At 41.8% G+C, this 576,716-nt stretch overlaps 6 protein-coding genes across 16 annotated transcripts; 4 read left to right on the top strand and 2 right to left on the bottom strand.

The window, feature by feature from the left end:
• Window positions 1–9,898: 9,898 nt before the first annotated feature.
• On the bottom strand, window positions 9,899–10,621 carry ASCL2 (achaete-scute family bHLH transcription factor 2). Its single transcript, XM_087745765.1, has 2 exons — window positions 10,092–10,621; window positions 9,899–9,978 (listed from the first exon to the last, which is right to left on the bottom strand). Exon 1 carries the CDS (start codon window positions 10,619–10,621, stop codon window positions 10,103–10,105), a length of 519 nt encoding a protein of 172 aa, XP_087601891.1. The 3' UTR covers window positions 9,899–9,978; window positions 10,092–10,102.
• On the top strand, window positions 10,343–50,609 carry TSPAN32 (tetraspanin 32). 3 transcript variants are annotated; one of them, XM_087745764.1, is made up of 13 exons: window positions 10,343–10,432; window positions 12,181–12,320; window positions 12,433–12,639; window positions 13,085–13,451; window positions 18,505–18,793; window positions 20,857–20,971; window positions 22,302–22,399; window positions 29,091–29,165; window positions 42,204–42,305; window positions 43,792–43,884; window positions 45,484–45,567; window positions 47,841–47,964; window positions 48,084–50,609. In XM_087745764.1, the coding sequence occupies exons 5-12, from the start codon at window positions 18,728–18,730 to the stop codon at window positions 47,934–47,936; spliced, it is 729 nt and encodes a 242-aa protein (XP_087601890.1). In that variant the 5' UTR covers window positions 10,343–10,432; window positions 12,181–12,320; window positions 12,433–12,639; window positions 13,085–13,451; window positions 18,505–18,727; the 3' UTR covers window positions 47,937–47,964; window positions 48,084–50,609. The 3 variants fall into 3 exon arrangements, with proteins under 3 accessions (XP_087601890.1, XP_087601889.1, XP_087601888.1); XM_087745762.1 differs by lacking the exons at window positions 10,343–10,432; window positions 12,181–12,320; window positions 12,433–12,639; window positions 13,085–13,451 and adding exons at window positions 19,012–19,195; window positions 20,097–20,258; window positions 45,816–45,946 and having other exon boundaries at window positions 18,729–18,793; window positions 47,841–50,609; XM_087745763.1 differs by lacking the exons at window positions 10,343–10,432; window positions 12,181–12,320; window positions 12,433–12,639; window positions 13,085–13,451 and adding exons at window positions 20,097–20,258; window positions 45,816–45,946 and having other exon boundaries at window positions 18,705–18,793; window positions 47,841–50,609.
• A 9,640-nt stretch (window positions 50,610–60,249) lies between these two features.
• Window positions 60,250–95,044, top strand: CD81 (CD81 molecule). The gene is made up of 8 exons (XM_087745761.1): window positions 60,250–60,378; window positions 71,301–71,415; window positions 83,868–83,965; window positions 86,928–87,002; window positions 89,764–89,871; window positions 90,345–90,446; window positions 90,779–90,868; window positions 91,574–95,044. The coding sequence occupies exons 1-8, from the start codon at window positions 60,313–60,315 to the stop codon at window positions 91,634–91,636; spliced, it is 717 nt and encodes a 238-aa protein (XP_087601887.1). The 5' UTR covers window positions 60,250–60,312; the 3' UTR covers window positions 91,637–95,044.
• Window positions 95,045–101,855: 6,811 nt separating this feature from the next.
• TSSC4 (tumor suppressing subtransferable candidate 4) lies at window positions 101,856–106,734 on the top strand. 6 transcript variants are annotated; one of them, XM_087745755.1, is made up of 4 exons: window positions 101,856–101,948; window positions 102,489–102,615; window positions 103,484–103,556; window positions 104,628–106,734. In XM_087745755.1, exon 4 carries the CDS (start codon window positions 104,716–104,718, stop codon window positions 105,754–105,756), a length of 1,041 nt encoding a protein of 346 aa, XP_087601881.1. In that variant the 5' UTR covers window positions 101,856–101,948; window positions 102,489–102,615; window positions 103,484–103,556; window positions 104,628–104,715; the 3' UTR covers window positions 105,757–106,734. The 6 variants fall into 6 exon arrangements, with proteins under 6 accessions (XP_087601881.1, XP_087601880.1, XP_087601883.1 ...); XM_087745754.1 differs by having other exon boundaries at window positions 101,894–102,090; XM_087745757.1 differs by having other exon boundaries at window positions 101,894–102,090; window positions 103,484–103,619.
• A 2,430-nt stretch (window positions 106,735–109,164) lies between these two features.
• On the bottom strand, window positions 109,165–148,947 carry TRPM5 (transient receptor potential cation channel subfamily M member 5). Its single transcript, XM_009462574.2, has 24 exons — window positions 148,831–148,947; window positions 147,668–147,848; window positions 145,944–146,110; window positions 142,410–142,590; window positions 139,874–139,938; window positions 137,787–137,978; window positions 136,380–136,482; window positions 135,416–135,534; window positions 134,431–134,781; window positions 131,907–132,038; window positions 130,617–130,740; window positions 128,417–128,562; window positions 127,531–127,643; window positions 125,969–126,064; window positions 123,307–123,565; window positions 121,890–122,008; window positions 121,198–121,330; window positions 118,604–118,778; window positions 115,891–116,059; window positions 115,077–115,255; window positions 113,596–113,728; window positions 111,456–111,528; window positions 110,347–110,437; window positions 109,165–109,272 (listed from the first exon to the last, which is right to left on the bottom strand). The coding sequence occupies exons 1-24, from the start codon at window positions 148,945–148,947 to the stop codon at window positions 109,172–109,174; spliced, it is 3,519 nt and encodes a 1,172-aa protein (XP_009460849.1). The 3' UTR covers window positions 109,165–109,171.
• A 25,536-nt stretch (window positions 148,948–174,483) lies between these two features.
• Window positions 174,484–543,851, top strand: KCNQ1 (potassium voltage-gated channel subfamily Q member 1). Of its 4 annotated transcripts, XM_087746748.1 has the most exons (18): window positions 174,484–174,970; window positions 226,764–226,854; window positions 266,480–266,606; window positions 268,393–268,471; window positions 269,427–269,523; window positions 270,160–270,300; window positions 280,703–280,813; window positions 283,332–283,427; window positions 285,755–285,877; window positions 286,883–287,024; window positions 288,324–288,350; window positions 290,637–290,702; window positions 293,991–294,111; window positions 427,193–427,268; window positions 434,225–434,319; window positions 435,024–435,070; window positions 435,884–435,945; window positions 541,749–543,851. In XM_087746748.1, exons 1-18 carry the CDS (start codon window positions 174,579–174,581, stop codon window positions 541,953–541,955), a joined length of 2,100 nt encoding a protein of 699 aa, XP_087602874.1. In that variant the 5' UTR covers window positions 174,484–174,578; the 3' UTR covers window positions 541,956–543,851. The 4 variants fall into 4 exon arrangements, with proteins under 4 accessions (XP_087602874.1, XP_087602875.1, XP_087602876.1 ...); XM_087746749.1 differs by lacking the exon at window positions 288,324–288,350; XM_087746750.1 differs by lacking the exon at window positions 290,637–290,702.
• Window positions 543,852–576,716: the final 32,865 nt, after the last annotated feature.

Here is a 576,716-nt window from a genome sequence, read left to right as displayed (position 1 = left end):
GGTGTGTTTCTCAGGTGACCTGAGAATGAAAAAAAGGAGTGGTGGGACTGTTTGCAGTGCTTGCTGAAGGGACCCCATTGCATTGCCGTACCTTGCAGCCAGCAAAGGTGACTGAGCTCTGCCAAAGTGAGCGGAGACTAGTGGATAAACCAGCAGGAAATAAATGGGGGGGGAGAAAAGCCAGGAGGGAAGTGAGAAGCCTGCAGGCACAACAGGACAAGCTGTGGGCAGGCTCTTGCTGCACCCAGACCATCAAATGTTTTTGTTTCTCCCCCAGCAAACATCCCTGGTGCAGGCTGTGGCTGGATATTTGCTCCGCAAAGGCCCACGCACCCATGCCAGAGTGCCCTCGGCCACCCCAACCCAAACCTGCCTCTGCCTCCTCCCGCAGGGCTGGCTGCTATGGGCATTTATATAAAGTGGAAAAGGGGATGCGCTCTCTTTTGGGGCCAAATCTGCAAAAGCTCTCTGCACCCCCTGGCTCACTGCAGGATGCTGGGCAGGCTGTTCCCCCCCGTGGGCACGTGCCACCCCCTAATAACGTCCCCATGCTCGCGTCCGCCGGTGCCACCTCTGCCTCACCAGGGCAAGTGCGGGTGCAAAAGGGCATATCTGCCCCAGTGCCAGCATTCTCCCTCCCAATTTCCACCCTCCCCTCGCCCCGGGGTTTATTTACCCGGGGGCACGGGGATAAATGGGGATAAGGAGGTAGAAAAGGTCACCTGGGTGGTGGCCACAAAAGGGGACATTGTGCCTCCGGGGAGGGGGCGGAAAGGCCCAGGGAGACGGGGCACTTTGATGCAGACTGGATGAAATGGGAAGGAGGGGGAGGGGGGGGAAGGAGGAGCAAACAGGGGGAGGGGATGACACCAAAACCCGAAAGGCAACAGCTGGGACACAAGTCATGACAGTCCCTTTATTTAGATGGATAGAGCCGGGCACAATGTGGGCGGCCGGGGGCCAGCCTGCCCCTGTCCCCTCCCAAGCCCTTTCAAGCCTTTCCTCCCCACTCCCCCAGCCTCTCACTTTCTTCCCTTTTTTCCATTTTCTTTCTTTCCTTCACTCCCCTGCTCCACCTCCTGCTTCCAGCTCTTTCTCTTGTGGTGAAAGCGCTGAGAAAGAAAGTGGGGTGATATACGATGCAAAGTTAATTTTAAGTAGAGGTGAGGAGGGGAAGACTGAAGGCAGCGGTGAAGAAAAATGCACTCAGGGAGCCTATGAGGAGACCCCCTCCATACACACGAGCCATGATGTCTGTGTTTCAGCATGGTTTTTTGGGCGCTGGTGCAAGCTGTGCACTGCAAATCCTATGGCAGGGCTGAATCATGGGCAGAAAGTGCTTGGGGCTGGTACGCCATATGGGCCCCTGCCCTCTGAGAGGTTTTAGGAGCATAAAGCTGGAGCATCAAGGCTACCCCCATGGCTGGAGGAGTTTGGGGACAAGCTGTGCCATGCATCCACACCTCTACAGATGCCTCCAGCTGCTCTTACGGGGTTTGCTGGGGGAAATTTCTTGACGCGGGGGTGGCTGCAGCCTGGGGCATTGCCCCTCACTTGCCCAGGCTCACTCCTGGCTTGAATCTCCTTGATGTTTCTAGCCCCTCAGTAAGGAAGGAGGTCAAAAGTCCTTCTGCCTCAAGTCAAGACATGAGGCGAGCAAACAAAACCAAAACCCCACTATACATGTTATTTCTTCCAACCCGCTGGTCTTTGGCTGGCCACTTGAGTTTTTGCAACACAGACTTGCTAGCCCTTTGTTAAGAAAGAGGCAGAGCCCAGGATTTTTCTGGTAGCTCAGATGTCGTTGCTGTACTTTGATGCTATAATTCAGAGATGCTTCAAAATTTCCAGAAAACTGAAATTTTAAAATAAACTGACCCAAAGTGGAGTCTTTGCTTCAGCAAATGATCTGTTGCACATTTTGACCATCCAAAACTTCAGAGATTTCAATAAAATGTTTAGCATTTTGGAATCAAAAGTTGTTCCATCCAAACATCTCCCAAAATAAATAATTTTGTAACCTAAGTGCTGCACTTATAAAATGCTGCTTATTCACTCCATCTTCTTCTTTACTAAAAAAAAAGGAACATGGGAAAAAAATCTCCATTCAGACGATAAATTACCAGGGAAAAGAAAGCAGCAACAAATCGCTCCACAGCCAGGGCTAATCCAGCCACGCAGTGTGGCTTTCTAGTGGGATGAAGTAGCCTGCGCTGAGCTCCTTCAGCAACGCCTAAGCTGCTCTTTGCTGTCTCTGTACCGAGTGCCCTCCGCAGTGGCTGAAGAGAGCAGCCGCAAGACCTGGTTATTGTATAAGGATGCAGTGATGCAATGGTGCACTGACACAGCGATGATGCTACTTCATCGGGTCAAGGCTGATGGTGGTGAGAAGTTGGGATGGGAAGGCGGCAGCACAATGCAGGTGGCTGTTTGGTTCACTCACAAGGCACGGTCACCAATCCTGATCCTCAAATGCAGCGCAAGAAAACAGCTTGCAGGCAGCCCGCCTCACCTCCTGCCCCAGCCTGTGTCCCTGATAGCCCGAGAAGCCCTTGTCCTCTGCTCCTTGTCCAGCTCTGGGTGATTTCTGCCACGTGCACACCAAGTGCAGCTCCTGTCCTATACCCCAGATCCCACCAAGGGTCCTGTTCATGTAGCTCAGGCCCAGCCGGCCATAGGATGTGCAAGACGTGGACACTGCCCTTGCTTTCTCCAGTGGGTTTTGCTGCACAGAGGGGGTTGGTTATGATTTCTGCTGGGCCTGAAAGAGTGCTCAGAGGTCCCTTTAATAAGCTGTGTGCTTCTCTTTAACAGCAAGACTTGCCTGCCGGCAACCATTAGCTCTCTTCAGCATCATAAACAGAGTCAAATTCATCTTACACCACGTCTGAACTTGGCTTAAGCGCTAGTTTTTCTGCCAGTACATCGCTGTTTTCAACTCCAGTCAGCACTGGTTTGAAGTTATTACTGTCTGGTGGTTGGGGTTTTTTTGGTGGTGTATGCATCCTAAATGAGCTTTGTGGTCTCCCCACTTCAAAAGCCTCTCTGCTTTCACCCCTCTTTGCTGGCTGTCCTCTAGCAAGACCAAAGACCGAAGGGTATAAACTATCTCAGCAGCGTCCCGGGTCCGTGCAGCACGTGGGGACGCAGCCTGCGAGACAGCCTTCCAGGCTGCTGGAGAGGGGTTTGGGGGGAATCGGGCAAGGAGATGGTGCAGAGCCGTGCCGGGGTGCACCCAGACCCGGTCCCCACCCTTGCCTCCATTCAAATCAGACCCAAATACAGTGTGCGCTGCAAACTTCAAGGTGCTTAAAGCACGTTTCACCCTCTCCTTTGCCCAGTTTGCTCTGGTGCCAGGTGTCTCCCAGGCAAGGGGAAGCAGTGATGGGGGCTGGCTGGCCGGCACAGAGCCCCCTCGGCAGGGAATCATGCGCAGGTGCTTCACCGAGGGGAGCAGCCGCTTCCACTGACACCAGTTGGCTTCCCTTCAATATAAGCAAGCCCATGCTGAAGGCGGGCTGGTGCCAGGGATGTGGGAGCCAGCAGCCTGTGAGGAGGGCTTTGCACTACTGTGCTGGTAAGAGGATGATGGTATTTACTAATGTTTCTAAACTAGATTTTTATTTACCCAGTGGGTTTCACCTGTTCTTTCTGTATATGGTTCTGCTAAAGCAACTGTGGCTCCTTTGTGGAGCCTTGAAGGGATTGTGTGTGTGAAAGCGGGAAACAGAGAGAAAGGGAAAATGTGTTACAGTATTGCAACACTTCCTCTTAGTATTTAATATCCTGACAAAAATCATCTTTTTTTTCTTTAAAAAGAATCTTGAAGTGCTTCACTCAAGGGAAAGATATTTGCTGTGTTATAAAAGTGTCAACATTTCACTTACAAATTGGTCATTCTTTTGGCAGTGACTTTAACAGAAAATTCCCCTTGGGGCTATCATGCCTCTCTCTGTTGGTTTTTCTCTGCCTTTAAAAAAACAAAAAACAAATAACTTAAAAAGCAAGCGCAATTTACTGGGTCTGGTGACTGGATAACTATTGTACTGCAGGCTTTAAGTGGTGGGGCTGAGGCCAGGAGATGAAAGGAGATCAAGACAGGAGAGAACTGAGGCTTCTCCAGCAGCAAGGTGGATGCTCATAGGTCAAAGCTTGAAGCACTGCCCTGGTCCCTGCAGCCAAACAATCATCTTACCAGAAGCTTCTCCCTTTCTGCTGTTTATACTTCTGATCTTACTAACATCTACCCATAAACAGAAGCATTTATAGAGTTGGGGGTTTGTCACAGCCTAATACTTGAAGGCATTTGTGCTTCTTGCTCTGATTTAATGCACTATGCTTTCCACTGCTGACCACTTTCTTGCAATTGTTTCTCCTTCTCATTTCCATGTTCCTCTACATGACTGTTTATTTCTCTTCCATTGTAAAACAACACTGATAACTTGGGCAGATATTAAATGTCTGTCTTGTCTTGGGTTTTTCCCGCTCATTGTGAGTGGATGTTGGTGTTGGAGCCTACCAGCTGGCTGGGGTTTCTCTGAGGATCTCTCCTGCCTCACCTGTATGTAGCACAGCTGTGCTAGGACTTGTGTGGGTTGCTTCCCTTATTCTTTTGCCACCTTCTTGTGCCCTGGGATAAGAGAGTGGTGACAACAGGAGTGAGGGGGAAGGCAGCACTCTGCAGAAAATGAGGATTTATTCCTCGGTCTGATTGCAGGTGCTCAAGAACAGGGGAAAATCTCCAGTTAAAATACAGCAGAAATCCTAGTCTCTGTTTTTGCCACATGCTCCCTACGCTAAGGATGCTGATGTTCCCCTTCAATTTTCCTCTCTTGATGACGGTGACAGCAGAGGGCAAAGCAGTCCCTCTTGCTGGGAAGTGCCTTAGCTATGCCACTTCTCCTGTTCTTGTACTAGCTTTAGCCTCTTCCTCAGTAGATCTTTATTATGGGAAAATAATGGATGGAAGAAATTATTTGAATATAATAAAAAGACTGAGTACTGGTAAGTATAAAACCTCTGTGTCTTCAGACTCAGCTACAGGAGCATCCACTCACTTCTCCAGAGCAAGCCCCAGGGACCAGCCTGAGAAGCCCTGTGGTGAGGTCCCAAGGAATGCTCTGAGAGCACCTAGCAGAGCTCTTCTGTTCATGTGTGCCAGGGCATGCACAGAGCTCAAAAGGAGCCAGGGGTTCATGGTGTCCCCAGGATTTTAAGTAATTTGTTATACTGCCCAATAGCCTCTTAAGGGTGCAACTTTAACTGGTAATTACAGCTGGTGCTGCTTTAATATTGCTGGTCCCATTACTCCCAGGTATAACTTTGACTAATGCTTCATTGATGGTAGTTTCTGGGAAGAAAACTGAACCCTTGTTGGCCGATGCCCAAACTGGGCAAAGCCAGGCCGGCTCTGCCTGCTGTTGACTGTGCAAGGGGCTGCCCTTCTCTCAACTATGCACACTCCCAGGCTCCTGGCCCACATCCAATCCAGATAAGAAATGACTGAAAATTGTTACTGTTAACCAGCTATTCCGTGACCTGCATGAAAAGAGTGAAATGACCTCAGGACTAGTCTTAGCACACAGCCGTCTGCCCACAAACCATGGCAGGCGAAAAGCCTTGGTACGCAGACCAAAGGCTGGCAAGACCAGCGTTTTCCTGGCGGCTGCTCCCCGCAGATGGGAGGGGAGGCAGAAGCAAGCTGATATGCAGAAGCTCACCTTGCTGCCTGCTGCGCTTGGTCTGTAACAAGATCTTTACGAGGTGTTAATGTAGAAGTGAGTTGTTATAAATTGAAACCAACTGTTCTCTGCAGGAGGATCTGTGGTAAAGCTGGTATTTGCTGGTGATACTATGTGGTGGTAGGAACAGGAGAAAGCCTACTTTCATTGGGCTCTTATCTCTTAATGTGCTCTGAGGCAGGGATCTCCTGGAGACCCCTGTGGTGCTGGGGCTCTGCTGCAGCCGCATGCCCTGCAAGAAGGACCAGCAATGCCATCCTGCCGCAGAGATGCTGCAGGGTACCCTCGTGCCTGCTTCTTGTGGTGCACAAGCCTTCAAGCAGGATGCATAGCCCTTTCCTACAAAATGACTTTTTTAATAACATGAAGAAATTTGGAAGGAGTGTAGCCATGGAGCTGAACCTGAGGTTGCCCATGAGGGGTGACAACATCATTTAAACACCACAGTGCAATAATGCGTGGTTGATTGCAAGGAACTATTTTTACTATGTGCTGGGCTTTATGTGCTTTGGGTAACAAGAAAAGCTTCAGCCTGAGCAACTCAAAATGCCAAAGGAAGGGAACATGGTTGAAAATTGAAGGGTTCTTTCAGCCCAGGGAGAGGGGCAGCTAATCCTGACACCATCCTGCACTTGTTTCTGCTTCATTAGACTTGTCTGACCTGTGAAATGCTGCCCAGGAAAATGGGAACCCATTGGTGGATGCAGGTATGAGAGGTTTACAGAAGCACGTTTTCTAGCTGCACATTGACAAGCCTGTGCCTCCTGGCACCTTTGGCTTGCTGCAGCATTTTTTTTTAATTCTCGGAGTTCCTCAGCATATTTCTTCTGCCTGAATCTGACTCTCTTGCAGCCCTGTACTTAGGGCTGGGTTTGTGTCTTCTTCAGGCACTGAATTTCTAGTTATGCATCTAAAGAGAAATGATGCGCTCATCAGAGACATTCCCCATCCCTGCCACAAGTGTTTCGGGTAGCAGCTTAGGCAGGCACCCAGGCTTCCTGGAAGCCCCCACAGCAGCCCTTGGTTGATGGCAGCTAACCCAGACACTGAAAGTCCCACTGTCACGTGGAAGTGGCTGCTCCAGGCAGGGGAAGCACCTGGCTGAGAAGGCAGATCTGGCGTTAGTCTCGCTGCTTACAGGTGACTCTCATGGTCAGAGGGCTTTCATCTCCAAGTCTTTGCTTGGGCACTATTTTGCATACATGGAGCAGAGCGGTCTAGGTGTGAGCTTTTATAGTCAGGAATCTTTTCAACTTGGTCCAAGCAGTCTTCAGGTGGCTGCAGTTGAAGAGAACAGGAGTGAGCCGGGCTGGCTGAAGACAGCTACCTGCTCTCTTTACAACTGCCAAAGAACCTACCTTGCATCCTCCCTAATGTTTTCTTTAAAAGGGTGGAATGATTCAATACACTTCTCTCTGGTGTAGCCTCTTTAGCAGCTTGATCTGAGAATCTGCTAGCGACTTGTGGTTGCCATGGTTGGGGAAGAAAGTCCCTCTGTCCATCTTGTGTTTCTAAAACAGGCATGCATCCTTCTCCCTGCACCCTCTTTCCCCTCGAGTGTTTGGAAGACTCATGACCACCTTGTTTTTTTTTTTTCCAAAGTAAACTGTACATTCTTGATTTCCCCCTATTTAGTTTCTATTGAAACACTGGCTGACAGCATTAAGGTAACTTGTGATGCTGACTAAGCGCTCTTTTTTTTTTCCTAATATTAGTATTGCTTAAGTGAAAAGTGTTCACAGCTAATTTCTTGCCAATACAGTTACAGTTGATGCTGCTTTAATGTTGCTGCAACAGTATCTTGGGTGATCTGATTAACCTAGTAATGATGCTGGGAATTACTTGACTGAGAGCTAAATATTGCTTTTGGAAATACAAAAATGATCAGTGCTCCTAAGGAAGGAAAACACACACCCTGCCAAGCAGTAGTAAAACTCCCTAAACAAATGCATTCTGCCATAATGGGACACTTGTGCAGATACACACAGCAGTCCTGATTTCTCTAAATTGCTTGGGAAGGGTGGTATGCTGTTGTTTTAAGCTGAGAATAAATACTTGGGAATCTGCATGGACTTATGCCTGACTGAATTTTTGGAGGGCATCTGTGAGGGTGAAGCCCCTAAATCCCCACTGGGGAAAGGTACCATGTTACCCCTCCAGCCCTATCTGCTGCTGCCAAGTGTAGCAGATCACTTAACACCCAGGTCAGCTCACAGCTCCTGCTACTTGTGGGGCTGTTGAAGAGCCACACAGGGCAAAACCTTTGCAATCAACTTATTAAGCACTTCAATTCTCAGGGCCTTTCAAAGGGCATGTTTATTAGAGCAACTCTGATTGGGGAATGAATTTGAAGCACAATTGCTCTTGCTTGCAGGCTCCTAAATGGTACTTGCTGTTAGAGCCTGCAGTTTCCTGTGGTTTTTTTTGCTTTGCAAATGGAATCATGTATGTGGAATACCCTTACAGATCTGGACTACAGAGCACCCACTGCAATTACTGAATTTGGGACTGCTCAGTGATCACACTCCTGAAAACTTACACCTTCCCAGTACTAACACAGCAAAAAGATTATACGCACAGTCCCTGCAAAGTAGGTCAATTTTAATAACCCTTTCTGCTTTGTGTATGCTCAGCATATTCTACAGGCCAGCCCATTTTGCTCCATTCGACTAGTAACATTCACTAGAGCTATTTAAGGGAAGTAACAGCCTCTGCTGTAGTTTTTTTTTTTTTTTGTGCCATCATCACTGTTTTGTTTTGTAGCAATCTGTCTTACCTCTGGCTCACCTGCACTGAAGCAGGACTTCAGCATGAGCCCATGAGTAATGCACAGAGCTTAGGAGTCTCTGACAATAGTTTCTAAGGTGCGGTTTATGTTCTCTTATTGCCTTTAGATAAAGTATATGTACATGCAGCTGAAGTTAGAGTAGGTCAGAGTGGGACACTGTTGGTTATGTGTGGGTTTCAAATGACAGCACTGTTCTCAGAGATGCAGCTCCCCTGAATAAAGGCACTCCAGCCTAACTCCTGAGAGTAGCTGCCAGGACAAACTTCAGATACCTGCTCCTTCCTTACCTTCCTGACTCTTCTATCACTGTAGGTGAGGGCAGCACAGCCTGCAGCACCTTCTGCATACCCCAGAAGGAATTATCAGCACTGAACCTGCTGTCTCCTATACACATCTGCATGTCCCCATACATCATCTCTGCAGTACTTGCACCAGGTGCTGAGTTCATAAAACTTGAAGGGGGGGGCAGGGGGTGAAGTAAGCCTGGAGGTTATGCTGTGCTGCTCCTTACTCCCTTCTGCATGTGAAATCTGGTCCAGGAGAATTGCCTCTCAGCTGTATCCCTCATTATGCCCCTCTCCTGCCCCCTCAGGCAGAAGTTACCTTGGGCATTTCTGGCAAACACATGCACTTTACAGCCCTGAAGCCATTTATAAATAGATTTTTATTTATAAAGTCAATTTACATAAAATATGATACTCTCTTAAAAACTGCATATGTACAACTTAAGAAATCCTAGCAAGTGCATACAAAAATGCCTTCAATACATTTTAAAAAAAAAAAAAAACTTCAGTTTTTAGAGAAGTGGACCTTCACACCAGGCAAACTTGGACACCACGTTAAGACACAACATACACTTTAGTAAAAGACTGTAAAGTTTTGGAGAGAAAAACACCCCACCTTTTTATCTAAAATGTGTACGTTCCCAAAACATTCTAGCTGGCAGCATTCAAGAACAAGGGAATAGGACTTGCTAAAAATAGACCCATCTCCTCACCCCTTTTCTCTAAGGTTTCTTGTACAAAAATAAGTCTTCATACACCAGTGTTTCCCATAGGCAGTTTAAGTTACATATAAAATAGAATCTGACACGATAAAAAATTCCCTTCCCCCTCCAGAAACAAGGAAGCATCAAGTGTTTTTCATTTCTTCTTTTTCCATCCCCTCCAAAGCAACACCAGACAGCAGCCGCGGGGGGAAGCGGGGTCCCTCGGGCCTCCTCTCCGCCGGCAGCTCCCGGTGGAGCCGCTGCCCCGGAGCAGGTAGCGGAGCCCCGCCAGTCCTTTACACCATTGCACGTCCCACAGCCCGAAGACGACGGGTGAACCCGGCGAGGGAAGCAGCCAGCGGGGTCCCGCCGGGGTGGGGGGTGAGTATTTGGGTGGGGGGGGGGGGGGTGCCGGCTGCTGCGGAGAGCGAGGGCGCTGAGGTACTGCAGGCTGAGCGCGGCTGCGGAGAGAGGTGCGAAGAGCCCCGATGGGTACGTGCCCCCTCCCCCGAGCGCCGGGGGATGGGGAAGCGGCCCCCCTCTCCTCTCCCCTCCCCTCGGGCTCCCCCCTCACCTCCCGCCGGGTCAGTAGCTCCCGAGCCAGCTGGTGAAGTCCAGCAGCTCCCGCTCCTCGGGGCTGAGCGCCGCGTCGTAGCCGCTCTCCTCGGAGGAGCACGGCGAGCCGGGCACGGAGGAGGCGAAGGAGGGCGAAGCGGAGGAGTAGCCGCCACCGCCTTCCCCGACGGCCGCCCGCCCGCGGCCGTCGGGGAAGGCGGCGGCGGCGGCGTCGTGCTCGTCGAGGAGCCGCTGCAGGGCGCGGATGTACTCGACGGCGGAGCGGAGGGTCTCCACCTTGCTCATCTTCTTGCTGGCGGCGCCGTGCGGGACGTGCTGGCGGAGGGCGGCGAAGCCCAGGTTGACCAGCCGCACGCGGTTGCGCTCCCGCTCGTTACGACGGGCCACGGCGGCCGCCGCCGCCGCTCCGGTGCCCGGCAGGGCGGCGAAGGCCAGGCGGCGCTTGCAGCGCAGCAGCTCGGGGGAGGCGGGCCGCCGGCGGCCGCGGGGGGCGGCGGGGGGCAGCGGCGGCAGGGCCCCGCCGTTCATCGCCGGGCGGCCACGGCGGCGGCTGGCGGAAAGCGCGCGAAAGAAATTTGAAATGCACAAAAAACGTCGAAGGCGAACAGGCGAGATTTTGCGAAAAGCTGAATTCAAAGGGGAAAAGGGGAGACGGGGCGGGCAGCGCGGGGGTGCCTCCTCCCGCCGCCGCTCCGCGCCTCTGCGGCGGGCGCCGCCGCCGGGCGGCCCTTATCAACGCGCCGCTCGCGAGCCCCCGCCGGCCGCACGCGCCGCGCACGCCGCGCCACGCGCGCCCGCCGCCGCCGCGCCCCCCGCCCGCCCATCCACCCGCGCGCGCCCCCGCCCCCGCGCGCGCCCGGCGCGTGGCGCCGCCAGCCCCGGCACCCCCCTTCCCCCCCCCGCCGATGCCCCCCCGCGGCCGCCCCGCCCGCCGGAACGGGGCGCGCGCCCGCCCGCCCCGCCATTTGCAGCTTCCCCCTCTCATCGCCGCTGCTGCTCCTAGATTCGTAATATTTTATTTTCGTTTAATTTTTATTGTTATTCGGGGGAGGGGCTCCCCTCTACGCCCCGCCCCCCCCGCACACCGGCGCGGGCCCGCAGAAGCAGCCGGCGCTCCCCCTGCCCCCGGCGCGGTGCCGGCCCCCGCTCCAGTCCCTCCGAGCGCGCCGCTTCCCCCCAGACCGGGCGGCAGCGGCGGGGCGGGCGGCGGCGGCCCCGGGAGCAGCGGGGCCGGCACCTGGCTGCCGGGTGGCGCTCGCTTTGCAAAGCGAAGGGCTGCACCGGGACTCTGCTCTGCTACACGTGCCAGAAAGAAAATTTATAATAAAGATTTACAGCAGCTGCGTTAGCTTGCAAAGGCCGTTCTCTGCAGGCTGACTTTTCAGGCTTAAATGAGAGTTTCAAGGATAAAGGCACGGAGAGGAGAAGAAAAATGCAAAGCGTTCGTGGCTTTGGGGTTGCGCCCAGGCTTCCCTTTGCCGCGGTAAGCAACCGTGCTTGGCCGTCCGGCAAGCAAGCCTTGCCCAGCTTCAGGGGGAAGAGCAGCAGGGTAAGGTGCTTTCGGATAGCTGAATTTCATGGGGAGGCCAAAGGAGCTGCTTCTAGGTATGCCGGGAGCTTGTGGTGAGAAATAACTTGCATGGTGCTTTGCTAAATGAACAGGGTGGATGGAGAAGGTGCTACATGCACCCACTGCCCAGGGGCTGCAGTCCGCTCTTGGCTTCAGCGTGGCTTGCTAGATGTGCTGTCCGCGGGGCTTTGCTCCTGCCCAGCCTTTAAAAAACAGCAAAACAAAACCCAACAGTGTGATGCTAAAACATCTCCTACAGACCCTTTCACTGGCTTCGGTGGGGTCAGCTCAGGCCCTTTCTGCCTCACCCCTGTGCCCACCGCCAAGCTGGTGCTCGTGCAGCCCCTCGCTGTGACTCTCTGCAGGACGTGGAGGGTGCGCATCCACTTGAGGGTCTGCAGCAGCTGGTAATTAGAGTAAGAGAAGTGCCAGTTGCCTTCTGCAGGGTCTCCCTCCACCCAGAGGTGTGCAGGCAGGGAGGTTTGAGGCAGTTCAGTTATGGGGCTTCGTTTTTTAGCAGGGAGCATAAGCCCTTCTCAGGAAGATGCTCAAAGACGGTGTCTCTGGCAGCAACTTGGTGGCAGGGACGTGTGCATGCCCGCGGCAGAGCTGTCACCGCACGCATAGGTGCCAGCAAGGCTCTGCAGCACGATTCAGGTATCAAAGTAAGGACCTCTGTGCCCCTGGCTACCCTGAGCCGCTCTGGTGCTGCTCCGAGGGTGTATTTAAACCAAAAATAGTAATACAAAGAACCATCCATGATTTCTAGATGTGACACGGAGGGGGCGTTTTTCTACCTGCGTGGGGTATTTAGGGAGCAGCAAAGCTCTACCACGTTGGAAGAGAAGTATTTTTCCCAGGGATCGGTTGCAACGGCAGCGGGTTGAAGGAGGAAGCCCCACTGCAGCATCACAGGCAGCCAGGCTGAAATTCCTGGAAGTGACAGGACGAGGCCTGCGAGTGCTTCGCATTTCTGGTAATCCCACTCAAGCACGCATCAGGCTTAGCACCCAATTTCGGTGGTTTTTGAGAGGTTCTTGGCCATGCCGTAGACCTGGGGGAAAAACCATGAGCAGCCACGCAGCTCCTCTGAAGGGTTTGGCCCAAGAGGAGCAGCTTGTGGCGTGCGGCGCAGGTGGGAGCGTTTTGCCTGGTGGGTTCCTGGGAAGCGCAGGGGAGCTGCTTGCGCGTATAAATGTGCTTGTGTGCGCCAGCGGTCACAGGATCGCTTGCTCAGCTCAAGCCATGTAACGCTGACGCTTGTCTTCAGCATCTGCAAAGCTGTCGTGGCTGGCGCAGTGGGCTTCTCTTGCGCTCACTAGCAATAGTGGCTTACGCAGAAAGGGCATTACTGCAATGGAGTAATGTCAATGTTCTTTTATTACCCCGTCTTTAATTTCTGATGCAAGCCTTTCTCACAGGAAAGAGGAAGTTGCTGTCTTTGAAGCTTTTCAAGAGAAAACCTTCTGTATCGAAGAGCCACGCTCAAGAGTAATAACTGGATTTTTATCGTACAAAAATGACTAGAGGGATTTTTTTTTCATTAATAACGCACAGTTCAAACACCAGTAAATCCAGTCTCAAGGGAGAGCGTGCAGCCTCCAGCCCCAGTGATTCCACGCTCAGCTCGGCCACGAACTTGTCTTGGCCGATTTGGCTTCGGGGCCGCTGATGGCAATGCGTGTTTCCAGCCAGATGTGGCTGTCGGGTCTGGGCCTGAGCACAGCACAAAGCAATTGCTTACACTTTCTTAACAATAGAGCTGGTTTCCTGATAGTCTGAAGAAAGGTAGGTACATCTCGTACTCTGAGAAATGTAATCTTATTTGAAATCTCGTTATAAAGTTAATGACTATGTAAGATCCAGTAGAACAAGACATCATTAAACACTGTCTGTGTTCACAATCAACTTCCTGATGGTAATCTGGGGAGAGAGAGCATCCAGCGATGCGCTACCCATCCCCAGAGGGTGGGGAGAAGAAATTCTCCTCTCCTGGCACAGCTAAGGCAAAAGTGGTAAGCGCGTGGTTGGCGTGGACACCTCGCAGCCCTGTGTGGCTTCGGCCAGCATGGTGCAAGGTGGGCGAACTCTGCTCGGAGAGAGAGTAGCTCTGTGGTGAAGGGCCTCCGAGCCCTGACGCTGCATGTTCTTTCTTGTGTCTGCCAAAGGTGAGGGCAAAATGCTGCCACCTGAGTTGGCACGTGTGTCGTGGGAACGCGGCAGACGAGGTGCTGGGTCCGTCCCGCCGTGATGCAGGCAGCCGACATGAGCTTCTGGGTTTTTTTTGCCAAAACTTTCTGGACCTCAGTGGAAAGCGACAGAGGTCCCGTGGTGATAAGGCTCGAGAGAGCAAACGCCAGAAATAAATGGCGAGGGGCAGTCAAGCAGCCCCATTCTCCCTGGCGAGCAGGTGAGTCCCCGCTTGCCAGGCTGGGCTTTGCTCGCACTGGTTTTGCTGGGAGCAGGGCTAGAGTTGCGTCTGTAGGTCTATCACCAGCACAGCTGGCTCCTGGGCAGTTGTGGTTTGCTATTAGAAACCATGTGGAAAAGAAAAAATAATTTAGTTTAAGTAGGGGGGTGTGCTTTAGAGCTATGAGTACAGTTGTTTCACTTTCAGGGGGAAAGCAGTTTATTTGAGTTAATTCTTTGAAGGGAACTCATCTTCAGCTTATGCTCTTTTTGAATGTAATCTTTCTTGGGCTTGATGAACTTTTTTTAATGACTCTTCTGACACTTTTTTTGCTCACCTGCAAATTATTTCAAAATGCCTGGGAATCACTGGAGGATTTCTGAGACACGCGTTGGAAATAATAATAAATAAAAAAGTCCTTTGGAGATTTTATGATTTCTCTCCGGTTTTGTTTCTTCCAAGGCAGCCTCCAGCCAGCGTTGTTCCCATTCACAGCAGAGTTGTATGGTGCATCTGAAGCTTGGCAAAGCCCAGCACCTCCCCCTTTTCTCCTCTCCTTCCCTTCTTGAAAAGAGACAGCCCCGGGTTTAAAAGTTGATTTTTAGCTTTGATTGTGCCTATGTGTTATATGAATGCTAAGCAGCCTTTACAATGCATCCTTGTGATGCGCCCGGGAAGGCAGATGTGGGCTGTGAGGTCTCCCTGGCTTCCCGTCATTCATACGGCTTTGGTGCGGTTTGATATGGGCATGTTTTATTTACGAGCGAGCACTAGGGTGAATATAGCCATGTAACGGGCCGTAGCTGAGGGACAGAATGGGCTGAGCCAGTGACACTTGTAAATCTGCCACATTTGGAGCTATTTTCTACCATGGAGGAGAGGTATTTTCCCTAACGGTGGTGTGGGCTGGCAAAGGAGGAGGATCCCGAGAGGCGGCAGGAACGTGGCACAGACGTGTCCTGCCTGGACGATGGGCGTAGTTTTGCCTCCTGGAGCAATCTCCTCTCCCCTGCCTCCAGCCCATCCTTTCGCAGGAGCACGAGCAGCAGCGTCCCAAAGCCGAGGGGGAGGTTTCTCTTACCTGCTGCCTGGCTGGAGTTCAAGCAGCTGGGGCTGGGGCGTTGCATCATCGGTGGCTGCACCGACAGAGCGAGAGCCAGAAAAGTGGACGACGAGAAAGCACTAGCATGAATTCTTCTCCTCCGTTTACATTTAGTCTCCCCAGTTCACCCCATGCAGCATTAACACATCAAATCCCCCAGCTCTTTTAAGATGTCCATCTGGCAGTGTGGGCAGCATTTCCCTCCGGCTCGGAAGAGGGTTGGAGGTTTTTAGCTCTGCAAAAAGTATGATCTGGCTTTGTTCCCTTTTTTAAATCAATCCTTTCCTTCTGGACGAGGTGGCACGTCCTTCCAACACCCGTGCAGCTGGGGATGCCGGTATGTATTTTCACAGGCTAACAGAAGGCTGCAAGCTGCCACGAGGCTAGAGGAAGAGGGCACCTGGGTTCCCCGGGGTATTTTCAGCCTCGCTACCCTCTTTCCATGCTCCAGCTGATAACCAGAGATAAGGGAGGAAGCCACAGGCGGGAGCTGTGGTCACCTGTGGTTTTTGCACCGCGTTTGGGAGCGATAAGTTGTGCTCTTGCAAAGGGGACCAACTGATAAAACCCGGCAGGGCGGGCAGGAGGCCGAGTCTTGCTGGAAAAGCGACGCTGCCGTCCAGCGCGTGCGCCGGCTGCGAGGATGGTTCCCTGGCGTGCCTCCAGCTCTGCCTCTCTTCCCACTGGGATGGGGCTGGGGGGACAGCCTGCTTCTCGCTGGGGCTCCCTGGGCAGAAAGCTGCCGAGGCAGGCATATGCCAGTGACACAGCACCCAGAGGAAGTTTAATCCTGGAGAAAGTGTTGTAAAGACCCCCTTTTGATGGCCATGGTTAAGAGGACCACGCATGCTCCCCCTGCCCTGACTTCGGTAGTGACCTGGCATGTGCCAAATGTGCCTCCCTCAATCAGAGCCCAACCTCTTAATGCCACAGGTCTACTAATGCTCCTACGATTGATTTTCTTTTGGGGGGAGGGAGTAAATTCTATTGCTCTCTATTATTTTTTGATGTTAGAAATTCACATATGTTCTGCCCCAAAGAGAAATCTTTCAAGCCATACCTATGTGGGATAAACTGTAAGACAGAGGAAACAGAAACAGCAGAAAATGCCTCCACCCCCAAATCCAGCGCGGCGCCGGAGCAGGTAACAGGCATGAAGGCAGAGCGCTGAGTGCTGGAGGTGGGAGAAGCATCTGAAGCATCAGAGGACGTGGGCACGCTAGCCAGGAATAGCCAACCAAACCAGAGGAAACATCTCTTTAAACCCAGGTGTTTAAAGTTACAGACCTGCTTTGAGAGCTTGGTGAGGCAGTGAAAGTGTCTGTTTTTATGGCTGGAGACAAAAGGAGGTAGAGCGTCTTTTGTGGAGAGACTAGGAGCACTTCCAAGGGGTGTAGATGATGATTTTGGGACATCTCAGGTGGTCCTGCAGTGAGGTGCCAGGCTCCTGCATGGACAGAGGAGACCTTTGTGGAGCTGGGAAGGGAACTGCCCATCTATTCCCTTCAGAAAGCCCATTTGAATCGTCCAGGCCTTCGGGAAGGGTTTCTGCTGGCCTGTGGGGACCTCTAGTGTGAGATCTGGCTTTGCACAGGTCTCCGATAGCATGCGTTTAGGGTTGGGGAAGGAAACTGGGGACTAGGGGAAGATGAAGATGGGCTGCATGGTTTTTCTCATGTCCCGTGCTGTGAAACAGGCTGCAGGTGTGCTCACGGTGCGCACCACGGCTGCACCCTCGCTTCTAACTCACCAGCGCTCTTGGTCGGGCTTCTGTAGCTGGGTTTACACACAGAGCTGTGCTTCATACCTTCTTGCAACCCTTTCAGATTTAACCTGTAACTCCACCTGTGGACCAGCCCTGCTGCCTTTATACCCGTGCCCCTTTGGTGGTCATTCCCCTTGAAAATGCAGGTGACAACACAACTGTCCATCCTCTAGCGCCCTAAGAAATAACGGGTGCTGACAGCTCTGCATTTGGATGCAGTCCTAACTCCACCACAGTGCTTTATAAGGCACTTTCCCTACCTGGCTCATGGTGGGGACTATGTGGACATGGTCACCTTGCAGCTGTACTCCTGTCCCTGGGGGGTCTGCGCTGCTGCGGATGGTGTCTGGTTCCTGCTCCTGGACGTGTGTGGCTGGGCATCAGCTGCCTCCCCAGCCTGTTGCCCTCTCTCTGTAGCCCTCTCCCCACTGCTCTCCTTCCATGCTGTCCATCTGTTGGTCTTTCTCAGGGGGTTTCCAGCTGGTGGCTGGAGTAGGAAGGTCTCCGTGTGCACATGGGTACATCAGTGTCTCCTGCTGGGCATCAGGGAGCCCCACGAGGGCACCTGTTTTCGGAAACGGCCGTGGCAGCTCTCATTGGTGTCTCGGGAGGTTGCAACCAAGACGTTTTGCAAGAAAGCTTGCAAGAAAGATAACAATGTAGCCAGAAAATCATGACATGCTTTTTCCTGTGCACACGGCTTTGTGCAACTCACTTTCTCTTGCTTCTCTTTGCTCTACAAAATGCATCTTCCTTCCTTTTTTCACTCCCCTCCTCCTTCTTCTTTGTCATTTTCCTGTAGCTACAGTTACTGATGTGGGATGGTTTTACCTTTTTCCCCCCTTTGCCGCCTGAGGGGAGTGCAACTATTTTCCATTATTCTGTTTCACCTCTTTTCCACCGGTCTAGCTCTGAAACTAAGGATGATTAAGGCACTCAGTCATTCAGTCTCCCTTTGGCCAGACTGTTCTTGAGGCTTCTTTGCGATTTACTTTTGGGAAATATGCATCCAGCAGGCAGCTGGTTTGGAAGACCAGAAGTCACCTGAGTCTTCTGTAGCTGTGGGTCCATGGGGTCTTCAGTGCTAGGAGAGGGGAAAGGACAGAGTCAAAATGTCCATGGACAGTGAGGGTCTCTTGAGCAGGGGGTTATATTTATGTATAGCCATTTTTCTGAATAAAATACTACCAAAGGGATTTTTTTCCCTCATCTGCAAATAAAAGTTTCAATAGAGTCTCAGCCAAAGGTTATTGCCACGTGGTGGTTTTTAAATGGGGAGGGAAGACTCTTATGCAGATCTGTTTGAGGGTTTTGATGTCTTCTTTAAACAGGTTATTTTTTTCTAAATAACATTTTCCTAACCTTTTCCCAAGATACTATTTATGCAGATTTAAAAAACAGTTAGTAACAATGTTCATTAAGCAAAACTGTGTCCCAGTGAAAGCAAAAACCAGGGTATTTTGATAGATTCTTTATTGAACAGTTTCAAAGAATTTTTTTTAAGGAGCTTTGCTCCAAACTCCATGAAAGGCTGTTTTTCTGTGTGCCTTTCTTCCTTTCCCAGCTGGCTGCATGTTGGAGCTGATGGCAGCCCACCGAGTGCCCGGACAGAAGGCAGTTGCTCTAAACAGGATTTAATAATCAGGCAGGAGGAGGTGCATCGGCTCGTGGTGGGGACTACACTTCCCGAGAGGCCCTGCTGTGGCCATGCCTCCCTTTGGTGGAAACCCAGGCTTTATCAAGAGCTAGAGGGACCAACGGCCAGCTCTCTCTGGGGACAAGCAGCCATGGGGCTGAGGTGCGGGATGAGGACCACCAAGTGTCAGCAGCTGGTGACCAGCCTCTGTGTCATGGTGAGCAGGCAAGTTTGGGGGGATCTCTGCAGAATTGGGGCAAGGCAAACTGTTGCCTTTCCCGTCACCGCTCGGAGAGGGTCGGGTTTTCCCACGTTCTGTTTTTCACGGGTGGAGGGCAAGCAAAGCCAACTGCCTGAGTTATCGTTGTGCCCTGGGTGGTTATCACCAGCCTCCAGCATCACCCCCCCTCCGCTGATAGACTTCTGGTTTCTCAGGGCTGTCACACCGCTGCAGCTCTTTCACAACTCGGCGGCTGCCTCGAAGGAGAAAGGAAAGGTCGCTGCCGGCAGAACGGGTGGTTTTCAGCAAAAAGATATTTGCTCCAGTCTCCTTGGAGCAAAAGAGGGACGATGGACCTGCTGCAGTCACACTTGTTGCTGGGAGGATGGTCAGCTGCAGGTGGGATCAGTAAGGGTATGAAACTGCAAGACTTCGATGGAAATATATGTAAGAGACCCAGGGATCTGCACCACAAAGCGAAAGCAGTTCTAGGCATCCTTTTTATCAGCTTTTGAAGCAAATTCAAGGGGAGCTTCTTGGCATTTGCTGTGAGAGCTGATGGGAAATGGTGGAAACTGGGGAACGCTTCTGCTGGGTGTTTTTGAGTTGTATGTGCTTGCTGCCTTTTCACTTCATCAAAACTTGCAAGCTTAAAAAATAATAATAATCTGTATTTAGTTCAAAGATCGTTGGTGGCTTTGAAAGAGTGTAATTAAAAGGTGACACCTTATTTTGGGCCACACGTGAGATTTATAGTTTGTCCAAATTTCAACATTTCAGGACCACTGGCTGTAGCGGCTGTACGTTGTTTTTTCTTCCAAATAGCAGAATATGTCATTTAGAGAAAATCAAAGGAGGATTGGTACCAAAGGTGTTTAGAGGAGATGCTAAGGCACAGCCGCCGTGGATGGCAAGAATCACATTATTGCTGTTGGGAGGATTTTAGACTGGTGTTTCTCAGAAATCTGAGCTAACTGGTGTTGCACTTAGCATTTTGCTGGGCGTGGATCAAGATACGCAGTAATGCACAGTGTGAAGGATCAGTAGGTGCCACAACTTCAGTTACTCATAAGCAGAAAATGCTACGGTTTGGGTGCATTTAGTCTCTGAAACTATAACTCTCCAGCAATAGCTATTAGTCTGCTCTGGAAGAAAATGTCATACAGTGGGGATTATGTTGACACCGGACTGTCACATTTCACACAGGGATAGCTGCCTTATGGTTCCCTATTGTAAAGGCACAAAATGCTGAGACCTTATCTTGAGACCTAGGAGTGGCCTCACATCTTGTATTTTCCAGGTTCATTACACTAGAGTTGGAGCTGGTTTTAACAGTCCTGCTGTTGGTGCCTCTGTCCCAGCTCTGCCACCGGTCACGCTGCAAGGAGCCCCGCTCTAGAGCCAGGTGCCATCAGAAATGTTCCTTCTCCATCACCTGGACTTGCTCTGGGCAACACAGAGGGTAACGTGCTGGTAGGCACCCAGTGCTCTCAGGGATGGGACAGAAACATGGACAGCCCGGCAGCATGTTGTGGAGACAGAAACCAGCAGAGATTACTTAAGAGTAGTACAAGACTCAGCTCTTTGCACTCTATGATAGGAAATATAGCCAACAGCAGGCAATGGGACTAGCATTGCAAAGAGCAAAGCAGAGAACGTCACCCCTGCCCAAAACCACTCTTGAAGCTGGCAGCCCTCAAAACTGCACGTGTGCATTCTGCAGAGCAGGGTGGGACTGCACAGGTGTGCTGCGAGAGCATTGATCCTCTGGGATTTCTTCACGTGGTGGAATTTCATCCACAGACACTGGCCAAGAGACCGTGGGCTGTGTGGTGTCACGTGCACATGTTATGCAGGAGAGAAAAAGAGCTTTAGTATGTTTAAGTGTCCAGGATTTGTCCTTTTATGTGCATTTTGGGGTATATGCGGTGGTCTTTGGATGATCAGGCTGTCTGCATCTCTGTCGAGCTCCGGAGTATCCAGATACACCTCAAAGCTTTGTCTGCACTCAGCAGGAACTCCTGCCTTGTCAATCCCTTCCTATAAACCTTCTTTTCCAGCTGCTGGGGTTGTCCATTGCCACGCTGAGCACAGTCACCCACTACGGGCTCCATTTCACCATCATCAGCGACATCTCCCTGGAGAGCAACTCCTACAGGGTCATCCACCATGCAGGTACGTTGCAGTTGCATCCCAGTGAGACCTTTGTGAACCCAGGAGCTGCAAAATGCCCCAGAGCAGTCGAAGGAAATGCAGAGGCATCGCAGAAGGAGGCAGGGGGTGGCTTTTGGAGGATGCACTAGGGCTAACACAGTCGCACAGACACTTTTTTCTGTATCAGACCCGCATGTCTGGCACTGAAGGGTGTTGTAGGAGCACAGGGTGCTCAGGTGCTGCTGTTTTCGCTCCTGTCCTATGCACCATCTCCCCATCCTTCCCCTGTGCTGCAGTGAAAGCACAGGCGGGGCTCAGCCAAAGACAAACCTAAAGGTGCAGTGGGGCTGGAAGGGCCCTGGGAGCGTGGGAAGAGGGCCTGTTACAGGAGTTGAGGCAGAGCATAGAAAATTGAGTCTGGGAGGAGAAATGCATGGAAACACCTGTTTTTGGAGGAAATGTGGTTTTTTTTCCCTACACAAGGGAGAAAGATAAACTGAGTCTCAGGTACAAGGCTAGAGCAAAGAGATGAGAACAGCCCAGATACTAAAATACTCTGCTCGCCTCTGCTGCACTTGTATCTGCTGCTTCTCCCAAGTTATACTCTGGACTTAAACATGCTCACACCCTCTCTAGCTTCTGGCTCTCAATTTCAGTTTAACAAGGCCCGTGTAAAAACTATGTTAGTCCAAAGCTAAGGTACAACCCTCCCCCTTTCCTACACACGCCAGGGGCTATATAGATTGGCACTTAATGCAGCCTTGCAGGCTCTCCCGTCCCAGCCACCCCTCTCCAGCGATGTTTCCACTTGCATTCCATGCAAGCGTTAACTCTTTGCACGGTTAGCCCCGAGTGAGGGTTGCAAAGCCCTTTGCAGCGCTGTGGTCCCTGAGCCCTGCCGCGGGTACTGGCTGTGACCCTGCCTTAGCCAGGAGGAAGCGGGAGGGCGAGTGCTGCACCAGATTAGCAGCACACGAAGTCCCGATAGGGGCCGTGGGACAGCTGCTGCGCATCAGCACCCCCAAGTCGGGGGGATCCTTATCGGAGTGCTGAAATGATTGACAGCTTGTGGTCTGACGGGTGGACCAACACCCTTTGAGGGTGCTTTGCTCTGCTGGAGCTGTGGGAACTGCTCAGAGGTTTACACCCCTGCCAGACAAGAAAAGCATACCCAGGTGGGAGGTACTGAATAAATTATAAAAAAATTCCAGTTCTGCAACCTGGTCCTCTTGGACCAGCTCCCCAAAATGCACTTTTTGGCCCCTCTCTGGGTGAAAGCATCAGACCAGGCCTCTGTTAGCCCTAAAGTCTTGGTGTCTGACCGCAGCTCCCATGTCTGACTTCCTTCCAGCTTTCTACTTTGGGATCTGCCTCAGCATGACTCTGATCCTCGCAGCCCTGCTGAGCTCTGCTGCCACGGTGCGGGAATCGCAGTGCCTCACCGCCATGGTGCGTATCGGGAGGGACTGCCTGGGAGGGGCTTTTTGTAACCTTGGGCTGATACCCTTAAAATGTGGTGGTTTGCCTTGTGTGTGGGAGCGTGCATGCCCAGGGAAGGACGTCCTGTTGCTGCACCCTGTGCTGCAAGGGGACAATTTTGTAAAAGGCATGACCTTGCAGAGCTCTCCCAGCTAAGGGCTGCATCCTCCTGCACCTTGTTTCTTTTGCCAAGGTGCTGTGTATGCAGCTTTCAGAGTGGGGTCAAAAGGAGATGCTTATCTGCCAAAGCGTATTTTTTTTTTCTCACCAAGTCAACATGTGGTTTGTGTGGGGAAACCTTAGCAGTGCAATTTTGAGTCCCGCTTTGTTCCTCTGACACGTGACAGCCAAGGTAGCCCCACTTCTTCCCCCCTCGCTGCAAATATCCACCACAGTGGTGGTGCAGAGCAGCAGGCACGGGGGCTTTGGGCTCTCAGCTCCATTTAAAAGCACAGCCTGCATACAGGGCTTAGTCTGAACGGAGCAGCTTCCAGCCTCGGGGCTGGAGGGATGAGCGGAAAAGTGCTGCTCACTGCATGTTTGCCGGTGTTATGTGAAGGGCAGGAGTTAACAGGTAGGTTGCTGTGCATAAGCCTGTGCTTAATATAAAATAATTGCATTGCTGTCATACATAAACTAGCTTTCAAGAGATTTATCTAATCTATGTAATTGGGGAAAACGACACTGATGGTGGAAATGAGAAGCAGACACTTTTAAAACCTGGTGCAAAGCAGGTACTGAAGTTAATGTTTTCACCTTCTCAGTACGCAGTCTTCCTCTCTCTGTCTGAGATGCTCAAAGGGGCCTGAGTGACACAGTTCTCATGAATACTGCTAGCAGAGTACGTATAATTCCCCTCTCTTTTGCTGAAGTATGCTTTAGTGTGTGCCTGCAGTTACCACATCTAAAACAACAGATGGGTATGTACAGGCTAGGGGAGATTGTCAGGGCTGCCTGAAAATATAGTTGAACTTCTCTGTAATGTTTATTTGGTTGCCTTACTCCGTGTGCAGTATAGTTTGGGACGCGCCACTAGGTGAAAGAGGTTGTTAAAAATTAACCCCCCCCGGCTGGCAGGAACCCCAAACTAGCTATTGACTTTTCTCTGTGGCTCCTAGGGCATCCTGCTCGCTTTGCTTTAGCACAGTTTGGGTCCTCTAGGGGAGGTGGCCGTCTTCATTTTGGATCTCTGATGGTAGCGTTGCAGTGAAGAGACGATGTCATTTCCTTGTGGGAAGAGGAGGAAAGGAGCGAGGTGCTTTCCCGCGGCTGTGGCAATGAGGCGTCCATCCCTCTCTGCTCTCAGCAGGGGATAACGGGATGCCCCTCGGTTGCTTTTAAGCTCTGAAGTTTCCAGCGTCTCCGGCAGCCGGAGGGGCCGGCAGGGCGTGTGAAGGTGCGGGGCAGGGTGCACGGGGAGCGGGGGCAGCTCGCACCGAGCGAGGGGCCGGCAGGGCGTGTGAAGGTGCGGAGCAGGGTGCACGGCGAGCGGGGGCAGCTGGCACCGAGCGAGGGCCCGCTCCGCCCCGGCGCTTCCCCGGAGCGGCCGCCCCCGCTGCGCCGCCGCCGCTGGAGGGGGCCGCGGCGCCGCCGAGCTCCGCGCTCCGCCGCGCCGGGCCCTGCGCTCCGCAGCGGCGGGGGGAAGGCGCGGGGTGAGGCAGCGGCCACCGTAACCACTGCTGGGGGTGGCCTGTCCCCAGCCCTTCGGACATTAACGGGGGGCCCTGGGAAGTACCCAAGACCTGGTCACCAGCAACCTTATTCTCTGCTCCTCCTTGTTCAAGCGGCTCATCAGCATCTTAAATCACATAGGGGAGCTTTGCTTATTCCTATAAATTGCCCCCCCCCCCCCCCCAACTGTCAGTATCTTCTAGCAAGGGCCAGCCTGCTGCTTCTTTTCCCACCAGCTCCTACCCCCTCCCAAGGCTCATATTTAATCTCTGATCTGCAAGCAAGAAATGCAGGCAGGGAGAGGCAGCCCCTGATGGCTGCAGTGAGATGTAATCGCAGGCAGGAGTGGGGTTCAGCCCTGTGGGGCTCTGAAACTTGTCGGTGTCATGTCCTGCCCTGCTGATCCCCGCTGGGCTGCAGCTCACAGAAGTGATCAGCCCCCTTGCTTGTAGCTTTTTTTGTGCTTGTTACTAGAGAGAATTTTTCACCTTCCGCCACTATTGATTTTAAAGGACTTTTCCTCCCCTGCAAAGCATGTGTCTTGTTTAGAAGACCATTTAATTCACTCTTTAATCAAAGAGGGAAGACACCAGAGTATTAGTGCCTGACATCTGTGGCTGTATAGGAAACCGAGCCCCACTCGGAGGGATGTCTGCATCGATGTGGCTAATCCACCACAATGCTGCTTGGTAAACCAGCTACCCTGGGGAAATGTTAGCCAGGATGCCAGTGGGCTTAGAGGAGCATTACCCTGGTCACTGAGCTGCTGGGTGGATCCCATCTCCTTCTTGTGCCTGTTTCCCTACTGACTTTTTTTTTTTTTTTTTTTTGTCTATTTAAATTATAAGTGCTTACCCTGCCTGGCTATCTAGAGGTTTGTGTGTATACAGAGGAGGGGCCTTGGTCTTTGCAGGCCTTACTGGTGCTGTCCTAATAACGATAATGGGTGCACAGTGGTTAGAAACCAGAACAGGTCACAGTGGTTAAAGCACACACATCTCGGGAGCTCATCCTGTAGCTGCAGTAGCAGCATCACCAAACCTGACAGATGCCCCTGTGCATCCACTGACACTTGCAAGGAAGCTGGTTTCTGGAGAGTAACTGAGAACTTAAGGGTAAAAAAAATGTTCTAAAATCTTGGACTATTATCCCCAAAGCTCCTCTTAAACAGGGAGAGTAGTGACAGTTTTATCAACCGTCCTCCAGCTATAGTTCTGGCAAACCCTGCTTTTTGGTGATCCGTGGTCCATCATGCAGTCAGTCCTGAAGGTAAACATCCTGCAGCTCTCACGGCCTCTGAAGGCCATGTCGCTATTGAAGGGGAGGAGAAGGAAGGAAAACTGCAGTTTTGCTAGTACTGCTTGTACACAGGAAAGACTCTGGCTCCTGTGGGGTTTAAGGCACCATGTGCTGTTATCTGGTCAGATGGAGAGCGGGGAGAAAAAAAAAAGCAGGCAGCAACATGCCAACCAGAATATCCCAGCTGAAATTCTTACACCTGAACTTTCCAGCCTAAAAAACACTTGTGTAGAGCAAAATTTGTGTTCAGGATGGAGCAGCTGTTCCAAGTACCAGTTCCAAACAATTTCTGTGGTAAAAAAACCTTAGTGAATGCCCGATATAAACCAGTTTTTCACTGAGAGTCATGTGCCAGTAGGGCCAGCACACAGCACAGGCTGTCTGCTTTACTGTTCCCAGGTGTATCATTGTAGGCAAGTGTGTAGAGGGTCCTTAACAACACCGCAACGCACTTCAGCATCTTGCTTTCGCAATGAATCTGTATTCCGTGCTCTCCCTCGTGGTGCAGCACTCCTGAGCGAGGCATCCGTGCGCCAATGGTCCCCGGGGAGCAGGCACGGGCAGAGCTGATGTGCTCAGTTGGAGCTGAGGATGGATTCCTCCTTCCGACTGAGATCACTAGCTCATGTTTGCTACATGGAAAGGCAAAAACATCGTGTGCTTTTAGATGAACTGGGTCAGGGAGGGAGGGATGCAACCTGATGGATGCAATCTGAAATTAGCTCCCCCCTTCCTTCCCCCTGGGCTGTAAAGTCTGGCAGGAAGCTGGTCCTTACAAAGGCCCCAGCAGCACCAAAAAGCAGCTGGAGCTGAGCAGGGCACAGGTCGGCTCCTTCCCTGGGAGTGGCAGAGCTACCGAACCCAGTCTGAGCTAAAGGGTCCCTCCCTCATCCAAAGCGGACCCTCTTAACCAAAGGGGAAGCATGAAAAACGTGAATTAAAAGATACACCAGCCAACAGACAAGACACTGTTTCTGCGGATTCTGCCAAGTCCCTCGAAGACAAATTGTTCCTTGCAGCAAGGATGGAAGCAAGGTCATTCATAAAAGAGTAATTGGTGTCTGGCCAGTGACAGACCTCCGCGGGGCTGATGTGGCTGCCTCCTGCAAAGGGAGCAGGCAGCAGCCCGTGGCCGGCTCCAAGGAGCTCCAAGGGTCTGGGAGATGGTGAACCAGCCTCGACACTTCCACATTTTGTATGCAAACTTTGTGTTGCCTTTTTCTTTTTTCCTCCAAATGTCTTCTAATGTAATTAGAAAGTTGCTGTTCCAAGAGCCTTTTGGCTGGGAAGGGAAAAAGGAGCCTATAATTAATTTATAAGATGTTCTCGGAGCCATGTAATTGCTCCGCACTGGCTGGATGGAGGGGGAGCTTCCCAAAGGGCCACATCTCAGTATTCCCAGAGAAGCTAGACAGAAATAAAGCGAGAGCTGATGCTGGAGGTGAAGGACTGAGATGTGGGGTGGAGCTGAGGAAGGGAAGATGAGAAGCTGGATTTTAATCTGCTGGGGTTCCTGGCCCCAGAGAGATGTCGTAAGTGCTGGAGCTGGTGGGGTAGGGAAGGGAGGGCATGGCAGGGGGGGAGAAATCTGGGTGGTGCCACTGGCACGCTGCTGTTCTCGCTCTCCAGGTTCATGGTGGGTCCTCTCAATTAAACCCTTACTGGAACAATGTGCAGAAGAGCTTTCACATTGCTATCAGTGCTGGTTTTTTCATCTGCCATAATTTTCTCTTGTTTTCTTGTCTTTGAGCTTGATTTTGGTGAAAACGTTGACTTTTTTATGCTGTTTGTTTGGGGGGAGGTTGTTGGAGGAGGTGCAAAATGCAGGGTCTGGTGCTAGCGAGGAGCAACCTGCAATGCCCTCGTAACCTCACCTCCTCCCCCCTCCAATTTGTGCTGTACCTGCAGGGCTTGAACCGCCCACACCGGCTGGGTTTGGGCTTGGTCGTGCCGTGCTTTGGTCCGTGGCATCTCGCCCTGCATGCTCTTCCCCATCTTCGCTACTTGTATCCCCCTTGTCATGTCAGCATTTGATCAGACTTTCCTCTCTTTTAGGGTCCCATTTCTCCCATTATCCCATTTCAGCTCCTGGCAAGGCAGCGCGTGATCTCACCACCTATATGGCCAGGCAGCTGCCAAAAACGTAAAAGAAAAGGAGAGATCAGACATACATAATTTAAGGTTTTTCATAAGAGCCGTACCAGGGTTTTCCCCAGCGTCTGATGCAGAGTCTGAAACAAGGTAGCCCCAAAAAAGTGGTGAAATGCCAACGGCAGTCTTGTTCCTGGAGCAAAGCCCCTGGCCAGGGCATCATCCTGCCGCTCGCAGAGAAACACAGCAGGCAGCAGATGGACAAGAACCAGCAAAAGGCGGTTTATTGGCATGTTCACGTTCATTTCCAGGATTTAAAGTAACCCATTTTCCTTTCTTGCTGCATATGGAAGAGTTTGGGGCTTTTTTTTTTTTTAAACCATACTTTTTAAGCAAAAGATTTTTGGTGAAGCAGAATTGGTAGCAGCAACGCTCTTCTTCCTCTCCTTAAGCTTGAATTTGGTAAACTTTCATGATAGATTTAACCTTTTTAAAGTGATTTCAGCTATATCATACTACTAAAACACTCATAGAAAAAAATTAGAAACTAAAATAAGCTGCAGTCAGTTGGGTAATTTTCCCTTGCTACATAACTTTGTGTTGGAAGAGGGACAGTTTCACGGAAAAACTTGTAAGGGCAATAATTTTCAACTGGTGCTTATTCATCAGCTTTTGCCATTCCAAGACTAAGCTGTGGATTCATATTTGATGAGCCCATTTAGCCTTCAAACACTTTACAGGCACTTTTTTTTCTTCCTTTTTTTTTTTTTTTTTTTAATGTGAACAAGATCCTTTGGTCCAGCTGTCACAACAGGCAAGTGCTGTTTACATCAGGGGTTTTTTTTTGGATCAGATATGTTCAAATAAAGAGACAACGCATCTAACTTCCAGCTCTGCAAGCCTAGGGAAGAAGACAAAAGTGAAGCTGCCTCCTGCATCGTTGCCGTTATTGTTTAGACGCTGCAGGGTCAGTTGCTGGCCTTGATTATATTTCTGTCATCCTTTTGTCTCACTAGGATGGAGCTGATTTAAGGAAGGCGGCTTGGCTGTGCAGCTGCCACCTTGCTAACAGGGTAAAGTCCAGCTCCTTTTCCAGAGCAGGTTGCTCTCCATCCCGGTTACTCGCTTCTTTATGGACTATTCATGTGGGTTTTCCCCTCTTTGAAACCAACAGCTGAGTTTTAATTGTGGGGGATTGAATCCTCTGAGTAAGGAGGTGCTACTCTGGGGCACAGTCCTGCTGCAGAAGAGGAGCATACTGTAAATATAATGTTTTTCTCGCCTTTTTTTTTTTTTTCCCCAAGGGGAATTTGGGCAGAATAGGTTAACTGCTCTGCAGGAAGCCGGGTGCTTTTTTGGTCAACCCCTTCAAACGGCCACAGTGTAATTAGAGGGCTCCTGACAGAGAATCACATTATTATCCGTCTAATTTCTTTTAAGTAACGAGCATTATGAGGGATATTAAAAGAAGGGGATGTTTAGCTCTAACTTTAACTAAACTTGCTCAAATGAGCATATTAAATGTGTCCCAACGGTGTATTCAAATGGCTCTTTTTCTCCCCGTACTGTAACTGATGGTATTTTTCCTCTTTATCCTCAGGGATTTTTCTGTTTTGCTCTGGCCTTCTGCGGATTGATCCCCGCTGCCTGCTGGAGATACACGCACAGCACAGAGGTAAGCCTTGGCTGCTAGGAAATACCACCAGCGTCTCGTCAGATGGAGATTTTTTTGTAGCAATGATTTGTCCCATAAAAGGGACATCTGGTGGTAATTAAGCAGTCCATGCTGAGGTCTATCAGATGCATGCTCTGTCGCATCCGTCCTTTGCAAGAACGAGGCCGCCTTCATCAGCTGCCTCTCCAATGGGCTCATCTGAAGGGGGAAGCCACGGAAACCCTCACGCAGGGCAAACGCTTTGTCCTGAAGGCAAAACAGATGCAAGTCTCATTTTAAATAGCTTTGGGATTTGTTTTGCAGGGGATGTTTTGTTTCGTTCTGTTTTGTTTTGTTTTAAATGAGATGCTTGACTTCTGAAAACTCAGTTCCAGACAGCTCTAATTCCTACTAACGTCAGTTTATTTAGCCAAAGTGCTGGTTTCAGGGGGAAAAGACCTACAAGAATTGGAAACAGCTTTTATTTTGAGCTTTTTTTTCTTAAATACTTAGAACTGCACAAATATTTCTGTTCAACAGAATACTTCACTAGCAGGAAGGACAGCCCTGCGCATCGCAGCGGGTACCCTTACCCCGGGGCTGGGATGCCCCTGCGGCCAGGGTAGCAGGCTGCTGGGGAAAGCAGAAATTGAACTTAATATTTAGTAGCCTAAAGAAGTTTAGGCTTTTTTTTAACCCTTTCCTAATCTAATATCATTTGGGCTTTGTATATTTATTCTTCTTCCCATTCAGAGGAATTTGTTGCTGGTTGATTTTAATTCCCCTTCCTGCATCCTTGCACTCAAAAAAAAAAAATTTAAGACACATAGGAGTGCAAAAAAATCATGACTTCTTTTTTTTTGAAAGCAGAACACTGATATTTTAGGCAAGTATCCAAATTACCTAACAGTAATTCAGATAAGTGTTTGGGACTTTGATAGATGTTTCATGCAGCGGGTCAGTCCCCACCTCCATTTTGCTCCTCCCTAGCCCCAGGCACATGCCGCAACCTCCAATGCTTTGGCCAGCCATGAGGATATGGGTGACCTGAAACATCATCCCGATGGATCAGGGTTGCGTTGATGCTGCCAGCTCGTCTCTTTAGGGTTGCAGACATTGTGGGAGATTGAAGACCAGTGTGTCAGGAAAAGGGCATCAGAAGGGATTTCATTTTGTGCTGGAGGAGCAGTCCATCAAAACCCCAGACTCGATCCATGCTAGGACTGTGGCAATTGCATTTCTCGGGGACAAGAAGCCCTGTCCCATAATGGTTCGGTGTCCTGTGCAAAAATTAAAATCCAGTCCTTATGGAAGCAGAAGTCTAAAGGACAAAGTCAAGATTAAGGTGAGGGGTATCATAGAATCATAGAATCGTTAAGGTTGAAAGAGACCCTTAAGATCATCAGGTCCAACCGTTAACCTATCACTGCCACGTCTACCATTAAACCATGTCCTCGAGCACCACGTCTACCCGTCTTTTGAATACCTCCAGGGACAGAGACTCAACCACTTCCCTGGGCAGCCTGTTCCAGTGCCTGACTACCCTTTCGGTGAAGAAGTTTTTACTAATATCCAACCTAAACTTCCCCTGGCGCAGCTCGAGACCATTTTCTCTCGTCCTATTGCTTGTTACTTGGGAGAAGAGACCAACCCCCACCTCGCTACACCTTCCTTTCAGGTAGTTGTAGAGAGCAATAAGGTCTCCCCTCAGCCTCCTCTTCTCCAGACTAAACACCCCCAGCTCCCTCAGCAGCTCCTCCTAAGATTTGTGCTCCAGACCCTTCACCAGCTTTGTTGCCCTTCTTTGGACACGCTCCAGCACCTCAATGTCCTTCTTGTAGTGAGGAGTCCAAAACTGAACACAGTATTCAAGGTGCGGCCTCACCAGTGCCGAGTACAGGGGCACGATCACCTCCTGCTTCTCTAGAAGGTTTGTCCAGACCTCACCAGTGGCCACAGTAGTTGAAAATCCTTTGAAATATGCAGATGGCTATGCTGGATCAGAGCAAAGGTATCCACTCTCAGGCAGGCACGCCCACTGTTGGCCCAGGTAGGAGCGTAAAAACCCAGCGAGCACAAAGCAATGCTCTTTCAGATGCCAACAGCTTGTGTCTCAGGTGCCTGCTGGTGGCACCTGCTGGTGCCTTTGCATTTAATGCTCTCAGTGGATTTTTCCTCCGTGAATTTATCCAGCTGCTTTGGAAATGTTAGGGTGAGTGCTGATGGCACAGCAGCATCTTTTATCTCTACACTTGCCTAGCTGAAGCAGATTCAATCAGAGCTGAGACATCCAAGAAAAAGAGTCTTTCTACAGCCTCTGCATATATTTTCCCTGATTTCAGGCAAAACTGTCAAAATTTGTTGTCTTCACACTACCAATTTAATATGGAAATAATTTTGTTTTCATTATCAACACAGAAGGGAGGTCTTGAACACAGTTTTGTCCTTCTGCAGAAGTTTATAATGAGAGATTGAAATAAAAGCTGTGTTAGTAAAGGAGAAATGGCACCAGAAGGTGTGTCTGGTTGGTCTTGTGAAATTGCATTATCCAAATAGACTATTTATTTATACTTTTTAATCCACAAACATGGAGTAGGGTGTAAAAAGGCTGCAAGAAAAAGTTGTATATCGGGTTAATACAGGGATGTGCCATTCTGAAAAGTATTTTGCTGAAAATATTTAAAGGAGAATTACTTTCTCTATGTATCTCTTAATCACTACATCTGTTTTTACTTCAAATTATTTTCCTGTTTTTTTGCTTTGAGTGCCCTGTCCATAAATGCACCCATGTGTTGTGGTTAGCTGTAGCAGTTGGTTGGGTTTCTTTAGGCAAAACAGTTTCCACTAAGCAAAACAAGTTTTTTTTGTAAAATGTTTACTTTCTGGGTAAAGAAAACCAGCAGTGTTTCTGACAACAGAAAAATTAAAATACCATTAGAGATCATCTTGGGTTTCTCTGGTTTCTAAAATGAATATAGAAACAGGGAATATAAATGAGGAAAGGTCCAATTGGGCGTGCTACTTACAAAACATATGGAAATTTGGTTTCACTTGAAAGGTAACCCATCTCACCAGTGAGAAAAATGCAGATGTGAGACAGAAATGCAGATATGACTGCCCCTCCAGGACAGAAAGACAAGTAGTGCAGTGGCACAGAAAACCAAATGGAACAGGGGGAAGACTCCTGAAGTCTCATTACAGAGCCGTTTGTTTGTCTGCCTTTCTCAATGTAAAGAGCAAAATTAAAGCAGGTGTCCTCCCCAGCCTACTGAGTGTCGGTACTGTCAGAAATAGTTGCGGTAATACGGGGGGAAAAATCAAACTCGGCCAAATTGATGAGTGTCTTGTAAGCCTGATGGGATGTACACCCAGCTACCAAGAAAGGAAGAGGATTTGGGGATGTAAAACTGAATATGGATGAATATGCCCATTACACGTGCCTGAATCAGTGCTTCTGAGAGCACCAAGGGGCTACTGGCCTCGCATTCATGGCTAAAACAAAAATTTGCATTTTTCCCATGCAAAATACGTTGACTTCCCAGTGAAAAGCCAGATAGAAAATCAGCCTGTTCTGTTTGGAAATGCCAGCTGGGAGCTGGCCTCGTTGGATCCCATCCTCTCCCTCCCCATAGGCAAGGTGCCGAACGCAGGCAGCGCTGAAAGTGGAGCCCTCCCCTCCCTCGGCAAGGCAGGAGATGGGAGGTCCCTCCTGCACCAAACCATGGCAGATGCTCTCAGGGGTTTACTCCTCTTGATCAAAAAAAAAAAAAAAAATCTATATTTCCTTCATAAAGCAGATCCTTCTTACAGAAAATCACCTAAACTGGAAAAGCCCAATTTCCAGTTGAAAAATTGTTTTGATGGTTATTTTCAAGAGGCGGTAGATAGAAATGTCGTTTGAACATGATGAAAGCAAGATGCCCTTTTTGCCTTTGTGACTCCTTTAGAGACCTGTTTACAGTACTTCTTACAGAGAAGCTACGCAGGACAGGAGAAGAAGAGGAGTTATTTGTAAATATTCATTATTCTCAGACCTGGGTACTGTAAACAAAATGTGAATCTTCTCATTTCCCATTCTTTTCTGCTTTTGTGACCTTCTGTAACTCCTGAATGAGTTCTTTCAGACAGATGCCATGTGTTTTAATTTCAAGTTACCTACATCCCCGATAGACTTGGTGTCACCTGTCTTTATTCTTAAAATAACCTATACCAGACATGCAAAAATCATGAATCTGAGGTTTATCATGCTTTACCCTACAAGGTTGATCCCTCTGTTCAGCATCATAATTATTCCTGCTCTCTTAATCCATCTATGTGGCCAATGAATGGGTTTTGTGAGGTCCAGGCCTCCTCCATATGGTCTTCTCAGGCTGCTTTGCATCCGTCTGCGTTAAAGTATTTTTAATAAGGAACTAATAAACTACTCATTCCCAAAGTACGTTTGCTTGATAGGTTCTGCAAAGAAAATGGTGAACAAAATGGGGAAGAAAAATAAATCAGAGTAACGTCCCAGATCCTCTCCCTGTCTTGCTGGCATGTATGATGCAGCCTTTCTGTTAGGGTCTACCCCCACTTAATAAAGAAACACTTTGCCTCTTAGCCAACGGTGCCAACAGAAAGGGTGCTGCTGTCACTTGCAGAGGTGTGAAAACTTCTCTGGGCAGGTCAGCTGCTTGGAGGAAAATCTGAAATGAAAATATTTGTAATCTGGAGGTTGTTGAAGGACCTTTTCTCCTGATAGCTGTAGTGCTGAGCCATTCATGTTTCAGTATTTTCTAGCTTTGCTTGTTCCTGAGCCCCATCCTCACCTGCTGTGCCCAACACTCTTCCTTCACCTCTGTCCCATCATGCTCTCAAGCCCACGGCTCCAGAAACAACCCAGCCCAGCCTCCAAGCCCCCGTGAAACTCTAGTGTGTATTTCTGCCTGGTCTGAATCACTTGAGAGCATTTGAATCACTTGAGAGCATTGATCCCTCTCCATGTCCAACCTAGTGCAGACAAGGGTCTCCACAAGGGTGAGGAGCATGTTTGGTTGCCCTCCTCCCTACAGGCCATCCAGCCAAAACACGGTTTTGGTAGGGAAGTGTCACAAACCTGTTTGAGGATCGACACTGGTGGTGCAATCAACGCGGATGAGAAAGCGACGTACAAGAGAGGGCAGGGAGGATGACCTCTACACGAGCACCTTTGATGCAACAGCAGTGGTAACCACAGAAATGATGAGGTTTTCGGCTGGTTTTCAGCCACCTTAGGAAGTCCTGATTCCTGAGGCCAAAGAGCTGAGGCTGAGTCTTGTTTTCCAAAGTTATTTTTATGGCAATTCCTTTACCACAAACCACTGCCTGTTTAGGTGAGGTCTTTTAGTCATTCCCAGCGCAGCCCAATGCAGCTGGGACCTGGGATGCGGAGAAGGATGTAGGAGAGACTTATGCCACATCTGGTACAGCTGGTGGGGAAGGCTGCTGCTTCCTCCTCCTCCTCTCCAGCTTTTCTTCTCTCCTCAGCCATTAACTGCTGCTTTAAAAACCTGCCTGCAGAGGCTGGAGGAAAGGGTAGCCTTGCAGCTGCAGTATAAAAGACTTTTGGTACCCTTGCTAGCCAACACAAAAATAGGTTTGGGGTTTTGTTCTGGGCTGCCACTGTGAAAGAGGCCAGAGGAGTTTCAATGTCACGTCATCTTCTGCTGTTCCCCTTCTCTGCAGCAGCTTAGAAGAACCTTCCAGCAGCTCTGCAACGCTGGCCCCGTAAGCCAGTCGGGATGGCAGGGTCAATCGGCAAAAATAAAATTGCTGCAACGTGAAAGGAATTTGGCAACAGACCGAGCTTTTTAATTACAGAGATTTGTTTGCAGGTAAACGTTAGCTTAAAACTGATTAAATTACGATTTCCCAACTCAGGGGAAAATTTGAAACTAAGCACTGGTGCAAATAGTTCCCCACACTTCTGGCATAAAGGCCCAATTTCCAACGTCCTTTGGATGAAGAGGTTGCTTGGATTTGCACTGGCTGCAATGATATGGCAATCTCTTAATTTTCAAATGGTGTCTCAAGTTCCTGGGTGATTTCTAAAGGAGGTTTCACCAATGGCTTTTGGCTCCACATGCATAGAAAGGCATTAGCCTCTTTGTGTTGCACTGCACGTACTCGGAGAATAAATGTGAGGATTTAGCTTTTTACGGGATGCAGAACACAAACCACCTGTGCACACTCTGGTTCTCCTGCAGTCTTGCTCTGTTTGAAACTTTCTTCAGAGGAACCTGTTTGCTCTTCCCCCCACATAGTGGGAAGGAGAAACAAGAGTCTTTTATGTTTTCTTAGTGAACAAGGTGGTTATCTTTTGAGGTGATGATTTTCTAACAGGGCCTAGGGTGCAAAGCTGGGATTAACAGTTGCAGCTGTTAAATAATGAGCATTGCTACACCTGGGGTCCATTCTTGAAAAGAGCAGCTTCCCTACTCCCTTCCTTGCATATGGGATCTGTGCTGATCTTCTCCTGCCTGCAGCTCTTCCTCCTAACCAGCACTTTTGCAGTCCCACACACAGCATTGCCTGAGTCCCCAGAAGGCGAATTCTGTCTTTGCATGCTCAAAGCCAGCACATGCATTGCTTGTTTCTGCAGGCATCCAAGGAGTGACCCAGAACTTCCCAGGTAATTTCTTAAGTGGGATTGTAGAGGTCCTTTCAGTAGCAAACCAAGTCTGTGGTTTTTCCAGGGTATGTTTGTTTCTGTCGCTCCTGCAAGCGGTGTGTGTTGGGGCAAACTCTTACAGGGTCCAGTCTGTCTCATCTGAAGGCAATGCTTAAAGGTAGGCTTAAGTCCTAGAGCTTTTAATGAGACTTAAACACAAGCTGAAGGTGTGTTCAGGTGCTGTCTGAAACCAGACCTGAAGCATACAGGTAGAATCCTTTTGTTTTCTGATTCAGTAGGGCTGGATCAGGATTGTAGCCACTCACAGGGGTCTTCCAAGAGCATTTTCAAAAAGCAGTGATTTGGCTGCCAAAACACTGTGAATAATCTGATGCTCCCCTTGCTCTTGCTGTTATTCTGCTGGGCACAATCAATTTAAAGTAAGCACTGAGCTTTTCCCAGTCTCTGAAGTCTATGGAAGAAATAAAAAGGGGGAAAACCCCTTCCACTTCCTTAGTGTTTTTAAATACTGTAACTCTTTCCTGGCGTTTATGTTCTCATCACACAGTAACAGCCTGCTCCCCGCAGTGAGACTCTGACGTGCCACACAGGCATTTGCACTCATAGGTTTTATAATTTATCGCTGCCCTGATGCTGAACCCGTGCAGCCCTGTTTCTGCTGCTTTCCATGGCAGAGTGCTAGCTGGAGCTCTCGTCTCCAGCAGCGACAGCTGTGGTACCCAAGGCCACTCGGATGGTTGCTGTCACCGTGGCACATCCAACCTTCCCGTGGCTGTAGGATGCTCGCTGCAGTGGGGCAGCCACCACCAGCTCGGAGGTGACGGTGCTGCCCTGCTCTATTGCTGATACAACTTTTTTTAAGCTAAAACTCTTTTCAATGTTTTTCAACGCTTCCTGTTAGGAAGCAGTCTTGCCTGGCAGTGGTTTCAAGTACTATGGGCAAGAGAGGGGGAGTGACTGACATAATTTGACCACAATGTTGGGAGGTTCATAAATTGCTGAGTCGTGTGTCTGAATGATGGGAGTACACCACGTGGTGGGAGTTGCTCTGCAACCTGGCTAAAGCACCCAGAGCAGTTTTCCCTCCTCTGTTTCACTGCAGTTGCATTGTTGCTTTATCCAAACCCAAGCAGTTGCATCTGCTCCCCATCCTTTCTGATATGCTGGGGAGGAAAGAGAAGACAGAGGTAGTGAAATGCAGAAGTGTTTTCCTTACTGGAGCAAGGAAGGATTTCAAGCGCGTCAACTTGCAGTTTATAGCTAAGCGAGGGAGTCTGGTAGACGCTGCTGAAGAGCTATTTCTGAGCGGTGCTAGTGAGTACATCCCTCTTGGCGACACTGAAAGAACGTGAAGTGCTGAGGTTGCTGTGTCTTCTGAGGCTGTGGTGTGTGTGCTCAGTTTGGTAGCTCAAAGGCACGAAAAGCCACGGGAGAGGAGGATCCTCCTTTTGCTTGCCATGCTTGCCTTCCTCCTCTGCCGTGTCAAGAGAGTTCCTGTTAAGCAGAAAGGAGAGAGGTGGGCTTGTCTTTGAGACAATCCTGACATCTCCTCTCGCTATGTTCTCCTTGAGCTCCAGCCTTTCAGAGAGATTTTTGGCCAACAACTGTTGGAAAGATGGCTCACTGAGTAGGTCACAGACTGTTCTTCTTGGTATGAGTCTATGTTAGTTTTCCAACATACATCGAAGCGACTAGCTCAGGTTGCCTAGGCACGCGTATTCACCAGCAGCGGGAGGGGGATTCATTGACACCTCTGGCTTGAAAGGGATCAGGAACTGAAGGCTGACCTCCTCGTCTGATCTTTCTGTTCCAAATCCAGTTACAGGTAAAAATTATCCTTGATAAATAACCCAAGTCAAAAATGTCAATTTTCCTCTTGAAGGAGGGAAGACTGAAATTTGCTTTAGTTTCTAATAGCCAAGGGCAAGAACATTAATGGCTTAGAGTGAATGCCTTCCTGCAGTCATAAATTCTGCTTCTTGGGGGATAAAGGATTTAGAGGATGATAAACAATCTCAAAATTCCCTCTTACTTTAAGTGAAAAATGCTACTCTATTGAGGCAAGAGTCAGCCACATCAATCTCAGTGGTGATTTTCCATTTGTTGTATCCAACAACCCATCGATATCATCCCTAAATTAACGTTTCATTAAGGAATGCAGACGGAAATGGGAGGCAGCAATTATTTGACTAATTTAGAGCTGGAACACTTCACCCAACATCTTCCAGGAAAAGAATGACTGTGAGGTGTGACCTCCATACCACTTAACCTGGAGATTTTTCTTAAGCCAAAGCCCAGCTGATACTTCATCTTCAGCTCTCAGTGTTTTTTACTGGCGAGGGGCAGTCTCCTTCCAAGGGAGAGCTTCATCCAGAAATACTCCTCCAGCAGTGTGTCACAGCATGTCACAAGGAACAGGAAAATCCACTTGACCATAATGATGCTAATGTGGGGGGGGAGTGTAAGACCTTTCAAAAAGAAGCCCAGACAAACTATCTTTTCTCTAGCTGTATTGGTCCATTACATGCTAACTACCATCTGAGTTAAGGGATGGGGCACAGCTGTGGTTTTCTTAAAAGCATGTTATTAACACTATTGGCATAACCACTCAAACTCAAAAGGCATCCTGTTGCTTAACTGTGAGAGAAAGCACCTGATTTCTAATTTTTTTTTTCTCCCACACCTGGTGTAAGGAATGGAAAAAGAAAATTATTTTGAGGCAATGAACTGAAAGTTGCCTGTCAGTGGAGTGGGCAATGGGAATCTGTTGAGGATGGCACAAAGCAGTGCTGCAGTGCCATCTCTTTGCTGTGTTACGTCCCAATCAATGAATATAGGAATGAACTTGCACCTGCTGGATAAAATAATGTTGCAAATAAAGATAGGTCATGAAACCACCTGGTTACTTTGTCTCATGTTTTCAGGTTTTATTTCTTACATCATTAGGCATGCGTGAGTTAGCATGCCGTTTCCGGCTGGATAGATACTGCCATGCGTGCTTCAGAGCTCAGCTGCAGCTCTGAGTATGAACATAACTCCATCCCAGGCAGAAAAGCTGCTAAGATGATGGTTCATTAGTGCAATCTTTTTTGCTCTTGTATGTCTCCTTGTTAAATCAGACCTCTCATATGCTCTGTGGCACAATCTCCTGCACAGAAGGAAACAGCCAGTGATAAATACTGAGATTTAGTACTTATACCTACCTCCGAAATATTTAAATGAGAAAGCTCTCTGCAGTAATCTTTGAAAACAGACTGCCATGTTGTATGAAGACAGCAATTTTCCCCTCCAAAATCAAATGATCCTAGAAAAAAATCAGAAAGATGATGTGGAGGAACTACAGTCAATTCAGTCTTTAAAAATGGTTTAGTAGTTTGATATTCCCTTACCAGGACCTGAATAGTGTATTCAGATAATAGCTGGATATAAATGCTAGATATAATTGCTAGATAGAAATGCTGAGAACAACTTAACAGCAAATTGTACTCTTAGGCTTGCCCAGGCACATATTCTAAAAGGAAATTATTGCTATAAAACATTTTACACTTAGTCCTTCGTGCTTTTGAGTTCTTGGAGGCTGCTTGACAAAACAAGAAAAATCAGTAAGTAACTGAGAATCCAGCCCACAAGCAAGCTCAGAAACAGAGTGCAGTTGAAGTCTTTAGTAGTCATTACATACCTGGAGATTACCCTCATCATCATCACCATCACTGTAGTCGAGCTGGCTGTGAAATGGTGACTGGTTGTGGTTTCTTCCCTTATTGTTTCCAATGGTTGGAATAATTTTCTGCCATAGCTTCTTGTTCCTTCAATTCTTTCCTAGCCACTCTCTTCCTTCAAAAGCCTTAGTCTCAATGTTTAATGTCATTGCATGGTACCTAAACTAATCAGGAAGGTGCAAATGTGCACCACTTCATCAGGCAGGACCTCTCCTGGTCAAATTGATCCTGTCATGTTTCATGCAGCCGGCAGGAGCTTGCCAGTCTCGCCACTGCTGCAGGCTATGGGTAGCGGCCAGCAGCTGCCAACATCTGGGCAGCTCACCTGCCCTCCTCCCAGGTTGCTTAGTGCAGCATGACCACCTGAGATGCTGCTGAGGAGGACATCAGCCTCAGTTGGGCCCTGAGGCTTATTATCAGGACAAAACACTAATGAGCATTGACTTCTCTGCATACCATGAATTGGTTCTGGTGATGTGGTCAGAGCCTGCCCTACTGCTGGGGAGCCTGTGATGATCTTTGCAGATGAAACATCACTGGACTAAGTCTCATCTTGCCTTGGTTTAAGTCGAATACAGTTGTAAAGTAAGCAGCCGGATCCGGCCCAAAACTCACTGCAGTCAAAGGAACATTTTTGCCAGTTTTTGTGAGGTTTTGGGGAATGTGCCCAGGCAAGGCAGAGGGCTTAAAGCTACCTGTCCCAGCATTTCCAGGCTCAGTGTTCAGTAGACCTTTAACGTTAAACTTCTGGATTGCTTTCAACACTTAAACCCCCCCCTTTTTTTAAAAAAAAAAAAAAAAATTGAAATTTAGGCCTTTTGGAGGGAAGCTCAGCATTCTGAGCCTAATGATAAATATGAAGAGGCAAAAATTGCACATGCAGCACCATTACCTTACTGAGATCCATATGTATGTTGTCACAACACAAAATAGTTTTTATTCCTGCATCTTAGACTGAGGTTGGGATATTCAAAAGGTAATAATTTCCTGGGTTAAGAAGCTGGCTGCTCTGTTCTTCCTTCCTTCCTCAGCAATATGAGGCCACAAGAGGAGGTCAAAAGATTATTCTTTTTTTCATTATTCTTAATCAAATTCTTCAGTGGAAATGGATGCTCTTCTTATTGAATCCATTTATTTAATTGCTGCTGCTGGAAAGCTATTTCATGGCCCACAAGATGTTAGAAAAGCTTGGATGTTTTCCTTTTTATTGGGGTTTAAGGTTTGCTCAGGGGAAGGATGGTGCACAAGTCTTCTAGAGATCTTGTCTTACTGCTGCGCCCATCCCGCTTGATGCACCCTGATACGCAGGGGTGATAAAATGAGCATCCTCCCTCCTCACCTGTGTGGGACAGCTCAGCGTCGTGCACCTTGATACGAAGGATTTTTTCTTTGGCTCAGAATATCTGTGCCCTGTCCATCATTGGACCTCTGTCATTAAAGCTGAGTTGCTCCTGCCTCACCTACTGATTGCTCCATGATGGGTGATGGAGCGTCCTGGGAGGACAGCAGCTTTGCTGCAGATAAATGCAGAGAAACCCCCAAGTCCCTCTACTTCTATGCCATGTTGATAGCTGTGGAAAATCTTCTGATGTGAGCCTTTAAACTCTATTCCTGGTGGCACAGAGCTGACTTGGATACAAGTAATCTTCTCAACCTCCCTCTGTCCCTTCCCTGGCTATCAGCCTCCATTAATTGCTTGCATTTTGGACGGCCAGGTGGGGTAGAGCAATATTGCAGTGATGGCTGTAATCGCCTTGAATGACCCTGGTTTCACCCCCAAGCACACGGTGTTGGAGGTTTTTTTCCTCTAGAGTAATTTCCAAGCATAAGCCCTGAAGACGGAGATTAAAAGCCTTGCTGAGAGATGGCTTTGCTCCCGGAGTGCCCATCCCTCCCCTCACGGCCATCCGCTCCGTCTCTCTCGCCAATTGATTTTCCCTCCTGAAAGCCAAGCGCTGCCTCCAGGCCCACTTGGATCGATGCTGGTGAGGAAGCAAGGGAAAACGAAAGGAAGAAATAAGGCTTTGACTCCAGGCCCTGAAGGCAATTGTCATATTTTTTTCCTTTGAAACCGGAGCGGGAGTTGGCTGGGATCTGTCAAGCTGTGAGTTCTCACACGTTCGGTAAATATTTAGGGTCTGATTCACCACTGAATCACTCTGTTATTTTTTTGGCTCTATTTGGAGGAACTCCTCCATCACTGAGAGAACACCAGGCATCTGAGGTCCTCTCACCTTTTTATTTTAGCATCTCACGGTCATGTGTGCCTGTCCTCACAGTCACCCATCAGGACAGGGAGATGGTGTCATCCCTGCCTGGCAGAGGGACTTGGAGGCACACTGGTCACACGCACCAGAATTCTTCTCTGACCCTAAATCCCAAACTGGCCAAAAGCTCCAGCCATCAGCTGGTGAGACCCTGGCGTGATACCAAAGGGTCAATGTGTAGCAGAAGGTGGTACGCGTGCAGCATCACAGCCTCTCTTATGGGATTTGCAATGCTGTAGGCGCCCCTTGGCCTGTGGTGGGTTGTACACCAGCTCCTGCTGCTGCATGGTGGTCATTTAATAGCTGCACCACTTGTCTCGCTATACCTGGGCAACCTTCTGGGGGGATGCGAGAGGAGCATATTTCCCTCCAGAGACAACCACAGTCAACGTTTTCCATGTACAGATCTCTGCTTTCATTGCAGGTGGAAGACAGCATGATGGATGTGTACGACCTTGTGTATGAGGAGGTGAGGAGGAATGCCTCCAGCTTCAGGAGACACGAGCTGGCTGCCATCCATGACGCAGTAAGTTGTCTTTCAGCCTTAGCAGAAAACCTTGCCCTGCGGTATCTTCCCGATAGTTTCAGCAGGCTGGGGCTGACACCTGTACTCTGCCTCATGGATGCTGCAGTGCTGTTTTCCCTCAGGAACAGAGTCCTCCAGCCTGCTGTGAAGTCTGCTCCTCCCTTCCTACTCTTCCTTTCCCAGGTTTGACCAACAGATTATCAACAGGAGGACAGGGCTGCCTACCTGAGCATCGCTCTGGTGCGAGATGTTCAAAGCTGCCACGCTGTAGCTGATACATGTATTGTCTGTCTCAGCAGGCCCTCTGCCATGCTCCCTATTTGTGGTATGAGAAAGGGGATATACACCTCTCTGGTATCCCCAGTCAGGTAGAGAGAAGGGGGGGAATTCCACGTGGTCCAGCAGAAGTATTTGGACTTGGTTATTTCTGTTTACCCTTGAGCCTATGGCTGAGGAGTACTGGAGGCTACGTGGCCTCTTGCCATGTTGGAGGCTGCTAGCAAGCTCCCCAAAACCACCACCCAGGATGCTGGTGGCACAGGGGACTTCTCTGTAGCTCAGTAGGTGGGCAAGGGGGGTTGCCCAGAGCACAGGGCACCTCAAGGCCACAGGAGATGAGTGTGGTGAGAAACTCTTGAGTCCCCACTGAGTAAAGGAGATGCCATCTCCTTGCGCAGCAAGGCCTGTTTGGGTAGTGAGTTCATGGCACACAGCAGGGCTGGACGGGAAGGTCAGCTCCGCTCGCCTGTTTCCAGACACCTCCCATGCAACTCGCTTTATCCTTCTGTGTTTTCTTAAATCATTGTAACAAGTACTTCCTGAAGCTGCATTCATCTGTGCTTCTTACAAACGCAGAAAAGGGCAAATGTTTCTCATTGCAACAATGGTGGTGGCCCTCAAAGCCATGACCAGGCATGGTGGTTTGTGCTCTGCAGGGTTGTGGAGCAGTGCACCCAGAGTCCCCCCTGGCAAGGAGAACCAGGCACAATACCCAGCTTCATCAGTTGCTTATTTTAGACACTTTAATTGATGGAGAAACAGTCCTTCTACTCCCTTTTTTTTTTTTTTTTTCTTCCTTCTGCTAGAGCTCCAAGCTGGCCAGTTCCCCCTGGCTATAGGAAACCAGCTCCACAGTGGGTGTTGCTGGGGTCTCCCGCAGCCCATAACAAGCACTGGAAACATGACTCAGTGCATCCCTGGGTTTCCCAGAGCAGCCACTGTGAGAGCTGGTGTGACCATGGAGGGAGGGCTTGGCCCCAGCCCCAGGCAGCAGTCCTGGAGGAGCGTGGGCGAGTTTGGGGCCAGATCCATCCACCTCCTCTGAATTTAACCTCTGTTGCCGCAGTTGTCGATTGCATACCTATGTGCTCTGCTCCTTGCAGCCCTGGTTGTATAGCCCTGCCTGGGGCAGTAGGGAAGAGGGGTTGCCCATCGCCGACACCTCCTGCCCTGGCGGGCAGCTGGCAGACCTCTCCCTCTCTTCCAGTTCCTGTGCTGCGGGAAGCACTCTCCATTTGGGGACATGGCCAATGTCGAGAGCAAGACGTGCCCATTCGGCCAGGTGCGCGATGCAGGACAGGTAAGGGAAAGGTTTCGTCCACCCCCCAGTGGGGTTGTGCCGCTACTCACTAACTGCTAAAACCTCACTGGTGTTTAAGTGTTGGTGAGAATTGTGGTTTTTCATGGGTTGGGGTTTATTTCGTTGGGGTTTTGTTGTTTCAATAAGGAGGCGTCTCACCCGCTGAAGGAGTGCCAGTGGATCAGCAGGCCTCAGACCTGCAGATGTGGTTTCTTTTGCAGCTCTAGAAAGTCTTCAAAATGCTTGTGTTTGCAGCCTGTCACTTCCCTCCAGCTTCTTCCTCATCTTCTGCCTCTGCGGAGAGTGTGAGATATCACGGGCATGTGTCTGAGCTGAGAAAAACCTGTTGGACTTTTCCACGTGACACTAGTTTGTGAGGCTTAAAAAGTGTCCTGCTAACAGCAAATGTGGAATTTCCTGCAATTCCTTTTTTCCAGGGCATTAAACAGGTATTAAAATGAAGCAGGATGATGATGCCCAGCAGTAGCTTCATCAAGTACACTTCATTCCTCCTCTTTGTAGTATCTCAGCAAGGCTGATGGAGACGCTACCAGTATTAGACTGCCTCTGTGCTGAAGCCACAATATAGACGTCCCTCTCTGAGCAAATCTATTGTATGATTATTTTTCTTCCACTGAAGTAGCCAAATCAGCTGAAGTAGCTAAAGCTGCCAGCATCAATATGTATGTTGTCCCTAGGAAAAACAAAACCATGTTGCTACAGCTATACAAAAACATTGTTGTTAGGTGAAGATGTCAAGCGCTAACAGGACGCCATGATGCACAGGCACGTGTAAGCCCGTAGGGCAGCGTTTCAAAGCGCTGCCTCCAGGAACATCACATCTCAAAGCAGGGTTGAACTTGGCTCAAAGAGCAGGAAGGGAGAGCAGAGCAAACCCGGGCACCGTAGGGGTGACTCTGCTCCCCCGCCGCTGACGGCTTGTGTTTCCTCTGGTGGTGAGCCGGGGGAGGTGGGTGGGAGGATGCATTTTGCAAGTCGGGGAATCATAGTCTGGTAGCTGCAGTACATTCACTTTCTGGCTTTGAGCACTCTTACCTCGCTCTGCAAACCACTTCATCAAGAGCATGCTTTTGCGTTTTTGAAATGGCTCTCTTGGCTAACACCTCCTGGATTTCCATGGGGCCGCTGGCATGCTTAAGCCTAATGTATATTAATGCTTGCAACACTTTGCAAAATTGAGCTGTTCATTAGTATCTTTGGGGAACATATTCAGTGTTATGGTGTGCTCTGCTTTTCCATCTTTTCATTTCCCTCTTCATTTTCCAGTGGGTGGAAAGAAAAAAGCTTGTGCATGACCACACTTACCTGTCCGCACACACATCCCCCACAGTCCAAAATGCATCATACCAAGAAAATCATAGGTGTATTTAGTAATAGAAAATATATCGCAGCTGTTTGTCTTCCCAAGTTGCAGCAAGCAACAGAAAAAGGAGAGCTGCCCACGGAGCAGCCCAGCTGTGCACTGCTGCATCCCCCTCTTGCCTCCCTTTCTATTTAGGCTTGTGGCAAGTGCTGTTGGGGGGACGAAGCCCCCCACTGAGCTATGCTGTGCTGCAAGGGGTGTCTTTCTTCTCCCAGGACTGCCTGCAACAGATCCAGGACTTTCTGAAAAAGCACATGGACTTTGTCTTCACGCTCCTGGGTATCACCATCGGCTTCACGGTAGCTATGTCTGTTCCTTTGCATTTTCGCCCCAAGAGGCAAGCTCCAGCAGGGAAAGTGTATCCTAAATTAGCCCCTAGAAGCTAGGATTTTGGGTGATTTTTGGAGACCAGCAGCAGAGAAACAAGCAGTGGTGGACTCCATGGTAAAAATTAGGAAAGGGCCAGGACCTGTCTTGGCTAGGGTGATGGATGGAGGGGTTTTCCTACAGGAATAGGCTCGCTGCATGGTTTTTCTGCCCAAACTAGGCACAGCAGCTGGGAGTGGGGAGCAGCGGAGCAGACGCAGCAGCCTTTGCACTTCACCCACCCAGGCTTGCCTGCACGTCTTCTCCTGCAAGCGAGAGGCCGTGTCACCTGGTGCAGGGCTTGTGGATCAGGTAGGAAGCCAGCAGCAATCGTGGAAGAAGAGATGCAGTAAAAGCTCCATATTTTAGGGAACTTGCTGCCTCTCCTTGCCTAGCACTCACTGGCTGCCTCCCAGCTCAGCCTGGGAAGCTGCTTTGTGTGGCCGGAGTGGGAAGGTCTTGAAAGCTACTGAGCACCAGCAGTGGAGCTGGAGAGCTGTGCACAAAGGGAAGGTCTCATCCTATGGATGACCACTAACGAAGCCAGTAAGGTGCATCTCGGGCAGTGGGTGGGTGAAGCACGGGCTTGTAAGGAGCGGGCTGCAAAGGAGAGGAGCAGAGTGTGTTGCTTGGGCTCCCAGGCACCATCTTTGAAGGAGGATCTTGCAGAGGGAGGGGTAGGATCATCTTTGGAGTATGGCTTGGGTAGAAAGGATCTGTACTGAATTTATGAGTCTTATTTGGGGGAGGACAAAAAAAAATAAAATGCTGCGAGAGGAGTGTGTCCTTCAGCAGTGAGGGGGTTTGGTGGCTGCATGGGGATGGTCCCTTCAGAGCTGGAGAGAGCCACTAATTAAAACAAGCCTGCTCATATGCCCACCCACTGCTTGGCAGAGGTGTGTCACTGTAACTACCTCTACATGAGGGCCCTGCATGTGTGGTGAAGCACACCAGAAAAGAGTACACACCAGGAGACTCATTTCTTCACCGTGAAGGGAGGTTTGATCTGCTGTGATATCTCCATGCTGCTCCCCAGCTAGAGTGACCTTTCCCAACTGAATGTGTATATGAAGGTTGTTTTACTACCTGTGCCTGCCTTGGCACAATTATGGATTGGAAGACTCTTCTTCATCTAAATAAAACCCAGAGAAACAACCACTTTTGTATTTTATACTGCTAGTAGTAAATTAAGAAAACCATCAGGCATAGCTATGAAGCTATAAATGTAAAGTCATGTGTGAATATTTAGTGTCGCTTTCTAATTTTTCTCAGGTATAGGAGGAAATTCACTGCGGCTATATTCAGCCAAAAGCGGGAGCATTTTTATTATATATATGTTTTTTTCACAGCTTGATGCTATAGCCAGATAAGGTGGATGTCTTTGAAGTGTGTGCCGGAGGAAATCTCGCTGCATGGTTGACTATTGTGATGGCAGGATGCAAAGGAAGCGTGCGACGAGGGCTATAGCTGCTCTGATGTCACTGTCCCTCAGCCAACAATGCACACATGTCCCCAGACCAAGCCGCGAGCAAAGGCGCTTGCATGTTAAGGCAGAATTTTAGGAAAGAGCATGTTGTTACAGCCCTTGTTATCCTTCCCACAGCAGCCTTGCCTTTGATACATTGCCTATGTAAATTCTGATGTGTGATATACCAGGCAGAATGTCGAATGTCACAATGCAGAGGAACTATACTGTCCTCTACATTCACAACCATGTACATGCATGGAGTGGGCTTTGGGTTTTGTTAGGGTTTTTTAGTTTGTTTTGTTGGGTTTTTTACTCCAAACAATACATGAGGTTTGAGGGTTTTTTCTCCCTATGCTATCTTTACAAAAGGTTATTTTTATGAGAGAGAGATGCTTGTTTGCGTAGAGGAATGTTTTGCGGCAGGAATTTGAAATCTGAATTTCCTGGGTTCATCTCATTTCTTGGTATTTGTAGAACTAGGTTTGAGCCATACTGTGCTAATTCCAATCAAATGCTTTAACCACATGTTGGTGGGGTTTTTTTTCTCCCATGTTGAAATTGGTGTTCATCATTTTACTGGAAAATGGCTCTCTTAAGAAAAATGTGACATCCCGATATATAAATTCAGAAGTGCCAAGTGGACTAGCAGGCAACATTATGATCGCTTATTTGCACAGAGGGAGCATAATAATCAGTTCAGCATTTAATTGTGTTCCTGTCTCATTTATTTCCTTTTAGATTTATGGGATGATCCTGACTTCATTCCTCTGGTTCTCCATCCACTTCAGCAGCAACCTGGACCGGAAAGGCAAATACATCCTGCGAGAGAGGTAGAAACCTGCCGCCCGGGCATCCCTACCAGGTAGAGCCAGCTCTTGGCGCAGGAAGATGTCTGAAGTAACCCACAAAATCCCCCGGGAAGGCGTTGTGGGGTCAGGCGGTGGGATGCATGTCACGTGTTTCCCTTCCCTGCACTACTAGCTGTCGTGCATTTCCGAGCTGGTCAGAGCGGATGATGCTCTGAGGAGGAGCAGTCCCACACCTTTGACAAAAACGGACAAGGACTGAGACACGCACCTGGGCTCAGAGATGCAGATCGCCTCACCAGGGGACGTATGGGCTGTAGCTCCCCCAGCAGGACACAAAGAGCCTCCTTAGGACAAAAATGGAGAGAAAAGCCCAACAAAAATCACAGCATTACATCAAACTTCTCTTGCGCTGTCATCTGAGCAGTTCCCTGTCACCCCCAAAGATGCAGTGTTTCTAGGAAGATGGCTTTGGATCACAGCCCAGGACCGATCTTGTGCTGTTGGCAAATACGTGGACACAAAGTGTGTCCTTGCTGATGGGAAATGTGCTCTCCTAGCCTGGACACTCGTAATGATTGACTTTGGGCGTGTTTCTGATCATGCTCGAGTATGTAGGCATCCAACGACCATTGACTGTTTTTTCCCCTGTTTTTAAATATTGCCAGATTTACAGAGCTGTTGGTAGAGATCAGGGAAAAAAAACAGAAAGCAGTGCATGAGCTTTGAAACCAATGACAAGCGTTAAGGACACATCTCTCTGTTATTCCTCCTTGCTAATGCAATACACCATTATTTTTTCTTAGGATTTAGTCAACCTCCTGGAGCTTGATGCCACACTGATTTCACAGGGGCTTGTGCAACTTCCAGCCTTAGCTCTGTGTTTATCTAGCTTCTCTAACCCACCACGCTGCTGTGCAATACAAAAGGACTAATATTACACATACACGCAGGACTGAAGTTTAAATCTATAAGAGAACAGGACTGATCTCCAGCCAGATCAAACAATACCATGTCCAACTCTACATCTTGTTTACATCACCTTATCAATAATAAACAGAAATTTAAAAAGACTCAATCAACTGAAGAACTTGGCTCTCAGTCTAGCTCAAATGACAGCTCCTGGGTGTGCTTTGTCCTCATTGCAAGGAGGCAGAGCTGCTTCTGAGCTGAAACCCATCACTGCAATAGTTTTAGCACCTGCTGGAAAACCTGCTGTAAACTACATGGCTGTGTGAAATGTCTGTTGAACCAACAACAGCTTTCATCCCTTTGTTGTGGCTTTTAGCCATGAAAAACAGTACGTAGTAATTGTTTATTGAGATAAATGTGAAAACCCCCATGCTAATGTTGAGGTGTTCAGGACCGGTCCTGGCCCTCAGGCAGGGGCTGCTACATGTACAAGAAGAGCAGTACGGCCTACGGCACCTGGTTAGCATTCTAACATGCCTGCAAATATCTTGCATTGGAAAGAATTGTGTTGGGGGTGGGGGAAAGGGCTATCGCTCCTCCTCCCACTCCCTTGGAACCAGTGGAGCTTCACCATTGACTTCACTGGAAGCTGGATTAAGTTCAAACTGCTCCAGAGTATTACTCAGGCTACCTCCTGGCAGTTACCAACACATCTCGGTCTAGCAGGGATTTAGTGGTGATATGCGTTTGCCAATATACCCACTTTCTAGCAGTGGGGAAAGATTTACTTATATGTATATATGCACTATTAAGGATATCGTTCTCTGGAGAGAGACAATCTCCCTTGTGAGCTCCAGCTGCTATTGTCCAGGCCACTGCTATTGTTATTCCTCAGGCCAGCTGGCAGCTCATGTGACTCATAGTTGCTTCAATAAAGATGAATTTCTTGCAAAAGGCTGTCATTCCTTCTCTTTTTCTGCCGTGCACGAGGCTGCCTGCATTGCTCGGGGGTTTGCGTCATGGAGAGCCCTCAGTAATTCTTTCAGTGCTGGGAAGAGACATTCCCCAGTCAGCTGGTGCTTGCCCGTCCCCACAGTGTGCTTTAGCACCCAAGAGGGAGAGGATGGTGTTGGTCCTTTGGAAGAAAAGGAGCTGCTCCTCAGCCTCATCCTACCCTTGGCCAGCTGCTGGGGCAGCAGGCAGCTACCTCACGAGGAGTAATGCAAGCAGGGGCAGGAAAAAAGTTTAAGGACATGTTTAAGCAATGAAGACTGGAGTATTTATATGAAAGAAATCTCTGCAGTTTCACTTCTTTTAAACACGAGGTGGTCAGGTCTTGCCTACTGCTCGGTGTTGGCTGGACAATTGATGAAGTTTTGCCATATCAAAAAAAAACACTGGAGATGGAGGAAATCAGTGGAGTCTATGTTATGGGTGCGGGTTACCTGCTTAAGCCTCATCAACTAGCAGAAAAGATCTGTTAAAGCTTCACCACCAGGACTGCTAAAGCTGTAGGTGCTCCTCCTTCCTGGGTCAATTTTTAATGTAAAGGGATGATTACAGCCAGGAGTAGCATATATACGATAAAGAAACCTGAAGGGCTATGGTATTCCTCTCCCCTAGCTCTCGTTTCCCTTGAATCACTTGTGATCACCGAAACTTCATCGGCGGAAGCAGACACCTTTCCAGCACTGGCCATATAGGTGTGCGTGCACGTAGCTGCTGTTTTCACACCTCTGTAATGATTTCTGTTGCTTGCGGCAGGGATGAGAACGTGACCTGCAGCAAACCATCTCACAAGGGGATAATGCGCCTGGAGAGTCATCCTTTCTTCCTCCCAATAAGCAGCAAACTGGAAGCGTGCACTTTCTTGTTCCTGTTCTTCCTCTGATAGCCAACCATGGGGTTTAGGTAATTTTTTTGGTACAAAATACTCCAACAAACAATAATTAAAAAAAAAGCAAACCTTGTTCTGTATGTACGCGCTGGCCATCTCATATTCTTTATTCCCATTTGCACCTTTAATGAGCAGGTGGCAAAGCAGTGCCCAGCCAGACACCCTCTTCTACCAGAGCTCGTGCTCCTGCCACCCTGCGATGGCATCCCGTTGTCATTTTCAGGAGCAGGAAAGTGGATACCTTCGGCTCCTTGGTTTTTAGAAACCTGTTGCGGAAAAGTGCAGCGTTACCATTTGGGTTGTAGTCATAGAAATGGCAGCACCCAGGGGTGGCTGGATGGAAGCTGCGAGGCAGGCAGGTGTCAAGCGGGTTTTCTTACACCTGTGCCAACAAAAAATCCCTGTCCTACAGTCAGTGTTGCACTTACCTTGCACTTACCAGTCCCTAATTTGCTGCTCACTATGGGAAATTACAGCTCTTGTGCAACCAGAGCGAAACCCCAGGAACCTATTTGTAAGCGCTGCCATGATTTACCCAGTGTTGAGAAGAGCAAGAGAGAGATTTTGTCGGGATAAGAGCATGGAGTTGAGCAGCGGGCATGCAAAGCCAGCAGCCAGGCTAGGAAACACCTGCAGACGCGCTGAGCCTTCCTGGGGCTTGCACAAGCAGAAGCTGGCTGTTAAAAGCATGTCAACACTCAGACTCCAGTAGGAAAGAAATCCCTATTCATGTAGGCATAGACAAGAGCCACAAAAAAAAAAAAAAAAAAAAATTAAAGAGACACCACAGGTGAAAAGTTACATATTTAATTGTGAATTGGCTCCGATTAATTGTCAATTACCTCTGGCAATTATCAATTAGTTCTTCTAAGGTCACCTGGGCAATTGCAGTTTGGCCTCTCTGTGGCTATGAGTTAGCTTGTGCTCATGTGTTACCCTTTTCCTTTTATTTTAGACGAACACCCAGCTCTATCAGAGGACGTGGGAAGAGGGAGCAGCCTAAGGCCAGGTGATTGCCTGCGGGGCTGGGGAGCATCAGCCCATGGCAGTGGCAAGAAGCCTTTTGTGCTGCCCTCCATCCTTCATTGCCCATGCACTGCTCAGGTCCTGCTCTGCCACCGTGAGCATTAATTTCCCCTGAGGCCTTACATGGGGCTTACCACGTGCCCGTGGGTGGCCTGACCACAGCTTGCTGACAAGCCAGGGGAGCTTTCCCAGCGCCTGCTCCGAGCGCAGCAGAAGCCGCTTTTTCAATGTACTTCTCATGCAGAACTGCAGGTGAGCAGGGTGCAGCTTTGCACATCAGCCAAAGATGCTCAGGGCTTCTGCAAATTGGGTTTTTCAGCACACGGAAAAAAACTGAGGAGCTCAGAGCCCTTGTGAAAAGCACAGGTTAAGCAATTTACTGACTCTCTAGGGGGCTTTGGTGGTGAGGAGAGTGGGAATCTTTCAGCCTCGTGGTGTCCTGGCTTGGCTCCAAAATGTTTTGCTATTTCCTGCCCTGCTGACGCTGTGCCTGCCAGTTCACCGCCGTCAAAATACAGCTTCCTCATGCAACAGCCCCTTTGCTGGGCAACTCTGGTTCCTGCCTGCAGCAAGCTCCTCCTGAAGGACATACTGCTGAGCAAGTCCTTTCGAAGCCTTGTAAGTTGGCAAATTTGAGTGGACCTTCGCAGCGCTGGGGTTGTAAGGAAGCCATCTCCTGCCAAGGTAAAGCTGCATTTCCGAGCTGCAGACATAGGAAATATTTTTTTAAGCAATAGTTGATAGACATGGTTTTTCTAACCAGGTGCAGAAGCAATGCATTTGCAAAAGCAGCTGGCTATAATTCTCCTCTAGAAATGCAGCCAGGGGTGGTAGATGCTCCACGCAGGAGATCTCTGCCAGCACAGCTGGAGGCGGGTAATGTCAGAAGCTGCTTTGAATACACGGTTCGATCACACACACCCCGCAACTTTCACATGAAGGGTCGTTGCAGTTCTCTCTCATAAAATGCTATATCGGGGTGAAAAGGGTTTTTTTTCTTAACTGTGTAGTTCCTCTTCTGGGAGGCTGAGCAACCGGCAGCGAGCATCAACCCTGTCCACTGGGAGAAGTAGCAGCGGGTGGGACGGTGGGGGAGAGTGCGGGAGCAGGGAGGAGGAGCCCTGCAGCAGCCTCGGAGGCTGTTTTGGAAAAAAAACCAAACACGTGGTGCATGTTTTGCAGCTTTCAGCCCTAGCTGCCAAACCCATGACCAGTTGCAGGCCTGCTGGTGAGGCTGCTCCACGCCCGCCTCTCACCCCAGCACAAGTCCAGTGCTATCTTTAGTCACCCGGCGTTTTGGGGGTCCACCAAACAAATTAATGCCTGGAGGCAATCTGCATATCCACCCCTGCCAGGAGGGTCATGAACAAAAAAAACCCCATCTCTCTACCTGGAGGAGATACAGGGTGGTCACTCAGCGTGCGAGGAATCAGCACATCTTGAGAGAAATACTTTCAGCCGAGCCCGGAGGTGCCCAGCCACAGCTAATGCCCTCCCATCTACCAGATGCCGTTCCCTTAGACTCCAGCAAGCGCAAAGGAAAGGTCCTGCCCAGCATTTTTGCCAGAAGATGCATATCCCTGCATCACTCTCCCTGGAGTCGCTGGCAGCTGGCTAGCTGGCTTGTTTATGTTATCCCAAGGCAAAATCCCCCCTCTCTCCCCTCAGCATCACTAAATGCTATTGTTCAGCCCCCATGTGCACCAGCTTGCTCATGGACGTGCTCGCTTTCTTTTTAGCCCCGTTACATCAGCAATAAGCTATTCCAGTCTTTATTCACCTACTAATGAATTATACATTGATTATACAATAGAAGCTCTCTGCACCGATGGGCTGGGCTCTTGCTCTCCCACATGGCATCTCGCAAAGTGCAGCTAAGCCCAGCTGCGGCTTGGTCCTCTCTGATGCCCTGAGAAAAATGAACGTTCACTTTCTAGGCTCTCAAGCAGCAGAGCCTGAGCTGAGAAGAGGGAGCGTCTGGGCTGGATGGGGAAACTCGCTCAGGTTTGCTCTCCCTCTGCCATAGCTCCGGCGGGAGCCGATGCTGTCCTTCCCCACCCCACCCCCCCTTCCTCCTCCTTATATAACCTGACCCATCACCATAGATACATTGACATAAATATTTAAAGATGGCAGAGAGACAGACCACACAGACGGGAACCATTTGTTGAGTTTATTAGAAACAGAAACTTCAGGCACAGCTACAGGTCTCTGCTTGCCTCATCCCTGCCCAAAAGATGCGAGGCAAATGTGACCCCCTGGGCTATCACAGTGCTTCAGCTGAATTTGCAGAGCTGGGCACAGGGATTTTTGGATGAACAGCACCCACAGAAAATATATTCTGGAGATGTCCCCTTAGATACGTGGATGATCTTCTTAATGTTATTTTTTCTACTCAAAATGAAGGCGTTAGCTGGCTCCCCAGGGGTGCAGGCAGGTCTCTCCTGAGGCGATGGAGCTCCACCTTCCCATTGCCACAGGCCAGTCCATGCCTTGCAGCTTGCCCTCGCTCAGTCCCTGCCTTGAAAAGCAGTATTGCGGGGTGTTGGCTGCCTATGAAGTTATTCTTATGTGCTCTGGGACTATTAGCCTCCCTGCAGGATAAATTTCTGAGCTTCTTTTCATGCATCTCCAAAATGTACTTAAAGCTTTTTGGTGATGCTGTTGTTGGTGTTGGTTTTTTCTTTTACCATCGCAGGTAAATTGGAAATCCAGGCTATTTCTGTCATATTTTCCACAGAAAATAAGATGAGGTGGTTAAAAGCTAACTAGGCCCTCAACCGCAAAATTACGTGCATTTTATTCCCATGGTTTGCCCATCATTTTTGCTCCGGCTGTGAGGAGGGCAGGGGGATTGCCATGCAAACCGAAGCCGTGCAGCCAGAGTACCACATCAGCAGCCATCCCACAGTTCTCGGCAGAGGAGGGACTCCCATATGCTCTCCTACATCTCCTGGAGACCCTGGGTGTTACGTGTTTAGAGCCTGCCTTGATGCTCATCGGTTCACGCCCTGGTTGCCAGCTCTCCAGGCATGCATACGAGGTGAGGAGACACTGGTCTGTCCTCTCCCCTCATCCCTCTCCATTGCTTTTTATAAAACACAAGGGTTTTTTAAGGTGGAGGTGCTGGAAGGCTGGCAGGCATCTCCCTGGGAGAAGCAGGCTCAAAATCCGGGGGCCTGGGCTCACTGAGCCCTGCTGGTAGGGGACTGCTGGCTGAACCCTGGGGCTGGGAGGCAGCTCAAACCCCATCTGCTCTAACGGACTGGTGAGTCATATCCATAGATGTCAGCTACGCCAAAACCCACAAGCATGACACTGACTTTTAGAAACAGGTTCACAAAAAAAAAAAACAAACCAACCCAGACAAGCAGACAGAGGAAAAACACTGCAAGTGCCTCCGCTCTCTGCTGCTTTGCTCTGCCTGTAAACCCAATTGTGAAAACAAATTGAAATGGCAGCTCGGGGGCAGGGGGATTTTTTTATTTGGGGTTTGGAGCTTTTTTTTAACTTTTTTAGAGTTTACTTTTTTGTTTTGGTGGTGCAAGGCTTGGGAGGTAGATAGCTTCTTCACAGAGCTGCCTGCAGCTGGCTGCTCTATAAACGACTGTGCATTAGCATGGTGCGCTGCTGAGCACTCCAACCCAGCCCGTCCTCCTAAGGAGGGAAGTCATCAGCCCTATTCATAGCGCTTACACTCAATACCGGCATGTGACACCGATACATGAACTGAATTTGTGCAAATTAGTTTTACTTATTTATACAGCAGCATTTTATAAAGAGCTGATAAAGCCGCTGAGAGTCTTTGAAACGCAGTTCTGGTACTTCATGGACTGTACAGCAAGTAGTACAGCATGCCAAATGAATATACAACATCTGAAATCACACGTAATCTTGGGAAACAGTATATGTTACCTTGACTCTGTGCCACGGTGGTGGTTTTTTTCTTCCTGTACATTAAGGTCAAAGTTTTCACACGTACGCAGCTGAGCTGCTTAAAAAAAAACAAGCAAAAAGATCTGGACAAAGCTTGAAATCCTTTTCCACTTCCAAGTTTTGGAAAGGACTTTTTTGGTATGGCCAGATGGGTGAACCAAGTTTAGACTGTAACTGGGAGCTACTTGATGCAGGAGATGGTGGGGCTGTGCCCCTGCTCCCCCTGCCAGAGCCACAGCTGTACCTGAGCCCTGGGCAGCACGTGGCTCCAACACAGCCTGAAGGAAGGTCCCAGGAACAGGACTGAAAAGGTTTATTTCTTATTTTCCATTTTTTTTCACTTCTCGACAGAAGAGAGAAAAAAGGCAGAAAGCAAGAAAAGAAAAGCAACAGTGACCGAAAAAAAAAAGCAATCTTGAGCTCCCTGGAAGTAGTTTCAATGCCAACTTTGTGGCAGTGATTGCAGCTGGGATTGCCTGCTCTCCAGTGCACAAAAGTTGATTTGAGAGTCATTTTCCTTAATAGCCAGTGGGACCACTGCTGCCAAAGGCCTTATCAGTTTGCAGCTGGTTCCTTCCTCTCCCTCGCACAGACTCTCCAAGCGGCACCTCCGAGAGCTTTTCTGGAAACAGCCACCTAAGTGCACAAGAGGCTCCTCGGTTCATGTAACCTCCTATCTTCAACCTCTCCATTAGGTTGGGGGGGAGGGATATTTTTGTTTTCATATTTATAGCTGGAAAGGATGAAGATGTGGAAAAAAAGATGTTGTGGGATGCTACGTGAGTGAGCAGCTTCGGGATCCTGCTGTTATCCTTTGCATTGAGGAGCAGGAGCCGCACAGGATTACAGCTATTGCTATAACCAGATGGCTCGTGCTGATAATTTGGGGTAGCAGTGACATGCATAAAGAGCCTCATGAACCTCTGGCTTAGTTGGTAAGGCTGGATGAGTGAATGTGGCTTAGAGACAAAGCGTTTATGCATCCATTGCAAGCCCGCAATCGGGGATGTACTCAGCATAAGTCACTGGGGAACGGGGCCAACTTCTATTCATCCCCAGAGCGCTGTGGGCTGTTACTGAGGGGCAAAGAAGGGTTTGATGAACACGACGGAGCCCTGGACCAACTCATCCCTGAGGGCAATGGGATAATTTTGGAACAAGTTGCCTCATTTTCAGCATACATGTGTGCTTACCTAACAGCACACTCATGCTTACGGGATACATGGCAGGGAAGACTCCAGGGAGTGTGAAAATGTTTGGCTCAGAAGCTGCTCCCTGAAATGCTTTCGCTAGAGGAAAGTGCCCAGGCAGAAGGAGGGCAGGTTTCCACATACGACGCTGCAGGCAGGTGCTGAGTTCATATTTAGCATGGTAAGGTCCCGACCTTTGCTGGAGCTGCTCGCTGCTGTCTTTACCAGAAGTCCTCTTACGCTCTGATGATGTGACTTACCGTCCTGCCCTTAGAAGAAGCGAATGAGCTTGCTGGAAGCATAATGTGGGGTGAGAACAATTTATATTTCTAGGGATGAGCAAGTGGGCCAAAGTGGTTTTAGGCCACAAGACTGGGAAATTTCATCGTGCTTCTGTTGCCCAACTTCGGGTTTCTTTAACCAAAATTTAACTAAAATTTCTAAGCCATAATGTGAGGCTTACTTGAACTGTCAACACGTATGACCCAAATCTCTTTGGTGGGCAGCCCTGAAGCCCCCCCAGATGCTCATGCAACCCAGTAACCAAGGGAGAACATCCTGCGTGGTTCTACTGAACCTGATGGAATTGCTTGCAGTAATAAAGCCACAAGCTTAGGCTAAAAGTGTTCAGCAGATCAGAGCTTAGGATAAGATAGGAGGGGGAAATTAATAAGGAAATGTGTGCTGGTTTTGTCTGGAATAGAGTTAATTTTCTTCATAGTAGCTAGTATGGGGCTATGTTTTGGATTTGTGCTGAAAACAGTGCTGATAACACAGGGATGTTTTCGTCATTGCTGAGCAGTGCTTCCGCAGAGTCAAGGCCTTTTCTTTTTCACCAGTGAGTAGGCTGGGGGGGCACAAGAAGTTGGGAGGGGACACAGCCGGGACAGCTGACCCCAACTGACCAAAGGGATATTCCACACCATATGACGTCATGCTCAGCATATAAAGCTGGGGGAAGAAGAAGGAAGGATGGACATTTGGAGCGATGACGTTTGTCTTCCCAAGTAACCGTTAACGTGTGATGGAGCCCTGCTTTCCTGGAGATGGCTGAACACCTGCCTGCCGATGGCAAGTAGTGAATGAATTCCTTGTTTGGCTTTGCTTGCGTGTGTGGGTTTCACTTTACCTGTTGAACTGTCTTTATCTCAACCCACAAGTTTTCTCACTTTTACTCTTCCAATTCCCTCCCCCATCCCACTGCAGGGGAGTGAGCGAGTGGCTGTGTGGTGCTTAGTTGCTGGCCGGTGTTAAACCATGACAGTCCTTTGTGGCGCCCAATGTGGGGCTTGAAGGGTTCAAGATAACGACAGGTTTGATTGGAATGTGCTAGATCAGTTTTGTAGCTGTTATTGCTGTTTAGCTATTAATTAACAGACTCCTGTGCTTGCCATGGGCCTTGCTTGCCACACTGTATATTAGAGTCTAGGGCTCGTTAGTGGCTGTTTTTTGCTTTCGCTGCTTGCTGTACTGCTTATAATCTTACTCTGCTGTCCCAGGGAACATTTTGATAACAGCAACAGCCATGTGCCTGGGCTGGCAGATGGCCAGGGCATCGCTGCTGTTTCTGTGCCCCAGACAGGCTGGAACTCCAGTACGAACTCCAGTCAAAGGGAATGTAACCTGTGGATGAGTCCACGCGGGAGCAGGACACTCTGAAGCATCTGTGGCTGTGGATGAGCCCACGCCAGAGAGAAGTGTCTGTGGCCATGGTTATCTCTGTGCCACAGCAGGTATACATCTGAAGGGATTGTGGCCCAAGGGTAAGTAAGTCCACACTGGAGAAGGTACACCTCAAAGCATCTGTAGCTGTGGATAAGTCCATGCTGCAGCAGGTACACCTTGAAGCATCAGTGGCTGTGAATGAGGTCATGCTGGAGCACCTCAAAGTGTGTGGCCATGGATAAGCCCACAACAGGGCAGGTACTCCCCTGGAGGGACTGCAGCCATGGGTAAGGACATCCTGTAACAGTGGCAAGGGGAGGAGTTCATTGCAATGTTGAACCAATGGTCTGGTCCAAAGGGACCAGGGTGGAGATTGCAAGAGAAACGCCTTTAAATCGTTGTAACCCAGGATCTGAGTTGCAAGTTATGGGAATCACTATAGCAGGAACCACCTGAATCAATGGAGGTCAAGCCTTGCAAGAAGCAGTGCAGCAGAGATGGCTGAACGCCTGCCTGCTGATGGGAAGTAGTGAATGAATTCCTTGCTTTGCTTGTGCGCATGGCTTTTGCGTTACTAATTAAACTGTCTTTATCTCAACCCACGAGTTTTCTCACTTTTACTCTTCTGATTCTCTGCCCCATCCACCCGGGGGGGAGTGAGCGAGCAGCTGTGTGGGACTTAGTTGCTGGTTGGGGTTAAACCATGACAAAATGCTTCTCTGAATTTCAAACTGTGAGTTTTAATGTAAAAATCCTTTTCTCTTTTTTCGTTTTTGTTTTGGTTTGGTTTGGTTTTTTTTTGGGGGGGGGGGGTCCCGTCATGGACGCACCCTAAAACTTCTGTATATAGAAATACAAATCCTGCTGCACCTTGGGCTGCCTGGTGAGGTTTAGGAAACAGTAGTGAGGTTTAAGAGATGGTGTTCAGGTTTAGGAGATGGTGGTGCCACAGCCCCCCAACACCCCTCCCCGTGGCTGCCAGTCGTGTGTAGGAAACTCTTTGTTGTGAGCTGCCCCCGGTGGGTGGGGAAAAAGAGGAGAAAAAGGGGAAAACCAACAAACACACACAAACAGAAAAAAAAGGAAAAAAGAAAAAAGAAAAAGGAAAAAAGGGGGAAAAAGGAAAAAAAAAGAAAAAAGGAAAAACGAAAAAAGAAAAAAAGAAAAAAGGAAAAACGAAAAAAAGGAAAAAGAAAAAAGGAAAAAAAGAAAAAAAGAAAAAAAAAGGAAAAAAGGAAAAAAGGAAAAAGAAAAAAGGAAAAAGAAAAAAGGAAAAAGAAAAAAAGGAAAAAGAAAAAAAGGAAAAAGAAAAAAAGAAAAAAGGAAAAAGAAAAAATGGGGGGAAGGAAAAAAGAAAAAAGGAAAAAAGAAAAAAGGAAAAAAGAAAGAAAAAGGGAAATAAAAGGAAAAGAGAAAAAAGGAAAAAAGAAAAAAGGAAAAAAGGAAAAAAGAAAAAAATTAAAAGGCGGGAAAGAGAAAAGGAAAAAAGGGGGGAAGAGAAAAGGAAAAAGGAAGAAAGGCGGGGAAGAAAAAGGGAAAAAGCAGCAGACGGCGCCAGGTTTCGGGAAGGGGTGGGGGTCGGTGTGTGCCGACCTCCCGTTCCCGGAGCGGGGCGGGGCCAGGGCGGGGCCGGGGCGGGGCGCGGGGGCGGGGCGGGGCGGGCTCTCTCCGCCCGCGCCGCCGCCGCCCCAGCCCGGCCGCAGAGCGAGGGGAGCCGCCGCCGCCGCCGCCGCCGCCGCCGCCGCCGCCGCCGCCGCCGCGTCCTCGCCCGCGCCGCCATGGGGGTGGAAGGCTGCACCAAGTGCATCAAATACCTCCTCTTCATCTTCAACTTCATCTTCTGGGTGAGCCCCGGGGCAGCGGCGGGGGGCTGGGAGGGGGCTGAGCCACCCCAGCGCTTTAAATAATGGGGCTCCAATATGGCTCGTCTGCCTGCGCCTCTTTCTCGCCCCCCCCTCCGCCCAGTATTAAGACTTGCTGCCTGGGATATGCCTTAGGGGTTGCTTTTTTGGGGGGAGTGGGTGTCTGCTTATCCTTGGCTTTTTTTTTTTATGCATGCATATATGTATTTATTTATTTGCACATGCGTATCTATTGATATATATTTTTATATCGAGATATAGAGAGCGAGACGTTTATACGCCTCCTTTCCGAGCGGAAGGCCGGCGTCCCCGCCGGGGGCTGCCGCTCCCCAACCCCCTGTTGCTGGGGGTCTGCGCCGCGGAAAGCGGCGTTTCTCAGCCAGCCGGGGAGGGAGGGAGGGAGGGATGCTGCCCGGCGGAGGGAGGAGAGGCGCTGGTCCAGCCGTCCGCCGCAGAGGAGCCGGAGGGGAGAGGGTGTTCAAAAAAAATACGGGCGATCGAGGCTGGTTTTGCTCTCCCGGCCCCGAGAGCGGGCAGGGAGCGGACGGGGCTCGGCGCCCCTGGCACCGCCCTGGGCGCCGGCCTCACGCCTGCCTTTGGGTCGTGCCCAAGCTGGGGACCGCTGCCTCCGCCGCCTGGGAAGTTATTTTAGGATGCAAATTTTACCCAGGCTGGAGAGGTTGCCTTTCTTGAGAAAGTTTCTCATGAAATAATCCATCCAGACATGCGGCTAATTTAGCAAAAAGCGGCGTATCCCAGTTTCCCTGCAAACCGGGTTTGTCCCGGTTAGAAACAGCCTCCGGCAGCGAGGGGCTGGTGTGGCAAGAAACGCTCTTTCCCCGCTCCTGCGCCTGGGAGCAACAAAATGTGCCCAAGCAGGCTGTTTTTTTTAAGTAGGCTGGTTTTTTTAAGTAGGCTGTTTTCCATTCCCCAAAATCCTTGTTTTTTCGCAAGCAAGCCCAGCCCCTCCCCACGGAGGCAAGGCACTGCTTGCTGAGCGCTGGCTGTGTGGTCAGGATGCGCCTCTTGTCTGACACTCCGCTCTCTTGATGAGGAATTTGGGTTTTTTCTTAAATGTTCGCTTGTAACAGCGAACGCAGCAAGGAGGGCTGGAGAGGTGGGGAGGGGAGCGGTGCCTTCCAGAGCAAACCCTGCCTTGGCACTGGGAGCTACTCTGCCCAGCTGGAGCCTCTGCCTGATGCCTTCTCCCCAGGGGTGTGCGGTGAAGCTCCTGGGGCGTCCCTGCTTCTGGGAGGTGTAGGACTTATGGCTTTGTGGGAGCAAGCACTGTCAAATCTGGCCTGATTTCAGGCCTCTTTGCCTTGTTTCTGGGTACAACACTGACCAAGGGAGAGATGACTAGCTCTGACGACAACGGTGTTAATTGATACTTGGTGCGTTGCCAGTTGCAAGATGAATGCTGGACAGTCCTGAGTATTTTTTTTTTTTAACCTCTTCCTCCATCCTTAAAATGGCAGGACGGAGGCGGGTAGGCTCTCCTCTGAAGTGTTGTTCCTTCCGAGTTATCATGCTTACGCTGGGGCTTTTTCTTCCCTTCTGGTCCCAATTTCCTGCCATTCTTGTCGCAGAAGCCGCCGGGTGTGGATGCGAGGGAGGAAGGGTCTCCTGGGCGGCAGGAAGGATGCAGGGGGCTTTGCACAGCCACCGCTCCTGAGCGAGCTTGCTTGCTCACCTCGGTGTGCGTTTGCAAAACAGCTTATCTTTTATGAATGGGCATTTTGCTTCCGAGGGGAATAGCTGGTCCATTTAATTTCCCTGTTAGGACTTCTGGTGCCTTACCCTACCCCTTGGAGGGAGCCTGATGCCTGCTCACTGCGAGTATTGGTGGGAGATGCTCCAGCTCCTCCCAAGGAGGGGTGTCTGTGAGCTGGGACCCACCGGCTCCCCAGAACACCTCCCAGCGCGGGGCTTGCCTGCGGCCAGTCCCTTCGGACCACCTCTTGTGCAGGTGGGGAGCCTCGGCTTCGTTAGAATTAATGAGGCTTTCTGCGCTGCTGGCCAGCTGAAGCATGCTTGAACACCAGGTCTTACAGTTTTCAAGCCCTTTTGTGTTGTTTTTTAAACCAGTAGTCGAGAAGAATTTTAGGTTTACCACCAAGTGAACACGGTTCGCAGCCAACCTTGCATCCCCAGCTGGGGAGGGATGCCTTGGTCGCCACTGTAGCGTGAAGGTCCGTTTTATGGGGTGGCATTTAAAGGCTGGACGTGGTGCCAAGCACCCTTGCTGCAGAGTGGCCGTGTCGGGACCCCGGCTCTGACCCCAGAGAGGTGCAAGACAGGGCATTTGCAGCCCTGTGGTCCTGCCAGCTGGTTAGCATGCAAGGGCTGCTGGCCTCCTCACGCTCATTTGCTTATCATTTGCCTTGCACCCAGCCAAGGTCGGGTGCTGTTGATGAAAACAAGCAGGAGGCAGAGCCCGAAGTTTGGCAGACGCTGCGTCGTGCTGCGTTGGTGGTACCCGTTACTGCGTGGTTTGACCGGTGCGATGGGCAGTCCCAGCTCAGCCTGCGGCCTGGAGCGAGGCTGGGCTGGGCACGAGGCAGGGTGGAGCTGCTTCTCCATCCCACTCTCAGTAGACGGCCAGACTTCAACTGCTCTCCTGAATTATCCGAATCCGATAGCAGAGCACAGCTCATGGGGCTGAACTGACCACCGCTGGAAAGAGTCCCTGGAGAGGCCAAAGGAAGCCAGAGAGCTATTTTAAAATGTAATTAAACATAACCAAGGAGAAATTGGCTTGCTCGGAGAAGGATCGCCCAGCTTATTAGCTGATACAGCCCGTGGCAGCCTTCCAGGTCTAGAGCACCGCTGACTGCCCTACCAGAGAGGTGTCTAATTAAAAGGCAGAGCTTGCTCCTCATGCCATTTTCCAGGCAGCATGTAACTCTTTCTCTCTTGCTTGTGTTGAGGGGATGTGGCGCAGTTGGGGTGCAAAGGGGAGGAAGGGCAAGAGCTGATGGAAGGTGGAAGTGAAAGTCTGTCTCTACAGTGGTGGCTGGAAGGGAAGGGGTCAAGTATTTTCATGTGCAACGCTGGAAAATCTGTTGGCTGTCCCCTGGAGTCCGCAAAGCATTCACAAAGATTTGGCTTTGGTGATGGTGGAGGGAGGTGGCAGCTCTCTGTGGTGGTGGTCCCATGGTGACAACTCTGCTGAACACCTCATGACCCTCTTGCTGTGACGAGGAGGGCAGCTGGGTACTGCTATTCACAGGTTTAAACAGAGAATGGAAGAGCTGGTTGTTCCTGTGGCACGCAGCTCTGAAGCACAGGTTTGAAATGACTCCCTGGATTCACAAAGTGGCTTGTATTTTATTTCGGGTGCAGGCTTGCACTGCGCACTGCTGAAATGCTATTAGTGATAGCGGCTAGCAGGCCGCTCCGCTGCGGAGTGTGGGGTTTGGTTATTGCTCTCCCTGGGAGTCGCAGAGAGCCTTGCGAGCAGCAACGATGTAATGCAGGCCCAGCATCTTCCACCGACTTTGGGTTCGGTATCCTGGGATGATGTACAGGCAAGTGTATTTCCATGTGTGTTTGACCCTGCAGCTAGTTAATACCTGTCTCTGAAGGGCAAGGGAGAGGTTTTCTTAGTAGGCTTAGTACCTGGACCCAAGTTTTCCTGCTGATGGCTCTCTGGGATGTGCTTCTGGGTGCTCTGTCAAGTGAACACAGACCTGCCATCACCTACAAAACCTCTTCTGAAGTCTCTGCATGCAGAAGGTTATTTAAGCAGGTCTTTTGAAAAGACCAGTGCCCTGCCCTGCAGGGGTACCCAATTTCGGTTAATGGGCTGGGCTGCAGTCGCAAGGAGGGAGCATCGCTGGTGGCTGGAGGGGGGATTGCTCTGTTTTCCTGAGTTATTCTGCTATCAACCACTGTAATGCCTATCTCCTGCAAGAGCATTGACCCACAAATGATGCCTTGAGAAACACTTTGATCCTGTACTGTGCAAGTGCCTTTCACTGTATTATTAAAAAGGAAAAGCAGTTGTATTACCATTGTAGTTAAATGCTTAAGTATGGGGCCAAACTAATCTTAAAGCAATATCTGAAATTGTTTTCCTCTCCGCTGAGGGCAAATTAAACCCTGTTGGTAGATGTCAATGTATAGTGATACTTCTGTCTGCAGTGGGGATCAGGCTGCGGCAGGCGGGGAGCAGCCTGCAGGCTCGGTGCTCCCCGTCGGAGGACCCTGCTCCTGGATTTTGGTGCTGGATTCCCGCTCTCCTCCCATCCATCAAGCTTTATTTGGCCTCTCGCGTGCTGCTCCTCTGGGAGTGTTCCTCTGGAGCTTGTTTTGAAAAGCCCTGCAGTGTTGTGGGGCTGGTAACTATAGGCACCAGCGGAGAATTTCACCCTGGCCGGCAGTTCTATTAATAGCTGCTTCTGGAAGGTGGCGGCGGCTGCGCTGCTGGGCGCGGAGCACGGGCTGCAGGCTGCCTTATTCCTCTTGCCTGCAGAACACCGGGCTCCTTGCAGACGCCCTTTCTGCAATTCCCAGGCAGGCCTTGCCTGCAAGCTTTCAGCCTGGCCTTTGGCAGCCGTCGAGCGCGACTGCTGTGGAAGGCAGCGGAAAAACCTCGCCTGCGCTTTCCAAGAAGAGTCCTGTCTGTTGCTGTGGTTTGCAAGTGTCTGTGCCGAGCTCAGCAGAGAAGCTTTTATGTTTGTGTGGCTGTCAAACTGTAACTGTGTGTGTCTGATTTAAGTCACTTCCCCTGCTTACAACTCCCGAAAAAGTCTTGCGGAGATCCTGACATGTTGGTACTCTGGGGCATCCCACAGTCCACCCCGACAAGCAGCACAGGGGCGGTCTGTAGTGCTTCTCACCTTAAAATTTTAAGTGAATTATTGTCGTGAAGTCCCGCCATCATAACATGAAGACTGTTGCAACATCAAAGTTCCTGTGTTCGTGGGCTGCCATTCAGCTGTCAGGCCCCTGCTGCACCCCGAGCCCTTTCAGCGCTTCCGCAGGGCGCATCTATTTGCAGGGGAAAAGAAATTCAACTTCTGCTTTCCAGAAAGCAAGGTGTAGGGTGCGGGCAGGCTCGGCGCTGCCTGTACGTGCGTGCCTGCCACCAGCTGTCGTGTGCTCCTCACCTCGGTCCTCGAGGTGGTAGTGCAAAACCTGTAAGGTCATAGCACGCATCTTGCAAGGGCTTGTATTGCCCTTCCAAAAGTAATTTCCATCAAGTTATAAATCTCTAGCCCGTCGCTTTTTCCCCCACTCATGCTAGGTGCAGTGACAAAATGATGTTTCGTTATTTACTCTGCACATATTGGAGACTATGATATCTGCTGCTCCACCTAGAGACCCACAAATGACCTGGGAGCAAAGCATTCAACCCCAAATTTGCAATGCATTCCTGGCCGTGTGAGGGGCTTCTTGCGTGGCAAGATGCTTCAGCCTTGGCAAGTCATTTTGTCCTTATGTGACCCAGTTCCCCACGCCTAAAAGGAGGGGGATTCAGTTTTACTCCATCTCAGCTGCTTTGCAGGTTGTGCTGGAGAGGAGCCATGGGGACCCCTGCTTGGGCTCCCCGAGGGGGGTGTGGGTGCCGCCCCCTCAAAGGGCTCAGCTTCCAGGCGGTGTAAGGGAAGCCACAAGCCTGTGCAGCATGGAGACCTGTTAAAAATCTCTAATCATCTACCTGAATCATAAACCAGCTGAAATTGGTTAAGCTTTCTTGGCAGCATCCTGCTTCTTGTAAGTAACTGTGGCATTTCACAGGCGTCGCGGCATGGGCTCCGCCGCCAGCGTTTTTGCAGCAAGGCAGGAGCTTCTCCTGGCACTCGGGCTCGTGCAGGTTGGGAAGCAGCGTCCTGGTGGCAGGACCGGCCGTGGCTGCGGGAAGCGACGCCGCTAAAAATACATCATTGTGCAACTGCTGGCACCTCCGCTTCCCTCCTCCACTGGCTTGAGCTGCAGGATGTCTGCTTCGCTTTGACATGCCCGGCAAGCCGCCCTATAGCCAGGACTCCTTCCTCCTCCTCCCCTCCAGGAAACCTATTTTGTAGAGGGACAGAGGGAAGGGAGCAGAAGGAAGAGGGCTGGGGGCAGCGGAAGGGACTGGGGGTGATGCACGTCCTGGCGTACGCAAGTGTCTGGGGAGCAGCAGGCGAAGGTGGGGGCAGCTCAGATATGGGGTGCCCTGCATTAAAGGGGGGAACGGGGCTGTTCCTTTCACCCCTAAATCATTGGAATTTCTTGTGGAGGGGAGGAGTGACTAAGCTGTGAAAGACGGGCTTGTTCCCTTGCCCCACAGCTGGATCTGGGAAACTTTAGGGTGAACGGCATATCGGTCGGTGAGGCTCAATCCAGGAGGGAGCCCCACTGCATGCACAGTGGATGGGGCAGCAAACTGGGGCTGCACACCCGCCATCATGGCGATGCTCAGACGGTGATACCCCGTCACGTGGGGTACCTCTCAGGGGGCAGGGGGGCTGCCTTTTCTCTCCCCTAGGCAGCATCCGATGGGGGCTTCCCCCCGCCGTGCTAAGCGGGAATGGCATCCCTGCGAAAAGCAAGCTTTGGGCAGGCAGGATCCAGCTGGAAAAGTCTGGCTGTCTGTGGAAGAAGCAATAAATCTCTGGAAGCTGGAAAATAGCGGTAAAGAGGAAACGCTGGAGCCTGCCGCGCCACCTCTGCTGTGCCGGCTGGCTGCCTGGGGCGCGATCTCCGGGGTCAGCCCCATCCTGGGCAGCACTAGTGATGCAGCGGGGATACTGTGCTGTGGACTGGGTGCCCCACTAGGCTCGCAGTGGATTTTTGAAGGGGCAAGGAAGATGGAGGAGGTGTTATTTTCATGGAGGGGTTGTTTTCTTTTGGGATTTGGTGAGGTATGTCTGTGGGATTTTTTTTTTTTTATTTAAACAAAGGCATACAAAAGCGCAGGTAGGGGAAGGTAGCAGAATGAGAACTTAAAACAGTCCACGGCAAAGGGAAGTGCAAGTGTAAAAGTAGCTGAGAAAGTTAGTAGCACTTAAAATGCTGGAAAAGTATCTGGATGCTCTGAGTCGGAGTCTGAGCAGTTGCTTGTTTCAGCAGCATCCACCTCTGCAAGCACCTTCGTGTCAGCAGGGAAAGGGCTGGCCTGGGGAAGTCGGCTTGTGGAAAGCAGATCTAAGAGTGATGCAGTGCTGGCGTTGAGGAGGTTGCGGCTTTTAGATTATTGCTTTCACTAAAGCAGTCCCCAAAAATTTAAATGGGGAACTGTGCTGGGCACTTGGGGTATATCTGCAACGAGTGATGGCCCCAGCCTCTGAAACGTTACCGACTCACTAGCTGGAGAAGCACAGAGCAATGAGGTAACCTGCACGAGATCACGGATACCTACAGGGGAAAAAAAAGGGGGATATTTCATGTATGAGGATATGCAGCCCGGAGACCAGTGTGATGCTGCCATTGGTGGCTGGAGCTTTTCTGGCTCTGGTGATGGCAAACAGCAGCGATTGTAGGATGGGGCAGGAAGAAAATACCGAGCTTATATCTGGAACAAGTTGTGTTAAAAATGAAATTATCCCAAGCACAGTGGAGTGGAAGCAGGGTTACTGTGGCAAGCCAGTGAGGTTTTCTCCCTCTTGTCGTCTTTCCTTTGGGAAGAAAGATGGCTTAATTATGTTCTGAGCTTCCTGGTGATGGAAGGATGTATGGTTTTCATGGAAAAATTTACTCATCGTAGCCTAAACCCTGTTTTCATTAGTAAGCGAACGTTGCTTTCTGTTAAGAAATCCAGCTGCTGTTGGATTAAAACTTACATTCAGAGGTTCTCTGTGCTCTGTTAAAAAAGCAAATGGAGTCAGGCGATGCGGGAGGGACGGACGGACAGATGGATGTGGGGTGTTCCTGAGGTGCATTGGGGCTGACACTGGGAACATCTGGAGATGGTTCAGCTGTAGGCAGACCTCACCACTGGGGTGGCTTTGATGAGTCAGCTATCCCTTCAACTGACGTTCCCAAATGATTAAGAAATATTTTGAGGATAGCGTGCCTGCTTTCAGTTCTGTGTCGGGCGTTTGGGGGCAAATTTGATTGGAAAGCAGCTGCCGCTCCTCGCGCTGGTGTGCCCCCAGCCTCGCCGTGGGTGGCAGGGGGTGCTGGGGTGGGTACCGCGGAGGGTGATGTGCTGGGGCAGAGCAATGTTTCCTTGCAGAGGGAAAACCAAACCACAAAGGGCTGCAGTCTTTTCTTCACCTCTCCCAGCCAGCACAGGACCCCCAATCTTCCTCAGGGTCTCTTCTCCCCTGGGTGCCGCTGAGAGACCTTTACTTTAAGAGTGGCACTGATTAATTTGGGGACATTCTCCTTCTCCCAAGAGGATAAGCATGGGCTTCGTTATGTCCTCAGACAATGAACAAGCCATGCCAGTCTGGATTTGAGTAACTTTCTGAGAAGCCATGAGCTGCCTTATTTGGAGCTGGATTTGAGCACAGACCAGCTTTTGTGACTTTTCTCCCTAGCCCGTGTTTGGAGAACCTCAGGCTCTCCCAAGCGCAAGAGGGATGAGGGACCGCGCCGGTGGGGAAGTTGCATTGGTTGCTGTGGGAGAAGTGTTAAAAGCTGATTATTTTGGTGGCAAATTGGAGAAAGACTTGTAAAATCTTCCCTCCCTCTTCAGGGAGTTGGTGGGGATTTTCTCCCTCTGGTAAGTGGAAAAGCCCCGAGCTCAGCTTGCCCTGTGAGCTTTGCACAAATTGTGTGTTTGTGCCCCAGCTTTGACGGCACCCCTGTAAAAATCTCTTGGCTGGGATTTGCAGAAATGAGCAAGGAGGAAAACCACTAGCTGACCTCCTGAGAGGCAAAGCTGGGCTCCCCTCTACAGCCTCTCTTGCAGGTCCCAGTCCTCCTGTGTTCACCAAGGCTCTGCTGCGCTTGCACAGCTGGAGACTTCGCACTTTCACTGAACAAAGTCTCTGTTTTTTTTAATGTGACCTTCATGGTGCCTCTCGTGCCTGTAGTTGACCTGACTCAGACCCTTTTGAAAAAAATTGTTTCTGCTTCTGTACCTTTGGTAGTTATTGCCCCTTTTTTAAGATGAATAACTTCGAGGATTTAGGACACTCAAAATGAAATTGGCATTTGAACAGGTGCTATTGAATTCTTAAGTGTTTTGTTGTTTTTTTGTTTGTTTTTTTGTTTGTTTTTTTTTTTACATGTGTCTCTATTTTTTTTCCCCCTCTCTCTCATGGTTTTAAATGGAAGGGGGGGTGTCATGGAGAACACAGCAAGTCCTGCTGGAAATGCTCTGGCTTGAGTTCCTCTCAGTGACACTTCTCTGCTGCAGTGCCCCTGATTTGCACCCAACCTCCGCTTCCATTCCCAGCCCCTCCCTGAAAGAGAAAACAGTGAGGAAGTCAGTCATAAAACATCCCATTATTTGGACATAAATATTCCAGTGGTAAGCTGGGTTGAAGCTCCATACGCAGAACATCTCCTCCCATGTTTGAAGCACGTTTTTGTCCTTGTCCTGGGGGCTCTGTCGTGCGTGTCTGTGTGCGCACGTGCGTGTGTGAGTGCTCCGCTCTTCTGCTGGACAACAACATGGGCGAGGCAGTGGTTTCAGCCTCGTGGGCTCGCAGAGCTGCTCAGCTCTGTTGAGCATCTTCATGGTAGCCTCCAAAAGCGGTATGATTGTGCCTTGGCCTGAACCGAGGCTTTGCTCTGCTTCAATCCCTGTATTAGGATGTTAAGGAAAGCCGTACATGCCAGGGGAGCGGGAGAGCGCGGTCCCAGCTCACAGCCCACCCACGGGGACCTGGGTTACGGTTTCTATTTTTCTGTCGCGTTATGAAATTAAATGGGCAGTGAACCGAGCAGTGGACGTGATGTCCACAGGGGTTCCCGTGCTCATGGGACACCTTGGAAGAAGACTAGATATGAATCAAAGCGATGCTGTGAGGGCAGCTGGTGCGAATCCTTGTCTGTGCCCTCCTGATGTGGGACATCCCCGAGACCCATGGGGAGGGGAGTAATGGCATATAACATAAAGATGCTGCTGGAAATGTTACCAAGTCCCACTGAGTGTGGTTTCTTAGTCATCTGTGTACTCTTAAACACCATGCTAAATGTCAAGATGTGGACATTGTGAAGAGTGTGTTTTGGGGGGGTTGGAGGAGTTTTGGATCCCCTATGAGTGGGTGCAGCAGCAGTTCAAAGCCACGATGTCTCTGCTCTTGCTCTGCATTACTCGCAGTTTTACTGCCTTTTGGTGTAGTGTTGGTTGGACAAGTCTCCCCTGAGGCAGAGCAGCTTTTGGGGGTGCAGAAAGCTCTGTCCCACTAGGTCTGCTCAGACTGGAAGCCTGACCCTGGATGGGAAATCATGTGCACATGAGACTGGGAGCAGAGGGAAAAACTGGTGGTCCCCATGCTTTCTGAGCCACAGTCTCCCCATCCTTCCTATCCAGTTCTCAGCAGATCAAACAAAACCCTGTGTACATCACAGAGAAACGAAATGGGGTGATAACAGCCCCTTGGGAAAAGGGAGTAATTGGTGCTGATCCTAACTTCTGTTGAAAAGCTCTCCTAAGAGCCTCAGTCACACATCTCGTGCTTCTTGGGTAATGCTGAGCCTTCCATTTTAACAGAGTAATAAAATAGCTCTTAGGAAAGAAATCACCTGCAGAACTGAAAAGGGCTTTGCCCATCCCCAGAATGAGGGGTCTTCTCATAAAGCAGGGAAGATCACGTGGCTCACATGATATGAGGTGCAAAGCACATTGCAGGGGTGGAACGATGGTTAGGAAGGATGTTCTTGTACGTGAAAGGAGTAAATACGAATTTGGAGAAAGGTGAAAAGCAAGCCTCCTGCTCCCGCCTGAAAACGGCTGCTCCAGGTCCGGCGTGGCCATAGCAGTGGATAACCCCTGCTTCCCTCTGCTTTCTCCCCAGCTGGCCGGAGGCATCATCCTGGGAGTGGCCCTGTGGCTCCGGCATGACTCGCAGACGACCAATATTCTCTACCTGCAGCTGGGGGACAAGCAGGCCCCCAACACCTTCTACGTCGGTAAGTAGGTCTGGGGGTGCTGGCACCGCTGCGTGGGCGGCATGCCCCAGGGTGGACTGTGGTGTGCCCAAAAGCAGGGCAGAAACCTCTGGGTGAGCAGCAAGGAGGTCAGACTAAAAATACCTCCCGCTCCCCCCATACTCCCCAAAATATCCCCTGCCGTGCCAGTCAAAGCGTTCACTAAATGTTGGCTGTGGCCCAAGTGCAGAATCCAAAGTCACGGTGGCTAAAAGTGCAAAAACACATGTCACAGCATAGCGGGTTTTCTCCGGTGCCGTTCTCTGCTGCAGTCTTCCCCAGAGCATGTTTGGGAAGAGCGGGGACGTCTTGGAAGTGTGTCTCGTTTCCTATCCAAAGGGATATAAAAGTAGCCGACGGAGCGGCTGGCAGTGGAAAGTGAAGCTCGTCGAGCTTGTGACTCATGTTCTCCAGGAGGGGCAGGTGGAGCCTCTGTGTGTTATGGTTAAGCTTAGCATGATTTGTATTAATTTGACAGCATGCTGGCTTGCTGGAAGATGAAAACCCCTATTTTTGCCCTGTTCTCCAACAATCCCTCACGGACGAGGGGGAGCAGCTTGCAGGGGGAGCTGGCTGCCAGGCAGGGGCCGGCTTGGAGTGCAAGCTGCTGGAGCTGGGGCCAGGACCTGTCTGATCCAATGTCCTGTTCTCACCTGTAGCTGAAATTACCTTCTGGAAAGGGTTTTCCTTTGGTTTTCCATGCTTGCCCATGAAACGGCATGCCTGAGCCCTCTCCCTGGCTGTGCCTGGTTAGAGTAGATGCTCCTGCTATAAATAGAGTGGGTTTTCCTCTCTCGCTGTCTCCCCTCCCCTGCCTCACACCCAGAGCTGTATTTACAGCATTTCCCCTTTGTAGATTTTCAATTTTTAAAAGAGAAAAGGGAACTTGAGAAGTTAAACTCTCTCCTTCCCAGGAACCAGCCTAAACATCCTCTTTCTTCTGGGGGCCAACAACTGATATCTCCCTAGTTAACACATTTCTCCCAAAGCCCGGGGGACTTGGAGCGCGGGGGTTGAGTCCTCCCCTCCCGCCTGTTGGGCATCTTTTGCTCTTCCACCCCTCTTTGTTTTGTCTTTGTCCTTGGCCTTTGCTATTTAGAAGGGAACAAACCACGGGTCCCACCACCGTGCTGGCTTTCTGATGCTCATGAACGGCCCATGATTTGATGCTGGCTGTCTTTTTAGAGTTATATTCAGCAACAGATCAGCCTGGATTCCTTCTGGCGGCTGTAATTTCCATGCAGTAATAACAGCAGAGCATTTCTTTCAGCTGCTGCCTCTCCCAGCCAGCCCTCTGGAGTCTGAAGGCTGGGATTTCTTTTTGCTTTTCCTTTTTTTTCCCTTCCCCCTCCCCCCCCCCAACCAATACTCCCTCCTTTTTCTCCTTTGACATCCAACATACACATACACACGATGTTCCTGCTTCGGGAGCGGGAAGCTCTTGGGGGTTGGCCTCCAGAGCTGGGTTTTCCACCCCTGCCCCCCTTGCAAGCCACTTTTTGGTGTCTGGCACGGAGCGCTGGTCCCGGGATCTGTCAGAAGCCTTTTAAAGGCTGGCCAGGCTTTGCCGCAGTGCTGCAGGACAGGGGGAAGCAATAAAAACTGTCAGAGGAGGAAAACTTGTGCCATGGGGTTTGTACTTGGTGAGGAGGGGGAGTGGGAAAGCAGCACTTTGGTGTCTCCTGGTTTCTCTGTCTCCTTTCCTCTGCCCCAAAGTTAAAGCTGTTTTGTAAAGACTGTTTTCCCAGGGTGTCTGTATGTTACAGGAGAGAAAAAATAATTAACACAGCTGGTTGGTGCGTGGGATTTGATGGCAACAGGGAAGTGGGGGAAGGAGGATGTGGGGAGCAGCAGGGCAACTACCAGGGTACCAGGCCTGATGCTTATTTGCCTTCAGCCTGCTGCAGGGCTTAATCTCTCCTCAGAAATAAGGCAGGTTTTCACCACGGCAAGCTGACACTCAGAGCTCTAGGTTGCAGCTCCTGTTCATGGATTGGGCTTCCTCTGGGCCCCACTGCAGAGTTTGCTGCTGGCGAAGGGGAGAGCTGCTTGGGACGGAAAGGGTCCGGCCACGCAAGAGGAGACGAGCAGTCCTTGCTCTCAGCTTCCCCTGCAGCTGGACGGCCGCAGGCAGCTGCTCTCGCAGCCCCCGCAGGCACAGGCAACCATTCCCCCACTCACCCATCCAGCCTGCGAGGGGGGAGCTCCTGGGGCTGGGGTTTCCTGCAAGCGGTACTGCCCCCTCGGCACATTGGCACTGCATCCAACGAGTCGTCTTGTGGGCTGGCTTGGGAGGGTATTAAATGAGCTCTTGTTCGTGGGCTTTTCCTCAGCACGGCTCCCAAACCATCTGATACCCTAACCACTTGTTGCAGTCTTGGCTTTTGGCACTTCCATTTTGGCTGTGGACCCAACACTCCAGTTAACTGCTTCAGTGCTGTAAAGGCCAGGCGGTACCAGGGATGGAGATAGCTGGAGCACTGTAGTTTCATGCTTTTGTCACTATAAAGGAAGATACTTGCTCTTCATCTGAGCTAGGCTTATGGTCTAATATGCATTTATTTGCTTTATTTGTAGTTGAAAAACTAAAATCCTTCTTGCCTCTTGCCCTTGCATAACACTGCGTCTGAAGTGCTCTGCGTGTCTGGAGGCCAGGCAAGGTGTTGATAGCAGGTCAGAAAACATCCTTCAAGATAGCTAGAGGCATTGATAAGTTGGATGCTAACACCTGGTGAACCACTTCTTAGGTATTTATCGACCCTACACATAAAGTACCATTTTTAAAAAAAACAGAACTCTGATTCAATGAATTATGAGAGCCCATGGGAAAAGGCTGAGCTGGTCCATCTCTGCAGATACCGGTACAAACAGGAGCAGTCTGATCTCTCCATAATAAGTTGGTGCTGTGGTGTCACTGGTTTTAAGAGCCCCTGGTGATCCTGAAGAGGCAGGTGACACTGGACTGCTTTTGCCCCATCTTGGTGAGATGATAATGAAGATAATGGGACAGGGGAAAGCCAGGATCCCCATCCTTCAAGTATTTGGTTATCTGATACCCAGAGCCAGCTGTTGTGGGTGAAATGCTTTCAGCAGGGTGGGGAAAAAAAACTCGTCTCTTGTTAAATCCCCACCCATGGATTTCCCATTTCGCCCTTTGCTGGGCTGCCTGTGCGCTGGGAGCATCTCCGGGCGCTTATTGCCGCTGCCCGCCCTTCTCCTGCTTTCCCTGAAGCTGCCCGGCGAGGAGCGGAGCGCGGCAGCCGGATGGTCTCGGCTTCGCTCTTGCCCGCCAGATCCAAAATAGGAAATCTGCGTCCAGCTGCTCACAGCAAGTGACAGGGCGACACAACCCGCGGCTCTAATTAGCTTGTCCCTTGGAGCAGGGCCAGCGGCGAGGAAGAGCCCAAAGGCATCCAGAGCTGGGGTGCGGTTTTCCGTGTAGCTTTGGAGGTGAGGAGGGGGATGGGTTTGCTCTTTAGTTTTTTCATGTTTTATTAGTAAATCCTCTGCTGGCCAGTGTCTCCTCCCCGGAGCACGGCGGCACCTTGGGAAGGGTGTAATGTTTCGGACAGGCATGCAGTGGCGGGTTAAACTTGGCCACTGAGGCTGCTGCTGCCACTCCCTTTTTCCACCGTCCTGCTGGGTATCGCTGCCCCGATAGAAAGGTAACAGGCTTTTTTTATTTTTGGTTTTTTTTTTCCCTAGCAACCAGGCTGATGATTGTGGGTCCGGCTCCCAGGCAGGTCAGGAAGCAAAGCCTGTGGGAGACAAGGGGGGAACAGCTGGGGGCAGCAGTGGCTTTGGGCTAATTTTAAGGCGGTGAGCGTGCCTGTGACGCGGTGTGCCGCGGTAGCGCTGGGTGGGAGACTGGCTGACGGGAGCACAGGCTCTCTAACGAGGTGAATCACAGACTCCCTTCACCCTCCTGCTCTGTACAAGTACAATCCAGGATAATAATTTCTGCCCTGGAAATGAGTTCAAGCTGCTTTTTACGCAGACTGAGCTGGAAGAAATGGGCCAGAAAGCAGAGGGCTGCTTTGAAATTTTTCTCACAAATCAGCACACAACGGAGTTGAACTGCAATCGCGTCTGCATGCTTGTCCTTGAAGTCAGCGCAGCGTCCATCGCTGTCTGTCCTCGGGATTTTTGGAAGTACTGTTGTGAGGCTCAGGCCTCAGCGGGGTCTGACCCTTGCGGAGAGGAGGGACTGCCAAGTGGCAGTGTGTACATGGGTAGGGATTGGGACGCCTGCCTGAGGGACGCTGTACCTACGGCATATGAGGATGCTTCAGCCAATCTTGCCGTGGGTCCCAGATGTGCCCAGCAGTGCAGAGCATCCCAACACATCATCCAGACTGACTTGTGTTGGCCAGGCAGTCACGGAGGAGCTGTCCCTTCTATCCATAAGAGCAGCTTTTTCTTAATTAGTCCTTTCAGAACTGCCTTGGACAAAAAGCAGTGGTGTTTTTTGTTGCAGAGGGGGTTGCACTGAGCTCTGGTGTGGTGCACAGGCTGTGGAAGCCAGCAGTGCCACAGTGAGCACGGACCTGCCGTGAGCAACGAGGAGTTCTTGGTTTCTCTTCATGTTCCCACCCTTGTCCCCATCCCTCCAGAAATATTAGGCATCTTGCAAAGGTGGCGCCAACTTCTGTATATTGTGGGATTAGATTCAACAGCTAACCTTTTGCTAAACTTATTGTGAAAGGGCTAGAGAACAGCCCAAGAGTCCTGGGCTCTAGGTCCTGTAATAAACACTGGTGGGCTTTTACCACCTTCTGTTTTGGTGTGAGGGGCCGCAGCAATCCCTGCGGATGCACACAGCTGGCTCAGCACTGGGTTCTTCTCTCACCCATTTGTGCTCTACTTCTTCAAGGCTCTGTGTGTCGGGATGGTTTACCAGTAGAGACACGAGCTGTGGCCAGGCTTGCGTGCTTGGGAGTGGAAACCAAGGTTTGCATTTGGCCTTGAGCTACAGTGAGCAAAATGGATTATTTAAAAAATAATATATATGTGGATTTTGTTTTTTAAATAGAAGTACATGCATTTTTCTCTCTTGGAAATAAACTTATTTACAGTTAAGGACAATTTAATTATTTAATCCCATAAGGGAAAAAAAAAAAAGGCTGATATTTACTGGTTCTAGATTTTCCTCTAATCGCTTTCAGATCAACTCCTTCAATAATAGTGGAATTCTTTTTAAAAGAGTAGTTTTGAGGTGAAACACTTTGTCAGTACTTCCCTCTAAGTATCTGGCTTACACCGTATAGCTGACAATACAAACAATCTTTTTTTTTTGTATTGTTTTTTGTACAATTTGTATTGCAACTTGTATTTAGCTGTAATTCAGTCTACCTTCATTGTGACCAGCTCCTAAGATTCATTTACTTGGCAGACTAAAATTGGTTATGACTTAAGGCCATAAATTGGTGCCATCGGGTTATTTTGGGTTCAGATCTATCCAACTACAAATAATGTAGTTGTCCTCCTCCCTTGTCCACTCCCGTTGGCTCTGCCACTGGGGACCTGTGCCAAAGGTGGCTGCTTGCCCTTCAGAGCTGTTTAAACCTGTAGCTTTGACAGTTTTCCTCTGAAAACCTGTCACATGTTTAGGCACGCAGAGTCCACAAGAAATCCTCCAGCGGGATTTGGGCTCTGTCAGTGGGTGAGACCCCAGGACACATAGAGATGTCCAAAAGTGTTGTGGGCTGGGGCAGCAGAGGATGGGCTGGCCCGTCCAGCCTGGGTCTCCTGTGCTGCGTCACCATTGTCCATCCCAGTGCTGGAGATGTGCAGCAGACCTCCTCCCAGCTCTCAGGCACGCTGACGTTAGGAATCTAAAGCCTCCTTCCAGCGTTTCCCACGTAGGCAGAAGAGAAGAAATCTGACTGTGGCATCTCTGTGTGGAGTCTGTTTGGGTATGGGTGTGCACACACAAGGACATTGCTTGGGGTTTTCTCCACCTCCCCTTTGCTTTTCTGACAGAGGGGTGTCCTTTGCTTCCTTCTTGCCTTGTTCTTGCAGACAAGGGCAGCATGTACAGCCTTTCATCTCCCCATGTGAGCCATGCAGCCTCAGGAGAGCTCTCCATGCTTTGTGAGACTGTTGCTGCATCTGGAAGTCATTAGCAGCCACAGAGCAGCAATGTTTTTGTTCGGAAAGGGGGTGGAGGGGAATGGAGGGGCTTCCTAGTTGTCGTTTTCCAACAGACCCTCTCTTTTTCTGCCCCTTCTCTCTAGCCCCACTTCCAAGAAAGCACTGTTGGCTCTGCTGGGCCAATTCTACTGGGCAGCTAGACAAAAATGTCCAGGAGACCGTCCCTCGCTGGCTGGCTGGTGCAGCCACCCCTTTCCCACTCCCACCCCCGTCCTGGAGGGACCTTCCACTCCCTGCCTGTATCTTGTACCCAAGTCACAAGGAAGCATATCGTAGTCTGGACTTCTTGGTACAGAGAGGGTATTCTTCCAGGCTTCGTGGTGTGGCGTAGGAAGGAGTCTCCCTCCCACCACTGTCTGATGGTCCCACCCTTCCCTGCAGCAGGGGTGGTGGTGAGCCCCGTGATGTTCAGCCTCTCCAGGCCAGGAGCCACGGCAGGGTAGGCACCGCAGCCCGCCCTCCCTCCTGCCGAGGCTTGCAAAACTCTTGGATGTGCAGAGTCTCCCCCCGGGAGCCTGTCTGTCGGGAGAGTAAACACGAAAATCTCTCTTCCCTCTGCTCTCGGCCCCTTTTTAAAGCGCATCCTGCAGAGAGGGCAGGCACGGCTTGGAGAGCCGCCTGGGAGAGCCGCCTGGGCTTCCTGGGAAGCATGGTGTGGTGCTGGGGGTTTTTCTTTTTCTTTTTTTCCTTTTTTTTTTTTTTTCCCCCTCTGTTTTGTCTTTTGGAAACATTGCCATGGTGACCTGGGGGAAGAGACTGGCTTCCATTAGCTTAATGAGTTAAAGCTGCTGGGAGAGGAGCGAAATGGGGGGAGAGGTAGGGTGCTGCCTGGGAATGGCCATGCCTGGAGCTCCACAGCATCTCTGATGGGGATGGGGGGGCACGGGAGGAAGGCTGGCCAGGGCTGGCCCCGCTCCCTGCTTGTTTTAGAGGGACTCTGCTGTGCTTGTTCCTCCTTTTATTTGTTTTTCATTATTTCATTTTCTTTTTAAGTCTGTCTTTTCTACTTGTTTTTTTACTTCTCAGCAGGGACAGGACATGGGTTTTACAACCCTGCAGGCACCAGCTATGCTGCTTTAATGCCAGAGCAAGTACTGACATTGAATACTTCCTTTTTCTCTCCCTTCCCTGCTCCCAGAACTGAGCATCCCGCTTCCTACCTGGCCTGGAGGCAAAGGGCCCTCCGTGGAGGTATCATCCATGTGAGCTGGGAGCTAAGCTGGTCTCTTGGCTGCTTTTTTTTTTTTTCTTTCCCACCTCGCACCATCCAGAGTGACGTGCTCACTGACTGTTGGTCCCCTGGGTCTGATCTTTGGGGGCTTTCCATGTGGCTAAAGCTTTAGGAGGTCCCCGCAGCCCAAAGCAGCACGTGCCCTGGTTGTATCAGGGAAGGGGGGGATGATGTTTGGTCCATTGCTGCTGTTTTTTCTGATGCATTACATCCTGATGTTCTGGAGTGAAGAGGTGCTATCACGGTTGCTGTGCTCCTGCTTTGAATTCAGACAGGACCCTGAATCTTTCTGTAACGAGGAGGTGAAACTAAGACTGGTTGGCCCTCTTTCCAGAAGCTTTCTGTTTAAAGGCTCTATCTCAAAAGGAAGATAGAGGACTCCAGGCAATATTGACAGCATCTGTCCGTCCCTGCGAGTCCTCCCGTGACTTCCCCAGCTCCAGGATACAGGTCCTGCAGCTCACGGCTTGATTTCGCAGGCAGCTGGTTACATGTGGCAGCTTTAGCAGTCGTGCTTACTGCTGCCTTATCCGAGAACTGTGCCGTAGGGTTAGAAATCACACTAACGTTGCTCAAGGATGTGGAGGCATGTTGGTACACCTAGAAATTATTTGCTCGCTGTACCTGTTGCTGCAGCTCTGGCTGTTCCCAGGGTTGTCTTCTGCTGCTGTTGGATGGAGCAGCATGACTGTAGGCACTGCGGTTTACGTTTTATACCTCTCTGATTTTGTTTTTTGTTTATGGCAAACAGCATTTCTTGTTTTAAAACCCCTGAGAAAGCTGCAATACAAACGAGCTGGGAAGTGGCATGTGAAAGGCAGATGGAGCCTTGCTCATGAAGAGTTGTGCCAGTTTGGGTGGAGCCCCGGAGTGGATGCTGCTTCAGTGAAGAGTTTCCCACCCAGGACAGGCTAGCAGGAGTTAATCCCATCTCTGATGCTTAAATAGTGAGGAGGCTTGGGCTGGGGTGAAGTCTCCTCTGGCTTTAAGGCAGATAATGTGCTATTCAGGATGGGGATGACAGGTGACTTGCTCACAGACGCGGAGCCCAAAACCATGCTGGCCGTTATCCTTGCCACCTGCCAGGAATGAAAGCTAAGATGTTTCAGGCTGCTTTCTGGGAAAAGGGCTTGGTCATTCCCGTCTGGGCTGTGATTGCTGAGAAATAGCCCCCCAGCTGCCTGGCACCCAGTCTGGAGGCAGAGACCCCCCCACCGGCCCTATCCCTTGAGGGGAAGGATAGGTGTGGGAAAACAAACACCATCCAAAGCGTGTGGTTGGGCACTCTGGTTGCCTTCGTTTGCTTTTGCAGCCTTCAGCATGGCATTTCTGTGGAGAAACACCGCTTGCATTCATCGTACAAGACACTATTGTGACATTAAATATTTTGTGCTTGTTTTTAAATAAACTCCGGGGCAGAGTCCCGCTCTGTTGCCTCTCAGGAGGCTGTAGTGCTCCGGCCCTCAGTAACAAAAGGCAACTCCATAACGGCCGCTTGTTTGTGCCTGGGAATGAAGCTGGCCTTTATCCCAAAAGCCTTTCAGTTTTTTTTGTGGTTTTCAGAGTTCAGGCCAGTCATCGCCGCCCTCTCCCCTGCCTGGCTGCGCGTTCCTGCTGCTCCCACCCCACCGGTCGCATCCGCTGAGCTCCGGTCAGGAAACCTCACGTGGTGCACGTCTTCTTCCCTTCTCTCCTTTACTTCTTGCTGTTAGCTTGCTGGACGGCGGTGCTGGCTCTGGTGAGGAGCTGGCGAAGCATGAGTGAGGAGAGAAGTGGGAAGCTGGGACCTTGCTTGTCTGTCCAAGGTCTGCACAGCCTGTCTGGGGTGGGAGTTCAGCAGGTCAGGTTTGGTTTTGGTTTTTTGAAGCTGCACAAATCCCAGCAAGAAGCAAGTACAGAGGCCTCCAGAAGACTTCTATAAAATGGCAAATGTCTCTGTTCCCTCTTAGTCTCCTCCATCAGTTGAGGTTCTTGCTCGGCTTTTATCTCCTAGTTTTCAGAGAAAAACTTTCCTAGCTGCCAGTGGCTCTTACGTTTTCCTGATGATCTCAATATAAGAAAGACATTTTTTACAGTAAGAACAATCATTCACTGGAACAAGTTCCCCAGGGCCTTGGTAGAGTCCCGATCACTGAGAATTGGACAGGGTGCTAGATAGTCTCATCTAGGCTCCCTTTTTCACAAAAGGTTGGACCAGATGGTGTTTTGAGGTCCCTTCCAATGTGGGCTGCTTTATGATTCTGTGATCTCCTGGCTATATTTGTTCAGCCTGGAAGTTGCCTTCAGTGTTTATTTTAAAGAATTTGAGAATAAAGTCTTCTGTCCATCCATAGGAGTGACCTGGTCATTGGGGTCCCTACAGCATCATGCTGCTTGGTCTCCAGATGTGCTGCATCTGCTTGTTACCCATCTACCGGGTGGTTAGCATGAATGGTGACTTCTCAGATGTTGAAATGACTTGCCCCCAGCCCAGCTTTGTCTTCTCTCTGCTGACCTAATGTGAGGAGAAGTCAGAAGCTGCTGCACTCAGGGATGAGCAAAGTTGATTTTCCCAAAGGGACTTGTGATGAAGACTCTCTAGTGGAGCCACCCAAGGCTGTAAGATGGAAAAACCTGCCATGGTTTGGGCTGAAAACCTCAACCAGCAGCATCACTGGTACAAGCTGGAGTGGTGAGAGGTGGTTCTCGGGCATTAGTGGATTCTGGTGACAATAAGCAGACTTTTTTTGAGAGACCACTACTGATAAATTGTTCTTCTTGAAACAGCAGTTATGTAGCATCTCAAAATCTCCATCAGTCTCTCTGGACCTTGGCAGGCATCCAGCAGACAGCCTTCGTTTTACAGGATGCGTTCATGCCTTCCCATCACCTCTAGCCCCTTTGGGGCCCCTCTTCCCCGTGCACACCCCAGCCCGCTGCTTGCCACTCTGGCTCTCTGCCCGGCTGCCACCGCCGGTCCCTCCACCCCACGTCAACTCCAACTGTTGGGATAAAATCACCTAATTTTACATCAGGCAGTCCCACAAAACTTTTAACTGCTGGCCTGTCCTTTCCATGAAACTCTCCTGGGGGGTTTCTTTTGCTTGTTTTTCCCCTCTCTTTGCACCTTCAAGCAAGAAGGTGTCCCGTCCCCTCTTAGGGAGCTTCAAGAACCCAGATGCCCTTTGGGTTTTTGTGGCTCCGGGGCGCTGCTGAAGCCCTTTCGATACTCGTCAGGAGGTGCAACTCACGCTTTTTTCTTCCTCCTGCTGGCAGCGTTGCCGTGAGGATGTCGGTGTCTCCGGCTGCCGAGCCTGTCAGGTTTTGTGAAGAGGGGCTTCCTGCGGGGTCAGCGCGCTCCATTGTGCCAGTGCTTCCCCTGCAGCTGCCTTCCTCCCTCCTGCAGCGCCTAAATATAGCGGGAGGCATTGTGCAAGCGCGGAGCCGGGGAGAAACGCCGTCGGAGGGTCCCAGCGCCGTCGGAGGGTCCCAGCACCAGGGCTGCTGCGGCAGTGTTTCCGTTGCCGCCTCTCGTTGAGTCGGCCCTTGCGTTGGTGCTTGTGCTGTTTTGGTGCTGGTGACTTTTGTTTTAAAGAGGGAAGAAGTGGGAGCCAAAGTTGACCCTTTCCAAAGTCTGACGTGTCTGTAAAGGGATTTTAAACAAGTCAAGACTGTATTAGGTATCTGGTTTTTTAGAGAAGGCTTTAACTTGGCTTAACTCTGCTCTCAGTGTGTGCCCTTTGGACTTTGCACTTTAATTATCAGAAGATTGTTTAAAAGCTACAAAGATAAGAAAAACCTTAAAGATGGCAGGCATGTACAAGCAGTTTTAATCTTGAGCTCTGTTTATGCTTTAGTTTTGTTCCTAAAGGGGAGTTGACAGACTGATTAGTAACTATAAAAACATTTTGACTTGTAGCAAAAGAAAACGTTTAATTGAAGGGATGCGTTTCCCAAGCGCTAGCAAGATGCGCTGTATTGCTCTTACTCTGGGATGCCCCATGTACGTTTGTTCTCATCCTGATTTTTTTTTCCCTCACTGTCAGTTAAAAATGGTGACTGCAGTCTTGCCTCGTTTGTAATTATTTCTTTGATTATTTTTTGCATGTGTCAAATTGCTTTTGGATGGAAAGCAGGATTCACTTACAAAGCAGTAGAATGACAACACTTGAGAATATTAGTTAACCAAAAATGTACTAAATATATGGGATACATGAGGCGAAAGCTATGTTTTTGGAAAAGGAAACAAATTTAACTGAGCTGGTGGCATTTGGCCAAGTAATCACCGTGGTCTCACCAGTCTCATGGTTGGCGAGGCCATGGTGATTACCAGCGGCAGCAGACCCAAGCCTTGAGCTAAGCTCTTGTTTCCTGGATGAATAAACTTTCATCCCTCTGTTTTGCAAGCTCCCCCCAGTGCCTAGTTTCCAAGCTTTGAACTAGTTATGGACTAAGTTAACTGTGCAAATTTAATAAGTTGAAGTAAAAAATGTCTCCCTCTCTGTAGAAGAACCTATAACAAACAAAAGCCAGGTTATATTAAATTAGATGGTTTAAGGAGTGCTTTTCCCTTAGTTTTGTAGCTTGTCTGTCTTTAAAATGTTAGCCAGATCAATATTTGTATGATGTTTAACATAAACAAACCATATGCCTTATTGTTTATTTTAAAACATATGCTAACTAATAATTTTCAACTCCTCTGCTTAAATATTTAAAACAGTATGTATGCCATGGGAACTCCCATACTGCAGCTTTGAGGATGCTGGAAAGCTTTTGTCTTGCCTTCTACGTCTCTGCCTATTACTGCCCGAGCTCTCTGCGTTTCCTCTGATTTTGGGGGTGATGGGGTTTTCAAGTTTTGGAGTTAGCGGCTTCGAACACTTTGAGATCTGACTCATGTATGTTATGTTGTTCTGCTGTGTCTACCGTCACCTCTATTCATATCTCCTAGGCCTTAATTCTGCACACCCCTAATTAGCTGCCCCAGGGAGCCAGCACGCCCAGCCGGGCACTAGGGTGCTGACCTACAAAGCTCTGCAGTAACACGTTTGCCTCTCGCTCTCCCTTGCAGGAATCTACATCCTGATCGCGGTCGGAGCTGTCATGATGTTCGTGGGGTTCCTGGGATGCTACGGCGCTATTCAGGAGTCTCAGTGCCTTCTGGGGACGGTAAGAGGCGCAAAGCTTTGGACGCTGCTTGGCACCGTGATGTCCCTGCCGGGCAGCACACAACTATGCCTCCCTTGCCGGAGACCTTTGCAACAAACGGGGCTGGGAGGATGCGTGAGCGCGTGGGTGGGAACTAGGTGACCTCTGCAAGGAGCAAGGCAGCGCTGTTTGGCCAAGGGCATCTCTGCCCGGCGTGCTGGAGCTCCGGCTGAGCTGGCAGGCACGCTGCAACCTCCTGCTTGTGCCTGGCTGCAGGACAGAGGCTGAAGCCAGCAGCATAGCAGAAGAGGTGCGAACAGCAGGATTCTCGGAGATTAATTTTCTCTGTTGTATGTGAAACCCCCCCCATGCTTTTTTCCCTGCCACGGTCTGGCTGTCTTACCAAGCACCCACTAAACTCTCTTTCTTACCTGATGTCCCCTACAGCTTCCCCTTTCATTCTGTTTCAAGGCTGCCTGTGGTGATTCCAGTTCTTTTAAGGAATCATCTACTATTTTTATCTGTTTGGACAAGGAAACAGCAAAGACTTCCCACAATATCTTAGTGAGGACATCTAGGTGCATCCTGGAAAATCCATTACTGAAGTGCTACGGGCGTCCTTGAAGTGAGGCAGCAGCTCAGGATTCCTGGCACGGGATAAGCTTAATTGTATAAACTGTAGCCACACCAAAAGCTTTTGCCTTAGGATTAAGGGAGACCCATTTATTTAAAGCAAGTTCTCACATGTGGTTCAGCTTTAAAGTCAATGCAAAAAAAAAAATTTGTAGGGGTAAAACATTAAAAAAAAAAAAAAAATGGGAAGGACTTTCCAGCACTTGGCTTCGCTGGGCTGCAGATTCTTGGTGGTGGTGTAGTGACCCATGGGTGTGGATTCAACTGGGACAGAGGGAAATGGAGCTGCTTTCCCTCAGTCTTGCAGATGGCTTCACTTCTAGTTGCTTCTGTTTCCCAATAAGAAGGGGGTGCTTCTCACCAGCTTTTATAAAGCGTTTCTGAACGTCGGTGGATGAGAGCTGCTGTAGGAGTTTGGAGGCATTATCACTGCTGCTGAGAATAGGAGGAGCTGGTGCACAAATCCGACAGGGGTTGTTGTAGCAAGGTCTGGCAGCTTTGGATTATTTTTTTTTGTTAACGCAAGCGATTACAGAACCTGAATTACCCCTCACTCCCTCTTGAAGTTGGAAAGAGGATTAGAAGGGCAGATGGTACAACATACCTGAGGCCTGACAGGGAAACCGGCTGCTTCAGCTGAAATTAGGAGCTCTAGCTGCTGTGCGCTCCTCGTGTTTGCTCACACCTTGGCTTGCCAAGAGAAGGCTGGAGACACCTCACAATGACGCTTTCCACTGGCCGAGGCTCCCACCGTGCTCCAAGGACATTTCCAGGCAGCGTCCTTAGGGAGTTACAGGGAAGCAGCCGCTCCCCCCTCTCCTGCAGCCAGCTGATGGAGTGACTGTAGGCGTATTGCAAAAGGGGAAAGTACCAGGAACCTCCACGGTATCAAAATCCTGTGCCGAAGGCAGCGTGGAAGCTGAGTGGCGAGACCCGAGGAAGGCAGGAGGGAGCCGCTTGGCATGGAGCGGCGCTGCTCCCCAGGAAGGGGCAGGGGCACATCCGAACCAGGCCAGGAACACCACCATGTTCCCATAGCGTCAAGCTGCATCTCTGATGTTTTGCAGCCAGCTCGCAGAACTGAGTCTGTGGGAAGTTGTACCTCCAAATCTGGGATAAATGAGCCATCCTTCACTGGAGGGTAACTACTGCAAGAGTGAGCCCTAGTGCTGAACCAGAGAATTACAGTGGCCTCGCACCCGCGATTTAGGGTGATGTGATTCACTGGGGGGGATGTCGGACCCAGTCCCCTAAAGATGGTCCTGAAGAACCAGGGATAGATAGGTGTTTAAATAGCAGTTCGTTGTTCTGGGACTGGACAAGGATGTTGGAAGTCCTTTCCTGCAGTCAGGTCAATAGTCCTGTTTCCATTTTGCTGATAACCCTTTGCTCTTGCACATGAGAGGCAGGTCATAGCATCATTCTGGAAACTCGTGTTTCCTCTGTGGTTGAAGAAAATGTCCTGCATATGTCTGGAACAGAGACTGCCCAGGATCCAGGGGCTGTTGTCCCACCCCATACCATGATTTTATATCTTCCCCTGACTGCATTCACCTCTTTTGCTTCTTTACTTCCATGGCAACTCTCCCAATTTGGGGCGTTTCTCAGGAAGAAGTCACTGAGGGTGATGTCGCGGAGGTAACGTTGGCTGTGTGTGGAGCATGCCTGTCCATGCCTTCCCACTTGACTCTGATGTATGAGCTTTACAGCTTCCCGTTCCCAGTCTAACAGACAGACCGTCACAACGTGTTCTCGGGATCCAAACGAAAAGATGGAGGGAGGCTTTGGGGGGATGGCAGGGAGGAGTGCTGGAATTGCACGAACAGGGTGGGACTGTGGGAAAAACATCAGTGTTAGTATTTATGCAAAAAACTGCAGTAGCCTTGCAGGGCTGTGGATGCCAAGAGAGCTGGCCATAAATCACACCTTGACGCCCCGCAGCTCCTCAGCAGCTGAAATGTGCTTTTAACCCTGCCTGGTTAATTCCCATCCTCGGAGCATCTGTGGCAGAGCAAGAAGCTTGTCTGGACGGTCCTGCAGGTGCATGAAGAGGAGCAATGTGTCTTGTGGTGCACAGGGCATCCTCATCCCTGCCAGTCCCTGTGTGTGAAGCTAATCCGCGCCCAGCCATCCCAGTGGGAAGTCTGGACATGGGGTGGCATCCGATGAGTTATAGGAAAATGTGTTTGGGCTAAGCACGTGTATGAGAGAGAAAATGGTTTGAAGTCAGGCAACACCTTGTTCTGATGTCTGTCAGTAGAAGTGCCGCTCCACACTCCTACCCACCTAATTGCTGTTTTTGCCTGTAGCCAGCTATTTTAAGTGTCACTCTCTTGATTTGTCTTTGCAGTTCTTCACTTGCCTGGTGATCCTGTTTGCCTGCGAAGTTGCGGCTGGAATTTGGGGATTTGTCAACAAAGACCAAGTAAGACAACTCCAAAACTTGTGTTTGTGGGACTGGGAGGCAGGGGCAGAATTGCAGCAGATCCCGGCATGAGCTGTTTTGCTCACGAGCTGCTCCCAGACGGAGTCATGGGGGCTTGGATTAGCTGTGTGATCCAGGCAGGTCACCTAACTCTTCTTGGCTGGGCTGATGAACTTTAAATGTGAGCACTTGATGGTAACAGCTGTCCCTTACGGTATATAGTGCAATGTCTGGAATAAAAATAGCCCTGTCTCACTTGGGTCTCCTCCTTGCTGCCACACTGTCAGTCACAGTGTGAGTTGATTCATGTATGAAGTCATGAAGGAAAGCCATCTGCACATCCTAGGCGCCAAAGAGCAAAGAGCGAACCCAGCCACGTGGCCCCAAAGCGAGGGAATACCATACGGGGAGAGCCTGCGTCTGCATTAACAGGATTGCTTGATGCTTCCTGCTCTTTGCCAGTATCATATAACATGCTGTGGGCTGTTCACTTGCCAGGACTGAACTCGCTGCTGGTCAATATGCTCTGCATGCACGAGGGGTAGAAGTCATGCGTCTGTCCCAGGCACCCTGCTAGGGACTGCTCGGATGAGGTCCTCTGGCTGGAGGGGGTTAGCAAAAGGGTAGGACTGAAAATTGCAACTTTTCACCTTCCCTTTCTGCTCACCTTCCCTTCACTATGGTCACATGTGCTCGCACGCATGCAGAGTTTGGTCTCGAAGAGCAAAACTATCAGTGGATGGGAGCCATGGCCATGCTGCAGCAAGCAGGGGGCTGGGTGTTGATCACTCAGCCGTCGAGGGTTTGGAGTAGAGATGGGGATTGCTTGTGCTCAAAGCCAAGGTTAGACTCCCTGGCAGAGCAGGAGATGTGTTTACTTTACTAAGAGATGTAAGCCAGCTGTGTAAGTAGGTGGTGGCCTGCTCAGCTTTCACATGCATGTAGGCCGCAGATGACGAGCTCAGCCCTGAATGGGAACACCCTTGTAGTCATTCAGCGGAGAGAGCATGACTTCACCGGAATGAACTCTTCCGTGGCTAAACATATTATCATGCAGGCAGGGTGCTGTTTCCTAGCAACTTTGGCCAGCTAATTAACCTTTGCAGAGGGGCTCTGCCTCCTGCAGATGTTAGTTTGTGAATCCTGAAGAGCCCAAGATGTGCGACTGAACCAACAGAAAAAAAAGTGAAGCCTGAGTAAGGAAGGACCCTGTGGCTGTTGCTTTCCGTGCTGGGGAGAAGGCACTTGGCCATCAGAGCATAAAGCTGATAAATTTAGGATTTGCCAATAGAAGAGCGATTACCTCAGCCCCTAAAATTAATTTTGCAGTTTAAAATGAACAGTGGCAGTCTGTTGGCCTCAGCTGCTTTTGCAGCCTTGATGATGAACGGGCTGTTTGGAAGTCCCCGCTCACAAGGCAGGCGGCTTGCTTCTCCCCGCCTTCGTAGGGGCCATCTCCAGAGCAACACGGGCTGGGAGGGAAGCGCTGAATGATCCCAGCCACTGAGAGCTGCTTTCAGCAGGGACTCCGTTCCGCCTGGGTTTGCAGCCCCTTGGGGGGACAGTCATCTCCTACCATGCAGGCGCAGGATGGTCTTCCACAAAGCTGGAGGCAGTCTCTCCCTCAGCTTGCCTTCTTGGAGATGCTTTAGATACAGGATGGGGAGGCAAGAAGTAGGATGATTATTTTATTTTTTCCCATGTACCAGAGAACATTGCCCTCCAAAGCAAACTTTTTTGAGCAGTGACGGAGAAACACTGGGATAATTGATTGAAATCATGCTCCTTCTTGCTGCAGTTTCTTTTTTCATGTGCTAATCCAGCCTGCACTGCCAAGAGCAGATGTTCTGGAAAGCGTTTTCCCTTTCGTACTTGCTTGTATTTTTTTCTTTTGCTTTTCTCGCATGTCCTCCTTTCATCTGTCTCTCCCAAATTATTGGAGCGTGTTAGAGGAGAAGCCGCAAGGCCAGTTTCCCTGAAAATGAGGGGTTTTTTGCATTGTGGAGCAGACCCCCCATGGGTGGCTGCAGTTTACCAGCCCAGGTGGCAGGGCTAGAGTACGGATGAGACTTCTCATATAACCGTTTACAGGATGGGAGTGCCCAGCTCCAGGTAGGGACCCAGCCAGAGTTTGACATCCATCTAAAAGCACCTGTTTCCTGACCCAAATGGGCCGCCTCACTAGGCTTTAGTGAGCAATCTCTCCCAAATTCCTGCCATCCCCTCTGAGCTAGGCAGTGAGTCAAGGTGCCCATGCCTGCAGATGGCCTTGCTTGTGCCCCCCACCTCCTCCTGACTTCCCCAGCGTGTCCTGCCTCTGCAGCCTCGCTGGGAAACATATTGCCTGCTTGCTTTGTCTCCATGTGTCGGGTGGTTCACAACAAGCTGTTTCTGCATTCCTGAGCCCAACAGCAAATCCACATGGGCTGAATGCTGTCTCAGATCTTGTGGTTCACCCTCCAGGCCTTGGCTGTCTTTGCCTGCTAGAGAGAGCTCGTAGAGCACTTGGATAGTGTTGGCTGGAACCTGCTGGCTGGTGGAAGAGGTTCTTAATATTTGCTGCTCTTAACACGCTACGGCTGGAGGGACTTGAGCCCTATGAAAGACAGGCCTTTTTTCACACACCTGTGGAAATAAATGGGGTCCAAATCTATTTAAAAACTGCTCATCCACCTGCGAGTACCATTAGAGGGCACATCTGCTGGATGGGTTTCCTCTTCCTCCTCTGGCTAAAAGGGAGTTTTTCACCTGTCTTTCCTAGATAGCCAAAGATGTGAAGCAGTTCTACGATCAAGCGTTTCAACAAGCGCTCATGGCAGAATCGGAGACGAACAACGGGAAAGCTGTAGTGAAGACCTTTCATGAAACGGTAAGACATCGGCAGTCTTGCTGCACGCTCTGCTTAGGCTACGTGCAGTTGGCCAAAGCAGCCGCTAATGGATAGGATCCTGCATGCTGTGAATTACACCCGGTTAACTTCTGCATGCGGTTTGCCAGTGGGTAAGTGGTGAGGAGCGACTGTCGCTGTGCATAGACTGATCCTCCCCACTGAGGCATAGACTGCACTGCACACTGAGGCAGAGGCAATAAGCACTCTCCTCCAGGCTACCAATGCCAGACCTGTCTGCGACTATTGTAGGAAGCAGCTGAATTGCATGGAGAGAAAAAAAAATCAAATTTGGAGACTTACACCCCCTCCCTTGTTTCCCCCTCCAAGATGCCTTCTCGGTCTTGTGTGGCTTCAAGGATGTTTAATGGTGGGGAGAGCATTTCATGAGTGTTTGCTGTCTGCTAATGCTGGTTTTTTGTTTGGTTGGTGTTTTTTTTCTGCTCTCCATGTAGCTGGACTGCTGTGGTCCCGATAATGCAATAGGAAGTGTCACTCACCTGTGGAGAGACGACCTCTGCCCAAAGAAGGAGCCCTCCCTGAAAAGGCTTCTTGAGGTAGGCATGGCTGCTCTTCACTCAGCATAGCTCCTGCGAGGAAGCTCAGTTGCCAGCGAAATCTGTGGATTTGTTGGGAATTAAATAAAGGGTAGAGATTTCATTTATTTGGGGATGATGTAGAGGGATGTCAGAGGTTCCCGTCAGTTCTTCCTTTGCTGTTCCTGCTTGACGGGGCTGGCAGGCGCAGAGGGGTGAAGTCTGGTGGGAAGTCCTACAGCCAGGACCCAGGAACGCGAGCAGGACCGGGGGGAAGCAGACCTGCCTTTCTGGGTGCTGGGGGTGGGTGAGGGAAGAGCAGGCTCTCTGACCAGCATGTTTCTCTGCTTCAGCCCTCGAACTGCCACAAAAAAATTGATGAGCTGTTCTCCGGGAAGCTGTACCTGATTGGTATTGCTGCCATCGTGGTCGCCGTGATCATGGTAAGCGTGACTGCTCGGTGCCCTGCTGTTGTGGGATGGGAAAAGCTACCTTGGGGTGCCCTGGTCCTGTTCCAGCTGGGCTGGATCTGTCCCTCTCCTCCAGATGCCCCTGTGGCACAGCATGCAGCGCCAGCCCTCTGCACCCCAGCTGCTCAGGGATGTAGCAAGACCGAGGGCTTTGTCATCCCCCCAGGGGGTTGGGATGTTAGGGCAGGTGCCCAGCGAGCGCGGTAAAGCAGGAGCACCTGCAACCCCAGCCAGAAGGGCAGAGCACTGTCAAGCCTCCTCACTGCCTCCAAAACCACTTGTTTCTCAACCACGTTTTGTCACTGGGGTCTGCAGCAGGAAGGGGTTTGCTTTCTTTGCCGTGGTGGGTTTGCTCCCCAGTGAGCAGTGGGTGGCGTGGGCTGGTAACCCAGCTCCTGCGTAAAGGCTGGGCTGTAATGTCAGAGGGATCTTGGAAGTGTTTGCTGTGTAGCTGGCAGCCGGGAGGCTTGCAACGTGCCACCACTGCTGCCAGCGAGAGAGGGGAGAACATCATCTTATCTCAAATTGGCCAACTCCTAATGAACAGCAACAAAGACATACCATCTCTGCCCTTATCTCTGGCATGAGAGTGTTTATGTGGAGTGGGGGGCCTCGGACAGGGGGAGCTCCCGCCTCGTACTGGTCGGTGCCTCACTGGTGCCCTGTGTCTCCCGACAGATCTTCGAAATGATCCTGAGCATGGTGCTGTGCTGTGGCATAAGGAACAGCTCCGTCTACTGAGCGTGAGAGCCAGGGAGGGGAAGGGGGGAGCAGGGCGGATGGCGCTAGAGGGGACCCCAAGTGCCACCAAGTGACCAGGAGACATTTCAACAAAAGACAAAGAAAACTATGTATATAACTACTTCCAATATTACCATACAGTACTTATCATTTTTATTTTGAAGGGTTTTTTTTTAAATAAATAAAACTTTCCCGTATCCTTTTGGCTGAGTTAGTTACACATCAGTTTTGTGTGATGGGGAAAGCTGCTGTAGCAGGAGATCGAGTCCTTCCTCCCCCTTCCCCACCCCCTGTAACTCAGAAATAATGGTGGAAGACGTACAGAGGAGAAGGCTGCAGCCTGTTATCAGAAAACTTTGCCTTGGTTTTTACTCTCTTTTTCAACACTGACTTTTTTTATATACATAATTGGATGCTGAAGCAGGATTTAGCATTTTTGTTCATTTGTACTCATCTTTTCCTACCATCACCCCAACTCCCTGGTGGTTCCAAGCTGTCCATAGGGAAGCCTGGCTGACTGCTCGAAACCTGGGAGAGAGGAGAGGAGAGGAAACAGCCCCCATTGCCTGGGTGCGATGTATCCTGCGGGAAACACAGGCGTGTTGTTCCTCTCTGACCTGTTTGCATCGCTAGGTCAATCCTTAATGGAAGTCATGCTTAAATTTTTTTTACTCTCTGAAGAGTGGGGATGGTTTGGGCTTTTTGTTTTTGTGGTGTTGTTCTTGGGGCTATAACTTTATAAATTGGCTCATTTCCATTGATTCGTTACATTAAAGGGTCAGTGACTGGGGGTGAATTGTAGTCCTAGTTTTTCAAATATAACAAACTGAAAATTAAGTCACTTTTTTAACCTCCAATGTTTATTTATAGATGTCTGGTTTTGGAAGAGTCTAGTTCTGTACTAAGTTTCCACTGTTAAGCTAATGCTTGCATACAAATAATATTGGAAAAAAGAAGAAAACTTTTTTAAAAAAGAAGTCTTTAACCTTAGAGATCCTGCATTTATTTGTTGCAGGATGACGCTTGGGGGTTCCCAGCCATATGCATACATGTTTAAAATTCATCTTTGCATCACTTTCTTATTAAATGAAATCTTCCTTACTTATAGCATATTGTCGCACACTGTAACGTTGCTGGGAAATTGTCATAACCTGATTTTGGGAAAAAAAAAAAAAGAGTTTATTTTTAAGACCTTCCAGTTACATCAACGGCAGGAGATCAGCTTATCAAAGCAAGGGAATTCAGGATTTTAGATCGCACCAGTTGAAACACTTTCTTGTGACCTGGTAAGCTTTGATTGCCAATTTGATGTGTGTGGCTTCTGTTGTATGCCACTCCATTACCATGTAGATAGAGGGGGAGAGTGACCCAGGACCTATGTAATAAAATCAGAGTGTCTCTAAAAAGATGATCTATATGTATAGTTCTATAGATATATATTTTTAAGCAAAGCCTTTTCCTGAACTGTATGGGCACTTGAGCTGGAAATGATAGTATCTCTCAGCTCTTTGCCACCTTGAAGCAGGTAAGGGGAGGAGCTGAAGCTAGTGATCACCTTCCCCACTTCAGGAATATTTCTGTTTCTTAAAGTATTTCCCTCTCCCCCTTCGTTGCAACGAAGAGCTTCAGATCGGATAGCAAGGGAGACCATTTTAAACTAGTACCTTGTCCACTCCACGTGGCTGCCATGGCCTTTGCCACTACAGGATAGGAAATTCCTGCACTGGGGCAAATTGATCCATTCAGAGGCTTTTCCCCTTTCCACGTCCCCCTTTCCTCTTCCTGCTTTTAGTATATAGGGCCTTTAAAAAGTATACAGGTAAATATATATATATAATCTCTCTCAAGTTGTGCTGGGTAAGAGGAGGAAGTGCTTCAACAGAACTTCAGATTGAGGGGTCGGACAAGAAAAGATTCAGCCTTAGAAACAGCCTTAAAGCAACACTGCCCTGAATGTCCACGTTGTGCACATCGAGAATGAGACGAGGTTTTGCAGTAGGTAACCCGTTCCCCTGCTCCCCAGCGTAGCTCCTTCAGGTCTTCTACTCTGTTATGTGGCTATATGTATATGCATCAACCAAGCATGTGTGTTTACATATATGTGCATCGGGATTGTTAGCATACAGAATGGATGTGTAACTTGCCGCCTTTTTTGTTGACTGTGGATAAATGTGTATAAATATGCCATTAAGCATTTCAGTTCTGTTTTCTTTCCTTATACCGTATTTTTGATATTGTTCAGTATTCAGTTGATGCTGTGTACGTAGCTGGAGCTCTGTTTGAAGACAGACTGGGTCTCGACGCAGGTCAGGTGTGTCCTTGGACATGGTAGGTTTAGGGGTCTGGGTTGTCCCAGACAGGACAATTGGGAGAAAGTGGTACTTGGAGAGGGAGTCCGAGAGCTGTGGGAGGAAGAAGAGCAGGGTGTTTGCTCAGACCACATCCCGCACGGGCTGCAGTTTGCTCTCTGGCTCATTTCAGAGGTGGCTTGTCACTGTGGGGAGCTCCAGAGGCAGCTCCCTGGGCCACCTCCTGTCCCTGTGGCTGCTGTGGGAAAGGTGCTGCAGGAGGGGAGCAGCCAGCAGCGGGGAAGGTCGTGGGAGGGGACAGACGGCGTTTTGCAGGGGGAGGGTAATGCTTTCTTTAGTTACTAGCTGAGAGTCCCCATGTTCGATGGAATGGTCATCAGCTGTAGCAGGAGGGGTCAGCCCTGGGAGAAGAGGGACAAAGAGGAACAGTCATTCGTAAGAACGATGAAGTAGCTGAGAAACCCTCACAGAAAAAACTACCCACTTGGGTCTCCTCTAGTCCGGCCTCCTGTGAAGCGGGACCCGAGTTAAAACAAACTAGAGAGGGAGCTGTGAAGGGCTGAGGGCACTCGCCGTGTTGCAAGCACTCAGGATCCAAAAGCGACAGGGCTCTTCTGCCAGTCAGTCGGTCCCAAAGCTGGCTGAGGTGAAGGGGAAGAAACCACTAGGCAGGACCCCCGCCCTGCCTCAGACCCTCTCCTGCATACCTGCGCATTTGTGTGTGCAACATGGGGCCCCGTCCTGCTGCCCTCCGCACCCCCAAAAAACAAACGAAGGATGAAATTGTGGGCTGTAAATACAAACCCCTCCCTCTCCAGGGAAGTGTCCTCCTGGAGCTAGCGACAGCTGAGAAGATGGCTGTGAGCTGAGGTGGGGAGGAGGAGAGAGGCTGGTGGGGACGAGGAAAGTCAACTGTCCAGGTCTAAGTTCAAGGACCGCATCGAAAGGTCAAACAGAGCCGCTGGCAGCTTAACTGAATGCTTGGGATTTTTTCATACTGTGGAGCATGCCACAAAGCAGTGTGTTTAACTTCTTTCTGCCTTTTTTTTTTTAAAGAAATGAAACAAAAATCAGTTCAATAAACGTTTCTCATAGTGTGCATAGTGTGATGAACCGCTGCAGTTTTACAACCAGTTAACCTTAACACCAGGATGCTTTGTGAACCAGGCTTCAACAGCATGGGTTTTTCCAGCCTCTGGGAGGGGGGCCTGCCGGCAGGCTGGGGCCACATCCAGAATGGTGCTGAGGGCAGGCAAAAAGGTTGCTGCTGGCAGTGGTGGCTGCTGCAATTGTGCCCCCCCTCAAGGGAAGGGGGGCACAGCTGTGGGGGAGCTAATGTGGATTGCAAACTAGGGTGACTGTGCTGAAATTCAGGGGGGGCTGCGGTGGCAGTACTGCGCACACTCAAGGGGCGTCTCCTCAAGTGACCAAAAATGGCCCAAAATGCCCTCTGCTGCCATCCGGCCAGGGGCTGGTCTGATTTTTGCAGGTGGTCTGGTAATGCCACCGTTGCTGCCACTGCCTGCCCCTCCGCACCATCAGGGGAAAGCCTGGCTGGGAGCAAGGGGGGAGGCCAGGTGCTGTGATCCCACAGCTGCCTGCCATTCTCTGCCCTCGCTGCGTTTGAAGCGGGAGCATCCCACCGGAGCCGCAACCATCGCCCATACCGGTACAGAGAGGGAGGGAATGCCGGGCGAGAGTGAGCAATATTCAGCTGCTGCAAAGAAAGGCGAGCCCTGCTCCCGGCGGCTGTGCCCGTGCTACAAGATCATGCCCATATGTTGTTCTTTCACTTGTTTACCTGAATGTTAATGGAGTCGGACATAATGACTTCTGGAAAGAAAAAAAAAAAGTAATATTTAAAAACAATAAAAAAAACAAAGCAAACCCCCTTGTTAGTGGATTTTTAATGATCTGTTGTCAGATCTTGTTTCTTTCCATCGCATACAGATTTCTGCCACGTCTTCCAAGGGAACAGGCTTGTCTCGTTCTTGTGTTCGAGCAAAATTCAGGCTGCAGGGAATGCAGTCCTTAGCTGACCCTCTAGGTGGTTTCCCATGAATGTGATGCTCTTTGCTTCACGCCTTAAAACATTTGTGTTGTGGTGCTGTGTTGTTGCTCCAGATGGGGATAAAATTATTGCTGCCTCTGGAGGTAGGATTAAGCCGATGTGAGTCACTGTCAGACTCGGGCTGGTATTCAACGGGGAGAAACGATAGCGGAAACTAACTGGCAAAGCACAGCGTGTATTTGGCATCCAGGGCGTGTGCCTTGGGACCTGTGCCTGGAAGCATAGCTGGGATCTCAAACCTTCCCTGGCTAAGTGCAGTCCCCTCTGTTTGCACCTCAGGTCTGAGTATTAACACTGACGTGCTCGGAACAGATGAGTTGTATGTGATGCTTGAGGTGAGATGCTGGGAGAGGACTGGGCAAACCAGGCCCCTTTAAGGTGCTGTTCAGTGCAGACACGGGTTATTCCTGGAAAACAGCAGGCCTGCTGTGCAGGAGCCTGTGAGGCCACACAGATAAACCACTGTGAGGGGACGGGGTGGGTGGAATGCTTGCAGCCTGCTTGTTCTCATATTGCACTGACGACCCTGGCTTACCTTCTCTTAAACATATTTCTCCAGAGGTCTGAAGGACTTGGAAAGTCACTGGACACCTTACTGCGGACTTCTGATTCCTACGAATGAGACTGTGGAATCTTTTTGGTTTTTGTGAACAAGAATTTTCACAAAATAAAAATACAAGTGTGAATTTTTCTAAGCTAGACCAAGTTGAGATTTTTTCCAGCGGAAGTCTTCCCCCCCCCCCAAACTGTTTAAAAAAAAAAAAAAAACTCTAGACTGTTTCTACTGAGAAGTTTTGAAGGTTAATTTTTGCTTTGGCGAGCTCTATTTCGTAAGTCTCTTCTGGGCTGTTTGTGTTGTAAGTAGCAATGTGCCTAATTGTTTCCTACTAAGATAGCTGCGACTAACATATAAATTGCTTACGTCCATTCCCTAATAAGAGGTTGTCTAAGCTCTAACCAAGATTTGCAATATTCCCACAGGAGAGAGGAAAAAACCCAGCCAGCTCTCCCATGCAAGAGCTGTTTATGGGGAAGGTTTCTGCAGAGGAAAGCTCCCTCGCCGCTGGATCCTGGCCACACCCTCCCTCTGCCTGCCAGCTCCACTTGCCAGGCTCAGGGATGAAGGATGTGTTAGATAGCGGCTGTGCTCACATTCCTGCTCTGAGCCACCATTTCCTTTGCTGGGCATGGCAGCGTGACCCTTCCAGTTAGGGGAAAGAAGGGAGTTTCAGCTCCAGGGCAAGGTGCTGACAACAGAGGAGACTGTTCTGAAAAAAAAGTGAATATTCCAACAGCCTCCTCTACTGACAGGACCAGTAGGGCTGGGAAGCTGTGGCTGCACCAGAGAGGAGGCGAGAGTGGAAATACAGCCCGCAGTGAGGGAACATCTGCCATCAGTGAGTGCTGGAGGGGAGAGGGAAACAATTAACTACCTGACCAGCTCTTGATTAAGTGATAAAGACACAGGCTAGAAACCCCAAATCCCATACAAACCACGCTGTGCAGTTGAACTAGAGGCACGGTGTTCGTCTGTCTATTTTTGTCTGACCGCTCCTCTCTGTTTCAGCCTGGGGAGCATCAGGTTACCTTGCTCCGGGCATAAGCTAAGCAGGAGGGTGCAGAAGCGCTGTTCCGGTGCGAGCTCTTCAGCCAACCTCTGGCAGCTTGTCTGACGCGGGCGGCCTGATGCTTCCACTTTGGAGCCCAGGGACCTGGAGCAAACAGAAAACACCTCCCAGACGCTGAAACTGCTGCATAACTGAAACCCACGTTGTTTCCACACTTGCAATACATTAGAGGGTGCATACACTTTGCAGCCAGGCATTCTAGTGTGGACTGCCTGGCATTTCTCACTGGATTTAGATGACCCAGCTCAACTGCCAGTGGTTGCAAGTAACATTTCTAATTAGAGTTTAATCACACGTTTTCCTTTTAAAAAAAAAGATGTTTCTTGGCCCTGCCTTGCTAGGGCATTCCCTCGTGTCAGAACACAGCTTTGCTGGGTACAGAAGAGGCGTTGGTGTTAGGCCAGGCGAGACGGCGCACACACAACACCCTGCCTGCTGGCTGTGAGTAGTAAGCTGGTAAGATTTCCTCCGGCAAGGGTTAGCGGTGTTCAATGCAAAGCCCTGTGTTGTCTATGAAGTTGTGTTAGTTAATGAAGCTCCTACAGGTCATGTTCTAACAAGAGGTCTGGGGAGTTTTAGGGTTTTGTGGTTTTTGTTTTTCTTCATGTTAACTCCAAGGCCCTCAGCTCAGCTGGTTTCAGTGACCTTTCAGCTCCTCGCTACTGCTGTTAGTATCAGGCACGCTGGGGCCAATGACAGGAAAGAAAAAAAAGAAGCAAGAATTAGAAGAAGGGTTTTTTTAGTACAAATATCCTGTAGCTATATCGAAATGGAACAGTAGACTGCCAACTGTTTTTGTTTCTTTTTAAAATTTCAAATAATTACAAGAAAGCATTAATTTTGCTCTTAAATGACTTCAGTTCCCTCCCACACACGCAGTGTCTCTGACAGAAAAAGGGGCTGTGGGTTCTCCCTGCAGGTCCTCTCCAGGCCAGCAATAACATTGTTATTGTGAAGAATCAAACTGATAAAGACCTTCATAGTCTGCCTGCATTAAAACTCACTCCACAGGAACTAATTTTATGTAGTTACCTTAGGGGGGAAAAAGCACCAACATGGGTAAACAGCACTGGAATAAATCAAACCTGCTTGCAGGTGAGCCAGGACCAAATGAAAGTGCAAAGTAAAAGAGGTAAGTGAAGCTCGGTGTAGGAGAGGCGATGTCAAGCACTGAATCCTGGAAACTCACCCCACAGGGGATTTCAAGGCCATTTGTAGGCTTTTCTTCCTGCAAATGGGAGAGGGCAACTCGAATTATTTTCTTCAGCCTGTACCCGTTCTGGCTTGGCGTGACTACCTTTTCCCAGCAGAGAAGGATGCGGTGGTCACTGCTGTGCTTGTGCTTTTTGCCTGCAGGAAAATACTCCTTTCCCTCCCCGCCTCCCCTCAGGAGCTCCAGCATCGGCTGCATGTGGCCATGCCAGACTAACTTCCATACTCCTTCTGGATGCAGGAGATGGTGAAAATGCATCCGATCGCTCTGTATGGCTTGGAGGATCTGGGTGGCTGCTAGGGAATCGCCTGCTGCTTTCCTATAGCCGTGGGGAGAGGGGCTAGCGGTCCCAGCCAGGCGCCTACCCCAAGCTCTGAGCAGAGAAGCAGCAGGAGCCTGCCAGTGAGCAGCGGAAACAGTTACCGGATGGAGGCCAAACGACAGATTTATTTGCAAGAAAGGAGCACGAGGCGCCCAGTAACGAGGCTGAGACTGGTGTGCATTTGCACACACTGCCCCCGCACGAAGGGACGCGCTGGCTTCCTGCAGACGCGTGGGGCCATCTCTGCGAAGGCACTGGCCCCTCAGAGCCTGCGCACCAGACACGGCCCGCTTGCTTGGACGATGTCCCACGCTGCAGCTCAGATCCGCCTTCCAGCCCCTCACCCCTCTTCAAGCCACCTTAGTTCATGCCGGCGAGGGGAAAACGCTTTACCATCTGTTCGTCTTCAGAGTCTGACTCATTATTTTTATTTCAGCTGTCACCAAGCAATAGCAAAAATCCCAACACACCAGCATATCCACTGCTGCAAACTGTCTTGTCCTCAGCCACCAGAGAAAAAGCAGCTCATCCTCAGTTCTCCACAGCGTGCGATACTAAATCTTCTGCAAAAAGGCAGGAAGGAGGAAAACAGTACAGTCAGCTTCTGAAGGTGACCTTGGTCATCAACATACACGGCATTCAGGCAAAAAACGAGAACTTGTAGCCTCTGGTAATGGAGGAATGGGGCTTGTCTCTGAAGGCACCCACATCCACAGGTGCTGGAGGTGGTATAGCCCTCCTTTGCCCCTCTGAGCCCCTAATCTAGCATTAAAACCAGGGTTCAAAACAAAAGAGCACCATCGTTTGCACCAGTCCGTGGCGTACCCTGCTTGTCTCCAGCCTTACAAAAACAGGGCATGCTGCTGCTTACTCCATGTGTTCTTGCCTGCTCCTTAGTACCCTCAGAGGCTCACGCCAGGTGTGTCCCCAGCACCCTAGACAGTGTTACACAGTGCTGGTAGCCGTGGTTTACTCTTGGCTCCCTTTGCCTGTTTACTACCCTCCTCCTCTCCGTCTGTGCTCACCTACCAGAGGACTCATGTTTTCCTCTCTTCCCCGTGCCAGCCGGTAACCCCTTTGAATGCCTGTGACCATACTACCATATGTGTATACATTAAAAAAACAGGCTTACCAAACAGGGAAACACCTCTAGAGAAGTTGTTTTAAAAACTACAGCATGACTGCAGCCAGCCAGAAGACATTTTGCACTAACCTCATCGTTGCTGCCAAATGTGTTCCAAACGCAGCCCTCATCTCATAAATTACCATAGTTAGGAACACTCCAGCAGGCGAAAGTATATATTTGAAAACTGACAATGCAAATGAAGTGGCTGCAGTTTATATTACGGGTGACTCACAGTGAGACCGAGCTCGAAGGGATCCAATGCAGCTTCCTCGGCTGCGGCCGCAGCCTTACCTCTAGCACACCCATTGGCAAAGCAACTGGTGATGCAGCAGGGTTGGGATGCCATGGGGGGAAAATCCAAGTGCCACTAAAATCAGATAAAGTGGGGCTACACGGTAATTTCTTCTTTCGTTGCAAAACAATGGCATAGATGAGCTGTGCTTATACTCAAGGCCTATAGCAAATCCCTCAGAGCAGGGTGGACTGAAGAGGTAAAGGCACGACCTTTAAAGGCTCCGGCCCTTTGCAGGCATTAATTTAATCTAGTGATGAAGCCCCAGGGCCAGGCAAGGCAGTAGGAGAGCCTGAGCCTGGGGCAAGGGTGGAGCAGAGCCCTGGAGACTGCTGGGCCACACGCTGGTGCAGCGCACCGGCACAGCACACCTTGCCTTTTCTTTTTTCCTTAACATAGGGTAAACTACTAAATATTGAAGCTACTTGGGAAATGTATTTGCACTGAGAATTTAAACTGTTCACTGAAGAAGGGGAAAAATTCAGGCATCTTTGACCAACATCAATAAAACTTTTTCAGACAGAATTCCACTTCTCAGTGCACACATAAAAAATGTTCTTCTGGGGCAGAAAATGGATTTATTTTTTTTTTGTATGGGTAGTGGTTTTATGCCCCAAGTGACTTGGGGTTTTCTGGTTAGAAATTAAAAAAAAAAAAAAAAAGAACAAAACAAAAAAGCAGACACTTCCTCTGAAGTTTTCATTGTGGCCAAACCCTGCTTTTCTGATGAGAAAAAAAGCTCTGCCTGACATGTTTTTTTCCAGACTGTTTAGGGAGGCGGCGCCGCCCCCCTCCGGCGCCGGGCAGCCCGCGGGGCGGCCGCCGTGCCTCAGCCACCAGAGCGGCGGAGCCAGCGCTGCCGCTCCGAGCCGCCAGCACCACGGGCCATCCGGGGAGCACGGCCGAGCCCCGGCCGAGCCCCTGCGCAGGCGGCAGCACCAGCCCCTCGCATCTCCTCACAGGCTGCAAAATGGCGGGCGAGCGGCCGGCGCCGTGCCCCCTGGGAGCTGTAGTCCCTGCGTCGCCACGGCCCGTGATATTTTCCCCGCGCCCCGGCTCTCAAAATGTCCCCCGCCGAGGGGAAGGCGGGCGACTACAACTCCCCGGACGCAAAGGAGAGAGGCGGTGCGGGGAGGGGCAGAGGCCTCCCGCTTCCCGCCCCTCCCTCGCCGCTTTGCCTGCTGGGAGTTGTAGTCTCGCCGCCGCCCGTTGCTGCCCCGTGGCGGCTGGTAGGGACTCAGTGTCCCAGCGCGCCCCGCGCGGGGGCCGTCGCCGCGGCCGTAGGCGGGGGGGAGAGGCGGGAAAGGCGGGCGGCCGCCGTGAGTAGGCCGTGGGCCCGTGCTGTGTCGGGGTACGGGGCGCTTTCCCCACCCTTCCCCGCCGGTTTGCGCTGTGTGCCCGGAGGTGGCGGTGGGCTGGCGGCCTCCGTGCGCGGCGCTGAGCGGGAGCGGGGGGCGGCGGGCTCCAGGCGCCCCTGTGTCGTGAGGGGAAAGGTGTGGGGGCTAGAGGAGGGTGGCAGCCCCCGGGCGTGCAGAGGCCTGCGGGGCCGGGGGGTGTTTGTATCCGATAGGATCCCGGCCCGGGAAGGGAGCTGGGCCCGGGGCGGGCAGGACGGCCGGCCGAGGCTGTGGGCTGCACCCGCGATGCTGGCAAGGCCCTGGGCTCTGTCGTTCCCCCCTCCCCGGGCTGGGGTGCCCTCTGGAGGCATGAGCCAGGGCCCGGGGGCTGCTGCTCTCTTCCTCGGTGTGGCGGCCTGTGTCAGCACCGTCCCGAAGCACTGGGCTGCTGTTGGCCGGCATGGCTGGCAGGCTTTGCTGCGGTGCTGCCTCTGCAGTGCGAGCAGGCTCGTGGCCGCGGTTTAGAGTGACCGGGGTCTCTCTTTTCCTCACAGGCTGCACGAAGCCGCACAGAGCCTGTTTGAGTGAGCCCAGGATGGCAGAGTCCGGTGGGGACCTGCTCATCCAGAGAGACACCATCCTGTCCCAGTTGTGCTGTGATCACATCACCGTAACAAACCTGTGAGTCTGTCTGGTGTGCTGTAAGGGTCAGTATGTTTGGCTACTAATGCTGTTAAGGCTAAAACATCTCCTCAGGAGCAAAATTTTTCCTTTCTGCTTAACTGCCCTCAAATAAGAGATACCCTAAATCACAGCCAGTGATGGACACTTATACTGCCATCTGAAAACAGCTGTTTTAGTCAGTTATGTGCTTCAGTGTCTCTTTTGGGTTGTAGTCATTACTTTTCATGTGTTATAAAACTAAGTGGAAGAATGTATGATTTTCAGATGATTATTTCCCATTTAGGGCTTACACTGAATGCAATGTTTTCAAAAGCAGTTATCAGATCCCTTTTGTCAAAGACAGCCAGTGTTTACATGGAATGTAGCACTCGGTCTGTCGAATTCTTCAGAATTCGAATTCTCTATGTTTTAATGCCTCAAAATCTGTCCCTAACTATGAATATGACCTTTTGAAAACAGAACTCTTTGGTATCCATGGTCTTAGTACTTTGCAGCACTTAGTACTTGCAATGCATAACTATTTTTATATTTTTTAGCTGCATTTAATACTGTTCATTTAGTAATGGTTTACTGCACATGCAAATTACAGTTTTATCTTTTTAAAACCTCTCTTCTGTTCTACAGAATAAGGTTGGCAATATGAGTGTGGAAACTGGGTAAATATAGTGTGCCTGCCTTATTCGGCTGTGTGTTGTTCTTTTGCCAGAAATCCGGGAATATCTGCAGACTTTTGTGCCAGCATGAGTTTGTGTCAGATTTAGAACTCAGTTCTGCAGCTTTGGATGATTCAGAGGGAAGGAATTATTTTTAAAGCTCATTTTAAAACTACATTTCCAGTATCTTGATGGAAATGTTTGTTTTCTAGGGTGGAAGTGCTGAGCTCTTTGGTGGCTTTAACTGACCCTCAGGAGGGGAAGCTGACTCAGTCTCAAGAGAAAGTGAGTGACTAACAGACTTTCCATGTCTGTTTACTGCATCGTTTCAGAAGAACCTATAATTAGGTAGCTGAGCTTATTCTAATAATATATTAGAACTGTTTCTGTAACTCATGTTTTTGTGAGTTGAACTGAAGTGTGTGTTTGCTAGGTCTGTTTCTGATTGCCTGGCAAGCAGTAGTGTGATCATCAACCGCCTCGGTTCCGCAAGGTTCCCTTCAAGCAGGTGGCAGAGTGAATCAGGTGTTCCAGCCGCTGCTGGAAGTCAGGCTTCAGATCACACTGTCTTTTTACTGACTGAAGGGCCAGCTCTTACAGACCCTTAGTTGCACCCTCCCCTTGTTTCTATGCACAAGCATGGCATGTGCGATTAGTTTTCTTCATCCAGTGGGACTGATGTCTTGAGCTGGCTCATTTTCTGATTCCAGGAATCTAGTAATGACATGAGAGCTTAAACCCAAGGAAGGAGTGGAGCTTGTACTTTATATCGCTTTAAAGCAATCCTGAAACTGTAGCCCTGTTATTTTTGTGGCTTCTTTGGCACTGACCTTAATTAGTAATAGTGTCCTTTATAACAGGCAGAATGTAATGATTATTGGGACAGGAGGTACAGTGGCTAATGCAATAAAGGATTGTAATGTCCAAAAGAAAGTGTGGGAGATTAGGATGTGGTTTTGTGGATTTATACAGTGTGATAAATGCAGGGTGTAATTTGGAGAGGTCATTGCTGTCTCTTGGAAGATGTGTAAGACAGTTACGGGGTATTCAGATTTGCTCAGAAACTTTATGTTCATCTTTTAGTAATTGGACCTGCTGTAACCTTTAATGAAATTTGGTGTGCAACGCTATTTTTAATTACTTCATATTCTTGTATTGAGCCTTGTGTAAGTCTTTAATTTTAATGTGCATTCATTTCTTAAATAATGTTTTTATTTCAAGCAAAATTGCTTAGGAATCCCTGAAGTACAGCTGCCTGTTATATTGCAGTAATAATTATTTCGCATGGCACATAATGATAGTCTCATACTTGGTTCTCATTTCACAGTTGAATTTTTGTGCTCCTTTGTATTCTAGGCACTAAACTCGCTGGGGATTTGGAAAACCGTATTTGCAGCTGTTCCTGGGCCTGCGTCAAAGACCTCAGTGGAGTGACAGCTCGAAGATGGGAGATCAGGATGCAGGTGAACCCTTTCTGGGGATAGTGACTGGTGGTGCCCCAGACTACGAAGGAGCTCTGCCCTCAGACACAGTGTCGCTCAGTGATTCTGATTCCGATGATTTGGGGTTAGCGGATGAAGCGGAAGTTGATACAATATCTCCTGAGGAGCCATCTGTAGACGATGGGGATTACAGATCAGGGGAGACCCCCGACTCTTCAACCAGCAGTCACAGATCTCCTGTCCAGCCATTCCATCTGAGGGGCATGAGTTCTACCTTCTCTCTCCGTAGCCAGAGCATTTTTGATTGCCTGGAAGAGGCGGCCAAGTTGTCTGTGCCCTCGATGCCTGAAGATAATGTTGTTGATGGGCGATTTAAGCGTCCATTGCCACCAACCGCAGTTTCAGGTAACAGGGTTCCAGAAGGCCTGGGAAAGCAAGCCAAACCAGCGCAGGCTCCTAAAACCTCTCCTGCAGTGCCTGACTATGTGGCACACCCAGAGCGCTGGACCAAATACAGCCTAGATGGAGTTTCAGAGTCTAGTGACAAGACTAACAGGGCAGTGGCCATGGAATTTCTAGAGGGTTTGAAGAAAAGAGGGGAGGAGCAAAGCTCAGCTACCCAAGATAGCTACGCCCCGTGCTTCAACCAGGACCCTTCCAGCTGTGGAGCTGGGAGGATTGTCTTCACCAAACCAGCAAAAAGGGGTGTTGATGGACTGGAAAAGAAAACATCAGCAGGGGAGGATGATAAGAAACACATGAAAACAGATCTGAAAGGAAAATCTCTTAAGAAGACTGATGACTTGAGGGAGGAAGATAAGGTAGAGCTGGGGCACTTAGCTAGTGGAAGTGGAAAGGCAACGGAGGAGGAGGAGTGCGTGATGGTGGGGGACCTGAATACAGAAGGTAAGCTTAGTGCAAGGTTTAGTGGCGCAGGTGAAGAGCCATCCATGGAAACAGTTGGATTCCATTGTAGTAAGAAGAAGAATAGGAAAAATTTCCGACCTAAAGTAGATGATGAAGGGGAGGAAGAAGAGTCCTGAAGGATGGAGCACGTTGGAGACATCCAAGGACTTGTATTGTCTTTGGCTATGTTTGGGTTTTTCTCTTGACTCTTTTTTTCTGGTCTGGAAACCATGCGATAGTTTTTCATCTAACGGTTTGCATTGTAACCACGAGGAACATTTTCTATTGTTAGAAATTAAGGTACCTAAAATACACCCCAAACTTTTTGTTCGTGAGAAGTCTGTGGGCACAGGATAGTTGCACCCTAGCAGGAGAGAATAATGTGTGCTTTGTCTGCTTGAGCAGCTCCCTGGGGCTTGCTCTGGAGCTGAAGTAGCCAAAGAAAAAAGATGTGTTACATAAAGGGCTGCAAGCCTTCCTACTAACTCCCAAATTTAGGGCTGTTCCCAAATCCTGTAGAATTCTGGAACAAAGATGATGAGCTCATTATATAGAGAATTTTAAACAATGAAAATAAAACCTAGTCTTCCACTAGATGTGATTTCTCCTGGCCCTGTCCCAGGGATGAAATTTTTTTTTTTTTTAAATACGTCGTTCTCTCATTGCCATTGAGAATGAAAGCACAACGGTGCCCAGTCATGAGTTTGGAGGGCCCAGGTGAAAACTGGCAAAACCAATTTTTTTTTAAGGTTGGCTTAATATTTACCTTATTTAGTGTTACATGATAAAAATTTTTAAAACCACAGTGTTTCCTGTGGAGAGGTACAACTCTGGATACATCCTGGTGAAGATGTGCTCAGGGTGGCTTCAGCGAAGTCTCACCGCGTTGAGTGTAGGTCAGAATTCACAACAGCTCCAGTTGTTATGTTGGGCAGCAGCTTTCCCTCTTACTGGTATGATAGGATGTGATGAATCTTAGCCTGCACATTTGTATGTCTTTTCCAGGTGGCACTGCTTCCACACTGATTCTGTGTGTGGATTTGGTGGGAATGAGGTATTTATACCAGAACTGGATACTTTTTTGTTCTTTGGGATTCAATAAACTTTCAGTTGTAGCTTGATGTCTTCATCTCTTTGAGCCATGCTGATTAATGCAGCTGTAGGAGTTTTAACAAATATTCAGTTTATTTGATTTGAGAATCGTTGTGAAAATCTTGTAGTTTTCTTAAATGTTACTCTAAGCTTACCGTCTTGTAACTTCTCCCTCAAGTCTTCTATTTTACATTCTAAAATTCACATTTTTAATATTTTTCAGTCATTTTACAATATATAGAGAATCACCTCATAGGATGAATCACCTCATACAATGAAGCACATTGTAATGAATGTCGAATATAGTAGTTTTTCACACAGAACGTTAGTAAATTTTATAAATAAGGTTGAGAGATTAAATTCTTTAAAAGGTTATATGATTTGAAACTCGAATTAGTTCAGGTCAGTTTGGACTGACATTTTTTTGCCAGTATTCTAAATTAACCAACCCCAATGTTACTATTTATAACCATGTAGTGAAAGACTACTTCAGAATTTGTGATCTTTCTTGCTAGACTGTGCTTGCTCAGACTCTGAAGGATATTTGAGGAGGTTACTTCCTCTGTGGGGGTGTCAGCATCTTACCAATAATTGACTGGTAGGCCCAAATCATTTGGGTCTTTATGTTTGAACAGACGCATCATTTGGCAGCAGAAGCAGAAAACAATGTAAAATGACTAATATTGCTCCATCTTTTGAAATTCACCTTTTAATTTTAAAAGCAGAATGTATTTTCTCAAGAATATACGATTTGATGTGCATTAACTAATGGGTCATTGCTAAATACATCAGTTGTTCTCGTGCATGTGCGTGGGACATAACAATTCCAAAAGGATAGATTTTGGTTTCCAGTGGATATTTAATGTGCTGAGCACAATTAAAATAGTAGCCGTTCCAGAATGGAAGCTGCTGCCGAGAGCAGGGCATGCTGGTTGTAAGATATGCACTATTTCCGAGCAAAAAATGTAGCTCAGTACAGACTTACTGGTTTTATAACTTCTGCTTGCCTAGGGTGAAAAACAGGTAGGACAGTACCAAAATTCCATCACTGTGAATGGGGTCACTGAGGTCTGGGGCACAGTTGAATAAACTGGACAAATGCCTATTTTATGAAGACATCATAACAAGATTAATATCTGTTAATAAAAGACTCATGTTGGAAAGGTATTTTTATCAGATCTGAGATTTTTTTTCCGTCTCTAGTAACAGAAAGTTTTTTGCAACCTGCGTTTATGTTGCATAGAAGCAGTGTTATATGCATGAGGAAACTAAGTTCAATTGAAGCTTATCAATCAGTGTAAGAAAGACCACAACCCAATACTTCCCCCTTCTGATGCTGTTTATATTATTCCAAATAAATTTCCCTTCAAAGGATGGTAGTAATAGTCATTTTATTGGCGTATCTTTTCATACAAAATTCTAATAAAGCCAGCTAGCTTTTGTATGCTAAAAACGTACATGCCAGTTTAAGTATTGGAAAAAATTACAAACAGTCCAAATTCCTAGTTTGTAGGAAAATTCTTGCTACACATTCTTGCTTTAAAGTCTCTAAGTGATTTTTTTTTTCCTGACCTTTGAGAGAGAAAAGTAAAATGAAATCAGAAAACCACTTAGGTGTAGATGCGGTGTTCCATGTGGTGCGATACTTAAAGGCAAACTCTCCTTTAACGGCAGCAAGCTGACAGCAGCTGTGATCCGGCATTGAAACAAAAAAGCAAGCAGCAGAGGCTGGGGTCTGACGGCAGGAGGGTCACCTGCTTTGAGTTTGGAAAGTGACTGCAAGCCACCGCATGCTTGAGGACCACGCAATGAGATTCCAGTTTCTGGGGATGAGTGAGGAGCCCTCAGTAAGGAATACCAACAAAGGAATACCGCACAGAAGCCAGCGTGGGAAGAGAAGATGTGAGTGCGATCGTTTGAGGGTTGTAAGAACTCCAGGAAATGTATGGATTGTAATAGTTCAGTATCCCAGGCCCTTTCCTGTGGAAACTATTTCTTGATTTCCTTTCTGAGCAACTCAGAAATACAAGCTTGCTTTCTTGGCCAAGGAAGTGGCTTGTGTTTTAGTGCGTAAATGATTGCCCTTCCAAAAGGAGACTTCCTCGAACAGAGAAACGTGGAAATTAGCAATGATGATGATGGACTGAGAGTGTGGTATTTGGAGAACAGGGGCAGATCGTATTTAGAAAATAAGGTGGTGGAGTCATCCTGGAGGAGAAAGTTTTTAATCCGATTTGTAGAATGGAGTTTTGGAGAAAGGACCAAGCAATACAGGAGCAGGAAGAAAGAAAGCCCAAGAAACTGAAGGAGGAAGACCAAGAAATCCTCAGTAGTGTCAGACATTGACAGTACTTGGCATAAAGGCTTTTGAGAGCTGCGCTTAGGCCTTCATGAGATTAGGATTTTACTTCTACAGTAGTTCAGTAGGACAAAAGGTTTATGAAGAAATGAGAATAAAAATTAATTATCAATGTATGTGATGTCAGTCTCGGACTGATCTGCACACTCTTCTCGTTCACTCCTTTCTGGCAAAGGCACTTCTGTGTTGGCGTTCATCACACCTAATAGGATTGTAAAAGCCATGTGCTTGTTCAAAAGCTTTAGGACAAGGGGCACATAATAGTAATTGCTTAAGAAACTTTAAAATGTTGAAAATAATCCACAATAAAAAGATACTGTAGATTCTATTACTTTGCATTTGCTCAGTAAATGATAAAAACAGGTTTCTTCTTTATTTTTGAGCTATTTAAGTTTCTGATTTTTATGCAGTTACAGTATTAAAATGTCTGGGGAACGTGCTACAGGATGGTTTTTCTTACTGGAGTGTTGATAATGAAGCAATTTACATATGTGTTTTGTAAGCTTCTAACAGAATTAAGTCAAGTTTGAGGTTCGAGTCTTGAGTGACTGGAGGTCTTGTCATGTCATGACTTTGCTGAGTTTCCAGCTACTTCTTTTTTCCCATGTAGTATATAAGTTCAGTTTATGGGTTTTGGAGGGCTTTTTGTGTAATAGATAGTAATAGGTAGATATTGAAATAGATCATTAAGAAGAATATCCAAAATCTTTATTGTGTTGGATATCCTGCGGTGGCTGAGAAATAGTCTGTTTCTGTCTCTAATGCTTTAGACTCCAAACAGTGGAGCCCTGGGACACAGGACAAGATTCTTAACTGACAGAAATAGTTGCAGCTCTGAAGGCAAATGAGCTGTGTTGATTAAAACAAAGTAGGAGGCTGGCTCAATTTTTATTTTTAATGATTATTGTTATCCACATTAAATGTTTTGGTAATACTTCGGTAGTACTATCTCATTGACTCAAGAAACCCCCAAGACAATCCTCTCAAGAAACCCTGTGGCAAATAGATCCTTATTTACATGCTTAAAGTTGGGTGAGATTATTCTAACTCACACTAAGCAACAGTCCTTTCCCCAAAGCTTTTAAATATATTTTGCAAAAGGTAATTTTTTCATTCTGAAGTACGAATATTCTGTTCCTTGTTTATGTTCCCATTACCTCTAGGTACCTCCTTATGTGGTTCTTTTCCAGTCTTTTTTTTTTTTTTCCTTGCATTTTTTAAACTAAATTGTTCAGCTGTATGAATTAGGTTTTCCGTGATTGTTTTCAATACTTACATGTATAGTTTGGAGCTGGTTGGTTGCACAAGAGGTTGGTTTTGGTTAAAACCTCTGCCATTGAGGAGATGACAGCTGTACAGTAGCAGATCTACAAAATAGGTAGCGATTTCTACATCAGCTAAATTTTGTAGTACTTTATCTATTCTTAAATTTGCGAGAAAGATAATCTAGGCAGCAGGCTGAAGCAGCATCAGAGATACCACATATTTGTTTATTTTTTTTTTAAAGAAATAGTTGAACTGTCTTGGAGGAAGATTTGTATTAAATACCTTCCCTTTTTTGTGAGTATATTGCATTATCTCAAGCTGGCACAAATTTATTAAAGCATTTCTCGTGTGTTCCGGTTGGACCTGTATTTGGTGTCAACATTGTTCATGGAATAGCGTGACTTTTTTCAGGAAGCCATAAAATGGATAAGAAAAGGGAAGGAAAGTGCAATGGGAATATTAAGAAAAGGAACTTTCAGCATACCAAAATTACACTGCAGAGTTCTAGGAACAAAGAAAACAGTAACAGTTGTGCTAGCACATGGTAATACTGAGCATTTTCAGACTTTAAAAAATGTTTGTTTATATTTCAAGGGTTTGTTATCAAAAGCTCACGATAGGGTTTCCTTCTATTATTTGTGTTTCACATTTGTATGTTAGACACTTCCCTTTGAGACGTTGGTATCTGGTATCTAAGAAAATTAGAAAAACTGATGTCCAAGAAGATTAGTCTAGGTCAGATCAGACAGAATACAGGTATTTTCAAAGTTGACAGTTTTAAAGAAAGAAAAGGTTGGGAGAAGGAAGAGAATGGAAGGGGGAAGATGAAGCGTTTGCTTCCAGAAGCATCCTTAACGAAGGAAATAAACACTTCTCAAGTAGACTATCAAAGAGAGCAAGAAATGCTGTATTCCCCTTTCTCCTTTCTACCAGAGGTCAGAAATGTTTCTTTACATATGTATATCACCAGAGAGAAAACAATAAGGAAAGTGAAACCATAAACCAGATCCGTTTCTCCTTCCCTTTATGCCTAAATAGGGTCTGCCAAACCACCATTAAATGAGAGAAACATGGTGAAATCCTAAAGCTGATATAAATGCCTATAAAACTATTACTTACCTGGGCTTCCATAACTTTAAACCGCTTTTCTTGTTCTTTCAATCCACTAAAATATTTAGACAAACTATCCACCCTGTGGAAACAAAGCAGACATGCTGAGCAAAAAAGAAAGGCCTCAGAAGAAATCCTAAACCACCAAACCACGTAACTTACTAGAGCCATGGCCCCTCGCTGGCAGTTCTGTGCTGCTGAGACATCTCAGAGCCCCCTAAAAGTTTTGTCCTTTTGAGGTGTTCCTGCAAGTATTTATTGAACAGAGCAGCATTTCTGGAACACTCATGCACCTGTTGCCCAGGGACTCATAAACTCACACAGATTACAGCACCGTGCAGCATCTGGTGAGGGCCGCTTAGCCCCAGCTGTTGTGGAAATCAAGGACGGCAGAAAGGAGCCTTAGGTCCAGCTCTGTCTCTCCAGCCACTTGTGTCCCATCTGCACCAAATGTAAAGTGATCCTGGTGTGAGAACTGAGGCCACAATATTTTCCATCAACAAGGGGGAGATGAGACACTTAAAATATATACAAAGTGTCATTTTTGGAAACTGACTTGACATTCAAATCCCTTTTTCCATGCAGTCCAAAGGGACTGCGTAGAGAACATCCATACAGTGCCTCCATATTGCTGCACTGTCCACATGCTTTCTGCATCCTTCACCTCTTCTCCCATCGGTTCCTTATTCTTAGCATCTGATTGCCCGTAGGCTCCTCAAATTCCTCTCTGCTTTCTCCTAACTACTATTTCCAAGTTTCCCTCTAACAGGTTACGTTCCATTCAGGTCTATGTGCAAAAGCTGCTGCTGGATGGGCCTAATGCATTTTGGGACTGGTTCAAGGCAAAGCTCAAAGAATCACTTTCTGAGGGGTTCGTAAGATTTCAGATACACACTGCTACCACCTAAGAGCAAAGATAAAAAGCCACGGGTTTAGTGGTGTTTGTCTGAACCTTTTCTAGTCTCTCTCTGGCTCTGCTGTACTGAGATACTGTGAAGCCAGACTGATTCTTACTTTTCCTCTCCAAGCAGTAACTTCATCTACAACGTACCATCTTTAAGGCTTTCTAGCTTTGAAGCTATAAAGAATGTAATTGTGCCCTTTGTTTGGAAGCAATTACGCATATTTATTGCTTGATCTCAACAACTGAGCTCTCATTCCTAGGGTTTGTCAGTGATCTGCTTATGAGAATAAAGTTTAAACCAACATAATAATCCTAAATTACTGTGAATTAAGAGTCTGTGTAGATTAGAGGGAGAAGAGTATTTTCCAAGAACATACTCAAGTACGCTGTTTTGGTCTCCAGCTATTCTATGAGTTAGACAGAGGGAGGTTTGTTTTGAAAGACAGCACAGAAAGCAAACAGACAGCACAAGAACATTTCCATGGAACTTTCTTATTAAGGTATCTTTCACACCCGTTGTGCCTCTATTTGAAGTCAGTTTTATCATAAGAGAAAACAGCTGAAACAGGTGTTAAAAGCTTCTTTAAAGAATGCTTTGCTGTCTGGCTGTCACTATTGCCTTAGATGTTTCTGTTTTCCCTGCATATAACTACTTTGTGTCTCACTTGAAGGAGTAAACCTCTGAACAATAATTTAGGACTTTTTCTTTAGAATACTAAACCAAATTAAGTGACATTCCTAGTGGGGAGATATTTCAGATAAGTATTTCAATGGAGACTCAGTTAACTAAGTACAATTTTAGAGCCAATATCAGTAGTTTCTTGTGGAAAACTGTAGTCTCATAAAGCCGTAAATAGTTGTTCTTCTGCATCTGTAGGCTGGGGGTAATTCAAGATATCTTACACTTCCATTCAAAAGTCTATGTTGTATTCCTACAGGGGATGGAAGTACACGTACTGGACTATAGCAAAGGAACTATTCTTCCACCATTGCTTCATGAATACGATTTTTATTGAGCTTGACTGCAGATTTGGCTGGAGCTTACGGGTCTGTAATTGTACATACTTCAAGAGTGCAAAAAACTCTTCGAATATTGTAGTGATGGTGGCTTCTCACGTTTTTTCATAGACTGCGTGTTTCCTAACTGCATTCTAGTTCATATAAGCTTTACAAGCACCTGAATGTTTATCTCATTCAAAGCTGAAGACTTGCAAGGTACACTTATAGTGGGTCAGAATAACATACTTATTAGATGTGGCCTTCAGCCTTTCTTCATTGCTTTCTTTCCTTTCTTGTTCAAGGTTTACAAGATAATTTTCTTTTTGCACCAGCTCCCATGTTATGATTTTTTGATCTAGGCCAACTGGAAGATCTCTTTCTGTAGGAAAAAAAATTTAAGAATTATATCTTACTCCCTTGTCTCTTATACTAGTAATGGAAGGCTGCTATGCTAAAGAAAAATGAAGTCTTGCCGTTGCAGGCCTTTGCCATTGCAGGAGTGTCATGTTATGAAAATGTAGTGTAAAGTAAGTATTTTATACTTTTTTTTCTTGTGATGGAAGACAATAGACCTTTTTGCAGTTGCATATGACTCCTGAGTTTTCTAAAGAACAGCATGGACCAATTTCTGTGGTTCCATTTAAACTTAGCTACAACCTTACTGGACTTCTGACATATTTCAGCACCAAAGTATTTAATGAGCAAGCTTTATGTTCAGATGCACTTTATTATCTTATTTATTATCTTTATTAGAACAATTATAAATAGGAAGGACAAACTGTGAATAAATCCCTCCACCTTGAAGTATAAAGCCTGTTGTTGTTGTTGTCAAGCGTCCCAGCCAACAACAGACCTCAATTTCACAGGCATATTTTGAATGTAACATACTAGTTTTGTATCTTCCTAAGGACTGGTAAAAGGGCACACCTGATGCATGCTCCAAGCACTACTGAATCTACAACCTGAGCAGTCAGGTACTTGCTTTCTTAGGGATAAAAATACATATATATATTTTTTAAGAATGTTCAGCGGTATGCTTTGATAGCCAGAAGAAGTGTGTCTGAAAGGGAGCTTAGTCAAAGGGCTCTGAATTGGTCCAGTCTGACAACAGTTCTGCTCCAAAGCCCATTATCAGCCTGCACATGAGGAGTAAATAGGCTTATTATCAGACACCATTAAACTAGATGGGCCAAGTTTGCCATCACTATAGAAAGCCCCCAAATGCTTTCTGTAATTAGCTGAACTTCATCTGCCTTTTTAATTATAACTTTTAAGGGACCACCATTTATCTAAGCATGCTCGCTCTCTTTTTCATGTTCCTGTATTGGGAAATTCCACTGATCCTAGTAGATTTTTAGAGTTGGTGTATGTTTTTAGGGTTGCCCATACTTAATAACTACTAGAATACAGGAGCAAATGAAGTAACTATTCATTAAGCCTATCCGTTGTTATCTCTTCAGAAATCAAACCCCTTTAACCAGTTTTATATCAACACCTTTGTTGTAATAACTATGGTGCATAAAGAAATTCATTGTGGGAAACTGTTTATAGTAGAGGATACATTATAAGCCTTGATTTTTCATTTGTACTCTCCTGGCACTCTTTGTTAGAAATAAACTATGACTCTTGGCTTAAGGAAATCTTAATTGCTTTTCTGTTTTGCCTGTGCAGCGTGTCCTAGGAGAGTGTCAGGGTCTCCAGTTGCTGGATGTTTGTTAACAACTCACCCAGATGTTCTTTTTTATGTTCCATTTTGTTGAAGATTCTTCTGAGAACCAAAGTTATGTGGTTAATAATGATAAATGGTGGTGCTAAGGCAGGCCGGCCATGATATTCAACAATGAGGTTGTAGCGCTGAATTTTCCAGAAGATGTCTGCATTGCCCTGAACAACTTGAAAAGTGTAACTGTAATTGAGGAAAGAAAAAATATACAACTGTTCTTACCACAATAAGCTAAAGCTTATTATTACAAAATGTAGTCCCACATTTACTTTAAAAAAAGAACAGCAAGCTTAGGAAGTAGTGTTAATTTAATCTAAAGTTTGGCAAATTCTTAGATATTAAAATAATTGCAATTGCAGTCTCCAAATGTTAAAAAATACATTAGTTTCTTTTTGTTTTTTAAAAGAAAGGTAATTCCATTTTGCTCAGGCAAGATCAGCAAATATGCCACGTCGGTTCTTCAACCAAATGAATCATTATTAGCCGTGCTGACATCAAGCATTTCCCCTACGTGCAGATTATCCGCTGTTAAGTCTGCCAAGTTTACAGCCGCTTTGCACCTGCAGACTTGTGGTGCAGCACAGCCAGGGATCCAGACCCTTCTACGCATGTTTAATTGAATTTTTAGCGGGAAAAGAGGCTTCTTTTCTTCTTGTCTTTAATGTGGCTAGAGTAAGGATGATGAGAACTTAAGAACTATTCATTAGGAAAATTAGTAGTGTATTCCAAAATGAATAGCCAACAGCAATGTAGTAAATGTGGGCATTCAGTTAAACCTTTGCAGCCTCTGTCTTGATACTTACTGAAATCGCTCTTACCTGAACATAGCAATCAGGAGATTCATAAGGAGAACATTTGTGACTAGTAGGAAGATGACCAACAGAAGTATGACGAGCCAGTTGGCATAGCTATTAGGACATGATGGCAAGCTCTCCTGCAGAATCTGCAGTGGATTAAATGTACAGTTCCTGGGATACATTCGTGATGCTGCAAAGGAAGATAGAGAAATAAGAGAAAAGTTTTGACAAATCCTACTGCCACATGTATGTCTTAGAGTGGAGACAGAAGCTTTGCATTTTGGTGAGGAAAATCTCTGACTTTCAACAAAGAATGGCAAGAATTACAAATTGTTCCTGAGTTTTGAAGTAATGCCTTTCATAGCTATTTCAATGCAAACAAAAACTGAATTAATATCTCTAAACATGTCTTTTTTTAAGAACTAGTGACATGGATGGATGCGTATATTTAGTACCTTTACTGTTAAGATACAAATCAAGGACAATGATGATATTGGTTACTAAAATGAGATTTAATCTTGGCTGCATATAAACAGCAGCATAATTTTGTTCTGAATATTTTACAATCATTAAAAGCTTAAACCCAATATTGTGGTAGCATGTTTGTCCTGCCCTTGTTGATTACTAGCAGGACCGTAAATTCGAGACTCTCTTAACCCTAAAAGGACAGTTCTTTGACTGCTTGAGCTACTGAGCTAGTTCTTCCAGCTGAGAGATCATTTATTTGTACTAGTATCCAATGTCTTTAATTTCGTGAAAATGTAATCATGCCGTGTACATGAAGAGACATGGCTTTAATGTGCAAGAGGTTTGCAACCCTAGGATAACGCAGACCTCCAGAACTTGGCTGCTCATTCAGTGGCAAGATGGCTGTCACAGCTGGCTTTTTAGTAATGTTCAAGTGAAGTGGGGTTGTATTGACACAGCTGTAACTGGCTTTTTAGTAACAGTCAGCAAAGGGAGATGGTATTGAAAAGGCTGTATCCTTTTCAGACTAGTTTTGAGTTCCCAAAGTCAAACTGCCTTTGAGTATTTAGCAGTCATGTTTCCCCACATACTTGTGCCTTCGCAGTCCTCATGCTGGTATGTGTGTTAGAGGAGGAAACAGTAAAAGCTGGGAATGGCGCTCCTCATTCTAAATTTAACCTACCTTGTACACCTGAGCTTGCAGTTGAGGTTAGTAAGAATGGTCCTAGTGCATCAGACTAGAGGTCTAGCGCTGTATCCTGCCTCCAGCTATGAATTAAATCCACAAATTTAGAGCATAATGATATTTACTTTTTTGTTCTCCATTTTTTCACTAATAATTCTTTTCCCCACTGCCACAGATAACCCCATGATCATATTTCTTAGAGCATGGAGTTATATCAAAGCTCACCACAGCTGGGACTGCTCTCACCAAGTCCATTACCTTATATTTATCTACACTGAATTTCATTTGATGATTTATCACTCATGAGGGTCCCCTGCAACTCTTAGGTGTCAGCTTTAGTCTTTAATACCCAGTTATGTAGTTTCATCAGCAAATTTTGTCCCCCTCATTACCCATCTCTTTTCCGTGTTTCATAAAGATGTTAAACAGAATGATCCCCAGAGGCCCCCAGGACAAATGACTCCCGTCTGGAAGCTGCCTGTGTAATTAATTCTTTTTTTTCTCTGTCTTTTGACCAGTTATTTATCCAGGTGAAGACACCCCTTGGAGTCTCAATGGAGAGAAACACACATTTCTAGAGAATGCTACATCTGACCTATTTCCAAATGAGATTAATCCTGTTCCAGAAATATTTGTTTCTCTGCAATTACTTTTATGGAAATAAGAGTGACTGTTTGTGCTGTGCATGCTTACACCGTAGGCATTTAAAGTTAAGCGAGATGAATCATACCCCTGCTCTCTTGTCTCATTCAGACTTGGGTTTTCCAAGACATACACTTTTTCTTATTAAGCAGAGTGAACATGAAAGAATGCTTACTGGTTTGCTTCTGCCTATAGGATTTTTTTGTTCCTTTCTATATTACCTCAAGTTTGAATCCTACTTCAGTATTGCCACTGATGTTTAGCACTGTTATTCCAGCTAAATGCTGTGGCATTACTTCAGACTTCTTTGGGAGATGACCTGTTCTGTATTTTACCTGCTTACCTATCAGAAATGTTGCCTTTGAACTTTTATGTCCAAGTATTTCCATGTCTTGTGATTATTTTTATGTTGTTTTGTTTGAAATGTTGCACATACGCAATTACTAGCTTTATTTGATTTGGGCAGCTTTACCTCCAGAGTCAATAAACACTCTAGAGGAATATTTATTCTAAAACATAAGTGTTTGCTTATGGGCAGAGCTGTACTGCTTCAACACCGTCACGTTAAACTACTGCCAAAATGTATGGACGTGCTATTATTTCAGTTTACACAGGGTTATCTGGGTCTAGGTTAAACTGAACAGAAATAGATTGAAGTGAAAGAAGGTATGCCAGGCTTTAAAACTGCAAATCCTTGTGTGAATATTTCAGACAGCTTGTCTAAATAGGGCCAAGCCTTATGCTCTAATGCAATTCCACAATGCACATTATCTCTTTGCAAATATACTATTTATATCATAGTAATATGTGAAAGCTTTGGCCTGCAGGACAAAGATTAAAAAAAAAAAAAAAAAGACAATACTGGGAAGGAATTCCATGCTCTAATCAGAAGTGTGCATTCAAAAATGTCCAAATTAGGGGGGAAAGAAATTTCCTCACTGTCTATTTCATCCAGTGGAATCTGGCCAAATATTTGAAGGTAGGGACGATAAAGCACCCTTCTGAATATCCATTCCACTCGGCTGTCATCGGGATGAAGTAGAGCTTGAGTTGTCACACCGTAGGCAATGAGCCACACACTCAAGAAAAACAGAAAGAAGAAAACATCCTTCATCTAAAAAAGAGAGGGAGAGGGGAGAAAAGTAGAAGTGACTGTAATAGCATAGCCAAAGAACGCTAGTCTTTCTATATGAAAACGGCTCAAATAATTCTGTTTCTTTACAAGCTTGTTTAGGTTAAAGGGGGTGGAATAGCATACGGTTCCATGCACAGAATTCCTCTCTTGACCTTGCTGCTATCATATTGTTCTTGGCCTGTAATCAGCACTTTTCTTTGATAGCTCATTTAGATAAAGGCATGTTTTAAATTAAAACCTTGCTTTTCAATCATCTGACATATAAAAATGAAACACATTTTATCTTTTAAGTGAATCTCATTGCACCTTTTAAATGCAGATTTTCTGTGAGATCTCACAGCACCATCGACTGCTTTACTGTGAATTATAAGAGTTCTGCTGCAGCAGTGAATCCTGGTAATAGTCGGTGCTCATTGAGGAATACTGAACCACTGATACAGCAGACGTTGAAGGCTGCAAGGATCAGGTAGCTTCTGTCTTGGGTTTTCAAGGTAAGTAATGCATCTGAGGGATTGTTTTCAGGACTTCTTGCTTTTAAACATTGTGTTTCTCTCCAGAAGCAGAAGTAATTGAATCCTAAAACACTTACTTACAAAAAAAAAATCTAATATGCATTTCAAGTGCAATAATTTTTCCCTGGTGGAAGAGGAACTCTTCATCCTCTTCCCATCTAATCTGACAGAGTTCATTAGGGACTGTAGATTCATTTCAATTAGATTATTGGATTGTGCAGTTAGTTACTCAAAAGCATAGGCATTTCAGACCTCTAGAATGTTTCTTGGAGTTCTATTAAGAAAGATGGTATCTAAGCCAGGCAAGACATAGTTGATGTCTCTGACTTTCACCAATCATCTATTTTGTTTTCTTGATGACTTAAAATTTAGCAATGCTGCAGGACTGTAATGGTGTCATAGTTAAGAAAGAGTGGTGGCAAGTCTGGAAATATTTTTTTCCAATCTGCAGTCTCCCTGTGAATGGGCATTGTTCTGGCATTGAACTGCCATTTTAGCAGCTACCAGACTTGTTTCAGCAATTCTGTAGCAAGGTTAAAAAGGAGAAAGACAATAAGAGACAATCTTGGATTGCTTCTCTGTTTAAGTAAGAGAAATCATCTTGCTTGAACCCACTTGATGAACCTTTCAAGAAGGTATAATTTACTGAAGTAACTTTCACTGTTCTTTCATTTGATGTAAGGTATTTTGTTGGCTTGGATGAGGGGAAGATGAAAGGTCCCATTTTATGGTTTTGTCTAGGCTGCTGTTTATGTTCTTATTTGCATCTTCTTAATCTGTGTGTTATCTCATATGACTTCAGATGCCAACACAGTAGACACATCACCATATTTGTCCAAGGCCCTGGTTTAGCTTGGTATGCAGCAAGGAAGGGTTAGTAATTGTAGATCTGACTTGTTCTCTTACAATAAAAGTCTGCTAATGCTGTAAGCTAGATAATGTTCAAGAACAAATATTTATTTGCCATTTACCCTTTTGCTACTCCAAGCAAATGTCATGTTAGAGTTCCAGTTATTGCATTTCTAGATAAATCCAAATAGCTTGGTAGTTATGTTTATTCAATGTATAGTCTTGTTTAGACTGTAGGGCTTTTACTGAGCTCTGCTGTGAGTCACAAATCAAATATTTGTAGATTCTATAACAGCATTTACAATTAGATGAACTCCTATTAATCAGTTACCATGAGCTAATTGGCCTAGAGGATTAACATGCCTAAATAAAAAGCTACTTCAACACACCAACGCATACCCAAGCACAGTAACTGCAGTCCTAATGTCTCATTTCCTGCAGGGGAGTGGTAATAAATAAAAATCTTTTATCAACATCTTCCAACATACGCTCACAAAGTACTAATATGTTTTCATTGTAGCTTGGAGCTACAAAGTACAAGTAAGAATAATTCTTGTGGGAAACTTGCAACTATCCTTTTTCACAGATTTTTTTTCACACTTCTTGCAAATAACGTAATCTATTTCCCCAAGTGAGCAGAGTCATTCGGCAAATGCCCTGCCCTTCTGTAAACAGCCTGCTGTCTGTCTGAGGTCTTTGCTCTGAATGCACACAGCTTATGAAGTAGGAGCAATAGCAGTAAGTCAAAGACACTCCACACTTGATTTGCCAGATCTGAGGGTAAATGGTGAGGTAAGGTACAAGGATTAGTAAATTGGGACCAACTTATTACACTACAGAGCTCTTTGGAAGGATCTATTTCAAACTTATTGCATCTAATACTCATGATAAATAAGGGAATATACGCAAAATGACAAGCTTTAAAAATATAAAAATAAAGATAGGTTATGAACTGATTTCCTCTGTAAAGACAAGATTTCCTACTCTCCATTTTTTAGAAAGCACAAGTATTTATCTGAGAGAGACTGCACACTTACCATCCTTTCCACAATTATGATCTTTGGTCCAAGTTGTTTGTGAATTGCAAAAATATGTATAAGCCTAAGTGTAAACACCATAAAATCAATGGCAAGTATTGTACGGCCAGCTTGAAAAGTCAATTTCAGCATCCTGCAGAACACATGAAATGAAATATCAGATCTCAGCAAGTACTGCTGAGAAGCATTTTCTCAAATATTACACTCAGTATTTCCGGGCATAGCCTAGTTAGGAAAAGGCAAGTGCTTCAGAGCTGTGGTTGCATAAGCCTGTTAAGAGGAATGTAACATGGTATCTGTACGACGATAAGTAATAGCCAAAAGATGGAGCGACACTGTATTCTCTGTCTTGGCTTCAATGAGATTTATTTAAAAAAAAAAAAGATATTATACATTGAGTAAAAGTGATTGCCAAAACCAAAAAAAGAAGCAGAGTTTTTCTCTACATGTGTTTGAATATACCAGTATTACTTTTTGTGGTCTCTGGAGCAACTTCTATGATTCCACAGAATTTCAGAGGCTTGTATTGGAGGCTTTTTAGAGGCAGGAATTTTAAAGGTTTTTATGTTTCAAAGCTTGTAAAAGTAAAATGTCACAGCCTGTGCTCATGTGCACGTGAGACTCTCCTGTCAGTTGACATACATAGCCCTTGCTACTGATGTCATTCCACATCACATGGAACAGATACATACCTGCAGGTTACCCCAATTATGAAAAGGAAGATGGTCACCATATCACATTTATTCCAGTTATCCTCCACATACAGTTTAAATTTTTTAATTAAATTTGTGTCTTCATCTGTATAGAAACTCTGAAAAAGAGAAATAATCATCAGTATTGATCTGTTTCCAGTTTCATGATTTCATTGTGAGTTTTAACATAATACGTGTTTCCTTTTTCTCTGTCATTACAAAGAGTAAAAACAAATTCCTACTGTAAGAGGGAAAAAAGCTTGAAAACATAAGCTCGGTTTATTGTCTTAAAACACAAAAGTTGGATGAAAAAAAAATCAAATCTTTTTATTCTTGTGATATTAGCCTTAAGAATTTTTGAGGCCTAATTTAAGATTTTGTCAGCATTTGGTCTGTTAAACAATACAAGAACTTCCAGTCAAAGTTCAGTTTCTAGACATTGCTGTCTAAACAGTATGAACAGATTTGGCATTTGTATACTGGAATTGTCAGTGAGGGCACATTTGATTATCTAAGCAAAGAGTTGGGTTTCTTAATTGGGTTTTAGCCTGGACTCTTCATGTTTTACAAGTTTATAACGAAATGTTCTTTGATCCAAATATTTTCCACGTCGTCCTCTGGTTATGGCCTTGCTGCATAATTTCAAATAAATTGTAACAAACTGGGATCCCCTTCACTGTCCCTATTGCTTAAATAATGAACACCTATTTGTTCTTCCAGAGTAAATGTTTATAACTGCTTTTTTGTGTCTAAAGAAGACAGCTTTATGCACCCACAGTTGGCAACACACTAGCACCATTGTTCACACATTATTTTGGTTGTTGAGCTGAGGACATTCCAAAACCAGTAACTGGGAGAGTAATGGAGAACAGTTTTTTTGTTTGTTTTTTTTTAAGAAAAGCAAACCAAAAAGAGATCTGCTAATGTTGTTGAGAAGTATTTTAGGAAAAACACAAATAATCTGAGTTCATTTACTTGTTATTTTAAACAGCCCCCAGGGGGGAAGAATCTCTTAAAAGGATGTAGAGTTGTCTGCTGCATTTCCGAGTGTAGAATGTAACGTCCAACTTACTTACATTATTTGTGGTGAGGGAACCTCGTTCTGGGGAGTGAAATCAGAGAAATACTTTGCAAAGTGAAGGACACCTGGATCTTAGCAGCCCACTTGACCTTGTTTTGGCTGGAGCAGGATGGAAAAACAGAGGTGGAGCTACAGGTTTATATGGTGGAGGAAGAGCTTGCTCTGGGAGATGGGTGGAGTGTTTTGGATAAGGTAAGTTCTGTATTGCTCTTCTGTGCAAAACTGCACCTGACACTTGAAATCTTCAAGCTTGTGCAGTTATACAGATTGTAAATCTATTCAAAATATTGCCTTAGGTTTTACTGTGTTATTCCTAAGATGATGTAGGTTACTGACCTGTCGGATTTCTTCCAAGACCAGGGTAAAAACCCAGAAGTAAAGTATAACTTCTTTAGCAGATGGACCCTCAGGTGGAGGCGGTTTAAAGTCCAGTAAAAGGACATAAGTAAATAGAAACAGAAAAGCAAAGTACATTATAACATTCCCCATAAATACAGTTACAGGGGCACTCCAGAATTTTCTCCACCGAGTAAACATGAATGTCACCCATGCTGTGTTTTCAGAAGGGTCTTGCTTTTCCAATTTACCATTTCCTCTGCAAAACAAAAAGAGTATAGGCTTGGTGACAATTTCCTAAAATTAGTTCATGGGAATAGGCTCAGTATTATACTATATAAAGCTTCTTGTAAGATAGTAACAGGCAGATGGTGTGGCTGGCAAGGAGGAAGGCTGTAGAAGTCAGAGCAATCACACTACCATAGCAGAAATATTTCAAGTCAAAAAGAAGGTTTTGAAAAACAAAGTCACATCAGACTTAAATGCATAGTCGTCTTATTTCAGTTTTGTTGTGTTAATTTGATTTGTCACTTCATTGTGTTCCTGCATGTAGTACAAACACTGTGCAACTACACAAGGAGAGGAGGAAGCGGGCTAATTGCCTTTCATCATCCTAAATAATAGGAAAGAAAAGCAAATGGCCAGTGTAGTTTGTGAGTAAGTAAGTTCTTAATTATTTTGGCTCTAAAAATTTCTTGCAGTGTTTACATGCAGAAGTTCTTGTTGTTGCTGTGACTTTAAACAACTCCTCTTTTTGACCCAGTCTCAAAAGTGCTGGATCATACTAAGCATGTGTTTCTTGATTATCCTTGCTGAAGTCTGAGTGAACAACTGAAGGAATACTTTAGTCCTTTACACAACTGGAAGCGCTGGCATCTTGCCCTTTACAATTAAATTAGAGTGAATTGCAGAAAAAGTAATATAGAAGCCTTTTAGCAAAAGAAGTTGGCCTCATAAATTATTTATTAAGGTAGTCTTTGAGTATTGTGGAATTATGCAAGTATTTTGGTAACTGAAGGGAAATTTGACCTGTACATCTACAGTTGTTTTTGCTGTGTTTTGGAACATGAAGTGCTATTTGTTGGCAATGGAAATGATCCTGTGCAGAAAATGCAAGTTCCCTGTATTTGATAGCAATCTGATCTTAGTGTGAGGTTTTGATTCCACATAAATTGCTCTCCTGTGTAAGCTATGGAAGTTATTGGATCTTTAATGTTGTGATTCTGACTCTGAGAGGTGTGATCTCTAACGAAGGATGTGCACACTAGTGTATGCTTTCCATTTCACCTCACAAAAAATAAACAATGAGTCTTCACTGGTTTTCAATTTCCTCTGACATTCTTGCTAATTATTAAATACATTTGTTACAAGGAAAAGTTTCTCCTCACGTCCAGTCTTTTCTATGTATGTGCCTGATTCTGTACTACCTCTCAATTTATGACATCATAAGATACATTCCCATGGTAACAGGCTAATATGATAAACAGACAATTGCAGCTTTTCTAAGATGCTGAAATAGATCTGGAAGGGAGAGATCCTATTTGTTAAAATAAGTTGCTAAGATAATAGCAACTGGAACGCACAATGTAATGACCAAACGACGCTTCACTTGGGATATGGAAGTGCTTTATGACATTGCTTACAGATAGCTCCCAAGAGGCAGATGCTTTTACGCCTATTTTATAGGTTAGGGAGGGAGAGAGAACTGATTTTCTCTAATATACTGGTAGTTAAATGCCAGAGGTAAAAATAGAACCTAATAACTCTGACTTGATCCAGCACTTCATGCTGCAGATGATGCTTCCTCACTACCGTTGTTCACGTATTTCTGAAGTTTTCTTTAAATTATTGAAAAACACGTGTTTAATACAAGTGGCTATTTAGCCATCAAGAGGACTTTGTGCTAATCAAAAGTCTTCCTGTCCTGACTTCAGTCCTTGTGGCCTCCCAGGTTTTGGTGATAAGTGTGTGGCAGAGGTACAGGGTGGGATTCAGAAGTTCTGAATCACAGATCTATGAATGACTACGAGCAAGTGACAAAATCTTTGTGCGCAGTTACCCATTTGCATAATGCTCCCTCTAACTCCTAAGTTTGTTGTTGTACTTCAGGTTCCTCAGAGCCCATCTTTTAAAATATAAATGGAGAGCACTAGTGTGGTGGGAAGCTGACTTAAGATAAAATTACCAGGGACTGATGTTTGCAAGTACTTCTTCTGTTGCTGCCTTTATAGGAAAGTACGTAGTGATGTACTCAAATAATGTAAGGTTTTGCTGAGAACCTTATTTCTGCTCAGCTCAGTAATCTGATAGGGGCTTAGGTCCTAAACCCAACGTATATCGGCCATCACGAGCTGAAGGGAATCTCAGGAAATGCTTTCAGATTCCCCAGGCACTAAGCAGATTCCTTGTTCTGTAGAAATTACCTGCTCAGAACAAGTAAAGTTGTGTCTCCTTAAAACAGTGATATATCCCTGTTTATTTTCTACATTCCTTTTAGAAAGCAACAGCAATAATCGGAGGGCACAACACTTTCTGAGGAGTAATGACTTTCTTGGTCCTTCAGCTGCTCCTTAGATCATTAGCTGATCACTAATCCACAAGAAATGTCCTGTTCTTAGATTGTTGCCACAAAAGTTATATTAACTAATGGTTCTAAACTTACCTGTCATCTTCCTTGGAAAAAAACAGAGTCCTCTCTGTATCTAAACTGTCCAGCTCTCTAAACGGCTCTGGCTCATTCTTTGATTGTTTTTCCTCACTATAAGAAATAAACTCATTAGTTGAAAGGTGACGGTTAGCAATTTTTCACTAATAAATTGGCATTCATACAGAACTGCTACCATGTACTTATCTTGGACTTGGTCCACTGAGAAGCTATCAAATAATGAGTAATCCTTACCTCTGCAAATTCTGTTTATTTGTAAGGAGAAGGCTGAAGTCACCCACAAGATTTAGAGAAGTGATAATTGGCATGCTTCACAAAAATGGAGCAGGATGCTTAGTTTCCTCAAATTACTTAGGATTTGAGCAGAAATAAACCCCTCAGTCAGTCCTAGAAGACAATATCCCAATGCTCCATTCCTGGTTACCCTTAGTAGCAATTGAGAGGAAATGCCAGAAGCAGTAGGGAACATGGTGTCAATTCTTGCACTTCCAGGGAAAGGAGGCAAAAAATGTCCTCAACAGAACAAATTTGGAAAGGCTTACTTTGATTATGATTCATGATTTAAACCTTTCCATGAAAACTTTGCCGAAATTTCACATTAAGTTACTTGAATTTGTGAATCTGGCAGCCACTATGACAAGAAGGTCATCTTTAGTGATAATGGCAGAAGGAAAGTCTTAAGTCAGCAGTGCCAAACAAGTTTTCCTCTTGCTTTTTAAGTCGTTTAACAGTTAAGAAACATAGATTTCATAATAGCATGTCATTCCATAATGCCAATTATGATGATTTGTATGTGATTCTCACAGTATCAGGAGGTTTTCTTAAAGTTTCAGTTCCTGAATTCTTATGACTGCCTGAGCATCTTGGCTGCTTTTTTTTTTCCTTCTCTGTTTTTTTGGTTTGGTTTGGGTTGGGTTTTGGTTTTGTTTTTTTAAGAAAACCTAAGATTCTAGCCATCTTCACTGGACAAAAAGCTGAAAACTAAGAACTCCAAAGCTATGCTTGCAGGAGACTAATAAAGAGATCTCATACAACATTGAATTTGAAAACCTTAATTGATTTCATGTCAGTCCTGTGTTTTTAAGTTTGACTTATGGTTATCAAGGCTTGTGGCTGATAATACTGCTTTGTGATGGCTGTTTGCCTTGATAAGGTACAAGGCTTGTGTCTGATAATACTGCTTTATGATGGCTGTTTTTCTAGATAAGATACTGAAGTTTGAACGAGGCATCTCCAAATCTAGAAATAGATGGTGCTATACCTGGAGATATTCTACACATTACTGTGTAGAATCTGGAGCTGACAGAATTCCAACAGGCTTTTCTATGGACTGTGCAAAATAGAAGTGATCTATGTGAAACTGTGGCATTGATCTTTTAAGTATTAGAATAGGCAGTAGCACAGGACACACAAATCAGTCCCGTAGAAAATTGATGTGGTTAATAGTGGTGCAGTCCTTCTGTTGACACTCTTAGGTGAGAAATTTTGAATCTGGATATTTTTATGGTTTATTTTTTATCCCTTACTCATCTTTTGCACCCAAATAGTTATGTTTGTACCTGAATGCTATTAAATTTGTGTAGATTAGGAAAGGGCAGCAGAATCCACAGATTAACTTCAGGATCTGTGTGCTTGTAGACATGTTTCCCCACCATATTTTTGTCAGGAAGGCCTGGAAGTCAAGAAAACAACAGATGTCGTCTTTAACATCACAAAAACATACATGCAGATGAAGTGCATCTATGTTCTGTGGCTCCTGAGCCAGTGAATGCTCTGGAAACCTAAAGAGCAGGCACACCTTCAGAGCAAACAGGTGCTCTGCGCATCCTTCTGCAGATGTTGAGTATGCAAAAAGTTATGAAGAGGACAGTGGACAGAACAGCAAGTTGAATTAAACAACACCTGTAGTACTAAGAAAGTGCAAGTCAGGCACTGGGAGCTAAAAGCACCATCACTCTTAATTTAGCCTTGTGTATGTGGAGAGAACTCAGGTTGTGAGGGCAAAGCTGAATAGTAATTTGATTTAACTTTTATCAGTGAGCTCTTCGTTGAATCTCAACAAGGAGTTACCTCACATCTTGGAGCAGCTTCATTATGCCTCAGGCAGATTTAAAGTGCTTTCCTGATGCTTCTCTGTGAGCAAGGAAGGAAGAAATAGCACAGGATGGAATAAGGGCTAAACCTTCTCCTCAGTGCACTGGTCTGCAGGCCAACTGGATGAAAGGGAGGGGAAAGGAGAAATTGTGTTGCTTTGTCAAGGATGCGGTATAACGTCCTCTTTGTATGGTGCTAGGGAGAGGGATGAGTCCTCTCTCCAAAAAATGTCTTTTAGGGGAATACATTTCATGGAGTTGTTCAGTTGCTGTGCTATCCTCTTCTGTGTCCAACATCATGCTTAAAGGTCCTGGGGGTAGAGGGGGTGAGGGAAGGGTCTGTAAAACTTACCTGGACACCATCATGTGCAAAGAAAGACTTCGCATCTGCTTCTGTAGCCAGCTGAAGGCAGGTGGTTTTGCTCCAGTACTGATTTTTCCTCACCAAAAGAGCAAACGCTCTCTCCTCACTGTTGTGGTAGCATTCGCTAAACAGTTCTGCCAAATGAAGGAAACATAGACAAACAGATCTTGTAATTTAAAAGAAAAACTAAAAAAATGAATGTAAGGCGAGAGAGTGATGTGTGTAGGGCGCACCACAATGGCAGCAAAGCCTGAGCACTGCCAGATGTTCCTTGCTGCACCAGAGACTTCTGGAAAGCTGAAGTAGTTGAAAAGAGCCTAAGAGAGCTAAGAGGAGGTGGGAGGGAGAGAGGAACAATGCTGGACACAAGAATAACTTGCCATGGCTTTATGCATGTGTGTACATGTGTTGGGGCAGAGGGCAGAGGAAATAGATTTGCCTTGGTGAAAAAAAATCACTAATTTTAAAATTCCCACTATTTGCAGAAAGGTGTGGGGTAAATCTCTCAGTACCTCCCTCTCACCTCTTTCTATCTGCATGCTCCCTTCTGAGCCTGGGGCCTCTAACAGGTTTGGGTTTTTGGTTTTTTTTCTATTGTTGTTTGATCTGAGGAGAAAATTTTCTTTCTCGGTTCTTCTACAGACAGCATAAGAAACTTCTTGGAAACATGTCAGTATTTGTTATAGTCCCTCATCTGTAGCTGCCTCATGTGGAGCTTTAGGGAATGTGAAGCAAAACTGTTATCTCTTGGGTGATCCTCTTACACTTTGAAGGATGTGTTGCCACACTGCCCCCACTCTCCTGAATAGACTAAACAAAAGGAGCAGCCCAGCTTTGGCTTGTAGCCAACAAATCCTTGGTGTTAAGACATAGCTTTTTGACATAAAATAATATTAGACTTGGTAGAGTGTTGTGGCGTAGTTTTGTTTCCAGAGAAGCTGGTCCTGGAGGTCAGAAACTAGGATAAACAGTCCAAAAAGTCAAGGTTTTCTCATTAGAGAAGATCTGACTTCTTGTGTCTGTTTCATTCTGCTGATTCACCTGATTATCTCGGTACCTTTCCCAGGCCAGCCTACACCCTGTTGTTACACTGTGAGGGCTGGGGAAAGGATCAAGGTCACTTAAAATAAGCTGATATACAGACTTCTTTTGCAGTTGATGTGGTATTTATCATTCTTAAAGAATGTTTGCTCTACTTAATATTGACGATGTTATCCAGGCCAGAAATTAAAATTGAGGATCTGATCTAATACTTACCAAAGCCAAGGAGCAGACTTCTGTGTATTGGATTAGGCCCTGCAATTCCATGACTAAATTACTCGAGCCCTGTGATTATATGAGAACCTGACTTTTATTTATTGTAAATAATAATGGCCCTGTGAGAAGAGGGGATAAATGTGATCTGCGTATAAATAATGTAGCAAAGTCTGCATGAGCCTTCAGCTGCTTGATGTACTGGCTCTAAGGGGAGAGAAAGAGCCTCTGCATTTCCACGTGTGGTGTACTTCAAAGCCCTCTGTTTTACAGCAGTTCTACCTTCAGGTACAAATTAGATTGAAGTCAGATCAGCAGAGAAGCCTGTGTGCAGACATCTGTTTTTAAACCAGGCAAAGGGGAGAGGGCTTGGCATTCTGGCATTGCAGATGCCTGAATGTTTACTGCTGTAGGGAAGGGCGGCTTGTCGGCTGTGAAACCAGTCTGAGTCTTGCTGCAGTTTTGCAGTGCAGTTAGCCCTCTTCTGGGTGAGGTAATCTCAAATTATTTTTAGCAGCGAAGACAAACCTTAGAACTTGTTGCTCTAGTGGCCCTTACAGAGCAAGCTTGATATTGCAGAAAAACCAGGCTGCTGTGAGCCTGGAAGTGTTTTGGTTATTCTGTCTTGCCCATCGCTGTAACACACCTTGTACTAAGATCAGGCACTTAAAACACCAACATGAAGCAGGAGAGTAATTTCTTCCATGCATCCCAGGGGCCAGTCTTGGAATACTGATTTTTCCAAAATGATTGGGTTTTAAGTCCTTCTTCTGTGGTACTTGAATGTTTGGGACTGCCTGTGCTGCAAGGCTGTTAAATTATTTATGACAGTTGACCTTTTACAACTGAAACATTATTTTTTTTCACTTGCTTGCCTTTCAATGGCAGTTACTTCTTAAATTTTTGATGCTGTTAAAAAGATGCCGTTACTTACCAACAGCGAGCTGCTCATACTTGGCCTCTTTCATTATACGTGCTACTTCGGTCCCAGTCTCCAGGCGGGACATCTCTTTAAGGATCTTGCAGGCTGCCAGAGCTGAAGCTACACCCTCCTGACCCTGTAGAATTGAAACGGGTGCTGCTTTTACGATACACTGGAGGGTGTTTCTGAACTGGGGAGACTTCACTAAGGAACACATCTAACAAAAAAAAAAAAATTCATGCATGTCTCCCCTTTGAACAATCTTCCCTCAAATACAGACTTGAAAGTCTAAAATGTCGATTGAAATGACAGTTTTGGTGATATTTGAGAACTGAAAACCACATATTGGTGGTTCTTGTGCCTTATAAGGCTGGAGACTTCTGGGTTTGATTGACCTTAGAGGGGCCTGATTTGGAGTAGCAGTCAAAGACTGCAAGGAGAATACATTATATAAATAGAGCAAAACAGTCTCAGAGTACCAAGATACCTCGAACATGGCTGTGCTGAGACCCTGCATAAGGACCTATGGGAAAGGAGGGAGCAGAGCTGGCAGAGGCACAACCCTGGCACACAGCAGAGGAACATGCCTTCCGGTAACAGGGCTCCACAAACACAAGGCCCTGCAAGGTGCAGATGTGTCTGCATGCACACACGCTCACTGGCTGAAGAGCTGTGCTGCAGTTCATCCCTCCCCGTGACTCCCCCTGTGCCAGATGCGGCCATCTGGAAGCTCAGGGATGGAGCCTGATAGCTGTGTCTGGCTCTGTGAGGGGAGGGAAGCTATGGCATTGCACTCGAGATGCACAGGACAGGGCTTCAGTTGTGGAGGATTGTAAAACAGAGCCAATTATGCCAGCTTGAAGCTCAGCCTTTGAGAGTGTGATGCTGTTGTTCTCTACACATACAGCACGTAAGCTAAAGATGCTCGATGGCACTGTCTTTCCTCTCTATCACGCTAGAACCAAACAATTGACCTATTGTAGAAGGAACAAAACCTGAGACTGAGAGTGGTGAGTCATCAGCAGCAAGGAAGAGGAGGGCCAACTCTGCAGCTGACGTTAATCAGCAGCATTTCAGTCTGTGCTGATTTACACCTGCTGCTGCTCTGCCCATCCTCTCTGTCAGGCACTGTGGCCCCTGTTGGCATAAGCCACATGGAGATGAAAGGCCCTATAAATACCACATCTCATATTTTAGAAACAATCCTATCTGTCATCTGAGCTGCAAGGCTGAGCAAAAACCATCTCATGTACTTGAAATATGCCAATATTTCACCTGAAGCAGCTACAGCTCAAAGCTTACCATAGCCCAGAAATAGTTTGCCATCTTGTGCCGGTTTTGAAGTACTGCCCATACAAACAGATCCCTCCAAGGATTTTCGCTTTTCTGGTTCATATCCAAGGGCCCAGGTAATCGCTTTGTATTCATTTTATCCTGAAATATGGTTGGTAGAAATTAAATCCTGCTTTGCAGTCGCATTCCATGCAAATGACGTGCTCTAAGCTGCTCTCGGCCTTGCCAGCTACTTCATATTCTTTTGATTTTTCTTTTTCTTTTCTGTAGGACTGAGAGGTAATTAGTTCATTCTGTACTGAATCAAAGGACCCTTGTGTCCCCAATATAACTCAATATGTGTGAGAACATTCTGGAAGAAACCGTGACTCCATTGAAGTCGATGGTAAAGCTCTCATTGACTTTATTATGGCCAGGGTTTCACTGCTGGTGTGTAATATCATACGAGACAAACCTGTGATTAACTAATCTGAGCTCGCCTTCAGTTATATTGGATTCTGCTCAACTGCCACAGAGGACATGGTTTCAGAGAAAAGGGAACAAAAGGCATTTTATTTCAACAGAAATAAATCTCGCCGAGGCCTGTACAGGACAAGAATAGAGTACATCAATACCCTCTTTTCAGTCTTTCCTTTGAGAAACCTCTCCCTCATGCAGGGAGTATTTTAAGTAGAACACTGCTTATTCCTTTAGCATTTGATAAAAAACTCTCCAGAGGAAGTATGGCAACTTAGGTCAAGTTCTGAGTTTTCAGTGTATTTAAAAACTGGCTTTATATCTATTGTGTTAATTAGAAGCAGCCAGAGTGGATTTTTTTTATCAAAACAAGATTTTGTAAGGATATATTTTTTTAATGACTTAAACTATAGGATTCTGTTCAAATTTATTTTAATGGCATTTTTTGGGGGTGTTGGTGGGTTTTGGTTTTGTTTTGTTTTGTTTTTTTTTTTCTTCAGTCTGTAGTGAGCTATTTAATCAACCGAATTGTATTGAAAACCTTGCAGGAGACAAAGGTATTCCAAAAGTCTCATCAGTCTTTGTAACCACTAGTTCCTAACTTGAAATAAGACACACAATTTAGCAGCAGTGACACTGGTATCCCAGTACAGTGACGCTCTTTCTGTTGCCAATGATAATAGCAACAGCCACTGGGAGCAGCCATGGGAAGAAGCTTTTAAAGGAAAAAAGCTAGTAGGCAGTGTGATCTGGTATCTGAATTGGGCCTTATTTACAGCACTTGGCTTTAGCTCACTTACTGTCAAATCCCACAAAGATAAGTCAGATTTCAGGGCCAAATTTTTATTCCTGTAAAATTTGTAAGTCTGGAGTCTGCTTAATGACTTCAAAGGTATTGTCCCAAATTGTCTGTCCTTGTGAACAACAAAATCCTAACTAGATTCAAACTTAGCTTTTCATACTACTAATTAATTTAGCTAGGCTTTGTCAAAGCAAAAGTGATTAAAGCTCTAGTGAGAATTTATTTTTTATTTTTTTAATTTATTTTTTAGTTTAAACGATTTTAAGATGAAGCTAGAACTTGGCAAGTATCAAAAAGTTTAATTGTTTAGTGTGTCTAAAACTCTGATCTTAATTAAATTTCTCTTTACCTCTCTGTTTTGAAATCATGCGTCCAAACTTATTTCCAATGCTTTTGCAAGTACTTTGGTACTAATGAATTTCAATTTTAAATACACTGTCAAAATGCAAAAATGATGATATATGAATTGCACAGTTGTGGACAGTGCACTATAGACATTCCACAGTGGTACCCATCACATGTTACCCTTGTCATGTGTTGGCCAGGGTGCTTGCCAGGGCCACTTCACACAATCATTCTTGTTTCTTGCTGTGTGTTATGTCACTCAATAACAAGATTATAATGATCTAAAGGCAAATATCATGTACTGCTGCTACACACTATAAATCTGGGAATGGTTTTACTTACAAAGATTACCATTTTCAGACCTGGGATTGAAAATGGCCTTCACCTACTTGTCATTCTCCTAGAAAATATTGTCTTTCAAGTACTTCTGCTTGAAGTTCTGTATGAGAAATGCAGACTGCTGTTTTTATGTCTAATTACTACTTAGTAAACGTAAATCTATTTCTAAATATTTCCCATATATCTTTCAGTGTGTGCAAGCTGCTAGAATGAGGAATGGTCTGTGGAAGTTGCACTAGAAGACTGTGAGATACAAGGGCCTCTGCAGATCCTGAAACAGAGGCCCTATCTTAGCACTAGTTCAAGGTACAGTAAAACCTTGCATAAAACCCCATGTGCAGAGAGGGAGAAGGAGGAATCACAACCTGTCTATCTTGGAAATTCCTTTCTTTTCCTTTTTAATTTTGAAATTAGAAAGATGAAACCATGTTAGCTGTAATAATAATGAGCTGAAAAAAAGAATGGGAAAATGAAGTGACTGTTTCTCTCATCTTCCCTTTCCTGCCCCATCCCCAAACGCTAGACCTAGTTAAAATTTTTCGAATTCTAAACTGGAGGGGAGCAGTACCATGACGGAAAGTTGTAACTCACAGATTTCTTCTTGCCTCCATGTCTGAGGTCTTGATAGAAACCTTTGCATGCATCATGGAGAAAATCCTTGAGAACTCTAGAGACCTCGTTGAGAGTGAAGACTGGGCAGGCCTCCTTCTGCTCCTTATGCTGTTGACCAGTGAGCCCTGCCAAGGTCAGCTTGCTTTCTTCATGTTTCTTCAGTAGAAGTTCATAGAGGAGACATTTCTGAGAAATGGAACAGTAGAGTCTCTGCAGACGGCTATATGTCAGGAATTCGGATATGTTAGCCCCATTGTCAATAAATAATTTTACAAATTCTGGTTTGTCATTGACCAGAGCATCCATCATCACTTCCTCCAGGTCACAGGACTAGATTGATAAAGGGAGGAAAAAAAAAAAAGAAAAAAGAAGTTTTTAGGGGTAATCATGGATGGATGAGGAGGGAGGTAAGATTTAACATGAGGGCATGCACATTTTGTCCTCCACCAGGTCAACAGTGGGTACAATGAGAGAGCGAGCTAGAATTCTCTTCATTTCTCTGGGACAAAATGTCTATATAAGCATTAATGTTAAAACATCAACACAAATAGCATGCTGTAGGAGTTGTGATGTTAGGTACCCACCGCACTGGGTATTTATACAGCAGTTGGAAACAGTGACACTCTTCATACCATCTTCTAACAGTAATATCTGCATGCTGCTTTTGCTTTGTAAGCTCAGGTTTGTTTGCTTTAAAGGTTTGTACAGAAGGAGGGGGAAGATTCTTGCCCCCAAAGAGCTCAAAAAAGAGACCATGACCACTGAATTATTCCTCTATCTTTAGCCATTATCATATAGGGGACCAGAAAGACAAACAGTCTAAGGAAGCATACTACCAGTGCCCAATCTCTTAGTGGAGAATGCAGGTAGTGTTAAAAACTGAAGCCTTCTATCAGGATGTTTCAGTGTCCTGTACTCATTGGATGATACACCAATTGTCCTCTACGGCAATAACACCTGGTACCTTCCACTCCACGTCACCATTGAATATTTCACTTTTAGCTATGTCCACTCTATTCCAGGCCACTGCCAGTTTCAGTTCATCCAGATATTCCTGAGCCTCTTGACTGTGACTTTTACAGGCTGGCAAAAATAGGAAATGCAAATAAACTCAGTACTTTATACTTGTTATGTTCAATTAATATAGTATTGGTAATTTGATTAGCAATACAAACTCTCCTTCAGCTATCACAGATCTGTGCCTTGCTTAACCAGGAACGCTTCACAGCATTTTTTTTCCTAACTTAAGAAATATCAATATTAAAAAATATGTATCTTTGCTAGCTGAATTCTCTATTAAAACATTAAGTTTAAATGTCTGTAGGATTTTAAGAGGGACCCTGGCCCACAGAAAGCGGGGGACAGGACTGGCTATTGTTTTTGTCTTGTTTTAATTAGCACATTAGGAATAGAATGTCTTTTTTTCCCCCATGCTACATTTAGGTTAACACAAACTGAAATGGGTGTCAGAGCAAGTAATGTCTTCTTTCAGAAGATACAGTGAAGATTTCTTATAGGAGAAATGGATTGTTTCTGGAAATAAGGCAGTTCAAGTCTACTTGATTTTTTTGTTGGTTTTTTGTTGGTTTTTTTTAATGGCTTGTAATTAGAATAACTGCTCCCGTATATTTCAGTTCTTCTATAACCTCTGCTACTAAGAGAAGTAAGTAGTGAAATAAAGGAGTGATTAAAATAGTACCATGCAATAGCATGAGATTAAAAAGCAAACACTAGTTTAAAGCAAGATTACAAGAGCCATGGTAACTGCCACAGTTAATTTGTCAATAAGCAAACAAAAGAACTCTGCATCAGAAATGAAATCTGATCCAACAGCCAACTGAACTTTCTGTGGACAAGAACGAAATACGTTTATGGCATAGAAGTCAAATAAGACAAGTATTACACTGTGCTGTGTTTATTGTTCTTACCTTTTACTAAAGCTTTTAAAATGACTGTGTCTAGTTCTTCTGAACTATCTTGCTCAAAGTTGTGCAGAGTTAGAAGATGTTGGTGTGAAATAATGTTCTGAATCTATTGGGAGTTGAAACAAAAATCATTTTACGCATTGTCCTACTACTATATATTAATGCCCAAGAGCCCAGTGGAGATCACCCATACAGTATTTCCCAAAAATGTATGTTCTAATTGTAAAGCTGAGGTTTGGCAAGAAGACAAACATTATTAGTTTCCCATATATAAATGAGTCCTAAGGCAAGGAGTTACTGCCTTTTCCAAAATCACCTAGCAGGATAGGAGGAAGAGAATTTGGATATCCTGAGAACCAGAGTAGTGCTTTAATTAAAAGATCCTTCCTAAACTCACATTCTTATTTGACTCATAGTCATGCTGTGGCCAGCATACCACTAGTTTTGTTTTACCTTTTCCTGCTTTGACATTTAAGTTTTGCTCTCGGAGTTGTTTATTTAAAAGCATAGTCTCTAAATCTTGAGTAAAAGTAATCAAATATTGATATATACAGTACTCTTTCCTTCTGCTTCTCTATTTATTGAGTTTTCTTTCTCACAGTGCAGCTGCACTGAGACTTCGTGAGCATTTGGCAATATTGCTTCTAGATGCCCTTCCATCTCCTTGTGTTAGTGATCTGGGAAAGTTCTCCCTAATGGAATTAATGTGTGGAACTTTTAAAGCTAAGGATTATGGCAGGGACTGCAAAGAGTAAGTAGTGGGTCAGGTTGAGTGGACTTGGTTTATCTCAGAGGCATACAGTGCTCTTCAATCTTCACATAAAGACAACCTCAAAGTGTTGTTTTGTTTCTGAAACAGTTATGCATAGTGGTTTAAGTCCAGCAAGTGTGCCTCAAGACAAAGAGTAAGGAAAATCTGTGAATCTCTTTTGTCTTTCTTTTTTAAGAACACACATAACTGACAATAAATAGGATAATTTCTAAACACCCTTCATTTCTTTTAATTTATTCATGCTTATCCACAATTAGGTTTCCATTTAACAGCTGTAGATCATGAATTAGGTCTCTTCTGTCACAGCTGCACAAGCTCCACAGCTGTGGAGTATAAATAATGCTTCGTGTCCTCTAGAAGGACTGTGGGGTTCCTGGGTGCTGGCTGTTACTTGAGGAAATAACAGGGGAAGCACAGAGCCCTAAGTGTTCAGCTGAATCACTAGGATGAAGTAGTTGGTATGATCAACGGAGCACTTCATTTTAATGTTAGAGAGGTATTCTATGACACTAGTATGGAGTACCCAAAACTTCTGGGCAGCTTCTTGTAAACCTGTACTGAATGGACTACCAAAGCTAGAAATTGTAGGAGAGAGCTTGTGAACATGGTGCATGTAATTATCAAACATATGAGCTCACTGTTGCTGTCCATTGGAGAATGTCCTTCCACAAGAAGCTTTCTGCAGGGAATTTCTCCTTAAATTGCTTTTCAACAGCTTCTGGCACGATAAGATGCGGGTCATTCATGAATGCAGCTAAGATGTCAGCTGTACCTCCAGACCCTGCTAAGATAAGCCAGGGAGCAGAATTTTCCAAACCGCTGCAAATTCTCTGTAGTTTAAAAAATAAAGTTTTAGAATTCATATATGGAAAAAAAATGTTATTCAAAAGAAGGACTTCTTGCAAACTAGGAATAAATGTGTACCTAAACCAGATTCACTATGGAGTCAGTCCAGACTCCTCTAAGCTATTAGGATTTTTCTGATTCTGTAGCAGGTCATCCATGTATAGGCCCCTGACTATACTTCTTTTCATGACACATCTGCCAAGTAGCTAAGCAACCTGATTTGGACCAACAATGCATAAAACTTCTTTGTCCCTGACTTTTTTTTTTTTTTCCCCTGCAGTTTGTGTTTCAGCGTAGTCAAGTGCAAGAGGAGCACTATACAGAAATTCTCAGCAGACTCTTCTGGCTGCTAAACCTGGTGATACATTCTGAAAATCAGGAATTTGCCTGTGGGAATACAACATTGGGCCACAGGAAAAAAAACTACTGAAGCATAGCAACTACAAGAGTTAAAGGCTGATAATTCTATTACTTGTGCAATTAGAATGAGTCAGGCAGGTTGTTGAGAGAGGAAAGCAGAGGCCATGGCATCATAATTGCAACAATGACTATTTGCTGCCAATCTATTTCTTACTCTGGAGTTATACAAGAAGCTAATGAGACTCTAAGAATCTAACTATTGATTCGCTTGTTGCGTAGGGTTTTTTTTTTTAGTTTAGTTTTGTTGTTTTTTTTTTTAACACCTGTTGTAGTCCTTGGTGTGTATTATCTAATTTGTATTTAAGAAACTGATATTCTAAAAAATCACAATCAGTTATCCATTCCCAGGACATGTAAATTTAGGGCAGCTCCAGCCAGTCACCTTTGGTCTCCAAGTCACTTTGTTCTCTAAAACTTTGAAAAGAAGATTTATAGGTTGTGGTAGGTGATTTTTCAACACCCTAGATACAGAAAACACTGCCATATTTAGCTTCTAGAAGGAAAGCTCAAGAGTTGACATAATCCTAGTTTAAACAGTGAGATTTCTAATACCAGTGTGTGTGTTAGTCCAGCTGACAAAGATATGACAGGATACAGGGACTGGAAGCTGAAACTAGAAAACGTCACCAGAAATGAGTCATTATTCTGAAAGACGTTACCAGCTTGTGTGGCAGAGTCTCATCACTTGGAAATTTTAAATTATGGTTAAATGTCTCTCTAAAGGTACTGTAGACTGTTCCTTTTCATCTGAGACTATTGGAAAAAAAAATGGCATGTGGACATATGGGCCGCTACAAAGTAGCAAAATAAAACACCAGTAAAAGTAAAACAGAAATCAAAGAATATCTCCTATTTAACAAGTTCTTTAAGTTGTAGAACTACTCAGGAAAAAATCAAAATTGATCCTTTGATGAAGAAAGTATGGGATCGTTAGCAGACAACTCTTCAGTCTTCTATCCTACAAGGTATTTTTGCTCGGTGGAACTAGGACACTATAGTTTTAAAAGGCTTATCTAGCAAACCTGGTCTTGTACTGCCTCTGAGCTCTGTCACAGAGACAGCTGTCTCACTGTTGCTGGACAGCACTGAATGATAGATCTTCTTTTGTATGTGATCTCGAGTAATAGCACAGTATTTCTGTTTCGCTAGATTTGGAGCTGGCTTCTGTGGGTTTGTTTTGGTTTTGGATTCCTTCTTCGCACTGTATGAGCTGGCAATGGAAGCTTTAATGATCAGCTGGTGCCTATTCAAAAGGAAATATTTTTCCCAAACAAATACTGGCAAGTTTAATATTAACAGAATTCAGTTCTTAATGGTGTATAGATACGAATTTTGAATTTATATAAAGTGCCAATACATGTGTTTGTCGTCAAGCCAAATTTTCCATTAGCTAACCATTTCCATTCCATAACTTAGCACCAGTTAATTTGTTTTTCTAAAGCTGGAAACCACTTCTTACCTCAAGTGTGCCTGGTCCTCCATTTACCAGTAAGCAAAGCACAGGGATCTCAATGCTACCCGTTCCTGTGAAACAGATGGTTTAATTTTTAAAAAGTTAACAAAGCTTTCACAAAACTATTGTGTTTTTGCTGACTCCTTGAAAATACTTCTCCTGTTATGTGCTGTTTTGGTACCTACCAGAACGTGAGCCTGCAGAAGGCAGGCAGTTGCAGAAGCAAGCGGCAAAGGAAGAGAATAACACTGTGACCTAGCAGATAGGGTCCTAGTCTAAGATTCAGGATGAAGGCACCTTTGCCTCGGACATCTTGTGTGATCCCTGGCAAGCAGTCCAGTCTGTTCTCACCTCAGTACACCTCAGCTGCAAAATATGGATATTGGCACTTCTGTATGTCATAGCACTGTTGACTTTTTAAGTTATTTATTTACTGCAAGGTGATCAGATAGTGGAGTAAAGGAGCTGCCTTAGGGTGCAAGACAAGATTGTTAGGTTTCCAGAGAGGCAGCTACCGTTATTTATGTTAAGATACAGTTAGAAGTGAAAAGCTGTCAGTTTGTCCCAGGTGTTATGCATGTGCCTAGCATGTGCTGGAAGGTGTAGTGGAATCCAGGAGAAAAGCCTGATAAAAGGGGGATTTAAGAATATGACGAGGCTGACTATGTAGACCAGCTAGGGTGAGATGAGTCAGATATGAGTTGATAGGAACCATATACTCTTTACTACTTTGCTTAAACAGCTTAAAATTTTATCCAGCACAGTCTAATGTGGTGATTATTGATAACATAATCCTATACATTTAAAAGAAATGAAATATTTAACATGTCACGGCAGCAGAGGAAGAAATGATGTAGGCATCCCTGTCCTTAGCCATCCTCCCACAGGGGCCCACTTATTTCTAGGTGGTTTATACTGTAAATGCTGAACTCTGTAATCCAAAGGTGACTATAGATTGGCCTTAATGAGCCCAGTCAAAACAGTAGCATCATGAGATGAATGCCTCTTTCAGTTGGAAGACAAAAGGCATTTGGTTCAAACAATTTTTTGACGTTTCCCTTCGTAGGTCTCCCAGAGCAGTGTACCTATCGCCACTTACTACTTGTTGGATCTGTTGTGGGATGACTACAGACATAAGGTAGAACTGAGCTGTAGCCAGGACATGATTGGCAAGTAACTTCATTTGTTTTAGTGAATGCCATAGCTTTGCCATACTCTCTATAAGGTGATGTTCTAGTGACTTGAAGAGTGACCTCTGTGACTACAGGTTCCTCAAGATATGTTTATGGCTTCAAATATTCTTAATTTACCATAGATTTAGATAAAATTTAGCCAGAGTAGGCATGGGAGGAGGATTCTGACTTTATGCTGGGAAGGTGGGAAGTCCTTAATTGCAAAGAAAATTCAGCATATAAAAAATTTCCTCTGAATGACTTCTAGGTATTTTTTAAAATAGTGAAATTCTGCATGACCTTATTGAAGTGTTTTACTTCAGTAAAGTCACATAGCATTGCTCAGCTTGAATATAAATGAGCTTAAATGAACGACATTGGTTTTGTTTATAGAAGATATCACTGAATTTAGTATGTTCCAGTGAAATATTTGTCAAATGAATCAGCATTTTTTGACAGAAAATTGTTCCACTGAGATTTGTTCAAACAGATTTGGTTTGCAAGCAGAAAGAGTCTACTTTCTAATTCTCAGCACTGCAACCTCAGCCTGCCATTACAGTCCACTTCTGGGCTTTCCTATCTGAGTCACCAGATAAGCATTCTTCAGGTGCGCTCATGCTCACAGGTGCATCTGTGCAGCCATGCTACAGGCTCTGTAACTGAATAGTCCATTGATGCATGCAAGTGCAAATAAGTGAGCTCTCCCTTCTGTTTCAGCTGTGCTAGCACTGCAGGTATTACAGAAACAAAGGAAAGGTAAAAGTAATTGTATTAGCACTACAACTGAATTGTTTCCACAAAAAGCAGTAGGAGGCCTGCCCCATACTCAGTTCTTATTATAAACAAAGGTCACATAGATTTAGATGACCATTAGATGCTACGTTGTTTACCCAGGATAAGATTTGATCCTGAAACAAATATGGCTTAAAATATTCCAGAGGGCTTTGGAACAAGTCTTTTCTTCCAGTGTGAGAGCGATTCAAGACTTTGTGTGTGAGAGGGGATAAAAGTTCACAACAGTGAACATCCATCTTTTGGAGCCACTGGCTAAAGCACTTAAAGCTGGATTTATTTTCCATTTCTTGGGTTTTAAGGCAATTTGAGCTATGCTTTGAAGATCAGCTTTGAGCTATGTTTAAGGAGATGCAATAAAAGTCAGGATTTTTGGTTCAAAGAGCAGCTTTCTCAGCTTCAGAAGTCACGTTAGTTCTGCCTCTTACATAATGACAAATGTGTTTACTTGATCTTGCCTATGTCGATGATTGTCCAATTTGAGAATTGGACTTGCCTTTGATAAGGCCAGAGGCCCACAAGTATCACTGTAATATCAGTATTATTCAAGTTAGCATGCCTCTATAGAGTCTACTTACCACCATATCCAGTACGCTGTTCTGAAATATGCTTTTCCAAGGTGAGACGTAGCTTAGTGGTTCCATCTGGCTCATCTGGTGTTATGTGATCCACCAAAATAAAATGGGAATGGTTGTGGTCCAGGGAATACAGTGGGCCTTGGATATTATCATCTGATTGGTAGTGTACAAGACTTTCATTCTAGAGAGAGGAGGAGAGATGTTAGTGTTCCCTACAAAACACAGTCCATGTTTTTACATGCTTCGTCTCCATTTTTGTGTTGTCTGCACCATGACATAGCACACCACCTTTGAGACACTTGAATAGATTCTTTGAAAAGGGTAGACAAGGAGAATGTGTTCCTTCTGAAAGGTGCCAGATTTAACAGGACTGAAAGCTGAAACCCCTGAAGTTTCCCTCTTGGGCTCTGCAAAATATAGTGACATTAGTCATCATCTCTGGAACGTAGGCACTCATTCAGAGCTTTTGGAAATGTTTGTTGGACAAATAGAAAGGGGCCATGAGACCTGATAATTGTGGATGGAGCTGTAATGTCTCAGAGGGCTAAAGTCTCAGCTGGTATAAACAGGGGCAAAACTATTCATTTCAGTAGCGTTTTCTCCATGTTTAGCCCAGTAGATAAGTTAGCCTGCTATATGTCCGTATCAATTTAAATGCAGCTTTATTTAATTGACAGGGTTATATGAGATCTAATCATTATTCTAAGTTTGGAAATTGCATTCTAAAAGAGTGAGTGACAGTCAGAATTTAGAAAGTGCAATCTTTCTATCTTTTATTTTGGGTGAGGTGTTACATCTTGAAATTGTTTATTAATGAATTTTTGCATAAAATCACTGTCTCTGTAAAACAGAACCCCTGTTATAATCTTTTGTTCTAAGGACTGCACTACATATGTTCCTTCATACTCATTTTCAAGCTCCCCTTACTTCCTTAATAAATCTTTCTTTCCCACTGTTGCACATCCACTTTGATATCTCATTCCTAGCTGCAAGCCAGGCTGTAAATGCCTGGTTATTCTTCTTTTTCATCTTCATAATCACTGTCCTGTTGCAAGTAAGCCAGATTAAAGGAATTGTTTAAAATCTGCGTTTCCTTCTATCATGCCTCTTTTCCAACTCCTGTAGCCTTTGAGTTGATGAACAAAGCTCAGACTGTCAGCTTGGCTATTGTGCCTGTGTATTGCATTTTCCTCCCACTAATTTTGTGGACACAGACAGGTGTTAAAGCCTGTCTCGACACAGCAGTGTAACTGCACAAGTAACCTAGTTGTCATTAAGGTATGGCAGAGAGATTTATGTTCTGTTTTTTCAGAGCCAGATCTTATGCAGAGCCTTTCTTAATGTCAGCTTTTGGTAGTGTCTGTGAGGAAGAGCAGGTGCCCAGTCAAATCCTGGGGGAAGTCCAACAGGGTTACCAGGTTCTTCGCCACAGCCAAAGCTAAGGCTGATGTTGGAGAGGCAGCGAACATATATCACCAGGAGCTCATAGCAGCACTATTAATGCATAAAAACATTAAGTAACCCAGAGGACAAGCTCCTTCCTGCTGTGGGTAGAAGAGTTGAGCACACTGCATAGCGTGCCCCTAAGTGGCTTTCTGAAGTGAAGCTGCATACAGTCAAACTGGAGAAGAGAAATCCCCTTCAAAGCAAGGTGAAAAAGGCTGTAATCAGGTGTGTTCCTATGGCTTCTTTCCCTGTCACCAGCTCTGGGAAGAACAGGAACATCAGAGGCTGTTGCAGGAAAAAAAAAACAGTAAATTTGCATGTCCTTTACAAACAGCAAGTGCCACAGGTTTCTTTTACCTCCTTCTCCCTGTCTCTCATTTGTTGGGGAAAGCTTCTTGACATAATTAATTTGTCTTCAAGTTTTGTTTTGACAGAGGGCGTGCCTATATCCTGCTGCCATGCAGGATAAGCCTGCTCGCCAAAGATCTGGCTGTTGATTAGGACCTGGAGGCACAACAACCAATTGAGAAAGGCCCTCGGGGATTTTCCTATTTATTCTCCAAAAACGTGGAAGTGATCTTTCAATGATGTTTGAAGCATACCATTAACACAGAAGAGATGGGAGAGATCCACTGATTTCAGGGCTTGTTTTTCTCCTTGCTAGTGTGGATTGTTAGCTCTATTTTATACAACAAGCTGCTTGTATTAAGTGCCAAGTATAAAGAGAACTGGGCTTAGATCAACATCCCTGTCTATAGTTCCTTTGTCTTAAGTTACTGACTAAAATCCAGAATGTCTTTGGGTGGAAGCAGTGCCAGAAGTCATAGGGTCAGGAATGCTCTACACGAAATATTCCTTGACAAATTCGGGCTTTAGTTAAGGGGGAGAAAATCTAATGCAATAAAGACCAGTGTACTTGTTTTGTAGCTGCTGGTTGGGAAAGATCCAGATGCATTTTGATCACTTAGTCTGGGAGGGACGTGAAATAGTTTGCATTTGCCAGAGCAACTTTCCTGAACAAAATTCACAAATGCAATGAAACTAATTCTTTCCTCTGAGGTCCTTTTGGACCGGTTCAGCCACACAAATAGGTTAAAATCTTCCAGCTAGAGTCCCACCTGGTAGAGCACACAGGTAGCTGTCCTCAGCAAAAAAGATGGAAAAAGGGGAAGCCCAATGACAATAAATTGCTGATATGGTCTGGCAGTCTCCCAGCTCCTAGCTGGTACTTGCTAGCCTATCTGAGAGAAGAACTAGGTGTGAGTTCAAAGGGTTGTGTTTGTCATTTGTTTCTTAGCTTCTGCAGGGAAGTAAAATAGCACGGAATGGTCATTCATTGTCATTACACACCTACTTTATTGTTATAATATTCTGCTTAGGACAGACTGTATACCCAGTGACAAGAAGGTCATGCCATAATTTTTTTTTCTCCACCTCCAGGTCAATTCAGCATCAACTTGTCTTGATATTTTCAGCAACTGTTTTGTTGGGTGAGGTTTTTTTATTTGCCCCCCCCCCCGTTGGTTGCTTTGAACTGAATTGTGAATTCCCTAGAGCTCCCAATAACTAGACAAAATTCTGCATGGCTAGCATTTTTGGCCTGGTGTGTTGAGCAAGTTTTTGCGTATTAGACACCAGTTCAATGACTACTTAAGAAAACTTGGTCTTGAAATATTTATGGCTTCTATTCCATACTAGAAAATATACCTTTTATGGTATTTATGAAATAGCTTGGAGTAAGTGCTTCTGCAGTAAGTGGACAAGGGAAAAATATTAAAGGTACCTTATGATGCATGATTTTTTCCTGACATTCATCTTTACTCTGGTCTCTGAGCTAATGTCTAATGCTGTCACCTGGTGGATATTTGCAGAATTGCTGCCAAGTATACCGAGTGCGCAAAGCACAGAATCATTAGGGTCTAACAATTCTTCCTGCTCTTTATTTCCGTTTTCCCCCAAAACACACTTTAACCCCACTTTTGTTTTTAAGTTAGATCAACGTTGTTCTGCCTACTACTTCCAAATTTTGTAAAGGTGCGGCTTACTTCTGAACAATCCTGTCTCATGAGTAGAATAAGCAAAAAATACCTTTGTGTTGTCCAGAATTTCTCTGTGCTGAATTTTTCTGAGTGAAGTTATTCCTATGGCAATCACTCTCACTTTGGCTGAAGTACTAGCCAGTGCATGATCTCGGACTGCTTGCACTAAGTGTCTTGTTATTCCTACACGTAAAGCACTGGTAAAAATCCAGGCACCTGAAATTATTTTTTAAAAAGTTAGACAATTTCTTTATAATTGAACGTGTTTGTGTGTCAAGTAACATTACTTGCAATACTGGATTTAAGGGTTTTTTTAGATAGATAAACTGTAGACAGGTCTTGATGGACTGTAATTTTTAGAATTAAAATACATATAAAGTATTTAAGACTTTAATAAGGAAAACAAGAAGAAATTATATGCCCAAGCAAATGTGCTTCACATATCACGTGATGCGACATTGTCATCTTTACTCTGATGCCAGTACGCCCATCAAGAATGCTGTGTCCAGTCTAGAGTCACTGTCTAAATATGAGCAGAAACATCACTATACCAAGCAGGTCTGATTATTGCACGAGGAAGAGCAAAGGGATGCGGTGGAGGAAGTTGTTGGCTTGAATTGAGGAATAAATAGTGCTATGCAATCACCTGGTAGCAGAAGAGCTTGGGCATAATCTGCCTAATCTGGTGTTCTCTTTGTTTTGTTCTTGTGTATGTTGGAGAGTGAATTCTTCAGGAGAGTAGGATTTACAGCAGTACTGTTATGGTGACAAAGAATTTGGAGAACCCTAGGTAAACAGCTAACCAATCTTTTTCAAATATGTAACTTAAAGGAACTGGAGATATTGATGGAGTCCAGTCTTAAGTATAGAAGGCAGCTGGAGGTAGAGAATATCTGTGTGGTACAAAAGTACCAAAAAGAGCTTCGGTACTGGGCTGTTTCATTACAAAAAGCAAAACTTTTACAGTCTTCTCTGGACCAGTGAAGCTAAACCAAGAGCTTGCTGTGAAATGCTTACAGATATTTTCACTTTGTTTTGCAGGTATTTTCATAAAGCTATGGGGAAAAAAAAAGGCATCTTAAAGGAAAGCCACTTCCATGCATGTTCCCAGACATTGATTTGTTTGGTTTTGTTTGTAAATGCGTTTCACTACTCTTGTCATTCATGTGAAAAGTCAGAGAGAAAGTGAGCTGACTTATTTTGTGTTATACATTACCAAGGTCTTTTTGCTTAAACTTGAGTCTAATCATAGGCTGTTTTACTAACAAACTCTGTTCAACTCTTAGATTTGACGAAAACAATATTCAAAAAATAAAAACTATTGTAACATGATTTTGACTGGTACCTAAAAAGTGAGAATGGAGAAAACAAGAATTCTTATTTTTTACCTAAATTCACTCTTGTTGAAGTCAAATTGCTATGCTCTCTCAAGAATTATTTTGCTATGGCACCAAAGAGGGACAATGTGTTTGGTCCCATCTCGTGTTATCTTTCTAGTGTTATCTCTGAGGGAATAGTGTCAGGTAATTTTACACTTCAGGAATGGCTGCCTAGAGTAATTTGTTCTGAAATAACTTATTTTTGCTATTTCTAATACAATAACTTTCATTTTCAAAGCTATTTAAATATAGGTTGTAGGTTGCATTCAGGAAAGCCTTGAACTTCCAAATATAATCATGTGAGCAGGCCCACTGACTTTAAAAGATCACTGGATGCTAGGTGTGAGAATTCAGTAGGAATATAAATTCTTTCTTTAAAGCTTAACGCACTAACCTGTGCTTTGAGCTGCCTTTATAAGTCCTTTTTTTAAGGTGTCCCGGAGCCAAGGCTTCATCTGGAAATGTTCTTCTTCCCCTACTAAAGAGACAACCAAATTGGGAGCAGGTAGCTTCCATTTGTTGAGCATAACTTCGAATATAATTCCAGGATGAATGGTACTCGGGACCTTAATAAACTTCAACAAACAAAAAAAACCCCACTAAATAACAATGGGACAGTAGAATACAGTAGAGATATTGTTCATGGTGAATGCAGAGGGAAATCTATCATCAACTTGGTTATTTAAGAAAAACCTATTTGAGCAAGACCTGACAGAGAACTAAATACTGGGATGAATTTAGCAGGCATCTATATAACTGTCATCTCACTAACTGGGTCAGTTCCGTGGGCTACTTCTGTATTGTAGACTGACATATCGCTCTCTCTTTTAATGCTGCTATTCCTCTTGAACTGCGTTCAGTTCCATGGCAGTCTAGCAAAGCCAATAAATTTCTTAGGCATTTCTTGTTTCTACGCTAGCTGAAGTATTTGCCTGATTTCATGCCTGTTTTTCAAGGATCTGTGACATGAATCTATTGCTTCTTCCTGTTCTGTATGTATTTTGGCTTTGTGCTTAAGTCTTTATGATGAAACAAAATCTTAGGGCAGATTTCTGATCCTAGGAATTCCTTCTGCTCTAGCACTAATGTATGCAAGAGACTAGTGAGGAGGTGGGTCTGCCCATGTAACTCCTTCTCTGCATATTAGTAGAACAGAGAGAGAGAACTTTAAGGAAAGTCTTGAAATGGCTCAAAAGTATGTTCAAAATGTTGAAATCTATAGTGATTAATTTTTGGCAGAAAGAGGTTAAAACAGGGAAATGATGCAAAATGAAGGAAGCTGGGCACATGGTTGACTTTTTTCTTTAAAGGAAAAAGTGATCAACTGTACTTGTAGCATGTCAGTGCACGTCAAGTAGTTGATTTCTGTATATTAATAGGCCTTATTTTAAATCACATTCATGTTCAGGAAGGTATAGTCCCTACTTTGACGACAATGTGGTGCCTCACGCTGTGCCACATTGACCCTCACTATTACAGTCTGTATATTTAATGCTAAGAAGTAACCGCTGAACAACAGCAATAGTGTTGAAGGGTTAAAACTCCTCAGTGCTGTACCCTTCCATGTTTCTTCCCAGAAGCTGTGAAGTCTATTTCTCCTATGCAGTATGGTAGTTCTCTTTTGAAAGCTTCCTCTTTGTCACTGCTGCAGAGCTGGATTTCCATTTCCTCCATTGAATTTGTAAGGTGATCACCAGTAGACCAAGGTGTTCACTGAGATGACAGAAAACTGAAAAATGAGAAGCTGTTTAAACTGGAGAGGCCACAAAATCCACTAATTTACATCTAGCTGAGTTTTAGTCAAATATTTTACTCTTTTTACTATTAAGCTTATAAGGTTCAGCTAAAATTGGAGGTGTTTGTACCAAATGTTGCATATTATATACAGGAGGAGGCAGATTCCACACCAAAGCTATGTAACTTAAGTTATGAAAAGGCATGAAGGAGTAAGCTTCTCTCAACTGTCCTTCAGCAGACAGAAAGCTGAGTACCAAGGTGCAAGATCCTGCAATCTGTCCAAAGTTATGTGGGGTGTTTCAGAGCCCAAAGGTGACCCTAATTCTACAAGGGAGAAAGAGGAGCCTCAGCCACAAACTATTGCAAGCAAGAGTAGAGCTGTGTCAGTGAGTGTCTGAGTCACGGTTTCTTGATGTCGTTATGCATCATGCTACTATGACTTACATTATCCAACATGAACACTAAATAACTAAGTGATGACATTGTATTAATCTGAAGATAGTTTAGGAGAGGTTTACCCTCTGTTTGCTGTAGGAATGGGCTATTTATTCAAAAGCCAAAGTATTTAAGACCAGGCTGTACTTGACAAGAACATACAGTTCAAAAAAGGCAGGTGGTTTTCTCTATATGTGGCTACAAGAATGATGGTGAGCAATCTGTCCTAGAGCAAAGGTCATATAACAAGCGTTGTTCTTCTGCATTATGTGAGCCACTGAAAAGGTCTGCTTGCTTTTCCTACATTCCAGTTTGACTGAACTGATATAATTATGATTTGAAAAATACATATTTTAACTTGTATGCCTTATTTTGTTTCTTTTCAAAACAAAAGCAATGAAATAGCTCTCTCCCCTCTGCCTTCATCTGCATATTCAAGTACATATTCAGTCCTTTAAAAAATCTTTGTGATAGTAAGCCAGCAATGGTAATCAACCCTGCATTAGTCCAAGAGATTTGCTGTGGACTTAAAAGTGGGTCAAACTAGCAAGTCTCCTGTGGGTCTATTAGGATGCTCCAGTAGAGGGAGCAAGCCCTCCAGCCGTTCCCCTGGGCTGGGAAGTCTCTTGGGAGCCCGTATCCTGGCTGCATCACCACTGCTGCCTCTGTGTTTTCTTCTCTTCTTTTATGTTTTCTGTGAAAACGTTGTTAAGAGCCTTTTTCTCTGATCTGCCTCTGAAAAGTGATTATGGACCCTCTCATGATTTGATTCTCCTACAGCTATTCCACACCTCTCTATCCACCCCCCAAACTTCTGTCAGGGACCACTGCTTTAAAGATGCTGTTCTCATTCTTCTCCCTGCCTGCGTGCTAGTCACTCCTGGAGAGAATGAAGTGTTTATTCTGAACACTAGGATATCAGACTAGTCTGGTTAAGAGTCTTACCTCAAAGAACTTCTTTTGGATTATCAATAAAGGTAGTCACAGCAAAGCCCACCTTTTTGTTTGAGTCCACTTTTCCACTGGAGATGCAGCTTTATCTCCTAGGAGCATAGAAGACAGTATTCTGGGAAAAAATAGTTAATACAGAGTCATAATGATACATTTTGACTGTTCTAAAGTACAGAAATCACTTCCTGGAACTTGCTGACAGAACAAAGGGTTTGATTAGAAAAAGTATTCAGGACTGAATTTCCAGGGTGCATTTAGTCACCATTCATCACTGTCCTAGATAGTACACATTTATTTATATCTCCACACAAGCAATAAACATGGAATAGATAGCAATTTACAAAGTAATCTGACAGTTAATTTGGCCTCACAGGTAGGCCCCAAGTGGTTAATTGTAAGTCTAGTTCTAGATCCTAGCTTGCAAAATTTGATCATGTGGTTATCCATGACTTCTCTTTTGGAACAAAGACACTTAGCTGCTGAGATTTACAAGGAATATTCTTGCATTTGGATAATTTTTTTTTTTTTCCCCAAAAAATAACATGTTATCTGATTTTCAGTTTAGGAATTCTGCTTCTCAGTGGTAGTGAACAACAGTGAAGGAGACAAAAATAGATAAGATGCAGAAACAGAAGCTTTGTTCACAAGCTTTAATGAGCCTGGAAAGTGAGGAAGGCAGCTGGTTACTAGCACTGCACAGGGCACTACTTTTTTCCTTTTTTTTTTTTTTTTAATCAAGCAGTCTCTGAACCATGACATTAGAGACTGAGAGCTTATTTTGGAGAAGTATTACTTCATCTTTCCATCCTGTTCTTATACTACTTCTTCAGCATCCCTGCAGGCCGCTGTCTGTGATGGGATACAGAGCTAAATGGAATTTGTTATGATCTTCTACAGCTGTTCTTGTGTTCATATTCCAAGCCAGGAAGTCTTCCAGCATCAAGAGCAGAAAAGCGGTACTGACAGAATGGCAAAACAAGTCCAGAAATTATGCAGGATTATGAATGGTAGCCATACAAGAATATACTGTAGCTCTATATGGAGCTGAAAATCTATACTAGATGAGATCCTGGACTATTATGGAGTGATATTTCCTAAGATTCTGCATGCAGCTTTCAGGAGCTTTTACAGACAAAGCCAATTAGAAATGCCAAGTAGCTTGCTTTTTTGTTCTTTTTTGGTTTTTTGGGGGGGTTTCTTGTTTGTTTGTTTTTAGTGAGGTTTGACACTTTAATAGTTTTTCTTGCTTTATCTCCTACCTGTTGTTTGACTCCCAAGGAACAAACACTGTGACTTTCAGTATGATTGCAGTAATGTACAGGTGCAAATGTTCCACCCAATGGTGCTAACGGGAGCAAGGAAATGTTGCTATGGTGTTTAAAGGGGTGGGGAAGAAGAGTTTAAAGGCGGCCCTGTAGACAAGTGGAAAAAATGAAACCAGGAATTCCTGATATTATGAATGTTGCAAAATCACCAGAAAAAAAAACCCTGCTGCATAAGATTTGCAGATATGGTTCCTAAATCCAAAGGCTGACCACATTAAATGTTTCCTCTATAGTTGTCTCAGCTACTGCAGTGTGACCCCTTGCTGTAATGGGCAGAATTGCAGAACACTGCATGGATCTGTTCAAGTACTGCACCTTGCCTTAGCACCACTTTGCACTGCAGTGGAGCTTCACTACATGGTGGTCAGTCAGCACGCAGATGGCATTATATCCCTAGTATTTGAATATATATTCAGAGGAGGATATAGTCAACTCTGTCATTTCCTCCTGGATTGTTAAGACTTCTGTTCTTAAGAAGCATGTGGACATCTCACCCTATGTCCCCTAACAAGCAGAGTAGGCATGTACTAACAAACTATGTAATATAATGACAGTTTTTTGGAGTGCCTTTCTCCTGGGTTTCATTCAGTCTTGTTCTGCTTGGTTCCAGCTTTCACGTAAGTCTCTAGTGGTTTCAGGGGCTATTGCTTTGAGATTTCAGGCTGTACTAGATTGCAAGTGTGTCAGGTCACAGTAATTGGGTCAAATCTTTGTGGTCAAAGTCATGGCATTCCACTGCAGTCAGCTTAACTATGCTCAGCTTGCATCACTGTAACATCACGGAGTATTGTTTGATTGCAAGGGTCTGGAATAAGTCCATGCCTTGGGAAAGAACAGGCAGATAGCCAGAAAGAGGAGCATGGTCTAAGCACTTTTTGGATGAGAGGGAAGGTAGGGAGGAAAGCAAAGAAGAGACAAAGGTTCTTCAAAAAACACAGCTGGATGAAAAACCAATGGGGGATGACCAGTACTTCATAATTTTCTCCCTTTCCATATACTATTTTCTGTTAAACTTTTTAGAAAATTCCAACTTTTTTTTATCCTAATATTTAAAGTTTTTTCCCCTCCATTATTTGTAAGAATGCCATTGTATTGAATTTGATGAAAAGATCACTTAAAGGCAAGCAATCAGAAATACTTAAGGGGTGGGGAGAAACAAAAAGCCACAAAAATCTTGCCTGCCCCAATCTGTGCATTCATATTTTATATGTTGTGTATGTATGTATATATCGAGCAATCTTACTTTAGTTCTGGTTCAGACTTAAGTACAGATTTTTCTATCTAGGCTGCTGCTACGTATTTAAGTTTGTAGGTCAAATTCTGTCCTAGATGTTCCCATTGACTATAAATACAAACATCTATGGAAAGAATGTACCTCTAATGATTACCAGATTTGAAATATAACCTAGAAAACTATTTCTAACTAGCAAAGCAAGTTAAGACAATTATGAGGAAAAGACAATTGCCAGTTCCACCTACATCTGGAAATGTGAGTCAATGTCATTTACATTAGGGATGGCCTGATTAAATCATTCCAGGTGTCAGCCAGTATCATGAATCATTATTTCTTTAACCTCGTAAACGGGAGCTGTTAGAATTGTACCATTGTACAACCAGTGCTTGTGACACTGGAGTTTGCAGGTCCTAATGCTGTTTAGTCCTTCATTTTGGATGGTCCTAACTTTTTATTTGGGCATTCTAGATTTCTGGGATGTAGGAAATTGACAGGGAGGTATAACTTCAGGGGGACAGTTGTGATGGCTGTAGGGAAACTCTACAAGGGGGATCCCTGCAGAGATTCTTTCCTGAAGGATTTATCCAGAAAAAGTGATGATATCAGAACCACAGAGAAACATTTTGACATCTACGTACCACCTACCTTTCTGGACTGTTCTCCCTCCTGTCTCTGCTTCCTCACCCCTCCTCTGCCATGCCTGCTCTTCCCAGCCTCCTTTTCCCCTACAACTTCTCTCGCTGTTTCCCCAGCTTTCCACAGGCTCTTTCCAGCTATTGTCACTGCCCCATAGCCCACTGTGAATGTGCAGCTCTTCTTCCTTGTGTGGTGACAAATGACAGATGGTTCACCTCCAGATGGGTGACAAGAATGTGGGTTCATTTCATCCTTCCTTTAGATTTTAACTAGGGTTAGGCTATGTCCATGGAAGGAAGAGAGGTCAAATTTGAGCCTTTCAAACATATCTTGTGAAAATGGGCCCAGTCAAGGGATGGCTTGACCTCAGTTGTTGTCTTCAAGGGTAATGATTCGATTAAGAGAGTAGGTGTATGGTAGTCATTAGCTCCCAGGACTTAGCAGCAGTAAGAATTCTCCTTAATACCAGTATGCTGATCAGCGGGCTGGGACACACCCTGACTTCTAATCACTATCAGATTCCTCCACCCCCTCAAGGAGTACCTTTGAATATGTAGGTGAAATTATTAAATATAGTAATACAGTAGGCCCAGTATTGTTGATGTTAAATCAGTCACAAAGCTCCTCCTTAGCTTCAGTGGCAGATGGAGCAAATCCATTGGTTTATAAACTTTAAACAAAGCTTTCATGTGGAGCGAAAGAAAACTACACCAGTCACCGTGCCCTTACTGGTGCAGGGTGAGCTAGCAATCCTAAGCAAAAGTGAGCCTTAGCTATTGGTCAGAAAAAGGGAGGGCTCACAGTAATGATGCAAGCGAATAGTAAGGGGGAAACTGCAACGGAGACAAATACAGTGAACTTCGCTAGAGCAGGAACAATCAGCTTCCAACACACGTAATGGGTTACCACTGGCTAAATTGCAGTCCTGTTGGAAAGGATCTAAGGGTTACAGGCAGAGCAAACGTAAGTGAGCAATGCTATGCTGCTCTTGCAAGAGAGAAATGCTGTATAGGACAGTATAAACAGAATAGCCTGTGTGAAGTCACTCAGCTGTTCATCAAAACAGCTTTAGCTGCAATGTTCTGTTTGGGTTTGGGTGCCAAGCTTCAAGGGAATTACGGACCAGCTGGTGAAGGTTTGAGCAGGAACAACAACAAGAACAGACGGAGACCTTGCACTAAAAGAGAAGGAAAGCTTGAGCAAATTAGAATTGTGTAACCAAAAGCAGAGAAGACTGCAGGAAGGGAGAGGAGAATGTAATAGCCTACCAGTGCAAAAGGATGATAGGAAAGATGTGTTCTTTGTATTTGTGGCTAGGACAGTAAGTAACAGGCTCAAGGGAAGAATGGTAACAAGGCTGCCCAGGGGATACAATAGTAACCACACTCAGAGAAATACTTCCTTGGAAAGAATGAAACCCTTATGCCACTGGTTAGGGAGCAAGTAAAGCAACCGGGTCACAGTCCTTGATTGTGATGGAGTCTGTACATCATGACCCAAAGAACTTGACCTTAACCTGCACATTGCTGCAACCCTGAGAGCTGGATATGCATCTGCAGCTCTGATCCTCAAGATACAGATATGCTTATGTAACTTTACTAATGGAAATGCTCCTGCTGACTTTAGTGCAAGTACTCACTCAAGGAAAATTGCATCAGTGAGTTTATTGGGCCAGTGCCAGCAACAGCGTAATGGAATTATTTGCTTCCACTAGTAGCCACATTTTCATTCCTGTTTTGAATTAAAACATAATAAATATGAAGAACAAAGCAGATGCAGGGGATCAGAATAAAGAAAACGAGAAAAGTGAACGGCAGAGTAAAGACTGCAAAATTCATATTCAATTTCAGCATGTGGTCCAAAGATGAATTGGATGGACTCTAACTGGTGTGTACATTTAAGTGTGAAGAAACAAAACCAGTATTTTAATCAAGGGCAAATGCAATGGAGAAGGGAAGGTATGAGAAGGCATTAACTAGAAGGGAAAAACATCTAAACCTGCTGTGGGAATATACATATATGATGTGAGACAAAAATAAGTTTTTGTTAGGGAAAATAAATGCATACATATCTGTGTGAGAAACTGATGTACATACATCTATGTGCAATTATACACATTATCTTGCCTATATTTATGTTGCAGCTTTGGAAAATACTTGTCAGGAATTAGCACATTTGAATTCTGGTAACGATGCATGAAACATTTCTGCATCACAGCCTAATGACAAAGCAGAATCATCTGCCGTGATTGCCAAGGAATTGCTAAATAAAGCATAAAGACCTAGGGATGGTGAAATACACCAGCAGAAATCATGGCCACCTGTCCTGCATAGGGCTTTGTCATGCCTGTAGCAAATAAACCTTTGAGAATTGCACAAATAGAAAAAGAGAACAAAAGAAATGTGACTGTCACAAGTGCAGCTTGAACTGTAGTACACTACGCTTCTCTCACGTTCAGACAGGAGGGCTAAGAAAAATTGTTAACTGCCAGAGGTGAAAGCTGGAGGGATGCAACAAGTACACAGCAAATAACCTGTGGGAAGGCTTCTCCATACTTTGACTAGGACAGAGAGAGAGAGGGGCCAGTTGAGATTGACAGCAACCTTGGGAACGTGTTCACTAACCAGAGATTTTATGAGTTTGCAGACACAGGGCCAGACAGGGGCAAACATTAATAGAAACAAGGAACTTGAAGCAAAATCATGCAAAGAAGTGAAGCATAAAAGTTGCCTAGTAAAATAGAAGTTTGGGTTAAGTTTCCAGACATAGTTATGTGAATTGGCCCCACTAGAATCTTCCAAAACATCAGTGTTTTCAGTTTCATTTCTAGAACAGCAGTTGTTGTAGAATGTTATTCCAATTAATTCCTCTTTACTGTATCTGTGCATAGTCAACAATCAGAACAAAATGTTAGAGGAGGAAAAAATTATTTAAAAAACCCCATCAACAACAGCAAGCTATAAAAAGATGTGTGGGAAGAGAGCCTTGTTACTGAACCAGCATAGGCTTTGTTTTAACATTTCTAGGGTATGCCTCTGGAGCCGGATCCTTCCTGTAATTACCAGGACACAAGGATGTGAGGCAAATCAAGTATTTGCAGGAGTCTTCCCATTAGAGAGAGTGGATTGTGCTTTGGTTTGGATAGGGTTAGCACCAAGCCTTTAACAAATCAATGTGCAAAATGCTAATGCAAATATAGGTACTTTGTCTTTTTTCTTTCTGTCTTCATCTGCTTAACACAGTAAAGAGCACCAGAGGCTATTTGAATAATGTACTTTTAGTGAGTTTGCAGAAATTTGCATATGGATGTCAGTCAGTGAATTTCATAGAAGTGGATTTATTCTGGGGAGAAAACCTGAGAGGGTGGAGAGGTGATAAAAGGGAAATGTAGACATCAGGGAAGTAAACAATGGAAGGGGCAGATGGAACAGATGAGAGAAAACACACAGCAACGCTGCTTGATTAAAATAAAGGAATTGGCTGTGCTTACATAGCACACGGTATGTGGGGGGTGGGGGGAGGCGGACACTAGCTTCAAATACTCCTGGACCTTTGCTGCTCTGTTCCCACAGCATGGCATGCCACTTTGAAGCTGTGCCAACACAACTCTTTGTGTGGCCTCACAGTGAATCGGACTGAGTTCACTTAAAAAGAACTCATTTTTGCCAGGTCATTTTTCAGCAAAATCAGTTCTCTAATGTGGTATACAGCATGACACACAAACTCCTGAAAATAATGTATTGTGAAACCACAGTCATAGTTCGTGCTGAAACAAAATACAAGAACGTGGGAATAGTTCCAATTCAAAACAGGTGCTTCAGGAAGGGCAATGTTCAGATAAGGCAGACAAAACCATACCTGAAAATTTTAGTTGAAGCTGGATTGTACGTGGACACTGGCAAATGAGTACTATTGAAAGCAACGGACACAATGAATACGACTGAAAGCAGAAGTCTTAGAAAATAGAAAGGACCACCACTTGGGAACTGGAAAGGCTTGAAATAAGCTAATGTAGTTTTGCTCACATCAGCTAGTATTTTTAATTCGTTAACATCTTAATATATCATACTTGTAGAATCTGCAAAAATTCACAAATGTTTCTCGTGATGCCAACAGCTGACTTCACAAAGTTAGCCCCTAGCATTAAGCTAAGTACCAATATTTACAAATTCCACTTTACAAGCTATGCTAAAAATAATCATAGAATCATAGAATCATTAAGGTTGGAAAAGACCCTTAAGATCATCGAGTCCAACCGTTAACCTAGCACTGCCAAGTCCACCACTAAACCATGTCCTCGAGCACCATGTCTACCCTTCTTTTAAATACCTCCAGGGATGGAGACTCAACCACTTCCCTGGGCAGCCTGTTCCAATGCCTAATCTTTACCTCTCTTCAAGTTTGTCATGTGTAGAATATTTTTTTTTCAATTTCATGCCCGTAGCCATGCATTCTTTTATAGAAAAGAGCAATTTTTACAGGGAAAAAAAAAAAAAAAAACCTTCACTGTGTTTTCTTGTGGGACTGTTTTCATCATCTCCTATTTATAAGAGCTTGTTCAGTGCTTTAGGTAAATTTTGTAAGCTTGAAGGGGAAGTATATTCAAAACAAAGAATCTCTTTTGCATAAACCATATACCAGGTGTACTTTGAGAGAATCGAAGAAAATAATGTAGTCTGTTTTGTTTCTTAAATATAACAAAACTGCAGACACAATTTTGAACTTGGTGCACTGTGCAAAAATGGCAGTGGCAAAGTTGTTCATCAAGTGTTCTAAGTTTTTCCCTTCATAAGACATTAATCTTTTCCATTAACTACAAAACTGAAGTTGCATTTGGATGTGGTTGTGAATTTCAGGAAGCCTCAGGCTTAAGCACCTGAGTTCACTGGGCCATGTTGCACATTTAGAAATCAGACCCACTGAATACACTATGATGTAGTTTTAAAATCTTTTTTCAAAAATTTGGATCTCTTGCATATAGCAAGCCTTGCCAACCCTAGATTTTAAATATACACGTATTGCTCGCTACAAGGAAGCCTACCCTTTCTTTTTTCCTCCAGATAGTATTGAGTTTTAACCCACAGTTGCAGCAACCCGTAGCCAACTTGCTCTTTGGCACTCTTCCCCAGGTTACTTATCAGGTAGGTTCAGATCAGATCCAAATGAACGAGGAGATTATAAAACTGCAAGGCACTGAAGAAAGTGTCTGAACATGGCATATAGATGAAAATGGTTGACCTAAGGTTGTTAAGGACTGCTCCAGTGTATAGGAAAAAGAGGGACCTCACTTATTCTTGCATGTTTGGGATACTCAAGAACATCTCTGCCTGCAGATGGACAAGAGGCATGTGCTGGCACAGGGATTCCAAGTCTGTCAAATTCAGCGTGTACTAAAAGCCTCTGTTGCTTCCCCATATGCACATGCTCTCCCTATGTCTATAACAGTTCTGCTGGCAGGTGTATTCACGGCAATAACCAGTTATAAGCAGGAGGTAAATCTTCAGATGTGGTGAATTCGGTGCTTGACAGAGGTTAACATGCTGTAGGAGAGAAATAGAATAGCCGATGCTTCACTTCACTTGATGTTTATACACATTCAAAGTGTTGCCCTGGTCAGTTTTTTTCCTGCTTGCAACCTCTGCTTGTTATTGAGATGAAACTTGGAGATGAAGGAATGAACAAGAGTATTTATAGAAATTCCCTGTCGTCTCTAAAGGTTTGCTCCATAACTGACCAAACTGATTTGTAAATCATAGATGAATTTTACTCTTCTCAGATGGCTGTAAGGAAGCTATATGCAACAAAAGAGTTCCTCTCTTAGACAGCAGACAGTGATTTTTTTTTTGTTTGTGTTTCATCAAGGCCTGTTTAAATTTACAGTCAAACCAGCCAACAAAACCATTAAGCCTTATGTGCCTCCTGACTACTCTAGAAATACCTCTTCCTCTTCAACAGCAGAACTTTCTGAGTTGTGTTAAACTGTCTGCTGCCTCACCCAGCATAATTGGGTCCTGAAAAGAGCAATTATAGAGCACACTTGCTATTACAAGAGATGCTTCTTTCCCCTGCATTTCTACAGTGTATAATACAATGTTGGGTGGTTTTGGGGAGGGGGGGTGGTGTGTGTGTTCCAATACCTGTAGATCCAAGGTGCTGTGATGAGAGAAAAAACAAAACAAACAAAAAAACCACTGTATCATAGTAGCAATGTAGCTACAGATCTCAAATAAATGATGCTACACAGGGACAAGTTTTGTAGTGCTCTAATGTACCACAGCTTTAATGGAATGCCTTACTGTTACACTTGCCACACAGGCAAGGCTCTTATCTAGACAATGGAATACTTAACATGTTAAAGATAAAAGGGGTGATGTATTTTTATCTGTCACAAAAAGAGATTTTAATAAGTCCCAATTACTCCAAGTAACCCATATGATCAAGATATACAGTAAAATGCCCTTAATAGTTAAAAAAACCTAGAAATATGCTTACACAGTGTACTTTATGGTGCTGTCACAGGTTTCCTCAGGCAAGCTAATAAAAGCTTAAATCGGCCACCCTGACAAGTAAGCTTTTTATTACAGGAAGTTAAAAGGTTTCACAGTTGATGATCCATGATGATCCATGAGCCATCTCCTCATAGTGTGGGCCTATGCAGGAGGCAAGAGCTGAGGATAGCACTTCAGTAGTTACTACGTTGTCAAAGGTGTTCATGTTTGAAATTTAACAGAATTCCTATTAATATTTCTTCTGTAAAGTTGAATCATAACATAGCTGGGGTAAAGCTTTTACAATTACAAGAGTGAGGAGCTATATATTGATGATATAACAGTGCTATTTACATTTGTTTAAAAAAAGAACAAAACCCATGTAGATGAACATATAACTTCTAGCTAATTACAGAATGCAAGTCTAGAAAAGATTAAAAAGCCACTTTCTTACTTGCCACAAGTCTCATGAAAACAGCTAAAAACTAGAACTCTATGGAATTATTATTGGCTGCCAAAGTGCAAAGTTAAAATGTAGCTATAGAAATGTGTAACTTCTACTATTACTATCAATATGCTGTGTCCTATTCCACATTGGCTATGATTATAATATTGGTGAAACAAAAACATACGTAGCATAAAATGCTGAATAATATTAAATATAAAACTGAAGCAGGCTACATACTCATCTGGGGTGATACTAATTAGCAGACATTCAGTTTACATCTATGAAGGTCCTAAAAAGCCTTTTGGGAAGATAATAGACCTAGTGCTTTGAGAATGTGTGTACCTAATTTTATTTAAATGAGCAGTTCCCTTGAGCTATCCGTTAGAATAAAAAGAATTATAGGAAGTTCAAAGACTTTACCAAAGACAAGGATGACTTTCACCTTTATTATTTACTGATTTTATTTTTTTTTTTAACTCACTAGGAGAAGATGTTTTCCCAGATGAAGATGAAGAGTTAATGAAGAATAAAATTAGCCGAACTGGCTTGTCAGCATTTCTGGCTGTGTTCCCTGTGATCCTGTCTGAATGTAGAGGTTTTACAGGCAGTTGACTGCCTTTTATCAGAAACCTTCAAATAAAGAGGGCTTTTTCTACCTTAACTCTGTCACCTAACATTCAGATAATATCTGCTGTCCTGAATGCAATCTTGTAAAATAAAAATTACACGAAAAGTTTAGAAAAGCAAATATTAAAATAGACACAGAGCTGAGGACATCATCTGTGCCCCAGGTTACTGTTGGGAATTGTCTTCAAGGGCTGAGGATGAGGAGAGAACAGTAAAGACATGAAAAAGGAAAACAGAGAAGCACAGTTATCTTAGTGTACGCTTATGTCCTAAACTCGTGGGGCCAGTAAAAGAAACCCATACAGTAGAAACCTACAGTGCAGGAGAACAGAAGTCATGGGTCCACCAAAGTACGCTTTGCTGTCTCAGAAACAGCTGTATAGTAGACAACTACCTGACTGTAACAGTTCTGCAGTCTGCTAATATCAGGCCAAAACAGTAGCCAAGGATCAGCTAGATACAAGAGTCTATGAAGATTCAAGGGTTATTCCTAGTGGAAGCTAAAAGGTTGTCTAAACAGTGAAGGGCGCAATAGTAGAACATTGCTGATGTCTAATTGCAGAACAGGACAAATACAGTAAGTTAGCTACTATTCATGTAAGAAAACGAAGTACTGAACAGAAAAAACACTACAGAAAGCAATCTAGAACATAGACAAAGGACAGCAGCAAATAGCTTGTGAAATTCCTGGTACAGAAAATCTGAAAGTTTTACATGTACTTCATTATTCAAAAGGAAGAAAGAGTAGCAATGACTGTTTTATATTGCTGTGGATTACTCACAGATGATGAAGGGGAAAGAAAATGTGGAGTAAGTAATGATCTCTTGGTTGAATCACAAGCATCTCTTAATATATGTAGTATAGTTAGTGGTCCTACCCGCTGGCTGTCCTCTGCAACAGGCATGATCATCCATCTGCAGGGCTGAAGATGCACTGAGGTGGCTATTGTTGCCAATGCTATTCGCTGCTGCTCCCTTTTCCTATTTGGGAAGAGGAAGATGTTACCAGATTACTTGGCACACCAGTCCCTATGACAATAAAAGTAAACATAGTTAGTGTATAATGATACTGATAGCTCTTCTCTGGGATGAAAATAAGTCTTGTGAAACAGGTGGAGATGCAAATAATAAGCAGTTCTCTGCAGCAGTAGTGGAGCATAGAGTTATCAGAAACAGACAAGCAGCAGGAATGGACTTCAGCTGTGAAAGTATTTTCTAAATTAACTTTTAAAATTATTGCATTAATCTGGATGTTGAGTAACTGCATCAGTAACCAATCCTTCATTCCCTTTGAGAAGAGTCACGTGCTTTCCCCAGCTACAGAAATCTTTAACAAATTTCCCAGAGCATATGTGTGCAGTCTAAGTGCTCTCTTAATGATTCAGGTTTCCAAACAAACACTGTCCACTTATCTTCACTGATAACTTCAAATTTTGGTGCACAGCATGTCAGCCTTAAAAGTGAATTCATTTAAGGGATTTATTCTGTATTTAGAGTACAAATGTTGCATCGCCACGCTTCCTTAGGTAACTTGCCCGTGGGGCTTTCTTGATATATAACAGACCTCAGAACCAGATTGTAATGTATGGTGTTGAAGGCACTGGCTATTTTTGTCCAGATTTAACTAACAGTTTTGTCAGAAAGCACTAGGTGCTGAGACTCTGAAAGTCATAGCCCAAGCAGAAGTTGTAGAATGTAGAATGTAGGATGTCTCTAATGTAGAACTGAGTGGTTTACTTAGCTTAATCTACAATTAAGGAGCCATACTGGGTCTGAGGCTAAACTCTTCATGTACCAGACCCTGAGTAAGAACATCTCAGTCCCTCCTGGACTATTCTTCTGCAAGTGTCTTCTCTGTTGAAATCCTGTATGTTTTTATCTTTCTAAGTACTATTTAAACTGCAGTATTCTGTCAGGCAAACCTTTTTTTGCATGTTCTCCCTTCTGCTCAAAGCAGGTGTGTTTATTATTAACCCATTTCCTAGACAGTTTCATTACCTTTTCTGGAGAGCTCTAATAAGGCTTGCTGGCCACTCTGACCAGTCATCACACCCATGCGTGTGTTTCCCTTTCTGGTAGCTTTCCAGCCTGCCTATCAATCTGCTAAGAGGGAAATAATGCTTGAGTATGAAGACTCGTAATTGATTACTATCTTACAGATGCTTGAGATGATTAAAAGTTTTGTAAGCTGCTGAATGCACCTGCTATACTGCAAATTCATGACACTGTTTATTCAGCTCTTCCCACTGTCTTGTTCACACTGCCAGTGTATGTGCAATGACTTATTACTTACATTCTTTTGTCTTATAAGGTGAAACTTTCATTTGAATGTTCATTGAATTGAACTGTGTCTAATATAGCATTTGGGTTGCTGCACCCTCAACAGATTCCCATTTCTCCCCCTTCGATTATTAACCCCAGCCATTGATGTGGTGATGGGCTGTGTTTGTTTTTCCTGTGTACAATGGTTGGCCTGTAACTTAAAAGATCAGTGTTATCAGTGACAACTAAGTCTGTTACTATGTGGCTGATAAGACAGGTTATGTCCATTTCCGTGTTTGTTCACATGGTGAAGTTTCACAGCAACGGCAAATGCAAGGAAGAGGAAGAATGTCCGTATGGTATCAGCAGCATCTAAAGCATTCATTCACATTTGTGTTTCCATTCAAAAATACAATGTCTTGATTTAAAATCCCAATGTTAGTAGCTCTGTCTGCACACCAGAACTTTGTGCGGTGTTCTAAAGCATCCCGATCTTTACACTGACTAATCCTGTTTCTCCTCTTCCCCAGCAAATCCAGGTGCTTAACAGGCAACTGCATTTATCATCACAGCTACAAAGGAGGACAGTGCTATTATCCCATTTACAAATTAAGAACCTGAGGCACGAATAAGAACAATGACACACCAGAGGTCACACAGGAAGTCTGTGGGAGATCTGGGAGCTGAACTCTGGTCATTCAAGTCCAAGGTTAGAGACTGGAACTTTCCTCTTTGATGGAGGACTGACAATGCTTTCTTAAATTCAATATACTTACAGGAATTTGGTGTTCTCTTTGATAATTTCTTATTATTTATTATGCAAAGCTGGGTAATGTATCAAGTCAAAGTCCAGCCTATTTTTCTTTGTTTTCTTTGTTTTCTTTTTTTCTTTTTTTCCTTTCGCATTGCCAGCTACCCATCAAGCTACTAAGTTTATTAGGGTTTAATTTTCATATATCATTGCTCGTAATGGTAAATGTCAAATGTTATGCTATTCTCTTTCAAGTATTTGCCTAGATTATTAACAGAAGTCAAATCACAGACATGTTTTCAATGGGAAACATGGGCTAAGCCATCTGCCTTTTTCTTAGAAAATACTTTCATGTTCTCTGCCCCGTCACCAGCATTTTGGGAGTCCTAAACTCCTGGTGCAGGAGAGACCATTGTTTTACAAGTAGTGTAAAGAGATTAGTCTGCTACATCTACAACACCATGTAAAAACTGGACAGGAGGGCCCCCTGTATTGAAAAGACCCTGCAAAGACCATATAAGTCAGTACTGAAAAGATGCTAGGCTCAGATCCCTAGCTGCATCAAATTACCATATTATGACACAGTTTATAGCAGACAAGTAAATGAGTTGTATTTTGTGTTTTGTTGCATCAAAAGAAGTCACTGAATCACCCTCCCTTTAGAGTATCAGGTCTCCTGTATTCAAAAATAGGATGATTTTTATAAGCTAGTTTGTCCTATTTCTTCCCTGACTTAAAAATGTAACACTTCAATAAACAATTCTGTTGTTGCCATTTCTGTGATTGTAATAAGGCAGCTTGTCCCATTGAGGATCAGTTAGGCTGTGACCAGCTAGCTCTGCACTAGTAACAGGCATGCGTGTCTGTGGCCAATTAAAATTAAATGGGTGCAGCTGAAAGTGGGGACAACGGTACAGTAAGCAGAGCTTCTTGGGTGAAAGAATTAAAAAGAAAAAGGAGCTAGAAGCTCCTCTGAGCAGTGAAGAGGAGGTCTAGGGAAGTACCCTTCAGGGACAGTGGTCCTGTGCCAGGTGTGGGGAGAAAATAACAGCAAGCAGATGATACTAAGTTTTCAGTCTTTGTAGATGCTTCTGGGATCTTGAGATAAACAGCTCTTGCTCTGATTACAGCAGAACTAGAGGAACTGGGAGAGTAGTGAGAAACAGCTCAGATGTCATCTCCGTACAACTGTATTTTTGGTATGTCTACACTTCTAGTATCCTGTCAAGGGATTTTAACTAGCATGATCAATTCTAGCCTAGAGCTCACATAGAGATTTGACTGTTAGTCACATAGGTATCTCCAGTTCAGAAAAGTAGCAACAAATGGCTGTCTACTACAAACTTTATCTTTCCTTAGCCTATAATTTAGAACCACAGTTACTGGGTTCTAAAAAACTCTGAATTTTAAAGGCAAGCTTACTCCTCAGAGAGTATCCCAACTTCTCTTTAAAAGGATATGTACCCTAAAAAGAGGTTTACACATCAGATTATTCAATCGTCACACCTGAACAAGACAGACTTCTCAAGTAAAAGACTTACTGTGTCAGAGGACATTCTGATAATAAGGTATTACCTCTCTTTGTCTTAAAATAGACCTATAAAAGAAAAAAACCAAAAACAACTGTGACTGTGGTTGAATGGCAAAGTTGAGCAGGCTTGCAAGCAGTAACAAACACAATTTCCTACTGTATGAAATATCTTCCTTATTCTTAAAGTGCCAATTATTTTTCCTTTTTCTTAATGTGACAAATCTTTTTATTACTCTTTCAATTTATTTAGACGGAGGAATTATCAATGTTAAGAGACTATTTATGTCTATTATGAGAAATATCTACAAAAAAAGAGACAAAACACCTGTACCCCATTAAGCCAGAGCAGATAAACTTGATACTTTAGCCACTAGAGGGACCTCCAGGAATAGAATATACAAAAACATTTGCAACGGCTATTTTGAAGTATTAGGTGTCTTTAAAGAAAAACAAAAAAGCTTTGCAGGTCAAACGAATTGTCCTTTCTTTATAATGAGCTCTGAAATAATAGGAAATACGAATTAACTATTTATCTCATAGATTTTGTCAAGAAAAAGCAACTTTTCTTCTCCTGGTAGGATATGAGTTTGGAGGGTTTTTTCCTCTTCACTGAATTAGTGAGGTTAGTACATCTGCTTTCAAGAGACTTGTAGTTTAGCATTAAGGTTATGTGTTGTTTTTTTGAGGAGTACAAAGCAAATACAGTTATTCTCTTTTCAGAGTTTCTAAGAAGAATAGGATTTGGATGTGGTTCAGATAGTCCGCAATCAATAAGCTTAGTTTCTCACTGAATGGTACTTTAGCAGAGCCCTCAACTTATTTCAAATTTTAACAGCAGCTTAATAGCCCAATTAACAAATGTTAGTGCCTCACCATGCCTGCAAATGCGTTCTAAAAAGTAGTTATGCTACCACCTGGATCACTGGACTTGTAATTAGCAATCAATCAGGGAGATGACAAGGGCACTCTAATGTTTCCTTTTATACTTCTGCAATACTATGGAGGTTGTGTTCTTCACACACAAAGTTTTGGGGCTCTGCAGAGCACAAATTGAGCAAGCTTTACCATAGATACTGTAAAACATGAAATCCTGCTAATATAAGCAACTGTGCTTCTGAGACACTGAAGATGAGGACACAAAGACAAGAATTGCAATTAACCCAATTAGCAAAAGTTAAGGGATGGGACTAGAATTTGGCATTAAATCACAATTATGGAACAGGTCAAAAGAATTTTTGCAAGACCTTAAATTATGTTGCATTGTTTAGAATGGTACAAGCGAAATGAAAACTCTTATTTTGTGAGATGAAAGCAACCTGAAATTCCAGTTTGGCAGAGCTGATTGTTGCACAGGTCTCCTGTGGTCTATCCACTGAGTTTTAAAGCTTCCATTTTGTTTGCATTGAGAGGTTACTTGCTGAGAAAAGGTGTAGCGGCAGGGGAGGAAACATTGCTAGTACCTTTTCTATCATTCTTTGTTGTTTTTTGTCTGGGGCATTAGAAAGCTCTTTGATGAATTATTGTTTGAAAAATCTTACCTTCTGCCACAGAGCTGGCATTATATTCCTTGCATTGCACGTGTACGACCTCCCACTGAAGTTTTCTAGTGAACTACCTGCAATTAAAAGACACATTCAACCACAGTTATGCTTAACTGGCAAACTGGTGTCTCCTGACATCAGAAGTGGGTGGCCAAGTGGGCCCTGCTGAAGAAGAATGATTACGTATCCCATGTCATTCCATACATGTGAAGTAGGGTATTATATGTTACAGATTAACACGGTAACACGGTCACAGGGAGGAAGTGTTCCTTGACCAGGAAGAGATTTAGTGATAACTAGTGATTTCTTTCTCAGATACAAAGAGTGAAACCCTTCCTGAAATACCAGAACATTGTTTTATTAAGCACAGTCCCCTCCCTAAGTAACTATGGAGCAAAAATTTGGGAGGCACTTCAGAATTTGAAAAGTTCGGTTAATTTATTTGGAGCTTATTCAGCAGTGTTATTTGATACTGATTTTAGTCTAACAAAGAGAGGGTTTGTGACTAATGCAAGGAGGAGAATTTTCTTTTGATGCAAGGAGATGACGTAACAATCTCTTCATTTGAAGAATGCCATTAGTCACTCTGCCCTCAGATACCTTTGCATGTGTAAGAATATGCATAACGTATCCTGTATCCTGTATGGCATTATATCAGTAATCAAATGCCTGTTGAGTCTCACATGCTTCTGAGATTAAAATATACCACATCTGCAACAATGATGAAAATGAATGTTGCAGCATTTTGACAGCCTCTTTAGTTTTCTCTTTTGGAGTGATACTCAGAAGAAACCTTTTTCAATTATGAACATTGCTGAATGATTAAACACATCAAAGCACTGGGGAGGATGGGATACCATGGGCAACTGCTGAAACAGACTGGAGAGAATACATATACATGTGCACACAAGTGTGTCTGGCTGTCAGAAATCATAACTGAGATCTCCTAAAGGTATCCTCTCTTAGTTTTATCAGGCTTTCACAACTTTTAGATTTTTATTTTTACTACTGATGCTTTATTCAAGATTTGCAAGTAGGATGGGAGCAGGAAAAAAGTGTTGAGAGGGACATTTACAAGATGTGAAGCACCAAAGCAGTTCAGCTACATTTCTAGCTCCACTTTTTCTTTCTTACTGCCAGTGAGCCCTTGAAGGGCTCTGCCCTGAAGTCCTGCTCCTAAACAAGTAAACATTTAGGACCTGAATTCTTCAGAATCACTTATACCTGGAAGCTTTTGGTCAACCAGCAAAATAGCAACAATAGCAAATAAAACAGGCTAACATTGTAGAAAAAATTTGGATCTGTATTGAAATAAACCAAAATTCCAGTTGGCTGGTACTGGCCTTTCATATAAATGAATGTTCATTAACAAGAAAAATTAAGAGTCTACCAAGTATTGTTGCAGAGATATGTTTGCTCAGTCTTACTTGGAAGGGTTTTTACTTTTATTTTTTTGACACTTTTTTCCTTGAAGACAAAGAATAGAGTATGTTGTAAATAACAGGACTAATCCTATGGACAAATAGCAAGTATCTTTTTCTTTCCACTTGAAAGGTTCAAATGTAAGTTGCAGAGCAGTTAAGCATTTGAACATATGCATAACTTTGACTACATGAAAACAAAACAAAAAAATGGTTTGTGTGCTGCAAGTCTAAATACATGCTCAGAACCTTTCTTGAGACTTTGCTTTAGGACTTAAAACCTGAGCGTTGGTAGACAATAACATTCTTTCCCAGAAGAGCACCACTAGGCTTTAAAAACCTATAAAACAATGTGAAAAGAGATTATAAATGTAGACATAACCATGCAGTAAGATAGCATTCAAACAGATAATGTTAATCAGGATTGTCAGCTGCTGGACTGGATAGCCTCCAAACTCCAGATATCTCGTGCATGCTACTATCTTCTGCAATGTTACTTCACTCTACTGACCAGATTCCTAAACTTACTGCATCCACAGTTAAAAATAAACCAACAACAAAGAGGGGGGAGAATTAAAAGCCAGTTTAAACTCTGAATAGAAAGTTATTCGCTATTTTCTGTCTCCCCATTTGTCTTGAAAGAGACTGATAGAAGAGCAGACTGCATAAACACCTTTTAAAAGTGTGTCTTTTTTGACAGTGATTCATCTTTTTATGAAGTGATTCATTAATGTGGTCTCTGACTTACAACTGATCAACTGCTAACTTGTTAGGTTGCTCCTGCTTTGTTAATGTTTCAAGAGGAGGCGCATGCGTTTCTTTTTGTTTTTCCAAGTCCTATTCTGTCCATAGATAGTTAATTTGCCACTGAAGACAGCATTTCAGAATAGACGAGGCTATATTGTCCAGTTTTCAGGAAACAATTTATTGAGTGTATGGTCCAGGCCATACTTTGCCCGTGAACTAGGCTGCTGTAATCTCTGTAATTCTTAAGGATGAACATCTCCTGTGTCTTTCTATGCAGCACTTGTCCTAATTACCAGCACTGTACTGTGGTGCTTTTCAAATGAATGGCAAAGGTGTCACCTTCCCTAGATATTCTTACCCCAGTACTTCTTGATGGTGCTACTGGTTTTGTTGACTCAGAGAAAGCCTAGACAGCAATCGTTAATAGATGCCTCAGTTGCAGGTAGAGCAATGACACAGCAACTGTGGATCATCCTGATCAAGGAAGCTGGAATAAATTCACTTGAAGGAAAAGGTTGGCTTGAACTAACCTGAGGATTCTCCCTAGCCATACAGCTATGGGACCACAAGGCACTGTGGAGAAGGACAAAGTTATTACTGCACATTATAGTAATTTTATCTTAATGGTCAGGCTTTTGGGGCATACTGCAGTTTCAAATGCTTTCAAACGCTCTCCATATCTGAAGTTTCTACCGGTGTGCTACCTAAATTGTTTGACTAGCAATGCCTGTCATCAGGGAAAATCTGCTGGATTTATACATAAGCAGCATGAACGTATTCAAGAGCCTGTAACAAAGATTTTGCTTAAATTTAAAACCTAAAGTTAAGCTGGCATAAAAGCATACCAGTTGTATATTAATAGGTTGTGATCAATTAAAGAGAACGGTAAGTAAGATTACCAACGTGTCCAATGAAAAATGTGTACAGGTACTAAGAAAACTGTTCTTAATTGCAACTTGATGAATGAATGAAAACTTATATATATCTCCCCATCTCCCCACTGAAATGTCTAAGTCATAGTCTTCCCAGGATTTAGAAAATGAAGCAAACTCTTTTATCTCTTTCCATTTTCCTTGCCTCTGCTTTGAATCATAAGGCTGAGCTTTATTTGTTCAACATGTTATTGTTGTGTTTTCAAGCTTTTCTTTGTGTCTGAGGTCTAGGTACTTAGTTGTTTTGCAGCTTTTAACAGGAATAGTTTTGAAGTAATGACACACCTCCGTGAACAGAATTTTTTAATTGTGAGAGAATATTTCAAAAGTTATTGTCATACAGTTATTGCTGAATGAAAGTATATAAACAATCTAGGACTTTATTCTCAGTTCAGTACTGAGTCGCATGTACCTTCATCACTGGCTGTGGTTTTAAAATGATCTACTGACTTCATTAAACTGTGGATTCTCCAGGAAATGGAATGCAAGAAAATATTTGCTCTAATTCAAGAAAAAGAATAAAAAAATTAAGACAAAACAACTCTCTCTTTCCTCTCCTTGAAAAAAGTTCTTTAACATGTCCCTTACTATAGCTGGGCAGAAATGAAAAGTGGCATTTAAAAACCAAAACAAACAAAAACCATCCCCCAAAGTAATCTAACAGCAAACAAGATGATGTCCATGCCAGTGGAGAACTGGTGCAACCTGTAATTGCAAGGTAAGTGTTAAAGGCTTTCAGAAGACAGAGAACACTCAGATACTTACTGTTTGTTTGAGTCTTAGCTTCCACAGGGAAGTAATCACATAGAAGACCAAGGTGTCTCTTTATAACTGGCTGTAGCAATTCCAGCCTGTAAACATTCAGCAGTGATTTAGCAGTATGACCTTACATGATGGTATGGCAGGCACAAAGTGAAAATAGAGCATGTAATGAGCGTATCTGACAATGCATGCGTAATACCGGTCATAATTTGGTACAGGATAACAGAAACACAGCCCCAAGCTGGTACAAACATTTCTGATCTACTATAGCCCAATGGCAGGATTTTCAGAAATGCTTTACCAGTCCTGTTCCGATTAAATCACTAGAATTGGAGCTTTACCATCAGCTTAATTGGTACATTATCATCATACTTTAGTGACTTATGATGTGTCATTTCTAGAATCAAAATCCTCTTAAAACATACAGATTTAAAACAGTACTTGCAATCTGTGAAATAACAAATATCATGGTTGTTATTCATTTTGCTACAGTTCTGTAAATATTCAAAGTGGACTAAATTATTATTGTTCTAAGAAACAATTCAATGTCATAGTTCCACCTTAATATTTAAAACCTATATCCTCTTTATCCAACATATTTTCCTACTCTCTTCACTATCAAAGCCTACCTACCTGGCTCCATAAATGTATTTTAAACTCATCTGCCTCCTCTTCCCATTTTTAGCTCTTCCATGTATACACTGTACTCTCTGGATTTTTCTTCTCTTCTTTGACTTAAATAATTCTGTTCTTTTGTAAAACGAACATGATTAATATCAAGACATGGCTACTTATGAAGGGGAAAAACAGGAATTGTCATTACTACGTTAAAGTATTCATCTTGAAAATGCTGCAAATTATAATACAGTTTTAGTAACTTAATATATATTAAAGATAATTATTCCCTGGATTCTCCTCACTAAATTGTTATCTATTTGACACTTTTATTTAAGTATGCTTTTGCCTTCACCTATGCCAGACAGATGTTTTAGCATTCAGTAACATGAACTATCTGGGAATCATCCAACAAAATGATTTTTACTATAGAAAATAAATGTCATCATCCATCAGTAACACATTAAAAAAAGTGGATTTTGATTAATTCCTTGACTCCAGGGAAAAGATGTTTAGATATTGCCAAATACTAATTTAAAATATTTTAAAATTCCTTTATTTGTGATGATTCTTTGAAAGATTTAGCCAACATTAGAGGTCCAAACCAAAACCTTATGAAAATATTTCTGACCTGAAAAACAGTTCAATATATTGGGCTATGGAATATATTTGAGACTTTTCTTGTTTTGCAGTGAGAAAATTATTGAAACAAACTTTGGTTGCTTGCAACAGTTTCTCACTGAACACTGAGGATCAAATTTAGTTCTTAACAATTTTCTTCCCTGCTTAGCTACATAATACCTCTCTAACTTTTGTTTTTGAAGGAAATTGCGTATATAATAGAGAAAAATCCATTTTCTTAGGTTCAGATATATTGGGGTTTCTATTCTGTGTTTTGTTAATCAGTGGATAAATGAGAACATAATGCCATAATATTTTTTAAAGATTTTGAACAGTTTTTGAAGAACAACATCATATACATAGGAACATACAGCCTCTTGTTTTGCTGAAGTCTGTAAATTATGTTTTGCAGCTGGCTCCACGATAAGGCCTTGTATAACCCAGACAATATGTTGGTCTTTAAAATAAAGTGGAACACTTACATAAAGAAACACATTTGTTAACTTTAATATCAAGACTTTATTAGGATAGTCCTCAAACAGCAAGCCTTCAAAGGTAGCGATGACATTCTTTCTTCCATTCGTCATTTTTCTTGCAGGCTTATTGCAAGAAAGAACGATTTCTCAAAATAGAGAAACCTGGCTCTATTTTGACCAGATGCAGGAAAAGTTTCCTTTGAAATGCTGTTTTTATCAAGCTAGTTTGGTCTTCTTGCTCTGGTGGAGGGGGGGAAAGCCTGACAAGTATGTTGTTGGTTTAGAAACAAGTTTTGCAAATTCTCTTTTTAACACTTCTGGTTTTGTATTCCTAAGAAGGAGCCAGATCCTTCACAGGTGCAAACCACTACTTTACAAGAGCCTACAGTCTTGCTTGTTTACACTAGTGAAGGATCTTGCCTAGTTCCCCTACATATGTGCGGCCTGACATTTGAATGGAGCTGCAATTAGCAGGGTTGTTTTTGTTGAACTTTATTTAGCACCTTATCTTCCCGCAACATTCTTGTCCGAGTACCAGTATCAACCATAGCTCTTACTAGTTCTGTTCTATTTTGGGCTAGAAGGAAAAACCCCAGCACTCCAGATCAAAGAGCACCCTCCTCTTTCGCTCTGGGAATAGAAATTGTTAACTAATTGGTGCAAAAAAGGCTCTCATTACCATGACAAATTGATTCACACCACAGTTAAGTAAGTCATAACTTACTCCACTACACTAGAAAGTTATCCAAGCCCTCAAAACCAGCTGTTATGAATGGCCAAACACACACACCCTTCCTCACAGACAAAATGTTTTGGTGTTGGTGAGAGACCCAACTTGTAGAGGATGCAAGTCTGCAGAACTGTGTTTATTGTGTTCTACAATTTGCCCAATTACGCAGATATTTGCTCCCTTTTGTTACAGCAACACCAGGGACTGCAAGGTCTGTTGACCAGGCCCTTATTCTTATTACTTGTATTAAAAAGAGCCTCCTGGAGGATCCCAAGTTCAGCAGAGCTCTGCTGCTCCCCCATGCTAAAATTCTGCAAAAAGGGATGGAGGAGAAGGCCCTGAAGGCTCTGGTGGTCCTAAATCTGAGCTAAGGGGTTGTACCCCACGAGCTCAAGCCACTGACAAGCGACAGGCCTGGGAAACACTTACTGGAGCTCTTTGTCCCCACAGATGCCCACTGGGCTGAGAAGGTGTGAAAACCTGTTGGGCTTCTGGGGAGCTGGCAGGCTGCTCCCGGGTCCCTACCCTATCACCTCCTGCAGCACGCTGGGCCTCGCAAAGGGAAGAGGCCGCCTCCATGCAGCCACGTTGGTGACAAGGGGACAGGTGAAACAGGTCGAGGTCAGCAATGAAGAGAGTGGCCTGACACGGAGAGGGGCCCAGGCTCCAGCCAGGGCTCGCTGCCCGGCCCATGTCCTCCGGGGCTTACGGGCAGGGCCCTGAAGCAGATGCACCTCTGCTGGCGGCGTGCCGGGTCTGAAGCTGAGGGGACGCCCCGGCTCCCTCGCTGAGGCGGCGCAGCTCCCGCCCCGCCGGCCCGGGGCCGCCGCGCAGCGCCTCCCAGCGGCCGGCACCGGGAACATCGGGTCAGGCCCGCCCCCGCCGCGGCTTCCCCTCACCTTTCCCGGCCAGGAGCCGCCCCCGAGGGGGCCGGGCCAGCGGCGGGAGAGGGCGCCCGGCGCCGGTCCGCAGCTCCTTGGGGTAACGCAGCCCCGACATCGCCGCGCCGCCCGGCCTCCCCGAGCTGCCCCAGCCATGTCCTCCAGCTCCCCCCCGGGCGAGCACAAAAGCCGGAGCCTGGGCCGGCTGTCGCTGCCCAGGAAAGGCAGTATGACGCTCGGCAAGAAGACCTCGGCGCTGGAGCTGGCCGAGGGCACCCCCAACGCCCACTACGCCCCACTCGCCGCTGCCCAGGGCGGGCAGCCGCCGGCGGGCTGCAGCCCGGAGCCGGAGCGGCCGCTGCGCCTGAGGAGCGAGGTGGTGGTGGTGAACGCCGACTGCCCGCGGCCCCCCGTCAACCTCGACCCCCGCGTCTCCATCTACAGCCTCCGCAAGCCCCTGCTGAGCCGCAGCAGCGTTCAGGGCAGGGTCTACAACTTCTTGGAGCGGCCCACGGGCTGGAAGTGCTTCGTGTACCACTTCACCGTGTGAGTACCCGCCCCGCTCCCCGCCGCCTGGCGGGCCCACCTGCTCCGCGCCCGGCTCCCGTTACAGCGGCTTATCCTGTCAGCCGCGGCTGTCCGGAGCGGGGAAGCCGTCTCCCGGAACGGCCATCGGTGCGAGGGGCTCTCAGGGCTGCCCCTCACGCCTGCTCGCCGTCCCTGAGGCGTGAGGTGGCCGCTCCCGCCCTGCCGCCGTGCCCCCTCCCTTCCCAGGGCTCCTGGGAGGCGGGAGAGCGGCAGCCCCGGCGGTCCCCTCAGCCGCGGAGCTTTCTAGACCAGCCCGGTGCTCAAGGCTTGAACGTCTTGCAGAGACAGCCTTCTGAGGTGTTGTTTGTTTTTTTTTTTTTCCACAGGTGTGAAGCAAAGCAAACAAAAAAAAAGTCATACTTTGAGGGAAAGTTTCTCTTATTTTAAACAGAAATGCTGTGTTTCAGTTCAGGAGCTCTTAGGTGTATCTATTAGATAGACCAGGAGCTAGCTTCAGGCAATTTTCTTCGGAAAGTTACCTTGTGAGTTGAAATAAATTGTTCATTCTGAGTGTGGAAATGAAGTAGGTAACAGTATCATCCATTCTTTAGTAATTTTTAATGCAGGGACTTGGGGGTTTCCAGCTCACGGCACAGCACCTGTTTCTGACTGAATAGGTGTGTTATCAGTGTCGCAGCCCTGCTTGAGGAGAATGAGAGACGGGTGACGCTCCTTTTTCTTGCCTCTTTTATTGCCACTTACTCTAACTCCCTGTCCTATCGGGTACGAATGCCATCGCCATTATTTTTAGACAGGAAAGAGGATGACGAAGTTTGGAGGATGTTAAAACCGCTTAGCTGCAGGCAAGTTGAAAACTGCTTTGGGTATAATATACGCTATGGAGCGCAGCATCCACCCTGAGCCAGTGCTTGGTAGGTCTGTGGTGCGCAAGGATCTCAAGTGACTCCGTGAGAAATCTGTGCTTTTTAATCGAGATGTTGTGGAAGGCTTGCATGACCCTTGAGCAATTTGTGTATATTAAATGTAGGTAATAAGGTCAGGCAGAATCATGGTGTCTGTTTATTGTATGCATGTACAAACATACATATATACGTAATACATATATACATGCTTATTACAACAGCTAGAGGTAAAGACATTTTACGGTCAAAATCCAAAGACTTTGATAAAAATAAGTTTTTATGATCCAATTATTGTATTCTGGTTTTAAATTCTGTTTTCTAAGTAACTATTATTTTAATCAATTCAGGATTGTGTGCTTATATTCCACATTTGAGGATTCTGGAGTCTTTAGGTAGTCAGGTAAGTGGTACCAACTTTGTTTTAGTGGAGGGAAAACAGCTGTCATCAATGTATTTAATTAGGAGATGACTGTGTGCAGCTGCTGAGATAATTGTGGGCTCCATTCTCTTTAGCGTTATGATAATGCCATTAGATGACCAAACAGCTAATGGCCATAATTATGAAGTGTCTAATAGTTGTGGCTGAACAATGTAAAACACTTTCAGGAATAGGAGTCGTCGTCCCCCCCCCCCCCCCCCCCCCCCAAAAAAAAGGAGTTTCAGGCTGCTATCTTTTATGATTTCTGAGCTCTTTCAGGTGTTTCAAATTATGTATAGAAGGAACAGTAAGTTGTGTTCAATATCTTAACTAATCTTCTCTAAACCTTGACAGTGGGCCTAGGAAAATCCTGAAAAAAACCCTGTTAGATCCATTTATCTACTTAAGATTCTAGCCTGAATTTTATCTTTTTTTTTTTTTCTTCAAATATTAGCAGTGTGGATTAATCCTATCTGTGCAAGAATTAAGATTTTGTAATTTTGCTTTAGGAAAGAGATTGTAATATGTACGGGAAGTCATTGCCTGTCTCTCTCCCCAATACACGCTTATTTGTGGTGTAAGCATTGGCTCCAGCATTTCCCCTCTTTCCAGAAGAGCTCTTCTGGTGCAATGGTGAATGACAGTGGCAGTAAATGTTCTCAAGCCTCTTACTAAGCGTTGTGCAAATTCCTTCTCTGAGGACTCTGAAGAGACAGAAGAGGGTACTAATATCCTCAGATGCAAGGCAATCTGCAAGTACCATGTGTGTATTTTTAGGCAGCCTCACTCTGATTTCCACCAGCAGAGGGAATTGAGTCTGTACTGTCCTCAGCCATCCCAGCTTCTCCTCATTTATGTGGTAGATAAGCCTGCACTTTTTGTGCCCATTAAATAATGTTTTATGTTACTGATCTTTGGTCCATACCTCTCCAACTCTCTTGCTGTCTGAGCTCCCAAAGCAACTTCCTCGGATGCTTGTTTTCTGCTGCACCAAGGAATGCTCTCTTTGAGTACAACCCCTGCCAGCCAGATGCTGAGTATTGGTAAATTAATAGTTGCTACAAAGCAGAAGTTTGTTACTAAAATCGACTGACAAAGCAGACAGTTTATCTGATCCAGAGAAGCTGTTATGTCTTAGCCTCTACTCTGGAGGAGGCATGGGACCTGCTTTTTGCACATGGTTTGCTAGCTTTTTGCACGTGGTTGGTGACAAGTGATGAGCTGCAGAGCTAAAAATGACTCAGTTATAAGACCTCCCGCCACTGTCGGGCACGCACTTCTCTCCCACTGGAGTAACTAACTTGATTATTTTGTTGTCAGCATACAGACAGACATTCATAGAGAGCTAAGCTGGGTTTTACCTTGTGATGTGCGAGGACCCTGATGGTCACCTCTCCTGCCAAAATGAGCTTAAGAGACTGATGTCGCTTGCCTGTTGCCTCTTTGTGACTCCCTCTGCTGGCTACCTCATGCTTTATTTTGGGGGCTTTTGGCTGCATGGGAGGGCTCGGTCACTTTCTTAAAGGTTTAGAGGGGAAGCAAAGGGAACAGGAGTGGTGTTAAATCAGGGCATAAAGACCAAAGCTGAGGAGAGGGTCCTGGCCAAGATCTAGCGCAAAGATGGGAACAAAGAGCACTGTGGGCTTCTTAATTTTCTGTCTGTCTGTTGCACTGTTCTACCTTGTGTGGAGTGTGTGGCTGTGTTCTTAATTATATGCTGAAATGATTAAATTTAAAAACAACTCCTGGAATAGTCAATGTAACTTGTTCTGGACCTGTATCTCTGGCTGGTTGTTGAAACACTGTTTATCAACTGATAAGAGCTACATCTACTGATTGCCTGTCACACCCTTTTCCTGCTCAGGAATCTTAGTCGGTGCTAGCTAGAATACTAATAGCTAAGAACTGATATTCAGAACTGATTTTCCTGAGTTTTGTATTATAACGTTTAGAAAAGGGAAGTTGAACATCAAGCTTTAATCCACAGGGTCTATGTTGGTATGTTTGTTTCGTATTGTTTAGATTGCTGTATGTTTTGGTGTGCAGCAAAGCCTCTCCTGTACCCCTTGATCTGAAGGAGGGAATCTGCTTATCTCGTACAGGAGTAGAGGGTTGCTGTACTAGATCAGGCCAATGACCTGTTGCTTCTGAATTGTTATTTCTTTCAAAAGACAGCTGAAATATCTGTTTTCCAAGATGCAAAATGAATATTCTTTCTCTCTTCTTGATGTTTTTAATCTTCCAGGATAATTGGATAGCACAGTCACTGATTAAAGTCACTGCACAGGTCTTTTCTGAGATTTGTCTTATTTGCTCAGACCAAAGAGCAGAAGCATCTCAAGGGAGCAGAATAAGAAATGAATTATTGTACCTCATTTATTCTAGATTTTTATAGGCTTAGAAATAGTCTCTATGGGGAGAAGGAATGGGGAATGGGCTATTAATTTACCACTCAAAAAAATCTGCCTAAAAATACTAGTGGAGATAGTAGAAAGCCACACGACTTGGTTTGATGTTGTATTAAATTTCATTTAAATATATGAAGTATATAGTATATGTACACTCAATTCTACCAGTGCAAGTAAATTGTGCTTGATGGCTGAAGATTTACCTGTGTGGCTTCTGCAAACAGAACTGGTGGTTGCTTGGAAACTTGGATTTTGCAAGCAAGAGCTTGCCCTGTGGTATGACTGCATGTATGGTAACGTCCTGCCAGAGCCACCAAACCCCCCTTGGCTGTCAGAGGTGAGGAAATGACTGAGTGCCGCTGTTCTCAATGACCTTGGGAGCTAGGGCATCTTATCACACTTATCATAGTAGTGCACCTTGGGATAGTGGCTTTGAGAGGTGAAATGTTCTGCGGCCTTAACGAATCAAGTTTTCAGGCTATGTGAAGAGAGGTGGACGGACAAAAGAAGCTTAAATTCTGTCTTCATAGTGGCCTGCTGAAATCTGAGACTCTGTCCCAGTGTTAGAAATGACTGTAAAGAGTAAGTGAAGTGTTCAGATATTTCAAAAAATTATTTTAGATTTAGGTGCATGAGGGAAGAGCTTCTCACCCTCTTTAAGTAGTTTAAAATAAAACATCTTAAAATGTGCCTGAAGAAACTCAAGTTATGAGCTTTCTGGTGATTTCTCATGTTCTCAGGCAAATAATGACTTCTGGCAACGTACACTGCATGTTGACTCCCCATGTTCTTTGAAGTGTTGGCTGTTACCAGAAGGAACAATTCAGAAACCGATGGACCATTGGTCTGTTCTGGTATGGCGGCTCTCCTTTGTTGCCATGCAAGATAATCAGCTTCTATCTTATCTTTGCATGCCTGTACCTGGTTCAATTTACTTTACCTTTGTATAGGTTTGGTTTAATCAGCGATGATTGTCATTGAGTTTGTTTGAATCCCAAGATGTTTACATAAGCTTGGACTGGCTGGTGGTTGAGATTTGGGAGACTGGTTTCTAGAAACAGGCAAACTCTCAGAAGTGTGGCTGCATGTGTACACATGCAAAGATAAGAAGCAAGGGTAGATAGAATATTCCAGTTGCATGTGTATCAGGACTTCCAGTAATCAATTATTAAAGGCAATACAGTGTTTACATAGTGCTGTTTACATACAATACTTTAAGAAAGAAGCATAAATCCAACTTAAAATCCTGTTTTTGACATGTTTCCAAATGTATTGCAAAATACTTCCAAACCTACTGGTTCATAGTGTGTAAACTGTTGAGGAGGGAAAAAGATCCATAAAATAATTAATGTGTGCATGTGCTATATTTTCTTTCAAACTGAGTAAACTGAGTGAAAAAAAGGGCAAAACTCTAGCTTTTTTTTTTCCTCCCCCCACTGCCCTAGTCCACAGTTTAGCATTTTGATTTGCAGCAGGGGGGACATCTTTGCAACCTAGCACTGCCTATCTATCAGTATGCCTGGCAATGCTTTTATCTGAGACAAAAAGGGATTGGAAAGCCAACTTTACTTATTCCCAGAGAGGAGGGAAGACCTTTTGCCTGTCCCATTATTGCAGCTGGTCGTATGTGTAAGACAGTTTGCTAATGTTCAGGAGTTGCTGTTGCAGGGTCAGCCCTGTTTGCTGATCAGCCAGATACTGAAGTTTTGAGTCTTGGCAGATTTTGGATACAGGTGAGGTGGAGAAGTGACTTAAAGGTTTTGCTGCATGCAAAACTTCCCTGCTGCATGCCACAGTGCAGCCCCTTAGCTACTATATTGCATGAAGGTCCTTCTTTGGGACTTGTGTGATTGAGATAGTATTTGGGTTGGCCAGTATACAGCTTTCCACTCTTGTGCTATGTTTTCCAATCTGTAACTTGACAGAAGTTTCATTTTTGCTGAGGACTGTCTGTCTGTCCTGTGCCTGAGACCAATCCAAGTCCGTGCCAAGAAGACCTTAGGAGTGACAGCGTAGTTATAGGGCAGGAGAGGTCCCCATTTCTCTCTCCCAGTGGGACAGTAGAAGTTCTCAGGATAAGAAACGCAGATAGTAATAACTGCATAATTGACTAAAAATGAAAAAAAAATTATCCAACTTTAGTTAGTAATTGACTGTCATCAGAAAGAAAAGCAGTATTGGAAACCAGATCCTCTCAATGTCAACCTCTGGTAGTTAATGCCTGGAAGTCACTTTGAGTAAACCACCATCTTTGCATCATTTGTCGCGTTAAATGATTGCTGCATGAAAATGATTGTGGAAACGTATTTTGATTGTTGAAGGGGAAGGAAGGTGAAAAGCTGGGTATCTTCTAATTAAAATGCCTTTTGAAGGCTCACAGTAACTCTAGCAATAATTACGAAAATTCAATTTCTGTTAGGAAATGGATAGCATGATGTGGTCAGCTACTTGAAAAAAAAAAAAAAAAAACCAACAACAAAAAAAACCCCAAAACTTCTTGAGTTTCATTTTGACCTGTGGTCTGCAGGCAGACACAGAAGCTGTGTGAGGGGAGGGAGCTCTGTGGGGGCAAAAAAGACTTTGTAATTGTACTGATGTTTAGGTTTTCACGTAACTGAGGGAAGCAGAAGGCTGTAAACTTCTGAACGTTAATGCTCAGTGTAGACAGGTTGCATGCAGTGGAGAAACAACTCTGTGGAATGCACGCATAAAAGTTTTTTATAAATTTATTAAATTTGGGCAGGCTTTCCTGGGGGTAGGCCTTCTCTCTTTTCCTATCATCCTTCCAGTATAACATTTCAAGTCCTTCTCTGGTGTTTGCTTTCTTCCAGGAAAAGAATTATTCTACCTTTAAAAGTTGCACATGAATGATCTTAAGAAAACCAGTAAATGCAGTATTCACATTTCTGTGTATCTGTCAAATGGTTGGTTGGGCAATTCTGGCATACTTCCTTGCCCTGGCTCTTCAAGTGCCAGGGAAAAAACGTGCAAGGCTGTGTAGATAGGCCTCTTTCAAAACTTTCGTTGCAGCTGAATCAAGGCTAGAGTTGAGATTCAATTGCAGTGAACTAATTAGGCTGAGCTCCAAACGCCTGAGCGCTGGATGTGTTACAAACAACGGTGCCAATATATGCTGTAGGGAACTATGCACAGGCACAGTGCTTTGCTGACTTTAAACTTGGCAGTACCTCATTAATTTTGTGTGTTAATAGATTGTTTAATGTGCATTAGTGGCTGAACACAAAAGCTGTGAACACTTGCTCATTCAGTTCCAGATGGAAAATAGTGTCTTGTTGGGGGCAAGGTGTTTTCTGCCTGCCACCAAGAGGTCCAACATAAGTTTCAAATGCATTGGAAAGTTGCCAGTTGCAAATAAGCCTGATGGGTAGTCTAAGTTACAGAAGAAGAATGTGTAGATTAGTGAGTTTTTAGGTAAGGTACTAGCTCTCCTCATACAGTCATGCTTCATCTGGCATAATGGCCTGTGAGAACCCTTATAATGCCAGTAATGATAATGGGAGAGCATATGTATTTGCAATCTTCTGCTATGGTAGTAGCTACTGTAATTTACCTCCTATCAGAAAGATATATATGTGTGTGTATATATATATATATTTTTTTTTAATAGCAGAGGGAGTGTTCAATGCTTTAGAAGTCAAACTTTATGGTATGTTTTTAGACAGTGATTTTTTTTTTAATAGGAAATTCTAAAGCTGCTCTAAATTAAGTAGTATTCTTTGGCCACCAGTTTGTGCACACCTGGAGGACTAGAAAAGTTCACAACAAGCACCTCTCCCTTGTCTGGCATGACCAATTTTTGAGGACACATGGATTTTCATCCTCTTCTTTTCCCTACTTCCTGGTACAGAATAGTGAAGTTACAGCTGTTTTCTGTGTTCAAGGAGCTATAACAAATGGCACAGAGTGCAAAGCAGGGCCTGGGTAAGTGTGTAGGTATAGTGTAAGTACTTAAAAAAAACCAAAAAAACCCAAAAAAAACCCCCCAAAACACCACCACCAACAAAAAAACCCACAAAAACCCCCAAAGTACCACATTTTTAAAATGCCATTTCCTCCCGTAACACCCACATTTTACAACAGAAAACTTAGAACCTGGAAAAATTACAATAAAAAATAGGCACGGGGAAGCCAGTGATTAAAGCTTAGGACAACCACCAAGACAAAAGCAAGTTTTTACTCTGAACTGCTTTAGTGTCAGAGCTGCCAGTGGTATAAGTCAATGAACACACATTTTCTCAAAACTGGCTGAATCCTTTTTGAGTGTAAGAAAAAAATGTATCTGTTTGTGGGACTTTATGCAAGGCATACATCAGGCACTAAAACTGCACCCTTGGAATTTTATCCTTTTGAAAGCTATAAACTACCAGAAATAGGAAATTATACTGCAAATCATCAGGTGGCCTTTAGATAGTCCTAGCAATGTGTCTAGAGTAGGTCTTTAGTTTTTCTCATATGTTCTTCACAATCAATGTGGTGTTTTAAAATTTTATGAAAAATGTTAACAAAAGCCAAAATAAAGCTTGGACGGGGTTTCTGCATCCTTTTAAATTTCTTCTGCTTCTGCAAACATTGATACTGATCTTTGAATTTCATATTAAAGTTTTCAATAGGAACATAAATCTCACACGTCTTGCTAATGCCAATGGACTTATATGTCATTTGACAATACAATTTTGTCATATTTGTAATAGAAAACTGAAAGGTTTTACTCCTAGCTCTGGAATCCCTTTTCTTTTCCATGCCTTTTTCTGCTGGGGTTATTTAAAAAGTAAATGCTTTGTTGTAGAACTTGACTAGTGCTTACTTCAAATGAGAAATATACCATTCTTAGTGAACTAAGATCTTGAAATAGTAGAAAATCTTTATCTTTGTTTATCCTAACAGGTTGTGCTCTTGTTTATCATCTATTAGCTTTACTCTAACACAGCCTGAAAAAAATAGAGCATACATTTTCTTTTGCAATAATAGGAAAGTAAAATACATTTGTTGAAGTAATCTGTTTTGATTCTGCAAGAAATGATCATCATGAGTTTAACTTCACTGTGCAAATAGATATTTGCTTTCCAGTGGGAGCAACTAGTAAAGATAAAAGGTAAGGACCAACTAGTAAAGGCAAAAACTTGTACACACATCTCCAAAATTAGGGCAATTAAAATTACTTGCCAGACATTGTTCACAGGATGTGTAGAACTCAGTTAAAGTTATTTTATTTAAAATAAGGTATTTTTTTCTGAAAGACTAAGCATCTTACAGTGCTAATTCTGTATGAACTTTTGCTTTGTCCCTATGGCTGTTGTCTCTTGCCCGTAGTAAATATGTGAAATTATGTAACATATGTACCCAGGTTTTTCACCATCTCACCAGTAGTTTCATTGTAGATTTTTAGAAGTAAATGGTCTTCCCTCTCTCCTTCCCTACTTGCATGTGTTCTAGACTGGGTAGGAACACAGAATTGTCCCCTCTGTTTAGACCAGAGAGCGGTCACACTTGCAATAAGCTGCTTGCTGTCAGGCAGCAGTCTTAAACTGGCACAAGAAGATTGTGCTGGCTTGGATATGTGTAACTCCCGTGCTCAGAAGTTACTGGTCTCCTCTGCAAATGTAATCCCTGAAGTCTTGGTGATGTATTAACTTTTTTTAATTTTTAACAATATTTTTTCATTGCAATGCTAATATTACATGATTTGATATGGGTTGGATAGGGAAGAAAATTGGTCACAGTTCGATAACAGAACATAAATCATCCATCAGGTTACTTCCCTGAATTCTCTCCAAAGACACTAGGTTTAATAGCAGAGGTGTGGTACTGGTGGCAAAGATTACAGAACCCTCGCTCGTCCCTAGTACAACAAAGGCTGCAGTCTTTGTAGTGGAAGTATCTTCCTTCTGTGAAGTAAGGAATTACCTTCAAAGAGTATGTTTGTTCCTGCAGCAGCTATCCCCTTCCCAGCAAAACTGAATCGTCTGAAAATGGGCTGGAATTACTAGATTCTTTCACGATAACCCTTGAGGGCACCACAGTCCAACTAAGAGCTGAAGTAAAGGTGCCTCATCTCCAGTAAGGATGTTGACAAGTAGAGCAAAGGAGGAGGAGTGCAGGAAATAGTTGCTGCTGCTAATCTCATTCTTACACCCTTCAAATGCCTCTGCCCAATTATCTGTGCAGAGCAATGCAGATAGGGGACAAAGACAAGAGGAAAGATCTGCCATCCTGTGGCTTCCAAAAAAGAGAATGCCCTGTACTGATGGTGTTAAGAATCAGTGGTGTTTGTGTTCTGTAGAACAAAGGCTTTATCTGTCCTTTACAAACTTCAGCAAATAGTTCATAATTTTTTTTTCCTGATATTCTTCCTAAGTAGATCTAGTTGAGATTATTTGATTTGTTTGTTTTTCACTTCTGTCTTAGAAGACACTGAAATGCGGTCAAACCTGACAATGAGTAAATAAATAAATGTGTATTGCTTTATCCCTAGTGTGAGTAAACTTCATGTGATTGTATGCTTTTATCTTATCTGTGACCCAGGAAGTATTGATAATGGATTATCTCAGCACTTCACACAAAATAAACCTGCTCACTTGATGTTTTCCATGTCAACAGGTCATCCAGCATCCTAGCACGAAACAGTCTGAGCTCCCTGTTTAAACAGTATGTAAAGTATGACAGGCACAGACATCTAAGTCTTACATGGTTATGTTAGTTGTATGCCTTTGTAGTTCTGTTCATGCAAGACAGCTCTTCGTAGCTTTTAGTTGCTATTATGACATGATCTTATTTGGACAGCTATGTATTTGAACCATAAAAATGAGAAAAATGCTACAAGAATGAGGGGGAAAACAAGGCTTTCGGATTCTGCAGGTTTTGCAGCAAATGCAAGACTGTAGCTCTACTGTGTTAATGCTAGCCCTTCCCGAATTGCTTGTTGCATTCTGATTGTCAAACACTGAGGTTTTCTCTTGATGACTTCTGTGGCAGTTTTCTTTGTGTGGCTTTAATATAAAACATACATTCATAGAATCATTAAGGTTGGAAAAGACCCTTAAGATCATCAAGTCCAACCATTAACCTAGCACTGCCAAGTCCACCACTAAACCATGTCCTCAAGCACCACGTCTACCCTTCTTTTAAATACCTCCAGGGATGGAGACTCAATCACTTCCCTGGGCAGCCTGGTCTAGTGCCTGACTACCCTTTCGGTGAATAAGTTTTTCCTATTATCCAACCTAAACTTCCCCTGGCGCAGCTTGAGGCTGTTTCCTCTCGTCCTATCACTTGTTACTAGGGAGAAGAGACCAACCCCCACCTCGCTACACCCTCCTTTCAGGTAGTTGTAGAGAGCAATAAGGTCTCCCTTCAGCCTCCTCTTCTCCAGACCAAACATCCCCAGCTCCCTCAGCCGCTCCTCATAAGACTTGTGCTCCAGACCCTTTACCAGCTTCGTTGCCCTTCTTTGGACACGCTCCAGTACCTTGATGTCCTTCTTGTAGCGAGGGGCCCAAAACTGAACACAGTACTCGAGGTGCGGCCTTACCAGTGCCAAGTACAGGGGCACAATTGCCTCCCTGGTTCTGCTGAACACACTATTCCTGATACAAGCCAGGATGCCATTGGCCTTCTCACTGTAAAGTGAGACTGAGAAATTGAGCAGACTCTGTGAAAATGTGCTGTACTATGAGTAGAGCATAATTTCTAGATATTTTCAGTGAATAGTATCTGTAAGAGTAAAGCGACACTAGCTTATATCTCTTATATAAAGTAATGTAGATAACATTCAAGCAGGTTTTGATAGTAGCTTTTAGCCTCTGCTGAGGTGGTCTCCTTTTTCTGAGGAAAGTTTTATATCAAATGCCATTCTCTTCAAACAACCAGCGTTCATTTCAGGAAACCTGCATGTGGTCTGTGGTTTGTCATTATTGAAATAATGTATGCCAAGTGCCACGTGATTCTTCTCTTGAGGGATTCTGCTGGAAACTACCTAGCAAGTAATCAAACTATTTCTAAGCACTTGGAGGAAATCAGTCTGTTAATTTATACAACATATGTTAGCAGCCAACATGGATTGGTCAAAACCCAGTAATCTGTCAATTTAATTTCAGACTGTGATGGAGTAAAAGGGTTTGTGACTAGAGGAAAACCAGATGTTGCCATATATACCTTTTATCAGATTCTTCACACTTTCTGTGTTTGCTTATGAACACGGTTTGTTGATGAAATTGATACTGTGTGGATAGGAAATGGAAATTGTGAGTACTGTATTTCAGCAAAGGTGTAGACCAACTGAAAAAAAACCTGTCTGGTGGAGGATAAGAACCACCCAAGGACCAGAAGACATGATATTGTGATCTGAGGGAAAGATAGCTTAGCATAAAGAGTAACAGTGGGAGAGTGGAAGGTAGATGACTTGAAGTCTTAAAAAAAAGACTGCCCTAGGTAAGAGGAAAAAGATCTGTTCTTCATGTTCAGATGAATTAGGTAAGAAGTAATGGTCTTTAAAGAATACTTTGAATTTTTCCCATCACATGAGAGGGATAGTGGAGCAATGAACTGCATTGCCTGGAAAGGCTGTAGAATCTCCTCCCCGGAAGGCTTTAAGCGCAGGCTGGACAAATATTTGTCAGGGTTCATCTAGGTGTAATTGATCCTGCTGCGGGACAGGTGTCCACGTTTTTGCATTCACACTGTGAAAGGAATATGTGCAGATCCTGGGAGCTGGGCAATTTCTTAACCTTGTGGCACTTGAGTTCTCCTGCATTTGGCACGTGTGTGCGTACGGTGGAGGGCTGGCGCTTTTTCTGTCCCCAGCCTTTCTGTTTCTTCCCCTGAAGTATCTTTGCTCCTTTCACGTTAGGTCAATCCAAAACCCGCTATGAGTTTTTTGAGAACAGGTTTGTTAAACATGCCTTCTTCTCTGCTGTTGATGTCATCTCTGCAGGTAATCTTCAGGCCTTTGTGCTATGTGCGATGGCCAGATTCCTTTGACTCTGGGGGTTTTAGCTGGATGGATACGTGAAGTATATGTGCTGTTTAGGTGCTTCCTTTGTTGATCCTTCCAATGCGCTTACAGCAAGATGGAGTAAAATTTTAAGACTTTTCAATGTGTTGCTGCTGTGGTAACAAGAACTGCTCCTTTCCTGTCCAGGCTGTTCTGTCTTGCTGTTGAAACTGGCAAAGATCTTTGGGATGAAATACTACGTATCGTAGATTGTTAGTTGAATCCACTGTATTTGAATTTACAGGCTGATTTAACAGTGAGTGGCTGATAGAAATCTAGCAGGTTGTGGTGAGTGGGTGGCTCTTCTCACATAGTTAAGAAAAGTGACAGTTGTATCAGGGTTTCAAAGGAAATGTATCCTTTCTGTTTACTCTCTTGGCATCATAATCCTTAGCAGGACAGCCTTGTGGCTGAGGCAAAGACCTTGCATGCTTTGGGTATCTTATGAGAAGTGGATCTCACTATGGGAAAGTTTAGAGAGAATCTTGATTGTTAGAGCTCTCCTCCATCTGGTAGCGTGCATGAAGTTGGGTCTACATTGTTCACTACTGTTTTTCTACTTTGTGTTTTTTCCATCTCAAAGTAGTTTCCCAGCTTTTTGAGAATGGCCTAGTTTATTATCCTTGATAGAAAATATCAGATGCCTGGATCTTGGACAGAGTTACCAGAAATAATTTGCTTCATTTCTGTCATTCTCCAGAGTACTTCTCTCCCCCGCCCCTTTTCTGGTACCCCTTTTCGTGAGAGATAGACAGACTCACAACTGAGCATGCTGTTGAATAGGTTCTCTGTATCTCAGGGTTGACAGGTTTTGTTGCAAGAACTTTCTAGTTTCAGCATGAAAGGAGGTGTCAACCCATCTAGGACTTAACAGAGCTGAATGATCTCATCCACAAGTGATGGGTGATAGCTGTGCCCTTGAAAATCCATAAGAAGGGCATTCTGTGTCTCAGCCTTTGAGTCTCATTTTACCAACAGATTATTTTATGAACAATACTTGTTTCCTCGTGGCATGTGACTAGTCCTGCTATGACAAGGTGACCTGCTTAGTGGGTGAGGGAAAGGCTGTGGATGTTGTCTACCTGGACTTTAGTAGGGCCTTTGACACCGTTTCCCACAGCGTTCTCCTGGACAAACTGGCTGCTCATGGCTTGGACGAGCGTGCTCTTCGTGGGGTAAAAAACTGACTGGGTGGCCGGGCCCAAAGAGTTCTGGTGAATGGAGTTATCCCCAGTTGGCGGCCAGTCACAAGTGGTGTTCCCCAGGGCTCAGTACTGGGGCCAGTCCTGTTTAATATCTTTGTCAATGATCTGGATGAGGGGATCGAGTGCCCCCTCAGTAAGTTTGCAGACAACACCAAGTTGGGCAGGAGCGTTGATGTGCTGGAGGGTAGGAAGGCCCTACAGAGGGATCTGGACAGGCTGGGTTGATGGGCCAAGGCCAACTGCATGAGATTCAACAAGGCTCAGTGCCGGGTCCTGCACTTGGGTCACAACAACCCCATGCAGTGCTACCGGCTTGGGAAGGAGTGGCTGGAGAGCTGTCTGGTGGAAAAGGACCTGGGGTTGTTGGAAAAAGACCTGGGGGTGTTGGTCGACAGCCGCCTGAATATGAGCCAGCAGTGTGCCCAGGTGGCCAAGAAGGCAAATAGTATCCTGGCTTGTATCAGGAATAGTGTGGCCAGCAGGACCAGGGAAGTGATTGTCCCCCTGTACTGGGCACTGGTGAGGCCGCACCTCGAATACTGTGTTCAGTTTTGGGCCCCTCACTACAAGAAGGACATTGAGGTGCTGGAGCGTGTCCAGAGAAGGGCAATGAAGCTGGTGAAGGGTCTAGAGCACAAGTCTTAGGAGGAGCTGCTGAGGGAGCTGGGGTTGTTTGGTCTGGAGAAAAGGAGGCAGAAGGGAGACCTTATCGCTCTCTACAACTACCTGTAGTGAGGTGGCAGTTGGTCTCTTCTCCCTAGTAACAAGCAATAAGACCAGAGGAAATGGGCTCAAATTGCGCTAAGGGAGGCTTAGGTTGGATAATAGGAAAAACTTCTTCACCGAAAGGGCAGTCAGGCACTGGACCAGGCTGCCCGGGCAAGTGGTTGAGTCTCCATCCCTGGAGGTATTTAAAAGACGGGTAGATGTGGTGCTTGAGGACATGGTTTAGTGGTGGACTTGGCAGTGCTAGGTTAACGGTTGGACCTGATGATCTTAAGGGTCTTGTCCAACCTAAACGATTCTATGATTCTATTCTTATGAGGCTTTTTTAGGCTTTCTGTTAGTCCATGAGCCAGCTCTAAGGTATTAACAGTAGCAATTGTGTCCCTGAAATTCAGCTGGTTAATGGGATCATCAAGACAGGTTACCCAGCATCAAGAGTTGTGTTGTAATAGGTGAACAGGTGACAAAATCGCCCCGTCTCTTGCTTAGTCACTAGGGTTAATTGACATGACCTTTGACTCACTTGTGGCTGGTCCTTCTCCAGCTGAGATGTACCTGTGTGCAGGAGTTGCTTTAATCCTGTACTGCCTGGTTGTCACAGATATGTGGTGGCCTGCGGTTGTATGATGCTCCATGGCAGATAAACTCAGGCCTTCTCAATAATCTTCAGGGTTGTTTGTGTGAAGCTGAAAGAGATGGAAGAACATAGTAATCTCTCTGCAGGTTCTGAGTTAATGCAGTACGTTAAGATCTTCCACAAGACTGCTGAAATGAAGTATCCTTCTGTTGTCAAAATTCACCAGAATTCAGCATACCTGATTATCTTAATGTTTCCTTTCTTGTGATCTGTCAAATGGTGACCTGGAGCAGTGTCCTTACCTTTATCTAGTTCTGTGCTGTTGCACCTATGTTTAGAGCTTGTGTGGTACTTCACCGAATGGTTCTGCGGTTATTGTTGGTCTGAAGGACTTCAAGTTTTGCCTACGGGTAGGGCTTAGTATGTGGAAGTTGCTAGTTGAACGTGTTTATCAAGAGCCATTTCTAACAACGAGTAATATTGTTATCTACTGTCAGCTGAAGACTTCTGAGATGCTGAAATTCCACTGTGTCCACTCTCTTTCCCACAAGAATTTGTTTGCACTGAATTCTGTATTTGATAGGGAGTTGAAAGGAAAGATAAACCTTTCATCAGATATGCTTGTGTCCTGAGCAGAGGGAACACCACATGGGCTCACTTGCCAAATACGACAAAGCTGCAGTGTTACTCAGCTTGTGGTGGGATGCCTGTATATCTACAGTGGATGGATTGTACATGCAATTTATGTATTTCTAAGAGCTGTGATTACTGCTTAGTAACCTCTTTTCTGTGTAAATTTTTGGGGAAAAAAATCCACAAATGCATGTTCTAAGTATTTTTTAAGTAATTTTTTTGTTCTGATTTAAAAAAAAATAAAAAAGAAAGAATATTAATTGGATTTTAACTTCATAATTCCTCTTCCCCATGCTGAAACTTTATAAATGTTGTTAACTAGTGCTTGCCTATATTGAATTGATAATTTTATCAATGAAAACTTAGGGAGACAAAGGCAAAAATGTCATCCAGTTTCTTAACAAAAGAAAAAGGAATCTGTTGCCACAGCTGAATCAAGAAAAAACAATGAATTTTTGTTCTGGTTCTTTGTCAGGTAAATCTCTGATGTGCAGTAAGGTACATGGTGTTCCAGATTGTGTGTTCATGTATGCACCTAGGTGCGCACATATGTGTACATAACTCTGAGTGTTACCAAGCACTTTGCAAAAATCATTATAATGGAGATTGAGGCTATCATTCTGTCTTTTTCCACAAATGGGAACTCAAGGGATAAGACTAAACTCAAGTTTTACCCTGTTTGGCGGTATAGTTCAACTGTTCTTAAATATTTAAACAATTATTTAGTGATGCCTCCTGTCTGTTTTTATCAATTACAGCTCCTCTGTGTAAAAAGGATATTTTTATCAGCTGAGAGGTATTCTTAGGTTTCAATTGCCACCTGTTCAGAGGAAAAAAAAAAGAAGAATCAATACAGCTTCATTTAAAATTGTTTACTTAATGATACAAAACTCAGTAATAAGGAGCTTGATCCAAGCCATCAACTGCCACTAGCTGTGAGGTGTACTGGTTGCACCTGGCTGCAGGGCAAATGCAGTTTTGGGAGGAAGGAAGAGAAGCAGTCTTGCAATGTTAGGAAAATAACAGCCATGTGTATCTTTTGTTTTCTTTGCCCCCATAGCAAATGCAATCTGGTGATGCCTCTCTCTGGTTGCTAAAATGAAGTGCTCTGTGTGTTCATTGGAATTGCAGCTTCTCTCTCTCTCTTGAACACCGTATCTCTTTGTTAAGCAGGCTTTGTTGTCACTGTCCTTTTTACATGGTCCCTCTTTTTGCCTGGTCCCCACCCTCCCACCCCTCCCAAATGCTCAAGCCATGTGGTGTGTAGAAGAGACTTTATATTCTGCTGAATTTTAGCCACCAGTGGCTGTGGAATACCACAGCCATGGCAAAACCGAGCGAGTTTAGGACAGGAACTGAGGGCAGAAATTAAATCAGTTGGGGTAAAGTGCCCCATAGATGGCAAATGATTAACCAGAATAAAATTTGGCTGCACCACTGACATTAGCACCTACCTTGTAAAATAAAACTAGTATTATAGGGCATGTCTTTTAAAAGGTATTTAGTAATTGAGCTCTGCTTTGAATAAGTGGTTTTCCTATACAGTTAGGAGAGGCCATGATGGTGAAAGTAGTTTCTTCACTTTTCTGTGTTCTTCCGTTTATCTTATGATAAACATAGGGAGGAATGAAGTGCTTTTTACAGGATGCTTGTAGGGAAAGTGTTGCTGTTGCAATGCAAGGAAGATAAATAGCCATGGGAAAGCCAGACAATGTACGCTTTCATTCCCACAGTGTAAACGTGACTTCTTTATATTAATGAGCTGAAATAAGTTTGAATACATGGAATGAAATGGAGAAAAATAGCCTAGACACTAAAGAATAAGGACTGCCTGTACATTTACTTCTTCCTTGCAACTCCTCTGAGTCAGCTTTACTGGCTGCTTCATATCACTTTGTTTACAGAAGAGAGGAGGAAGAGACTAGCTCTATCAACACACTGTGGACCTGAATGAAACAGATGTACTGGCTGTAGCTTTCTCTCCACTTCCTATCTCTAAGAAATTTCATGCTAGTCAGATGGTTTTAAAATATGTGTTTCCACTGCTTTCCTAGACCTAAATGTGGATTGTAATTGAGCTGTGACTGCTAGATCAGCCTGGATAAAGCTGTGTTAAGCATGAAGGTAGAGGGAACATATATGCAAACCCTGCACTTGTGCCAACTGGCAGGGCGTGAGTTGGTTCTGGCTCAAAAGCTATGTAGCTGCAACAGCGTAGGGTTGCGCCTGCGCTAGCAAAGCCTCCGAGAGGCAAGGCTTATTAGCACAGGTAGGCACTAATGACTCTGGTTGGTGTTGGGACCAAAGTTGGCATTGAGCCTGACAGGGGTAGTGACTACATGTAACTGGGTAGACATCGCCACTATGTACTATAGCATTATCTTCTAGGGCAGGGATATTCATGCCTTGTATCTCTTTACAGCATCTAGTAGTGTGGGAATATTCATGGGTCTACGGTAAAGTGACAATACAAATAGGTCTGTACATCTGAGTTTACCCTTCCCTGACATGGCACTAGTACCTTAGGGCACTTTGCTTTCCGTACCCCAGGATATGCGTTAATGCAGCGGCATCAGGGACTGACCAACACCTGTATCATAGATTTTAAGGTCTGATCTTTCTTCCTCCCTGACCCACAAGTTAAAGTGAAGTTGTAGGCCGTTTGTTCTAGCTGTAGTGAATAACACCATCTGACTGCTCTCTCCCCTGGCATCCAAGTCTAAAGCTGTTATCAGCACTGCTGTGGCTCTGTGAAATCACAGCGGTGGTTGATTTAGGGGGAAACTGGCACCTCTCTGACAAGTGCTGGAATGTCCCAGTCTGTCCTTGGGGTGCTGTTGGCATCTTTCACAGCAATAAATCCCCAGTCAACAGTCTTGATCATGGGCAAACACCAGCCAAGTGCACAAAAGCGCTTATCTCCTGTTAGGCCATGCATTCATAAAAAGCAAAGTCATAAAAACCTTCAGTGGCTGGCAATTCCAGAGCTTACTGTTAGACTTGAAAAGAAGTAATGAAGAACACAGGCTTCTTATCAATTTTAATTGCTGGGCAGTAGAGAGTTGCCGTTTGTTTAACGTCATCTGGTATTAGCAACTCTGTTTTACACTGTGTGTTAGAGAGATGTTGCTGGCAAGCAATATTCTGCTGAATGTGAAATTAAATTCAATGGAAATACTTTGTTTTCAGGAAGAAAGGTTGAACAATTGAATTTGACAGGTAAAGAAAAGCAAAATGGAGTCTTAAGATTAACTGGAGGTGCATAGTGCAATGTTAAGATGCTGAATTTTAGACAGTTGGTTTTTTGAACTATAGATGCTGCTATATTGTAATTACTCAGCATTGCTGTTGAAACTAAGTTCTGTATTACCTAATCTTTTTATATTGCCTTTTTAAACATTGCATTAATGCTTTTGCATTTATGTAAAACTAGAAACTTCGAAGTTAATGTTCACTGAATGGTCCTATATTCATGCCACATACTTAAAACCAAAATTCATGCCACCTTTAGGAAACTGGGCCAGAGGTAAAGTCACTTTAAACAGTTGCATTAACGTTCGTAGGTGGTTTTGCCCGTGAGAGGTGTCTTTACATTTTTTTGAAGTTAGCTTGCTGGATTTGAGCAGGCATGAAATCCTACGTGGGTCTACAACTGGATCAGTAGAAACTGGTAGATCTGCAGGTTTTTGAAATGCCAAGCAAGCATTTTAAATGCAATTAAAAGTGCATCTGAGCTACTTTTAAACAAAATAATAATAAGAAAACTCCTTGGATTTTAGTTTCAAAATTAGTCTGGAACTGTGACTTTGAAGCAAGAAGCTGATATGAGAAAAATGTGTACTTTGTGGCAGCTGCCAAGGAGCAGATTGACAGCAGTTAGTTAATCAGGAGGAACTGCAATGGAAGCCACTTCTCTGATCTCAGCTCTACCCCTTAAATAGCAGCTGTGTCGCAGACTAATCAGTGTGGTATGTAGGTGGGATTTTCACACGTGGCTGGGGAAGATATGTTGGAACGTTCCTCACTGGCTTGAAATGAGAACTGTGTTCATTCACTCTCTGCAGCAGGTTTGAAAGTCTTTAAATGAGACTTGACCAGAAATAACCAATTCTAGGAGTGTGAGTGTGGCTTTTTGCATTTAATGCTTCATCCTTTTTGTTGAGATGGTCAAGGAAGCTGGTTGTTTTGATGGGCAATTTGTTTGCAACTGTCTATTGCCAAAAGACACGTAGATGAATTGGGGAAGGGGAAGAAAATAATGTGTAGAACAGTCCTGTTGGCACTTAAAAGAGGCGGTAACAAGGACATCTGTATTTTGGTGCCATACATGTACGTGTAGAGAATAGATGCCGTTACCTCTCCTACAAATGTGTATGCCTGTTACTGTGCTGTTTCAATGTCTGGTATTTGAAGTAGCATACAAACATAATTTCTCTGCTTCCTTTCTTTGTATGTATATCTGTCTTCATTTGAAATTCTTCTTTGTCCTCTAGCATTTTTGTTTCTTCTTTTCTTGTGTGTGTATGTGTCTCAGCTTCTTTGGACTCTTGGGAGAGCAGTTGTGTATTAGATTAGAAAAAGCAGCAATGAGAAGCTAGGGCAGTTGTTTACTTACTGTGTTAAACTCTGTCCATGCTTAAAGTGGAAGGAAACTGCTTTTCCTTGTGACTGCCAGTCACCAGGATTTTAGTGTTGTGGTTGTGTGGGGTTTTTTTGTTGTATTTGTTTTTGTTTTTGTGTTTTTTTTTCTCCTGCATGAGGAATTTCATAGTTGAAACTGCCCTGGCTTATGAAATGCTGAACTACTCATGTCTCTTTAGTTAGCTTACGAAGAGGAACACTCCTACTGGAATAATACATAGCCAAGCTATTGCTTGCTGGCTCCCTGTGTGTGATTAAACAGAAGCAGGAGGTAGAATCAGTAAGTTTTCAAGTGGTCACCAGTTCAAGTCTGTTAGTTCAGAGTACCCTGGCAGCATTACTGTGCTGCTGCCTTTGTGTAAATGGATAGGAGGTGTGTATTTTTTTCAGTTCTCATCTTGATTTTTCTTTTACTCTTTCCTTGAAATAGCAAAAACTAACAAATACATGTCAGAAAATAAATGTTTACCTTTCAAGAAAAATCTTTCTAAGCTTTCACAATTCTAGCCAGGGAATAGATTTGCATTTTTGTTTGGAGCAAGCAGTTCCTGTTACTCATGAAACAGGCGTGGCTTTTTAATAAAGACACTGGATCTCTGCTATGCAATTACCATAAAATAACCGGTACAGGAATTATGTAGTGTCAACAGCTTGACAACCAAATGCTTTCCGAACTGCTTGTAAGCTCTGGTATCGAAATAAACTCTGAATAGCAAACTTTAATGCTTAATACATGCACTGTTTGTGGATTGGAAAATTTCTCCCTTACCCAATATGTAATACAAATGCATGTATATACCCAGTCTTGTTAGCTGGGAGACTTGTTGGGAGTTCAAGGAATATGAGCTCTGCAGAAGGTATGGTACACATAGCTATGAATACCTGAGTGTATGTTCTGAAGATTAATTGGCTGAATGTAGGCACCTTTTGAAAGGCACCAAGTCTCTACCTTCTCACGCCTGTGCTGATATTAGATGTTCTGTAATCTGTTTTGAGCACAGCTGATCTTTTAAACAACTTTACTGTCAAGTTTTGTGTGTGTGTGTGAATGAGTGAGTGTGTAGTGTTGTGTTTACCACCACACCACACTGCTTCATGGTAGAGGTTGCTAGGTGCTAGGGCAATGCAAACCATAAATAATAGGGATCATGCTGGAGTTTCCTAATGAAGTGTAGCATGAGACAGCCTCCACAATAATTGCTCCTGTTTTGCTAGCCTCAAGCACAGCTATCTTCTCTAAGGCTGGGACACATCGAGTTCAAAACAGAGGGCACTGCTTGGAATGAGAGGTGCCATAAACAACCAGAAGACATTAGTGGCAGATACTGTATCCTCTGAGATGCACTCTCATTTGTTTTCCGTCTTCTTGACCTGTGGGTCTTCCATGTGGGCCTGCCAAAGACATGTTTGCTCTGTGACTGTATGATACATATCATAGGAAAAACAAGAGGAGATAGAAAGCCGAGGAGAAATGTGGAGTGAAGAAGGGGCAGAAGTTTGTGTAACACCAGCTAAAGCTGTAAAGGTAAACAGATAACTGTGTGTGGTGGCAAAGTTAACCCAACAGGAAGGTTATTAAGTCTAGATATCCTTGTTTGAAGAGCACTTCAAGCTCTCTCAAACATTGTTGGCCAGATAACTGCAGGAACACACGGGGGGTACTTGTTTATCCTTGTTCCTTTATCATCCCGATATGTGTTTCCACAGCATAGAAAGCGTGTTCTAGTGTGTGGCTAGAGGCTGAGGCAGGGGTATAAAAGCTTGGAAAGCCTCCTTGGTGTTTGCTGAATTGAGCTACCACACCTGAAGATTGCTGTCCGCATTCTTTTGTAATCCTGTAGCTCTCAAGCCATTTAAAAGCTGTGATTTCAGGTGTGTGATGAAGACACTTATGAATCCACTATTACTGTGTGGTTTTCAGGCAGCTGGCAGGATCCAGCGCTCTCTGGTAAGTCTAAGGTTTCAGTAAATAAGAGGCCCTAAAAATCAAACTAACTCTTCCTCCAAGAAAAATATTCTACCAAGGTTAAACTTAAAGAAGTCCAGAACCCATCATTAATTTTTGCTTATACGTTCTCTCAGATCTCTAAAACATCTGTGTCCCTGTAGTACAGTGACTGTTTATTTACTTGGTGGTGGTTGGGTATTGTGTATGCACGGCTGTAATACTGCTGTAGGGTATCTGTATTGTGTACTCAGAAGCCAGCGTGGGTAGGCATATGGTTAACTTCTTGCTGGCTGGCATAGAAATTCCTTAACTCAACTTGAATTTAGTGCTCTAAATTTCTGTGCTACCTGGCAAATAGATTTGCATATGCATGCAACTTTCAACTAATTGCAGTGAAACTCTTAATAAGGTTGATCATCATCTTCCCTTCTCTCCCGTTACACACATTTGAAAGCATCCTAAGCTAAAATATACTTTGCTGTCTGCATCACTGCACCTTAAAATCTGAATCTTTATTCCAAATTCTTGAGCTACTTGAATGAGAACTGTAGTTCTCGCTCATAGATTATTGCAGTTGCAGTTGCTATATTGCAGTTGCAGAGCCTAAATCACCTATCAGTGGATGAACCTCTTAGCCATTGGTAATACTATCATCAGTTCCTCCTGTGTGAAAACAGTGTTTGAGTCCCTGTGTGAACCTACCCTTTGCTTTGTTTGAAAGTAAATGCCCAGAAATGGAAGAAAACAATGTGCTTCCTTTTGGGTCAAACTAAAAATGGTTTTGGAACTCAATATGTATATGTTGTACTGTTAAATCAGAGATATTTTCCAAATATTTTACTTGAGAATGTATCAACTGAGGCAAAGATCAGATCCAGAAATCTGTCATTCTCAAGGCTGTATCCTTTGTGGTGCCTGATGATAACACGGACCAGGGAACCAGGCTGGCCAATGGTTCAATTTCTGGTATGCTTTTGGATCATCAAAGCTTCAGGCGGTGATAACAAATGAACTTTAATTTCATTTGCTACAGGAAGCTGTACTTTTGTATCTAGAGTATAAGTAATACATTGTGTGTAATGGACAGATTTTTAATTGATTTTTATGAACTCTGGGTGCCATTTTCATTGCTGCTTAGACAACGCAGTTCTGCTGGCAATTAAAAGGATCTGTGCACTTAGGAGTTTGGAAAAAACCCATCCTGAACAACGTAAAAACAAACAAACTCAAAATACTGAAGAAAAAAAACCCAAAACAACAACAAGCTAAACCTCTAAAAAACCTCTCCTTTCTATTCACTGCTCAGTGTTACAGCTGATACAGGAAAGTACCTACATGTTAGAATTGCTAATGATTCCTCTAGTGTATATACTAAATATTTAGAATGGTCTGGTATCACCACATATTGATTTTTCTTGCCAGGCTGCACTGGGACTCAAATCATTAATGTTGTTGATTTAAACCTTGACAGTTAATACATTGAAAGTTACCTGTCATTACATAATCATAGAATGCATTGGGATGGAAGGGACCTTTGAAGGTCATCTAGTCTATCCCCCCTGCAGCTGGCAGGGACATCTACAACTAGAGCAGGTTGCTCAGAGCCCCATCCAGCCTGACCTTGAATGTTTCCAGGGATGGGGCATCTACCACCCATCTGGGCAATCCGTTCCAGTGTTTCACTACCCTCACTGTAAAAAATATCTTCCTTATATCTAGTCTGAATCTACCCTCTTTTAGTTTAAAACCATTACCCCTTGTCCTATCATTATTGGCCCTGCTAAAAAGTCTGTCCCCATCTTTCTTATAAGTCCCCTTTAAGAATTGAAAGGCCGCAATAAGGTCGGCTCCCCGCAGCCTTCTCTTCTCCAGGCTGAACAACCCCAAGTCTCTCAGCCTTTCCTGATGGGAAACAGTTATGTTTAAATCTAGTTTCAAGGTCCACAATAACTGAGGTGACAAAGTTGGAGGGAGGAAGAAAACTTATATTGGAATAATCTAGGCTGAATAACTATGGTTACGTATTCTTCAGGTGCTTAGAACTAGGACACCCTATTGAGTGTCTTATAAAGACAGTCTTGCTGATGGTGAAAACTGACTCAAAATGTTGGAAAGCGGTTTTGGTTTTATTTGTCTAAAGTAACATAAAACTACGGCCAGCAAAACTAAATTATATTTGGCCTACGTTTTGTTCTCTATTTTCAGTGTCCTTCTTTCTTTTGGGGGAGGATACTTTGGAAGAGAAAAGGGAAAGCAAGTAGGAATGCTAGCAGCCTGTGTCTCATGATTGGACCTCCAAGAACAATATGCTCAGTTCAAGCAATCGTGAACTTTTCCCTGTATTAATGAAATAAGTGACACTTGTAAAAGGAAGATTGAAAAAAAAAAAAATTAAGAACTCAAAACTCCCCAAACTGTTTCATTAGGTGACTGAAATTACAAGATAATAGAAGTATATCTTAAGACTCCTCAAACCAGGCAAATGAGAAATTAATTAGTACTTAATGATTAATTAAAACCCTAATTTGGAATGAGAAACTTTTTTTCTTCAGCACTGTCAATTTAACCTCAAAATAAATGCATGCTAATGATAGAAAATCCAAAGGAAAATTGTTCAACAGCATGAATAAAGTGAAAATCATCCTTAGGTAAGTTGTACGCACTTGGTTCCTCTCTTTGAAGAGCTTTGAGTATGCATTCAAGTTAAACTCTTGTATCTTTCAGCTGATGTACAAAAAAAGCCCTACAATCCTCAAGGAACGCTAAAAACTATAGGAAGACTTTTTCTAGGTTTTTATATATATATATATATATATATATTTGGAACGTTTTTGAGGGGAGATCACAGATAATCAATTCTTCATAGCTTCTTGAAAGAAGCAGGATGTTAAATGTGTTCTTCCAAGGCTACCTTATTGTTCAAGTCTCTTGTTACGCCTTTTGTCCTGTGATGCCTAGAAGAGGACTTGATGACATGGAGAAATCCCACCAGTCCCTAGCAAATATTGTGGTGTTGCTTTTCAATCCCCTACCTGCCTCTTTTTTGTGGTTTTGTTCCTTTTCTTAAGCTCCCGAGTTCCTCAGAGGAGACAGCGTCTTTCTATTCTGCGTATGCTTGTAGGATATCTAGTTCAGTGGAATCCCTGTGCTTCCTTATTGTCCTCTGTGGTTGCAAATAATTTATCATAGTTTATAAGTGTTTTTTCAAATGAAAGCAACAGCGAGGTGATGTATTGGAAAAGCAGCTACACAAGAAATTGTTAAACTGTCCTTCAAAAAGATTCTGCTTTCTTCTGCTTGGTTTGGCCTATCTGTTGTTCAGAATAACCTGTTCATAACACCTGTTTAAGAAGTGTTATGCAGAAATGACAAAGAAGAGTAGCCTTCATTATCCATCTTGTGTTGAGTTAAACACAATATTCCAGGAACGAGGAAAAAATGCAGTGCATGCAGATAACAGTCACACATTGAAAGTTTCAGATGTCCTTTTTCTGCTTTTTGCTGTGGTGGCTTCTAGGGCCGCTTATTGTTTGACTTCTGTAGTACTTAAAAAAAAAAAAAATTGGGCAAAAGGTGTCTAAGAATACTTAGAGCTAGCTGCCATTTCTGGCAAAGCAGACTGTATTAATAAGCTTGGCACTCATCTTTTTATGGGTGTATTTTATTGTTTCTACATGTGCATTTGATTACCCAGAAGACCTTTAGTTTCCTGCCCTCTCAAGGTGGAAAACGGCAACAGTGCAATCTGACATGCAAACGGTGACCTTGAATGTGTTGGACTTGCTTCCTAGCCTTATTTGGGAACCGCTGGTAAAAAGCCATTCAGATAAAACACAAGTTTGAAAGCGGCACCTTAACAGCAGCGTAGTGGCCTAGGGGAAACAATGTTATGAGCTGCACTTTAAATATTTATGGTTAATGAGTTAATGTTACAAATCTTTTGCAGAAGAAACAAAGGCTGTTTGCGTCAAGAGTTTCCATGTTATGTATTTAAACAGTATTAGGAAGAACTTTTGTGTGTGAACAATAGCACATGATGATAGGACAGGTTGTTCATCTGGTGTGTGCTCATCTAAACTAGATTGTTATTGAGTGCCGTCAACGTACCTGGGAGGAATAAATATGTGTGGCATTCTGCAAATGGACGTGCTCTTGCATTACACTACCCTGTGGGCTTGGAGGGTTTTTTTTCCCCCTTGGCCCCTATAAGAGTGGTGTGCCCTTAGCTATTTCCCATTTGCATCTGCAAACCTAAGAGCCTACTACAGCTGCCAGTATTCAGGGGAGTAATCCATGGCTGCTGTCTCTTTCAGTTTGTGACTATGGTGTATCTCTGTGTACGTGAGCCCATTCTTCTCTGAGCCTCTGTGTGTGCAGTGCCTTTGCAGCTGATTAATTGTGTAAAAGAGGAACTCACTTTGAACTGATGAATTTGGTTGAGCATTTGGTTATCTCTTTTGCCTAGAATCAAAAATGCAATGAAGTTAGTTTACTTTGAGAGACTGAATAAACAACAGCATGTGAAAGAGCCAAAACTAAATTATTTTTTATTGCCTGAAAGTTCCGTTAATTCCCCAGACATACTGGTTATTGTTTCCAGAGATACCAAACAATGAACATTTGAGGGCACCCCCTTGGACTATATCTGCATTTTTTATCCTGGCTTGAAGACTTCCTAACTCTAAAAAAAATGCTGTCAGAGCGCTAATTAAAATCCAAAACATACTGCAAACATCCCCCTGTTGAACATCCCCTTTCTGAAAATTTCTGATTCTCTATTTTTAGAATTAGTGAAAGTGGGCCATGAAAAGTATTTTCAATTGGTCACTTTTCCATGTTTCCTTGTTCCCTTTGCAGCAGTGACAGAGCAGGAGAAGAAGAGGGAAAAAGTGAGTTTAGAAGACTAGAAACTGGGGGAGGGAGAAAAAAAAATTATCACCAATCATTTCTCCCTAAAGTCATGACAGAGACAGGATTTAGATCCCACAGCTTTTTGGAAAATGCCCTGAATCTCTTGAGTAGGATTTGGTCTCAGTGTATGGTGGGGCACCTCAAAATGTGACAGAGGCAGTCCCTGGAAGCCTACCATTTAAGACCTTTTGGTAACTTCTGCTGCTAAAGGCGTGTGTATTTGAACGTTTGTGACCTGACAGTATACCAGGCTGATCTTCTCTGGAAGAATAACTGGTAGTTACGAAATTCTTGATGCAGTTCTAACACCTGCATGCTACCTGACAAGTCTGTCTTGTATACCATCAGGGTGCTTTTCTAGGCCTGCTAGTTAAAGTACATTATGATGACTCTATTTTATTTGGTCTGAAGTGAGGTTTAATTTTTAAGCGCTTTTTTTTTTTCTTTTAAACTTCAGTGTAGCAGCTATTGTGATGAGTTGCCATCAACAGATGATGCCTTTCTTAAGAAAAATATCAAGCCATTTCTGTTGTTGTTAATATGCATTAAAAAATTAATGCATATTTTTTTCTGGTCCCTGTGAGGACTGACATACTGTTTCACACAGGAAGAACAGGGGAGTGACAATTATCACTTTCTGCTACATTTGTGTTGGGCTTGTGGACAAAGGTAAAAGCACTGATGGCTTTATTCTTATACTAAATCTAATGGACTCATCCATGCAAGGATTTCTCTGCTGGTGGAAACAAAAGCCACTTTTCCAACTCCCAAAACCTATGGGAAAAGATTGTTAGGATTTTATGAGACTCTACTAGCATCATCAGTCTCATACCATGAATCCTCTGTGTCTTTCATGCTAAAAAAGGTTAGAAGTTGCAAAATGCCAGCAGGCTTACTCCAGGCAGACAGTCTTCCTGATTGCATGCTGGCTGATAAATTACTCATAGTATTCCTCCGAACCTCTGATTTGAAGGGCATAGCTGTTGCGTCTTTCTCCATGATTTTTGGGTTCATGGAGTTGGCTTATTTACCATATCACCCCAGAGATGTGAAACAACAGGGTTTCATCCTTTTGGAAATAAGTAGATTAAGGGGTACTGGTTGGAGAAGGATGAGGAAGGGGCTGTCTGTCTTAGCATGGAAAATTTTTACTTCTCACTTAAGTCTTCCTCTGAACTATATCAAACCAGAGAAGGATGTTCAAGTCTGTTCTGGGTCAAAGCCCAGGAAACTTGTGAATCTTTTTTTGCTTGGATTTCTTTAGAAAGTATGCTGTGAACTTTATATCCTGAAGAATCAATTTCCAGATGGTTTCAGGCAGATGAATCTTGTGATGCAAGGGATTTCCTTTTTCCTGATTGCTCCATTGTTGGCTTCTTGCCCTTGTGTCTGTGGCTCGGTGGATACAGCTTTTGAGGGTGAACTTCCAGTAGAGTTGAATGAGAGTGCTTACAGTCTGTGGCAGTCTTAGCTACAGCAGGACACTAAAAATAGTGGTGTAGGCTGTGACTTTTTCAGTTCTAGCTGAGAACTCTAGTTGCATAGAAAAAAAGTCTCTGCTGTATTCTTTTTTGGCTGTTTTGAAGATGGGTGCAACATCTACCTTTCTCTAGTTGTCAGGGGACTCTTCACCCCACCTCCGTTACCCTCAGAGCGACAAATCACAGTGACACAGTCCATCTCTCTCAGCACCCTCAGACGCAACCTGTCTGGTCCTGTGGTCTTGTGTAGGATGAGTTGTCTCAAGTCATCCCTAACTTGATCGTGATTTCTTCTGGTAGTTTATCTCCTCCTTGACCCTTGCATCTAAGCAGAGAGGTCAGGGAGACCTTGCTCGTGGAGACTGAGGCAAAGAGGGCACTGAGTGCCTTAGCCTTATCTGTCTACTGCCACTAAGTCACCCACTCCATTCACCAATAAGCCTGTATTTCCCTTGTTTAGTCTTCTACTACTAATGTAGCAGTAGAAGCTCTTCTGACTGCCCTTGACGTTGCATCCAAGTGTCAACTCCAGCCAAGCTTTGGGAGCCTGTGGCACCTAGTACTCACAAGCTGTCTTCCATCCAAGCAGTAACTGGGCCTGACCCTGTCTAGTTTCCAAGATGGGTGATATCAAGTGTGTTCAGGGTGATGTGATGATAGACCACAAGAGATAAAACTTTAAGAACATTCTGTGATTTCAGAGAGTAAGATAATCCCTCAGCTTCTAAAAGAAATGCGATATAAAATATAAGTGTGTGCCTGCATATGGGTATACTGTGGTTTCCCTTTCAGGCTCTGTGCAGTTCCAGCAACCAGCTGTCTTTCACCTTCTAAGACTGGAGGCGTGTAGCTGAGGAACGTTAAATTTTGACTTGGGACACTGATCCTTAAATGCTGGTTTGTGGAACTGAAATAAGTTGACTTTAACATAATTTGAACTATGATTTTAGAGGTATACAGTAATTCCTATAAAGCTTAATCTTTGATGGAACAAATGGTATGGCTAAAGTCTTTAATACTGCTTTCCTTCTATCCTTAAACACACAATGAATTTAAGTCTTAAACTTCATTCTGAGTGAAGACAGACAGTGGATAATTATTCTGTATTGGTATTGCATGGTGTTGTAACAACTTAGAATGCTGCATTGTCATACACAGAAATGACTGCAAGTCAGTCACTCGCTCTTGCTCTTTGTATGATGTGCACAAATAGAGGTAAATCTGTATTTGTGTTACTTTGGCTTTGGATTAGAGATGGCTTTATTGCTGACTCAGGTAAAATACCTGAAGTGAAGTCACTGCTTTAGCTTCTCTCCTTTTTTGTTCCCCTTCTCCCAAAATAAAATTGGAAAACCTAAATCTTCCGGTCATTTCCTTGAAGTAAAACACCTTTCATATTTCACACCCACCCTGGATTTCTTGTGTACCCGATACAGCTTTGAAGATCTTGGCACTCTGTATCTCTTTGATGGGCTTGACCACTGCTCAAATGCTTATTTCCTCAATGCATGGTTCCACAACCTGTTACAGTGTTAACAAGACCAGAAAGAAATACTGGGAGATCTGCCCATCATAGCATTTGAAAGGTCAGGCAGGCTTAAAAAAGCAAATGAAAACCTCAACAGATGTTCGACTGCTTTATAATAGGTAGAAATTAATTTATCCCAATACAGAATGCTCATGTGAGGCCTTGTCTTGCTGCAGAGGCTGAGTAGTGCAAAGGGATCTGTATCTGTGCCTACTGCAGTGGTGTGACTCTTCATCTGTGTAAGTAGAGATCTCTGCTTACACAAAATCCTGAATCAAACAATGGACTTGGGCAGTGTGTGTGCAAAATTGATAAACCCTTGGTGTTTGGGAGGTTAATGAAATGGAAAAGGCTTCTTCAGAGAATGGTGTCTTTCAGCCCTTTGTTAGCTAAATCTCAAATTATTTAGTAAGCAAAAATCACTACAAAAAAAAAAAAGCACTGTAGCAAAAAACGCTACACTGCTGCACAGTCGTCTTTCAAACTATTGATAGGAAACACTGATCCTTCCCTCATGCTCAAGCTTGTAACATGCGGTTTTATCTTCAACACAGATTCTTAAGTCCTTGCATACATCTATATCATGAGCATTTTCTAGTATAAGATGCAAGGAGAGAGATGGTGTTCTGTGCCCTTTTTGGCACATAAAACTCATCTAAGTTAATATCCTCTTGTATTTGAGTTACTACTTTGTTTTATCTTTGACAAATGCAGCCTTGCTTGGCTTATAAACATACATGCTGCTGCTGCTATAAAGCACTTTTTCCCCCCCTTTTTTTTAATCAGATGATTTTGCCCTTTCACTGTTCTGTTAGCATTACCGGTGGTCTCTCCCTTTCCAATTTGTCTCAGATATAAGCTACATGACTTTGTTTTTTAAGACCTTCAGCTTTCTACTCTGTATCATTTTCTCAATGTCAGAAGGCCAGCATCAACTTTTGCTTTCTGCTTTCATTCCTTTGAGTGAAATTATCAAGCAAATACTTTTGCCCAATGCTTATGAGTGACTCTCTGTAAGCCTCCTCCAAAAGATGCAAATTTCTTACTATTTAAACACCTACGTAGCTTGTCAAGTTTATTCCTAGCTGTCATGACAAAGCAGTTTCTGATGGGAAACGGCAGCCTATAATCAATGTTACATTGTGGGGAGTGTCAGTGGTGTTTATTGTAGGAAAGGAAAATAGAGCTGGATGTTAAAAATGAGGGTGGGAACCTTTGGGGTGGCCAAAGCAGTTTCAGTCCTTGTGCCCCACATCCTCCATACCCCCAGCTCCCAGGCAGGATGTCTCCCCTTTGCTGAGGGGCAATGCAGGGATTGCCCTCCCCGTATGGAGCCTTCCCTAGAAGACAAGAAGGAGAGGGTACCAGGGTTGCATAAGGACTGGGTCAGGGTCTTTCTTGAGGCTCGTCCCAGTTCTTCAGGCTTCCCCCCTTGACATTACTGACCAGCAGGGTGCTAAGCATTGGGCACCAGGGTAGATGGCCAGAAAGCTGGTGGGTGTGCTGGACTTGTTCAGATGTGGCCGCCTTTGTCCCTGCTGAGCTGGCAAGAAACATCTCCTGCAGTGTCTGTGCCCAGGCTTGGTGGTGCCTGCACTGGAACTGGTGAGTGGCTGGGGGATGCTAACTTAAATGTATGCCACACTGGGCAAAGACAGGAGGCAGCTCTCCCCTGCCTGCTGGTTTCTTTGGTGCAAAGAGCCAGCTGGCCCAGCCAGCACATGAAAATCTAACTGTCTGAAACTCAGTGTTAGAAGCCAGGTCCTTGAGGATCTATCTTCAGCTCTGCATTAGACTTGCTATATGACCTTGTGCAAGTCACTTAATCTCTCCGCTCTTCGTTTTTCTTTGTTAGCAAATGAAGACGACAATTGCTACGTAGGTCACTGCAGTGGAAGTTTGAATGCACTTAGGAAGTAGCTAGCATCCATTTTTTTTTTTTTTCTGTCCCATTGTTAACCTGAGGAAAGAATGTGCTCTGTGCCTGCAAACTTGCAATCTATATACTATGCAGTATGCTTTCAGTAAAGGTCAGTCTGTAAAAGCAAGGGAACTACCTGAGATCAGGAAGTATATTGGGGTAGAAGTTATCCAGAACTTTTAATTTCTTGGTTTGTAACATATTTTTGAAGTATCAGACTTTAATGCATGACTAGTTGATAGCTGGCAAATAAGAAGATGGTGGAATTGTAGGAGGAAGTAGAGTAAGAGAACTAGATACTATTGAATTTCTTTAAAATAGTAGGGAAGGCCATGGAGTGGGAGATCTCTTAATGTAAATTAATTCGCCTAGAACTAGACCTATCTTGTCACAGTGTATATTGCAAAGCATGGAAAAGATGGCCATCCTTGATTTATGTTAATTGCTTTGGTAGCTCTGAGGTTCTCTATAATCATTATCTGTAGTAAACATACACACACTAGAGAGGTGAGCTGTAAATGGCTCTTTATGAATAGGTTTTCCACTTTTAATGAACTACAGGCTGATTGTTAATGGTGAAAGCAAAATTCTCTTCCAAGCTTTCTCATGGTGCAGCAATAATAAAACAAGTGGTGGTGGATATAATGTAAAAAGGAATACCAGGCTGACATGTTACAGAAAAAAAAAAAAAAAGACAGCTTTCCAAGACTTCTAAAAGCTTTTACAGACAGTGTTTTAGCTGGTGCAGTGCTGCAGTTGCCTCTGTGCAGTGTTCTTGTTTTTACCCTGCGACAGACTTGTCTGCCTAAAGGATATGTAGGTGATGAACCAGACAATATGCTAGTGTCTGCTGCTCTTTATCCTGTTGGCACATTAAAAAAAAAAAATCGAAAAATTGGAAACCTCTTTCTTTTTAACCTTTTAATTTTCTTAGACAGCAAGTTCATTAATCAGCACATCTGCACTGGGGCCAAGCATACCTTCCTGAACACAGAGGAAGGCCAGTTTGGTTTTCAGCTGTGATTAATGGAACAAATTTTCTGAAGGAATAGATTTAAGGAAGACATTTTCATGAGACTTGAAAGTCCCATTTCAGAATGCAGTAATTTTTAACCAGAATGCATTGCTTTTGAGTATGTGCCTTTTAGATGTTCTTGTAGGAGAAACAACTCCTAAGTTTCTTAAAAGGGCTTTGACACAACTAGCCTTGGAAGTGTGTGAGTAATGACACGTAATGAAATATGTGCAGTACCCTCTTTCTGACCCGTTATTACTGGAAAATATCTGCCTAAAATACTTTCTAAAATGATTTGAAGTTTTTTAATCACAATGGAAAAAGCTTTTGAAAAGCTGTGCAGCACTGTAACCATGTGATTTTTGTCACATTGAAATGATATTTAATGGCTTATTAAGGGCAGGATCAGGATATCCATTGAAAAACATTTCCCTATAAAAGCTTTTGTCTCAAAAGAAAACTTAGAGTATATAAAATTCTCATTTTTCTCTGAAGTGTAAAATTTCCATTTTTATGGAAAAAAGGGCAAAAGGCCTTTTTTTTTTTTTTTAGAGTTAATGGCTTGTCTTTTATTGCCTAAGTCAGAAAGAGGGAAGGATAAAAAATAGAAACAATGTGCATAGAAAATTTAAGTTTAAAAAAATATATGTCCATCTAGGCGATCACAACTTTTGACCAGATTTAGTTTTGTGTATTAATTTATGTTCTTAAAAAATAAATATATAAATTAATAAAGCTTTCACTCATTTTAATAAAACAAGGGTGCCTTCTCAAATCAGTACCAGCAGACCAAACTGGAGTTGGGACTTCACCTTGCCTTTGCAGTGTGTTCGGAAAGCTACTGGAAATGGCACTCGTTGTCCATGAGGTGTTCTGAGAAAACTTGCTGCTGCGTTGGGGCCATCTGCTGGAGTCTTCCCTCAGGAACCTTGTTTCTCCCATGCCTGTGTTACTCTTGTAACACAGACTTTATTTGTTTCTTCACTGAACCTTTTTTTCCCCCAACTCTTATGAATGCTCGACTTCTGATGCTTTCCATCCCCAAACTCTTCCTGTGCTCCTATCCCTTAATCATGATAGGGAACAGCAACAATTTCTCTGACAATTTACCTTTAAGTAAAGGAGTTCATCTCAAAAAAAAAAAAAACCCAAACCAAACCACAAAACACCCAACTTTCAAACAGGTGATTTTTATTGCTTAAAAAGGAGCCTGTTTCTGGAAGTTGTCTTTACTGTGGGAGTGATAATATAACTTATGCTTAAGTGGCTGAGGTGAATGAGAAACATGTCTGTGTGCCAACTTGATCAAGGCACAAAAACTTCATGGATCACTTTTAAAAGCTTAAGGATTATTGTTTCAGATAAAGAAGTTTCTCACTGTTCAGAATAATTGGGTTTTGTTGAAGTCTATTGCTGAGGGAATTCATGACTTCACTGCTCAAACATAAATATTTTGTTTGCTGATGTGCCCCACTTATTTCTTTACCTGCAATGCTAGGTTTTTCTGAGCTCAAATGAAGTTCTGGAGCCAGTATTCTACTGAAAAGAACATATTTTTATTATAAAATACTGTTCTCCCATAAATCTGTGTCAGAGATGGATGATGTGAAATTGCCCCCTCCTTCCCAATTAAGAATTCACATCAACAGAATTTGTTAGGATATCCCACAGTAGCATGATTTTCTTTAGGTATTTGTTGAGTAATGGGAAACAGTATATAAAAAGAAATCTGGAAATGTGAAGTTTATAAATTAGTTGTCCTTAGGTTCCTTTTTTTGAGAGCAGTTGTAATAATTCTCTTTTTGGAACGGGATTATTTTATGGTGAAGACACCTTGGGCATGGAAACTTGGTATTTATTTATTTATTTCTATTTTTAATGGTTGTGGCCCTTTAAGCAGCAGATAGTGACACAGATTTTGACTATCTACTGTATTTATCTAAGAGATGTTAAGAAAAATATAAACAGTGTCTAAGAAATCTAAAAGCCAGAGGCTTGCACTGGTATCCAGTTTCTGGCATTCAGTGTTGCTTGATGTGGTAATCACATGCAGACTGTCTAGAGTAGGAATCTGCCCAGGCAATTGCTTGGAGAAGAAAAAAAGGAGTACATAGATGAAGAAAGCTCCCTTCCATTTTTTTTTTTTAATTAAGCATATCCTGTCGGCTGGTGAAGAAATTAATTCTGCTCCATCAGATTATGAAACAAATGTTATGTGCTATGCACATTAGAGATACTTTGTTATTTTCCCAAATCTGCTGCCAAAGACTTTCCAGGCAGAACAATGCTTTTGTTTGTACTGACGAAGGTGAAACTGCATAGAAAAGTATTCTCCAATGGCACAGGTGCCATTTCAATAATGTCCGTAATCAAACCATGTCCTTCAGGCTTATGCTGTACTGCTGACTTTTCTAATGCTGTTTGGCATTACTCGTGTTCCTCAGCCTTCTGCAGCTTTTGAAGTGCTTTGGGTCTTTAAAAACAATATTTATTATTGCAGGGTGGGTTTTGACATTGATAAACAGAAAGAGTAATGCCTCTGTCTCCAGTTGGTCCTGTGGACTTCAAGGAAACGAAGCATGGTACTATTTAAGCTTTAAAAAAAAATCTTTATGGTCTGGCCTGAAGTTTTGAACTCCATAGGACTTTCTTAGCCTGTTCTGAAAAAATTCCATTAAAAATGAAGTTGCGCTTTAATCTGGGCAAGGCTGTTGCTAAAATCATTTGGAAATAAGAAGTAAATATTTCATTAAAGCTGCAGTTTGAAAAGGAAGGTCAGCTATTTTTGTCCTTTGTAATTTTCTTTTCTTTGTGTTGTGACTTGCAAGGTGACTAGTATGTCCTGAATATTGTAATTTTTACCTCTTTTTAGTTATTATAAAATTCATCGATTAGCCTGGAATAAGGATCCTGATTCTTCTACTTGACTAGCTTTGTAGTTTATTAAATTCACTAGAGATTGAATGGTCAAATCGATTAGGATCTGTAACTGGAACTACATGTTCAAAAGGGATCAGTGCTTCAAGTTGAAAGTCTATGCAAAAGAATCATGGCTGAGGTCCTGGATGATGAATGCCTTCCAGAATTGCCTTCAAAATATTAGACTGCTTTTAATAGCTTTCATTATAACCATACAAATCTTTGTTTGTTAAAAAGCAAAGCAAAAAGTTCAGTGCTTTTAATGGGTGATTCTATGGTACTGTGTTTCTCTCTTCAACTTTCATCTCTGCTTTTTTCCCCTTAGTGCATTGCCACCAGAATCTACAGGATGTAGTTCTAAATTCCCATGACTGAAAAATAAACAGGCAGAATGAATAGATACTATGAAGCGAATGGTTACCAGAGAGTATCTTACGGAATATTGGTGACTGGCAGCCAGTTACGCACATGGAAGGATATGCATCTACTGCAGTGTCACGTAGGTGGATGAACTTGACCCTGCAGTTTTCTTAGGGTTTTGGATGCTGTTGCAATGTTGTTAATACTTGTTTAAAATGTCTTTAAAATGTTTAGGGCCAAGAATAGTATCTTTAAGCATAATTTTGCCATGAGGTCATATGTTACTCAAATGGATGTTCTTAATATGTTGGCAGGTCACATCAATACATTTTACTGACACTTTCTAAACATACACTTGAAATGGCAGATTAATCTCAAGGGCACTGAACTTTGACAGAAAATCATCATTTTATATTTCCTGGTAGTTTAGCTATGAAAAGGTGACTTCCCGGAGAGAGCTCTTCAAGGTCTGCCTCTCATAAAGGCTTGCACCCCCATACTTAGCTTTATGCATCACAAATTTATGTTTATGATTATTATTCATTGCAGAGGACCACATATAAAACTAAGTACATATTTAGAAATATTGGCGCTTTTAAAAGAAATATGCAGGACTTGAAATAATAAGCACTATGGGTTAATGCCCTAATACTTCTGGTAAGTATAAAGTTTAAATGAGATGGAGTTCTTTTGAGTCCTAAATTTGAGTAACTTAATATTTTGACATCTTAATGTTGCAGATGTACTGCATGCTTTCCTCCACGCAATTGAAACAAGTTCATGTTCAAACTTTTACGTATAATGTCAGGCCTTGCAGTATTAACAATTAACTGGAATTTCATTTGTTGTTCAAGTCAATTAATGTGCCAAAGAATTCAAATCTCTTTTTTGCCTTTTTCTGACTTGCATCACTCTGTTTTAAGAAATGTATTCCATGCTGTTAGCAAGCACTTGCTACGTATAGTTTGAAAGCCTTAGTAAGAGCTGTAATAGAAATCATTTTATGTCCGTGTTAACATTGGAATAGCAGACTATGCAGTGTGCTGTCTCCCATGCCCTGCACCCTTGCTTCCTCATACTGTCTTGCGATGGTATACCAGCATTATGAGACATACTGGAAGATCTTAATAATCCCAAGCTAAATTTCATAGCTAAGCTCCCCTGCTGTTTCCAATGAATATGTATTTTTGAGCTGGAATCTGCCCTGAGTGAAGCCCAAATTTAGCAAGCATTTAATAAAGTGCTCAATGTCCAATTGAATTCAGATGAGACTAACTATGTGTTAAAGGAGAGTGTCAAATCATAGCCTTAAAATGATGCAGCTTAGGGACAATTCTTTGTAAGTTCAGGGAGACGGAATAGCATAACAAAGTTCAGAGGGAGTTTCCATCCAAGGCTTTTTTTTTTTTTTTGCTCTGTTCTTTTGATCGCTTTGCAGCTAGTACGATGAATAGCCCAAGCATCTGGTCTACACAAGTGCACTGACCTTTTCCACTACTGTGGAGGTCGCAGGACTAGCAGCAAAAGTTGAGAATCTTAAGATAAATCATAAAAGTTATTCATTGGAATTCTGAATCTGAGATCTCATTTACAAGTGAAAAATAATGTTTGTACATACAGCAAAATACTTGCCAGCTCCCTGTGGAGATAAGTTGGTGTTGTACGCCGGACTTTAAAGGGACTGTGCTAGCTTTCCCGTCCTAAGGCTGTGGCCCATCTTCAAATGTGCCACAAGATGTTATCTCTCAGGTCTTTTTTTTCATGAATGAATTTTGACAAATCCTTGCTCCTGAAGTCACCTGACTGAGAATTTTGAGATTTCGCTACAAAATAAATAGGGCTTCTTTCTTCAGCATCAAAAGACAACTCCCAGAAATGTTTGGATGCCTCATATTTTTTACAGTGGAAGCATGATGTTTGGGCAGCTGAATTAGGTATACGTATGCTGATATATTTTTCTTGTATAATGTTACAGCAAGTATGCTTTTAATTGGTACTGGTTGGGGAAAACAGTCTCAATGAATATACTAATATTTACAATACAAAATATGCATTTTATAACCAAACTTTCTGATCATTATAGTGGGCAAGTCTTTTAAAATTCCAACTACAGAAAAGTTTGTGGAAGAGGAAAAATAAAGCGTGTGTCTGGCAGCTTCAGCGTTGAGGCCATTACTATGAGCACAGCAGGGTTGTGTGTCCAGTCAATATTTGATTTTTTTGTTATGTTATGTAGAGCCACCGTGTTCCTGAATAGGAGCCCTTCCTGTAAGGTTCAGTGTATTAAGCATCTCGCACCTTTGATTACGTCATCTTAACTCCTCTTACAAGGAATTTCTTTGGTAGTTGAGTGTACAAGTTTGAAGTTCCATTTTGAAGCTTAAGTGTTCTGGACACTAAATCACCTTGTAATGTCACTTGGATGCAGGCCTCAGAACTGATTATAATTTTCTTGAATAATTTTCTTTTAATGTTACTTTATTTTCTTTGGGACAGAGGGGTTTTTTTTCTTGATTTTATTGCTTTCCTTTAGTATCCCATTAGAATTTAATCCATTTTTTTCTGTTCAGTACATTGGCTGGCGAGTATGGCTGTAAAAGACAGATAAGCTCAAAGTCAAGTGAGTCTTCCATTTGATGCTTGAGAGTTTGCCTAATTTTCTTCCACCTTTATCAGTTCATTTTGAAAGATGCTACTTTCCTCTGTGAGTCTGGGTTCACTCATGTGCTCAACTTGCTATGGTCACAACACCACAGCTACTGCCGTAGATTGTCACACAGATGATTGCTGTTGAAGCAATGCTACTGATATACTGAAGTATTAAGTTTCTTATAATTTTGCACTGAACTGTAGATTTTCTCATATGCTGACACTGCCAGCCTGCTGTTGGATTACAAATGGTTAGTGACGGCACTTAACAAAAACAGTTGACCCAGGCCATGCCATTTTTGCGCTTTCAGGAAAATACTTCTTTCTTTGATACAGCCAAACTTGTTTTGCTTCAGTTTCATCTGTGGGTGATTGTATTATCACATATTCTTGTATTATCACTCATAAAGTGTATGGTATTAACAAGTATGCCAGTGTCTGTGGGGATGTTGTATGGATTTAAAAGATTTATTTCTGAAAGGATAAAATTAATTTATAGATCAAAGTCTTGAATGGTTTTAATGCAAGTTCAAATGATACAGCAGAATTTTTAGCCCAGTGATAGACAATTGGAATTTCCACAAAGAGCTAACTTGACTGCTGGAATGATGGAAATAATTATCCTCATCATTTTCAGCCTGGAAAAGTGTCTATTGTTTGATGAGGGCACAAAGCTAAAGCTCTTTAAGCACAGCATGGATTGCATTTTAGGAATTTAATCTATTTAGGCTTTTTTGAGGAAAAGGAGTATTGAGCGTTTCTGTATTTCATGGCACAAATTTATAGAGATTTCTGTATTTACAGAAAGATTCTGTCACTGTAAATGTAAAAGCTGCCTGTCACTTTCTAGACTTTTTTCATTCTTTTCCTCCGGGGCACTTAAAATTTCCATCATGCTTAAAGCAAACTAAGAAAGTCAAGTTGCCATAGCTTCCAAGTATTCCTTCAGCAAACACTTTCTCCTCTCTGGAAATGGAAATATGTTTATCTGCTGAAATCCTCGGCTTTCACCTTAGGAATGTTAACCTGTCATGGAGTTTCTCTTCCTTGTTTCTAAGCTGTGATGCATAAAGGGTGTCCTGTTTCTCCCCCCCAACAGCCCTAGATACGTGCAGCAGGGAACTGAATGTGGAAAAGCTCAAAAGATGGCGCCAATACTGATTTCTGTGAAAGCATCTGTCGACGGTATGTTTAGATAATTAAAGCAGAGGATCATAATGGAAATGGTGGTGAGAGTACTCATCCCAGCTTCAGATCTTTCTCACAGTCTTCATCTTACCAGCACTGATGAAAGTGCCTTTCAGGCACGGTTGTTTCAGGAGAAAGGAGGGCGAAAAGGCATTTGGGGGATCAGGTGAGGTGGTAGGCCAGAGTTGCTCAGGTCTGGTGTCAGTTGTGATATTTGGAATAAATCAAATTAAGCATCTATCCAGGTCAGTAACTCAAGGCATGTTTACTTCTTCCCCATTTGTGTATTTAGCTATCTGTGGCTTTTTAGTCCCTGTCACTCTTTCACTCTATTCACAACTAAAGGTAAAGGATGCTGTCAAAAATGTCAATATTGTTTTCCTGTTGTGGAGGGATTTTACTGAGCTAGCAATGTGGGTGTTTCTTTATAGAACATATAGACGCATAGGTCCTGAGTTGTACTGCAATAAAATTAGTATATGAGTTTACGTGCACTAGTAAATCAGTTGTACAACATTGTGGGATAGTGCCTCTCTCCTTAGGTGTGGAGACAATTTTTGCTTTCTTCTGCCTTGTTTTACTTCTTTGGGGTAGGATAGCCTTCTTTGCTGGCTATGTGCAATATCCAGAAGCTGGTTACTAAGCAAGCAATTCTGTGAGCTGGGAAGCTGACCAAGTCTGGGTTTTCTGCAGTATTATAAGATGCATATGCTTTAGGAGGCATAATACAGTGTCCTTTGATCTTTAATTAGGGAGGGAAAGTGGTTTGCAGCAGTATTGCTGTGATGAAAGTAAATGGGGGGGTGGGGGGGAAGAGGGGTAATAGATACAGCTCTTGAAAATGCTCTGTCAGATGAAGCTATCAAAATAGTGTCTGGCCAGCCCAAACAAGAGAAGCCATTAGGAGTAAATATTGTTGCTTGTTTAAAGAAATACTGTGTATTTAAGGAAAGTTATTTCAAATTTATTTTTAAAAAAAAGTACAGTATTTTATTTAGAAAGATTTATTTAATGTAGGTTTGATAACAGCAAAGCAGAGCAATAGTCTAGGCTTGGCAGTTTTTCAGAAGCTGGGTTTTACAAAGCCTCAGAGAGCTTTTGGTGTTTTTCTTTTAATATTTGGATATTAAATTATTTTAAACTCTGCTGTCTTGAATCTACTGTTACAAGAAAAGTGGAATAGTGATGAAGTGAGCCCTCAGACTGACTGTATAAAACTCCACCTAGAAAACAAGTTTTACTGGTATCGTGGCACTCAGTTTCTAAAACATACCTCTCTCCTGTCTTTTTCCCCCTTTTATTAAAATGAAAACTTATCCAGAATTGGCCAGTAAAAAGAGAAGTCCTCTATTGCAATAAATAAACCATTTGCTTTCAGCAGTGGTGTGCAACTGATGTATTGTCCTAAGCCCCTGTTTGCAATTCATGTTTGTTTTTGCCTAAATCTGCCTATTGTGTACAATAAGGCAGATGTCTACCCCCAGCCTGACTGCAGCACAGTGTAAGGGTGATTTAGCCTCAGATCCTTTGAGGGCCCTTTAAGGGATGCTACCTGTTCTCTTGCTGGTGCCACCACCACCAAGTGACTTGGCCTGGGCAGCTGAAAAGCCATGGTTCAGCTCTGCTTATGCTTGCATGTGTGCTTAAACCAAGCATAGGCTGAATTTGGCATGGATGCTCACCTTGAGATGGGCAGTGTGTTAGAGCTGCAGGCAATGAGTGCGCAGCGGTGGATGTCTTTTGGAACATGCTGCTGGATGGTGGGTTTTGCTTTGAATGGTGGGGTGCTACGGGACTTGGGCAAACCTGAATGTGGAATTGAGAGGATGAGGACAGCACGCAGGACTGTACTGGTTTCCTAATAGTGACAAAAAGTGAGGACAAGATATTCCAAGCAAAATAACCTGTGAAAATTGCATTCTCTCTCCTGCTTTGTAGTGTTTCATCAAACCACAAGAATAAGAGAAAATCTTTCATTGTTTTACAGTATATTCACTGTACTTTTTTAGTCTTCAAGTAAGAGCACTAATGACATATTTTTCTCTTGCTAAGCCTGAGGTGCATGTGAAAAGAACTGCAAAAATTATTTCGATTTGTAGTGCTGGGTGACATCCTTTCCCCATTGCGCTTGTGCACTTCCTCCTTCCGTGGCTGTCGTGTTTCTATGCTGGGGTTTCATGTTAATGATCAGGCACATCGGAAGCTCACTATCAACCATCTGAGGAGCCCTGGTTAATCTTCTGCAGTTCAGTCGTTCACATCTCTTGGGCCATGCACTTGTTTTAAATGTAGCATATACTTTTTTCCAGTTTCTTGCACAGTACCTATCATCTTTTTCCTGTTCAACCATGCCTATTCTCAAAGGAACCAATACCTCGTTGCAGGATGCAATAACATTGCTTTTCTTGAGCAGTTAACCTTTCTTCTTGAAGCATCTTGACGTCTGGTTTACATTTCTACTGCAATCATACCCTTTGCCAAGACGTTAAAGGCCTTTCCTGCAATAATTCTGGTGCTGTATCCTAAATGACTTTTGATTCATTGTGTGCTTTGTGCTTTGGGACATTGCCCGTAATTTAAATTATTTTTACAGACTCTAATCTCCCAGAAGAGCCACGTAAGTGTGATAGAAGCCTTGCGTATTTAGCCGTATAGCTAACCTGTTTTTCTTGGTATCAGACTACCCTGTATTGTGTATTACCTTTCTTGTAAAATAAAACTGCTTTCTCACATGGAAGCTAGCAGACAGCATTTCTTTGACAGGGAGTCAAGGAGCTGGTTAAAAATTATGCCATTGTTTCCTTCAGGAAGCACCAACTATACTTTGCCTTACGGTTGGAACAAATACATATTAACAGGAAGCTCCATCTGATAGACCTGACCTAACACAAACAGAGCATTCGCACTTTGTCTGCTGAAGGTTTTTTGGTGGCAAGTGACAACTGAGAATAGTGATCTGTCTATTAGCTTGACCTGTGTAGGACATAACAGAGAGGAAGCGTGTGTGGTACAGGAAACTGTTGTAGCCAGTTCCTGGAGGGAATCATGCTCCTCTGCATGAATGCAAGTGTACTTCTCCTTCTGCTGGGCATCCTCATACCGCAGAGAGGCTGGAAGATGGGAAGGGGCTGTACCCCTCCTTCCTTCCCCTGCCTCAAAAACAAAACAGAAAAAGATAAGACAAATCCTTAGAGGAAAACCATGCAAAGAGCCTGCATGGCCAGAGATTTAAACCCCCACCCTTTTTTTGTTATCAGGAATAAGGTACTTTTTTTTGTTTGTTTTTTTTTTACTTGTTTCATCTTCAGCTATGGTTTCTGTAAGTTGTTGGTCACTTCTAACCCCTTGCTACAGTGATTTTTTTTTTAAATTTTTTTTTTATACTTTGCCCTATTTATGGGTCTAGACCCAAATTAAAATTTATATATTTTCAGAAGTTAAACAAACTGGCTAGGCAGCACAGCTAATGCAGTTATTATGCAATTTTCATTCAAGGATTAGAGAGTTCACAGCCATACTCTGCAAGAAAAATACAGCGTTAATAAAAATTTCAAAGTTGGCCAAAGGTATGGGCAAAGATGATTTGAAGTACAGGGCTCCTTCGTTCTAATCATGTACCTTCACCAGACCATTCTCTTAAACAAACACTTTTTTTTTAATGGAGGAAGTGATGGAGGACCTCTGATGTCCACCAGTTGCATAATTGAATGCTCATTTAGTCTTCTATTAGGAGACTGGCACTGTGCTCCGGTAGTTTATAGTCATGACAGAATTAGTGTCTTTTCAGTGTTCAGTTCAGACTTGCTAGAGAGTTCAGCGTAAGACCTACGTATACAGGATGTTTGTGTGTGACTTTCATCAAGAATGAAAGTTGTTTTTTTTTTTTTCTCTGCATGGTGAAATCCTGTTCCTTTTTTAAAAAACAACCTATCTGAGTTTTTCACTTCTAAAAGCACCAGTTGGTATTTTTATTCGACACTATACCTTGATAATGATCCCATAAAATAAATTCCCATCCTGTATTAGCTTCCTGGTGATGCTGTTTATGATCTAGAGTCCTTTCCTCTCTCTTGTTGTAAGCTGTCCTCCATTTGACAAGTTCTAGCTATTCCCCTTCTAACTTCTACCTTTTATTAGAATTTTTTTCCTCAAGCAACCCCAAAATGCCTTGAATGAAAGAACAAGAAAGACCTGGTGCCTAGCTGTAGGAGGAAATTACTTGATATGGATTAGTATGTATGTTTACCCAGTTGCACCATGGAAATGACTGTGCAGTACTGCGTGAGGTGGTTAGGGATTTATGTTGTCTTGTAGTAATAAAAACCCGTTCAGGTTTTTCATCAGGGTTTCCCTGATGAAAATTAAGTAAGGAATGACTTCTCTGGCCTGGAATGGGACAGAATATATGACAAAGTTAAAGAGTGATCCCTTGTCTTCAGTGTGTGTCTTACCTGAAGTTGTCTGTCTAAATCCTCATTGCAATAACTTTTTGTTGTGTGAAAATGTCCTTTTATGATACCATTGACCTTTTGTGTTCACGATCTGAAAAGCAAGTGTCAGTATATGTAAGCCACGGAGATGAAAGATGAAATAATGATGCTGTCATATGTTTTAATGAACTAACATGAACTGGATATGCAGCAGCATTATAGTTTGCAAATTATGATGATCAAGATAAGAATCTGCCCATATTTAATCTGCACACTCATGTCATTCATTCTCAATGTCATCCTTCCAGTTCTTCTAAAACTGTATGCTTAGAGGAGGTTAAACTTTGTCTGTATTACTTTGTTTACTATGTTTACTCTATGAAACCTATCACAGTTGAAAGCTAAATGGCAAAAAAGTTATTTACTCTGTAAAAACCAACCAACCAAACAAAGCCCCACAAAACAAAAAACCAAACCCACCCCTGAGTTACAGGATTGGTGAGGAAGTTGCATGGTCGGTGATTGATCATGCATATGACTGAAGAAAGCTGTACATTCAAAGAAAGACAATCCAGTTGCCCAAAAGTAAGGTGCAGTCAGTGGGAGGCTTAGGTAGAATGTTACCAAAGACACAGAAGGACCCAAAAGACATTTTTTTTTTTCTTTACAGAATATTTCTTTTTTAGTTTCAGTCATTTTTTCCAGTAGACAGAGAGGATGAACTACAACTAGCCATTGACCTCATGCCAAAAAAATGAGCACAGATCCAGAAGTTATAAGCTAAAAATAATATTCCCTGTATGCAAGGGCACTCATAGTTGGGTATCTTCAAGATTGATAGACGTAATGAATAAAAGTTGTTCAAAAGTAAAGAGCAGACTTTTCAGCCATCTCTTATGCGACATTGAACAAGGAAAAACTGGCTGTCTTCCTGGAGGGTTAGAACTCAATTGAGCTGAACTTTGCATGTCCCTTCTCCTCTATTAAATGTTTTTGAGGTTTCAGCTTAATTTAGGGCCTAATGCCAGCCTTTTCCAGGTTCATGGAAAGACTCCCGCTGAAAGTATGTAAGAAACACTGCAAGAAGGAATAAAATCTGCCCACATTTTAATACTGGTTTTGATGATGATGGCTGCGTGTGCATGAGACTGTATTAATCTTGTGAGTAAGTCCTTCCAGCTTGTCTCATGCACCTTTTTTTTTTTTTTTAAATGTTCCTGGTCGTATCACTGGACATATTTTATAAACCTGTATCTGTTCTCCTACCTGTGACATTTATGAAATGAGCATTGTTATCTCTCAGTAAGTGGTTAATTGTTCCTTTGATCATTCCACACGTTGTTTCAAGCCACAAAAAAGACATGCTGATGTTCTAAAACCATAGTTAAATACAGAAAAAAAGCAGCAGCTCAGGGCTCGACGCTGCAAAGTACTGATAGCTACCTGTAATGTGTCAAGTTTCTGCAGCTGCCACTGAGGTCAGTAAAAAAGCCCTAAGTCTGTATCTGTTCTGAAAGTCAAAATATATCCTAGAATAGTCAGAAACCATTAAATCCACCTGTAGCTCATAATATATTTCCTATATATTTCCTATATCTTGCTAAATATAGTGCATACACTAGCTGGTCATGTTTACCTGTCAGCTATATGGTTCTTTCCTGGAAATGCTCTGACTTCTCAAACCTGTTTGAGACAAAAAAGTATCTAAATTGTCTGGCTGACTTCATGGAGTAAGCCAAATTTTATTATTTATTATATGTTTGCCCACATATACACATCTGTGCACACACTGTCTCATGTAGCTCTACATATGCCTGTGTCTATGTATGTGCTTTTCTCTTTAATGGGTAGTATAGCATAGACTCACATCCCAAGTTGATGTACAGGCTTAGATGTATGTGAGCTCAACCTGTTACTGGAGGACTACATCCTGACGTTGTTTCATAGGTGCTGAGATATCTCTACTTCTGGGTATGACTCTACCAGGTATGTAGTGCCTGTAAAAACAGAGCTGAAAAGACAACCACAGAAACTGACTTCTGGTAAAACAGTGCTGGCCGTCTGAGAGGAAACGGGTCACCTTGTAATAGTCTACTGAAAACAGAGTCCATGAGAGAAAACATCTGCTGCTTTGTAAGTGTTAGTGTCCACACTGCTTCAATACTTGTTTCATGGTTTCACATCCAGAAGTACAGAGATGATCAGACACTCACAAAATTCTTGGTATTAAAAGAAACGTAGCTCTGTTAGCTGCAGGTTGACCACAAAGCTAAGTATTTTTGAGTGCATCTGATGCAGTATCTGTCATTTATCTGCATGCAGGCAGATGCTACTTTGTAACCTGGGACAGGCAATATGAAAGCCTTCACACATTAGAGCCTTATCTCTAATGCTTGCTTGGCCCCACAATCTGAGAGTTAGATCAGAGCTCGTGAATGCCTGAACTCCTCATCACTCTGCTTCCTTTCTTGAAGATGGTCACATTTGTGCATAGAGGATAAAAAAGCAACGGGTTTCAGGAGATAAGATTGGCGGTTTCCAGGAGACTAAGCCTTTTCTAACTGCTAGAGTTAAAGATATTCTGGTGTTCTGCTGTCTGTCTCTCCTTTAGAGGAAAAAGGTGTATTATACTGGAGTCATTAGGGCAGATACAATGGTGAATGTTTGTTCCGCTACCCCATATACAACTGGTGAAATCAGCACGGGACTCTATGCTTAGCAAAGTGTTCCAGAGTGGCTGGTGCTACTGGTTAAAACATTCATCTGTCTTAGATCTTTAAGTCCCTGCGTGATATTATATGGGAGCTAAGGTATTTTTAATTTTTTACTGTGAGACAGAGAAGCAAGGCTGGCCAAGTAACATGCTTTTCCACTTGTTACGTTACAGGAAAGCAGCTTGGCTACAACCCAGTGAAGAGTAAATGACTGTTTTGTGAAGTCTAGTAAGTGTTTTGGGATGAGCATGTACACTGGATAGCCCACACTCAGTTTGCCTAATTTAAATGTCCGTGTTTAGAGCCTTTACCTGCTCAACAGTTGAAATAACTAAACGTTTTGCACAATAACTTGTTTCACATGGGATATAAATTGCTCCCTGAAGGCGTCCAGTGTCTTTCCACTGACAGCAGAGCTTTGACGTGCAGGTGAGGCTTAGTTTGTCTGAAACAAAGCTCTCAACTTAGCTATCTGGAATTATGTGGTTGATTAGGGTAGGGCTGATACATCTGCCTACTAGTAATTTGTCTCATGCTTCTTATTGTAAGGTTGGTTTCAGTTGCCCATTAGTTTGTCTGACATTAACTGGTTGGATGAACAGTTTACATGCTTAGCATCTGTATCAAGGTGAGTACTTTTTTGGGAAGATGTAATAATAGTGATTACAGTAAAGTGATATTAAGTGTGATAACGTTGTTAGGGCCTGTGAAAATTGTAACGTTTGCTTTGAAAAAATACACCAATTTGGAGGCTTTGACATTTCATCTTCTGTTGTCAGGGTTGTACCTTTGATTTTTCCCTGTGAAAATTCACACAAGTTCAGTTACATTCTAAATACCCGGGGGGAAAAAAATCACAGCTCTCACATGAGTAGTGGAAGCTCTCTGAGGCTTGACAGTTAAATTTCCCCAGGATGATTTTCACATAGAGCAAATTCAAGTTTGAGGCAGAGTCTGTCCTTGCAGCTGTTGTTCGTAACTATTTAACTACTGTGGACTTGTCTGCTGTCAACAAGTTGAAAGTAGGCAGTAACTGAGAATCTGTGCTCCACTTCTGGCTGAAGAGGGGGGAGGTAGCTGTCAAAAAAAAGAAAAAAAAAAAAGTGGCAAACTGTTCCTGTTTTCCATTTTCCTGGTGCCTCACTCCCTTCTTATGCTTCAAAAGTGGAGGAGGAAGCCACTAGTACTGAAACAAAAACAGGGTAAGAACCAAGTGTTGGAAGGAAACGAACAGCAGGCTGATGTCAGAGGAGGACCGTGTATTTTTCAATCTCTTAATTTTGAATCCTCTGTTCCTTATGTGCAATTCATCTAGTCTCAGAAGCAAAATAGTGATGCCAGCGTGACAGGGTTAGTAGCTTAGCTGTGGTGCTCCACTGGCATGGCTGTACTAGTGGGGCTTGTGGGCATCTTCTCTCTAAGGCCAAAGAAAGAGATAAGCAGCAGCAATATCTGACTGAACATCTTTGTTTTGCTTGGGATAATGTGTATTTGTGGGTATGAAAGTGTTTCATGCTTCAGCCTGGAAATAGCACAACAATACATTTCAAGAGTTTTCTCTGAGGGTGGGGAAAAAAAAAGAGAAATTGGTAAGACTGAAATGGATCCATGTGCATAAAACCCCATAAAAGTAACTAGTGCAGTGACTGGCACTTGATGCAGTTCTTATGTTAGCCTTCAGTTTTTCTAATAGTAACAAGCAAAGAGCTTCAGCAAACGATTTACCGTAAGTTTATCTTCTTGTCACTTAGGCATACAAATGTTCACCTTTAATCCTTATTAGGTTCTCTTTAGCTGTGTTTGTTTAGGAAAAGTACAGAAAAGGGATAGTCTTTGCTTTGGTGCCCTCTTGTGGTTTCATGTATTGGCCGAGTTACACTTCTAAGAAGTCTACTACTCTTAAGGGATATAATAAGTATTAATTGTTACCACTCAAGGTGTATTCAGACAGCTTACACCATCCCGTGCAACTCGTTGTTTGCTGGACTTTTTATCCAGAGACCCTTAGCTACCTTCGTGTAACTGAAGCCATTTATGTTCACGTTGTCATATGTATTGGTCTTGAGCAATTGTGGGAATATTGCAGATATAAGGGCTGGACACTTGGGGAACAGTTATGTTTCAAATGACTGGCTCATCTTTGCGTTCCCCTGCCTTGTCTGCGCACTTCCATTTAAGAATGGCTAAAGTTAGAGACACAAGGTAAAATGAGAAGATTTTAGAGATAAATCAGAAACACCCATATATTTATACTCTGCCTAGGTAAAAGTATATTCTCATATGTGTATTTGTGTCAATATGTGATAATCTCTGTCCTATGAACTTCAATTTGTTATCACTTACTAATTTGATTTTTGTACCTAATTACCTACAAACTTCCTCTCCATGATTTTGTCATGTGTTTACAATATCATTTGTCTATGTGTGCATTGGACTTCCATGCGCTGCATTTTGAAGCAACCATTGGGCAGTCTAGCTTATAATGTCAGCCTTGACACATTTTTGTTTTCTTGAGGGCTTGGCCTTTCAACAGATTTACCCAATGCAGTTCTCATTTATGTGAAAAACAGAAAAAGGCTCTGGGTGACTTCGGCTGAGCAGTGCCAATTTGCAGCCACTGATGTCCTGTTTTAATATTTCTCCTCTTGAGTTCAGTTTTATTCATTATGTCAATTCCTTTTTGGTTTTGTTTTTCTGAGGAAAAAAACTTGATTAACTGTTTTAGAGATCTGTAATGGGGGGATGATTTAGTTACTGGATTTTGCACCAAGTTTCTGCCAAGTGCAAAGGATTGGTGTTACTTGTCTCAACAGAATTGTGAAAAATATCCCTAACAACTAGCTCTGTGTTTAATAAGTGAGTTTTTTAAGTCTTCTTCATGGCTTGTGTCATGTTTTAAAAAGAAACATGCAGTTGTTTGGGAACTGGAAGCTGCCTATGCCTAGTGTGTAGTGGATAGCATCCAGTTTGGGTCTTAAATGTTTTGCTTCCCAAATGCATTATGTTCCTTTAAGGCAAGCAGCAGTCCTGCAGGGCGGTGGGCACAGCTGAAGCTGCTCCGGGAAGGGGTTTGAAGGCAGAGGCTGCAGGGCTGGTGTTCTGGTTTCGGCTGGGATAGAGTTTATTTTCTTCCTAGTAGCTAGTGTAGTGCTGTGTTTTGGATTTAGGATGAGACTAACTTGTTAACACACTGATGTTTTAGTTGTTGCTGAGCCGTGCTTACACTAAGTCAAGGCCTTTTCTGCTTCTCACCCCACCCCACCAGCGAGTAGGCTGGAGGTGCACAAGAAGCTGGGAGGGAGCACAGCCAGGACAGCTGACCCAAACTGGCTAAAGGGATATTCCATACCATATGATGTCATGCTGAACAAAAAAAATGGGGGGAATTGGCTGGGGGTGGGGCAGGGCACAGCTGCTGCTTGGGAGCTGCTGGGTTAAACCATAAGAGCTGGGCAGCCTTGCTCCTCAGCTGGGGGAGGAGGCTTTCTAGGGGCTACAGGCAGTTGGGCTGAGTTTGCTGCAACTCCCTGGCTGTCCCAAATCTTACCTTGGGAACTAGGACCCTCTCCCTAAGGACTCACTTGGGCAGGGGGGACCAGGAAACAAACCCTTATATTCCCACTCTCTCTTTGATAGTTGCTTTGAAATTTTGTTTTATTTAAAAATGGAGTCACTCCTAGGTTATGTTTCAGATGCCAAATGTCAGATTTTATTTATCTGAAGCCTTTTGGAGATTGGTTATAAAAGACAGCGTGGGCAGAGCCTGTTAAGCTTTGGCTTAGCTGGGATTTCTCTTTGCAGTTTATTAGAATTTGGAACAGCAAAAAGGCAAATATTTGAAACATTTGGGGGGGGGGGTGTTGTGTGGTGGTGGTTCAGCCGCAGTAGCCTTTAAAATGGGAAAGAACAAGAAATGCTGTTTTCCTGAGGGGCTAGGAAGCAGCAAGTCTTAGAGGTAGGCTAAAGCTAATGTTATTGTGTAGTTTCATTTGATAACGTCCAACCCAGAAGCTCAGTGTCTGAAGAGAAATAAACTATCCAACAGGAAGCAGGATCACTCAAAAGTTCCCAGCCGTGTTTTAAGATAATCCAATACCAATGACATTTCTGTGTGTACAGATAATTTGTAATGGCATAATTATCTGTCCTCCTTCTAGGTTCTTACTAGACTGCATTACATTATTTTTATTTTTTTTTTATTTACAGCTTCCTTATTGTGCTGATATGCCTTATCTTCAGCGTGCTTTCTACAATTGAACAGTATGCAGCTCTTGCTACAGGGACGTTATTTTGGATGGTATGTATGTGGACATTAATGTGATTGATGCATGTTTGTTCTTAATGTGCAAATTCTGATCTCCTGAGCTAATACCATACCAAGCAGAATGTTCCTTATGGTTTAATTGACAAGAGGCTTTTCTGCTTTTCCCTAATGAGACTGTAAAGCCACAGAAACACCAAAAGCCATGGTAGCACAAACCCCAAGTCTTACCCTATATGGCCTGTGCTTGAGGGCGTCTATGTTGTGTCCAACACACACAGCTGTTCTAATTAAGCTTGAATCCCTCATATTGCTCAGGTTAATCTATTTTTCAGCCATACTGAAGACCAGACACCTGACTATGGCGGGGGGGGAAGTGTGAGTGGAAGTCCTTTCTTTTAGTTGATGTCAGATCCAACTTTCTTTCACAAGTGGAAAACTCGTGTATTTTCATTGACTTTAGAATTAAGACAACTTGCACTGCCTGTCTTACGCACATTCCCTTCAGTAGCGAAAACATAGTTACCTTTCGTTTACACACACTAGTGTGTGCAGCACACTAGTGCTGCAACAGATATGTATCAAGAAATGTTCCAAGAGTAGTACTGTCCTGCCAGCTTGGATTTCATCGAAGAGCCTTAGTTTTAAAGTTGGAGAGGCATGATTTTAAACCTACAAAAAAATTTATAAATTTGTTGTACCTCAGCGGTGAGGACCCCCCTGCTAAATCATTGATTTCTCTGTATTTGTAAATAAATGACCATTATTTTACTTGTGAAAACACTGTCACTGTATTGAGAAAATCCTAACTAGCAATTTAAATGTTTGTTCAAAATAGTTCTTGTAGCAGTGTACCAGTAATATCGTCGATACATATGATATCATTATTAACATGGAAAAGTTCACTTAAAAACCCCATTGATTATAATAAATTTTGTCAATTTATCTGTTCAATATGCTAAGGTTTTATACCTAATATGAATACTGTAAGAATAAGAATATAGTATATTAAATTTAGTGTCAATCACACTATTTCTATTTAAGGTGTCTTCATTATTATATATTATTTTTAACTAACTTGTAAGATATTATAATTAGTTGCCAGCTAAGAGAGTCTCTACATTTATTTCTGAATCCAGTATCTTTTCTGTTTTGTGGTTTGGGGTTTTCACTTCTAGTGACAACATAACCAGTGACGTTTCTTTTTTTTTTTTTTTTTTTTTTTTTCCCTCCTGTGAAATCATGGAACTCATTTGTGTGTTCATACTGTATACAGTATGTATTGTCTGTCTGTGTGTAATACATTCAGTGTAATATGTATGCAATGCGTTCAGGATTACATACAATGTATGTAATATCCACTATGTGTGCTCATACATCCACTATGGGTGTTCATAGTATTCTGTGTTATATTGCTTTCTAACTAGTGTGACTCAATGTTCCCGCTCTATGTCATGAGAAAAACTATGGTTTATTTTTAACAGTGAAATCCTGTGATCATGGTTTCTTGAGAATTCAGCAGTTGTTTGCTTGTTCAGTATTGGCATATTCTGATATTGTTTTCTTAAAGGATTAACTATGGTAATTTTTAAGAAATTTAAGGGGATTACGGTGATCCATTGGTCCAAAGCAGTAGATGGGCCAGTGTGCACTCTGCTCTACCCAGTTTTGGTGGCACTTTCAAAGGAGTTGTGCACCTTGCAACACAAATATAAATGTTGGAGTCTGGTTACTGTTAGTCTATACCCATTAAAATTTCCTATTCTGTTCTTATTTTAAGACTTTAATATATCATTGCAAGCTGTCAAAATTAGATGTAACTGAATTCTTAAGGGGGGAGTTAATCACAGGTGACTGGTTGAAGAGAAAGTGTAAAATGCAAAGAAAGAACTAAAAGTGTAACAGCATACAGGGATTAAAAAACAAAACAGGAAAAAACACAGTGCAAGCTTCCAACCCAAATGGTGATGTAAGAAGACTTATTAAAGCTTAGAAGGCTTTGCAGTAGGAATTAATTTGGAGCCAGACAATGAAAGCAGGTAACATTGTCGTTGTAGGTGAGCAAAGGAGGGCAAACAAGTTGATTTACAAACTAATACTGAGTGAGAGAGACCTCAGAGGAGCAGCAGTGTAGCAACAAGCTACCAGGAGGAGTATGGGAATCTTGAAGAAGGTTTTCTGCTTGGGCTTAACTGGGATAGTGAGAAGGAGGGAACCTTTGGCCATGTGGAGTTTGAGGTTTGAGAGACCTCAAGTCATTCTGTGAAACTTCACTTATACTGCCTGAGTGTGTGCTCTGTGAGATTAAAATAATTAAACACTTCGAGACCTCTGACTCTTTCTTCTGAAGATTATAAAATTGAGTCCACCTTTCCCTATCTGCATTCCAAAGGGAAAATTCCTGAAGCTTTGTCAAGAACAGGTTGCCTTTTATTTAGACATAATTTCCTATGTAGGGTAGAATTCTCTCTAAATGAATTATGCTTTGTAGTGCATCAAATATAAGGCTGAGATGGTTAGTGGTACCAAATGTGCAGTGTCACGCTTTGAAATTTTGCCTACTTGAGATTTGTGGATGACTTGTGTTTCGGGGGGAGGCTTTGACCAGGCAGCCATAAGTCTGGAAATGCAAGAAATGACTATTTCATGCTGAATGTCTGGAAATGAGTGCTCAGAGTTAGCATGTGGGTATGCTGAGCTGAACAGCCCCATGGAACAAGTCTGATTAGATGAGCTTACTGCATGGGCACTGTAAATCTGATTCATCTTGAAAATGAGATGGAATAATAAAAGCACGTATGTGTTGTCTGCAAACTCCTGTTGTTACAGAATCCCTTCTACAGCCCACTTGGGAGTTGCATGGCATTGAAGATGCATGTTGGGAAAAGTACAGAATCTGTTCCTCCTGACTGAAAAACTATTCAAACAAGACCCTTGAAAACACTCACAATTAAGAACTATACTGCTTTATTTCCTCCAGCCAAAGTATTTCGCTCTGACCCCGTGAAAGATCTAAGCACCTACACACCTTCAGCAGATAGTCTTTTTGAAAACAGGGGCACTGGTCACATTAAAGTTGCAGATGGAAGCTGTGTGCCCTTTTTCATGAACAACAATTTCATGCTTCAATAATATAGTCATACAAGATATTACAATTATATGAAAATAAGAGCTAAAAAGGTGGTTGAGATTATATGTATATATTATTTCCCATTTATTCTGGAGCTGCTTGTCTATTATTATATCGCCTCCCACTACCAGCAGAATAAATAGAAGATGTTATGTTACCAATAATTTTAAAGCATTTTAAAATGCTTCTATTTTTCGTAACAATAAGAAAAATGCAAGCTTAACATTGGAAAAATAAACAAGGGAAAGTTTATGTGTGTTCCAAGTGGTGTTCCAGCTTTAGACAAAAAGCTTACAATTAGCTGTTGAATCTTTCTCTACTTGTCACCACACTTCACAAGGCAAAGAGCCTTGATGAAAGCTATACCTAAATGCAGTTGTAATGGGAGATTAGGAGAGAATTGGCCTTTTGTTAGTTTCCAGAATGCAGTGAAAACTGTTTAAATTTGCATGTGTTTATTTTGTCTTTTTTTCACTAGATGGTGCTGTTGGAGGGGTTTGACTCCAGTTACTCGTTGGCACTTGCCCAGCGTGAGCTGGAGTCTGAGCCAAGACTGTGAAAGGATCATCATTTTGAAGGGTATATGTACACTTGGCCCATTCAGAATAGTGGTGTGGGAGAGCTTTTGCCATGACTCATAAAGAGAATGTGGTATATCTGCGTAAAAATTGTTTTTGAGACTACAATATTTAAACTATGGAAAAAAAGTAATTCAGAGATGTATGTTCCCAGAGAGGCCATATTTTTCTTTTATTTTCATAAGCAAGGATTTTATGGTGCCAGAACACAGCAGAATGCTGTTATCTCAGCATGATCTAAGAAAATCCAAGTGCCTGATCCAAGGGGATTAAATATTCTGCTGAACCAAAGGATATTTAGTGTGCCTGAAAAAGCTATTTTCTGGTAGGAATCTCATTTCAATATTGATTCCAACAAAAAAAAAAAAAAAAAAAGGAAGGGTATGTTTTTATGATGAAAGTGTAAGCTCCTTCCAGCTTGGTTTTCTGAGTTCCTTTTCTACTTTAGCATACTTCTTACTGAAGAGATTAAACAATTTTTAAACATTAAAAAGACTATCAATTAAGATAAAAGATAATAGTTTTGGGTGGCTAACTTTTATATTACTGGCATTGAAATTATTCCTACAATTAAGAGAAAATGGCACAGAGTCTAGGCTTACGAGAAATCTAGACATTTTTTCTTTTTTTAATATAATCTTTTGTTTTGAGTATAAGCCTTGGATTTTGTGTGCTGCAGTGTTTTGAGGGTCTTGTGAGAAAGAAAGAGAAAAATACCTATAGCTTTTGATTCTGAAGATGGTCTTCACGGAGAACACTTTGAAATAGTTCAAAGTGGTGCCAGCATTTTTTTTTTTTTTTTTTCTGATCATCTTCCTTGGTTAAGAAGGCCAAGACAGAGACTTACAATCTGGACACTGGTGCATTTTCATCCTTTTGAAAAATTAAATGGGATTAATGTCTGTAAAGGATGCTTGGTGATAGCTCTACAGACTGATTTAGTCTACAGACCCTCTCTAAAGAACAACTGTAGCTGAGAAAGTGAAAAATTTGTAGCCTCAGCAATGTCTCCTGGTCTGGCCCAGAGTGAGGTCAGCTGGTGTAGATGATGTGTTGTGGACTTGTGCTCTTTAGTCCTTTTCCCGTGCTGGACCTGCAGATAGACCTGCCCAGGGAATCACTCACTGCAGCATTTCCTTTCCATCACTCCATTAATAGCTGAGGTTGAGAATCCTAGCTTTCATTTAAAGTCAGCTCTCTACATTTTAGTTTGTAGTAAAAAAGCCAAATGTGAGTGATTCGAAGGCTCACCCTTTTAATTAGGTGACTGTATAGTTAGTAGCTGGAACAAGGAGCTTCCTCTGAATCTGAACCCAGGTGTTTCTCGCTGCACTTCAGTCTGTGGTTCTGATGTTTGTGGCTGAGCTGTGCTGGCAGATAACATGAGTGCTTCCAAACCCGCTTCATTGCAAAATCAACTGTGTTGGTTTGCAGTGCTGCTGGTAGGAACATCTTAACTTGTTCCAGCTGTTCGCAAAGCAATCCCTTGTCAACTTTCCTGGTCTGTATAGGAGAATTATGTGATTAATGTAAATGTGATGTTAAAGGGACTTAATTCATTTGGTTCAGAAGGTTGCGTGAAAATTATTTTAGTCCAGCTTAAATTCTGCTTTATGCTCATTCTGAACAGGTCTGAGGGAGCCAAATCAAATGTTTTTAAAGTGGAAATAAGATTGTCTGTTAGGGACAGCTGAACCAATGTAATGAAATGGGCTTTAAAAAAAAAAAAAAAAGACATGCCTGTTGTTATTGTTTGGTGTAGGTGAAGTCTGAGCTGAACAGGAATGCCAGGAAGGAACGAAGAGGTGATATGGAAGGAAAGTATGCTAAGACCAGTAAGGGAAAGATGAGCTGCTGCTTGTTTTTGGCATGTGCTAAAAATCAAACACTTCTAGAAGGGAGCTATAGTTTCCCTTTAAAATCTGCAGGGGGCAGCATTGGATCACGCTGTGTCCCATCTGGGGTGGCTGGATTCAGACCTCGGATGGTGTCCTGAAGCAGATAAAAATATCTTTTGGAAGAAGTGAACTATTAATAAAGAGATGGTTTTTCACATGGCCTTGGGGAATTTTATACGAGTAATCAACAAAAATAATGCTGGGAGAGAGGGGTGGAAGAAAAGAGCTGCGTAAACATTGCTGCCAGAAACAACTCTGGCCACTTCGTGGTTGTAGCCACAAAATTCATGCTGTTTGGCCTACCTGATTTCTCATCATGTGGATGGCTTTTAGAAAAAAGTGAGAACAATTAAAGCTTTCAGTGAAATGAATTGGACAAGTATCTGCATGGAGAAGAAAGAAAAAGATACTAAACTTGTTAGCACACTGAAAGATTTCCAGTATGTTATGTCCTTCCAGGTATGCTCTTGTTATTGTGTTAGATGTTTCCTTTTCAGTGGGGAAAAAAGAAAAAGTTTATTTGGCTAAACTTCTCTAAAGTTATCACCAAAAATGACTTTTAGATATATATGATAAAAATAAGCAGTGATTTTTATAGAAAATAAAACTTTTTTATATGTATTGCATACACTTCCTCTAGCAGGTTCAAAAGTTCTGCGTTTGAATTCTTATTTTAGTCTGCTACACAGCAGTGTGTATTTGATAAAGATAAGATTGGATGCAGAAAATTGGTTACTTCCGTCTCTGCCTTTTCTAAGAACTATGAAAAAAAATAATCCCTCTTCTTGGATTTCTGTACCTGGAGTTCTGTGGTGGCATACCTCAACGCTGTCATTTAAAATAAAGTCTGCAACTACCTTGCTGTGAGTAAAGGAATTGGAATTTAGCATTTATCTCCACAGTACACTGGGATGAGATGGCTATAAAGCACCAAGCTATTGCGGCTCAAACTGTGAAGACTAAGACAGGCTCTGGGAAGAGCGACCTTCCTCAAGCTCACGGAGGAGCTGGTGACAGATTGCAGGCCAGCACGAACCACTGCTCATAGATTGGTGCCGTCTGCTGGCTGCTTGGTGGCCTACATGATCTGACATGGTGATCTCCCTCACTGGTAGCGCGGGGCTGTTGGCCAAAGCCTGAAATGAGCACGGTGCCAAGTTGTCCTCTTGTGCTGAGCAAGCTTCCCAGCTTTTCATACATGAACTATAGTAGCATGATAGTTTTCAGAAAACATTGCTTTTATATTGCATGCAGCATTTTGAAAAATTAGGGGGATATGTGCTCCAGAGTTATTAATAGTTCAGTTGTTCTCAAGAGCTTGCGTTTGCTCTCTTAAGTCACATAGTATACCGGTGGTTTGTTTCTTTATTTTTTAGTATAGCTGCATTCCAGTAAATTCTGTTCAAAGGTGTGTCTAAGAAAATACCAGCACTGAAAAAAGTATGTTTCATTCACTGTTACATCTATTGTTTACATTTGTCAAGCTTTCCACTAAAGGGTTAAAGTTTGACTAAACTTTTCTGGGGTGTAAATCCCTGTCAAACTGAGAGCATTTGCTTGGTAAACTCTAAAAGAGACATGGTAAACATATTTTCTTTGAAATTATACACATTTTTCACTATTTAATATTTTAGTAAACAAGCAGAGTAATACGAATTCCATCTTGGAAGAAAGTTTAAAACTGTGAAATACTGGTGCATAGTAGAGCCAAGCAGTGAAAAGAAAGATTTTTAAATTTAGGGTTTATCTGGATTCATGTGTAATGTTTGCAGTGACAGGTGTTTCCTTTATGCTTTGCCCAAATGTCTGGAAAGTAGTTTGTCATTAAGTGCTACATTCAGTGTGTATCTCAATTTCAGTATAACTGGAGGGTCTATGGCTTTGTTAGGTCCTTGTTTTCACATCTGACCTCAGCCAGCTGGAGTCTATTGTTTTAAGCGTAATGTAACAGCTGACATAACATAACGGATATCAAGCTGAAAAACTGAAACAGTGCAGTGAACTAATGCAAAGAGAGGGGAAAGGGAGAAGTTAGGAAGGAGGGAGGGGCAAAACTAGCTTCATGATTCAAAGTGGAAGCTTGCTGGCTTGTTTTTCCAGGGGGAATTAGCTAGGAAATAATGGGATGGGTCTGTTGAAGTTCTATTTGCAATTGATTACATATGATAGACTACTGAGACAGGTTTGAGTTTGCCAGCTGTCACTAGCTGGTGGCTCTTGAATGGCTTTAAGTGGCCCTTGGTAGGCAAAACTGGAATAAACTCTGCAGGTGTGGTGTAATTGTAGTGCAGAAGAGCAGTGAGAGCCAATGTCTTAGAAGAAAGGAGGTTCCAGGAGTTAGCTGAGAGAAAATTACTTAAAGAAATTGAATGCATTAAGAATTTTATTTTGTGATGTTGGATTAAGTGGGTTCAATTAACTGGCTAAAACCAAAAGCAACTGGACTTCTTGGTGGTTTTCTTTTTCGTGGCAGTTTCTAAAGTAAGCTTCTATGAGTTCATTTTCTAAAAACTTCATTATTTCATTTCTTGACTTCTGTGTTTGATGGTAAGAAAGCTGTGCTGGCTTTGGCTGGGACAGAGTTCGTTTTCTTCATACAGTGTTGATAACACAGGGATGTTGTCATTATTGCTGAGCAGCGCTTCCACGGAGTCAAGGCCATTTCTGCTTCTCACCCCACCCCACCAGCGCGTAGGCTGGGCGGGCACAAGAAGTTGGGAGGGGACACAGCTGGGACAGTTGACCCCAACTGACCAAAGGGACATCCCATACCATATGATGTCATGCTCAGCATATAAAGCTGGGGGAAGAAGAAGGAAGGGGGGGGATGTTTGGAGTTATGCTGTTTTTGTCTTCCCAAGTAACTGTTAACGTGTGATGGAGCCCTGCTTTCCTGGAGGTGGCTGGGCACCTGCCTGCCGATGGGAAGCAGTGAATGAATTCCTTGTTTGGCTTCGCTTGTGTGTGTGGCTTTTGCTTTACCTGTTAAACTGTCTTTATCTCAACCCACAAGTTTTCTCACTTTTACTCCTCCAATTCTCTCCCCCATCCCACTGTGGGGGGGTGAGCGAGCGGCTGTGTGGTGCTTAGTTGCAGGCTGGGGTTAAACCATGACAAAAGTGCATCTCAGTATTGAGCACTAACTGCTCATGGAAGGAGAATGAGTAAACGAACATCCTGTCACAAACTTACCCCACGGAAAAAGTGACAAATATCTGGCTTTGTGCACAGAGAAGGAGCAAGAAGGTATAGAGAACACCCTGTTATTTCTTCATATGTATTTATGCGTATGCTTCTTTGCATATGTATTTCTATATGTATAACATTTCTATATTTAGCAATGACTAGAAAAAATACTTCTAGCTGGATTTCATTTGTATTGAGTAGAGCCTCTGGCAACTCCACCCTACTGAGAGTTTATTCTATGGTTTTAGGAGAGGCGGGGGTAGGGGGAGTTAAGACTCTATATGCTGGCTTTTTTGTGTATATGGGTATAGGCGACCAAATTAGGTTCTGCATTTATAAGTGAAGTTTTTATGGCACGAGACTTGCAATTGTGCAGTATGTTTAACTTTGTGCATATGAGTAGTCATCATGACTTCAGCGGAGCTTCCTGTGTGCATAAATATTAACAGGATTGGGGCGTAATAAGAAAGGTTTCTTGAACAGTGTCTGCTTGTACTTAGGGATAACCTAGGAAGCATGAGAGTTTGATTTATGTAACTAAAAGCTGTATTTATCTCACATTTAATGTTTTAAATTTATTTTTATCTAATCTACTTTTATTTTGGTAGTATGAAAAATATCAGCATGACTGAAGCATCAGTTCTGTTAGACTTGTCTTGCACAAAGAGTTTCTAGGATTGTTCCTGTTGTAATATGGGGCCCTGTCCTATTTTATCTCAGTGATCAGAAAGGTCTTGTGAAGGAGTTTAGAGCTGTTGATTCAGTGGCTAGTAATACACAGCATGGGCATTTACACTTTACCTCAGCTTATAAAATAAATTAATTTTGCTGTAGAGCTGAGAACTTGGTGTTTGTACTGATCTGCCGGAGAAGTCTTGATAGCCCAGAGAGCTGCCACGTACTGCATTTTCTGCTCTGCGTACCTGGCATGTCCTGTGCCTTGGCTGCAAACAAGGATGGGTGCCCATGTGCCCTGGTAGGGACAGCGTCAGAGGCTGTGCGACAGAGTAAGTTCTGTAGGTTTCTCTGAGTTGCCTCTAGGGACCAAACATTGGGACAGATGTCCTAAAACGTCTGCACTGCTTAGGTATCCCAATTGTTCATTGATTTCAGGGACCTGTACCTTAGTGTATTGTTTACATCAGGTATTTCCACCTAATGCATCAAACATGAGCATATTTTTAAGTTGATGGGGAGTCAAGAATTGTTATTAGCTTTCAGAAACAGTAGGACTTTGAAGAACTAACAAAATAACCAGAATGCCTGTTTTCACACCCAGTCTGTGAAAGCACGCTAGGTACTGCCTCACTTTGATGGTTTCCCATATGCTAATGACGCAGAGGCTGACCCTTTTTTTTCCTCTAGCATGCTGTTAACATCCTTATTAAGGTACCTTGTTCCTTTTAGTTGTTGTTTCTGTCAGCTTGACAGGATGTGTTTGCACGTGGAATGCATGCAAAAGGAGTTGATTTACTTGTCCTTTATCCCTCTGCAGCTGTTTCCCAGATCAAGGTGAGAAAGGAGGTCTGCCATAGAGGTAATTTGACTATTATGTGGTTCTCTGCAGGGGGGTGGGTACAATGTATTTAGATGCTGTTTTGGCTGCAATGTTGCAGAACAGTTTTAAATCAGAATATGTGTGTATGATGACTGACCTCCATCTGGCCTATGGGCAGGGAGCTTGACAGCTACCTTCTGCGAGACGAGCTGTGCCAAGTCACTGATTTAGTATATGAAACTCAGAACGAGTTATACTTAGTGGCCAGGGCAGGGGGAAAGGGAGGAGAGAAAATTAAATATTTACTAATCTTACTTCTCTAATGCCTTACAATCACGAATGTACTTAACCTTGCAGCATTCTTGGAAGGTGAGTATTAGCAGTTTTACGAGTAAAATTGGGTGACCCATAGCTTTTCCACCCTAACTTGGCTTTGTGGGATAAATCCTTCAGAGAACCCAGGCTGCACTTTCAAGAATGGGTTTCAGCCTACATAAACTGGCACTGCCACCTGAAGAAATGGTCCTGCTGCTCCAGTCCTTGTGCCAACACAAGCATTTGTGCAGCTATGTTGTGAACTCCCTTGGAGAACCTAGATGGGTTCAAACTAACCTTTTTTTTGGCCAGATGAGATTGCTTCTTTTGGCAGCAGTGCTAGGTTAAAGTGTTTGTGGAACTGTAGAGTAAGATTTGTTAGCTTTTGATAGTTAAAAGCATGATGGAAACTTTATCTGCATCACAATTTACAAGCAGACTTGTGTGCTGTCCTTCTAAGAAAGGATATTGTTGTTGCTTACATTACAGCCTATTCAAAGGGCCCTGCCTGTAAGATCAAGTACAACACCTAGTAGAGCGGGGGGCCCATACACTCTAGTGTATAGTTCCTACTCTCATAGACCTTGCAGCCTAAACAGACGACGTGGTGAAAAGGTGAGCGGAAGGAAGTGTGAGTTGCCTCTCGCGCAGCCAAGCACTGAAGCAGAGAAAGAATATAACTTACAGAAGTCCTAGCTTTGGCCTGTTCCATGTGTTCAGGTTCAGTGATGGGCCTCAGCAATCATAACACTGAAAAGACAAATACATTTAATTTCTTGTCTCATTTCTTAATTTAGAAAGCTGATATTTTGGCTCTTATTTTTCATACTTAGCTCTGTGCCTCTCTTGTATTGATTTGACTGAATAATGAATTAAGTAGCATTTTATATTTACTTTGCATCTGTTTTGCTGCAGGACAGCAGGATATCAGCCTGACAGCTGATTGAGGCCAACTTGACTGAAATTAGTTTTATCTTACAGGTCTAAGCATGACTACTATAATCCAGAGCCAGTTATTGAACTTGAATTGGCAGCTAGGCTGCCTCTACAAACAAACCTGTTTTGTTCAAACTCGACTAGAACAGACAGGGTGTAGGTAGGGTTGCAGAAACAAGTCTCTCTGGAAAAGCCTAAGAAGCACTCATCTGATAGCTCTTCGCTTCTGCCCCTCAACAGATTTTACTCTGCCCGGGATTGGATTGCACTGCATTTGCTTCCATAGTCTGCTGCAGTGCCTAGCTGCCCCAGAAAGCTTTGTTTACCACCAAAGATGGTTAAAACTAATTTGGTTAGATTGAAGAGGACTAAGAGCACTTCCACAACGGGTTACTGTTGTTCAGCTTTGTGGGTGGTAATCTCCAAGATGAGAGGTGCAGTAATGAGGAGTTAGGTGTGGTAATATCTTCAATCTCTTACTGTCATTGAAGTGATCATGAGCACGTGGTTGCACGTGTCAGTATAGGCTAGTCCCATAGGGTATAATTGTACTATTATGTCATCATTATTTTAATACAATAGCAGGCATGTTTGGGTTTGAATTACTGCAACTATTTTGATTAAAAAAAAAAAAAAAGAAAACCCACAGCCAAGCCCCGAACCCCACATATCTCTACACAGAATACCAGTACTAAATGTATGTGTAGATTAGTCCTGAGATAGCAACTTACCTTATAGATTCCTAGTGCATGTGTGTATATATATAAAAATAAAAAAAAGCTGCTTAGATATGAGTGGGATTTTTCAGACATAATGACATGTCTTTTCCTACTTGCATGTTACGATCCAGCTCATTAGTGAAACAGTTGAATATTTAGCCACTATGAGTCATGTGCCTTTTTAAAGCAAACGAGTTAAGAAGCATGTAAAGAAAAAATTCTTCCCTTACTCCCAATTCTGAACTGGAAGCTTAGTGAGTTGCTATCTCTTCCACAAGGAAAAAAATGCAAGAAAATTAAGGGCAGTATACTGACTGTATTGAAGTCAAACTCACCACTGGCATGCACTTACAAATACATTTGTGATACAGTGGGTAAGATGGAGGGAATCCGTCTGGGATCTTATAGACCTTGAAAGCAGAACAAGGTTTGCAGCAGTAATCCAAATGAATAACTGTTTGTCAACAAAGACCTATTTTTATATTTTGGTAACAAAACTAGGAAACTCCATGTTAAAATGTTGGAAAAATGCTTTCAAGTAGTCTAGCGATAACATGAAATTTCATTTTCTTTTCTTAATTGATTATGTCAGGTTAATGGCCAATGAGAGTCAGAGGTGAGCTCAGCCATGCGTCAAGTCGCACAAAAATGCGCACTGTGGCCATTCTGTCAAATGACAAATCCCAAAACAAACAGGCAGCCTGTCAATCTTTACTTTCTCAAGGTCAACAAACCATGGTTCTGAAATGCTAGTAAAGCCATTAAAAGAAAGCTATTTCAGGAGCTGATTCCACTTTTGGAAAGCATCTGAACTCTGGTTTCTAAGTGTTCAGACACAAGGGACCGTTAGGTTTCACGTCGCAGACAGCTTCATTTATTTCGTAGCTTATGTGCAGGGATGTTTCTCTCTTTAAAACCAAATCATATCTTCATAGATATGTAATGAGCTCTGTGATCTCTATCTAAATTGCTGATTTCTTCCGAGTTTGTCTGCAGTTAGCTTTCATTTGGAAAGAAGAGCCTAGTGTTTGTAAATGCGCAGGGTAAGGCATTTTCTTTTGGTCCTTTTCTCACTGCAGTGTTGCTTGCGCTCTTTGCTAGGGAGAGAGAATTGATGCTAATTCAGACAAATATCCTCTGGTACTTTAAATCTCCGTTAAGTAGAGTTGGGTAACAGGGGCCTAGATTTTAATGTCTTTTTAATATAAGAACTCCTCAGCGCTATGGTTCCTGTAGATTTCCTGCAAATCTTTATAAGCCCTCTTTAAGTATTGACAGGCCACAGTAAGGTCGTCTCCCCAGAGCCTTCTCTTCTCTAGGCTAAACAACCCCAACTCTCTCAGCCTGCCCGCATAGGTGTTCCATCCCTCTGATCATTGTTGTGGCCCTCCTCTGGACCCGCTCCAACAGGTCCATGTCTTTCCTGTGCTGAGGGCTCCAGAGCTGGATGCAGTACTCCAGGTGGGGTCTCACCAGAGCGGAGTAGAGGGGCAGAATCAGAGAGGTTGTAAATGTTTCAACCCCTGGAAACAGTCAAGGTCAGGTTGGACGGGGCTCTGAGCAACTTGACCTAGTTGAAGACGTCCCTACTCATGGCAGGGGGCGTGAACTAGACGACCTTTAAAAGTCCCTTCCAACCCAAACTATTCTGATTCTTTAAAACTGCTACTGTTTTTCTTTTTTATTCTTAGTCTTGGATGTAAGGCTGAAAACAAACAGTAAAAATCTTGGAAAAGGTTTTTGTTTCTCTCTTCTCATTTTGTTTTATTTCCCAGTAAGATAACTTTCATGTGCTGTGGGACCAGGAGAAAAACAACGGCATCTGACTGACCAGCATAGCGGAAGTGATATCCAGAACAAAGAAGGCTTTTTATTTGTAATCTCTTAGTTTTTTATTCATCTCAATTCATAACACAGGAAATCAATAATTTTCAGTTGCTTTGGTAAAGTAGTATTAGGTCAAAATCAAGCAGTCCTTTTAACAAATGAGCTTACTGTCATGTTCCTGGCCATAAGGCTAAAGTTTCAAAGCAATCTGCTTTTTACTTTGATTTATTTATTGTCGGTAGCTTGTCAGGCCTTTGTTTGAATTAGGAGCCATTGTGGGCAGCCAGAAATTGAACTTTATGTAATATAATCTATCTGTCACTTAATATCAATTCCCTAACAATGATGCTAACACATTCAGACTTTAGCATCTGGACCTCGCACTTGAGTTTTCAGCCACTAGGTAGGGTCTAATGTTTCAGTGCTTCCATGTAGCTCCTTCCCAGCTATTTCCCATCTGTGTATGACTGTCCCACTTCCCTAGGGGTCAGTCACCAGTGCTGCCAATGTCACCAGACAAGCCTTTTCCCAAGAGAAATTTTTTTTTAACTTTATCACTTGTTAAACTGTACTAGACTACTGGATTCATTGCCTTCACCTCAAAAGCCAAAAAATTCATAATAAAGTAGAAAGTTGTGGGATTATACTTGAGCATGTCTCCAAGATGAATATATAGCTTTTTATTTCATGGGCCAATTCTAAAAAAGTGGTTCTTCAGTCTCCTTTAACGTTTTACAAAATGAAGGGTAATGTTTCCATGGAACGATAAGCTGTGATTGCAGGAAAGACTAAGAACAAGTGTTACAGTCTACAGCTGGGTTCTCAACCTCCCTGACAGTCAGTTCTTGAAAGAAAAAACTATAATATTTAATGTACTAAATGCTATTAAAATTTCAACCTGACTTCCACCTCCTTTAGTACCTTTATGGCTGTGAGGCTTTTCTGGGAATGTGCCTGTAGGTATTCCATGCTTTCCTAGCTGGGGAAGGAAGACCTTGGAGGAAAGCAGGCAAGCCTGTCCTTGAGCAAGAGAAAAATTCACAGATCTCCACCCTGGGCTTCCTGGGAGCTTCCAAGAATGTGCTTCTGTGATTGCTGCTGCTGTTTCACATGCCACTTGTGGTGCCTGGGAGTTGGCTGTAAATGAGGGTCCCTTTGTGCTTTGGGCCCAAACATAATATGGAGACTTAAGTATTGAAGAATAAAAGCAGTAGGCGGACTGAAGGACACTCTTCCCCAGATCTATGCTCTGTTTTGTGGGCAGCAAAGTACCTTTTAGCGCTAATGACAGAGGTCTGAACCATCAAATAAATAGGACATCTTTTCTCCTATGCTGTCCCTATGTTTTCTTCTGTGAATTGGCTTCTTATTTTAGGTTCACAAGTTGGAAAGCTTGACTAGAGCCAGTGAGGAGGAAGCTCAGCCCGGAGCAGTACCTCTTCTGTCTCTTGAGCAAGTAGCAGGGAGGGAATGAAACTTCCCTCAAAACATCTGGCTGCGCTGAGCTGTGCCAGTACATCCACCCCCAAGGGAAGATGACTGACTCCTAGGGTGGGGCCAGATCAAAAGGAAGGTGCAGGGAAACGGAAACAGGTGAAAAAGTATGCCAAAACGTTTAAAATATAGCTGCTGCATCTGTCCAGTGGTCTAGCTCCTGTTTGTGGAATAAATTTTATGAAAGATGCACTTATTTATGTTAGCCTGTGATATGTAGGTCTAGACCAACCGGCATGGTTTAAGAGGTTGGGAAAGAAAAGAAAAGAAGACCAAACTATTTTGCTTACACTTTTTGCTTTAAGGTAATTTAGTCTACAAATCTTTGAAGTAAAATAAACAGTGTATTTTAAGTAGCTGAAGGCATTTACTATGTTTGCAAAGGCCTTTGCTCTTTGCAGTCTGGTTTGAGGAGATTTGTTTTTGTCTAGAAGAAACAAAAATATTTGTGAGCTTGCCTTTGACTCCTAGATTGCCAGGAGCCCTCTTCTGTGTGAAGTAGAATTGTACAAAATATCATTTTAATATGAGTGCAAAGGAGAGAGAAACTGCTAGTGGGGTGATCTAGAACAGCTACATTAAAATCTTTCTGTCAGTGGCTGCTTTCAAGAATGATCGGTTGTATTTGTTTCCATTTCCTTCCCTGTAGTGCTGCTGGTAGGATTGGCGCTAACAGTGGTCTTGATGTAGGTGGTGTTTAGAGAGGTTGCCCTCAGGAGCCTAAACAGGTAACTACCGCTGCGGGTCAGGAACTGTCCCTGAAAGTCTCCCGTGTGTTTGTCACCACCTGAAATTTGGAGCGCCCTTCCAAGTTTTGAAACAGTCAGTAGTCCTGCACTGTGAAATCTGCGTTCATCTGGTGTAATTAACTCAACTGGCAGGGACAGATTTATTATTAGCAATGGAAACCCTGTGAAACATGACAAACCTTAAGTCAGATGAAAAGTGGCATTTTCAGCTGCATTTTACTTTGATCTTCCCTGCCAGCTGCATTGTGAATATATATGGACCAGACCTGAAAATACATTTGTAAGCCCAAAATGCCAATGCCTGCAGCACTGTTGTTAAGCTTTATGGGATACAAAGGTTTCACTTGCAATTTAAAATGGTGAGCTACAGATGCTTATTTCCTCTTCACACATGGGTGGGAATTTAAATTCAGGTTTGGTACCTACCTGTTATATTTTTCAGTGCACTTGAAAACGAGTTGTGCCCTTTTGTGGAGCTTTGGGGTTCAGAGAAGTATCGCTACTGCCCGATTCAGAGTAGCATTACTGCCAACTCAGAGTAAAGAAATATGTTTACATCTTTCTACACTATAAATGTGTAAAAAGACTGTCCTATAAGCTAGTGATTCACTGTAAATATTAATCTTTGCCCTTCAGTTTAAGTGCATATGCACAGAACAGTTGTCTTATCTATGAATGTGCTTTGTTAAATCACATGTGATTCTTATTCTGCAGTCGTTTGTGTTGGTATACCCTGCAGTTTAGAAAGAACAGTTAAGAGCAATTGAGAACATTGAGTGTAGAAAGATATTATATTTTTTTCTAAGCAATGTGTCAGAATCAATGACCATTATGAAATGAAAAATGATGGCAATTAATTACTGATATGTAATAAAGTCAGAAAACACCTTGAAGTGTGAAAATGTGATTCTGGTAAACAGATAAACACATCAGATTAAAAAACAAACAAACCAACCCCTCCCAAAAGACTTGACCTCAAGAAAACAAGCCACACAGAAGTTGGTGAAATCTACTCTGATGTGAAATGCTTAATTTTCTGGCTATCAAAATACTGAAGTAAAACTTCTAAATTTGTTCAAATAACTCTTGCAACAGCAACAGCCATGCATGAATTTCTCTGCTGTCTTCTGAAATATTTACAAGGAAAACTACTTAAATCCTGGGTTTGCCACTAAATCTTTCAAAAAAGGAAAAAAACACACACAGGAAAGGTTTGTGTACATGACAGAATTTTGCTTGCTTATGTTGTTAGAGCTTGATTTTGCTCTTTGAATATAAGGTTATGTTTAAAAGCTACATTCTTCTGGCATCTGCCCAGGTTATGTTCTTCAAAAGTCTTTAGTATGGGCTAAAATAAGCAGTAGTAGTAGTTAAATATGGCACAGTCAAAGCAAATGCTTTGATCAAGTATCGTTGACAAATGTACTGTTATGGAAAGCTTTAAATAACGCATTTTATTTCTGTCTCGCTGTAGTGCATGGCATTAGATGAATCAAAACAGGTGGATTCTAAAAGTTACATATCTATCTGGTTTAGAAATTGATATGATTAATCAAGAATTATAGTAGCGCTATGTGCATGTCTTTTAATAAGTGCATTTAAAAACACATTTGGCAATAAGTACATCATTTAGTTACATAACCAAACCATTAATTTAAGGAAAGGGTTAAGCAAAATGATGATGTTGTCTAACCTCTTGTATGTATATTGAACCTAGCTACTTATTCCTGTTTGGATAGAGATTTCAGCTTTTGATAGTGTTTATACTGTCTCAAGCACCTGTACATTGTAACCTTCTGGAGGGAAATATTAAAGACTGCAGCTACAAAAGCCTTGTACTGTGGGGTTCTCTTAGTGTTTGTGAGATACTGTCATGTTGCTTTGCCGCTTCTTTTGCACTTGTAGGGTCTGCAGTGATTGTGATTCAGAACAGTGTCCCTTTTTGACAGAGAAAGACATAACTGTTGATTTTAAACAGGGAGAGGCCTTTGCCATCATATAAATATGTTAAGGAGCTTTCTTGTGCCAAAAACTTAAAGCTATGATCTGCTAGATACAAATGGCTTGGTAAATTGGCACAAAAAGTGACAAGCTAGCAGTAGCAGCTCTTTCAATATACATTGCACCACAAAACATAATACTTAAAAATGAAGAATCTCTCTCCCTGATTTTTTCAGGTATTCAAAATCTGAGCTGCATAAATGATGAGAAGGAACTGTAAGATGCTGTGTTGCACTGCGGTGGTTCTGTCTTAAAAATTAAACCTTTGAGCCAGCATCTATGAGACTGTTTCTGTTGAACTTAGTATCAACAGATGCAAAAATTGACCTGCCTGTCCCCCTGGGTGTGAGTTGTTCCCATAAGAGGTGGGAGACAGTCATCTCCAGTGGCTCCTTTGCTGCTGCAGTTGTTTGCAGTCTGCATTGTTGGTTTAAACTTTTGTTGGTCTCAGATTAACTTAATACAATAGAATGAGAATTTTATGGCCTACTGAAGAGCTGGCATGCACTCACTTCTTTTATCCCTGCTGTTGGATCTGGCAGAAAATCAGTGTGTTTACCTCACTGTGGTACGGCAAAGCTCTTTCTTGGTTTGGGTGGGGTTTTTTTGTTTGTACTTCATAGCTTTCAGGAACCTGAGTGCTGCTTTTCCTTGAGGCTGAAGTATGAACACATGCCATCAAACCTGAGGCTGAGATGTCAAAATTAGGGTCTCAGCGTGTTTCTGGAGGTGCCCCTCTTCTGCACAGATTTATGGATGGAGCCATGGGTTTTCCAGCAAAGAGCAGAAAGTGAGGTGGGATGAATGCAGGCCTAATTGCATTTCTGAAATGAAATATAAGCTTCTAAAATCTCTAAAAAGCATGGGTGAATCCTTCTGATGTAAGTGAGGAAGTGTCAGTAGACAGATATCCTGTCACTACCATCTCTGGCACAGTTTACGCTTAAAGAATCGAGCTTTCTTTACAGGTGTGCAAATTTTGGTCCTAGTGCTTACATCGCTTTGGAAGATATGATAGGGGTTACTAAACCACTGAAACACTTGTGAAGACTTTGTCTCAGGATATAATGCATATTTATAGCTGTTGTGTAGCTGTATCAACCAAAACCGTTGTGCCTTGTGATGCACCCCCTGCTTTCAGAGCCTATATGTCCTCAGGAGAGCTAATAAGCGTGTTCGTTTTTCTGATTTAAAAAAAACGTTTTCAAAGCATGGAGAAGTAAACAAATTTGATACCTCATTCTCTTTTGTTGGATGCAGTTGTATTTTATGAAAAATACACAGTTCTGTACTGCTGTTGCAGTACAATGTTTATGTTGTACGCTTTGAAAGAATGGTAGGGATGGTTGTGATACAATGTCCAAATACCATTTCATCATGTGATTTTTCTAGCAAAATTGCTTTAAAAATAGAACAGAAAAATCATCCCTTTACTTGGGTGGAATGTAAATGCCCTGATCATCTCTGGAAAGACTAACATTCTTCAGAGTTTAAATGAATTCCCCCCCAAAATGGGAAGCCAGCTCCATGGTCTTGTTGCAGCAGTGTTGTACTCGACTATTCATTGAAAGCCTTTTTTTAGCATGATGCAGACTGACTGCTCTCACTTCTTTATTGCTTTACGTTTTATCAGCGCTTAAGTGATCTTTAGACTCAAGCATCCGTAATCCTTTGCTGTGGCAGGGCTGTAAGGGTAAGTACCTGAATGTAATGAACAAACGCACCATGAAGTGGAAATTGCCACATAGATAAGGACTAGGGAAGCTGGATTTAAATGAAGAAAGCAGTAAGATGTAATCTCCCAGGAGATCTGAAAGGAAATCTGATTGCACTGGCCGATTTAGAGAGGAAACGCTGATTTTCACTGATGTAGTTTCTCCAGCTTTACTTATCCTACATGTTACCATACAATTATTGTGGTCTGTAACTGCAGCACTGGGAAAAAAAAAATATATAAATTTTCTTTGTTGATAATGCCCCATATATAAGCCCCTGTGTGCTTCGTTCTTCATTACAGCCCTGTCACTCCGTGCAAGCCAGAGGGTGGCTGTTAAATTGATTGGTCAAACCTGTGAAATGTTCCTCTTAGTGTCCAGCTCTAGAGACCGTCTCTGCTTCTTGCTATGGAAGTTTTCCTCATTTGTAAATTTAAATGGGAAAAATGTCCAGCCCTCTTGTTCAGTATAATGCAAAGGAAAATGTTGGTGGGGATCTTGCAGGCGACCTGAGGTTTTGCTTCCCCCCCCCCCACCTTCCACACACTTTGGAGGATCAGCAATTGCTGCCCCCTCATCTATAACTCCTTTGCTGTCCTAAGTCCTTGCTCAACTTTTATCAAGAGGTTAATGCCTTTTACCTTCACCCTTGTGTGATACCTGAGGGGGGGACACAAAAAAACCTCTGCAAAACGCGTCTGGTGATGCTGACTGGCAGGATTGCTGTAAAAGGAAAGCGAGGAGGAGCCCGGCTGCTTTCTCTGTGTGCTGCTCCAGGCTGAGCATGCCCTTATTGTTATTTCTGCATGTGCTGATTCAGCATTGCAATGGTGCGTAATATATACAAAATATGAGTGGCTACACATGTCAGATTAAAAAGTAAACAGGTCAGAGTGTGTCCTCCAATGCATATTTATAGCTCACTGACATCAGCAGGAGCTACATACGTCTGAAGGCAAATTCAGCCTTTGTGATAAGTGGAAAAAAGTGTGCCTTAAGCAAAAGGAGAGCAGAGGCTGCATATCATACATTTAAGTAAACATCACTTTTAGCTGTCTTAATATGTACCCTACTTACATTGTATATCTAACGTTAGTGATTAGCGCCTGTTAGGTATAAATGTGGTGACAAGCTGTACCTTTCTGTAGTTGCTTAAAAGTTACAAATAGGCATGACTGAGTAGTTGAAGGACATTGAATTAAACATGCTTGAATTAATAGGGTAATGATTGGTGCTGCTCAGAGCTATAAAATAAACACTAACTAGAGCTCTGTGCTGTGTGGCAACCAGATCGAGCCATGGGGTTGCTGGAAGCATTCTGAAATGACTCAACTTTGTTGTTAAGTGAGAGAGATAATCCTCAGAAAGCTCTCTACGTAGGCTCCCTGTTAACGTTTTAAACCTCCCTTTGGCTTGTTGTTATGACTTCAAAGATACTCTAAAGCCTTTGTTAAATTGATCATTAACTCTGCAATGTTATAATTAGACATTTGAACTTGGCTGCATTCAAAAAGAAAAAGCAAGAATGAAAATCCTGACCGGTTTTGTTTCTCTGCAGCTCATCAGCATGGTCAGAGACAGATTAAAGTTCCACAGGAGTTAAAAAGCAATGGGAATTGAAGGCATTAACCAGCGTTGCAGGAAGGATAGGGAGCCATTAATCCGCAAAGTTTTTCTTTGAAAGTATGGAGCAAGAATAATGTCAGGAACCTGAAATGGGTTACTGCTGGAGATTTAGATTTAAGCTCATAAATCCATTTAGATGGGAATGTTGGGCTAGAAGCGTGAGTTGGGGAAGCCTTAAGTTTCCAGCCCAGCAATCGAACATGTTTTTCCAAGTGGTTGTGTGCTGCCGCTGACCTATTACAAGTCTGTAAAACCAGCGGAGGACCGTAAGGCGGCTTTAAACAATAGCAATGAGCCCAAGCGGCAGCTAAGAAGATCGAGGGTTGGATGCTGTGGTTAAAGTTTATGAGGTCCAGGGGTGGGAGAAGCTCAGTCCTGCATCTCCCACTTTCTTTCCTCAGTCTCTCCTGATGGAGTACGAGTCGAGACAACAGCTGGTAGCTACTATAAGCCCGGCTGCAGAGTGGATGGGAAAACCCATCTCCATAGTAACAGAGAAGGCATTGCATGTGCTGCTCCTGCTCGATCTGGGGAGTAGCTGGCTAAAGACATCTGGTCAGTGTAGCCAGTTCTCAGGGGAAATTAGCTCATTTCATCTGATAGTAACCACAGAAACTTTTGACTTAGTTTAATAGTATGATGCTGAACATGAGAGAGAACTGACTGGTTCAGCAGTTTTGAAAGTCAAAGATTATCTAACTACTTTTAGATAAATATTTTCTTTAAGTAAGGCTATTGCTTGTGCTCGTTCCCCCACCCCCCGCTCTTCCCAATGGTGATGTTTCTGTCTAATATGATGGTGATTCTTCAGTGTGGGGTGGGTTTTAGGAATTTAAAGGCAGTTTTCTTTTTGTAAATATTTATTTCTTCTGCTTACATGAGCTCTTTTTATTATACAGTGAACCCTCTAAGCCTTTCATCTTGGTGGAGCTCAATATAGTGCGAGATACTGTCTGTGTTAACATACTATGGCTTGTACTCTAGAAAGTTCACTCCCCACCCCGAAAATCTTGAGTTAATTAACTCTTAACTATTTTCAAAAGAAATATTCTGAACAGCTTGTATGGCTACAAATAAACCTCAAAACAACTGGTGAATATGTGTAAACGTCTTGAACTATTTAACATCAATGAAATCAACTACAGATCATATTTTTGTGTACAATACAGGAAAATTCCTAACTGATTTTTGCAGAACAAATTCTGCATCCAATATGCAGTGACTATGCTGAGGATATGGTGGTTGGGTATGCTGCTGTTTTTTTCTGTTTACCATAAAGTTTGTCAGCTCATGCTATTCTGTGTAACATTCAGAAACTTGGAGGAAATTGAAGAATGGAAACTTTTTTCCATTTGCACTTGAGGACGTCATTATGTATTTTTCATATGCCAATAAATGAATGTAATGGATAATAGCTTTTCTGAAAGTATAATGCATGCAGAAAAGTGTCTTATAAGACGCCCAAGAGTAACATCCAAAATGTGTGGGGCACAAATAAATGCCTGATCTTCCACCACCTCCCGCCCACTACTGACACCTACTTCTGGTTGTAAATATTTGAACTCAGTGGGTTGTTGTGACCATCATGAACTAGAAAATGAAAATGTGTGGACAGGCATAAGCCTGAACCGTATGTCTCTATGGAAGACCAGCAGAGCTGTCAATCTTTGAGAAGCCCTACCCATGATTTCTGTTTGAGCATGTGTGGTTGAATGAGAGAAGTGTGTTCGGCTCTGCTGGACAACGGCAATAAATTATTACATGGAGACTAAGAGCTGCTAGCTGCCATAGTTCTTAAGAAAGATCAGGGGAATCTAAAGGTCTTAAGAGAAATCTGAGAAATGCTTATAATAAACAAAGGGGCCTGAGCTTCCTAAAACAAATCAGACAAGTGCAGCAGGTGTTTGAGGGCCCCAGGTGGGTTACATAGATGTTAATAAACCAGATGAGCTGAAATCAGTTAATGAAAGAAGTTTAATCAATCTGAGTTGATTCAAGAAGTGACTACATGATGAATACATACTCCTTATTGAATGAAGATTCATTGGTTTGCTTTCTCTCCTGAGCTCATGCTCTGATGAATCAAGAGCTATATCTCTCTGTGGATTTAAACCCCTGAAACTAGGTGTCAGGTTTTTTTTTGTTTTTTTTTCCCCAAAATGCTTCCCTTTCCTACCTGGAAACAGTCATGTAACAATGTGAATAAGTATGTGGGTGGGTGGGTGGTGGTAGAGAGGACATGGAGGAAATCTTTCCTGTTTTACTCTTAACTTCATATTGAGTTTCATGGCAAGTGAACTGTCCTTGAAACTGAAAAATAAACATCTTGGTTTCATAGGTTTAAAAATTTCTTTCTGAAAGTGATTTGCATTTAGTCACTTTTTTTTTGTAAACATAGGTTACAGGAATCAATAGGCAAAATTCTACTTAATCATAGAAAAATGATATTATTCTAGAAAAACTTATGATGCTAGGGGGCTTTGGGGGTCTTGGGGATCTTGAGGTGGACGGTTGTTTGCCTTTCTGTTTTTTTGTTTGTTTTTATGAAGCCAAATGGCTTCGATTGAAACTTGCAATAAGTCTTCCTGAAGCTGGATGTTGATGAAGATTAGAGAATCCCAATGAGTGTGATTATTAACATGAAATCTTTTCTCTCAGGGTCTAGAAAGGGTATTTCTTTTCTGCTGGGCCTCTTATTTTCACAACACTTCCAGGAAATCTAAATCTCCTCGGACATGCCTGACCTTCTGATCTGTCCAGATCAACTGGTGGATTTGGGAGTTTTGAGAGGAAAACTGGAGGCAGACAAGGTAATCACATGGACCTCTCTAGGGAGACCAGCCCAAAAATAGAAACCCCCCATAAACCTCTCTTTCAAGTGAGAACCAATAGTAAATGTCCTCTGCTGTTTATACCATCGCTCCAAGCTGAGAATACTTTATTGAATAATTCAAAGCAGTTCTAGGCTGACTCTAAATTTTTTGGCAGCTTTTAGCTGTCTAAAAGTTAGGTTAGGTAAGGTAGCATAAGCCAATCACATAGGCTTTCTCTTCATGGAAAAGGATAGGTACTCCTGTAAGCATAGTTTATTACATCTTAAGGTGCCTAGGACACTTCAGATTAATTTCCCTTTGTATGTGCCTATTTCTCTCCATGAATCATAGAAAAAGCCATGCATGTTTACCCTATGCAAGTACTTGGAGTTTTCATTCTCCATGAAGTCACTTTCTAGCCAGGCAGTTAATACTTACTTAGTTAATCAGTATTAATACTAACGTTGTTTGTATAATTGTTTGCAGTTATGAACATGCTTGAAACACATCACATGTGGTCACGGAGGTTTTTAACAGTTTAGGTGGTATTTGGAATATGGTACATTTCTGATGCCTGGATACATGCTGGCTTTTGTTTGTGTTTTCCTTTCAAGAAGCATAAATCGTTGATTATGTGGCTCAGTACTTAGATATATGTAGGTAAAGGTGTAATCTTCCCTTTTCAACAGATAGGTTCAACTCTGCTTGTTTGTTATGGGTTGCAGTTTGCTTCAAGGGTCATCCCATTGACTTGGATGGGAATATTCAAGTATAAAGTGATATACAGTGGAAGAGGTGTCAGAAATCAGCTCTGTGTGATGTAGCACGGGCAGCTTAGTGTTAAAGCCCTGAGCCAAAGTCTAATCCTGTGATCCAGATGAAACAAAATGTCAGAAGTATTATTCCTGCCAAAACTTTAATAGCTTCTTTTATCATTGAGTCCTATGATCGTGTTGGCTCACAGGCCGAGTTGCACAATGTACTGAGCAGCAGTAAGAGGTACAACCTGAGCAAAAGAGGAGCTTCTTAGCTCTCAAAGAGGAATAAATACTTCAGTGGGGTTCCTTTGAGCCTGAATTCTGACTGACTTATCTTTGTATTTATTTTAACAGTAAAACAAGTTGAAGGTTGGGAAAAAAAAACCTACCCTGTTTTCCCTGCTTTAAAGAGTAGAAAGAACTACAGAACATGATGTAAAGTTAAAAGGAACTCCTTGAATGTTGTTAAGGATTCCAAAAGTAGTCCTTAATTGCTGCCAAAGCTAATGCGGCTGGAATTTCCATGGAAAACATCAGTGTAATAGCCAGTGTTAGTATACAAATACCTCCAGTTTGCTATAGTTGTTTTCCCCCCCCCCCCTCAAAGCTTGTTCACTCTGTTCTCTGTATTAAGAAAATGTATCTGTGTTTAACACTATGCTTAAGACTGAAACAGTCAAACATGAGTTCTCATAGCAATACTAGGAGTCACGTGGTGGTAACTACTTGGTGTTGTGCGGAGAACTGATTGCTTATTCTACAACCACCATTGTTTGCTATCTTTTTAAACATAAAAACTAACCAAATTTGTTGAAGAGAGAATTCCCACAGCCTGCAAGTAATTCACAAAGTGTTTAAAAAAAGGGCTTTTGTAGCATTTTTCAGGGTGATTTAGCACCCGAGATGAACACATTTCATGTCTTCATAGTACGAAATACTCATTACTATTACTCAAAAAGTGTGAAACCACAGTTAGTATTACCAGAGAGTTTCTACCACTTTTTGAGTACTGTCAAGCATGCTGTTTAAATAGGCACAATGTTTCTGGCTTTAACAGTATGCCATTTGGGACAAGTAATATGGCTCATGATAACAGAATTCTCTGATGTAACATGCTAGGGGCAGATTTCTAATGAGGAAAGCTTTTTTGATGGACTTATTAAAACATGCGTTCATGTCATCAGCTTTGGTATCCCAAGTGCAATAGCTTATAAATATTAAAATACCCAGTTATGGGACACAGCTGTACCATACTTTCATGTCTAGTAGGTTTCCTTTGGCCATCCAGCTGATGAGGAAATGCACATTGTACACAAAGCAGTCCCTTATGTGCTTTTCTAGTGTAATGTAATTGTTATTAATTACACCCTGAACAGTACTAGCAATTGACACTTCTGTACAAAGTTAAATGTGCAATGTATTATGTGTTTGGGAAGGGGAAACATGAGGTTGTCATTAAAGCCATTTTTAGCAGAGCTGGAAATAGGACGCAGATCCAAGCATGGCAGACCCACTTGTTTCATCCACTGAGAAGGAACTCATCAAATGAGCGAGTCTGGTTTTGCTACCTCGCTTCCTTCGGCAGAGGAGGACAGGCCTCTGGTTTCCATATTGTAGCCACCTTTACTGATGCTTTAAGAAAACTGGAAAACTATCCAAACTGAACTGCAGTTTAAGTAGCCTCTTCCTTCTGTAAGATCCGTACAGTTGGCTAAAACCTTTGACATTTGGTCATTTCGTGAGATCTTGGCCACTTGAGATATTATTTCTTTTGTAAAACCATTAAAAAAGGATGTAACCCAAACTCTTTACATGCACTATTCATGTGTCAGTGTGTGTTTGTTGTGCATCAGGACTGCCTTTTTTCCTCGCCCTTAGTCCTAGAAAAGAACTTAGCCTGGTAATTATTTATTTTGCGCACTGAGAAAACATTGCTTTAAAAGAATGTGTTACATGGAAAGAACATTATCACCTCTCAGTAATGACATGACGTGAAAAATATCACACATTTCAGTTGTTTGTCACATAAAGTGGTGCCTTGCATATTGGGTTAGTAAATACTAAGGTTGAGTAGCTTTAAAGCAAGGAGTCACCTTTCTTTAACATAACCTCTTGCTTCATTTCTGTTAAGTGGTACAAGTGTCGGTTCTTACTAGTTCCTCCATTGCTTTTTGTATCTTTTTGGGTGGGATGCGCATCTTTGGTTCCAGCGGGTAATCTTAGTGCTCTGGATTGGCAGCAAGACCTTTGGTGTCCAGACTACACTTAGAGGTTTTTGTTAATATTACTTCTAACATAATGGGATCTTGAGGGGCTTAAGCAGGACAGACATACGAAAACCAACTTTTTGAAACAGTGAGTATCGAGAACTGCAGAGAAGGTGTAAAGGGAAGGCTAAAAAATTGGATGATCTTTTTTGACATTTTAAAAACAAAACAAAAAAGTTTTTATAATTACTGATAGAATGTGTCTAGCCGTGGAGTAAGACTGCCTTGTCACATAAGGTATTGGGAAAAAATGTTTGGAAATTGTGCATATCCAAAGATGTGTTTAGTTTAATTACTAATTTAAGCAACAGTAAACCTCAGATCAAAGAGAAGGCCCTAGAAAATTCAGCTATTCCTAGAAAAAAAAAAAAAAATCGTACCATGAATCACCTGGAAGTATCGCTCCCATAGAGAGCAGATATGCCTCAAGCTTTAGAAAAATGAGCGCGATAGTAATGCAATAATATGAAGTCCTGCTCCACTGCTACCAGTTGGATGTTCTGATATGTTAATGCACTTAAAATGCATAACCAGTGCTTTGGTTGTTCTAGTAACGTATATTTTAAAGTGGACTCTAAATCTGTCCTGCATTGCCCAGCGTTTCAGCACAGAAAAGCCTCATCTGTCTCTAAACCGTGCTCCTTGTGCCCCTTCCTTTAAGTTGCACTTGTTTTTCCCTCTTCAAGTACCACTCCACAGAGGGGATTCTTCTGGTCGGGTGGCTTTTGCTTGCTACATCAGCTGCCTGCTAGCCTATGTACTGTTGCAGAGCCTTTAGTTTATTCTTGACATGTCCTAGGCATTGCTTTTATAAGGTCTCTCCTTTTCCAAAGAGTTTTGAAGTACAGTGTTGCTGAATTCTGCCAAATATCAGTTTGGGGTTTGTTTTGTTAAATTCATTCCGTATAATGCCTATTAGTTTCCTGAGGTATTTGATGTCTTGAAGCTCAGACCAGCTGCCAGTGAGAAGGCCATGGCTTTTTTAAGATTTTTTTTTTTCTTCCAGCAATGAATAGTGCACTTGTCCTTTATTTGTAAAGGGAGCAGGGGAAAGGTGATAGTGAGTGAAGGGGGTTTCACAGAGCTGGAGTTCTCCTTTCGTAACTTTGAATTCTGCAAAGAGCTGCCTCTGTTGCACCATTTATTTATGTTGGACCCAAAACTGATAGAAACATGAATCCAAGTAAAAATATAAGTCTTTGCACATAACGGTAGCTTGGTTAATGGGGTATGCAACTTCAGAGAGACCTGGCTTATATCTTCATTTTGCAAATGTAAGTTTAGTTTGGTCCATTTGGAACATTATCAAAGCTCTAGGGAACGTGTGCACTGAGTTAATCATGTGCTTTGGTTGGTATAAATTAACTTCCCATTTTTGTATGCTATAATCCTGATGCGCTGAATGATAGTCACAACTGTTTAATGCTCGCTGATTGGAACGAGCACAGGAAATTGGCACGAGGAGGAAACTACTTGCCTTCAGTATGTGAAATGTATTTGCCACTTAGCTGAAAATGCTGACTTTGTTGCCTTCGGTTAGGTTTATTTTGCATGTCAAATAATTCTCCTCTCCTCCTTCACAAATTTTAGAGGCAACTGTAAAATGCTGACTGAATGGGCTGTGTACATATGGCATCTGAGAGGTTTTTTATTAGCTTAAACTAGCACGTGTTTTCCTGTGAGGAGTATTAAGTGCCTGGACTACAGGTTTAGTGTATGACTGTTTTTGCAGCTGTGTGGAAGAGCATGATGCGTATTCCCTGGAGCAGGCCTGGGACCGAGCTCAAGTATGTTGAGGCAAAAGCAGGTTGTGTTTATGGGAATGTCAAACAGAAATATGGCACTTGAACTCTTATCGACGCTGAGCCTGATACCGGTAACTGAGCGGCAGTCACCCAGATGTGTGAAAGGAATGCCCCACTTCTAACCACACAGGATTTTGTTTCAGAACTTGACAGCTCTATTCTGCAATGCTGTCCTGCCAGTCTGCAAAAAATGAGAATTTTCTTTTTCTTTTTGCTTTCTGGAGGTGGTCGAAACCAGCGTTAGACCATTTGAAATTTAGTTCTTGTTAAACTGTTACTGAAGAGCACGGTCATTGCTCAGGCCAGAAATCTTACTTTTGGAGGATGAATTTTGAAAACCTGCTGCTTCTAGAAGAAAAGGATATCACGAGTATATGTAGAAGTAGAGGTAATGTCCTGCTTTTGGTGACCTCTCACTCTTCTGGAAATGTCTTACTTGCGGAACACATATCACATTCTAGAGAGGGTCCCATAAAGCCGAAAACCACGTAGAGGAGCTGGAAGGGTAGAGCTGAGAATCCTGAAGCAAGGCTGTCTGGCACACAGTACCACTTTGTAACTCCCTTCTTGGAAGGAGAGCAGGGCTGGGGGGGATGTCTTGTCTACACAAGAGAGGTACGAAATTAGAACTTCATCAAAGAATTCCTCTTTGGCTTACTCTGTACCTGCTTGTGCAGGAGCAAGTTGTTGAAATAGCTCATGGGGTTTAGATGTGGGAGCCTCATGATGTTGCTGTGCATATCCAGCTATACTTCCATCCACAGTGCTACTATCTCGTTGTCTTGGAGCATTGGTGTGGGAGAGGGTGGTGAGAGAAGTGGGTTTCTCAGACTTGGAACGGAGTTAAAGACTGCATGTGGTTTGCTCAAAGCCATATGAGAAACCTGTAGCTGAAGAGCAAGTCAAGCCCTGATCTCCCTTGTCTTTTCAGTCGTCTTAACTCCTGCTTACCCATGGAACAAAGAGGGGCATTGCTACAGCTTTCGGGTGTGTTTTCTCTTTGTCTGGACTCTGGGTAGTGCCCATAAGTTGAGAAATCTTCGTAGGTCAGGATGTCTGGGCTGTGGGTGAAGTTGAGATGATGCACGTGCAGTGCTGTCAACTTTGGAGGAGTGAGATGCTTGACGAACTAATAGAGCTTTGGAGGTCAGGTTTACTCCAGAGTGGGGATGTAGATATCCTTGGTCAACTGGTGACTGTACAGGGGGAGAGAAATAACAAAAAAGGAAAATTAATTTCATTAAAGCTTATTTTCTTACAGTCCTTGTTTTGCACGTTTCTAGAGAGAAAAATGTGGTTCCTAAATTTTCTGCTTTATAATAAAAAAGTATTCCTTTTCATGCCTTAAATCTGCAGACATACATCTTATGTTTTAAAACTCTATACATTTAAAAAAAAAAATCACTAAAATTTAAATATAAAATGAAACTTGGCTGCAGTTTGTGTAAAATACGAGTCTGTTGAAAAACACCATTTTTCAAGAGCAAACATTGATTTAATGTAAAAGATAATTGAAACCTAGAGGTTTTTAGCTTCCCATCCGTACCAGTCTTTTTCTTCTTTTCTTCTGCCCTTTTCTTATAGAATGAAAAGAGATGAGTAAGGAGGAAAAATGAATATTCACAGAAAGCTTAAAGTTATTTTCTACTTGTCAAAACCAGTGGAACAAAAACATTTTTTCCTCAATAATCTTTCTAATTTCTGTTTTACAATGTATCGTTGCTTCCTGGCTGCTATCACAGTGTGGCCTCAAACAAAAAAACCAAATGTACGTTCGTGTGTCTGAAATCACTAGTGTTGCTCTTACCAAACTGTAGAGCAGGTGACCAGAGCTTGGCCGTTAAGTCTTAAAAATGCCATGTACCATTACGTTCCCCGTTAAGTATACAAAGTGAAGCTATTGTGGGTTAAGCTGGGCTGGTAACGGCCAGATTCTTCCTTTTGTGTGGCTCTACTTTCAGGTAAGAGATACTGTGCAATATTTATTTTTCTCTCAGAAAGGAATGGTGTTGTAACAGTGATAGTCTAAGGGTATAAGAGAAACGTGGTTTGCTGGCAGACACAATAGCTTTTATTGCCCTGTCATTCATAGCTGGAAAAAACCAGGCACACAGTCTCTTCATGAGGTCCCCCAATAAATTCAATGTTAGCTGTGGACCAAAGGGAAGACTTATGAACTGCTCGGTGTAGGACATGGTGCGTATGAAGTAGCTTTTTTTAAAGCGAGTGAGGAAGGTTATTTAATAAAAAGCATGCATCAAGATATTTGACAGGATAAAAATAATCAGATCAGGGAAAGTGGCCACTATATAAATAGTTTTAATATGAAAAGTTCTCTGTAACATAAAAATACAGACTGCTTGACTTAGACTGATTTTTTTAATAGTCTGTAACAGTTCCTTTCTACTCGTATTAGCATATTGTATGCACTAATGAATGAGCATGCATCTCTGTGAACTGCCTGTATGCGTGCTTAATCTTAAGTAGGTGAATAGTTCTTTTGAATTCAGTGAGATATAAAATTAAGCATATGCTGCACTGGGTAGAAGCCAGAGCATTTTTCACTTTGAAGGAGAGGGTCCTGTATGAATTCCTTCTAGAGACTTTTATGAAGCCCTGAATAAGAGGTTCATGAAATACAGAGAAAGGAGTGGGGTTTTTGAATCATTTTTGCACCAGTGTTAGCATGTTGACGCTTCCTTTCTCTTGCCAAATACTTTGGGTTTAAAGTCTAGTTATTGAGCATACTTTTTGATGGGGGAGAACTCCACGCTAAAACAAGTATCGTAAACTAAATGTGCAAGCCCAGCTTAATTTACTTCTGTAAATTCCTGGTGGATATCATCAGCAGCTAAGTTCAAAAGCTAAAGGCGGCGGCATTATGAGGAGACTTGTGCAGGGGTGACGGTGTGGAAAGTTGTTCTAACACAGCCGAGCTCTGAGATGGTGCCTTCACGTGCAAAGTTACGCCACTGACAGCTGAGGCCTTTTGTAGTCAGTGGAGAAATTTCAGCTGCCTGCGTTTGGATTTGGCTGAAACCTCTGGTGAGAAGAGAGCTAAGGAAATCAATTAAAGGCTTTTTAAATGCACCTGAGGGAGTTAGGTGCTTGACTCCTATTGAAATTCAATAGGATTTAGTTGCTTGGAGCCTTTGGAATCTCTCTACCTAAAATTGCAGGCCTGCAGTATTCTTTATTGGTCCCAGTGCTATTGTTCTGTGCTCTCGGCATCGATTAAGGGAAAATAGAAAAGCTTCAGCACAATCAACTGTTCTAACTCTGTCTCCTAGAAAGCATCCCTTTTTTTTTTCAGGATATGAACACTTACGTAAATATTATTTCATCTTCATTCAAAACATTAATAAGGGGACTTCAATGATGTCCAGTAACTTCTTAGGATTAATTATGGGCCTCTGAAGATAGAAATGTGATACTGATGTGATGTTTTTTGTTTTCCGTTGCCTGTTTAATCATTTGGTGCCAAATATGCTAAATAAAGAATTTTAGCAAATGATACTAGGCTTTTTGAAAGGAAGGAACACCAAGTGTTCTGGCTTTAAACGTCTTTTAAAAACTTATCGTTATTGTTTTTCACTTGAAAAGATGCAATTTACAAGATCTTTGGAAGTGAGGAGATTAAGTAGGGGGAGAAAAATCCCCAATCCTAAATAGTGCTTTTGGCACTTGCTGTTGCTCAGTAAGTGTTAATATATATGAAAAACCATTCATCTTTTTATTTTTGATCTGTACTTCATCAAGTTGGGATTTTTACATTATTGAGCTTGGTGTCTGTCTGTTTGCCTAGGCCATCTGATTTTGCTCTTCTGTGTATCTTAGAAAACACAGTACAGCTTTCAGGAAAAAATCCTGCCTTTCTCAACAGAACAAAGAGGGGCCTCTCTATACAAAGTGAGTGAGATTAGAAGAAACAGTTGCCTTCACTGCCGTTAATTTGCATACCCTGCTTGGGCTGTACACAAGTGCTGTCTGAAGCATTTTGCAAGCCCTGATGTGTCAGGTGAACAGTGTGCTGCGAAGTGGACTCTAGCTCTCTCTGAACTAACGTGTAGCCTGCAGTGGTGCGGTTTTTGCGTGCCACCCTTCTCTAAGTGTAAATGCAACCTGTTGCTCTACATGAGACACACATTCCTGCCTTTTTTGACCTTTCCGTGGCTGTAGAGTCTATGCTGAGCCTGTTTTTCTGTTGCCCAATCCAGCTCCATAGCCCTTGGCTGACAGCAAGTGCCCCATTCGTCACTTTGCATTAGCATCAGCAGATCTATTGTCCCCTCTCTTGTCTCCTTCAGAGACCTCCTTGTTATGACTTCCGAACAAAACTTTTGGCAGTGTCCTCGCTCCACTACTGCTGCCGGAGATTGTGAGGAGGTTACTGTTCCACTTTACTGTTGGCTCACTAGCTCTGTAGCAGAGCTCCTCCATTGCCTTGCCTTACAAATAGGTATCGGTGCAAGTAGTACCACAGGAATCTTATAGTTGAGGTAATGCTAGTTGTCATACAATCTCTATATAAGCTATGGGAGAGCTTATTTCCTTGTTTAAAGGAATTCATGGGAACTTTATCATCCTTGAAGCTAGAATCTGAAAGAAGCCAGATTTGAAAGAATCATGGGAATAATGTGGTTGATCCTTCCAATGAAGATAAATGTAATAGAGCTTGTGATGTGGCAGATAGGTAGGAGTCGTATTCCTGTAAAACGTTGGGGTGGGAGGAAATTCTTACAGTACAAGAACTATGTGCTTATGAGGCTTAAAGTCATCCCCCTCATCAATGCCACTGGTTTTCCTGTGCTTGTTATCTCCCTCTCCTCTTAGGGCAGCCACCTCTATGGCAGATGGAATAAGCTGCACGTTGTCTTTGATTTTCAGTCTTCAGTTGCCAATCAGAATAACACAGTGGTATGCTTTGCCTCCTTGCTCCTAAAACATGTATTTCACCTCTCTTATGTTTATGGAGTTCATTGAAAAGAAGTCTAGACTCAGAGTAAAGGCATTCTTGTTCATAACAGGTTTCAGATGACCTCATCTAGTCCTCCCACATCAAACGGCTGCATGAACTTCTGTGGTGCTCCGTGCCCAGTTACAGCTTTGAGGTCTACAGGTAGAGCCTCAGGCAATGTATTCTCTATGCAGATGCTTTCTCAGCTTCCAGAGACTGTTTCTTTACCTGTTAAATAGCTGCTGTTATGGTGTCATGATCCATTCTATGTCAGGGTTTTGTTGTGTGGTTTTGGTTTGTGGTTTTGTTGTTTGTTTGTTTTTTTTTCCCCCTCCAAGTTATTAATCTGTCTAGTTGCTCAAAAACATCTCCTTCAGCTAAGTTTAGGGGCTCTGTCCTTCCTTTTGGAGTTGCTACTGCACTTTATCTCAGTGTGGATGTTGGGTGCCTCCCAACATTGGATTGTAGCTCTTCCAATCCAGTGGGGGTAGAGTAGTAAAGGAAAGGCTTTTCAAGATGCATTTATTAGCAAAATAAACCAGACATTAATTTTGCTAATATACTTGTATGTATTTGTTTTCATAGATTTGACTCTCCAGTCACACAGCTGAAGAAGTCTGGTTCCTCCTTCAATTCGGTCACAGTCCTTTTCATAAGTAACTTTTCCCTGTTGTCCACTGATGGAAGGGACTTTCTTGTTCTTTTGCCTGATAGCATCCCGAAGTTTGTCAAGGCAATAGTTAGTGTCCTTACCCATAGCAGGTCCAGTTCTTCAGTGTAAGTCAAACTTAATATGTGGGCTTTTCATCACAGCTGTTTTTTGAGCCCTTCTCTGTGTGTTCCCTGTGTGGGCTTATTATGAAACTGTGATTAATGCATGGGAACTCTGGAGATGTGGGCTGTAATGACGGATAGCATGGGTGTGTTTGTCAGGGGACTGTGTTTTTTATGGATCTTGCCTAAATTCCTTCATCAGGTGATGAGAGCTGTACTTTAGCCAGGTGATTAAGTTACGACGTATTTGTCTTGGGCTGAGGATAATTTTTATGTTTTGATGGCTCTTTCATTATACTTGGAGCAATTCCCAAAGCTGCTCATGTAGTACCTGATCAGCTCAAAGGAGCTCTGTTTCTGTGTCAAAACTGTGAAAGTGATTAGAGAGATGCACTGAAAAAAAATCTGTCATGAGACTTCTGAAATGGATTCCACACGCTGACCCCAGTCCTGTACCAATGCACCAGTAAGGACTCAAGCTCCTTTACTGGTCTTTATGAGAAATATTTCATTTGCTGGCATCTGCTAAATGGCTACCTGGAGATCTATTGTAATTTCACCAAGCACTGTACCACAGTCGAAATGCCCAAGGCTTGTTACACTAGTCTTGTCTACCTGTTCCTTTTAGTTGAAAGTGTTGTGAATTTACACGTGAGAAGTTGCTCGCAGCTGAAGAGTTACCGACACTGGTAAGAGTTCTTAAAGAAAAGCGATCCACGTGTATCTCATGTTCATCTTCTCTACCTTTTCATCCAGAGTTAATCCGGTACTTGGCTATGTTGGGATTATGTGGTTGAGAAGGCTTGAAGATGGCATTAAGCATATGCCTGGGCTGAGCAGGAAGGATGGCAGAAGTGAGGGTACCATGTACAAATCCGTAATCAAAAGGAAAAAGAGTCTGTCCTCTTAAGCAAGGGGGCTTCTGTATGCCCGCAGTATGAAGGTACATGACTGTCACATCTCAGAGGGCTCTCTTCACCATGTCAGTATAAGTTTTTTATCTCAGTGTTGTATTTCTGTTTCCACCTTGTAGAAAGGAGATCACAATTAAGTTACATAACATTGAGGGGGTCCTTGCACAGTGCAGTTCTTGTGTGTCTGTAATTTTAACCAAGAAAACTCTTCCACCGAGCTTTAATCCCCACTCCTACTAGTGTTTTGCAGGCAGTTTTCTCTGTATTTTAATTTTTCCCTTGTGCTGAATGTTGCTTTGTTTCTTATTTCAGTCATTCTTTACATCTTCTCTGCTCAGCCCTTTATCCTGCCATTTTCCTATATCAGCTTCTCGAAGCCATATTTCAATCTAGCTGGTTCATTGTGAGAAGCACAAGCTTTTATACAGTGCACTTGGTAGGTAAGTGTTAAGCAAGCAATTAGGAGAAAGCATCAAAGGAACAGTGGACCAAATTAATCTGTAGTGCAACTCAAATTTGCTGAAATTCTCAGGTGTGAGGCATTGCTGCTTTCTGCCAGGGTAACTGCTATTAAATGGAATTAGCCCTAATTACCACCAGCATAAATGAACTAAGGATCAGGTTGGCATCCTTCTAGTTAATGTAAAGCTTCATGTTAAGCTGTTAATCAGGAAAATATAGGCAATATTGTAGTAGCTCAGGAAGGCATAATTTGCTAATCTATTTTTTCCTGCAAGTTTCTGGCTGCTGATATAAGTGTGTACTGACAGAAATTCATCAGCCTCCCCCACCCCCAGGAGACTACTTATTAGACTTATGCAACGCCAGATATTAAAAACACTTTTGTCTGTCACACAGCCACGGGCAGGGGAGGGGGAATTTGCCAGTTGCTAATGGATACCTGGAGTTTTTGTGTATGACCATGAAGAACAGCTTGTGCACTTTCACCCCCAATGTTCCCTGAATAACTTGGGTCTCATTTAGGTCAATAAGCCTTTATCAAAACGTCAGGAGTGAAAAATGTGTCTTGGTGTAAGCCGACTGGTCGTTCCCTCCAGTCACCAGAGTCTATAGGACAATCAATGTTCTCTAAGCTTGTCTGCATGTCACGCAAAGAGCTGGATGACAGTAACCATTGACTGCGTGTCTGTCGCATTGTCTTTGGGACAGCCTCCATTTGCATACTTGCCGGTGTGCCTGTTATCCAATGAACCATGGAGGGCCTTTAAAAAACATACGCACACAACTCCGATGCAAATTTCCTACACAGAGAATACACGCTGCTTTAAAGCACAATCCAGGCTTTCACTTTCTACCTTCTTGCTATAAAACTGAAACTGTGATCCTGACAAGGCCACGGTGCCTGGTCAGAGCGCTGTTTGTGGTTTCATTGTGCTGAAACACGAACTTTTCTCTGGGTTTTTCTTTGCCTACCAAGATAACTTTTTTGTTGTTGTTCTTTTGCTTTTGGGGATATCTGAACTGTGCTATCACATCTGATGCGAGGCCATACATCCCTTCCTCAAATCAGTTATTCTGAACGAAGGACAGTTTTTCCTCCCTATATGGTTGCTATTGTCTTTTGCTAAGGGAGTTTCCTCCGTGGTAGTGATGAAAGGAGACGTACCAGCCTTCTGCATACAGAAGAGTACTTGGATATTAGAGTTTATTGACCACGTCTGTGAAACGAATACCATCACCTGATTAGAAAAGACAGCCTCTGGTGCTTTATTTTGCTGTGACGGTTTGACAGCACCTCATGTAAAGCAGGGCTTGTAATTTTGCCATTCACTGTATGTTTGTAAATGACATTAGGTGAAGCTGGACAAAGAGAGAGTTTCATTGCACTTGAAGCTTCTGTCATAAGACATAGGCTTTCCCTAAAGCGTCTGCTGCAGATGCTGTTTCTTTAGATTTATGATGTTCATTATGACTTTATTTTACTGAAAAATATTTAATAATAGTTCAATTTAGGGAAAAAAAAAAGAAAAGGTGAGGGGCTCTGGTGGATCCTTCAGAACAAAGCTGTAGAAGAGAGTGTTGGCTGGGTTGAAGGGTCTGAGCTTCATGTTTATTACAACCAACAATCTGGACAGTTTCATTATATCTTGAAAATCTAACTGGAATACAAGTGACTATAAACAATTGTGGTAGCTGTTCTGCTGCATCTGACATCTTTCACAGGTTATGAGATTGTCAAAACTAAGGGAAAGAGTCCTGGCTAATGTTCTCCTAGCTTTTCTAGAAGTGTCACAGAGTCGAACTTCAACACTGTAGTGCCCTGAGATGAACAGATTGTTATGCCATCAGGAAACTGGTGGTTTAGAGACACAAAAAGATTATAGCGAAGTCAACTGATGCATAACATTTTTTTCCTCTCTTTGCTGTATAGAGACGTATTATTTTACTCAGTATTCAGGGCAATGTCCCATGCATTTTTGAAGCTAATAATATGACTCCCATTCATCTTGACTGGACTAGGGTTGTATCCTGGTTATTTCAGTTAATTTAGAAAATAATCATAGGTACCACCTTGAGTCTCGTTTGCCAATCTGTTATGAACCCTGCAGAAATGCAAGGAGGCTGGATAAAATGTTCAGCAGCATGTTGTCTTCTCTGCAGTTGCTCTTTATATTAAACCACTCTATGAAATAAGCAGTTCGTTCTCTTAATCTGCATTATCCTACATAACTGTGATACCTTACAGTTGGGTTCTCTGCTTTACTCTTTCCATATGCCATGTGTGGTATGTTTTCAATTACAAGCCACTATTACCATTCCAGTTAGTAGATTTTGCTGTTGGCTCTGATAGAGAATGTGACCAGTTATTAATCAAGTTGGCCAGTAAGGAAGTATTGCAGCTGCTTGATACTCGAGGAAACTATGCTGAGTATGCTGTGCTCAACCAGTCTGTAGAAAAGCAAGGTTTATCTGCGTATTGACTTGCGAATACATATTGAGTTCCAAATACAACATAATTGTACCTCTGTCTAATCAACAAGAATGTCAGGTGTTTTTGACATCTATCACTTTGTAGGCATTTCCAAAGACATACCTTAGCTTAGGTCTGCAGTTAACACGTAGCTTGATACCAGCAGTGCTTCAGGACTAGATCTCTGTTTCTGCTGAAGTCTCTTATTGTTGACAAGAGGATGGGAAAGGCGTGCTTGAGATTTCACTATGTTTTCAGTGCATCTGGAGACTGACATATTGGTAATGGATACTGAAATCTTTCTTCAGTCCATGTGAGATTAAAGGAAGACTGGAAAACTATAAATAAGTGGGAGGTCAAGCTGATACAGTAAATAGAATGTGAAGCACACCTCTTCCCGAAATGAAATACGCTAGCGAAATACTCATCTTCGGAATACAGACTCTGCTTGTTTTCTTTGGCTCAGTCAGGAAACTTTTTGTTTGAATTAGACCAAGTGAATTGCACAGAATGGTTTTCAGTTTTAGTACGTGTAGACAAGCCAAACTGCATGCAATTAAAACATTTAAACGTACTCTTAATCTTTTCTTTCTTTTCTCTTACAGATTTTTCTGTGTTACTTTAGATCATTTTGGTATAGTTGACATTTTTTTCACCTTTCAAATTTTACATTTTATTTTAGCGTTTCCTAATACATTCTGAAAAAAAAACCCAAACAAACAAACCATACGGTAGAGAATTAACCTAGTTCCCTGTCTGTTTCTTTTAGGAAATTGTATTAGTGGTATTCTTTGGAACAGAATATGTGGTTCGGTTATGGTCAGCAGGATGCCGCAGTAAATATGTTGGAATATGGGGAAGGCTTCGTTTTGCTAGGAAACCTATTTCAATCATTGGTGAGTATGCACAGCTTGCAAAGTTGATGTAAACAATGAGTAAAGCTTGTCCTTGAAAGTTTTGGGCAGTGGAATTTCTGCAGTAGTTGAAGCCAAGTTAGAGCAAGAGCTCTTGTCATTAGCGTTAATGTAGATCTCAGTTTCCTTTCAGGAATCCATGGCACTGTCATTTGAGAGCAAATGTAGCTTGGTTTGTTTTTCCAGAAGAGCAGAGTGTTTTCTTTTCACAAGTGATCTGAAGCTTTGCCAGAAATAAGTCTTGGCCATAGGCCTGTCTCCTGTGACCTCAGGATCCCAGACACTGTACAATAACTACAACTGTATTTTTTTTGTAAAGATGCTGAACGGCCTTTTTTCTTTTCCCAGAAGCCGTTTGAATAATTTATTATGAGTTTATTTTGCACTCCAATTGAGCTATGTACTGCATGGTGGAGCACGATAGATGGACTGTAGTTACTTTGTGTATCTATTGGATTAAAATACGGTTTTCGGTGTGATGCATTTGGAACTGGGCACCTGACTTCCCTTGATATTCACTGCAGTTGGCTTCCTGACATGACTTCAGTGTTCTTTGAAATTACATTTATGTATTCCATATATGACACAAACCATTTTTTTTTTTGAATGCTTGTCATGCATTTAACCATTTCACTGAAAGAAACACAATAATCCAAAATCAATCTGTATTTTGTTAGCCAATGTTGAGAGAACTATGTAAAGACTCTTGCCCTGAAGCACTTAAAATATAACTGAATTAAACGAACCAGATTTTGGAAGAGGACTATTGTTATAGAAGCATAGTAATTCTTGTTCTGTGACATAGTTTTTTCCACTACTTAGAAACATTATTTGTTGTTGAATAGAGGATATAGTTTTTCATAAACTATTTACAATTTTGCTGAATATAAATTACAAAATTTTGTACATGGGTATTTTTACAATCATAACATAGTTTAGCTTCTCTGTGCATATATATATACACACACATATATATATATATATCTATAAAATAACAACTGTATCTCAGGTGTGACTGCAACTATAAAATGGCTTTGACTGCCTCTTTGAGCACTGTCCACAATCCATTTCTCTTGAGACCTAGAACACTCAGAGTTCTGAAACATCATCCAATTTATTTCAGTTTGGAAAGCAAAACAAACCTCCACTTTCCCAGATATGTATCAAGAAATATTTCATTCTCCAAAATACAGAGTTCCTTTCCAAAATTAACTAGGCCTGAGGCACAGAGATTTAGAGTACAGTCCTAGGGTAATGACTGACTTAAACTAAATTAGACTCGTACACTAATTCCAATTTTTCTCTCCCTTTTAGACCTGGACAGATGAAATAATAGTAAGGCAGTTGTCTTATATATGAAATAAACCCCAAAACCTCTGTCAGTGAATATAATACTGTCTAAGACAGCAGAAAAAATAAGATACGCAGAAGAGATAATAGGTAGAAACTGCTGAAATCCCTCAAGGGTTATAGCTAATAAGGATTCCAGGCTGCTGAGTCTGCTTTACAGTAACTCATATCACTCTCATCATTCACCTAGAATGTGGCCATCTTGGACCCATCCCAGTAAAACCTTTATATCATATCACACAATTATATTTTCTTTATATGCTACAATAGAGATCTCTTGATATATAAACAAAAAATCTTAATTTGGGGTGACTGTTCAAATTGTTAAAATAATCTTGGCATTCGTTCTAGTAACAGTCTTGCAGAAGTATTGCAAGACGCTACTAACTCATTTTTTCAATTGACTTTTATTTTCCAGATTTAATTGTAGTTGTTGCTTCCATGATAGTTCTTTGTGTGGGCTCTAAAGGTCAAGTCTTTGCAACCTCAGCTATCAGGTAATTATATACAATGCAAGAAAATAGTGTGATCTGAGTAAGGTGGGGTTTTTTTTTGTTACCTCCTGTTTCAATTCTTGTACGAGAAAATGAGTCACTGCTCAGAGTCACGTAACAGTGCAGATCAGCAATCATGTATGGATGTGAAACAGTGATCCCATTAAGCGTATGGGAAATTTTGCATGTGTTGTCTGGTTGTAATGCATTTATGTCTGGTGGGGATAGAGGTGCACATACCCCCGCTCCCTTTCCCCAACTGGGTGGGTTCTGCCCAAATCCTGTTTTAGTTTCTTGGCTCAGTTTTATAGCAACTCTTTCATGCTTCATGTCTCTGTTGTCAAGCTGCTTCTTCATAAAATGCCAGGGGTTAATGGTTGTAAATTCCTGATGGACTGAATCCACCTTGTGCTCAGGAAAGTCACACCACTTCGTTTTCTTGAATGAGAGGGTACATGGCAGTGTACTGTGCTCTGCACACTAGCTGCAGTGATGCTCTAGGATTGCAGTGACTCTCATAAAAAGAACATTTAAAAATATTATTGGACTGTCTAGTTCAAATTGCCTGTGAAATTCCTCAAAGGTGAGGAATTCGGATCTTTAGTTAGCTGTTTCTGTATGTTGTTTCCTATCCTGGCGAGCAGGTCAAATATGAGTTGATGAATGTTTTCTAGAGCATTCACAGTTTGTGTCCAAAATTCCTGAATCCTTGAGTTATCCTCACTAGCCACGTGTACAAAGGTCTGTTTATCTCTTGTGCAATCTCCCCATGCTGTCTTCGTAACAAACAAGATGAAAGATGGGTGAATGGAGTGAAAAGAGACAGGCTGCTAAGTCTAACATAAAATACTATGTGTCTCTTAAAACAGTCCTTTGGAAGAGACAGACTTCCCCTCTCCACCTCTATTTCTTCTCTTGTATCTTTAGGCTCTTCATTAATTTAAAAATTGTGTTCCAGGGGCATCCGTTTTCTGCAGATTTTACGAATGCTGCATGTTGACCGTCAGGGTGGTACATGGAGGCTGCTGGGATCAGTAGTGTTCATACACAGACAAGTAAGTTTGAGAACTTTGAGGAATGGTATAATAATTGATGCAGAAGTCCTCATATTCAGAACAGCATGTATGCAGACATGCTGATGATGTCAAATATATTTAGTGTGGAGGGAGGCAGGCAGTCATTTATTTTAACCAAGCATGGTTGTTCTGCCTTGTTCAAGGGACAAAAAGTTCCTAAAAGATTAAAAATATTCACCTCCACTATGGCAAACTTTTGACTTGTAGTTGGACTTAACCACAGAAAATGAGACTTCTGAAAAGAAGTCTGAATATTTCTAAAAGTATGTTTCTAAATTCCAGAGTTGTTTTGAATGTGGCACTGTCTGAAAAAATTACCCAACTACTTTTTGGTGACCACAAGGTTAACGAGTCACAGTTGCAAGTGAGGAGGTTGTTTTGACTCTGTATTTGAAATGTGCATGCTGGGCCAAGTCATCAGCTATGGTGTAAATTCTTTCACCATTATGCGCGGTGGATTTTTGTTAATTTGCACAGCCAACAGTTGGTGTCAGTGTTTATTAATTGCTGAAATTACATTCTTCTGTTCTAATTATCATTTTAAAAAACATCAGTGATAGGCAGTTGAAGTGTCTCAAGAATATTATAATGCTATTATTTTGATTCTCTTTGCAGGAACTGATAACTACACTCTACATTGGATTTCTGGGCCTGATTTTTTCCTCTTATTTTGTGTACCTGGCTGAAAAAGATGCTGTAAATGATTCTGGAGAAACAGAGTTTGGCAGCTATGCAGATGCCCTGTGGTGGGGAGTAGTAAGTATAACAATGTCACATGTACTAAAAGTAGTTAACACCTTCAAATATGGAGTAAAGTTCAAGCAAGCATGGAGTAAGAACAGCACTTTGAAATGGCCTTTTGTTGCTTCAATACACTTTCTGGTTTTGTAATTCTGTGAAACTAAGAAAATACTGTAGATGATCAGTAGTTTTATTTGGTGTTCATAGTCTTATTTGATCCAAAGTTATGAAATTATGTATACAAGCTGTAGAAACATCTATTCATGTTTCTTTATCCTGTCTTTCCGTCTGTTATAGTGATTACCTCTTGCTACCTTTCTCATGGTAGGGTTCAACTTTCAAAGGTGGTAAGAGTCTTGCTAAATCAGGGCTAGTGTTTTGGGATTTTGCGTTATGTGTGTTTGGGGGGTTTTTTTGTCCTTTTTTTAAAAACAAAACAAAACCCCCCAGATATCTGTGGTTTGCAATTCAGTCTGGGACAGTAATTCCCTGTTTATTCAGAATGGATTAACTCCAGAACAAGGAGCATCTGAGACACTTAAGAAATCCAGGCACAGGACTGTTTTAAAGTGATTATATTGCTTTGGAACCCACTTAGTATCCTAATGTGGCATTTGTCTGTGCTGTGTCGACATACCATCTTGCTCAGAGATTTCTCAGGTTTCTCAAGGTTACTTGGCAGTGATAGGTTAACGGTTGGACTCGATGGTCTTAAGGGTCTTTTCCAACCTTAACGATTCTATGATTCTAAGGCGCTGCCACACTTTGGTGTAGATGTATCTTTAGTTCTGCTAATAAAGTTCTGCTTTCTTGCTGTTGCTGGTGACAGTTGGCTCTCTTATTTTCATTTAGTATACGTACTTACTAGTTTGGCAGGTCTATTCTGGGATTATATTTTAGTAAACATTTTAATTTTGTTGCTTCTGCTAGTAACAATTCCCTCTTTCTTTTCTCTCATGATATGCAAATATTAGGTTGGCTGCCGTGCTCTGGGATTTCCCTTCTGTAATTGTTTCCCTTTCCTTTTCCTATTACAGTTCAAAGAAGAGTACTTTTTGGAAGCTGTTTTTCCTTATCGTTAGCATTCAAGCAATGACTTGTTTTTATCTGCTTTAATTGTATGTAGCTTAATAAAACAAACTGTCATCATTAAATGCTACAGATCTTTAAAATGCATAGGCGTCACTAGTGACTCCATGCTTGCATTTTTAAAGTGTGCTAATCTTGTAGAGTCTTCTCTTTGTTGTTTTAAATCAGAAGGCATTGTTTCTTTTTTCGTTAAAAATGAGACTACTGGTAAGTCTTATGTACAAGAACGATAGGACTAACACCTCCGTTTCACTAATAAAACATTTTTAAAGAAATATTTTTAATAAACCTCTGCGTGTGTGTGCTTATGTAGTCTTCTCTCTACAAGCAGTACCACTTGCTGTTTCAGGAAGGAAAGATCTATTGATGAGCAAGTCTCTTGCAGGTCTCCTGGTGCTGAAATACATCTGTAGCCTTTTGTGAATACAAGAGGTTCTGTTTAGGTTGCTACTAAGATCTGCTGCAGAATTCTTTCCTCTCGCTGTCTGCCATGGTTAAATACAGCCTCTCTTAGGATCAGAAATTTTGCTGTGTAGCACAAGGAAGTGGCTTTCTAGCAAGTAGCTTTTTCAGTGCTTTCATGTCATCACAGCATTTTTATTTTCCAGTACAGCAGTCAGATGACTCGGTAATTAACAGTGGCAGATGTAGCTGCATTTAAAAACCCATGCTGTCGTTGGCGTTGGCATTAAAAATTGAGTATGTGACAGACCAGATTGGCTTACTGAAAATACAGTAAAACCTTCCATAGAAGCAATACGATCTGTCAGGATATTGAAATATTCTTCTTTCAGGGAATTATTGCTCAGTTAATAGGCATGGCAGTTATTTTGTCTTTTTAATTCCAATAAACTTATTTAATCAATAAGTGTAATTACAATAATATTCTCTCTCTGTTATAAGTTCTATTATGTTGCAGCATGCCACTTGAAGTGTGAGACTGCATTCAACGAACCCATAATGTGATTTCTTTAATACTAAAAATAGAATTTAGTGTCCTTGTTCTGCTCTAAACACAGATGCTATACTTGCTGCTAACTGCTAAAAGGATTTAGCAAAGCAAAACTGAAATCGATTCAGGTCTGTCCATTTCTGGTGTTTTGATACTGTAATATTCTTCATGCTTTCTGCTAGGAAAAAGCCCTTTAAAGTTAGGACAATAACTGGGAGGTCATTAAGTATCAGGATGCTTCCTAATGAAGGTCTCAAACTCATACAAAAACCTTCTCAAAGTGTTAGGTCTCAAAGGTTTCAGTTATGTTTCAGCCAGAATTTTTAGAATCACTTAAACACCACAAATGCTGGCCACTGAAAGCCTGTCTCAGTCTGTTTTGAACTGGACACGCAGAAGAGGATAATCCACAGCTCCTGTTTCAAAAATCATCAAAGATACATGATCTGTCTGTAGCTGATCTCACTTCTCTGAAAGTGCACTCACCTTGCATAGTAGAGAATACTTCTAAAAGAAAAGTACTTGATAATGTTTTCAGATCCCCTTTCATACTCTACAACATTGCACGTTTTTTTTATCTCAGTGTATGTCTGCGCTGCTAAACAAGTTCTTCAAGTAGTGGCAATAGAATGTGTAGCGTAGCATAGCACAAAGGAAACCATATAAAAGGTCTGTGTTACCACAACTAAACTGCATCTGGAATTGGGTACTTTTATATTACTGTGCTTTGCTGACTAGAGACATACCCATAGGGTGCATAACTTTTAATTAAATGTTCTTCATTGTCATTGTTATTTATAAATCTATATTGCTTTTCCATTTCCATATGTAAATTGGCCTCCTGGGCTTTGTTTGAATTTCCTTAAGAACTCTGGGCTGTAGCTATTCACCATTCCAGTTTATGGGCTTCTTGAAGAAACCTGAGGTTACCTTGTGGTATAGAGTAAAGATTTGTCTGTATTATTGCTGGTTTTGAATGCAGTGCATGTTATATAAATAATTCTGCCAATGGCTGCATATCTCTTTGTCTTTCAAAAGACAAGTTTAATATTTGCAAGTAAAATGCAAGTAACATTGCATCTTTTAGCTCCCCAGAGCAAGTATTAAAAATTAGTCTATGTTGTCCTTCATGTCCAGACTAACAGTCTTAAAGCCCTAGTATAGATTCTGGACAATAACAACAAGAAATTTAAAAAAAAAAACCAAAACAAAACAAGACATGCTAAATATTCTCACCAAATCTGTCAAAGATGACACCTTCCGGGGCTGTTATTGGTTCACTGTCTCTGGGGTTTTTTTGTGTGGTGTTTTTTTTGTTGTTGTTTGTTTGTGGTATGGTATGGGGTTTTTGTCCCATCCCTGTCCCCCCCGCCCCTTCTTAAGCATTAAATTCAATCGTGCCTCAGGCAGACTGAGGGGACCTCTCCTTTTGATACCCACTGAATGATACACGATTTCCAACCTTCACATCTGAACAAACATCTTTCAGGAAAACCATTATGTGGATTGTGCTAACAGTCTCTTTGATCATGAACGCTATCTGCCACAAGCAATTATTGAATATAGCCCTGCATGGATATTACACTGCGCCTGTTCCTTTGAATTGGTTTGAATTGGATCAAGCAATTGTCTGCAAGTACCAGGTTTAGTTAAGAGTTTCTTGTTCCTTTAATTCACCAATATATGCTTTCTCACCAAGGACCAAATTCAACAAAACATCGATAAGTTGCTGACTTCTAAGCATAGATAAAACTACGTTCCCATTTAGTGAAGCTTATCAGTATGTGCTTAATGTAAACTGAAAATCAAAATTGTGGGAAAGCTTTGCTGAAAAGTTGCAGAAAATACCACTTGAAACTACACGTGCATAGAACTTTTGCTAAATTAGAACAGATCTGATTTAATTTATGAATAGTTGAACATATTGAAAAATTGCTACATAAAAGGGATCTTGTGTTATGCAGAACCCTTCCCCTCCTCTAAATTAAAAAAGCTGTTGAGGACTGTACACTGACTTCAATGTTAGACAGAAGGCAACACTTCATTTTTATTCTTTTTGTGGTTTGCAAGTCAAGAATACAACTATAGGCCTGTTATCCTTTTTTTTTTTTTTCTTTTATTCTAATTTTTGGGATGAAGTGTTTGGGTTTTTTTGGGGGGGAGCTGCTTATTTTAAGAATTTCTGGAGTGAGGGTTGGAAGATGTAAGGGTTCATATATTTGAATGCAATGCATTCCAATTGCATGCAATCTCTGCATCTTGCAACTGCCTTCTCATCTCTGAGCTTTAACTGCATGAGCAGTTCCAGCTACATTTTATTCTCATTTAATGAAGATCTGTGGGGTAGATGTGGAGAAACCTTTTAAAATTGTTTTTTGTAAAAAAACAAAGTACGGATGTGGATATTCTTACATCTAGAAAACACTCTTGGGACTTATTTCCTTAATTCTCAAATCTTTAAACCTCTATCAAAAGATATCAAGAAGCTAGGAAAAAAATTATATTTAGAAGAATCCAGAAATTTTCAACAGTTGTTTTCCATTTGATGAAACAAAAGCAAAGTATTTCAAAATATAGACAATTTTCTATGTCAGGATGTAGAAAAAATAATTATAATTAAGGAATTTAGCTTTCATTTAAATTTCAATAATTAGCACAAATTGTGCTTCTGTTGAAATGGGTCCGTAGGAGGCCGAAACTAACTTCGCTCTGATTTTCCTCTGACACGTGGCTAGAATTATCCTCACAGGAAGATGTTTTAAAACTTCCCTCCTAAGATATTTGGCTACCTTGTCTATGCTTAAGCATTCTTTTTTTTTTTTTTTCCCCCCTTGTTGTACCTAGATAATGCTGTTTCTTTTCAATGTAATTACTATATTTTGTGAGGTGTAATATAGCACAAATACTGAATGGGAAATAAATAGCTGCAGAATTTCCATGAACAGTTCAGAGATTGTAGTCAAACTATCTGCATATGTTGATAACTTACCCCAACACTTCCTTCAATGTCACACTGAGATATAGAAGGTACTACTTCAACTGACTGCTTTTTCTGACATTTTTTGTACAGAAGTGATCTGTTGAGCAAGGTCTAGGTAAGAGTAACTCCTCTACTATAGATTGAGCTATATGTGCTTGAGTTCACCACTGGTGAGATCAAGTCCAATAGGCAGAGCTGGCTGTTGACTTTGCCAGCAGCGTGACTGACGGTGGCCAGCAGAGCTCCCACCATTTGCCATTCATCTGATCAGTAAGCAGAGAAGGGCTGGCATACTGCAGCCTCCCAAAGAAAGGGGGTATTGCTGTACTGTAAAATCTAAACAACTCATGATGGATTAATTATCAAGCTAGGATACAAAGCTGCTGGATCTCCTATGAGTTTTATTGCTTGTGTCCATGTATATATTTATTACTGAGTTCAGATGTAAAATTGTCTGTTCAGTCCCAGTAAAAATGATCATAATAACGATCAAATGAAAAAAACAAAACAAATAACCATCTTCCTGGGAGGTTTTAAGTCTTCTTTGCTGGACTATGTTTTCCTGATTTAGTTACCTTTGTATTTTGGTAGGGGTGCTTGTAGGGGGAAGGAGAAAAAAAAAAAAAAAAAAGCGCTCCGATGAACCGCAACACTTTGCCTATACCTTCACTAATAATGAACAATTCTCTCTGTTTTTGTGCAAGTTTATGTCCTGTATCTTGTCATCCTTGAGAACTACTGCCAAGATGATCCAGGGGATGAATAGACTATTTTGCAAGAGCAAGCGAAAACAGCTTTTTTTTTTTTTTTTTTTTTTTTGTGAGGCTAAACACACTGAGAAAGGGATTCAGCGGCCTTTGGAGCGTGCTGTGTTGCAGGTGTGTGTACTGCAGGAGCGAGGCAACAGAAGAGGGGAGGGGGATAAACTGAGACCATGAAACGGTGGAACAGAAAAACAAGGCTGGAAACCCATCTTTCAGAAATGAAGACAGGAACCTACAAGAATGTCTGGTACCATCAAAAGCATGAGGTTCTGGAATAATGTCCCAACAGGAAGAATGAGGGGAAAGCCAACTCATTTTCAGATGGAGTTGCGTTTTCAAGAGGTAGTGAATGAGATGACATAGTGTGCCTGACTTGAACTAGCCAGAAACTATAGGAATAGCAACCAGAAAATCCCTTCGACCCTTGTATTCTTACTGACTTGGTTAAAGCTGCTGTAGTCCCTTTTTCATTGCACAGAACAGACTTAGCAAATTTATGTGACCTCAATGCTCTAACTTAATTTTCATCAGTTGTTTTTTGGTTTTTTTTTTTAAGACTTCTAGTTTTATCTCTGAGATCTCACAAGCGGAGATTTTTAGTTTGGGCCACCATTTGATTAGGAGGTTTAGAGTGGCCAGTAATTTGGTCGGAACTGATTGACGGTTGAAAATGACACCTTGAGGAGGTATTAAACTAAGATCCAAGAGTGATGGCTAGGCAGCACTGAGGATCTATCGTTTGAGAGACGTGACACTGAAGTTAATATAGTCTGTCTGTTGCATTTGCAGTTGGATGTGTAGTTCCGTTTCATTTCACGTCCTAAGTTATTAGAAGTGTTTCAGTGTTCTTCAGATGTGGTTGTGTATCAGTTATGTACTTCAACTGAATCAAGAATGACGGTGTGAGCCTGCAATGATAACTGTATGAAAATGACTTTGAAATTTTAAGAAGAAAAAGAATCCAAACATCCCCTTTAAATGTTTGTAATAGTAGTAACCAGGAAGTCCTTTCTTCAGCTTTGGATTACAGTTTTAATTCCAATGTTTCAAAATATTCGTGTCCTGTAGAACATGGTCTTTTGACTTGTTCATCTGAAGGACGTAACTTGAATCTTCTAAGAGTGCTGCAATGTACATAGAGGTGATTGGGAGCAGGAAGTGGAATTTCTGTTGTGTGAATCGGTTCTTATTGCTAACATCCTTATATGCACAAGGAAGAAAAATATTGTCATTTGGAAAAGAATTCAAAGTATCAAAAGATCATTAGGGGGTTTTTTAGCTTTATACAGGTTGCATACTTTACAATAAAAAAAAAAAAGCATGAGTGTCTAATCTGTTTGCACTTGTGCTGCATGAATGTCAGCAACTTGGAAAGATTCTACTTGCATGAATGCAGTTGACTGAATAAGATGTCAAGCATTAGAAAGGCTTTTAATGTGTTCGTTACACCTAGGCGTAGAGGAAAGCATTCATACCATTTTGCAATTTACTAGACTTTAATTGCAAAGAAGTCAGGGAGCCGTTTTTGTTTCTGGTATATCACTGGACGTTGTTCCTGTATTACTTGATTTAATCAAGATGGGTATTGCGAGTGGGTCAGAAAATTCTGAGTGGTATTTGGTATGCAAAACAATACCTAGTGCAATTGGTTTTGAAGTTGCAGTGCTGCAAATTTAGAAACAAAGTAGTTAAGGTATTTTCTATAAGGTGACTTTCCCTTATTTGCTTTAACGCTTGGCTTTTTTAATCTTTTGGCTTGTCTCCCTCAGTCCTGTGATTTCTGCCTTTTTAATACTGCTGAATCATGTGTTCTTGTATTTTGTAGCTGTTTAACTATCCACGTTTTTGCAAGGCACGCGGCAAGGATTTCATCAACAGAGCATTGTTACTCACCTGATTAGTTTGCTGGGCTCACTTTAGCCTGATAGCCTTGCATAAAATCCCTTCAGTGCTGACGAACATTACTATTTCTTCTTGCTGTGTGGATTTTTGCTTCATATTTCCTCCCTCAGACTATTGATGCATATTTAATAGGAACAAGATTAGTCTTAATACCAAAGCCTGTGGTGATGTACATCAGATCAAAGTTCTGAAATAGTCAATGGGTGAATATGATTTTGTTCCTAATTAAAACAATTAGTTTTACATGCTGCTTTTCAATGAAAATTTAATGTGTGAGCCGTTGTATCAATTTAATTTCATTATGCCAACATATTTACTATGCTAGAGTAGAAGTAGAGTCAGTATTTCCATTATAAGATCCTATTTTACAACTGCAAAATTAGTGTTGTACTCTTTAGGGGGTTATAATCTGGCGGTAAAAATTCATTTAGGGCAGAAACTTGGCATGTAAGGTTTCAACAGCATATATCTTGGGGGAAAAAGAAAATGTAATTTTGGAATACAATGCATTTGTAGATGGATTAGAGTTATGAGGGCAGAGAAAAATGTTAACTTAAACACACACTTTGATTTGCAACCCAATTTCCAAAGTGTTTTTTTAAAAACCTCCTAAACAAACAGCACAGAAAATGCTTTTCTTGTGTCACTGGTGCTTCATGTAGACCAATTCAGAAGGGATGGACGGGGTGGTGGTGGGAAAGGAAAGATGAATACTACTTAGTTGTATATGAATTTTTCTTCAGTTATACTTCAGTGAGCTCAAAAACACCTATTTCTTTTCATGTTTCTAGTTAATGTATATATTTCAACATGATGGTAAGATTGTAACACAGAATAGTTGATAAAACTTCTCAATGACAAGGATTTGTAAATATTTGCAAAAACTGAGGCATAAACCACTATCTTGTCTCATAATGTTTTATGTAAGAAGGTATTGGAGGCCGTCACTTTTCCTATAATTTTATTTCCTTTCTTATACCATATTTTTTGAACGGGAAATTGTAATAAGAATTTGGGATTTTTTTTTTTCTTTTTTTAAAAACCTGGCCCTCTTACGTAGGTAAGGAGATAACGTCATCCCTTCAGTTCCTCACCAGGCCCTGATTTAAGGTGGTATTTCAACAAAAATTTCAGGAATACAGGCAAAGGTACTTAGGTACATAACTCACCTTACTAATTCTTAAAATACTTTTGCAGGATATGAAACAGTTTTGAAAATAAGCCACTTTTTAAAACTTCTATTAAAAACTAAATGCTAATACTTGAATGTTTGGAGTATCAAAAAAATAGCTTGCAACAAAACTTTTAACATCACCATCTCAAGCAGCTAGAGCTGTCCCTTTTTCATGTGTTTGACAGACATGTAATGATGTTGCGTAGAAGGTGGGCAGTTTGAGTATGGATGGCTTGCTTTGTGTGTTTCTGAGGTACAGCTCAGGTCAGATCTACACCCACAGGATTTCTGTCTGGTGTCTCATCTTTTAGTAGGAATGGACAATTATTAAACTGGCTGACAGCCACACTTTTCCTGAAGCACTTGTCATGACCTCTTATTTCCCCAAACCCAAGTTCTCCATCCCTTCACCCCCTTAACAAACATCTTGCCTCTATAAATCTGCCCTTCCCTAATCTCCTCCTTGAGGGATGCTGCCCTGGGCATTGCCTGCATTATGCAGTCACTAGGCAGTACACATTACAGCAGACAGGCGAAGTAGGAGCAACTGCAGGACAAGGTGGGGATGGCCTCTGTATATTATTGTCTGGGAGTAACGTCCTCTGTGTCCTGGGCAGTTGAAGCCCATCCTGTCAGAAGAAAATCTGAACAGCCAGCAACTGAGGTGTGCTTCAACTGCTTGAGAGCTTCATGTGGTTTCGCATGCTCTGATTTGGTTAGCCTTCTTCAAAGCCACAGATAAAAATCTCTCTAGTTTCCAAATTCAGAAATAGCTTGTGGCATAGGTGAATTTAAATTGCTCTCAGATGCCAAATGTATCCTGCTCCAAACAAATCCATTCTTTCCTTGAGCTCATGCAAATAACGACTTATTAAGCCTTGTTATGCTACATCACTCTGGTGGTAATCTTTACTTCAGTGTTTTGAAACCCAAACTCAACAGATGTTTCCTGCATGTGTGCATTAAATTATCTGTTCTTGCTCTTGATGTATTATATGAAGTAGTGATTCATTATGTTTTCAGGATCTTTACTGCATGGAAATTTTTCAGCTTCTCGCTATTTATACCAATATTATTCTCTAGAATACTTCATGTCTGACCCCAGTCATAGTCCATGGTTACAGTGTATATGTGTGCTCTTTCTATGCCACAGCCCTGTAATACTTCCAGCAAACATCTCCTGCCCATAAAGAAAATCAGCAATTCAGAACTGTTGGCAGCCTCCCCTTAAGGAAAGCGAATGATGTGGGCAGGCAACCCATATCCCACTAACTTCATGTGCTGTAAGCCACGAAGACTTAAATTAATGGTTTTACGTTACAAGATTTTAAACATGTATTTTATTGTGATTCAATTTCCTGTACCTTTTTCCATCTATTATAGACAGGGAAGCAAACCTGGAGAGGAGAGTTACCTTCATTAATGTCACACAGACTGTCATTGAGAGAGTTAGGAATGCAACTAGTGTTTCTTTAAATAAAAAAGGAAGAAAGAACAACAACCCAAAATTGCCACATTAATACTTGCTGTAATGCTCTATGTATTTTTCTTTACAGGTGACTGTTACAACTATTGGCTATGGGGATAAAGTGCCTCAGACCTGGATAGGAAAGACCATTGCATCTTGTTTTTCAGTATTTGCAATTTCATTTTTTGCACTACCTGCGGTAGGTTATCTTGTGCTTTTGCTAGCAATTTGGTGTTGACTCATTAGTTGTCTGAGGAAACTTTTGTTATTGATTCTTTAACCTTTCATTTAACCTGATGTTATGAAAGCTTTGGATTAAACTTTTATATTGTAGTTAAAATATATGTAGCTTGTAGAAGCAAAAGAGCTTCTACAAATAGCTAAAAAAAGTAAATATGCAGTGTTTATTGTATGCAACGCTAGATTTGGTATGTATTTGCGAAAGAGATATTTAATTCAAAATACTTTTTCTGCCTGTCTCAGAAGTGTAAAGGAAATTATTTCTCATGCTAATTATTTCTGGACTCAGTGACTTAGTGATGTTTTGGCTTTTTAAGGCATTCGCTCATAGTTTACTCAACTGATTAGGTCCAGGGTGAACTGCAGAATTTTCATACACATCCTTCTTCTAGCAAAGCTGCCAAAAAGGTGTCACTGGCAGAGAGACAACAATAAGCAACCAGGGACACTGATGCAGCTCTTTTGCCAAATTAGCATCTGTCCATGGCCAAAGTCCCATTTTCAGAAGTGATGTAGGGCTGAGCTTTTAAAGGTGTTTGGCACTTTGTTTGCATTAAAAACAGGCTCCTAAGTACTTCCTCACAAGAAACAAGGCATTTGAGTACCAAGGGTAAATTCAAAATCAGGGAAACCTGGACTGTGGTTTGAAAACGCAAAATATTCAGTGCTAAGGGTAGTTAAGGGTATTTTTTTCACAAGTTTAGCAATACTCCTGAATTGTGCTGTTAAAATGTTTGTGCACCCTGAAAGGTGCTGTTAAAATGTTTATTTTTCAGCAAGTTTTTCAGTTCAGTGACACAAACAGTTCTGTTAGCAGATGTTAATGTAGTTGCGGCAGGGGAATTGGTGGGGATAAGCACAGGATGGATGAGAAGAATACCTTTATGCCAGTACTGTCACAAAAATTCTTCACAACATTAAATAGTAATTATTAAAACTCTTGGTGGTTTTTAAAATTAGTCGCTTACTTTAAAGGTATGCAAGCTTTTGCAGAGGAGGGCAAGTGTCGATTTTTAGACTCTCCAGCATCAGTTTCCCTTTAAAGCATAATCTTCCCCTCTCCTCATTCTAATCTCCTTCACATTTATTCCTTGTTTAGAAGAGAGATCTGGTAAATGAAATGATCAGTAAGAAAAATGCCAACAGCTACTATTTTGATTGAAGAGTTGTTTGTTTTTAACTCAGACTTGGATGCCAGCAAAGTTGTTTTATAAATAATTGTGTAGCATCCCCACCTGCACAGCAATGCTTTTATGTTTACCTGTCAGATTTCCCTAGTCTTTGGAGAAGTAAAACAACAACAAACACCCCTTTATCAGTGTGATTTTATTACTGAATTAAGTTGTTCTTGGGAGTTGGCCCAAGGGGGAAATTTAGGGTTTGAAACTCTAGCAGTAAATAGTTGATAGGTAGTAACTATTGCATGCTGCCTTGTTGACATTTTAAATAAGGGGAGCTGGCTGAGAACACAGTCAAAAGTAATTGTTGTGGCTAAACACAACTGATATGGGTTCTGGATCTAGCAACGATCCTTCATTTCCCAAATAAGTGATGTTTGAGCATTGTTAACTCTTTGATCTTTACTAAATGAACATAATAGGAAGGGCCTTTCCTGTTCCTTTCAAAACACTTGATGATTAATACAGTTCTTAGAGGTTGAGCCAAGATCACTGGCTGCTCTGACACCTTAACTACCATATGTAGAAAATGAATTATGCTTTTGTTTGAGTAGGTGTAGTCATGTAAGCTGATTTAAAGAAGATCTCATTTTTATCTGTTACTAAAACCTCTATTAAATATGTCTATAGCTATGCAAATGACTACATAAATGACTCACTCTACTTAATTTTGGACTTAATAGTTTTACTATGTTTGGAGACTATTTTGAGTTGTACACCATCCAGTGTCATTAGTCCATGTCACTCTGTCCTGAGAGTGGATTAGATGGCCTTGCGTTGAACTCACTGAAGTCCTGACCATTTTGTAATATTCCTTTTCCTCTTCTTTGTCCTCCCCTCCCAGCATGGGTTAACATATGGAAATAGAAATTACTGTACTATGGTTAAAAGGTCTTTCTTGTGACCTGAATCATGCCATGGCAAAGCTTTATTTCTTATAAAAATGAAGTTGAGCACATCAGGTTGATATTTCTCCCTATTCTGTCATTACAGTGCACAAGCATTTATAAGGCTTTTAGAGGGTATGAAATATCATTTCTGCTCAGTCTTTAGCATTGGAGTCCAGCTGACTTAAATAGGCTTTGGATTCGGGCATGATAGCATTCATAGTTTGTTTCAACAAGTAATACTAACTGAGTCTAAAAACTTCACAGTATTAAGTCATTTCCTCTAAATAATTAGTTGGGTTTTATGATGCTGAATAGAAGTTTATTAATACAACATAATTTGGCAAGCTTATGTGTGGTTTTTTTCTCCCTGAAAAAAAAAATTAGATCTGTGTTTTCTTTCTTCCCACAGGGAATTCTTGGTTCAGGCTTTGCCCTAAAGGTACAACAGAAACAAAGACAGAAGCATTTCAACCGTCAAATTCCAGCTGCTGCCTCTCTTATACAGGTACTGAGTTCCTGCATTTTGCATACTATAATTTCTTTCCATTTATAGTTTTTTTCTTTTTTTTCAAAACTGTTGGCAGTATTTCCATGCCTGATTCCCATTAAATATTGTATAGGAGTTACAGATGCAAGTCTCTTAAACGATTTTGGAAATCCCACCTTTAATGTAAACCACCTTTAATGAGCAGAAAACTTCACTCCCAAATCGGTGTAAACTGTTTAATTCAGCTGATTAAAATCAAAACTGAAGGCTATCCTGTAGTTATTGAACAATTTACCTGGGGAAAATATTACGAAATACTCTGCTTGCAGTAGTGAAAAACAGAGAGGAGGCTTCATGTAAAATTGTACTTTTAAAAAATACATTGTTGCTTGTAAAGACAAATGTGACATATGCTTCATTTTCCTTGGGACAAATAAATTCTTAAAAATCTCAAATTTAGGAGAATTAAGTCAGAATGTTAAATAGGAAAATCTTGTCTCAACTTTTCAGCTCCAGGATAGGTGGCTGGGAACCACTCTGATTCTGCAAAATCAGTCTTTTCGTGTAGGATAGCATACAGGCAGAAAAAGTTTGATCTTCTCTGTTAAAAATACAGTTGCAGTTCAGTGTCAGTAAGGTCAATGCAATTTTATCCTCTACTTCAGTGGAGCCAGCATTTCACTCTGGAGAAGTATTAATATTGTTTCATTCTAGGTTTTTGCAGCTTTTCCTCCCTGACTCAGTAACTGCATGTAGCTTTAGAAGCACAGGGATCAAATTTAAAAGAAATTTAGATGTACACCTAAGCCGTATCATTTTTGCATTCTCATATGACCTATTTCTCTAGCTTCATGAGTGAATGTGGATTTCCAGGTCAGGCTCTTTATGGAAACAGTAGCTAACTGTAAAGTTTACGCTTGAAACTAAACAGTCCCAGAGTTAATGTGAAAAAGGTTTAAATTTAGAGCTCTGCTTATAGCCAGACATTAGCCAAAAATCTTCAGACTCACTGTGTTTCGTTTGGACTACATGATCAGAAAAAGGTATGGTTTCGCAAAGAATGGATTTTTAGTGTTCCCACTGATTCTTTTGGGAAATCAATCCCAAATTATTGGGAAGCCTGAGATTGCATGTCCAGAATGTTGTACTTGGCTCCATCTGAAATGTTAAGGAGGAGTGGAGGACAGATAATGAGTTACTGACTGCCCATTCTTAATAGTGATAATTATGATTTAGTAATAGTCTCAAACTTCTAAAGGTCCAATTTAATAAGTGCTCTACAAATAACTTACAAAAAGTTTATTCTTAAACCAAGAAGTTGGTGAAATAAGTACAAGACAAGACAACAGCTGAAATGAGTGATACTTTTTGCCTGTATTCCTTGTTGTTTTCTTCTAGAAGCCAGTTGTTTCTTCCAGTATCCTGTTAACCATGGTGGGAATTATATGGTGATTGTCTGATCCTTTACTTTCCAGCTGCTGTCTCTTTTCCTGTGTCATTCTGCCTTGCTTTCTGTCTTTCATCTAGTGTTTTCTGGCCTTTCCCACTTCAGATTTTGCGTGTGTATATGTGTGTCTTTTTTTCGTGTAGTCTGTAAGTGAGGATCTGCCTTTTTAATCTGGAGATTAATTACTAATCAACTCTGATATATTTACACATTTAAGAGAGAATGCAGTAGTGTTTTGTCTCTGGTTGGTCTTGTTTCCTGGTCCTGCTTTTCCTCCTTTTTGTCTTAGAACATAGTACTTTAATCATTGGTGGTTGGCAGGAGGGAGGATTGGTTTTGGGGTTTGGCTCCTGGTTAACCATTGGTGCTGTTCCCTCATGCTCTCAGTCTTATTTCTTCATATGAGTATAGCCCTACTGACCACATCATAATTGTTTGGGGTTTGTTTTGGTTTGTTTTTTTTTTTTTTTTTTCTGATAGTACTCTTGTGAGGCAAGGAAGAACAATTTTTGTTTTCTGAGTAAGAGCCTGAAACACAGGATGCAATAGGCAAAATGCTCAAAGTCAGAGAGGGGAAACTAGGGCAGAGCAAGAAATTCAACCCCAATCTTTTGAGGCCAGTCTAGAATTCTCTCTTCTTATTTGTTTGTTACTAATGCAAGCAAAAGTCACACTTGAAAAGACTGATCTTCCTTTCTGGTTTGCCCAGTTCAAACTATGTGGCTTCCATTTACTAAATAAGGATTCTAAACCATGCTGAGTTTGTTTCCAGTGGGGAAATTCAAGAATACTATTAAATAAAGAATGACTAACCTGCTACTTGGAAGTTACTTTGTAGTACAGATAGCTACAAATCTGATTGCATTGATTGTTCTGTTGCTTAACATATTTGTTCTAGACTGCATGGAGATGCTATGCAGCAGAAAACCCAGACTCTTCTACATGGAAAATATACATTCGAAAACCTTCCAGAAATTATCATTTGCTGTCACCCAGTCCAAAACCGAAGAAATCAGTGATGGTACCAGTAACTAACATTTCCTGTTATAGTAACTTAAAATTTTTAAATTAGGTTGAATTTATTTACTCTATAGAGGCTATTTGTTGTGTTTGTTTTACAAATTATTACTTGGTTTTAAAGTTTTATTTTCATTTCAGTTTTGAGATTTTCAGTATACAAACATTTTAAACTATAACTTAATTTGCTTCAGTTCTCAAGCTTGACTTTTTAAATGGATCTATGGGTTTGGAAAAGAGCAATAATGACCTAACTCAGGCACATCAATCAGTAACTTATTGTTGTTGTCTGGAAAACTATAAGCAAAGGAAAAAAAGAAAATTACTATTTCCAAAACAGTAACTTTTAATTGTTTTTTTTTTTAAAAAAAACAAGCTGCTGCCTCTCTCAGCTTTTGATTTTGTGGCTTTTTTTAAGCTTCTATGGTGAAGACATCTTGTGCCTCCATACTGTAGTATTTTCATATAAACTCATTCCATAAGTTAAGAAATTTTGTTTAAGAAACAGCAGCAAAATACCTTTGTCAGAATCTTTACATTATGTAATATTTCATCCTCTCAATTGTAAGAGTATTGCACAGTTGTCTCAAGCTGGAAGGAGAGGATGTTATGCAAAAATCTTCCCTAGTATCCCAGGTTCATCTGAGTTCAGTAGCAATATATCCATTTGCTTTTTTGTGAAGGTATGATTTATTGCATCCATAAAATGGTAAAGATATTCTAGAATAGTTTGATTTATATAAACTGTCACAGAGCTAGCAGATTTTTTACTGCAGGCAAGGGATTTGCTAATGGCAATGTGCAGAATTCTAGTGATTAGCCAGTTTTGGCGGAATGGGAGGCAATCATACTGAGAAACGCACAGTGTAGCATCATGAAAATGTAATTGGTCAGGCACTCTTTTGACTGGTTATTGCTCATTGGGGACTGCATTATTATTGAAGACATTACTGAAGAGACAACTAAATGTGGCTTGGTTTGAGTAATTTAATGTTATGTGTATTTTTAGGTTAAAAAGAAGAAATTTAAGTTAGACAAGGACAATGGGCCTTCTTCCCCAGACAGGATGTTGACTGTTCCACACATCACTTATGACCACGTGACGGAGGACAGGAAACCTGATTTCAGTTTTGAACCATATGAAAATTCTGGTAAGAAATTCCATTATAAAATGGCAGTAACTGTAATGGCTTCTATTAGCGATTTACACACAGGTCCTCTTTAATATCTGTAGGAGAGAGGATGAGGACAGAACAAGCTCTTGTCATGTTCATTCTTTGCTTTTTGACTTTGCTGGCTTCTCTGGATAAGATTCAACCATTCCGTTAATAAGCATGCTCCGCTGCAGACAAACTAAGATTTGTCATTTCTACCTGCCAGAAGAGGTACTGTCTCTGAGACTGGTGCACACATTCCCCAATTCTGCATTTGATTGAAACTACAGGGATTAGCTGTCAGCTTTTCCATGTGAAATTTACGCAAGATGTGTTACTATTATACCTCAACCAAAAAGGATTGACACATCTTGGCTGCACTGAACATAGTCTGCTACTTGAAACCATCATGTGCTCCTACCATCTGCTCAGTGGAGTAGGCTGTGAATCAAATTTTGAAAGCAGAAGTACTTAAGATAAATGTGGTTCCATCTGTATTAACTGTCACTGTACAAAATGGTACAGTATGAGGAAAAGAAGAAAGGACTTTGATAGTCACCTTATAATTAATAGCTTAGTTATAGTTGCTTTAGCTGTAATGAACTTCCAAAATAACTCTGAATTTACAATGTGGCTTTTTTACAAATGTACTTTTATTAGAAGCTTTTAATGTGTATTGCTCAAATTTTGGCAGCAAGAATGAGGTTTGGTTTTTAAGGTGTGTTTTATTGATTATAGATACCTTAAGTACTTATGTTTTCTCTCCTCAAAAATTTTGCTGACCTGATGAAATTTAATGACCTTAAAAATAAGATAGCAATGTGGGCTGGCAGCAGGCATATTTTAATTCAAGCAGAAGGTCTCACCTTCCATGTACATTTTTGGTTCGCTTCTGTCTTGTCTTGTTCTGTAACATCCATGCTTCTCCACTCTTTCTTGGCCTCTGTTAAGGTATGATTGTGAATTGTATCTGGTGGTAGAAATGACATAGCTGTTAAAAGGTGGACAAGTACTAAGTTTAGTCTGTGTCTCAGGCTTTGAGTACAGATACTTTTCTTAAAAACAATTCAGTGAATGAACTGTACAAATGCTTAGATTTGTGAAGTCCCACCTTTTATCACTAAGTTTCTAAGCTGGTTAAAGGACAATATGATTTGCAGGCAGCCTACTACTGCCACTTCAAAAATCAGCTCTATAGCTTTCAATAAAAGGATTTTCTCCAATTTCTTCTGACACTTATCTTTTTTTTCTTTTTTATCTGTGTTCTGCTCTCTCTAAACTGTTACAAGTATACAGGACAAACAGGAATGTTAAAATTGCTTGGTAAGTTGAGGAAAATAATTCTATCTATGGCATGCCAGCTTATGACAATGTAATGTTTGCAGTGCTTTTCATGTGTGTCTAGTGCTGTATAGTTTCTAAGAAATCTTTTGCAGCCAAGGAGACCTAGGCAGACAAAAATGTACATTCTCACACTTGTAATCACAATTGCACCCACAGTTTCATTACAAAGAGAAAAGTGAGCACTCATTTATCATTGAGAAAAACTGCTCATGTATATATAACGAATAGAAAAAGATAATCTACATATAAATAAAGTATAATTCATCCAGTAGTTATCTGAGCATATAGCTGAGAATTAATTTCTAAACAAACACATTGGGATGGAAGAAAAACTTCCAGTTTTGACCACCAATATTTTGCATTCTGAAGTGCATGCACCTGTTCCTGTAAAAATGCTCTGTAGATATTTGTTAACAGATGGGGACCCATAAATTAAATAATTTATTTTACTGTTCATCTGGATTCTGTGATCACTTAAGCAGCCATGTAGTCCTGTGATGTTTCTAATGTGCTTTCTTAGGCACTTTCTTAACAATTGAGTGTTCCCCAAAGACTCTAGGATTAGAGCTAGGTCTGAGCAAAAAACCTCTGTGATTTAGTGAGAGTGCTGTGAGCCACCTCTAAGTTGTCTGCTCTACATCCACTAAAGACAATAGAGGCTTCTTTTCAGTGATCGAGTGCAAGGATGCTCAGGCTTGGATTAAATTGTCTGAAAATACAAGGTTCAGTTCCTCCTCTGAACCCACGTGGAACACAGGTGACCCCCTGACCAATCCTTGATTTGCCCATTTTCCAGTTTCCACTTTTCTCTTGTATTCTAAGCGGCGCAGCTCTGTTGGGGCTGAGCGCGGTGCTATAAGCTCAGGAGAGCAGCAAGAGCTGTGAAGTCACCTGTTCTACATGAACAAGAAATGCCTTCATCTTGGGGAAATACCAGAGGAGCTTTGGCAGCCACCATAGGTTCAGTTTCTATTTCCTAGCCAGGCAGCGTGAGCTCGGTAGACCTGGGAGGTTATCTAACACTGTTCTCACAGTGACTCAAAGAAATAGAGGAGAGAGTGTATTTGTACTTACTATGAATAAGATTACCTACACAGAAAACTGAAGCTGCCAAATCAAAAGCTCAGAAACAAGAAATTAGAAAGTACAAGAATAAATGGTGCTCATTCAGCTTTAATTTGGTCCTCAGAAAGCCTCTAGTTACATATCCATATGCTGCTTTCTCATATTCAGTAAATTTTGGTTCTCTCTTTGGGCTGCACACTTATATTAAAGTCTTCACGCTCCTGGATCCCCCATCTGGCTTCCCTGCCAGTATCCTTGTGCAAGCAGAGATTTTCACCTCCTTTTCTCCCCTCCTCCTTTCTCCTGGCATCATCAGTTCAGCAAAGACCCAAGAGGCATGGCTGGAGCGTGCCTAGCATGGACGGAACACTTGCAAAATGAGGTTTTTTTCAGATTTTTTTAACTCTAATACATTTATATTTTGAGAGTTTTTCTCTCTGAGTAAAAGTAAGGCAACACTTCTGAAAAATATCACTCTGTCCCAGTGTGTGAGTCCACAGGCATTTCTTAATGAAATAGTTATTAAAAGGATAACACTATACAAAAGAACTAAACATAGCATAAACGTTATGTTTTGCTGAATCTCTTTCTTGTCATCGACTCCTCTTGCTTGCCTGAAACTTTTCCCCAAGAATTGAGGCAGACACTTGGCTTAAATGGTTGATGCGGGCAGCTTGATATGCTTTTTTATGGGATGTGTCAGGCAGCTTCTAATGTGGGTGGCAGTACTGGTCTGTCCACCTGACAGCACTGAAATGTGACCAGGAGCTAGCTACACCGTGAACCAGAGCAAGAGGGGTCTGACCCCTGTGAGGTTGTACACTTTGGAAAGGGAATCACTTGAGGAAACCCTAAAGTCAGGAATGAAGGGGCAAACATAGAGATTACTTTCCTCAAAATGGGACTGGTATGTAGGGAGAAATATCTTGCAGCAGGTGACACTGTCCTGAAAAATGGGTTTGAAGAGACAACGATGCCTCCACTAGAGGTGATTTAATATTCTGCTAACATGCAATGCACACTAGAAGAGTTTCGTACCAACTCTTTTCCACAGTATTTTTTATTTTGTTCTTAAAGATGTCAGGTACAACATACTATATTGTAGGTATGTCTACATCTCCTCAGCTGCCTGTCTGGAGCTTTTTTACTCTCCCCCGCCCCATCTCTCTTTATTTTATGTGCATCTTTACTCTGACTCAGATTGTCAGCGCTCCTGGCCATCATTTTCCGCAGACCAGCAGTCTCCCAGCACTCCTTCCTCTCCAGGTAAAGCTCATAATATTTCATTGCTCCATCACCTTTGTTAATTACTAAATCTTTGCAATGCTCTGTCTGGAGTTGCCTGCTGTAGCACAGAAAATTATCGTGCTGTTTTTTAAAGAAAGCATAGGCATGTCAGTAGAATTTTGAGTTTGGAAGGTTGTTCAGGTTATAAATTGCAAATGTTTAAATAAAAAAAAAAAAAGAAATTTTCTGCAGACCAGAGGTATTTTCTAAATGCATTAATTAAAACTCAGAGTTTCCATGAAAAATACTTTAAAGCATTTTAAATTTTTTGTCTGTTCTTGCAAAAGAGAAAGCGTAAAATATTTTCTGTCGTACTACCCAAATACTCCACTACCAGAAAAGCATCTGCTTACATGTCATATTGTGTATAAAATTGTTGTGTTGGTAATATAGAAAATCCATCAGTAAATTCTTGTTATTGTGATTATAATCCTCGATTGAAAGTTCATAGAATCATAGAATGGTTTGGGTTGGAAGGGACCTTTAAAGGTCACCTAGTCCAACCCCCTTGCAATGAACAGGGATATCTTCAACTAGATCAGGTTGATCAGAGCCCTGTCCAACCTGGCCTTGACTGTTTCCAGAAAGTTCAAAATTTCTGTTTTAAAGCAGGGGTTCTCATATTGTGGGGAGTGTATTTTCTGCCATTTCAAAGTAGTACTTGGCTCAACATTATCAGTTGGATAGTCATGCCTATTACCATAGTTGCTGCTGCTACCCATCAAAAAAAGAAAATATAAAGCTTGGGAACTCCTGAATTATAGTAAATATCCCTTGCTACACGTTTCCTGTTTCTTTTCACTCATTATCCATTGAAAATGAGTTTCTAAAGCTTCCTTTATTTTTTTTCTTTAGCCTACTTATTTAGAAATTTAGTGTCTTTTTTTAACATACTTTTTTTTAACACTGCTGTGTGAGAAAGACTCCTTCAAAGGCAAATGGCTATGAATTTATTTCTATAAATAAAATATGCTGTGGCGGCATATGCTCCCTGGTGCTCTGCTTGAGCGTTGTTTCAAGGCACTTTGTGGCAGGGAAGCTCTCATTAATGTCATGTTCTTTTTTTGGTCCCTCCTCTCTGTGCAAGCAGGTTGCATGGTAGTGTTCTGAAGTGGTTCCTCCTTCACGTTGGAAGCAGCAATATACATTTAAGAATGAGAGCATAAAGAGCAGAGGGCTGCACCGGTCACCAGAACAGACTGATTTTTGGTTACGATCTTAGAAAATTTTAAAATAAAAAGAGGGAGGGAGATACCATGTTTGCCTCATATTAAACCGCTCTTCATCTCTGTATTCTCAGATAACAGCACTTTCAAATAGGCTGAGGTACAGTCTTGACTTCTTGTTCCTTTTTCATTGTGCCACTCCCCTCCCCTCCCATGAAACTGAAAAGCAATAACTGTGAATGATCCAAGAACAGCTGCTTTCTGCAAATCCACTTGTGTACTGTGTGTATTGTCTCTCTCCTAAGCACCATTCAGTGAGTGTTCAGCAAACACTTTACGTGGTTTTAGGTTCAGCAGTTTTATCACTTGTCATCAGGAAAACTAAAAAGGCTGCGAGTCCTCCTTTCCTAGAAACTACAAAAGTTTCATTTGTATCTTGTAGAAATGAGAACAATGAAAATTAGTGAAAGCCAAAAGGAGTCTGTTTTAAAGACATTTTGCTGCATATCTGAATCTGGAATTATTTTGCTTGTTTCACAGCCACTACCTTGGATGATGGCTACAGCAAAGTGATTAAATAACATGATACTAAAACCAAAAATAAGAAGCTAACATTTGCTAAAACTTACTATGGAATTTTCATTTTTAAGTGCTGGAAGTGGCTCCTGCTTTTAATAATTGTATCTGCTAGCAGTTGTCTCTTCCCCGCCACGCGTGATTTCACGGGTCTTCCTCTCCTGTTACAATTTCTGGAGAGCAGACTTTCCCATTGTAATTTTGAATGGCCATGTGCCTGATGATATAATAACATTTTCTCTTCTGATTATTTGTAAAAGTTCAAATCCATTTCTGCCATATGAAGATATCTACTTGCTTGAGTAAAATGGTTGCCTGTTAAAAAAAATTTGTTTCCTGATATCCCCACTTCTATTCTCATTAAATTCAGCTACACTAAAGTTAGCTGTTTCTGCTGTATTCCTTTAGCTTTCATGTTGCATTTTGGCAGGGCATTATTTACTGTTATAAAGTATTTTATTTAATACAGTAGAGACTTCATAAATTACAACATTATAATTATTTCATTGAATGATCCAGCCAGTTGCACAGATAAAGATTTCTATGAAGGTGTCACAATCTACTTATGATTTCTACAGAATTTTACTTGTTGTTTTTATTCTCTATAAAATTCATTTACAGTCATGTATAAATACAATAGTGGTTTTATTTATATGCAAATTTTTTGCCTTCTCTAACAAATGTTAGGACCATGCTGGAAAAAACACTTAGGGTTCTTAGTGTTAGAGTCTGGCAGAATTTAAGAGCCTGAGTTTAAAAATGAAGTCTGTAATACTCTGCCTAATTTTTTGGATGCATGGAAGTGTTGGTATACAAGTAACTCTGCCACTAGGATCTTTCAATATCTGAAGTTTTGTGAAACGGCCTTCCCACTAAGGACCTCATCTTGGATGAACTGAACATCTTGCCACCTGTCTCACATCTGGGCTCAAAGATGAGGCATCCTTGTGCCTAAGTGTGAGAGGGACCAGGAACCAGTAGACCAGCTCAGACAGTGCGTGACAGGAGCTGACTGCTCACCGTGAAAATGCCTGGGCTCCTTTGTCGATCTAGGCCTGGTTTCTTGATTTTAGTCGCAGTAATTACACCCCAGAAATTGGTATTATAAACTAAAACACGAAGTAGAGGTGGTATAAAAAGGAATTGATCTTGTCATTGAATTGCACTCATGCACTGTTGCTGTAGAGCGGTGGTCCATGGTGTGGCTCAGTTGTACAATAAGTTTTATAATGCATGAAGCTGCTTGTTATATAGATACTCTACAGTCTAGTGTATGAGGAGTATGGACAAAAAAAAAAATATTAGCTTTAAGTCTTCAGCAGAAGTTAAAATTCTTCGGGTAAAAGACGACTTAAAGTTTCACTTTTCACGAACTCTGCAATGTATGCAATTTTTTTTTGTAGTAACTTCTGTTTTCAATAGTCTGTGAAAATGTACAGTATTTCAGAGAGCAAATGAATGGTAGACCTTTCTTGAAAAAGCCAAATGCTATTGCTTTAACTGTTATCTGCATGTTCCCTCACAGTGAAAAAAAGCCCGACGTTTTTAGATGTGAACACAGGACCCTTCATCAGGACCAACAGCTTTGCCGATGAGCTTGACCTGGAGGGTGAGACACTGTTGACCCCAATAACTCACATCTCGCAGTAAGTCAAGGCTATTGAACTGTGCATTAGTTGACTTAGGCAAGAGAAGCCAATTCAGGTGGGAGGAGCTGAAATATGGAGCTGATAGGGCTATCTCAGATATTTGCGTCAAACTCTTTTTACCTTGAAGTTGGTGTATACTGTTCTGAGTGCCAGTAAATCTTCGTGTTGACCTAAAGAAAAGTTCACTTGGCTGTGACACGAGGCTTTAGTTTTTAGCTAATGTCTCTAGAGGGCAGCTGGTGGTTGATAGCCTCAAGATTTTCACATGGAGACAATGTGTGGGAGTACTTGCCTGTTGAGAATTATATTATTCCTTCCACCATTTTACAGTGGAATAGCTGTAAAGTGCAAATTTTTAAATACTACTTCTATGAAATACCAGCCTTTCCATTTCAGCAGCACCTTCTCTAATGGTCAAATGATGATCTGCATTGGAAGAAAAGATCTGTTTTGATCTTTATTACTGCTTTGTGGTACATAAAAATAGTCTGAAACAGGCCTGTATTTTTTATTTTGTTGGTTTTTTCTTTCTAAGAGAAGATTTTTCCACACGTCTTCTATGCTAAAATGTTATCTCCAGGTTCTCAGATTATTCTAAAAAATTGAGACTTGCAAAACATTTTTATTCAAATGCCTTAAAAAAAAAAAAAAAAAAAACAAACTTCTGTCATTGTTTAATTCAAACTCCTAACAAATGCTTATTATTTACCATAGTAGATGTGTGACAATGTGTCCCCTAGCAGAGGAGTGAGACAATTTTTTCCCCTCCTATTCCTAGAAATCTGAGGATTTCTGCACTGAAACCACAGATGAAAATTCTTGGCATACTTGTATTTCTGAGGTACAAAACATGCAGAAATGCCTGCTGCCAATTTTCAGGCTTTCTTCCTATACAGTGTAAATAGCAGAGAAGCACAAACGTACTTTTTATAGCCACTTCAGAAGGGCATTTTTTAAAAAAAAAGTAGGTTTGGGGGCTGTCTTCCCTGCCCTCAAACAAAAGGACTTGCATTTTCAGCTGAATCATCTAAATGTACATATGTTTGTAGGCAGAGGATTTAGGAGACTTCTATTCTGGAAGATTTCTTGGTGGTGCAAGCTGAAGGAGGAAGTAATAAATTTTATCAAGCCCTAGACAAGAACAACGGAGCAGCAAAATCAGATCTAGAAGTTTCCTTTGCATAGCTTTTTTTAAACTTTAATTTACCGCAACGTTGCAGGCTTTCTTTGAGAAATAAGCTTTGGTGCTAGGAGTTTTCATTATCTTTTTTGGGTTTGGGAATGATTTAGTTATTTCTCATTGTCACCTTCATTGATACATTTCAAATAATAAGGTGCTCCATCACTTTTAAGTCCAACTTGTGTAACAGCTGAGATTTTTTTTTTTTTTTTTCTCTGAACTACCTGTGGGAGGCCTTAGGATACAGAAAATGTGTATCAGCTGAAGAACCTTACCAAATAAACACCCTAGTCTTTTAGTAACTTATATATTTCTCTTTTACTTCCTTCGTTTTTGGTTGTAACCTTTGTTGAAATCTTCCTAGATTGCTCTAGGTTGTGAGTGATGGGATGGTACAAAACATGTCCTCATATATGACTTGAATTGAGTTTCTGCTAGGGTGGAAGAAAATGGAAATCATTGTTTCTTTTAAGACTTTGGTTTTAGATTCAAAACTGGATAAATTGGATTAAATGCAAAACTGGATAAAATATTAATTGAAATGTGTCTCTCTGAAGCATGGGTGCCCAAATGTTGTAGAGCCTGAGACCTGTTCACTTAGAAGTGCATTTATTTTGTATGCAGTTTATTAAAAGGCCTGAAACAATGCTGACCAGCCTATAGATACTAGGGTTTGGCAAAAAGTTAGTGAAAACTCTGTGTTTTGTAATGTCAGTTGGAGTATTGGCGTTCAGGTAACAGATATTCCCAAATATTTTGAAACGAAAAGTATTCTAATGTTTGTTTTACTGTTGGGTTGTGCATTCTGCCTGCATTTGAGGCTGTTGAAAAGCAAGCTGCTGTACTGTGTTTCACTGGGTACCTGTGTTGCTGGATGCTGAAGACCAGTCAATTTCAATGAATTATTTAGACAAATACTTCTTTTTCATTCTTCATTTCAAAGTCCTAGGGAACAAATATTTATGAGCTCGTTACACGTTAGTAGGACCTGCAAGTTAGACATGTGGGCATAGAATTAAGGATCGAATTTAGAATTATGCAATAGATACATCTCTGTGTGCAGAGCCACATACTAATTTTCTTTTATTATAAAAGTGGTTAGTCATTTCAGATCCGTGTCTGTGTGTGTTTTTAATTCAGGCTTGAAAGTTATGCTGTGCCTGAGAGAATATAGGATGAATTATTTTGTTCTGATGTCCGCAGTTGTGAAGCATTTTATTTCCTTAAAGCCATCGTATATACAGTATGATCGCTCCAGATTTGTTGATAAGGAAATAAGCAACCATATGCAAGTCTAAACCCTAGTACTTAACAAAAATACAGCACCAGCTATGAAAACAAATTAGTATGGAAAAGTCAAATTCAGTGCAAATATCTCTAGTTTCAGGTCTTAAAAGCAATTCATAATCTATCAGAGGATCAGAAGCATGAAGACAGTTTCTGAAGTGGAAGCATAATATAAACCACTTGATCTAAGGATGCTTGGATTTGGGATTCATAGAACTGTTTCCTGGTCAATTATATATTTATTGCAACATATGAATTGGCTTATCCATAACCCACAGAAAGGTGACTCCAGAATAAACATTAATTTTTTAAAGTCATAAATACATGAATAAATATTACGTAGTTAGTTGAAGACATGCAACCGGGAAGTGACTTTTAGTTGACAGTATGAAAAATATTTCCTTTTGACAGGTACTCTAAATCTGACAGAAGTGTGGGGTGCCTACTGTGTTACTGAGAGGCAAACGCTTGGTATCGTTGTGGCTTAAAAAAAGAATGAGGCTAAGTTTGTTTCCTCACTTGCATTAGGTCATGGAAAGAAAATGCCATCTTTCAGCCCTTATGACAACGGGCTTTAGGCTTCTAGGCCTAAAGTCCCCTTTAAATTGAATTTCAGTGCCCTGCTTGTTTATGCAAAAATTATTCTCTTTTTGTAAATGTAGGTGCATATTCTCACTGAATTTAATAGGACTGTTTTTGTGTCTAATAATAAAAGATGCAGGTGTAGGTTTTTTTGCAGGACATACTTCTGGCTGTATTTTAAATCTGTTTTGAAATAAACATTGTACTAAATGTAGCCCTGTTTCTGTGGAATTAGAAATGGGAAACCTTTCATGTGGAAAGATTACTGTTCCAGTTAATTATTTGTCACTACCACTTCGAGGAAACAGAAATAATAATAGAAGCACTTTGAGACCTGATGTTCAAACAGGAAAGTGATTAAAATGTCATAGAAAAAAACAGATTTGCAGCAGGTGCATGCAGAAATATAGAGTAAGATAGCAGTGCATGGAAGAGTGACTGCACTTTTCCTTCTACGTGAGAAGTCTTATAAGCAGAAGATGCAGGTTCAAGCAGAGCAGTCTGTGTAATCAGCTGTTACGGATCTCGCCTATAAAATGAAGTGTAACAGTTTGAAGAATGCAGTACACACTATGTTTGAGATAAGACTTGGCTCTTCAGTGGTTTGTTTAATGATTGTTGTGGTCTGTTCTGTTGTAAAAGTGAAATAAGAAACTAGACTGTAGCAATACCACACCTCTCCTTTGGACTTCTCACTGTTTCTTTCTTTCTAATCAGCGTGTTCCCATATTGTCTCCTGTTCCCTGTTTCACTGCATTGGGTCTTTTGTTCTATTTGCATTTTAAAGCAGTGGAAAATCGATGCTACTCGTAGCTGAGCCTCAGCTACCAGAGGTTCTTTCCCTGTGTTCATATAATTGTTTAATTTCTTTAATTTTTTAACTTTACATTTGGCATTAGCTGAAGTAGCAAAAGAAATTAACCAAGCATCTAAGCATACAAATGGGAGGAAGAGGGAGAAGTGGTAGATGGAATTGAGCTGAAAAAAGGAGAGAAGAAAATAATGAAGAACTGTCTAATGTATCTTTATATAAATATTTCTCACCTCTTCAAAGAAGTTTGAAGAGCTCTGCATTCTCCGTGGATCTTTCAGAAATGCTACTGAATCAAAAATAAGTGTGTGTATATATATATATATATATGTATTCTATAGTTTCCCATTCTTGGGGTTCAGCAGCTCATTAGACAGTGGTTTGTTTAATCAGTTCTGATGTATAGATGTTTGGTATTTCTTCCTGCTTCTTAATAAGAATAATCTTTTAGGGAAATACTAGCTCTAAATGTATTGTAAATTTACTGCAGAAATTGAAACATCAATCAAAGGTCATCTCTGGATACTGTATTTAAACTCCTTTTATATATAAAGTAGCTTGATTTTTCGCAAAGTTTAAAGAAACTGGGGAGACCCCTTGAACAACTTATACCTAGTTCTGTCACCTTGAGTATCATACCAAACAAGTACTTGCTGTTATAAGACTAAACCAAGGTACTCTCTAACTATGCAAATTGCTGGCAAAATTCTTGATCTTTAAATTGTGACTATGGTATTACTTCATATACATCTTTCTCTCTAATGTTTTTTGAAAGAATTACTGTGGATCCAGCTGCCTTCAGGGAATGTGTTTCTTGCTGAAAGCAGTTGCTGTATGGTCAAAATAATTCTTGATGTTTTAATGACTCTTCCCCACGTTTCATGTGCCTCTTTATTGGGGTGATGAAAATACATTTCATTAGTTAAGGATTGGTTTTGTCAGTATACATGTAATATAATTTTTCAATGGAGGCTTTCTTGCAATGGCATACTGCTGTGATCTTAGGTGTAATACAGTAGGCTTACACTAAAATAAAAGCATTAGATCAAAAACAAAAGGCACTTTCTTCTTGTTGTTAATGTATTTCCATCCTGAAAAAATTCTGTGTGGTGACATCAGCTTTATCTTCTCTACTATCTCCGTCAGCATCTCAGGTGTGGTAGAGAGCCTTTTAGGCATTGTATTAGGAGTAAATGGGAGGCTCCAATGGTGGAGGTGTTTTTAAAAATAAACCCAGCTTTGTTAAACAGCACAATAGATGGAATAATTAAGCAAACAAATTCAGTGCTTTTTAATAATTTCCAGATTAAGAGGAAGTGATAACAAGTGGATCTTTCTGAATGATTGAAATGAATGCTTTTGAACACTTTGAAATATAATTGAAATAATCAAAATAAAGTGTGCTGGTAAACACCAAGTGCAGTGTCCATGGTGCTGCAGTTACCACTGGCTTTTCTTAGAAATTATATGTTCTTTCTTTTTCCTTTAAGATTTTCATTAAGTGTTCTATGTTTTAATTACCGGCATATAATCTGTTGGCATGAGATATAACCACATTGCCTAAAGCAAATAGTGCTGAATGTGTTTTAAAACTGTCTCTTTTCTGTTGGATTATCACTGAGTGGAATCCCTATTTGCTTTGATTTGCTAGCTCATATTGTAGAAGATTCCTGCTTTTATCTTCCTCTTCTATACCAAAATGACCCTCTGAAGTCTGAGCAAATATTTCTTTTTCACTCTCGAGTGGCCAGATGTAACGGCTGACTTCTGCTGTCACAAGAATTCTCTCTGAAACCCTGCTAACAATATTTAAACCACAATTTGCATGGGGCCCATTTTATCGTTAATGACAGGGCACGTCAGAAGAATAGCAGTGATAGCAACTGTATGTAAGAACGTGCCTGAGTTAAGACCAGAGCTTAATGTTCAAACATCGGTGGTTACTGTTATGTGCTGTTATTCCAGTAATTTACTTAACTTGCAACAGGAAAGTCTTCAGTACTTGCTGTACACTGGGCAGCATCCCTTTTTCATTCAGCACGTTTCAGTATGTCGTCAAGCTCCCTTAGGTATGCTGCCTACAATCACTGCTGGTTTAATAGTTTGCTAAAAAAGGGGAGGACTGCTTCCCCGAGTTATTCCCTTTGGTGTGGAAAAGCATCATTATATCCTGTGTTTTCATTACAAATTAACCATAAACTTGGCTGTAGAAATCAACCCTAGAACTCTGGACGTATCGGGAATCTGATTTTTCTCATCTATTCAGCTGCTTTGAGCCACTTGAGGATATGAAGTGTCAATCGGGAAAGTTCCTTTTTCAGAAGGAAACTCCAGAACCGTGGTAAACGAGACACTGTAATGATTTCAGTGGCGTCACCTCATTCTGGTTTCTCGTTGCAGGTTGCATGGGAGGGGAAAAGAGCCATGGCAATCCAGTCCTAAATATGGCTAATCCCTTAAGTAAGCAATGATCAATGCAGTATAGTCATCAAAAAGGACTCGGAGCGTCTCTGATTTAAGTTAAATTTATTTAGTGCGCTAGGTAGTCCTAGTTTTAGGAGGCTGCAAAGCTTGTCTGCAGCTCAAGAGCTAGGTGGTGGTAGTAGAGCAGGACATAAGCAAACTTGCCTCTTAAATGTTGAAAGGCAAATGGTTATTTTAGTATGTTCATCATACTTTATAAGAACTTTGTTTCTGGCTTATGGGTATTGATACCAACTGGAAGCACTGCCAGAATAGCTATGGCATTCCCACTGTAGCAATGAGCTAATAGTACCAGTGTTGTGCGTTTTTGAGTGCAGCTGCCCTGATCCAAAATCACTGTAAAATCTTCCCTGTACCTGAAGAGTACTGTAACCACTGCTGTGCTGAGACAAATGGGATGCCTTGTTTCCAGGTGCTGTTGCATCTGTCTGTCTGTACGTATTTAATCTGCCATCCTACACCTAGATTGGAAGCTTTTTGAGCTGGGGACTGTTGTTGTTCTGTGTTTGTATGATATCTAATAGGCGGGATCCCAGCACACAAACTGTTTCTGTGTTCTGCATCCGATGTCTGCCACAGAGTTGACTGAAGTTGACTGATTGTGTCTTCCCTGATAATAGTCAGTTACTTATAATCTTTGTTTTTATAGATGGATTACCTGAGATCTGCCCAAGTCTTCAGCACATCTTCATGGTGTCTTATTTCACCATCAACACTTTAGCAACTGAGCTGCTTCCGACAGTGCAATAAGTAATGTGGCTAACATCTGTCCCATGTGGTTACTTATCCCTTTTATCTTTAGGGAGAAGTTCTTGTGTACTATGGTGGGTGGTTGCTTTTTTCATAGATTAGATAGAGTGTGTAGTTTACATCTATAGATCTGAAGACCAGAAGGGATAATTAGATCATCTCCTTTGATCTTGTAAAAGACAGGCTGTAGCGCTCCATCGAGCTGAATGCAGCATTGCTGTGCTGTGTTCTTAATATTAGCAAAAATGCAGTAACAGACTTGTATTTCACAAGCTTCGAGAGTGAACAGATGAAAAATTCAGGCAGGAACCTAGAGTTTGCAATTTCACCTCTCCTTTTATTTTAACTTTCTATCTATGTATTTTTCGAAGAGGGAAGTGCTATCATATACTGGTGCTGCTATTTGTCAGAAGGTAGTACTGGACAAATGTGTTCTGTGTTAGAGGTTACAAGCCTTTATGAAATAATATTCTCATGATCTTTTCTCCCTTACTACAAATTGTCACTGATGTATTCAAGTACAGCGTAAAATTACTATTTGGCTATTTTATGTTACTGACATAGTATAAAAGTAATGTGTTGACTTTTCCTAGTGTACAAACTGTCTAGGCAGAAGCTAAGATAGCTTAGCTATTTCTTTTGTGTTGCAGATGAACGTTGCATTCCTTGGTCTCCAAGCCCTGGTTTACATCTTGATTGATGTTAAGTAATTAAAGCAGACTCCAGCTGCTTAGTGGTTCAGAAGTACAGGCCTCCTATGCTGTACAAACAACAAGCAACTCCCCACTTACTAACTTTTATCATTGTTTACTTTAGGCACCATGCAGAATAATAAGTGCAAAAACTTTTTTTTTTTTTTGGGGGGGGGGGGGGAAGGGACAATAAAAGTGTCCCACTTTTATCTAGCATTTCTAAAATTTAAATTTATTATCTTGAGTTAACTCCAGAATGAAATTCAAAGTATAACTAAACATTTTCTTTCTGTTATGAGGATGGAGGACGGCTTTACTTTTTGTTTAGGTGTGGTAGATATACCAAAGGAAGTGAAAAACTTGAGTAGTTTATAATGTGCACGCTTCTTTTGTTGGGAGTCATTTTATCCAATAAACAGGATAGAAATTTTGTTTAATGGTTTATTAATTATATGAGAAATAATAGTTTTCTTCTAATGTGGTAACAAAATATTCATTATGAAGTTGTAAAATTTAATACTTTTAAATAGCAGTTAAATTAGTATACTTCAGAAGCTACGGGCAGCATTATGTCCACACCTGCTGCATATACTATGCTCAATCAGTGTAGCAAACATACCTGGATTTGGCATCACGGCTCTCCAGCAGGAGTCAATCTGATGTCAGTGCAAGGTTGTATGAATGCCTGCCAGGATTGGTATGTGCCAACCAAGAGACATAGTTGACCACTGAGATTTATTCCGTGTGCAGGCACAAACTAGTAAATAAGCATTTTTAGCAAAATTGTAATTCTAATATTGGTCAAAATGTTAGCATTTGTAAACATTTTTTTTTTTTTTTTGTGGATATGAGTGCAGTTACAGATATCGGTGTCTGTGTTTGGGGTGGACAGAGCGGAAACCAACACAGCGTAACAAGCAAATAGTTTGTGTAATGTATTTTTGACCTAATCATCTAATTCCAGGCTCAACTATCAAATCCAGGCATGGAACATTATGGTATTAAAAACCAATAGCATGTGTGACCCAAGGGACCTTTATATTTTAATACTTGGATAACATTTAATTTCTTGTGAGAACATCTTTTGTAGCGAAGTGCATTACACTGGAAAAATGGAAATCAACAGCTGGTTTAAATATTGCTGAATAGTGCAACGGGACAGCAGTGCTGAAGGAAAATACCTTTTTGTAACAGTATTAATGCACAGGGAAACAATTCCAAAAGATGTAGATGGGTTAGTTTACCTGCTGCAATACTATAATTGTTCAGGAAATTGCATGCTGTACATTCTGTGGGTAAAAGTGATCTGAAAATTGCTCAAACATATCGTTCATACAAGTTGATTTTTCCTTTTAACTTCATTCCACAGTGTTTTACAAAGATAAATATTGCAGTTGCAGTTTTTTTCACAAGTAAATGCTGCTCCCAGTATGACCAGAACATAGTTCAGAATTAATATAGCATTTTCCTCTTGCTGTACTTCTCTGGAAATCCTTTCACAGCGTTAACACAGTAAAGAGCTTCTCCTGCAGCTGCTGTTTCTGATCACCAGTGATGATTTTTTTTCTGAAGTTAAAAACATGGTCAAGTACGCTTAACACCCTACTGATGTAGCAAAGCTCACTGCAGTGGAAGGTTTTGTTTGAAACATTTGCCAAATCTAAGGCAAAGCTGTAAAGTAGGGAGCTCTACGGATCATCTCGGATGCTGGTTGCGTGAAGAGCAGCGTGCCTGGCCGTGGTTGCTTGCCCTGGACAGAAAGCCCATGGGAGGTCATGGAGCTGTTGACTGAAATTTGCTTTCTTCATGTGACTGCAAGGACTGAAAATAGTTGTGATTTCACTCAGTGTCTCAGGGACTTTGTGTCATTCCCATGTGGAGAACTGTATGTTTTGTTTTACGCGCTGCAGGAAGTTATACTGGGAAAAGCTAAAGTATTTTCTTTGTGTTGCAGACAAAATACCTTAAATACCTTACAGTAGTTGTCAGCCTGTTAGCAAACTAAAGCTAAGCACCTGACCTGTTGCTCATGGTTGTGTTTTGGTCTGTGTTTTTCTCAGGTTCCTGTATCACACCCATTTCTGTGGTTACTGAGTGCCTCTTGGGATAAAAGTAAATACAGAAGCTAGTCATCGCTATGTCCGGTTACACCTCTATGTCTGTCTTTCCCAAAGAAAACTGATGTGTTTATGTTTTGTTTTTTCTCCAAGTGTAAAATGCATAAATACAATGTCAAAAGGGAAATGGATCAGAAAGTGGTAACTGTTGTTGTTGTCGGTCTGTCTTCATGTCCTTTTGGTCAGGGGCCTGCCTCTCAACCAAGTCCCTTCTCCTGTGCAGCCAAGTGTCATTTGTACAGAAATGTCACTGTTCCTGAAAACGGGAATTATTGGGAGTGGTGGGGATCCCAGGGGCTTGATCTTTTAGGAATTTTGGGCCTGTATGAGTTAGAGCCTTGAAAATAAAGGCAGGGGATGTTCGGTGTGACACAATGTCCTGCAGAGAGCCGATGAAGTGAGCAGAGCACAGCAAAAACATAACACTCGCTACGTGATTCCTGGTTTATGAGAGGTTGTCATGCTGCGTTTTGTAGGGGCAGTGATTTTTGAGGGATGGCAGGCTAGATCTGTAATACAGGCTGTGTATGAATGGAAAATACCAGGGGGATGCCAAAAATGTTTTGCGGTCACTACAAAAGTTCAGTTTACATGCAGGAATATGAAAGGTGATGAACAACAGAGCTGTAGCTGGTGTGATCTCGCGTTTGGAATTTACTTGTTTGTCTACATCTGATGGTAAGTTCACTTCGATTAAACCTTTAACATACAGGCAGTGAAACTTATTTGAATTATCCCCATGTTTTTTTTTTTTTTTCCTTTAGTGCAGCTATTACTCTGGAAAGCAGTTGAACCTTTGTAGCTTTTTTTTTTTTTCAATCCATACCTATTTAGACACTGGCTAGAATTTGAGAACGTATCATAGACACCAAAGTCATACCAGTGTTGCTGAAAATTTGACCCCCGTATGTATGGGATCTGAGTTTTTTTTTTAATAAATGCAAACAAAAAATTGTGAACAAACACCTTTCTTTTTTGTTAAACGTATTATTTTATTAAAGAAATAAGTCTAGTATTTAAAAATTATTTCCTCATTTTTATTTGATGAGAGAACCCCAAAATACCACAACATTCCTTAATATTGTGTAAAGAAAAGTACTAATCGAATTCCAGGGCAACCAGTTTATACTCACATTTGCCATAGAGGCTTTCTCCGTGCAAGTTAGCCTCTGTGCAGCGACTGCTGAGCCCTACCTTGCTTGAAACATTCTGCAGTAGGAGTGGGATCCAGAAGTGCTCAAACTGAGCATAACTCTTTGCAAGGTGCGGGTTTGGTATGGTGGGCTTCACAGGCGTTAGGCAGTGGTGAATGGTTTGAAAATCCTCACAATCCATTATTTTAAAGTTGATTTTAATCCAAAATGGAAGCTTTTCTTGGACTGTCCCACAGATGGTGGGACATGCAGGACAGCATCAGAGCGGTGCGGGATGTCAGTTTTCCTTTTGTTAGCGACATGAGCTGGCAGCAGTGCTTAGCTGACCACAGCTGGGGCTGAAAAACTGAAGAAACAAGCTTTCTATGAAGCATTTGTTATTCACCTAGGTCTGCAAGTCAGATCAAATTCCCTCCGTTGTTGAACGTGAAGTGTTCCAAGAGCTTTGTGTTGGGAGCATAGGGAGGTTGCAGGGGTGAAATGCATCCTTTTCTTCTCCCATTCTACCTAAAGTCTACGATGCTGAGCTGCCACAAGTGTGTGCTTTCATTGTATTGGCTTCCAGAAACCCCATTCTGGATTTAATGGTTGGCAGTATGCATACAAACAATGAAAGTGAGTCCTGTCTGGACATGTTATGCTGTACCTGTTACTCCTGAAAAAGGACTGAGACAGAAAGCTTGGTTTGAAAGCACTACTTTATCTTAGCACAGTATTGAGGAAAATTTGGCAAACTGGGATTAACAGGCTTGTGTTCTCCTATACTCATCTGTTTTTAGGAAAAAAAGAAAATACACTCTGATATTCAGAAATTTTGGTTTAGCAACACAAACATTAATTTCTCCTCTTTCTTCTCTTTCCACCCTATACTCTCAGCTATTTTTCAAACTGTGCAACACTTAATGGTTCTTGTTATTACCTATTCCATAGAATAAGTAATGCAGGGGAAATAGGAGGTCAGGTGAACAATTAAACATATGTTATAAAACTTCATCCTTGTTCTAGCTGTGATAAATATGCTAACAAGTTGAAATGCCAGTCATTATTATTCCTGTTGTTTAATTACTTATTACCTCAAAATGTTTATGTTTTGTGAGAAATGTCTTTATTTAGAAGGAGAGGTAATGATTTGCATGTGTTTTGTCCTAGAGGATGTGCACTGTGCTTGCGGGTGTACACGGAGCCTATGCTGAGAACCATGTACATGGAAAGTACAATACAAGAAATAGCTGTGTTTGAGTCCTAAAATGGCTGCATTTTATGCTCCAAATAATGGAGGGATGCAACCACAGTGTATTTGTTCTTTAGTGAATTTAGTAAGTGTTCTCAGTCCATCTGCTTTTTATTTTGGAAACCTAATCCAATCCTCTCTATGTAAAATTTTCAGATACTAATTTGGAATGCATTCTTATCCACACCCTTTGTTACACTCTAGAATCTTGATCTTTTTTTTAGAAGGCTATTTGCAGTCTTCCTTTTTAGGCCACCCACATGGTGGCACCTGCCAGGTCTTCAGGGGTACTTCCTTTATTCTGCAGGACTCTGAGGTTTTCTGTATGTGTGTGTGCTGTGTCTCATCCATTCATCATTATTACATCTTAATGTAGGTCTCAGGTTTGCTAAATTATGTTAAATCACTTCCATATTGAAACACATGAATAATTTTAAATCACTGTCTGCTACGAACAGCAGGATCAGATTATTAGAGCTCTTAATTGTTTCTGTCTTTTTGTCTGAAGGCTTTTGGTCTTTTACTGTATATTATGAACTGGCAAATAATGTATACTATAGGCCTTGCAGCATTATGGCATATCTGAGACACAGTACATCTAGGAGCTCTCTTTTTCTGAGAGAAGTACAGTTAAAGGTATGAATTTCTCAAAAAGCAGTTCAATATAAATCATACCTAATGGAGCTGTAGTCATTATAGTTTGCAGATCCCCTGAGAGAAGAATGAATTATTAGAAATATTTGTATGGCAGGAGTCTGTCACTTGTTAATGGCTTTTTTTAGGCATGCAAGGTGTCCCTGTGTCAGAAAGAACTGAAAGAGGGGGAAAAAAAAAAAAAAAAAAAAAAAAGAGATGAAGGGAGGCAAGGGTAAAAGCAAGCCAAGAGTCTGAAGTCTGGGAATATTCACATCTAAATTGCAAGCTTTCGAGTTCGGTTCCTCTATGATTAAGCAGGGCATTTGTGTAGAATGCAGAACATATAAAACATGCAGTAGAGAAATGAGACCGATAGCTATACGGAGTTACATGTGATGGAGAAAACATCCAAAGTGCATGTGGCAGTAGTGACAGATCTAGCACAGAGACTGAAAAAACAAAGGTAGAGTTTTGATAGCAGGAAAGCAAAACGAGTTGGAAAGCTCTGCCTTAATTACTGGCTTACCCTTGTCCCATCTGTACTTCCCCTGGTCAGCTCATTGAAAGGCTAGAGCATTACAAATGCCTCAATGAATTTTTTGGGGGGAGGGTTGGAGAGGAAGGGGACAAGTCTTGGAGATGCTGTGGTGAAGTACACGGGTTGTTGGAGAAGGAGAGAGGAGGAAAGAGAGTAATTGAAGGATGTAAGCTTCGGTGAACAGGAAGGATAGCCATGTCAGCAGTGACAGAAGGAGGAAGCGAGCTGAGGATGTGGAAGAAAAGTTGGCTGATCTTGGTGATACCATCAGACACATTTATGCTTGGAATGTGATGCCTTTAATTCTGTTGGCATTGGTGTATTTCAGAGACTCACATTATTAAGGTTGGTTTGATGGCTTCCTATTTTTCAGATATTAAAATTGTGATGCTGCATTCTAGACACCTTGGTACTTGGTACTCCTCTAGGAGCTGTGTGGATGTGGATATATGTTCAGAAGATGCAACTTCCAGGAAATTAACTTTGTCATTTTTTCCTCCTACGTTTCTATCCAAAAGCTTACAGGTTCCTGATACAGAGATGTGAAATCTGCTGTGAACAATACTGATCTTTTAGAATGTGCTGCTCGTTTCCATCAGTTCAACTCAGTTCTTATCTGCTTAGTTTCAGTTCTTCACTTTTTCCCCTCAGTGTTTCCCTTTTCCAAGGTTCAGTGGAACACTTTGGCCCAGCATATCTCCCTGCACCAGTGCTTCATCCTGCCTCCAGACTTCCCTGTAGAGAAGACATTGGAGTTCTGCAGATAGGAAATTATTTCTTTCTTCCCTTTTCATCTTGCCTACCGTCACTCCTAACTAGTGTTTGTGCTCACACGGGGCATGTGCCAGTAGGACAGAGATGGCTGCTTCCTTAGAAGAAGGGAGAGGAGTCCCTGATGGCTCCACAAACTTTAGAGAGCACCAAGGGAAACCTGAAGGGGAGACCTGTGAGCTGAAGTCAGTGCTGAAGGCCAAAGGGCAAGCAGTCTGGTGGTTTGGATAAAAATTCATATAACAGTGCTTTTTGTTTTAGCTTTGCCAAGGACTGATAGATGGGTGAAACAGGCAAAAATGATGCATTTTCTGTGGCTGTATTGTGGCCCAGATTTTTGAGGGGGAAAAGTTCTAGTTCAGTCTTTTTATGCTGCTTTTCAAAGATTGTCTTCCTTGGCCAGAGGGCATCTCTTTTTTATTTATTTGTTTGTTTGTTTATTTAAATTTCCTTTACCTTAGTCATAAAGAAAGGCACCCAGTTCTTCCCTTGGTTCTTGATGGCAAACATCTAATCTAGCTCTGACTGACTGCCATCTGCCAGTATCATCGACAGGCTCTCACTGACATTCACCCTCTTGGCTTAAAAAAAAAAAAAAGTATCAAAAAAGCATAAAAATGTGTCCACGTTTCCTTGGTGGCAGTGCTTCCTATCTCGCCTGAGTCCAGAGCCTTGTTTAGCGCTTCACAGGTGCCTTCATGGGTTACTGATGCCTGGATAAACCCCACATACCTATCTTGGTCCCTTATACTAAAGGACAGATCATAGCATTTTGTAACACATTTGAAATAATTTCTGGGTTTCCAAACACATACATAGTGTGTTAATATATGTAAATTATGCATGGGACCAAATTCTCATTAGAAAAATGCTACAGCCTTTATGAATCCCTCAGAACTTGCAAACTGAATGTGTTCAGCAAAGGTGGTGTTTTGGCTGTGGTTTGAGCAAATAATTTTAAATGTAAGCGGATATCCTGTATATGTCTATGTGCCCACTTGGAACTCTGATGTCCCTTATGAGTTTTCCCCTTGTAGTATAGTATGTTGCACATGTTGATATAGGCTTCTGTACTCAGAGCTACTAGTGAATTACACTGAAGTCTAACTTGGTGAAGTTAGCTAATAATCTTGCTATATGATTTCATGTAATTAACTTTAAAACTGACCTATAAGAAAAAAAGGAATTATGTAAAGAGAACAGCCTTTGGGATGGAAACAGCTTTTTTCCTTTTTTTTGTTGTTAATAAACCTCAGTGATCTAGGATTGTATCACTTTGGAAATGTGTTGCTATTTTCAAAATTGCTTTCTATCATCCATACCTTACATTTTGTTTTGCCATAGTTTCAAGAACTGTAGAGCTCTAGTTTCATACTCAAGAAACTAGTTTGTTTGGGGTTTTGTTTTGGTTTGGTTTGGTTTTTTGTTTTGTTTTTTCCTCATATTAAGGTAGAGATGTGAGAAATCCCCCTGCTAAAGGAAGGGGTTCTAGTCTGACACAAGGGGGCAGTCATGTTATATATGAAATTATGCCTACTTTCGAGTTACTCCGCCATGGGTTAATAGGCAACTGGATGACAAAATTAGTGTTGTAGGGTGGCATGAGTGCAGTCTTACATTTCAGCAGGATTCGCTGATATTCCAAGTAGAATGGTTGCCAGAATTTTAGGAAAGATTTATCTGTAATCTTTTTTTGAAGGGAAAAAAAAAGTCTGTGTGTATATGATCAACTGTTTTGTTCTTAAAGCTTAAAATATATATGTGTATATGATAATGTAAGTGCTAGACAAGAGGATTGCATTACTTTCCACACTTGTCACCTACAGGCATCTCACTCAAGTGTAAATATCGCCTCAGGGCTGGGGAATAAGAGGAAATCTAAACATAATATATCTTTTAAAAACTCTGGATACAAAGGATTTTAGTTGGAAAGTGGACTGGGTTTAAAGATTGTTGATTCTTTGAGAGGGATTGAGTAGGACATCTCTCCAAATTTGTTTTGGACGGGAGATAGGATAGTGCTCGAGAAGCCTCATTTCCCTCTTTCGCATCCCTGCACATTGCATTCCTGGAAAGGCCAGCTGGGTGATGTTCGATACAATTAGCGAAAACTCAGTACAATTACTGTGCTTGTTGGGAAGCATTAAAATTTAAAGTTGGCAGATAGCGATAGTGTTTTACCCGGGTCATGGTCCTCTTCTGTTTTTTTGTTTGAAGGATCTAACTACTCTCAACATGAAAGTGAATCTGCTTGATTTGTCTTGTAGGTAAGGCTGCATGAGCACAGAGTTCCAGAACTACAGTCTTAAAGTAAAGTGATTTTAATCTTAGTCTGTCATGACACATGACGAACAAGTCTTGCAGCATAGGTCTCAAACATAGCCTTGCATACAAGTTTCAAACATAGGTCTGTGATGAGAATAGGTCAAAGGTCAGAGGAGAACACAGAGTGGAAAAACAGTTAGCAGCTTAGCATGTTATCTACCTTTAAGTTTGGAACCTGTTTCCTATTAAGAGAGATCATATAGTTAAAAGCTGATAGACCTGATCATTAGTTGCTTTAGTATTCTGCTGCTGAACAAGGCTACCTATAGCATTCTTCACTTTAGCATGTCAGAAATCTCCCTGGTTTCTGGAAATTATTGATAGAAGGAGGAAAAACCCTTGAAAGATGAGATAAAATGTTATAAATAGTGCTGGAACCACTGAGCCTTCAACTAGACGTAAACAGGGTGTGACTTACGATGGGTGATAATCCTAAAGTTTATGTTGCCATCTCCTAGTGTGTCTCATTGGGGTCATTATTGTAGAATATGGGCTTTTACTTGGAAAACAGTGGTACTTGGGAAGTTGCATTTTTTTAATGTTTTTTTTTTATCATGGCTGACAGCATTTTGTTATATACATTTTTGGGGGGCTGAGTACTAGGTTCACCATGTATGGCATACTTTGCCGTCATAAAAGAAAAAAAAGATTCAGATGATTTCTCCTTCGTGAATTCCCTTATTTTAACCTTCTTAGCCAGGTAAGATTAACAAGAAAAAAAGAGGCAGACGTGCATGCACTGCTGCATAAATCTTGGTTTTTGCAAGGACGCAAGGCCAATATGATCCTGTTGTCTGCGTGTCACCAGTCACCAATCCCCAGACAGCTGTTGAAGATGTTGTCCGGTGTTACCTTAATTTCATAGGAGTTAAGTCTAAATGATACTCAATTTCATTAAATAAGCAGTTGTGTAGGAGAGGAGGAAGAGGGAAGCTCACAGGTGGTTCCTCCACTGAAGTGAACGGTTTTAGTCCGCATTCAGTCTTACTGTCAGACGAGGCACAATCGGCACAGGGAGCCACACGAAAACAAGTTTTGTAAATTCTCCTGTGCATACAACTATTTCTTCTATTAGAGAGAGAATGAGATGATATCTAAGCTTGAAAGTTGGGAAATGCCTATAATTTAATGAAGTGAAGCCCTACAGTAAGTATACATGTGTAGACCACATAAGCAATGAAATTGTTAGGGAAGATTGCAGCGACAGGCTGTTTTCTCAACGATGTTTACACTTCTTGTAATAAGCCAGTATCTTTACAGCTGTTAAATGGTTGACACCTGGGGACAACCCCTGTCCCCTGCATAATTTTTCTGTTCTTCTTGACAAGTAGGTTCAGATTGATTTCATATGACACTTTGATGGATGTTTCGATTCAGGGAATGAATATTTCACTCTCGCGCAAAGCCTGACTAGTGAGATTACACTAACCTTGAACTAGGTGTTTTCACTTCCAGCATCTGTCTGCTCCCGACGTGAAACTGTATATTCTACTCCAGGTTACAGAGGGAAAAGTAGATATAACAGCTCTGTTTGGGACAGATGGTGAGAAAGATACTGCAGCAGTTCTTTGACAATGTAAGGCTTAGATTATCAGTCAAAGTAATTCATTTTTCTGACATTTTACTTGTCTCCATGAAAGGACAAAACAAGTGAGGTGTACATGCCAAAAATATCCATATTCTCTGATAGGGCTTGAAGAATTTTCTTTTTCTTGAAATTACATCTCATAAGGATTGTGTAGGAGTCCATGACTGACTTTTCTCCAATACTTGTTCCTCTAAGCTGTGGCATCTTAACCTTGGTTTTGATGCATTCATGAGAGGGAAAGTGCTGCTGCATTATGGGAAGTAAGCTACAGGGTGTGCTAATTAATCTTGGTTAATTATAAGTGGGTGAATATGTTCTTATGGGCCTTCCTATAAGACTGTTAAACTACAGGTTTTTTTGTCAAATGGAAATAAAGTTAAATGTTTGTTCATCAGCTTGTCACGGGAGTTGGCAAATCCGTGGATAAATCAGTGGCTGGATTCCTTTGTCCTTTTGTCCCTTCTTTTCACTGGAAAGACAAAGTATATAATTTCATAATCTGTCCCATGGATTTAAATGATTTAAAAAAATACCTTTTTCTCTTGTAAATCTTTGCCATAGGATAAAAGTTGTCAATATCTGAAGGATGAAATTCAAAGTGGTAGCATGTATATTTTCAGAAGTTCAGTTTTAACTTTGGGCAGAGGGCTCATTTATAATCCCTGTTGAACAATGCGTTTGTTCTCTTCGACAGTTGAATAAGGGGAAAAGACATGTTGAAAAATGTGTTCCTGTCCTCTTTTTCTGTGTGCTTTTCTCTACATCTGTGCTTAGCAGAATCCCTCAGGGTATCCTGAATTGTATTTACCAGGAAGAAAGAATACCTGACTAGACTAGCATTACTCCTCATGATTACGGTGTCATCAATTAACTTATATGACTCAAAAGTGAAGCTTGCCAGTCATTTTAAAGCTTTGGATAATGAAACTCAGGAAGTTTGTTCCTACGGCAAATTTCTTCAACCTTTGTTTAAAATAGTATAAAATAACTTCCTTTAATTGTGGAAATATACTGTTGGCAAAAGGCAAGGGCAAACTATAACTCTTTAAACATTAGAAAACATGAGTCCATCATATCTGACACGTTAGAACTGGTTTCTCCGCACATCCAATAGTAGACAAATAGCAACACTGTAATAATTAAAGCTTAATCCATGTAGTCATAAGCTATTATATGTAATTGCGATTATTGCAGCTTAATGAGTTTTGCTTTTCTTATCTTTCAGAGTGGGATTTTTTTTTTTCCCCCTCCTTAAAGAAGGGGAAATGCCTTAGTGCTTTCGAAGGGCTGGTAGGACAGCTTGACAGTTATGTAAGCAGCTGTCTGCAGAAATTCATTAAATGTCCAATTGTGCATAGCCCTGTCTGACCCTTGGTGCTCATGCCCCTTGCCAGCTACTTTCTCGTCTCTGGCTGATATTGTGGATATTCATTTACAGGGATGCAGACTTCGCTGGTCCTCTTCACAGTAAAGTATGCCATGATCCCTTTAACTTTATAGGCAGGGGCTCACATTTTTATGTGAAATGCAAAAGGAATTAGGTCTCTAAATGGTGTGGCTTCACAGAAGAATGAATATGGTCCTGTATACATACTTGCTTCTTACTATTTTTCTGTTTAATTGTTTGAGGCTCTTCCATTTTCTTAGGTGATCTTCTAAAAGATCCAAAAAGTGGGAGCTTTTTAATGTCCAACTGTACCTGATTCTATTTTTGAAAGTACTGGTGTTTACTGGCCTACTACGCACCCCACCATGTCAATGAGGGAATCATGACCAATTCTAATATTAAAAGGAAGCATAGATTATTAGTATTTCAAGGGGTGCTCAACAACTCGTATATTTGGAACTTGTGACCTTTACATCTTGTGCTTATTCTGTTCTGTGTTATACCACTATATCCATCTCCTGTATTCAGATTTTTAATCTTTCAACATCATAGTTCCATTTAGTTTTCTTCTTTAATGAAATTTCATCAAGATTTCTAAAACAGATCTCACAGCTCATGTATTTCTTAGTTCTACCTACACAATGATGCCATTTATAGCCAAAAGAATCTTAAGATCAATGTGGGATTCCTTCTGGCTTCTGTTAAGATTGTGAACAGTTTGGTTTTGTGGTTGGTTTTTTCCCCACTTGTTGAAGGTGAGAGGTGGCAGAACTAAATCATGCCAAGACCGAAGCCACTAGACTTAGCAGGGTTAGTCAATAACCAGAAGACATGCTATAGCTGGAAGTTTTGGGAAACATTTTCTTAGACAAGGTATGGTGGAACTAGAAGGGTTGTTCTAAGGTTGCAAAATGCTGTCACGCTGTGCTTTCTGCTTCTTCTGCCCTAGTAGCTGCACTGATAATTTTGTTTATTGCTACAAGTTAATATTGTAGCATGCATTTTGTTGGACGGTAATTCTGGTATTGACCATCCCATGCTTCCCACAAAATGCCAAACACACTCAGCTGAGCTGGTAATTAAGCCAAAGGAAGAATACACAACTTTTGGGAGTAGCTGTCTTGTGAACATGTAGACCCTGATTTAGGTAATTGGTTAAGCACGCACTTTGAGTGCTTTCTGAGTCTTAATAGCTTCAATGGAGGTAACATTTTGTTTAACATACAGCATGTGCCTGCATGTGTTGCTGAATCAGATCCAGCTGAATCCCTGTAAAAGATCAGGGATTAGAACTGAGATTCTTCCATTTTCTTGTTTGGACTGTGTCTGCCAACTATGAGCCAGGCTGAATAATCATAGCACTGCCAGCCTTGAAAAGGTCATAAATTGTGAGTCGGGCCCTGCTGAATCACAAGACTTAAGGAAGTATTGGCATCTCTTTTTAACCTTTTGTTTTCTTAACACTTAGGCTACACATAGTTTCAAGCCCTTCTGTAAAGCTAGAAATACACTTAAAAAATTGAAGGCGTTCCCATAAATCCTTGAAGTTTCAATCCTTCAAGTTTTTTTTCTTGAATTCTTTCTGTTGATCCGTATATCATTTTTCTCACACACATGTACATCCTATGCTTTTGTTTACTTTTGTCACCCAGAGAGAGGACACCAGATCAGTTGATGACTTTGGAGAGGGAGGAGGGTTCTGGTGTCCTGGAGGATTCTCATCTATGCACAAAATAGACTAAAGGATAGTGAAGAACCTGAAGCACAGAGAAAAAGGAAACCTTTATTATTTCACTAGTTAAAATGACTTTTACTGTGATTTTGTCTGCTTTGGCCGGTACGTATGTAGAATTTTAAATCTAGAGTGTTTGTGAGCTTGAGCTGTGAGATATATGTCAAGAATCAGTGGTGGGTTTTTATTGCCTAGGATATCTGGGTAAAAGGCCTCCGTTTTTGCAACAGCGTAGCAGGAAGTACGCAGCAGAAGTCAAGGGAAAACCCAGCACCTCGGCCCTTTGAGCTGGGGGAAACTAGAGAGCATCCGAGCCCCGTGCCAAGCAGACCCCTGCGCCGTGTCCAGCGAGGACACTTTACCCTGACGGCGTGGAAGGCTGTGGGTGTGCGTATGTATAAATGTGTGTGTATGTTCATTTACAAACTCATTAATTCAAGTGAGCACTTCCCTTTTTCTACACCATTTATTCCTCTCTGCTTTTAAGCTGATTTGTGCTCCTTAATTGCTCTTGTACTTTTGGCAGCTGAGGTGCCTTTTGTGCAGGGAAACCTGATTCCGTTTTCTGTCTAAACTATGACTTGCTTTGCATTTTGTTAATATTATGAATGGATTCTCTGCAGTGACCTATTCACACCTCCTCCCCCCAGCGTTTTATATCTCTGAAGTTTTCTGTCGATATCCATTTTCTTTAATCTAGGAAAATTAATGTGTGTCCAATAGGGTTATCCTTCCTTTCTACTCAGCTGCCAATGCAAGCAATAGGAGATGTATATTATGTACTGTTGTCATAAATTGTGATTCATATATTGACAATTTCTACTTAAAATCTTTGCGACTGCATGCATTCTCACAAACATGCCCACTTAGTTCTCATCGGGAAATATAAAACGTATTTCTGAAAACCGGAGCAAAAGTGTTTGTGAACTCGACCCAAAGGTAGGCAGCGGGTAGCTCGTTTCCCGCCCAAATCCCGAGGTTTGCTCTGCATTCCATTGCTGTGCCGTGTGTTTGTCGTCCAAGAGCAGACACATGTTCAGTCTAGCAGCTCCTCTTTCAGCCAGTGTTTGAGCAGCGGTTAAAAGAAGATGCACTCATGTGGAAAATCCTGGCAGCAGGCACCCTGGATTGTGTTACAGCAGCTGTCCTCAATGGGAAGGCATTGATGTTTACAGTGTGTGTTTTTCCATGGAATTTTGTTTGTCTGCTGTATATATACAACACAGGCTATTCTTCTCTGTGTCATGTGTTTTTCAGTGCTTTATATACAAAGTATTTTCTGTGGTAATATTTATATATTAAATGGGAATGCAGATGTAAGGCAGACACTGGCTTGAAAACATTCACAATTAAAAAGTCTGATATGTAGTAATTTAGATTAATCAGCATCTTTGAAACAAACAAAAAAGAGGGGCAGAAAGAAGTCTTACTGATACAAAACATACAATCTTGCTTCAACATACATACTGAAAAATCTGGGGAAGAATAAGAAATGCTTTTTTAAAGAACCTATTTATCAGCACATTAATTAGTAAATTCTTTTTCATAGATAAGTTATTTTTTTCTTTATTTGCATGGAACCTTGAGGTGGTGGTGTAATCTGAATTGCAAATGGTTTAACTGTCAGTAACAATGTTGGATGTCTTGATATAGGATGAAAAACCCTTTTTGCATTATTTGTCCCAACATATCAATGTAATGTGGTATCACTTTTTCATAGCTATTTTTAGTGGAGTCGTCGTTTTAGCACATAGGCCATAATTGGCACAAGTATATGATGATGTCACTCCTTCTGCCTCTGTCATACTTCCATTTATTTTGGGGGGAGGAAATTTTTTCTTGTTTTATTTTTCACTTGCTGAGGTCATGCCAGTGGAATTCAGTGGGCCTTGCATTGTTTTCTAAAGCCAGAGTTCAGCAAAATGCTTCGACGTGCTTGCTCAAAGTGGATGTTAGGCAGCTATGGGCTTGGGTAAGATTTAAGCACTATCTTAAGTGCTTTTTGGAGCATCAAGTGATTTGTAGCTTATGGATAAGGAAATGCTATTTTTTTTTTTTTCTTCTCCTCCTCTGGGCTCACGCCTGTAACAAGTTGGATATGAATTAAGTCAAACGCCATTTCCACATCTGTGCAACACCCCTGGATCATTCCAAGATCTGCCCGTCCTAACAGCACTATTATGCAATGCAGCGAGGTGTGAAAAGGGAGCCTCGAGGCAATCAGACCCTAATCCTTTTGAATACTTTGTGAATAAAAAGGAGCTGCTTAATGCATGTGTGAAATTGAATGGGCATCCCGAACCCTGTGTATTCTACCTGAATATGTTTCTTTGATCTTGAGAAACATCTGCCTTTGGGTTGGATCACTTGCTGTTTTGCCGTCGTGATACGATGTAGATGGAAAGCTGAAGTCAAGTAGTCTAGCCACTCTTTGGCAATTGCATGCCCTGAAAAAAATCATAGAACAAAGTTTTACGTAGCATTTGGATAAACACGTGCAGTACTAGTGCGCAATTGTCTTAGGTTTACAGAAAGAAGTAGCGTGTTTGTGTACAGGTCGGCCAGCCTCCAGTGTCTTCCCAGAGACGTACAAAATCACACCCTGAGGCTTGCAGTCTGGCGTAATTAATGAACATCAGCGAAAAAAAAAAAAAAAGAAACCACAGAATTTGTGAAATGGTCTGCTTTGACTTTTTAGAAAAAGTCAGTGTTCAGTACTGGGACTTTAGTCCATACGCTGAGGTGGTGCATGGGAACCCATCGCTGTGTTACACAGTGAGACGATCTCTACCCGTACCACAAGGAGCTTGAGTTTCCATCATTTCCTAGCTTCTGTCTTTGTATGCTGGAAGAAAAGCCCCAACTTTTAATTGTACACAAAACTGTATTTTCAATTAAAAGACTGTGCAAGTGTAGCAATGTCAAGCCTTCACATCTAGTCCAAATGTTTTTCAAAGATACGTATGCCAGCAAGAGGCTCTTACTGCAGCGTGGCTGCAGCAAAGGCCAAAACAGCGTGAAAAGTGGAAGGTGTACAGGGCTGCAGTTCAGACAGTCTTCCTTAGGCATCAAAAATATCTTATTTTTACTAGTACCTCACACAGTCAAGCAGTCATAGTTAGTTTCAGCCAAGTCTTCCTTCTCTTTGATCTCTATGCTGCCTGCTATTATAAGATACTGAATTATCACCTCCTCCCTCAGGCTGTCTCCAAAGTTTACAGATGCAAACTTTCAAATCAAACAGTTTATGTTCAGCTGGTTTCCCCTTACTCCCTACCACTGCAAACCAGCCAAAGCAAAGTTCACAAAAGAGAAAAACAAAAGTGCAAAACACTTAATAAATTATCACCTATTTCTTCTTAAAATCTTTCCCAAAGTAATGTTGCTTACTCTTTAATATGGAGCTATGATGAAAGCAAAATCACTTTGCAACTTGCATTTTAGGTAGGGCGTTTGTATATTGGCACTGCTAACAGTGATGATTGTTTCTAAAGAATTCACAGTAATTAATTGGTGTGATTTTGTTTTTGTTTGTGTGCATGTGTAGCTGTACCTTGTGCCCTCAGCTTTGGCTGAAGCGCTAGCTCAACAATAGGAACATTGTGTGGGAAATCAGACCTACGTGGAGCTGCATATCAACATTTTCACCAAATTGCTTCCTTTTTTTCTTCTTTCACTAGAATTATTAAAGATGTAACCACAGAGCCTCTTTTACAAAGTGCAGATCCACACTGCTGTCAGTTCTCATTGCATTTCTTGAACACGTTGTGGCCTTGAAAGCAATTTTACTATAAATAGTGCAACTCCAGTTTGGGAGTTTGGTAAAAAAAAAAAAAAAGTAAGAATCTTTTTAATTTTATTTTCAGAGGGAAATGTTGCTGCCTTTTCCATTCCTTTGTCTGGGATTCGAAGCAAACTAAGTAATAGCTTGAAAGCTTTTTAATTTCCCAAGTGTGTCTTCCATTACCAATGACACTTCCAAACTCTGTTGCTAAACCTTCTAATCTTTAAGGTTGTGTGAGTGTAGGCAACTGTCAGGGAAGCTGCATAATTCAGCAGTGAAGTCATGCCTGATTCATTGACCATTATTTATTATACAATTATTTCTGCAGTTCCTAAAGATTATAATCCTAGTGGTAAACGTTGATGGGAAGTCAGCAGACTTGGATCAGGAATGAGATGATCACCATTATATGCTAGAGTGAAATCTGGTAGAAGGCATTCCATTGAAAAATATTGTATTTAACACAGACTGCCTTTAAAAAAAAAATGGCTTAAAGAGCTTTTAAAGTATTTTTTTACCAATTCATTTGAAAAAAGTGTGAAAATAATTTATAATTCCTTTTTGTTTCTTCCCCATTGGTGGATATGTTTTTGACTATCTTTTCTTTGTTTCTTTCTCCCCCCTCTCCTCAGCTTTGCTTATTTTGGTTCATTAATGTAATTTAATTAAAAGATGCTCAGGAAATTCCGAGTGCATGGTGCAGGTGGCTGGTACAGCCTTCCCGCACTCAGCTTCTCTGTATCTCAGTAGTGTAACCTGTGTATTCCTGTCCTTGAACTCTTCTGAGCTGGCAGTCAGTGGCTCCAAGTAGTGACAACCTGTATTGTGGCTCTGAGAAGATGTCAAGTGGCAGCTGGAGACTGGTTTGGGAACAACTGCATTTATTTTCATTTGAAACATAATTTGTGCCTCCTCCTGCTGTCCTTCCCCCAGTGTTTTGAATAGAGCACTCAGGGAAGGGAAGGAGAAAAGAGAAGTTTGGCTGACACTTGTTTACTTTGGGTTTAGTTCAACAGCATCAGCGGCCTCAGCAGATTGGGCAGCCCTCAGAGTTGGTAGCTCGGTGCCGCAAAGCAGTGATGTGTATTTTGCGTGCTGCACAAAAATGGCCCCGGCAGCTCAGGCAACATTTAAATTTATATTCAATGATAGCATTCCTTTGTTGTGAGATAGAAGGTGGGTAGTTCCTGGCTTCACGGAAGTCGGTGAGGGTTTTGCCAAAAATTTGAGCAGGTCTTAGATTTTTATCCACAGTTTTCAGCATTGTTTTGTTTCCAGGATTTGTCCCAAACTGTAACCTTATGTGCTCGGCTGTCTTTAGTAGCTGCTTTGTACCGTGGATGGATGGCATAATCAAAACTTAGTGCTTGTCTGAGGGTCTTGGATACTGCTGCAGTAGAAATGGTGCTAATCTAAACAGGATCTGTGTGCTTGTGATTATGGTTTTTAAACTGACCTGAAAGCAATGTACTGTGAATTACTACAGTACTGAAGCTGGAATTGGAGTTGGATGTACCAGAAAACAACCCAGCAGCAGTCTTGAGATAATGAATAGTGCTGCAAGAAGAGAGGGGGGCTGATTAGCGGGGTAGAAGTGCAGTAAGCGTGATGGATGTGTTTCTTAGAAACCGGCCTGCAGAAAGCTGGATATAAAGATACAGACCAAAATAAAAAGCTTCATATACTCTCCTCAGGGACGTTAGAAACTTCTAACACATCCAGTTTTCTGAATCAGTACTTGTCATGGTGTAATCCCATGCAGGGGAGACACATGCTTTGGAGTGCATAGAAGCATCAGAACAGGGCAGTTCAAAGACATAAGTCCCTATTCATAGAATCATAGAATGGTTTGGGTTGGAAGGGACCTGAAAGATCATCTGGTTCCAACCCCACTGCCATGGCCAGGGACACCTTCCACTAGACCAGGTTGCTCAAAGCCCCATCCAGCCTGGCCTTGAATGCTTCCAGGGAGGGGGCATTCACACCTTCTCTGGGCAACCTGTTCCAGTGCTTCACCACCCTCATAGTGAAGAATTTCTTCCTTATATCTAATCTAAATCTACCCTCTTTCAGTCTAAAGCCATTACCCCTTGTCCTATCACTACATACCCTTGTAAAAAGTCCCTCTCCAGCTTTCTTGTAGGCCCCCTTCAGGTACTGGAAGGTTACTATAAGGTCTCCCTGGAGCCTTCTCTTCTTCATGCTGAACAACCCCAACTCTCTCAGCCTGTCCTCATTGGTGAGGTGCTTCAGCCTTTTGATCATCTTTGTGGCCCTCCTTTAGACTTGCTCCAACAGGTCCATGTCCTTCTTATGTTGGGGGCCCCAGAGCTGAAGGCAGTACTCCAGGTGGGGTCTCACCAGAGCGGAGTAGAAGGGGAGAATCACCTCCCTCGACCTGCTGGCCATGCTGCTTTTGATGCAGCCCAGGATAACATTGGCTTTCTGAGCTGCAAGCACACATTGCCAGGTCATGTTGAGCTTCTCATCAGCCAACACCCCAAGTCCTGCTCCTCAGGGCTGCTGGGATTCTCCGCCCAGCCTGTATTTGTGCTTGGGATTGCCCTGACCTATGTGCAGGACCTTGCACTTGGCCTTGTTGAACTTAATGAGGTTTGCACAGGCCCATCTCTCCAGCCTGTCAAGGTCCCTCTGGATGGCATCCCTTCCCTCCAGTGAGGGATAGAGATGAGGATGTCATGTGGGACAGTGTCAAATGCTTTGCACAAGTCCAGGTAGATGACATCTGTTGCTCTTCCCTTATCCACCAACACTGTAACCCCATCGTAGAAGGCCACCAAATTTGACAGGCACAATTTGCCCTTACTGAAGCCATGTTGGCTGTCACCAGTCACCTCCTTATTTTCCATGTGCCTTAGCATAGTTTCCAGGAGGATCTGCCTCCATGATCTTGCTGGGCACAGAGGTGAGGCTGACTGGCCTGTAGTTCCCTGGGACTTCCTTTTTTCCCTTTTTAAAAATGGGGATTACATTTCCCCTTTTCCAGTCAGTGGGAACTTCACCGGACTGCCGCAACTTCTCAAGTATGATGGATAGTGGCGTAGCAACTTCATCTGCCAGTTCCCTCAGGACCCACGGATGCATCTCATCAGATCCCATGGACTTGTGCACCTTCAGGTTCTTTACATGGTCTTGAACCTGATCTTCTCTTACAGCGGGCAGTTCTTCATTCTCCCAGTTGCCTTCTGCAACTTGGGCGGTGTGGCTTGAGCACTTGCCGGTGAAGACTGAGGCAAAAAAAGTCATTGAGTACCTCAGCCTTCTCCATATCCTGGGTAACCAGGTCTCCCGTTTCCTTCCAGAGAGGGCCCACATTTTCCCTAGTCTTCCTTTTATCACTGACGTACCTATAAGGAGCCTTTCTTGTTGCCCTTGATGTCCCTGGCCAGATTTAATTCTATCAGGGCTTTAGCTTTCCTAATCTGATCCCTTGCTGCTCAGACAATTTCTCTGTATTCCTCCCAGGCTACCTGTCCTTGCTTCCACCCTCTGTAGGCTCCCTTTTTGAGTGTGAGTTTGTCCAGGAGCTCCCTGCTCATCCACGCAGGCCTCCTGGTGTTTTTGCCTGACTTCCTCTTTGTTGGGATGCATTGCTCCTGAGCTTGGACAAGGTGATCCTTGAATATTAACCAGCTTTCTTGGGCCCCTCTTCCCTCCAGAGCTTTATCCCACGGTACTCTACTGAGCAGATCCCTGAAGAGGCCAAAGTCTGCTCTCCTGAAGTCCAGGGCAGTGAGCTTGCTGTGCACCCTCCTCGGTGCCCTAAGGATCTTGAACTCCACCATTTCATGGTCACTGCAGCCGAGGCTGCCCTTGAGCTTCACATTCCCCACCAGCCCCTCCTTGTTGGTGAGAACAAGGTCCAGCATAACACCTCTCCTTGTTGGCTCCTCTGTTGCTTGGAGAAGGAAGTTATCATCAATACATTCCAGGAACCTCCTGGATTGCTTATGCCCTGTTGTGTTGTCCCTTCAACAGATATCGGGGTGGTTGAAGTCCCCCATGAGGAGCAGGGCTTGCCAACGTGAGGCTGCTCCAATCTGTCTGTAGAGGGCCTCATCCGCTTGGTCTTCCTGGTCAGGTGGCCTGTAGTAGGCCTCCACTATGATGTCACCTGTCCCTGCCCTCTCTTTAATCCTGACCCATAAGCTCTCTGTCGGCTCCTCATCCATCCCCAGGCAGAGCTCCATGCACTCCAGCTGGTCGTTGACATAGAGGGCAACACCCCCTCCTCGTCTCCCCTCCCTCTCCTTCCTGAAGAGCCTGTATCCTTCCATTCCAACGCTCCAGTCACAGGAGCCATCCCACCATGTCTCCATGATGCCGATAAGATCATAGATAGCCCCACAGGTGTGCGCACGTCTCTAACTCCTCTTGTTTATTCCCCATGCTGCGTGCATTTGCACAGAGGCATTTAAGTTGGGCCCCCAATGAAGCTGACTTACTGGCTGGAATTCCTTTGTGCTGCTCTTCACGTGCTCTCCTGCTGCCCTGCGATCCTTCTCCGGGCTCTGGGCATCTGTTGCTGGCACTGGCATCCAGCTGGTAGGAGTGGAATGGATTGAGGTTGCCCTCCCCTGGCAACTGTAGTTTAAAGCCCTCTTCACCAGCTTGGCAAGCCTATGACCAAAGATGCTCTTCCCCTTCTCTGACAGAAGGACCCCATCAGCCTCTAGTAGATCAGCTTTCTCAAAGCGAGTCCCATGGTCTAAGTAGCCAAACCCCTGGCTGGGTCACCAGTCCTGTAACCATTTGTTGATTTGCCAGATTCGACTGGCCCTTTCAAACCCCTTCCCTTTGACCAGGAGGACTGATGAAAAAACTACCTGTGCTCCAGAGTCCCTTACCACCATTCCCAGGGCTCTGTAATCCTTCTTGATACTCCTCAGGCTGTTCCTGGCTGTATCACCAGTGCCCACGTGAAACAACAGCAGCGGATGTTAGTCAGTGGACTGTACGAGGCTTGGTAGTCTCTGGGTGACATCCCTGATACAAGCCCCCAGTAAGCAGCACACCTCTCTAGAGACTGCATCAGGTCAGCAAATGGGTGCCTCACTCAACAAAGCATCAATAAAGTAAGCACGTGATAATAAATTAGGAACATCTATGAACTAAGAAATAAAGTACAGGTTTTATTCTTAGTAACTCTGCCAGTACTGGTTTGCCACAACTTATTTGCAATTTACAGCAGTCATAGTTTCATTTGTTCTCATGATACCTAAACAGTATTCTAAGCTAATAATAGATTTAAATTTGTATTTAAAAAAAAAAAAAAGCTTCTTTATAGGAGAGACTTGCTAAATGATATATGCCTGCTAAACACAAAGTTACGTGAAAGGTTTGCACTGCAGTACTGACCATGCACGGTGTTCATTCCAGTTGCTAAGCAGTGCAGAGCTTTCTAGGACTTGAGAATGAAGATGTAAAATTAAACTCTAATTGAAGAAATTTAGTATAACCGTCCATTGGGAATATGTGCAAAAGACAAGATAATGTTGAAAAGGAACTTTTAAAAAATATTTTAGTTAATATCTTAATTTAGCAAATGTTAGAGTAAGCTTTTAAGAGAAATTTGATTGAAATTTTCCTAAAAAACTATAGAACGAAAGCCTCAGGATAGGAAATTGTGACTGATGCCCTTGGCTAATTTTAAGGAGAATACCCACTTTTACTATCCTTTTATGTTCTGCTAGTAAAAAATACTGTACAGGTTATCAAATTACGTTAAATCCTGAGAAGGAGCTGACAGCAAAGCCAAAAACTGTCTCCTGGACTATTTTACTGTGTGCTTTGATGAGCAATGTTTGATGTTTACCATTTGTTTTGTAGTAGAAATATATTTTGTGGCCTCAGGCAGAGAACTGTACCTGAACTGTTCTACTGTTTCTCCCTCTTTCCTCCGAGTATGAAAGAACTGTTGAGTCACCTGTGTCTCCTCCAGTGCCTGAACTTTTCCTACACCTACAAGAGCTTTTTAAAGCAGTATCCTCAAGTAAAGTAGGAATGAGCTTTATTTTGAAAGTCTTACTTTTGTGAAAAGGTTTTCTCTGTGGCACCTTTAGATACTTTGTGCTAGTATTTACCACCCTCATGCTTTCTGGGTAAATTTCTGAAGTGGTATGTACATTTCGTAGGGTGCGTAGATATATGCTTAAGCACATTACAAATCGCATCCTTACTGAGCAAACAATCTCCTTAAATTTAATTAAAGTTAACGGGATTGATGATATGCTTAGAATTGGGCACATTCTTGAATATTTTTCTGAACTGAGACTTTATGCCTTTGAACTAGTATTTTAGTCAGTTCTGCAAGCAGAATGGAATAAAGGATTTGTTGCTGTAAATGTCTCATAACCATGGTAAACTCTTTTGCGTGAAGGAGATTGATGAACAGCATGTACCTGGTATAGCAGAGATTAAGAATGTTGTTACTGCAAAGGAGAAACCAGGTTTGTTGGGTTTTGTCGTCTTTGTTGTCGGTTTGAAAATAATTAACTTCTGACGGTTATTCTGAACTAGTGCATTGCTAGTTTGCAGTCTGAGCAGTTGAGAAATAGTGCACTGACCGTTGAATTGAAGACAAGCAAATCAAAGCTGCTTTTCCTGTCACACATACTTGTGTTAATCCTACTACAAGAGACCAAGCAGAGACACAGTAGGTGTTAAGAATTGTTGAAAAGTTCAAAGTGTGCGTACGCGGTAGGATACAGTGACTCCAGGGTGCACAGGCTTTGAAAGGGTGATGTTGCAGCCTTGCAGAAAGGCTCTGTTCCTTTTGGACTGGTTAAAAGGTACTGTTATATTTGGTAGGAAGAAGGCTGTGGAAAGCTGAAAGGGAACAACTGGTAGCCAATGTGTGTGGGGGGTCCTGAATACTTTATTTTAACATATTCCACTGCAATCCCATTCTGAACAATTCACACTTCACAGAAATCAAAGAAGGAAGAAAACCATTTAGATCATCTTGGCTAATACTCCTGCCAATGCAAGACCGTGTCCTACTGTATTTTCCTCTGGTGTTACACTGTCCATTTTTATCTGACTCAAGGGATAATGCATTCCCTAAGAGACTGTTTCACAGTCTAATAGATTTTACTGTTAGGAAATTTTCTGTCGCTCTGTAAACTAAATTTAACTTTGTTTATATTCAGACCATTACTGTGAGACAAATCTCCAGGAACTTAAGCTAAGTCGTTCCCTTCGCTGTCCGTGGCAGTTTACACCATTCAGGTACCTGTAAGTCTGATAATTGTGCTATTAAAGAAACAATCCTACTGCATAAATTTTTTCACAAAAAAACAAAACAAAACAACAACAAAAACCAAAAAAACCCCAACAACAACAAACCACCAAACACCCAAAACACCAGTTGAGTGTTCAAACCTGGCGTTTTTCCATTGTAACTATGTAAAAGTTTGTGATGAAATTCAACCCCATGTTTATAACAGCACTTGTAGCTCAGCTATGTAGCCTATGCTACATATGCTATATATTTGGTTTAAAGGTAACAGTGTACACAGTGACAGAAATACAGAAGACACATGAAGCTGAAGGCAGGGGTCGTTTGGTTTGTGTGGAGGGTTTTTTTTGTTGGTTTTTTTTTTTTTTTTGAATCACACATTGGACTGTTTAGTTTTGATCCAGATGTGAAAAGGAATTTCAGCCCCTTTACAACAGGCTGGTAACTTAAAAGAGCCATAAAACTGACTGTTTGGCATATTCCCAGTTTAGGGAGATCTACATGGACTCTGCAGCATCTGACCTGTAGGTACAGAAGAAGTATAGAAAGAAGGGGTAAAACAAACAGTTGTTGATACTGCTGTCAGCTCAGTAGGAATCCAGCAGATATCCCCAAACCATCAGCCTTGCCACCTAGCTGTATCTAGGACACAGGGATACATGGACAAAGAGACCAAAGTGCAGTTCCCAGACTGTATTTGGTTCAACCCCTGGCTACAGGAGGATGCAAAATGGGAAATGATTCTGTGAGGTCTGACAGATCTAAGACACAGATCTAAAGTGATAGAAACAAGGATAGGATTCACAATGCTCGTATTAGCCCCAACGAACAAGTTTTATTTGCCTGTGCAAGTTGCATGGACATATGGCTGGCACTGGCCTGGCAGCTCAGCTTTTGGAGGTACCCTTCTGCACTATGTGGCATGGCTGTGAGTAAATAAAGGTGTCTGCAGTTGTATTTCATAGCTGCTTTCTAGAACTCCTCCAAAGTTTGAATACTCTTGAAACCGCATCTCTGGCTTTGGCTGTGGATGGTCATTTTAAAATATATACCTCTATGCCTAATACAGACCCAGCATTGTGTTTCTCTGGTAGAGAAGGGAGAGGTGATTATTGTGGAGTCAGGAAGAGAGAATTAGGGCCTGATAAGGGCCCTGGAGATGGAAGGCCGATGTGGTAGTGTGTCCGAACTGCCTCCCCTCTGATTACTGGTTGAAATGTCTCATCTTAATTAGAAGCTTCCTGGCAGCTGTGGATAACCTTCAAGGTTATAGTGCCTCATTTTTATTACCTTTGGCTCTCTGGTCTGTTACAAACAATGTGTCTCATTACAAAATGAAAAGCTTTGTCTTCCAAAATTAGACTTATAAAAAGTTTACACTCCATATTCTGAACTGTCTTTGGCTGAACCTTCTGCTTTCCTTTTTGCTATGTGTTTATCCAGTACTTCTTGTGGAATCATTGTGCTTGATTTAGGTATCTGACTTTGCAAGAGCTGATTTATACCTATGCTTGATGTACATCATCTCTAGATGGAAAAAAGTCAGTTCAGAAAGCTTCTTGCAACTGCTCGATAAGTAGAAGAACATTGTGGAATTGCTGGAATGTACTACATCTGAGACGCTAGAGTTGAGAGCAATGCTCTGTGGTTTCTTTGGGAAGAGGAAGGTTGAATCAGCATTACAATTAAATACAGTCCGTACAGTGAATGGACTGTGGACCTTGTCTTTTCAAGGTGGCATTTGTTATAGTAGCCTCTGAAAGCACTGCTGTAGTTAAGCATCTGTAAGTACTTTTATTATAAACCCTTATTTTTATAGCCTTATAGCTTGACCATAGAAATTTGCCCTCGGCAAGAACTTGGCACACAGTCTGTTGTCAACACAGGAGTCTAAGTTATGTGTTTATTATCTTCTCCTTCTTAAATCTAATTCATGCTAATTAGAGATGGGCTTGTGCTGCAGAATCCAGATCCAAATCTTAAACTCTCCTCCCCTAGGTTTAGAGGATGTATAGACTTGACACTTAACTTTTGGGCCAACCTTTTGTTTAAATTCAACTGGCAACAGTTAGTCAGTGTTGTAGTGTCAGATCCTTTTACTCTTTTCTTTCAAAGAACAAAATTTTTGTTGGCAGTGTCCTTTCTTCCATTTAGAATGATGTCTTCAGAAATGCTCGATTTATTTTTGACTATTATATTTTGGAAAAAAAATCAAATGGCTTCTAAGTTTTGTTCTGTTTGGAAGAGAATAAAAAGTTGGAAGGCGTCGCAACCTGGTTTGGTTTCCCGGAAAAACACTAGTCTGTACTGCTCATGTTAATAGCTCCTGAACTCCCGGGCCTGGGTAATGGCTTTTAGCTCTGGGTATCTCTGGAAGTGAGATCAGGCTTTGCAGAAAGATACAGAGCCGTGGCTTGTATATGCAGGGAGAAGACATGACAGGCCAAAGCTCAACTGGAGTTGAAACTGGCTGGTGGTGTGTCAGACAAGAAAAAAGGCTTTTTAAAGTATGTTAATAGCAAGAGGAGGTCTAAAGAAAACATTGGACCGATACTTGTTGAAGATGGTCACCTGACTAATAGGGATGAAGAAAAAGCGGAGGCATTCGATGCTTTTTTTTTGCCTCAGTCTTCAATAATACAGATAGACCTTGGGCAGCCTGGTCCTCTGAGTCGGGGGACCACGAGTGTGGGAACAACAACTTTCCATTTGTGGACACCACAATTGTAAGGGACCAGCTGTATCAGCTGAATGTTCACAAGTCCATGGGGCCTGATGGGATTAGTATCCCAGAATACTGAAGGAGCTAGCGGATGTTATGGCAGGACCCCTCTTGATCATCTACCAAAGGTCTTGGAAGTCTGGGGAGGTCCCTGCTGACTGGTGCCAATGTTATTCTAATCTACAGAAAGGGCGTGAGGGAAGACCCAGGGCAATACAGACCTGTTAGACTAACCTCAGTTCCTGGAAAAATTATGGGGAAGATTGTACTGGGTACTATTGAAAGGCATTTAAAGACTAATGCAATCATCAGGCACAATCAACATGGGTTCACAAAGGGAAGGTCCTGTCTAACTATTCTGACATCCTTCTATGACAAGGTCACCCGCCTAGTGGATGAAGGGAAGGCGGTGGATGTAGTTTTTCTGGATTTTAGTAAGGCTTTTGATACTGTCCCTCACAGCATCCTTCTGGACACGTTGTCCAACTGTGGGATGAGCAGGTTCAGGGTGTGCTGGATGAAGAACTGGCTGAAGGGCAGAGCTGAAAGCGTTGTAATGAATGGGGCTGCATCTGGCTGGTGACAGGTCACCAGCGGTGTTCCTCAGGGCTCAATTCTAGGGCCAGTTCTGTTCAATAACTTTATCAATGATCTGGATGCAGGAGTTGAATGCACCATTACCAAGTGTGCTGATGGTACCAAACTGGAAGGTGCTGTTGACTCTCTTGAGGGACAGGAGGCCTTGCAGAGGGATCTAGACAGGTTGGAGTATTGGGCTGTGATTAATGGCATGAAATTCAACAAGTTGAAATGCCAGATTCTACACCTGGGACAGAGTAACACTGGGCACAGGTATAAATTGGGAGAGGAGTGGCTGGAGAGCAGCCCTGCAGAAAGGGATCTGGGGGTGCTGGTCGGCGGCAGGCTCAGTATGAGCCAGCAGTGTGCCCTGGCAGCCAAGAGGGCAAACCGCATCCTGGGGTCCATCAAACACAGTATCGCCAGCCGGTCAAAAGAGGCGATTATCCTGCTGTATTCAGCATTGTTGTGGCCTCACCTCGAGTACTGTGTGCAGGTCTGGGCCCCACAATTTAAGAAGGGTGTGAAGGTCCTTGAATGCACCCAGAGGAGGGCAACAAAGCTGGTGAAAGGGCTGGAAGGAGTGTCCCATGAGGAACAGCTAGTCCCTCTGGCTTTGTCTGCTTTGGAGAAAAGGAGGCTGAGGGGAGACCTCGTTGTTCTCTGCAGCTTCCTGAGGAGGGGATGTGGAGAGGGAGGTGCTGGGCTCTTCTTCCTGGGATCCAGTGATAGGACTTGTGGGAATGGTTCAAGGCTTGTGCCAGGGGATGTTTAGACTTGGCATTAGGAAGCATTTCTTTACCGAGAGAGTGGTCAAACACTGGAACAGACTTCCTAGAGAGGTGGTCGATGCCCTAACCATGTCAGTGTTTTAAGAGGCATTTGAACAATGCCCTCAATAATATGCTTTAACTTTTGGTCAGGCAGTTGGACTAGATGATCGTTGTAGGTCCCTTCCAACTGGAATAGTCCAGTCCTATTCTATTCTGTTCTGTTCTACCTCAAGTAAACTCCTAGGAGCAAACACTTTTCCGGGGGCAAAGGAACAATTCAGCAACCTGTGCCTTAGAAAACTAGTGCTGCAAGAATCCCCATCAGTTGCGCGCATCCTGCCCACGTTCCCCCTGGCTGTTCAGAACTCTGATTTCTACTTACATCTTTCAGAGGCAATGTGTTAGTAAAACAGGGAAATGCAAGTTTAGCATGTATAGACCCATGCTTCCTTCTTACAAAACCAGGATAAAATCTGGGTGAATTATGTGTCTGAAAAACCACTGAGCTCCTCAGAGCAAGCCCTCAAGAGTCCTGGGTATGAGATGAATTTTTTTAGGCCAAACAAGCTTTTCAAGCCTCCTTTGGCCTGACTGTTGTCTTGCAATGGTGCAGTGACCTGCTTGCCTTAAGAGGTTGTACCTCATCTAAATCTCTCATATACCTCTTGTCCCTGAGTTTATGCCTGGAATTTGCAGGCTGGAATCTCTTTTAGCTTCTGGCCAAAGAATTTCTCCAAGGTAATGGCACCGTCAGTAGCAATCCCATTGCTATTCCGAGGTGGAGCCATCAGTGCGCTGAGGCTGCTCTGCCCCAGCTTTCCAGGCGTTTCTGAATTCCTGATACCGTATAAATGCTGAAAGCCACATTGATGGTAACGGTTGCCTTGGATGCTGAAATACAAAAAGGCTTTGATGAAATCATACCAAATTAGTAAACAGACACAAATCTCTCTCCCAGTTTATTATGGCATAATCCAAACTTTGCCTACCTACTACCATCAATATATATGAACATCCATGACAGACATTTAGCTAAGCATATACTTATGTTTTTAACGAGGGTGTAAAAGATATGGTCAGAACATGTCTGCTCTCAAATCAGAAATGGGAAATCCTCATTCACTCTATGTAAGTCAGAGTTGACTTTTGTCACCACCCCTCATTCTCGGCTGCCTTTTCTACATGTGGATGTGCAGAACTAGTAAAGAAACAGTGCTTTTACACTTTTCCAGTATTAGTTGAAAGGTGTTAGTCTCTCCTTCCATTCTCAGTCAGGGCATTTAATTAACTTGCGGTGGTTTCAATCATCAGACTTCTGAATACAGAAGTTTTCAAGTATCGGTCTATTTAAGTATTGTATACAGGGATCGTGAAGCATGTGAGGGGGGTGTTATAGATAAGTCGGTCCTTTCATCCTTCCCTCTCTGTGGGGAGGACCAGGGTAAGGATAAAACTTTTTTTTTTTTTTTTAACACGATTTGTTAACCATTAAAAAGAAAATAATTTCACTTTCAAGCTTTGGCAAAAGTTTGGACAGCTTCTTATTTCGCTCCCTGTGGTTGTTTTTTCTAGGCAGCCCACTCCGGTGGGATGCATAATATTTAGTACTTTCAAAGTGAGTATGAATACTTACCTTCCTATGCCCCACCTCTTCAGGTATCCTCAGCAGAATGTATGCACCTTCTTTATGTCCTTGCTTTGAATCTCGGTCCTCTTGAGAGGAAGAATTATGTGTTTGTCCATATCTCCTCTTTCCTTTAATTCTTGTAAAAAAATGCTCTAAATGTTAGCTTGGGGACAGAGATACTTGCTGATAATGTGTGATGGAGAGCTGCTTGCATCTGGAACAGCTGACCAGTCATTCTGTGATATGCTATTGCTAGATACTTTGTTTTGGCTTTATGGTTTTAAAAATAGGGCAGTATTTCAGAAAATAGAAAAGGAATTTTTTTTGGTATAAATATTTTTTTAAAAAATAATTGAAATAAAAAATTATCTGTGAATGGGCAACTGCAGTATTACTTTTTGTATATAACTTGTTTATCTGTTTAACCAGTAAATCATAGAATGCTTTGGGACGAAAGGGACCTTTAAAGGTCATCTAGTCCATCCCCCCTGCAATTGGCAGGGACATCTAAAACTAGAGCAGGTTGCTCAGAGCCCCATCCAGCCTGGCCATGAATGTTTCCAAGGATGGGACATCTACCACCTCATCTGCTTAAAAAAGTGTCTTGTTTTTATCGTAGGACTTTCAGTTACTGGATGTCGTGGTTTAACCCCAGCCAGCAGCTAAGCACCACGCAGCCGCTCGCTCACTCCCCACCAGTGGGATGGGGGAGAGAATCGGAAGAGTAAAAGGGAGAAAACTCGTGGGTTGAGATAAGAACAGTTTAATAATTAAAGTAAAATAAATTAGAACAGTTAAATAGGCAAAGCAAAGCAAAAACCGTGCACGCAAGCAAAGCAAAACAAGGAATTCATTCACTGCTTGCCATCGGCAGGCAGGTGTTCAGCCATCTCCAGGAAAGCAGGGCTCCATCACGCGTAACGGTTACTCGGGAAGACAAACGTCATCTTACCCAATGTCCTCCCCTTCCTTCTTCTTCCCCCCAGCTTATATACTGAGCATGACGTCACATGGTATGGAATAGCCCTTGGGCCAGTCTGGGTCAGCACCCCCCCCGCCCCCCGGCTGTGCCCCCTCCCAGCTTCTTGTGCACCCGGCAGGGCAGCGGAAGCTGAAAAGTCCTTGACCAGTGTGAGCGCCACTTAGCACCTATTTAGCAACAGCTTAGCGCTACTTAGCAAGAACCAAAGCATCAGTGTATCATCGACATTGTTCTCATCCTAAACCCAAAACACAGCCCCATACCGGCTACCAAGACGAAAATTAACTCTATCCCAGCTGAAACCAGGACACTGGACTATTCAAACCCCTGTCTTTGGCAATGGCAAAGTACTCTGTATATTGCAACACTTCACCTCCTGCTTCTATCAAGGGTCATTACGTCTGCTTAACTGGCTGGTAATCTGGAGTTCAACAATGCTCACTTCTCATTAGCCCATTTGTTTTCCCATTGTCCTTCCTTCCCTGTGCATTGACTACACCGAGTCTAGCTGGTTTAGAAGATTAATAATTGCAGTTGGAACAAGAGGGGTTTGTTTTGCACATTAAGCCCTTCTAGAAGTGCTTTATCCATGGAGTATAGCAGTAGTGTTCTTAGTCAGGAGGCCAATAATAGTGGTTTAAATCTGGCATAAATCAGCAGCGTGCTTATTCACTAAACTCAAACTGACTTCTCATCCTATGCCTTTCCAATTATGCATTCATATATGCCTTCATTTTATAGATTCTTCACTCTGTGCACTCAGTCTCCATCCTTATTCCAGATTACTTTGGAACTGGAGATAGTTTAAAGAAAGAAATTCTCACGTAGATAATCCTGGTGATAAGGTCTGTGTTTGCTCTCTTGTTCCTGCCTTTGTTTCCTGTCAGTGCAGATAGTGTTAGGACTTTGTACAAAACAAAAGCGGACAAAAATTACTAATATCCTGTGTATTGAATAGGTCTTACATCTTTAATTACTGTATAACTGCTTAATTGCTGTATAAAGGGCAGTCTTCCATTAATGTCCAGCCCTGCTTTTTTAGGTCATGGCAGTTGGTTGCTGTGGTTATGTACCTGGGATGTCGTACAATTATGTGTTTTGGTGTGGCTGAACACTTCAGAGTGGAGAAATCTGAAGAAATTAAGAGACTGCTTTCCCACCATGATTCATATTAAAGAAGAAAAGATTACAAGTGCATACAGAGCCAAGTGTCTCCTAAATACTTTGGGCTTGTGTTATCATTTTATTGCCGAAGGGTTTTAGATTAATTTTGCAAAATTAAGTGATCACTTTAATATGAGTGGTTACCCTCAAAGTCACATTCCAAACCTGTTTACTCATACATAGTACAAGCACAGGTTTTGTTACTGCACGTTCTCTTTAATGCATACTCAGTCCATTCATACTAAATATATCAGGGTGATCAGCACATGACATGAGACAATACTTGAGATGCGGGTGGCTCTTACGCTGGGAATACGTCCTGTTACCAGCAAAAGCAGGACTGAACCAGAGGGAGTGCTGAGACCACGCAGGATGGCACCATGGTGACGGAGTTGCAGTTGTTCCCTGTGTATGAACCTTTCTCAAAGCTCTGTTTTGTGTTGGCTCTCCTAAGTATGTGATATATCATAGGATTTTTTTGATCACATGAAAATTTCAGGGTCAGGAAGATGCGTCTCTTTGAAATACAACCATGTCAGTGTAGTTCAGTGCCATCTACGGAGCCGTGAAGATCACCCCATCGTTTGTGTGTCTCTTCACTATCATGTATTATCCAGTCGTTAGTGGGTGAATCCAAAGCATTGTTTAAACTTTACTTTCCAATGGTAATTAGAAAATTATCAGAAAACACGTGATCACTAAATTAGGAGAAACTAAATCCTCATTATATCATGCTCACAAAATCCAGGCCAATTCATTCAAAGCTGGGGAAATAATCCAGATTTAAATCCATGTGACAAAAAAAATGAATTTGACCCTATGTGTATAGGTGCAGATCAGCAGAACCAGTAATACTGTACTTGTAACACACACTTGTAACTTACAGTGATCCATTGTAAAATGTGTTATTTTTGGAACATAAGGTAGATTAAAGTGGTTAATGGCTTATTATTCTAGCTCTTGCTTCAACAATATGATCAAGAAGGTTAATGACATTTTGTTTCCACAGTGCTGTACTTTACTCGTGTCCATAGCTAATATGTATTTTCGTGAACATTGCAAGCAGCTTTTCTGCTGTGGCTATAAATCACGTGTTTCCTTGACATTTTGGGTGTCAATAGCCAAGAGGCGTATAAAAATAACAACCAGTTTGTTCATTGGTTTGAATTTGTGCATGTCTCCATTGACCCACCAGGTATGTTTGGGTGGTGTCTAGGTGAGGTTACAGAAGGGACCAAGAATTCTGTAAGCTGTGATCTTATGGGCAGGTGATATTGGTTGGTGAAAGAGCAAAAAAAGCTTTGTCAAAAGTTACATTGGCTCCTGAGTTACAGGGGTGCGCTCTCTCAACTTCTCCATTTCAGGTGCTCTGCTTGGGCGTTCAATAATCCCTTGATTTCACTCGGTGGTAAAGTCAGAGCTCTTAGCTAGCTTCTTTTTTGGAGTACTGCTACTGTATTGGACACAGATCAAGCTTATCATCAGTGTAATAGGTATTGCTCTCTTAGAGTCAATAGCTGAGTAAATTTAGGTAAAAATCTGGATCACTAGCTTTCCTGTCAAACTACCGCCTTCTCACTGTGTATTGTGTGCTCTTGTAGGGCAGCAGTGGAATTTCCATTGAATGTCTAATCATTTAGTTAAAAAAAAATTAAAAAAAATTCACCTGTAGAAAAACAAGTAACTAAAAGAAGAAATAGCTAGCTTAGAAGTTTGAACTTCAACCGATATTTCAGGTGTTACTGTCACACAAAGGAATTGGAGCATTTTTGGAGAAAGAGGGCAGACGGGAGAATTGATCCAGTGCTCACCAAGAAGAGCTATCCATATGACAAATTAAATGTAGTAGCAATGAAGAGCTTTGCCCAGGTTTAGTAACAAATGCTAGTTTGGGCATGTTCACAGTAACACTGTGCTGCATGAAGTGCCTATATGTTTGAACTCTAAATTTCTTTAAAGGTGACAGTTGAATCAAATTGTATATACTAAATAATGCAAACAATGTCCATATGATCAAAGACAACTGGTCTTGAATTTGTAATACTGGGTTAACGTTAAGGGTTGTTTTGTGTTACCTGTTCTTGTCACTCATCTTTTTTCAACAGAATGCACGTTGCTCTTCTATTTATGTATTCCTTGCTACCCTGACTATAATAGCATGTATTTTTCTCTCTAGTTTCAAAATGTAATATCAAGTGCATTTGGACTTGTATACCTTATACATACATACGTATTTATTAATTGAGTTCAGTCTTCCTATGCACAAAGAATCAACATTTTTGCATTTGTAGAGGCAGTCCAAAAGCCTAAAACTATATATAGGGTTAGCCAAAAAAGAGGCACCTAGAGCTGTGGTGCATGAAATAGTCCAAAACACAAAAATCAGTTTACAGTATTTTATTTATCTGAACAACGGACAGCAGTGTGTGGATAGTGTTCAGTGTCTTATCAACTAATTGTGGTTGAACCTCACTGGATAGCAAAAGCTTATGTTAAAATATTTGCCCTTTTTTTTTTTTTTCCCTTTTAAAGACCTTTCTTTCTTCATCTCCCCAGCAGGGAAGTGATACAAATTCATTATTAGCAATGTTGCCTTAAAACAATATGTACTAAAATAAATATTAAGAGACTAAATTTTGGTAATTATAACAATATTAATAAATATTGCTCTTAGAACTTCAATGTAAAGCATCTTCATTACCAAAATATCTGTGCTTTTGTGAGATGTTTTTTACATCTAAGATGTTTTCTCTAGTATGTTTTTTACATTGCCTAACATTGAGTGAATGTTGACTTGAAATACTATTGAGAAAAGCAAAAAAAAACACACTGGAAATGTGTGACTTTGTTTCAAGTGCAGCTTCGCAGCAAAGGACAGATGCTTCTTAGGCTGTACTTCTCATGTAATTCCTCCGAAATTACATAGCTGACAGAGATGTTAGTGAATTTTAAAGCCATTGTGAGCCTGAGTTAGCAGTACAGGGCCTTCGTTTTATATAAAGAAAAAAAAGTAATCTGTATTGTATGTTCAGTCTACCTCCTCCAGATTGTAACTAGATGTAGTTTGTGGTGTTTTTACTTTGCAGACAGCTGTTCTTGATGTACAGCCGACTAGTCCGATCTCATGTTCATTACCAGTTTGACAGAGAGGGGGCTTACATGAAGCAGTGTTCACTCCACACACAGAAGCATTTACAGTTTTGACAGTAGCTTGTTTTACTGTAGCTGAATGTTGTATATATTCTTTTATCTGTTGTTTTATTGAGGTGTTTATGTGTTATTTACTTGGGCACACAAGTTAATGATGGTGACTAGGTTTGAGTGGAGTGCCTTTTGGGTTTGTTGCAAGGTTCCTCTGCATTTTAGTGTCTTGTGTATAACCCTGTTCCCCATTAAGTGAAAACTGCTAAATCATATATTGAAATGAAGTGGTGGAAATGGTGATGGTGAACTGTTCGCCCATGTCCTATCAAGGTGATTTTCCTTCCTGTTTGTTGGAACTTGATGCACATTAAAAATCTTGGAAAAGAATGCGCAGATGAGCTTTTCAGAATAATAAATTAAATTACACAATTTTCTCCAGATTTTCCCAGTGAAAGACCATAAAATGAATTACAATTTATTTTGGTCCTAATAGTCATGAATTTGCATTCAAACAAACAGAAATTGCCCTCTGTGCCGTGTTTTTTATTTTGCATAAAACAGTTGCCAACTGGACGCTCCTGGGAATATTTTTATGCCCAAGGTCTATATTAATCCTTTCTTGCTAAAAGACACATTTCTGAAATATTTATCCTGAACCTGCCATGCTGTTGTCACATTGTGCCTTTCGTGGTGTGAGCAGTTCTGGGACTTGTGCCAGCATTGTTCCTTCCATTCAAATAGAAAATTTGCTACGAAGTGTCTGGTTCTTGGATGAATAGCACGATGCTTGTTCATCGACCTGACTTTGGTGATTCATAACCCAAATGTGTGATGCCATGCAAAGCAGGAGTAGCCAGTATTTGGCCTGTCAGGTTTACTGACATTATATTTGCAAGTATAATTTTAATTGTATGTGTACATAGGAAGGGGGGAAGGGTTGATCATTTTAAATAGGAGTCAGATCTTTGAAGTACTACGTTTGTGTTGCTTCATAAGTTCTACAAATAATTAAGTAAAAACTGAATGAAAATGAGGCTTTGATTTATAGCTTTTTTAAATCAGAAAATGTGACAGTGTTACTACTTCTGCTGTCTTTGTTTCTGAGACTGAATCACTGAGAAATATTTGTACGTACTGGGAGAGGGTCTTGAATCTCTTGAACTTGCAGTGTGTTCAAAATGTGTGTTGGAATACCTCGCTCAGAAGAGTGTCCATTTTAGGGGGTTTAATCTGTGAAAGATTTTTTTCAACTGGTACGCTAAAAATAGTGTTCCTTCAAAGGAATTGGTGTCCAGCAGGAAAAAGTCAGTTTGCAGATTTTTTTCTTACATAAAATGCAATTTTAATTAGGTTGGTTTTTTTTTAATATCTACAACAAATGGCTTGAATGCCTTACTCTTGTGTCTGTGGTTTCATTTAAAATGCAGTTCTATTTTAGCTCTGAGTATTCTGGAGAATAGCAAGAATAATTTGATAACACTATTCCCTTATGAAAGCATTTAAAGTATAATAAGTGTTTCCATTTCAGGACTGCAGAGTACTGTCTGGTTAAATTATATGTTGTACTTGAATACATCATTTATGAGCTTCTTGAATCAAACTTTGCCAGCTATTCTGAAATTATGCCAAATTTGGGATTATTTTGTAATATGTACTAGAATCTACCTGCAACACAGCTGATGATAAGTTCTCTTAAGAAATTGTGATAGTTTTTGTATATAAAAATAAATTATTTCAATTAATTACTAGTGAAGTTAAAATTATATAAATAAGGATGTTTCTAATAGTAACTACATCTTATACACATCAACATGAAGTTCAACACAAGTAACAGGGAAAATAATAAGAGTTCTTTCAACTTTCAGTTCATGAGGCCATTGAAGGTTTTATGGTCAAGATGCAGTTATTAGTTTAGAGACCTAGGATACTTCTGGATCAGGCTACCATATTCCCTAACGTCAAAAGCAGGACGCAAAATATGTGTGTTGGGGGAGAGGCAGCACTTTCGTTTGAGCAGTAGTTACATGCCTGAGGCTCCGAGCCACTGCATTTCTACCAACTCTCTTGTAGTAGCCCTCCCTCCTTAATCTAGACATCCTTCCACTGTAGAGCTCCTGTCCTCCTGTGTCTTGTCCTAAAGTACCCACAAGCTTCCAACTGTACCCTTTCCTTTCATCCTGCTTACCAAAAAGTTAGTTATTCTCTCATTCCTCATCAGATCACCCTGGCACCTCTGGTCTCCCTCAGATCCCTGGTGTTTTCCTGTCTCTCTGCCCCACGCTTCTCGTGAAAGTTGGTTGCTATTAAGGTCACCCGCTATGTTGTCCCCGTAGCACTAAATGCTAGACCCAGTGCTCAGATTCCCTGGTGTCACTTGCACTGTGTTCTCTTGTCTGTTGGAGCCCGCCCCTGCGTTGGCCATCGGTGTGGTACTGAGATCTTGCTCTTGCTTCTGACTAGGATTGCAGAAGCCCAGAAAGGAGCTGCCTTTACTGAAATCTGTGGACATACTACTGCATGTAACATATATATATATGTCCTATATATGTCCATATATGCACTACTCCTGATGGAGGTGGAGGAACTGGCTTGGGAAAGGGTGAGATTCTTCAGGGAAACCAGAGCATTCTTTACCCCTGTGTGGACCTCTAAAAAAAAAAAAAAATTTCCCCTCGATTTCTCTGTTTCTCATTAGCTGCTAATATGGATAACGGCGGATAATACATATGGGTTATTTTTTTTGTTGAAAGTGGCTGATTTAAAGTCATTGTATAATGAAGAAATATAAAAAGGGCATCACTTCACTACCTGTCGAATGGTTTGATTTCTAAATGAATGTATATACTGTCAATATTGCAAACTCATCCAGGAATCTGAAAGTCAAGACTTGTTTCTTTGCTCCTGTGTCATTGCTGGTGATAAATAAGAAATTAAAATGAGGACCTTATTTTGATGCACCACAATACAGTTCCAGGCAGCCTGCAATAACATGGATATAAGTTATGATAAATAAAACCTATCATAATAATAATTATTACTATAAGCTTGTAATATTTGTTAAGTTATAGAATCAGCAGAAGGTCTTTATCATCACTTTAATGAATATAAGAGTATGGCCCCATTGTAACTATCTTCTGTGTGTTGGAGTCAGTATTTTGTTCTCAGTTTTGACCACCTTTCTGCCAAATTCTTTACCTACTGTATATCACGTGCTGGTAAGGCTACAGGAAAAGCTCACATCATGCTTAGGCCATTGCTAAATCTATGAGCTAGCGTTTTCCAAGAAAAACAGTGTAAATTGTATTTTAAAAGGCAAATGTTATTAGACACACAGTTAATTGAATTGGATTAGCTATGCATCAGCTCTTCAGTCTGAAGGATTCACTGTCCTGCATTTCTTCTGGATAGAGATAAACCAGAGTGGTTTGACTGAATTCTGTCTTTCATAAACAGGGAAGAAATTCTTTACTGTGAGGGTGGTGAGGCACTGGAACAGGTTGTCCAGAGAAGTTGTGGATGCCCCCTCCCTGGAAGCATTCAAGGCCAGGTTGGATGGGGCTTTGAGCAACCTGGTCCAGTGGAAGGTGTCTCTGCCCATGGCAGGGGGGTTGGAACTAGGTGATCTTTAAGGTCCCTTCCAACCCAAACCATTCTACGATTCTATCATCTTTGTATCAACAGAAGCATGGTAAGACATTGTATCTGAAAATGGCAATGCTGATTTTGGTAGGCTTACCTGCATTTTACTTCAGAGGTTATCTGCTTTCACCAGCAGTTGTCAAGTTCTTAACATGGCTGGAAGCATAACTGAAATCACAGTTAGCTATTGCCATTAGTATTGTTCATACAGCTGCTTAACTCCCATGTGTGTTTGCAGAAACTGAAAATATTCCACTGGATGTAGCCAGCATCTGCAGCGCTAGTTCAGCAAAGCTTAAGGAGTTTCTTAAATCATGTAGAAGGAGCTACTGTATCATTTAAATTAAGTGCAAGCTTAAATGCTTTTCTGAATGTGTGAGGGTCTGCAAAAAATGTATGGTAGGTCAGGTACAGTAGGATGTTACAGGATGCTCTTAAGTACAAGACACTTGTTTCAAGCACGTTCAATTTGTGCTCATAAGCTAGGAGTTCTGCCGTTAGCAAAACAATAAATAATTTTCAAGGGACAGTAAATAGGGTAGAAAACATTTGCTATATCTTTACAACAAAATATAATGCAGTAAGTCCTATACTTAAAACTAAATAAATATTTATCTACTAGAAATAATTTCTTGACGCACAAATCGCTATTCTGTTAAGTGTTTGTTTCACTTTAAAATTCAGGATAAACAAATTTCCCTGTTAGATATTGTGTATTAAATGTTGGCTTTTCTAATTGTTCTAAAATTTAAGGCACTTTTAAAGATCCACTTAAGATAAACAGCTTGGTCTCTTCGTTATGCAGCCAGCCATATTTCCAGATCAGTAGCACATATTTTGATCATTGAATGATTTTATGAAAACACTTGGACGGTTCCAGGGTTTAACACTCTGGTGGATTCCTGTGAAATTAACTACAGAAATTAAACCACATTTTTCTGACACACTGCATTATCTGCCTATTCAGAAAGAAAAAACTTTCAGAGTAAATACTTAAACCTAGAGTTGTTTAGCCCCTATTTCCCAGCTTCTTGCTAAGCAATTCAATAGAAAAATTATTTTTATCTTTAAATTTGTTGAAGTCGTCATTCTGTTTAGAGTCAGACAAGCCTGAGGTCTAAAGTTACATGAATTTGGTCAAACTGACCCTGAATTCTTGACTGTAAACACCATAAATCTTCCCTGCAATAATTAGTTTCACATTGTAAAGGCCATGCTGTGAAGGGTAATCCCTCATGCAACAAGTTAAGTTTCTAATTTGTTTTCCATAGCACAATGAATTCCAAAAGCTTTCACCATGTTTCTAGCGAGTCATTTATCAGCTTCATAATAAAGCATAGAAGGGACAGCACAGATCATCTGCAACAGAAGCCAAGTTGTGTATTTCTTTATGGCAAGAGTAGGCAACAGTGCCCATGGGCGACAGGCTTTAACATGATTTTTTTTTTTGCTTCCATCATTCACTTCGTTTTATAAAATTTTAAACTTAAAAATCTTTCTGAAAAGTAATCAAAATCTGCAAGCTGAGCCCAGAGATTGAGTTTCTCTATTAATTTTCATATAGAGAGTATATCCAACAGACCTTGGTAATAGGCCAGTCTCGTACTTCTCCATTGAAACACAACTTTGCAGTATTGCAAAAGGCTTTGCCAATCGAGGGAAACATCAACACTGCGACACAGCTAATACATAAGTACAGAAAGTACTGTCTTTCATTCTATCGTGTCATTTTTCAGAATTGGTCTATTACAGTTTTTCCTAGTCTAGAGTATAGAATTTTGCATATCTATGCTTTATAGAGTAATAAAATATTTAGCATAATTCCTTTTCAAGTAGGTTGTAGTAATTGGTTTGACAGCAGTAGCATATATCTCAAGAGCAGGCATTTGAACTGCGGCTTTTAAATCACTGCTAAACTCAGTAATATCCTTCATTCCATCTTAATTCCAGTGAGACCTATTTTACTTTTTTCAGTATTTCAGGTTCAGTTGGGGTTTTGGTTTTTTTCGGGTGGTGGTGGTGTAAGAAACACTTTTTTGTGCTTTGTTTTTTGTAAGGAAGTTGATTTTGGGGGAAAATGTATCAGATACTTTTGACTCAAGTGAGTGTCCCTTTAAACATCATTTTGCTTCTATGGTGAAGCAAAAGTCGTTTCAGCCAAATAGCTAAAAGAAGTCAGCAAAAGACAGCATTAATCATGACAAACCTTTTTTAGGATAATTTGTTTAGGTCAAAAAATACCTGCCTTTCTGCTTCAGCACATGCCAATCAAGGATTCCAGACCACAGTCCTTTTCTGTCACCCTTGGATTTTTGCTTGACATAGAACAGCATGTCAAAAATGTTTATAGGAGAATCCTGTGAATGCCAGCCAGGAACACAACTCTGTATCTCTGAACATGCGCCTCTGTACCAGATGCTCTGCTAAAAAAATATATTGTCCTGATGTAACTTGGGGATTATTAAAGCACTAAATGGGTTATTAAAGGTTATGCTTCACCCGGTTCCTCCCTTCCCTGCAGTTTCCAAAGAAATTGTGCAACTAAAACCTGTATCATGGAACAGTAAAAGGGAAAAAAATAAGCAAGCAAAAAGAGAAACAGACAAGTTGGACAAGATGAAGTATCCAGAGACAGTATACTTGACAAATCCTTCATGTATTTCAGCAGAAAATCTGGGAGCAGGCTGTTCTTTAGTATAACAGAGATGATGGCATTCTAGCTCAAGAGCTTTGTTTCTTGCTCAGGTGGCTTGTCTGAGAAAAGATATTCTGCCTAACAGTAACCCGGTGTCAGTGACCATTATTTTCTTACCAGTTGTCTTTTCAAGGTAGATGTAAATCTACAGAAATGGTGCTGTCTGGTGAGGCACAGCATTGAGGAAGTTGTTGGGTTCACGAGTTGGACCTGAAGGGGCCAGAAGCCTTTGTGATATACAGAGCCTGTTGTAGCTTCAGTGGCTACATAGGGGGAGGTAGAAGGGCCAGGGTTCAGAGCAAAAGCTCCTTTAGGGCTGAGCATTGATGATTAGCAGTTTGATTGATGCACAGATTCCAGTGCTTTTGAGAATCAGGACTTAATTAGTAGGGCAGCTGCTTAACGATGTTTATCATCAACATTCAGTGTGTTCTGAATCCAGAGCACGTACTCGTGTTCTGTTTTGCAGGCCTCATCACTGAGCACCATCCATGTATTATCGGCTTTATCTCCACTAATATTGTCACCCTAGCAGGAAGAGTTCTTTCAAACATTACAAAGTGTACCAAGAACAAATCCAGACTTAAAATTCAAGATCTTTTAAAGTCCATTTAGGACTCCCCCCAGATTACACTTCCTTACTGCAGATGTTGAACATCTGCAAGTCCTGCTGACTTCCACTGGAGGTCTATAGTAGATCCCAGGTACCGCAATTTGTGCATCCACAATTAAGGGCTGCAAACCAAAAATTATATTGAACTGTTGTGCTCAGTGTTGCAAATGTAGAGAGGGAATTGAGTTTTCTTGAATAAATATATACCCCTGCCCCATGCATAAGGCTTTTCCTTCTATAATTCCCTGCCTCATTCAATGGATAACACTGAACAAGTCTGCTGAGTTCATGCATGGTCAGGGATCCTGTGTCCTTCCTGCTGCAAGTATTTTGTAGGGTGGACCAGTGTAACCGTTGACTGTTGAACCCCTAATATCTGGGATAATATGAGCTAAAAGATTCTAGTTAACTCACAGTAGGCAGTGCTGTACAGTTATTTGACTATACAGTGACCTTATTTCTAGTGAGGTTTATTAGCTTATTGTGAATATAGGCCCTGCTGAACATTAGGCTGTTTCTTTCAAGCTTCTCTGATGTCTCTACGTTCTTCCTAACAGCATCAGATGGGGTTGTTAGCTTAGGCACAACACTATTGCGCTCATCCTTTTACGCGCTGTAACACCGACTTGTCATCTCCCGTTGATCCTTGTGTTCCATGACAACTGCTCTCAACTCAGTTGCTCATCCCACACCTTGAACTTCCTTCCTCAGTAGTCAGAAAGCCTAGAGATGTTGTCCCTCAGTACCTGCACAAATGTTGTTCTTCAGAAGCTTTGAAATTTGGGGATGTATTATTTGAAAAACTACTTAAATCCTTTTGAAATGCACATTTCATGTTGAAAAAGCCCTGAAGAAGATAATCCCATTGACTTAGTCTGAGGTCTAGACTTCTCAGTACGAAGGTCTCTTTAGAAACTTGGTCAGGACTTTCTAGGAAAGAACATCTCTTTTCCTCCTGGCAACAGTGATAATCCCCTACTGTTCACAGAATGTCGTTTAAGTTACTTAGAGGCTTTTGGCTTGCTCATGGATGACTCTGACGATTGGCTTCAGCTATAGGTTTGGGAAAATTTTCACAGGGAAGTTCAATCATTAGAACTAGTCAGCAATTTCTTGTGAATTTCTGAGAGGGGAGAACTGTCAAAAAAGAAATCTGGCTCATCTTCAAAAAAGCTTTTACAACAACAGAGTCTGTTTTGATCTGTGGTTCAACTCAAAAAAAACGGAGAAAAAAAGATCTGAGATAGTTAAAATGTCCCTGTTGACTTTTTTTTTTAAATAAAAAGATCTTTCATGTTGAGGTAACACTTTGTAATGAAGTACAAGCTAACCTATCCTGGAATTTGAAAACCAACTTTTAAAGTGCTTTGATTGACCAAAACTGGAGCATTGTTACATTTTTATTTGAAAATCTTCTTTTGATTTTTTTTTTCTCTCCCCCCGTCTTCTGGGATGGGAACGATTTCTGAAATCATATATGTTTTCACAGAACAAAAAGACTCTTTTTCAGTCAGCTCTTGAATCTGTTCACTAGCTGAGGATCTGCCCCGTACACTTCTGTGAGCCCCTTGAAGTGTTAACCTGATATTCTGTTGAAGTGTGGGTTAGCTATATCACTTTCAAAGGAAGCAGAGATGCAGGGTCACATTCTGAGGTCTGTACTCATGCTGAAGTAGTGCCTTGTGCTGCCTACAAGTCACACTGATTTCACAGAAACTATTCATGGAAGAAAGTCTTCATCAGCCTAAACAAATACCAAAATCTTTAAAAATCTTTACATACAAATGGTACTTACAACACATTTGGACAAGATGTAGAAGTCGTCACTGATATTATGCTGCTTTATTTTAAGGATCAAAAGCTGCAAGAAAATGTATTTTTCTCTCTACCCCCTGCTCATCCACACATGCTTTTTTTAAAATGTTGTTGCTTCGGTAAGAGAACATATCTTGCATTTGAAAGGTTTAGTTTATGTGGAATTTAACATTATATTGACTTTCAAGTCATATTGCAACTAGGAACTTATCATCTTTTGGCTCAAATGGCAAATGTATGTATTCTGACACCTTAGAGGATGTTTTCAAAAAATCTTCTGAGTTGCAGTGGATCTGTTTCAGTTGTGCTTCTACTGAGGACTGGTCCTTCAGGGAGTAGGCCTCTTCTGAAGAGAGGACAGTGGGCAAACTGGAGGCTTAGCACTGGTAGTTTTGTGTGTATTTTACTGACTCTCAAAACCTTGCTAAAATCCAGCAGGCTTGTCATTTAAGGAAAGCTGGTATAACTGAACTCACTTGGGAACTTTTACGATAACTTTTTGGATATTGAGCTTTTTATGCATTGATATATTTTGGATTCTTAAAATCAGCTGGACTAGGATTTGTTAAAATCATGCACAAAGCCTGCATTTATAGGATGACTTAGTTCACCTTATGCTATGAATGTAATATTTTTTTGGAAATGTAGCTGGAAAAATTGAATATACTGTTGTATGTCAGCTGTTTATAATCAAAGAAATATGTTTAAAAGAGTTCTAGGGCCTTTATAAACTATGCATGCAAATTACTTTTGGAATTGTTTTATTACATTCAGTTGTGAATGCCATTGCTTGGGGTAACGATTCAAATCCATTGTTATGAATTGATTACAACCATAATATAGCCTTTTGATACATTTAACTTCACTTATTTCAGCTAGTCAAAGGTGCCTGTGTGTGTTATGCTGCCACAGGACATGGAATGATTAATTTTTAATGTTCTGTTTATTTCTCTAGTGCATATTTTTTTTCTAAAAATAGAATGCAAACTGTTGAAAAACTGAAGAGATATGATTGGACATCAAATGTATTTGCGTGCTCTTTGCAGCAAGAACAACTAGTGAAATATTTGAAATAAATTGGCAAGGAAGTGAACTTCTGGTCCGTGCACTTTAACTCCCTTGGGAGTGTGCTGTTCATTTGTTAATACACACAACACATCATTTGTATGGAAGATGCCAATTCCTGCTGTGTTTCTCTGTTTTTCTTCCATTTGCATGCAAACATGCAGTACTTGAGTTCTACAAATTTAACTGCTGTGATCCATGGGAAAATTTGCTGCATTTGCATGCATAAATATGCACGGTTTCTAACAGGAAAGATTCATATTAAAATATGCGTGCGTGTACATCTATATATACTCAGTTAATGTAAGTATATACATTTAAAAACTTAAAAGCCAGGGTGAATGTAACATGCATTTCTTACGTATCTGATGTCTATGCCTGTGCGTGTACTCTGTGGCTAAGCAGGGACAGAAAGCTAGTTTGAAAACATTCTCAGACAGCGGACACGGCTGCTGCTGGTTTTGTCCATAACTCTACCACACTTATTTTTTTGGGGCCGGTTTTGTAACAGGGCAGTAGTCAGTCCCGTATGGTTTATACAGTGAACTGAAATGTATGCAAACCCTTTTGCCTGTTTGTCAGCCTGAAATATGAGAGCTGTGCTTGTAGGTGTTAGGACTCAGACCTGAAGAATATATGGAGAAGAGCAACCAGTAGCCATGTTCTGTTAATACTAGCTAGGCAAAGCAACCAAAAGTGAAGGGGCTTGCAGAGTGAACTGCTAGTAAAAGCACAAATTGGTATCGGCTAGCCATGAATTAACTGAGGCTGGAAAAGGGAGAAAAAAAATGGACTACAAGAAAGTGAGGTTCTGGAGTTGCCCTCCAACGGGAATTTGAACAGCAGGAACCAAACTGGTACTTGCATAGCTCGAGTCAATTGGTGGAGGAATTCTGTGATGTGGTTGCTGAAATCATAGAAATGCAGGGGGTCCTTCCCTCCAGTACCTTCCTGTTGGTAACCCACGGTGGGATTAGCATTTCTTAAACCAAAGTAACAAAGATGGGAACAAGATGTTCAAAGGAATAATTTTTACTCCTTTTAAATGTATGCATCCTTCTTATATAAGGTTTACCATCCCCCCACAGAATTGCAGGCTTAACACCAGCCACCGCAGCAGAACGCTAAAAGTCTGCTCCCATCCTCTGAACACCTTGCTCTGTCTTTACCTCCCTCACCCCACAGTTCTTTTTAAAATGGCAATTATTGCTTTCTTTTCCAGTGCAAAGTATACCAAATCCAGAGCCATATCTGATTCCTGCTATTAATCCCATCATATAGCTATTAATCCTAGCATCGAGGTTGACATAAACTAGTAACAAATGACTACAGAGTAGCTCCAGGCCTATCATATCAGTATCTTTAGAAATCAAGTTAAGTATGAGGCAAATGAATATAAACTTAGTTGTTTGAGTGTAAGTCCCCCAATTTAAGCTTTTATATCAGAGCAGTATTTTAAAGGCATCAAAACTAGTTTTTAAAATGCCTTTATTCCAAAATTTTCCAATGCATTTAGAATCTTTCTATTCTAGATCATTTGATGGTGAGTTTTTCCTAGATAACCTTTCTTTGTTTATATTCTTTCTCTTCTCCATTTTTCCTATCAGGTTATGAAATTGTGACATTTCTTTGTCCTTAGCTACATATCCTAAGTATTATGTTTTGTCATCTATGCAGCAGGTTCAGATGATGTATATAAACAAGTTGGTCCGTTTAAGCTTTAGAAAGGAGAAAGAACAATATATGAAAGCAAAATAGCTTTCCCTTCAGCGGTCTCCCAGTGAATGCTGGTGTACCACCCAGGCTTAAAGAACTGCCATGCTTATGAAACCAAAGGCAACACAGAATCAAACAATGGTTCAATTTCATGCCTCATTTCAGACATCGTTAAACATATTTGGTTTCACCTCATCTTCATCAAGGTCCCAAAAAAGAGACAGGAGCTCTGATTAATGTATGTTGCAGCAAAAGAGGAAGAGGGGAAATTTCATAAATCTTTTTTTTTTCTGATTTCTTTGCTGCTTTGCCTGCTGTTGTGCATCTTTCTATTCCTCCTTTTCTTTTTTTGCGATTATTCTTTCCTTGTGTTTACTTCTCTCATTGCTTCAGAGGACATAGCACAGTTATTAAACCCCTGGCAAAAATCAGCTTGGCCTTGCAAAACTGCCCATGGTTGTTTCTTCTACAGATCCCTGTTCTCGTGAGAATTTGTGCACTGCCTGACCAACACCTCAGCACTATTCCTCTTTACTTTGGTTTACAAGAGGGTTGAAGACCCCAGATAGAATAACTGTTGAATGTTGTTTACTTTATTCTCTGGTATAGAAGAAAATAGCACCCTGCTTTATGGGCTCTCTTTGCTGTTCTTCCCCTGTACATGTTTATAGCTGGTGGCCAAGGAGATGAAAACCTGTTGGCACCACTCTGCCACTGTTGAATTCATGGAGAAATGGCTGCTGGGTACGATGGAGACTGAACTTTCACTGTAGGTATTAGATGTGAGAAAGCCAGGACTCCGTTTTCCCCCATCATCCTTCCTTCAGGAAGGTTCAGGTACAGCAGGCTCCAGGATGAAACTACTCTGTCACCATATTAGATCCCAATTAGTGATCTGTAGGGTATGGTGCCCTGTCTCAGAGGCTGGCTGGCATGATGACAGCAGCTGCTGTAGAGAGTTGTGAACATTTGTGTAGTAGTCAGTTGTATGTTAAAGTAAAATTGGTAAGATGGAGGAAGATAACAGAGAGAAAAAAAACACCTTTCTGGATCTCGCTCATCGCCGTGGGATGTTGGCATTATAGGACTGCCAGAAGCAAGCTTCCTCGCTGCTAAGCCACTTCCATCGGTGCTTCAGATGTGTTCACGTCCACTAAGCAGAAGGGGTCAGGGGCCAGAGAGAGCCCTTACCTTGGTGGGCAGGAAGCCACGGGCTGGGACAGGCAGCGATTGCAAACAGCTCTCACGGCGTCGCTTGTAGCCGTGCAGCTGCCAAGGGGCCTGCATAGGAAATATATTGTACCTGAAGGAGTAATAAAATCTTGGTACCAAGTGCTGTCTGTGTAAACTACTCTGAGTCATCAAAAAGGCGGTGCTCCAAAGAGTAGAGGCTTTGTAGTTGTTAGAAATGGGCTGCTTAATCTCTGGACATAAAACTTGAGAATTTTGGTTTGTCTTCCTGTAGTTTCTTTCAGTTTGATGTTTCTCTCCCCTTTCCTTTTCTCTCTCCCAGCTCTGCTCATTTGATGTTTTTCTCCTTCCGCTGAACTTTGGCTCCCTTTCCTGCACCCTTATTGGGACATTTTTTATTTCTTGGACTGTCCCTTTCCCCACCCAGCAGCCATGCTCCCCACGCTGGATTAGTGTCTGCTTCGGGACCTGCTGTGTGAAATCTCGTTGTCCATTGAAACCTCATTCATGTGCACTGCAAATGAAACCTTGGAGGCCAATGGCGCTGACACACAGAAGAATGAAATACTAACCTAGGTGAAGTTTTGGCCTTTGTTACTTAAAGGAGGTACAACTAATTCAGTATTACCTGTACCTGCAGGTTTTTCCAATAAAATGTTTTGTCGTAGTGCTTTTGTGGCTATTGAATTTTGAAACCTTTGGAGAAATTTTAATTTTAAGCTAGTTACACGACGGCAAGCTGTTGAACTGAACTTTGCTTTTGTTTACGCAAAATCCAGAGGAATGAGAGAGACAAGGACTTCACTAAAGGACATTGTATCTAATATCAAAAACATAAGCTAACCTTGATGATTTACATAAATGCTACAATATGTGACTTAAATGAAAGTTAGCATTTCATATTTTAAGTGCAACCTCTTGCCTGTATCATGTGGAGATTTGAAGCAAGTCTTGCAAAAATTCCTCAGCTCAGCAAATTCACTCTTAAGCTAACAGCTAATACAGTGCAGAGATCAAAAGGGTTGGTTCAGTTTTTTTTGGAACCTGCACATTGAGATAAGATCTACATGAGACCGAGCTGAATATTTTTCATGTTACATCTGTGGTTTACCAGAAGTGACAGTATCACATAATTAGTGATGTAACGTTTGAAACATTTAGTGAAGTCGCATGTGGATCTAATCTTTATGCCTAGTGGAGCTGTTATGTATTTGTATAGACTGTAACTTCTTTTCTGTAATGTCTTTATAGCTCATAGTTGATTGGAATGATGTCTATTATAATAATTTTATGCCTAAGGATAAAACTTATTGGACATAAATGGACTAATATCTCTTGAATTCTGGTTGATTTTGCAGCAATAAAAAAGCTAAGATTTGCCACCTGCTAAATCGTTTCTTAATCTCTTAAATAGCAATATGTGGTCCTTTATTGGTAATGATAGTTACAAGATATAATAACTATCATTATAATATAATATTGTATGATAATTAACTAGCAAAATCTGAAGGCTCATGAATAGTGGAACTGAAAATGAATTCATTACATTTGCAATTGTTTTTCCTTATTTTAGTCGCATGCTGCAGATACCCTGTGGCACATTCTGAAGTGCCTGGCTTTGTGTTAAGAAGAGAAATTTTGTGCACACCTTTCTGGGTAATATCTGAGTTTCACTGCATGGCCAAAATGGGTCATGACTCACGAAAAGAAGAGATTCCTCTGTATTGTGGTGCTGGAGGGAGGCACCTTCTGCGTGCTGTGGACAGCTTCCTGTGCTTCAGTGCTCATTGGGGCACTGTGGGAATAACAAGAGCAGTATTTCTTTATGTATGTTCTTCTACAAAATACTTCCTTCCTAAATGGAAAGAATATTTCTTTCCTAAACTGTCTCTGGAGCTCCTGATAGTGACAGAGGGCACGATGAGAGTGCCCTCTTCTCTGGCACTGCAGAGTGCAGGTGCACTGATTCTTAATTCAGTGTCTGCAACAAACCAGTGATTTGGGCTTGGTCTTTGTTCACATTTTTCTTACATCTTCTCTTTCCGCTTCCATATTTAGTGGTCGCATGCCTTGCATATTCTCTCTTTGGCAATATCCAGTATTTTTGTTGGTTCCAGTTAGGATAAAATTTTGTTGGTTGTAATACTAGTTGTGCATGTTATTGCCATTAAGAAGCAGTGGTGGGTAACTTTCAGTTGTCTGTTTGAGTAAGTGGGAGTGATGCATCTTCTTTGGAAAGTGCTTTTGATCTACTGATTGAAAGCTCTGTATTAGAGGTAAGAAATATCAGTGTTTACTGTTAGCTGTCATCAGTCTGCCAAACTAACAGATGTTTACCAAGCAGCAACCGCTTGTTTGGTACTTTACATGCATCTATTAGTGCGCTTCCTTCCATGGCAGCATCAGGAACATAGGCCTCTTATTTTGATTCACTGTTTGCTTAATACATTTATCTCCGCGTGTATGTGCGTGTAAATTCAAAGAAAGGAGCACACCGAATTCTCCTTCAATTTCTCATTACAATAAACATTTAAAATATTGGAAAAGTACCATCAATAGGGTTGGCTGTTTGAAGCTGGCTGTGGCGTGAAACACGTGAACAACTCTCAAGGTTGGATTCCTGCTGTTTCTTGAGAGAAGGCCATGCTGTGTCTTAGTTCTGTCAGCCATAGTTATGGGAAATACCTGTTTGACTTTTTTTTTTTTCCAGGTGTCTGTTGGAAGTGCTGGCAGGTTCCTTGCCCTTATTTTGCTGTATTTTCGCCTGAAGCGGTGTGGTATACCACGCACAATCAGTTCTCAGTGATTTGGGCAGTAATTGAATAAATTTTAAGATCGGTTTCATAGTATAAGTTGTCATATATATGCAATGACAAAAGATGACTAAAGACTGAGTTGTTCAAAGACCAGACTTTCTCTAATGACTCCTTGTTGTAAATGAGCATTGTCAAAGTGGCTGTAATGTTCGCTACTAGAGTACTTTCTTTTTTTAATTAATATTATGAATTGTGACATTCAGTGGGACTGCTTGTGATGATAAACACCATGACTCTGTATAATAGATGTTTGCATGCTCTGGCCCTTACAGTTTCTTGCATCAACTAATGAGAGTATTTTATATGTGCAAGTGTCAGAGAAATTTAACCGTACTCTGTGACTAATACTTGATAATAAGTCTAGATATAATCAGTAAAATATCAGCAGAGTTGTGTGCAAGTGAGTTTGGGTTAAATAACCTTTTCATTTTTAATTTATTGTAGTTATATGGATACGGTCCAGAGCATACAAACTCCAAATTTAGATCCACTGAAATGTACATGATAGAAATTAAAGGATTTTTTTTGTAATTCAGGACTTCAGAAAGACTTTTTCATAAGTACGCTTAACCTATGGAATGATGTCCCCAGAGCAGTCTTTGAAATCACTGTGCTTAGAGGCTTTTAAAATGGAACGCTGTAAAATGTTCATGGATAATATACATTGACCATGGGCTGAGAGACAGACAAAAGAGTTTGATTAATTTCATTTCCCCCCCTATTATTTTTTCAGCAGGTTGCTGCCAGTTTCTGTCTCTGCCTATGTAAAGGTACCTGGACTCACTGAATGCTTCACTGCTTGAGAAATTTCAGCTAGTACAAAAAGCTAGCAAGGCAGCAAGTTTTAGTCTATTTGGAAAAAAAAAAGGGGGGGGGGGAAGGAAAGAAAAGGCACAATTAGATGCCTTGAATCCTTCTGCAGCCTGTGGTTTTGGGGTAACACACTCAGAGAAAGAGCAGATAGAGTCTTAGGCTGATAGGGCAGCAAGCAAGCATCAGTGTGTTAGCTGAGGGAGATTTGTTTGTACCGTGATATATAGCAAGTCATATTTCCATCCTCTTTAATTAAGCAGGGTAACAGCCTGTTGGTTCTTACTGTGGTTTCCAGCTCTGTTTTTCGTTATCTGGAGCTTTATGATCTTCTCTCCGTGTAAGTAATCTAACAATAAAATATTCTATATTGGGCAGCGGCATAGAGCTGAAAATGGAGGCTGAGTTTCAGTCTGCTTTTGCGCCTCTAGGACAGGGCAGCAGTGCGAGTGCTCAGTCAAGGACACTGGAAGTGACATTTTTCATTCGCTGGCAGGTGCCAAAGATGGAGTGTTACTAGGCTTGTCACATTCTCTAGCATGCTGAGTTACATGCGAAGAGCAGATATTTCCAAAGTACTGCATTCATGGTTCATTTGGATGAGCAGGCATTTCTAATTTGGCACCAGCCTAATGAAAAGATGCATTCCATTCCAGATTCCAGCAGCTGCAGACTTCATTGACTCCAAAGATAATGCCTTTAGTTTTGGCCGTGGAACTCGAGTGATACTTCAGCTAACTGCTTCTAAATCCAGTGGTTGTTATACTTAGAGGAAAAATAGTGAAATAAAATAGTTACACTTTAAATTCACCCTTATGTTAGTTTTTGTTTGGTTTACTGGTAAATTATAGATATACTCTAGTAGATTAAGTAAGAATTTATGGCATGTTTTATACGCAAAAAACCCCCAACCCTAACAAACCCAAAGCATGTCTGACAGAAGAGGTAACACAGAGGACTGATTTAATATATAAATGCTAAGCAGTTTTGCTAGTAGTGGGAGTGAGTCATGTGGTTTCATTTCTGCATTTCTTTGGATTCTGAAGGGGAGAATGAAAGGTAGCAGCTGAGGTGGAAATTTAATTTTATTACATATTGGGAGGTAACTACAGTGAATGGTAGGTGTAGCCTTGTATGTTTGAGAAAAAAGGTAAAATTTGCACGTTGAATCTTTCAGTGTTCTTCATAAATAATTTACATTGTCTACTTCCAAACTGATAGAAGCTGCCTGTTCCTGAGATAAATGTTCTTTTCCTAATTTAAATACAGAGCAGAAGTGACAGTTTGATAGAAGCATTTACCTGCTGCTTCTTTTGCTTGCTCTCTTCATTTTGACCTAAAAATCAGTGTTGAACTTATTTGAGTAGATTAAGTTGAGGGATAAATCCATTAGACTTCCGCTGATATCTGAAATTTAATCAAGTGACACCTAATTTTTAGAGATATGAACATGGCAATAGGACAGAATGTCCTCGCCCTGCTAATTTCAGTTTAATGCACCAGCAAGACCTGTAATGCTCACAAGAAAGGCATGCCTGCTTATTAGAAAAAAAGGCAGGGACTTTAAAAAAGGAGGAGGAATAATATCAACATGACACTAATAAATTTTAAAACCAATTTGTACTGATCTGGCTTTCCTGCACATTTAACTTGAGCTTTGAAAGTCCCGTATTTTAACAAAATTGTCTTCCTTTCTATGTTTTGCACTCTTCTACTGATGATAGACTTCTTCAAGCTTTTTAATAATATTGTCTAAGAACAATATAAAAAAGCTTATCCATTGTAAGGGTGAGTGCAGTACACTCAGTGTAGAGGGGCATGTTGTGCAGAGCTTTCCTCCCTGAAAGCTACGGAATAAGCCTTGGTGGTGTTAGAAGTGGAAGAAGGAGAAGGGACATGTTTTGGAGGGGTGGAGTGTTGAGAACAGGCTATACTATCAGCTTTTCCATGCAATGAAGTGAGAATGAGATGATTTTTTTCCTGGATGTAGTAGGATGAGAGGTGGGGTAGTAAGCTGCTCTTAGACCAATGGAGAAGAATCGTAAAAGATCAGAGCAAACAAGATAAGAAACATCTGGCATTGCCAGTCGTTGCAGTAGGGTGACCTGTTTGGGTGTTCAAAGTGTACAATTTGGAAGTATTACCTAGAGCTGCTCAGGAAATAAATGAGAGAGGCAGTGATTTCCAACGCGGAGGGTAGAGTCAGGTAATGAAGCTTCTCTGTAGATATTGAATAAAAATAATCTGACTGGTAAATGTTATTTTTTCCTGACACAGTTAGGATTCATATATGGTTGCCTCTTAAATCAAGTTACTTGGGCCTTTTTAATACCAATCTATGAATATGGGAATTTTACTATAAACACCCAGGTCTGAGATCCTTACCTGAAAAAATTTGATATTGAGATTTTTCTTTTCTTTTCAGAATGATAGGTGTTATCTCTTTTGATTGTATTCCATTTGTATAATGAGCACGTTTTATTTCATGACAAGGCTTCTGTGATAGATGAGCTTTCACTAGTAGAATGAGCATATCAAATACAGAAAATTCTTTTTTTGTGTGGCTTTTTTGAGGTTTTGTTTTTAATCCTGGCTTCACTCAAGATACCAAAGTAGGGAGTCTCATTTTTCTTTTTTTTTTTTTCTCGGGTTTAGCAAAGCATCTCTTGGCTTGGGCACTGCTGTGCCACAGTGGCCTATGAAAGTTTTTAAGTCAAAATTGCCTAACGCTGACTTTTTTTTCTGAATACTGCCATAAGAAAATCTTGGCAGTTTATTCAGATGTTATCTCTTGGAATTTACTCAAAGCCTAAGTTGAGGAGGTAGTGCTGATTTATAATTACGAGGCGGATAATCTAAATTCATCTCTGTTTTTATAGGCATCCATTCAGAGTAAGAGATCTGGACTGGAAAAAAACCCCAACAAATCATAAATGTAAAATCCAGACCCAGATCTCAGAAGTGGAGAGCTATAAATGTACTTTTTAAAACACAGAAATGGCAGTTCTACTAAAAACCATCTTAAGCATCTCTGGTAGTGAATAGGTTTCATTGAACTGCAAAAGATTGTGCTTAGTTTTTCATTTAAAAAAGCCTTGTAAGCCATTAAGCTTTTTGGATCCTTTTTGGATTCAGTGACAATAATGACTTGAGTAAAAGATCTGGTATATAAGGTGTTTTATACTAAGCATGGCTCTAACAGCATTTTGAAACTAGCAGCACATTAATGGCACTTTGCACTGCAGAAGTCTATTAAATTAATACCTAGATTGAATAAGTAAATACAGGCTTGCATTTTGTGGAAATCCCCCCCAGTTAGTTCTTTATCTTCTGTTTGCTCAGCTTTTAGGAAGCAAGTGTTAAGTCACAATGCTAACTAGAAAAAATTAGTTCTGTACTTGTTATTTGACACTTTCTTCATGTGATTCCTCCTAAAATAGTGCTTATAATGCCATCACATTTTCCCCGATATCTTCTTGTGTAAGCTTAGTTAACCTTTTGGAAACACCAACACTGTTTTCAGATTTTGTAACAAAATATTGCACATGTGGCTTTTATAACATTTTTACACTCATTTTTTGGTATTAGGATAATGCTAGGGTAAAAAGTTAAACACTGATATTCCAGTTCCCCAAGGGAGCATTCACTGGTTTTTATCTCATCTCTGTTACTGAATTCTTTTGTGATCTGAACTCTTTTAAATATAAAACACTCCCATTTTCTGGAGGTGGAATGTGAGATCTAAAGATCTGTATTTGAGAAAGGTTGACATTAATAGTTGCAGCTGAAATCAATGGAAGCTGTACTTGACTCTATCAACTGTCATGTGATGCTAACTGCAATTGATTCATTTTCACGACCAAAAATGCAGATATACTGTAATACTGAAAAAGACGCTGCAGAGACATGCGAGGGGCTCAGCATAGGTGTTCAGTGGGTCCTGGTGCTGACTCCAGTAGAATTATCTCAAGTATCTGCGGTTCTCCTCAGGTGGATCAGATCATGGAAACTGAGAAGTACCTTTGTTTTGAAAACTTCAGCTTTTACACATGTAAAGTTATTTGATGTTTTTGGCCATAATCACACTGCCTTTCTAGTTTTGATCTGCAAAGTGGGAGTGTTGTCATACCAGTCAGCTGCCAGGAGTGTTTTGAAGCTAAATGTATTGGTATTTCTAGAGTATTTATAGTCACTCATGGAAAGGACCTTGAAGTAATTAAACATTCTGTATTCATCATAAGAGTTGGAGAGTGTGAAGCAAATAAAGAAGAGGTCTCACAATTCATGAGTAGGAGAAAACAAAATGCTTATAGAATGAGCGATCCCCTCTGTGAACTCAGATTTCCAGGGCTGTTGCGCAAAAGCTGTGAGTGAACATTTAGTGAAAGTCTGGACGATAATGCTAAAGGAAAGAGGACTAGTACTGTGTGCTTTTCAGCTTCTGAGTGCATGTGTCTCAGCAACAAGAGATTATATATAATAACCCTCCATGCATATACTTTTCCAGCACTTTTTCCACTGTATATCTGTAGTAAACCTCAGTTAAAAAAAAAAATTTAAAATAATTTTATAATAATAATTTATAATAATTTTATATATATATATACATTTTATAATAATAATTTATAATAATTTAAAATTATTATAACAATGACAATGTTAGGGTTTTTTTCTTCTGTTAACTATTTATTCCCTTCTGAGATTCTCTCTTATTAAAGTATATTTAGGGCAAATCATGGGCACACGTTCCTTCTCAGCTGTAAGCACATGCTTTTAAACAAAATTAGCATAAAGTTATGAACGTTTTTTAGGAATGTACCTTTGTTTTAGCTAATACAAAACAATGATCCAGTTAGACAAAACACTAGCGCTATCATACTGGTTTTATTACATAGGGCATTATAGGTGAATATAAAAGAGATAATTTTGTAGTTCACATCTTCACATGGTCATGGAAAATGTCCCTAAGTACGATGGCTAGAGTCAAGCACAATTTGCTGGAGTTTCAGGGATGCACTGAAGTGCATCTGCTTTACCTCTGATATTCCAGCAAGGGGTCTCTGCTCACCATATGCTTCCAATAACACCCAGCTGGGTTGTAGTTTTGTGATTTGGTCTACTGGGTGCTGTAGGACTATCAAAATCCGTTTTCGCTTCTTACCACTTTGGATTTGAACTTTGCTTTCCAGAGGTAAAAGCCTAGAGGTCACTAACGCCGTATTCCAACCAGGCCTAACATGTTACTATTAAGTCCAATAATTATAGGTATTTGTGAAAAGTTTTCAGTAATAATTACAAACTTTGACAGATTTGTGCCTTGCTGAAAATGTGATTTTTAGCATGCATTGTGATTGATTGCCCAGTAGCGAGTCTCTCTAACAAGATGAACAAATTCTTTATTTTATTACCTGAAACAAAACAGAACATCTATCCAAATGTTAATTCAGCAGTTGACCATATTAGTTCCATCTGAGGAAAACCAAATCCCAATTACTTTCAGTTATCCCCAGTACCTCATAAAGAGCTGGCTTTTTTGTGCGTGGTCAGTTTACAAGAATAAATGCCATCCTTAAAGATTTGTTTGTTCAGAAAACAAAATATCCCAAAGTGTTTACTTACTCTCTAAAAGAATTGTATTTGAGTGACTATATAATTGTATTTGTTCGGCTCACATTTAACAATGAACATTGAATTTAAAAAGATTTTTTTTTCTTGAACTGAAATAATGAAAGCAGCAGGATAAGAGCAGCACATACACCAGAAAGTGCCTTGTGTTAATTGTGATACCAGAGATAACGTGGTTGGGGATAACAGAGCTGATCTTCAGTTTTTGCAAGCACTTGTCTACACGTGGAATTATTTAGGAACAACAATTCTTGAATAACTCCATGTGCTGACACTCTTGTTTCTGTTTAGCTTAACACACTTTGATGGGCTAAATTAAACAGAAATAAGGCAACCTTATTCTGGAATAAGTGTGTCTACATGTGGAGTTATTCAGGAATAGCTGTTCTTGAGCAGTCATTACTAAATAATTCCATGTGTAGACAGTCCTTTAATCTAGCAAGTTCTTAAGTCATTTCTGAAAACATGACTTAGTTTCCTGTGTTATTAAGGGACAATCTAAATATTTTTAGCAAAAGTATTGTTTTGAAAAAAACATCTAAGTCCCAGCTGGTTTTGGAAGCTGTAGGATAGATAAGGGGTATCTATTTTTTTTTTGCAGGGAATATGATGCAAAACAAGAAAAATGTACAGCAAAATCAAAATAGCAATTTTCAATACAGCTCAAATGAAGAGACTAGTCTGAACAGTTCTCAGTATCTTTACTGAGAAAGTGGCTTGAGAGAGGTGATTATTGCTTTAAGGTTATTTGCCTATCAGTTCTGCACCTGGTTGTATTTAAATTAAGACAAGAAATTCTGAGTCTCATCAGTGACAGAATAATATTGTAAATGACATTGTTTGCCTTACGGTGAAAACTTGTTTTTTATAATGAGGGGATTATTTCCCTGTATTAAATAGGTACATGGAAATTCATTACAGTCGGGAGTTTCAGGGCAGTGAAACTCAGCGCTTACATTCTATTTAACTACAAACTGTGTCTTAATCCATTTATCCAGTTCACTTGTATAAGTTACCAGTGGAAATCTGCATAGCTCCTAGGACACTGTGTTCATCTTGGCTATTTGAAGAGGTGTGTTATTGCCTTGAAAATGGATTACGTAAGAAGGTTCAGAATTTTAAAACACATGTTTTGAGAAACCATCAGACTATCTGTTTTTATTAGACATGAATGAGCCTCAAAAATGAAATATTCAGAATTTCTCTATGAAGATATTTTCTGCAAAGACTGAAAGGTGCGCTATAGTAATTGGTAAGAAGTTCAGACTATGTTATGTTTTATAAAAAAACCATTCTGGGTCAGTGTTATTTTTATATTCACAAATGTAAATATATAGCATGGTATACTATTGTTAATTCAGAGCAGTGAAACAAAAGTGCATGATTCAGATGATGGAGAGATGTTTAAACAAGCACCAAATGCGTATGGCAGACTAATACTCAGTACGGACCTGGTATTGCCCTAATAGTGATGGCGCTGTTGGGACAAGCTGTCGCTTCCTGTAGCAGATTTCCTTACAGTGTAAGTAAACAAAAGATGTATGCTGTATTTTTTGGTTTCTTTCTCTGGCATACAAATCTCCTATTTTCTGTGTGCGCACGAAAACATAGATTTTGCTGCGTTGTTTTCTCCCACTCACATGAATCACATTCTTAACTAAAGGCAGCCAAACTAGCCTTCAATGTAAGCCTTTCTCCTAAACACCAACGTTAAAAAATTATCCTGCCATGAGATCATAGCTGACTTAATTAAAACAAGGCTAATGTGGAGCAGAATTGTACCTGATTTGTCTATCAGTATCCTATTCTTTTCCCTCTTTATCATAACGGAGCTGGCTAAGAAGAATTTGACTGCATTTTTGCTCCCATAAACTCAAGTGAACTTTGGCAAGATCAAGACATACAGGCAGTATTATTGCAAAGTCATAAATGGGATTTCTGTAGATTCTCCAAATACCTTTTTGCAGACTACCAATAGGCTCCTTACTGGGCTGAGGTAATTCAGCGTAGGAGACTTGATGAATAAACAGTAAGGCTGTTGCTGTGCTAATGTTTAGGGACAGTTCTATATATTACTGTAGAACCATGAACTATTGAATCAGCAGTGGGAAGGGACTTCCAAAAAAGCACACGCTACTTTTCATGGGACACTGAGTGTGTACAACATTGGGCCACAGTACCTCTGATATCCAGCTCTTGTTCAACAGCCTTTGGGTTGCTTAAAATCATGGTAAATTTATTTCCCCACGTGAAGGAGTCTGCAAATCTCATAAAACTGGAATTCTGGTTAACAAAGCCAACAGGCTCGTGTTAGGAGTCTCTCATTTATACCTCAGTCTCTGAAAAAAACCAGGACAATTCTGTCAGGAAAATGAAAGCAAAAATGGGCTGTTTTTAAAATGAAAAGGCAGTGCTACCTTTCTACCTTCTAGGGAAGGATGCTTCTTGGGGAACTGCTTTGTATCCCTTCTTTTTGTCGTGGTCCTTCCTGAGAGGCAGACCTCTGAGCTTTCACCCTTTCTCAAGCCAGAAGTGTTAAGATCTGCAATTTAAAGTCTGTGTAGATTTGGACTGCGTCTCTTTCTGTTTGTGCACAGTTCTCTCATAAAACATCCACGCAGCCCTTCCAGACCCAGTGGAAGGCACCTACTAAGTGCCCTTATAATAAGCAGAATTACATGTGATTTAGTATAGCCCATGAGGGAAAAATCCGTTAAGCCCCACGTCAGGATTTTGTTTGAGGTAATCTCAGGCTTTCACATACTTTTATTAAATCAGAGATGTTCAAAACGTTGTTTTGCATTAGCCCAGATACCAGTACTGGTTTAGCTGCATTCAACTTGAAAATTGCTGCAGCTTCCCTTTTCTGCCCCAGGGAAGCCAGCAAATTGCAGTTCAGTGTTTGCTTTGGGGTTGCACTGGTCTTCGGATTTAATACTGTGCTCCGGGGCTCCTTTGGAGAAGGTAGTGTTCTGGTCCATCTGGAGCCGCCATTCTGCTGGAGTAACGTGCTGCTTCTCCAAAACCTTAGAGAAGGAAGGGACCAAGTATCAGTGAAAAGTTTCTTGTGGGTTCATGCTTCCTGCTTAATTCTCTCTAAAAGTAAGTGCTACATTTGCTAGATATTTTTTTTTTTAATATGAAGTGGGGAAAACCCCCACATACATTCCAGGTTTGGGTTTTTTTTTTCAGTTGGAAAGCATGTTAAAAAGAAACTGAGGTACGTATGTGTAGATATACGTGCATTTTGGTAGCATGTCAGACTGACCCAACTTTTCTGTGTAAACAGGGTTAATGAACCTTGCAAGGCACAGGATTAACGAAAAGAAAAAAGACCTCAGGAGTAGTGAAAATGGCCTCAACATTAACTGGGGAAATGGGTTGCTCTCCAAGTATGTCCATTTGGCAGCACTCGCGGGCAAGCAACGTGACGTTTCCTCTATTTTTTTTTTTTTCTTCATTTCATTCCTTGTCCTATTCTTTTCACTCTGCCAGCTATTCGAGAAATGGACTTTATTCATCTGCACAAAAGGCACAGTTTACAGATGCCTTCTGATCCTTTAAAGTTATTCATTCCAGGGCAATGCAAAACTAAAATACACATTGCGAGTTTAGCATCTTGGGGTCGTCTGTGAATGTATATGATGACTGCAGCTAGAATGGGTGAAAACAGGCTAAGGCCACTACTGCTGTTAAATGATTTTTCTTGCATAAGTCTTGTGGGCAGCCTGTGTGACAAGCTGCAGTATGAACATATAAAAAGCCAGAATTAAGCCATGACTGTAGTCTTTAATAATTATTAATGGCAGTACATGTTTATGAATTGTGGTGCTGTGGGTTTACGTATTACATAAAAATTAAAACGCATTGCTATTTTAAAAAGAACACTATTATCCCATCCCTACTCCTTTTCTCCCTGCCCCCTATGTTTTACATTTTCTTTCCTCTAAAAGAAACCCTTTCTGATTAAGGATCATGTTGAAAACTCAGCAGTTTTTAATCCAGCTCTCTGCAGGCTGCAGTTCATGCTTCATTTAACTGATCAGTTCCACTGCTACATTACTAGACAAAATCACCAGTTTGAAGAGAGAAGCAATTATAGTAAGTCATAAAAATGGAAGACCCCACATTTTAAGAAATGAAATCCAGTTTAAAAACTCTCCACTTCTCATACAGATTTGGAGGGTGTTTTTGTACATGACTAAATTAATAGCACAGTTTTCACTGTTTTGCTACACTTTGTATAATGAATCCTGATCAAAACATGAAGTACATGCTTAGCTGTTCAGCAGAGATTGTTAAAAAGATTATTCTGTGTGCTTTGAAATAACAGGAAGGTTGCATGTGAAAAAGTTTCAGCAAAGCAATACATAAATGCTGGTGTGAACTATGAGTGTCAGACTTGAACAGTAATTGATAATGTGAATCTTGAGGTTAGCATAAATAGGGCTTCAAATCAGGAAAACCGATGCTTGTTATTTTGTGGGGTTGCTGGACTATAACTGTGTGAACAGATGCATTGTCAGGGACAGCAGGTCAGACACTGAGAGGAGATGCTGTCAGAAAACAAATTTCATGTCCTGCTGGCAAAAACCAAAAGGTGTTGGGCCAGCTACGGAGCCCTAAATACTCCCACGGACTACTGCACAGGACTTGTTTAACCTGTTCATCTTACCATGCCATAATCCTGGAGGAGTCCTTGCTAGTGTGTGTTCTTGACCTAAATCTTTACAGGTTCTATACAGTTGCAACGTGTGCTTTGAAGGTTCAGAAAGTAGCAGACCCCTTTGACTGCCTGTCTTCTCTGTGTATGGAGGTATACAGGGATGCACATGCATTTGTGTAAAAACCATAGTAAACTTTTATTTACACTGAGTGTGTAATAATTTTTTTTTTAGTTTTTGCTTATTCATACTATTTTTGTATGAATAGTTGTGATGACAAGTTCATATTAGCTCTTGCTTTAGCACAATACTGTTTAAATGTGAAACAGTGCTTGCCAGTGCAAGTTTTCTTTTCTCCATTCTCCCCTCATTCACATTTTTTCTGTGCTGTTTCAATTTCTGTTCCTCATCAATCCTTCTTCTAAGACTACTGACAAGATTCTCAGACTAGACCACCTTATTATAGCTGAAAGTATAGCAATTCAGGACGTCTCTTGCAACCGACACCTCAAATTTGGATGTTTGAAATACTGGGCATTTCTTATTAAAGTATAAATCCACTGTATATTTGCTCAGTGCTTAAACATTTTTGCTTCTCTTTTGAATACGAAAGATACTATTGTCTTGCTAAAGCTTATCTTGATACCTTAGATATTTAGGGCATTGTGCAGTGGTTTAGTTACATGAATCCAGTAGTTGCTAATCACATGGAAAAATCCACATTGACCATTTTCACAGTTATCCTTTGCAGATGCTAGGGTGCAGGGCATGCTATAAAAGCAGGAGCATGATAGAAGTTGGAAAGTTGATCAGATAGCCTTGCCTATGAAGGCTTTTCACGGTGTCAGATTATTTTTTTCAGCATGTCAGCCCATGAGAATCTATTGTGACAATGCAAAAAACCTAATTGTTTTGAGATGTTTAGCTGGTGCCCTACAGGTGAAAAATGTGTTAGAGACATTTATGGCAAATATTCCTAAAGCAATGTGGCACCTCATGTGGGGCATTACAGCCTGTGACCAGCGACACAAAGTCATGAAATTTGTCTTGTGAGAGCAGTTTCAAGTTCAATGTGATCATTGTGTTGCAGCTGAGTCCACCATAAGTCACGCAGGTTTTCTTTTTCCCTAACATGCAGCTTTATTTTCCACAACAGTAAATGTATTTTTCCATATGGTGTTGGCCAAATTCCGCTTTGAGCTCTACTTGCCCAGATGAAGCAAATTCACTCCCAGGTTACAGCACTTTATAAGGCATATCAATTTCTTACTGGAGCAAAGGTATTTGTATTTATTACTTTTTCTCTGAACTGATGCTCAAGTTAGCACATTGCCTCCCCTTCCCTCCCCCAACCAATCCTACAGAAACAAAATAATATAAGACGACAGGCTATATGACTTAGCTGTATGATAGTCATTGGAGCAAAAGACCTAAGGATGAGATGTTTTCAGGAAGACAGAATTTGGGCACACGTAAAGAAAGCTCTCTTCAGTAAGCAGCACCAGATAGCCAGAATAAGGTTGCGTAATTTGTCTGAGTTCTTCTTAAATTGTTTGAAAAATAATAGCTTTCTCTCTTCTTGGTAAGAATGCACTAATTTAAGCTGAGCAGGATATATTGATGTATTGAATGCATTTTGCTACAGATAGTGTTTCAGGGTCAATGACTTAGAGATCTCTGAAAGCACAAGATGGTTTTGGATATTTTTATGTTTTTACACCGTAGGTAGGTGACAGCATGACGTAGTTGATTGGGCAGATTCTGTGTTAGCATATAGCATTTCCTTTAATAGTAGCACTACAGTCAAGGAGAGATTGCTACTAAATCCAGGAAATATCATTTGGCCGTCTAACTAATCCCCATATTTTCAGAGGTGGAGGGAGAAAATGCTATGGGTTTCTTTTGGTTTGTTGGGGTTTTTTTGTTTTGTTTTTTAATTTATAGAAAGATACCTTAGGTTAATCCATTTTGAATGTCAAGAGGATAAATCTGACAGGAGTCAGAAGAGCTCCAGTGGGACTAGCACTACAAGTTACAAAACAGCTAACATCATCCAAGACTAATTTCTTTCCCCTGTTTGTCCTACTGTGGAGGGAGAGTTAAAAGGCAATTCTTGGGGAGTTGAAAGGCTCCATAATAGGGCTCCTCTCTCTAAGGGAGTAAAACTGCTTTGTGGCCTTTGTCTTCAGGCTGCTAATAAACCATCCCATGCTGTGAAGCTTTGAGTTCACTCTTAATTCAACTTCAGTTCAACTTCCATCAGCTTTGGTTTCCCTGTCTTTGTGAGTTGTTTTTTTCTTAAATACATGGTGTATCTAACTCGCATTTGAGCTTTTTCATTCATTGCCCGAGTTTATAAATGTACCAGCTTCAAAACACCCTACTTGGCAATTTTTGTCAAAGCATAGAAATTACCAGAAGCATTTCAGTAGCTGAGAGTTTTGATGGTTACTGTTGTCTTTCTGTCTGTCTCTGAGTGCATGTCTCTCTCCCTCTTAACGCATCTTACAGATGCAAGGATACATTTACCCATATGAATCTGGGTCAGGTCTTCTGGACTGTTCATGAGAACACGTTATTCTGTGCAGCTGGGATTTGGCTGATCCGTCTCCTTCCCCCCCAGTCCCCAAATATGTGACCAATAATTTAGTAACATGTTTGTCTGCCTATTGTTTCTGCCTTTGCTTTTCCAGATGAGATCAAAATATAGTACCTGGACTTGTAAATGCCAAGTAATCTGCACTTGGCAAATTACAGATTTGGCAAGAGATGGTTTGAGGGGATGTTCAGTTAATTTTGCAATCCATGAGGTCTGACGCTGGGGGAGCAGCTGCAATGGGCTAGTTCCAGCCCCGCCAGCCCAGCAAGGTACTGTTTATTGCCTTTGTACCTAGAAAGAGCTTAGAGAATGATGGGAGGAAGAAGGGGGATCTCCCGCCTTCTGGTGGGAAACAACACATGCTTGTGATGGTGGCCAGGGCTGGGCAGGCAGCACTGCTGCCCGCCAGGCTTGGGTCCATTTCAGGGCTCAGTAATCGAGGTGGTGTTCTGTGCCCTCTGCTGCTTAACCCTTAAACTGCCACTCTTGTAGGATGGCCAGCACTGAGTGATCTGGGAGTAGTGGACACACACAGTCAATGCACCTTAACTTCAGAACAGCTGTCCTGACAAATATTGGTATGATCGTGTCTAGAGCCAGAGGGAGCTCTTAAAATAACATTTAAAAAGACAAAGCAAAGGTTCCACAAAACTTCCTTTGTTTGGGGTTTTACTCTAAACACTTGCCTAATCGTTTAAATGTCCCTGCAAGTCACATCCTTTTTGATTGAGCTTAAAATAGTTGCAGTTTCTGTTAGAAGTTATTTGAAATGAAGCGGTGGTGCTGCATATCTCGCTGAGCATTGGTTGCATTTGTGCAGGTGCATTTCCAGTGTTAACAATACAGGAAAGAAGCAGGTGAGGGTAGTATGGCGTAGTGTATTACTTAGAGAACAAAGGAAGGGTCTCGTGCAGGAGAAAGTTAGACTGGATGAAGTATGAAGTATCATCAATTTAGTACTGAGCCAAGGCAAAATCCTGTTACTAGAGGGTTGGGCATTCTTCACTAAAAGGACAGAAAATGACTGCTCATGGGTTGGATAAGTGCACTCTCTGCTGGGTTAAAAACCGGCTGAATGGCCGAGCCCAGAGAGTGGCGGTGAATGGAGTTAAATCCAGTTGGCGGCCAGTCACAAGTGGTGTTCCCCAGGTCTCAGTATTGGGGCCGGTCCTGTTCAATATCTTTATCGATGATCTGGATGAGGGGATCGAGTGCCCCCTCAGTAAGTTTGCAGATGACACCAAGTTCGGTGGGAGTGTTGATCTGCTGGAGGGTAGAAAGGCCTTACAGAGGGATCTGGACAGGCTGGATCAATGGGCCGAGGCCAGCTGTATGAGGTTCAACAAGGCTCAGTGCCGGGTCCTGCACTTGGGTCACAACAACCCCATGCAACGCTACAGGCTTGGGGAAGAGTGGCTGGAGAGCTGCCTGGCAGAAAAGGACCTGGGGGTGTTGGTCGATAGCCGCCTGAACATGAGCCAGCAGTGTGCCCAGGTGGCCAAGAGGGCCAATGGCATCCCGGCTTGTAACAGGAATAGTGTGGCCAGCAGGACCAGGAAGGTAATCGTGCCCCTGTACTCGGCACTGGTGAGGCCGCACCTAGAATACCGTGTGCAGTTTTGGGCCCCTCACTACAAGAAGGAAATTGAGGTGCTGGAGTGTGCCCAAAGAAGGGCAACGAAGCTGGTGAAGGGCCTAGAGCACAAGTGCTATGAGGAGCGGCTGAGGGAGCTGGGGTTGTTTAGCCTGGAGAAAAGGAGGCAGAGGGGAGACCTTATGGCTCTCTACAACTACCTGAAAGGAGGTTGTAGCGAGGTGGGAGCTGGTCTCTTCTCCCTAGTAACAAGCGATAGAATGAGAGGAAATGGCCTCAAGCTGCACCAGGGGAGGTTTAGGTTGCATATTAGGAAAAACTTCTTCACCAAAAGGGTAGTGAGGCACCGGAACAGGCTGCCCAGGGAAGTGGTTGAGTCTCCATCCCTGGAGGTATTTAAAAGAAGGGTAGATGTGGTGCTTGAGGACATGGTTTAGTGGTGGACTTGGCAGTGCTAGGTTAACGGTTGGACTCAATGATCTTAAGGGTCTTTTCCAACCTTAACGATTCTATGATTCTATGAAAATTGGTAGGTTGGTCTCAAATATCTAGTTTGTGACCTTTTAAGAAGTTTGCAGGGAGGGCAGAGAAGCTGGATAGTCAAGCGGTTTCACTGTAATTGGTCTTCTCATCTGCTTTTCAAGAAATATATCTATTTTCTCTGTCTTGGGTTTGATGGGTTGTATGAAGCTATAAGCACTCTATGGGTTTCTGTTTTGATAACATCATATGTGATTAGGTCTTGCCAAGTAAAAAAGTTGGGAGTCTGATGGGCATCTGCTACTGTCTTCTCAAAATTATATCCCTAAGAAATCAAAACAGCATGAAAATTAAGCATACAGTTGGAAGTCAGAAGTTCTGTGTCTTTATAAAGGTATGAAAAGCAGGTTATTTCTTGCTATTAATTTTAAGGTAAGTGAATTAGTCTTACGCTAGGTATTGGAGAACTTAGTCACACAAATTTCACTTTGTTTCTGACTGAGTACTGCTTTCAAATCTGTAGCTATTCAGATGTGGAACTAGCACACACATTTACTTTGAAGGACAAACTCTTTGCTGTGTCATAAATATGTTAGGAATTGTTATTTCCAGAGTGTTGTGTATATGGTTGTCTGCAGAATGGGTTTGGGTTTTTTTTTGTTGTTGGTTTGCACCTTAATTCTTATCCAAAATGTAGCAAATCAAAATGCACTTCAGTTCCAGTGAGATTCAGGTAAAATTTGTTGTGCTGCTCATGGATGGAAAAAAGCTAAGTACTCCAAGAACTGGAGGCCCAAGTACAAAGGGGTAGTAGAAGATTCAGGGGTTGGGAAAAGGAGATAAGACAAAAAAGGTAGATCAAGGGAGGGAAAAATGGAAAGGAAAGAGGGCAGACAACATAACAGATGGAAGATTAGATTCAGAGTCCTTTATGCTTAGAAAGAATTGAGACGCAGAAAAGGAAATAAGATTAAAAAAACGACAGGAGGAGTCAGTATATGAAAACAGCGCATAGCCTGAAACTAAATACTGAACTTTTATGTCAATTTGAGTGATTTCTTGAAAATGATAGCATAAAAAATGTAATTCTGTGCAATGTCAGATTTTTTCTTTTTTTTTTCTTTCTGGGTTTTGAAAAACCTGAGCTTGTTTATTATTGAGCGGTATTTCTAAAAGTTTTTTCCTACAAATTCGGATAAAGAAAACCTGAGCATACTTGGAGGGAGAGGAAATACTGTATTTTAAAGTGGTACTATCTGCCGCATTCCTACCATCAGTCTTTGCTTTTAGGACTGAAAATCAAACTGACCTTCGCCAGCCACTCTAATGCAGCTGAGAACACATGTTGAGAGGGCAAAGGCTTGCACACGTAAATGTGATTTTGTACCCTTGGTTCATGCCAAAAGAAAGTACAATTATTCTCTACTCAAAAGTCTCAGTGGGAACCCGGGCCATTGTCAGATGGGTGCTTTGTGTACATCTGCTGCATTGCCCAATGCTTGACTTGACTGCTCACCCTTTCATTGAGGATAAACAAGGAAATAGAAACTCCTGCTTGTGTAACTAAAAGGATATGAAAGGGTACGTCCTCCTTCGAAGCATTCTAGCAAAGAGTAGCCTGGCTTGGAACAAATACAGAGGAACAAAATATATCCGTATTTTACCACGTCAGACTGCTACTTCACGCATATAGCTGTGGTACCATGGATAAATAATTGTTATTAATTATTAATATGTTATTATTAATATGTTGTCTTAAGACTTTTAAAAATGTGTATATCCCAGCTCTGATATATACAAATAGGTCTCTAAACAAACATGTCAAGTGTGATTAGTGTTGTGTGCAAACGGACTGTCATGCAGTCTTTTCTGTCCATATCTGTCTCCTATTTGAGTTGCATTCAATAAGAGACGCTGTCAAATATCAGAAAAGCAATTTTCCAAGTTTCAGTTTATTCATGCAAAAGGGGGGATAACCAATGCATTTAAAAGCACTTAGAATTTGTTGTTAAGAGAATTTTTTTTTCTCCCAGAAACTGGCATTCCAGTAGATGCACGTGATGTTACTTACATGTCTGTCTGTTGCGTGGCTCTCTTCCTGGAGTAATATTTCTGACGAGAACTGTTTGCTATGAAATTGTTTTGACCCAAGAATAACTGTAGGTGTAAAATTGGTGTAATTGTTTATGCCTTCAAAACAGTGCTCACAGAAAAAGGACAAAACTAACCTGAGTAAAAAAAATCCATGACCAGAGAGTAGCAGAACGTTTAGGTAGGGTTGACAAATGATGTTTTGACAGGCTCCTGCAATCATTCCAGTGTGGTTTAAAGTTGCCTTCAGCAAGCCTGCAAGCTGCCACAGCCTCTTACCTTCACAGTTTTAAACGCAAACCTTCTTTCCTGATCAGAGATTTTGGATAGTCTCACCACCTCAACAAAGCCCCTGGAACAGAGGGAAATTTGTGTGCTACGTAAAATAAGCCATCATGCAGGAGAAGAGTTACAGAGCACTTTCAGAAGAATTGCTTGGTTTCTTAACGAGACAAATGGGAGGGCAGTGCACAAGTAGGAAGCGAGGGCACCTCAAACAAACCTCAGCTAGGGCTTTGCAAGATGAAAGGTAAGCAGATATCCTGCCAATAGCCTGTGTAAGGAAAGGGCAGGCCTATATACGACACATGCTGTCAGCAGGCTCCCTTTGTATTTTTCAGTGCTGCTACACCCTTTCACTTAAACTTCCCTCCTTCCCCTCAGGGTAGCTCCCACCACCCTCTGATGCACTCATTCCTTACCTAGAGTGTCCGTTTCAAGAGATCCCCCTTTCTTGGCAACCAGTGTCCTGTAATCATTTCCCAAAGAGGAGAAACTGAGAAGCATTTGGCCGTCCTAAAATGTGTGGGCTTTGACCCTTTCATGTGAGTGTACTGATGCTAATGAGTGACTCAGCATCGTGCATAAAGCATGTATGCTTTGTGAATAAAGCATGTGTGCAGTTTTCCTTTAAGAATAAACTTTACTCCATATTTTTCATACACTGCTACTTTAATTCCTTCAAAATGAAGGAAGCCACCTTACTCCCACTGCTACCAGCATCTTTCAGCTTCCTTCTGGGGTCAGGCTCGTTTCAATGCATTCTCTGCTTCAGCCCGTCCCCCCTTTTCCCCTGCTGCTACGTACAGAGAGGACTGCATGACAGTCCATCTGCACACAACACTAATGCCACCCAATTTAGGCAAGTGGCAAGCCTATCTACTTTTATAAACTCAAGACTCAGTACTTTAAGAAGAACTATATTTAACAATGTCCCTGTAGAAAACAGCAATGAGTATAGAGTTATAGCAAGCTGCCCTTCATATGCAGGGATTAACCTTTCAGGCACTGGCAAAATACTTTCAAAATAGATATCTCATTTTAACCAACAAATAGGTGCGGCAAGCTTTCTATGAGCAGCAGCCAATCATCCTCATGGAAATCTCTTTAGATTTTGAAAGCAAAACTCAAATCAGGATTTACACTTTAGAGAATTTAATAGCAGTCTCGGTGGCTTTGTAGAAGGTGACTCTACTGGGAGCGATTCAAGTGTCGACACCTAGTGCCATTTCAGATGACGTAACTTATGTTGCCTGATCTACAACTACCTCTCCAGAAGGGCATGGGTCTGATGTCATATCTGCCAACCCCATGCAGGTGTCTTGGATACTGTAGAAGTGCCTAAAATAGCATTACATGCCTCTGTGCTAGCATTTAAATCCCATGCTGTTTAAGCTCCTGCTCTGATGTGTAGGAAAAGGCACTGTGCTACTTCATGTCTCATTATTGGGTGAAGCATTAAGTGAAATTCTGACAGCTTACAAGCTTTATAAATGTCAGAGGTGGTTTTCAACAGAGGCAGAGCTAAATGCTGTGTCCAGTATTTCAACTTAAAAGTATCACCTTAAATCTTTCCTTTGGTCAATGTGTTCCTTCTGTAAGGTTTTAATCCTATTAGCCTTCCTTCCTTCAGCAGCAGGTACTATGTGAATCAGCAAGTGTTCTCAAATGTTTGGAATGTCTTCCTGTACATGTATAAATGCAGTTAGGGTTTATAAAATATTTGTAATAGTGATTTGGTAGTAACAGAAATGATCCTTACTGCAAGAGGCTGCGGTCTGCACGACTGCCTGATGTATCACGTCAGCCTGTAGCATCCAGTGTATGGCTGGAACTCAGAAACCACCGTTTGCTGTAAGCTCAGACAATGAGACAACAACTAAAGAGTTGCTGCTTTACCTGAGTGCGGCCAACTTGATCTGAATTGATCCCGAAACTATTGTCAGAATTTCTTTTATCTTTCTTCTGAGATAAGTCTGCTCACTTTGCAGTTCCAAAAATAGAAACTCATTCCGTGATCTAGAGACGTGTCTCTGATAGCTTGTTTCTCACAATTTAGAGAAGCCCGATGAGAATGAGAGAAAAGTAGCTGATTACCTCAAATTGTGTTTGTTCATCACACAAGGTGTCGAGCATGTTTGCGTGCAAGGTGCGTCTTGATGGATTCACTGTCATGCAGTTTTAAACTTCTCTAGCAGCAACATATGTTAGTTCTGTGAACTTTCAGATCAAAATATTTCTTCTCAGCTGTTGGGGAGGAATGAAAACAAACATAAAGACCTCATTGCCATCATGGGAACTGGATGATATGACGTCTTTTGAATGAGGTTCTTTACTTAAAATCTTGCTGGATTTAGTGGCTGACTGAGGCAAATATTTCCATACAAACATACTGCTAAAAAACCGAGGATCCTCAGTCCAGACTCTGAGGGAGCGGGACTGTTCATGTTTTTATGGTCAGTTTTATGTGGATAACAGGTAGTAGATAAGAAAAAAGTTTCTAAGTTTTGCGAATGAGGGCTCAAAAAAGAAAAACAGTGTACTAAGTTCTTGGCAGGGCAGTGTAGTGTATGTGTAAGGGTATGAAGAAGCCAGTGAGAAAGCTTCAGAGCTCCAAGTGCCCTTATTCGCTGTCTCAACTACATGAGGCATATGGTGGGTTTGTTTTGTTATAAACGTTGGTTTGGGTTAGCTACAGGAGGCAACTGATACTTCTTCCTGAAGACTGGATTCATTTTCGGTTTTGTTTGACACATTTGGACTAATCAACCCAAATGACATCATGGACATCAAATTGCGCTGGCATACATGCTAAAAATGATCCTGTTGGAAACTTGCAGCTAAATTTCCATCAGTGAAAAATGCTTTCTCAGCAAAAGCAAAACTTTATGTGAGATCATGATAAGGTTAAGGGTTTTTCTGTCAGAAAACTTAAAATATTCTTTACGGGATGGGTCTCCCGTCGTACCTGAAAGCCTTTTAGATTGGGTAGTTCGTTACTTATTTTGTACAGTGTTTTGCTGACCCACAGCACTCATTTCCCTCCTCATCCTTCAGAAGGAGAAGAAAACCAAGACTTATTCCATCATAGGAGATTATTGGATTTTCATGTCTTTATTATAGTCCTTCCCATGAAGGAGGAAGTTTGCCATGTCTTGTTTGGTGGATGCTCAAAAGGATCCTGGCCAACTTTTAGCTGGAAGGCTGCTATCACTTCATCCAGTTTTCTAAGGCACAAAAGAAAGATTAGCAAGAAACTGATGGAGTTGGGGCTGGAGGCTCTCTTGTGAACTGTGAATGTGGGAAGGAGAGGACTTTTTTTTGTTTTCTTTTTTAAATTTAGAGAGCTTTAAAAGTTTAAAGCAACTTCTAAAGAAATAGTTGTGTCCTGTTGAGCTGTTCCTTCTATTAGCCAAAATCAAATGCAGAAACTGCCTAAACCAGAAATGTGATGGCGTGTTCTTAACAGGTTCCTTTCTTTCACAGAATACTCCATTTCCACACCTTATTTTTCCTTACGATAGCAACAACTTGTCTTTGAGATTTGTCTAACAGAGCTTACCTCCTGTTAGTTACAGGCCATCACTTTATATTGTTTTCATCAGTGAAAACCACTGTCAACAAAACAGAATTATTGTTGGTCGCTATCAGCTTTGTGTCTTTTGTTGTTTCCCTGCTCTGTCTATTTGATGCTCATTTATGTCGTGTGTTTTTTTTTTTCTAAGCAACTCACCCTCATTTTCACTTTACAACTCACCCTCTTTTTTTTCTTTACATTGTGATTAGTATACTGTGTAGAGCAGATCCGAAAATGCTGGTCATTTTTCATACCCACAGTGTATGTGATCAGGTTGATAAATTGAAAAAAGCTGAATCCCCAAACCGCCCTTTGGAAAGAAAACTGGGAGGAGTACAGTCCTAGTCAGTCCACTACTCCGTGGAGTCTACTGAGCCACTGCAAGATAAGGATTTGGTTGCTAACTTGAGTAGTAGCACAAAACCATTAAATAAGCTTGTCTTTCAGTTGCATAAAAATGTTCATTCCTAAGCGTACAGGACACATTGCAGAAATGGAGTAATATATGAACTGTTTTCTAATAGAAAGTTTGTTCTTCCCTGGCTTAAACCTCAGTATAGTTGTAGTCTTCAAGAATTTCTCAAATTATTACATTTCCATTGGAAAGTGTGGGGAACTGCAAACAATTTTACATTCCATTGCTACAGGTGGATGGACTAAATATTTATTGAAGGGATTTTGCTACTGTTATATCAGGAAAAGATATTTCTGAAAGAAGGCTAAGTAATTTTTTGTGCAGTTGGCCTCCAGATACCCTCGGGCACAAAAAAATAACATGAAGTTGTGGGGGTTACTGATATAAAGAAACTTTTCAAGGAGAAAACTCAGTGAAATCAAAGTATCTGGATTTTATTGTGATAAAATGGAACTTGCAATTATCTTCATTGTCTTGCATCAGTTTGAAGTATGACCTGGAAATTATGTTAGGGGATAATTAATTATATTCTCCCCTTTTCATGCAAGATTGGAGTGCTAAAGCATGCACTCTTTGACTTTTGCAAAAGTTGGCTTGAGAGGAGGAAGCTGTGCTGGTGCTCTCTTTGGGTTAGCCCCTTGCTTATGCCCGGGAGCTAAGCAGGGCTGTTGGGAAGGCAGCCTTTTGTGCCCTGTCCTGCTGTGACCCGTATTCTTCAAAGTGCGCTGATGACCAGCCAGGGCAGCTGGTATCTTTTATATGAGGTGAGATGCTTTTAACGCAGCGGGGGGCAGAGCTGGGCTGCTCTCTAATACATGTCAGCTGCTCCTGGCCTCAAGGACAGTACTGAAGCCAGCATTAATGGGAAATATCCCTTTCCCTCTTGGAAAACACATCATTTTGTCTGGTTGAGATGAATAAAAGTAACAGGAAGACTGGACTAATTTGGGAGTAGGTATTCTACCTCTGCAAACTGATGCAACCCTTACTAATACAGAGTTACTCTTTCCTACTAATTTTGTATTGCATTGAACATAAAAAAAGCTCCTCAACGCAGAAAAATGAAAAGACGGAGGAACAAGATTACTACTTATAAAAATAATTCTTTGGAAGTACTTGGCATTGACGTTCATGTGATCCCATTCAGATTTACAGAAGAAAAAAATTGTAGATGGAAGCAGTATTACACCAACGTTCCCTTTAAGGGAATAACATAAGAAAAATTAAGTAGAGAGCTTTTGAGTGGAGGTTACAGAAACTGTAAATTACATGGACATGTTTGAATTATGATCAAATTTTGCGTTGTCTAGAAGAGGTTGACTTGTACTTTTAGAAGAATAGAAGCCTGTAACATCTGAGAAGAGTATTGAGCTGAATTGGAAATGTGTATCAAGAAAAAGAACTTGGAATTACAGAATCAGTATTTTAAAAAATCCCAGGGGTATAAATGCTCGTGCTTTAAGGAATACCAATTCGCAGACAACTGTTGAGCCTTGGAGTGTAAGAGCTCTTGGGAAATGTTTTGTCAAAACTGTCTGGAAATGGGATTTCTTTCTTTGAAGCATCTGGCCCTGGCTACCCTGCAGACTAGTTTGATCCAGAATCACATTCCTCTTTCTAAAAGTAAAAGCCTGTTCATTGCTAACAACAAGAGAAGATGAAAACATATTTACAAATATAGTAAAATGAAATATATTGGTATATTGATAAAATAATATTGTTAGCTGCTGATACTGTTAATCAGAGCAATTCTAAAAATCTTGCCTTATAATGGGATTATGGTGCCATATACCAGACGTTAAGAGCAGAACCAAAGATACTTTGGCTAACATAGACTTTTGGTTGCTGAAGGTTTTTTGTTTGGTTGGGTTTTTTTTTTGCACGTTTACTTACAATCTTCCTAAACCTCTTCAAATAGCTTTATGTAACATTTAATCACTAAAATAAGATTCATTGAATGAGGACATAGTTGCTGATATTTAAATCTAATCTGTTATTACACCGAAACTTTCCTGAAGTCAAAGTTTGAACTCTCACGAAATGTGTGTTTGATCTTGGAGAAGATATCCCAGTGATTAATGTTAACGATAAGGTGTTGATTGGTGCTTGGGAGAACCTATTCATAGAAACAATAGACTATTATACTCTACTTTAACTACCATATAACAATATTTAAGCTTTACTCTGTAGAAACAATAGTCTTATTTATACATCCCTGTATCCCTCTAAACCAGCATTAGAGTTTCTGGCTTCCTATTAGGTTAAAAGTGGCCATTAACATTTTCAGTGCTTGAAAAGTTCAGTTCTGTACCAAGGTGCAGAAAAAAGCAAGTGGAATTTTTCAGCCTGACTGTCATCTGAAGTTTACAGCAAAAAAAGCTGAGCACTAGAACTGCTAGCTGTATATTGCAATTCATCTGAGAGGTGTGCTACGATTTGAGACATCACAGGCAAAACCCTCCTTCTTTTTGAGCCAGACTGCACAAGCCCTCTTTCAGTGTTTCCCACTGTTGCCAAGGGTAAGAGCGCCAGGTGCACCAGATTTCTTATCAATATCAAAATCATCCAAGAAGATCAAATTTACTAGACCTCAAAATAACTAGAGCATCTGCTCTTCTCAAAGATGAATATTTGGTCCTGGAAGCCTAACAGAAGTTTGGCATAGTAACTTTATATTATTGTTGTTACACTATTTTAAGTTGTTTAAGTTGAGCTGTGCAGGTTATGGGAATACTTAGGCACTAAATGTATGAACTGAGCAAAGCATAGATTTATCTTATTGTGTTTATGCTGCTTCAATTTAAGAGTAAAGAAGCAAGCCTGAAACCCTTCCTTCCCCAGCTAGCATGTCAATGATTACAATTTAGCAGAACTGGTTTTCAAGTAGTGGAAGTTGTCTCCCCTAGAGTTGGGGAGAAAGACAAAATTACCACAGGGATGATGCAGAACCTACATCAGAAACTGTGCTACCTCCGATCTTGGCATTTAGTTCTGGAAATAGAGATCTTTTCTACTTGAACTAAAGTGGTGTTCATTTGCTTATGCATAATAAATTATTAATAATCTTTTTAAGCCAAATCCAGAACTACTACATTTTGCTTTATTAACACACTTGTGTAAGCTGATATATAAACTAAAGAAATATTATTGATGATGGTGTCATTTCATTAGTAATGAATTTTTGCACACTCAGATCACCTGGCATTAGACATGAATACACAATTATGTCTTTAGCCCATGCACTTAGTCCTGTGTTGATCTCATCTTTGCACAGAGGTATACCATTGGAGAGAGGAAAGATGATTCTTCATACCGTCTAAAAAATACACATAAAAATTAAATGGTCTGAGTGGTTTAGACTGGAGTAATGATTTGCATTATGTGTTTTTCATCTGATACTAGTCACTTTAAAATGACAATAATGTGGTGCAGCAACCACAATAGTTATTTTTTTCTTTACATACCACACACATACCAAGCTTTAGAGGGTTCTGTGGAGGTTGAGCTACATCCAGCTCATTTTTAAAGTAAACCTTGCTTCTAAATAGCCTTTCTCTGTTTATTAGTACAGCTCATCTTTTAAAACAGACTCTGCAGAGAGAAGGAACGAAATTATGCTTATGGACTGGAAGAAGCCTTCAGTTTGGAGAAGATGCACAAGAGATTCTGGTAGCTATGAAGGCCTATGATTTTGGTTGCTACCAAGGTTTATGGAGAACAGTGAGCTCAAGGAATGTGAAAATTAGGGTCTAGCGTAAATACTAACCTGTTTGAAGGATGAGGGAAGGCTTCCAGTGTAGCATGAAAGACTGAAACTCAGACCTAGGATCAGAATGACAGGCTGTAGCCAACTGCAGGAGCTGTGGAAGTAAAGACCGTATAACCACAGACCTACTGAAGATGGACGGGGAAAAAAGGAATAGGAATTGTCATGACAATGGGAAGGGAAAGCTGCAAATCCAGGCAAATTGCATGGATTTTCTTCTTTGAAGAAATTGATTGGGTTTTTGAGGAAAAAAACCTAGTATGAATAGAGACAAGAGTGAAAAAACCAAAGACAACAGGCTTGTGTTTGCTCAAGTGTAGATTGATTTTTTGAGCAGCTTTGTATCATGATTTGTGGGTGTAGGGTGAGAGGGAGGACTACCAAGAAAGGGCATTGTTACAGTGGAATCTAACTCGAAAGAAGAGGATTGTTTTGTATATGCCAAAAAATGGCAGCTGGACAAAAAAGAAAAGAAAATGTAAATAAGGGCAGACCTTTATGTACGTATATATTTGAATTTATTAGCTGCCAACGTTGTCAAACAGAAATGGCATTTGATACTTTATATTCCTAGTTATACGTATTTCACTCCTACTGGAATTCCTCTGAAAGACGGTTTGTTTGAATGTCGATCTGGTTTAATGTTTGTTTTCAGAAAGCAGAGCATAGAGTAAAAGAAGACAAGATATTTCTTCTAGGACAGAGAGCAAGAATCCTAACAGTATCCCTAACCAATGTCACATTAACGATTGCTAGAGTCTCATGGAGACACCAGTCTGTCTGTACCTATACACACTGTCACATTATTTAGAAGTACATTTTGGAAATAACATAGATTTTTACATTTAGGAAAAAAATTAAAATCCTGTGCTACTATCACAACTTTACAGAAAGCAGTAGTTGCTCCTGTTTCTTTCCATGTGCAGCTGGATCTGTTTAATAAGAACTCTGTTAAATCCATACTTCTGAAGTCTCAGTCAGGCTTTATAAAGTCATGATACGAAGGCTCCCCTTCATGGCTTTACTTGGTGCATCTTCCTCCTTCCCCTGTGAAACTCCAGTTCTGGAGTTGAGGAGATCAGGAGGCCCTTCTTGTAGATATCAGTTCCTGCAAAGACGTGTCGTACTAGCCCTCATGCAGAGGAGCCTTCTCAACGAGGAAGGCACTGTGGAACATGTGTAAAGTCGCATCAAGTCCCACCTAATACCACCTTAAATATTTTCTGAGTCATTTTGTGTGTTCTTCATCGAGGAGTACGTTTTATTGTATCCTTACCCCTTCCACTTCTTTCTTGCTTCTATACTTTCCTGTATTTAAAAAAGTGATTAATTAGTTGATGGTTTCAGATGCAGTAATTCTGCATCTGAAGATTCTCTTCTCAAAGATTTTTTTTGACCAAAGAACCGCACTGCAATCAAACCGATTATTTACACATTGCTGTGTATTAAAACAATATGGATCTATCTCCTTAAATCCCCACAGGTGTACTATATTCAGGTTTCACTGAACTCAAGTCATTGCTTGCATATCTGATCTATCGTCGCTCTGGTACCTGAAAGAGAGATCACATCCATTGTTCCATTGTATTTTATTTTACGGCATTTGCCTGTATTCGAATGGATAGATGAGATACTTATGGCCTTGTATGTTGGCTTTTGGGGGGCAGGGTATGCAAATCTTTTTTTGACTTTTAACACATGCTTCCTGTTGGTCATTTTTGCTGTATATGATCCATCACCGTCTTTTTCTTAGAACATATTTCAAAGGTGTTGGAGTGATGTGCTCATTTCCTGTCTTTTTAAGTTCAGGCACATTCTTTTTTATCTTGGGAACTTCATTTAGTAACCCAGGGTCTCTTAAGATCAGACAATGAAAGGCTCCACCACATTTTCTTGCTAAAGAGGTGGTGTGAGGATGACATCATTCATCTGTGCTAGACACTGACTCATAGGCATTTGACCCGAGGGTGGAACCCAGTAACAGGGGTTAACATGAAGTCATCTGAGGTTGCACAATGCGTTTCACAGTTGTTCTCCCTCTCCTTTTTTAAACCATCTAAATAATTGCAGAGTGCACAACATAACAAAGTACAGCAATAAGGGCAAACATTGCTTTTGGGCCTCTTCCAGGGCGCTTTGTAGACCACAACGAAAAAGAGTAGGGAAAATTTTGTGTTAGAGTATTGGATTTTACATTTGGATGTAGAAATAGCTTTGTCCAGTAGCCAGAAAATGGAAAACAAATTTATCTTAAAACTGTATAGCATACAACCTGTTGCATTAATTTTCACTGTGAAACGCTAGACCTGTTTTTAGATACGTAGGGCAGTATCATATTTTTGATAGGATACCTTTGAGGCATTGCTGATTTACTAGTATCTAAGACATGTTTTGATTTGTTCTTTGTTTTCTCCCTGACATTTTTTGGCTATGTTTTCAGCTTGTCCACAATTGGTTTTTTTAGAGTTCTTTGCTTCATATTCTGGCACAGGGTCTGGTCTCCTTCTTGTGAAATACAGCCTGAGTGTGCATTTAAGGGCTGAAAGTCACCAGAGATGTAACTTGCAAGAATATCTGTAACATTAAGAGCTTTAGAAAGAGAATTACCTGTTGGGCTCTCCAGTTTCTTATGCTGCTTGAAACTTGGCAGAATTTGTTATGCAATAATATTTTGGGACATTAGAAAATCTAAGGCTTTCCCTTGTTAAATCAGTGGACCAGCGATTACTTTCTGCTTTTCTTGTTAACACTAAGCAGGAGCATGACCGTTTCTCTTTGTGGACCACAGGAAAACTTGCCCATTCTGTCCAGCAGAGATTCGGACTGTTTCACTAGACTACCTGGGGAGGGTGGCTGCTCCTTCCCCACCTGTAAGTAATGCAGGGAGCCCAGCTGACCTGCCTGGAGGTAATGGCATCAAGAGGACGATTGCTCAGGACTGTTTCCAGGATCTCCCTTTCCGTTAGCTAGAACTGATTTGATGTAGGCTCTTTTTATCCTTTTATAACTTGAGAAGCATGCTTTTCCCTGCTTCAAAAAGCTGTGGAGACCGCTAAACACACAGTTTATTTTTGCCTACTGGTGAGTGCTGTGTAAGTATTATAATCAAAGAGAAGCAGTTGGAACAAAACACTAACTTCCAGTATTAGATTCTGGAAATCTTCTGAGCCTTGTAAGCAACTTTACATTCGAGTATAACATGGTTTAATACAACACTTTAAATGCTTTTCTAGATGGTGTATAATTATTTACCTAGCACTTTCCATTTCAAGTGTCTGAAATTTATCTTATAAATAGGCAAGATAAGTGGGAATTTATGTTTGGAAATTTGAAGATTCTGTTATAGAACATTTTGTAAGAATGAATGAATTATTAAAATTAGGATTGTTACTAAGGAAGAATGATAACATATGTCTAATTTTGAAAAATACTCTTTTTCTGAAAATGATCTAATGGTTTACAATGTACGACGCTAGACTCCCCCCTCCCCTGAATTTTAAGAGACTTGTAGATCACTGCTGTGTCCTATGTTTAATTAGAAAGTATGTTAAGTATTTCACTGTATAGCTCATATGGGTAGATATATTTTAGTAAACTTCTGGAGAAAATGAACAATATAAGGCTTGCTTTTAAGAAAGTTCTCCCTGTGTAAATGCAGTGTAGCCTGTTTCTCTCTATTCAGCTGATTCAGCAAAAGGTTTAAGCATGCACTTGCTTTTGTATACGCAGTTGGACTTTAAGAGGTTTCTTAACTGAGGGCTTTTGTCCTTGATGGCTGATTTCTGGTTGAGTAAAGGTCAGAAAATCTGGTTCTTGAAAAAGATATGAATAGGTGGAACGTGATTCTGCTGCCTAACTTCTTACCAAAGGCTGATGTGAAGCCTTGGAGTTTGTTAGACAGATGCCCACTTCAGTTGTACATAAATAGTTTTCTGTAAAATTAACAGAAGCGTTATCTGGACAGGACAGTGTAAAATCTCTTTGGCTCTTAGAGGTGATCTATACTTGAAAATGTATCTTGGAAAAAATATTTTGAGTATTGAACTTCATCATAAAATAGGGAGCAAATAGTCTCTCTTTTCCACAGGCATTGTTGAGTTCTGATGCAAATTCCATGCAAATTACTGACCTTGGAAACACCATGGGGGCAATCTTTACGTAGGCACAAACAATTTCTCCAATGTACTAAGGCATAAATAGTCTTGGTTTTGACATCAGACATGCAAGAGTTTTTTCAGGTTACATGTTTCTGGAGCAAATGCATTTATTAAAGTCATTGCACAAAAATCTGCTTTACAGTTATTCTTCGCTAACCTTCTCCCAGGAGATTGTCTCTCATTAGTCCAAGGTAGTTGGTTATTTTCTGAATTAACTTTTGTCTGGGCACTAGAGGATGCAACCTCTATACGATTTTGTTAAGGTGGCTTGAGCCATATCTTTGAAAGTAACAGAGGTTTGTGTTCAGTGATCCCATGAAATGAGAAATACCGATACCTATTGGCATGCAGACAGCTTCTAAACATTCTTTCCCCTTCACCACCTTAGAATATGTACTTAACATCCTGCTTTTGGTCATAAAAATATTCATTTAGAAATGAGTATGATTAATCAAATAGTTATTCAAACTATTCAATTTTAAAGTGTATGTGTGCTGTGACTTTTTTTTACATTCATGCACACACACCACCGATGTTATGATTTAAGTATAGTCATAGACATTCTTTTTGTTTATTAAACTGCTTATCTCTACTGATCTAGTGAAAAGCGGAAATGTTTGCTTTTGGAATTATAGGGAATTATAGTCATACTTACCTACAAGGTCTTCTCTCAAGGAAGCACAGCAACAAGTGGGCTTTTATTTATGGCAGATGGTGAATTTGCTGAGTTTCACTGGGGGCAAAAAAAAAGAGGAGAGGAGGAGGGGAGGTAATATACTACATAAAAATATATATATTTTTTCAAATCCAGGACCTGGAAACTTTGTAATCTGCAAAGCACTTTTTTTTGCCCTCCAACAAGAAAATGTACCACAGAACAAGGACAGAAATTTTGTTTGCATTTCTTTGCTTCTGTATGAGGAAAACACAAATTGTAGCCTGTATCCTCCAAATGTTTTGGGTTTGGTGGGTTTTTTTCAGATTTCATCTTGGAATTCTGTATTATTAAAATATAAGTTTATAAAGGAGAGTCTGTCAGAGTCTTAACTGCTGTGGTGCTCCTAGTGCTACTGCAATTTTATATGTGTTTCATTATACGTTGTACATAATTTCCGTATATGATGTACACATTCCTAAACATTTAAGTATATCCTATGAAATAACGGCACCTCATAAAAAGGGATCATTTTCATACTAATGATATACTTAAACTGTTCAGAAACTAACTGAGCTTGCAACTTATTTCCTGAGGCAGGATTTGGGGATATATTTAATTTAAATGGGGCAGCCATAGTGAGTTATGAATTGTGAAATGACCACTATGTTTACCGCTTAAGAGGTGCAAAATTGTTAATTGATACGTGAAGTCTCCCTTACCAAGTAAATTCTCACGTTGCGTGTCTGTATTGTCAACAGTTAGATCCAAAAAGTGATCTGCACATTTAGAAACTTTGAAACCTCCTCTGCTGAAAACTTTGTTCAGCCTTTTAAGAAGAAAGTAAGGCAGGTTTTTCTATTTCAATGGCTCAAATTCACTCATCATTGAAAACTAATGTCGTCTTTGGCTTAAGGTAAAATGTGACTGTGAAATCACTTCATGTTCCTCAAATTTCTGCTTCTCTTCTTTACCTCCTTGCCTTTCCTTGGAATAATGGAATTAGAAGAAGGGGAAGAATTTCTAGCAAAAATTAAAGATCATGAAAGGCTGGAGATACATCCTGTGTATTGCTCCACAGTCATGTGTCCTTTGTTGCTTGCTTTTCTTTTTTCTCCCACCCTGTGTTTGTACTGTTAAGGTGTCTTTACACTGGATGTAGAAAGTTTAAATTTAGTACATAGTAGTCTCACAACAAAAAATACTGGAGGCTTCTGTTATCACTGACCAGCTCTGTTAGCATACACGCAGGTTTCAGAGCCTTTAATTTCTATAGTCTGGGACACAAAATTGAATCTCAGCTTCTGCTCAGGCCTTCCAGTTCTTATGATTTTATTGAAAACTTTCACAGCATTTGATTCTCCCCCCCACCCCCCAAAGACCTAATTTTGAAACCAGGAGCCACTAGGAATATTTTAGTGTTTGTTTCGTAAAAAACTTTTCACTACAGATAGCTTGGAGGAAGGTCAGAAAACGAGTGCAAGTTGCCAGGTTTCCTCTGTCACATCACTATCAAAACTGAGGCTTACAAAAAAAACCCTGCAAGTGTCGTCACACTTAGGTAAAGGATAAAAATTAGGATTTCTTCTTCTGAGAGTTTTCCCTCAACTTCAGCTTACTGAATTTGCAGTGACTGGAGGTAAAAGAGCTTGGTGTGAAGGCAAATTATTTGTTTGACCCTTTCCATGCATTTGTAACTTTTTTTTTTTTTTTCATAACTGCCATGTAATTTATGGGATTGTGGAAGAGAGAGTTGCGAGATAATCGTTTCTCTGAGATAGTGCATATTGAAGAACTTCTGTCTTTATGTGAAAGAATAATGGTGAAGAAATGAGACTCATGTTGTTGCACCCTTGAGATAATGTAACGAAATTTAAAATAAATGACAATGAAATAATGTTAAATCAAGGAAATTCTCAGTGACAGTTAAACCTAAGCCATTAGTCAGGTGTGCTCTAGTGATTGTTTTAAATATCAGATTTACATTCATCAGAATCTGAATTTCCTGCGCTTTTTTCATTGTTGTTTTTTTTTGGGGGGGGGAATCAATACTCCTTAAGAAGATGCATTTCTGGTGCTCCACCTCCATGTGACTGAGGTGCATGTGTAGTTCATATATACCTTATATTTTTAAGAGGGTAATGGCAGTTTCTAAGTCTCTCTTCTGCTCCGCCATCCCTGTGTTTGAGGGTTCCAAGATACAGTGGGAAGCGTGTTCTCTTGTGCACTGCAGGATTCCTAGCTGCTTTAAATGACAGTTTTAAATTAGTGCCTCTGCTTTCATTTTACTGTGTTCCCTTCCATCATCCATTTCAGCGGTGAAACTTGACTTGGTGTGTATTGCAGTCTAATAATGACTTGCCTTAGGAGCTGTCTGGCCTTGTGCCAGGAGCAATCAAACTGTCATTACTCAATCGTAATATGTGAGTTGCCATATCTCATTGCAGCGATAAGAAAATTTCCGAGGGTGAGGAAGGAGGAGAAATAGGAACATACAGTGAGAGAGAAGATGTGCCCTGGAAGAGAAGTAACTGTACTGGTTTTGGAATTAGGCATATACTCCTCACATTGGACAAAAATAGCCCATAACAGTTCAGAAAGTCTAAGGATATACGCTTTTAATTTATCAAGCTGAGTTGAGATAGTTAAGATAATAAAGGAGGCTTTTGTTTTCAGAAGTGCTGTCTGCCTCTCGCAGTCCAAACCTTTGAGCAGAGTCTAATTCTGCATCTATAAGCGTGCAATTACTCTTATTTTTAATCTGACTGTCAGACTAGCGATTTATTTCACAAACCATCACATAACATGTCTGTTTCACACTTTAAGAAGAAATATATGGGTAAGTAAATCTCTGTAACTCATGCAAACATTGTTTTTGTCTTTTGCTCCAGTAAAAAGGCTTCGCACAGCAGTAGATGAGGATACGGGGCCAGGAGCATAGAATAAGATTTCTCAGAAACTCACATTAACTAACATCATGCACATTGAATTAATGGAATCTTGTCATCACCTGTAAAATTTCTGTCAGCAAACATCTGGGTTAGATTGAACTTTCCAATAAACTGTGTTAAAATTGACAGGGCACAAAAGCGTTTGTATGTGAAACGCTGAGACAAGAGCTCTAAGAATCGTGGTGCTCTCCAGACTGTCATCTCAGAGAATTAAAATATCCTCAAGAGGGAGATGGGCTCTTTCTGTAGAACTGGACTTGACTTTGGCAATTCTGTATGTTTAAAAAAAAAAAATCCTAAATAAAATCCAATCACTGCAAAAATGTTAAAGCCTTGACTTTGGCACAAGACAAATTTCCATGAGCATCTACAGCATGCTGAAGATAGCATGCTGAATCCATGCAGAGCGCGCTGCGTCATTGTGAATGTAGGCCTCGATTAAAAAGCAGTTAATCTGCTTGGTCTTTTTCCATGCTATAAACTTGTTGCTAGCATACCAGTTGTGAATGGATTGTTGGTCTCAGGCTCTCACTTAGGTAGCACAATGGTACTGCAGTGAAGTGATGGCAGGGCACAGACCTGTAGACACATTACAAGGGGTTATTTTTCACAGGGCACAATTGCCCTGCTCTACTGATTTTGTTGTGCTTTTATGGCTGTAAATAATAGTCAAGAAAGACAGGAAATTCCGTTAAAACATAAGAAAAAGCATTTTGGCTTGTGAGGATGCTCAAACGCTGGCAGAGGTTGCCCAGGCTGGTTGTGGAGTCGCCCTCCTTGGAGATATTCAAAACCTGACTACGCACAACCCTGAGCAACCTGCTCCAGTTGACTCCGCTTTGAGCAGCAGGGTTGGACTAGAAAATCTCCAAAGGTCCCTTCCAACCTCAGCTATTCTGTGATTCCATGAAAAAGCATACTTCAGACTTAATTTCTCAAGCATTTTCTTTTAGCACCTCTATATACTGTAAAGTTAGTTGGGGATCTTCACTATTAAACCTCTGTTGTTTCTGTATCACTGTTTTTGTAATGTGGTCTTCCTAGTGATGAAGAAGTAACAATGTGTCTGCCTCCCATCATTACTGTTATGGAGACAGAGGACTGGCTTACTGGGATTGGGAACAGCCCTGGGGTTGAAGGGAGGGGCACAGTCTCTGGGAAGGACTAGGGTGTGACACTGGAATGGCACTGAAATATTGAGAGGATGCGAGTTGTTAGTCCAGTACTATGGCCAAAATTACTTTTAAAATGAAAACGTTCAAATTCCATTGAGGTAAAATTCAATGTTTCAACATTAGTGATGTTTTGTTCAGGAAAATGCTTTTTATCAGCAAAGAAGGGACATAGTAGAGAGTGAATGAGGTGTGAGGTCTTGTGTGCTTTTCTGATAAAAATGGGTACATTTGATAGCATTTAAAATAAGCTTCTGGTTATCTTTTGTTGCGTTTGCCCTACTTCAGGTGATGACATATTCTACATTAATTTTTCAAAAGTCTGAAGTGTTGGCATGAGATGTACTATTTGTTGATAGAGGAAGGAGAGAAAAGGTTTCAGTGTTTTGGGGGCGCATAGTCCTGATATGGTGCAAACCTGATTTCCATCCGTATTTCACCGAAATGAACAAGGCTGTTCTTTTGGCAGGAAGGCTGCTTTTGTCTAAAGGCACAAAGCCATTTTTTCCTCCAAATTTGACTGTTCTGACAGGTGTATTACAAAGACTGTACATGGTAACTCAACCTCTCCTACTTTGTGGGTGTTACATCAATTTTCAAAATTGTGATGCAGTTCAAAATCATCGATTTCCTCCTTTTAAACACATTCTGTTGTCTTGTTCCACCTTGCTATGTTTCAGTTTTACCTAATTTTCCTGCCATAGTGCTTCTGAGTATCTGCCTGACTCAGTTTCTCCACTGCACGTTCACTGTACTCCTGCAGCAGTGATCCCTGCCTCTTATCCCGCAGAGATAAGAGGAGGTCGGAATTAATTCCTCACTGCCCGCCAGTCATCTGGAAGTCTTTGTCCTTGCCACTTGACTTTCCTCAAAATACCTTTCTTTACATTAAATCCTTGTCTTTCCAGCTAGTTTTCTCCCCTAGTTTTGACTACTAATGGATTCCATTTCTGTAAATTATCTTGTCTCATTGATCTTCTATTAAAAAGTATTGCATACTGGGGGCACAGGCCTGATGTCTACTGCTCCCTCTGGGCAGGGCAGGGAATAGTGCACAGAGAATATCCACCCGATAGGATCTGCCACTTGTTAATGAATGCAGAAATTTTCTCTTCTTTGCACCCAGTATGCCAGAGATAATTATCCCTCCTTATTTCAGCCATTTTCAGTCTACTGCCTTTGAAAAACTGAGAACAGTGAGTTTGAAAAAGACATTTCTAAGACTTTTAAAACTATTACTTCAGTAAAAGAGAACCAACCAGGTGGCTAGCCAGTGCGAATAGCAATGTCGCTTTCTTTAAAATGCTTTCAGTCAAATGGGATGTGAGCAGCTTCTGTCTCTCCATTCCCTCCAGAGTAGAAATAGTCTTTTCCTGCTTTATGGTATCTGAGGCAGGTGTCCGGAGTGGGAGCGGTGTCCTTGCAGAACAGCATGGCTGCTGTGGACTCCAAACCTTCAGAGCCTACTGTGCCCTTCCTTAAAAAAAACAACAAAAAAAACCTCAAAACAAACCAAAACACCCAAAACCCAGGTACTGTGCCAGCTGTAAAAGGACATAGAAAAGAACAGAGCACGGCCACTGAGAGTGAAGCAGGAAAATCTGCCATAGCAGCCCCTGTATAAGCTGTCAAGCTGAGCCTTTCGCCATCTTTATTTTGTAGCGTTTGGGAGACCGGGGAGGGGGGGCTGCCGTTCTCAGAGATGATGGCCAGGGCTAGGCTGTTTTCTGCCTGCGCCAGCCCTTCTCTCCCATTCCTCCCCAGTATTTATCTAGGTATTCACTTTAACGTGCCAGTATTTAAAATTCAATGTAGTTGCATTTTATTTTGCAAATACCAGCTTAGACCGGGAAGACCAGAAATTAAAGCAACAGCAGCTGTCTGTGGTAGGACCAGGAGATAAAAACATGCCTGCATACAGAGCCCTGCAAGTTGCTTTTGCCCTCCCTCCTCCCCAACATACTTTTTTTCAGCTCATTGAATGTCATTTGTGCCTGTGCACGGAACAGGTGTCTCTTGTGAACTCCTTAAATAAACTGAATTTTAAAGAAAGATACTGATGTCAGTTTACACAGGTGCAGACATCATTCAGGAGAATGCTATTTGCACACAAACACACTACTGTTTACTGTCTGTGCTGCAATCAGAGCAGTGCCAGAAGGGCACTGAAGCAAGATGAAGCATGGTTTGCTGTGCTGCTTCTGCTGTCGATTGATGTGAACTTTCATAAAGTTCCCTCTCGGTGGGTAGAGAGTCCTTTTGCTCCATGAAGCATTAAAAAGTGCTCTTTTAAAGAGTGACTCGGAGGAAAGCAGAAGCCGTTACTAATCATGATACATGAAATGGAATAGAAAATGTGTCTGTGTGACTCTTCATGGTTTTGCTTGGTAGCTTAGCAGGAACTCTGTATTTGATTTTGTTTGTTTTTCCCCGCCACCCCATATTACAGCTTATCCAGGGCAGCCCGTGCTAGGAACAATTCAGTTAACTTGCAGCATCTGTCAATGTGTGACCATGCCCACGGATTATTTTTGAGACAGCCCTGCCAATGCTGAAAAAAACAACTAATTGCAGATGGCCCATGAGCAAAGGAGCACTGAGGTGGGTTATTGTCCCACCTTCACAGCCCTCTTGAGCTGGTCAGAGACTCGGCCAGTTCCAATATAGCAATGAACACAGCTTGTGCATTAAAACAGGGTGAGCAAGTAGGAGCAAAGCTGGCCATATGTAAATCACACTCTTTGCTATCACAGCACAGGATAGCTTAATACAGCTTCAGAGAATTTAATTTTCATCAGATTCCCCAGCATCGCTTATGGTCTGCATGGCCGCCCAAAGCCCACCGTGGCTGGAGCTGCAGGATCCCTACCTACCCTGGTATCTTTGCAGTACCAGACCTGTCTGCCACATGCTGTCTGTGGTATGTATGCAAGGAAAAAGTGCTGAATGCGTCCAAGGTATCTTGTTCATCACACACTTAAATAAGAGCAACAGTAGGATTCCCAGCATGAACCTTTTCCTTTGTGTGTATATATTTCAACTTCTGAGTGAAGGATGTCCACAGAAATGACAGCCATTTCTCTGGCAAGAAAGCCCACAAGCTCTTAATACCAGCCAGTGCCCATTAATTAGGCTTTCTGACAAAAGGCATGCTTGCCACACCCTTTTACATGCATTGGCCTGTGTAATTTTTTCCCTAAGTAGAGCTTTTAGGTATATTTCTTCCATTGAAAATAGTGCATTTAAAAAAAAAAAAAAAAACCAAACTTTTTCAAAAGCAAATTAAGAACAGATGTAGCTGAGCAATACTTTTTAACCCAGGAGTAATAAATGTTTGGAATGGGCTGCTGTGAAGGTTATTAAGACTAAAACACTGGGGTCATTCAAATAAGAGTTGAGAGCATCCAAGGGGATGGAATTGGAGTAGAAAAGAAGTGGATAACTGAACATTATCCACTGTGTTCTTGATGATGCATAACACCCTGTGCACTTGTTTTATGTTGTATGACTTGAAAATCTATCTGCGTTGGTTAAACATAAACTAAGGATTATGCCTTGGTAAAAGCTATGGAAAGTTGATTATATTAACAAATGCCAACAAGCTGGTCTCTGGACTACATCACTTGGGAAAAGTTGCCTCAGGAGAAGAGCTGCTTGATTTTATTCCTTCTCCGATCTCATGGAGGACATAGATGTGACAGCTTGAAACGTTTAAAAACATTTACATTTTATACCGGCTGTGGTTACTGTGGAGAGATTTAACGCGCTGTGAGGAACATTGAATTTTGAGGAAAAAGTAATATTTTAAGTGTAGTTTAAGTCCATATTGAACAGATCATTATAAAGATAGGAAGTAGAGACTTGTGATGTTCACAATGGATGCAAATTAACAGCAAGAAAAGCACTACACTCTGTGCTTGTATCTGGTATTCCGGAATTATTTTCAGACATTTGGAGACAATGAATTTACCTGTTGTACTGACTTCACAAAAGTAACAAAATTCAGTAATTCCTTGTCCGGGGTTTTCAGTTATCCAGCTTATAAATAGCATTCTGAGCATTAATTAAGCCTTGCAGCACTGTGAGTCAGACATCTCCTTCTATTCCCATTTTAAAGACAGCAAGATACTGAGAACCCAAACATTATGATCTGCTCTCCACTTCTTTAATTGTCCTCCTCTCTGGGCCTATGTACAGTAGAAGAAATTAAGCAAATATTTCTTTGAGCCTGAATGGTGGTCACTTGAGAAAATGACATTTGCTTTCTAAGCTGTGCACTATTCTGTACGTTCCTGTCGAGTACCCCACATGGATCTAAATACTCACAATGCTCAGAAACACTAAACAGCTTTTTGGCTGCAAACATCATTTATCAAAGCTGTAATAAGGGCAACTTGCACAAATGACTTGAATACAATGGAAAGTCTGTAAGCTTCCACTGCCTCTGTGAAGTTGTTTCTAAAGTTGTTATAAAACAAAGGGCAGCTTTCCCTTTTATTGTCTTGCAAGGATCTCGCTGACTACTACAGACCTGAACTTTAACCTTGCAGGCTATTGTTCTTACCAAATTATAAAATATTTATGAGTGGCTAAAAGACACAGCCTTTTTTGTTTTCTTATGAGATTCTCACAGCAGAGCGAAGTGATCAAATTTTTATCCCAAATTGTGAGGGTTTATGACGTGAGGCATTCTGTAGCTAATGGTTGCACTTGTAAAAATAACAAAGGAAAAGCGATAAAGAACAAGATTTGCAAATCACATGAGGCCTCATCAAGTAGCGAATATCTTTGGAGGTGACTTCTAGAAATGAGAGAAGCCAGAGTGCCTTGACAACTCGCTGCCTTTGTTCTGTTACAGGACAGTCCAGTGCCCCTATGTTAGACCTTTGTTAGCCCAGCTCTCTCTCAAATGGGTACCTTCCACATGTGCCTTAGCCCTGGTAAAAACAAAGGCTATGTGACATGACCTCTTTTCCTGTGCACATTTTAGCCCGGAGCCATTGGTCCAGCCTGTCTGAACTGATGACAGTCTTCCAGGTGCTGTTCTGATCTTAATCTTCTGGCTGAACCATAGGCCTAATGTGGTAAGCTATAAATCTCCCCAGGTCACCGAGAAGTCTGCTGGTGTCATTTCTAATTGACCTCAGGGAAAAGAGACCAGCTTAGTTCATAATTTCCTAGGTTTACAGATTCACAGGCTGGCATTTCCAAAGCGGTGCTCGTGACTTTTCAGTAATAAATTACACTGAAAAGTCTACAGCTACAATAATTTATGATCTTTCTGCTGCTCTTATAACACGTGTTAATTGGAGGAAAAAATTATTTATAGAAAGCTTTCAATGGAGTATTGGGAGAAAAAAATAGCGTTGGAAAGCCAGTGCTTTCTACTGAGTAAATTCTTTTGTGTAAACATATTTAGAATTTTCTCTGCAGTAGTAAGAAGAAATGGACTGTGGTATTGGAGGAAAAAGCCAGCAGTTGCATAATGGTATGCTTTGCAGTATATTTCACGGTGCTTATTGCTGAATAGCACTCTGTTTTTATACTCTGGGTCGAGCACTAGGAATGGATCTTTGGTTGCAGAGATCTGCCCAGCTCTTAACAGTTGTAAGTTGTGGTAGAGTTACCTCAGCTAAGAGGTTGCTCTCTAGGTGTAATAACGTGAAAAGCTATGAGGAAATACTTAAACATCCAAAAGGAAAGAAGTTCTTGGTCAGTTTTACATGAACTGGTCTTTTGACAGAATAAGAAAACATTTTGCTTAATCCATTACCATACTTGAAATATAGTCAGGAGCTAGGAACTGATTCAGAGCTCATTGAAAGATTCCTGGTGACCTCGCTGTCAGCAAAACAAAGAGTTGTTTAATTGCTAAACATGATTTTAGTGGTATTGTTCAGAATTCTTTGCAAAGGGACAATACAATTAATCTCCATTAAGGCACAGATTATTAGCACACATTTGCTATTAAAATCCTTTAATACAAGTCTTTCCTTTTTTTTTCATTCTACCAACGTCTTGAATACGCATGCGTTTAAAATTAGTTAAATGTTATTTTGATGTGGAATAACCCAATATTGTACTCCTTTAAATCTGAACAACAATTTCATACTTAGTCACAATTCCTGGAATTCCTGGAAAAATTTCAAAATTGTTAGCTCTGATTCTTATCAAACTAGATTTTCAGCGAACACTGCATAATGAATATCTTACTTTTTGCCCATTTTCCAGTGGCGTTCTGGGTTCAGTTACTGCTTCAGAGCTAATCCACAATTACATTATTTTATAATCTTTCCCAAATTCTTTGGAAACTTTTCCAGAAGGCTTCTTCGGAAAGCTGTACTGTGTAAACATTTCAAAAGTGAAACAAAAGAATTTTCTACCCATTTTTGAAGAATGAAATACTAGGCATAAACATGGTACTTTTACCTATTAAGTAAGAGTGAAGCAATTTGGAAAGCTGCCTTTTAACTGTTCTGGTTTTCGATATCAGCTTTATGATATCTTTAAAAATTAATTTAGCACCTTTCAAAAATACAGCACTAATTTCCTGATAGACAAATGAACTTTACTATTATGTTTGTTTTGGGAAGAATGATTCATTTATTCAGTTCACTGCTACTGACTGGTTTTAATTTGTTATTGATGCCTTATGGATTGTCCAAGTCACAAGTTATTTCTTAAGAGCTGTGCCACTATTTAACTTGGCATTTCTGACCCAAGCTTAGCTCATACACGAAGCTGTGGATCTAAGACACTTATATTAATCAGCGTTTGGTCTAGTCTCATACTTGTGGATTACATTTATATTCCAACGATGTTACTGGAATGGTTTATGCAAGGCAAAAAAATAAACACACTGAGCCAGGAAAAAATAAATTTCATCTTTCAGCCATCTTTCTGCTCTGTATGGTCACCTTTCTTTTAACCAGTTAATTCTGTAACAAACTTGTTTCAGAGAAATGCCGAGCGAAGACAAGTCATGATGTCCCCTGGGGCAGGGAGCATGGTGTGGAACCAGCACGTATGTGAGAACGTGGATCCATCTCACGCTCTGAAGTAAACGTCTGGTTCCTTCCAAATTCTGCTCGGAGGGTTTGTCGTAACCTTTCCATGCAATTTGATTTTTTCAAAGTTAATTTCCCATAGTAATTGCTGCAACTACCTGCTTAATGTTAATACGCTTACAATATGCTTTTATCTGAAAGACACAGAAGTTTATCCTACGATGTTTTATAGCCCATGTGAAGTCCTTGGTTATATCTACTCAGACTGTGTTCCTATTATGTTCTCTGACACCTGGACGTTGAATATGAAGTAACAATGCAGGAAATAATTAGGAAGATTGTAGCCAGTCACTTGCCATAACTGTCCCTTAATTTAAAATTTAGTAAGGCAATTTAGCAAATTAGCATAATGAAAGGAAAATGTAGTCCACTCCCATGCGGAAGCCCTAGTAGAGGTTGAAAAATAATCTTAACTAGCAAAAGCAACAGTTAACTCGAAATATATAACAAGGGAAAGGTTCTAGGAGTCAAATGATTTCACTTACATCTGTTTTCTAGCTAAGAAAGCTGTTCCTCATTCCTTGATGTTTGATGAGTCTCAGACATGTGTATGCAGAAACGACACACACATCCTTACTACCACCAACTCCAGCTCTCCCTCTCTCTCTAATAATCTATGCTCCTGCTGCTTCTGAATGTAGAGTATTTCAAAGATATTAAGACACCAAAGTAAGTGCATATTTAGCTGGATTACCAAAAATAGTCAACCTATTTAGGTACTCAGCTCACTCAGAAACAGGTCATTGTAGGTAGCTTTGTCCCCTGTCCCCACAAGCTGGAATCTACCTCCAGGAGACCAAAATGCCATGAATTCCAGGAGCCTCGTCTGACAGTGCAGCTTAAGTGGCTTGTTACAGCTAAATCCCAGTTAGAAATAAAAAGGTGTTTTCCCATGAAAAACATAGATGAGTGTTGGGTTAAATCACTGATGCTACTATTTAGTGCTGTCAAGGAATGCTCCAAGAAGGACCTGATTTTCTGTGTTATTTTGCTGACAAGATTGTTTTCCCACAGTTAAAAAGCAACCTCCTCGGTGTGTATTATTTTTCACCCAAACCCACTTTAGTTGTGTGGGTTGAATTCAGGCTACAGTCCTTGAAGCTTTGCATCATCCCTATCAAAGTGCTTAGCCATACAGATGAAAACACCTATGCTGGCATATGTGCACACGCATGCACAGCTGGCTAGAGGTCTGACCTCTCCTCTTGCAAGATTTAAGGGCTGAGAAGAAAATTCCTTCTAAGGAGTAAACATAATGACATTTTGATCCCTTGAGAAATGCTGTCGTAATCCCGCGTAGACTCTCACACTGTTTGGATTTTATTTTTAGCTCTGGCAATCTCGAAGATTAATAAGCATAATGTTGCTGAAATTACTCTGCGGTGTAATGTTACCTGAACAAAGTGTTACGTAGTTGAGTAATGAAGCTGAAATGATGGCTTAGGGAGAAGCACATGCTACAAGTTGCACGGTGTTTTAGGAAAAGGCCTGTTTCAGGTTTGTTCTGCCAGTGGGCTTTTGACTTGTTGCTGTTTCAAAACACTTGCTAGCTAGTGAGCCACAGGTAAGTGCATAACAAAAATTGCACGCAGTGTTTCCGAGGAGTGGGACAGAAAAGGGAAGTACAATAGAGAGGTAAATTGCAAATGCACTTCTCTGTTCATTAACAGACATACTTCTGTAGCACTAGCCCGGTATGTACGGAAAAGCAAAAAGGCGTTTATCGAAGGTAAAAGCTGAAGCTGATGCAAAAGCAGAAATATAGCATTTATCTCAAGTTCAGAACATTGAATTATAATTTTTATGAGGGCTTTTAGTGAGTAAGTATATCAACTTGCAGTAATTCCACTTAAGCCACTGGAGTTACTATGGACTTAAAATACTGGAGCACTTTAAAAGAAGACTTTTAACTATAATGTCTACTGCAGAAACCGGTGAACATTCATTCATAGGGTTTTTTTAATATCGCTTGCAAAAACAAGTGAAAAATATCTTCACACACACAACTGTCTAATTTGGTGAAATTTTATATTTATTCCTATCTCCTGTTTTTTATGATATAAAAGTTGTCTCAATTTTCCACTACTTTTATTCTTAATAAATAAGTCACGTGAGATTTTTTGTTACTGTGTTGCATAGGTACACCTGAGAAAAAAAGAAAATCTAGTCGTGTAAAACTGAACCTGCCAATTATTTCTGAGAAACTTAACACAAGAGACTTGTTTGTAAATGTTATGAATGGTACTCAATGAAAACTTTGTTTGATTTCACTTATGTTTAGTATAATTTGTTCTGCTCTAGGGCATCCTGAGAATAGGAGATTGTACGCAAATGAATACTGAGTGAAGCAAAGATCATTAAGAGAGGAACTGGGGGGGAACCACACATGCTGGACACAATTATGTGTGTGTGCTATATTATGCTATCTTGGACACATCAGCACTGACTGCTTTGTTCCTTAGAATGACCTTTGATCAAGAGAGACTGCATGTGTCTTTGGTCATTCCCACATCCTAGGCTACTGTAGATGAAGGGAATTTCTGTGGTGTCTTAACTATAATCTCACTGGGAGCTGCCTCATTGTGTGCAAACACTCTGGTAGATGTCTGCCTTGTTGGGAGTTTACAATTGGAGGAAAGGATGGTGGCATTACCTCAAGCATACTAGGCATTGTGCCAGTGTAACTGAGCAGATGGTGACCCGTGGGTCATGGGACTATATTTCTGAGATAGATGGGAAAGGAAATTCTACAGTTTGCAGACCAGATGGAGAGTTCTCACAGAGCTGGCTATAAGGAGTGTATCTACACGTGTGTGTGTGTGTGTAAGAGAATGTCGAAGCAGAGTAAAATAGCAAGTGGATATTATTAAATTTAGGAAGAAAAACTTATCAATGGCTTTTACACAAGAGGACGTCAAGTAATAAAGGTATTTTACGTGGCTGTTAAATGCAGCATTCACAAGTTTCCTCCTAGTTTCTGTACTTCACTCTTGTTTTCATTACACAGCATTTGAATTACTTCTATATAAAATATCTGGAATTTAAAAGCCCTATTGTTCTTATTCCAAAAAGATAAGTGATTTACTTTCTCTCTAGTATTCACTTTATCCAGATTTTTCTTTCAAAGTGGGGTTTATTTCCAGATAAATTACTTTTTTTTTTACAAAGAGAGTACCAGGTGCAAAGTTTCTTTACCTAAAATGATATTCTCTGTCTGCCAGAATTGCCTCCTTTCTCCCATTATTATTTCTTGAAGGCTTTTGGGGGCTTTTAGTTGTGTCACTTGAAGGACGCTTGCAGGGCAAAACAGATATTCCTCAAGCAGTAAAGAGAGCTCTGGCTGCCAAATGTCAACACTTGTGTAGGTTTAATTTGCAGGTTATCTGGACATTGAAAAAATTGCTGCTATATTGATCTGAAAATATAGAAAGTATTTGATCTCTGGGAGTAGAGTATATACTTCACTAGAAGGACTAATAAGTGTCTGACAGATTTTGTGTGTCATGAAATAATATATGCATCACTAAAACAAGGAAGAGAGGGGTTTCTTTTTTCTGAGAAATTTCCTTTGATTCTCTTTTAATGAATCCATGTGCCAGTACATAATCCATAAGCCATTCCAGGAAGGAAAATTCAGTTGTAGGGTCTCTCTCAGGATGGCAATTACATATAAATCAATGAAAAGAACCTCCTCCTGGTCTCTCTGCAATGATTGTGGCTACAGGAAAGGGCAGTTATTGTGCATTGTTCACAGTAAAAAAAAATGACAAGTCTTGAGCTCTTTTTGCTTTGTGATTTGTTTTCCACCTTGAATTTAACTTCTAAAGAAAACAGTTCAAGAGGAGCCCAAGCAACCCTTTACAGAATGAAGAGCATAAAAGTAATAAATATCCTCAGAAACATAAACTATAGGATAGACCATAAAGTTCTGGTTGCTGTTATATTTCATCCTCCATCTAAACAAGCGAGGTAGGTGCAGAATAGTATTAACTGTGCTTTCAAGTCAGTAAAGGTATATACAATAAAGGGACTGCAAGAACAGTACCTGCAATGGGAACTACTGAAAGATATTGCCTAGAGAATTTTGTGTTTCCTTAAAGGGCAGTATTCACTCAGAAATGGATATGCTAACATCTTTTATTTGAAGAACTTAACAATAATTTTTCAGCATTATTTTCATTTTTCTCCTGAATTTTAATGGCATTTAGCCCTGTCCCTCAGAGGTAGCTCTGTACCCTTTAAACTCAATACAGTGGTTCAAAGCTTTACGGGCAGTTGTAGAACTGGAGTCATCTCCATTCAGTTTTGTTTGTATTGAGCAAAGTTGGGAAAAGGAAGAGGGAAATTTGGTTTCGCTCTTCCCATGTGAATGCTTTGAATACTTGGCAAGTAGTAGGAGTCGACACTGCCTTTTCAAAGCCAAGGTCCGGGCAAGGTTTCATCCAGTAGTCATGTCCTTAACGCTGGACGCCTTTGGAGAGGCCTACCTGAGAATCTGTAGATGCCTACCTGTAGGACAATATCAGGACGTACTGGCACATTCCACATGGCAGACTTTTAGGCATGTAGGTGATGTTTATGGGCAGAAACTTTGGTATCTAGGTAGTTACGTTCCTCTGAGGTAAGAAAACACGTCACTATTTGAGATCAAGATGCTTAAAGAGATATTAGGTACCTGTCTCTGTGCCTGTGTCTCTAATCCCACGGCCCCAGGTAGTGAAGCACATGCCTAACTTTTAAGCAGGAGTGGTCTCAGTAACTTAAATGGGACTACTCATGTACTTATAAGTTAGACATATGTTAAAATGCTTGGTTGAACTGGGGCCCAGATTTCTATTTTTATGGAAAACTCACATGTGCAAACAGTAATAGCATAATTAATCTCTTTTCATGAAGTGTTGGTTTTAATAATTTTACTTAGGGCTTATTGTGCACAGTACTTTTCATCTTCAAGGCCTTTTACAAACATCAGGGCAGGGATTTAAATTGGGTGTATGATTGTGGGAAATGCGCAGTCTTATATCTGACTTTGCAATTCTGTACCTCCACGTTCTTGGCAGGAGGCTCTTGCCATGCAGCTGGGTTGGCTGAACCAGGAACTTTGGCTCTGTCTCCACTTAGCACCTTGGCAAATTATCTCCCAGGTGGAATTCTGGAGGCTGTAAGTGGTTTCAAAGCCTCTTCCAGATCCAGATTTTCAAGCTAATGACTTCATTCACCACTGAGTGAAGCAGAGGTGGTGATGTAGGCTGCATTTGGCGTGCTTGGCTCTTATCCCTTCCTTCTCTTCACCGCAAGCTACTCAGAAATGGGAGAAGGACCAGAAAAGTACATAGGCCAAAGTTACATTTAAGATACAGGCATAATTCTTGTTGGCTTCAGAAACACTTGACGTATGTGCTCAGATCTCAGTGCTGCCTATATATTAACTCATCACAGCGCTTTTGTCAATGTACAGGATCTCAGCATCTGATGATGGAGGGCTAATTCCAAACATGTTTCCAGGGCATGAGAAGCATTTGGGGTACAGTGATACTGACCATTGATTTAACTCATGATGCTGCCATGCAGAGTATTTTACCGTACAAAAGGCCTGGACTGCAGAGATCCTTGAGTTTTCTTCAAGGACTGGAGGAAGCCCAGTTTTTCTGCAGTTTGGTTGGCTTGCCTGCCTGGAGCAAGGTTTCTCATTCTTCCATATGTGATGAGGTCCAAGCCTTGCTATTGGTGTGACTTTGGTTTTCTGTCTGTAAATCTCAGTAGTAGCAGCTAGGTGGGAGAGTCTAGCATTTTTTATATTTTTTTTTTCCCCAGGAAGAAAAATTTCTTAAAAGACTTTTGTTTTACGCAGTGTTTTCAGCAAAAGGGCTCCTCCTACTGTTGCAATTTCCATTTCAAAGGCAGTTGCTTAAGGTATTTACTTCTGTCCCTTTCAGAGTAAAAATTCACATTGATTCATGTTGCAGAAGAGAAGTTACTGTCTCTTCCCATTTTCCTGTTCCTGACAGGAAAGAGATAAGTTGTGTTTAACAGAAAAGGAGCCTTTTTTATGTGGGTAGCTCTATAAAATACTTGGGTGGATTGCTGTCTGTGACACTGGCCTCCTTACCAAGTTGTGTATTTATTGATGGTTCCCTTGGAAGATACAGAACTCAGTTAAAATATGGGGAAAGCACTCTTTTCTGCCAAGCAGTCTTCATAGGTGACGACACTGCCCAGTCCTGCTTTTTCTCTTCACCTTTCCTGGAGGTAAATAAGATGTTTAACTAGTGCCATGGTCAAATGACCACATTTCAATGCATGAAATGAATCAAAATATCATAAGAGGGAAGGGAGTAATTAGAGTGCTGCAGTTACAAACAGGCCAATCCTGTAAAAAGATGAACTCCAGGTTATAGGAGGTCTTGGATTTAATGGTGTGCTAGTGTTCATCGCTAATGTGTGTGCCACTGCGCTGTGCTTAAGCGATATACGTGGGAACTCCTGAAAGATCCTCTTCACATAACTAATAAGCCACTAGAAATTCTTTAAAGGATCACACCCTTTAACTAAAAGTATTGCCTCATTAGGAATATCAGAAAATAGAGAGTCTGAGCAGAGATGAAAATGGAGCTTGTGACTTAACAGTTGAAATGCAAATCTAATTAGTCTGGTATTTTAAAGTATTAACAGGGAGCCATAAAAAAGATGGATTGGAATGAAGAAATTCATTGTAAAGAAAATACTGGATAGTGACAAAAGCCCAATTTATTAACACTCCATGATGTGGAAACAATGAATAGAGCATTAATTACTTTACTAGTACTTATTTTGCGCTGTTGCCCAAAGTAATTGGTTTATTGACCTCTCTTTAATCCTGAATAGTTCTAAAAAATTAATTTCAATGGTGAAAATTAAGTTCTGTGAAGGAATGTAGGCCTGTTTGTTCTGTCCTATCTTACCTTGAGTACAAGAGATACATTGCTTCAAACACATCTGACTGTATGTGGAGGGTAGGATATCTGTACATTCTCTGTGTCCTAGATCTGCGTATGCAGGCATTAGTTTTCAATCAGTGCCAGATATATTTATTTTTTTAAAAGAAGTGGCTATAATAAGATGTAATTGGTATGCTCTTCTATTCTCAGTTTAATTTCAAGTATCTCTAAGTACATGCTCCTAATAATTAATTCCTGGAAGGAAGTTCCTCATTTATAGTTTTTATAAAAACTCCCCTCCACATCTCCAGACTCCTGCAAGGCAGTACGTGCAGCACTTTGAAAACACATGTGTTTGGCTGTAATTTATTTCTTTAGATGTATTCCTTTTTGTAAATAGTTTGAATCTTTCACACTTGGCTATATATATGTATATATTATTTATAAAATATTTTTTCATTCCGTACTATTTATAAGTAACTATCTTTGGCTATATGGAGGCAGAAAATTAAATTAATTGTCACCAAGAAATAGATGTATGGAAGTGACTGGAATAACTTCAGATTAAAATTCGGGATGTGCAAAATCAATGTTGTTTTTCTTCTGGGAAATTTTTAGCAGGTGTAAGATTCTTAGTGCATTTCTGTGTTTGAGGAATTGCTGAATGAACGTTTTCAGCTTATTTACATCGATAAATTGTATCATACTTGAACCACTGAGATATTTCATGGAAGCTGACAGTCAGGTACCACTCACCCATATTTTACATAGCCAGATGGATGTTTCTGAGTCGCCAGGTTGTGTGATTGCTGTAGTATCCTACTGTTTTCCTATTGCTTATCTGTATATTGGTTACCTATTTGTGACTGAAGAAGACTTTTTTTTTTTACTAAGTTTACCATAAGAATCTTGTTTGTTTATTTGTCATTGTCATAATGAACAAGCACGTGGACTTTACTGACTATATCTTCAGGGTATCAATCTTGATATGCACCCAAAAGACAGATGAAGAATAGCAAACAAGTAATTTTGGCTCATCGGTGCATACACAGCCCCGCACCAACTGCTTGACAGAGAAGCCGAGGCCAAAATACACATAGAAACTGGCCTAATTTTCCTTTAAAATGTGTTCCTGAGAAACAATAAGAGGACAAAGAAAGAATGAATTAAGTAAACAGTAGAATTCCTGTTCTCATTTTATGCAGAAGAAATAGGGCTTGCGCTTTTTTTAGTGCTGTGAATCAACACCTGTTTCAAAAAACTTCACCACTGAAGAATGGAAGAATACCCAGTCGACTTCAAAGCAGAAATACACCTAACTATAAATAAATAAATAGAACCAGTTCCTGGCCGTAGGGATGTTTGAAATCTCGACTGGAACTTCGCAGATCTCAGCATCTAAGTAAGCCCCAGAATTTTAAAGTGTTTGCAATCCAGACACGTTATGCTGTTAATTTTTGCATATACAGTTTTAGGTTTATTGATATAAATTCAGAGGATAATCTGGGCTTCTGTAGTTCAAAGCCTGTTTACCATTTAGAAATTTGAGGTAAGAAAAATGTCTTACTATGCACATCTCATTGTCTGAAGAGAAGTTTCTCTCTGTCACATTCTTCAGCATTTTGTCTTCTCTGGTCGCTCAGGAAACTACCATCTCCTGAGTCTACTGATTTCTGCTCCCTGCCCTGCCTGGGTACTTATACCCTTCTGCTGTCCTGGCTCTGAAAACACTTCACAGTATTTCAGATCAAAATAATATAATACTTTTATATTAGTGAGTACATCACAGCTCACCACCACCTCACACTGAACCATTGGTTTCATAACATCTTTTAAAAAGATTCAAAGACCCAGCAAAGAGAAGAATTTTCCCTCCGTTAATGAGTTTAGTGGTAGCTAAGCTTGTTACGAAGACTTTTAAATGATTTTGTAAATAGCAAGGCTTTAAAAGGAAAATGCCTACAAAGCTGTTCTAGATTCCATCCAACAAAGAGACTGTATCATTCATTTCAAAATGTTAATGTTTTTTGTCTCTTCGCCTTCATTTTGGTCAAGCAATCCCATATAAGTCATCTCAGTGCAGCCATTATTTATAGCTAATAATCTCCTTTAGCTGCCAAACCGAAACTAGATCTCCTTCACTCTTGAGCTGAAAGCGCTTTTCTTTCTACAATGTGCTGGAAATGTGCCAGTTTACCAGTTCCATTAACTTAATGAGGTCTGACAGCCTGCAGCAAATTTTCTCATAATCTCTCTTGGATTTAAATTTGGTGCTGCACAAACAACTGAGTATGACCAAGTAGTTGTTTTTTAACTCTATATATTCTAAGCAAAATTCCTCACACATCTTAAATAAAAAGCAGGCTTGAGTCTGTCTTTTTTTGTGGGCAGTTTTTTAATCATGCAGCAATTATTAAATTTACTGATTAACTTTTTAATCTTAACAATCATCTGAACGCTGTATTTGTATTGACTTGTTAAACATCAATATTAAAACTTCAAGTGATTTAAGTGCAAATGATTTCAAGTGTAGTACTGTTGGTGGTAGGAGAAGGATGGTATTTATTTATTTTTATAATACACCTGAATAGTTATATGAGCTGTGAGGTTATGTCATGATTTTCACAGACTAATAAATAATCACTCTTATAAGGTCAACAGTAGTTTTAATGCAAGGTTAATCCTTAGCTTCTGTTTCCTAATACTTCCAATGATTACAGTTCACTAAAGGCTGTAGTATGTTACTAAATTCACAAAAAATGGAATCGCTTGGGAAATTAAGCAGGACAAAAGTAAAACCTTGCTTTCTCTTGCTTGAATACTACCTTCCTACCAGTGACAGTGATATGCTGAAGGCAAAGCTGAAAAAACAGAATTATTAGTCATTGCAAGAATAGTGGGTTCTTATTTGTATTTTTTTAGTACATCAGATTTCCATTAATCTGGTAAACCACTTTAAATGTAACAGCATGGCATTGTAATAGAAAATTCCTAGTGGCAGACTGCACTTTGAAAATGAGCTTGGAACAAAGGTTTGGTCTGAATTTAAAATTGCCAGGGGTATTTCCCTTCGCTGTGTTAACGCTTCCGCTGTGAAGTTTTTACTCACACCAGCATTTCCCAAGAAGCTGTAAATTTTGTCTTGAAGTGCTTTGGCCATTACAAGACCTCAGTACTTGGGGTAGAAGGTGTATTGGAGGAATCTTAAATTTGAAAGTAGGTAACAAAGCACCTCAAACAGAAACATGCCATCTCATACTCCCTCTTTATCGGAGGGTCTTCTTGCATGGGCTTTGTGTATTTTGTATTTTATCACTATATTTGTAAGTATTAATTTCATTATATAAATATTATCAGGCTGAATATTTTTACCTCAGCACCATCCACAGTCTTTTGGTTAACATCAAGTTCTGCAAAATTAATGTGTTAGTCCTCTGTTTAATCCGTTTTTTTCCTAAAACAATCTTTCGGTGAGCTGTTTCCGCATTACAAGAGGGCAAAAAACCTTAGGCCTCATCCTTGCAAAATCTTACAAGGGTGCTTTACCTCGCATGAGGTATTGCCCAGTGCACTTAGTGGAAGTGTTCATATATTCATAGTACTGTGGACTTGCAACTGCAAGATCTTTTTAGTTAAATTAGAATATCTTCTGTTTCTGATTCCTGGAGAGACTCTTTCTCACATAAACGAATCGAGTTTTTGTGTGTGCAAACTCCATGGAAAATTTGAAATACTGTTTATATTTAGGTAACAAAGCAGTCCAAACAAGTCGAAGATAAAAATTCAGCAGACATGTACAACATTGTATGGAATGAGTATTAACATCTTGCTCTTCATGCTGGAAGCCATGTTTTAATGGAGAGAGCAGGGAAGTCACCTGTATGTAACCCCCCAGCTTTAATCCTGCTTTTTCTCAGCCAGTGCTAAATGCATAGCTAAAAGATAGTTTGGGACCTGTTTTTCTATCTTTAACGTGGGTCAACTCTCATGACTTTTTATGACCAGTCTCATCACGTCTATTTTGGGTCATTGTATCAGTTCAAGTCCCGGCTCCTCAAGACAATTGATTTGTAATTTCCCATGAAGTAGTAGTTGAAAGAAAACATTGAGTTTGCCCTAATGCTTTAAATGCCAGAAACACTTCTTTTCTTTTGTTTTTCTTTTTTTTCTTTCTTTTCTTTAAGAGGAAATAAATCACATAGTTTGGAGCTCCATGCATGTCTGATTCCAACATGCTGACAGTGTGGTCATTTACGAAAGTTTTTAATTTTATGGTCCTCAGGCTTCCTAGCATTTTTTTTTTCCTCTCAGCCAAGATCTTTCTTGAGTCCCTGAATATACTTGGTTGAGCTTAATATCAGAGTTTAAACACTATTGTATGTTTTGTTGCTGTTGTGATGCCTTATGCACCCTTAAGCAAGCACATTGCAAAGTCTGGGGAAAAGGAGATTTTTGGGGTGTGGAGGGACGTGGAGGAGCTTTGTGTTCTGCTGAAGCATTGAACAGTCTTGTAGCAAGGCTGGATGTTTCTTGCTATATTTGTGAAAATGTTCTGTCAAATTACTTGTCTTGTATTAGCTCAGCTGAATACAAGTTGCTTGAAGTGATTGCAGATGAAGTGAAATATTAAAAGAACAAAAATATTCTTCAGAACACGTACCCTTGAGACAGGCAGGTACTGTAAAGTCTGCATGAACATCAACACAGCAAGAGCGTGTGGCTGAACAGTGTTTCATGTCACCTATATATCAGTCAATTCTGCTTTGGACTAATAAACTTAGACTATACCATTCATTTATTTTTAACATCAGCGAGTGAAGTGAGTCTGTGTTCCTGCCAATGACCTTGTTTTTATAAAACCAGTCATTTTTAGAAAATGCATTGATTTCTTGCATGGAACAGCAAATTTAAAGGGAAATCTGTATAATTGCAAAGCTTAGTTAAGAAAATTACATTAAATACAAAAAGTGAGCAATGGAAGTTAAATGTGGATAGGGGTGTTAATAGGAGAGAAAATTAGCAGCTATAGAGAAATCTATATAAACTCTCTTTTTTGTTTTAATACAGATTTTGCATTCTTGTTTTGTCACCGTGCCATAAGTGGTCACACAAATGTTGCCATTCATAGGCACAGAAAAAGGTAGGAGAGCTGGGGACTGACAAAATCTGTTGTACAAGCAGGTTTGAGAGCAGATGCAGTGGTGCACTTGGCTTTTGCACTTTGGCTCTAGCCAGAAACCAGGGCTTTCTTCCTGTGCAGGCCACTGCTTGTTCTTTGTGCCTTTATAAGCAGAGATTCCTGCATATTTTATGGCTGAATATTGAGATATATATATACATGATCATAAATCAGGAAAACGAAATATGTTTGTGCATGCGTGCATATACAATGTTTTCCAACTGTATGAGATTCAACAAGGCTCAGTGCGGGTCCTGCACTTGGGTCACAACAACCCCATGCAACACTACAGGCTGGGGGAGGAGTGGCTGGAGAGCTCCCTGGCGGAAAAGGACCTGGGGGTGTTGGTCGACAGCCGCTTGAATGTGAGCCAGCAGTGTGCTCAGGTAGCGAAGAGGGCCAATGGCATCCTGGCTTGTACCAGGAATAGCATGGCCAGCAGGACCAGGGAGGTGATCGTGCCCCTGTACTCGGCACTGGTGAGGCCACACCTCAAATACTGTGTTCAGTTTTGGGCCCCTCACTACAAGAAGGAAATTGAGGTGCTGGAGCGTGTCCAAAGAAGGGCAACAAAGCTGGTGAAGGGCCTAGAGCACAAGTGCTATGAGGAGCAGCTGAGGGAGCTGGGGTTGTTTAGCCTGGAGAAAAGGAGGCAGAGGGGAGACCTTATGGCTCTCTACAACAACCTGAAAGGAGGGTGTAGTGAGGTGGGGGTCGGTCTCTTCTCCCTAGTAACAAGCGATAGGACGAGAGGAAACGGCCTTAAGCTGCGCCAGGGGAGGTTTAGGTTGCATATTAGGAAAAACTTCTTCACCAAAAGGGTAGTGAGGCACTGGAACAGGCTGCCCAGGGAAGTGGTTGAGTCCCCATCCCTGGAGGTATTTAAAAGACGGGTAGATGTGGTGCTCGAGGACATGGTTTAGTGGTGGACTTGGCAGTGCTAGGTTAACGGTTGGACTCGATGATCTTAAGGGTCTTTTCCAACCTTAACAATTCTATGATTCTATGATGCTTTTTAATTCATTTTGCTTGTAGGAAATGTTGGGCTAGAAAAATGTTAGTTCACCAGTATATAGCTCCCTCTATTTTTCCTCATGTCTTCATTCTTGATTGGTATTTCAAAAAAAGAGGAAGGTGTTCAAATAATTTCATAGGAGTCAGAATTTTTGGCTTTGCCACAGGCTTCCTACGTAACCTTTGACAAGTTTCTTAGTGTACCACATTTTGACAGGGGCCTGGAAAAAGGTGGTTATGTGAAGCAAGAAAGTATATGATTATGTTTTCTCAAATGAGAGATCTCCGTAATAAATCTACCAGACAAGTCAGGCACAGCAACTTCTAATGAACCCATAATCTGTAAGTGTTTTTTAATGGGATGAAATTATCCTCACCAGCAGATCTGAGTATTTCTAAGAAACTGCGCTTTGACTTTTTGGAGACAACCTCAGCAGATGTTCAGGCAGCTATCCAGGTATCTAAAGATAATAGAAAGAATTCCAACCCACTGATGTCAATAGCAAAACTTTTATTGACTTCAGCAGGCCAAGATTTTACCCCATCACAGATCTGTGCTAACCCTTGTGAAAGAACAGCTCTCCGCAAATGGATGAAGATGAGAAATAATTTTAGAGCACATCCTCTTGTATTATGACCTCTCTGCCTTTTATGTTCTCTTCAAGAACTGGTGTGAATACGTAGTCAAACACTTAACTTTAGGACGTGTGAGAAAAACAAAGCATAAATGCTCTTCTTGACGTTCCCTTGGTTCTTTTTCACTAACAGGCGATTATACATTTGATACTTCCTGAACACTGGTTTGAGCACTGGCAATGCCAGCACCGATGTTGTCATTTCTCCTGTTTAAAGATAGATACCACCATGCTGGATACCTTTCCTGAGCTTCCAAGAACTATTCAATCTTCTCTAGGCACATTTTTTTAATAAAAAATTCATTACCATTGTAAATTGTTTGAAGTCTTGAGAAAAGAGAGAGTATGTTCTTGTTGAATTCAGAAAAAAACCTAATGTGCTTTCAGGTCAAAAGTTCTCATGTTCAGTCCTCGTTGCCAATTATCTACTTAGGTGAGAGTACATTACAAAAACTAACCGACTATGTGTTGTTATATAATCCACATGTTTTTATTTAAGGCTGTCTTAGTAACTGAGTAACATATATGAGTAACACATAATAGGGCAGATTTTTTTATTCCAGTGGATTCATACCTGTTATTTTAGCTATCTCACTTAAATCCTCTGAATTGCCACTGACTGAACAGGATGCTGGGACTTCTGTCTTTTGGGCCTCCGAGTTAGATGTATATCTGCTTTGTTGCTAAGTGGAAAAACACTTTGAAGCTTACACATTGGTTCTGTATATAAAATCCTTGCAAGAATCAACAAACTTGAAAGGGCCTGACCTCATTTACAGGATACAGCATTTCCTCCATTTTGTATTCCACTTCTTTTTTCCTTCAAACCAACTGCTTTAATATTCGCCTTACCTGAAAAAAAAGTGAACTAAACCTGTACTTCAGGAGAAGCACTCCCAACAACAATCAAGCAAATATATATATGTATTTATATACACACAGAAGGGAAGAAAATAAAGCTATGTTTCTGTTAAAACTGTGAGGATTGTGCTACTGCTACTAATAAATCATTTTGTGGTGTACTGTTTAACATGAAAGGAAGGGAGATTCCATTTTTTTATCTAGAACTTCATGTTTATGAAATTCCAAATAATAAAAAACTCTTTTGAAAACCAGATAGGGGTTTTTAGCCTTATTAGATAAACTTATTTTGTAAGAAGTCAATATGGTAAAGGACCGTCCAGATACAGTTTGGACATAGTTTAATTTGTGATGCAGCTAGAATTATTTAAGAAATGCCCATTATTGTAATTGAAGGTGAACTTTTACAGTGCTTTGCTTTAATTCTTTCAAGTACTAGAATAAAAACAAGCTTTGGGACAGCTCTTTGTACTACAAAACACTGTCTTTAGCCATTAGCACTTTAATTTTATCTGAATGTGAATCTTAAGCATCGAGTATTGTTTAAGGACCCTGCAGTTTCTCTTCAGTAATATACATCATAACAGCATTTGCTTCTGCCCAGATTCAGGAAAACATTCTAATATGAAAAATCATTTAATGTGGCCTTTATTTTAGGCCTGATTGCAACCAATAATTTCCCTAGTGTCTTGGTATTCATGTGTCCTTGGGAAGCAGCAGCTAGAGGTGTCAGTACAGGCTGCTGTGTAGGATAAAATATTTCAGGGCATTCCATACTGCTGGAGAAAAAAGGAACTACATGAAAAAAAACCAGCACAAATTCAATTTAGTCCCCTAATTATACAAATATGAATAATTTGTTTGTCATTGTTCTATCTGGTTTATGTACATGTACACACAGACAACACATGTAAATACTGCTGAAGAGAACAATACTTAAACTTAGAAAATGGGGAGGAAAGTATACTTAGGTATATTTAGACTTCCATTTAAATCTAGGCAGAGGCCGTCTGGTTACAGGACAAACAATATCAATTTGATAATCTGTTCTGGAGAGCAATGTCATCTTAGTCTTCTCAATAAAATTAGCAGTGGATAAACATTTGGAGATTTGAGTAAAGATTGCCTCATATGGAGTCTCTCAGACTCATCCAAATCTCATGGGTTTTCAAACTGGGTCATGAAAGTCTTGTGGGAAAAGAATTTGAGCTGATTTTTTGTTTATTTGTTTTTTCCTGCTTCCAATTCAGACTGGAAATTCTGTGAAAATGTTCTTTATTGTGGCATTTCATCATTGGTGCTTTAGGTCTCAGCTTGCAAACAGAAAAAATAGTATGAAGAAAAGATACTTAAACCCTTTTAAATGTGAAAAGTCCAAGACTTTTCCAAAGACCAAACCATTTGTTTCTGGTTTGGTGTGAGATTAAGTGAAATTATTTCTGTTTGAATTAAAGACCAGACTTTTAAAGGTATAAAGCAACTCTGAGACAGATGGGTAATTGGTAGGATTTGCCGAAGTGTTTTGTAGTTAGTTGTCTGTCTGCATCTTTAGGAATTTATTTAGTATGTTTTAAAAAAATCCAATGTTACTAAGAAGTGCTAGAGGCTGAAATTCTCAGTTACTTGCAAAAAGCACGTTTGCCTTGTGCGTTAAGCCCTGCTATTCTTAAGAGATGTAACTTTTCATAGGTTTCACACTGGCCTTGCTACAGGGATAAATTGCCCACAGGACGAGCAGCAGTCACAGCTCCAAGGAGCTGCTTGCCAACAGACATCAGGCCTGGCTTGAAAAAAGTCATTGCCGAGTCCCTGACCTCTGAAACGCACAACGGAGTCACCGTGTCATGCACGCTGTCATCAGGCATTTTCTGCCCATGAGGAGCTGGCTGTGCCTGGCTCTGCCTTTTTGCGTAAGCCGGCAAACAAATATTGATTTTTAACAGCTTCCCGTTATAGCACTCCAGCGTGGAGTCTCTGCCTGTAGTCACCTACTCCGTTACCCAAACTTGTTTGCGATTTGTCTGGGTTTGGTTGAATTTTAAGCAATTTATCAGCTTGTTTTCTCTTGCATTCTGACCAGGCTGTCAGTTCATATTTAAAACATCATTAATGATGTGACATTAACTCTTATGATAACCTAGTAGTTGCTTACTATAGGACATTTAATAGGATTTTTAAGTGGAATTCAGGATACATGAGTTGTTTGTCAGCAAATCTCCAGGAAATTTAATACAAACTCAGAAATCCTGGGAGAAAAGGCAACTTCAATTTTCTTCTAATGTTGTTCTTTCTTCTGTATTTTAAAAGCCTTGCAAAAGTTGAGTAATAAAAATATGTAGAGGAAGAGAAAGGGCAGGAATATCCCATGCACTTTCACTCTTGAACGTGGAAAAGCCTAGATCCTCGTGATTACCTATTTGCACACATACCTATGGTATTGCTCAGCCTCTAGTTAAGGTCTCAGTAGATTAATCCAGTGAGAGTATACTTTCATAAACTGGAAGGAGAGGAAAATAATATGAATAAAAAGGGCATATGAGGGGGAAGAGCAAATACAGCCTCAGAGCCAGGCTTAGCTGAAACTGCACCATCCACAGACAGAATACACTTGGCTTGTTTTCTCTTTTCATACAAGCCAGGGAGGAAAGCGGTATTCAACCTGTGCAGAAAGCCGCTCAATGGACTCAGTAAGGCAATGCCTACTCCCATGTGTTTCAGCATTGTTTCAAAATTCCTGATTGCTTTTTCAATCCCCAAAGTGAGCAGAGTTGTAATAATAAAGACTGAAATTAAAGACCTGAATAATGTAAACTGTCAAGTCAACTCTCTGCTCTTCATTTGAGGGTGGCATCGTACATTAGCACCTTCAGTGCTGGTAAAAACTCTGTGATACACTAGAACACAAATGAGATAAATTTTGTTTCAGTGTTCCTGCGTATGCTTAGCCTACTCTCCTCTCTGCTCTTGGCCTGTGCAGAACTCACGGATATGGTGGCATATACAAGGTGTAGAAGTAGCTGGTAGAAAAGTACTACTGATTTTCCCCACTTGCTCAGAACGTTTTCAGTGAGGAATCACTGCTGATGTCGATGGAAAGTCATATTGTTAATCATGATTTTGACTTCTCATCACCTTAAAATACCTTCTCAATTCTGGTATTTTCAAAATCAAAATTTACTCCTTTTCTCTCCAGTTCTTTTCTGCAACTTGCATTAACTTACTTGCTTTGTATTGAATGAATACTTTCATATACGTATATTACTATGTATGCTAACTTGTATAAATGGATACTTTTATGAAATAATCATTCAAAGCTGGAAATAATTTATGGTTTTGTACTACCGGTGTATCTGTAAAGTGCTTACTAGGAAGTGCTAGTGTGGTTTGGTAAGTCCTTTTTCCTCAAAAAAAAAAAAAAAAAAGTGGTCTGGGATCTCACAAAAGTTTGAATGAACAAGTTTTTGCTTGGTTTTAGGGCATCCCTGTCATTAGTTTAACACAGAAAGCACAGCTGCAAAACTAATAACTACACTGAAGCCTAATTTTGCTATATTTCTATTTAGCATTTGTGCTCCTCAGAATACAAGGGGTATATTCTCTGAGTTGCGTTCCATTGTGAAGAGATGCCATGCAGCCAAAGAGTAAGGAGAAACAGAAAAAAGTTACATTGCAGTGTTGTTTGGTACAAAGGTGGCAAGGAAGGAAATGTGGAAACATGCCTGCATGATAATTGAGCAATGGCACACAGAGCGAAGCCACCCATGAGATTTGATAGCTAGAGTCACAGTAGGCTATGAAGGGCTGTGAAAATGGATATAACTAACTTATGACTGATACAACAGAGAGGAGGAACCACAGGACAGATACAGAAAACATAAAGGTGAAGGGGAGAAAAAGGTAATTGAAAAGTCTAGGAAAGTCAGAGGAGAAGAAGAGAGGGGCCAAGAGCTAATGTGAAGGGAGGCAGCTAGAGAAGACAGCTGGCTCACAGTGGCATGAAGGGAAAAGAGGAGATAAGAGCCTCATGCAGTGCTCTTTCAAATAGGACTTTCATGATTGCTTATCTAATTAAATCAGTGGAGCTCTGATTTGAACCAGCTGAGGGTTTGGCTAATTGCTTCTGATTCTGCCTCTTTTGCAGGTAAGACATTTGAGTTGTGTGTGTATATATATACATGTTACATATGTCTTATCTTGCATCTAAAAAAAGTAATTTATCATAGTAGTTCACAGTATCACAGACAAGCAAGATATCTCTCCGCTTTTCTAGGTAACATTTGCCATGTGTTTTGTGGTATGATGTACAGTGTTAATGTTGAGGTGGGAATCTCCTGATTCTCAGGCAGGTGTAACACAAGCGGTGGCAATGCTGAGCCCTTCTTAATTCCACTACTCATATGTTCCTTCAAATGACTGTCCATCCTGGACTGTAGTCACTCTTCTGGACGTTGGTATTTTAGTTTTCATTTCCATTTAGCACTCTCTGTGCTGATACTGCTAAGGCAAACACGTGGTCGTATTATTTCTTTGAATACTGGATTCCTTGACTGTATCGATAACACTGAAAAAAAGATTTCTAGAATAAATAAAGCCCACCTAAAACTGGCCAGGACCAAGAGATTCCTATCTGCTACACTGAGTGTAGTTGAGCTGATGCTCAACCCTTACTGAGGAAACGTTGCTTTGCAGAAATGTGTGTTGCAAAACTGTAAAGTTATGAAGTGGGATGATATTTTTAACAAAGTACTTGACTGTAAATCATTCTGTAAACATCATCACATATTTAAACAATGAGATAGGAATATTAAGCAAAATATTTTTTTCTGGGTAATAGAACTTGAGTTGTAAGGTACAACAGGCTTGTTAACAGTTTCTAAATTGAGAGGGAGAAAGTAATTAAAACACATGCTGTTTTCCATATCTAACATACTAGAGAATAATTCTAGGCCAAAAAATACGTAGTTGAGCTGTGCTTGTGCTTTGAAGCCACAGAAAGAAATGGAGTTCACATACCAGAGTAGTTAGTCCCAGCCAGTTTCTGTCTCCAGCATATCAGCTCATAAAATTTCTCCTGTCTTTTTTGCAATAGTAATAACACAGCATATTCTTTAACTATTAGATAGAACAGGAGAACTCAGATGTTTCAGGTCAGATTTTCCACACAAAAGATAGGAACCTAGTTAGTAAGTGTGTATCTAGAATTCTCCTCAATATATAATCTATATTTGCTATCTTAAAAGTTTTCTTATATGTACAAATTTTTCAAGTTTCTACTGATCCCTCGATATGCTCAGCAAGTCCGTATGTTCGGGCGCATGTTCTCCCCTTGACTTCCATAAGGCTACTCATGCACATCCAGTCCTCCACCCCCGTTGGTGAGATAGGGGCCTTCAAAGCACCTTGGTACCTTTAGGCAGGAACTTTTGCGCAGGATGTGCTTTGAAGGAGGGTTACCTAGCTAGCCATTTTGAACACATAATTCAGTAAATGTGATGCAGCCCATATTTTTAGTGGCTTTCAAGCTGCAAAATGCCTCTTCCTTCATGCTCATACAATTTGCACACCTGGTTACATATCGAATACGTCAGATTGTCACAAGTATTTAGGTACCCCATGAGATTTTTCAGAACTGTGTATCCCAACCTAATTAGGTGGGCTGATAGACATCTTTGGAAATCCCAGTGGGGACGTCTAAAAGTGTCTGTATACAAATATGATCTTGGGTTCACAAGAGACAAAGATGAGATCTGGATCTGAGCATCTGCAGGACTAAGTGAAGCAAGGGAGTTTGTATTGGAAATTGGACTGTGGCTTTCAAAACTTGTAGCAATAATATGATGAGGGTGAAGCAGTCGAGGGCCTAATCTTAAATTTTCAACAAAGTATGAGTTTATGAAAAAGTCAGGCTTTGGTTTGAAACAATTTAAAAAAAAAAAAAGTCATGGTGACTATTCTGGTTATTGACATTTGCTAACACATGATTTGACATATCAAATGCTGGTCACAAGAGAGAATTGTGCTAATAACGTAAATCCTCTTTTAACACTCTCTTTTTTTCCCAAATCTTTCTTTGCAAGTACAATTACATACAACAGTTTTAGCAAGCTATTTAAAAAAAGGACTCAGATTTTTTTTAGGTTATCTCTCTGATTATTGTAGCACAAAATTTTAGCCATGACTGCATTTTTTGGATGCTCCCACAACATGCCCAGTAGCTAAGACTGAATTCATTTTCATGCTGCGTTTTTCTAATGTTCTCAGGTAGCTACTTCTTCACTTGAAAAAGATTCAGCTGCCCATCATTGCCACTTTGCAGACATTTTTCCTATGAATTGCAACCTTTTCACTGAAGTACAGAAACACCCTAGCTTTTCACCAGGAGACATGGACACCAGTACCACTTCACTGAACTGCAGCCAATAAAGGCACAGAGGTTGGATTACCATGGGCAAATATTTTGTGTGCAGATGAGTGATGTTGCAGTAACTTAAAATTATCTCTCCTCTTCTCCTTTCAACTGTCCTGGGTTCGTTGGTTTAGGATTTGCTCTAAAATATTACGTTGGTGTAGAGATTTAACATGACGTACCATCATACTTCGTTTCAACCCGAGCCCGTTTCTGGTTTTAATCAAACTGTTGTGCCATGTATGTGAATGAATTTCTGGAAGTACTGGAACTCTGACCCTGATAAGGTATAGATTAATGCTTCTTGGCAATGCTGATATTCCAATCCATTCTTTTACACTGTGTTTTTTTAATTTAAAAAAGAAAAAAAAAAGGCTGGATCTTAGGATTCAAGTTTGAACAGGCTATGCTGGGTTTGGTTTTTTTTTTTTGTCCAGTGAGCCATAAGAAAGGCTAAAATGATAGGGAAATGGCCGGGGATCTTAAAAGATGATAAATAAATACTCCTTGTATCGTCTTAATGCTCTTACATATTTCTGAAGAGAAATTACCGCTAATGTGTTAGTATTAGTTCTCCTATTGCCTGATTAAGGAGTTTATAACCTTATGGTGAGACGACAGGCTGCTAGTTACTTCTTTCCCAGTGAAATATAGCCTGATATTCAAAACCAGAGGCCTGTGTTTGCCAGGTCTTGCTCTATAAGAGAGATCCTAATCTCAACAAGATAAACTGCTTAAATAAAAGTTGATGAAAGAACAGTCCGAATAGTGGATTATGCTCTAACTGTTTTACAGTGCTTTGCTTTAGGACAATTCTGTGCTTGTGTCCTTAGGGAAGTCAGTCAAAGAGCTGAAGTTTTCAGTGTTTACAGATTTGTATTTATCTTGATTTTTACCAAGTTAATTTCTGTTCAGTACTTGCATATTCATTTTCATTTTGTACTGGGAAGAAATTATGGGGAAAGGGTTAAGAGCATGCTTGCTCTTCATCTGTTTTAAATCCATAAATGTGAGCCCCTGTGCTGTTTCTAGGTTTCAGATTACGCTCTGTGATTTATAGGAAAAGGCTGTTCTCCACAAGTTGAAATCCCATGTGTTTCTTCACCATTGTAAAATAACAAATCCTTGAGAATGCTTCCAGTTGCAAAAATTGCAGTTTTGAACCACATTTGTAACTGCTTCTTTTTTCCTGAAGTGATGGCATTGGCACGGGAGGTGAAGTCCCCTTGTCCTAATGCTATCTGTTCAAGGTTTGCCATGCTTTTCATTGCAGCTTACACAAACTGTAGCGACACCTTTATGCTTATAGTCTTCTATCACTTTATTTTTGGAGGATACACCCACTGAAAAGTGCAGCTGCGAGCAGACACTTATATCATTCTGCATAAGTTACATCCAGAGCCCCTACAGAGATGGCAGGCCAGAAGCCACAGTGACCTAACGGTCTGTCAGCTTCCAGTCCCTTCTAGTGTCTCATGGTGTAAATCAGCACAGCATTTGGCCTCATGTTTTTCAGTTGATTTCTGTGGCAATGATGGGGTATTTTTTGATACGGTGTGATTTCAGCATATAGTGCTTAGAAACAGCTTCACAGCAGCAACATCCATCTTCTCTTTTTCATTATTAAATGGCAGGAGAATTTGCCAATCATCTCTGTAGTAGAAAACAACAAGGAAAACGTTACAATTTCTGAAGTAGTATTTTCACTGATTTTGGTAATGTAACTATTGCTATTCAAGTCAATTGCCTTTTCCTTTCAGGTATTTTTTCCTGCTGTAATTCCTGTCTCTGCAACAGCAGAGCTGTGTTATTTTGCTAGTCACAACTGTGTAACCACTTTCATTTGTGTTGAACAGCTGAGATGCTCTCTTGATTTACCTACTTTGCCTTGGTAGAATAGCCTGAACTTGTGAGGGTGTATGAGTGAATCTAACCTCTTGTCCTCTTGATTGGTTTTACAAAGGAAAAAACAACTTTTTTTTTCTCTAGTCACCATTATTTAAAAATACATCTATTACTGAGATGAGGGTAAAAAACTGAAGGAGGTTCTGGCTAAAGTCATTGTGTGAGGTTAAATAAGTGGCTGTGTCAGTAGTTGACCTAATAAAAGCTTATTTTTTTTGTCTCAAAACAAAAGGTTAAATGGGATATTATTAGTAGTATTATGTGATGAGTCTTAATTAACATGTGGGATACAGCATATATTAAATTAACATGTTAAAGTATTATGTAGAGTGGAAACATAATTGCGAATTCTTAATGAGTTGATCATAATTTTGACACTTTTATATCTCATACTCGGCATTAGATATTTTTGTGTACAGGTTGTATCTGATGTGTATTCTGGGCTGTGCAATTTAAGCCAAATAGAAAAGCCAAAGTTAGCCTTGAGTTTGCAGTGGTCTTGTAACTCCCTACGATGAATACGACAAAGAGCTACCGTGTGGTGTTAACAGCTTGTTGAGCATAATGAAGTAGTGTAACATCAGCCGGTTTAATATTCAAAGGTTATTGTAAGTTTAATAGGCCAACAATAGAGAGGCAAGTAACCATAGGCAATATGGTTATTTCTTCCTAGTATCACTGATTGTAGCCCTGCATATCCTTGTATAATTCAGAGCCATGAATGACAAGCTCTGCAAAAAATATTTTTTTTAATCTGAAAAGATTGCTCTTAACCAGATGCTGCAAAATAATAATATCCATGGCTTTCCGTGTGCACTAAACTGCAGCTCCATTGTGTTCTGTCTTCAGCTTTTTTAGAAAAGGAGTTTAACGTGTCAGACTATGGCTGTAAGGGAATGCCGTACATTATTATTTACTTATCTGTGATCTCATTTGTGTCTAGTTACTTTCAAATTGCTTGGCCTTGAAACCGTGTAAAAAAGCAACTGCCTTCTGCCTCAACAAGATGCAGAGAGCAAAGAGCTGAATAAAGGTTCACTGTGATTTGATATGGGTATCAATATCAATTGGTATTTGATAACGGCATCACCAAAGGTAGGGAACAACAGCCAATTCTGACAAAATGGGAACTGGTTTTTATATTTGTCCTGCTTTCGCTACAGGGTATTTCAGTACCTTCCAAAAATAATTTTATCTTCCTATTTTTTTTCCCCATGTCCTTTGTTCAACTCTTCATACCCTGGTAACAGACATAAGTAAAAACAGAATTGTGAAAATATACAGCAAAGGCGATTTAGGATGTACAAGAAATCTCATGCTCTTGCCTCCTTTCAACACAAACTTTTACAGTAAGGGTTATGTTCTTAGCTAGCATCATTGTGGGCAGACCACAGAGGAAACCTCTGATGCTACATCTGTTTGCCCCAGCATACCATTAGTTCTGAAAACGTATCTATGATCTTTATTCTAGCTACAGCAATTTGTCTTGGTTCTAGACGTACTATGTGTTGGACCATTTCTCTCAACAGAAGTTCAACACATTTGAGCGTTGCGCTCCAAAATCCTACACTGTTTAGCTATTCTGGATCCTCTTCTGTTTAGTTGGAGATGAGTTTTTGTTTTGTTTGTCAGGTTATGCTGAGGAATAGAGGGGCACCTGGGGATGGAGCAGAGGGTCAGCATGCTTGAAAGCTTTGCCCTTAATGGTGCATTTATCTTCCTTATCCTGTATCCAGTCTCCCAGTATCACATGAATGCTTTGCAGAAAGCTGTTCTTGAAAATTCAGTTGTGAAATGATCCACCTTGAGTTACAGCAATATAGTCATTGTGCAGCAGTATAGATATTAGAGAGTTTGTACTTCGGGTGAGTTATGAAGGCAAGCCGCTTGTGAGACTTGTGTTCCCTATCAGAAAAACAGCTTCCAAAAACTTCTGCGCTTCGTGCCAACGCTTGCTGATCCACATGGCAGTTATTATTTTTACCTGTGTTAACTCCAGGTCAGGAGAGCAATGGTTCTTTCCCTTCTCAGGCCTGCATTTAAAGATTCATTTCAAATTGCCTTCGTATGAGCATATATTAAAGGGCTAGACTGATTAGCGGTATTTTCCAGAGTCGTTCTGAGTCTCAAATTGTCATTAATGCCTGAAACAAGTCAAGTCATTTGAGCTTGTTTTCCCCATTCCATATGGACCCTCACCTCCTGCTTCCCCGCTGCCCCTTGGACACCTCTCCCAGGCCACTGGTGCAGAGCTCGGGATTCTTCCTGACCTGCCAAATGTGGCTGCTCAGGTTTCCCGCCAGCTGTGCGAGGGCTCCCAAAGCAGGAGAAAATCCCCAGTGCTGTGCCGAAGCCAGCGTGCGTGCCCTTCTCCAGCTGCGTGCCAGCGTTACATCCCTGCTGAGGTGCAGCTGAGAGCTGGGGAGATCACATCACGCTGCGAGTTGTGGTTGCTGAGCTGCCGGCCCCATGGGGAGGCTGCATCTTTCTGACGGCTTCCTCCATTTATATACCCTGCTCCAATGGCACGACTATGAAAAATCTACACAATTTTTTTTCCTTTTTAAAACATTTCTTATAATAGTAGGCTATTTTTATTATTAACTGAAGATATTAAAACATTGAAATCCTCCAAAGGCAATGTTATTTTTTAAACTTGTTCTTTTTTGCACGTCTGTTAAAAATCCAGAAACCAAGCTAAACCAGACTAGCTGTAGAGAAAAGAGGATTGCTATAACTACATGAAAGGATTTCTGAGTTAAGCCCATGACTTTTGAGAAAGGAGACATGAAAGCTGCTGTAAAATAAAGTACAAATCCATTAAAAGATGACTGTGGATTTAAAATTACATATTTTAAATAAAAAAAAGACCAACCACAAATAGTTGGGAGAATACATAGTGGGGGAGGAGCTTACAAATGTTAATTCATCTTAAGCTAATTCCTCTGAGGCTGTGTTCACATTCAGTAAATAACCAAGATGTTTACTGGCTGAAGAGTTCACCAAAAGAGTGAATTTGACATTACTGTTACAGAGTTGCAGAGCAATTTTTTAGTTTATAATAACTAATGCTCCTGTGGGAAGTCAGCCCCTGCATTCCACTAGGTAGGGAACAGAAATTACGTTATGAGACACATGCATTTAAGTCAAAGCAGCTTGTATTTTTAAAATTAAACACTTGAAACATACTATTCTGTAGAAATTGTTAATCAAATGTCTTCACAGAAATCATTCACTGCTGACATTGAATTATTCAGTGCTTAGATGAACAAATGCACTTGATGAAATCTTACCTGTTCATGACCAGTTTGCAAGCATGAATAAGTTCAGTAGACATAGATCTTTCATAACCAGATTACTTGTTCGCTGACAATTACTAGAATGCCTTTGACTGCTAAGACCAAAGAAGTTTTAAAATCTAGCTTACCTTCTATTTGTGATTCTCCTTATTCTACGTATATCTGTTATTTCTCTATTCCTTTTGCATTTAAACCTGTGAAGACCATGGAGGTGAGGACTGTGGAGATAGCTGAATTAATTTCATTTGTCTTGTCACTACTTCCTAATTTTACATTTATGAATGGATGAGAAGTCCAGAGGGCAAAGTCTAGTAAAGAATGTTTGTCCATTAAAAATAAACACATTCATACATTGAAAATGTTATGGGAGCATTTACGTAAACACTAAACTTGGCTGAAGCCCATTTAATAAAACTTCAGTTTTGTAATCGGTTTGCTCTTCAAGTGTCGTCATACTTTTCTGACACTTCTGGGCAGCTTTTACTGGTTTGTCTTTAAGATGGTTTTTGTGAATCATTTATGGGTGAGGGTGTATTTTGAGAGCCTCCAATAAATGTATCGTAATGATGGCAAACAACAGTTGCCAAGCTCTAGCAACAAATGAAAGGAAAAGCTGGGTAGCCCACATTGTTTGAAATAATCAGTGATTCTGATTTTGCTCCTGGGTACGATGATCAAGCATTTCCTATTACAGAATATACAGCGATGCAACCTAATCCCTTCCAACTTATCGCATCTAAAATGTTGCTCAGTACAGAGAGACTCCCATCAACTGTAATGGGCAGGGAATGACAGAACGTGTGAAAAGACAAGAATAACCTTGAGCCACAGCAAATTCTATACCAAGAGCCCCTGGAGGACTAACGATGAAAGATTTCATTAGATGTTAAATGCACTAATGAAATGGCTTAATATAGTTACTCTGAATCTCATCCACCAGATTCTGTGACAAGGAACACTTTTCAGTGCCTGAATGGAAAAAATATTTCAGTTCACATGCACAACATATTATCAAAATCTGATGTGTTAAAGATAAAGTTCAAGTCTAAATAATGATTAGTGCCAAAAACGTCAGGCCAAACTACTTCAGCCTTCTTTCTTAATACTTTAGCTCTGTCCTAAGTCAGAAATTTAAGATGACTGCAGAGAATTTAAATATGTTTGAAAACTGAGCTTGACTTCAAATCAGTGTTAGGTTTACTGAGAAATGGGCATTTTGTAAAAGATATTATAAATCTGTGGCTCTCTCCTACTGAGTTTTTGTTCGTGTTAAACTCATTCTGAATAGACAGCGTTGACCTTTTAACTCCGATAATATCAGTGTCCGTGTACATTGGGAGGTCTGTGCCAGACATTATGGTCCTGATAATAAAATGTTCTACAAATGAACAAAAAGGCAAGTGTTATAAATAGGAAATTAGCACCACCTTTCCTCTGTCTTGTTGCTTTAATATTTCTGTTAACACTAAACCAATGTGTAGAACACCTTCCTGAGATGAAAAGGGGAACAAACTTCTAATGGAGATACTAAGGATTTGATATAAAATGCAGCAGCTTTGTAAGGACAACAAATATTTCTAATTAGTAATTGTTTTTCCTTTCTTGTTCTTTAATGAAAGAACTGTGTATTTCAGAATAGGGATTATTATTATAATCTTGTAAAATTTCATTTAAAAAAAAAAAATTATTTTTCTTGAAACACAAAACAACCAAACCATGCAACTGCTTACTTCCTTTTTTGTAAAGCCACCTGGTTTTTGTAACCAGAAATCTTAGCCTTGGTCCCAGAAAGCGTTCCTTTGGAGCAGCCTGCAGGTCCCCTTACAGGGAGGAGGCAGGCGGGTGCTGCTGCAGCCGGCGGCATTCACTGTGGCTGTTGGTGAGTGCCGGACTGGGGGATGAGCCACACTTTGGGAAACCTATTGAGGTTTTGGCTGGCTGTGTTGTGAAAAATGAATAATATTGCAGTCAAATGTACAAATGGCTCCATTACAATAGTTTGGGGCATTTGTAAATGTGTAACAACTTTCCAACCAAATGAGAACGTCTGTAAAATTACCTGAAGTTCTTCATCATGCTTGTTTTTCAAACTACATGAAATTACAGTCCAGATTTCTGATGGACTAACAAAGAGATCAGGTTTCCTCCAAATGACTTGTTGTAGGTTAAGTATCCTAACAACAAAAGGAGGCAGGAAAAACTAATGATTTCTAGTCATTTTATTCTGTCAGGCTTTCTTTTGTAATGTGGGTGCTCAATCCATTGTATTTTGTTGCTGGGGTTTTTTTTCCTCCTTATTTCTTATGACTTGAGGAGTGCCTGCATCCACAACAGGTTACTTTTTCAGTGCACAATTAAAGCAAGCCTAGTTTATACCTACAAATAATGTAGGTTTGTATGCATCTATTAACCCTGTTACCACCGGGATGGTTTTCTGTTGTTGATGAGTTGTTATATCCTCCTTCATCCTTCTGGATCATTCCTACGGGTTCTGACAATGTTACAGCTTCATTGGTGGCTTCAGGACCTAATTCTGTGAGTTCATGTCTGTGGCAAATGTCATGTAGTATGTGCTGTGTTCAAGGTGATCTTGATGTCCTGTTTATATTGAGAAAGAAAATGACTGGAGGCCAGTGAAAGCTGTTGGCAATTTTTGTTTGGAAAGGTGCAAGCTGAGATGTTGTCTAGTATTGGAAGCAGTAATCCTTAGCTTGATTTTACAGGCGTACAAACTACTTCAGCTTATTTTTGAAGGTAATATGCTGATGGTTATTGGAATCACTCAAATGGCAATTGGCAAGTCCCTTCAGATGGTGGTTATCATGAGATTAAAGGTATGGCGAGGGCGAGGCTCTAAGGCTGATGAATGCTCAGGAGAGGAAAATAGCTTCGTTAACAAAAGGGCAAAAACCTTGTCTGCTGACCCTGTTGCTAATGCACTTATCAAACAAGCCTTCTCCCAAAATTAGGCAAAACCAAATGTGTGAAAAAAAAAAAAAAAAAGAGAGATTTCAATTGCAGGAGAGCTCAGCTCCCACAGCTGCACTGAAGCAGGTGGGCCCTCTGCAGTATCCCAGCAGTCCCTGAACGCTGTGGCCCTAGGGGCTGAGGGAGGGCAGCTCTGCCATCGGAGACTCGCTCTGCACGGCAGTACTTCTCCAAAGGGTGTCTCCCGCTTGCTGTGGGGATGCGTGCACAGAGAAGGTATGTTGCTGCTGTCTGTAAGCACTCGCAGATGATGTCATTTCCCGCCACATTCCTAAAAAAAAAAAAGTATTCATGAAACTCTTGCTCTGAGGACGGTAATGTATTGAGTGGCTATCTGGCATCTAAGCATGCTGTATGTCCCCAGGGGTTGCAGACAGACATTCTGTAACCAGAATTCAGAGATGTCACAAGTGGCTGAACAAACAAATATTGCCAGTTAATGATTAAACTCTCAATTTACCAAAGCATTTGTTACCAGTTTGCGAAAGAGATCAAACAACCGTGAATCATAACCTTGGCTACTAATTAAATCCTTTATTCCCTTCCCTCATCGCATAAGCATTTAATCTCGGGGAATCAGGACAGCCTGTTGTGCAGAATTAGCTTTTACAGCATAAGCAGAAACAAGCTTACTGTAAGGTTTCCTACTGGAGCTGGAAATGGGAAGGAATAAAATGAGAATATTGACTTTCCCTTCTGGCATGGAAGTTCACGTTAGCACTGAACAATGATTGATGTAAAATAGCTGCATTGGAAAATCATTTTGGTGGTATAGTTTTGTTATTTCACTGAATGGCGAATGTAACTTTTATTATCCGGCTGTCTTGCTTATAGATGAGACTCGTCATCTAGATAGAGAATGAGGGATTTGGTGTACTTTACTAGTGACCGTCTGTCCCAAAGAAAAATATTTTACTTAGAAATAATGGACTGTGAAGAACTCCCCAGAGGAAATGAGGCATAAACCAAAATACTACAAGCAGTTTTATTGCAATTGAAATTAATGTCTATTTGTCATAATATGGTTTTGTGTGCGTTTATGTATAGGATGTATAGCTGCATGACAGTTACTCTTTCACACTTGATATTTAATAGCAAATTAAGCAGCGTTTATCTTTTGGCTCCCATCTCTGTGAAGCAGAACTTTAAAACCTCGAATGCTTTATTTCCTTTGGGTTTTGGGGAAGTTGTCCTTGTCCCTAGCAGCAGAGTGATGCAGCAAGGGCTCACAGAACGGGAACACCATGAACTAACACCAGGCTAACTCCGTTCACCAGGACTCAATCCAAACAGGCAGCCATCCCAGTTAGGAGGAGCAAATTTCCATTTTTATAACATGAACCATGATCTTGCAGTTACACCTGCGGGAGCAGGGACCTAGAGAGAGTCTCACTGAGAAGAAGGGTCTTTCTGTACAGATCCAACTGCAGATTCACGGATTGGTGCATAATTATTGAGGCACAGTCACTTTATATAAATGCGCTTACACTCTTAGCGATCTGTAGACCTGTGGTGAAAAATATATTAGTTTGAAAAGCAACCATATTTTACACTGTATCTGGAGAAAGCAATCTTTTCTTGACGTCATTCCTAAATCTGAGCAATTTCTGCAACAAAAGGAAACCACCTGAGAGGCAGTATCTGCAAGTAGAAAAAGTTTTTGGCTTCGCAGAAAGCTATTTTCCCACTAAAAAGTGTGAGTTTTCAGAAAGGGTATGCCCCAGCTACACTTACCGTGCTGTTCAGAGGACAGACATCCGCCGTTTGCACATGTAGAACTTCTGTTTGCTGGGGCAAATTTGTCCTGAGGAAATAAGTGAATACTCACTAAAATTCTAGGTTATATTCAGCTGAAGAGGTTTGGGTGATACCGTGCTATATCTTACCAAAGACCCAAACCTGTACAGAACTTAAATATGATTTTTCCATCCCATAGCGGGTATGAATGCTGTCAGGTTCAGTACAGACAGAAAGCACTTCCTAGTGACATCTCAATATGCCTGTCATCATTGCTAATAATAATTTTATAAAGATAAAATGTCTGGAATATCTAACTCTGCTTTTACTGCTGCTTCCCCAAAGCCATCACTAGAAGTCTGTTTGGGATGAGAATTAGAAATACTAGATTTTCATGCGTTTAGAAAGGAAAGAAAAATTGTGCAATAATGTCATACAAGTGCGTGTTGATGAGAGTAATAGAATGAACAAGTAGAATAAATCAATGGCATAGCTTAAACATTTGATTTGATATTTTAATGTTAAGAAGAAAAATCCATCATTTTTGCAAACTCTGAAAAATTTAAAATATCCATTGCTCTTAATGAATTGTTTAAAAACTGATATCAGATACTATGAAAATCTGTTATTTTAAAGTACAAAGAGCAAATTATTATTTTTTAATTCTGTTTTCAGTTCATATGCATGTGCTTGACAAGGGAGATATGTTTGTTTAAAGACCTTCCAGATTATTTTGGTTTTATATACACTTACAGTTTGGTTTTGGGATACATGTGTATGTAGATGTTGCATTCAGCTGTCAGAAGATCTTTTGGATTGTTTAGCAGTCAACTAAAAAATCTTCAAAGTGGTTTTTTTTTTTTTAAATAAATTTTGAAAAACAAACTCATGTAAGTGAAGAGACATGTTGTACCAGACTTAGGAAAAAAAAAAAACAAACCAACCACAACAAAAAAAACCCAAACAAACAAAAACCCAACAAAAATCTAACTAAAAACCCAAAAGCTGGAATTCTAGAGTGACCATGTGTGAAAGCTGTGTATGGCTGAATAGGCAGGAGCTTGACAGATGGGGTTTTTTCAGAGAAGAAATTGGGAAAGATGGGTAGAGATTTGCTTAGACATAGGAGGAGGTTATGTGGACCCAGCTTTTTACTGTCAAATGCATGCAAACCTAGCATAGGTCAGATAAAATCCCGGATTTTTATAGCCACCTTGGAAGGTGGGAAATGTCAGCATAATAGTGTGTTGTGCTCCCAGGCTGAATCTCAACTGCTTACATTACACATTCACATGTTAGTGAAGCATTTACTGCAGGCTGTTGTTTTTATTCTCTGGATGGAGATGCTCTTTCCACCCACTCACCTTCCTCCTTTTTCCCACAGGCTGCGAGAACACCACCGCGCTGCAATTAAGGTGATTCGTAGGATGCAGTATTTTGTGGCCAAGAAAAAGTTTCAGGTGAGTTGCGAATAGAAAGCTCCGTTTCTAAATAAACTCTTTTATTCTCTTGATTCATTGTTTCTTTTAGAAACTTAAGAGAGACTAACACAATTCATTTCAGTAATGGTGAGCTACACCCACTATTCTCTCCCTCCATCAATAGGGTGGTTGTTTAGCAGTAGGTTAGTCAACTGTGGACGCACTGGAAATAGGCTAAACTCCTGAAATGCAGTCTGAATTAAAATGTTATTTTCTGCTAATGGACTTGACCCTTAACCCTCTGTTATCGCTGTCTCTTTCTTGCAGTGCAAACATTCTCATATGTCTCCATTCATTCTGAGCTGTATGTTACTGTCATGCTGAGTCAGTAGGATTAGAGATTAAAATACTACCTCAGCCTTGTTTCTGTCTCTTACTCAATGATAATGAAGTCCTGATAAGAAACTGGGGTGGAAATTTGTTAGCGTATTGCAAGGTTTCTCCTTCCTTTTTCCTTCACTCCTCTGTGTAGGTAGGAGGCCTCCTTCTGAGTTTGTGAGATATCGGTTCTCCTTACTCCTTTAGCCCTCACTGACATACGTTTCCTCTGTGCCACTTCACTTGCTGTGGTATTGCCATACTGTAAGCATTTAACAGTAGCTAATTAACCTTGTTGCCTGGTCTGAATGAAAAATTCTGACTGCAAACTTTCTAAGAATGTGGTTTCTAAATCAATTTCATTAATCCAATAAACACCCATGTGTCAACAGCCTTCAGCTTGATTTAAACCAGGTGAATATATATATGTAAGAAATATATTACTTTACTTAAAATTAATTAATAAAAGACAATCCTTGGAGAACAGACTTCACAACTGAAAATGCAAAGAAACAGAGGGGCTTAACTGCCCACATCCATTTTCATATATGACCACAGCACTACTGCTTACAATAGACTAAAAAGCTTTCCTGTGCTTAATCTATCCCCCCACAAAAGGGGGTGGGGTGGGATGTCCTTTTTCCTTCAAATATTTGAAGGGCGCAAAAGTTTAGGATCAAAAAGATGATGATGACTAACAGTCCAAGAGAGCATCATTTCTGTAAGGCAATGCTTGCTGCTACTTCGAAACTGTGATTCTGACTTCCTTGTTGAAATTTAGAAGAACTGCCTGAATTCTTTAGCAGTTTCCTACTTTGAATCTTTTTATTAAAATTCATGAGCAAATTTATGGCTAAGGTTGCCTGAGCTTTTCAGAAATTTGTTTGTTAGGTATAATGTATTCAGACTGTCATCATATAGGCTGAAATCTCTCATGTCTGGGGTTCTCCCATGTCCGGGGTCACAGAGGGAGCACTTTCAGAAAGTTTCTGATAGCACATTTCACCTGTTTTTTTTATTAGACTAAAATTAAGAAAGGCACAATGTCTGGACTGCTTGAAAATAATTTTTATAGTCATTTTGTTGAGAAGCTCCTTAACGCTTGCTGGTCAGCACTTGTAACTTGGCAAGGGACGTGGCCCATTCTAGTGATGTGTCCGCTGCTGTTCTGTGAAAAACTGCCTAAATGTGGCCAGCTACATTAAACTTTGATTTATTCTCATTCTGAAACCCAATTGTGATGCTTTACTCTGTGGCAATTACTGAATCACTGCTCTCGTAAATTTAGATCATAAAATATTTGCCATGGTATTAACTAAACTGCTTAGAAACAAGAAATCTACACATTATATATCTACTTCCCAAGTGATATTTGTCAAAAACAGATTTTGAAAATGCCTGAACACTGTGTGCAACATTATCCACCTGGCAAATAAACGAAACTCCCCTGCGGCAGATGACTTGATAGAAGCTGAAAAAGCATTTGACTGAATAGAATGGGACTATTCAGTTCATACTTAAAACTTGTTTGTGCTCGGTATCCCTGTTCCTAATCTGGCTTCTCAGTTGTACTCTCACTTTCACATCTGCAAAAGAGCTGGTCCTGGCCATCTACAAAATCCCTCAACAAGGTTGTCTCTCATCCTTCTTTAGTAGTCTTTCTTCTTCCCGAGCTATCAATATTAGCTGTTACTAAAGAACTAAAAATGTCAGTTAAGCTGAAGTGAAAAGTATCTCAAGTCACTCCTGTGTACAAGTGGTACACTGCTGGTTCTACAAGAAGCAGAATCTTCCAATAGGAACGTACGGGGGATATCTGATACTTCTCCATAATATCTGAATACAAGGTTATGACCGAGTTTAAAAATTTGGAGAGCACCAAAGGTACGGTTTTCAAAAGCACCTAAGTGAATTAGTGCACAAAGTCACCTTGAAATTCAAGCCACAAGGTGCTTTTGAAAATCTCTCCTGTAATTAAGAGATAACCACTGTCATTACTCTTTCCTCAAAAGTATGTTGTAAATCTGCTTTGTTCTATTGTATGCACATAAAATAGTCATAAGAAATTAAAATGTTTAAACATGTGCCAAGTAATGACTATACAGTTTCTAATAACCGGTCCAACTCAATATCTGAAATTAAGAAGATGCATTTTAAAAATGTATCTTTCAGCATTTAGGAGGCCTGCATAGCTGTTTTCTGGTAGATATTTGCCTTCTAAGCTTTTTGTGTTTATGTGAAATGAATCTTCCTAAAAGAAAATTCAGATTATCTTTTTTTCTGTAACTACTGAAGAAAACCCAGCCGAAGTCCATTGGACTATTCATGCTTAAAATTAGCTATAACATAAGTAATTGCAAGGCCAGCACTTAAAAGGAGTATTTTTTAGAGGTGCCTCTGAAGCTTTTGGGGAGGGGAAGCATAGGAAGAAGGAGAGGAAGAGAAAAATTTTGCAAAATAGGTCCCAGCATGAACCCAACATGGTTCTTAAACTATACCAGCTGTTTGCAGGATACACCTGTATGCCTAGATTTGTGTAGATACATTTTTTTTTTTTTTTAAGAGCTCAATTAATAGCAGGGGGTGATGGCACCACAAGGACAAAAGTCAGTTAGAAAGCCGACTTCCTGTTTAAAAAAATTAAATAAAATAAATAAAGAGAAGCTAAACAAGGATACAAAGAAATTTCAAAGGACATGAAAAGCAGTTCTTTGTGAAGCATTACACTTGGGCATCATTTCCTCTTTAAAAGAAGGAGAGAAATTTATGCTCTATTTTAAAGTCCAGGTTTGAATACAGTTCGTATGATGATGTCCATGTAAGAACCCAGCATAATATTATAACGAATTAATACCTTTTTTTATGGATGTGTTTATGCTCTTGTAAAGTCTGTAGGACTGTTTCAAATCATGTAGGAAAGGTTGTATTCTGCTAGTAGTCAACACAAGTCCTGTGCATCAGTTAAGGTGAATGGCTCACGGTTAAGGAAGGATTATGTAGATTATAGGGGAAACAGTACTTAGAAATTAATGGTTTTCTAGGCTTTGATGACTCCACCTACCAAAAATGAATTTCATATATTAGTTATAAATCAGATGTCTTTGGCACAGTCTAACGTTACAACTGAATTTCAGAAAGAAGATCACCATACTCGGTTATTCCATTAGCTGGATTCATGAGTAAATAACCTTTGTCTTCCAATTAGGAAAGTTTCTAAATGTCTTAAGACTTACGCACATGGATACAACTGTGATATCCATCACAGATCCAGAGACTAGGGATTTGATCTGATTTCCCATTGTCATTTTGAAATCTTTTTTTTTCTCTTTCCATGTAAATTCTTCCTGTTGAGTAAATCAGTTTCCTTCTAAAATATGTTTTTAACTTGTGTTATGTTTCTCACCATGGCAAATATTCTATACATAGCATAAACTAAAAATACAGGTTGGACTTCCACTGATGGTGTGTGTAACTGTTGCCTGGTTTGTTACAATTTCACTGGAAAATCTTGCATTTGTAGTCTTATAATTCATCATCTTATGTAATTCATTTGTCAGGGTATGAATCATGAATTGTATGTGTAATCTTTTCTAATCTCCACACTGGGCTGTACAAACAATGTAGTTCAGAGTGTCCTGTGCTTCAAAGGATGTGCTACCCATTTTATTTGACTGTTATTTGGTTACATTTCCCAGAAATTCCCCTTGCACGGATTCACCTCTCCCTTTCCCAGGTCTGCCTCCCTGTGCATGCAGTTACTAGGGAAGAGCAGTGGCCGGTGGTTCACATTTAATATTTGGCATTGGCTTTTGTGCCTTTTGCAAACTTTCGTCTTGATGGGGGAAATTTTAACTCATTTAAGATTTTTGCCACAAATATTGGTTAATTAGCAGAGGGATGAAAGTAGAGAAGAGAAGTTAAGGAAAGCTGTGGGACTGGCTTCTACTTTTGTTTCTTCAAGACTCATCTATTGCCTGCTGCAGGTTTTTTTCCCTTTACATAACTAACATATTGTCAACATCAAGAGTATTTTCTCTTGAAAGATCAGCTTTCAATATGAAGTAATTACAGAATAATCAGTACTGACTATTACATACCCTATCCTACTCAGAAATTAACCTTCATTCATAAATTCTATTTACTCCAGGCTTTCAGTTCTTGTTTTCAAGAGAAAGAAGCAGCTCAGTAAATGAAACCCAGGCAGGGACATACCTACTCTTTCTACTGTCAGACACCTGCATCGGAGTACGAGGATGGCAGGAGAAAGCTCTGCATCTTTATTCTTACTGAACAGCTTTTCTGAACTTGGAGTTTTCAAGCTGATCTTGCAGATTTCTCTCTTGCTTATTTATAGTACAAAAATAATCCAAGAGTTCTTTTTTTTTATATATATATCTCATCATGTTTACAGTACTAGTCCATGGAAAGACTTATGGGCTTATGCCATCATTGAATCATATTTCTTTCTTTGTGGATGTTAGTTATGATTTATATGTGTGTAAGCAGTTGGGGTTCTTGGGAATTCTTCTGTGTGCTCTTCGGTTAGATGGAAGCAATTCCCATTCCTGTTTAGCCTTCTACTAGAGAGTATCTCACATTCACCCAAGGTTTGCAGTTGGCTTTGGGGAATATGGCAGACTGAAATATAATTTGTTTGATGAAGTGATGTTATTAAAGTAATGATTAATGAAGTAATGATTCCTAAAATGTGGGAGCTACCTCCCAGGCAGGTGCAGCGGACTGCATGAAGGTGCCACAACCTGATTGTTATATTGTATCCCGCTTTCCTTTGGCTTAAAAAAAGAATGTATTTGTGGCATGGAATTGAGGAAAACCTGCAGCATGTGAAACAAGGTTAAGCAGTGCAGAGACATCTCCTGCTTTTGAAGTACAGGTGACAAAATATTTCTGAGACCTCGAATGGGATACAAATTGTGGTATGTTAGAAGCTACCGCTATAAACTCTTTTCTTTGTTCGCAAAAGATGCAAGAAAGGAAAAGTTGTAACTCAGTGTTACCAAGGTTTTTACCAAACCTTGAAAATTATCTACAGAGTATCTATAGACAGCATAATGAATGAGTCAGAAATAGAGACTAATAGAATAGTTTGAGTTGGAAGGGACTTTTAAAGGTCATCTAGTCCAACACCCTGCAATGAGCAGGGACATCTTCAACTAGAGCAGGTTGCTCATAGCCCCATCCAGCCTGGCCTTGACTGTTTCCAGGGGTGGGGCTTTACAACCTCTCTGGGCAACCTGATCCAGTGTTTCACCACCCTCATTGTAAAAAATTTCTTCCTTATATCTAGTCTGAATCTACCCTCTTTCAGTTTAAAACCATTACCCCTTGTCCTATCTCAACAGGTCCTACTAAAAAGTCTGTCCCCATCTTTCTTATAAGCCCCCTTAAAGTACTGAAAGGCTGCAATAAGGTCTCCCCGGAGCCTTCTCTTCTCCGGGCTAAACAACCCCAGCTCTCTCAGCCTGTCCTCATAGGAGCCCTCTGATTTTTGTGGCCCTCCTCTGGACCCGCTCCAACAGGTCCATGTCTTTCCTGTGCTGAGGGCTCCAGAGCTGGATGCAGTACTCCAGGTGGGGTCTCACCAGAGCGGAGTAGAGGGGCAGAATCCCCTCCCTTGACCTGCTGGCATATCATTTATTGTTACTGTATTGTTTGACTGATTTGATTAGCATCTTTAAGAAAAAGTTTGCTACCAAATCGTAAGTTCAGGTGTTACTGTTTAGTCTAATGTGCGTGAAGTTTACACCCTACTCCTCTCCTCTTCTCTGTTGTGTTAGAGTTTCATTGCTGCTTCTCATAAGTAGCTCTGGCACTGATTGGACACTAGTTTCTAGATGTCGGATTACAATATTTTTAATTTGTCACTGCACTTTGACAAGTTCATTCACTTGCTTTCCAATTAGTCTTGGTGTTTATTGGTTAAAATTATAGTCTCTATCTTTAATACTACACAAAAGTGGTTTTATTAGTAATAGGTCAGATTAAGGCTTTCCCATCCCTGAGGTGCAAATTACAGACACAGGGCTTTCTCCCTGGTCATTCCTTGCACCAATATTTTCCCAGTATTTCCCAGTAGATTTGAAAGCTCAGCCAGTCTTTCTGGAAGAGGAAGTCGTGCACCTTCAGCCAGGATTCTGCTTTAACTTTCCCATGGTAAGAGCTCAGCTGAGAACTCCAGCTGTCTTGCTGCTGACTGAGAGTAAGGGCTTGCGCCTGTGAAAGACCTCTTTACTGTTCAGTGGCCGAGGAGTATGAACCTTATTTCCAGAAGAAACTAGAGTGACCACAAACTTCTGAGCAAAGTGCCAGATATACTTTTTTTGGCCCTAAGTTCTTTTGGCCTCAAGTTCGGTGGATAATCTCTTGAAAAGCATGTAGACCTGCAATAACAAAAAGGTGGATGAAATCAGAACTGTCATAATTATTCCACAAAAAATGTATGATCATGGCAACAATCAAAATATCTCAAATGTTTACACAGTGTTAAAAGGTGTTAAAAGAACTTACTGTTTACTCTTGAAAAAAATCTATGTTACCATAGACCATTCCTACATCCTTGTGACTTAAAGGCATGAGTTATGTTTTTTATTTTACAGCAAGCTAGAAAGCCCTATGATGTCCGAGATGTTATTGAGCAGTATTCTCAGGGTCACCTCAACCTGATGGTGCGCATCAAGGAGTTACAGAGGAGGTATGTCAATGAAGTTCAGTGTCTGTATCCGTAAACACCAGAAGAGGGATACTTGTAAATAAGTCAGTAATTGGGGCCAGGGATCAAAAACTGACAGGGTTACAGGTGCCATATTGGTAGGACTGTGCAAAGTTACGGAATATGAAATGGCATTCAAATAAGGTTTTCTTTTCACACAGGAAGAAAAAGGCAAAGAGCTTATACGTTTGATGATCGGGACTTAAAATTTTCATTATACTTAAATGTATTGCCTCAGTCCCTGCTAGCTTTGACTATATGCTATAATGCAGGGGATGTATTGTACATACAGAGTGAAATACTGTCACCTGCTCTGGTAGAATTGCGCTTAAGAGCAAACCAAGAGATGACAGATGCAACAAGCAAGCTGCAGAAGAACAAGGAAAAGAGGAAACAATGCTGTTCACATGGAAAAGCAACGGGCGTGGTAAAACTTTACAGTGGTTAAAGAAGCTAAAGACCAATCTAAGTCTAATCCCATTTTGTTGGTTGGGGTTTTTTTTGGTTTTTTTTTTTAATTTCAAGCTATTCTTAGCCCAAAGCAACTGCTTCACTTACAGTACGAACTAGAACTACTTGAACTTCACTTTGCTTGTTTGTGAAGAGGTGTCCCCGCTCCAGCTAGAGAAAGAGAAGATGCTGGTTCAGGCTGATAAAAACTAAAAATTATTCTTTTTGTTTTATAGGTTGGACCAATCCATAGGGAAGCCATCTCTTTTTATCTCTGTCTCAGGTAAGTTAATATGAAGGATGTGTCTAAAGTTAATCTGATGAAGATATAATTAATGGAAAATACTTGTTAAAATACTTCTTATTTTGTTGCCGAATTTTTAAACAGTGCTAACCAGTTGTGGTCTGATGTTTGGGCATCCACAATAGTATTTAGTCAACACCTTTAAAATAGGGTTGTTCTTATTTAGATATTTTAAGCACCTACTGTCACTGAAGTTTTCAAAATATTGGCTCTAATCTCTCTGAGACTCACCATATTGTCAATAAAATGGTGTGCTATGATTACAGAGTTCCTATGAAATCAATAACATTCATATAAGGCTTTGATAGCTTTGGAAAGAGACTGGAAAAGTAGCACAAAGTACTAAGTTTGTTTGTGATGAGTCTGGCGAATGAAAACTCTCTGTTAATATCATTTTCAAACTCATGTTTCTATATAGTTTATAGGGGAAAAAAAAGATAAAATGTTACCAAATGCATTGTTCAAGTTGGCTGTAGGGTCTTTTGCATAGTGGCAGAATGATTTTAAATGGTAATTAAAACATTAACTAAATTGGGAATAGTTTTGTTCTCCCAGGTTAAAGCATAAAACTAAGGTCGAAAGTGCCTTAAACTTAAGGGCTATTAAAAGCCATGGCATGGGCTAATGCTATAAAAAGAAACAAAAAGCTGCTTTTAAGGAATAGAACTACCAGCCTGGCAAAGGTGTTCAGTTACACTGCGTTGGTGGGCTAGTTAAACACACCCTGTTGCGGCTTGCTGCTATTTTGTTATACCACCATATATTAATTTGAAAATGTTTCTTGTTCCACAGAAAAAAGCAAAGATCGAGGGAATAACACGATTGGTGCCAGGCTGAACAGAGTGGAGGACAAGGTAAGCCTCAGTTAGACTGGTAGCGAATGAGGACATAGTCTGCGATGGAACAGTGCTTGTTTCATAGGATGTGGGGAAAAATTCAGCTTAAAAGAGAGTTGAATGCCTGGCTTTTCCAGGTGGTGGAGCATAATTTTTGTGGCGGACTGCATTTTTGGTTCTTTCTTGACATTTTAACAGAATAAGAAAAAAACAGACTTTAATTGATTTTGGTCCCCTTTGGGACTCGCTTGGGTTTTTTATTTTTAATTGTATATATTACACATGTCTCAATGCTCTACTTCCTTCCTCCACAACAGATAAAAGGCCCTGTTCCTTTAATACCTCAGTATATTACTGTCTCTAAGATTTGCCTTTTTTTCGTTGCTCTGCTGTTTATATAACTCCACCTACAATTTCTTAGAGAGAGCGATAGCAAACCTTGTTCTGTCCTGGTTTTCATTTCTTATGACAAATGGAGTTTCTCCTTTCAAGTGACGTGAAGCCATAAAAAATCAGACTTGTTCTATAATCTCAAATTAACAGTCAAGTGCTTTGTAATCCTTTATTTCAATGCTGGCTGTGCTTGAAAAATTAGATGGCAGGTAGAGGCTATGTCATTGTTAAAAAATACAGGTTTGCCTATGTTGGTATTAAGGAAAGAAAGGGAGAGTTTAAGAGAAATGGTTGGAAGCCTTTACTGATCTCTTATAGTGATTTGGTGAGATGGTGAAAGAATTTCTTCACCTTAGGATTATTTCACTCATGTATCTTAACTCTTCATTCGATATTGAGTGAAATTTTTTCTTGAGGAAAAGAGCTTTCAGAGTGTTTCTTCCACAACTGTAAGTATGTGATAACGTCATGAAGGATTTGTTCTGAAGAAATATCCAGCAAATATTCTGCAACACAAAAGAAGTGTGAGCACCACATCCCAAAGGATACAAACTGAGCACCCTGATCTGTATTGATTCACTTGTGACATATCTGTTCCTTACACATTTCTCCTTAAATATTTAAGATAAACTTGAATGATGGTACTCAGAACTATGCTTCAATCTATTGGAAATAAAAGGCATTTTAAAGGGAACAGGTGCCTTTTGGTATATAGAGTGACACACAGAAAGGGTGAAATAGAAGGTAGTGCATTTTGCACTGCTGGCAACAGACGGGGTACACCTATCTCAAAAGGGGAAAAGGATCTTTGCACAGGAGTTAGCAGGGCTCATTGAAAGAGCTTTAAACTAGATTTGAAGGTGGAAAGGGATAAAACCAGGCTCGACAGAGATAAGCCTGGGGGTGGCATGCCAATGTCTGAGGGACGATGTGCTAGCAAGATCCTTCAGTCTGCCGTCTCAGTAGAGGTAGGGGATGGAGAGCCACGCAGCAGCAAAGACGCAAGGGTTATAGATGTGTTAGAAACCATGGAAGCGCCTGAGAATGGTCATGTAGGTATTAGGGTTTCTGTCCCCCAAAAGGTGGCAGGATCAATAGCCCAATTGAAGTGCATCTACGCCAATGCACACAGCATGGGCAACAAACCGGAGGAGCTGGAAGCCATTGTGGAGCAGGAAAACTATGATATAGTTGCCATCACGGAAACATGGTGGGATGACTCGCACAACTGGAGTGCTACAATAGATGGCTATAAACTCTTCAGAAGGGATAGGCAAGGAAGGAGAGGCAGTGGGGTAGCCCTGTACGTTAGGGAGAGTTTTGACTGTCTAGAGCTTAACGATGGTGACAATAGGGTTGAGCATTTATAGGTAAGAATCAGGGGGAAGGCCAACAAGGCAGATATCATGGTGTGAGTCAGTTATAGACCACCCAACCAGGATGAAGAGGCAGATGAAATATTCTATAAGCAGCTGGGAAAAGTCTCACAATCGCTAGGTAGGAGTTGTGGTGAATGAAGTTAAATCCAGTTGGCAGCTGGTCACAAGTGGTGTTCCCCAGGGCTCAGTACTGGGGCCGGTTCTATTTAATATCTTTAACAATGATCTAGATGAGGGGATCGAGTGCCCCCTCAGTAAGTTTGCAGACAACACCAAGTTGGGCAGGAGCATTGATGTGCTGGAGGGTAGGAAGGCTCTACAGAGGGATCTGGACAGGCTGGTTCAATGGGCCAATTGTATGAGGTTCAACAAGGCTCAGTGCTGGGTCCTGCACTTGGGTCACAACAACCCCATGCAACACTACAGGCTGGGGGAGGAGTGGCTGGAGAGCTCCCTGGCGGAAAAGGACCTGGGGGTGTTGGTCGACAGCCGCTTGAATGTGAGCCAGCAGTGTGCTCAGGTAGCGAAGAGGGCCAATGGCATCCTGGCTTGTACCAGGAATAGCATGGCCAGCAGGACCAGGGAGGTGATCGTGCCCCTGTACTCGGCACTGGTGAGGCCGCACCTCGAGTACTGTGTTCAGTTTTGGGCCCCTCACTACAAGCAGGATGTTGGTCTGCTGGAGCGTGCCCAAAGAAGGGCAATGAAGTTGGTGAAGGGCCTAGAGCACAAGTGCTATGAGGAGCGGCTGAGGGAGCTGGGGTTGTTTAGCCTGGAGAAAAGGAGGCAGAGGGGAGACCTTATGGCTCTCTACAACTACCTGAAAGGAGGGTGTAGTGAGGTGGGGGTCGGTCTCTTCTCCCTAGTAACGAGTGATAGAACAAGAGGAAACGGCCTCAAGCTGCGCCAAGGGGGGTTTGGGTTGCATATTAGGAAAAATTTCTTCACCAAAAGGGTAGTGAGGCACTGGAACAGGCTGCCCAGGGAAGTGGTTGAGTCCCCGTCCCTGGAGGTATTTAAAAGACGGGTAGATGTGGTGCTCAAGGACATGGTTTAGTGGTGGACTTGGCAGTGCTAGGTTAACGGTTGGACTTGATGATCTTAAAGGTCTTTTCCAACCTTAACGATTCTCTGATTCTAAGAATCACTGTGCAGTGCTCGCTCGGATCTGTGGTTGGTAAGTGTTCTTACACGTGGAAGCACTTTCCAGAAAGTTTGGATTACATTTATTTATTTTCTCTCCGTAATGTCAACTAACAGTGTCAAACACTAAAAAATGTCTTGTGACTTGTGACAAAGAGCAATGACTTTTCAGTTCAGACAAATAGTTCTCAAATGACAGCTAAAATAGCTTCTCAGTGCTATTTGTAAAATCTCCAACGAGCCTGGGAAACTTTGGTGTCGTACTGGCTCAGAGATAAGCTGGTTTGGGGTTATTAATTACTCTTTTTACATCCTTACAAATAAGTACACCGTGAATTTATAGTGACTGTTGTTTTATGTCTTGTAATGGGACTGTAAAACACTCCCTGTTTAATTTTAGTATAGCCCGGTTAAATTTTAGCCTTGTTGTAAGTAACAGACCCTTCTTTCTTTGCAGTTGCATGAGGTCATCTGTGGTTTCAGAGTTGTATGTTATCTGCCCTATACAGCTAGTCCTATCTGCAGGAATTTTATCTGAAAGTAGCTGAAAGGCTAAAAATAGAGAATTTCGGTTGGACTCGGCAAACAGTGGTATACATGACAACCCACTAACAATGCTGAGATCACATTTTTGCTGCAGCTGCAGATGGTGGCCAAAGTGAGTTTTTTTGGTATTTTCGCTCTTCGAGATTGGCTTTCTCTTTCTTGTAAACTACATGGTACGTGGTATGCTTTCAACATACAATTAAATCCTTCCTGAGCTGAGAACTGTATAAAGGATATCTATATTGGCTGGTTTTAAAGGTGACTACATATTCTGAACAGTTATATCCCATTTGGTTTGTGAATTAGTTTTGAATCTTGGACGTCTGAAGGAGAGATTTTCAGGGGTGCAGGCTAGTGTTAGCATCTAACCACCTTTTGTGCATTTGAAAAATCTTCTTTAAGTAATTTTAAAATGAGCCATAGCCTTCTGAAATTATTTGGACACTCCTGCTACAGCAAGAAATTACACAGCACTTCCCATGCCACAGGAATAAGCGGAGTTCTTCTAATAGATCTTTCTCAATGGTCATTAGTATGCTCATTGCAGCAGAAAGCTGGTGTACAGTTGTCAGAAAGTCTGTGTTAAAGCGGAAAGTGAGTGAAGAAGCCCTGAGCCTTCATTTTTTACACTTTTGGGTACTTCTGCTTATGGATGTCTGCTGTCAGCACAGGATCTACTACTTACACATCACAGAGGCAGAATCGAATTTTATGGATATTCCTACAGGCTTTTGTGGAGGTGGATTTTAACTCAAGAAGCTTTTACAAATAAAGCTAATTCTGTCTTCAAGAGTATTTAATCGTGTTTCTGGGACATCATGTCACTCTTGCAAAGCTTTGGTACTTGCGGCACACGTGAACATGCTCTAGAGGCACATGTATGGCTGGCAGTACAGAGGGGATGGCACCTGAAAGGGACATTTTAAAAATAAAATGCTTAGAGTCAAACAGCAGTATATTGACAGGAATTATGATGCTTTATGGCACAAATCTGAATTTCAGAGTATTGAAATCAGCAAAAAATCATGTTTTCTTCTTTTAAATTTAGGAACATGTTTATGGGGAGGGGGCAGTGTCTGTAAAGTCTGTTCATCTTGTGCATTGAGGGAAACTTTGACCTTGTAATAAGTATACAGTTTGTTCTAATGTGACTAAAGATTGTTTCCTAATATGCAAAAGCCAGGAGGATGAATCACACTTGCAGGAACCTTCCTGTGTAGAATTTTTTCATTTTGGCAAGCAACAAAAGGTGGTTTTGTAAATGTAACTAGAAACTGCACAACCTGATAGGCCTTCATGAAAAGAAATCACAATCCAACATGTAATGACAGCATAGTTTGACTTTGCCATTGTTCTCTGTTGCTTATAAAGCTGAAGGTAGCAAATGTAGTTCTTCTAAAGGTGTATTGCCATGGCTGCGTGCAGGCAGCTGCAGGTACCCACCGTGCCCACACCCTGATCTGTCAGGACACCAGCCAGCTTTGGTCCAGAAGGCATGTAGCTGCAGTAGTGCTCATAAACTAAGCACTAAGCAGCAATGGTCCAAGTGTGTGCATGTAGATACGCCGATCCAGTCCCTCAGAGAATGTTGTCGAGCAGGATTACAGCAGCAAATCAATTTATTTGTGGTGACCAACCTTCTCTCTTTTTATCCTGAAACATCTGTGAATGATCGTTCAGCCTACCCTCAAGAAACCTGGCCACTGCTGGCTTGCTACCAAAATCAAAAACAGTTTTTCCAGATAGGCCCAGCTGTGTGTGTGCAGCGCTGTTAATCCTCAGGCAGAGAGCACTGCGTGCCAGCGGTTTCATTCTGGGTGTGCCCAGCAGCTCCATCCAGGAGCAAGCCCACAGTGCACTCAAGAACTTCTGTATGCTACATCTCCTCTTTTCTTTTCGCTGCTTTAATTGTAGCTTGGCTATAAATGACTGTAATGCTAACTTTTTAGAATAAATTAATCTGTTCTTTTTCAACCTTTTGCCAATCATTAATTTAGATATAACAGGCGCAAGTGCAATCAGCCACGCTTGTTGCTTGGCTGCCCTGAGATAATTCAGTCTTAAATATGGGCACTGCACAAAATCATCTAGAATATACAGCAAGGGCTAAAATTGGCAGTGCCTGGAGTCTCGCCAGTCTGTTGTGCCTACGTACCAGACTCCCCCAGATGTCAGTAGGTCCTGCCTGTGGACCTCCCAGAGCAGAATAACAGAACCGAGATTTACAAAAAAATTTTTAAAACCATTCTGAGCAGTACACATTAAGCCCTGTTCTCTGTTAAGTTGTTTTAAAAATAGGACTTAAACTTCTGCAATTATTTGGACGCTTTAAAATTTGCCTTTTAAGAATAGTTATAGCAATCCAAAGCAATTTTCTGGCTGTCCCTTCTATATACTCAGAACTATTCTCGTACCTGACAGGAAGTACAGTATTAATATCGGTATTGCCAAGGTCACTGCTAACATAACAGTCTTTTTCAATTATACAGAACATTAGGAGTAATGCTATCTACTGCTAAATTTTAAGTTGTAGAGATTTAAATGGAGATTTCTGTTTACACAGAAGGTGTGTAGTAGTGAGGCATGTGACACCTTTTAATGTGAATCCAACAATTCTGCAAGACTGTTCGTTCCAAGCATATGCACATTTTGCGTGCTCACAGCTGCAAATGTGAACCCTTGTATTCTGACTAGTACCAACCCAAAGAGCAACATGCAGAACTTCAAACATGCGGCGCAGCACTGAACAGAGAATCATTTCACTTCTTCAGATTTACTTTATAAGCAGATTGAACCACTTTTTAAATCAATTAAAAACAAATCTATCACGTGAAAACATTAACCCTAAAAACCCTGTGCTGCTTGAGTTGCCCGCTGAAATCTGAACTGATCTTGGAAACCAAAACTGAAAGGGAGTTCTTTCTTTGCATAGTTCTTTTGAGTTCTGGTTATGGTGATTTGGTTTTCTATCTTCCATCTACAATGTCTTTGATTGTTAAATGTATAGATCCCATGTTCAGTAAAACTGTAAGCATATGATCTATATTTGATACATTTTTCACTGTGAATGCCGAGTATGAAACTTTCGAAGAGAAGTGCGAAGGCTTTGAGGTGGCTTCCAAAAAGTGGAGGAGACCTGTATGTTACAACATTAATATACGTGGTATGACATTTTTTTCTGGCTAAATAATTTTTCTGTAATTGTTTTGCCAGAACATTGATTCTATCCGTACGTGTATTAGAAACCAGTTTGGCTGGAACCCTGTTAAACACAGCCCAGCTGAACAGAATGACCATTGAGAAGTCTAGGTCTAGCTACTGATTTTACTCTTGCTCTTTCCTGCTCTTGCTTTCTGATCAACTAATAGTTCCCCATTGCAAAAGGTTTCATATCCAACTTATTTCTTTAGTTGATTTGCTCAAAAATATATGAACTTGAGTTATATATCGCAGAGGAATTTCACTGTAATGTTGATAAATTAGATGTTTCATTGTATCACAAGGTAACTTGTAATCGTGCCATTTCTAATAATGAACTCCCAGCCCATCCAGCACAGAAAGGTTTAGGATGTGCTCCAGAGCCCTTTAAAGGTGATGGGAGTCTTTCCTTTGACCTGGCAGGCTGTGAAGCAGGCCTTTTAATCAAAACATAAGGTAGCCTCAATGAGCCAACGTTTCAGCCTTCCTTCACCAGGGTAGGCGGAAGCATTAAGCTTTATCAAAGTTTGTATGCCTTTGAGATGATTTGTTCTTTTGGTTAATGTGATACAGTTTTGCTCAGTAACACAAATGCGTTATTTACATGACAACATTTCTGTCATAAATGGAGGTATAAATCTGTATATATGTGTGTCTTGTTATTGCATGCTCCATATTTACAATCCTAAGAGCATACATTAGGTAGTTTAACATTTTACTTAGAAAAGTATTATCTCATCTACCTCTTCCTGGGTTCACAAATACCAGGTTTCATGTTGACAGCTTGCTCACCTAAAAGAATTCTTCATGTGTGGCCAGTCTTGCAATTTTATGTGAAATATCTGCCTTATCTAACATAGGATCAAACCTTGGTGGGTTTTTTGTCTGGTTTTTATGGCATTCTGTAGCCTGTGGGAACAGTTACTGTGCTTCCTGCTGTAACATAGCAATTAGTGCAAACTTTGAAAAAGGCCCTGACTGACGATGGCCTTCTTGCACATCAGTGTGTAATGGATAGGGACATTTTGGCTTTATTTTTAATTGAATAATGATGCTGAAAAATTGATGGTAAAAGACTGACAACCAACCACCTTCTGAATTTCTGGTCAGTGCTGGAAATCCTGGTTAGATCCATTAGTCATCGGTTGGAAGAGACGGCCTCAGAAAGTGTCTGGTGTGGAAATATTCAGCACTTCGCAGGCTGAACCTATGTGAGGCAGTTCAGGTATTGAATATTGGCAGCTTCTGCAATAGGTGTGTGAGGATTTGCCTTCCTTATAGCTACAAACAGAGCAAAAACTGTGGGTTTGGATTGAAATTTTAAAATACATGCAAAATCAACAAAAATCAAAATAACCACCACCAAGCAGTTACTCATCTCGTATACAGATCTTGCAATAATGCAGAAGTAATAACTTGAGGGATGTGGAGGAACGTTAAGAGGCATATGGAAGATTAAGTATCCCTATTAATTTAATACTTAGTCTTTTTCCAGATGCCGAAGTGCAAGCATACGGAAGCAATTTTGGTGCTGAACTTTGTGATGGAGGATGCCCATTTTCTATAAATTGGACTACAACTAAGCACATCTTTCATCAATCTAGGTCATTAGGCAGCCTTAAAATTTTAATAGCTTTTCTCTCACCAATCTGAAAATATCTCAGTGGGTAAACAAAGAAAACCTGCAGATTTCCATTTCCAGTATCCTATGCTTTCCATCTCCCTAGCTACAGTGAAATAAAATTATCAGACATACGTGTTAAAAAGGAAAACAAAAAATAATTACTTGTAGGATTCACTGCTGCCAGAAGCTTTGGTAGCCAGAATAGAAACAAACTGAGAGACAGATTAGGGAAATTCATGGAGAAGGGCTCGCGTGAGGATTATTAAACAGGATGTCTGTATGTAAACTCCAGTTTAGCAAGTACTTTAAACAGTAGTCAGTGATGAGTTGGTAAAAAGAGGAAAAGCATGATTTTATGTATATGTACTTTCTTACACTCTTTTTTGAAGGCTCTGCTACAATTCTTGCACCAGAAACAAGATAACTGGGTGAGATAAACTTTAGTCTTGTTTGATATAGCCCTTTTTATGCTAGGTTGTTATACACAGCTTCTTGCCGCTGGATTTGATCACCCATACAGCCCCACGCAGCTGAACGTTGCTGTGCAGTGTCTTAGACCTGATCTCTTTATGAAGGCTGTGCAAGCAGACCACTGTGCCTGTACAGAGGACATTCCTGGGAGGTTTTGCAGCACTGTGCCTTGAAGGTCTTTGGAATAGCCTTCACTTGCATCCATTTGTTAGCACTAATTTCATCTGTTTGAAGATCATTAGATCCTACTGCAGCACAAATGAAAAACGATCAATTTTTTGCGTTAATGTTGAAATTGTTTAATATACTCCATGTTAAGACTTATCAGTAACCTGTAGGCTATTGTCTAGGCACAGTAGCTTAGATACAGTTACAGATCTGGCCTACAGAGCAGTGTTACAAGCTATCATGATGTTTATGGTCTATTTCTGTAGTGTCGGCTCTTGGATCACAGGAAATGTGACGATATAAAAAAAAACCCCAAAAAACAAGTCTAGCATCTGAACATAAATAGCCACAGACGGTGAGGATACCGCAGCTCATTAGCTTATTTGCAAGAATTGAGAGTATACACTCTCTCAAGCCTGTACAATAAAGTTAAGCAAGACAACATATTAACTATATTCTAGAAAATAGTGACTGAAGGTAGTTCAAGCTAGCACACAGTTGCTGTGCTAGTGTTCAAAAGCAATGATTAGTTAAGCAATTAGGTCATTCAGTCACGTGCAGTCACCTGTGATATTCCTCTACATATTTTATTAAAAGTAAAACAGCAAAAGTGAAATATTCCTAAAGAAAAGATTTCCTGTTTAGTTGAGTTGCTATAGATTTTACCCCAAATTTCTAACACTTCTGGATGCAGACAGTAGTTTGGAAGCATGATGCTGAAGGCAGAGTGTAAACCTTTACAAATATAAAGTGTTTTTTATATATATATGTAATTTTTTTTTTAATCTCATTGATTTCTTCCCTGTTTGGGATCTGATTAATGACTTTTGAATTCTTAACACTGGCAACAGCTGCATGCTTGTGATCTGCATAGCTGTTTACTTGCTTATTAACAGCAGAAATCCCAGAGGAATTTTAGGTAACATGCAATATATCCTATAAAATCTAGGAATTGCGGGGGGGGGGGGGGGAGGGGCGGGGCAGGAAATGGAGGAATGAAATAATGCATTACCAGTTGATAGTCTTTTAAACAGTCTTCAGATTAGTTGCTGGTTTGGGGATCAGCTGTTCGTGTCTATATTTTAGTAGGTATGCAAGTGGATATAAGGTCTGCAAATTGAGATGACTCGATTTTTTATTAAACCACATAAACCCTGTTTTGTCTGGCATTCAATGATAAACCCAAGCAAGATTTGAAACGTAGCTTGCATCATTCTTGTGCATAGACTGTTTACATTTGATGTGGAATGGAAATGCATGGTGAATATGCCGAAAGAGAATGTGGAACAGTTGTATGGACTAAATACCCTGTAGAGCAGATCAGAGAAAAGGGATTTAAACGAACAACATGCGTGCACAGTGTGCTACACAGAAGACTTTTATTTATCTTTCTTATAGGTTAAATGAAAAGAAATGACCACAAGATCATCTCTGCATTCTATTTCTGTGTGTATGTTGCAGATGAGCGACCAATAAGCATTCTAACATAAATGGCAAATTTTGGTTTTGATACACTAGGATGAACCTCTATTGAAGTCAGATGCATCAAAGTTGAAATTGTTCCTTGTCAAAGATCTGTTTTTAGAGTGATCTGGCTGGAATGAAAATATTTTATTTTCATTTCCAGTTGAGTATCAGGGAGGAAAAGTGCATGGAGTTGAAAGGACTCTATTCAGGCTGCAGCCTTTTCAGGTTGGAATCTATTCAGCTCTTGGAAAAGATTCAGAGTAAAGGAAGGTATACTCCCTTTCTTACACAAAGTCCGTACCTTCTGTCACCCTATCTGCTCCCCACGCTCCCCCCAAATAAAAATTGCAAAACAGAAATGATGCTGTGCTGCTTCGATTGCAGGAGAAGGAGCCTTTGCTGTCTGACTCCTACTTAGAACTATGGGAGTCAGAGGAGAGATAAGAAGAAAAATAGGCAGTTAATAAAAAGTAGAATATGAACACCTGGTTCAAAGTATACCTACCCCTCCTAGAGCTCAGGAAACCAAGATGGCAAATATAGTTTCCTCAAATCCTTCTCTGTTCCTGCATCCTACCCACTGGAGTTGTGACAAAACCACGCTTCATCTTTCAATAAGAAAATCAAGATTTGCATTACTTCTATAAAAATCTAGAACAAATAAGATTACGATGACTTTTTACATGTTTTTAAAGTATCCCGCTGTTTCAGCAGTTAGCACAGGGCTGTGAACCCCTGTCACAGGTTCTCCTTCTATTGCAAAGTAACGTGGTAGCTCCAGCGATCAGCCAGCAGCCCAGCCTGGCAGAGTGTGATTGCCCTTGTATGCTATGGGTGCGATAGTCTGATGAGCTGCCTCCCTTTAGGATGGACCTTCTTTGTGGTAGCTTCATTAGGTTCACCATAGCATGAGTGCTCCTGCTCCGACAAACTAAACACACAAAAATAGAAAAAGGGAGGGGAAAAAGAAAATATTGTTTCCCTCTTTTACGGCTAAGGTGCAGGAAGTGACTTGCCCGAGGTATCACAGTGGCATCTGTGGCACAGCCAGGAATTTAACTTAAGCTATGTCTGGGACTTAACCACAAATCAGCATTCCTTTTTGTTATTGTGTTTAAAAGCCCCTCTAGTTTTGAATAGTTATATTGGCCAGGGCAGTGTTCAACATAATCATAGCCCATTAATACTAAAACCATCCAGTACTTGAGAACAGCGTATATAAACACATAAACCACACCAACCCAGCCAATATAAATGCACTGGGACTATTTTAGACAGTAGATTTTAAATCATTTGGAAATTAATCTCCTAACATCATTTTGTTAGGAGCCTAGGGGTGGAGAGGACTGAACATGGTTACATGACACAGAAACTGTCCTACATATAGATAATTATGCATGTAATATGTAAGCTAAACAAATTATATTAAATGCTGTATTTTCACAGTCAAGCAGAGCGAAATATTCAAGTGAGTTCAAATATTCATGTACGTTTCTATTTTAAAAGTCTTGGATCCAGCATTGCTCACCATTGACCCTTCTCCGACATCTGTTAATCTTGGGTTTATTTCAATTTCTTTCTCTTTCTTTTTTAAACAGATGACTCCACTTAAATCAACACTTGGTTTCCATTAGACAGATAGAAGGTGATTCACTTAGTAACACGTGCATCTTTATCTAGTTATGTCCTAATAGCCTTAATATATCAAGGAAGCTGGTGTGATTAACAGCACTAAAGGCTTTGTCAGACACTACACCTAATAAATACTGCCCTTTGTCCAGCCATAGAAAAAGAGTGAATAAATACATTGTTTCCAAACTGAAAATGTGTACAGCCTTATAAATATTCCAATATTATCCCTATAAAAAAATATGTTGACAATAGAAGTTACATCTACATATATGTCTGTGTTTGTACATGTCTACCAATCCAAGTGTGGGTTGGCTCTTTGCCCTGCCTGGGCTGTCCTTTTTCTGTTTTATCATTTCATGATGGAGCCACCATTCCTGTGTGATTTTCCTCCTGTTCACTTGAGCTTTGTGCAGATTCTTTGATAGTTCTTTGTCTCTGGTTGTCATAGCTTATGTGTCCCAGGGTAGCTGGATATGTGAGTATTAGTTGTGCCACTCTAGTTAATGTTAGCAACAAAGACATCTGACTCGGCTTGATTATCACGTATGATAATCCTGCCAAATGAGGTAGTCAAAACAAAAAGCCCAAGAGTAAAATATATTCAAAATGTCAGCTTGAATGGAGATGGGGTCCTTGCTTCACCATAGCTGAAGTTTTTTGGAAACTTTCCAGTTGTGCCACCAGTGTCTGTGATTGCATGCTGTCATCATCAGGGTACCGAAGGAAGCCTTTATTCTGCTACTCCCAAGCTTCTAGAGAGTTTCAACCAGAGGAGTTTTAGAGGAGGACACCTTAAAAAGGAAATGGGCAAGGATAATTTTCACTACTTCTCAAAGAGAGACTGGCGGAGCCATAATCACAGATCCTCTACCTCTGTGTTTGCCTCATGTTACATTAGGGAGTTTTGGCCAAGCTTTGAGGTCGAATAATCAGTCCCACACAGATGCTGCCAAAAACTCTCAGCAGAATGTTGGTAGCAGAAGTGACTGGGGAGGAACACAGTGCCCATTCATTGATGCAGAGGAGCAGTGGTTTCTGCTATAGCACTAACCCCATGCTCTTCCATCTAATACAGTGCACTGCAGGCACACTGGCTTGGGGCCCAGAGATCCATCTAGCAGCATTTGGGTGGCACTGCATCCACGCGTGGCTTTTTAGTTTGGGCATGATACTTTGCAAAGGTCCAGCTGTTTCTGGTTTAATCTTGGGCAGCACTGGTTCAGCTATCTTTGCAGCACACTTTTGATTGTAGCCAACTTGACACGATGCTCAGAATGAATGGGTCATTCATAGGCTGCTCCAAGATAGTGGTTGGCAAAACTGGTTTTGAATCTGAGCCCTCTGAATCTCTGTGCAGAGGAATTTCTTCATCTCGTGGCTGTTAGAAAAAAAGGCAGTGGAAAGTAATTTGCTTGGCAGAGAGAAAGGGGAGGAGGAAGATGATCAGTTAATGGTGCTGTACTTGAGAACTAAAGGGGCAGTGATTGTCCTGCAAACAAGGTCACCTTCATTTTGTTATCTGTGCACTGGCTGTACAACTTCAGTGAATAATCGATTATGGATCATCATATCAGACCTGAAACAGAATGAGAACTTTTTTGTTGTTGGTTTGGAGTGGGTTTTTTGGTTATGTTATTTGTGGTAAATCCAGAGAGCCCAGCTTGATGTATGTTATTTTGTGCTAAGTCCAAACAAATAGTTTCCTTTTTTTCTCCTGTCCCTTTGGTATTTATTATCAGTGAACATGTAGGCCAGCTGTCATTCAGTCCTGAGGTGGATGCTGTAATAAAAACCTGACCAAGCACAGTGCACATGCGTAGCAGTTGTTTAGAAATGCTTCACTGATTTTGATGACTACAGGATTGGCATCTTTTCTTTCCACTGCTGGTGGAGGGGCTGCAAGATAAGAGGAGAAAAGCAGCAGCCTTTGAACTTTGGGTTTTTCTGTATGCCATATCTGAAGGTATAATTAAATTAGGACACAAATAAATTCATTCGATACATCAGTGACTGCTACATTTATATTATTATTCAAAGAGCTACATGTTAGAGGAGTGTGAATTATACTGTGAAACAAAGCCCTAAAAACAACTGACCTTAATTTTTCTGCACGGAAGTTCCCCATCCGTACACTCCCCACCACCCTTCCTGAGAGAGGCTTGTGCTAATTAATAACTGTGAAGCAAATAAGTGTTAAACTGGTAAGTGCAGCAGAAAAACTTAGAGAAAAATAAATTGTTCTGTCTTCAGAGGCACTGAGATGCACTGAGGTTGTTGAAGTCTTTGGGATCTATGGCCTATTTGCAGTGCAGAAACATGTAATGGAATTAGTCCAGCCCCAGCTTGATAATAATTTAAGTTCATTTTTCTCTCCAGCTGCCCTGTATTTCTCCACAGCTTTGACCTGAATAGGCATCTTCACCCCTCTTGGCTTCTGCTCCTGAGTGAAACCTGGGATGCTCATCTAGGCTGCAAGCTTTCTGAGCTCCAGCCTTACCCTGTGTTTAGATGGCACTCTTCTGTTTTCCAGTGGTGCTCGAAATTGGATATTATCAATGCCAAACAATAAAACAGTATTCTAGTCCAGAAGATTTATGTATTATGGATGCCTAGGCTTTTAAACATAAAATATAAACAATGTAAATACAGCAGTAACAAATCAAAACATAGGTCTTTTCTGTGCTAGATAAATAACTAATAGTAGTAGTATAAAAGCTAGTAGTACTCTAAAAAACAGTAAAGAAGTTCAGAAATTGTCATAGAAAAATGTGGATTCATCCATTTATGTAGTATGATTGTAGCAAGGAAAAATAAAAGGAAAGGAGTTACCAAGATGAATTATTAGAGGTAAATTGGGTTAAATGTAAGTCCAGAAAAATGTAATTGCTACATATATAGTACTATTTCAAAAATTTTGTGTGGTGTTTTGATCACCATTTCTTCTGGAGGAAATTATTGCTAACCTTGGAAAAGGCAGGCAGGATAACTTTAAATTGAGATTCCTTCTGGTACAAAATTCTCACAAGTGTATTATTAATTCACAATAAAAGTGAGAATTTTGAGTAATTTAGATGACTTTCTGAACGACATATAAGTATTTCTTCAGAGTAAAGTAAAAAAACCTGCAGAGTAGGGTACATACTGGTCACACTCAGAAATGCTTTTTTTTTAGGCCACGGGTGGAAAAGCTTAGGAACAATACCAATATTTTAGTCAGCAAAGCATCCAGGAAGCCCTTGGAAGAATATGGTAGCCAACAGTTTAAGAGACAGCTAGATATCTTTTTGAAATGATCTACATAAGCTAACACAAATTGAAGGTGGTATGAAGGTAGGGGCAGACTGGTTTAATTAGAGGTTTCATTAAGGATGAAATTGTATTAGCTAAGCTCAGCTGGCAATTATCAGGCAATAACTCATGGAATAGGGATCTTCTCTCCTTCCTCTGTCTTTTCTATATCCTCCTCTCCCTCGCATGAGGCTGAGGGAGCTGGGGCCAGAGCGTGTCTCCTCGCTGTGCTGGTGAATACTTGCGTCAAATCCTGTGACGTCTGTGAACTTGCAGCAGCTTGAACCTTGCATCTAACCTGGATCCCGGAGCAGCTGGAGGGCATTGTGGAAAAAAAAAATAAAAAAGCAAAAAACAAAACAGCGCCAACAAATAAAAACTCCTTTCCAGTTTCAAAAAAATTGTCTGGTAAAGTGTTGGAGCACATCCAAAAGCTCCTTGGGTGTTGTCCTGATTCTCAGCAATGTAGAAGGTAGAAGGTAACTCTGGAAGCATGTAAGAGGGCTGTCTCTGGCAGGACAATGTGTGTGCACATACGTACAGACTGCGGTTTACCTCCAGCAAGCCTTGAGCTCAGAGAATTGCAAGCTTTTCTGACCTGTGTTTTAAACCCAAAAGAAGCAGAAGTCCTTTCACAATGCAAAACCCCATTTTCTTCTGCTTTACCATAGAAAATCCCCCTCTCCATTGAAACTGAGAACTTTGCACTCCATAGTAAATAATAATGAGGATTATTCTAAAAGACTCAGGTTATTTCTGCCCTCCTCCTAAGCTTGCTTTCATTTCATCATAGGTTTGTTTTGTACCAAAATGAAGCTGTGAGATACACACATTGAACAGGAATCAAAGTTGTACTTCCATTGCAGTCCTGAAGCTAATCGGTTGGCTTGCTGCTACAGGCATCCGCAGGCACCTTGTACTATAGTACAGTAGTGTTATGACTTTGGAGGCCCAGCTATTTTAAATCATAATGGTGACACAGTATGCATGCTTTCTTTCAAAAAGCCTGGGCAAGCCATGCTGGGTTGATTTTCTTGGCACGCTATGTACCTATAATTTTGTCTTCTGTTTTGTAATGTAGGTATCCGGGCATAGAATCAAAAAGCTCCACTGGATATATAAGAATTTTTTTTTAAAGGAAAACACAACAACAAACACATTCTTTGCTTTTAGATTGATAATATTCCTTTAACAGCTATAGATGTTTAAGAACAAAGAAAGTGACTGGGGGAAACAAGGAAAAAGAAACATTATGATTGTGGGGGATGTTCTGAGATTTTTTTGGCAAGACTGTCCAGCTGGTTTGTTAGCGAATTTTTCTACCACGATTTTGGTCCTCTGCTGGTTGTGCTTACAGTGACTGGGTTACTCAGGACAGCTAGAAAAATGTATATGCTGTAACAGTGGTCAGCTGAACTGACTTACTCTAGAAGAACTGTCTAATGGATGCAGTTTAGTCTGTGTCGATTTCCATCGTTCGTGCTGCTAAAGGAAGTAAAGTCAAGATAGAAGGATCAGTTCTGGTGCTCCCCGTTTCATCTCCCAGTAGCCTGGTTTTCCAAGGTGGTGGCAGGCACTGTGGTTGCTCAGCATCGCTTTAAAAATCAGCCCCTGCCTCTCCTCTGGAAAGAAATATAATGCCGTATTGCCTGCGCACGGTTGGAGAGACAGCTGCTTTCCACACTGAGGACGCTGAGCATCAGAAGAGCTAAAGCCACCCTTGCTAATCACTATGAAAACAGAGAGAGCAGAGTTCAACAAGGTTCTCAAACGATCTGTAATTTGGGATAATGGTGTGATTAACCTTATGATAATAGCATGAAATGGATAAGCATGGATAGCTGTATCAGGCTCCATTCAAGTACAAACAGGAGACCCAGCTTCAACTGGAAAGTAACTAAGAGGGACCTTTCTGTTCCTGTTTTCTATTCATCGTATGAAATTGGTAAATGCTACCTATACTATTAGGGAGGAGGCTGAGGAAGAGTATCTCCTGCTAATACGCTTTGCTTTTCCTACAGTGCAGGAAACTGCCCAAGCCTGAATATAAAGAAAAAAAGCGGGTGAGGGGGAGTTGACTAATGAGGTTTTATTTGCATATTTTTGCTAGAGATCCATCACCGTAGTATTGGAGTATTACAAATGAGAACTTCTTGTGCATGCGTTATTTGGTCATCCCATAGCTATTTCCTATGCATCGATAATCAACTGCTCTAAAACACAATATTGAAAGACATTGTTGTGATCAAAAGTTTCCGTATTTTCCCCAGTGACTTTTTTTTCTCCACTCTGAGAAGAGGGCTTTTCCCCGCAATGGGGAACAATACGTTGCATCCTTTTTTTCTCATCTTCTTTTTCACCTCAGATTTGTCCATTCCCTATGACTGCTGGTGGTGGTGCTTTCCCTAAGTGTTCAGATTTAACTGCTTCTGTCAAAGACTTTCTGATGTTACTCTTGTTTCCCAGAGGCAAGAAGAAGAGGATAGCTTGGGTTTGGTTCATGGTAGTCTGTAGACCTAACGCCCTTCCAAAAGTGTGTTCTGTTTCCAGACAAGAGGATTTGATTTCAGAAAATTAGTCTCTGTAGCTAGTTGTAGGGAGGCAGATTGGTTAAAGTTTACAACCTCTTTTTGTTTAGCCTCTGGAACAGTGCCATGGAGTCTCAAGTTTCCTGTATAAAGAGAGATCTGTATTCGGTCAGAAGGTAACCAGGCAAGGTACATGAAGGCTGCAGGGTGAATGGCTCTTTCAACAATGAAATCAGTTTGGGCTCTTTAAGATCCCAGCAGTGCCTTGTCTCAAGACAGTGTTGAGCAGGAAAAATTCCTAAAAACTTCAGGGGGGCAAAATAACCACCCTTGAACAAAACAAAACATAACTTCAGAAAATACTAAACAGGAAGAAATTTCCTGAAAATCTGATGATCCTTATGAAGTTCCTTGGCTCTCAGGGAATCAGAAGAGGTGGGGGCTACCCACATCTTCATTTCCTTCCCAGTGAGTCCTGTGTGCTTTAGTTGCTCACATGCATACACATGGGGAATAGTATCTCCTGCAAAATATCTTGATGCGCTGTTGTTCTGGGAGAAAATGCACCGATGCACCTTGAGTCTGAGGATTAAGGATCTTAAATAGTTATTCCTGCAAATATAGGATTCACCTCGCTCCCATCTTCCTGAAACTGAAGGTGTCACTCTACAATTGCTAAATCGCATTCATATGTTACTCCAGGCTCCAGAACCTTTGCCTCAGGCAGAGTAAAAGACAGGAAGAAAAGAAACACGCTCTTAGAAACATTGCATTCAAGTAACAACTTATAGTTGCATTGGGAGAGATGCAGCAGTGAAGCTCTGTGTTTTTGCAATCTCATTTTCCTGATTTCATCAAATTAGTGAGGGAACACATCTCCTGTTTTGTTTGCTCATTTATTCCTTGGTACATTGTAGCCTTTCAGTAAGTTTCCAGTTGCATGCTATTTGATTCTTTCTTTGCAGTAATTTACAGAATAAATTCCATGACGAAGAAAATAAAATGCTAGGAATCTGATTTTGGCCATCTTTTCACATGGTTTGGAGAAGTGTGCAAATTGTCTAGATGTGTGTAAGCTCATCCTTGAATATCAGCAAGTTAACTCCGCCGGCACAGCTATCTAAACTTTGCCGTTTGCAGTACGTAACTTTAAAATGTTAGAAAACTTGATGTTTCACTGTTCCTGAGCACCATACATCTCTTCCACTACCAGTTGCTACTCAGAAAACATCACCAAATTAATGATGGTTTATTTAGCAAAGTCACGAAAGCCCCAATATTTTTTGAGTATTTGTGGGACCTTGGTTTTGGTAAAATGATGAGGTTAAGGCCTGAATTAATTTCATGCAATTCTAGATACGTAGAACCATAGCACTAACATCCCTTTCCAGGCAGCTGAGAAAGACTTTATCCTCAAGCCAGCTTCTGCAGAGTAGGTGGGGTGAACCCAAGGCTGCTGCAGTGTGCAGGGTGGAGCTGCAATTGCAAGGTGGCTTTGCGAGGTCCTGGCAATCTCTTGCTTTTGCTCATATTACAAGCTGGTCCCTTCTGTGCTGGATTTTTGCAGGGATATCCAGGGATTGTAGGTCTTGCAATAAAACCTTCCCAGAAGTAAGCATTTCTTGTGGTCTTTTTCTCTCAATTCCTGGTTTTCTAAAAGTACATCTGATACAAAGGTGTTTGATTATTTGTCTTTAAACAAATGGGCTGGAGAAGTGCTAGCCATGGGGGCAAGTGTGTTGTGTTTTTCCTGATTGACTGGTGCCTGTTTTATTTTGATTTTTATGAAATGCTAATTATTTTTTGTACTCTGCTTAAACTAAGCAAGAAACATGAAATAGGTATGGAGTCTAGTTCACTAAGTGTGCGAGGTGATGCCAAGCGGTGTCAAGTAGTCCTCTTCTGGCAACAACGGGCTGTTGTTCAGTATCCTCACACAGGTTAACCGCAGAGCTGCTCCTGAGAATCCTTCTGATTTATGATGACATTGCTGGCAACAGCCGAAAGCTCTCTAGCAGAGCTTTCCACAGTGCTGTGTCAGCAGTTTCTTATATACACACACACATTCTTAATATACATATTTATAGCAGAGAATTCTGACCCAATTCTAGTATTCATCCTGTTTTTCTTTGCACTTAAGTGATGTTTATTCAGCAATAATGTATCTACCTACATCTCTGGTTGCAAGTTTAGCGTCTGTACCAATTACAAAGCTGTGCTAGTCAGAACAGCCCTGGGAAATGAATTATATCGATCTTGTGTTGCAAGTGCCTTGCTACGAGGAATTCTTGGGAGGGGAAGAGGCAAGTAACCGGGTTTCTGGGATGATACTACTTGTCTCAATAAAGCACATAAAATGTTATCAGAGAAGCAGCTCTGAATTCACATACATAATAATTATAATACAATTAAAAATATAATTTGTCATCAGAACTGTTTCTGCTACATTTGAAAGATACATCTTTTCCAAATTAAAAAAAAAAGCCTTTCATCTACATATAGCAGAATTTGCATTTTAATGTTTGTATCCTGTAGTATCATTCTTGATACCCTGTTTTTACCTAGCTATTATAGATGTTGTGACAATATTGAGCTACATAGTGTAATATAACAGTTTCTAGAAGGCTGTCGAGATCTGGACAGTTACATAGTTCAGGCTTTTACTCCTTTCTTTCAGCTTGTGAATGCATAAATAAAAAGACGTCAAAGCACATAAACCACTTTTTTGCTATTATATTGGTATTTTATTGTTTCTTGTAAGCAGTCAGTGCAGAGGCACGAGGTTAATGATAAATGGTGGCCAACAGGAGGGATACAATGCACATGATGACAGGTGGGACGGAAAGCATTGGTGAGGCATTCCTGCTATTGACAGAGATGTCTGGGAATACCCAGCCTATACCGTGTTCAGGTCCAAATTCTTCCCTTGTGTGCAAGTGCCACAGTATATCACATGCAGGCACCACAAGCCTGACTTTTTCTGCTATTATGTCGCTTTCTGCTGTGATATTGTCCAGCATCTCAATAGACTTTTCAAGGAAATAATTCTATACCACCTATTGAAGAAACATTGCCTTCTTAATTTTGCAAAGGGGATTACGGTTAGTATCTAGAAGTGCCTAGATTTGGTGTTCTCTGTTTTTACTAAAGAAACTCTTGTAGCCTATGAGTGAATAATAAGATTGTTTTGCTTGAACAGATGGATTATTATTCTGCCTTTTTGTTTGGATAGGGGGTTATTTTTAATAATTTGCTTGACACAGTAGGATTTGGAAAAAGAGCTACTGAGTTCTCTCGTGTTGTGGAAGTACTCTTGATCACAGATACATTAAATGCAATTTAATAGCTTCAGTAATGAGAACACAGTAATGTTCTCACATAGGTCTGTGCCATACCTCACTTGGAATACAATGGGAGCCAGATGTAAGCTGTAGGGACTATGGGGAATGAGGAAAATTTCTGCAGTAAAGGTTGTGTTAAGAACTGGACTATCTCATTTACAGAATCAATACATTTGCAACATAATATGGCTATGCATATCCTTCAATAGGGTAGAGAAAACAATAAAAAAAAGACAACAAAATTAAAGTTGCACCTACAATTTTTGTAGTTAATAAAGCAGGATCGGACAAGTAACACGTTTTTTGTTAGTCCCTGCTATTTAATTCCCTGAATGCTGTCCATCCTGGGTGCTAGTGAGACAGAGAAAGCTTGTGGGGACAAAAAAAAAAAACCACAATCATACAGTGAAAGTGTTACTAGGTTTTCAGAAATTTAACAGAATGAAGGAGAAGGTTTATTAAATGCAACCGTATGGTTGTGTGATGTCTCGTCAACTGGGCTGGAGACTCCTGTACCAACCACACAAACTTCTGTTGCCTACATGAATAAAGTAGCTTAATAAACCGTAGTAGTTTATTGTCCAGTCCACAAACCAGCCCCAGGGCCAGACACACAACCCAGGTGTCTGCTGGTGCTTGCTGCTGTCAGGGACTGGTGAGCCTTGGTAACTGTGGTTTCCATTCAAGGCTACAACAGGCAGTGGCATTTTGATGGATGCAGGCTTTTCTGTCTATTTTCTACCAGATTTGATGTCTCCTACTGTGTACTCCTCAAGGATTTTTTCCCAGATTTTTTTTTTCTTCTGAAGCCCGGAGGCCTGGAAGTTGATTTCCTTTACTCTTTCCAGTCTTCGCTCATGTTTATCATCTCATTTCCCCACTGTTCCCAGGCTCACCTCTGCCATAACTGTTTTCCAGGTGGTTCCCACTCCCTCCTTATATATGTTTTTTTCTCTTGTTTGCATTTGCATCGGAGGTTTTTCCTGTGTTGTCTTGGCTCAGATAGGATTAACTGGCATTGCTGGGTAAGTCTCCTGCGCTCACTTGTGGTGATCTCAGTCTTGGTGTAATCCACACCAGACCTGAATATTAGGCAAAGTGAAAGTCATGGTTTTTTGCTGCTTGGGAGCATGGGCTAACAGGCTGCTAAGGGATATTTACCGCTGGCATCTCTGTACTGGGAAGGTAAACCCTGCCATTTTCCAGACAGTAATACTGTGGTTTTCAGGTGATTAGCAAGAAAGCACATCCTTTGTCCAAAATGTTGTCGTATCAGAATTGAGGTTTCTGCTTCCGAAGATGGAGAGCCAGAGCTTTCCTAAAAAGTATTTTCTTTTTTTTTTTTTTTACATAAATTCATTTTTTCTTGACATCACTGTTAGAAAAGGCAATTAATTTGTCGTCTGAAATTTCCCAAAGACTTTGAGGCAGATATTCAACATGAACAAAACCGGGCCCAAGACTTATACTTGGCAGAATTACTAAAGAGTTATCATCTAACAGGAAGCGTGGGATAGACTATACAACTGCTAACGCATTAGTTACAACCGTTCTTATTACCTGAGTGAATGTCTGACCCATTTTACAACTCTAAATATACATTTTGATGATGATTATAAAACCTTTTACAATTGGGCATGTCAAACGCTAACTGAAGGAGGAAATGCAATGCCCTCTTAAGGATTTGATTTTATGACCGTAGAAAGTGAGTTTTCTTGTCAGTCTTCTAAAGCCTTTTGGTATTTGCTTCTGCCAAAAAAACAGTATTGGTGAGACAGTGTTATTTATCAGTGAACAAGCAATTCACTGCACTGGGTAAACAGGGCTATAGTTCCAGGAAAGCTCAAAAAATAGGAAGATTTCATGAAATGAAAAAATAGTTTTGTGCTAAATTTGTGTGTGTGTGCATGCATACACATACGTGTCTACCTAAGTGTTCCTTTGGTTTTTGTAGAAGATTTTGAAACATTAGCTGTAGTAAAAATGAATAAATAAATATCCATAGCTGCAAGTGCCTTGAACCTGTCACTGTCCTCTTGGGCTGTGTCAGGCAGCACACCTCTGTAGTAAGCACAGCAGACTATAGGCAGGGCGACTCCTTGTAACCAGCCAGAGAGCACCTTCAAAGGAGCGTGAGCTGAAGTGGAATTAAAAAGCAAAGGGGAAGCCAGGAGATAAAAGAGATAAAGGCAAACTTGCCCATGCACTACTGTTGTGGGTACCTTTACAGCAGTCCATCTGAGTAAGATTGCCAGCCTCTTTCTTCAGTATTATGATGTTGCAATACACCAGCACTTAAAAAATCAGTCAGCAGTTTCAAAGATTGTTTTCACTCTACCTTCCTGTGTGTAAGTCTCATTAATGTCAGTCCGACTACAAGCACGCAAGAGAAAAGGACAGTAAGTTTCTAGAGCTGGCTCTGAAAAGCACCAGGAACTGAACAGCAACAGCTGTATTTAACCCTTATTCTAAAGGAGATGCTCTCCTTTAAATTCTTCCCTAAAACAAGAAAAAATAAAATGCCTGTGAATGATAAAACTTATCAGAGATAAAAAGTAGACATTAGGATAATACAGAGTTGCTTGGCATTTCCTTGTGAGTCTGACTCAGCCACAAGCGAACAATTACACGCTGGTTTAATTATGCTGCCTTAACCCACCGGACTCTGCTGACCTTCACTGGAGCAGGTTGTGTTCACTGGAAGCGCTAGCTTAAGCTGTAGCACATTTTGAGGTTATTTGCTCATTGTAAAAACATTTTGTTGGAAAAAGACTATTCCCAAATTTAATGTTGCACACTTGGCTTTAATTCAGCAAGGTACTTAAGTACATGCCATATGTAAGTATAAATGATTACTGTCCACTTCAGCTGGAAGTACTATTGCTTCAGATTTATATTCTGCTTAAGTAGCTTGTTGAACAAAGGTCCTCATTTGTAGTTAGGTTTCTTTTTTTTCTTCCTAACTTTAAAAACAACTGTGACTTTACTGTTTTTAAGAAGCTTCCAGCTTTTACAAGGAGAGTTGAATCATGACTGCCGTGGCCTTTTGTCTCTGTATGTATAAATCCTGCTTAGTGTGTGAAAGCAGAGGACTCTAACCACATGTCCTAAAATCCATGTATGGCTAGAAATTTTTAACTTCCTTATCTCTGGGGATAAGGACTAGACAATTTGCCAGGACAAAAACTTCACATTCCCAAAGATCAGATCACTGCAGTGAAATCAGGGCTAAACAACTTCAGAAGCTTGCTTTATGTGCCAATAAGTTACATATTACAGTGTTGACTGCTGAAAAGCAGCAGAGTCCCATGTGTCCCATTCATTTATGCGGGACTCATGAGATTTCCTTCCAGCCCTTTACTCCTTTTCAGCAGTCAGCACTGTTGTATACTATTTAGGAAGTCACTGATAAATCTCGCATGGCAGTACAGATTAGTGGAAACAGGGTATGATTAGAGCTGGAAGTACTTTTGAGACGTCTGCAAGGTAGGTCCATGTGTAATTTCTCTCTTATTTTCTGCAATGAAAAAGTCTTATCACATCTTAGTCAGAGAAAGGATCCCTCATAGTGAAAATAACTGTGAAGGCTGCTTAGAAAGAAATTGGTTACAAGAAAGAAATTGGTTATAAGAAAGTTGCTGCTTCTTGGGTGTGTAAGGAGGAACAGTGATGAGTTTTAGGCATCAGTAAAGCTCAGAAGACTTGCATGGGAGCTCCTTCCCCATGATATTTTTCACAGTAAATAAATTCAGAGCCAAACATTGGCATCTCCCAGTGTGTCATGGGCAGTTAACCTTGAGATTAGCTGGATGTTTCCCAGCAGCCTGCTAGATGCCTACGGCCGCAGAGGGGTGGGACGTGGCACGCACTGCTCTCAACGCTGCTACATTTGCCTGGTTAAAGCAGCTCAAAAGATGGCCTGTAGCATCTCTAGTCTGAGTCTCCTATCTCTCACCATGCATTGCGTGGGGAGCCTAAATACCAAACTCAAATCACAGGCCACCTATGTAAAGGTTGGGGGTTCTGACACTAAGTTTGGCAAGGCCCAAGTCTGCCTGCAGATCTAGTCTTTATTATATAGGTGCATCAAATCCCTACCTATGTAATGGGTGATGGGATATTTCCTTCCTTCTACTTATTGCTTTCTTTGTTTTTTTTAAACCAAAAGGTTCTTTGCAGCTGGCTCAACAGCATTCAGGTCATGGCTGATAACCCTCTTTGCTCTACTGTCAGTGTAGCTGATGATAAACAGAAAATTGGGAGAGAGAGGCCAAAAATCTAAATAAGTCGTTTCCATGCTCCTACCGTTTAGTGATTTGAATCTGCTGGTGGACTTCTGCAAAGGTCTGAGGAGCAGTGCAAGGCATGTAGTGTGACTTGGCAGGCATCCCGAGAAGGCAGGTTGAAACGGGATGTGCCCAAAGGAGAGGAGGAGAACCCAGGCTGGCTGAGATGACAGGGAAGGAGCTGGAACAGGAGAAGGTGTTGACATTGCAGGGAAGCACACAGAGTCCAGGAAAGACTTTGTCTCATAGTATTTTTTTTTAAATATGTTAACTGACACATAACCAACCAAAGTTTCATATTCTCCAGAGGGTTACCCCCTGTTTTGACATTTGGCATTTGGGGCATTGGATATTTTTGTTTCCGTTTTCCTGTCTCACTGTATTCTTGTTGCCCCTGGTCTCTGAATTAAATGCCACTTGCTCAAAGAGACACCTAGGTCATGGTGCACTCATCCGAGTCACAGCGACTGTATCAAATTCATGGAACTATTGTAGAATTAAGTCCTTTGGTTACGTGCAATTAGTGTAACTTTACAGAAATTACAGCAAAAAAAAATCCATGAGCTAAATCGTTGTGAACTTTACATTTGAACCCCAAAATTCATTCTTTTACAATGAAATCACTATTTTACTGAAAATATGAGGTTCCTTCAGCAGCTTCTTCAAAAAGGTACAATCCAGAAAGCCTTGAAAACTAAAAAATAAGAACAATAATAATTACTGATATGAAGTGGCAAATTCTGCATTTAATGTGATTATATCAATAGCTGTTTCTTCTTCCTAAGCCAAACATGACATCCCTTTCCATCGTTTTCCAAGGAAAGCACTCATCTGTGCGCTTGTACATAATCTGGCATTTCTCCTAGCTGTTCTCTGGATAACATGTTGGGTTTTTTTCTAAATGGAGTAACTACTTGTCCATCAAGAATAGTTTGTTAAACAAATACTGAGGAGGAGCTATGACACTGAGCATTTTCCACTGAATATTATTACACGTGCATTTTCATAGCACAACCTCTGAACTTTTATAGATGTCTTACAGTCAAAAGAGAAAAATGGGAGAGAAAGTATAACTAATTTACTAACTGCTGACAAAGTCTCCACATATGCAGGGAATGGGAGTTGCTTCAGGAAGGGAGAATTTCCATTTTTACAGGGTGGCTCCAAAGAGCAGTGTTTCTGCGATCTTCCCCTCCCCGCAGTCACTTTGATTTACAGGAACTTAAGTATATCCAGGATTGCCTTGAGCCCCAGTTCAGTTCACATCAAAGTGTGTGGAAAAACTGCCAATTAACTTTAAGGTTGTAGGATCGTGACCTTGCTTCTAAGATCAGAAGTAGGATCACAAGTAGCAAGTTAGGCAACGTTACACTTCAGGACAGTAGCACCTATAGAGCCAGTAAATTTCAGCGACCTATATTCTGCTCTAAGGGGAACTGAACACTGATTGTAAATATGTATGTAATCATGCTTGGGGGAAATATCATTACATTTTTCACAATTTTAAATTATTTTTACATTTGTTTTCGAAAGCTATTTGAGAATTTTGTGCAAGAAAGTTTTAGTATGGTACTTCTCCTTTATCAGAAAAAAATATTTTTTAAAAAATACATTTTTCAATATATGTTTTATATATGTAAAAGTGCATTTTGGCTGAAGTGCTTACATTTCATTTGAGGAATCAGTCTGAAATTCTGATGACCAGGCAATGCTGCCTGCTGCTTAAGCACTATTGAAAATGTCTCCGGAGGTCAGCTAAGTTTGTACTGGCGTCTGCAGGTGAGCTACTAAACTGCATTATCCAATTGCTGTTTGGAAGACACATCTTCATTCTCCCATCCCATCAGGTTCCCTACTGGATTAAGACTCTATAAAGTGCTGTGCTTAGGGATTTCTGTGATGTAGGGCTGGTTGGTCAGGTGCCTTATGGGGAATGCATTTTAGCTAAAGAGCCCCGTCCATCTGGAAGGATGGAGGGGTTGGCCATCTGAACTGCTTTAGCCATGGGACAGCTCTGCTGCTCCAGGTGGACATCATGTAATGTCTTGCCAATCTCAGAAATTGTATTTTGACAGTGTCTATTTTACTCATTCAAAAAGGAGTCTGTATTCAGGTACAACACTGTGGCACTTTGTGTTTTGTACTTTGACTGTAAGATAAATGCATTGATAGTCTTTTTCCCCATGGGAATTGTCATGAGTGGACTCATGGGCATTTCTGCTGAAGCGTGAGAGCTGCAAGAGTTAAGGGCTGCATTTTCCAACTCTTATGCTGCTGTCTTGAGTACAAGCTGCTTTTACCAGAGGAGGTGCAACACCACTTGAGAAGTATTGGTTTCTTTAGTGATGTGCAGTGCTAACATCAAAAAGTCCCTCGCTTGGGCTTGATGTGCTTTTCATTAAAGCCCCTTGGAGGTCAAACAGTGCCAGACTGGGTCCCAGAGGCACAGAGCAGAGAACAGAAGAACTCTATCAAGTTTACACGACACAGAAACACTTTCTGCATATGGCTTCGCACAGAATACTCACTTTGAAATATTTTGCCTCACATAAAAATCACCGTTTTTTTTTTTTTCAAAGCACAATGACTTCTAAGGAGCTGTGTGATTTATTGTTTGTCCTGTACTTTTCCTTTGCTTTATAGAATATTTAATTAGCAAAGGTCCTTCTGTTACTGCACCTTTTGAAACAAGTTCAGGATCCCTCTGACAGCTGCCATTTTTTATACCCTGATACCATTACCTGCAGCAAATCTCTGCTGCTCGAGCTTGCTTTTCTGTGATCATACTCAGTCACGAAAGGCCGTGGAGTGTCCCAGCCTATTCCTTGTCTTGTCTGCTTTTTTTTTTTTTGAGGAAGCCAGATGGTGTGTGCCACATGTAATTTGTGTCAAAACTAGTTAATACTGAACTGCTGCAGCATTTTTTTTTTTAATATATGGTGGATCTCATTTCATAACAGTTGATGTATTTCACAGCTGTTTTGGTTAAAGGACAGTAAGTGCGCTCTGAGCGAAAGAAGCAGGTACTCGGTCATGGAGACTCAATCCAATAAGACAGCTCTATCTTATGCTATACAAATGGCGTTTACCTCAGTATGGTTAACATTAATCTCTTTCTGTAATACCGACACGGATCATTTTCCTGAGAGCTGGAAGGAGATGCTACTTCTCTCCGCCTCTGGCACCTCAGTAGATGTTTAGTATCTGCATTGTCATCTGGTTAGCAACAGCACATGCATAAAAGAGATTTGTTTCCATTGAACAAAATCTATGAAATTAAGCTTTGTTTTCATTAAATCTATTATTTGGGTCTGTAGCATGATGGATGACAACTAATTCCAATGCAGCTGAAAAGATAATTTTAAAAGACAGTGAACCACAACAAAGGCAAAAGCTTATGTGGAATACGTGGTTGGCTTCATGGCAGAAGTTGCATAAAGGAACAGTATATTCATACATGACAGCATCCTTTTCAGAGGGAAAAGGCAGGAAGATTAAATAGAGTGGATGTTGTAACATGTGTTTAATGTACTAAAGTAGGTTCCTTGCCTCAGTAACATATACTTTGATGAGAAGAATTTAAGATCATTTCAGATGATAGAAGGTGAAATGTTCATGGCAGAGACTACAAAGCAGCAACGTTTCTTTTGCAGGTGCTTGAGCATCAGTGTTTATTAGTCATATATTACAGGAAAAGCTGTTTTGGTAATGTAAATAACTGATTGTATGTTCACAAAGCAGAGTAAAATTATTAAATCAAGATGTTGATTGTAGCGTTGCTCTGTGGTATATCTAACATCCAGTCTAGATGGTGGTATGGACATTTTTTAGTTTCAATCTTATCTGTACTTTATTGGATGAAACGTTACAGGTTTTTGTGCAAATTTACATCATCTCAATTATACAAAAGATCAAGAGCCCCTAGAGTTGTATTGGGCTGCTGTATTCTTAAAACATTTTTCTACCAGTATCTGTGTTATAGGCGAATACAGTACATTAAATTAAGCGGTCTTGCAAGATGCCAATGATTTCTTCTCTCTGATTGTTGAAAAAGTGTTGGGTTTTTTTTTTTTTCCCCTGCTTAATCTGTTTCCAGAAGAAAACTGTCCAGTTATATCTGTTTTGTGCAATTGGCTACAGAAGTCATAATGGGATGTAAAAACCCAACACATAAACCATGATGATAGCCCTGTGTCACTGGTGGAATAGACTCTGATATCATTCAGGACAAGATGGCAGGCTCCTGCCATCCTTCTAAAGCTTATTATTTAAAAAGGTGTGTTACTGGCCTAAAAGAGGAAAAGAAATTCATCGTATGCATTGGTCATTAATGTTTATAAAAACGGGACCTTGAAGAGTCAGGGTGTGTTTGACCTTTGACTTGCAGAAAATTCCTGGCAGCTTTGTCCAACGAAAGGACTATTTACAGTGGATGTAAATGTATGATGTATGTATGTATGATGAGTTCTGAGATTCGTCTGTGATACCATGAAATATCAGGAGTCACTACCTAAATGATTCAAAGTCAGACGAAGTAAACGAACAAAACACCAGAGTAGGCTTTAATGTCTATGTACGAATTTGTAAAACACTCCCTTGGAGGCAGGCTGTTACATCTACATCTAACTGGCAGAACCTGTTGGTACCTTTTACAGATAGCTACATTTATCTGCATATATTTTTATAAAGTAGATAGATATAAACCATATATACACACATATATATTTATTTCAGGAATTGAATTGAGAACATTTGTGAGAGATGAAATTAAATCTTGCTTCCAAAAGATCTGTTTTTAAATCTTACAGCTTTGTTATGGTAGTATGTTTTATGTTACATGAATTACGTTCTTTAATGTGAATATCTGGAAGATACATTCACCATCAGATTTAACTTGCATTTTGGAATGTCCACAGAAAAAGGATCAGCGGAGCAGTAATAAAAACCAGGCATTTAGTAAATTTTTTTCTGACACATCTGTGAGCAGTAAAGAGACACAGGGTTTTACCAGCCCCAAGCATTCAATCATAAGTGAAACTTTAAAACTGCAGTAACAGCAGCGCTGTGAAAACATTCACTGAACTGCCACAAACTCTCTACTTACTACTGAAAGCCTTAGATAAATATTGAACGAAATTTCTTATTGCAAGGCATGGCAAAGGCAAACAAACACACTTTCATATCCACTTTTTTCGCCTCAGAGGTACATCAGGTGACACAGAGGCACGCTAATTGAAGTTGATTTTTACAGGCTTGATTTCCAGGCTCTGAGTTGCTACAGGTGCATCTCTCTTGTGGTTAATGGGAATGAAGGGCTGAGGTCATCAACATAGCAAAAGAAAACATCATGAATATACAAAATCTGCATATGTGGCCACATACAGCTTCTGTATTTTTCTCTTTAGCTTAGCATCTCACAAATGCTGTCAAGTTAATTTAAAGATTGGGGTCTGTTTTGTGTTTTGACAGTATTAGAAAAGGATGTTTACAAGACAGGCATTAAAAGATGCAGACATTCCCTTAGTTTGTAAAGCTTCAGCTCTGCATGCCTAGGTAAATGGGGCTTTCACTTCATGGCATGAGGAATGCTGTATTATTTATCTTTGGGCAGATTTTATTTTCTGTTTGGGTTTTTTCTGTTTAATCACATTCTCTGAAAATATTTTCAGTATTTCAGATTTGCAGTAAATTTTTGTCTGATATAGGATGAAAATAACATGACAAAAAAGAAAATCATATATTGCAATACCAATATGAGAAGATTTGCTGTTTTTCTGGTTGTGTTAATAGCAATTGAACCTGCAGAATTGAATCCGAAGTGACTCTGCCCGTGGAATGGTTTCTGTGTTCTTCTGCCTTTGCCCTTGGGGAAGCCAAAGTATAAGAAAATCACCAGAATGCTGATTCTGTGCCCAGAATGCTTAAATTCATTTAATGCCAGGAAAAGCAAATATGTGCATCAGCAGTTGGTCAGGTGGTAAAACATTTAATTGTTTTTACCAGTAAGATGCACTGTGGAGAGTGCTTTTTATGCAGCAGTCTTTGGACAATATCCATTCACATACAGCGTGTGAGCTCTGGGGCGGATGGGACTTTAACACAGGTACTACTAGGCTGGAAGCAAGTCATACAATGGCAGAAAATATGTCAGGTCAGAAACAGAAAGGCAATAAATGTCATTCCTGTGCATTATGGCTTGGATTTCCAAACAAGTCTAAGGGGCTTAGCTTCTCAATGGCCACTGAAAGTGGGAGCATGTAGGAGGGACGGGGGTCTGAGCACCACCTCACGGGCTGTGATGGGTATCTCCATTTTGCATAGGAAGTGCCACCTCTAAGTTCAAAATGAAGCACTGGCCTCCACAAAATTCAGACTCCCCTAGCACTGGGCAGAAAGCCTCTGGCACATGTCCACGTTGGGCCAGCCTGGGCAGGTTGCAGAAGAGAAAGCTCTGCTTGTTCAGGTGGGCCCCAGCGAACTGATGACTGCGGTTTGAAGGGCTCATATTTGTCCCAGTGGCAATATCATGGAGCCCGTGTGGCACATCAGGTCAATCTGCTGCTTGCTTTCTGGACCTTTAAAGGTCCCTTCCATCCCAAAGCGTTCTATGATTCTATGAGTGACGTTGCTTGTAGCAAGGGTTTGAACTTGAAGCAACTGGTGAGTAGGAATGCTAGAAACCATGTCAGACTGCTTTCTGAGGAAAGAGTATCTCAAGAAGAGGTCCTTCAATATCTCTGGGTCCTTTTGAAGTTCCTGGCTTAGGACATCAGAGTCTTATAGCTTGATAGTCAGCATTGTTTACTTTAGGAGTAGGCAAGCAATGTGTATGCTAGAAACTGAGTTAAACTGACACCTTTTCTGCATTTAGCAGCAAGTGTTGCAAAGTGGGCCAAGAACTACACGTGTGCCTGAGAGCTGACGTATGTATGTGAGCAATGCATTCGCAAAACCATCCACAATAATGGGCTCAGTATACCCTCATCACAGCAGGGGTAAAGACCAGAGGTGGGTACAGGTTGACTGAACCAGATGCCAATAAATGAATGAGCAAGACACAGTGAACAGGCAGGGGGCTGTTGTGCTCTTCTCACCCAAGGATATGCTTCGGTTCTTTCATTTCTGTCCTCTTTGTCCTCCATACTAGTCCCTAGTTTTCACACTCTTACCTTTCCTTAGCAAATGGGATTTTTCAGGGCTCTGGAATAAGCGAATGATACAGCCTGTCATTTCTTTGGCATCCTACCTATCTGCAGCATACAGTCACCAGCCCCTAGATCAGGTTCTGAGCGTAGGGTCACTTGCCTCCTGGGTTGTTCCTGCTAATCCTCCACTCAAAGGATATAGCAGTCAATTGAGTAAAAGTATAATGATTTGAAAAGGAATTTTTCGTTAACATTAAAGAAAAATGAAGACCCTAAAGTGAGGTTACATTTTGTTTAGTTTGGATGAAGACAGCAACTCTATAATGTACTTTTGTTACCATTTCCATATTAAGTCTGTCAGATTATCAGGCTAATTTTGAAGATTTGTAAGCAATTATGTGGTGATGATAGCATAAGTAAAATGTGTGACTAAACTTGTCTGGTCAATAAAAGGAGGGGATGAACTCTTCTGTTTGGTTTCCAGGTAGGTCAGGGAGAAGTAATTGCTGTGTTGCTCAAATTAGAAATCAGAACAGTTGTTTTGGTCTGTTTAACCTCAGCTATGCCCAGCATGTCCTCACAGTGACCTCCCTGTTTGCTTATGAATAATAGCTCATCAAAGAGCCAACTGGCCACCATTTTATTCTGAATTCTTAAATGTAGTGCACAATTAGTAACATCAAAGTGACCACTCAAGAAATCAAGGCTAGCCCTACCAACCGTGTGGAGAGGTGGTGTTTCTGTTAAGTCTACCTTCAGGTAATGATGCTGAGTTTGCTCCAGTGAGGATCCTTCAGCTCACAACTTCTCTGACCAGAATAATCTTTAGTTCTGCAAGATTTTTAATTTACCTGAGTGATTCTTGCATGCTACTGAAGAAAGTTATTTTTATTCACTGATATCCTAGCTTGACTCAGTTCACTTTCTTGTTTAAAATGGAAAAAAAAAAGGTACATTATTCTGTACTTTAGCGTCCTTGTTTTCTCTTCTTAAAGAAAAGCCCTGCTGTGCAGCGTGCCAAGCATGTCTTGAAGGGTCTTCACATTCTATTGAAATCAGCAGGAAAAAGGGGAGTTAGTCCCATCATTAACTTGGGATCATGAATAGTCAGTATAGGTTTTCATAGAAGATGCACAGGCCCCAAAGTCCCAGGCAAATGTTTGTTTTGTTAGCAGGCAGCTGAGGTCCCACCTTTCCACCCTGAGGCTTGCTTGAACCAGGCAGGGCATCAGACTGGACGATGTCCATGAGGTTGTATTCCAGCGCTGGCTTTGTGGGGGAGTCTCTAGGAGAATAACCTCCCTTTTTTTTCCGTTTACCTGTCTGTGCAACCAAAATAATGATATTTCCCTTGCTTTTTAAAGCACTTTTTGATCTGCAAGTGGAAAGAGCTACCAAGAAAAGCTAAATACTTGCTGCTGTTCATTCTTTTTAAGCTAGCTTTAAAACTATGCCACTACATTCATCAGCAGTTCAGAGCTTTTGAAGGCAAGGCCGTTTTACATTACGGTAATAGTGAAGAGTGTTTTTGCAGTGTGTAAATGAGTTTTATTTTTAGATTAAGAGTAGATGGGTGCTGACATCTGTTAGTGTTTACTGAGAACATAAAAATGAAAGAAACTAAATATTTTGTAGCACTGTACCTACATTTGGCAATAGCAAGCCAAATAGAAACTTCCCAGCTGGTATGTAACTCTCGAGTCCAGGCTGGTTTTAGACTTCTCTGAAGATCTGGCAGTCAGAGCTCTAGGAATATTCAGAGATACTCAGTATGTGGTCTCCACAAATTTTTAGAAAAACAGGTAAGTATTAGAAGTCAGTGGCAAACAGCAATACACTGGCAGTACAAGGAGACTACTTCAGGCTACGTGGATTTTCTAATGCACAAGGAACCACGCTTTAGAAACTTGGACTTTAATACTGCATGACAAAGCCATGGTCAGGCCCCAGTTGATCGGACATAACTGGCAAAATTTCTGTTTAATTCAGCTACCAAATATAGATCTCAGAGCTGAACACATAAAAATTCACGCATATTTTGGAAAAGCACTATAAAAAGTACTTAATGTAAAGTACTATGTCTTTACTGATCTATCACTGTTTCTCTTCCAAATCTCTGCCTTCCTGTTTTCTTTCCACGCTTTGGTGTTCCCCGGAACAAGAAAAATCATAAAACCAACTGATAAATATGTTAAAGCTGCACCTTTTTCCCCTGGCATGGTCATTTCTGGATTCCCTTGCCAATGCTGTTTGCTATTTGATTTGAGTATTTCTCCGTGACCTAGGTTTTCTGGTTTGGCAAACACTAAAAAGGAGGGAAAACCCACCTGGTAGCTGGTAGCTTGGGAGAGGAAAGGCTCCAAGGAGAAGGCCCAGACCCAGTGGTCCCCCAGCCTCTGGCATGGACTTGGGAATTAAACCCTTGTATAACAAGTTTTGCTCCTTTTCGGAAATTTTGAATTTAAAAGGGGATTTTTATAGAAAGGGACTTTCTCACCCTTTACCTGCAAATCCTTCCAGCTTTCCCTACCAAAAGTTTAAGGTAGGATGGAGTGCCAGAAGACTGTGCCTGACACCAAACCAGTGCTTTTAAGTATATAAAGGAAAAATGAAAGGCACCTGGCTTGACTGGAGAGGAGTGGGGGAAAAAAGAGACATGATAGATTTACAAAGTAAATGCAGCCCTACATAAGTGACCTAAATATAGATGAGCATTTCATGTTCCCTTTTACAAACCTTGTGAAGTTTTGAAAGTACTGAAATACTGAAGTGTTTATTTTTTTAAACTTCTGTTGGCTTGAGTTCAGCCCATCCCTTTCTGCGTGTTGAGCCTGCATGGAGGAGCTCCCACCTTGCAGAGGGTGCGTGGCCAAGCCAGCCCCTGCCCCATAACTGTGAGCTGTCATTCCACCCAGGGGCCGTAATCGCGGGAAATAAAATCAACAGGAATGTTACACGAGTGTGTGTACATACCAGTCCTCCAAGTGACTTATTTATAGTCTGAGCCTTAATGTCTGTTCATTAAAATCTCACAGAAGTCGTTGTCCCCCCACCCTTTAAGCTATAAAAGTCTATTTAATACACTCTTTCTCAGAAATCAGCAGCTCTCCAGACCTCGTTGTACTATGCAAGTTATGACAAAAACTCAGCCTTGCGCTGAGCAAAGCTTGGGCTTTGGCATTATTAGTTTCCCCAGCATCGCTGCTGGGGATCGGGGCGCAGCTCGGGGACTTTGTTTGTTTTCCATGTAAGAAAATACAGTAGCATTTCATAAAACGGATTGAGGTGGGGTGGCGCAGTGACAGGTTATTGGCCAAGCTGTGCAGCGCCGCAGCAGCGCAGGCTGGAGCATCGTTAGCCAAAGCACATAATACATCACTGTCCTCTTTCACAGCCAGTGAAACATGATGAGCAAAAGGGAAAGGATTTTAAAATGCCATACTTGACTTTAGGTAGCTCTGGTCTAAAGAAAGTAAGTAAAACGTCTGGGTTTTGGAAGGACAGGGAGGACAAAGAGGCAAAAATGGCTCCTGATTCAGATTTTAAATTATTCAAGCAAGTAGCTCTTGTTCTTGTCATACAGGTACTGAGATGTATTTGGGTACCTAAATGCTGTTGATGTCAGTGGGAGTGGAACACTTAGATACCTTTCAGAGGTTACTGTTAGAGTTCAAGAGAAGGATTTCAGAGACACTGAACTTCACCTCACCTTGATAGAGCAAATCAGTTGTGATTGATGGAGTGTTGGAGGCTTTTGTCTCGAGGTCAGATCTGGTGATGTGCCGCTTCATTTGTTCAGGTATCCAGCTCCAAACCTGTACCTGGCTCCCACCAAATCTGCACAGTCAGCTAGTCAGGAATGGGCACTGGGCTGGTGCTCCCTGTTGGGATCCCAAACTGGGATGTTTCCTTGGGAATTTGCAGCCAAAACATGTACCGCCATGAAACACCATCACCTGCTACTTTGCCTTTCCTTGAATGAGCAGCATATACACAATGGGTTTTGTGAAAGCAGGCCAAAATTTTACTATGTGCACAAAGAAAACTCAGTTTATGTATAGGGAGAGTTTTTCCTTTACTCACTTTCAGTTTATTAATAAAATCTTTCTTGGTGTTTTGGTAACAGTGACAGGTCCTACATTTCAAGTAGGACAAAAATACCTATAAAATCATAACCTTTTATGTTAGTTACAGTCCATACTCAAGCATTCTTCCAAGATCTTTCAAGCTTCTAAATGCCTAAAAGAGTTGCTATTAGTTTAGCACAGTGCTCTGCCAGCCATCTGTTGTGGTTTATATCATTAAATATCAGTAGGGGCTATGTATTACAGAAGAGGGAGAAAAGCTCTGACATAGTAGAGCTCGTCTCCCAGAGGAAATGGTGGAGAGCCAGAGGCTACATCTTTTTGGACATTTAAAACAGCTCAGAGTGAAGCGTAGGAGCTTGTACCGCAGGGCATTTTTGCAGTCCTACCTATGAAACCACAGAGGTCTAGTCTTCCTGGTTCTTGGAGGGCAGAAATCAGGATAATGTCTGTAGACCTTAAGTGTAAGCTACCACTTTGTGACTTTAGAGCACAATATTTTCCCATAATAAATCTGCATTGCAAATGAAACAACTTGAAATATGTGTCTCCAGGAGAAGGAATATACCTTATATGTATTTGCATTTCAATAGCACCTAAAATATGTGGTGCAGGTCTTCTGTTTGCATCTGGCTCTCTTGGATAATCAGAAGCCCAATGCCCAGAGGAATTGCTTTTGAAGGGAACAGTTCACAGCTGGGTCATGAGATTATAACAGTTTCACAGGGACTGACTGATGGAAGAATTGCCGTCAGTTTGGGCTCGTGGAATAGCACTGCATGTTTATGTCTCCGAATGGTCTGTTCTTTTCTGTTTTACCCAAGGGAATAACATCCTGATGGTTTTCTCTTAAACAGCATTAGCATCTGACTTTGCAAATATCACTTTATTTATTCCACTACGCTGCATATGCATGCTTTACTGGGGTCTGTCCTGTCTTCCCAACTTCTTCAGCTGGAACAGGCATAGCAGGTAAAGGACAATTAACAGCAAAGTACAGTACAAAGCACATTTAGCAATTTGCAGTTAATCTGCAGTATTCACCAGTTCAGACTTTTGCATTCAGCTGTGACAGTGTCCTGCAGGAACAAAGGAACAGCGTAGCATGCAGCAAAGGATGATTAAGGTGATAGCCTAGGAAATTATACTTCTCCAATTCACTGCAATTCCTGAAGATGGGTTGAGACAAAGAACCATGGATTGCCAGTGGGCATGTATGTACACAAAGATACAGAGAATTTTGTTCAGACATGCCTAAGCTCCTTCTGGTAATGACATACTTAAATCTAATGAGTGTGCTCTATGTCCATATCGCACACGGTATTTCATATTCGGAAATATTTTAGCTTGCGTATTGTTTATATGATTTTTTTTTAATTAAAAAAAAGACACCAGAAACAAGTAGGAGTCCAGACCTTCAGTCCAAGTCCTTCCCATTTCATCATAAATCATGTCATGGCTTGTTTTTTATGAAGGAAGTACATCTGAAAGCTAAAAATGTCGATTTCATTTACTAATTTCTTGCCAAATATACACTACACTAATCTTTTAAAAACACAAAATATTTACAAGTATTAGCCTTCTATTTGATTTTTAGCTACTGACATCTAATTATTAGGTACACGCTGTGCTCAGAAACGCTACATAGTATCTATTTCTAGGACTCTCCTCAACAGAGCAGGGCAACTATTACAGTGTGGACTCACAAAATGCTGTGCTTCGTCTCTGGGTGTAATCCATTGCTACTTATTATCTGTCTTTATTTTGTTCCTGTACTTGGTTACTTCACAGATTCCTTTTACTTTGTCCTCATTAGTACCCACAAACACATCCTTCATGAACGTCGCCAGTGTTCTTTGTTATCAAACACAGATGTGAAGAAACCGCTGAGATTTTCTTGATTCTTTTTCAGTCATTGGAAATTTCTTTGTTGTTCTCTTTGGTCCCAGTCCAACTCTGTAGGAGTCAGTGATTGTCTTTCCACCAACTTCATTGGCATTTGGATCTTTTCTTTAATAGTTCCACTAAATTAATTTTATTTTCAACCTTCAAGTATGTCTCAAAGTTATTTTATTTTAAAATTCATTATGATTTGGCATTTGACCTTCAAGGATTTTATATGTTTTTGAATATCATCTTCATATTCCATGCTTCTTGTAAAATTCAAACCTTGTTGCAGTCCTTTGCCCATGCGCTCACTCTCCCGCTCTCTCATTCTCTTTTGCAGAACTCTGTTTTCACTCAGCTAACAATAAACTACTTATCATTGGTCCTTACGGGGGTTTAGTTTTAGGTTTCACTCTCCGTAAGGACATAGGTCCCGCCCAAGCCAACTCCACCACCTCTTTCAACTTCAGCAAATCTTGTCTACTCTGCCTCTTTGCCAGTAAACACTGCAAATTTCATTAAAATAGATTTCATTTAATCAAATCAGGCCATGTATTCACAATCATTTCAGACAGTGAACTCGGGAGCCTTATTAAATATTTGTCTTGTTTTCCACACTTTGCTTAATCATCACCTTACTTATTAGTTTGTATTGGGTTTGCATGGCAAGGTTTTGGTAGCAGGGGTCCACAGGGGTGGCTTCTGTGAGAAGCTGCTAGAAGCTTTCCCCATGTCCAGTAGAGCCAATGCCAGCCGGCTCCAAGACCGACCCGCCGCTGGCCAAGGCTGAGCTCATCAGCGACAGTGGTAGCACCTCTGTGATAACACATTTAAGAAGGGGTGGGGAAAAAACTGCGCAACTGCAGCCAAAGAGAGGAGTGAGAATACGTGAGAGAATAAACTCTGCAGACACCAAGGTCAGTGAAGGAGGAGGGGGAGGAGGTGCTCCAGGCACCAGAGCAGAGATTCCCCTGCAGCCCCTGGCGAAGACCATGGTGAGGCAGGCTGTCCCCCTGCAGCCCATGGAGGTCCACAGTGGAGCAGATACCCACCTGCAGCCCGTGGAGGACCCCACACCGGAGCAGGGGGATGCCCAAAGGAAGCTGTGGTCCTGTGGGAAGCCCACGCTGGAGCAGGCTTCTGGCAGGACCTGTGGACCCGTGGAGAGATGAGCCCACACTGGAGCAGGTTTGCTGGCAGGACTTGTGACCCCGTGGGGCACCCACCTGGAGCAGTCTGTTCCTGAAGGACTGCACCCCGTGGAAGGGACCCACGCTGGAGCAGTTCATGAAGAACTGCAGCCTGTGGGAAGGATTCATGACGGAGCAGTTCGTGGAGAACTGTCTCCTGTGGGAGGGACCCCACGCTGGAGCAGGGGGAGAGTGTGAGGAGTCCTCCCCCTGAGGAGGAAGGAGCAGCAGAGACAACATGTGATGAACTGACTGCAACCCCCATTCCCCATCCTCCTGCGCCACTGTGGGGAGGAGGTAGAGAAATCATGAGTGAAGTTGAGCCTGGGAAGAAGGGAGGGGCGGGGGGAAGGGGGTTTTAGGATTTTTTTCCCCAAGTCAAGTCTGTTTTGCCCATGACGGGAGTTGGTGAATGATCTCTCCCTGTCCTTATCTCAACCCACAAGCTTTTCATTGTATTTTTCTCTCCCCTGTCCAGCTGAGGAGGGGAGTGATAGAGCGGCTTTGGTGGGCACCTGGCATCCAGCCAAGCGTCAACCCACCACATAGTTGTAACACTGCAGTGCAGGAGGGGCTACAAGCAAGATCCATGCTTGGTTGCGCTGGACTGACGAACACACATAGGGAAGGAGCAGCACCTGTTGCAGTGTTGAACCAGACAGGGCAGACATGGTGAGAGAGCCAAAGTAAAGTTCCTTCTCAAACAGCTTGAAGTGACTGGCCAGCAGTTCAAAATAAAATCTTTACCAGTCCATCTTCCTTTTCCAGGTTAAAGCATGTGTGTGTGGCTCCCCATGTGTGTGTTTGGAGTTTTGGTGTGTTTTTTCTTTTTAAATCAAAGGCACTGGCTTTCTTTTCTAGTACTGCAAAACTGAATTTAACCTTTCAACTCTTAAGCCTAAAGGCTGCTATCACTTACCACCTCTCAGTGTTAGCATGTAGTTTTTTCTGATTGAATGTGCATTCAGTCTTCCGAACTAGACTCCTAGCAATATAAAAATCACCTTTCTTTGGGTACCACAGTGGTATTAAGAGAGGCCAGTCATACTGGTGCCATTGTAAATGTCCCTTCTAAATCCTTCTGCCACACATTATCCTCTAATTTTCACATCTGCAATTTTTCTGCTGTCTTAGCAATTTTCTTGGACTCAAGACTAGTTAATGGTTACTAAGGGAGAACCTAATCAACCCAGTTAATTTCTGTAAAAACTGTTCTTTCAAGGTCCTCCTTTCAGCAGCTTTAATAAACCTTTTTGTTGGTTTGTTTTTTTGCTAAATAGTTGAAAAGGAATTTGATATTTCAGAATGTCATTAAAGGGAAATACACCCAGGTTATATGGATATACTTCTGCATTGTTCAAAAGCCAGACCTTCGCAGCAGTGCCCAAGAGCAGATGCAGAGCAAGAGCGGAGGGACAGATGCACCCTCTGATGCTAACAGCAGGGAAGGGTTATTTCCCCTACCTGACTCATGTCAAATAATGTCGCTCATTCGTGTTAGGAGGGATTGGCAAATGCATTACTTTATTGGTTTGGGTTGGATTTCTTTTTTTTTTTTCCTGCTTTGAAAAGGAGAGGAGCTGTGATGTTACACAGGAGCTGAAAGTACAGGCAGGGCCAGTACCATGGCAGGATGTAGAAAAATGGGAGACAAAGTCAGGTATGAGATAGCTAGGATCTCCCCAAGTATTTGCACCTAGAGGAGAAATGGCTGCCAGCAGCTTGGTGTTAGAGGAGAAAAGAAATTGGCCTTGTTCCCAATTCTAGAGGACACGGCACAAAAATCACCATGATGGTTTGCAGTTATTTGTACTGCCAGCGGTGCCCTTAGTAAGGGGAAGAGCTGTGGCAAAGTATCTACTTGCTTTTCAATCCCATGGTTAGGATGAATCAGTGCAGCCCTAAGGGGGGGATTTGACTGCCATTACGCAGGCTTTCTCTGCCCTGCGTAGAAGCAGGGCAAATGGTTTCATTCTCCAGTGCTTTTGGCCCTGTATCTTCCTTGAGCAGGAAATTAATACAAAAATGGAAAGTAGTTTGCCATTAACATGGCAGTGATTATCTGAGGGCCAGACTTGGCATCCATTGAAGTCAAAGGAAAAAAAAAAAATTTCCATCAACTTCCAAGGGCTTTGGCTCAAGGCCTAGGAGAACCTCTTCAAATTTCTGAGGATTGCTAGGCTACTGAAAAATAATGTACGTACAGTGCTTCAGTGTACATATGTTGCTTTGATTATTTCATGAATATCACGTGCTTTGATGTTGGAGGCTACATAAAGACCGCCAAAAAAGATCTGTTAACTAATGACTGTGTTTATGCTGTAGTAGGCAAATGCTGAAACTGAATTTGGCCTTTTTCCCCTGGGACCGAATCCAAATAAATGTCATGAAGTAACTGCACAAACAGCACTCACTGGAAAAAAAAGGTCTTTGTTTCACTAATAAGCTCTTTTAAGGAACAATGGATACAGTTTCTCAGTTTTCTTTACATCTGACAAAATAAAGCAGGCAAGAATTCTATTTTAAGGCCCTTTGAATGAAAGCAATGAAAATTGGTTTGCTTAACAAAGGTAACTTCACTAACTATTTGTTGTGGGTAGGAAGATGTGAGAACCCCTATGAATGTTTCTGGATTCCTGAATTCGTAGCTGTGGAGGTTTGCTTGTTTGCTTGTCTCGTGAGGGCAGTTGGGTTCCAGCACAGGGTTTAAGTGGGGCAGATTTCACAGCCCAAAATACACCCGAGAGCTGCAAAGTAGCTAGAGGATGCTGATGTTCAGGAATCCACAAGAATGTGTCTTTCGGTGGGAAGTTACACCATCATTTAGTTTACTTCTGATTCTTGTTGAACTGCAGGTTGGGTATCTGCTTTTATTATTCTTTAGTAGCTTTTAATGTCTGTAGTAGCCCTTTTGGGACAAGTACTCTTTTAGTTGTGTCTTGCAGCCAGGTTCCTCCTGAAGTCAAGCTAACTCTACATGCACTACATATTGGGGAGGGACTGCTAGTTTCCAAGCCATAGACAGACTTCTCCAAACCCAGCCATGTCACCAGAAGTTACCGCCTTTAGCTGCTCACTGCTCTTCTCCTCTCAAAGGCTGCTGCCCTCTCCACCTACTCACACAACAAGTTTTGTAGGAGCTCCCTCATTTGTTTTAAGCAGAATCAACTCCATTTGTTCTGCTCATCATTGGTCTGCACCAAGATAACTGGCTCAGCCTGAAGGTGGGCCTTGTAGGAAGTGTTCATACAAACTGTTGAATGAGCACATCAGTGGGGGTGATCCCTAATGAGGAGAGCAGGGAATGGTGCTGAGCAGCTGAGAGTAGTAACCTCTTCCAACTCACAGCAGGGTCCTGAAGAGTACATCTGTTCATGGCTTCTGTCTACAGCTCCTTTGTAGGTCTGACCAAAATGCTTCTGGCAAAAAAGCAGTTCCTACGGGGGGGGGGGCAGGGGAAGGTAGTTTAAACATTTTCTGCAGGGAAACATTAATTTGAAAGAAATTCCAACAAAAAGTGAAATGGTGCCTCTAGTGAAGGTTTTCCAGCGAGTTCAGTGAAGTCAGAATTTCACACAAAAACATCTGCCTCAGGATTTCTCACAGAACAATGCTTTTTGAATTGCAGGTTTCAATTTGCAAATCTACATTTTTTTTCATTTAAAAAAATTGGTTTCTCCACCAGTTCTAACAGCTACCACCATACTGCTAGAAAAAAACAGGAGCACGTTTTGCTCCCACTCACCCCTGTAAAGACTTCAACTCCAAATCCTCACTGTAGAATTTGACCCTAGCTATTTAAATGGTAAACAACATTAAAATGGATGGGCGTGACTGTAGCCACCAGTCCCAGCTTGCAATCTGTAGCAGTGGAAAGCCTCATTTCCACATGGCTCATCTACGGTAAAGTGTGGAGAACAAGATGTTTATGGCCTGTTCTCTGCGGCACAGGAGACTTACCCTTGCCATCAACTCAAAGGCACTCAGTGTGCTGCCCGCTGCATTCCCTCCAGCTAGCACTCAGTGCTTCAGAGCACACAGCCCTGATGTGAATGCACAAATCTGTAAGCTAAATACTCTATATTTCCTGAAATAACTACATTACAGTGGGGCAGAACTTATATTTTGTTCTTTGTGTTCAGATCAGGGCATTGTCATTTCTGATTTCTTTGTCCTGTAAATATGCATAAAACCCCCCAACTTGTAGCGTACTCATAGTTTAACATTAAATTTCAGTAAGTATCTCTCAGCAGATATTCTATGTTAAATAATTTGACAGTCTGTTGGTGTAAGACTTTATCAAGGGAGTTTCAAACAGTATAGTGCAGATCCACTGCCCCAGAGCTGTAGAACTTCTCCACAATTACCCCTGTGTGTTGCTTAAAAAACATTTTCAGAGCACATTGCATATGCCATAGAGTACGCCATCTCTTATTTCTTCAAACAGGTGAAAAGCATGGACCTTAATGAAGGCATAAATCCTTGGTGGTTAATCTTTCTAAAGAAATGCAGTAGTGTTTGTGCAGGGAGGAAATTATGAAAAAAATCACTAACTGCTGAAAAAATGCAGAATATCTCAATATCGCCATTTATATAAACAGTCAGAAGCTGTTTGCTTTATAGTAAAGAATACAAGGAACTGACTTTTATCTCCTCCCCTACAGATTTCAGTAAATAGTAGTCTCAAAGTGAAATCGTCTTCAGCATTAACTCTGAAACCATGCTATGATGCCGTAGTCATAAGGATGCTTCCAACTTCAGTACTGCACTGCAGAATAAGCAAGAAATATCTTATAAATAGGGCCTGTTAAAAGAGGCAAGAGCATAATTTAAGGATCAGTATATAAATAAGTTGTAACTCTTTTTTTGAATCTATATTGCTTTTCCTAAATGTACTAAAACTGTAAAGTAATATCAGTGGAAAATTGTACCAGAATGATTTGTTTTCATAGTTCATTTATAGTTAATTTCCTGTACTAGTAGTACAGGGAAAATGATTTAGCAGCGAGTCTAGTGTGAATTCCTTACAAGAAACCAAAAGATAAATAGCTTACTCCCTACTGCCTAAAGGTTTGAGAGTGCGGATGAACTGAATTAATAAAATCTTTGGAGTCTTTGTGTGCTCCAGTATGGAAGGCATGAAAAGTATTCCTCCACTGTGCAGTTTATTTTCTGTACATGTTCTCCAAGAAGGCAGCCTGGAGATAATACAGGACAAGTTACCTTCAGTTTGGAAAATCACAGTCTGCTTTTAAGGTCTCTCCAGGCCCAGCAGAAGGCTGCGGGCTTCCTACCCTCTGCCTGGGGAAAAACTGAAGGTGCCCTCAGACAGCTAAGACATTTGGCAATCAGATGAATGCACAAAGGGCTATTTGCTGTGCTCTTTGCCTTCCTACAGAGATACGTGCTGTTGTCCTCCATATACATGAGCTCAGCTGTGCTAACTCATCCTTCTAATTTCTTCTATGGGAACCTATTTATTTGGGGGGGTCACTCCTGTATTTGAGTGTTTGACTGCTGTTACACTAAGATGGTTTTGTGCTTTCTTTGCCCGCCTCTCAGCTGCTGCTCAGCACTGGTGTGCTGGCAGTAGCCATTCGAGGGAAGGAAGAGAAGCAGGAAAGGGATGGACTTCTCAGCAGAACTTGGCAGGATTTTTATTTTGGTACAATTTGACCCTTGCTTAAAAGAAACAAGTTAAAATATATATAGGTATAGTAGGGTATATATAAATACCCTACTAAAATATATGTAGGCAGAGGGTAATAGACACAACATATCCCCCTCCTTTCTCATTGGCAGACTAATTAGAATAGAGAGTACAAATTAATGCTTCATGCTTGCTCCCCACTTTTCCTGCCCTCCAGCTGTCTGGTTTTGAATAATAATTTGCATTTCCTCCCAAACCTCTTCTAATAAAAGATCTAAACCTCACTGGTCCTGAACTACTTTTAGTAGAGAGGACTGGACTGAGTCTGCTGACCAGCTGCTGTTGTAGCTCTGAAAATCAAATAAATTCATCCCCCACTCATTTGCTTTCATCAGTTACATATGAGATACAGTACAAATGGGATGGTCTCAATTATGAAGATCAGAGGAGTTACACAACTAAGCCTGCTTCTCTATTTCATTGATATAAAAAAGTAAAATACACATTACGCTTTCTTACCTAGTTCACAAAGCTTTTCTATACTGGAATATATAAATATGAGTTTAAATACTCAAATCAAAACATGAAGTAAGCAAATGCATCACTGTGATAAGCTACGAAAACGTTGTTGTTCGTTTTGTAGAGGATAACTTTGGTTCTTCTGTATTGGGTATTAAATCAGAGACTCATATTCTTGACTAACAAAATGCAGTTGAAGCTATTGATAAAACATGATGTGAACTGGTAACAGAACCTTTGACATTTGCCTCTGTTCAGCTTTCTCCACCTGGAAAATAAGGATCAACCAATCTGCAGTTCCCATGTCAGCATTTAACAATGCTGACAGCTCATTTAAAAAGGATGCCTAATGATGAAGTGCATTAAGGGATGTTATTTGTTTTCTTGCTGTGGTGGATATTGACCATCAGTCTAAGACAGGAGCTCAGTACTAGCCGTCTGATTACAAAGTTGTTATGGAAGGAAAAGGCTGAATGGTTGAGTTAAACTCAGTAACAATTAACTGTGTTTCCTACTGATATTTTCAGACATGGCAATTTGAGTTATTAGCATCCAGGTTCATCGTGTAACTGTTAGGGAGATGTTGGCTTGACTGTGGAAAGTGCCGAGAGCTTTAGCTGAGTAGCTGACAACTTCCATAGTACTACATTTATACTTCGATAGCATTGCTGGAAAAACTGCCCTTGACTTGAATGGAGTAGGATTGGGTCCAGGTTTGGCTGTTGTTCATGTTCTGCAGAGGCAGAGACGCGTGAGAAGGTCAGTGAGACGGTGTGTGGCCGGGTGGGGATAGCAGTTAAGTGAGGAACCTGCTTGTGTACCGGCTTTGATGAACTGATGTCGGAGTATTCAGTGTCTTCAGCCATGTAAACGATCTTATTAAAGTTATGCAAGTAGTTAGACTGTGAGGATGAAGACCTTTGTAGTGAATGTGCAAATAAAAACCACTGGCTGCTTCTTGATACAAAACCAGATGGCACTAATATTTGTAAGTTAATTGAAATAAGTTACTGATGACTTAGTAGTGAAGGTCAAGGAAACGGGCAGGTTTGCATTTGCAGGCAGCTGGAGAAGGTTATCCATTTGCACTGTTTCTACACATAACTGTAAAATGATTACTGTTGAAGTCCATAGCAACCCTATTTATTTGTTTTAGAAGTGTAAAACTGACATTTATATTATAGTAGAAAACAATATTTTAATGACTTCCCAGCCAGGGAACAGTGTAAAAGCACATACAGGAGCCACCACACACATGGACAGAGTGACCTGTTTGAAATGCTATGTATGGATTGCCAGCGGGGTTTGACAAGATGCCTGCTATAGGAGTCTCAAATCATCTCCGAATGGTCTCATGCATCACCCACAGATTTGAAAGATGGGAAGCAATGGCTGTGAGTAAATGGCTAGAGAGGTAGTGGTGTATTCCCACGGGGATCTGGCCTGGAGCTTGAGCTGTTCAATGTATTCATAATAGATCTGCACAACACTGGTGAGCTGACAGTGTTTGCTAGTGATCCAAGATTATTCCAGCTAACGGCAATTAAAACTAATTGTGTGGAGTTGCATGATACTGAGTGACTGGCATATGACATTCAGTGTAAACAAATACAAAGCAATGTATACGGAGAGAAACATTCCTGCTATATACCAGGCTTGCTCTGAATTAGCTGTTACTACTCATGGAATGAGGAGTCCCTGTAGATAAAAGCATCCATTCACTCCCCAAATGCTGTACAGAGAAGAATTAGGAATGGCACAAAGAATGAAACACACATTTTATACGTAGTAAATATCTTATTAATATAATACAGAACAAATGTAGCTTTCCAAAGCATTGCCATGGTGCAAGGGCGCAAGCCCAGCTTTATCAAGTGTCTGAGTATCTGCGCTGCAGGCAGATCAGGCCTTTGAGCCACCATGCCTGTACTGGCAGGGAGTGGCACAGCGCTCCCGTCTGCCTACTTTGCTGGAAGACCAACAGCTTCACCAAGAGGGGGCAGTTAGGGGTAGTATCTTCTTGTATCACCATAGCAAGACTTTTCAGCAACCTCCGTCCAAAAGGGCTTTTGATGGGATGTAAGATTGAGTGTTGTAAGATTGAGTGACTCAAGCATTAAGTGCTTGAGTCCATTTCGGTAATGATACATGGGCTCCTGAGCATGTCTTAACATGTTATTGTAGATTATGCATTTATGTGGGTTCAACTTTCAGATACCAGTTTTATCTGAAAACATGCATTAAAGTATTTGTACACCACATTTCCATTATTTGTGCATTGAACAGATGATGGTGGACCGAACTGTCACGAGAGATGCTTTTACTGAGCCAGCACCCAGCACAGTGCTGCCAGGGGCCTTGAACTGCAGAGCAGCACACCGAGATCCTGCAGTATGCTCAGCACTATCCCTTGTCTCGTGCTGGAACACCTCTTATTTGGAAAACATTTTTCTCAACAAAGTTTCTCAGTAACTTCTATTTAAATCGAATTTTTTGTTTAGTTGTAACCAAGAGCCCCTGGTGTCCTACCTGCCATTTTGTGTAATGCCACTGCCAGCTAAATACTCCCCTTGCAACCCCACCTAATTCTGCTTTCCCTTTCTCTCCTCTTTTGTGCTTTTCTAAGTATTGATTTGCCCTCTGGCAGCACCACATTTTGGTGAGAGTTGCAACGGTCCTTGTGTGTGGACGCAGGGGAGTACATGTAGGTGTGGAGCGGAAAGGGGGCACGAGTTTATACACTGAACAGAAGCAGCATGTGGGCACTCCTGGGGATTTTCTTCAAGCACGCAGGGCATGATCAGGTCCATAGCTAGTGGCTACAGGAGTTTATAACATTGCTGGTGTGTTTATAGAATGGCGTGGAAGGTGCTATATAAATAACAATTACTCTATTAGTACTAGTAATTAGTTTTTATACCCTACGTTCATTTTATGCTCCTGCAAAGAAAATGCAACCAATGCAGGCTACCTTAACCTTCAAGCGTCTAAATGCGGTCCATTCCAAGGGTTAACTGTACTTGTAGTTTACTGTATTAGTCCCAGTTGTATTTGACATAAAAATGTTTTTATAGCACAACCAAATACCAGCATATTTGCGGTTGCAGTCAGATGTTTTTAACTATATTGGATATAACCCACAATGGTTTCAGAAGATATTTCCATTGTTTTAGCCAGATTTAGAGAGGCTGGATTAAGCCATGGCACACCAAGCCCAGTGGTGTTTATATATGTCAGTATCAGTCTTAAAGGGCAAAGAATATGATGTTCCATAAACCTTTATACAGAAATAAATACCTCGCAGCAAAAATGTTTTTCTAAGATCAGTTCCTATTTCAACTATAATGACCTGCTTGGAGAAGGTCAGGGGCCAAATTCTACTCCCATTTACACTGGCGTAAATCCACAGTAACATAAGTGTAGGATTTGGGCTTGGGAGTGTAATACTTTGGAGTTAATTTTCCCCTGACCCGCAACATTTTAATGCAATCTGTTCTGTTTGAGCTGTTAATTTAGCAAACTATTCCATGGATAAGAACCTGACAAACTACGTAACACAAGAAATTAATTCAGTTGGAGCTTCAGGGCAGAATGTAGTCCTGGGCAGCACTTGTTTTAATTGTCTCTTTCTAAAAACAAAACCATGCCAGTGTTGATCTGCCAAAAGGCTTGTTCAGGTTGCAGATGTTACCGTTTAAACTGAATATATATACGTTGGTAATGTACTGAAGTTCTGATCCAACTTTACAAGTGTACCAGTCCCCAGAAGTCCTCAACTCCTAACTGCTAATGCAAACACCCCCAGTCTTTGTCCATCTTCTGAATGAACAAAAGTTCCAGTTCATGTATGTTCCTAATTTTTGCAGTTCAGTTCCAGTTGTAAACTTTATAGACTTTTCCCATGTCATCTTTAACTTTCGATTGCAATTAGTATTTCTGATCTTTACTGCTAGCAGTGAACAGCTCATTTAATGAAAGATGATTTAGTACCAATTTAAACATCAAAAACTGTTGTAATAGATATTATGTAAATATGAAGGATACCGCATACCTGACTTCTGCATGTGCAGTGCAAATCCAGTGTGTGTACCCAAGGCATTCCACATTGCTCTTGAAAAAAAGCAGCAAATCTTTTTTTGGCTTGAAATAGTAAGTTGTTTAACGTAGCCGAACTCAAAACCTGATTAACAGATCCTGTGCTGTCAGCATCCCTTGTAGCAAACTGGCTACCTGGGACACTGGACCCCACCCAAATTATATAGGCCAGGCTACAGACATACAGAAAATGAAGGGCCAAAATATTTCAAGGAGCCTATAAACTCCTCCACATATCTTCTAACCATGCCTCTTGCACAACTCAGTCCCGTATCCGTTAATATGACACTGCTCAGGAACCTGAATTGGGATCCTTCTTCCAGATTTCAGATGTTGCTGCTTCTAGTAACACACATCTCTAACTCTTACGTAGCCCAGCCACCTCCTAGCATTTCACCTCTCGGGTGCCAGGACCTCCATTGTGAATGTGAAGGCAGCCGACTGATCATCTGAAGTGCAAACTCATGTTAAGCTACCATCCTGCCTAGAAGATTTTCACACCATGCATCTATATGAACTCACATTGTTATCCTGGGCAGTGGGGGAGATCACAGAATCATAGAATCATTTAGGTTGGAAAAGACCTTTAAGATCATCAAGTCCAACCATTAGATGATAATCAGAAGGGCCAGTTTTGCCGGTCTTTGACATTAAGTAATACAGATCTGGTTGAATTCCCCCACTCGACCACGCAGTGTGTTAGCAGATAGCTTCTCTATTAAAACCTGATGTGGTTTTGGATATGCATTGGATTAGTTTCTCTCAAATAACTGTTCCCGTCTAATTTGAACATTACACAAATACAGTAACAAGTGAGAGGACTTTTATTGTAGTTTTAATTCAATACAGAGCACAATATATATAACCATTGAAAACAGAACCACAACTTGACAGACTCAGATCTGGCTCTTCCCTAATCCTGCGGGCTCTGTGCAAAACCCTAATGGAAAAATACCCACGAAAGGATGGGATGAGATGAAACCAAACTCTCTACAGTTCTTTGGAGATGCTGCTGCCCTTGGAGAGGACCTGGGGTGGAGGGAGGACCTAGTCAAAAACTTGCCCCTGAGACTCTGTAGGGAATCAGGACTTTTTCTGTTAGTATCTGAAGCTCCATGTTGAAAGCTGCCTTCTCTTCACAGCTTCCCTCCCATCCTGGAAGCAGAACTTACTTCAGAGCCCTGCTGCTGTTTCATGTTCGTGTAACTGCAAAAGGAAGGGGACTCTGAAAGTTTATGGTGGCATTTGCTACACTAAGCACCAGATGGATTTTTATCCAGATGTCCTAACGGCTGCTGAAAAGACACGCTGTAGAAAATGATTACTTCCCAGTTACACATGCCATTCCTACATGTAAAAAAGACATGGAAAGGCACTGGTAGAGTTAGGGGTAAAAGGAAGCATGTGTGTTACTTGCCTCATTTCTCACCTACTGTGAGAAACTTGGGGCTTTTATTCTTGTTCTTCTTTAGGTCACTAGAGATTACAGAGTTCCTTATTTCTTGATTTCCAATCCCCTATTCTGAAGCCCATCTTTGAGCTCAGATGTGGCAGGGAACACTGCGCGTGGAACCATCTTCTGCATTTCAGTCGGACTCGCTTCCACGTGCTGTTTTGCAAAATGTGCCGGTCATGCTTCCACGCCTTTGATTTCTGTTATTCCCATTTTGTGAAAAACTGCAAAGCACAGATTGGGAGATCCAAGTATAAGTCAATTAAGTTGATGAAAAAATTCCTTTAACTTCAGTTAGACAACGGTTTTACTCTTACCCCTTTCTCAAAAGAAATGATGGCAAGATTGTGCAAGCGTTAGCATCTACCACCAAAGGCCCAATGCTACAAAGCACTTGGCAGACAGTGACGTGTTCCCAAAGAGCTGCAAGGGGTTTACTGATCCCCACCCAACTGAGTCCATGTACCAGCCCTCACTGTTGCCTTCTGTGGGAAAAGTTCTGGTTTTATCCATGCACATCTGAGGAGAGAATCTAATGATTCCCATCTCAAAAAAATAAGGCCAGCTGGCCTGTTTCAAAGTTGGCTGTCTATAACTCTATCCTTGCATGCATCCCAACATGCTGAGCAGTACTAGGAGTTCGCCTCTGTAGTCGATGAGATTGCTCACAGAATAAGGTGCTTGAGGTAGAATTAAAGGCTCTGGGAAAGGCTACTCACCATGGTATGGGCTAGAGAAAGTTGATACTGGAGGTGTCTTCTTTCTGGAAAGGAAAATATTTAAGGAATGTGTCTTTAGCTGCTAACTAGATGCAAGCTGTATGTGAAATGGGCATGAGAATAGGACTTGTTCTATTTTGCAGTGTGAGTGTGTTTTGGAAGCAGATCCTTGTAATCAAATAGATTCAGATATAGTATTTTTCTTTTTTTTTGGGGGGGGGGGGGGCAGGAGGGGTTATTTCTGTTTTCTCTAGGATCCAGTCAGCATCAGGACCCCATTGCATTAGAAGTTACTCAAAGGCACAGAAGGCAGCGATCCTGCCTGAAGAAGCTCAAAGCCCATAGCACAAAGAAAGCCGTTGTACATGTAGGAGAAAAAGTCTGCTCTGGCTTTTTGCTTTCAGAGTAAGCACTTTTTTTTGGAAGTAGTCTGAACAAATAACCAATTACTTTTTTTTCAGCTACAATCATATCACTAGGTTAAAAACTGTGTATATTTTGTATTTTTAATTTTTTGCCCTCAAAATAAGTAAGAATTAGCGGCTGTACTTAAAATGTATTCTGTTCAATGTGTGCTGTAGTTGCTTTTGTTCCCCATCACATCAAGTTTTTAAAAAAAACAACCATTCCAGTGAAAATTCAGCCTCTTTAACAGTCGATATATTTCTCTCTTGCTCCATTAGGAAGCTGATCCATCTTCAGTTTCTGAATGTCCTAGTAGTGTCAGTACACACGTCTTCTGTCACGTTCAATTAAGAATAGCTCAGATGACAGCAGTTGAGTAGTTTTCCATAGCAAATCATAACTTCTTCACCTTCTCAAAACTCCTTCTGCAGATGTTTCTATGACAGAGTATCAGTCTGCATTTGGGCATCATTCCCTCATTAATGTAAAATAGTGTGACTGTGTCTTCTTTTACATGAGAAGCTTTGTTTCATTTTCTCTGCTGTTATTTGAGTTTCATTTTAGAGTGTGCATACGCTCAAATTTCCCATCTCGCAGCACAGCTGGCTGTACCCAAGAGTGTGCAGTCTCGAGTTTACAACTAACACTGCTGAGGGGGGTAGTGCATAGATGAGGAAAAAGGAAGGGATGCAGTAGTACAATCTTTATAAGGTGAAGATCCTGGATTTATTTTGTTTAGATGTATGTATCTCTATAGCTTGGTCAGAGTAATAAGGGAAGGGTATTGCTGTGTTGCAGTTAAGGCATAATTATGCTGTTTACAGTGTGTAATTACAACTTATTTATGATCTGCGAAACCTAACCAGTTTTCTTACTGAGACCCCTTTGGCAGAAGTAGTCATGTGTGTATTGTTATAGGTCAGGTATATTAACTTCTGCTGTACAATGTAATTATTCTGGGCTTTGTACTGTATTTTCTGGTTATAGGTGTTAATCAGTATTGATCTTAAAAAGAAAAACTTCACTGTAGCTGAGCTGAGTCCAGGCTCAGCTCTGTGCAGGAGGATGTTAACAGCTGGCAAATGACAATATGTCTCCTGGATTCTTCCATCATAGAAATTGCCCTGCCTCGTATTTGGCATGATATGCTTCCCAGCATGCATGGCTACCGCATGCCTTCTGCTTTTGGGAAGGGATGCTCAAGCCCTGCTCCGATGGGGGGCTGCTATGGATCCCTAGGCGCCAACTCCTAGGGGCTCCTGTTGTCCCCAGCCTAATGAGTCTGATCCAAGTAGCCAGGATATAGAAGCAGACAAAGCCTTTTACAGAAAAACTAATGATAAAAATGTTGATTTTGGGGAGCAATCAAAATGACATGTGGGGCCTGATCTTCAAATTGGTGGAAACTTGTGGAAGTCCTTTACTTTCATGCGCAGAAAAGACCCATATGATGTGTAGTTCTCTCAGATTTTAAAAACAAGATAAAAAAGACCAACCCGAAAACCCTGTCTGCACATTCTGGCAACAGCCCATTTACAAGGCATTTGACCATTTAGCCCCAGTTAAGACCTCTTTGAAATCACTGTCTAACTTCCCATTGCCTGGATTTTCTCTGAGTCCCCAGTCTCAGCTGTTGATGGAAGATATGGTAAATAATGTCGGACACTTGAAAAACGCAGATTAATTGTATGAAAACGTCATACAGGTCAAGGGAGATTGTGTTTCATGTTATTTACTGATACAGGGCAGCATTACCAGTGGAATTTGTACATCCTATGCTCTAACATACTCATTCATTTGGCACTCCTTAATGGAAAACATGGAGCAATTATATGCAGACAATGCTGTAATGGAAAATAATTGAAGACAGCCACGGTTTGGGTTTTTGTTTTGGTTTTTTTTAAACAATGCATGCCAGGTCCTGCATGCAAGCATCCTTTTTTTTTTTTCCCCCAGCATAAATGCAGCCAACTCTTGAACCACATACGAAACCACAGTTCTGGGGCTCTAACTTCACAGCCAGCTAGAAATGACCAAAACAACATCTGCTACAGTTAGAATTTGAAAGTACTTTTTCACTTTGTTGAGTTCCTTTCTCTGCTCAAATCACCCTCAGTCGAGTTAATGTTTTGTAACTGTTTTATCAGAGTAAACGGAAAACTTGATGGTTTTCTGAATTTCAGCAAAGGATTTGTGTGAAAATCCATCACGCAAAAATGGATAAAGTATATGTGTGCATAAATCTGTGTGTATGTAGTATCTGAAGCATTTCTTGTTATGTCTTCCACAGTGCTGTAACAGTTCAAGCAAGCTCCTTTTAAGACAGCATACACTTAATGTTCCCTTGCTTTTTATGGTTTTAAACATCAGTGTTTACCTCTGCATAAGTGAAGCTGTCAACACAGCGCTTCTAGTATTAATGTGACATATATGCCTATTCTTGTTGCTCTTGTTATTATTAATAGTAACCATAATATTTGAATTATGGTAGTACCTCAAGGTCCAGCCCTCTTCTCGCTAAGTTTTTACAAAAAAGAGTAAAGAGAGGGTCCCATCCTAGACAAAAGATCAGTTGAAAACCAGGCGTGGAGAGAAGGAACAGTGAGCTGCAGCAGATCAGAAGAGCTGAACTGATGGTGATGATGCCACATGTGTCAGAGAAATCAGAAATAATCAAGGTTGATTGATTTGGAGAGTCAAATACATTTAAATACTCTTGCATGTGTTGTAGCAATGTGGCTGAACCTCTGGTACTTGTATTGACCTCAGCTCAGTACCTCAGGCTTTTCAGTCACGGCCAAGAAGCAATTAAGTAGGTCAGCAGCTTTTAGGAGTCTTGTACATCCTCTTCTTGACTGGCAGTGGGAGCAGAGAGGAGGTTTGTAGCAATGAGAAGCTGTCAAGAGTGCGTGAAAAACAGAAGGATGAGTCTTAACCCCTTATATATTGGCTTAGTGAGGAGTTACATTGATCCTCACTAAAGATCTGATCTTGTACGCCTTACTGCAGTAACTGATACTGAATTGTTCAGTAATCCCCCTACGAGTACAGAGGACAAACGCACTCTTCCCTGCCAGAGCCTGCTGCAGTGTTGCTGCTGACATTGCAGCTCCTTCCCCAGTATGCCCCGGGGTCCCCGCTCCAGCCCAGGGTCCCCGCTCCAGCCCATCTCCCCTCCCTGCCGGCAGGACTCCCTGCAGCACCCAGCAGCCCACCCTTGCGCCTGACTTCCCTCCACTCCCCTTGGAAGGACTCTCTTTCCAGGGTTAATTCAAAGAAGCCCCTGCAGGTCTGGTTTGGGTTTACCAACCTGAAATCAAAAACGACTGCTTTAATGGATTCAGCCTCAGGCTTGAAGCATGCGGTGTTGAATTCAGATCAGATGTAATTGGGGATATACTATATGCAAGTAAATCTGTGTGAGTGACTGTAAGTTAGTGTTGATTTGTACACCAGAGGCAGACAACGAAATGCAGCCAGCATAAAGACGTAAGATGAAACAGCCGCACCTGACTTTTTATTTCTGGATATCCTGGGCCTTAGCCAATGTGACTACAAAGCACATTCTGGCAGATAGCTTTGCTTGCTACAGCACCACCATTTACAGTGTCTTCCCAGTAGACTTGGTCCACAGAAGGCCTGAAACCATGAGGCTGACATAAGAAGTGAGCAAAATGTGTTTTACTAATCACATTTCCTAATCACACAAATATACGTGTTACAGTGGAATAGAAATTAACTCATGGATCAGCAGTGATACATGATGCTTTGTGGTACTCTTCAGCATCAGGGAAGCGAAGGTTTGAGTGGAGAGATGTTCTGTATGAGGATCTTTTTCCCTAGGAGTTGGTTCACATGACTAAAAAGCTAGAAAGACTCCATCTTCTAAAGAGCTGGTGGATACTCTACTTGGAAACAAGTAGATTCTTTTAAAGCAAAAATGGGGATTTTCTTAACAGTATTTATTTCAAGAGTGGCAAATTTTTACATATGAGAAGTAATTTATTTTATATTGGAATTTGTATTGTGTAATGTTTTTACTCGGTTTATACAGACAATTCTCTTGGACATTTTGCAAATTGCTGATAGTGGTAGCCTTGTTCACGGAAGAGAAGTGATCATGTTCATGTACATCAACCTCTCCTTCTGTATCTTAGCCATCCATGACAGCACTTCATCAACTTGCAGGGTCCTATGTGATGACTTTCATGCTCATGTTGTTATGAGAAGGTTGAGAACTTGTACTGCTTCCACGTACCAAAAATAATTTGTATCAGAACCAGAGCAGTCAAAGACCTTTTCTAGCATAAAGGCAGGCCTTGGTAGAAGTAGCTGTTGGTGTAGTTTTCCTACCTGTTTTCTGTAGCTTAATGCTGTATGTTCCCATGAACTAAATTAGGAAGTAGCTTCAGCGTTGTAAACCATTGCATGAAGAGTAAAACATCCATTAAGTTATGGCTATGGGAGTGGAGTGATGGAGTAGAAAGCAAAGAGCAGAGGACTGAGAACTGAGACATACTAGATTTTCTTTCTTGTACTAAGTCATTCATTGTCATGTTGGAAGAGTTGTCACATTGGAAAAATTTCTGTGTCTTTTTCCTTATTGATAAAATATGAGTAGTTCCACAGCGAGCTCAGAAATCGTGGAAAAGGCTTTGATGTGAAGTGCTGTGTGATCACTATGCCTTACTGCTACTGATCCTTTTCTTTAAGCATGTACAGAATACTTGTACAGCCATGTTTTAATTACTTGACCATTATTGACAGTATTATGCAATAAATCTATCTGTTCTTCGTTGTCACGAGATCACAGGAATTGTGAGCATGCAGGCATTAAGAAAGCTTCAAGTACTCTACTTGCATTGCTATGTATTGGTGGAAATGAAGGCAGGAAATCCAGCCTCCTACAGTGACAGATTAATAAATTACAGTATAATTTTCGAGCTGGTGAATTTATGAATTGTTTTTTTCTCTTCAAAAGCTGAGTTGCACCCCGCTATTGAAGGGGGAAATGTGGCTTTGTCATGTCTGTATAACTGGCACAGATCCAACATGATGCAGTTTTAAATTCTGCATAAGCCAAAGATGCAAACAAGAAAAGATGGGTTATGTTAGAAGTTTTTGGAAATAGTTGTATGTGGAGACTGATCACAGTTTGCAGCTGATTCAGGAGTGCTACATCCATCTGTCCTCCTTGCCGGAGTGATAATGGAAGCGATTAGTGAATTGCCAACATGGCAAGTAACAGCCTCCCTGGTGGCATTGGCTTTCACTGATTTTATGCAGCAGTGAGAGGCTCCATGTTTCATGCCCAGCGACTCCACATCCAGGATCAGAGGTTATAGAGCTGGGAGGGCAGAAACAGTATGATGTCTTCATTGCTCAAAGGAAAAAAGCCAAATATGCTGAACACCAGTGCTGCTCCCCCAACTGCCATTGGCACCAGCTCCTGAGACACAGGGTTGCCAAGTCTCTTGGCTGATATCTGCCATTCTGGCAATTGGAGCCATCAAGAAAGAGGGGGGAGGGGGAAAAAAAAAAAAAGATTAAAGGAATTACAGGAGTGACGAAGTAAGACAATTTTAGGGTCTGGTTCTCCAGCTAATATCAACTCACTGTGAACAGCAATGACTTCAACACTTCAACAGCATTATTTATGGATTGGAGTCTTACAAGATACCTTGGGAGTACATCAGTTGCTATTAAACAAACATACATACGGATATTTGTACGTATATATAGCCAAATTACAAGCTGGGGGTGCATGGGATTACCCAAATATATAGAATAGGAAATCTCTCTGCAGTTAGCATGAGATTATAGCTGTATACAGCAATGTCTCCATGGTGTCTAGGTGTATTTCTGCGCTCATTAGGGTGAAGATAGCATCTTTCTTCAGTTTTCTCACCTGGTTCTTTCCACAGTACAAAGTGATGGCTCTAGCCTACAGCTGTCTGAAGCCTTTTTCTCTCTGTCCTACCCCTGCCTTGTTATTCAGCCCTTCTCAAGGTTTTTGAGGACATATATGTGATGGTTGAAACCTGCAGGAACCAGGTGTTTTCAGAGCCTGACTTACAGCTGCGACACCCATATCCCTTCCTCCAAGAAACAGAGTAATCCTGAATCTGCCCAGTTTTCATTGAAATGGCTTCCCATAACAACCACTGAAAAGAGACCCTGATCTCACTCCCTAAACATAAGGCATTAACACTTCTGAAGGTCTCTTTAGCTTGGTACGTTTCAGGCCTGGAAATTATTTACAGAATTTTTATGGGAAGCCAAATATATCAATAAACACATTGAAAATACCTACTGGGACAGTGGATTATAGGGAAACTGAGAGTACTGAGCTTCAGAATTATGAAAATATTTTGAACTGAGCAAATGATGAATGTGATGCCCTATTATGCAGTTTAAGCCAAAGCATACGCTTATATGAGCTCATTTAATATGGTATCAGTTAATACAGTATGGTGAAAATAACAAAGTAAATCATTTTGCTTTATATTAGTGAAAGTCCTTTATGCTCTTTTCACAATCATGTTACCAGAGCACATTATCCGTTGTTGATGTAAATGATTAAACTTTAAAAATATAATTCAAAGTAAGGAAAAAAAATCTTGAAGAGATTCAAGTGCTGAAGGTATCTTTCTAAGTTTTCTGTTATTTTAATTTAAAAGGAAAGTAGTTGTTGTTTTTCCTGTTAAAATTTTCCCCTTTTTAAAAAGAAAATAAAATGAGATTATTTCTCTCTTTCTCCCCTGCGTCCTTCTTTCCTTTTTCCTTCACCTGCCTTCTGATGTAAGGGAAAATGGAGTGGAGAATAAACACCTCTCTCATTTTCTAGGGCCCCTCCTTAAAAAAGTCAGCCTTATCTGCTTGCGCGTTCTTTCCCTTCATGCTGAAAAGCGAGCGTGTGTTCTTTCAGCACCCGACAGGGACTAGGGAAAGGGCTAGTTTCTCTGGAAGGGTTTTCTTCCTGACTTGCCTGTAGCAGGACCCAGGCACTCTTTCCAGGGAGCCTTGGTGGGGGACGGGGACTTGGGGGGACAGACTGTGTCCCCCGGGACACGCGTCAGGCTGAGCTCACCCCGACCCGCCTCAGCTCGGGACTGAAGGGCAGCCAAGAGCGGGGTCTGAGCCGGGCGGCTCCTCGGGGATATCTCTAACCACCGCAGGATGTTTCCCGTCTCCTCTGCAAGTGGGGCGATATCATGTATTTAAAGATCTGAAGTGCCCTGCGTCATAACGAGAGCAGAAGCGTCCAGGCAAACTAGAGTTGGTTTTGTGGCTGGTGCTGTTTTCAAATTAGAAAAACAGTCAAGGGCTTTCGGATAAGACGTGCATGTCAAAAGGCAATAAAGAAAACAACTGGTCTTAAAAGCTAATCACCATGCACCGTTGTGATTGGGACTGAAAAATGTTAGCTAATATTTTAAATGTGAGTGAAGGGTCAACAGATGAACCGTATTGTAAACATACATGTCAGCAGGAGGGCAGGGTTGAAGATAAAATTAGAACCATGTGCTTCTCCATTTCTCATAAGGCACAGAGGTTGTGACCCCAACGGCTTAAAAGTCCCTCAACAGGGAAAAATATAATAATGTCATATGTCACGCAGGGAGATGCTGTGCTTATTAATTTTGTAAGGTACATACAATTGCTAAGAATAATGTTTTGTACTGTGAAGGAGAGAGTCTCTTTTAAGAACATCTGGTTTTTATCAAATAAAACTACTCTTGAATCAGGTCTTAACACAATACATGGAAATAAAGTTAGAACTTAGAATGAACTGTAACTAATCCCACAAACTGAAGAATCAGCACAAATCACTAAATATGATATTTAGAGCAAATGAATACAGTCATCTGATAAACTTTGGAACTGCCTTGTTACTGCTATTTATCCAGCCATTAAAGAGCATGTAAAGAGGTGTGAGTTAGCATCTACCCCATTTCCACCCTAATACCTGAGGAAGCTACAGGCTTTTTCTTTCCTTTTTCTTTCCCCATTAATAAATTCTAAACATTTCTTTCCATGGTGCAATTATGTGGTCGCTGTGCTGGTTTTTAAGTTAGAAAGAGGAGCACAGAGGAAGGACTGACCACTGCACCCAACCCAATCCCCCTCAACTAAAGACGAGGATGGCGAGGTGGTGCTTTGAAGGAGAAGGCACCATTGTATATATGGCGGCTCCATGGATGGTTTAGTGATGGCAATGGCAGCATGCTGTTACAGAGAGGTAAACCATCATATTGCCTACCCAGAGCTTCGGCAAGTTCTCATGCGCAAGAAACAGATACGTGCGCTGCAGAAATCATTCAGGAGTGATACTTCCCTGGAATACTAGACATTCATTGGTCTTGTCTCTTAAAAGAAAAAAAAGAAAAGGTGTTTTTTAGCATTTACTGTGCATCTGCTCTTATACAACAGTGTCCTCTAGAGGAATAAATATGGGACGGAGAGAAAAAGGTCCTGAGTTCTGATCTTCACTTCGGGTGATTTTTCATGTCTCGGTAGAAAAATCTCTCTGTTGCTTTTTCCTAACACTAAAATGAAACGTACCTGTTTCAAAACATATCTCTTAATATAAACTAGCTGCGGTTCCTTGAAGATCCAGAAGGTGTATTTTTGTAGTAGAGGCACATCACAAAATGCCAGGGTCCTCCTGGCCTTCCCATTCCTCGGAGTACTGCAGTTCCAACCTCGTTGGCTTCTCTTCCCAAGCCAGACTTATCTTCCCCTTTTCTCCTTCCTATCACCGTTCCACTTGTATTTCTTGCCTGCCAGATAGCTGTCTGTTTTATCTCCCTTTATGTGCATTTCAAAGCTGAGACCCTGAAATATCTGGGATGAAAATTGCCCTCAGAGGGGCCAAAGTGAGGAAGGAGCTGGATGTTCTGCTTAATTCAGATGAATCCATGCTAAACCTGTGTTCAGCTATTTTCTCAAATGCAATTATTGAATGCCCCCCAAGCCAAAAAGACTTGTCTGTTGACTTTTTTTCCAATTCCTGTGTTCATGGATATGTAGGTCTTTTATAATAGTTTGTCATGGTATTCAGGAACATTGCACTGGAAAGAACCACCTTCTGCCTCTGAGGCTAATCTCCCACAGTTGCAACCATGAGAGAGATGCCCAGTTCAGGAGCGCACGGACCTTCTGTTCCTGTAATTATAGCACACAAAATACTTCTTATCAGCCTCTAAAAATACAGATTTATACTGGAAGGTCAAAAGCCATGCTATAATCTGCCATAGGAACATAGCAGGAGAGATCAAGGGCATTGCAAAATGAGATTGTGTGCAAAGTACAGCTCCCAGGTGACAAAAAAGCTGACTAATAACCTTTGCTTCTGAAGAAAGAGGGAAACCCAGTAGGGTACCTGCCAGTATGACCTGAAGCAAAAATCTGTGCTGTTTCGTGAGTGCCAGTGGGATGTGGCGACAAGACACTGAAGGGAATGTAATGGTATGAAGCGTGAGTGTGTCTGCATCTCTTACTGCCAGTCTCCAGTTGTTCAGCGGAGGGAGGAAAATATCAGAAACAAGGGCAGGAGGGTGAATACTTCTCCCTGGCCACCACAAGGTATGAAAGCTTGAAGTTAATTTGGCATAAATACACTACAGAGATACATTCCCCTTTCAAACTCCCTTGTATGTACCAATACACTGGATACCTACAGATGTGCATCAGAAACATATTTTCTGGGAATTTTTCTCTATAAATTAATCAGTCCCTTCCCTAATCCCCTCAAAATCCATTTGAAAGCCATTTAGGTATCCTGTCACCATGAGCTTCATGTGGAAGCAGCTTACAGAATTTCACTCTTCAGACAGCTGAAAACCTTTTTCTAGCTTTAACTACATTTATTCATGACCAGTTTATTGCAATTTGATCTTATGCTCTACGGACATAGTCATACAGGGCCATGATATTTTGTCTCTGCCTTTGCTTTATGAGGCTGAACAAGCCAACTTCTATTTCCCTGTCACAGGATGCATTCTCTCTCCCTTAATAATCTCTGCGATCCTTCTTTGAAACATGGTTTCTTCCAAAATGCTGTGATCGTCCTTATGTTATTTAGAAAAAGGGTGGGTATCTGGGAAACTTGAAACCATGAATGTTCATTAAGTTGTGTGTGTGCATGTGTTAAAACATATAAATGATGCACTGTCACATATATCTACACATGTATTTTAAAATGAAAGAAGAATTATCAAGGTTCAGGGTCTTGCCAAGCTCTTAGCCCTGTACTTGGGCTGGACAGACCTCTTGGAGTCCCCATTTTCTCAGTTTGAGTAGCAAGATGGAAGGTGCAGCACAAAGACAATCAAAGCAGATCTAAAAACAATAAACAATAACCACCTCCTCTTCTCTTCTGAGAACTGTGTAACCTGACCTAGTTACATTTTTAGAAAGTTGGTATGTGCCCCTACACGTATGGCTTCCAGCATAAAAAAACCCTAGAGCCAAGCATGTTGTTATCATGTCACTTTTCATACTCCAGTCATCTTAAGGGTTTTTATTAATATTTTAAACATTGTCAAAAACACTGAACTCTGTCTGTTACGCCATTCTAGTTTTAATTTTCTTTATTTAAAGCTCTTATAAATGCATATGGCTTAAATGCTCATATAGCTGTCAGTACTTTCCCCTGATTTCATTACCTGCAAATTCTTGATAGAAAGCTGTGCACTGAAACTACGATGTTGTAGAAGACTTAAAATGGTATTTTGGATGACTTCTCCTGGGTCACCTTGTTAAGGCAGTCAGCACTTACTTAAGCTACCCGTCTTGTATTTTAGTAAATGTCACCATATTCTGTTCTGTATGTACTTCAAGGCTACCCAAATTCTGGGCCTGATTCTGCAGTCACATCTGCACAAGCCTAGATGTATACATATACAGAGCATCATTAACTCCAGCAGTGCTTTGAGCAACCAACAGTTCTATAATCTCGATTAAATTTAATGGCCAAAAGAAGAGGCTAACCACGAATCAGTGATGGTGAAATATAAACCTTGCCCACCCCACAGAAATAAGAGGGCTCTGTGTTCTTGTACCCTACCCAATCATACTTAGATCTGTTTGAAAGCCAAACCAAATTGTAAATTAATCCAAAACCAAACCACAAACTGGCTTCTGGCGCTTTAGATGCTTTTATTTAGGTGCCACCCAGTTATGGAGGCTCCACAAAACCAAACTGGTGTTATTATCATCATTTGTTCTACTTCTAAGACTGCTTCTGGCACCATCTAGGGTAGTTTGAAGCGTAATTAACAGAGTGAAAGGCAATGAAATTTTGTTTGAAAATGGTCTATTATTGTGATCCCATAGCTTCTCTTTCCTGAATAGTGCATCAAACTTTTTCATTAGAAAACCATTTTTTCTTCTTCTGACTCTCTTTAGGTTTTTTCCTTAGACACCAGTCTTCAAAAATTTCTTATGTTCATCCCCATCCACTTAAGCTTTAATAATGAAATTTGGGGAGAATAAGAAAAGGTATTTTTGATTTGAGAAAAATGAGTATGTCTTCATAGTTTTTGGAAGGCTGTCACAAAAATGGCTCTGCTTTGAAAGTCCACGTTTGTTTCTTTCATTGCTGGGTTTAAGATGCTCCAGCTAAAGAACTACCAAAAGCCAGATTCTTGTAGATATTAGAAAGCTGTGTTGGTGAATGCTCCTGTAATGGGGAAGGAAAAGGATGAGCACTGCAAGCTTCCTGGCTGTGCAGCTCCGGCTGAGGTGTAAAGGTTTGGATTATTGCTGTTGGGAACATAGGTGCTGACTCCCTATTCTCACCTCTCTTTGAGCTCCAGGTCTGTAGGTGCCACTGCCTTAGTCGAGGCAAGTTATTGCTAGCAGTTTATCCCTGTTCCCACTGGGTTTTGGACAACATGCTTAGCTTCTATACTGGAAAAGGCTATGCACACAGCCTCAAAAGGTTGTTGACTCTTGGTCTATTGACGGTGATGTGGCATGGTATGGCAGTGCAGCTGCAACAGAGACAAGGCAATGATAAGTGAGACTCTGGTTTCATCAGAGTCGATGGCAGAACCTCATTCACTGCAGCAGGGCAAAGGTTTCAGCCCAGAGGAAGGGTGATTCATCTTGACTCTCTGGGTGGTTTACTCTAAGTTATGACCTCTGATCTGTAAGTCTAGACTCTATGGTGAGGGGAGAGAAAAAGGCATATCTAGAGCATGATGCATCTCTGCCTAAAATAGCCATCTAAAATAAATTGCGTGGACTACAACCTAGCTATCCATTTCTGTCCGCTGACTCTAAAAAGCATCAATATGACTAGCTCCAAAACACACATCTATGTTGATACCTACATAAAGATCATGTGCTGGAGCGGACTGAAATTACATGAGAAAAGTCCCACCATGGTATTCTGCTGGAAAGTCACCCTATCGCTGCTGTTACATTATGGACAACAATACAGCATGTATAGTGATATTCGGCAACATTCCTCTGTGTGAGACTCAGGAGTGACTCAGGGATCAGGATTGTTTGTCTGTGGTTCCTAACCCCTCCATTTGCACGCTCCCCTGTGCCTGTGAGGGGGAGGAGATGGGAAGGAGGAAGGCATGTTGAATTGGTCTTTATCCTTCATCCTTTCTTTCTAGCTGTTTGTTTTCATTTAACACTTATCTTAATTTTGTGTTTCTCCATTTTCAAATGTTCGTAATTTAACATTGCAGCTTCCACTAAAAAGTGCCGTTCCCTCCCTCAATTCAAAATAAATGAATGAAAAAAAAATCAATAATCTATATGTAATGTGCAGGATAGCTGTAAATGTGTACTAGAGTATCTATTTGGACATTCACTTTCAACAGTTTTTAAGCAATTGCTTTTAGGTGTCATGGCTTTTGCACAAAATCTCATGACTCCTGAAAATAGTGTTTTTCACATTTCTAATTCTGTTTTGCTCAACTTTTTAAAAACTTTATTTTTTCTGTGTGTGAGATGAAAAGTTGTTACTAGTTTACCATCCCCAAGGCTTTAGAAGAGATCAGGATATTTCAATGATGTGATGCCTGTGGATGCAGAGAGAAACTTTGTTGGTATCTAGCTGTCCCCAGTTTCTGAGGCCACCTGGTTCACGAGAAGTGCTTGTCACAGCGCCATCAGGCGCCCTGCAAGTTCTACCTCTAATTTCTCTGATGTCCCTTTATGTGAGGCATCTCCATTAAAAAAAATGAACTTTTAGTTCTGACATCTCTTATGGCATGAGGGAGGAAGATGCCTGTTGTTCTGTCTACTCTGCACGGCCTCATTTGGGGGGATATTGCTAGATTCAGCTTACTTCAGGCCTGTGCGCAGCAGTTGTGCTGCTAAAAGGGAGAATATCTGAAAAAGCAGGGTGACATAAAAGAATTTTTTAAAGTCAGTAAAGGAGTGATTTAATTTTTACCGTGCATACAAAAGTATAGTTTGCAACAGAATTTTTGCTTGCTCTGTGCATTTTCAAAAGCTCACGGCTGCTGTCTTTCTAGTGCACTGCACCCGGGCTTTGTTGCTGGTAAGCACAAAGATTATTTTCTGGGTTTCATTTTCAAACCATAGTGAAACTGAAAAAGCAACGAGGGCTGGATATGAGTGCAAATTATGAAGATGAGAAAATCCTCCCAGCAGATAGAGCTCTGTAGGGCAGAACCGATGGTTCACATCTCTTGGTAAATACTTAGTACTACTACTACAAAACAAACACTGGGATTAATCATAAGAAAAGTCCACAGGTTGAAAACCTTGAATGAGCAACTGTAGAAGGATTTTCAGAACTGCTTCAGTCTGTTGATGTATCTCGCCATAAAATCTTTCCATATTCATATTTGTTTTTTGGCTGAAGAAGTTAAACAGTGGTCTGGCTGCTAGTACAAAGTGTTCTGTCTCCCTTCCCCTCCTGCCTTCCTGTATTGCCATGGCTCCAAAGTGAGGGAGGAGTCCGGAGACTGAGCAGAATCAAATGCAGGTGGGGATTATGTGCTAACCAGCCAAGACAAACAGCGCTCATGCTGTCTTCTATCTTTTTTTTCTTTTTTTTTTTTTTCTTCCCCTGAACTGTCCTACTTTTGAAGCTATCAGCCTGTTTGTAGCTACTAGTATGTGCAGTGGTACCGATTGCTGCAGTGTTGCATCTCCCTGCAGCAGGCAAATGCATGGTCTTGTTTCTTTTACATTCTCTCCCCCTGCCCCCCCCATCTTTTTCCCCCAATGGTTCACTTTTAAAAGAAGAAAAAAAAAATTAATGCAGTGAATAACAGATCTGTGCAAAAAGCCCGGTAACAAAGCCAGGAGAAACTTGGCCAGCTTTCAGCTTTGTTACAGACTCAAAGCTCAGCCCAGGTGTGTGGAAAATTTTGCGACTGTTCTCCAGACTGCTCAGCAAAACTGGGCCCTCTTGTACTCAGACTGGAGCTGATTTCTGGTTTCACATGGCAACATGAGGAAAATCCAGCTCCCATGTGGTTTGTGGGTCAAAACCTTGAACTGAAACCGAGGGACACCTAACCGTCAGCCCACAAACCCAACCAAAGCAAAAGATTTACAGAAAGGCTGTGTCCCACGGTGCTGAATTTGACAGATCACTAATAGTTTTCCCTGTAAGCCTCAATTTTTAATTATAAAAATCTGATTATTAAATTTTTTGTCAGAAAATCATACTGAAATTTTGCACCTGAGATACAGTTAATCTCTTACCTCATCCAAAGACATATAGTGAAAAAGTTATACTGTAGTAGAAGAAGCTAAAACCAATCTCATCTTCTGTTGGCTAATTTGTTCCTTTAGGCAGCATTTTGCCACCTGATCTTTCTCTTGGGTCCAGCTCTGCCCTTGCAAGGTCTGTCTTTCTGGTTAGTGAGCATAACCACGCACTGCAGAAAGTAGTTTCCCTGGGTCCCCACAGCAGTGGACACAGAAGCACAGCTCCTCGAGTGGAATGTGTGCATGTAACAAATACAACCCTGCAGTCACTTTTTATATGCTATAACGTAAATGTCAGCTAGTCCCCCAGGTATTCTCTAAGGCAGCACAAGGTGACTGCTGTTGGAGAGACCTGCCATGCTTTATCACGAAGGGTGGTTGTTCTTTATTTCGTTGTTGCCTCCTTAAATTTAAAATGCAAGTCATAAATTCTGTAGATATAAAATCCATACTGGCAGCTTCCTTGCTTCAGTGGCATGGGATGGAAGTCACTTGGCCGTGGGCTGTGAGTGGTACCTCCCATCTGACATCCTGCCCACCCATGCTTTCCCTGCTCCCACTCGGAGGAGCTCCACTCAGCTCCCTGCCAGCTCACCGTGGTATCTCCTTCACTCCCCAAACAAGATTACATGAAGCGGAGGATCACCTTAGAGAAACAGAAGGCATTATCAGGTTGTGGGTTTTTTCCTCTGATCCTCGAAAAGCCTCACAGGCTTCCTTGTCATCAGCTAGGAAAAAAAGCCTTCTGCCATCGTTATGTCCTCGTTGAGAGGTGATAGAGGATTTAACTTCCCTGGGTGCAGAGGAAAGCTTTTGCCAGCACTGAATCAACACCCAGCTCCCATGCCAGCAAGAAACCACTCCCCAAAGCCAGCACCCGCAATCTGCTCAACATTTCTTGCTAGGACTCAGATCCCAGCTGCCTTTAGGGCTGTAGGCAATTACAGAATATGGTAGTTCCTCCCCTTTTTCTCTTAGCTGCATAGCAATTTATAGATCAAAATCTGATTTTGGTCCGTGAAATACTGCTCCATGCACAACCAGTCATTTTCTGCATTACTAGAGGTATCCAGGTGCTTTAAAAGTGCATCCCAAGTGGAGCACAGGGTGAATACGCAGCCTGGAAGGGCAGCAGTTGCACTACATGTGTGGCAGTGTCCTCACGCAAAGAGGAGGGTCTTGCTGCCTTCTAGCCAAGTGCCAAAACCAGTCCTTTTTGATCCTTCCGCCTCAGGAATGTCTAGTGATAGCCTAATATGCTGCAAGGATTGCAACACTAACTAGCAAAGAGTAGAAGAAAAAAAAATACCGTTCACTGAGAGAGCCAAAGATTCTTCTGTAAACCCTTGCTGCTGCTTTCACCACGCTCGGTGGGACGTTAGGATGGGCAGTCAAGTGTATGGTGGCACGGAGACATAAACTTCCCAACAAGAGCTGCTACCACTACCCATCACTGTTTACTCCAATAATTTTTAAGGATGGTTATCAAGATTTTTTTTTAAGTGCTTTCTTTTTTTTTTTTTTCTGTTTCCTTATCATATCCTGGGTTAATACAGTTATTCTAAATCTTGTTTAACTTTGTTCTCCTTGCTCAATTTGGGAGAATTGAACTTGTCAGACTTTATTATAGTGAAGATCCTCTTTCCTGCTTCACAATTTAGAGCAGTGGGATTGCAAAAGCTCTAGGGGAAAAGTCAGTTAAATGAGCGATGAAAACACTCCTAAGGATTTTAAGAATTTGGATCTTGTTTGCTTTTTGTTTTAACAAAACCTAATGTCAATTTGAATGCTAAATTACTTGAACCTGTTTGGTTTTAAAAAATCAATGGTAATACTGCAATGTAGGTCTCCCTGGTTGCCGTGGTGCTTTAGCTCAGAGCAGGAATGCACTTTTGAAGCAATCATCTGACAATCCCAATTTATTATGGTTTTGGTTGTGTTGAGAGCAGTCTCAGAACATGAGAGAGTTATGAATGAAATCAAACTGTGCATAGGCTCCAGGAGTACACTTAGCGCACTCCCACTCATAAGCGGCATTCCCTCCCTGGGTCCGGACTAGAGTTAGTCCGGAGCAAACCACCTCCTGAGGCGTGCCGTGGTGAGGAAGGTTCTGCCACACCAGCTGCTCAACCGCAGAGATCTCCCTCACCTGCACTGCCTCGCTTGCTGATGCAGAGACAGCAGCTGGTTCCCAAACTCAGGAAACTCTCTCCTCTTACCTTTTATTCTGCACCAAATGGGAATGCCCAGTCTGAAGGGTAAGAGGGAGAGGGTGCGCATATCTGTGACTTGTTTTATCGTTACGCTTTATTTAATTATTATTCTTAGCTAACAAAGATAGCTCTATGGTTAGAACGCCTTGGACTCAGCTGGCCTAGATTCAGTTTCTAATCTTATATATTTTCCTGCATTATTTTAGGCAAAGCTATACCATCATACAGCCTGAACTCATTCCATATGAGTTTACCGTCCCGTCACCTAAACTCTAGAAATAGGGACCTCCAGAGCGTTTTGCATTGGGCACACAGGGAATCTAAACCAATTCCACTTCTGACATAAAGCGCTTCTGGGTAGGATGGCCTTGGTGCCGTCATGCCTCAAGTCCCTATTTATCATGAGACGAGAGGGGATGTCTTGATGAGGAGGGAAATCCATCTAGCTGGCTGTCCTGCCCGCGGCAGTGAACAGCATGGAACAGAGCAAGCCTACAGTGAAACATTTGAACTATACTTGAACTTCTGAGAATCTATGTAATTTTTCATGAGGTTCTGGGTAAGCAGTTGTTAATTGGCCTCTACTAAAATTCTTGTGAAAAATCATTATTTTTGTCAGCCTGAGGAGAACACATGGATCGTGACATACAGTGGACATCCTTGCAGTTCAGTAGTTGTGGCCTGCCATCAGGTTACATTTCAGTTATTCCACATGAAAAAGTATGCTTTCATTGTAAGACAGTTCTTTTAACCTTTAAAAGATGGAAACTTTATGCACATGCTCCTGTGTCTGCTGAGTATTTTTATGAACGTGTGATACAAAAGGGGTTAAAGTGCTCTTGGCCTCTCCAGTGAACCTGGTATAAGAGCAAAACACTGGAGGACAAAGGGTGCCTCCGCCTTTGGCCAGCTGAGTTTATATGGCATTTGGGGTCTACTGGAAGCAGGTGTTTTCTGTAGTCCTCCGTGTCAGCGTATTTTAATGTAACTTTCTGCATAAAGCCGCTCTGATGTGAAAATCCCGCTTTGCACAGCACTTTGCTACTGCACATCCCGTGTTCTGGGATTGATTGTGTCCTTGGGGAGTACAGCAACCATGACACCCATCTTTGCTGTGCTGGTAAACTTGGTATCTTTGTAGGAAAAAATACACAGGGTAGTTACGGAGTGGTGAGTTGTGTTAAAGTTGTTGGAGGCTCACCGCGTGATTTAATGGTCACAGCTGTTTGTTTGCAGAGGGGGTTTGGACAAGTGGAAATACACTGACCTACGATCTGAGACCTACTCCTAGCTCTGCAAGCTCTTCCTATGTGACCTTGGGCAAATCACTTCTCTGCTTTTCCTCCCTCCTTTATCTGTCTTGTCTATTTAGTCTCTCAGGAAGCTCTTAAGAGCAGAGACTATATCTTACTCTCTGTACAGTGCCTAACATAACAGGGCCCCAAGCTTCCTGAAGTCCCAAAGATGCTGTTGCAATACAAGTCATAAATGTTAAAGAGGTGTAAGAGTCTGGCCCAGCTCACCACCATCACCATCTGTTTTTCTGTGACAAATTAGTAGTATGAAAGCACGCAGCTGAGTGATTAGAGCTATGACCATTTGCTAGACTCCCTAGGTTCTGCTCCTGGGTTTGGCACCGCCGTGCTTTGTAACAAGAGCTGTTTAAAAATTTTCCAGCAACATGCTGTTGGTTTTTCTTCCTTAGAGAGTGTCAAATTAGTAAAAACTGAAAATAAGGAGAAAAAAAAAATCAAGAGCATGCCAGTTTCAACAAAGCTTTAATGGGAAGATGATTCAGGGGCCCAGGTTGGAATTCCTCAAAACCAGAAAGCAAGCAACCTCCTCCTCTCGCCTCTTCTAGAGGAGCCAGTAGTGTTCACATGCACTGGAAGAGGCTGTGGTTGAAATCTCTGCTCCAGCAAACGTTTTGCATAAAGAAGAGGTTGTGGGACTTGGTAATGTCATGGTGGCTGGGGCCATCGCCTGGGGTGCGAAAGGCTGGTTCTTGGGTTGAATTGCACAGAGCACCAATGTGGGCCCGGCTTTCCCCCCTTCCCAATAACTTCCTCACCAGTAGACTCTGCTGTCCCAGGGAGGAAGGAGTTGAGATTGTCTATGTAGCTCTACGCTCACAAATTTGCAAGGTTTTGAGGTTGTCCCCAGTGGAAAGGGAGAAATAAAAAATATTTTATGTTTTGAACAGATAGGGAAGCCATTTTCTACCCAGATCCTTGTGAAAGCAACTTAATTTCTTATTGTCTCCCTATGTCCTCTAGTAAGTGGGTACACTGGTGCTTTTAAATAACTTCTGTAACATGCTTTGTGATGTTTGACCAGCTTTGTCACTTCTCCTTTGGGGCTGGTACTTCATCTGATCTGCCTAGAAGTGTGGAAAGGCAGCTTTAAATGGGTGGTCTGTGCCCTAGAGCTTAGGCATCACATGGAGCAGCCTTCAGGCAGTTGTCATCTAACCTCAGCTACAGCATCAGCTAAGGAGCTTTTTGCTCCACAAATAATCATTAGCTTTTGGTCATGCTTCCTCCACAGAGCACTTCCCTATAGCGATATAATCAGCTATGCCAACTTTCCCCACCACCCAGAACTCTCCTGGAGAAAGGGAATCCTCTGGCTGGGAAGGGAATGCAAGCAGCAAGCAAGCATGCACTGCTGCTCCAGGATTTAACTCTGCCAGGATGAGATATTCTTAAATCTTACGAATTTGATTAATTCTTTGCACTGGAAATTTTAAAATATACCCTGCTTTAAGTCGAATTGTTCTTGGCTTCTTTTTAGTAAGTCCCTGTTATTTCTTGGAAATTATGTCATCCAAAGGACTTAAACAAATAGATCATGGGGAGTCTACATTTAGCCATAAAACTACCATGTTTGAGCTTCTGTCTGATATACTGGATGAGGCAAGGACTGGTGATGATACTCGTTTGTTAATCAAGCCATTGAATTACTAAATTATTTCTATGTTTTTATTCTGCTTTTCTGGCAAGAGGCTTCCTTGACAAGCAGGTGTTTCTTTCCAAGATCATAATCAGTGCAGAAACATAGGGTAGCTTGGAGCTGTCACATTTCCACCAAAAGTATTTCATTACTATTATGTTTATGTCTACGTCCACTTAATGAGATTTCTATAGATCATGAGACCCACTTAGTATGTCCTTAACCCCATAATGATAGGAAATGGTACTCTCGACTGCCAGACTGATTTCCCTCGTGAGGGTTATAATGTTAACATTTCCTTTCCAAAACTAAGAGCCATATGTTGCCACATGCAACTGCCATCGGTTGCTTGAATGAGTCAGCGCCCTGAATTTTATGACAACTGGAATGACTACTGTGGTTGAAATGAAACTTTTTGACTTCAGGTGTTGCAATCACAAAGGAGGCTAGTGTCTGAAGTGAAGTGGAACATGCCGGTGCAGAAGTGAGCTCATTTCCTAGCTCGGATCTGTCATTTCTTCAGAAGCAGAAGGAAGAGGATTTTGTATCTGTTCCTTCTTGCCTAGAGGAAAGCATGCTTATTAACTGTTTGACAAAAGACTTAGAAACCTTGAGCTCGAATGATGCCCAAGTCACTTCAGCCACTGAATCTTGCAAGATGCAGTTTAATAAAACCTGCCACTACCACAAAGATTTGCAGGGAGGAGAAAGAAAAAAATTTGTTCATGGGAGAGATTTATCTCCCTTTATTTGCATTATTATCAAACTGAGATATTTCAGGATGAGGCAAAGGGGGGTGGTGGTGGCTTTTATTTTGATTTTTGACTCTCCAGGCTCAGGCAATTTTGTGAGCCTGTAGCTGTAGGTCCAGGAAGAAACAGGTGAAAAGAAAAGTAACTTGTCAAGGAATGTGAAGTTAACAGAGCACTGTTTCTTCAGCCCCAAAGCAGGAATCTTGAGAGACAGCTAAACAGGAAAGAAATTCTCCAAAATAAGTTATAGTGCCTGTCTGTTGTGGTGTAATTGACTGTTATTATATATAGAAGGTGTAGGAAGGCATTTGGTATGTTTTTGCCAATAAAAGAATTAATTATGTAGATCCCCATTTTCCCGTAATTAATTGCAACTGTTTCTGCCCTGGTATGTTTATGAGGCTTAACTGAACTTCCAAGCAAGGAGGAGAAGTTTAGCACAAAACATGACTGAAGGAAAGTCAGTTTTATCCAAGGGTTTGCTTTGGCTTTCGGTTTGTGACATCTAACATGATGGGTTTGGTAGTGGTTTTGTTACATAAAGATGATTCAGTGCTGCCATGGACTATTTGACATGAGAAACTCAATTCAGTTGTATTGATTGATCGATTGCCAAATCCAGCTTTCTGCAGATTCCCAAAATAAAATGAAGCATGAAAAGGGAACCCATTTTTTAAAAATCCCTGTAATTACATAACCTTAAGACTTTTCTACAATGAGTAGACACTAACTTTCAGGGCCCACTCTTAAAATTGTATTTCTTCATGTATTTCAGGCCATTGAAGGTTTTTGTGTCCCTTCCTCTCTCCCAACCCCCCAGTCTCTCTCTCAGTCTAACATTCAAGGTGTCTGCAATACCAAAACTAAGTATATTGTTGGTTTGTGCATGTCATAGCTCTTAGTCTGAGGGTCATGAACTCAGCAAGTGTTTCTCTTGTAACATAAGAGGATGGAAAGAGGTAAGAACTTGTGTCGTCTCTGAAGCGAGCTTTGTGGAGCCATGCCAGTGCTCTGCCAAACAGGAGTCTGTATTGCAAAAATGTATTCCTGCAGGTAATTTTGTGATTAGGGGGAAGACCAGAGATTGATGGATTATGGATCTGACTCAAAATTCATTGAAGTCAAAGGAGAGATCTTCAGTGATTTTAATAAGTGCTATTTTAAAAGTTTGAATTGGTGATAAGCCAATACTTGGGTTTGAACTCTCTCAGAATTTGGGAAACAGTTGAGATATGATGTAGTTAAGAGCTATGAGTGAAGTTTGACTCTAGAGCCCTAACTTCAAGAAATTCATGTGTTGCTCAGCTCCAGAGTTTGCTTTAGAGTCTCTGGTATAAAAATCTGTGAGATTTTACAGTGCTAAGTCCTAATTTTACAGTAGGAATTTGAAGGATGCATCACAGTCAATTTCTTTCAGGTGGAAAAGGGATAGAAACACAAACTGTCTGTAGGTTGGATTTCCCGGTTGATAAGGTATATAATTATACAAATTGTCCATATGAATGACCAACTTGTTACATAAAGCACGTAAAATTAGTATAGCTTATTCAGCCTGTGGTGCGTTTCCCTCTGGTTGTCTTACCGTGTAAGGAGTCATGCAGAGTTTCCAAGCCTCATCTACTGTTCTAGTGCTAATTTTCTGTCTGAGAAATAGTAGCTGATGTGGCTGGAAATGCAATCTTGTAAAAGGAACAGAGGTTACTCTAAGATAATCGCCATTTTAAAACAAGTTCCACCCAGCAAGAAGTTGCATAGCTTTTATTTTAAGTGATAATATTCACTTTTTGTAGTTTAATTTGGATTTATTGATGACACAGCTTTACACTCCTGAAAGTTGAATCGTTGACAAATAGGTTATTCTCCAATTTTCCTTGGCAAATCATTCGCTTTTCTTAATACACCTTTGCCAGTAGTCTAGACCACTCATATAGCATTGCTCCAGAGGTGCTGAATGGTGTTATATCCAGAAAAAATTCACACTGTACCAAGTAGAAGCCACCACATTTTTATTTGATGGATGAATCTTTCAGTGTCCTCGGCAGTGCGAAGACAAAATAATTTCCCGAAAGCACAGACAGTGCAAAATTTGGAAGCGTAGATTTGTTAATATATGTTTAACATATGTAATACTTATTAATATATATAAAATGAAGATACATGAGATCTCTGTGGAAGTTTTTGTTAAGCTTTTGAGTATGTTGAACAACAAGTGTTTCTTAGAAATGAAAAGGAAGGCTTCATGGGATGTGTGAGTCTCCCTAACTTATTTGCTAGTTTATAAAGTTTGGATGGATTAATTTTGTTCTACATTTCAAAAGCATCATGTTTGGTTTTTTAATAGCTATTTCATCTGTGCAGCTGTCTCAAGTAATTGGTTTTGATTATTGGGGGTTTCTAAGTATGAAAATTAGACATTTTGTCATTTTTGAATGTAAAATAGATATTTCTTAAAACATATACTTGTGTGCTGACACAAATATTTGTTAAAACATGCCTTTAAAGGCTAATACTAACTCACTGTCATGCAGTAAATCCAGTCTTTCTTATGGAATATGCTGGACTGAGACACAAGTACAGATGATTCCAAAGTCTGTACTTAACCTGACACAAAGCACAAACCATGAAGAAGATGGTGAAATCTTCTTCAGAGCTCCAAATCTTGTTCAACTGAGCTTCCAAGTTGCCAGAGAGTACCTATGCCATTTCCTATTAAAATCCAATTCCCTATGAAGAATCCATGCGTGATTCTTTCATGCTTTCATCTGTTTTTGTAATAGCCATCGCAAACTGGATAATCTAAAGATGATGAAAATTTTATTTTTCTTCCTACTTCTTATTGTCAGTGCTAACATAAATCAGCTTAACTGTAAGAAAAAAAATGAAGAAAAGTAAATAACAGCTGTAATTGTAAACATTTGTAACATGAGTTATGGACATGGGATGCCAGAATTTGTAGTTTTTAAAGAGTATGTTTTTATAGTACAGAACTGAATACTGCAAAACTGTGTAACAGCATAGAAATTCATGTGACTTTTCTTCAATGATGTTAAAAGCATATTCAACCTATCCCTTTCCAAGCAAGACAGAGTAACTTCTTCAAAAACTTGATACATTTGTAAAAATAGGACATAGGTGTTACCTGGTGTAAGCTGCCGTAACATCATTTACTTAACGGAAATAGTGATTTATCCCAGATGAAAATCCAGCCTAAAATCTTTAGCATTTTGTTTTCAGTTGGGTCGTACCTTATTAATTATTGTTGTTAATTAATATTAAGACTTATTTAGACTGTTGCCATCAAAATTTCAGTTATTGCAACATTATTTTATCTGATGTTAAAAGAAACAATTTCATCCTGTCTTAATTCATGAAAGTATCTGTTGCTGTCTCCAAGTTTCCAAGTCCACAGCTTTGATGTTTCATCCTTCCCTTCGCATCTTTCTAACTCCTTCACCATCAATACTGACCATGTGGCACATATTCACTTTCAAGACCTTTCATGATCTTCCTCCTGTCTGTCACCTTGCCTTTGGTTCATCGCTCATACCAGCTTGCGTCACCTACTTTCTAGATCATTAGAGAAGCCCATTTGTACTTCAGCTCATATCTGTCTGTCTGTCTGTCTGTCTATCTATCTATCTATCTATCTATCTATCTATCTCTACCTCTGCTCGAAGTCGGTCTCCATAAATACCTTAAAGGTATTCTGCTTTTTCAGATCCTTCTGTAAAAGTCACGCCAGTATAAACTGCCTATCATGCTGCCTATGACATCCTTGTTGTCCCTCACCTATTTGTTATCGCTGTATGACACTTGGACTAGAAGACATAGGAAGCAGGAACTGTCTTTCCCCTGTTTCTCTTTCTTTTTTAATATGGAGCCTAGCACACCTGAAATCCTGATCAGGTCAGTCTTTCCTAGAACTGTGATTGATAATAAATAATAAATAATAAATAAATACAAATGAATACAATAAATAAATAAATAATAAATAATAATAAAAAATAAATAATACAATAAATAAATAATAAATAAATACAAATGATCATAATGGTTGTTATAGCTCATGCACATGGTATAAGTGTGTAAAGGACTCCTCCAGCGTACATTCACACCGCATTTCCACACAGCACTTTTTCTGTGGCTTTTTAAGCTTCTCCAGGTTTGCTGTTGTTGGGAACAGACCTGCTAACTCCCAAGGAAGGGGGTCATTACATTCATAGGAAACATAAGTTCAAAAGAGGGCTAGGTTAGACATTGACACATAGACTTCATACTTGTGAAATTAACTTTTGAGAAAGGATTTGAAATGGAAAATGTTTGTCACTGCAAGGATCTTGTAATTACTCACTTATGATTGAGAAGGGATTTTCCTCTGTGTCTTTTAACTAAGATGAAAGTAAATCTACCTTTGGTTTGAGTTATCATGTAGAACCAGAACAATTTCTGAACTTGCCTCTGTGTCCTTTAGAAATTACATACACTCTTGTATGTGCCTGTTACCTTGCTTAATGTATGTACTCACTGCAATGTTTTCTGCCTACATAGTGGTTTCAGATAATTTTCATTTTCTTCTCTAAGTATTTTAAGGACACAGTTCAATTGCCATTGATTTCATTGGAAGCTGGATCAGACCCTATAAAATGGTCAGTTAAGGGTTCTTTGATAAAAGGAAAAATAAATTTACTGTCAGGCAAGTTGAAGATGTAAGTGGAAGGGACAGCTGGCTCAGGCTTGTACGAGGTTATTGCCTTCTGTATAGTTTCAGGAAAAGATTAGCTGGAGGCTATTACTTATCTGAATAACTCCCTTCATAAAGTCTAGCCATTAGCTATGTGAGCAGGGAATTTACAGTGTTATTTCCCACTGTTGTATTTAGTTAATGCAAAAATTTACGCTCTCCAAGCGCTGGTTTACAAAGCGGCTTGTTCATGACATGTAAGTATGTCAAAGGTAGTATTTGGTGTGAAATACATGAGCGTCGTTTGGGTTAGTATACAGTATGTAAGGCTCAGGACTTGTATCAGTCACTCCTCTGCTCCTGGAGTAACAGCGTATTCTGATGCTCTTGTCCTATGCCATGATTAAACAGGAGTCTGTTTACTGAAGGATTTCTACAGCTGTAAAACTAAGCAGAACACGTGTCCAGAGAAGTGAACAGCACGTCATAAATAAAGAACAGTTTATTCACAATCTCTCCGGCAGCTGATGAACCTATCAGGCACAGGAGGGCTTTCAGAACAGGAAACTTCTGTGAAGGACAGAAGCTAGTTTGGGATCAGTGATTTATCATTGCTGTTGTGTAAAAACAGCAGCGTGCTGACACATCCGTAGAGCTCGATATAGGAAGCTGTTGTACAATTTGCCCCAGAAAACTTATGAATAAAAAAATACTGATCTCTAGTTGAGTTCTGCTGGCCTCTGAATCGCATCTAGGTAAGAGAGAAGCCTGCTGGCCCAGGAGATGTCACAGGAGGGAGGTCTGGTCTGAAGCCAGGACCCTGGGCTGCATGTGGAAACAAAAGCAATCTTCCCTGCCCTCAAGAAATGTTTGTCAGCTGCATACTATCTGACCTGCTCGTTGGATCAGCATAAAGGGGTGGGGGCATTATTCCTCTCCCATGTCCTTTACAGAAGTTGTGAAGAGGAAGCTGGTATCAGCAGCAGTACAAACTTACGCATTCCTTTGGCTCCATGGGTGCCAAAGGTTCATGTATCATCACTGTCTGTGTTTGGGGAGAAAGGTCTGGGTGCATCAGATGTCCAAAAAAAGCCCCTGAAGTTGTTTGTGGCTATTCCTTGAAGCCATGAAATTTTTTTTGGATTTTGGGTGGGGTTTTTTCTGAGTTGAAAAAAATAAAATGAAAGTAAAACCTTTCCAAAAGGAACGTGTGAGTTTCCCGATGTCCCCAGACTATTGAGACATACTTTGTAAAGGAAGAATGTATCAAGTTTCTTCAGGATGTGGTAGACACTTTTGACTACATGAGCCCCTATCTCAGCCTGCCTATTTTTCCTTAAGCTACGAATCCATAGAAGTAACTGACTAATTTGATTAGGATTGGTGAGAGAAGTATCCTCGAGGCGTATTTTCCTCCTTACCACATGAGGAAAGCTGAAGACGACCTCATACCTGTTTTTAACCATGTAGAAAGGCAAAAATTCTGTCCTTGAGGTAGAGAGGAGAGAAAGTCTAAGCATTTTCCTTTTCTTTTCAAAGTTAGTACAGGCAGGTTTGACTGCTCTGGAGATAAACTCCAGTCAATTCAAGCCTCTCACATGTATTTTAGCAGAGTTCATCAATCTAGAACTATGTGTCCAAGGTTCAGCTGAACATAAGCTCTGCTGCTGACACCCGAGCCAGGGAAAACTGCACTGAGACTCCAAACTCCTGTATGTGTTAAGGCTTGTCAGGGAAGAATACTTGGGTCAATACTGCCTAGCATTGGGTTCAGACAAGCACTCCGAAGGTGAAAAGGTTTCCACAGCCTTTAGGAAACAAGCCATCCTGCTTTTCTGAAGGGCATTATTCACCTGGACCAGAGAGACAGAGTAACACACACGCAGTGAATTTTCATTTTAAACAGTGAGACAGTGCAACCTGGCAGAGGCTTAGTAAATTGATGATGCTCATTGCATAAATAGCTTATGCTTATTATTGGCTGCGCATCCATTTAAACTAGAAAATACCCTTTCCCCAAGCTAGCTGTAGTTTTTCCTCTGATTGTGCATTCCCGTTTGTTTCTTCTGATATGTTCTTAAAGAGAAAAGAAATCTGGTCTAACAAATTTGCCTAGCATAGCAGGATCCAGATTAGTGGCATGGGTACCTTGGAGTTTAGGTACATATTTTTTTCTCTGAAAAATGGCTAAAGTAGCATATGAACAGATTCAGGGCTTGTTATGAAAGGATTAGGTCCAGCTCTTTTCTAGAACAAACTTGAACAAACACCAATCTGTTTTGTTCATCTTTCATAAAAAGATTAAGCAAACTGATTTATTGTGTATTACAGTAGTCACATGCTAGAAAATTCTTTCCAAAGCAAAGGCACTTTTTTTATTCAATTAAAAAAAAAAAAAGAAATTTGTAAACAGGAATGGACAGGAACTGCTACGTTCCTGGGCTGATCCAGTGTGAACACGTTACTCTTCAGTTTGAAGGTGGCTGGCAACTTTTTGGCAGGAATATTAATTATTTAATTAATTAGTGTGGAAAGAACCGTTTGGGTTTTTTTCCTGCTCTCCATACAATCAAGAGCTTTTGCCTGTTGGATGCTCCATCACTTCTTACATACCGCTTTTGCAACCTCCTCCTTTTTCGCTTATGCGTGATGCTTTTCCTTCAGTTTTGTGAACCAAGTTGAATCAGTGGCAAGCTAACTCTCTCTGACATGCAGCAGATCGCATGGTTTTATTGCTAAGCCATTGAGAGATTTTTTTTTTTTTTTTTTCCAATTAAAACTTCTTTGGGCTGGTTTCTGGCCAGCGGCAGTTTCCCCAGCTCATAAGTTTCAGACTCTGGGTGGAAGAGAGCCTCACAGTAAGCACTGACCCTCTCCTCTGGAAGCCCCACAGTCCATCAGTTTTGAACACAACAGCCTGGTCAGCAGAGATTGTCAGATACGTTGGGACACACCATCAATTTAATGTGGAGACAGAAGCCCTTTGGGGAAGTACCTGGTGCTGGTGTGGGGGAGAATTATAAGGACAAGATTTTTGTCAAATGTCAGAAAACCTAAAAAAATGCATGTAGTGAATGTATTCATCTCTGCTGAGGTGTGGGAGGGTCTTTTGTTCAAGAGTTATCTCATTCCTAATGGGCAACAGGAGCAGAGGAGAGTGCTCGGAGGGTAGGCACAGCAAGCAGAAGGAAATCATTATGTTGTTTTTTTTCTTATCAGTTCTGCAACTTAAAACTACACTGAAGAGAAGCGTTTCGACAGAGCTCTTCACACTTCCAAACAAAAGAGCTTTTCTCTCTTCCTTCCCTCTTGCCCTCCCCCCAGTTTGGATGTATGGCTGGAGAAAAATGATTGCAGGCATTGTCTGGCAACAACAACCCCAGAGTCTCTTCTGGAAACAAGTTGGGTCAGGTTCATGAGCGCGCACAGAAAGAAAGAGAGAAAGGAAAAAAAAAAAAAGAAAGCTCCCTGGACAGATAAATAACTCACTTTTGGAAGATGCTTCACCAGTATTCCTGCTGTTATATAACGGCCTCAGCCAAGATCCAGCTATTTCGTATTTGCTTAAGCAAGAGAGTCATACAGGGAAAACATTACTGTGCTATGTTAGTTGTTTAGTCATTGGTACTGGGAGAGGTGATATGCTAACAAAAGTATGCAGTAACAAGCATTTAAAATGTGATGTTTTATTAGTTTTGCAGTAAATACAGGGAAGATACTAACGACTAATTTCTGCTTTTAATTTAATTCGTGTTGTGAACATGAAAATGAGGAGAGAATTAATTTCGCAGTGGCTGGATCCTCTCACTGACCCTACGCATGTTTGCATTTAAACAAAAGAAACTAAATTTCTGCCCATGCATTGCTGGAAAAAAATGTCTATAGTTTTGTCTGGGTATCATGACAAAGGGGTTTAATGTAACTTGAAGAAATAATTTAAGTATAAAATGGGGAGCTGATTAGAGCAGTAAAATAATCAGATGTTAAAAGGAGCAAATACAGTGTAACGGCTAAAAGCCCAGGAGTGGGAATCAGGCCAGCTGGGGTTCTGCTTCCATTCAAGCATGCTGTGCAACTCTGAGTAAGTCAATAAACCTTGCAGTGCTTCAGCTCGACCATCTGTAGAATGGGAATAATAAAAATATTATTCCCTGTCTCCCCAAACTGCACTGAGCCATTGAGATGAGTATTGAGTCAGAGTGCTGTGAGTTGAGAAAAGACAGATTTAAACTTTCCCAAAGTTCAGAAGTTTGCTTCCAGTTCATTTCTATTTGGGAGGCTCAGCTCCACCTTTGCAGTTGTAAATCTGTTCTCCTCCCACCTCTATAGCTGGTAGGCGCCTATTGGCCTAACGTGAACACTCAGCAGACAAGATGCGTTTGTGTCCACGACAGTGTCGTTATGAGTCAAAGAAGTACGTTACACTTTGGGAGCTGTGGCAATGGGGAAAAGCATGCATAGTTGAGGATGAAAAATTGAAGCGAAACCATGGGACTAGTAGTTAAATTCTTTACATACTTCAGAGATGTCTCTCTAAAACAGTCCACTCAAGATCCTGCTAACCAAAATCTCAGGAGCCCGCGCTGTATACTTTTAATTACAACAGCATCTTTCTTCTTCAGGTTGTTTTGCAGCTCTCAGACGGAGCGTGCTCTAGAGCCCAGGCATCACCAAGACGTACCTTTGCGCTTAGCGCTCTGCACCCCGAGAAATACCGTTGAAGCAGATGAGGAATATTCTCAGCGTGCATAGTTGTTCACATCCATGAGTCTTGGTTAAGGCTTAAGCGTACACAGCAAAGGGGCAGCTGGGACACATGAAATACTATACAATTTAACCTTGCTAAATTATCTTTGACTTGTTTCTAGCTATAAATTGTTTTTCCTGTTAATTTTCATCTCTGATTCTGGGTTGTAGTTAGAAACAGAAGTGCTGAAATACAAATCCAGGCTTCCTGGTGTATTTTGCTCAACGTTGGAGTCCCCAGAGGTTGAGATAAGTTCCAGAGATGATTCCAACAGTTTGTTTGCTTGTTGAAAGTAATTTCCAGATCTCCGAGTAGTTCAGAAGGTGAAACAATCAAATAAATACACTCATGTGCATACACACATGCACAGAATATCCCCGAGGTGGTTAATGGGGCAGAATGTTTTAAAGGTACCAGGAGCCCAGTTCAGTAAAGCTGCAAAGACCGCAACGGTTTGGACATCCAGTCTCTTCATAGGCTACAACTGAAATTTCTCACATCTTTTGTATGTTACGTGCAAGCCAAAAAGCAAGCAAAAGAGCAGCACAATTATTTTGTCAGAGTAAAATGTACATTTTCTCAGAATATAAATTCTTTCATTTTGCACTCAAAAGTAATTGTAAAAAGAAATATACACATGCAAAATGTTTTACTTTTTCCTGGTTTGGGTTAGCAGTGAGGTTTTTTTCACACAGCCCTCAGTAAAAGTCTGCCGTATGGGAAGGGCTTAGAGTGTGTTGTAAACAGCAGGTTCAAATCAAGGCTAAACCAGTCCTCTCGGTCCAGCCAAAGCCACAGGGTGCTTGAAACTCCAATCTAGTGCAATATTGGAAAGGAACTACCGTGCAGTAAATAGTAAAGACTATTTTTTCATGTTGCTGCTCTTATATGAATTCATTTTCTTTCAGCTACAAAATAGGGTGAAAAATCTGAGACAAAACAAAAGGAGGAAGAAAAAATCTTTTCAGTTACAGAATGACCTTTTTCATGGTCTTCAGTTCACAATGCTGCAAAATAGCGTATTTAAAGAAATTTTAAACATACTACTAAGTTGAGAAGATTGTTTCCTTACATGCCTTGAAGTTCTTTACTTCTTGACATATATTTTATTTTACATTTGGCAAGATAGCAGCTTGAGCCCTGAAAATCATCTCGTTTTAGCTACCTCGAAGCAATTTTAAAGTTCTGAAGTGAATTTAAAATGATCTGTCTTTTCTGATCTAATACTAAGAGATGTAGTCCTGGTCTGTACATGCGTATTCTGTAACACACAGTAAAATCTTTGGGAATTCTCCATGTAGTAAGTTTCCCATAAAGTTCTGAAAGCAGAGTTTTGCCTTTCTTATCTTATTGTCAAATGATTAAATATCTTTTTTTAAAAAAAAAGAAAATTAAAGCACTAGGAGTTTAACACCCAGTCATCCGTGTGCCACTGAAGTTAGGAAATACTAAGGCTAGTGGTTTACTCAAAGACATTATCTTTTCTGCTTTAGATTGACAAGACTTAACTATCATCTGATTGACTGTTTGTTTTTCAGTGTATGCCTTGGTCACCGGCAGAGCTCCATGCATCCAGTGTATTACAGTGGCAGGACTCCAAGGCAGTATTTGGCTATCAGTTTATTCACTAGATTTTTCATTCAAAATCCCTCTTGAGCTTTTCAGTATGGCTCAAATAAATTATTAGTTGGCTTAGAGTGCTGGCTGTAAATGTTTGGGCCTTTATTTGAGCATTAAAAAAGGCCTGGGAACTATTTCAGGGAAAGTATTATTAACAAATTCTATGTGATAAAAATCTACTATTTGTTTTGGTTTTCAACCAGGATTTTTTTATTTTGGGGGAAAGGCAGGGAGGAGGTTGGTGGCAAGGAGAACCATTCATATCAGAAACAATGTCACAATTACACAGAGTAGAGAGCCTGTCTAGAAAACAGGATTTTAAAAATTCTATAGAAACCTCCGTAGCCAAAGAGAGAGATCCCTATGGATGGCGGAGGAGGGTCTCCAGCAGCCGAGTCAGTGGCCTGGTACAAGAGTCCTATTGGAAGCAGAGGTAAAGGTTTCATTAAGAAAGCATTTCAGACAGTCAGCAGGCACACCCTGATTTCCAGGAAATAAGTGTTATCCTTATGAACTCCTTGAATACAAATCAAGGTGCAAGCATTCCTGGGAAGTGGACAGAACATGCTGGAGTCCCCGAGCAAGTTTCCTTCAAAGGGCGATGCCTCCCATGTTTTCCATAATTGCCCTGTGCAGCTGGATTTTCCACACAGCAATCCGCAGCATCTTCCTTTTCGATGTTAAATTCCCTCTACACAGTGTTTCTGTAGGTGGTATGTTAGTCTCGTCAGGTGCAGGTGTGAATCTCCATTGGTATTACTGGTTGCATCATGGGGCTGGGTTATCCCATGCAGCTTACAGATCTCGCTGCGTTTCTTCTTGAGCGGGGATATTCTTGGTAAACCCGAGTTTGATACAGTCCTCAAGAGACAATCAGGGCTAAGATTTTTGACCCATGTCTCATAAAACGGCATGACCAGCTCTTACTGTTTTCTTTCCCCTCTGTTATTTTCCCTGGTAATCAGATCAATGTGTACAAGACTGGCTTAACAAATTGGGCTTATAGGATCAAGATGGTTTCTTGTATCACCGAAACTGAACAACACCAGAGTTTAATGGAAAATTTTCACCTCTAATAATTAGATGGATTTATATTTTCCATCCATTTCCACACCTAAAAGTCTTGGAGAGACTTTTTTATCGAAACTTGAAAAAGTAGACTAGCATTGACACTAGTTGACTGTTCAGCTTGAAGCGCCTCCAGGGCCAGCCCTGATCTGAATGCTCCTGGGGTTAATCCTGAAGTAACTATGTTGTTGATAAAAAATAATTATTCTCGACTGTGCTTCTGCTCCTTTTAAAGTCAATGGCAAAGGTCTCACTGGCTTTAGAGGACACCCATCCTATTGTATTTTCACACAGTGATCCCAAAACACAGTCTGCTTTGGAAGGCTCCCAGGCAGGACTTGCTACCTGCTCACCTTGGGCAAAGCTGGAGATGGAGAGGTGCACTTCAACCATCCAAGGCCCGTACAGGGGGTTTTGGCAGTCCTGTTACTTTGCCGCATTAGCAGTTGCAGTTCTGTACAGGGAAAAACAATTTGCCTCTCCAGGGATTTCTGCTGGAAAGAGCCAGTTAGAGCCACTTACAGAAACCGGAAATTCTGCAGTTTTGTAAATGATTTTAAAAATGATAGCCCTCATGACAGGCGGTTCTTCAGAGGCCCTGCTCCAAAGCACTTCCCCAATGTGCAGGCACTTGGGTCAACATCTCCGGCGGGCAAGCTAATGGCAAGTCAGGACTGAGAAATGGTCAGGTTTTGTTGGGGAGAGGGGATGTTATTCAAAAAGTAAGAAGTCCTGAACACCTTATTTTAGATAGAGCTGGCAAAAATTAGCCTTTTGGAAAAAAACAGAAGTCCAGTTAGAAACCTCTGTGTTGTCACATGTGAACAAGGCTACTTGGGTAACATTTCCAGTCAAACTTTCTTGGAATCATTGATTTAGACTTGTTCATTGTAATCAGTATTTTAATCCAAGGACGTTGAAATGCTGCACTTAGTCTGTTTTGTTGTCTTTCTATTCCTCTTAGGCACTTTGGGATAGTGATAGGGTTTTTACTCTTTTAATGAAATGTTTCAGTAGTATCAACATCCATTATGAAGCTAAAGCCATTTATGTGTTTCCAAATGAAAATAGTTCGCAATTTCTGCTCCTTGAAATATCTCAATATTTTGAGAGGTTAAAAAAATTGTGATATGCCATAATTTCCCATACAACAGAAACTCTATTTACTGACCAAGGCAAGTAATGACAGTCCTCTCTTCTCTAAAAGTGACCGAAACTGTGGTATTGAAGCCAAGTAATGAAGCACAGTTTGTCTGCCATGTAAACGTATTTTGGGATTTATTATGTGTACTCACCAGCTTGTTCTTGGGCATTGGGAGTGCTTCGGAGCCTTACTGAAACTTTATAAGACATTTCCCACTATAAGGCTTTGTTTTTGTTGTGTGCAACTTTAACCATCTGACCTGAAGTTTTCCATCTTGGGCATCTCAGACTAAAATGTTTAGGAATGTGTCAGCTGAAAAGCTTCAGCCATTCTAAGAAAAAAGTTAGGAAGAAACACATAATTTTGCCCGTATTATTGTGATTATTTTTAAATCTTGTAAGTGTTTTGAGATGCTCTCCTACATCTATACTTTGGAATGAAGTCTTGAAATTTGTCTGGAAGTTGTCCTAATTTCAGGTACATTTATTTTTTCTCTTTAAAAAAAAAATCAACCAACCAACAACAACAAAAAACTTTACTTTTTATTTGGCCAAAGTAAGAGCCTCTGACATCACACATTCTTAGGGCAGAGGGGGGCAGCGGAGGGGGAGGTGCTGATCTTCTCTCTCCGGTGACCAGCGATAGGACAGGAGGAAATGGAATGAAGCTGCATCAGGAGAGGTTCAGATTGGATATTAGGAAAAGGTTCTTCACTGAGGGGGTGATCGATCCCTGGAACAGGCTCTCCAGGGAAGTGGTTACGGCACCAAGCCTGTCAGAGTTCAAGGAGCATCTGGACAATTCTCTTAGTCATATGGTTTAGTTTTAGGTAGTCCTGCGAGGAGCAGGGAGTTGGACTTGATGATCCTTATGGGTCCCTTCCAACTTGAGATATTCTGATTCTATGATTCTAAGTAACAATTTAAAAAACAAATAAAACTACTTGATTTTCAGAGGGAAGCTACTTCTGAAGTAGAAAACTACTTGTTTTTTTCAGAAGACAAAAGTTTTCTGAAGACAAAGTAATATAATAGTTCTTTACTAAAACATGTATAACTACTCTTTCTTTCCTTTTCTTTTTTTAGTAAGAATGTGTGAACTGAAGGTCAGATGTTTAGAGAAACCCATTAGGTGATTATTTACTTTTTTCCTGAAGCATGGCACAGTTTGTTGTTTCTGTGGCTGCTTGCACAGAGGACTCTGCAGAGAAACAGCAGAATCCAGACTTCCTTCACCAAATTAGGAAATGAAAATATATGGGACTGTATTTCCTAAGTTTGATTTTTCTAAAGCTTCAAGAAGCAAAGCCACAAGTAACTGTTGCTATGCAAACATAGATATTCTTGCAAGAGGTTAGAGGCGTGTTGTTCCCCTCCTGTGCTTAGGCCCTGTATGCCCAAAGACTGAACATGGCTCTGATGTCTCAGCTTATAAATACAGATTTGAGTACAGTCTCGTAGTTAGTAAGCATAGGGTTAATGAAGGAAGACGAAGTTGATTTGAACTTGAAAACTTTGGTTCGATTCCTAGCTTTTGCCCCAGATATTTTTTGTGTGAGCACAGGCAAGACATTTAATCCCTCCGTATCTCAGTTCCATATGTATAAAACAGGAATGAAAATACGATCTTTGTCCCACCCCTTTTTTTATCTCATCTATTTAGATCATGCATTTTTCAAGGCAAGGGCTGTTTCTCTCTGTGTGTGCGGACAACTCGTAGCCCATCAGGGCTCTGATCTCAGACAAGGCCCCTAAGTGCTATTAGTGTGTAGTAGCAATAACAATAATAACAACAACAATAATAATGACAACAGATGGAGTTTAAATTCTGACAGCTCTGAGCCATTACACATTCGGGAGTACGAAATACAGTCGAGCCCAAGACAGCTATTTTCATCGGATGCGAAAGTTAACAGTTTGGCAGGGTGACTGAATTTGGCATTATGTAAGCTGGGCTTTGCAACTTCAAACCCTGGTTTTATTTATGTGTGGTTTTTTACTCTCCATCTCCATACGGTTCGGTCTGTGACTGGCACTGTTTTAGAGCTGGCTCATTGTGGGATCTACCCTAGTGCAAATGACGTTTGGAAATCTGAAAAGAAGGTTTCTTTAATTAACTGAAAACCGGAGCCCATAGTCTACTTGATATGAAAAATAGGCCAAATTATAGTGGTATTCATAGCCTGCTGGAATGGTTGGTTGTTTTGGAAAAAAAATGTTTTTAAAGGAGGCTTGCCAAGAAACTGTTCTCTCAGGAAATGATAAATGGCAGTTTGGAGACTTGAGTGGCCTGTACTGTATGTATGTGTCTCGGTAACTGCTGACTCAATCCTGTGTGCTCCTGATGGCTCCCACATTCGCAGCACAGGGAATTTACAGTCCTGATTCACAAACTCATTACTGTCCTGCAGTTCGGGACTTTTACACATGGCCTCAGGATTGTTTTATCTGAAAACAATGCAAGCACATTTCTTTAAATTGCACTTCAGATAACCTTTTGGTTATCATTACTTTTACAGTGTATGCTAAAAACCTTGCAATTTCTTTTCCAAAACTATAGCTTCTCTGAATATATGCTGCCAGGTTTGGTGTTTTCTGTTTGGTTTGGGTTTTGTTGTTTTGTTTTTTTTTCTTTTATAGTATGTTTTCTATGAAGTTGTGAAGTTTTAGTAAATTTAAATAATAGAAGAATGAAGGCATGGCTTGCATGACAGGCTTAGTTTTTAAAAAAATTAAAGAAAGTGCCGTCTCTGTGCACTGAAGAAAGATCTGCTTTAAACAGTGCACCATTTAGTCATATGAGTTCTTTGCAGTGATATGTGCTGTTTACTATATACTGTCACTATAGGGGATATGTTGTGTGCAAGTGCACAAGCCTTTGGAGTGTACTCTTCTGACTGCTAACAGTGATCCATGCTTTCAGGCCATTTATATTACCTTAATCCCATTGACATCAATAAGTTTACTCCTCATTTACTCTGGGGTGAGAGAGAAGTGAACTGGGACTATTGTATGTTTAGGAGACATTGTTGCAAAACATGTCCCATTCCTGAGTCACAGTGGAGGGGAGAGAGAGGTTCAATGGGTACACAGAGCTCAAGGGATTATTTTTTTTCTGATGTTGCCTAATGAATCTGACTGAAAAGGGTCACACAAATGGTAGAAAAAATTTGCATCTATATGTCCATGAAAATTTATACTGTGTGCTTGTAAACTACAAGATGAAGTATGAATTGAAGAGTTCGGAGATAATTTGACAGGAAGTGAATCGATTCATTGCCTTCAGCTTGAATGTTGGAGTTCCTAGGCACCTTATGAAGAATTTGTGTATTTGGTCATTTGCATTCTTGAAAACCTTCTTAGCATTCACATTAGGAGGCAGTTGTGAAAATGCTGAATGCTTCAAAGGTCCCTTCTCTGCCCTTGCTCCATTATTTTTCTGCCCTAGCTCCTGTTCTTTGCCGTTTCTGAACAAATTCTTCTCCCTTTCCCCTTTTGCTTACCCTGCTGTATGTTACTGCAGTGCAGAGCAGCTGTAAACAGCTGGGTGAAGAGCCCTGCCCACGCCGTCAGTGCTCCTTGCCTTTGGTAGAAAGTCCTTTATACTGAGGACAGCATGAAACCTTGGAGTGTATTTAACTGAAGGAAGCACCTACCTAAAGTAACTTTCCGCTCTGTGATTTCCCAGTGAGAAATCTGCTGATGGATTTTACATGCAGTCTGACAGATTAGGAGAAGAGGAATACAAAATGCAGGTATCTCTGCCCCCTCTGACCAGTTAAATGCTGGTTTTCAAATTACATACCATTGATTCTTCAAGTTTTGCATACCAAGCTAAAGGAACTACCAGCACTGAGGTGTGAGCAAGCACCGTCTGGGGAAAACTGCAGATGACTTCAACTGGGGAACTACATCAGTGAAAAAAATGAATGCTGACCTTGGCATTTGAGTTCCAGCATGATTTTAGGTACATGAATAGCACCTATGAATTACAAAGTGGATAAAACTAAACTTCTTGACGTTTCTCACATGCTTACAGGTTTTGCTGGGTGAGGTATTGGTATACAGTGAGAGATGGAAAAAATGTTGTTTACATGTAAGTCAGAAGAACGTATGCTTAAATCTAGAAATAATGCTAAACTTCAGATTTCAACAACAGTATCTGATTACTCTCTTAATTTTCTCTGCTCATTCAAATGTTCCAGACTGTCTTCTTGTGCCCAGCAGTGGGGTAATACAGTCTTTCACCTTTAGAGACTTCAGAGTGTGAGTATATTTCCAGGGTTGCCTAGTTTTGCAGCATCAGAATGACTGCTCTAGAAATATAATGATGTCTGTCTCCTGGGGTGGCTGATTTAAAACCTTTGCCATGAGCAATGACCCCCGAGTGAGTGAAGTGCGTAATTAGTACAGGTGTTCACTGTACTAACAAAAGCATTTTTAAGCTCTGGGACTGTCTGCAAAGATTGAGTTCATGTCGTTTTCTACACATGGCAAGCTTCTTTGTCCAGCATGAACATACAGGCCCTAAATTAACTGTAGAATTATAAATAGACCATAGTTAAAATACATAAAGACAGAAACCTCATTTTGACCTCTTGTATTGTGCAATCACTATTACAGAAAGTTATAGACTATGTATTTCACATATACTTCTTTCCAAATACATGGATCTTCCTTACTGAAAAGCTCACTGGGAGTCGAGGGCACTCAGAGAGTAAGGGAAGTGTTGAGCACCTTGCAGCACTGCGTCGCAAACGGGTTTGACAGAGTTTGACCTATGTGAAATATTCATATAGAAAGGTTTCCCTGGAAAATGACACTTATTCCTATGTGTCAATTGTATGTGGAGAAACGCTGTGATTTAAACAAGCTGCTGCTTTCGCCAGAGGCTTATTTTCCTATTGTACTAGATGCTCTGTTGTGCCACAGCAGGGAAAAAAAAAAGACAAAGAATCAAGATAAAGTGATATTTGTGATGATGTGTCTGTATGTCTGCACATCATCTGCAGGCTGTGGATTTATTAGTTTTTCAGTCAGTAGAACTGTTATATAAATAATGCATATCAGAGCTGGTCACACATGGTCTTCTCACTTGCACATGTACACTGCGAGTACTGTCTGAGCCAGAGAGGAGTAAGTGCAACCAGACCTCCTCTGCCTTCTCTGTAAATCAGCTTTTAAAAGGCAGCGTCAGACACTTGTGTCGTCACGACAGTCCATGTCCTTCTAGAAAGATGCATTGGTGTGGTTATTGTGGGGGTTTCAGGCAGTGTGGGTGCTGTTTCTGACTCAGCCATCATTTTCTGCAGGACTTGAGGGGAGTCATTTCACCTTCTGTTGTTTCCATTTCCTCAGCTGTGAGTACTGGGTATCATAAAGCGTTTTGAGGCTTGGAGGTCAAAAATGAAAACAGAAGCGCTTGGTATTTTTATCATTTTTATATTCCCGCTGTTGTTCAGCATCTATCTTAAAACTTAGATATAATTTGAGAAGATTATTTCTTGATTTGAAAAGGCTGTTGCCTGAATATATAAAACAACAATGCAGTTACTATAAAGTAAAAGGAAGCAACTTATAGCTGAAAGGAACTGTAATGCTTGAGACTGAATGAAACTCTGTTCCCATTTCAGAGCAGGTGTGTCAGAGCTAAAATTGTTAGCTGAATCACATGAAGCCATCCATGAAACTGGATGAAAATGTCTTAATTAATTCAGAATGATGTTAGCATTTTAATCTGTAAAGTCCTTACCTGGTGCTATCTGACAACCTTTTTTCAAAGGTTGCATGATTAGGGGTGAATTAATTTCTCCACTGAGTAGCGGATTACTGCCTCTATTGGATGGGGGGAAAGATACTACTTAGGAAAAGAGATTAGCAGAAGAAAGAAAATAAATAACTCCATAGTAACTTCTTTCACTCTTTCAAGGAAAATATGCAAAGGGAAAAGAAGAAATGCCTGCAGCTAAACCAGTTTGTGCAGTGATACTCAGATCTTCCAAGTAAAGCACGGTCTGGCTTCTGTGAACACAAATGATCAATCTCCAGGAGGAGCAGGCTGCAGCTTGCTTCCGAAAGCAGGGTGCTGATTCTCTGGTGTTCCCTTCCCGGAGTGCCACTGTCAATGAAGTCCTTCCCGACTGATGCCCAAGACAAACCTGGTCCCTCTGTGGAGGACCATCCTTTAGCTGGCAATTAAAGTGATGTCTCTCATCACCTGCAACCATTGACGATCGTGTAGCACTCTTTGTCTGTCTTAGACAGGGTTGGGTAGCTTCTTTCTGCTGCCGTAATGTTCTCCTATGCTTTTGTCATATCACTACTCTCTGTTCCTATCTGTAAATGCTGTGGAGCGTTACCCTGTGCTGTGAAACAGATGCTGCCTCCCGTCACTGAGAAGCTACATTTTGTTATTGATTTAACAGGGGCTTGTGCAGCCCTTAATGGCAGGGGCTTGAGGAGGGAGATCCAGCTACATATTCATGCTCCTCCTTTGTGCAATTGCTGACAGTTCTGGTAGGAGGTGGGAGCGGAGAAGGGAAATGTCACAAAGCTTTATGTGCAAGACTGTCACCTCCTCTGCCTGAATGATCTTCCAGTATTTCATCATGTCTAGACTATATGTACTATGTTATCTTGTGTAGAAGCCTCCTCTATGATAGGATAAAATTACAAAGTCCAAATCCTTTTTGTTTTGAACAGTAATCATCATCATTATCTTAAGAATGAACAATCCAGGCTACTGCCTATGAACCAGAAGAACAACAAGAGGTGGATGCACATCTAACATCCAGAGCTGGGCAGATCATTTAGTCTTCAAGCCTGTCATGATGATTAATCAGCTAGGAAAGACTGTGAGCCTTTTACTTCCACCACTGAGCAGTTGCTTACACTGCCAATAGATCCACTTTTTTGAGTCACGGTTTACCAGTCCAAATAAATGCCCAGCCTGGCCATATTCCTAGGAGAAGTTATTGACAAAGAAAAGCACTAAGGTTTTTTGTTATCATTTTCATCAATTACATTTTTCAAACACGTTATTTTATCAGAAACATTTGTTTACTTTTGAAGTCATTATAGCTTAAAATGTTATGGAGAAGAGCCTTGATATTTTAACTGACTCAAAACCAGAGGGAAACCTGCAATGGAACCAGTTTGGAAAGTTAACCCATGCAGAACTTGTTACCGGCAGCAGCCAAATGATCTGTCTCTTAGTTTTCAAAATGAGTCAAGCCCCCAAAGTGTTAGGAAATTGGCTTAAAACCATAAGTTGTGTTTAAGCAAATAAAAGGAAACAGTTATCAGAGTCTTTAAAATCTAGTTTCTGAGACCTTGGTGTACACAGAAGACCTGTTTTCAAGGTTTCCTCTGCAATAATGTTGGTTAGAAGCTAACTCTGGAAATCGAAGCTGGTATTCTCGCATAGCTGGTTGGCTTCAGAACTTGGAATTTAAAGAAAAATGTCTAAAACTACAAAATGCATAACAAAATAATCACTTCATTTGCCTCAAATTCAACTGGCAGAGCTGTTGAACTCCTGCAGGCATGGTAATGACTTTGTATGACCCATGAAATTTGACTGAAAACCCTTCTTCATTAGCAGTTGGTTGCCTTTGTTGTAGTTTTGCTCCTGGTATCCATAAGATCTACTAGTTTGCCTTTATGAATAACACCATGACAGCCAAAAAGCAGGTTTTTTTCCTTTTAAACATGGTTTTCCACTGGTAAATATATTACATTCTAGCTCACTCGTTGGTTATTTGCTGGCTTGTGATTGATTGTATCTGCCTCCACTTTTTGAAGCGATCAGTAAACGAATGAAATGTGGTGTTGGGGTGTCCAAGACAACTTGATTTTAGAGCGTGCAGAGCACCTGCATCTTCTCTGGATTTCAGTGGGTTTGCTGGGTGCTTACATTTCTACAAAATGAAAGCATTTTTATTTTTAGTGTATTCTGAAGGAGATATCTCCGAGGATGTGATTTCAGCAGAAGTGAATGGTGGTTGGAAAGGCTGGGGGAGTAGAGTGGGCTTGCAGACTTTTTATCACCAATAAATTTCACCTCTGATCTCTGTGCAGCCCCTGGGAATGAAAAGTGCCTTTGGAATTGTGTGTGGTTTTCTTTCGTTCCACTGAGCTTTCCCACTGAAATTTTCTGTCTTGCATCTGTGTCTTTGTAAAGCTTAATGCAATGGCAAAACAAGAGGTCGCCTCCTTTCTGAGGAGCAGACTCAAGCATACAAGAATACAACCCCAGTTTTGTGTGTTCAGAATGGGTGCAAACTTGCCACCTTATTTATCACCAAGCTTTCTAACCCTCAAATGCCATGGCCCATAAATGACTTCTCCATAATAATATTTATCAAAGTATTTCTGGTCTAATTATTCATGCTGAGCTTGTTCGCTAAAAATTTCTCTTGAAAGAATCTTTTTAAAGATATTTCTTTTGAAAACAAATTCATGACCACATCAAACAGAGATTCATGCTGCCGTTGGTTTAATTACCAGCAGCCCTCAGGGAATCTCAAAACTCACTGTTGTTATAATTGCTTCTCTCCCTTTCTCTCCCCCACTCCTTTTCCCCTTCCATTTTTGATTGCTGCAGAAGTCATCGTATGGGTATTAATTCTTTAAGCTCATTTTAGGTACAAAGGAGTTTATGTCCTTTTTTGCCCATAGAGTAACTATCAGATTGTAAATAATGGGTAGATTATGGATGCTAAAAAAGGAACTGGCCAAAAATATTTTTGTGAAAAAACAGTTGAAGTCATCTTCTTTTTTAATGTCTTAAGCAAAAAGCAGATAGTGGTGCCCTTCCCTACTCATGCCGTGCCCTAAGATCAGATCCATAACCTGTGGGTATGTCTCACTTTCTATTCCAAACAGAGAAGCCAGTGCACCTAGTCTGGCTTTATTCCCTTTGAAAAGCAGTATGGATGCCTCATTGGGGTGAAGTGTGAAACATAACATAAGCAATGCTGACCTAACTCGATGTGATACATGGCATATTTGCTTTAAAAAGAGCAGCAGTCTCAAATCTGGTTTGAATTAGGAAAAGCGCCTGAGAGAAAGAAAGGAAAAAGGGAACCGTTTCATAGCAGGCATCTGAAAAATAACAGTTTGGAGGAAGGAGGAAAAATTGTCAGGCAAAACCTAACAGTTAAAGCTGAAAAATGTATTTCTAACACTGGGGATTATGAGTGTATACCTTATTCTTTGTTTTTTTAAAAATAAAATCTTGGCAACTTAAGTGCGTACTATGATGATCCAGAACGAGAACAGCTACTCAATGGTGAAATTATCAGCAGTACTCCGGCAAGAGGTTATTAGTCATAGTCCCAGTATCATACAAGAGCCAGAGCCAAGGATTCAAGAAGCAAAACATTCCCCTTTGGAGAGAGGTCAAGATTAGTCACTTTTGTTTTCTTTAATTGGTGAGGGTGGTAGGGGGGGATGGTTTGGTTTGGGGTTTATTTTGTTGTGGAGAAGAGTTTGGGACATATTTTTATGCTAGTTGGGTCTTTCACTTTTTTTTTAACCCTAAAGTGTTGTAAATATGCCACTGTTCCACACTGGAAACGGGAATCTACAGCTAGGAGAAAGGTGTTGTCTGATAGCCAGACTTCTGACAACAAAAATATGGAGTGATATTCAGAGGCTGTACTGCCGTGATTAAACCAGCAGAAAGAGTCCTCCAGAGGCAAGTACCGTGGGGAGTTTTCTTCACATCTGTGGAACTGAAGCATCTGACATATAAGTGCCTGTTAGCTAAACAGAGAGTCTTTCTTTCCTCTGCGGATAGGTGCCAGGGTGCTCAATCAGAAGGACCCAACACAGGAATGTTTTGCTGAAAGAGAATGTGATTGAGAATGGGAAAGCAATCAGTTTTCCAATCTTCTGTCTCATTAAAAAACGGAAAAGTGCTTTGAAGTTTTCTTTGAGATCTGAAGATCTGCCCAGGACAAGGGAAAACATTTTCAAGGTTTTGTTAGAGCTTCTCCTTCCAAGTTGAAGATGTTTAGCGTATCTGAAGGTGGGCCATTAACCTTGCTGCCTCAGTTTTCCCTGCTTTGTGCTAGCAATAACAGTACATATCTGCTGCAGTGTTCTACTGTATAGGTACACAAAGGTTCACGCAGTGCTTTGGATAGAAGATGCACTAATGACAAAAATAAGGGGCTTTTTTTCCTGGTTTCTTTGATCAATACTTCCCTTATATTTCTTGTTATCTCAGGCCTGTTTGACATCTTCCATAAGGCTGGATTTCAATTTAAGCATAATTTGGGAAACTGTTTATGATGATGGTGCTAGATGGATGTCCAGTGATTTTTGTGGATACATAAACTTCTCATACTTTTGGTGTCACTGATTCACTTGTAAAGCAAGAGTCCCTCTCTTCCTGCCAACTTGTGTCTTATTTTTAAATGGAAATGGAAGACAGTTGTGTCTGGTCAAAGAGATATTATTTCCTGAGGGTGGGGCTATAGTAGAAGAAGATAAGCAAATTCTTGAAAAATCCAGAGTATTCAGTTAATAGGATAGGGGGATTTTATCTTCTTTAGTAGCTTCTGATAAAAGTTATATTTAGAGATAAGACCCTAAACTTCACTTTCCTGCCTTCATGCAAGGAGAGAAAAACATTCCAAGCTCCCTTGTTCATCTACTGATACTCTGTTAGTTTAGAGGAAAGGGTTAAAAAAATAAATATCTGACCTTTGATTTATTTTAGAGAAAAAAATGCTGTATCCTGAGGCAGTGCTGGGCCAAAGACTGTAGATTTTGGACACTGTCCTAACTTGAAAATATCCATGTGTTTTAAGTCTTGTCTCATTTATATACAACAAGAGTCAACCACAAATTTTAATTGCTTGGCTATAGCCCTGTGGATGCCAGATAGATCTGTGAGTGTTGTGCACATCTGGGCATGCACTCAGTACTGTGAGGCCAGCAGGACTGGCCTGGGAGCTTGGGGAACGATGAGCAAGCAGAGGGGCTTCGTCGCCCAAATCTACACCTAGAGCTAAAGAAAGATTCTCAGGAAGAGCTGATTTCCAGCGGTTTGGGTGTTTTAAATAAGCCAAATATTTTTGCAAGAAGTTGTTAATAGCAGCAATAAAAGCACTGAGCCGAGGCCACTGTTCTTAGCTCTTTCTTCTCAAGCAGCAAGCCATATCCAGTCTCTGCTTCTTACCATCTCCTCCAGCCACATCCATCATGGTCCTTATTTCTGCCATGACTAGCAGCATTTTAGGTCATCCCTTTCCAACTTCTTTTACCCTCAGGCCTTTCTGAATCCTCTCCACTTCTTAAATAAGCACTGCCCCAAAAGCTTTCCGCCTTTTGAGGTCTTGTACTCTATAACAGTCCATGGCCAAGTGTATTTCGCTCTCCCATAATTTAGTTCTTCCGTTTGCCAGTGTCCTACCGACCTCCTTGTTAGGAGAGGTATATATTCATCTTACCTTGCTTCCTTTAGTCAAGCAGCAAGTTATAGCCAGGTAATTTTATGAATGTGACATGTAAAAACCAAATCAACTTGTGTGCTTGTAACTCTTTATTTCTATTTATTTCTCATAATTTTTAAGATCTTAAAGGAATTGCGCTCTTATATAAGCACAGCATCTGTTGTTGCTGCTTGTTTCTTTGGAGGTCTCATTTAATAGTTCCTCCTGTACCTCAAGTTTTGCCTGCTGCTGATCTGCAGCATTTATTCACATACGGATTATGTACTGAGTTGTGTGTAAGTGGCTGGAAATAGTCAAAGATAGCTGTGAAGGTTTCTGTTTTATAGCATAACATCTTCTTTAGCTACTGCTGTTCCTGAAGGCTGTATCTTCATTTTCATTTGGGGAAAAATGACAGTATCACAAAAGAGGCAGTTATAAAAACATGCTGCCAATGTTCTGTGTTTGGTAACATATATGCTGTATTTCATATTATTTGTTTATTTAAATACATATTACTGAAGTGGCTTTTTCGTATCAGTTTTTCAGTTTTTGACATGTCAGGGCATGTCTCTTACTATTGTCCGTTTCAAACAGAATTCAAGGGAGACGTCTAATCTGAAAAATGGCATTATGGTTGTAATCTACACTCTTCTAAGAACCATGAAAAGCTACAGGAAAGAAATGGAGCTGAGTGAATAGTTAACCAGAGATGTGGTATTTCCAGAAACTTTGAGGAAGCTTTTAGAAAAAGATGTTTTTCTTTGGGGAAAAGGACATTTGGAAAGGAAAAATAATTCTCTGTAGTATAGTTACTTGCTTATCAAAATTGCTTTCCCAATTTGAATGGAAAGAAAGAATGCATAAATCAACCCTGTCATTTCTCCCATTTCCTATAGCTTGAGCATCCGGTACCCTAGAGCTTATGCTGTACAATCAGGACCAAATTCTTCAAACAAACAAAAATTACTTTAAAATATATACACACACACACACACACACTATATATTACTATAACAAGTGTTATAGTCAGTAATCAAATGGCCACAAGCTGGTGTTACCTGTTTGTTTTACTTCCCAACATAATTAAGAAAAATGTGTGACAAAACTGAGTCTCTACATGGTACATTAGGAATTTACTATGCCAAGTCAAGACCTTTTTAATAGCAGTTCACTGATATCAAGGTAACTTCTGGAGAATCAGAGCCAGCAACTGCCTTATAAATCTGGTTGTTTCTGAGCTCTGACCCTGATGCAACAACTCAGAAGTTTCTTCCCAGTGTCAGGTCATCACCCTCTGTTGAAAGCACAAGCGGCACACCCTGATTAATGGTGAATTATCAGCAGTCATTTAAGGGTTACTACTACAAAAAATAAGGGTTTATTTTACACTTTTGAGAAGTGTAGGAGAAATATTTTACTATAAAAATAGAGAGTAAGATGAGATCAGCAACAGTCTCAGTTTACTGAAAAAACAGAACAATTTTTAGTATCTCAAAGCGAAGAAGAGATTGGCACTGATAGCTTTATGCAAGAGAGCTGATTTTAGGACACAGTGCGTAGCAAATGCCTTTCTTTCCAAAGATGCTTTTTGTCTCAATTTTATCTATTTTATTTGTCAGTTAAGACAGTGGTTACAGTGTTCATACAATATTTTCATTGACTAGAAAGTGACTTGTGACATGCAACCCTCAAAAGCTGTTAATTTTGTTCCTCAGAAGCTCAGCCTTTATTTTTCTAGCAATGAGTAATCTTCTATTAGAAGAAAGTGTTTTCTCACTGGCTCCACTTCCTCTATCCTTCCCCCAGACACCACACACATACTCCCTTCTTTGGCCAACTCTCAAGAGAAAGTACAGACAGTCTGGAGAACAAATCTTCCTTCATGCAGATTACATTCTCCTATAAACACCTCAGCGACGGGTATATAACCTCCAGCAAGACTGCTGCCTAATCTCTGGCAATGAAATAAACAAATCGAAGCCAGAAGCTTTGATAAGGGGATTCACAAGAATCTGGGATCTTGCGTACTGTAAATGGAAGGAAGACTCTTTCCATGATTTTTGAAGAATCATGTACCTGAAGAAAGAAACTTCCTTTAATAATACTGAAATTATTGGTCTCTCATGCCACTATTATAGTTACAGAGAAGTGTTCAAAATAAATCCTCTATGAAGATTCCCATACCTATCCCTGAGCTTCTCTAGAAAGCCACTCCTAATATCGTATTTGTTCCTGTCCACAGGGCCCTCAAAAGTAAAGCATTAACTTTTAGAAATATTGAGATACCAAAACGTGCAGGGACTTAGCAAGAAGAGGAGCCAGGGAAGCTGCTCTCTGAAGCTTCCTCAAATATTCTCAAGAACAGTACTTAGATAGGATGAATCCCACCAAAGAAAAACATGATTTATAACCACACCTTCACTTGCAGAACACGCTCGCTGTTTTCTTAAGTACCGCTTCATACTGATAACTTCCTTCTTATCATTGCCATTATCAGGTATCATAAGTTCTGGAATATTTTTTGCCTCTTATCTATTCTTCAACTGAGTCATTAGTGTGCCTGATGATGATTTTGTTAACAAAAAGGACATTTTTGTGTGGTTTTTTATGAAATATAAAGCTAGCTCATTACTGAGTATAGTATTGAATAGCAAATGCATTAGGGATTCTATACAACACCGCTTACGAGGATGCACAGATGAAGAAAGCATCGTTTTCTTTCCCTAGACGTGTGCCGTACTACAGAGCATTAGGGTCCCCCTTATTAAGAGGCCACCAGGAGGGGTAAATACATGAAGATCTCCCCAGTCGTCTTCAGTTATTTTGAAAAAGTGCCTTAAAGAGCTGGTTCCCTTTGAGCTAAAAAGCTGCACCCTCAGGAATGAATGCTACTCAAGATAAGTCAGGATAGCAGACTTGGGAGCCAAATGTTGGAAAAGTAGCTGAAATTTTCCTTTATCGCATTTTTGTTCAGCCAAGCGTAGCTTGCATTCTGGTTTTCCTCTTCTTCTTTAGCAGCTTCACGCTCAGCTTTCTGCATTGAGAATAAGCACAGTCCCCCTCAAACCGCTGAGTGAGCACTGCGCTGATAAAAAAATCTCTTAATTAAGCACAAATGATTTGTTTAATTGGTCAACCACGTTAAGAACATAGGTAGTTATAAACCACCATTCCGTCCAAAGGGACTACGATTTTTACCCTTAATAATATTTACTTTTGAAATCTCCGAGAATGAGAATGAAGGGCAGATGAGACAGCTTTAATAAACAGTGTTAATCAACCTTGATCCCTCCAGATCATGGAGCAGCGCTTGGCATAAGTTATTAGTAATTTGTGGTCTTTGCGGCCTAAATTATGCCAAACTCCTAATTTCATCATTCAGCTTCCTCCCTATCCTGAATATCCATGGCTGAAAGCAGCGTTCCCCTCAGCTCTGTAATTCCACCTGTCCTTGCCCCTTCCCAGTAAATCCCTATAATTAGTTTTGGGAATAGGTCTCCAGAGTGCTGCTGTTTAGTTCTGCATTACAGGGGTGCAGGAAGGAGACTCTCCTCCAGATGTCCCTGGAGACACTCAGGCTTCTTTGTTTTGGTTGGTTTGTTTGTTTGTTTGTTTGTTTGTTTGTTTGTTTTTAAAAAGCAAGGAAAGAATTTCATTGTTACATTTTATGTTCTGAATTGTACCATGAATGTTATGAATGTTTAAAATTACAGGGCATTTAAAATGAATATAATGTAAAGATCTGGAGCATTTTAATAGATAAATTGCTCATTATTTTATTCTCTTCTCTCATCACAAGCACAGTTTCTGTCTTGTTCACTAGCACCTCCTGGAATGCCTTTGATACCTTTATAAAAGTTGGCATGTCACTTTATATCCAGTTGTAGAGAACTGCTGCTCCTGAAACCATGACCTAAGAGGACCTTGTGGTTCGTAGGAACTACGTCATCGCCACTCGTCTATTGTGTGGGGTGTCCGAGCAGTCCTGTGCTTCTGTGACTTTTCAGGGAGAGCAAAAACCTGTTCTGTAACATAGCTACATTTCTTTATGATTTGCCATTTAAGATTTGTGCTCTAATCTCCCAGCCTTTGTGAAGAACTAGTTGGTTTTGGGTTTTTTTGGGTTTTTTTTCCGCAGTGCACTGCATGGATGGGACTTTTTTATTATTATTTTTTTATAGCTAAGAGCTAAGTTCAAAGCTTGTTTAAATCTGCTTCTCTCCATCTGTGCTCAATCTATGATCCTTGGATCTTTTTTAAAAAAAAAACTTATCTCAGCAGATGAAAAAATCTTGTTTTCATACAATATTTCAGTAAGACTTAGGAATAACTGTGGTGTGTAATTTCTGAAGAGTTTCAAACACTGCCTCCTCTCCCCAACAACTATGAAATGCAAAGGAAATTATTTGCCTATAAAGAATCTGATCATCCAAACATCATGCTTCTAATGAAACATAAATCAGCTAGAAAGAGCTTACTTAGTTTTTCCTTAAAGAAACAAATCAGTCTGAGTTATTTTTCTACATAATTAGCAATGTTTGCTGTTTTAAGTAGAGGGATCAGAGTTGTCCAAAGCAGTTAAGATTATAGCAACATCAGCAGTTTTTCTGTTTGCTTTACTTTTATTCATTCTGGCATCATAGCTAATTTGTAATCAAGTAAATGTGTTTGAAAGTATGATTCAGGGGAGATGATACACTTCTCCATGCTAAGTGCATAAAGCTTGTTTAATGAAAAAGGTGTTGCACACAATGACATTTTTCTAGTGGGTATAATTATCTCTGCAGCAAACAAGTGAAGGATGTATTTCAGGATGTGTGTTTGGCTGAAAAGGAGCAGGTTGGGCATGCTAATAAGCAAGGCCATTCACCAGCAAGCCTCTTATTCTTCTACATCAGAGGCCTGTGATGACAGTAGAAGTTTCCGTCTGGTGGCTTTTAATTGTCTCTGTAAAATGTCTCATACTTTAAGCAGACACCCCTTTGGCAGAACCGAGGACGGGGGCTCATCGTCCAATTGCCGTCTCATTTGCAAATGTCATCTTTTCTGATCCAGCCCCAAGAAGCATGAGCAGAGCGATGTACAGAAACCCAGACTGCTCCTTCTCTTGTAATAGCCAAAGAATATGTTACTATTTGGGATTGACAATTCAGTCCAAGATTGATTCAGAGCCCACTGAAGTCACTGGAAGTCTGTGATTGCCAAAAACTACCACTGACTTCAGCACGTCTTGGAGCAAGCCCTCCACAGGCGCAGAACTTCCTGGGAAATGGCTTGCTTTATTGGAAAGCAAAACTGATTAAACAACAATTAAACACAACCCACTATCTGGACCTCCCTCCACAAAAGCTTTGTGGCTTTAGAGCCCTACCCCGATAAGCAGGAACGTGTAAGATGAAGGTCTTTACTTTTTATCTCATATGGCTCAGCTCAATAGTAATTAGCTTCTGCTTCTGTGGGCCTCCTGCACTCCACAGCTGCAGCAGCCAAGCCTCGTTCCCTAGAAAAAATTAGACAATTCTCTCTGGGAATTTATTTCCCAGCAAGAATATTCACGTCTCACTTCTCTCCAGTACTTCATCACCAAGATGCACAGCTCTTGAAGGGCTGTCCAGATCTCGGTCCAATCTACTGTCATGTTCAATAGCTCATCACTGCAAGAGTTTCATAAATGCACATTTTCCAGATATATCTTCAGTCTGTGTTTCCTCTGATAATCCCTGCCTGGAATCACAAATTAAGAAATATATCTATAAAAATCCCCTATTTGGTTTAGAATAATTAGCAAAAAGACATTTCTTATTAGAGGAAAAGTTGTCCTTCGGACTCTGAAGATAGCTGTTTGTCTGCAGTCTTCCCCTACAGTCCTTCCAGCACAGCTGTCTCAGAAAGCAAGCAATACCTGGGCAGCGGGGGATGGAGGAATGAGGTATTTTTGCAGGCTTCACTAGAACCAGTTTGTAATGTTACGCTTGGAGCATCATGAGTTTGCCATCTGTGATGGGCACCATTTGGGCAAAGCATGCCTTTTTTTAAGGGAGTGAACAAGTAGTGATGAAATGAAAACCTGATGATCTGCTCGATTTTCCATCTGTATTTTCTTCTAGAAATCTTGAACTTATGTGTTCTTCAGCTTCCTCATTTGAAGAATCTCATCTTTCAACAGCCATTTCCATCCAAAATTACTAGTGTTTCATGTACCATCTAGGGTGCTTTGCCTAATGTTTTCAAAATCAGCTGCAAAGTATAAATCTCTGGCACCTCATATTTTTAAATCACTGTATCTGCTTCCCTACCAGTTGTACGAAGTGTTTGAAAAAAACAGCATTTTCTCTACGGTGGAAAAACATTTTAGTCTCTGCTGAAATCCTCCAGGTTTGTTGATGTTCTGCTCAGCCTTAGTGTCTTTTACTATCCTGTGTGATACTTGGATGATAGCCAGGCACATATAAATTGCTCCCACTCATGCTCTCTCTGGCGGTTTTATGTGCCTTTCACTACTTTCTAGCAGATATTTTAGGCAGCAATCTATTCCTATCATGGGTTTTTTTGCTTACTTTCTTTTCCCTTTTTAAAACATATTACATCTTTTTGCCTAGAATTTGCTTAGTGCTTTAGGATCCCTGTGGATCGATGGGTCAGAGACTACAGTGGCAAAACCATGACTTTCTCTTTAGGCTTGTAGAAGGGAGTAGGAGGCCATAAGAAAGACTCCTACTGCCCAGTTTCAATGCTTGCCGTGCCAAGGGGCAGAGTGGGCATGACTTTGAAGCTGGAAGTGCCCATCTTCCCCTCAGTACGTTGGAGGCAGCACAGAGAGGAGGCTTTCCATGCCAGATAGAAGGGGTGGCACACATTACTTCTTGAGTGGAAAATGCAAGAAGCCAGATACTGAATCCGTGGTGCTCCTAGAAACATTTCGTTCTTGATTTTCCTCTGAGTACCACAAGTGTACATTAAATAGAGTCTAAATTTTGGACAAATCCATAACGTAGTCTCTATTAAGTACCCTGATTTTTCGTTATATTTCTCCTAAAGATTAGAAGAAAGAGCAGAAAAAGCAAAAAAAGAGGAATTAAATAACTTAAGGGGCTTCTGTCTAAAGGCGGAAGAAAATGAGCATTATGGATTCAGGCTGAACCTTCCTCTGCAGCCCCCCAGGTAAAAAATTAGCTTTCACCCCTCTTAGAAGAGTTTCTGGCTTGTTGTGAATCACTTCATTCAAACAGCAATCCTAGTGAACACTGTGTCATTGGGGGAGGGGAGCGTAACACTGAATCATGCCCCACTCCCAGCCCTGGCCACAGACCCCAGCTGCGATACGCTTGCATCAGCAAAAATACCTGTGGGGCATTTTGTGGCCTGGACTGGTGATTGGGCCCAAATGTAAACACAGAGCATCAGTCAGTCCTAGCTTAGTGTTGATTAGATCACTGCAAGTAGAGCAGATATTTACTAGAGCATATTGATATTATTAAGGCATATAAGCGTGTTAGAAGTTTAGCATGTTTTCAAAAAAATATGGACATAATAATAACAAAAAAACACAGAAACTCAGTTCTGGGACTTAGTTCTCTATCCCAGCACATCTCTTTAAAAGCCCATTTGTCATGTGTTCATCCAGGTATAAAATGATTATCCAAGCACATAGCAGGTGTGAGTATTAACAGGCCTGTCCTCATCCAACTCTGACCTATTGCATTAAATTTCTAATGCTCTGTTTGATGGATTGTGAATCTGTGGTGTCTTTGTAGAGGTTGTTGTGATCCTAATTAAGAAAACTGTCATTTTAATACTGCATTTGTATCACGTGGTTTGTTGCAATTTTCTCACATGCTGCTACTAAACAAACCTTCCCTTTGCCTTCGTAGGTTACACAAATGGACCAGAAACTGAACCTCATTACAGATATGCTGCATCATCTGGTTTCCCGTCAGCAGGGGGATCAAGGGAACAACAGATCATCTCAGAGAGGCAACAACGTCAACTCGGATCTTTTCCTCCCTAATAACACCCTGCCGACCTACGAGCAGCTGACAGTACCGAGAAGAAACGAAGATGAAGATGATATATCCTGATGTGGTATAAGTCTGGGTTGGGTTCTTCCCACCTTTCTCCTTTAAATGGGACTGAATGTTGTCAACCTGGAAGGAATTAAGTTCATCAGCCATCCAAGAAAACATGCGACTACCATATCTATACCATTAGTCTCCAATATGCTCTTCCAAAGCCGCTCATAATAGCTGAAGGACTGCCAGACTGTCTTCTACCAGGCAAAACTTACTCGTTGATGTTGTTCACGAACAAATGATCACAACTCGTTATTTCTCAGAAAGACCAAAACGATGTGAGGACAGACGAAATGGCAAGGATTTAGAGCTCCTTTAATAATAATAATAGTAATAATAATATTCTAATAATACTTGAACTTAGATGGAAAAAGTGCATTCTGTTTATGAATCTGCAGATAGCAATATATTTCTACTACTAAGGTTTTTAAAACAAACTAGAATAACTTATGTTGTTTTTATTGTATAAACGTACACTAACATTCTAGAGAATGACAAACCACATACTGAATGATTTTTCTTTTTCTGTTTTATTTTAACGTTGCTACATAAACAGTTATCAGATAATGACCAGGTTTTTTAAATCTGTTTTTCTTCAGGGAGGAACTAATCCTTAATCTGGAACAATACTATTTATAGTGGAAAGTGCTATAGATTTTTTAAGATATCAGTTTTTCATGGGGAGACTATAAAGTATTACATAGAAAAAATAATTCTGCTTTCTAGAAAATTGTTGCCAAAGAATTTATATATAAATAGAAAACACGGTGGTCTGAATGTACTTGTCCTGAAATAGCTTTTTAAAAAGAAGGCTCACTACTTCTTAAATCTACTGGGTTTTAGCTTACAGTTGCCAAGAGTAGTACAAGAGGCTGAAGTGACTGGACTTGCTGGTCAAGTGCTCGAGCTGGCCACTTAGTGAGCATCAATAATCCTCGCAGGAATCGAGGCCCCAGTTCAGGAAAGCATCTCTCATCCCAACAGCATATATGACAATTTGAATAGTTTCCTGAATAATGTCTTAAGAAATTCAACTCCCTACAAGAGTCATTTGGTATTGAAAAATGCCAGCTCTAATTTAGAGGACCGAGGGCCTCAGCTACAACCCACAGAGCTGAACCACATTACCCCACATGATAGCTGCAATAAAGCCAGCAGCATCTGGCTCAGTGTGATTTTTCACATACACAAGGTGAGCAGGATTTAGGCTTTGATTCCGAAGGTTGAAATTCAACCCTTGCAGATAGTCAGCACCTGTACCATAATAGCCCTGCTTTGAACATGGAACATCTTTAAGGCTGCCAGACTGTCAGGAAGAGCTATTTAGTCCAGTGTGGTGGTGGTGGTAGCCCACAGCGCTGGCAAAAGAGGGAGATGTAGACAGATTTATCAGCTCTTGCACTTTGAGCATCATACGCATCCAGTGGACCCAATTTCCCTCACTGCAGGGCCTGTACCCCACAGCGGTCTCTATCCCTCTCCTGGAAAACTGATGCCCTAAAGCCTCGTAACTTTGCACAGCAGTTAATGTCACCAGTCTTTAATATCTCTGAGCAGTCTGAAATACTGATGTGTAATGAACTGAGATCACAGGGAACCTTCTCACAGTGCTGCTCATATTTTGGGCTTTCTTTTCAACATTTCATCTCTTTCACTTGGACTGCAGAGTATATTGTATTTAACTTTACAGGTTATGTTACAATTATCCAGCCTCGCTGCTGTACGGTAGGTAAACGTTAAGGGTGTAGTAATTTACAGGCATAAACAGGAATTGTATCTGGGCATTATGTTTTATAGAAATCAAGATTATTGTCATGATTTTGAACATTTTTTAAATGAGATTGACTATGTAATTTCAGGTTATCAATCAGCCTGTTAATTTCCTAATAAAATACAGGACAAGAGTGCCATGTCTTTTGGTTATTCTAAAATCCCGACACTTGATACACACAGGAAAGCTGTTGGCTTTGCTTTTGTTTTTTCTCTTAGCCCACTGTACAGTGTACAGATGCCTTATTTGCAATGCAGGACTGGAAACCTTCTGCTGATTCTTTACTAGAGAAATAAAAGAAAAACAGGCCTTAATCAGCTGGGGTGGCCTTGAGGAGGAAGGCATGTCTTGTAGCCCTTGCTGAAAGCAGCCAGGTTTATGCATTTCTAGGGGTGGTGTTAACCAGAAAATGCATCCCTTCCTACCTGTTTGTTCCCAAGACCACACCTACATTTTCTGTTTGGCAGCTAATCTCAGTGATAACAGTGTGGCATAGCAAACATTTTATGCAAAAGATAATTTCCCTTTCTTGATGTGTCAGTTGGTCTATATCCATCCAAAAATCACCTGGGAATAACCAGGTTTTACAGATTCTCAAGGCTGGTGGCAAGTTGTTGCGAGGTCAGTGATTTCCTCACCTGGGTCCAGCTGATCATTTCAGAAAGAGCACCAGCTGTGGGACCTGCTACTTCAAATCTGATAATCCACCTCACCCTAAGAAAAAGAAGATGATCCATTTTCCAGGCTGAAGAGGGATGTCATAAAATGAGCCATCCAAATTTGCTGTGCAGCTGCCTGGAGCTAGCCATCCCCAAGTGCTCCCCGCAGACAGGTCTGACCTCTCTGCTCGGAGGACCAGGCTGGATTTATCTTGCCTGCTGCAGCTTCATACCTCTACAACTTCTCCTGGAAGTAGGTACCTCGGCTTCTTTCTTTCACAGAGGATTGTGGAGTGACAGCAGCAGGAAGATGAGCTGAACAACTCAACACTGGACCAGCCTGAAGTAACCAGCATGCAGTGAGTATGTGTTTCTGCTGAAACCTTATCTGCTGGTGTCTGCTGTTCATCCCAGCTGTCCACAGTGGGTTTTTTTAAGTGGGTAGGAAATGTTTGTAAATAGCTTGAAGGGGAGCAAAGGCAACTGTAAGGCAGGCAAAGCCTTGACTTTATAATTTTCTACCCCAGTTTTGTAAACTGTGTTAAAATAAAGGCATCTGGGGCTGGAGAAAGGAGTCTCTTTCTTAGAGCAGCTCAATAGCAGTTTGCATTTCAAGACTGGTGTCAGCTAGGCCTGGACCCCCACCCCTGCCTAAAAAAAATAAAGGTCAGCTAAAAAAAAGTCATCTAAAAAAATGTGAGTTGGCTCAGCTTACCCAGTCTACCAGGGTCTAAGTGCTATGCCAGATGCAGAAGGTAGGAAGGTGAATAGGAGAGGAGGAGGAACAAGGGGCTCTCCAGCTGAAGGTGATGATGAAGGCTCACCCTGTCTCAGTCCACAGCAGAGGCAGATGACGTGCAAGTTTGCAAAAAGAAAAATTAATGGGGGGGGGGGGGGGTAATGTGTGCAAGGGAGGAGGTTTAGGAGATGAGCAAAAGCAGGGGTTCCTGGTTAGGGGGCTGTGTTGGGACTCAAGAGACAGAAGCACCGTGCCTGGCATCAGCTTTAATCTACAGTGTGACCTCAGGGTGAGGCATTTCACCTCTTGGGCCACATCTGCTGCCCCCTCTCCTGCGTTCAGCCCACCTGTCTATTTAGACCACAGATTCCTCGGGACAGGGACGGCCCCTTTCTATGTGTTTGCTCAGTGCCTAGCACAAAGGGACCTGCGCTCTGGGGACTCAAGGTACCACTTTCACATAAATAATTAGGAGGTAAGAGCCACCCTGGAGCCCTGCTATATGCAAAGTCTTTATTATTCTGAGCCCGGGGAGTTTCAGAGTTGGAAGCGCCTGCTGCCAAACTGACAATTAGGGGATGTTGGGTTTTAGATCCCTTTGACATAGTATCTTACAAAAGAAGACCAGGAGTCCGGCCATGACTCATTTTCAGTCATGTATTTTAAAGCAGATTTGTTTTGAATAATGCAATGGGCCTGTGCTATGCTCGAATACTAGCTGAGACAGAAATCTTTGGATGTCAGTGGATTAAATAGCTATTTTACTGCAGCAAGTTAAGGGCTGTGGTTGCTAGCAGACACCTCTGGGCTGATTTATCACCCATCAGTTCTGAGGAAGGTGGAAATATTCAAGGGTACTGAACTCAAAAGGTCTGGGCAAGAAACAAATTGCTTTTTGAAATATAAAAAAGTAAAATACAGGAAATTTTTCTTTTCTGGGAGTTTAAAGGAGAAAAGGTAAAAACAGTTTTAAACTAATCCTCGTGTACCCTGCTGGGATGGGTATTACTGTTCTCATTTTGCCGATGGGGTGGTGGTTTGGGAAGGGGAGGGGCATTGAGAAGAAAAGAAAAAAGATTAAAGGTCTGATGCAACTCCCATTTATGTCCTACTCCTGTGAAAAGGAACGTGTGCGCTTCATTTATGCACAGGAGTTGGGCTATTGCCTGCAGTGGGACTACTCAGTCCATGCGGGTCAATGTAAGCCTTTGCAAGTTCAGAATGTGTAGTAAAGACACCTTTCCATGGTCTCTCAGTGGAAGCTGGGCTCAGTGGTATATGCAGTGTTGCTTTCCTCGTGGCCACAGAGCCGTGTGAATTCACAAGTTTCTGTTTCCCATTTCTGCTTTCAAATTATTGGTTTATAGTACTCTTGCACGCCACTCGCGTTTTCAAGGCACAACAATTAGAGGTATTTCTTTCCACTTCAGCGATACGAATTTCCTTAGCTACCACACTTGAACACACACAACGCAATGTTTCTGCCCAGAGAGCAAAGGCTTTTTCAATGGCCTCTAATTTAGTTTAAAATAGCTTGTGTAACGTTTTGCATCCTGGGCTCCCTGAGCAGCGGCAGCTGTGAGAGAGGTGCATGGAAGGCAGCGATGTGGAGGTGACACTTAGCTACATCCCAAGAAGGATTTGCTCCCATGCGATAACCAGAAGTTGTTGAGTTCAAATTGAAAATAGCAAGTAATTCAGTTCTATGAATGCTGGCTTTTTTCTGTCTTGTCCATGGGGTGACTTTGATGTCTAAGGAGTGCAGATTTCAGTTGAGGCTTTTTTTTTTTTGCGGCTGTGATGTAGAGCAGGTTTGTTTTCTGTGTCGTTCCCCTGGTGCCCAACGAGATGTGCATTTGCGCTCAGCCTTTCCTCAGCAAGGACGTTGATACTGGGCACCTCTCTCTTCTACATCAGTGCCTATTTTTACAAAACTTATAAGAACTTAATCATTTTGTAGACCTCTACCCGTCTGTTGAGTTGAACAAGGTCAATGGGTTCAAAAGTTATTAAGGGGAGGCAAAACAAACACAGCGTTAACCTTGTTTCCACAGGAACAAGGCTAAAAGTCCTCTCTCCCCTCGCCCAAACCCAGAGGTCTGGAAGAGATGTAACCCCTCACTTTGGAGCAGAAGACGTCCTCTAACTCCTGACGTGAGGAGGAGACTTGCAGAAGACTCCCATGTTCTTGGGAGTTGGTGGCTCCTGCAAGGCTTAGTGCACCTTGCCTTTGGATCAGCTATTGAAAGATGCTGGAAAATAGCGTTTTTCTTATATTGCTCCCAATGACAGTGACCTAAAAGCTAATACAACAAAATGCTCAGCACTGCAACAAAGAAAATGCAGGTGCCGGATAGGCATATTATGAAAGACATCCATGCATGTTATTGTAATACAGCGTGGTGTCCGGTGAAAAGATGTCTACATCGCTGATGAGGGAGCACTGCCGGGGAAGGGCTGGCCTGAAAGAAACAGCATTGTCCAAGTTCACATCGCTCCCACATGGGCTGGCAACTGCTGCCTGTGGGGAGAGGCTTCCCGGGGGCCTGACATGAGGCATTATGCTCTCTGCCCATGGATTTGCGCCTAAGAAGAACGGATCTATAAAGCCGGTCTTGAAACCATCTTGGAGCTGCGTTTGCCTCAGAGCTAGCGTTGCTTTGGCGCGCTGCCCAGGGATTTAGGCTCAGTTAATCCAGGCTTGGCTCTCCATGGCAGACACCCATGGAACAAAGGAAATAAAGCTTCCATGACCCTGTCGAGTTGCTGGTCAATCACTCGGCCAGGTGCAGAAAGTGGGCTAGGCAGCCTTCAGCAAGCTCTCTGGGATCAGAGAGGGGCAAATCCCCAGTGGGGGTGAGCAGATGAATCTTTAGAGATTTTCTTGCCATAATTTCCCAAGTCTGGGAGTGTCGTGCTCTAAACCCGCGGTGCCTGTGCATTTCACACAACCTTTAAAGCCAGCTGTGCTGAAATGCATCACTGCTGCTTTCTGTGCTGGCAATCTTATAGAGAAACAAAAAATAAGAAGCCAAGGAGGAAAATAAATTCAATTTTCAGTTGTGCTGTATGTTATATCCTTAGGAGTATATTGATCATTAATTCATAAAGATTAATATGTTAGATAGAGTTGTTACAAGCACTACCAGTACTGTAAGAACGATAAGCACGTATAAAGAATTAGGATTACAAGCAGCTTGAGATGCTATCGTCTGCAACTGTTGTTTAAGCATTGCCTAATAATTTGTTATTCCTAATGATTGCCTCATGGGGTTATTAACTGAGCTGTCTCTAAATGGAACCTAAATGTAAATGTGATTCAGATTTTACTCCTTTTGCATCCTTGGCCCTTATTCTGCATGTAAATCTTCTGCTTTGATTCCGTCCCTTTTCCTTGATTTCCCTAGGGATTCCCTTCTAAGTGTTAACTGAAACACTGGATGCGGGTTTGATGGGCAGAGGGATACGTGCCCTTCAGATCATGTTCAGGAACCACAAGTTCCCACTTGTGAGGACCACGAGTTCTTACACATGAGGACTGATCACAACTGCACAAGGGAGTTTTCTGCAAGCCGCAACATCTTTTTAATCATGGTTTGTCTTTTAAAATCTGGATGACAGAAAATGTGCTTACCCCGCTGAAACCCTCCTCTCACTGCGCTGCAGGAGCTGCGGACTCGCAGCCAGTGCGATGTGTGCTCACTTGCAGCCATTATAGAGCGGATTTTAAATAATGCATTTGCTTAAATGGTTACAAATGTTTCTCTGTTATTTCAGTTGGCAATCAAGCAAATATTTTATTTTCCAATTATTTTCTCTCCTGTGCTGTGAGGTGGGGGATCCTCAGCAGCCACGGGACAGAAACCAGAGACAGGGGAGCAGAAAAGTGCACCAGAAGACAGGTCCTGTCATTAAGCAAAAAGGACTGCCCCAGGGCACACGTTTCAGTCCCTGTTTCTTGCAACGTGAGCATCGCTTTTACTACCCTGTCTTGATCTTCTTGCACCCAAGTGCTAAGCCTTCATACACCTTTGAAGTACCCTGAAGTGTCCTGAACCTTAATGTCCATCTGGTTCTCCCACTCCTATGAGTTGATCTGGGGCTCGATCCAAATCCAGCGGAAGGCAGCAAGGCTTTCAGCTGGCTCCAGTGGCACTTGGGACGGGCCCAGGGGATGTTTCCTGGTGCCTGCACTGCACAGGCGCGTTAGTCACTGCTCCTTGGCATCACACAGCCTGTGATTAACGTTTCCTTCCTACGCCAGCCCTTCAGACGGCCGCTTCGACTCTGACTTTTTGTTTTCCTCCTTCCCCCTGTCCCGGCCGAAGGGGAGAACAATTCCTGGAAAAGAAAAATGCTCTTTTCCCCGCGTTGCTGAAACCTTTGCAGGGAGCTTCAGGGAGGAGAGAGGAGACTTTGGAGAACATATGGCTAAAAGCGTTTGGGGGTTTTCAGATGGTAAATGACCGATGAGGTCTCAAAGGGGTTTTATTTATAAATGATAGACTCCTGAGAGAGAAATAATTGCTGCTCTCCCAGGCGTAAAAAAGCAATTCACCTGACATAAAACCCAGGGATAAAATTAGCTAAATGAAAGCTAGATATGGTAACTGTATTAAGCTTTTTTTTTTCCCCCTGTTGAATGGTGAATCATTTTAATTTTGTTTTCCCCTCCTTTCTTGGAAGGAGAAAAAAAAAGCCAAAGCCAAAGCAGTGCCTTGGGTCTGAAAGAACAGATGGTGCCCTGGGCGGCCCTCCGGAGTGCTCTGCGGCATGCATTCCTCCACTCCGCCACTCAGATAACTGAGTTATACAGCACACGACCATCTGGTGTATGACACATCTTGTGTCCCCCGGACAATGCCCTGGCAAACCTCTTCAGGGGAGAGGTTAGTTTCTAGGGTAACAGCAGCATGTGCAGCTCCAGGCCTTATTGAGATTCAGGGCTCCTCACTTGTCCCTATTCTTCTCCTCCCTATTGTTGTCACTCGAGCTTTTGCTGCTTGGTTACTCCGAGACTGACAATATCCATCAGTATTTTGTCCTTGGCCCAGAAACCATTGTCTCCAAATTTTGTTTCATTATTTATGTTTTCAATATCCAATGGTTGGCTGAAGCATCTGCTGTAGAGTGATAAGGCAAGTGCCTATTGAGGAGGACGGCGCTGCTGCCTGACAACGATGGTTTGAATTATTTAGGTTGTGGTTGGACAAGCCTTTGCAAAAGCCAGAGTATCTGTGTAGCACTGAGGTGACTTTATTTATTTGTTTGCTTCAGGTTTTTTAGGTGCTCGCATCTTTTAATCTAGACCAAAAAAAAGCTTAAAGTCACCATAGATAAGTCAGCTCTTGAAGAAGGAGGTCTGCTCATTGACTGGAGTTCTCTGGATTTTTCCTTGCTGGGAACTATTTGAAAAAAATAATGGGCTTCACCATCCTTTTGGATTTCTAAGGGGTTTCTTCTGAAGTGACTTTTATTTTCAAGTGCCTCTATTCTAGGTTTGGACTATAATCATGATCAAGCACAGGGACTATGCATAGTACTCTGAAATTCAGTTTTAGCAATGTAAGTCAGATGGTTTCACCAGCAAAAAGAAGTAGTAGATAGATGTTTTCTCCATCAATAAAAGACATATGTTCCACTGAATCCTTTACCCTGTTGCAGAACAATTACATTAGCAGCATTACCTTCCTCAGATATCTGTAATTGTCACAGCTAGCCAAAATCCCCCAAACTTCATCTTATATCTCCATGGAGTAGACTGTTCATTCAAATGAGCAACCCGGTCTAGTGGAAGGTGTCTCTGCCTGTGGCAGGGGTGTTGATGATCTTTAAGGTCCCTTCCAACACAAACCATTCTATGATTCTATGAATGGAGTTGAAAATACTTGTTTAAAAAATTAAAACATCAAGCATGAGGTTTAAATAAGTATTAAAAATACACAATTAAGGAAACACCAGTGATGTCTAAGCACAAATATGCTGAGCTGCAGGCCTAAGTGCTTTCCTCAGTCAAGGTATGAGTGACTTTAAAATACTGCATTGTATCTCAGGTTAAGGTCAAGTATTAGAAAACCAGCAATAACAGTTAAGAGAGGTTTTGTATCTATGTATCAAATAATAGTAACATACATATTTATGTTGATATTGTGGTAAGTTTATTATAAAGTCAATCTGATTCATTATTTTCACTCATTTATAACTTCCTAGAGATTTTACTTTCAAAGTAGCACTTTTAAAATATATATGTATGACCTAAAGGCAATTTTTAAAAAGATTTGCCTAAAATGTTTCAGATCTACTAGGAGGAAAAGAGGAAACAAATTTCAGAGTTTTCCCAGCATGAAACAACCTTTGTTTTGTAGACCTCAGAGCCAGTGGCAGAAAATGACAATGAATGAGATGTAACCCTGGGCCAGAAGACTGGTTTTAAATATTCTCATGAAATTCAGTTTTGATTGGCAGCATATTTTGCCCCTGACCTGTTCGTTAGGTGTGCCATGGCAGTAAGTGTATTTACTTCATCACATGCTTGAGATGCCATGTGATCATAAAAGTAGAGGCCACGCTAGAGTGCATCTGCAAGAGGAGATAGAGTTGATCGTGAGCAAGGCTTGCTTAGCCGTGTTTTGCTTGGCAGCTTTCAATAGTGAGGAGGAGGGGCTGGAAGTATCCTCGCTTTGTTATAGATTTGGACAGAGTTCCTATTTTTCTGTCTAACTATTGAAAGTTATCAGCAATTTCCTCTACCAGAGTCTCTGCATTATCTTTGTAGGTGCAAAGCCCTCCATCCTGGCCAACAGAGCAGGACCAGCTGGGAAGGTACAGGCAAAGCACCTGGGCTTGTGGTGTTTGTGAGTGCACAAGAAAGGTCCATACATTGATATCGCATAGATTGGAAACTGGGTCTCAGTCGTACAACCCTTCTCCCCCTCTCACAGCCCTCCCTTCCTCCCCTCTTCCAACCTCAGAGATGGGCGGCTGCAGTCCTGAGCTCCCACAGCATCTCTCCAGCTTCAGAGCATGAGAACAACAGAAAGCGATCCAGAGCAGGCAGTCCCCTCCTGCAAAAGGTACTCTTGGTCTGAGAATAGTATCAGGGTGAGGTATTTCTTTAGAAATTGTGGAAGCTGCCTGGAGTACTGAGCCTTCAGCAGGAGTGCTGTGTAGTAGTCTGGTTACTTGAGCTGGATGAGTCTTTCCTGAAAGTGACATGGAGCAGAAGCAGGGTAACAAGGGTGGGCAGAGGAACCGAGAGCCTGTATTAGGAGTTTCTCTGCGTAACCTAGCAAAGCAAAAGGCTAAGGTTGCTCTCCATAAGTATAGACGAGAAGGAGAAGTGCTGTTTCACCCAAAGGACGATATTACTGCAAGAACAAATATGTAAGTTGTCCATCAATACGTTCTTGAAGGTTTCTACACATTAGAGAAGGGGCAAGAGCATCCAGTGTAAAGACGGGGGGCCAAAACTCACGGCTTTAAGATGTCACTTAATTTGTGAAAGAGATCATAGGCTATGATTGCCTGCAAAGGCAGGGAAGTGGTCCACGTGACTCAGGACATCGCTGCTGCTCCAGTATTTCGTAGGTTTTAAGGGCAGAAAAGCCCATTAGACCATCTGGTCTGAACTTCTGTAGGATACAGGCTGTAGATCTCACCCAGTTGCTCTTTGCTGAGCCAAGCAATTTGTCTGACTTGAGCGTTATCTTACAAAAAGTCATTCGGTCTTGACATGAAGACACCAAAATCCACTTCTTTCCCTGAGGTTTGTCACAGCCTTAATCCCCCCCTACTGAAATGGACGTTTTCCCTTGTTTTGGTCTGAATCTGTTCACCAGTATCTCTGATTCTTTTTAGACTTTCCACAGACAAATTAAAAAGCCTTCTAGCATGGGAAATGATCCTGCCTTGGCAAAGATTACAGTAAGCCTGGGCTGTGAGTAAAGACTAGAGTAAATACACTAACTGACCCAGCAAAGTTGAGGATTTTAGCCATTCCTTCTGTGCTGTACCTTCAATGTTTGGTCATCCTCCTGATGTTGTACCTTCATATTTTAGAAGCTTGTTAGCGATAAAATTGCCTCAGTGCCATGTTGCAGCAGAATCACCCAGGTTTGCCTTGGTGACTGTGCCTTTTGCAAAATTCAGTGGTAAGGCTTTGGGATCCTTAAATATTCATGTGCACTGTGGGGGCAGAGGAAAGGGAAGAGCAGGTAGAAAAGGAGGCACTGCAGTATCGCTAGACATGCCAGCTGCCCAAGGTGCCTGCAGGCAGTGACCGGAGGACCTCAGTTACCATGGCTGTCAGTCCGTACTTAGAACAGCACTGCGCGTATTTGAAATTATTTTTTAAATACTTAGGAAAGGAAAATACGCAGGACAATAAGCCACAGAGTTGGACTCCTGAGTGAGGATGGGTCTCCCTACATCTTTTTAAAGAAAAATGAAATGGGATCTGTGCTTTCCTTTTTTTTTCACTGGCCAGAGCATAGTGCTGCCTAATGGGCAAGACCAGCCCTGCTTTCTCTCCTGTATAATACTATGGGGAGTTCCCTGTCCTGTGCTGATCCAAGCTGTTTTAATGAGTATCAGTCAGACTGGCATAAACCTCATCTGAGAAAGTGAGGAGAGTGTGTGTACATGGATGTATGTGTGCGCACGTAGTATCCATCATCAGAGAGGGAAAGATTTTATTTATATATATATATAAATATAAAATTGTTGATCATTATTTAGAGAAATGTGAAGCCACAGAGGCAGAGGCACAAGTGATACATGCAGTATGGAAAGACATCACAGAACTCACTTCATTTCTAGAAGAAATTAGCGCCTGCAGACTCAGCCTAGAACGGTTTGCCTGAAGAAGCTGTTTTCATTTCTCTTGTGGAGAAAAAGAGCTGCCATTTTTCTTCAGCTGCCTCTGATAAATCCAGAGTGACGAAGGTAAACCAGGCAGACCCTGCATCTAGCAATATAGGCCTTTACTGCCCTGTCACTTCAGGGCAGACAATTAGGAGCAAATAGGGGCGAAAAGAGTTGTGATCATAAGGCTAAGCACAAGGGGTCTACATCTGTGAAAGCAAAGGTTGCTTATAGGAAAAATCTTAACCAAACCAGGAGGCAATTACCATCTTTCCCATTTTACAGAGAGGAAGGACAAGCCACAGAGGATAAAGCTTTGCTCAATTACATAAAGAGGTGATCATTTTGCTAGGTTTGTACTAAGACATCTCTGTAGCGTATGAGGGCTGCACTTGACCACGCTGCTAGCCTTTGTCCAGACCTCCGAGTCCCAGATGAAGCCAACCAGTTGTTCATAATATCTGCTTCTGTTGAGAGCACAGCAAATGTCTTCTTAGCAAAGAGGTTTGTCTTTGGAAAGGATCACTGAAGAGTCAGAAAGGCAAATTAAATTAGGAAGCATAAAGCAGAGTGCCATGAGCAGAGGGCAGAAGAATATACTGCCCAATTTGCGTGTGAAGCAGATCACTTGCTAAGAAGTCAAAAGTACTCAGTTTTTTCAGGAACATCTGAATATTTTTATACTTTAAAAAAAATAATGGCACAGACTGTTTAGAGGAAAAAGCAAAACAAAACAAGTGGAGCCATGAGACACGATGCAATTTGCATCGAAATACATTTTAAAGATAAGAACGTGTTCAGAGGAAAACGCAGTATTGCCAGTTCACGAGACTTACTTTCTGGTATCTTTGTGGGAACCAAATGAATTGCAAAACATCTGCAAAGTCCAAAGTGTCAATTATGCCTTTATGTACATGGAGGAAATGTCACATGATGGAGGCAGTCATTGGACATGGTCAATTGTAGGGTTTTATCCTCTGCTTAGCCTTAAAGCCTCGCTCAACAGTCAGGTTAGACAATGGCACTGTCAGAGCAGGAGATGGATCAGTTTGGCCACTCAGAGCAGTTGCTTATCAGCACAGAAAGTGTCCCCAGCCTCGGACAGCACTGACATTTCATTTGCAAAGCCTGGCTCAGGGCTGCTTCGAACAAGTCTCCTTCCAGATTTGTGCATGTAGAAGCAGCCAAACGAAAAACCGGACACAAAGCACAGATATTGGCTAGGATTTGCAAAAGTAATCATGCAAATGAAGTAGGCTTCCCAAGTTTCCCTTAGATCAGATCTGTGTTTCTTCATCAGATTTCTTCTCCACAAGTGTTTAAAAAATGCCAACTTTGCAGAAGCATCTTACAGGAACATATAAAAGGAGGTTGTGCATCATTCAAGGACCGTAGGAGCTGCCAAACCAGAAGAATGGTTTCGAAAGGCCCATATGTGTGACTGCGAATGCCAAATATCTTCATTTTAATGGCTTGCGTGTTACAGTTCATATTAATCGCTTTAGCAAGTCCCAACAATATTCTTTCCGGAGTTGCAAACTTGCATTGCTTCTCCAGGAAACTTTTAAATCCAGCAACATTTGTAACGTACAATTTGTGTGTGTTTTGCTGCAGTCAACATCTGCAGCAAAACAGCATCTATAATCTGTAAAATTGCACAGCAATGCAACTGGCACTGTTTCCAGCTTCATTCCAGTCTGGGGTCTGATCTCCAGGTCCCACCATCTTTAATTGCTCTCTAGCCAATGCTAGCAGTGTGCCAGATGACACGCTTAGGTCCTTCAAAGCCCACACAGATGCTATCACAACTTGTGTGCAACACTAACCTGTAAGAGGGGAGCCGTGGGTGACATTTTTGTGGCAGTTAATGGTGGATGTTTCTGCAGACCATCAGAGAATGCTCCAAAACTTGGTAGTTTCTCCAAAGTCCTATTTCTAGGTTTGTGGAAAGAAAATTCCAACAGCCTGAACTACATCAGCCTTGTCACCTCCACAGCTGCAACAAGCATCCTCTTAGCCTTTAATTACACATCGTCTCATCCAGGCTGTTGGCACTGGTAAGCACTGTTGGACTTGATACAGCTCCCCTCACATCAAGGGAGGTTTGGATTGGGCTTGTAATCGTTATTATATTTAATTATTATATTATTGCATCACTATGGATGCTCTTGTAAAGTCTGACATCTGTGTGACTGGGCGAACGTGTCTGGATTCACTCCGAGCGGGTGTCCCACCAAATGAGATGCCATTCGCAAGATGCAAGCCCGGCTGGATAAGAAAATGAGCAGCAAATGGGGGGAAGGGGGAGGCAGGGGAAGGAAATGTTTGATAACTAGTCAATAACTCTTCATGACTATGTGCGCTTCTGCTGTCGGACTATGGTATTGTTGGTGTCAACAGCCTTATAAGCTAGAGGGAAAACACAGAAGCTAAAATATGTCATTTGTGAACAGTCTAGTGCATCCTTTGGGTTTTTTTTTCCCTCATTAGGTTTTGAGTGGTCTCCACATCATACCGGTCCGAGTGCTCATACGTGGCATCTCCCAGCGGTACTGTGAGCCCACGATAATACCAACATTAACAATTCTGAGGCCAATCATAATACCAGGATTACCCAATTCACATTCTCGTGACACAAGCCCTGGGCTTCACTGCGTGCTGCATGCCCCAACAGTCCCTGCTCAACCACCCAGACCTCCTCCTGCTGCACACCCAGCTGCCAATACTGCAAAACCGTGCAGCTCTCCGGGAACTGGAGGAGAGTGGGCAGAGTAAGTCACTGAATTTTGTATCAAAACCACTGGCAGAGATTGTAAATGATTTTATTCTTTCTTTTCATCTTGAACTCACAGAAATCCTCTTGCAGAATTTTGTTTCTGCCAGGCCAAAAGAAACCCAGGAAGCCTGGTACACGGTTTGAGACCAACTCGTCGCTGCATAAGTGGGGCCTCGATTACAACACGTCCGGAAACAGGCGCTGGCTGGTGTGGAAATGGGGCCAAGGCAGGGCATTTGCTTAAAAATAATTCTTTAAAGGTCAAAGTAGAAATATGGGTCATGGCACTCCAGGTGTACCATCCAGACAAAGAGACAAATGAGCAGAAAGTGCGATGTGCAGAACAAGTGTCTTCAATTGCTTTAGAAAGTATGCAGCCAAACCTGTAAACTATTCAGTAGGGATAAAATCTATTCTGAATTGTAGAAGCCTTCACATTGTTTTAACTTAGATTTTTGTATTTAATGTAGCTATGTTTACCAGTGCCGTTTCAGCTAGAGTTTGGGAGAGATTTTACCTGCAGGAGTCGTTCAGGTCCCTACCACAGCAGCAGCAGTCCTCCTCCCACTGCCCGCTCCCTGCATCCTCCCGCCTTGGCCTGCAGAGGCTATTAAGTCCCCGTTCTGTCTAAAACTGGTCAAAAGCCTGGCTTTAATTAATATACCCAAAAAATGAGCATGACAGTTTTGCTCTGGTTGTGGCTAGCTGTCATAACCAACAAGTTACGACAAGGTAACCCATATACTTAAATAAGAAAAACAACTGGAAGAGGGATGGGGTTTGCTCTGTTGTTGAGGAGTAAGTTGCCTAGTAACCAACATGAAGGTATTTATTTAAAGTTGTTGGATAAGCCTACCAATACAGGTATTCCAGGAAAGGATGGAGTTTGCTTCACGATTCCAGGAATGAAAAGGAGTTTTATGAAGTGAGCAGACGCGCATCACGTGCACAGTGAGATAAACCCACTGGATGGATCTGAAAGGCAGCATGGATTTGGATGGTTTACATCGATGTGAATTTGGCTCTGTGTTTTGCAGGGGAGAGCTATACAAGATTGTTCTAGCAGTAAAATTACTTGAAGAGATGATTCCTGGAAAATGGTTTTTAATCTGAATTTTAGGGCAACAGTTTCACTGTGCCAGTGAAGCTTGTGTAAGTAACAGCTCTGCAAAAGAGAACATTTAATACAGTGTAAAATCCAGCAGCCTATGGTGAATGGATCAGGCTCCAGCCTGCAAAAACCTCTCTATAGAAAAACAGTAATTGCCAGGAGAGGTCAGACTGTTGTTGTCCATCATCTCCTGTCTCTGCAGTAGACAAGGGCTTATGTTTAGGCAAAAAAGTCGTACTAACCCTACATTTTCTAACTGGAGGATAAGCTATCCGTAAGAATTTCTCATTTCAGTGTTGGTTAATGTCCTTTCACATGTTTAGAAGAATTATTGGCCTACTGAACTGTAACTTAAAATAGAAGTGTCCAGTCCCTCCTCTTCGAAGCTCTTGTCATCAGAAAAAGAGCACGAGAAAATATTTTATGGACTAATACTATTCTGGGTTCTTGAGAAGTTGCTGAGTAACCAACTCATGGGGCAGGATTCCTTCAAAACCAGTTGTGCATAGGAAAATGCAGGTTTATCATGAGAATTATTTGTTTTTCTTCAAAAACGTCATGCAAAACATGTTGTCCTTTATTCGCATACTGAGAAAATGCCAGATACGAGGACTATCCAGATGGTAGTTTCCTCTGGACTTATTTTAGGGTGGCACTTCCAGCTTTATTCTGCCTTAAAGGTTAGGATAGAAAGCTACAAACATGTTGGTAGCTCCCATTAGATAACGTGCCGTCTGCAAAACAGAAAGGATTGTTTCTCCTTCAGCTGCCTTGTGCCTCCTTGCTGCCACATTCACTGCTCACAGGTAGTATAAAAAGACTTTTTCTACTCTCATCGCAATGAGGGTTCATTGAGATTGCACAAATGCATTGTTCGTCCAGGCCTGATGTACCTGCTCCTGGAGTTGGTGCAAATACTGTAAGGGGGTGCAGTGGGAGCTGAGCCAGGCTTAGCGTTCTTCTGGTTACACAAATTGTAGGATGAAGGCCGATGTCTCCCAGGAAACCAGCCTGCCGCACCAATTCACTGCTCGATATTACGCTATGGCTTGAAATGAATGGTATTTAGGCTACGAACAGGGAAAACATAGCTGCTTAAAATGGCAGCATTGCCATTATTTGTGACCAATGATCATCTGGTGACTTGTTCTCTGAGAGTCAAAGCTTCTGAAGCCATAGGAGCACATGAAAGTCTTAGGTCTTTTATTACAAAAAGTAGCTTCTTAGCTCGCTATTTGGGGGGAGAAAAAAGCTAAGAAGTGTGATCAGATTGCAAAGCATCCTGAAAGCCAGCAAAACCTGATTTGTATGCACCTGGCACGTAATTGACTTCAGCTTGCAGCCTCTGAGCACTGCTGTGCCCTTTGCTAGATCTGGGATGCTCACAGATGTGGGATGGCCAGCAATTTGAGAAGCAGGATCAGCCCTGTGAATAAAGCTCCCCTTCTCCCTGCTGCTCCTTTGCTGACCCTGCTTACCTAATTCCCTCTGCAGGGAGCCTTGTAAAAGACCATGTCCTAGGTGAGTAGTAGCACTACTAAACTGTTCTCTGTGGAGGAACACCTATTAGGGCGGGGTGTTATTGTTTTAATCTTTCTGTATTTGCCTATATAGAGCCTACAAAACACCTCATCAGCTCCTTTTTCTGATAACCACAAGCAAGGAGAGTTTAGGCTGGTATTTTCCTTTTGGTGTATTTTGGAGTTGTTAGCCAAGTAGGTTTGCCTCTAGTTGAGAAACCTACTCTATGCTGGTTTATCAGGCAAAAATTAAGAGCAGAAAACATGTACTGAGCTGTTAAAAAAAGCACCATCATCTCTGATGTTATCCACAGATACACATCTAGGTTTTAACCAGGTATACTGTATAGGGGAATCATGCAGTATGTATTTGGCAGATATACAAATGCTGCAAGCTGCTACTGATGGAGAAATATTTCAAGTGTTAGACAGGGTCTCAGCAGTTGCTCAGCTGAGGCTGGCTGTCCTCTAGGAAAGAGCCCAGACAGGTCAGGTTGGGCTGGTTTTTTTTAAAGCTGCCTTCTTCACAATGTGATGACTTGATCCCAAATCTATCTGTTTATAACCTGTGTGCTCCTTCTCTAGCTCAGGGCTCCCCACTCCCCTGGGGCTGCTGCCTCTTCCACAGCCCCATTCACCACAGTTCCATTTGCTTATTTTTCTTCCCTTTCCATATTCAACAGCACAAAACCAAGTTAAGGCAAGTTTTCCGTACCTAATTAGCAATGTCAGGTCCCTGTGTTTCAATGAACCTAGCCTGAACCTCTTGAAGGTGGATTTTGGCAAGAACAAAGCACCAGCCAGCTGAAAATTGGGACCAGTTGAGATTCCCCTCCCATGAGGCACGCAAATTTTCCAAACATTGTCACAATCCTGCCCTTCGGTTCTTCACTACTTTGATTAAAACTTTTTTCTTTACACTCCTAGTGTTGGCCTCACTAGTTGTCTGATTTTTTTTTTAGACTTCTAATATGTTTATTCAAGTAACTTTTGTGAGGATTTGAGCTTTATCTCCCTTGTTTGAATACTCTTCCCATCCCTTTTTTTCCCCATTTGCCAGTCTGAAATTCTGTATGTTTTGTTACCTCTTCCTTTTACTAAATATTCCTCTTAAAAATACCGCATTTGGTTTTGTATAATGGTAGATTTTGCTCCTGGAACAACTCTGCCACCTCTCTTTGGCCAAATTGCATGTACATCAGTTCTTATTAATGAAACATTATCTAACATGATGCTTCCAGTATTTAAAATCTATCAAAAAATCAACAATTAAATGCTTTAATTTTACCATCACTCACCTGGCTATTGTGAAAAAAAATTATCCTCATTTTAAAATCACTTTAGGTGTTTGTACAATAAAATTAAAACTGTACATACTTGTCTTAAAAAAAAATCATCAGGGTTACTCATTATGTTCTCTATGTTATCACTAGAGATTTAAATGTGCTACATAATCTGTGGCCAATTAAAACATTCGCTGCTCTGTGATTTCTGTTCTAATTGCAGCAGCCAGATTGGAGTCTGGGTTTGGAGGAGTTTGGGATGGGTAGGCAGGTGGGACGTGGGATGGCCACAGGGGCAAAAATGTCTCTGTTTATTCCTGCATGAAATACAGGAATATATTTCAGTGAAATACAAATAAAATTTTAAGAAACCGAAACTTCTAGCCCTACCATGTGGATAAACATCTTTAAATATCAAACGAATCAGAAGGTTTTTTATTGCCTCCTTTGGCCTGAGAAGACAGGCAAAACTGTCAAGGTTTTGAAAGTGCACCTGAGGATCTGCACTGGTAGTTTTAAAGCTGATGCCATTTGCCCCCTTTATCTCAAAGACAGGGTAATTCTGAAGTGCTGCATAGAAAAGGCAGTATTAGATACGAACTGTTCCAGTGCCAAACATCTTGGTTGGTAAGTCCAACTGTTGTGAGAACAGGAGTAGTACAAACACTTAAATTTTCCTACTCCAGTATCATTAGCACCCTTAGCATCTTGTAGCTGTTATTACAATCAGCTGTGTTAAGCTCAGCACTGACTGGAATTGTATCTCACTGGAGTGGAGCAAGTGACTTTAATTCCTGGTGGGTGGCTTGGGCATGTGTCTCAGTCCGAAAATAGACTTGCTTTTTTGTTGCCCTTTTTCACCTGTTACTCTCTTGTTTCCCTTGTAACCAGAGACAGCACAGGTTCTCTCCATAGCCCAGCTTAGCTAGTCTGGAGTCACAGCTTCATTTCCTGCTCAGCATTAAGGCCTCCACAACAGGAGCAGAAGTGGGGCTCCACACACACCTCTTCACCTAGAAACATGGTGGCAGGTGGGAAAATGTCCTGTAGTGCCTCTGCTTGGCTACCCCCTCGCTCCCTTTGGGCTTATTCACCCAAGGTGGGAGGTGAGATTGCAGCGAGACAGGGTGTGAGCTTAACATGTTTTTTCCCCTGCTCTCCTTTTCGAGGTGGACGCTCAGCAGCCTCGGGGCGAATGCACTTGTGCAAGCTGATTGCAACATAGGCTTTGGAAAATGCCTCAAACTACTTTTTATCTAGATTGCTTAGATACGGGGACAAGGCACCGAGATTCCCTTCCTCTCCCACCTCTGGGTGCCACACTCCCACCCACAGCAGCACCCCAGCGAGGCCGAGGGCTGCGCTGGGGATTTTAATTGCTCCCCGGAAGAAATCTGCCCTGTGCTTATTATTATTATTATTATTATTATTATTATTATTATTATTATTATTATTATTATTATTATTATTATTATTATTATTATTATTATTATGGTGGCGTTTGCCTGCCGCCGCCCAGCAGCGCGGCTGGGGCCCTTTGCGGGGCCCCTTCCCCGCTCCGCCCCCGGGGGCGCGCGTGGGCGCGCCGCCGCCGCGGGGCCAGCAGAGGGAGCGCGCGCGACGCGGTGCTGTTGCGGCCCCGGCCCCGGCCCCGGCCCCGGCCCCGGCCCCGCTGCCGCCGGCGGGAGTTGGGTGCCTTTGGGGAAAATGAAGGTGTTTCCGAAACCGCCACGTTTGCCCTTTCCCCACCCCGGCTGTTGTCTGCGCGAATCTGATTTGATTTTTTTCCCCCCCTCCATCGTTTTACGTTGCGACGAGATTTGGGCAGTTCCTGCTGCAGGGCTGCAATGTCGCACTAAGAATTGTAAGGCTGTGCTTTGTCCGTCAGAGCATCTCTTTAACCATACTAAAAAATCCACAAATAGCCACTTTCCCTTTTAAGCAGTTGCTGTTTCTGGGAATGCCATCTCCGTTGATGCTTGAAACATGGTGAGCATCACCTCTGCGGTCGCTGTTAACGTCCCTGATTACAGGTGCTGGAGCTGTCACACTCTGATGGCGGACAGGGCCCAAACGCTAATGGTCCTTGATGCAGGACTGGTTTGATCATGTCTTTTGCATGAAAATGATCAAAACTTAAAAAGAAAACTAGGTCATACAAAGAAAAGATTCATGAAAAGACCTATGCACCAAAAAAACTGATTTCCGCATCTAGCACTCGGAAAGGACCAGCTGCTTTATAGACAAAAAAAAAAAAAAAAATCAAACAAAAAGCCTGTGATCTGAGACCCCAGACTCACAAACCGAGGCTTGATGGGCAGCTCCTCCACCTGCACAGAAACCCACTGACTTCAGGGCAGTCTGCACAAACCATTTTGCAGGAGCAGACCTGAAGTCAGCAACACAGATAAGCGATGTAACATCAGTTTGTCCATTGCCCTTGATTATATTCTTAGCCCATCCTTATGTCCTATCTAATCTTTATTTTCTATGTACAATGGGGGGAAGTGGCCACTCCAGATGTCTCTAAGCTCCTCTCAAAAGCCATTATCTGGCAGGTCTCTCTGCAGGACTGTGCTAACTGTGGGAGAGTTTGTAGTGGATACATACTACCTATCCTCTATTTTGATGCTTCTACCAGTAAAAGATCTAGAGTCGTCTAATATACTTGAAGAAAATCATCAAGATAAGAAATAAGAAAGATGATAGGGAAGGAAAAAAGCAAATGTTGGAAGGACCTGGATATTTTTGAGAAGGATTAAGAATAATCAAGCTTGGATCTGCAGAGCTTCCCCGCCCCCCCCCCCCCCCCCAAGCCCAAAACACTCCCTGCCCCGCAAGCGCTTCCTGCTCCCTACTTCTGTCGTCTTACTGCCTTTCTCCGACCTCTCTAAGACTCTCAGCTGCCAAGGTCCCACCTATCCAGGCTGTAAGTCTGTGGGTTTTTCCATTCCTAAGTGGTCTCCGCCTGCATGCTCCTCCTGGACTTGGAGGGAGGAGGCAATTGAAAGGAGGTGAAAAGAACTGTTTCTGGCCTGCAGAAGTCAAAGGTGTTTTCTGAGGTGGAAATAGCTTGTAACACAGAGATTTCTTCTGCCGCTTCTCACTTCTGAGTGTGGTCCCATCAAAAGAAGGCTGAAGGAAGCCACATAGAGGGGAAAGGAAGGAGCTCGCATTGCTGCTTCCCCTCCTGTGCACTCCCAGAGACCTGGGACTCTTTGGAGGCTGACGCAAGGCAAACCTGAAATAGGCTCGTCCTGGAGGAGCCTGTGATTGCCAGTACAGGTCCTGCTGCTGTGCAGCCCTGGGTTATATTCTCCTGGTGCAGCTGAAGCATTTCGTATATCCAGCCAGGAGTTGCTGGTAGTCCCAGCTGCACTCCATGTTGTGGCTGGGGCCAGCAACACAAGACGAATTGCAGCAGCAATGGAAACCTGTTCCACCAAGCTGTATGTATTAATCTCCTGTCCTAATTCACCAGAAAGGCAAAAACATGTCTGCTGGGATTTCTGGACTGTGCTAAGGCTGGAGGGGAAAAAACCAAAAACCTGTGAGGCTAACTGCAATCCATATTCTCCTCCTTCAGAGTGTGTCAGGACTGCCTCAGGTCACAAAGTGGGCAATTACTTAGGGCAATGGACTGCTCAGGGCAGCGAAGTGGCCTGCAGGCTGTTTTGCCTATGCCAGAGCACCGTGACTGCGGTGGTCAAGGCTGGGAAACAGGAGCGGGCATCAAGCAAGAGCATGGCCTTGCAAATAAAGCACTGCGTGCTCCTGAGCTTGTCCTGCTTCCCATCAGGGAGCAGCCTGTGTTGGCAGGCGTGTGCCCGATCCATGGAGCAGCAAAATCCAGTCTTGCCTGCACTGACCAAGATCTTCCAGCTGGCTCTGCCTGTTGCTTAACTCAGGTAAAACAGTGAACCACACAAAATCAGATCCTGAAATACACACGTACACACATGCAGATATAAATATATACCATGTGCCAAACACAAACAAAATAGTCTCCTCTTGTACGTATTTGAGCACTTCTGCTTTGGTTATTATCCAACCAAACATCTTTGTGGGAAAACTTCTCAGCCTTTTTTTCTTTTTACTAGAGAGGACACAGATTTACCTCTGCCTAAGTTTACAAACACCACCTATGTCAGATTTACCTTACCCCCTCCCAAAGATCCCTCTATTTAATAAGATGCAGGAATTTGTCATTCTGTTTTTAATTTCTTAGGACACCCACATATTGTAGGCTATCGCACTGGCACTTCATCTAAGGGATGGGTCTAGGGCAGCTCAGGCTGCTTGGTTTTTTTCATTGCTGGTACAGGTGGGTTTTTTTAAATCCTGTTCATATCTGACATAAATTATGCTAATGGCTGCAGCACTCCGATCCATATTTGATACCAGGTTTTGAAGTGGTTGTTGCTAATACATCAGTCGCGAGGGCAGACAGAGGAGCTAAGCCATTGCCTTCAGTTAGGTGGCCCACTTAGCATGGAGTGCTGTTGTTTTGTTCCATAACCCTTAAAATGTCTTTTCTAAGCACTGTATGTTTTTTCCCGTTCCTTCAGAGTGCTTTCACAAACCCAAATCTTTATTTTCGGGCATCCTATTGTGTGCTCTTGCTATTGTACCTAGCTTTTCTCTCCCTCAAGAATGAAACTCAGCCTTAACAGCTAATAAAGTCGTTTGGGGGACTACAAACATTAACACGAGGTAAACGCGAGGTGAAGATGCAGAATTGGTTAGCATGCCACCTGCCTGACCAGGATCTACCCAGCTGTGGAGCACTCTTACCTTACAGAAAGTAGCATCCGCTCCAATTAAAATAGACCTTGAGGGTACAGTGGGGACTGTAACACGTTTGTACTCCGGTGCTGAGCCGCGCGCCAGCCCCAGACGTTGCAAAGAGGAATAGTTGCTGCTAACAGCTTCAAGTGCGGCGCAGAAAGGACCTAAGAAAGAGGGGGAAAAAGCAGGAAAGAGCTTATGCTTGGATGTCTAGGGCCATCTGCCACCGCAAAAGTACAATACTGGATTCTTGAAATGTAAAAATAGATCTCAAAAGAGACATGTTTTAATGAACTGAACACAAAGAAACATGGTCGAAATAAACCGAAAACAGAAGCAAGGTTCAAGGATCTGTTTGTTAAATGAACACCCAAAGCCAGAATATGTTTTTAGTGCTGGAGAATGCTGGCTGTCTGGTTTCTGCTAAAGCCTCCAGTCTCTCTTTGGGATGCATGTGGGAGAAGGAGGGGGTGAATGGCAGCCCTTGTTTGTCCTCTCTTGAGGAATCTAATTATGTATCAATTGATTTCAAAGCCTGGAATAGTAACTCTCTAGAAAACACTCGCTCGGAGACATTGTTCCAATTTTCGCCTGTTCATAATTTATTCACCTCCGGTTTCAATGAGAAGGGCGCTCCCTCATACTGATTCGCCCCCCGCAAGCTGCACAGAAAATCACAAGTTTGTGGACTTCTAAAAAAAACAAAACCAAACAAAACGCAGGCACACAGAGCGGCGCGGCGAGGCGAGGGGACGGCGCCTGGGCAAGCGGGAAGGAACAAAACGCGGCTCCTCCATCGCAGGGCTCACGCACCCTGCGGTGGCGGGCAGCCCCCGCCATCCCCAGCTGGGAGCAGTTTCTTCCCTCACCCCTCGCTGCCGGCGCAGCCTGAAAATGACCTGGGGGGCGAGGAGAGCCGTGCACCCCAGAGGAGCGTTGCCGCGCCATGGCACCGCGGTGCCCTGAGCAACAGGGATGCGAGGTGCAGGCTGCTGCTAGTGTCCCGGTGCTCAGTGCCCAGAAAAACGCAAAAAATTTTGGTAGCCCACCCTCCAGCCCTGGAGCCACTCTACCTGCTCAGGCCCGCCTGGCTTGTGGCCATCCTGGGTCTTCCCTCTGCACTGTGGGTCTGCGGGCCCTTGCCAGCCTCCAGTCACCCCACAGCGGCCACCGTGGAGGACCCCATCCCTGGGCACCCATGGGTCACCTGCGCCACACGGCGGGGGGGGCGACCGGCCAGGCCACAGCCCCTGCAGCCCGCAGGCCCCCGGTGTGTGTGTGTATTTGGGGTGGGGGTCCCCCCGAAACTCCGGCTGTTGGCTTACAGGGGGAACCGCTGCCTCGTCCCCGCCCAGGGCAGGGTGATGGCCCCCAGCAGGGCAACCCCTTCCTCAGGGGCTGAGCCCCCCCCCCCCCCCCAAAAAAAGGCAGCGGGTTGGGCGGCTTGAATCCCTCCCTCCCCCTCCCCGAAAGCAGCCGAGCCACGAGCCTCCTGTCATTCAGCCTTCTGCCCGGCTGATCACTGTGAAAAGAGCCGCCCCGGTGACAGAAACACATGAATATTGACTGCAAACAAACCCCGGGGGAGCGGCACCTGGGGGGCTGCGAGCGGCGGCCCCCCCGCAGCCCGCGGCACGGCGGGGGGCGCTCACCTGCTGCAAGGCGCGGGGGCACGCGCACGCACAGGCGCGCGTGCCGGCGCAGCCACGCGCGCGCGGAGATGCACGCGGGCGTGCGGAGATGCACGCCGCAGCGCGCGCACGTCCCTGCGTGCACGCGCACCTACCCCTCCCCGAGCAAGGGGCTCCGCTCGGCGTTGCAAAGCCCGGCCCAGCCAAGGCGGGGGTCCGGCTGGCTGCAGCCCCCCCGTGTACCTGCCGCAGGCCGGGGAGGCGGCAGCTGAGTCTATATAGCTGGTGGGTTATAATGGGGCTGTCCCCCGGGGGGGAGGACCATAAAAGAAACACGTTTCATTTACAAGTTTCCCCCAGCTGGCCCCCGACTTTAGTCCTTATTCCCGTTCTGGAGGGGGGACGGGGGGAGATGGCTCCCCCGCCCCCCCCCTTTTCATGTATCTACCCCAGGCCAAAATCTTTGCTTTCACTTCAAAATCCGCAAGCTTTCCCAGTTTAAAGGCAAGAGTCATGGGGGAAGGGGGGGAGGAGACAAAAGCTCTAACCCTCACAGTTCTCCGTTTCGTTTTGGGCCATGGCATCCCTGATTTTCCCTTTCCTCTCTACCATCCCCAGGGAAAAAAAAAATATTAATATTTGCTTTAGAAATATATTTTCAAACAACCCTTCTCTCCCTCCCGGAATTAAATAAACAGCATCTGGAAGCTAATATATCACCAAATGCCCCCCTCCTTTTATTTTTTCCTCCCCTATTGTTTAGGGTTACGGCTATAAATAACGTTTCGGTTGGGTTTTATGGACGAGCCACGTTTCTAAGGTGTCCCCCCGTTATACTGTCAGAGCGGGGTGCAGCGCCGGGGTGCAGCGGGGCCGCCCCCCCCCGCCAAGCCCCTATTAACCGCCTATTACAGGGGGTGGGGGCGGGGAAGGTGCAGATTTAAATGGTCTCCCCCCCCCTTCAAACGCAGACAATTTTGATGAGTGGGTTTTTGTCCGGATGGTTTGTAATGGTGCCTGTTTTGGGGTGTCCCGGGGGGTCCGGGAAGCTTTAATTCGCTCACAAAGGCTCATTTGCAGGTCAATGCCATGGCACACTCGCCTCTCCCCTTTGCCTAAATCTCCTTTTGTTCCCCATCGCCTGCTCCTCATGCCAGATGGCCGCGGAAAATGCTAATTTTCTCTCTCTCTCCCCCCCCTTTTTTTCTTTTTTTTTTTTTTTTTTTTGCATTTAATTGCGGCCCTTTGCAGATGGGGGCTGCGGAGTGTGTGCTTCATTCAAATGAGGTTTGCTTTTTGGTTTCCAGGCACGTTTCTAAAAGTCCGATCTGAGTCAGGCAGGGATTAGTTTGACAGGGAAGTGATCAGATTAAAATCCGTGCATGAGCTCGGCCTCCTTGCTCCCTCCCTTTAAAGCTCTCCTCCTTCCCCACCTCACCCGTCACTTTCCTCCCAGGAAAAAGGCAAATCCTTCTCTTTCCTGAGCTGGCGCGAGCCATTTGGGGTGGGAGGCAGGGTAGATTTTGCCTGAACCCAGGGAAAATTCATCTTCTTGGAGCGATGGGAAAATAAGCTTCCCTTATCTTGCCACCCTGCCATCAGTAGAGTCGTAAAGCTGGATTTGGCATGAAAATAAGTGCTTTCTCTCTTTTTAAAACTTCCTTTCGCAAAGGCAAGTGTTGCTGTTGATGGGATGAGGGGAGCAGGTGCCACCGTGGGTCTGGGTGTCTGAGGGTGGGGACGGGGACCGGGGTGTGCAGAAGGGCAGCCGTGGGCAGCTGCCGGCACCGCGGCGCAGCGGGACCTGGCCACCTCCAAATGTGTGGTGCAGAGGGGAAAGCCACTGAAACGGGTCGGGAAGAGATGCTGAGAGAGGTGTGCCCTCCTCCTCGCGGGTTCTCGGGGTCTCAGTCGGATGAGCTTGTCCCCAGATGTGGCCTTTGAAATGCCTTAAAAGTGGTTGCACCTAAATGCTTGCTCGCAACAAGGAAAAAAGTGCAAAAAGAGCAAAAGTGGGGGTTTTCCCCTCTTTAAAGACAGTTAGACAGTGCTTGCAAGCAATTGCATGGGATGAAACGCAGACTCCTTCCCGCCTTCTTTTTATCGGGGCGCAAGTTAACGTGTCCCACTGCCTGCTGGCCATCGGCTGCCGCAGCTCAGCTGCGCAGGGCTAGCTCAGGGCAGAGCCATGGGCTGGGGCTGCCCCTTCGCGTGGGTATTAAAGCCCCCCACTCAAGGCTTTGTAACTTGGTGGGAAGGAAAGGACGCTGTGCTCCTCTTCTTCACCCAGCAGCAGGATGATTTTGCCCCTGGGGTGGAAGGGGTCTTCAGCTAGAAGGAGGGTTATTCAAGGTACATCAGTTGGGTAAGCATTCCAGCAGCAAGCAAAGCCCCCAATTCCTTTCCCTCAGCCACGTTTTTAAGGCACTTATGCATTTTGTGCGGCACTGGGTTTGGAAGCATGTTGTGCAGCAAATCCCGCAGTGGTAGGAAAGGCCTGGGGATCTGCCCCAGTTGCAGACGGGCTGGACGCGGATTAGGCACCACCAAGCTTTTCAGCTGGACCATGGCTGGGGCCCTGGGGGTGCGCAGAGGCAGAGCTGTAGGAGGGCTGATAGTGAAAACACAGGTGGCACCTTCGCAGACCAGTAGTAGCCTGGCAGGGGAGAGTCGCAATCTGGGCTCACGGAGGTACATGGGCCTCTTAAAAATGCTACAAGCCTGTTCCCATGATAGAGGGGAAGTGGGAAAATTATATTAACATTAGAAAAGTCTTTGAAACTATTTAACAGTGCAGAGAGACAAACTTATCAGACAGCTTATCATTTTCTGTTCAATCACGAATCTACACTTTATTTTTCCTGTATGGTTTGTTTTGTTAGAGCAAGATGCTGATATTTTCTTGCTGACTTTGGAGCATATTAGCCAACTGCTTTGCCTGAGTTCTCCTTAGTTTTCTGGCTTAATTAAAGCCAGCCTGCAAACGCTGACCCAGGTGTTAGACATGCTGGCAAATTGCTGGCACGGACACCTGGATCTGTGTCTGCAGGCTGGGGGAGCTGCTCTGGAGCAATGGTTGGCTGTCAGGTAGTACAAAATGTTTTTATACATGTACGTACACACACACTTCAAACTTTTGGGTTTTGAATGATCTGTCAGTTGTAATTTTTGGAGCTTAAGAAAAGCAACCATTAAAAAAAAATTCATCATCCTTTGTGATTTGATTGTGCCCCAAGAGAGAAACTGCAGGCTTCGGCTTTGGGACTTGTGGGTGAGAAGGAATTAGGCGATGCCTTTGCCTGCCAGGTAGGACTCTGAACTGGGGGGGGGTGCATGCAGTCTGCTTTTTGCCTCTCACACTGGTGGGGAATCACAGCTCTAGACTGAATTGGTCTGTTGAAAATGAACAATTGCATTACACTGGATATTAGGGCTTAATAACTCATTGTGAATATGGTCTAATGTGGAAACAGCCATTCCATTTGGGATAACTAGCAGAAATAAAAGCAAAATTACAGTAGACAAAGATTTAACCCTACTATCCCTTAATTCTTTAGTAATTATTTCTCTCTCTCTCTCCTTCTTTTTTTAAATTCGGGTCAGGGAGGGGCAAATCCCATATATTCTGGATTTTTGTTTAAGTTAGATTTGTTTCTCTAAGAATTCAAGAACATTTATTTGCTTAAAAGCTTGCCAGTAAAAAGGCCCCAGGTCTAATCCCCTTTCTGCTACACACCAATGAAACTTAGGAAACTCTTTGACTATTGACTTTTTCACGTGGAAACCGATCTGCTGAAAGTGAAAAGAAACCATTTCTTGGAGGGGGGAAGAAAAACCTCTGTGAAACTCTGTTTTGAAGAAATCGTAGTCCTTGGCCTGTGGAGTAGCAGCAGAAGCAAAGGCTTTTTGATCCTCAGATTTGTAAACTTGTAGACATAATAATGCCATTTCTCTAGTGTTAGCAGGTGTCCTGTCTGGAAGTTGCTGCCTCAGCCTCCAGCAGAGCTGGGAATTAGAAAATTGTCTGTCTTTCCTGAACCGTGAAGTGCTGCTCTTAAATAAAGGCCAGGTCAGATGTTAAAGGGACATTCTTGTCTCCTGAAGCCGAAATAATCTACAGTCACGTCGAGAAATGAAGGCATCGTCCTCCCAAAATGGTCAATCTCTTTATCTCCCATTATAGTCTGCAGGGTCAAGAAAAAAACCCCTTCCGTGCTGATGTTTTGCAATATTTCTCCTCAGCCTGTAATTATCCTGGTTCTGTATAGCAGAATTTCAGGGAAATATGATAATTGGGAAAGTTTTATTATCTTCTTTTTTTTTTTCTCCTTGTTGTTGTCCTTCCTATGACGGAATAGTTCAGCGAACACAGATCAAGGTTCCAATATAAATTCTGTATTTTCTCTCTGCTTGTTAATAGCTCCCAAATGAAATTAGGATTTTTTTTTTCATTTAATATGATTAAAGAGAATTTTTGCACCAATTCCTCAAAATCCTGCAGAAAGGCACAAAACCAAAACCAGCAAGCACATCTTTTAATTCGCAGCTAATTCCATCTGATAAGGTGTCTTTGCTCACTGTGTTTTATGGGTGTTTGGTAACAGTGATTATTATGGAAATTATCCCCAAATCTCCTGCTGTATCCCCCTGCAGAGGTGGTTGCTGCTGCTTGGAGCTGTGCCGTCCTGTGCTGCACACCCAACAGCAAAAGCAAACTGCTGCTTTTATTTTATTTACACTGTGGGAAGGCTGTGCCTGGCCATTTCTCGGAGGAGCGCCCTGGCTCGGGAGTTGTGCTGATGGGGAGAAGGGGTTCCCCCTAGGTCCCCCCCAGCCATGCCCTGCTCGTGCTCCTGGGTGCTGGAGGGGGAATGTGAAATTTGGCAGGGGGGTGGACTTTGTGGCAGGGAGGTGCCTTTTGCCATCCCTGCGCAAACTAAACACGTGTGTTCCCCAGTGCTGCCAAACCCCTGTAACATCCAGTAACCTGCTGCGCTCCTTGGGCTCCTCGCCCACGGGACAGCGGTTCTGGGTGGTGGCTGGAGGAGAGGAGGGATGAGATGGGAGTGCGGAGGTGGGTTTCAGGTACCACTACACCCTCTCCAGCAGCTCTCTGGGCAGAAAAACCTGGTCGTAACAGCTCCAGAAGGTTTGATCTTGGCACAAAAAGCGGGCTTCCTTCTCTGGAGGGGGTACACATCCAGTCTCCCTTGGCTAGCGGGACGAAGAAACAGGTTTGGCCTAAATATGTGCAGAACAAAATGGAGAACCAGGTGCCAGGTGCTTACTCTTCTGGGTGAGAGCAAAGTCTAAAAAACAAACAAACAAACAAACAAAAAAAACCTCAAACAAAAAAACAACAACTCCAAAGCTTTTGAGACCACCAGCCAGTGGATGGGATGTTGTACAAACCCAGCAAAACTGAAGCCATGTTAACCAGAGCCACATTTGAAAACTTCTTGAATGAAGATCCTAGGAAAAGCAGGCTCTGCTAAACCAATTACCCTTGGATGTATGAAAACAACTTAATTCATGCTCATTGTTTTCCGGAGTAAATTGCTGTAGACTTCAGGTCCCAGTATGTCACAAGCTGCTTAATGTGACTCAAACAGGGACTCTTCCTCAGTGTTTTCATATAAAAACAGATGGGGGGGGGTATTCTTGGGGGAGGGTGGTTTTGGTTTTGTTTGTTTTTAAGGTGGCTGGTTTGCAGGTGTATTGCCACGAGCCCTCACAGAGAGCGGCATGCAAGAGGAGCTGTGTGCTCGTGTCCCTCTAATCCAACATCACTCGAAAACGGCCTCAATCAAAGCATCTTCCAGCTCTGCAAAAACTCTTCTCCTTCCTCCCACCTCATAGCCAGGCACAGCAGTGATTTCCTAGGCTTGTTGTGGTGGCAAGGGTCGTGGAGACCATGGTCTGGGGTCGAGGTGCTGTGCCTACAGGAGTTTGGGAGATCATCCTGTCTCCCCCCTCCTGAAGAGTCGGCAGGGTGAGGGGGGGACTGATGGGTGACAGGCAAGGGAAAAAAGATGTGGTGAGGTGGAAAGACTTGTCAAAGCTCAGGTAGTGATTTCTGTTAGTGTAGGGGCTTGAAAAAAAATATTGAATGTTTTTTAGATTCCTGTTCTAGGTTACATCCAAGAAATACTCTGGTGTGTTTGATGTGGAGCAAGCGAGGATGAGAGAAGACGGGGCCTTGGCTCTGCCCCCTTGTGTCTGTGCACGATGATAAAATCTTTTAATTAAATGATCGCATTGAGTGCACAGAGTGAACGGTGCTCACTTAATGAGCAGTTGCTCAATTTTGTTTTTCTCGCCGTTCAATGGACGGTGCTGTGTCTTATTAACTGCGCACTATTCAAACCCTGCTCAAAGACATTATTAATTTCCCTGCCGGATTTATACAGCACTGCCTACAGTAGTATCCGAGTGCTTTCCAAACATTAATGGATTAAAATATAAATGGTGAGTGTTATTATCCCTGTTTAATGATTGGGGGCCAACATAAAAAGAGGTGGGAGCTAATAATTAATTTGGAGTGCTGGTCCAAGGTACCCCATAGCCGACCCCTTCCAAGCCCTGAGCTTTGTCTGGCCGAAAACACGTGCAGAGCCTGGTGCTCGGCGACCCTGGCTGCAGCTGTGGATGCACAGTGCCTTCACAAGTCGGACCCAAGCGTCTCCTATCAGATGCCCAACAAAGGGGGACAAAATTAGTGGCTGCTTGTGAAAACTTCAAGCACCTTGCCCAGGACTGCACAAAGCCTCTGTTGCAGGAACAGGTTGGGAGGAGCCAACTGTTCGCCGAAGAATAAAAACCTGCATCCAACTGTTGGCATTGGATTAAGCACGAAAGCATCCTACAGGCCCTTGCTTTACTTTCTCAGCTTTGCTGACAGGAGTTTACCCAGCAATTTCCCCTTTGCCGCACAACCCAGGTTCACCCTGCAAGGGAAAAAAGCACTGTGTGAAGTGGGTAGCCTGTGTCCTGGGGGAAGAAATGGTGTGCATGGCTGTGAAAATGCACCATGAGCCAAGGATCTGGGCTGAAATCATCCAGACAGCTCAGGCACCTCCGAAACTTGAGCGTTTCCTTCCCAACCCTCATTCAGCATGTCATACAAGCATAGTGCGTGTGCAAGAGAGCACTGAGTATGCTAAAGCGAATCTGGTAGGGGAGAGTGACTAATCCTGGGGTGATGTAAAGCCTAGTAACTCCTCAGCAGGGCTGGGACATTTTAGATCCCACACTGACCTGAGGCACAGGGATAAAAAATAGCAGATTATCATTAGCACCCATCTGCATATGAGTTGAGGGGAGGGCCGGGATGTTACCGGATGAGTTTCATGGGTGTTTTCTGGCAGCAGAGGTGTGTTGGGGCCAGACAGCCTCTGAAGGAATGGGCAGAATATAAATGTAAATGAATATATAATGCAGAATATAAATGTCGTGGCCTGTTTCCTTCTCTCCCTCCCCTCGCACACACCAGCAGAGTTTGGTGCCCTCTGCCCAGCCTCTTCCAGCGTACCCCAGCCTCAGCTGTCCTTCTGCTCCACCTGTGCCCTGTTATCCCCATCCTAGGTGTTTTCTGGTGCTGCCCCCCCCATCCCTGCCTCCTGTTCCCTCCCCTGCATCCCTATCCACATCCTATAGATTGGGACCCCGTGACACCACGGATGCAGACGTGAGGCTGCACAACGACCGCTGGCCACTGGTTTTCCTGGAGCAGAGGCTTGGCCATGCGGATGGGGGAAAGTGGCTCCAAAATTTAGTTTGTCCTGTGTTTAAAAGAGTTTGAGCTGTTTTTCTGTCTCATAGCAGGGCCTGCTTCAGGGCTTTTACATTCTGTACAGCTCATCTAACTGCTTAACATCTTTCTTTCTCCCTTTTTCTCCCAAAATCTGTCCCAACAAAAATTTCTTGGAAATATGTGGCTAAAAATCCCCCTTGGTTTAAAAAACAAACAAACAAAAACATGAAGTTCTTTTCATTGGGAATTTCACCACCGACACCAAAAGAGATTGTGTGGTCTTTAGTACTAGGTCCTGTGTGACGGGACAGGAGATACTTGATTCTCCTCCTTTCTCTGTGAGTCAGAATAACAGATAAAATCCCATCCTTTCATCTTACGAAAAGACTTTTGGTTTGTGTTTTGGCCTGCTTTGTTCCAAAAATGCTTGTCAAGAACATTTCTAAGAGGGTACAGGCTAGTGGAGGAGAAGGCATTGGAAAACCATTGAGAGTTTATTGTGCAGCAATAGGTGACAAGGTGGCTAAAAAAAAATCCAGCTCCCTGATTAATTATTTTATACTCCCTGATTAGTTATTTCATGTGTATATGTGTGTGTTTGTATATATGCATGCACTCTTTCTCTTCGTATCTGTTTCTCTGCTTAAACATAGTCAATTCAATTTCTGTCTCCCCGCATGCCTCCTTTGCCCAGATCTCCCCATGTAGCCATCCTACCAAGAAATTGCAACTCATTGTAAGTGAATTACGCATTTAGTGAATTTATTTTATTTTTGTACCCAAACGTAGGAAGTTATTCTTTAAAAATGATGCGTTTTTTTCCCCATCCTGTTACCTACACCTCCTGCTCATTAGTGACAAATATTTGCTCAAGAAGTGGAAAGCAGCTTTTTGTTTATTTTAAGCAATAATAGAACAAGTTTTGGCCTGGAAAGAAAGTCGTAGCTAGGAAGGGGAATGATTCCCAGTGTCAACCATATGTTGCATTCATCTAACTGAAGTGGCTTAATTACTGGTAGATGTTGCCGTGCTCATAAAGATAGCGCTAACCTTTGTGCCAAGATTGTTTGCTGATAATTGCATTTCCTAAACAACAACAAAAAAAACATCTGAAAGACTTTCTCCCACGAAGCTTCCCTTCCAGTCTTCCTGCAGTGCCCTTTCCCTTTAGGTACCCACCACAGGATTCGCATTGAGAGATGCTCGTATGAAACAAATCTCTGGAAGTCCATCAACATTAACGCTCCCGTCTCGGTCTCTCTTGGGACAGGGGAAGAACTGCAGTAGCCATCCTCCAAACACATGGTTCTGCTCATCGGGAGAGGGAGCGGTGGTGATTTGGGGTAGATGATTATTCCTCTAATTGTGTAGCTGGCTTCAGCCTGGGATTAAGGTGGCTCAAATAACGACCTGACTTTTTGTAGCTGTAATGAGCGGCAAGCACGGTCCTTCAAGACCCCTGATATTTTGAATCCTTTCCAAAAATGTTCCTGTCTTCAAATCCAAAGTGGAATTTGGGATTTACCGCTAAGGGGTAAGTGGGTTGGCGGTTAACAACCGACAGCCTCCCTCCGCTTCTGCCTATGCATTCTCATGATAAACGGCACTTTAAAGCCCCTCTGACAATGAATGAGTCCTAGTTAAATATTTCAAGAACTTCTTTACATGGTTTCCTCTGATGCATGTACTGTTGAGACATCTGTCTTCCGTACTAATAAAGTAGTCTAGATTTAAAATGAACTTCATTGGATTGCTTTGAAACTATAGGCACATATGGTTCATAATTAGCTGGATATCTCTTATAGTTAAATGATTTTTTCTCTCTCTCCCTCTCTCTGTCGCCCATTCGCATCAATAATAGAAGCAAACAAAGTTCC

This window comes from Nipponia nippon, unplaced genomic scaffold, assembly GCF_047370975.1.
Source record: "Nipponia nippon isolate SJK-2023a ecotype South Korea unplaced genomic scaffold, ASM4737097v1 scaffold_10, whole genome shotgun sequence".
Taxonomy (NCBI): Eukaryota; Metazoa; Chordata; class Aves; order Pelecaniformes; family Threskiornithidae; genus Nipponia; species Nipponia nippon.
The sequence above is the reverse complement of the archived record's forward strand: the minus strand, read 5'-3'. Positions and strand labels throughout refer to the sequence as shown.

What these genes read in the sequence shown, in the direction of transcription:
- TRPM5 (XM_009462574.2), bottom strand. Translation starts at nt 148,947, where the DNA reads ATGGAGGAAATGGAAATCCAGCTCTGCAGCAGTGACAAAGAGGAAGCT. An exon ending in TTCTCCAATGGACAGCAACA is followed by an intron (nt 136,483 to 137,786) that starts GTGAGCTCATAT and finishes AACTCCCAATAG; the next exon opens with ATTCAGAACATTATTTCACA. An exon ending in ATGGAGGCAAGAAGAAATCT is followed by an intron (nt 132,039 to 134,430) that starts GTGAGTTACAAC and finishes ACCATATTTCAG; the next exon opens with GATAAAATGAATACAAAGCG.
- TSPAN32 (XM_087745763.1), top strand. Translation starts at nt 20,214, where the DNA reads ATGTTCCTTCTCCATCACCTGGACTTGCTCTGGGCAACACAGAGG. An exon ending in CGCAGTGCCTCACCGCCATG is followed by an intron (nt 22,400 to 29,090) that starts GTGCGTATCGGG and finishes CTTTATCCTCAG; the next exon opens with GGATTTTTCTGTTTTGCTCT. An exon ending in GTATCACCATCGGCTTCACG is followed by an intron (nt 45,568 to 45,815) that starts GTAGCTATGTCT and finishes TGCCCAAACTAG; the next exon opens with GCACAGCAGCTGGGAGTGGG.
- KCNQ1 (XM_087746748.1), top strand. Translation starts at nt 174,579, where the DNA reads ATGTCCTCCAGCTCCCCCCCGGGCGAGCACAAAAGCCGGAGCCTGGGC. An exon ending in GAAACCTATTTCAATCATTG is followed by an intron (nt 266,607 to 268,392) that starts GTGAGTATGCAC and finishes TTTATTTTCCAG; the next exon opens with ATTTAATTGTAGTTGTTGCT. An exon ending in TGGCCAAGAAAAAGTTTCAG is followed by an intron (nt 427,269 to 434,224) that starts GTGAGTTGCGAA and finishes TTTATTTTACAG; the next exon opens with CAAGCTAGAAAGCCCTATGA.
- TSSC4 (XM_087745755.1), top strand. Translation starts at nt 104,716, where the DNA reads ATGGGAGATCAGGATGCAGGTGAACCCTTTCTGGGGATAGTGACTGGT.
- CD81 (XM_087745761.1), top strand. Translation starts at nt 60,313, where the DNA reads ATGGGGGTGGAAGGCTGCACCAAGTGCATCAAATACCTCCTCTTCATC. An exon ending in CCCCAACACCTTCTACGTCG is followed by an intron (nt 71,416 to 83,867) that starts GTAAGTAGGTCT and finishes TCTCCCTTGCAG; the next exon opens with GAATCTACATCCTGATCGCG. An exon ending in TGAAGACCTTTCATGAAACG is followed by an intron (nt 89,872 to 90,344) that starts GTAAGACATCGG and finishes CTCTCCATGTAG; the next exon opens with CTGGACTGCTGTGGTCCCGA.
- ASCL2 (XM_087745765.1), bottom strand. Translation starts at nt 10,621, where the DNA reads ATGAACGGCGGGGCCCTGCCGCCGCTGCCCCCCGCCGCCCCCCGCGGC.